The following is a 576716-nucleotide window of genomic DNA, read 5'->3' as shown; positions in this document are numbered from 1 at the left end:
AATTAAAAATATTTGCTCTGCTAAAAATCCATTAAGAGGATCAAAAGACAAGCTGATGACTGAGGGAAATATTTGCAGACCATACAGCTAACAAATAACTAGTATCTAGAATATATAATAAATGTCTTAAAACTCAACAGTAAAAAACAAATCAAGTCATCCAATTAGAAAATGGGCAAAAGATAGGAAGAGATATTTCACCAAAGAGAATATATGGATGGCAAATTAGCACATGTAAAGATGTTCAAGATCATTAGCCATTAAGGAAATGCAAAGTAAAACCACAATGAGATATCAATTCCCAATTCTCATAATGGCTGAAATAAAAAACAATGACAACACCAAATGCTGGTAAGGATGTAGAGAAACTAAATCACTCATACATTGCTAGTAAGAATGTAAAATGGCAGAGCCACAAACATTTTGGAAAAATACGCCGGAAAAAATTAAATATGCAGCCACCAACAACCCAGAAATTATACTCCTGAACACTTTTTCCAAAGAAATGAAAACATATTTTCACCCAACTACTTATATGTGAATGCTCAGAGCTTTCATTACAATCATGCTGAGCTTTATTCACCAGAGTGAAAAATAGGAAACAACGCAGAGGTCCTTCAATGGGTGTATCCATACCATGGAATACTACTCAGCAGTAAATGGGAACTAATTATTAACACACGCAGCAACCTGAGTGAGTCTCCAGAGAATGAAGCTGAGAGAAGAAAAGCAAATCTCAAAAGGCCACAAACTGTATGATTCCAGTTATAGAACATTCTTGAAATGACAAAATTATAGAAATGGAGAACAGATTAGTGGTTACTAAGGATTAAGGGAGAGAGAGGGAATGGGGGAGGAAAGGAAGTGGATGTGGCTTCCTTCTGAAAAGGACAACATGAGGGATCCTTGTGGTTACACACGTGTTCTGTATCCTGGAGGTAATATTGCACCATAGCATAGTACTATGTACTACTATGTAGTATTATACTATATTTTAAGTTACCAATGGGGAAAACTGGGTAAAGTGTTTATGGGATCTCTGTATTATTTCCTATAACTACATGTGAACATATAATTACTCAAAGTATCAAGTTTTTGGCAATTGAAGGACTTTATTAGGTTGGTGCAAAAGTAATTGCAGTTTTTGCAATTAATTTTAACCTTTTAAACTGCAATTACTTTTGCACCAACCTAATAAAAGTAGCATATTTGCATATTTCTAGAAGCATACCGAAGAAGTGGAAAATATTAGTTACTGCTAGGAGGAAACGATGATGGCTGGGAACAGAGGTGGGAGGTAAAAATTTCCTGTATATTCTGTTGTATATTTTGAATTTTAAACTATACAAAATTAATACCAATTCAAAAAATAAAATTTTAAATACGAATTTTAAAATTCCTCAACCAATCAAAGCTTGATGCTTTCTAATTGTCAACAGTCTTGATTAGTCTGTCATTCAGAAATTATCTGAAGTGGCTTTTTTACTTTTCTAATAATTAACCTACTGCAGTATTGAAACTAATTTTTCCTAAACACTTAGCCAAAATCCTTATCTTTTTTAATTATGAAGACTCACTTCTATATGCTCATTCTTTTCCAGAATAAAAGGCAGTTAATGGAAAAATCTTTGTTCCTATTTGTTACTATGGCCGTGAACTATTTGCATACTTATGGGTCAGTTGGAACAGCCTGACATCCTGCCTTGTCACTGAATTACTTTACAAGACACAGTGTGATAAAACAGAGATAGCATGGACTTTGAAATCATACAGCCCAGGATTTCTAGCCATGTGACCTTGTTCAAATTATTTAACCTACCTACCCCTGCGTGTTTCTTCACCTATAAAAGAAACATAATAACATCCATTTTTCCAGATTGCTTTGAACACAACTTATATACAGTACCTGAGACGTGGTAGCGGCTCAAGAGCTAAAATTACTGAAAGAAAAGTTTAGTTGCCAAAAACATAAGTCTACCAAAATAACTAAGGATGGGAATATTTTATGGACACATATCTCAGAAAACACAGGCAGAAAAATGAAATGCAGCCAACCTTGTGGAAACTTAAGTTAACAGGAGCTTCAATGTCTTTTCTTTGTACTAGAGGCCTTGTCAGAGGCAGGGTGGCATGCAGGGTCTCTGGTCCCGCTCCCCACATAAGAACACAGGATATGGTGAGGCCAAAAAGGAACACCCACGGAGCCATAGGTAGGGGAGTCATACTACTACATTCTCGCTGATGGCTGGGCTGGAGACACAGGAAGCAGGATCCACACTATCTGCAACCCGCCATGCTAACCGCAATCTGCACTTGCTAGCTCAGCCACCATCCTCTTGCTAGCCCCCATCTTCTGCTAGCATAGCCACAGCAGTTATATTAGTGGCCAGTGGCTCACTGGTTACAGCTGACGGCCAACTAGCCACAGCTGATGGCCATCCAATCACAGTTGATGGCCATTTACTACCTGAGCCAGCACCTTTCCACGTTAGGCCGAGAGCCTGGAAACTGCACTCCTGGCTCTGTCCCCACAGGCCTCATGGTCTGTGTCTCTGTTATATTCAACTTTTCCTCCAGGAACAATATTGGGGGATAGAGGCTCCTGCAACAGGATGATATGAGAGTCTGTAGGAGGGGCAACCTATCATCACCTTAAGAAAACCACTGTTAATGTAATACGATGATGACACTCTTTTTGTACAGAGGAGACCTCTCTAGATTATTGTTATGATATGGCAAACACATATTGTTTAATGTAGATCTTCATGCTTCTATTTATAGTCACTGCTGGCTCTTCTTTAATAGAATTGTTTTCACAGGTATCTGTAAATGTATCATTTTCCACCAGCACAATATTTTAAAACTGCAGTTCTCTGCCATCTCCAGCAACTGCATATAACCTTTCTTGTTTTGTTTGTCTTCAATGTATTTACGGCATTCAACTCATTCATTTAATTGATCTTGTTTAGCATTTATTTTCACCTCTAAAATGTAAGCTCCATGAAGACAGAGATTTTTAGCCCTTTTATTCACTGCTGTATCTCCTAGCACCTTAAATGTTCCTGGCACACTTTAAATACTTGATAAATATTTGTTGATTGGACAAAAAAACTCCTGGACTTTAACTCCCATTTCTCATTCACCATAAGCAGAAACCTCTTTTTTTATTATATATATATAAATTTATTATATATATATATATTATATATATACATATAAAATCAGTCCTTTAGAAATCATGTGCCATAATGTATGTATTTCTTTAATTCTAGATTTACTTCTCAAATTTTCTTTCAGAATTGTCCTTCTGTGGTCTTCAGTCTTTTCTTCTTTTTATTTGTTAACTCAGGCTATCTGATGAAAAATCACTTCCACATCTCTGAGCTACAAATTACACTTTTTTTTTTCAACTTAATGACTGCACAGTTACTAGGCCTACGCATCTCAACTCCAAACCCACCCTTCACCCTTCGCTCTGTGATGCAGATATGCTGCAGACATTTCTGCTTTGCCTGATGAGCTCTGCCAGTAAGGGGCACTAAAAGGAGATTAGCAAACAAAAGGAGGCAGAGACTTGCTGCTTCCTGATTGGCTTTTGTGCCTGTCAGTATCACTGTTGCAGCAGCACCTCACCCCAGTCCCATCAGTTGTTCCAGGGTCCAGTTGTGCACCCACAATTACCATGACCAGCTCTGCCAACCTCAGAGGAGTGAGTCCAGCTCCACAGGGCACCTTCTCCGAACTCCCAGGTTCCAAGAACCCCAACTACCTTCCTCCCTTGGTCACCCCAGTCATAGGGGTGACAGCTGCTTCCTGTAGTTGCCCTGTATTATTACCTCAAGCCTCCCTTTTTGCCTTTCCAGTCCACAGGTTGACCTATTTAAACAATTCTCCCCTTTTAAATGATCTCTGTTAAAATAAGTGGTATGATTTGTTTTCCTAATTGAACTCTTCAAAACTTAAAAAATTTAGCATTTTGAAACTTCAAAAATTCAGCATTTTGAATTATTACCTGCTGGCCATTTTTAGACATATTTTGAACAGATCATTGTGCTTCTGTTTGTCAAAATATTTTGAGCTACAATGTAATAACTGTGTAATTGTAAGATTAAAGCCTCCTCTCCTTAATGTGGGCCAAGAAATTAAAATGACCTCAGGTTTGAAAAAACAAAAAATAAAACATAAAATTATAAGTTCAAAGCTGTTGCCAGAACCCTACTGCAGCAAAGAAGTGGGCCTTGAACGTTAGGAGGCTCTGTAATGCACATGTTGAGGTAAGCTAGAGGAAACTGAATGACTGCATAACAACGTAAAATGTATTGCAGCATCCGATTTTATATTACAGCCAGGAAATGTTTCTATTCCTTAATATGAATTTAGACACTTGTGCTCTGAAATGTATTGTTCATCCTTCTGTGTATATGTGTGGACGTGTGTGTGTGTGTGTGTGTGTGTGTGTGTGTGTTCCATTAGTTACCCCTAGGAAGGATGAAAAGGCCCTAGCTTTACCTTAAAACTTTAGGCTATTCCAAAGCCTCCCTGGACTTTCTGTTGAAGTCCCCTCGATGTTGTTTCTGATTGAATATCTCATTTAAAATATATGGTTGTAGATGATTTCATTTTCTGGATTGCACTCTTTAGAGGAGGGGGATGGAAACTAGGGCAAAATAAGTCCCTACAGGGGCCAAGCAATGGATAGCATTCTACTAAAAAGGGGCGGGGTGAACATTGGAGGCAAGGAAAAGGAAGGCAGGAGAACAAGACAAACGGCGTGTGCCCTCCTGAGGGGGTTGTCATTTTTTCCTTCTCTTGGACTAGGGGAACAGACGTATTTGGGGTATAATATTAAAGTTGTTTCCTCTGTTGTCATTAATTTTCTTTAATTACTCCCACTTCTTCAGGGAAAGCTGTTTCACTCATACAACCTTGACTGCTGGTGCTGTGAGGGGCTTAAGACCACACAGTAATAAAAGAAAATGTGGAATTTCCATATGATAGCAACATGGAGTCCAGCCCAGAACCGGAGCCTGGAGGAGCTCTAGAAGGCAGTAGCCTACAGTGGAGAAGATACAGTGTAGAGAAGCAGAAGCCAAAGGGAGGCAGCAGGAATAGGCGTGAAATGAACCTTCTCCATTGCAGACCTCAGAGGGAGAATAGTCTGTGAAATGGGAGGAGGCTGCCACATAGATTACACTTGGTAAACACAAAGTACCCTTACTCACACATGAAAACCACCCTTAATAAAAGCAACCACAGTTCCCACATTTGCCTCTCCCCTTCTTACTTCAGGGGCTTTTTTGCATTACAGACAAACTTCCAATGTCTGGTAATTATCAGCTGCATAGCCACCTAACCAAATAAGACAACAAAATCAATCTGAGCTCATTTTAACAGGTGAGTTCCTATTAAATCAGGAGATTAACACCAATAAAATGTTATCTACCTGCGCGTCCATCTTAATTGATGATGGCACCAACAGAGCTGCAGTTCCCTAAGACACCAAACTAGTGTACATCAAATCAAACTTATGAATATACAAGTGACATTTTCCTTTCTGTTTCCATATTTCTGTATTGCTTCAATAGCCATATGTCAGATGTGTTTCTGAGATTGTTGGAGGTAAAGAATACATGTTTAAGATGCATCTTTTACCATAGCTTTCCAGTTGCCATTCTGAAGTCCCCAGAATAACACATAATAACTCTGACATTCACTTCTCAAAGCATTGTGCCTTTGGTTGATGTACAATTTGCATGTACTAAGTTCTTAGTTCAAACTATAATTTCGTCAAAAGGACCGTCAACTCACAGAACTTTCATATACTCTTTCCAATAATGGTACACATGTTAATGTGCACCACATGGGTGATTATAATTTCTTGGTCTTTTTTTTTTAACTCTAAGAGATTTTTATATTGAAGTCATCACCGTACCTAAGTATTCAGCAGAATTCATGAAGAGAAGACTCACAGAGACAGGCTAGTATAGATCCCAATGCTCACTTATGTCAGTCTCACTACATTCATTTATAAAAAAGATAGTCTTATTTATTACAAGACTGAACTTTCCTTCTTCTGCTATACAGGACAAAGATTTTGAAGTGTTGCTGAGAGGTATGTAGTTATGAAGGGTAAACTGGTATTCAAAAAGCATCAGACAGTTCTCTTTCTCTCATCCCATGCCACAGTGTGTTTCACAGTTCTCCATCTATAAAGATCAACTTCTCCATTCCCTGGAAAAATTCACTACCCAAAGTCCCATAGACGAATTTGGAATAGAAAGTCTATTTAATTACGTCTCAAGGGAAATATTGCTTCCTGGTAGAGAAGCCCATTAGTTATGAAAAGCCTACTTATTTAGATTTGGGTAGAGACTGCACATACCATGGAAGGTTTGGGCTGGTTCTCCAGGTCCCCTTGTTGGCCCCTTTGGACCGTTCGTGGCTGGGCAAACTTGAAGACAAGAGCCCTAAATTGTTCCAAAGCCTAGGTTTTCACTCCTCCAAACTACCCTTTTTGTTCTTTGAACATCTAAGTATTGGAAAAGACACTTGACTCTCTTATTATGGAGAGAGCCTTTCTGTATTTAACCTCTTTTAAAACATCTGACAGCTTCTGGTCTCTTAAGGAAGTGGTATCTCCACCCACCACAATTTAGTGAGTGTAATCAACATGTTATCGTGTTAAGGACCATTAGCAAACAGTACACTGTGACTTCCTTATAAGGCACTGTGATTTTACACTATCACTTCATTGATTATTTTTGAAACTCAAGCCCATCGTTTATGTCTCATCAGCCAGAAATCATAAATCTGCTCCTTGGTTCCTTGTGCCTCAGTAACATAGCCATCTCACAAACACGACGTTTTTAACCCTCTCACAGTCAACAGGTAAAGGAAAGCCTTTGTTTCTCAGCGCTAAATCATCAGTCAGAAAGAGCTGGTTCTTAAAATCACAATATGTATGCTTAAGGTTGGTCCTTAAGTCCTGGCTTGTGTGTGTGTGTGTGAGAGAGAGAGAGAGAGAGGGAGAGAGAGAGAGAGAGGGAGAGAGAGAGAGAGAGAGAGAGAGAGAGAGAGAGAGAGAGAGAGAAGACATTATTACATTTCTGGAGGAGTTGCTAATCATCCTTTCTTCCCTAAAACCTAGCATATCTTTCTCATATCTCTGTAGTCACATTTTTTTGTTCTTGTTTTTCCATTGCCACAAATCCTGGACTAGCAACTTTATTCATTCTCTCCTCCTGGAAACATATTTGTGACATACAATTAGTACCTTCGTGGTCCAGATTCTCCACTTCCTCACATCTCGGCCTGCAGGATATTCAGCGTAGGATTGCCGAGCATGGCTTACCAAGCCTTGAGGTCTTGCAGGAAGCATAGGTAAGGGACTATAGCTTTTTTTTTCTCTTTTATCAGCAACATCATGTAGTTCTGGTACAAAGTAAATGCTCAATAAATGTTAAGGGAAGGAAGGAAGGAAGGAAGGAAGGAAGGAAGGAAGGAAGGAAGGAAGGAACGAAGGAACGAAGGAATGAAGGAAGGAAAGAGGAGATTTTGCAAATGATTTGGCAAAAAACAAACCAACAGACAACTGGACAGTTACATTTTAAGGCATGGTACAGGCATTCTATTCCTTATAGGAGGTTGGTAGCAAGAAAATCTCAATACTTAGGCAATCAGAAACAACACTGCCATTTTATATGTGTGTGGTAGGGAGGAGATGGGCAGGAAATACTAACACGTATGAGGGTGGTGATGAAAAAGATGATGATGATGACAACAACGATGACGATGCTTTCTTAAAACTTACTGATTTTTAACTGGAGGACCAAAAACGAGAGGAGAATAAAAATTTTGGTCCGCTGTAATAATATCACTTTACAATCATTTACATGAACTATTTCCTATCTAAGCCATGTTACTTTGCAATATGATAATGGTGATAAACACTATAAAATGGATAAAATTACTTTTATGATAATTTTATCCCATTAGATGAGATATATATGTATATATATATATATATATATAAAATATTTCATCATAGTTGTCACGTAACATGATGATATATTCATTCAGAATGCTGTATACTTAAGACTAAAAGAATCAAAGGAAATAGAGTACCTATTCAAGAAATATATATTTTCCCTTGTCTTGTCGAATAGGTTGTTTTGCTCTTATATTAATTATTAAGGTACTCAAACCAGGTTGGATTACCTTTATAATCAGCCTTGGCAAACAAGAGCTATTTTGTTTCAATTAACAGGCAAATTGATAGCCTATAAATATAACAATTTCTTAAGAACAATAAAAACGAGAATAATTAGAACCACACAAATTAATAGCTGTCAGTGTATAGGGGTACTTCATTTGCATTTTTCTGAAATTTACGAAAAATTTTGTCCTTGATATTTTTAAATTTTATATAATATGGCTAAATGTGTTTCTTTTTTCTCTCTCTCTCTCTCTATTTCGCATGTTTGTCACTCTACAGGTTTTTTCAAACTGAAAACATTCATGTTAAATCTGGGAAATTTATGTCCATTATTACCTCAAATATTAACTCCTCTCTGTTTATTTATTTTTCTTTCCTGGATTCCTAATATCCAGATGTTAGCTCTTCTACTTATTGCCTCCACATTGCTTAACTTTTCTCTCACATTTTCTATGTCATTATATTGTCCTGTTTCCTATGGGAGAGTGACTCAGTCAAATTTTCCAATGTAGTAATTAATTCCTCAGCAGTGCCAATTCTACTTTTTAGTTCATCTATTGGGCTTTTTATGTCAACTACTATAGTTTTTACACATATTTCCACTTGGTTCTTTATTTACATTATTTTATTACTGTGTCATATTGCTAATATTTTTCTTTATCCATTTTAGTATATTTATAATGTATATTGTGAATCCTTGTCCCATCAGTTGTAAAACTTAGTCTTTTAATGGACTCTAGTCCAATGTGCTGTTTTCTTTGGAAATAGCTGTGCTCCTCAGGTATCTCCTTATTTTAGCTTGCCAATTACTGTTCCTTTTGGGGTATTCTTTGCTTTACCCAGCAACGTGGGGGAAGTCCAAGGCTCAAACTCCAATCTGGCTCAGACCTGATGACCTCACATTGTTCATAGAGCAGGAGGGAAGTGAGAGCCTAATGGTGGAGTGTCTTACACACCAGAAAACCCTCTTAGTTTGTGTCAGCAGTCCTGGAGGTTGGGTGAGGAGGCAGAGGAAGAGGAGAACTCACTGTTCAAGGCTTATCAATCTCCACATGTTTTTTGAAGCTCCCAACCAGCACTTGTGCTGCCATGATGTTACACCTGAGGACACCTGTGCATGTGTGGATTCTGGCATCACTGAGAGCCCTGAGGCAAGGTAGAGAATAATGGTAGCCAGAGCAAAGTGCCTTAGACCATCATCCCCTTACACAACAGTTCAAAACATCCCTCAGTCTTCCTAGGAGTTTCTGAGTTCCATGTTTAGCTTGATGCTTCTCTCTAGTTCCACTAAAGTTGACATTGGAGGAGTGATCACGTGGTACTTCATAGTATGGTGTCCTGGTAGGATGGGAAGAAGTGATTAAAATTCACCTTACTTCAACTCTGTAGAAAATCATTTGTAGTGCTCTCAATGCTTCATGAAAATTGTTAAGATTTTGTGTAGGTCCACAACCGTGAGAAGATACCTATCTGCAATGTGCTGATAATTGCAATGTGGACTTTTCAGGTATGTAAGTGGTGATCCCTGATAAAATACATTAAGGATGGGAGACTGGAAATAGTAAATCTATACATACCATCAAAAAATGTTGTCATATGCTTATTTTAGCTCTTCGATCTGAGCCGTATACGTAATTACATTGTTTTTCCAATCTAGACAGAGAAAACCCTTTACGGTAGCATCATACCTATTGTTTAACACCTACAAGTGAATTTCTCCCTCAAGTTATATGGCGTAGCAAAACACTGTTCTTCATAAGGTCACTCAAGGACACGCTGATGATTCCACCACCCCAACAAATGGCAGAGGAAGCAAATGAAAGGACATCTTATATCTGCTCTTCTCTGTCTGAGCACAGAGTTGACACCTGCCACTGCTGCTCAAAGCTCATTGGCTAGAACTAGTCAAATTGCCATGTCTGCCTGCAAGGGGGCTGGAAAATGTCATTCTCCACCTGCCTGAGAGGAGAGAGAGCACAGGATATTGATGAGCAGTGGGAATGTCTACCACATGTCCAAAATGTCTGTCAATATATTAATGAAATAAACTTGACTACCAAAACGACACAGTACTCAGATTTTCCTCTTACTCTTCTTATTCTTTCTTTTCTCTTTTTTTCACTGGATTACTTCTTCTATACCCCTTCTTCTACATTCCCAAGGTTCAATTTCTAGCCTTATGGTCCCTTGTTTATATACTATCTTTCCTGGAAATTTAAGAATTATCCATCATGGGGGCTGACCTGGTGGCTCAGGCAGTTAGAGCTCCGTGCTCCTAACTCAGAAGGCTGCCAGTTCGATTCCCACATGGGCCAGTGGGCTCTCAACCACAAGGTTGCTGGTTCAACTCCTCAAGTCCCGCAAGGGATGGTGGGCAGCGCCCCCTGCAGCTAAGATTGAACACGGCACCTTGAGTTGAGCTGCAGCTGAGCTCCCGGATGGCTCAGTTGGTTGGAACGCGTCCTCTCAACCACAAGGTTGCCAGCTGGACTCCCGTAAGGGATGGTGGGCTGTGCCCCCTGCAACTAGCAATGGCAACTGGACCTGGAGCTGAGCTGCACCCTCCACAACTAAGAAACAACTTGAAGCTGAACGGCACCCTCCACAACTAAGATTGCAGGGACAACAACTTGACTTGGAAAAAAGTCCTGGAAGTACACACTGTTCCCCAATAAAAGTCCTGTTCCCCTTCCCCCAATAAAACCTCAAAAAAAAAAAAAAAAAGATTTATCCATCATGGTCTTTCATAGTTCCTTAAGTATAGAAGTTTAATAAATATTGATTGATTGATTGATGAACTAATTAAATATTAACTCAAAGCTAACCAGTGATTTTTTTAGAAATCACATATTTAGTTATTTTTCACACCCACATAGTAAAAAATCTTCAGCATTTTTCCTCCCTTTTCTCATACTTTTTCCCTGTCCACCTTTTTTTCACCTTAACACCTTAACTCTACTATATAAAAAAATATATAAGTATTAACTCTACAATGAGCTCTGTCCTTTAATAAACCAGAGTTTGTAAGTAATAACAGCATGAGGATATTCAAGTTATGAAAAAGCAGACAAGAAAAAAGATAGTATTATTTTCATTTCCTGATATTAAATCATTGCATGACTATCTTCCTTTTTTGTTGTCTCTAATTAGTGTTACACAAATAATGCTAAATTTAATGCCAAAAAAATTTTGTTACAGCATTTATTTTATTTATCATTTTCAGTTAGAAACTATTTAAAAGTCGTGGGGTTTTGTTTGTTTGTTTGTCTGTTTTTATACATATAATAACAGCAAATTTTAGGGCTACAGGATCAAAGCAAACTGATTTTTTAAATATTAGAAGTTAATTTCATTAAAAGGTTTTTCATGAATATGTAACTAATTCAAGGCACACTATTGTTCATTGATTCATTTTTAAAAATATGTATTCAGCACCAACCGTGCTTTAGGCGTCTTGTTAATAAACTGAAATTTCTGACGTCCAGGTACCAACAAATAGATTCCTAAAAATCTATCTATTCCCCTTAGATGTATTGAAATTTGCACATTTCTTCATATGTAATATGTCTTTATGATTACATATGTGTGTGTGTATATATGTGTATCTCTAAACATATATTATTATGACATATATATATATACACACATATATGTACATACACACACACACACACACACACACACACACAGAGTGCCAAAAAATGTATACACATTTTAGGAAAGGAAAAAACTATTAAAAGTGTACTACTCAATACATACCGATAACAAAAGATGAACACAAGTTATGTGTATACATTTTTTTGGCACCCCTGTTATATGTTACACACACACAGCAGATGACTGTGGCTGCTATTCTTGCTATTTTGTCATTGGGTTCCATTGGCCAGGAAAACATTTTCTTGCATTTTTTTTGTTTGTTTAGTTCAAAAATATATCAAAAGGAAACTATGATTGTATATGGAATTAGAGATAAAATTTTTACACTATACCATAGAAAAAATTTTACATAAATCAGGTTTATTTTCAACTAACATATAATGAATGTCTACTGTAAATGCCTGCTATAGTGCTAAATGCTTTTGTATAATATATCTTTTATATGTGTTTTAAAGAGCCAGAAAACAGTACCTGATATAAAAACAATACTATACAAGTGTTTGCTGCTGTGAATTGCTACAGATTTATTGAAGCATAGTTGAAATACAACAAACTGCATTAAGTTAAAAAGTACAATTTGATAAGTATTAATATTTGCACATACTTGTGAAGCCATCCCAACAACCAAGATAATGAAGCCATTCATCAGCTCCAAAAATTGCTTCGTCCCTCTGTCATCCTTTTCTCCCACACCTCCCTGAACCATTACCCTCATTCTCCCCCCATCCGGGCGACTAGTGGTCTGCTTTCTGTTATTAGATTTGTTTCCATATTCTAAAATTTTATATACATGGAATGATATAGCACACATTCTTTTTTGCCTGGCTTCTTACACTCATCATATTTACATGGAAACACATTCAGTGTTGCTGCGTGTATCTATAGTTTGTTCTATTTTAATGCTAAATAGTATCCCATGGTACAGATATATCACAATTTGTTTATCTATTCACCTATTTATAGACATTACAAATAAAAGTGCTATGAACATTTATGTTCAAGTATTTGTGTGCATATGCTTTTGTTTATCTTGGGTGAGTATCCAGGAGTGGGATAACTGGATCATAAGATAAATATATGGTTAATTTTTTAAGAAGTTGTCAATTTCTCTTCCAAAGTGTTCATACCATTTTACATTCCCACTAGCCGTGTATGAGGGTTCCAGTTGTTCTGCTTCCTTGCTAACGCTTTGTGTAATCAATATTTTAAATTTTACTCATTCTAACAAGGGTGTAGTGGTATCACATCGTGGGCTTAATTTACATTTCCCTAATGACTAATAATGTTATGCATTTTTCGTATGATTATTTACCATCCATACATCTCTTTGGTGAATTATATATTGAAATATATTGAAACATTTTGCAAATATGAATGAAGGTTATAGGAGTGTTTGTTCTTTATACTATTTTGATTTTGCAATATTTTGAAAGCCTGAAATTTTTCGGAATAAAAAGGTAAAAAAGAAAAATTTGTCATAAATATGGTCACAAGAATTATTATAAATTTAACAAATCATCTCTAAACATATATTACTATATTGTTAATAATTATATAACACATAACATGATTACTATATTATTATTACTATATTATTACTATTACTATATTATGTCATGTCATGTCATGTCATGTCATGTCATGTCATGTCATGCCATGCCATATTATAGTTTCAACCCCAGATAATGTTAACAAAGATCAAGAAGTGAAGGAGGACATGTATGAAGAAATAGAAATATAGAGAACCTCTCATTTATTCAAGTGGGCTGAGTCAAAAAAAGTTAGTTTCAATCTTGACTTGCATAATTAGAGATCTATTTGTTCAATGCAAATACAAACAAGAAGTGAAAACCATACAAATCACTGCAGAAGACAAAGCAAAATAAACTATTCCTTATATTGAAAGACAGAGAACACAGGACATGGCACCAAAATATACAAAATAAAGAACTTAAAACAAGATGACAGACAGAACAAACATTATAGTTATACGGAGATTTTTTTGAGATGTGGGGAAATAGCTACATCATAATGCTAAGTAATATGTGCGAAATGTAAAATGTATTCAGAATGACCTCAATTATGTTAAACACATACATATATATGAAACATGGAAAAAAAGAAAGGAAGCAAATACATCGAAGAACTTGTCTTGGGCCAATGAATGGAATTATGCGTAGTTCATATTTTCTTAATTATAATTTTCTTAATTATGTTTTTTCAAAATTGTCTGTAGTGAGCATCAATTATTTTTATACCAAAAATATGAGTTATAGTTTTTAAAAAGAAAACCGTAACTTTCCATCTCTCCGTTTCCAGAGCAAAATCTGATGAAATGGTGCATGAAATGACATCAAAACCTTCCACCTAATATTTTTCATGAAAAGTGTAAGTCTGCCCCTTGGGCAACATTGCTGAGGCAACAGGTTTTATCACTTTAGTTGTTTTACCTGGAACGCTATCTCTCACATCAATTTTAGTTTCATCTTGGGTATATAAAAGGTCATATGAAGAAGTTACAGGAATAAACATTAATGTCAGTCAGTTTTGATTAAAGTGGAAAAATTTCTCCCATTTTAGAGGACCTAGATGAGAGAAAGTTTTTCCTTTATATTTGCAATTGTTGTTTGTACTAGTAAGTGGTTTGGGATCACCTCCAGCAAAGTCGTGTTCTACTTTATAGATTCACAAAGACAGCATAGAGCAGAGATTAAGAGCATGGACTCTGGAGACAGATGATCTGGATGTGAGTCCTGGCCCTTGAGCAAGTTAGTAAATATCTTTGTGCCCTTAGTTCCCTCATCTGTGAAATGGGGATGATATAATAGCACCTACCGTATAGCTATTTTGAGAATTTAATGAATTAATATTTGTAACAGTACCGGGTACATAGTAAGTGCTATAGAAGTTTTAATTAAATAGGTAAAATTCACCCTCACTACATTACAGGCTATGGCACTTTCATCTTTCTCCAGTCTTTCGTTCCCTATAGTAACATAACATACTATTTCTGTACTTTGTCATACACAGAATTGTGAAACGTACTGCATTTCTCCACTGGGCTCCTGCTCCCTTTTGACCTCCCTATCGTCCAGAAAGTGATTTTCAATCTTTTCTTGATCCTCCATCACCTCAACAAAAGCTCCCTTCCCCCGGGAATCCTTCCTCCTTGCACTTTCATCTTTCATCTGTTGTCTGCTTTGCACAATCATAACTGGGGGTAATTTCCACACTTACTTACATGTTATTCCTTTTACAGGGCCTCTTGGGAAACAATGCCTCCACCCTATGTATCCAGAGTGGTGTGACACAGGACACTGGCCAGAGGGATGTTAACAAGTATGCTGGGAAAAAAGGTGTCCTGCACTCCTATAAAGTCAGTAAATATGCTGGGTTTAGCAAAATTAACCTATGCGATTTTGAGGACTTTATAATATGCTCCTATGTATGTCCTCATGGGAAGGACAAAGTGTGCAGCATTTCCAAAACTTATTTGACTAGTTAAACCATTTATTTTCTCTCTATATTCCTATTAACTCATGAGTTGGCAGAACACCTCTGAAAAAAATGCTGCCTTTACTGAAAGGAGTGACACTCTGTGGTTTAAACACCCCACAGTCTTGGGGGAAAGAAATGTGTCTGAAGGCACCATTCAAATTACACTATTTGTTTGGGTGGCCAGAATTGGTTCACCACTCAAATCCCAGAAGTAATTCAATCCTCTTCATTGTGTCGCAGGCCTTCAGGCAAGTATTCATTCTCCGAATACTTTTGGAGGACCTATCCAAGCTCTCTTCCATGCGTCAGACAGGTACTGAGCTGAGGTTTGCCACTTTTACCACTCCAGTGGTTTATTGAATACCTTGCTGTGAAATGTAAAGACACTTGAACTTATTGTTTTGTTCTAGCCTTTGCGGATTCAATGAAGACTAAGGTAGAGAGTCTCCCTTTAATATCCTGGTAAACAGCCAGTATCTAATTTTAAATGATAGAGGTTCGCTGATTGTTCACTAGATTCTAGTGATTTAGAATACAAACATCATGAAGGCAACGATTTTTGTCTTTGTTTGAAAGTGCTACACTTGCAGCTCCTACCGTGTTTCCCCGAAAATAAGACTTAGCTGGACCGTCAGCTCTAATGCGTCTTTTGGAGCAAAAATCAATATAAGACCCAGTCTTCCGGGTATAATATAATATAATATAATATAATATAATATAATATAATATAATATAAAATAAAATACTGGGTCTAATATAATATTGGGTCTTATCCTAATTTTTGCTTCAAAAGACACATTAGAGCTGACGGTCCAGCTAGGTCTTATTTTCGGGGAAACACCGTAGAATAATGCCTGATATACAGTAGGAGATCAACAAAATTTGGTTAAATGCATGTATTACTTTACAGATAAGAAAACTGAGGTTTATAAAAGGTAAGTAACTTGTCCAAGGTTATTTAGCTAGTAAACCAGAAAACAACTAATGATAATCAGAGGTGGTTTTTTAAAGGTTTTCTTTTATGGATATTACTGTGACCTTGTAAATAATTATTTGCATAATCTTATTTTCATAGAAATCCTCTACAATTTGGTTACCCTTCTAGAATTTGGTTCAGATGTATCATGCTAGCTCATCAACCTGACTACACAGTGACCTAACCGTGGATGGCTACACTGCCATCTGGTGTTGAATATATGAATTGCAAGTTCAATGTCCCTATAGCATTATAGGCCTTTAGGCCCGTAATCATGGTTTTCTAAACCTTACATCCATTAACTCATTTAATTTTCACAACAATCCTACAAAATAGGTACTATTTGTATACCTATTTTACAAATTAATTTATACAGTAGCAGGACCAGGACTTGATCCCAGGCTATTTAGCTACAAACCATACTCTTAACTATTATATTCTACTAATTCTCTAATGTAGGAGCATTTAAGACTTTCAGATTCAGGAACCCACTTCTGAATAAGCCCCATAAACTTTTATTATATAGCAATGGTATGTAAGAAGATAAATTTGATTAAAACATGAATCATGTAAAAGCATACAGAAGAATTATTTATAACTATTTTCATTTGTCCTTCCAAGATTAGAGGTCATCAGGTTTGCTTTCTTCTCAGGCCTCTCTCCTTGACTTATAAGTGACTGTCTTCTCACTGTGCCTTCAGAGGGTCTCCTCTTGGTCTGTGCATGGTCTGTATCCTAATCTCCTTTCCTTATAAGATTATCAGTCATACTGGATTAGGCCCGCCCATATGACCTCATTTTACGTTAATTACCTCTTTGAAGACCCTATCTCCAAATACAGTCACATTCTGAGGTACTGGGGGTTAGGACTTCAACAAATGAATTTGTGAGGGGATACAAGTCAGCCCATAACAACTATATTTCGTTTTAAGAGAATATTATGTATCAATCACTCTATTTCAGTCATGCTAAATGTCTTAGGACTTCTGCTTCCTCACTCTGCTACCACCTGCTTATTGTCAATTTATGGGGTTATTAATATCTCCACTAGCCACCTGGTTGATGTGAGGTGGATGAAACACAAAATCATTTTATTATTAACTCATATAATTTTTCTTCCTCGTTTCTTAATGTTTTGCTGCTAATCCAAGTGAGAAAAATGATAGTCTGGTGTTTCAACCAACCATAATGAAGGCTACTCTTTAACATTTATCATCTCTAGTTCAATCAGCACTATGCAAGAATTCACATGTGATACTGTTATAAAATAATGAACCACATGGAAACATTGGCCTCAAATAACTTTATAGTTATTTCTTCTAAAGTTAATATCTTACTACCTGAATGGTTTAGAAGAGAACATTTCTCCTTTGCTGAATCAGGATATCTGATTATTACATGTCATTAATCTAATGTCAAAGCACATTTGAAAAATAAAAGAGTAGGTCAAACTTCTTAATGAGACCAACTTTTAATGCTGTACCCATTATTTTCACAATGCTTATATCTTTAAAATGCCTTGTAATTTACAGGGCATAGTCACAAAGTTTTTTCTTTTTTTTTTTTTTTTTTTGAATTCTCACAATTACTGTTTGAATTCTCATTCTTATTCTCATTTACAGATGAGGAAATTGAGACTCAGAAAGCTTTTTGTGACACGTCCAGCAACACAGTTAATAAGTAGCAGAGCCAGGACTGGAACTCTGATTCTAATCCAAAGGGAGCCTATATTAAAGGCTTTTCTAATATCCATGCTAATGTGAATTTCTAAATTATCTTTCTTTCCCAAGAGATGTCTTCGTGAGAAAAGGATTTCATGATCAAATACATTTGGAGAATACTGTCCATTAAATTCCTCACTGGAAGAATCACAGACTTGTTATCATTTCTAAAGGCTGTGAGGATTCCTGCATTAATGAAGCCTGCTTAACTTTGTTTAATCTAAGCTTATTCCCAGATTTAATTAATCATTGAACTTTTTTCCGCGAGTAATTGCTACTACCATCCAGAGGACATGCATTAAGAACTCTTCTAAAGGAACAGTTTATTATCAACCATTTAAACAGAAGTGCTTACCAGTGCTTCATGTGGACAGGCCATATTTTGGATGAGAGTTTAGCAAAGATTAAAGCAAGAAGGTGGTCTTTAAAGAACAACAAGAAGTATATACTTTGTTTTTTAGTTCTTAGTCAAAAGGACTTGCTACACTATAAATGCCATGAAAGTAAAAACCATTTCTAAACTTTTTTGTGAAATGTGTAATTCAATCCATTATCAAAACTATGTGTTTGATGGACAAAAATGGCATTAATTTCTCAACTCAGTTTTCTTAACCATGAACAATTATTTATCAGACAATTGAAGAAATTAAGCCTATGTTTCTGCTTAGCAAGTGGCATAGCACCGAGGTATTCTGATGTCGAAAGATCATTTGAAAAACTGTCATATGTTTAAAAGACTTTAATAGACTTCTCAATATCATCACTTGATGACGTGACCAATGATGTCCCATATAGAATTTTCTTAAAGGGCCACGTTGATGCCAATAATATACTAGAGGGTCTTCAAATACTGTATATTAAAAAAATAAGTTATCTTGCAATTGGAAAAAGGACTAAGTATTTTTTATGGTACTTTTTTGAATTAAAGAAAAATCAATTCTCTATCTTTCCCCCGCCCTTTGCTATTTACTCTCATTCATCTACTTTTATTGATCCAACTTCCTTATGTCAGAACTACACAGTAAAGGGATTTCAAAAGTCGCACGGAGTCAGTAAGAATGGGTGGAGTGATGTATATCTTCTTCAGCACAACAAAAACAGTGGGTCATTTGGACAACCACAAATACAATCCACCACACAGATGCATGTTAATTTGGCAGATTCTTCTCCCCTCTCCCTCCACCAAAATGGAACAGAAAACTTAAATCTAAAACTTCTATTATACCGCATTTGTCAGGCCTTTTACGTGAGCAGTCTGTGCTGGGCAGCAGACTATAGTCTTAGCTCCATGAATCTTCCATGAGTGATAACTCTGCTTGTGTCAAAATGTCAACAACAACTTTGAACCATTCAATTTTTCTCTAAACATTTAGTTCTTGCCTGAATGAGTACCCACGTACACACACACACAGACACACATAGTTTACTAATTTCTCTTTCAAAAAATGCTGTTCATTGGTAAGAGAAATTGAAAACTCCGAAATCAGAAAAAAAAAGTCTGAAAACAACTTGTAAACTATGAAGTCATAGTGAACTTGGATTTAATCCTACAGCCAGCTCCCTAGTACTCTCATCTCTGAAGACTAGGGATTTCATCTTGCTCTAACTGGTGTACTTTTGTACTTTGAAAAGAGACCCCTTGCCTATTGTAAACTGCCACCCTTGAATTACTTTCAGAGTGGAAATTTTCACTAAAGGTCAACAACTTGTATCATTCACTTGAGCAAATAAATCCTAAGAACAGCTGAGGCTGACATGTTTAGGTGGCCTTTCACTTTTTCCCTAACATTAGCTCAAGAGGTATCTCTTTACCTGGTCCGTGGTATTGGGGAAATAATAGTATCTTACCTTGGTGGTATGCTTCACAACTTACCAAGCACTCTCCCATGTTATCTTATTGTTGTTTATCACAAAAAGCCTGGTAAAGCAGGAAAATGAGATGTTATTCTCAGTGTTACCTATCAGATAAGTTAGAGGAGGGTGACCAATTTGCCCAGGGTCATGTGCCAGTAGAGGACAGGGCTAAGACAGACAGACCTGCCAGATTTTCATCCTTTTCTCTCCCCATGATCGCACTACAAAGAGTGGAGATATAGGCTGAATAAATAAAATACAAAATTGAGCTATATTTCTTGAATGAAGACTCCTGGAACCCAGTCAAGAGGCCAGAATTTCTATGCACTAAAATACTTCTTCTGATTTGGAACATGCAGTTTTCAATAACTGCATCATGAATTACAAAAACCAAATGATATTCTCTGAGCGCTACAGCCACTCAGCAAGGCAAGATAGTAAGTAGTGAACACGGACAGAGCTAATCCTTGAGAGATGGTTCCATGAGAAACAAATGCACCAAGAGTTGGGACACCTGAATTCCTTTTCTAGCTTCATCACTGACTTGCTGTTTCCTCTGGCAAACTCTAATGTCAACTATCTTGTCTGTCAAGCAAGAATAATAATACATGCTCTGCTCACCTCCCAGGGCTCTTTGAAGAACTCAACGAGATAATTTATGACGAAGTTGAAAAGAAAATGTCTCCATACAAATGCAAGGCCTGCAGTGGAACTACTTGACTAGAACTTCAGCTGTTTAAAATTATGTGAATAATAAATAGGCTTAGCATGCTTTAATTGTGTATTTCATTTCTGGTAAAATACATAACATTCAGAAAAATATAAATTATTTCATGTTCCTTTCTGATGTCCTAACGACTACTCCCATCTACTCTGATTTCACTTATATTCTTTTTTTAAAAAAAGGTGCCCGAGAAGGTGAGATGTATACTCAAAAGGACTATTTAATGGCTCATCTTTAGTTTGAGGGGAGTAAAGCAGGAATCAAAAGTTGGGCAGGATTCAGTCCAAACAGCTTTTGTAGTAAATTAGTCTCGTCAAACTGAAAACAGAAACAGAAATGCTCGGGATCTATTCTGTGCAGTTTTTAGAATCAAGTTTTTAGGAATACACGTAGGAGAAAAAGGCAAGGACACCATCCTCCCATTAGTACGAGTCACTATCTAAAAGCTGGCAAGATTCCAGAAAGATATAATAATGTCGTATATGGATTACAAAAAACTGTTAGAGAACTCATTTTTATTATAATAGCACCTGCTAAGCTCTAATTACGTGCAAAAGTCACTGTTCAACCTTCAGATGCCTACCCTAGAAAGCCTTGAGGGTGTGAGTAGTGATGATACATAACATTCAGAAAATGTGATACACCTTAGAAGTGATTCGATACACAGACATTTTCAAAACTAGAGACTTTGTCAGGGTGGAATATGGTAAATAATGAAACTAACTTTGTTACAGAGGCCATGGGGAGGTGATGGAGCAGAATATTAACACCAGAGGGTCTATTTTACTTTTTATTTTTAAGCCATATTTATAGCTACTTTAAATTTTATTTATTTACCTTTATTGTATTTATTTACTTTGCAGATTATTTGTATTTTTGCACAAAAATTATGTCTCAATCTGAATCTGGGTATTGAGACTCAGGGAGATAAAAAATAAGTAAATAAATAAATTGATTACCACACAGAATTAAGAGTTGAAATGTACACCAGAGGCCACACTCTTTCTAGCCCACACTGTATGCTTCTGTGACTTTTTACCCCATCATTCCACTTCTTGTAACTTACTGCAAGAAAATAATTCATCATAAAAAAAAACAAGCTGATAGGACAGAAACAGAAGGAATTTAAGTGCTCTATCATAAGGGACATTTGAACAAATTATGATAGATCAACTAATAGACTATATTATACATATCTTAAAAATGATGAGATTTCCCACTAATGAAAGTTGAAATCATGCAATTTATATACACCTCTTACCCAAACCACTCTAAAATGACAAGAAAGGAAGAATAAAAAATAATAAACCATGAAGAGTATGAATGAAAAGAACATCAGATGAGGGGTGTCAACAGATTTTTGAAGAGTAGAAAGCACACAACATTGTGTCACTGGATTTAAAGAGCAGAGACAACTGCAGCCGAAGGCACCGAAGATGGGGACACCAAAGCAAAGCAAACCAGTCACCCCAGAAGTACCGAAGGCTTGGGGCATTTGGTACTAGCAGAGGCAGGACAGGATGAGTCTCAGCAGGAGAGGGGTGGGGTGGGGGAGCAGGGAGGGGTTGATGCTATGTAACAGACACCAGTGGTTTTCTATTCAACATCTATTCCTCACCCAGCCCCTTACATGCTCATCCTCCCTCCTTCCTGGAAGAACACTGGGTCCTTCTCTGAGACTGACCTGTGATCATGATTCAGAGGAGAACTTGGGCATAGACTCTGGGAAAGTTGGAGCTAACGCAGGGGAAGCAGGCTTTCCCAGCAGTTGAACCAGACTGGAGCAGAAGGGCAGGAGATTCTGTTTCGTGGGTGAGTGCTGTGATGCCCTCAGGCAGCCTGGAGGCACAAAAACATCATTCAGAGAGCACTTTGTTTTTAAAATGCTCAATTTAATAAAGCTACAAATTTAAAATTCCTAAGCACTTAAATTGACTTAAAGATAACATTATTTTATTTGTAAATCTAGCAAATTTTAATCATTTTGAGTAGCCCTTTTATATGTAGTTGCATTTGCAAGTTGTTTTTTTGATTGCAAGATTTTCTTTAGTGTGACTTTCTATTGTGGGAGTGCCCTGTGTGTGCCCTGGATTGTGAAAGCGTCCCCATGGTATGTTTTAGCATATGCTTCTTTTTGTGGACCTCTGGGGCTTATCAAGAGAATGAGTAGGCATGAGGTTTTACAGCTCTGGTTCCAGTCAGTGCAGAGGCTGTGCGGCTCTCTCCTTCATGAATGGAGCCCTGCTCCAGCAAGCTGCCGTACATCCAGTCTGCAACCTCAACCCATTACACCTCCTGAAGAGTGAGTACCCTTAGCAACGGCTCACGCTGACCAAATAAATTGTCTCTGAAAAATCAGGGACTGAGCTACCCTTTGAATCCTTTGGACAGAAAGCCTGTAAGCTTCATTTAGCTGTTGATGCCTTTTATGTTTCTGATACCTTCTGGTTTTGATTTCTTTGCTTTGAAGCTGTTACCTGTATTTCCAAAATAAATATTTTATCCAGAATTTTTCAGCGATTGGAATGGAAGACTGCCACGGACTCTATGATTGCTTTAGAGCACTTGGACCCTACAAGAAAGTAAATTCCTTTGAATTGAAGCAGGGCTTTTCACAATTGTATCACCAGGGCTTAGCACAGAGACTGGTTTATAATTGGCACTCAGCACACATCTGCTGAAGGAATGCCTGTTCTCCAACTGTGAGAAAAGCATTTGATTAATTATGGGGTTTATGGCCGGGTTAATGAGGTAAGCCTTCCAAGGGCATTTGCATTTTAAAAGGGGCTATCTATATCTCCTGACAGGGAGTTCTCTAAGGTTCCTTAATGACTTTTCCCCCCCTTAGGCTCGCCAATGTTGACATTTGAGACACTAGATCTAGCAAGTAGGTGAGATACTTTGAGCAGCTAAATTCCTCCCAAATTCCACACCTGATTGGCAATCATAGTTTCTGCTTATGTCTCCTGGCCCAGCCCGGTAATATGAGGATTCCTATGGCTCACTCTGTTTTTCTAGGGATAATTTTTTTTTTTTTTTTTTTGGTCAAAATGAGTCATAAGCAAGTGCTACTATATCATAATATCAGGCCTAATCTTACTCATAAAGCAAGATAAATACTTACTTTTGGTTTGCAATATTAGTCAGAATGCAGGGGGCAGAAGATAACAAGAACTGTCTTAGAATCAAAACATCATAGATTGTAAGAAGTCAGAACCCAGATGTTCATTATACTGATTAATTTTACAGATGTCAGTTTAAACAACCAAAGAGACAAGGGTAGTAATGCATATGTATTAGGAATATGAAACATGTTCTATATATTCAAAAATTTCTCATTACGGTCAACTACTTTTACACAAGTCTATAGGAATACATTACCCACATGGATACCGGGTACAAATAATTTTTCATTGCTGTAAAAACATGTTCATAACTGTATTTCATTTTATTTAGGCTAAATGAAAACTAGTTTGCACTTACAATATGAACTACATGCAGAACAAAACATACTCTGGGTAATAAAGAGAAAATATTACATAAATATTCCTATGTTGATAATTCTCAAAAGTATCATTGTAAATATTGTAGCATTAACTGTATTAACAGTAAATTCCTCGGCAGAGCCTCCGGAGAGCAAGAGGGAGTAGTAATCAGACTCAGGACCACTAATCCTTCCTTTAGTAATGCTATCTATCTACATCCGTGTTCAAAAAGCACGTGCTGACTACTATGAGGGAAGAAGGAGCTAGTGATAGAAGGAATGGTTCAAGTTCTAGAATTCTGAGGAAAAAGGGAAGAACAAGCAAGTTTATACAAATTTTGAGATGAAGTGGCCTTTGGATGCGGAGATAAGGAAAGTGGGGCCCAGCAAAGTCTGGAGCTTCACAGTCACCGAGACAGCCAGTAGCAGAACTGAAATTCAAACCCTGGTCTCCATTCTCCCAATCCTTTCTTATGCCCTTTACAGTAATCACTTTGCTCTTTCCTGAAGAGGCTGTGAAAAGTGTAGAGAAAACCCAGTAGAATCAGGCAACTGAATATACATGTTTTCATACGCACAAATTTAATTGCCAAAAATGGAATTAAAGCATCTATCTGCTCAGTGCTCTCTTCCCTAGCCCCGCCTGTGCAATGAGCACATCGTGGCATTTCAGTCACATTCCAAGCTGGACATTCACCATTTCTTACAGGGCTTCTGAAAGGACTCCATACTTCCCGTAAGCTGTGACTCATTCAATTTGCACATTTTAAAAAGTGATTGCATTTCCAACAGGTGGAGCAGACTGTTCTCTTCCAATATGAGTACTATTGTGTGGCTAATTCTTTCTTTGTGGCTTTTCTGTCTATCCCACTGGGAGGTCGGTGTGACATATGGGACTTTCAGAAATGTTTCCAAATGACCGATGAAGAATCAGTTATATAAAATTGTGGTGAGTTATAACATTTGGGTCTCCCAGGTCTCATTTTATTATGCATTTTGAGCCAGGCATTATAGGACAAATGAGCATTTTTGTGTGTAGTGAAAAGGACAGTCTAATTATTTGGCTTCCAATTTCTTCACATCAGCAATGATGATTTTTTTTTGTTTTTGTTTTCTGACAATAGTAGAGCCTGTATTCTTTTATTTTCTCTGCCCCACCTCTCCCTCACTTTCTTTTGTCTTCATTTTTCCATCCATCCATCCATCCATCCATCCATCCATCCATCCATCCATCCTTATCACTGAGTTTTCTATTCAGCATTGACAAGTTTGAGAAAAATCTACGGTTTCTAAATGCAGCAAGAACACTTTCAAAAGGCACGTTGCTTTTTTTTTCTTTTTTAAAAAATCATCCTTCCACATACCAAGTACTCCTGAAGCACCTTGCATAGAATGATAAATAGCCCACTTTCCTCATCAAGATACATTATTAGAAGTGCTTTAAAATGGGTATCTAAACTACCCATCCATTGTCACACAACTGTGTCTTTCACATCACACACAGTATGAGATGTATGGGTTGGGGGAGGGCAGGCATGATTTTATTTTGTTAAATACCATGTTGTTGTTTTTAACCCTACTTTAAGAAGCGCTGTATTGCCTTTCTTTAAATTTGTTTTAAAGGAGAAAAATGCCAGAATAACCTTGACTTTTTTTTCAGTTTGTCAGGTTGTTACTAGGCAGGCCGTTCCCGTGGCAACAAGAACAACCACGAAAGAGTATTGGGAGCTGTCTAGGACATCCTTGACAGCAAAAATGCTGAATTGCCATTGACAACAGAGGTCTCATTGACATTTGAACTACATACAACTCTATCCCAACCACAAAATATAAATAATGCTTCAAATTTCTTCTTCCTTTTACAGTTTACCAAATTATCACTGCATTTGATCCTAACATTTTACTGGATGCAGAACTGGCATTATTAATTTCATTAAAAAAATAATTGTGATGAGAAACATGGGCTTCTCCTTTTCTTTTTCTTCCTCCTTCTCTTCCTTCTTCTTGTTAAAACATAACAGAAAAAGAAGTGATGCCCAGTTTGAAAATGGAGAAATCATGTCTCAATAAAAAAAAAATTAACCTCATATATGAAACTGAAATATAAATTGTCTTCAACCAAACTAGAAGACACTGGTAACCTTAACCACAATAAATGAGAAGGAGCTGAAAATGGAGTAAAGTCCAGACAGGAAGATACCTGGAGAGAAGCCTTACAGCTCCAGATCTGTCATTAGACCAAAAGACTCCAAAATAGGTGGCATAATCTGAGGAGCAAAACCAATTCTTTGTCTGAAACAATGGAAGTGGGTGCGTGCCAGCAGTAGTGGACTTTCTGGATACTGCCTGTACCATAGAGTAGTAGAAAGGGCAAAGCCAAAGGAGGAAACGCAGATGGTGCAACCACAACAAGTAGTGGTAGATGAAACAGAGGGGAGGAGACTCCCAGGTGAGCAGCTCTGCAGTTGCCAATGTTTGCTGGCTGGAGAGAATAAAAGGTTAAAACAGCTCTCTCAGACACAATCCTGTCCTAAGTGGTTTCACTATAGCCCAGGAAGAACTGTGTCAACCCAAAATGCTGTGCTACCCACCATGTGAATTTATGTCAAATAAGTGAACCAGAAAGAAATGTTCCTCAGGGCCAATAAGTTCATGGAATTCTCATGGAGAATGTTATTCATCCAGTAGTAGACAGATGATGAAATAGGTTAGCTCAATCACAATGAAGTAAAAAACTTACTATTCCATGGTTGAGGGAGAATTTCCCTTAATTTTTGTTGTGTTGGGAATGAGCAGGTAAACACACTGGCAGCCATCTTGTGAACAGGAGGGAAAACAACTTTGGGGTGAAGTTTATACTACTCTAGAGAAGAGAGAAGAGAACCTGGGTCCTTGATGACATTATGACTGATGGAACTGTGGCTAGAGCCCACCCCACACTTTTGGACCTTCAGAAACGTGTAACAATACATTTCCTCATTATTTTAAGCCAGAATCAACTGGAATTTTTCTTACTTGCAAAGTATTCTTTCACAAGAAAGATTAAAAAAATAAAAAAAATAAAAATAAAAAAATAAAAATAAAAAAATAAAAATAAAAAAGCAATAAAAACAGAAAGCATAACCTAAGAACAAAGATATATTACATATAAATATAAACTAGTGTATGAAATGAGAGGAATCACAAAGCAAAACCCACTATCTACTATATTAAAATACCTAAACAAAGTGACACAAATATTATAAAAAAATAAAAGCACCTTGCCACAAGTTCTCTGTCCCTTTATTGTCTCCTTCCTGCTCCCACTTCCCGCTCAAAGGGAACATGAGGTAAGGTGTTCAGCACATTTTTCTACTTAAACGAAGTCTAGTATAACCCCTAAAACATTTGATATAGTTGAGAATGGACTACAAGAACTTATTAGTACCAGAGCAGCAGAATCTGCTGGTGTTAGACTTCAAGGGCCAAGTTAGGTCTGAGCTCAGGTGTAGGGTTCTTAAGTGTGAAAAGACTGAATAATGCACTATGAAGATTAACATGCCAGGACAGTGGGGCAGTTCAAGCTGGGCTTTCTCATCTCTTTGCTGGATGGAGGACTAGGCCGCAAGAAGTATCTTCTAGTATTTAAAACAAAAAGAAAAAATACACACCTTCAGAATCAAGTGAGAAACAGATGCTTCAGCCAAACTTCCACTAAATAGTGATGACAGTAATTTCTTGCTCTGATATAGAAGACTTTTGTTGTTTTGGAAAATGATTGTAAGATTTTTATAAATTAGACTGCCCAGTCCACAAAGCAGTATTACTGAGTTTAGTAATTACAGTGAAAACATAGTTCTTCTATAACAATGGAAAAAGTGAATCGTACTGAACTTTCTAGATAATTTCTAGGAAATTAATATGTGATGTGTATAGCCAATAATAATAAATTTTATTTAATATACAAGGTAAGCATTGTTTAATATTAAAAGTTTTCCTTACTCTTTCTACTTTGAAAGCAAAAAAGGAAAGAGATAAATAAGAGAAATAATTAGCCATTTAAGTCACTGATTCTGGAAATAAAATATTTTAATTCAGTTACACTTAAAAAAAATAAAAGTAGTTTCCTTCCTCCCACTATGAGCACATTAACTACATTTTCACGTACAGAAACCGTAGGAGCATTCAACTGTTTGCAAGACATGTCTCCACATAATACATTTACATTCATGTGACGTATATGAACTTACATAATTGTATATATTTGTGACTTTCACATCTGGTACCTTTTAAAACTAACATGTAATAAGCTTATTTTCTAAAAGTCAGTTCATATATGATGATTTAAAGGTAGGAGAGTCTCTTTTGAAGAGTTTTAATAGTTGTATTCATATGAGAATTTAATACTTTTTAAAACATGAGCTTCAAACAAAAGCTTTCGCAACTTAAGTCACCTGACTGGCAATGCATGGAATTCTTATCAGGTTGTACTATTTGGTGTATAGTTTAAGTCATTTCAAGTGGTATATAATTAATTATTTATGCAGAGAAAAAAAGCACCACGGATAATGTTTTTTCACATCATAGGTGAAATCACAACACAATGATCTCAATTTCCCTTCAAAATCTAATCATCTGAAAAATGCATTTATTTCAAACATTCAATCTTTAAGCTTCCTTAGTGAGATCAACTGAAACACTAGAGATGGAAATGGTAAAAACAGGCACTATACATAACATCCACTAACTACAGGATTCAGACATTCTTCTCACATTGATGACTTCTATTTTTGAACTGAGTTCCTTAGATCTAAAAAAAACTCTGAAAATAAGTGTTACATTTATAAACTTGTCAACTATATCTCTTAAAAAGAAACTGTAAGGATGCCTTTCTTGCCAATATATAAAGCAAAATTTTCCTGATGAACAAAAGCACCCTATAGTAAGGAAATATATAAAGAAAATATTTTCTACAGATTAATATACAAATTTACGTACGTAAAGGTAGTTATCCCAGCTCTATATGTAACGTTTTAAACAACACAATAAAAATTCTAAAGCACAGATTGAAAAATAACTCATATGCTAAAACTCCAGTTATTAAATATTGCAGCATATATGTAATTGTAACAATTGGGGGGGGGGGGAATTTCTAATCTAAATAGTCAATGAAATCTCTTTGGAAATATACTTTTTATAAGTCCCCAATATGTAATCCTGACCATCAAATTTCAACCCAAGCTATAGGTTTTTACAGCCAAGATGCAATCTCATGAAAATGAACGTGTGATACAGAGGCCACCTCACAGATTCTTCATTAAACAGCATCGTGTGACATTGGAACAGCAAGCTGGGCCTTTGTGTTCCTTTTCTTTACTACAGACACAATGTAAACGCTAGACCTTTATCACCTTAAGTTTTGCTATTCATAAAATGCTAATAAACATTGTTTTCAACATTTCCAAATCATGGCAAAGGTTCCTTAACTGAATGTATATACAAAGAATTCTCTAGATTTAACATATTTTTAAATGAATACAGGCATGAGTAAGGAGGAACATAAACTATTTGCTTTGACAGGTTTTAGCCAAGGCTTAGAATGCATCTTTTCCTAATAAAGACACGATTTTCCTAAGTATAAGGAGTTCCAGTTCCTGCTAAGATTTCATTTCTTTTTCCCAGTGGGTTTTTTGTGTTCATGCATTTCTGTTTTGCTAGTTATAGTCTTTTTCCGAGATGAGGTATTAGGAACAACTGCACCAGAAGGTCCGCTGGTAGCTATACAAAAAAAAGAAAAACTATTGCTTAAATATTCACAAGCAAGCCAAGTTCAAATAACACTGTTGAGTGTCAAAATAATTGACTTTATAATTGTGATGTAAATGAAACATTGTAAACATTTAATAAGCACTTTTAACTCTTCACTTTTTAGAATTCAACACCAATACAGAAAAGTAATGTAATGAGCTGTGTTCAACAAGGCAAATTTCTCTTTTCACTCTACATTCTTCCTGGGAAACTAACTTATTCCATCATTTTTAACGACCATTTATTGTGCTGACAACCTTCAAATACATACTTCTGGCCCAGACCTTTCCCCATACCTCAAGATCCGTATATTCTGTGTATCCTACTGGAAATCTCTATCTACATATCTGATAGGAAACACACTTAACACGTTTAAATCCAAATTTATCATTTTCCCTATAAACATCTATTTTCTCCTATACCTCCTATCTCGTCACTGTCTAAAAATCTAAAGGGTTAGAAAACTAGAAACATTCTCTACTTAAGACTCATCTTTCTACATCCAAATGAACAAGCCCTAATGAGTTATCAGAAAGATAGATATGAAGCCAAGTTACACTTCTGGTATAGATGGGTAAGCTCCTGTCAGACCAACCCTCCCACATATAACAAGTATTAACTCTGGATAGAGTATCAAAACAACTACCTAAAGACACTGAAGAGTGAACAAAGGCAGGCATATACTGGAAAAGAATCAACATTCAGAAGGGAACAACATGAGACGAGTGTGTGTCTCTCTTTCCCCCCAAACTTTATTTTTAAGCTTTTGACCTCAGGACAGGATCCAGTCTGCACCAAGTGGAATGGCTAGAACCCCAACATTAAACTCAGTCTTATTAGCACAAAGAAACAAAAGACAAGTACTGGGGCAACTATAGCTGCTGAAGTCAGGCGGGAATTCCAGAAATAGAAAGGCCCCAATACTTTGTATAAACCCTGATCCAATTTATGGCATGAGCAGAGTAAACTCCAAGTAGTCCAGCTAAGGCTAAAAGAAGTGAAGTGACAGTTGAGCTGCTAGCAATTTCAAGGGACACAGTTTTGCTATCTGAATTCAGCCAAGGTTAAATCTTTGCTTTAAAAAAACCCAAAACAACCCAATACTCTTCGGAGGAACATAACAAAGTCCAAAGTTTCTACAACATATCCTTAATAATGTCTGATAAAATCCAAAATTACTCAATATATGACAAAACAGGAGAATGTCTTTCTTCTTGAGAACAGGTAAATTGATAGAGATTAATCCTGAGATCAGCTAGATTAATAGACAAGAACTTTAAAGGAACTATTTTAACATGCTCAAGAACAAAGGAAAGTATACTTATAATCAATATAAATATAATAAATCTCGGAAGAAAAAAAACTTATAATGAAGAATAAAAAAGAATGTTTAAAACTAAAGAATAAATACCTGAGATAAAAATTCACTGGATGAGTTTAAAAAAAAAAGGAAAAAGGAAACCTTCATATAAATGATACCTAGGTTCAACAGAAAAGCAAAAGAAGATAGTCCATAAATTAGTTTGGTGAAAAGTATGAGTATGAAATATATTTTATTAATAGATGTGGGGGAAGGCGGAAATAATAGAGAAAAAAATACAAATATATCAATAGGCTAACAGTAACAGATTTTTAACTCTTAGGGTCAAGTAACTTACTAGACTGTAATGAACCCACTTAAAAACAGACTTCACACTTAAAAAGCGAATTGTCACTACTCCTCTAACCGCTATACAGAATGCACTAATTCACACCCACTCCTAACCTGGTTTGCTGCTTGCTTTAGTACCCTTTAAGGTAGCTGGTGGTGTTGGGAGGATCTTTGCAGGTGTATATGTATTTAAAGATACTTTTCTTCTCATTACTGGACTGGAACGTGAAGCTGTAGAGGCTGAAACAAAAATAAACAGACATGGTAATTCAATAATTTCCTGCCAATTCTATCTTTACATTTTAGAAAATTTCTTATGACATATTTAGTGAATATACACAATAACGGGGAAATACACAAGACAAAGTCTGCAGAGCAAGTTCAGCAAAGCCATCTGCTCTATAAAAAGTTCTCTCATGTTCTTAGCCAAACTGATGTTTTGTTTATGTGTAAATAATAAGCATTTAATAGTATTCACCAAAAGAATGCCAATAAGAATAGAGCACAGACTTAATTTTATCCTGCCCTAACAGAAACTCAGATTCTTAAGAGATGGCAGAGAGAGGATGGCATAGTTTTATTGCTTGGTAACAGAAGACAAAGAGTCCCAAATGGTTTTTCTATCAAAAATATCAAGCAGAGATTCAGGGATAGTTCATCTATAAACATAATGGACTACTAAACTATCATGTTTAAGAATAAACTAACTAGATTACAAGTAAATAAATCAGATTGTCTTCCTATATTATCCAGCCAAGATTTATCTTCGTGCAAGGGAATTTTAAAGATTTTTTTCTCTTTCTAATGAAGGTGGGGAGATTGAGAGGTGTGAAAAGGAAAGGCAGAGATAATTCTTAAGTATGGAGTCCTCTGGGGAAGGACAAGCCCGAGTTGGGGAGCTACTGGCATGAGCTTCTGGGTTTCCAAGCAAAGGAAGTGTGGAGATAACAACAACAACAAAAATATTTGCTTATTTTTGTAATTTTTGAGGAGGACTTGATAGAAATAAACAGTGTGTCTCTGAAAAACCAATATGTGGGCCAATTATAGCAAATGTGTCTTAGGTGGTTGGTATCTACAGTGAATGAATACAAATTCCACTGGCAGAAGTTCAAAGTAGTCACCATGAAATAATATAAAAGTGACATAAAAGTCCCTAAAACATACAAAGCACTATACCATTAGTTAGCTCTTTTCTGCTTGCATTTTTTTATCCTATTCTGCTAACTTCCACCTCTAACTTACCCAGTTAGTATTCCCACACCTTTTCCCCCAATCGGATATTTTCAATGCCCCATTAGAAGCTATCTACTATTTACCACAAAATTAATTAATTTTGTCCTACATGAGGAAAAATAACTTTGTGGATGACAGAGGATTAATTAACAATGTCTTCTACCTTGTAAAACCACGAAATGAATATAGTTCTATATTATGATGCTACTTCCTCGATAATTTAAGGAATCAAGTATAATGTAAATATACTGTGATTACTAAATATTAATTCTGCAGTTACACTATAAAATACAGGATTCAGATATCTGTATTATAATTGGTACCCTATGTTCTTTAATATTCAAAAATAATTTAAAAATCCCATACATTTTAGAATACCTGGGTTTTGGTCTTGTTTGACCACTAACTAGCTGATTTCCTCAGCAGTGCCTCTCTAAGTTTTCCCCTTGAAACAATAAACTTTTCTCAAATGAAATCTTAAATGGATCAAAGCAAACTTTGGTTGAAGCAGCTATGAAAGACACAAGGCCTATTCAGCATACTTATCTTCCTCTGAAATTTCCAAAAGCTCTTGGGAGTATATAGCTTGAAGTACAATGAACTAGATTAATTCTAAGGTTCACCCAATTCTATGAACTGCATTAACTATACTTACTTTCTTCTCTAGTTCCTTTAGTAAGGAATGACATGAAATTTTAAGAGAACCAGAGGGATTGCGGGACTGGGGTACAATCTATACCCATGATATAGAGAAGAACTAATTAGAACTGGAGAAGAAATTTAATATCCTTCACTCCATTAATACACCTCAATAATACACTCTGATGAACTGAATTCGCTAACCACAGAAATGAAGCCATCCTAAAATAATAGCACAGATAAACCTTCAAAGATCATCTTTTTGTAAATATTCCACCAAAATTCTCTTTAAAAAATCAGTTATTACTGCTGATATTATAGCTTTAAGTCAATTCATAGAAAATCTTCTAAATTCTAAATAGTACTGATATCTACCCTCAGTTCTTAATTATTAATTAGAATATTCCTTTAATCTCTATATTAAGATTGCAAATCCTTGCCCCAGGGAAGCAGTAAAACATCAAGTATAAAGAAGGGTAAGACGGGAAATGAGAATTTATTCAGGTTCTCTACTGCCTTCTGAGGAGCAACACTGTCATGTTTTCACCTAACAGAGAGCATAAAAGGAGATGAATGTCTTTATTTTTCTGATTTTGACTTTATGGTTTGGAAAAGTCATTTCATTTGGAGTACTATTAATTCTCAGAATCAGACTCATTCCATATGAGAAAATTTGAAATTAAAACCTACTTCCCAAAACAATTCCCAAAGTGAAATATTTTTAGAACATTCATATCAATTGTATTATAATCATTAATTGTATTACAACCTATTAAAATTAATGATTGACTTCTACTGCCAGAAGTGGAAGAAAAGGAAAAGGCTACTATACTGCAGAAATGCAGGGGTGCTGGGGGCACCATTTCGATAGAATACAATGTGAATAGAACTCTCTTGAATTATATAATGTGGTAGCCCAGGAAAGGAAAGAGAATAAAGTGTTTTCATTCCAAGACCTCCAGTTTTATTCTTGGGAGAAACATTTATAGCATTCTCTTTACAAAAAGGAGAATGTACACAGTTTGTAGCTTTTCTAAGCTATGACTAGGACTAGCAAGATTCTTAACTCAAGGCACAGCACTCTCTACTAAAACTAATGCTTCCTAAACTGGAAATTCCAACGTGCCAAAGGATCTCGGAGAGCTGAAAACGATAACAGCCAGCTGACTTCTCACACCTAAAAAGGCAGCCCTGAACATTTCCCAAAATGATGTCCCTCAGAATAGTGCTTCATAATATTTAAATGTGGTACGAAAAAAGTGTTTTCTCAAAAAACAAGTTTTGGAAAATCTGCGTACATAGCTTTCCTTACAGAAGAACCTTAGCTAGTCACACGTTAATGTAACTATACCTCTTTAAAAGGAGGTAGGGTATAACATAGTTTCCAAAACTTACTTAGCCATGAACCCCTTTTCTTCACACACACAAATTAGCCTCTTCAGACTATTTTCTTTCTGAACACAATTTGGAAAACTGTTGTCCTAATTTCCTCCCTTTATTTAAGAGCTCTTTCTGAATCAATGTGATTACTTACCAAAAGGGAGGCGATGGGCTGTGTGCACGTGTGGGTTAATGTAGACTGTATTTTGTAATGTTTAAAGAGTTTATTATAAAATGACATAAAACAGCAATGGGAATAAAAGACCATGACTCCATGACTTTATATTATGTTGTTGACTTCTATGGCTAGGTCTTAGATTTTCTTTAACTTTTTTGAAAGAAAAAAAAAAAAGAATTTCTTGGAGATGTTCAAGAAAAGTGGTACATTACATATTAAACGAAATATTTCCAAATGTTCTTTTACACCCCTTTATTTCCTAAAATTATATTCGCTACTTGAGTTTGTACTTTATAATTATTTTTATATTCAGATAATATCTACTTTCCCCAAGTGAAATACTAATACTAATAGTACTAATAATATTAATAATAATAATAATTTTCCTACAAATTTCAGGGGTCTTCTGTGGAGTTTCACTTGATGGAGAAGCAATGGAAGCAAGAAATTCATCCACCTGCTTTAAAGACAGGGCATTATGAAGAGTTTCTAGAGGACAAATAGATGGCACCATGGAATACAATTCAAAGCCTGGAAAACAAAAAACAAAAACAAAAATAAAAGTTGGATATTGAAAAAAAAATCATTATAAAAGGAAGAAGACCATTGCTTAGAACTGGACAGTTTAGGTCTTTTCAATCTATCACATGCAAACACACGAGATCTCTGAAGTCATGACACCAGATGCTATGCAATATGGGGTTGGAACAAGATGTGACAAAGATTTCATTTTAAATGTAATTGCACATAGTACAGCATGCACACAATTTCATTCTATATTTTCGTAAAATCTAAAAATAATACTTAAAGAAAAAGACCTAGGGAAAAAAAACAGAAAAAAATACAATTTTTCAGTTTTTGACTTTTAAAACTCAGGTCTATTTGATAGGTGAATAAGCTGATGCCATGATGTGTCCTGATGCCAGGAAGTTACAGGTAACTTCTTGTTGTAAAACAATTATGTAATTACATGTGAAGAGTGATTTTATATACTTTTCTAGTCTTACCAAAGCCAGCGATACTCTCTAGTGTGATCCCAAAAGAACATTCACTTACTTACGCTGAAATTGAAATTACAAACCATATTTCACCTACCTTTATTGAATTAACACAATAATTATATTGTTGGAAATTGCTAGCTGAGTAAAGTTAGGCCAGGTAAAAAGGAATACAAAATACATATATGTTTGCATTCAACAATGGCACAGAAATACAAAAATTTCATGAAACAAACCATGCAGATATGTATTAATACCATCAGTGAAACAATATACAGTTTTTTAAAAAAACAAACAAGATATAAATTATTCATCTTTTATAAAAACGGCTTGTTTATTTAAACTTTATTCAACTGAATGGCTTTTAAAATTGCTTTCATATACAATTAAACAAGACTTTCTGCATTTCCTCTTTCAAAATTCAAATTAATTTCCCTCTAAAAACACTTTTAATACTTAAAGTTTTATTTAAAGTCTAATAATATTATAAAAGTAAAAATTAAACTCAAACAGACTGAAAAACTGTCTGTTTTAGTAGGCATGTGCTCATTTTAACACTGAATTTATTTAATCTTAGAAGGAAATACTGACCCAAGAACTGCCTAATTCTTAACTGCAACAGAAAAACTTTGGTTAAAAGGGAATCTAATCTTCCTATGAAAATAACCAAAGGATTTATAAAACTGATATGTTTGATTATCAGGTACAAACCAAAGCATGACGGAACTTTACATATACTTAAAAGGAAAAAGAAAAAAAGAAAAACAACTGTAACAATATAATAGCAGCTAAAGCACCTAAGCTAAGCACTAAAGAAATTAGGCTTGCACAAGTATTACATTTTTTTTTAAAGTACAAGATCCATGCAAATAAGCGCAAACCCTTTCTTTGCTATACACTAAAATTAACAATGTGGTTTCTCATTCTTTCCTCAGAATGTATATAAGTCTTTGGTAACAACTATTTTCTTGCAATTGCCATTTAGACTTTATAAGAGGCAAATGACAATATACTCAAGTTCCGTTGGACTACACATTTTCCCCATTGATCTTCATAAACATTTTCTTTGATGCACAATGAAAGGGTTAGCGCAGCAATTTAAAAAGCCACCCTGCTGTCATGTGTAGAAGCTATAAAAACATACCACTGGAGCCTAGAAATTCCACAGAGGAAACGGACCAGCACCTATAGAGGTGTAGGTGTTCTGCACAGAGGCCCAGAAAATAAGGTAAAGCACTGTCAGAAGATACTTGTTTCACCATGTTCCTCGAACTAAAGATGAAGGGAGGGGTAAGTCCATGATGTGTGTTAAGATGGAAATAACATGAAAGTCAGGGGAAAATAAAAAGTGAAAGAGTCAAATGACAAATCATAGGACAGATAAGACAACACAATATAAAAAAGAAAAGCCCCCAAAGAAATATTTCTAGAGTTGAAAGGAATGCATTTCATATGCATTAAGTTTTACAAAGTCTGGAAAATTCACATTTTAAAAACCAAAGAAATACGAAATTATTCTATTTTTCTGTTAAATTTAACAAAAGTTTTTTTTTAGCTACAGGAAACATAGATTTCTCCTACACAAAACTTATAATACTGTCTATAAACACCTAAGCATTCTGCACAAAAATCTATAGTCAGTCTTAAACCTGCAGTGTCTCCTCTTAGAATTTTATGATTTCTGTTTTCCTTGTGTCTTCGGTTCTTAAGCATGCGGGCTCCTTAGAAGCTGCACTGTATCAAATAAGGATCTTTTTCTCCAAAAAGTAGCATTTAAACAGCTACAATGGAGGGAAAGCACATTAAGCTTTAAGGCTTAATTTTCAATTGTTGAGGATGAGACCTTCTTACTCCACCTTCAAGAAGTACCAGTGCATTGTTACTTAGGTGTGCTGTTAAAGGACCTAGAAGGGGAGAATGACTATGAACATGTGCTCAATCCTTTAGTTTCACAGAAGTTTCTGAGAGACCTGACTTGAGTTTATGAAGACTTATTTGCAGTTAAAAAGAAAAAAAATAGTTTCAGGAATAAAAGTACCTTTATTCTGGGTAACAGTAAAAACTTGTACGTTTTCTATTCAATTTTGTGATCCAAAATTATTTCAAAATGATTAGTACATACTCCTTCTTGCAACTCAAGAATGAGCTCTATGTAAGAAAGTTGTAATAATGTAACAATTCAGTTGACAAATGGACACAAAATACTTTCCTATTCAGCCTCAACAACTGAATTTAATCAAATTGGCTTTTTTAGAGTTTTAGCTTAGTCTTCTTCCCGTCAGAAGTTCTCCACAATGTACCAAAGGGAACTGGCTGCTTGACAACAGCAAACCATATCGTCATACGAGGATGAAGTCAATGGTGGATGAAATTTTCAGAGTGCTCCAGACCAAGTCGGGTTTTGCTTTAGACAGAGAGCCAGGGATAAACGATGCCACACAGTGAAATCTGCATCCCCTGGTTGCAAAGAACTTGTCAAAGACATGTATCATTTGGCTATTTGATGAATGTAGCTCTGTATTTTTGTTAAATAGTTCAATAAAACAACCATGTGATCAGAAAAAGAAATTTGGAACAAAAAAAAAACATTAAAATTAAGAATTAAGAATAAACTAAAGAATGCTAATTGTTGTATTTTTAAAATTTGTGTAGACTGATCACTTGAGAAATTAGAAGGAATTTTCAGGTGTTAATTTAGTATTAAGACTCATCATCATTGTGTTCATTTAAAAGTTTGATGAGTGCTGTTAAATTACTGTGTAAATTACAGCTGAAAAACGGAGCCAGACAGTATCAATACTTTGGGTGAATTATAAATTGGAATTGTATGCCAATTGAAATTAAGGATGGAGAAATGAATGATACTGTATACCCCAAATTTTGAAATAAAAGAAAAATAAAAAAGGATGAAGCAGGGGAGTATCTTTTAAAATAAAAGCAAAACGTACCATTGGTTGGGTGTCGAGCAAATGAGATAGAAAACCTTTTAACAGCAGAACCGCGTGTGGCGTCTGAGAAAGAGAAAAACAGGTACCTGAAATTCATAACAGCTACCAAAAGGACACTTAAAAAAAGGGGAAAAACAAATATATAAGGACGTTAGTATTAGGCGACATGCAAAAGGGACAATGAGAGGAAGTAATAAGCCAAATATGGGTTAAAAGAAGTAAAATGGTTTGATGACAGAGGCAAAGTGTTTCATGAAATATACAAAAGAAAAAAAAAGCAGGATGAGCTGGCAATTCTGAAAATCATGTTCTACTGACTAAAGTAAATTTGTGGATACATGAGAAAAAGTTTTAAATAAAGGTAATCCTGAAAAGACTAATAAACACTGCTATTAACAAAAGGGACAAGCCTCCATGGGCCTCAAAAGACATTCTGAATATTAAAACTTAAGGTATATTAACAACAGTGAGAGGATTTCCTCAACCAGGGATCCTAAAATATTCTCATCCTGTTTATTTTTATAAAAATATTGCCAATATGGTATTTTCTTCTATTTATAAGCATTCCATTCACTTTAGTTTATTTAGATCTGTATCAGTAAGTAACATTAGGATTAACAACGAACGAAGTTTAAAAGAACAAAGAAACATTTCTTCTTTATAATATGGCTTACCAACTATCTAAAAGAATATACATGATGCAGTTCTAAATTTCACTCATTGAACTAACTACTCATTGAACAGGTACTGTACTTCTAACTACAATGAACTGCTTGATGAAACATGGATCCAAGCTGTGGATAACAGAGTATTGATAGTCATTTAGGCAAAGGGTGCTAGGGTTCCACTTGACTCAATCAGTGGCCTGAAGTTTGCCTTTGAGAACTACTGTATGCTCATGGGTGTGTGCGTGGGTGTAGGTATGAATCTGTGTGTGCATGTGTGCACATACCATCTATGCAGCCAGAAGAGGTCAGCTTTTTACGATGCGTACGAGCATAATCCTGTAGGTTAGGTGCGCTTGAAGAACCCCCGAGCACCGAGGTGCTAAACAGGCCCGCACAGTGTGACCCTGATGGGAGTTAGAGAAAATACATACAACAACGGGTGTTCTTCCATTCACATTGGGAATTCATGCAGCATGCAATAACATGGTTCTTACCACACGTATTGGCAGTGCCTTGAACAGGCTCACAATTTGCTTGTAATGCCAACTTTAATACAATCAACTACGTACCATTATTTAGCATATGTACAAATGAGGGTATTTAACACTGGACAAAATGTGGTCTTTGAGGAATATGCCCACACAATATTTAGACATATACTTATTAAAAGTATTAAAACACTACAAACACTACAATGAAAATTAATTTAGGATAAGGGATTCTGTCAATTTGCATGAGCAAGACATATGAAAAAAACCTCTCCTAGCACAAATTAAGTCATATTAAATCAATATTTTTGAATGTATGTCTGTAAATAATCTTTTCTGATGCCCCTAAATTAAAAATGATCAATATTTGTTATAAAATAAAGCAAATCAAAGCTTATTTAGTTATGAGACCAGCTGAAAACAATTCCTTTTAGGTAATCTAGGCCTAAATCAGTTTAAATTCTAATACGTTAATGACTTAAGATCTTAATTAGTAAGACCCCAATGAAATACATTATTAGCAAATAAAACAAAGCCAGTATAAACTGATACTTAATTTGTAGCAAAAGTTTTTACACCCAAGCAAAACTTTTACCACTGAGTAAGGATTAAATAAATTTCTATCTAATACATCATGATACATACATAAAGGAAAGAGATATATATGTATATATACACGTATACACATATACATATATACATATATATATTTCTGGCAAGATACCATGGAAATACTAAAAGCTACAAACATTAGCTATATGTAACTAACTAAAGAAACATCTTCAAGTAGGTAGGCAGCATCAGGTAGTTCATATACTTAGTATAGAGATCATCGTACATACATAGTTGAAACTTATTTATGCTTCTATTAAACCTATTTAGACAACTATTTACAAAAAATAATATGCCATTACCTCATATAGCTTATCAATAATGAGCTTAAAACCAAATAAGTTTAGAAAGGTCTTTTTCAATGTTGCTTTGCTTGAGTGTTAGCGAAGAACTAATTATGTTCATAGGTCAATAAGATAATAACACTGCCACTGTGCATTTGCTTTGCTTTGGTTTTCCTCAAGAGATGATCAAAAGAAAAATTAATATACCCAGATATGGTCTGAAACTCTCCCCACTTAATTTTTTTTAAATCAGCAAAGTAGAAGTTTCTTGATTGTATGCCATAGCATATTTTCACCTTTATCAACTGGGGAAAACGAAGTTTCCTTCCTAAAGTGAAACATGTTGGGATTTTAATTTATAAAATACAAGATTAAAAATTAGCATTGATAACTGGACTACATAGTTTAGACTGTGGGCATTCAAAAGGATTATAAAACAAAATTAAAGGCATTTCTTGTTCATTTTATCAAAACTTTATTGTATATTTTGAGTAGTACAACTGAACACTCCTGAATTAGTGTACATTACATAGAAACTAAAGCATAGCATTTGGTCATGCTTTCACCACTGAGGAACTTTACATGTGCGCAAAATAGTGAGTTTAAGAAGGTATGGAATGCAATTTTTTTAGACCACATACCTACAGTAGGGTTCTGCTTCTGTTCCACAAGAGTTCTTGGTGTTCGCAGGTAATTAGCATTTTCAGATACAACCTACACAAGGAAAGCAAAATAGATGAGGTAAAACAGTAAAATAAATCAGAAGTCCTTCATTTGCAGCCTGTTCCAGACAGACAAAGGTTAATAAGCTGTATGATAAATATTAGTAGAAATACATAAAACATGAAAGATCATGCAAGATCCCCTTCTGAAGGGAGTCCATTTCATATGAGGTCCTTGCAATGAAGTGGTGCGAAGCAGGCATTCAGAATGAAATACCATGTATGAAGCAAGACAGATGAAAAGAAATAATTAATAGATTGATATAATTTCACTTTCTCTTAAAAGAAGCCAAATGCCCACTCTTAAACAGCTCCTGTATTCGAAGGGGGGAAAAACAATCACAAACAAAAGAAAAGACAGACAGAGACTGTTGAGATCACCATACAATTACTGATCCATGCACAGGCTTTATCAGAGTAACCTTTAAGTATTCACAGCCTTAATGGATACCATAATCCCTTTTCCTATAATCAAAAGCATTATATTTCCAAAAGGAAATTACTGAAATTCTCGGAAAAGTCATGTGTAACAGCAGACCTTCCATTATTTAAAAAAAAAAGAAAAAAAGAAAAAAAAAGTAGTATTTTAAGCTTCCAAATGTCATCACAGAAAGTCCTTCTGAAGTCATTTTATTTGACCCATATTGTTGATGGGCACATATACATTGTCCCCTCTTATCTTAAAGAAAACATTAAAGTTTTATACAACTAAAAAAATCATACTGTGTGTGACCTTAAATTAGATACTTCCAGATATGGAATAATGAGGGAGAGAATGATACATTTTAGATGTACCCTGCTAATTAACACAGGACCACTTAAATTTTGATATTTAAAAAAATGTTTACATCCTTAGCAAATTCCAAATGGAATCTAATTTTTTAATTAAATTATTTAAAAAACAATTAAAGGGGGGTAATTTTTCTTACCATCAACTTATGTAATTTTGTTTCTGAATGTTTCAAAGGACAACTGAGTCAAAGAAAGATTTCTTTCCTTTTTAAAAAAGTTTACTAAAAAAGTACCAGGAGTGTAAAATTCATTAATTTTTAAATCCTGAATATTTAAAACCCTCCCAGTAAAACAATAAACACATGCAATTTAAGTGGTTTCTTTCCCTCAAATATTGTCAGCTATCACAAGCATTTTTAAATGAAATCAAAATTAAAAAAACAGAAGGATTTACTCTGATGTAAAATATAAGGGATTAGATGTCCTCAAAGACAGCTGTTTGTTGCTCTGAATGCGGGGAGGAAAAATGTTTAATGAAGTAAAGTTTAAAAACCTGTTGCCATGAGCCAAAAATACTGGATGTGAAAGCCAATGATTTGGGGGAGACAGGGGAAGAAGTGATTTGTTCCCCTGATCTGCGTCTTCGACGCCCAGTACCCACACCACTGGTATAATGCAGCCAGGTACCAGTACCCTCTGGGCTAGACACACTCAGGGGGCTCTCTTCCTGGAAGTGAGAAAGGGGGCAAAAAAAAAAAAAAAAAAAAAAAAAAAGCAGAGCATGCAAAGTTAGATACAACAGAGCCAATGATCAGAAAGAAAAAAAAATACAGTTTGTTTGCATTTGCTTATCAATTTTTAAAAACCTATTCAATAGTAATTTGGGAGCCAAATATTGCAATATTTGAGAAATTGATAGGAATGACATAAATCTAATTGTATGTATAACAATTATGAAAATTACCTTATTTTAAATATGCAAGATATATTTCTACTGCTTAATAGTTGTTCCTTCCCTCTTAAAACTGGAGCAATTTTTAACAATTTTTTATCTTAGCAATTTTTAAAATACAAAAGCATTCTGCTTAATCTTTAATATTCAAGAGGTTTTGTGCTATATTGGGCAAAGTTTTCAACCCAAAGCACAAAAGAATCGTGCAAAGGGTTAAAGAGATTTCAGTGTATAGAATGTAGAAAACAAAATCTGTCTGCCAGACAATTAAAAAAAAAAAAAAGAAAAAAAAAGGAAATTAACCATAAGATAGATTCAAATTGCACTTGTTTATTTACACTTTCAAGCTATCTATTTATTTACACCTTCTACAGATTATTTATAGAGTTCAGGAGGCAAAACATGCAGCAAACATTCTCATTTTACATGTTTGCATGTTCAGATTCCAGACAGTGAGGACACAATAAAATCTACTTGCACAAAATGAAGAGAATAGTCTTTTTCTCTGTGTGTCATTTGGAAGTACAAACTTCTGATATCCATGGAGATGGTAGACGCTGGAAAGAGTCTTCAAGGTTTTACTTGAATAATTTACCTTATGGAAGTAAAAGTTTAGCATGGCACAGAAATAATCTCTTGAAAGCAACTATTTAAGTATTTATGAGAAAAAAGGTTTATAAATGTGTTGTTTTAAGAGTTAACAAAGGGCAGTGATTTTGTTGAAGATTTTACAAATACAGATGAATGCTCTATCAGTTATAGGCTTTTTGGAGTGCAGGAGAAGATTTAATGGTGAAATTCTAAACAATCTGGTTAATTACAGATTGCTTTGTTCAACAATATCAAAATCACTGCCCTCACACAACGGTAGTTTAGGTTGTTTTCTGAAATTAAAGATACCTAAACATAACCCCAGGGTTCATATTTTTTAATTAAGTTACAATAAACAACCCAAGTTCTACAATTGTCAATCATCCTCCTTTATAATTAACTTAAAATATCACCTTTGCAGGAACCCTAACTAGTATACAATTTCCATTATAAAATTATAACAATCTATTTTATTGATGGATTTTTTTCTATACATAATTGTCAGTTTGAGGCATATATATTTGAAATTTAAGAATCAATGAATATAATTTGTTGTTGTTGTTTATATTCTTACTCCCCAATTGCAAGATAATGTTATACTCTTAAGACATGGTATATTTAATTAGCAACAAAAAATATTTTCTAGTTTAGAAGTTGATGGTTCCTCTGTCTTAAATTCTTGCTTTAGATTCAAGCATTTATAAAATATTTATAATCATTGATTTCAATCAATGCTTGGAGAATCATTCTTTAGAGACTATAGATAACCCAAAACAAAGGCATTTAAAGTATAAAGTTGTTAAAGATTTACTTAAGCTTCATTCCAACTGTTCAACTTTCCTTTTAAATGTTATTTTAGTAGCTATTTAAAGGTTATTTTATTAGTAAGCATAAGAATTAGACTTAGCCTTAATTGTAGATCTTAATACAAAGATACATTTTTTAACTATATCATCAAATTTTTAAATTCCTATATTGATTTCTGCCATCAGGCTAGCAATTTTGAATTTCATACCTTAATCTACAATGTCATTAGAATCAGTTGTTGAAGCATCTCTGGCAATTTCTCTTTACTTTTAACCAAAAACTGTTCCTGATCCATTATTTAAAAAGTATATCCTGCTCCATAATTAAAGCTGTATTTTCTTTTCTGTTTTATTAAAATAGTTAGTATACTTTATGAAAAACATGCTCTGACAAATGCACTTACTTCATTGGTAGCCATCTTCCTAGATCTGGGAAGTGGAGACTTCCTGTGTATATGAATTGGCTCTGATACCATAGGTTTGAACAATAGCACACCCCGATCAACCTCATCCTTTTTAGAAGTATGTGGTTCATCATCATTATCAATTTTAAAAGATCGCTTGCCTTCATTCTATGGGCAAAAAGTACAACATATAAAAAAACTCAGATAAAACAACAATCTCTTCTGATGAACAAAATGAACCACCAACTGGTATAAGTCACTTGAAATATATATATATATATATACATATATATATATATATATATATATATATATATATATATTTGTTTATTCAAGTGAATTAGTATTAATTAAATTCTTAATAACATCCTAGTATTATTCTGAGTATTGTGAGACAGATGAGAGTCCCTGACTTCAAGAAATATATATACTCTATGAAGAAATTAACAATAAAATGATAATAAAAAGCCATATTAAACAAATTGCCTAATAAAATTTCATCAAATGCCTCAATAACTAAATAAACAATAATACTAGAGTAAAAAAGAGTAGAGATCAGTTTTGTTATAAAGAAATGTCATCAACCAGAGCACAAACTAAAAAATTTGAATTTATAGATTTTACAATATTTAAATTTTATTCCAAATAGTTCCAAAAAAATGTGATGATCACATACATAAATAACAATCATCTGATGACTCACTAAATATTTACTGAGTGGGTACCATGTGCCAGGACACAGATGAATAACATACAGTCCCAGATTGCAAGAATTTCACAGTATAGTATAGGAAAGAGACAAGTTAAAAAATTTATACCAAATACCCATCTATAATAGAATGGGTAAATTGGGGCATAGTCACATAGTAAAGCACATATTTTAAAGAAATAAGAATGGACAAACTAAAACTAAATACAATTCCATCAATGAATCTCATAAACATAATATTAGACAAATGAAGCCAAGCAGAAATATGACACATAAAAAACCCTCATCAAAGTAAATGGTACAGAAAATAAAGAGGAACTTTTTTAACTGGATAAGGAATGTCTAAAAACCTGAAACAATCAATACAGTTAATAATAAATCACTGAGAGACAAGAGTGACACCATCACTGAATCTATTCAATATTTTAGTGGACATTTGTCATCATTCAGAGATACAATCATAGAAAATCCAAATGACTCCACAGATAAATGATCAGAATGAATAACAGCATGTAGTAAGGTTGCTAGTTATAAAATATCTGTACAAAAATGAGTCAAAATTCAATATGACAATAACAAAATGAAATTTAAATAAGCCATTTATGAAAGCATAAAAATGTAAAGAACTTAGGAATTAATCAGATAAAGAAGGTAAAACACATACAAAAATCTTAATTTTATCAAAAAGATATAAAAAAATAGCTAAATAAATTCAGAGCAATCCCATGTCCTTGCACTAGAAGATCCAATACGCACTATAAAAGTGTTCTCTCAAAATTGATCTGCAGAGTTTATGTAAATCTCAATCAAAATCCCAAAAAGTTCTCTCTGGAACATTGCCCTTCACTTTAGTTTAAGAATGAACAAGGATGCTTAGTATCTCAACTTCTATTCAACACCATAGTGGTGGTCCTAGCCAGTAGCACTTCACCAAAAGCATATCCAGATGGCCAGTATACATATGAAAAGGTGCTAATCCTTCCTGGTCATGAGGATAATGTAAATTTAAACCACAGTGAGATAGCACTACGTGCCCCTCAAAACAGCTACATTAAAAACACTGATCATACCAAGTGCTGACAAGGATATGGCAGTATCTTTAGAAAACAACTGGGAAAACTATTTGACTGTACCTTCTAAAGTTGAACATATGCATACCCTATGACCCAGCAATTTACTTCTAGATGTATATACACAAGAAAAGTGTATATTTGTTCACCAAAAGACCTGTGAAAAAATGTTCTTAAAAACATTCATCTTCATAACTTGAACTGGAAACAAATAACATGATCATCAAAATGGAATGATTAATACATTCCACTGTATTTATTTAATGGAATCCTACATGGCAACAAAAATGAAGAACAGAATAGATGAATCTCACAAACAAACGAAAAAAGCCAAACCCACTCCCTACACAAAAAGCATGTATTTTGTGATTTCATTTATATAAAGTTCAGAATTAGGCAAAATTAATCTATGATAGTAGGTACCTTTGGGGAGAAAACAGGGAGGGTGTGATAGGGAGGGGGCACATTGGATCTTCTGGAATAATGACATTGTTCTATTTATGATCTGGCTAGCTGTTTCACAATTGTGTTCATTTTATAATATATCACTAAGTTACACACTTATGTTTAGGTACTTTTATCAATATTATAATTGACTAAAAAAGTTTTAAACAGCACATATTTAACTTTGTAAGGTTATTGTAAGGATTAAAATGCACTAATTCATGCCAAGTGCTTAGCACAGTGTTTAGCATGGATTAATCCTCAAGTAAAACAACAACCAAAACCAAAACAATAACTATATTTTTTCATCCATTCTAAAGTACGGGTCTTAAAAATCCAAAATAATCTAAATAAAAGATAAAATTCTAATATGCCTAAAAATGTTGTCCATCCAAATCATACTTAAAAAAATGTAAACCATTCTGCTACTAAGTAGTTGAGATAAGAATTATAGTACATAATAGACAATTCCTATAGAAACTTTGTGAAAAGCTAAAAGTGTAGTAACCAAGTACTGATAGTCTCATCTTTATTACCTCTCTTGAAGCTGGTCTATATCCATAGCCAGATGGTAAATTTTTGTCTTCTTCACATCCTTTGGCTCCTGGACTAAAGTGTAACTCAACATGAAAGCGTTCCTCTGAGGTAAGATCCTAAAAAATATTACAGAACATTTTTAAAATAAGAAACTTCAAGCTATTTATTTACCTCTGGTAACACAAGCAAATCAAGAGCTGTCACCTTGTTAGGATCCTCATAAAGCATGATAACAATCTGAGTCATGTAGTTGAGTTCATTGACAACCTTCAGATAATCCATAGCTCGTTTCCATTGTTCATCTTTTGATTCCTGAACAAAAAATACATGGACAGCATTTTTCTCATATTGCATTACTCGAAAGTCATTTTATTTTAATTATGGTAGTATGCTTAATCCTGAGTGATACCCCAAAGTAAGGTGAATATTTTACATGAACAAATCTTTCAAAATAACTTGACTATATTTAAAGTCTCAATAAATTACTTAAACTTAAGTAAATTATTTTAGAAATCTCTTACCAGGAGCACTATAAACTCCTGTGGTAACTCTTAAAAAAAAAAAAAGCTTATAAATGGTAAAAATAAAGAATCTCTTGAAATATGATACCCACAATTGAATTCTGAGGGTAATTGAATTCAGTTGTTAACCTTAAGTCCCATGGTGCCCAGTACAGTAGCATGCTTCATAAACAGAATTCTATCCTATAAAAGTAGTGCTATTTTCCCCACCATCATATAGTTCGTATATGTAATACATGCCTATCACAGTAAATATTCCTCATTGTACTGCAGTGGATATTTAGAAACAATCAGCAGGAAGAGGCATATGAAGAGTCTATTAATATTACCATATCCACCATTCCTCCACCTTCATTTAAAGAATCACTGGTCTTTAAACATGTAATCATAAAGCATCAGAACTCAGAGGGATTTTAGAAAATATGTACAAGATTCCAGTAGAAAATTCTATCTGAAAAGATAAAACTACTCAAAGTACAAAGTCTAGAGTTAACGGTCACACAGTCTGCTTAGAATTTACGTATATCACAGATAACTTTCCTTCACAAAGATTGATTATGACAAACATATGATTACATGTTTATGACATATCATAAACATTACAAATATATAAAAACATCCAACATTTTTTTATACAATAATCTGTACTTCGGTACAGAATGTGCCTTCTTTTGAAAACAAAATTTGAACAGCAAAGCCAAAACTTATGAGACCACATGCTGACTACTTCTTAAAACATCAGCACATATTTGCTTTTTAAATTTAGACATTATACATTTGTGAGGGAGCACTGCCCTTTTGAAGTTGTTGGAAGCGTCAAGTTAAAAACAACATAATGTAATTTGTGTAATTACATGTACTCTTAGCTTTATTTCAATAAATGACTATTCACACCTCTAAATGCTCTCAGGCCAAGTCACCAGAGCAGCTCCTCCCAACCTACACAACACTCCAGAGCAAAAATAGCAACTGTGTATGTGTTGTCTGTGTTTGGGGAGGGCATATGTGCAAAGATGTATATATGTTTTCAAAATTCGTAAGAGAAAACAAATTAGCATAGCATCACGAAGTTTTATTAGATATGAATTACTATAAATGATAGGTTTAAATTAAATATTAAAAATTTTCAATAGGTAAAAAGATCTATTAGACCTTCTGATACTACATTATTAATAGGAACACCATCTACTATCTAATTCAGTGCTGCAGTTACAGATTTTGCTAGGTCTGTTTCAATGAACAGATAAAATTAAATAATATTTAGTAGCATCCTACTGAACACAATTAATATGCAAGAACCCATAAAAATATTTTTAAAATTATATCTCATTAAATATAGTCCCTGAAATCTTGCTTATAATCTTATTTCCTTAACAAACCCTTTTTTAAAAATCTGTTATGGAGAGAGAGATTTTACCCAGTCCATAATGAAAATTTAAAACTTTCAACTGGGAAGAGACTGAACGAGGTTTTAAGTATATTAGTCACAGGGTTTTAAAAGCATAATATGAGTTGGGATAATGATTACAGTTCAAATATATTAACTTTTAAAAACTAGAAAACAGGACATCATTTTGGTATAGACTTTAATTTTTACTTTAGTAAATATAGGTATTTTTTTTTTTTTTTTTATCCTGGAAGCACAGATTTTTTTTTTTTTTTAAAGAATGGAGTTGTTCGGCTTTTGTTTTTAGAAATGCAGCCGAATAAATGTATACTCAACAAACTCTAGTTCTACTGTTTCCACCCTAATCTAAACTACCATCTTTCTTTAATTTTTATGTATAAAAAAAAATTCTTGTATTTTGCTAGATTAGAGATGGCTGAAAATATATTTTTGAAACATAACAGAAGTGACATGGGATTCTCGGTAATCTATGGTTAGAGTTTACTGAGAAAGAAGCGGGATATTAAAATTTATACCTTTTTAGTACAGATCACTTCCATTGTTAATCCCTAAAATGTCATTTTCTTTATCTTTTCAAACGAAAACTCCATGGGCATCTTATCAACAGCCACTATGTCAGCTGTCATAAAGATGCTGGCTTCCCAACTCTATACCTTTAACCCAACCTCTGTCCTCACATAGGAACATACTATTGGTCAGTTTTACTTGACTGGACTACTAGTCCCTCACACTCCATCTGTCTAAAACTAAACTCATTACTTTCCTTCTAATATCTGATCTTCCTCCCAAGTGTTACTTATCTCAGTGAATGGTAAGATCATCTACCAAGTTACCCACATAAGAAATACGGGAATCTTTCTTGACTCTCTTCTTTCTTGTCTTTAATACCTGTAAGCAGTAGTAGGTCCTTAAGGGGCGTGTTGGTGAAAGTTTAAGAGTCTTATAAAGAGAGTGTTAGTAAAAGCCTACAGGGCATTGAGGAGGTTGCTGGTGAGGGATTCAAAGAAGGTAAGAAAAATGTTACTGGAAGCTATAGGAAAAAGGACCCTTTCTACATAGGTGGCATAAAGTGTAGAAACACTGTAGCCTGTAGACAGTGGAAAATAAGAAGTGTATCTAATGAACTCAATAAGCTAGCTATAAAGATTTCCAAGAAAAATACCAAAAATGCCACCAAGATTCTTCTCACTGCCTGTGATAAACTATGAGAGGAGAGAGACATGCTACAAAGAACCTGTTAATTAGAAAGGAGCAAAGACTTATTGGGTTAAAAAATAAAACTGTTTCTCCTTCCCAGCCTGTCCAGAGAGCAAACAATGCTATAATTAAAAAGTAGCTTCTAGGAAGCAAGGAAACACAGGAATCTGTCACGAAAACAGGGGTGTGATTGTAAAAACAGGAAGATTTACAGAGGTACTTCACAGATGTTTCAAAGACACAAGAGACTTTCTCAGGATTGTATAAGCGTGTCTCTCAGATGCTCACTACTTAAGCAACAAGCACTGCTGAGGGCTCTCCCCCAGCAGCCACACGAGGAGCCCCATGTAGAAACGAGCTCAACCTTAAGAAATTTGTGAATATGACTTGTTTAACGAAAATTATAAATTACTCTGTTTTATTTTTTTAACTTACAGAATCTCGAACTAAAATCAAATAGCCCTTTGCATCTCAAATGTCTTTGGGCAGGAAGCAGGTTGAAGAAAACTACTTAGCTGCAAACATGAGCTACTTTTCATGAAAAAAGAATGACCCAGCTGAAGCAATCAAGAACCCAAAGCATGGAGCCATGAGTCACTGTATACACACAGCTCCCTCCCTACGTAGCAGTATGACAGAGCCCTATAATTAAGGAATGGGCAATACATACCTAGGCTGATTTCAAAATTGCTATGTACCAGTGACTATGGTGTACCTTCTGTTTTCCCACTTTTGAAAAAGTTGTCTACAGCAGTTATTCTATGCCCACCCCCTGTATGTTGGGTATTTAAAGGACAGATAATTGGTCTCTTCAGTTCACAGGTCTTTGAATTAAGACTGAATGCTCTTGAGCACTCAAGGACCTGTGTCCAGGGAGCCCCATGCCCATCTGTACCTCATTTACATGAGATCCTAGACGTCAAGTTTATGCTGTAATAGAATAAGACTGGGGGAATACTGGAGCGGTTAAGAGAATTTTGCAGGTGCGAGAAATATGCATCGTGTGGCCAACGGACATACTGTGATAGATTCGATTTTCCAAAGATGGCCAAAATATATCCAATCCCAGTTATTCATTTCACTCCATTCATCTAGTAATGTGTGTGTCTATTTCCCTCCACTTTAACTGGGATGAACCTGTGGACTGCCTCAACCAATAAAGCTCAGCAGAAATGATGCTGGGTCATAAAAAAGCCTTGCACTGTCACCCTATTCTCTGAGGAAGCTCACTCTTGGAACTCAGTTGCTATGTTTTGAGGAAGCAGGTCACCTGAAGAGGCCAAGTGTAAGTATTCTGGTCAAATAACCCCAGCCAAGGTCCTAGCTGACAGCCAGCAGCAAGCACCAGACATGTGAGGAAAGCAGTGAGGTGATTCGAGCCTCAGTCACTGTCTGACTGCAACTTCAGGAGAGACCCAAAGTGAAACTACCTAAGTGATCCCAGCTGGTCCTTTAAACTGTGAGAGATAAAAATAAAATGATGTAGATGTTTTTAAGCCAATAAGCTTTGGTATGATTCATTACAAAACAGTAGATAAGAAGTACAATGTCCAACCAAACACCAAGTATTACCAAATCTAAGCCCCAAATAACTGAAATTCATCAGCAAACACTAAGTCTTGTCAATTCTAATCCCTAAATAACTCAAATTTATCAGCTTCTCTCTATCTTACTGCCACCAGCCTATAACATCACCTGAAATACTGTATGTTATTGTTGGCTTAAATCAGGGGTGTCCAAACTTTTTTCAAGGTTTTTCACCAAGGGCCATATGCGGTAAAATACACAAACAGCCGGGTCACTCACTCGAGGTGAAGTACGTATTGCCTCACCTGGTTTAAGTAAACTAAATATATTTTTGGAATTTGCTGCGGGCCAGTTAACAATGGATCATGGGCTGCAGTTGGCCCGCGGGCCGTAATTTGGAAACCCCTGGCTTAAATGGATCTTCTCTAAGGGAAGAGAACCTATCTTTATCCCCAACATCTAGCACGGTGCTTGGCATATAGCAGACCTTTGACAATGGGAAATCAGGAATTATTAAAATTGCACAGTAAAAACAGGTGTTACTGATTTGATTACAAATTCAAGGAAATATATTTGTTAAGGAGATTGGAATAACTTACTCCACTTACATTGCATAAGGCACCATAGCGAAGAATAGATAGTAAAGAATGTACATGACTTTCACTGGTGAAATATAATCTGGTACGGACATGACGTTCAGGAGACAGAACACCCCTGGAATACCTAAAGCGAGAGGCAGACAGTGTTAAAACAAAACCATATAGTGAAAGCTTATTAAACATTGAAATCATTTTGTAAAATGGAATTGAATCTTACTAGAAGTAAAATACCATCATAAATAAATCTATCACTCTTCCAACCACAGTTGAGGAATTAGGAGATATTCCTTTAACTTGAAGATAACTGGAACTAACTGGGGCCTCTAAGATTAGTCAAAGAAGAGTTAATATTAGTCAAGTTCACTGTTAATAGTTCATTGTAACTCCTCTATTAACAACGACAGAAGAAGCTCACACTTTATGTTGGCCGAATGGGGTACATGCTGAATAATGTGAATAATGACACATATTATTCACCCCGGTTCTTCTCCAATTTGGCCCCAAAAAGAACCCTGGTTGGAGTTAACTATTAGGAATAATGATGCAACTCTTATTTCCACAGTGTGAAGTAAGATTTCTTCATAGGAACATTAAAAAGTAATTTAGATTTGAAGTATGCAAAAATAGATGCCTGTAGATTTAAACAATAGTACAGTCTCTTACACAGGATGGAGTTTATTTACAGTGTCATCATCTTGTGTCCTCTGAAGGTCTGAGCGAATTTTTCTAACTAGAGGAGTACAGTAGCCTTTGGCAATCTCCAGTTTTTCAGCTTTGGTTATACCATATTCCTGAGCAGAGAATACATGACATTAGAAAAAGGGTATAATGCCAAAGAACTCTAACAAATGCACCGCTAAAGAATTCTAGTGAGCCTTATTTGAACACTATACAACTCCTAGTTTACATTTCTGCAAATGCAAGTATACCATTCAAATATATGCAAGTATGTTCAACAATAGTCAAGTAAATGCAAGTATAGTTTTTGGTGGAATTGAAAGAGCAAGTAATTTCTGAAGAAGGTAGGATGAATGGATAAATGTAATCTTTATGGATAGTTCAACTCCATTGGTAGGTTTTAAATGTAGAAACAGACCTAAAAGAAAGCTGGATTAAGGACACAAATACTAAAGCACAGAACAAATAGTCAATAAACATATGAAAAAAACATAAATTGAAATCATGGGATTTTTGTCTATTCAAATGTTAAAGATTAAAAAGGCTAACAAATTATTTTAAAGCATTTGGCCAATACTTTTAAAGTTTTAATTAGTGGTAAGCAAAAAATGCCATGAAATTACCTAATTTCATGATGTATATAATTATTATGGGTTAATTAAATTTATGAGAAGTTGCGATCTAAAATATCAAGAAAACGTATTAATCTTAATGATAATTGTAATAAAAATTACAGTTCAAAGAGGTAGATAGAAAATAACCTTATATGAGAGGAAAATCTGTGAGAAATTGCAATCTAAAGTATCAAGAAAACATATTAATTGTAATAATTGTAATAAAAATTACAGTTCAAAGAGGTAGATAGAAAATAACCTTATATGAGAGGAAAATCTGTGAGAAATTGCAATCTAAAGTATCAAGAAAACATATTAATTGTAATAATTGTAATAAAAATTACAGTTCAAAGAGGTAGATAGAAAATAACCTTATATGAGAGGAAAATCTGTGAGAAATTGCAATCTAAAGTATCAAGAAAACATATTAATTGTAATAATTGTAATAAAAATTACAGTTCAAAGAGGTAGATAGAAAATAACCTTATATGAGAGGAAAATCTGTGAGAAATTGTAATCTAAAGTATCAAGAAAACATATTAATTGTAATAATTGTAATAAAAATTACAGTTCAAAGAGGTAGATAGAAAATAACCTTATACGAGAAGAGGGAAATCTGTGATGTGCCCGCAGATGGAATGGAGGGAGGGGGGAAGGGGGCAGATAAAGGAAAAGGGCAAAAAGTGATGTGGGGCGGACAGAGAGGAAAAAAAGGGAAAGTAGAGAGAAGGAAGGAAGAAATAGGCATATCCTCTCTCTCTCTCCAAGTACATTCTGGGATACCTGAATTTAAAGGCTACCTCCTGCTACCAGGTATTTCCAGATGGTCAAACATGAGTACGGATAATAGATCTCAAGACTGCCTAATAAAGAAAAGACTGATTGATTACAGATGGAAGATTTATGAAAATGGAACTTTTTGAAGTCATTTACCTTACACTAAAGCTTGGTTGGTTTAATAATCTTGCCAACATAGGTAACTACGAATTAGATATGTAAAAAGGATATAAATGCAATTGTGTATGTATGACTAAACAAAAGGAAAATGCTGGAATTAAAAATCATCAGGGAAAATTTTTGTTGCTAGCAAGGTGTGATAAAATACATAATCTCATACACTGCTCATTTGGAAGAAAACCAGTAAAAGATTTCTAGAGCTACAGAAATAGTTTTGAATACATGTACAGACACAGACACACAGACACAGACACACACACACACACACACACACACACACACACACACACTTAAAGAGAATGAAAAATATTAAAAGAATCCAGATTTCCAAATGCAAGAAAGTGATTAAATAAGTTATTATTACATCACACTATTCAGCCATCAGGAATAATGATGTACATATAGCTTTACTGACATGGAAAGAGGTTCTTGATGCTAAGTGAAAGAAAAAAATCAGGTTATAAAACAGCATGCTTTTTCTGGTTCTATTTTTACAAAGAATACAATAATTAATAAAATAAACAATTTTAACAATACACTATAATACAAATTGTGTGAATGTGGTCTCTCTCTGTCTCAAAATATCTAATTGTACTGTACTTACCTTTTTACTTAAAGGAAGCACTTTATGCTGCTCTGGGGCATATCTGAATTGCTAGCATCATTCCTCTCGTGCTTTGGGGCCATTGTTAAGTAAAATAAGGGTTGCTTGCACACAAGCACCCTTGACTACAACAGTGACTACAACAGTCGAGCTGGTAATCAGTATGGCTACTAAGTCACTAACGGGAGGGTGTGCATGCTGGACAAAGGGATGACTCATGTCCCGGGCAGGAGGGAGGGCTCACCATGCTGCTCAGAACAGCACACAACTTAAAACTTATGAATTGTTCATTTCTGAAATTTTCTGTTTAATATTTTCCGGCTGCTGTTTACCATGAGTAATTGAAACCACAGAAAGCAAACCACAGGTGAAGGGGACCTACTTTATGTAAAATTTTCATTTTTTCCCATTAAAAACTAGTTTCACTATAAGTACTATAAATGCAGCTAGAATTTTTAGTTATTTGTTCAGGGATTGCAAAGGCCTAAATTTTGTCCATGGGTTTTGGATTTATGAAGGCTAAAGGAACAAAGCAAAATATTTACTGAACTGAACTTGATGCTCATTTAAAAAGAAATCCCAAGTTTTGGCTACAATAAGGAATATCAAGTAAAAAAATTACGAAGGTAAATCCCACGTTGTCTTCTCCTCCCTCAATTTATAATCTCAAAACTCCAAGAAAGCATATAAAAAATCCTCTGATTTTAAACTTATAAATTTACCAACATTTAATTATGTTTTTAACCAAAATAAGACTTTGATTTCTGGAAGTTGGGGCATAATGTTGTCTGAAGAGTCCCAAGAGTTCAAAGATAAATAATTTGTCCAAGAAAGATAATTTTGGAGATGTCTTCAGGCTGTTATTGTGAAAATCTAACCTAATTACATCAAAAAACAATTACTGTAATAGAGACTGAGAACAACTAAGCATTATGAATTACTTTAAGAGATACAAATGATGTCTCAAATCTTTCCTAGCTATTCTAATTTTCAGTGCTTCTTCTAATTACAATCTTTAAAAAAATTCACTATAAATATTTAAGGAGATGGTGAGAAATTTCTTTGTCTATGTGAACGATATAAATAAGATACATACACAAAAAGCAGGAGAAATTATCATCTAAAACCCCATTAATACTTGAGTACTCTTTCAATCCTGACTCTTAGAAACAAATTTTTCATTCCCAATTCTAAAATGTTTAGTATACATGACTGAGAAAGAGGCTTGAGATCAAGTATAACAAATCATTTGTGTATTTAAGGCACTGAGTAGGTAATACACTTAGATATACTGAAAGGCTATCTTGAAAAAAAGCATACAGCCAAATAAATACTTAAAAGGGTCTTGTATTTACAGCTTATCTGTTAAAAAATGTACTTTTAAATAATCTCCATTGTAGGAATAAGTATAACTAAAATGTACTGAGCATGGACTAATGTCAATGCAATCCAAAATAAAGAAAAAAATCAGGGTCTTATTTATACTTCCAATGCAAATTAATAATGTTTACCAGAATTAACAGTAACTATTACTCTCAGAATCTTTAATAAGAAAATTTTGAATGAATTCTCTATCTTGAATTTTGTAACAAAGATGGATGCGGATTTAGTAACTTTACTGAATGAGTTATAATCAAATTAGTGTTAGAACAATGATCATTTGTCTATACCTGTAGCTAAAACGGAGTTTTACAGAACATAGTATATTCACATTGATGGTAATCTTAAAATATCTTAATTATAAAAATAAAACTTTTTATTCTGTAAAATAAAGTTTCTCTTCCATTTAGTAAACAAGAGTTGTTAGTAAATAAAGTCCTTGTTTTCTAAGTCAGTGTTTCTTAAAGTAGGCCCTAAGACATATTCTTCCCGTTTGAGATATTTTTATCCTCTTTTAAAAATAATTCATGTTTGCAAATCACTTATTCACACAACATACCTAAAACTGTCTTTATTATGTATTTGACCAAATAAACAGTTGTTCTTTCATGCTGAAATAAGCTAATCTTTAACATTTACACAAGTAACTATAGGTAAGTTGCATACTGTCTGAATTCCCAGGTTTTCAGTCTGTAATTTTTCCTGGACTTTCTTTGAATATTAGGGAAAAAACATTATTTTAGCCATTTTTTGTATATGAATATTTTTAAGTCAGGCTACTTTTATTGAGAATATTTATACTTTTCACGTATTTCATTTTTTCTGCTTCTTAACTTTGGTTCACAACTAGAATGCCTGATCTACTCCCCCTTTATGATATCCATATAATCTTTTAGTAATTGAGCTGAAAAAAGGTCCAGAGAGGGCATCCTGAATTATTTTCTTCTAACATATCTGTTATCTCAACTTGTCTTGTCACTATGTCTTTAGTATCAATCTGATTCTCCACTTAATTGTATTTCAATCACTTGAATTCTTGTTTTACCTTTATTTTTATTTTCCTATAATAAAAAGACCCAAGAACACTCCTCCTTACCAATAACTACTTATATATTGACCTCTAAATAACATTTTCAAAATACTTTCACATAAAGTAAAAATAATTTTAAAATCTACCATGTTTCCCTTAAAATAAGACATAGCTGGACCATCAGCTCTAATGCGTCGTTTGGAGCAAAAATTAATATAAGACCTGGTATTATATACTGTATATTATATTATATTAATTATATTATATTATATTATATTATATTATATATTATATTACATTATATTATAGACCTGGTCTTATATTAAAATAAGACCAGATCTTGTATTAATTTTTGCTCCAAAAGACACATTACAGCTGATGGTCTGGCTAGGTCTTATTTTGGGGGGAAACACGGTATATAGGGCCACAACTACCTTTTTCTCCCACTCCCCGCACATTTCCACAGCATACAGCTGGTTGGTGTATAATAGGTACCCAATAAATATTTTAGTAATTGAGTCCATCCTGTTTTCAGTTGTCTTGTTTTGTTAGTACATTATTATTCTTCGGGAGTATCAATTCTTAAATTTTCAAAAGTTAGCACAATCAAACTGTGAGAAAATCAAATAATTATTTAACATAACAAATACAGAGTTTAAAATATAAATACAAAATTACTTACTTTCCTTTTTAAAGTTATGGGTTTTATATGGACATGAAAATCAGCTATCTTTTATACACTGACAGACATTTGTAAAGTATCTATACAACACATAAGAAAAATGATTCCTAGGAATTACTTACCTGAGGGATAACAATGTCTGCTAATGCCTTCGAAAGCCTATATAATTCCATTGTGTTTTCTAATTTCAAGGAACCATTATGCTGGACATCGTATTTTATACAGTCATATATGTCAGGGATTTTACTAATATCATATCTTCCATTTTTTGTTTTAAAGTCTTTCTCCAACTTGGACCATCTACGTAGCATAAGCTCTAATGTCTCACTATGGTAAAGCTGAATATCTAAAACAACATAACATTTTTAGTATATTAATTAAAAATCAAATTAAGACTATATTAAAAAGTTGATAATTAGAACTTTTTAAAATGTCAAAGATAAAATTGTTAAGGTAGGAAATGTTACCATAGGCATATACTATTAGTAACCAGATATTTTGTTGACTTAAATAAAGGTATAAATACATAGGTTAGGAACATGTTACATGTTACATATTTCAATAAGAAAAAACAACAACAATAATTATAACAAAATTCTTTTAAGCTAATACATTTTCTATTCTGAATTTTAAATTACTTTGATTAGATTATTACTTATTATTTTCATTAGATTCACATCACTAACAGAATAGACAGTCATTACCAGAAAGGGACCCTAAAAATTAAACACCTCAAAGGATCCATTTTCACTAGTAAGCAATCTAAGATGTCAATGTTGCCCAAGTTATTAACCAAGCCAGTCTTAGAATCAAAGCCCACATCACCTTCCTACTGCTTGCTTTTTCTTATTATTCTGCCTATTTCCTGATTAGCTATATGGTAATGCTACATAATTAATCATAGAAGAATGTTTTATTATCTTTTTCATGGAAAAAAGCAACTATAACTTAATTATGTTTTTGCTGGATATATATTAACTCATACCTAGATTTAGTATGAAAGGGTTGATTTCTTAATATTGGTGCATCATATTTTAAAATATTTAGAGTAATTGGATAGTAATTTTTGTTTTATGCTCTAAGAAAAACAGTATTTACCTGATGATTTGGGATCTTCCATGCGATGTCTGATTTGAGAAGTCAAACTTTGTATCAAGGAATAAACTTTGTCACAGGTCTTCACAGGATTTTTAATTAAATGCATTGATTTGATAAGAGAAATGCTTCCAGATGGAGTAAGCTACAAATAAGTAAAGTATACATTTTATACCTGGTTATGCCCAATTGCCCAAGAGAACAATATACAAAATTTTCCAGAAGCTAGAGAATAATTCCACACCATAAATTAAGATGACCCCCAAAATATAGTAATAAAATCAAACAAAAGCAAAAACCCTGGAATTTCATGTTAAAAAACTAATAAACTTTAGCTATTATTAGATTATTCACAGAGAAAATGTAGCAGAAGTAATCTAACTTACAATGACATTTTATTCTAAGTTACGATGACAATTTGCTGACTCACTTAATATGTGCAAATAAGGTTCTAACCATTTCACATATATTTACATGTAATAACCCTAAGACTCTATTATCATCATCATTTATTTTTCCAGATGAAGTACTTAACAGAGGTTAAGCAAACTGCCCAAAATCAAACCACTAGTATGTGAAGAGTAGGATAAAAAAAGTGGGTAGTCTGGCTATAGAGCTGGTGCTCTAAAACATCATGCTCTTAAACACCCTTGGTGATGAGATTTTTCCTAAATCTACAAAAGCCATTAATGAGAACACAGTTTCAAATTCCAGTTTTGACACTTAGCTTGGCAAGTTATTTAACCCCATCAAACAAGTTTCTACAAAAATAAAAAATGTAAAGTGGAATTACACTTCTTGTTATGGTGAAATAGGTAGTTTGCATCAATCTAATCATCAAATATAAGCAATAATCTTGGGCAAACAACTTCTATACTTCTGCTTTAAAGTATATGAGAGATACAGTAATAAATTATAGAACCAAAATTCTTAGGTCAGTGATGTAGAGAGTGACTGGCATTTAAGGCTGTTTCTGCACTGGAGACATTTGTTGATCCTGTATAGACAACAGAAAAGTGGAGTAGAACTTTAATAGCCTTGTTAGGTTAAGGAGACAGAAGTGAAGTGAGGGTTCTCAAAGGTGGAACACTGGTAAACTCTCTGTATTTAGGGTTCAAAAAAGTGAGGGTGAATCAGAAGCAAACCAACCCATCAACAAACTGCAGACCAAGTTTAGGTGAACTGTTGGCCCAGAAAGATCTGTTCTAAAACTGGATTAAAGCAATCCTAGATTGCAGTGTCCACAGGCACATAGTAGAAACAAATAAAAAATCTTATTGGAAGATGATGATATAATCTTAAGCTCAATTTATTTCCACAAATGAATAAACAAATCCATCCATAATTAAAGATATTCAGGTACACAAGAAAACAGAACGGTATGGATGCCAATCAGCAGAATAGGCAACACAAACAGAACCAAGGAGACTCCAGGTAATAAAATTATCAAACAGTAAAAAAATAAAGAAACTTCCTCTGTTCAAGAAGATAAAAGGAAACACTGAGAATCATCAAAGAACTGCAAATTATTGAAAAAAGAAATGACAATAAATTATATTTTTTAAAAAAGCAAATGGAAATTCTGGAATTGAAAAATATACGGGCTGAATTTATAGCACATTTGATACAGCCAGAGACACATTCAGTAAATTGGAGACAGTACAAGATTTTATCCAGAATAAAGCATACAGATAAAAGAATGAAAAAAAATCAAAAGAAAGGTAACAGTAAGTTCTGGCAAACATATTTAGAGATCCAGAAGGTAATAGAAGCAATATTTAAAAAACAAACAAACAAACAAAAAACTTAAAACAACTTTCCAAAACTGAAACCAAAGATCCAAGAATCCTAACAAACTATTAGGATAAGTTAAAAAGCAATTTACATTTAGAAACACAATAGAAAAACTACTGAAAACCAAAGATAAAAATAAAATGTTAAAACAGGCCAGAAGAACTTATTAAGAAGAAGAAATTATCTTCAAAAGGTGCAATAATAAGATCAACAGCTAACTTCTCAAGGTAAACATTGGCAGCTAGAAGATAGTGAAACAACATCTTCAATGCAATGAAAGAAAGTGCCATTCTAGAATTCTATACCCAGTAAAAAATATCCAAGAATAAAGTTAAAATGAAAACATCTTCAAACAAACAAAAAAGAATTAATCATGAGTAGACTAACAGAATTACTGCATTGTCCTTCAAACAGAAAGAGAATTATCTTAAATGCGAACTATGAAATTCAGGAAAAATTCAATGTAATTAAAAGGATAAATTCATAGATAAATCTAAATGAATACTGCTTTATAAATAATAATGACGACACATTGTGGGGTTTAAAAAGTACAGAATAAAAATAAACAATATTGGGCAGACGGGTGGCTCAGTTGGTTAGAGCACAAGCTCTGGACAATGGGACTGCCAGTTCGATTCCCACATGGGCCAGCGAGCTATGCCCTCCTCAACTAGAATGAAGTCAATGAGCTGCCGCTCAGCTCCTGGGTGGCCAGATGGCTCAGTTGGTTGGAGCACGGGCTCTCAACCACAAGGTTGCTGGTTCGACTCCTGCACTCCTGCAAGGGATGGTGGGCCACACCCCCTGCAACTAACAATGGCAACTGGACCTGGAGCTGAGCTGCGCCCTCCACAACTAAGATTGAAAGGACAACATCTTGAAGCTAAAATGGCACCCTCTACAACTAAGATTGAAAGGACAACAACTTGAAGCTGAATGGCACCCTCCACAACTAAAGATTGAAAGAACAACAACTTGACTTGGAAAAGTTCCGGAAGTACACACTGTTCCCCAATAAAGTCCTATTCCCCTCCCTGCCCAGAAAAACATACTATTATAAAAACAAACAAACAATAAACAATATTAATAGCATACAAATTGCAAGCTGGGCAAATGTTATAAAGATTTTAGGCCTTGAGCTAAATGTATAGTTCAAGGACTAGCAGCACTGGCATCAATTGGAAGCTTATTAAAAATGTAGAATCCCAGTCCCTACCCCAGATGTGATGAATCAGAATTTGCATTTTTTACAAAACCCGAGATGACTCATACGCAAGTTAAAGTTTAAAAAGTACTCTCCTCTATCCTAGAGTCCTTGCATTGTCCAAGGAAAGAGTGAAAACATGATGTAAACATTCAAGTTTTAGAAGTCATAGAAGCCTATCGTTATCTCTGGGGTAACAACAAAACAAATACTAAAAATCTAATAAAAATTGCAAACTAACAGAGAATCAAATAAAGTATTATTTCCAACAAAACAAGAAAGGAGAGAAAAACAGGCAGTACAAATATAAAGCGCTTAAAAGGAAAATAGATTTATACATAAATTTATAATATAAATGGAATGACTGCCCTCAACAAAGATTTTCAAAATTGTTTAAGAAACAACCATATGCAGATTTTAAGAGATACAGTTAAGAAACAGTTTCAGAAATATTGAAAATAAGAAGATATACTATGCAAACACCAAATTAAAAAACAAACAAACTGTTGTAGCCATATTAATCTCAGAGAAAGTGAACTTTGAGTCAAAGAAGTACTGATTGAAATATACCAACCCAAAATGTGTATGCATCTAATAACATGGCATCAAAGTATGTAAAGCAAGGGTTAAGAGAAGTAACAACACAAGAAAAATGCACAATTATAGTGGAAAATTTTAACATACAACAATAAAAAAAGAAAAACATGAAAAAATCAAGAATTTTTGTTTTATCTAAAATGATAGTTAAAAACAACAAAGGTATAACTTAAAATTGCCATACATTTAGAAACTTTAAAAATGCACTTTTAAATAACCTATGATCTAAGAAAAAATCAAATTAGAAAATGCACCAAATTGCATAAAACTCAAAATTTATAAATACTGTCAAAACAGTGCATAAAGGGAAACGTATGGCCTAGTGTATTTATTTTAGAAAAGATTCATGAGTTAATAAGCATTCATCAAGTGACATTAGTATCTGAGAATTAGAAAAAGAGCAAAATAAAATTATAGAAGGAATAAAATATTAAACAATAACAGTTAATCAAATAGAAGACAAACACATGATTCAGAAGGCCAACAAATCTGACAAATTTGAAAGACAGTTCGTTGAACGAATAAAACTGATCAACCATGGTAAAACTGATCAAGAAAAAAATGGTATAATGTCATGAAACAAAAAGGGATGTCTCTACAGATCCTAAAGACATTACAAATAATGTAAAGAGGATATTATAAACAAACTTCTGGAAGATTGTAACTTAACACTGACACGAGACATAATAACTGAAAACTACTAAATTACTCTGGAATCCATAATTACAAACTTTCCCACAAAGAAAATACCCACAGAATTTATCACAGGATTTACCAGTAAATTTTATCAAACATTTAATGTAACATAAGTACACAGACTATTCCCCCAAAAGAGGACTCACTAACTAATTTTATGATACTAGCATAAGTCTGGTATTGAAAGCTGACAAAGTCAGAACAAGAATAAAAAAGTCAATCTAACTCATGAGCATAGATGTAAAACTCCTAACGAAAAATACTGGGAAACCCAAACCAGTCATATATATTCTTAAAAAATACACAAATATTTTTTAAAAATATATATTTTTGAAAAATACATAAAAAGAGTTGAGCTTATTCTAGGAACTAAGGTAGCTTCACATCCCAAAAAACCGTATGATACAATAGATGAAAAGAAAATATGATAAAATTCAATCACTTTTCATGAGAAAAATCTTAGCCGAATAGGAACAGAATAGAGAGTTTCCATATACTTAAGAGTAGCATAAAAAAAATCTACAGAAAACATCATACTTAATGGACAAGTATTAAAAGCTTTTCCTTTGAGATCATGGACAAGAAATGCCACTTATATTTATCACTGTTTCGAAGGCGCTAGCTATTAAAGTAAGGCAAGAAAAATAATTAAAAAACGTAAGAATTGGAAAGGAAAACCTGTGGATATGCTTTTAAAGGGTCAAAAAAAACACCCCAAAACCATAAATTATTAAATTAATAAATGAGTTCAATAAGGTTGATGCATATAAAGTCAATATTAAAAATTTTTCTACATAGCAGCAACAATTAGAAAATAAAATTTTGAGATACCATTTAAAATTGCATGAAAAAAATTGTAAAAAGATATACATTTTCATAAACTACACATTTAATGCAATTTAAATCAATACCCTAACAGGATTTTTGACCAGCTTATTTTACAACTTATATGGAAATGTAAAAAAAGCCAAAAAAAACTTCAAGAAGGAACCATGTAGGATTTGGGAGATCTTATTCAATGGCACAAAGATTCACAAAAGAATATAGTCTAAAAAACAGACCACATAAATACGAGAAAGACAGTACTACAAAGTAGTGGGGAAAGGATGGTCTTTGCAGTATGTGGTACTGAGACACCAGGATGTACATATAGTTGGGGGGAAAATATCAATTTTGACATCCTTACCTTATAGCACATACAAAAGCCAATTTTAGCTGGATTGCAGATAAATATGAAGGGCAAAACAGTAAAGATATTATAAACAGTATGTTAAAAATGCACTGATCATAAAGGAAAAAACTGAACTTTATGAAAAATAGGAACTTCTGCTTAACAAAAGACATCATTAAGGTTCAGAATAGGTGGTAGTATTTATGAAACTTATAAAAAAGACTCATATCCAAAATATACAGAGAACTTGCACCACTCAAAAAGAAAAACACAGATAACTAGTAGAAAGAAAGGACGGAGACTTGAAAAGAAGTCCTCATGAAAGACAATTATCAAAAACATTAAAAAAACAACGAGGTATTACTATACATCTACCTTCCAAATGGCCAAAATTGAATAGTCTGAGAATAACATGAATAGAGACTATGCAGAACAATGACAATTCTCATGGGGGGACTGTGAAATGGTTCAATGACTTTGGAAAACAATTTGACATTATCCAGTAATACTGAAATATAGGCATATTGTGGGTCACAATTACACTCCTAGAATACAACCAAGAGAAACACATACTCTTATGTACTAGGAGGCATCCAGGATATTCATAGTAGTATTAATTATAATAGCCCCAAACTGTAACAACAGTAGAAGCATATATAAACTGTAGTATATTCATAAAATAGAACATGGGTCAAACTACGGCCTGCAGGCTTAATGTTGCCTGTGGCAAAGCCCATGAGCTAGGAATGGTTTTTACATTTTTAAAAGGTGGTTAGAAAAGAGATGCAGTAAGAGATAATATGTGATCTGCAAAGCCTAAAATATTTACTATCTGGTTTTTACAGGAAAAATTTGCCAAGCTCTGAAATAAAATACTACAGAGATGATTATTAAATATTGAAATTCTCAAAAATAGGGATGAATTGCATGAACATAATATTGAGCAAAAGAAGCCAGACATAAAAGAAAACATGTTTTATTATACAAGGCTTAAAAAATAGCCAAAACTGAGACTACAGTAGGGATGCACACTTATCCAAGTAAGTATTCTGGTTGTGACAAGACCATAAAAAAGCCATGTAAAAAGTCAGGATAGTAGTTATTTCTAAGAGTTATTTCTAGGGAAAGGGTTGCAACTGGGGAGGGGTACACGGGGGCTAAAGTTGTTCCAATGTTCTTGTTCTCTATCTGGAGGGCAATGATTATGAGTATTTGCTTTATAATACAATAAAGACTAAGTTTATGTTTTAAGCACTTTTCTACGTGTGCATATTTCACATGTAAAAGAGTTTGCTAAGACCCACCTTTTCATAATCTTCAGCAGTAAAATCTCTGTCTTTCTGAAGTATTTCATGAAGTCTTGCTTTCACACGTTGCTGACAACTGCTCAGAGAGTCACTATCACTATCCAGAAGACCATTCATGTTTGCACTTTTTACCATCTGAACCAGAATGGGTGTCAGCTCTCCTTCCAGAGCTAATAGCCCCTAAACGTATTAAATAAAGCCAACACAGATTTAAAAATTAGCACGCAAAACAATAGAAAAGTATCACAATTATTGTGTTACATGTTGAATTTTATAAGGTATAAGCTAACTATTTACAATAAGTAAACTTTATCAATAATACGGTTTATCACTGCCATTTTGGGGCTTTAGTTGGAATTTTCAAATTTAGAATTTTAAAATATTGCCTTAGTAAAAATCTTTTTAAAATGCAATATTAGATGAACATTCCAGTAATTCTAAAAGCATTTATTTATACCTTTGCAAAAGCGGCTGCAGTCATCTGCACTCGTCCTTCATCAGAGGCATATATTTTGAGGTCATGTCGGTAGGTACTATGCAATCTAAGTAAACCACAACCAGGAAATCCTGCATAATCTCCTGAAAATAAATCCTCAAATCACTTAAGCTATATTTTTATCTCACTGTATTTCTATAAATATTTAATAACATCTCAAAATAAATGAGGATTTGAAAACACAGTGTATAAATTTAACCAAATTAGAGAAACTCCAAGATTTACCTTGACCTCCAGGATACATACACCTGAAAGCTCTTCCAAGTTCTTCAGCTTGGACCCTGCCTGCCGGGGTTAGTTCTCCTCCCCATTTTAGAACCAAAAGTAAGGATGGTTCTTCTCTTCGGCTGTCTAAGGTATATGAGAATGGATAAAGCAAGTGTCAAATTTGTTTCTTTTAAACAGACATGTTTCAGGATTAATTTTTTCTTTGTCCTCTCTTTTGCAGTAGAATATAGCCCTTATGTATTATTTTATTCCTTAAATGTACTTGTATCTATCTTTGTAGGCTGTTGCTTCTGTCAGGAATACCCCTTGATCTACTTGTTAAGATCTTACTAAAATTTCAAAATCTCCTCTATATTTTAGGAAGAAGGCTCTTTCCCAGTTTTCTGAAAGGCGGTATTGCGTCTCCTTTTGCTGCTATCATAGTAGTACGACAGCAATGGTATTTGCCCAATGTATTTATTTGTGCTAAATATGCTAGATTAAGAGCTCCTTGATCACAGGATCCGGATTTTGTCTTTACATCAAGAGCCTTCTGCAGTGCTGTCACATAGAAGGTAATGTTAACTGAAGTGAAGATACATTCTTTTTTCATGATTAGGAATTAGTGATTTGCATAATCTTTAGGAAGATGGGAGATGATAGAGCCTAATGTATATTAGAATTTAAATTTATGGGTGAGATACACAATAAATGTAGCTAAGAGCAGCTTTTAAAATTGGAATTGTGAAATGTCTAATCACTATGTTATACACCTGAAACTAATATAATATTGTATGTCAACAGCAATTAAAAAATAAATTAATAAATACAACTTGGAATTGTGGAATCACTATATGTTCCAGACCAAGTGTTTTCTCAGACATAGGGGAGGTAGCATAAGTGAATGAGTTTCAGTACTTAATTCTGAGCTGCCCTTTATCATGTCCTAAGATTGTGTTACAGAAACAAAGGTAATTTAAACAAAAACAATATAAGCGCAAAATAACTTAATGATGATTCATTAAAAGTGATAGAAAATCATCCTTTCCCTTGGGGTTAGTTAGTAGTTGCATGTGCTTTACCATGCAGACCAATATTAATTTATGGAAGGACAGTTAAATGACTTTTTTATTATAGTTATTTATAAAATGTTTTGATCCTAAATATTAAGATATAGGAAATTAAGCTTATTGCTATTAATCACAAAGTGTGACGAGAGCAACACATCAAATTTTTAAATAAATATATAAAGCCCAACATAGTCAAACTTGTGTTTGCATGTATTACTACTTCAACTTTTGCTAGTATAAATAATGCCATTGTAAATATTCTGACAGATCAATCTTTTTCTGAGTATCTGATTACTTCCTCGTGATAAATTTGTATAAGTAGACTTAAGATCAAAGCATATGAACATTTTTTGAAGTTTTTGATATACATATATTGGCAAATTACTGTTCCAAGAGTTATGTCAGTTTATACTCTGAATGAAATCCTGCTGCACTATATTTTCATTAGCATTTTTTTTACCAGTTTGAAAACGAATAAAATAAGAAAACCCGATCTGAAACTAGTATTATAAAAAAAAACAAAAAAAACCTTTGTCAGTGTGATAGGGAAGAGTAATTATTACTATTTATTATATTATTTTATTGGGCATCTGCATTTCTACATAAAATTGTTTCTCTAACCCCTGCCCGTTTTTCTTCTGAAAAATAAATGAATTTATGGACATTTGTGCTGACTCCTCTTAGAAGACTAATTTTATTTAAATGCGTATTCTGATTTACTGCGTGGAGGAAAACATCTATTTTAGAACACATTAATTGTGTATTTTTTCAAATAGTCTTTTTGAGCTTTCATCCTGTATACTCTGCCCTGTTCTACCAAAAGAGGAAGAAAGAGGCCCATTAAGTAACATTGAATTATAGATAAATAAGCTTTCTGAAACAACCGCAGAGTAAAAGGGAAGTCCTACAGAGTTTTCAAAATAATAAAATATACCCTTTAAGGATAAAGAATAAAATCTATACTTTAAATACAAGGCATAGTTAACAAAACTCCATCGAATAGCATGTCAGTCCCTATACTATTAGACAGAGAGTCCAAAGGCAATCAATCAAAAATGAGTACTAAGTCCCTACATCTAATTAAAACACAATAGGCATTAATAATAACATACCTTCCTCTTCACTAGATGTTTTAGGACAACCATGAGGGAGATAGGTTAATTGGACCTTACGATTTATTCCAGAAAAATGGCCATACCTGAAAAGTAAAATGGCAAGCAGAATGGAAAATACTCAGTAAGCGTTCAAGGTGAGCTCCTAGAGAAAAATTTAAAATCCATCTACAGAAAAACAACCTTACACTTTGAGGCCCCCTTCTATTTGTAAAACCTTGTTGAATTCTTCAAAATATGCTAGTAGAAAATCTGTACCATAGATAGTCATTCTAACCACATCAAAAATAAAAATACAAAAAAGTTTCTCAACAAAAAGCTAGACAATTTGAAGAGACGAAAAAGTATAGAAATATATAAAAACCTAAAACTGTATGTGTCTTAAAAAAATAAAGGAAATATTAACAAGATTATAAGTGGTCAAAATTATAAGCCTTATAACAGGAATATTGGTGGTACCAATTTCACTTGATTAAAGCACAGTTTAAAATTGTTTTTGATTTAAACGGCACTGAGGCTGTGGTCAAGTTAGCAATGTAGCTTTCATTCTAAGTAGTACTTCACTGAAGATCCAAATTTGATGTCCTCTTTTGATCTTCTTATAAAATTAGGGTAAAGCTAAAACAGTAACTTTCAATACAACAATCTATTTTCTCACTAGTAAAAATAAAAATCTCATTAGACTTTCACTAATTTCATCTCAGTTACAGTGATAAAGAGCAAAAGATCAAACTGTGAAGGACGCTAACATGGAAAGCCACAGATATTAAAGAAAGAGCACTATAAGTCATTATCAAACTTAAGGGTTTCCAAAAGATACTCACATCTCTAACACTGTCTTGAGTTGTTCAAGTTTTGGCTTGTTTTCTTCAATGTCAGAATCATTATTTTGCCCCAGCTCCATAAGAAGTTGTCGTGCAATATCCAGCACCTCCTATAAAATAAATTAAGAGGAAATTGAATTTTTATGTAACTTTGCTATTAGCATTAAAACTCAACAAGAAATCAAATGCACTTGCCTGTAACTGTTTTGGCTTTTTGAGTTTTAATTTCCCAGATTTATATCCATCACACTTTTCAAAAAGATCAAAAAATCTTATAAAAAAGAAAGAGCATTTTTAGTCACTCGTAATAATTAATATTACCACCATATAGTAAAATCAATGATAATAGATATGGAACTAAAACGATAATAAATAATAGAAATGGGACTTGTGGTCTTTGGATTTCAAATACTGTGTCTTCTTTCACTATACCATGTTGCTTCTCTACTTTGATTGATAAAACTTCATATTTTCCTAAATCATATCAAACTAATAATCACTAGATAATTTTTAAGTTTTCTCATGATTGAAACTATGATTATAATACAAAAATACCATATATTCTCGGAAGTCACTGTATACATACACATATTTAAAAAAATGTTTCAACACATATGTAATGGTTTGGGTTTTCAAATTTTATTATTTTCAAATCAACTACTGAATGGAAAAAACATAAACTTTCATTCTACTAATTTTCTTCTATAAGGTTGAGAGGTCAGAAGCAATGTAAGAGTACAATAAACCAAAATTATATAGAACACCTTTACAACAATAACTGAAAGCCAGGTCAGACTGATGGGCATTTGTGGATATAGCCACAATTAATTTTCAGATGCAGATAAATGTAATTATTTTAAGTGAATTTTGTTTGTGTCCAGGGGTTTAAATATAATGGTCAAAAAACGATGGTACAGTTTTCTATGTATTAGTCAAAACAGCTAATCACCTATCAGGAATTTTAAATTATCTCCTGAGTGTTAAATTATTCCTCTTAAAACATACTTTTGATGTCTCACTTCCATTTTCATTTTTTGTTTTGGTGTTCGATCCCCATGACGTATGACAGCTATGACACATCTAAGTTCCATCCTAAAATTAAAAAAATAAAGAGGTTATCAACTTTCTAACAAAGATTTGTATTGTATAAGGCAGAAAAATACAACATCTAATTATTTATTTAGAGTCATCTTTTACCATTTCAACATCTTCCCTAAGAGAATAGTACTTCTAGCAATGAGTCTTAATTTTATCAGATCAAACCCTAAAAAGACTAAGAAGTTAGAGGTGGAATAATATTAAGCTATAAAATATTTGCTTCCTCTCAGGAGACAACTACACTAATGCTGGGAAAAAAGTAAATGGACTGCAATTCTGGAACTTCATTAAACACCTGCCCTAAAGCATAAGTTATTATAGACTGAGATTTCATTAAATCAAAATAAAATAAAGCTTTCCTTGATAGCTGCTATATTTATTTTGCCCATGTAAGAAGAATAAGTATTTCAAAGTCAAATTACTGGAAAATATAACTGTCTTAGGAAAAATGCTAGGGTATAATTTAGTGTTTGCCAAACTGTGAGCCACAGAACACAATCCTGCAGGATTTTAAATGTTACTTGGAAAAATTCTATGTTAAATAAGTTTGAAAATACAGGCTTAAAACCAAAATTAAATATTTTTGTTTTTTTCCCCTAAATCACTATTTCTCAGAATATTTAATATGCTAATGTAAATCTCTAAGCTATGAATATGAAGAATTTGGTCAACTCACCTGAGTAATAGGTAAGTTTCAAGCAGTAACTTTCACTAGTAGAATGTTATGAAAACACTTTGGCAATATTGGGCTAATTAATTTACCTCAGGATACAACTGTATATTTTTTCTTTACATACCGAGAGCACCAACATTGTATGACCACTGACTATAAACCTTTAAGTAATGTACCTGTTGGCACCTTCTTTATTTTTATGTTTAATTCAACAGTTCTATAATTATCCAAACACTTCTCAGAATTTTATTGGTAACAATATAAAAGAATTTTAGTCTAGGTGGACTCTTGTAAAAGCATATAATTTATTTCTTGATCTGCAAAGTGCATCATATGAAAATATAGTAAGGTGTCTAATAATCATTCAGAAATTGATCCAGATTGCAATAAAACAGTCTGATGGGGAAAACCCAACGAATTTCTAAATGAACATTTTCAAACTTACATAGTTCCAGATGTAGTTGGAACAATTGGGATATCTTCAGCTTCTAAAGGTATTGACCAAGGGATATGAAATTGTGGAGCAAGCTCTCGCATCACAGTATTACTTCGAGACAAAGAAAAAAATTAAAAATTAGTTCATTTTAAGACAAAACTGGATCCTTAATGATAAATAGTAGAATCACGGGAGTTAAAGTCAAACTGTCTAGTGATTGTGACAACAGCACATACTTGTAAAAACTAACCCAAAGAATCAATCCTGATAAAGCAAAACTAGATCAGGAGTTCTAAACTGCTGTATTAGAACACATTAAATGGATGCCATGAATTTGGAATTATTTACTTATATACATTAGTTTTAAAAATATAAATCACAAAGATTCCAATAATTCACTATAACTGTATCATATCTACTTTACATAGGTTCTGAAATCCAAGACTGTCTCTTCTGTGTGGCCACTAATTAATTATTTCTCACCAGCTTACTGATCATCTACAAAGCTATTCTAAATACCATGCCCATTTTAAACAAATTTCTGTCATTTTACTAATAGAGTTAACAATGGAAACATGTTTAAGTCATTATAAAATATTTTTTGTTTTGTTTAAATTTAGCATTTATTCATGCTAAAATTTAGTAAGCTCCCCCAAACTTCACTTTAAGGGTAAGTTCACAACTCTGAAATATACTATGAAAGCTGACTCCAATTATTAAAATACATTTAAAAGTGTAAGTTTCTTATGGCTTTGTGATATATACTTTGAAATGGTTTAAAAAGTTGTCTTACAAATCTTCAAAATCAAGGTATAAGAAAACAGGTCATAGAACATAAAAATGGCATTTCTACATGCAATAATTTCTTTTTCATTCACTTGATAATCTCATGAAATTATCTTTAAGTAACACATGCTTGTAGAAAGCAGCATCATTCAAAAGAACCCTGAATTCCAAATGTTTCTATTTTACTCTGGTTACTTTTTTCATTAATGCTAATTTTGTGCCATGAATAAGTGAATGGAACTATAGCATTTCTAAATCTATGAAGTTAAACTGCCTTTAAGCCTTTACCTCTACTGGTCATAAATTAATCTGTTTTCGATAACCCAAAGTACAAGTCATGATTTGGCATTATCATTGGGGATGTCATTTTATGAACACTGATTTTTATTCTAGAGTGCTTACAAAATCCTAATCAATTATGTTTAGAATTATTTAGTTTCTGAATAACTAGCATGCTTTAGCTATAACAAAGGTAAAGAGGAAGAAATATGACGGAGAAAATTCTTACCCAAGTATTTTTGCACAATCATCATAATACTTCATGGAATTCTTCACAAAACTGAAGCCATTGACATCACAGACATAGGACTGTCCATTGGCCCGTAATAAGTCAAAGCCACAAACTGTTTGCTATTTAAAATAAATTATAAACTTTAAAGTTTGAGTTGAATTAAGATTTACAGTTTTCTAGAACTAGAACATATCAAATTTTATAAATGCCTAAAGGTGCATTATTATTAGTTTACTGCATAGTAAGTAAAAAAAAAAAAAAAAAAGAAAGAAATTATGCATATGTAACACACAAAGGGTATAGGTAAACAAAGGCCTTCATTTATTATGTTTTTATTGGCACTACAAGAATCCCTTGAAAAGTACATACACCATTCAGATGTAACACTTTTTAAATTATAAACCGAAATAACATCTCTTTAATTCAAAAAAAGAAAATTAGAATTCTTTTTATAAGGATCTATGTGGCCTGTATAACATCTCACCTTAAATGCAAGGCAGACTTTCCAAGCAATTAATTTCTCTCGTGCATTGAGAATAACAGGGTATCTTACTTCTTTTCCCTCACTATCTCGTTCCACCTTGCCATCGAGTGCTGGAGATTTTCGAGCTTCAGCATGGGCATAATCTGGACCCACTGTATAAACCTTTCGTGAATGTTAAAGTACATATTTTATTTAAAAACTACACACACACGCTGATAACAAGTTCAAAGAAAAAATAATAGAAAATACTTCAGTCTCCTGACCATTCTTTCACATATCTTTTAATTTACATGCCAAAATTTTTAATACATTTGGAAGAGATTATAAATAATTAATTATGTCAGAACTGGTAAAGTGAAGTTCTACTCTATAGAAAAAGATTGTACTGAGCATCGTGAGGGAATGAAAAGTACGCTGTGTATGATACGATCCTTCTTAAATTGTTTTAGTTTAACAAACGAGAGGTACAAATAACTATAAAAATATTACGAAGGAAGTAACTGCCCAAAGAAAGGTTTAAAAAAGGGAGAGGGGTGAGAGAGAACATGAATTTGAAGGCAGAACAAGAGAGGGAAAGGCACTGTAATCAAAGGCAATAAACACAGAGGGCAGAGGCATGAAATAGCATGATGTAGTCAGGTCAGAGCAAGTTATTTGGTACAGTTGATACTGTAAGAAATAAGGTCCATAGGACAGACAGAGGGCAGAGTGGTATGTGTCTTGTATATCAGCCGTACAACTCTGACTATTCTCCTGTGGTCAATGAGGTTCCACAAGAGAAATTTTTAAGAAATTCATGATTAGCTTTAAGAAAAAGCACTCTGGTTAGACAGAGACTGGCTGAAGATAAAGCAATTAAGACCTTATTTGCACCAAGAGAAATCACACATATTTTTATATCACATGACAGTGGTCACAGATCTCAAAACATCACTTACATTAATCGACGCTTGGAAACTGGTGGCTATTAGACCCTTACACACTATATTCTGATTTAATGTCCTTTTAAAGAGGCATACATATTATTGTATCACAAAGTTGGTTTTTAAATATTTTGATAACTATATTTCAATAAAATGTGTCTTCTTTTTAATCCTGTATGTTTTATCTTAAGCATTTAAGAACATTATTCTAAAACAATAATTATTTTTTTAAAAAGGCCATACGCTTCAGACCGCCAAAGGCTTTCATAGTACAATACACATTAAGAATCCCTAATCAAAAAGAAAGAGAACAGAGGTTAAATATAGCTAATTACAGGGTAATATATTCTTCTGATATCACTCAAAATTCTAAATACAAAGTTAAAATACACTTTAATCAATCCTACCTTAACATCAGTACCATCTGTAGGCATAAACTCTTCATATATATATGAGCCTGTTTTTCGTACATTGCTTTCTGGGGAATAAACACTACTTCTACTGCCAATCTGAAAACAAAAGATGTCCATCAATATAACAACTAAATTATTCCCCTCATTTTTATAATATAACACTTTTAACATCTATTTTCAGCTAAGATGTTTCCAAAATAATTTTTTAACCCACAAATTTAACACTAACTATGAAGGTGACACTCTAATATTTTCTGCCATAATAGTAACTTACAGGTAAATTAAATAACATTAAAAATACAATGAACCCTAAGAATAATGTTTCTAAGATTCAACCATGTTGCTGCATTAACTCTAGTTTGTTCATTTTTACTACTATAGAATTTTCCACTGTATAAATACACCATAATTTATTCATTGTCCTAGCAATGTATATTTAGGTTGTTTCTTAAGCTTTAGCTAGTAGAATATTCTTACAAGTGTCCCTGTGGCACATATGTGCAAAAGTGTTTCTAAGGCATATACTAGAAATGGAATTGCTAGGTGATAAAATATGCTCATATTCAACTTACACAGATGATGTCAAAAATCTGTTTTATAAACTGTTTTAACAATTCATAGTCTCTCCAGCAATGTGTAAGAGTTGCCACTGCTCTACGTCCTTATCTACCCTTGGGATTGTCAGACTTAAGATTTGTCACTCTAATGGATATAAAATAGTATCTCACTTTGTTCTTGCTTTGCATTGCCTTGATTATTTATAAGGGTATGTGGATTTTTAATCCTGACATATTACTAAATTATGTTGCTAAGAGGCTACACTAAACGCATTCCTGCCAACGTTTGGACTTGTTTTCCAACTACCACAAGCCTTCTGATCTCTGCTAATACAAAAAGTAATTCAATGTCATTATATTTTAGACTGGATTTGCACTTATTTACTATGGGTCCAATTTTGAGAATACTTTTATATATGTAAAAGTTACTGGTATTACTTTTTCTACGAACTATCCATTTTGGAGGCTATTTTTCTAAAAGACTACTCATCTTTACCTAAACTTGTTATATGATCAATATGTAAATGGAAGACAAGGAAAATCAAGTAACTTCATGGTATTCTATAGGCAGAAATTTTGCATAAACAACATTAAGTAACAAAATTATACCTTGATTTTTCTAACAAGTATGGTATCACTTTTATTAATTTATGTCTAAATGATACATTCTCATTTAATCATAGTTTTATTAAGTACTCGATTATTTTTAGTAAAATTTACACAACGTATGAAGAACAGCATCCACTAGGATAACAATGGTTTACCTTTCGAAAAAGCCTTTGACTTCCACCACCAGCAGATGTTGGATAATAAATGTAAACATTGTGATCTTCTGCACTGACTGGCTTTTCTACAAATGGCTTTTGGAAAACTTCCCCATTCACTTCTACATGATCCTCCCCTTCAATCAGACTGCATTCTATAAATCAAACAGAATAGCAAGAAAATTACATACTGTATACTATCTAGATATTATTGACAACTTTTTTTCTCAAATATAGATTACAAATAAAAGTAACCTTGGATAAAGTACTGATTTGATTTTAATTAAAAATGTTGATGCAAACATATGCCCACGTTTATGATACACGGCATTAGGAACTCTAGCTGTTCTTCAAAATCTTATGGACCTGCCATTTCACCCCACTGTCCCTTAGAATTCAAAGACAGATATGAAATGATGCCAACAAGAAAGACTGAGAAATAACTCCAGAATGCCAGCATTTTCTGAAAAATGTATGGGATTATTCCTATCACAGAAACCACAAAACATGAAATTACTTAAGTTAGAAAAGTAACCAATATACAGAGTACGCAAGTGAGTCAATAAGAAAGTAAATTTTGACCTTTAGACAAACAAGCAATGTTCCCTCTTACAGATAATAAATGCTATAACTTTTTTTTAATATAAATTGTTTTAAGGTACAATAAAGTTATCAAAATTCCTTAAAATACTTGTTATCAGAATATCAAAACTTAAGACAGATAAACATTTATGTTGCCTTTTTAGACTAAGTTATGTATAGCTTCACACTGTTTTAGGTAACCAAAATGAAGCAAAGGGTACTTCAAAATATTAATAAATAGAAATATTTCAAAATTCCTAGTCATCAGAAATGTAACTGTGCCTAGCATGAAGTTTCTAATACTTAATTCAACAGTCACAGATGGAATACTTGTATATTCCTAATCAATACTAACTTATTAAAGCATGTAATTTAAAAAGTCTTTATGATTCTCAGAGATGTGTCGTATACAGACCAAAGAAAAACAGAATGTATAATTTCTAAATTATTAATTATTAGCCTTTTAGCTCATAGTGTCACATTTTAACTGAATGTAATGTTTTATTCATGTGTTTGAAAACAACGAATAGAATACTATGAGTTCTTTATATTCCTTCCACTTAACTATAGAAGAGAAGTGGCTCAAGTATGCTGAATGACAGAAAGTAGCTTGATTAAAATCTCTTACTCTACCTTTGGGATTATTTGGGTCACGGTTCAAAATTGCATAACGAGGAAGTAAAATACCTTCAGCTTGAAGAATACTATATACTTCTCTCCTGAAGAAAAAGGAAAACATTTATTGTGTTATAGCTCTATTTCACAATGAGTATATTATTGTACTGTTCATAAAGGATATTATATTGTTCTACTAAAAAAGGAATGTGTATCAAGTCTTTATTTTTTAAATAAATACATAATTTAAAATATAGAAAAAACATTCTAAATATGTAGCAATTAGAACAAAAATATTCATAATACATTTTGTGGCATATTACAATATTAATTTTTAAAATTGAGAATGTAAATGTATAAAAAGAAATGGTTAAACAAAGTTGCTATCTTGTAATGACAAAGCATTACATAACCATTAAAAATCTTATACTCTATAATGTAATGATATGGAAAAATGTTCACAATATTATAAGACAATAGTGATACCAATTTTGTAAACTGTGAGTATATGTATGTATTGCTTTCTATCTGAACAAATATGGCAGATGTAGTGGCAGGGTAAAATGCTTTTCTTTTCCAAACTTCTTAAAATTAATTTGCATTTACACACACACACACACACACACATTTATAATGTATAAACATGCATTAATATGTAAACCTACAAAAAATGTTTTAAAATTTTAGATGTTAATGTTACTATCTAATAGGAAAAAAACAAAAATAGAAAAACAAAAAACTATAGGGCGATATACTTTATAAAGCATTTTCATATATAATCTCATATTGTAATGCTAACACAAAAGGAAATAGAATGCTAGTGAAATGATAAGGGTAGCCATCAGAGTGAAACACCAACTAAATGTAATACATAAATACATTCATATTTTACAATTTCTCTTAGAAATCCATGCTTTTGGCCTGTTAAATGCATGCTAAGATATATAGTGAAATCTTTTGGTTACTCTTTGCCATTAAAAACAATCTAGTTATGTGTACAGCCCTAACTGATGAGTCACATGATAGAATAATCATTCTTAATTTTCAACGGTCTAGTAGGCTTTGGAAATTAAACAAACTGATATAAGTTCTTGTCCCTTACTTGTAGAACTACTTGTGACTTGGGGCAAATTAACTGATATCCCTGGTTCTCAAGACTCGTCATCTGGGAAACTGGATATAAACACCTATTTCTAAGTATTATTTCGAGGATAGCACAAATTAATGTATATGAAAACACCTGATACCATGTCTGCTTATAGCAGATACTAAATAAATGTTAATTTTCCTTCCCTTAATTCCGCCAACTTCACCACTCACCTATCTTGTATGAGATACTGCATATTCAAGTCATTGATTACAAACGGATTCCTGAGTTTTGCATAGGCAACTGCTTTGTCCAGTGGAAATCCTAAGAACACATATTATTAAGATACTCTGTATAATCTCAAGATAAATTGACATCTACAACTTTATCAACTTGAATTTATGCCACTTCCCATAAAAGTTTAATTTCATTATGTATATAACTGCTTTCTACATAAGGCATGGAATAATAAGTACATAAAACTTGATTTAGTGTGTACTATTAAATAAATCTTATTTTTTCCTAGTGTGTTTGATTAATAAGGCACAACAAGCCAGTGGTTATGTTAGTCACTGCCTGACTATTCAAAGTTACCTGATAAAAGGTTAAGATTACCTCATATACAAAGAGAAATCTATATATAAATAAGTATGTCACAATCACCTGGTGATTTTTAAATATACACAACTCCTTTTCTCACTTAAAATATTTTGATGTTTTATATATATATATATATATATATATATATATATATATATATAAAACATCAAAAAATATATATATATAATATATAATATATATATATATATAAATTAACTGATAGTTCAAAGAAGTTATGCATCTTTAAAAAATAGCAGCAAAACCAATAATTGAGTCACATACAATAGATATGCTTGAAATATGAAATATATGAACAAAATCATGCTTGCTCTTACTAGGCCAATGTTAAAATATCAGATATTAACTCTCAGAAATTTCCCAAACTTTGCTAAAATTACTAATTACAATAAATCAAATGGCAGATATAGTAAGAAACCTAAAAAGAAAACCTAATGAATTTTAATGATTGTATTTCACTCCATATTGGCAGTAAAAGTCTGCAACTTTATCCATCAACACACATTATTAAGAAAGGACACCACAGAGGTTAAGGGCATAAACCAGAGTTCAAATCTTGGTTCCATCTTTCACTAGCTATGTGGTCTTCAGCAAATTTAGTTAGCATTTCTATGCCTCTGATTTCTGACTGTAGATGGGTATTATACCATTCTTACATAATAGGGTTCCTGAGGAATTAAATAAGAGTGTACATTAAACACTTAGTGCAATACCTGACATAGCAAGTGCTCAATAAATGTTAACTATTATTATTCCTTAGACGACAATATTTTAATGAGTATCTTACCTAAAGAAAAGAGTAAAAATCAGCAAGCATGCATAGCTTAAGCATTTCACTATAATATATGATGGTGTATACCTGTGAAGACACTGTATTTTGTAGCATTATCAGACTAGTTAGTAGAGGAAGAAAATGTTACAGAATACGGAACTTAAAAAGCTACAGTCAGTCTAAAGAAGATTTATTCCAAAATTCCTCAGTTTTAAAAATTTAAATAGAAGTACTCTATACCAGGAATCACTTGGCCACAAATTACAAACACTTCAAGTTTTAAAAAGACTCTCAGAAAAACTCTTCATTTGTTAAGATGTCTCAATGTCTATGATTTTGAAGTCTAACAGAATTCAGCAACAGTCAGTTTCCTGTTTTTGTTATTGTTGTTAAAGAGGAACTTTTTCCTTAAAAAAAGACAGCATATGGGATATGACCTTAGATAGCACCTAGTTTTTATAGGCAAATAGGTTTTGTAGAAAGAACTATGTGGTAGTAGGGGAAGAACACCTTACCCTCAAGGACAAGCAAATTTTAAGATTCTCTGAAATGATGAACTTCAGGCTATAAAGATCAGGGCCTTGGCTTCTCTATGAAATAACGAAAATCAGTACAGGCTAAGGGAGCATGAAAGGTCCCAACCATGGTCCATCTCCTTCTTGCTGAAGGAGATGCTTCTTGAACACCTGATTAAAGTGAGATAATTTTTTTAACACAGCTAGGGACTACATTTTTTGGTAACAAGAACAATTTATATAAACATTAGGTTTAACTGAGTGGACATCCTTTAAATTATAGTTCTTAGTGAGAAATTCACTTAATTCAGAGTCATAGGTTATCAAGTTTCAGATATACATTTAACAATAATTTTGATTAGCAGACTTTACTATGAAGTACTACTTTATTATGAAGTAACATTAGGTTGAATTGATATTCCTGTTTGTTTTATAAAAGACAACAAGTAAAATCTAAACCTGAAATATTAAATTCCTAAGAAATAAAGTATGAATACATATATGAGGAGTGGCAGATCATTTCCTATATTCAAAAGCACAGGGATTAAAATAGTCAATAATTCAATATACATTTGAGGAGTTCATCAAAACCTTATATTTAATACTGAAAACTGAAAACCATCTAATTGTTAGGATGCTGGTTAAATCTACATGTTATACACTATAACACCATTTAAAATCTGGTTTTTGAAGAATGATAGGGAGGAAAAAAACTTGATATAATTAGTGAACAATTTAAGTATAAAATTACATATACGCTATAATACTAAATGTTTCTACACACAGAAAAAAAGACTGGAAAGAAATATATTAAAGTGTTAACATCACCTATCTGTGAGAGTGGATGAGTTTAATTTTATTTTTCTATTTTATCTAATATTCTACAATTAGTATGTATTAGTTTTATAATCAGAGGATAAAGGGGTTTCCTTCCCCATTCTTTAATACCTTTAGAATGGAAAGAAATAAGACAATCACATAAAGGCCAGTTTTCCACTGGTTCATTCAAAATAACATCTTCTTCAAATACTACTACTGTGATATATTTAAATAAGGAGATCCGTTCAAGAATTTCCTTCATTGGTTTGGATTTGGATTTCTTTGCCATGGAACATATTCCAACCACAATCTGCCTTTCTGGTGGCTAAAAACAGAAAAGAAACAAAAAAATCAGGTTGACTTAATAAGAACTCCAAAGTACAGCTATGTTAACTCTTTTTAAGAGGTAGATGAGGCGTGTGATGAATCAATAAAAGTTACACATTAACCAAAAAAGCCTTTTATTTTTTTCAAAATTACATTGTTATAATACATCCGTAACAAAATAATAGTTTCCTACAAAGGTCTGATAAAAATTTTAAAACAAAAAACTTTCAGAACATTGTTACTATTTTCATTCAGATTTCAAACTTAAACAAATACTTCTTTGTTCCTAGCATTTATTTGTGTTCCTCACACCAGAAGGGGCAAATAAAAGCCAAAACCTATCTAATCCAAGTAGAAAGGCCAATGGGAGTGAGTTAAGAATTCACTTGCCTAAAATAAAATGTTCTGACTACAAAGCTATACTAACTACAAAATATTAACTAATTTTGTAGATTGAGCTTGAATATTAGTTGGTCACCTATGACAACTTGGAAGGAAATTTGGGGGAAAACCACACTGCTCACAAAGGCGTCAATGCTTTTTGAAACCCAGCCCCCGCACTCTAATATCCCTCTTCCATGGTGTTGTCCATCGCTGCACCCTTACTACATTTCAAAGGCCATGATTTGGCCTGAAACTTAACAAGCAGGATATGGAAATAATAACTTACAAGTAGCTCACACTTATAAAATCACTCAAGATTCATTCTGAGGTCTTTGCATTCAGGTGCTTAGAGTTTTATCAAATATATAAAGCTATGTCCAGTTTTTCATTTCCATTGTCTATTCCATGATAACTTATATATTTCATATGACATTATAATTCACACTCAAACTATATTAGAGCTAGAAAGTTTTATTAGATTTTTCCTTATTATAAATCTGACAGTATAATTAAGTTGTAATTCTTCTTTAGCCTAGGATTATATTTCTTTATTGCCTCCTCTGACTCATATTAAATTCAAACTGGTATTGGATTTGATTGTAAATCCTAATCTCCCTGGGATCTGCTATCTTTCCCACTGTGATCATCCATTTTTATGTTCCCTTATTCAGTTTTTTTCCTGATTAAAAGCCTCAACATAGCTCATGATGATGTTTCTAAAGTAGATTTCCTCAGATAACAAAAGTACTCCACCTAACATTTCATACTGCTTTACAGTTAAAAATCAAAAAACAAAAAACTAATATGCTAAGTTTTGTTTACTTATTATAGATCTACTTAATGAACATCTAGTCATTGGCTAAGATGAACTGGAAACATTCAAGTTTAACATGTACAAACAAACCTACATTAAGACAAATTACAGAATTTTCCTATTAGTCAAAAACTTAGAAGCATGAAAATGATTTTTTTAAACAGATCTAAGTTATTTTGTTAGATTTAATGTCTAAATGAAATGCACATCTTTGAAATCTTAAAAACAGAAGAATGATCTGGAATGAATTGTTTTATCAATCTATAGGTCAAATGAACCGTATGTAACGGTTCATGAATGTAAACTCAATTTACTTAGTACCAATAGTCCAAAAACTATATTAAGCACTCAAGAGTCAGATATATAGAAACTACCTGTTCTTAAAGCACTTTTAGACTAGTGGGGAACATAGTAATAATACAGTACATTATGATACATGGATTAGAAGTATGTATGTCAAGGTATAGAAATGGTACTGAGGAAGTATTCCAGTTTCTCAAGGAGAAAAGAGCAAGGGGAGTGAACAACATGAAATCTGAACAGGGTTTTGAAGAACGAAAAACAATTCACAAGTTACTCCGAAATAAGGTTACTTAGAGATAAAGCAGTGCATATAACAGCAAAGAGACGTGATAGCACATGAAATGTGTGGGAAATGAATATTAGCTATACATAACAGGTAGAAGGGATAAGAGACAAGTACTGTTTTAGATATAGGTGACAGAACAAAGTCCTTACATGTAAGAAGACTGGATTTGATCTATCAGTGGTGTTCAGTGTATTCAGAAGAAATAAAGACAAAAGGTAAGGGTAGGAGAAGCAAGTCGGTAGTACTTTCTAGTCTATGTCAGCCAGACAATCTCTGCTTTTCTGTTTCAGTTCCTGGACTTCTAGATAAGACTTCAGATGAAGAAAAATTTTGGCTATAAAGAGAAGCTTGAAAGTAATTTTTTCTGGGGTGGAATAATAATATTAATTCACTTTTAACAGTGATCAGTAAAAAGCCTATCCTGTATTGGTCTTCTCTCATCAGAAAAACAAACAACTTACAGACTCATCCTCCTCTTCATCATCTTCATCTGCATGGTGGAAGAAACGTCTGTAATTTCCAGGATTGATTTCTGTATCTTCAGGCCCAACAAAGAATCTGGGGACTTCACTCATTTTTATTTCATTTGATATAGAGTATAATTTAAATGTGCTATAATAAAACTGCTTCTAAATAAACAGCCTCAGAAGAAAGCATTCTCTCTATACTAGCTGACACATAGGTCTGTTGCAGCTTGTTTCTCCTTCTTTAGTCACTTGAATTGCGATGACAGTTAGTTGGCAAATGTTCTTTTGTTCTCAGATATCATTGCTTCGTGTTGATGCAGTCTAAAACACAAAGATAGTGAGTCTATTGCTTCAGTGAGGTGATACAGCAATCTTTTCACCTAAAATGCAAAGAAAATATTAATTTTAGAGACTATATTTCAAAAACATTGATGTAAAAATATTTCTAAATGATTTTAAAATTAGTACCAATAACTTGATATATACCTTAAAAATGAAAAGACATTTTCTTCCATAAAATTAAGAAATTAAGACTCCGATTTTTAATTAAACATACATCTTAGCAATGTGACAAACTGATACAGAATAACCAAAAGCTAAACACTAAAGTCCTCATGTCCAAACTTATCCAACAAATTAGAAGAAAATTATTCAAGTTATAACAAAATTACATTAAAGGCTAAATCCTTCCACACATAGTTCAGTAATATCTGAATAGAATGGAAAAGAATAGACAAAATGTAATGTGGGTTTAAAAAAACATTCACAACTATACATCAATCTGAAATTGCATTAAATCAATTTTTGGAAAGGCTTCAATTTATAAAAGTTTAGTTTGTAAACAGATTTTTTTTTTTTAGAGAAAATAACCATTCTGGTCTCGTGTAAATCAGCAAAACAAGATTAGAGTGAATATAGTATTTCATTATGACAACAGCTCTTAAACTTTTAGAAGTCAAAAAATCTTTGGCAAATATAATAAAATCTATGGATCCTCTCCTCAGAAATAAAGTGTACACGTGCAGTAACATGCAAACTCTTCCACATAAACAGATGCCCACGAACATCGGTTTAAAAACTATCACATAACAGTGACGTAACCTCAAAGATGTTTACATGTACTTATTCGTTGGTCATATTAAAACTATCATAATTACCTACCAAGATGAAACTATAGGTCAAATGCTTCATTTGATTACTGATAAGCAATTACTTGATCAAATATTCTTAAGAAGAGTTGAATATGCTAGATAGAACTGCAAAGCAAAACTCTGCAAGTGCTATTCCCAAAGATCTATGAGTAATTCCAGTAAAATGGGGTGATAGCTCTGATTGTTTTGAACACACCATAGCAATTAGCCTATGGTAAGCACTAAGTAAATGTTAGCTGATTACATATCCTTGTTAGCTGTTAAAATTAAGACAGATTCCTGACCTAAACTTAACTAGCACAGAATACATACAATTCAACTTATCTCATTTGTGCAATGAAACCGGACATTCCTCTTTCCCCCTGCTACTGCTGGAGACCTCATTACATCTTTTCCAGTCTTACCACACTGCTTGAGACTACAGCGTTTTTTTCGGGGAAACACGGTATCATGAACACTACTGCCTGGAATAAACATCGTCTTCTCATCTTCACTGGTCATGGTCAGAGCTACTTACCGTAATCCTTAAAATGACACCTTGTATCATCCATCACTTCCAGGCAGTATTCAGAAACCCCCCTCACCTGAACTTAAAATCTTTCCAAGCCATCAATGTAGTCCTTTCTATAGGTTCCCTCAAGGACCCTAACTATGAACCAGTAAATCTCTGCTCCCCAAATCAGAGAAAACAGGAGCCCCGGCTCCTGCTGCTCGTCTTGAAGACAGACACATAACCAGTTTTCCTGAAATCCTAAAAGCAGTTTCCAGTGGAAATACTGCTACAAATGGTGACTCATTGCAGGGCACTATTACTAAAGCTCCACCATAGGTTATTCTGCAGGCTGGCAAAGGCAGGCTAGTATCATTTATAAGATTACTTATACAAGTAAATTGCCAAGTTCCACACAACCTTCACATTGATTTTTTTCCTTCTTCAAATGTTCATTCAGTACCTTTTTACTGAGCTTGCCTTCCCCTCTGCCTGGAATTCACTCTCCTTAAAAGTTCTATTTCTCCTTCAATAACCAACTGGAAAGTCCTCAATGAATGTTTTTCTGACAACTCTCATGCCTCTGAGAGCCCTCAAATACATATCAGCATCCTCTCCCATCCTCCATGCTCGATAACATTTCAGATCTATTTTTACAATTATCTGTTTCCCAACACCTTCGATATGGGGTTAATACCTAAACTATAAAAAGAACTCATACAACTCAACATCAAAAAAAAAAAAAAATCCAATTGAAAAATGGGCAGAGGACCTGAACAGATACTTCAAGAAGACAGACAAACGGCCAACAGGTACACATATGAAAAGATGCTCAACTTTCCCAGCTATTAGGGAAATGCAAATCAAAACCACAAAGAGATACCAGCCTACACCTGTTAGAATGGCTATCATCAACAAGACAAGCAATAACAAGTGTTGGAGAGGTTGTGGAGAAAAAGGAACTCTCATACACTTTTGGTGGGAAAGTAAATCGGTACAGCACCAATGGAAAACAGTATGGAGGTTCCTCAAAAAATTAAGAATAGAGTTACCATGTGACCCAGCAATCCCTCTCCTGGGTATCTACCCAAAAAATTTAAAAACATTTATCTGTAAAGATATATGTACCCCTATGTTCACCGCAGCATTATTCATGATGGCCAAGACACGAGAACAACTGAGTGTCCTTTGATAGATGACTAGATGAAGAATTTGCAGTACATATATACAGTGGAACACTACTCAGCCATAAGAAAGGATAAAATACTGCCATTTGCAACAACATGGCTGAATCTTGAGACTATCACATTAAGCAAAGTAAGTCAGACGGAAAAAGTCAAGAACCATATGATCTCACCGTATGTAGGATATAAAACTGAAAGCAACAAACAAGTAACAAAAACTCATACACACAGACAACAGTATGGCGGTAACAGTAGAGGGTTAATGGGGGGGTGGAGGAAGATAGACAAGGGTATAGGGGTCAAATATATGATGACATGAGATCTGACTTTGGGTAGTGAACACAGTGCAATATACAGATGATGCATTATAGGACTGTACTTATAGTATAATGTAGTATAGTATAATGTATAATGTAGGATGCATTATAGGACTTGAAACCTATATAATTTTATTAACCAGTCACCCAAATAAATTTAATAAAATTAAAATAAAATGTTTCCTTTCGAGTTAGGGTTTTCCGCCTCAATTTTTTATTATGAAAAATTTCAATATTGAAAAAAGAAAGAATAGTTCACTATAAACACCCATATACCCACCACTAGACTCAAAAACTGCTAACACTTTGCCATATTTACTTTCTATTTATATACACATATACATACTGTACCATTTGAAAGTTGTAGACATCAACACACTCAGTTCACCTCTAAATACTTCAGCATGCATCTCCAAAAATAAGGACATCCTCCTACATAACCACGATATCATTTCTACTTAAGCAAACTAATTGTTCCAGAATACTATTTTTATGTAGTTGCATGGGAGCTTTTGGAGAACAAGAACTTCACCTATATTCTCTGTAGTTAATTGGTGCATAGTACTTATTTAGGTGATCAATAAATGTTCTACCAATTGTTCAGCGTAATACCCTCACAATAACTACCATGCAAGTAGTAGGAGTTTACAACTTAAATAATAAGGTTTGATTGTACAACTCTGACTTTCTGTACATTAGTTTCAGCACTGCTTTAAACAAGCCTAAGCTACAGTAAGTATAGCATTTTGGTTTCTGAATTACTTAATTCTGCATCACGATACTGAAGCTTCATGAAGACAAATATCATGTCTGTCTTTCATGAGACACATAAGTAGGCATACGAAATATTTTTTTTAGTGAATGAATCCTCTCAGCCACTGCCAATAATAGTGAAAAAATAGGAAAAAATGAAGCATAATGGTACGACAATAGCAATATAATAAATAGTTAAGAATACAGATTTTGGAGTATGAAAAATCTGGTTTGTAATAGAGATTCAAATGTCCAATACTACCACAAGTTTATTAGGGAGAGTCACGTGGCCTCTCTAAGCCTCAATTCCTAACTCCTGTAAAATGAGCGTAATAATCTACCTCATGGGATTGTTGAGGGGTATATGAGAAAAACATGTGAAGCACTTGGCACACAGAATTCAGTTAATGGTAACTATCGTTATTATTTTATCTGCCTGAAACAAAAACTTTTTCATTGAAGCATTTTCAATAGTAAAACAAAAGCCTATCCCAGGGTAGAGCAAGGATGGTAGTAAGTGCTCAAGTCAGCCATGCTTCCTACTTCCACTGCTAAACCTTCCAGTACGCTGAAGCAAAGCAAGTGTTAGCCACCAGACTCCAAAGGTCGCAAGCGGCCAGGAAGTCGTCGAGAACATAGTAAATAACACCCCATGGTCAGCACCTTCGCCCCTTCTGCCTCAAAGCGCGAGGATGCCACACTCTCCAAGTGATTAGGTGCGGCAGTGACCGGCAGCCGCGGTCCTCGCTCTGGAAAGCTGCAACGCCTGCAGCTTTTCATTCTTTTGAGGTGCGGCAGCAGCCGGCGCGGAGCAAAGGGATAAAGACCGTGGAATGAAAATGAAAATCGCCATCTCTCCCCACAGCAGTCTCCAAACTCGAGGCTGCCTACTTTGGTGGAGCGAGACTGCAGTCTGGAGTACCAGCTGGAAGCTCAGCAGTTCCTTTCTAGTTGAGCTGCAACCTCTGGTATCTCAAACCCAAGAAATGAAAAGGGAAGCAATGGAGGAGAAATGAAGACGCGAAAAGACCCCCAGCGCTGTACTGTTACTCCTCCACGCCCACGCTGCATTTCGCTCTGCCACTTGCCCTCCCACCCCACGAGGAGCGCGTGTTTAAAGCGCCGCAGAGCTCAGCAGGAGACAAAGCAATTGCCCAGAAGCGGACGCAAACCTGGTGACCGGGTTCCGCATCCCGGTTCTCCTTCGGTCTTGGGGCTCTCACCTGCCACCGCTGCGGTTGTCAGGCGAGCAGCTGGAGAGAGCCGAGCCCATTCAGGTCTCGGTTCCCCTCGGGATCCCGGGGCAGGGGCGAGGTGTTGGCAAAGAGACTCCAGCTGTTAGCGTGGACGTGGGTCTTCTCGCTTTAGTAGCAGCACAAGAGCCACATAGAGGTGCTGCAAGGCACTACCACGCTAGCGAGTTTCAGCCACGCCTCCTCCTCGCCCGCTTCGGGTCTTACACGGAAATCTCCCCGGGCGGAACAATTTCCGGCAAGAACCCCACGATCCTTCCTCACTTTCCCTGTCCGAGGCTCCACCGCCTCCGTAAGCACCTTTTCTTAACGACACGGATAGTCCCGCTTCCGGCAGCGCCAGATAAGTCGCGAGAGGAAGCTTAAATCCTGTCGCTTGCATTTAGGACCACTTCGGTGAGTGGTCGTTCCGGTGTGCTTTTCATCCCTAATGATTTTTAAAGTGAGGCGTGACCTGACAGTAATTTCAAAACCATTCGCGTTGAATAGCCTAGGAAGGGTGTAACTGACGGTGGATATCGCGCAGGCGCCCTGGGCGCGGGAGGGCCTTGCTTGGGCGTTGGGATGTCCTGCGCCTGCAGAGCTGAACGGCGGCTTCCGTTGTCGGGCCTGGGGAGGTGCCTGATCGGTGGATTCGAGTTTTACTTAATGGTAGTTTTTCTGCTTGTGCTAAATTTCGCTGGACCTTGCCCGTAAGATTTAGTTAACGAGCTGCTTAAGCTCTGGAAATGCGCCTTCGCAGTTAAAGTAGCGTCCGAGATTCCGAGGAAATTCAAAAGTTGAGTGCGGTACATCGTTGCCATTAAATAATGCTCTCCCTTAATCGTAGTTGTTATTTAATCAGAAATATTATCCTTTGCCCCGAATTAAAATCTCTTGTGCGGGGAGAAACGCGAGTTCAAGGGAGAAGCTTGTCCCGTAGTTTTGAAGGAAAAGTAGGCATTTGATCTCAGTGTGGGTTTTCCTTAAATGGGCGTTTCTGAGCGAGCGTAGAGAATTTTCAAAATGGAAATTCATGTATCACATGTGGCTTCATGTATCACATGGGTGTGCATTTGAAGATGACGTTTCTGTTAAACGGATTTGTACATTGAAATGAAGCAGATTATAGAGAAAGGTCTGGTGTATTTAGATTTCCCTGCCTTTGACATTTAATAAAATTGTGCTCTTAACATTTTTCAGAGGTTAAAATAGAATAATTCAGAAGTAATATTCTGATCTCAGTTAACATGGTTATTGAAACATAACAGGTTTTAAGATTTTAGGTTGGAACATATGCATAACACAACCTTTTAGAGGCTTTAATTGGTAGCCTTGAGTTTTGTCCTTGGTGAAACACTTAAATCCTAATTTTATTTAAAGTGATACTTAACTGCCTTTATTACACACACAAGATAAAATTATTAAAGGAGTTAAGTAATAAGTATTTACACATGTATTTATTGATTTTATATGATGTTGTACAAGGGACATAGTATAAAAGTTCAACCAAATATGATCCTGACATTTCCTCTTGAAAAACTAGAAGTTGTAATAAACGACCTTCACTGCCTTTTCTTATTTCTGCATGCTTTAATACATAAGCAATTATTTTAACAAAAATTCTTGAAACTGAGCATATCCAAAGAAGGCCTAATATTAAATTATTATTTGTTTAATTAAAGTTTATTGGGGGTGATAGTGATTAGTAAAGTTACATAGGTTTCAAGTGTACAATTCTGCAATACATCATCTATATATTACATTGTGTGTTCACCATCCAGAGTCAGTTCTCTTTCCATCACCATATATTTGATCCCGTTTACCCACTTTTACTATCCCCTGCTCCCCGCTTACCCTCTGATAACCACTAAACTGTTGTCTGTCTGAGATTTTTTGTTTGTTTGTCTTGTTCCTTTGTTGTTTTCAGTTTTATATACCACATATCAGTGAAATCATATGGTTCTCGACTTTTTCTGTCTGATTTATTTCGCTTAGCATTATAATCTCAAGATCTATCCATGTTGTCTCAAATGGCACTATTTCATCTTTTCTTATGGCAGAATAGTATTCCATTGTGTATATATACCACAACTTCTTTATCTATCTAAGGACACTTTGGTTTTTTCCATGTCTTGGCCACCGTAAATAAAGCTGCAGCGAACATCGAAGGACATATATCTTTATGGATAAATGTTTTCAGATTTGGGAATTATTTTTATAACTCAGACCACTTAACTCACTCCCTTGTATATGATACTTTGGTTAGAAATATTTGGCCATTGGAAAATTATGTTTGTGCTGAATATTACAGGTTAAAGCCATTTTCTCATTAACTCATCAAATGGATGGTTTCTGGGGACCAAATGGTGAATACACTTTGAAAAATAACTACGTCATTGCTCTATGTAAATACCAAATGTTAGCAGCAAACTTTTAACCATATTACTTAAAATACTACATTTCGTGAACTTATTTTTGTTTCTTATGCATTTTCTGTTTGTCCTTGTCGTCTGTCTTTACTGGTAGAAGTAGAAGCTTTCCCATTAGACCATAATCTCATTATAAAATATACAACTGTTTAGTCTTCTGAGTTTCATTGTGAGTAAAACATTATAAACATTGCTAGAAAACATTAAACGCCATTAACGAAAGGAATGAGATTTTAAAATCTTTTTCTTGTAAATAAAGATTTTGAGAAAAAGGTTTCTCTGTTACTTTGAACAGCTTGATATGGATGGTAATACATAAATATTTTAACAATAGTTATATATTGATTTACCATTTGCAAAGGACTTTTGAAATCGGTTATCTCATTGATCCACATAATTATGAAAAAGGAGGGATAAGTATTATGTTCTTTTTCCAAATATGGATATTGAGGTAATGCACACATTAGAAATTGACTCCTAGGGTAAAAGCCTTACCTTCTTAGGCACACCCTATTTGCAGTGCCATATATATGCAAGTGAAATAATGTTTTCACCAAGTGAAATAATAGTTACCTTGGAATGTGTGCCCTCTTAATTCAGTGATACCTCTCCTGTCAGGAAATGCAGGTAATTCTTTATTCATTCACAAATGGTTGAATGTCCACTGTGTCCCACTGTGTGAGACAATGTAAACATTAAGAATTAATAAGACCTTATTTCTTATTTATAATCTAAATTATTTATTACAAAATCACATAACTTTTTTAGCAGAGGCCTGAACCAAGTATGAAAGCTGAGGATGACAGATAATTACTAGTGTAGCAGGGGAAAAAAAAACCATGAAATTTGAAGCAACAGAGACCAAGGTTCAAATGTCAGCACATTGCACTCACTAACTGTTGCCTTGAGTAAACTGGATAATCTCTCTGATCTCCATTTTCTTGTCTATAAGATGGATATAAAACTAGTATCTACTCCATAGGATGTTGTGAGGATCACCACAATAAAGTACCTCATAAATGTTTGCAATTATTTTTAAAAATTACTCCTGTAGTTGTTTAAAATTATTTTCTTTGAATTAAAAAAAAAATATTTTATCTCCCTATAGTTTTGATTTTTCCACGTATCGTATAAATTGTAGCATATAACATGTTGCCTTTTTGTGTCTGGCTTCTTTCACTTAGCACAGTGATTTTGAGATTCATCCATATTGTTAGGTATGTTCATAGTTTATTCACTATCAGTGTTGAGTAGTATCCCACTGTGTGGATCTACCACAATTTGTTTATCCATTCACCAGTTGATAAACATTTGGATTGTTTTCAGGTTTGGGCTCTTATGAATAAAGCTTCTAGAAACATTCACATATAGATTTTTATGTGGATGTATACCTTCATGTCTCTTGGGTTAAAACTGTTTTCTAGAATGTTTACGTTATTTTGTATTCTCATCAACAATGATCTGCATCCTTGGCAGTACTTAGTATTGTAGGTTTGTTTTGATGTTGTTTGCCATTTTGGTGGCTAGTTAGTGGTATCTTATAATAGTTTTAATTTGCATTTTTCATTGTCTAATGGTGTTGAGTATGTTTCATGTGTTTATTTGCCACCCATATCTTTGATAAAGTGTCTGCTCAAATCTTTTGCCCATTTTTTAAATTGGATTGTTTGTTTTCTTATTGTTGAGCTTTGAGAATTCTTTATAAATTTTGGATACAAGTTCTTTATTATATATATGGACTGCAGATATTTTCTCCCAACTGTGATTTCTCTTTTTATTTTCTTAATAGTATCTTTATAAGAACAAATTTTTTAACTTTTTTCTTTTATGGATGGTTATTTTTGTTTGCTATCTGAGAACCTAAGCTCACAAAGATTTTCTTTTTTGTTATCTTCTGGAAGTTCTACAGTTTCAGGTTTTACATTTAAGTCTATGACCCATCCTGAGTTAATTTTTACAGATGGTGCAAGGTATGTGTAGAGGTTTATCTTTTCTCACATGGATGTTGTTCCAGCATCATTTCTTATAAATATTATTCATTCTATATTGAATTCCCTTGGCGCTTTTAAAAAAAAATCAATTTATTATTGCTGTGTAGCTCTGTTTCTGGACACTCTATTCTGTTCCATAGGCCAATGGCTATCATTTTGGCAATACCGCACAGTTGTGATTACTACAGACATACCTCGGAGATATTGCAGGTTCAGTTCCAGACCACAACAGTAAAGTGAATCATTATAATAAAGTAAGTCACATAACTTTTTTGGTTTCTCAGTACATGTAAAAGTTATGATTATACTATACTGTAGTCTAGTAAGTGCAATAGCACTATGTCTGAAAAAAATGTACATACCTTAATAAAAAATTCTTTATTGCTAAAAAATGCTAGCCATCATCTGAGCCTACAACAATTCATAAACTTTTTGCTGGCGGAGGGTCTTGCCTCGAGGTTGATGGTTGTTGACTGATTTAGGGTGGTGGTTGCTGAAGGTTGGGGTGGCTGTGGCAGTTTCTTAAAATGAGACAACAGTGAAGTTTTCTGCATCAATGGGCTCTTCCTTTCATGAACAATTTCTCTGTAGCATGGGATGCTATTTGATACTATTTACCCAAAACAGAACTTCTTTCAAAATTGGAGTTTAATTCCACTTAAACCCTGCCACTGCTTTATGCACTAAGTTTATGTAATATTCTTAATTCTTTGTCATTTCAATGGTCTTCACAGCATCTTTACCAGCAATAGATTCTATCTCAAGAAACCACTTTCTTTGCTCATCCATAAGAAGCAACTCCTCATCTGTTAAAATTTTATCATAAGATTGTAGCAAATCAGAGACATCTTCAGGCTCCACTTCTAATTCTAGTTCTCTTGCTATTTTCACCATATCTTCAGTTACATCCTCCACTGAAGCCTGGAACCCCTCAAAGTCATACCTGAGGGCTAGCATCAGCTTCTTCAAATACCTGTTAATATTTACATTTTTACTTCTTCATACAAATCAAGAATGTTCTTAATGGCATCTAGAATGATGAATCCTTTCCAGAAGGTTTTCAGTTTACTCAGATCCATCAGTGGAATCACTGTGGCACCTATAGTCTTACGAAATATGAGGTGTGATAAGAAAAAATATGGTGAATGTTTAAATTTAAAAAATGTATTATAGTAAAAGACACATTGCCATTAATCCCTCTCAGACACTCCCTCTCACTTCAAACACACTTATCCCATCATTTTTACCACTTTCTGAAGCAGTTCTGGAAGACTTTCATGTCTTTAGTTGTGCTGTTGTGGCTGCCTGGGTGTCCCTGAATCCATTCAAAACGTTTACCTTTCATGGTCATTTTGACTTTGGGAAGAGTCAGAAGTTTCATGGTGCCAGATCCACTGAATAAGGTGGATGAGGACTCACCATAATGTTTTTATTTACCAGAAATTGCTGTACCAGAAGCGATGTGTGACATGGAGCGTTTTCCATTGTGATCAAAACATATGATGAATGCTGCTGCCAAGTGCCATCCAATAGAAAGGCAGGGATCTTTGATATGGGAAGCAATGTGTTGAACCTTAGTAACAGCGTGTGACAAGTTTCAACTTATTTGGTGCAATCAGTTGGGTGTAAGCTATGGTTGAGAGAAGGTGTGTTTTAAAGTATGCCTAAAATCATCCTCTATCATGACAATGCTCCCGTGTCACACATCGCTTTTGGTGTGGCAGTTTCTGTCAAATAAAAACATTACAGTGTGTCCTCATCCACCTTATTCACTGGATCTGGCATTGTGCGAATTCTGGCTCTTCCCCAAAGTCAAAATGATTCAGGACATCGAGGCAGCCACGACAGCACAACTAAAGAACTAAAGACACGAAAGAGGACTTCCAGAACTGCTTCAGAAAATGGCACAACGATGGGATAAGTGTGTTCGAAGTGAAGGGGAGTATTTTGAGAGGAATTAATGGCAAAGTGTCTTTTACTGAAATAATTTTTTTTATTTTAAACATTTACTGTATTGTTTGATCACACCTTGTATATTTTTTAAATAATAGTCATGTGCCGCAAAATGACTTTTTGGTCAACGATGGACTACATATGACAGTGGTCCCATAAGATTATAATGGAGCGGAAAAATTCCTGTTGCCTAATGACATTGCAGCCATCTTGATATTCTAGTGCAACACATTACTCACATGTTTATGGTGATGCTGGTGTGAACAAAACTGCACTGCTAGTCATATAAAAGTATAGCACATACAATTATGTACAGTATATAATACTTGATAATGATAATAAATGATTATATCACTGGTCTATATATTTACTATACTATACTTTTTATTGTTATTTTAGAGTATATGCTTTCTACTTATATAAAAAATGTTTACTGTTAAATAGTATGCCATGTTGCACCAGCAGCAGCCTCATACATTTGTGTTTACTGCATTTCTTGGTTGCATCGTTTTCTCTTGTGCTTCATTTAATCTTGTTTTACATGGTAACATGCTGTATAGGCTTGTAGCCTAGAAGCAATAGGCTATCCCATGTAGCTTAGGTGTGTAGTAGACTATATCATCCAGGTTGCTGTAAGTGCGCTCTATGATGTTAGCATAACGATGAACAATGTATTTCTCAGAACTGTCCCCGTTGTTAAGTGGCAAATGCCTGTAATAAGACTTGAAGGTTGAAATTACTTTTTGATCTATGGGCTGCAGAATGGATGTTGCGTTAGCAGGCATAAAAACAACATTAATCTCATTGTACGTCTTCATCAGAGTTCTTGGGTGACCAGGTGCATTGTCAAGGAGCAGTAATCTTTGTAAAAAAAAACAAAAGTAAGAATTTTTTTTTTCTTTTTTTCTTTTTGAGCAGTAGGTCTCAACAGTGGGCTAAAAATATTCAGGAAACCCATGTTGTAAAAAGATGTGCTGCCATCCAGGCTTTGTGGTTCCACTTATATAATGCAGGCACAGTAGGTTTAGTATACCGTGTTTCCCCAAAAATAAGACCTAGCCAGACAATCAGCGTTCTTGTTTTATTATAAGACCGATCTTATGTAATATAGCATAATACCGGGTCTTATGTTAATTTTTGCTCCAAAAGATGCATTAGAGCTGATTATCTGGCTAGGTCTTATTTTCAGGGAAACATGGTAATTCTTAAGTATTCTAGGATTTTTGGAATGGTATATGAGCATTGGCTTCACCTTAAAGTCCGCTGCCTTCACCAGCTGCATTAGACCCTAACAAGAGAGTCCACCTATCCTGGGAAGCTTTGGAGCCAGCTATTGACTTCTCTTCTTTAGCTATGAAAGTCCTATATGACATCTTTGTCATCTTAACTATTTTAAAGTGTACTGTTTAGTGGCATTAAGTACATTTACATTCTTGTGCAACCATCATCACCATCCATCTCCGGAACTCTTTTTTTCCTTGCATAACTGAAACTCTGTACCCTTTAAACAATTACTCCCCCATTACTCCCAACTCCCACCCCAACAACCACCATTCTATTTTCTGTCTCTATAACTTTAACCTTATATGTGTAGAATCATAGTATTTGTGTTTTTGTAACAGGCTTATGTCACATAGCATAATGCCCTCAAGGTTCATCCATGTTTTAGTATATGTCAGAATTTCCTTCCTTTTTAAGGCTGAAAAATTATTCCATTGTATGCATATATCCTGTTTTGTTTATCCATTCATCCAGCAATGGAAAATTGGGTTGCTTCCACCTTTTGGCTATTGTGAATAACGCTGCCATGAACATGGATGTCAAAACAATCTCTTAACCCTAATAGAATGTAAACTCCATAAGAGTCAATAGGATATATATCTTGTTCATTATTGTATATCCAGGGTTGTGTGTGACACATACCATAGCAGGTGCCCAATATTTTTTCGATCGGTGAATGAACCTCATATTTTTCTCTAGCAACTGTCTTGTAGTTACTTGCCTTCATAACAAAATTTAAGATTACTAAATTCACTTACTCAATGTCCATTTATTCCTTAGGTGGTTGCAGTCTGGTTTCTACCTGCCCCCCTCTACTGTAACTATTGCCAAAACCACTAGACACATTTTACTTCTGATATCACTTAATTTCTCCTCTACTTGGCACTTAAGAACTCTTTATTCCATATGCTTCTATGACTAGAACCTCTTCTGGCTTTTTTCCTATTTCTCTGGCTATTCTCATGTCCCTGGGGGATTTACAATATATTTAGGAGAGAAATATGTATACTAGTAAGTTCAATGAAGTGTTGCAGAGTTTATAAAAGTTGGTATATGCATTGTGGGTGTACCAAGGAAGGTGTGCCCAGTTCTACCTGAGAGGAAATAGATGTGGTCAGGAAGGATTCATAGATGAGTGAACTCATTAATGTGAATGTTAAAAGATAAGGATATATCTACTCCTCTTCTCACTCAATGCACTTTCCATGAAATCCTTCTTCCCCTGCCTTAACTTCATCTACCATCTATGCTCAGTTCATCCATGAGCTGAATACAACACGTTCAATACTATCATCTTTCTCCCTAAGCCAGAACTTCAGAAGTGATCCCAGACAGGTTTTATTCACTCCACACATCCAGTCAGTCACAGTTCTTACAAAATGTGTCTATCCATTTCCACTGACACTGCTTTGACTCAGAATTTTATCATTTCTTGCTTTAATTATGCAATAGTCCCTTATCTGAATGGTACTGACCTTTCTATCTCTCCACCTCAGTCTATCATATTGGTGCAGAATGGACTTCGTGGAATAGAAAACTATAACTGCAGTCTGTAAGGGTCAGTCTCCTAGGGCACAGCGGCAGGGAGAGAAAGGTCAAAATGCTTCTGGATGGGTAGGGATGCTGGCAAATAAAATAACCGGCACTGGGTAAGTTCCTGTCAACTGAAAACATGAAAAAATATGTTTTTTTTTCCTTTTTAATGTAGTGGTTTCCCATATTATTTGGGGTTTAAAATAGAGACATTTTGCTTTGTTTTGGATAGTGCAGCCAAAACAAAGGTTCAAAAATCATTGCTGTTTATAATGTAGAGAAGGTATGTACAGAACCAAAAATCATTTCTGTTTAAAAAAAGTAGCTTACATGTATGTAGTTCAGAAGAGTGTATGAAACCTGGAATTGCTAAAGATCTTCTCTGTCAGTTATCATTTGAACATTTCTAAAATATGTCTTTCTCATAAGTGATTTGAATGTGTTTTTTTTGCATTTTGCAATGATCATGAATATATTTAGAAGTAATAACGAATTATATTTCTCTCCTTATAAGCTAACATTTATTTAAATGTCTAATAACAGAACCATCCTATATAAATAACATTTCAATTAATGATAATGTGAGACTTTAAACAAACTTTTTGAAGTGTACTTGTTCATTTCCTTTTTTCCCAGTATGTGGAAAATTTCCAGCATTTCTTATCACGTGGAAAGAGACAAGATAATTTGTCATGATGTATCTCAAAAATAGCATTGGAATATTTTAGTTCATATACATCACACTGTTCCTTTTCTGTGTTACTTATCTCTGTCATAGATAATATTCCGGGAATGTTCAATCCATATGTAAGCAGAAATACGACAGAAGCCTCAACTGAAATAGCAACTGAATTAACTTATCATTTAAATTATACCTTTAAATACCTTTTACCTAGGTTCACAATGGTGCGTAGTGGGAAAAATGGTGAACTTCATCTTAAACAGATTGCATATTATAAACGAACTGGTGAATATCATCCAACTACACTGCCAAGTGAGAGAAGTGGCATAAGAAGAGCGGCCAAAAAATTTGTCTTCAAAGGTAAAAGGAAGGCCCCAAATCTTGAATGTAAAATTAATATAGACGCTCTACATATGGGTTCTTTGTGGAATCCTGAGAATTTCTGCAGTAATTGGTTGTTGCTAAACAGTAACCAGTTGAATTGATGATGCCACTCATTCAAAAGCTAAGGTAAAAACCACACTGAAGCTACCTGAAGGCCAGTAAATGATGAGAACATTTAAAATCATAGACAGAAAATGATACCATGAAAAAAACAAAACTTACCTAAATTAACCTCTCCTGCTTTTTCCCTCAGGTGGTTCCTACTCTAATGGTGTGCTTTGAAGCACTCATGTCACTGTCAATGAAGAATTTATTTGATGCTTAACATGAAAATGTTAACAAAGTTAACTTGTGTGTTTATTACATTTATTTCTGTGGTTCCCCCCCACCCACTGCCATTAAATAATTTCAGGATTACGTTTATTTTTGGACCCCAGAATCCTCCTGAATGGATTATATATTTGAAAGGTGATAGAATATTTATCTTGAAAGATTATAATAATTTTTACCTCTTTCTCCTCTTCCAAAGGGGAAGGGAAGAGAAGTTTTGAATGAGATAAGCAAGAAGTAGTCACCAGATAACTAAATGAATGTTGGTGCTAATAATGGGAGGTTTGCCTGGAGGTACAGAATTAGGCTTTTCTCAAAGCAAGTCAAGAAATTTCTAAGATGATAAATAAATATCTGCTCATTTCTCCTTATGTATACCCCTTCAAATAATGTCCTTAAACACTTAAGAATAGGCATATCTATTACCTCTTAGGCTAAAGTGAATATTCATTGATTAATTTATTTAATCATTTATGCAATAAATGTTTACCAAGTTCCTACTTTGTGTAAATCACATTTTAGTTATTTGGGATACATTGATGAATATGATAAAGTTCCTGCCCTCAGGTTGCTTACCTTCTAATTCAAGTAAGGACTGTTCCATGCAGCATGTGCTTAATTAAGCACATTAGTAGCTTAATGCTCTGTTCTGGAGTTTGAACAATTACCTTATCCACACTGGAGAGGCAGTGATTTTCTCCCAGCCCTGGTTGCTTCCTAGCTGTAGATTGTTCTCAGGTGTCTGTCCTCTAGAGGAAAACAGAGAACTGTCTTAGAATTAAGGTTCTCCCACTTTCTGGCTTTACCAACCCTACCTCCTACTCAAATCCAGAAACTTAGGAGAGATGGATGCTTATAAAAATGCAATTATGATAAAATACTGTTTCGGAAAATTCTGTTCCTGAGGTTGCTTATCTACAATTCATTTGCTAATTCATGCCATTTTTAGGAAGTGCCTACAAGTATTTTTCTAGTTTGAGTACTCGCATGGAAAGATAATTTCATACTCCCATAGTTATCATGTGCTTTGCTGAACTAGCTAGCTTTACCTGTATTGCTAGATACAAAATTATAGCTGCTAGTGTTCCTCTTATGTATCTAGTAGATGTAACGGCTGAGGACCTTTCAGATTGAATGCTAATCTCATTACAAATAAATATTCTGTCTTCGAGGGAAAAAGCTGTTAAACACCCACCATGGTTTAAAGATAAAAGCTATGATTATCTTAAAACTATATAGATCTCCAAACATTGCAATTATATCTTTTTGGTATCGTTTATTCCAGAAAAAAAGCTGTTTTATGTTGGAAAAGACAGAAAACAAAATCGTTTGGTAATTGTTTCAGAAGAAGAAAAAAAGAAAGTCCTAAGAGAATGCCATGAAAATGACACTGGAGCCCATCATGGCATATCCAGAACCCTTACTCTAGTGGAATCCAATTACTATTGGACTGCTGTGACCAATGATGTCAAACAGTGGGTATGGCTTACGTATTTAGAATATTTTGAATAATGTGTTTGTAATAGATATCCAAAATTCATTATTGCTCTAGATTTACTCTTAGTAGCCCTTCTCATTACGTACTTTTTGTGTGGGTAGTTTCTGTACAAAAACATTTAAAGGGAGTTTTATTTCCCTTCAAAATTCTTTAAAATCACTAAAGTATAATTTGAACTAGAAAAAAAGCACTATTTAAACATTATATTTAGATAGATTTTTTTATTTGTTTGTTTAGAACCAGATTTTCGTCATTGAACTCTTTTGTACAAGCAGAATATAAATAGAGCTGAAATTCCTTTGACTAAATCATTACCTCTTGGATAGTAGTCATCCAGTCTTTTCTTGAGTGGTGAATATGTTCGTAAGTCAGGCCCAGTGTGTGTGCTCTCATCTTTTGTGCCTATTGACAGAAAATGTCAAATACGGAAGAAACCCAAAAGCAACTAAATGCAAAATCGAGTTGTAAAGATAATGAAATTAGTCTGACTTTTATAACTTTATAACCCACTAGGACCTTCAACTTCTTATAATAGAAAATTCACCTAGGGATTCTGGGATACTTGCTGGTAGATCAACTGATCTCTACTCTTCCTAGTATACTCAATTTACAAATGGTAGGAATTCCTTGGTATGTATGTGAGATCCCTTTAATAATTATAATAGTGCATCAAAAAGACTGTCATTTCAGGCATAAAAAATTAAACCAACATTTAACAAAGTATCATTTGTGAGTTATCAGTTTATGAGTCAGTGAAGGTATTCCAAAGACCTCAATATTTGTATTTGCCTTTAGAATCTGCTACAAATTCCTTTACAAACATTTGAGGAAACCTTTGTCAAATCTTTGTCTTTTGAGAATGGAAATGATTTTTGGAAATAACCAGAGGTTATTTGTGCGTAAGTTGGAAAATAAAATTTTTGATCAAAAGTAACTATAATGTAACAAGATAGTTTTAAAAATTTTGTTCAGGAGTAGGTTTGAAAGTAGTTTCCAAAGTGGAATTCCAGAAATATGGAGCAATGGCACCATCCATAAGTTTATTGATTGACTTCATCTCATTCAGATGAAAGCCCCATGACAGCATGAGCTTTATTTCTGTCCATTCTCTTTTCTCAGAACCTAACAGAATTTCTGGTATCTATAAATACTGTTTGAATAAAATTATGTATAATAAATATTTATTTAGATGAAAGAATGAACTTATTAGAGTGGTAACTTTGAAAGAAAAAATATTTTCTTATAGGAATTTTTATATATGATTTAAAAATTAGAGCAAACTTGTTTTAAAGATCTATTCACTTAATAAATATTTGTTGATTGTAAACCAGAATTATGTTCCATGTAAGCCTCCTTAAGATGGTCATTGAATAGCAGTAGCAATTGATGCTTGCTTAGTATCCTAAAGAGGAGTTTTTATTATGTTCTAGAATAGTCCAAAATTTTCTTCTTTAAAACACAAATTACCTACTAACAATTTTAAAGTTCAGATTTATAAGACTGCTTTTGTTATGTTGAATATATTAACATTTGTCCGTCTTTTTTTTATTGTGTGCCTGTTTTGTAGGTATATGCTTGTCAGCATTGTCAAGTGGCAAAAAATACAGTTATCCTAGCACCTAAACAGCACCTTCTCAAGGTGGAAAATCCGTGGAGTATTGTTACTGTTGATCTGATGGGCCCATTTCATGCAAGCAACAGAAGTCATGTATATGCTATAGTTATGACAGATTTGTTCACAAAATGGGTTGTGATTTTGCCTCTATGTGATGTTTCAGCGTCAGAAATTTCAAAAGCTATTGTCAATATATTTTTCTTATATGGACCTCCTCATAAAATAATAATGGACCAAAGAGAAGAGTTCATTCATCAGGTAAGACAAATGAGCTGCTTAGGTCTAAGAGCATATTTTGCTCCCGTTCAGTGCCTAGCACACCTATAGATTGTAGGGTGTTTAATGAGTTTAGATAAATTGCTGCAGACACAGAGGTTTGATTTTGCATAGTACAAAGGTAGTTGGACTGGAAATTAAGAGACCAGGATTTTAGTACTTATTGTGCCACAAAGTAGTTGTAAATCTATCTTCAGGTTTCCTTAAACTGAAACGAGCTGGTTGGACCCAATAATCTTTGTTTACTTCTAGCATAAAAATTCTGATTGATATGCACAAGGCGAATTGACTAAATGATGAAATACATCATGTGCATGAATGAGAATATTCAATATAGAAAGGTATTGATTTTTCCCATATCAAAATTAATTTATGTAATTAATGAATTTCCAATCAGTCTTAGAAAGGAGGGAGGTTTTCCCCTTGTCCTGGCCTTTTTCCAGATTAAAGTTAATCTGAAAGAATAAGCAGGCAAGAATATACATGAAAAATCTAAAAAAGAATATAGTAATTACTAAACTTAAGGCATATTTAAAATCTTTTATAATTGACAGGGTACTGGTATAAGAAAAATATCAGAACTAGCCAGACTGTCTCAGTTCATAGCACCTTTGATATCTCACTCCAAAAGAAATACCTAAAGTTGTATTTATTAAGTAGTTATGTCCTGTGTCGGGGGTCCCTAAGATATCTCCAGGTATTATGATTTGCTGGAAAGACTCAGCAGGTAGTCCTACTTATGGCTAAGATTTATTAAAACAGAAGAATATGAAGCAAAATAAGCACAGAAAAAGCTCATGGGAAAAGTCTAGGGGAAACCAGTTATAAGCTTCCAAGGTGTCCTCTCCCATGAGAATCACACAGGGCATGTTTAATTGTCCCAGGAAGGAGCTGTAGCAACACATGTAAAATGTTGTCTACTATGGAAGCTCATTAGAGACTCAGTGTCTAGGATTTTTATTGTGAGCTAGTCACACAAGTACCCTCTGCTTGGTATGTGCGAAATTCTAGACTCCCAAAGAAAAAGAAGATGTTCAACATAAACCACCTTGTTTATATAAACCGCTTAGGCACATTGAGCCACCTTTATCATTTAGGGAATGATGGAAACCTTCCCCAAATCCAAGTTCCTACACACTAGTCCAGGGCCAACCTTATAATTAGGCCTTTCAAAGGTCTACTATATGTTAACTCTTTTCTGCACAGGTCCTAACCACTTAACCATTTAAAAGAAATACTCATAATTGAAAGAAAAAGTATTTTTATTTTATTCTTAAATAACCACAGTTGCTTACTAATGGGATGTGTGTACCTATTGACCACTGCTCAACTTCTCAAACCTTGGCATCAGATTGAACAGTGCCATCCTTATTTCCTGTTTCACATTGATTTGAACACAATAATTGCTTTTTATCACAACATCTACACAAAAACCAGTTCTGTAAAGATATGACATCATTGAAAAGAATATAGTCTTACTTACTGTTGAAACCATAAACCACCATAAGCTAGTAGTTTTCAACGTATCCAACAAAACCCTTGGCATAGAGTTTGGTAACCATGGTTAAAATTATAGAGGTGGCATCACATGAGTAGAATAGAGAAGGATTATTTAATTAATAGTATAGGTAACAATTTTCTAATTGTTTCTAATTATTTCTATAATATGATTTTAGAGTCACATACCACATACCAAAATTACCTTGTTTTCAAGTAAATTAAAATAATTTATTATTTTTTTAATTGAAACAAAAAATACAACTGACTTTTTTTTTAATCTCTAGAGATTAAATCTCTAATTTTAGGAACAGTGGTAAGAATTTCAATGGAAAACCTCACCAAATTTGGCTACATAAAAATTAGAAACTTATGTGTGGTAAATTAACCAAAACATAAAAGCTAAGAAGTAGGCCAACAAAAATAAAGCAAATTCATGCAGGAAAGAGCTAACATCTTTATTATAAGAGATTCAAACAAATTTAAAAATTTAGTCAGTGGCAAAAACATAATTTACAAGACGGAATAAAAATAATAAACGGGAAAATATACAAACTCAGTATTAATGAGTAATGCAAGTTAAGACCACTTTCTGCTTATGTAATCAACAAAAATAGTAATAATGCCAAATAGACTACAGGTAGAAGAATATAGCCTTACATTACGGGTAGCTTTGCAACTTGAAACTAGCTCTTTTTGTAAAATAGTTTGCCAACTGTCCGTTAAGAGATGTAGATATATTTTTGTCTTCTGGTTAGCAGTCCTGTATTTAAGAATTTATTACAAGGCAATTATTTAAAGTATAGAAATGGCTCTACTATTTATTATAAACACCACAATGCTATTTATTTTAGTGAAAGTATATCCTGAATATCCAAAATAAAGGAAATGTTTCCCAAAAGTATGTGTAATCAGATGATGAAATAGTTTGTAGCCATTAAAAATGATGTTTATAGACTCCCATTTACAATTGCATCAAAGAAAAAAAAAAGACCTAGAAATAAATTTAACCAAAGAGGTAAAAGACTGTACTCAGAAAATTGTAAGCCATTAAAGAAGATACAAAAAACTGGAAGCATGTACCATGCTCATGGATAGAAAGAATTGACATTGTTAAAAATGTCCATATTATTCAAAGCAATCTATACATTCAATGCAATTCCTATCAAAATACCAATAGCATTTTTCACACAACTAGAAAATATATTCCTAAAATTTATGTGGAATGTGAAAGACTCCGAATAGCCACAGCAATTTTGAGAAAGAAAACCAAAGTTGGAGGTATCATGATACCTATTATCAAACTATACTCTAAGGTTATAGTAATGAAACAGCATGGTCCTGGCATAAAAACAGACACATAGATCAATGGAACAGAATAGAGAGCCCAGAAATAAACCCATGTCTATATAGTCAATTAATCTGTGACAAAGAAAGCAAAAATATACAATCGGGTAAAGATAGTCTATTCAATAGTGTAGGGAAAACTGGACAGACACATACAAAAAATGAAACTGGATCACCTTCTTACCTCATATGCAAGAATAAACTCAAAATGGATTAAAGACTTACAAAACCCAAAGCCCAAAACTTCTAGAAGAAAATGTAGGTAGTAAACTCTCTGACATTGCTCTTAGTAATGTTGTTTCTGATATGTTGCATTGGACAAGCAAATCAAAAGAAAAGAAAACAAATGGGACTAAATCAAACTAAAAAGTTTTTGCACAGCAAAGGAAACCATTAAGAAAATGGAAACAGCCAACTGAATGGGAGAAGATAATTTGCCAATGATACATCTGATAAAGGGCTAATATCCAAAATTTATAAAGAACTCAATACAACTTAACACTAAAAAAACTAACAATCCAATTAAAAAATGGACAGAATAGATATTCCTCCAAAGAGGACAATGCAGATGGCCAATAGACATATGAAACAATGCTCAATCTCACCGATTAGGGAAGTGCGAATTAAAATCACAATGAAATATCATCTCACACCTGTCAGAATGGCTATCAATAAATCAACAACAAAAAAAGTGTTGGCAAGGATATGCAAAAAAGGGAACCCTCATGCACTGTTGGTGGGATTGCAAATTGGTATGGCCACTATGGAAAACAGTATGGAGTTTCCTCAAAAAATTAAAAATATGACCCAGCAATTCCACACCTGGGTATTTATCCAGAGAAATCCAAAACACTAATTAAAAGAGATATATGCACCCCTATGTTCATTGTAGCATTATTTACAATAGCCAAGATATGGAAGCAACCTAAGTGCCCCTCAACAGATGACTGGATAAAGAAGATGTGGTACATACATACAATGGAATATTAGTCATAAAAAAAGAATGAATTGTTACGATTTACAACAACATGGATGGACCTGGAAGGTATGCTAAGTGAAATAAGCCAGAGAAAGACAAATACCATATGATTTTACTTATATGTGTAATCTAAAGAACAAAATAAACAAACTCATAGGGAACAAACTAATGGTTGCCAGTGGGGAGTGGGGTTGGGAGGACGAGGTGAAAAAGGAGAAGGAATTAAGTACAAATTTGTAGTTACAAAATAGTCACAGGGATGTAAAGTATAGGGAATATAGTCAATAATATGGTAATAACTATGTATGATGTCAGGTGGGTACTAGAAAAGTCAGGGGAGTTATTTCATAATGTATATAAATGTCTAGCCACTATGTTGTACACCTGAAACTAATATAATATTGAATGTCAACTGAAATAGAAAATATTTAAAAAGGGGGGGACAGGGGAAGGGGAATAAGAAGTTCACATTTCCAGATATAAAACAAGTCATGGTGATGTAATGTACAGTGTCAGATGATTGCTGGACTTACCATGGTGATCACTTCTTTAGGTATAGAATAACTGGTGTTGAATGACTGTGGTGTATACTTGAAACTAATACTGTATGTTAGCAATATTTTAATAAAAATCTTTTAAAAATGATGTTTATGAAGAAAAGGAAATGACATGAACAGTGTTTACAACATGTTAAAAACCTGGATAAAGAATTTTATTACATATATTGCATATTCATATATTTACATAGGTAATTATATAAAAAATAGATATAAAAAACTAAAATGAAAATCCATAAGGTTAACGCATGGAGTTTTTTTTAAAGAGTGATTAAATTTTATAGATTGTTTTCTTAATTTTTCAGTTTATATGTATTATGTTTTTATAATTTTTAGTGATTAAAATATACATAATTATATATTGCTTTTGCGATATAAATTACTAGTGCTCAGCAATACCTAGTTATCCTAGTCTTTCTAACGTAGACGGCTCCTTCTAGCCTCTTACAGGTAACCAAGCCCAAGTAACTGCTAGATTTGGCCAAAGAAATCAAGTGGATAGATGTATGCCACTTTCAGCCTGAGGCAGTGAAAACCTCATGCATAACTCTTCAGTCTCCCAATCTTACTCTTTCTCTGGAGAATCGACAGACTATTTCAGATATTATAGGGTGATGGAATTTCTCTCATCCAGAATTGCTGAGGCACCTAGTGGTGAATAGTTGCTTTAGAGAGACAGTGACCTACAGCTGACTTTGAATGAGCAAGCAGCAAAACTGCTGAGTTAAGCCACTGAGACTTCAATGTGTTTTGTGACTACCTGGCTGACACAGCAGTGGTCTGCAAAACAGTGTAAGACAATCTGTTTTGTGGGACTACAGTATTAGAACTTCTGTTTATATTTCTTCTGATGTAATAAATAAAGAAATGAAGCTTTACTAATGTATACAAATTGATAATAGCATTCTGAATCAATAAGGCAGATGATTGTGTGTCACACCTAGTAATGCGAAGGTATCCTAGAGAAAAGTGAGAATCCACAACATGTAGGAGTCTACAGTGGTTCCCTAACTCATTCTTTTGCTTTCAGCAATAATTGAATTTATGTCTGTCGTCTAGTTTTCACTAAACTACTCCTCATAGAATAGCCACGTGGCTTAAGTTTCTTGCAATAAATCTAGATAATATTAACAATGCAGTCACCTATCAACCGTAAGAAAATGATAGAGCTGGCACTTCTTCTTAACTTGTACTAGCACATTAGTGAATAGACACATTAATGAAATGAAAACAAATATAAACCGATCTGATTTAATAGGAAATTAACCACCAAAATTCAAAATTGTCAAGAACACTATTTGATATATTAATTTGCTTCCACCTTTATTAATAAAGAGCCTCACCCTAAATGCTTTAAGATATTAGATAATGGCAGTTTAAAGCCAATATAAATCATCAACCGTTTTTCAAGTCATGTTTAAAATCATGTGATAATCAATCCAGGACTTTGAAAAATTTACCAAAGTTAACAATAAATGTTTATAAGCCTCTTGTGAGGTTTAATAATAAAAAACTAAACACATATGATTGGGAAAATGTGTTCTTTTTGCTGTGGTTTAAATGGCTTAAATATTATACAGAAAGCATAATGGTGACAAAATAAATTCATTTTGTCAGCAAATACTGACAGAAAACATTGCTAAAGTGTTGAAATAAGATTAGAACATTACACAAAGTGGGAGGTTTATTATACAGTTGGATGAAAATGCAGGTGTTTCTAACATAACTTGGCTTGAAGTACTTGCTAAATTGTTTCAATAAAATTTACAAAGAACTTTTTGTAAACCTCTGAAGGAAATAAAACATTTCCAAATGGAAAATTACTTATTTAATTTTAAAAATACTTCTTGTGGAAAACCAAAATTGTAATCACTAGTGGAATGTCTGGTTTGAGGGGGAGAAAAAGGCTATTGGGTAAGGATATCAAGGTAGCATTTCACAAATAGATTCACTGGATCATTCTTAGGCAACTTCGTGAAACAAAGAAGTTGAAGCCTTTTCCAAAGGTCAGTCATTTAAAACCATTGATTATGACCTCAGATTGAAGCTGACCCAAATGTACCTATTATCTGGGATTTCTTTTTAATGACTTAAAAGAAGACAGCTTAAATTAGTACATATATTAGCTAGGAACTGGATTCAGCTGCAAGTAACAGAGAATGTCTCTCTTCCCCCCAGTACATAAACTACAATATGAGGTTATTTTGTACTTAGGTAAAAGAAGGCCAGGCTGTTCCAGGTTGGAAGGGTAACTGAATGTCATTGGGAACTGATGCTTCTAGCTTTCTGTTCCACCATCTTGAAGATCTGACTCTCAATCTTATGGTTACAATATGGCTGTCAGAGCCCATGCCACAAAGTACATTTCAGACAGAAAGAAGGTGGAGGGCAATGGGCACAAAAAGCTGAATCTGCCCAGCAACTGTTAAAAGCCCAAGGTAAGGGGCAGCTGGTTAGCTCAGTTGGTTAGAGCTTGTGCTCCTAACAACAAGGTTGCTGGTTCAATCCCCACATGGGCCCCTGTGAGCTGCACCCTCCACAACTAGATTGAAACAACTAGTTGACTTGGAGCTGATGGGTCCTGGAAAAACACACTTAAAATAAATAAAAGTTAAAAAAAATAAAATAAAAAGCCCAAGGTAGAACTTCGTTTACATCTTTTTGGCCAAAACTGTATCACATGACTGCACCATTCTGCAAGGGAGCTTGGGAAATGTAGTTTTGTTTTGGTGAGGCTTTTTCCCTTATTTATTTGCTTTACCTTTTTAGTTACTCTGATACTTTTCTTCTTATAATTAAGCAACAAAAAATATAGTATTTTTTTAAAAAAACAAGTTTATCAGCCAAAAGTTTACTCAATTAAAAATAATAAAAGTAGTCTGAGGCATAAGGTAGGAGAAATAAGTTATTTTACATTTAACGGGCTTACTGTTAGAAATTTTCTAACCTCATTTTGGCTTCTTTTAGGCCCTGCATATAATAAATATAACAATAATAATAGTAACATTGAGTTATAAAGTGCTTACTACTTGCCAATAACTGTTTTAAGTCTTTACAAACGTTTACTCATTTAATCCTCAAAAGAGTCCAGGGTAGGAATTTCCTTATTTTACAGATGGGGAAACTGAGTACATAGAGGTTTGGTGACTTGGCCAAAGTTACATAGCTATTAATTGGATTATGTGACGTAATGTTTTTATTTTTTATTTGTTTTTAAGAAGCTGTCTACTGAATGTTATTTGAACTGAGTTGATGTTAAATTCTGCTCTACTTCTTTGCTGTATGTGTGTCTCTGTGAAGGCACTTAACTTCCCAAAGCTTCAGCTTCTTATCTTTAAAATGGGGTTAATAATAACCTATAAGATTGTCATGAGTTATTATGACAATAACGCAAGTTAGTGTCAATGAATGGTAATCACTATTTTAAACAAAATGTGTATGTTTACAGAGAATGACTGTAGTCAATGAAAAGGGCCAGATTCAAATTCTTTTGAAAACTTTGAAGAGAAAAATAAAATACAAATTTTAAAGTCAGCTTTGTTTTATATATTTTTTCAGATCAATGTTGAACTGTGTGGACTGTTTGGCACAAAGCAAATTGTAATTTCCCACGCCTCTCAAGCTGTTAACCAAACTGAAAGTATACCTAGCACAATCAAAACATTTCTTTCCAAACACTGTGCTGAACACCCAAACAACTGGGATGATCACCTACCAGCCGTTTCATTTGCCTTCAATATAACTCATTTGGTATGTGCCTCTTTGTAGTTCTACACTTTTGAGTTAGGGCTATCTCTTGCCTAGATAAATGCTTTATTACAGATTGTTGTTTATTTTCCTTCAAATAGGAGCCTTCTAAAAATATACCATACTTTCAAATGTTTAATCGAAATCCTTGTATGCCAGAGACTTCAGATGTTCTCCATGAAGTGGATGGTGATAATACAAGTATGTTTGCCAAAATTCTGGGTGCAATTAAAGAAGCCGATAAAATAATGGAGAATAAGATAACTTCAGTGGTCAAGGTGATTCTATTTAACACAAAACTCTGTAATAGAAAAATCTATAAAGTGATTTGAAAAAAAATTGTAGCATATGTACACACAGGGACAGACAAACACGATATACCTTTAAACCAAAATCTTTTTCTACCAAATGCTGCTTGTCTTGATTAAACAATATGTTTATTAGCTGTGAAATTCTGAGAGACAATTATGGGAAGGACAAACATGCATTTTGGAATCAAGCAGAGCAGAATTCAAATCCCTGGTCTTGTTGCTTTCCAGGTGTTTGACTTGGAAAAATTACTTAAGCTATATCTGTTTACCTTATTTATAAAGTTGGGGTGATTCTGACTTTGAAATATTGTTTTAAGAGTTAAATGGGATTCATGCCTACCTTTTAAGTGGCATCTCAATAAATAATCATTTTGTTATATTATCTGTATTTACCTTCAAGAAACTAGAGTTCTTTCATCCCTTTGTTCTTTTTTTTTTTTTTGCACTTGTAGATGGAGAATAACAATGCTGATGAACTAAGTAAAAGCAAAATCATTGTTAAAAAGAAACCAAAGCAGTTAAATCCATTTCATCTCAAAGTGGGTCATGAAGTTTTAAGACAAAGGAAAAATTGGTGGAAGGATGGCCGTTTCCAGTCCGAATGGGTTGGGCCTTGTGTCATAGACTATATCACAGACAGTGGATGTGCTGTTCTGAGAGACAACACTGGAGCTCGACTTAAAAGACCTATCAAAATGTCTCACCTTAAGCCCTATGTAAGACAACCCAGTGAACAAGGTAAATATCTGTCACTTTTCTACATTTTTACTTCTTTTGAATGAGGAGAGAAGTTAAAAATACAACCCTTTCCCCCCTTGGTTAAGTTTTCCTTTCTGTAAAATTCGGTATAGTTTTAGATCCTAGGTAGTCTCTTTTATTAGAGTGTCTCGTCTAGAATTGTCATGCTTGTAAGAGATTTTTAAGCTTTATTTCTAGTGTACTTTTTACACACTTGCTCACAGTTCAGGTGGGAGATACTGAACGTTTCACAAGGAAGAGCTATGTGTTCTGTCTTCACTTTTTCAATATTTTATGAGTAACTTTGTGCCTCATTTTAGCATTAAAAAACAGCAGCTAAGATAATTAATGCCAAAAACAAATATACTGTCCAGAATCCTGTTGTGAGATAAACATATTAGGGGACTTAAAAATGTGATTAATTTTTAACATTGCATCATAGTCAGGTTATGGTGGGTGCAAGGCAGGGTGCAGAGTGGCTTGTATTCAGAATGTTATAAGGTGCTATAAGAAGAGGTGATTGTACCCTAAACAACGCTATACTTGCCCCCAAATATGGTTATGAACAATCAAGATAATCCTGATTTCTTTAACCTTTTCTTTCATAGACTAGAGCTAAGTTATATTTTTGCCATAGCTTTCAGATTAAATCGCACTTTTATTGAGACTGTTTTATTTTGTCCTAGTGTATCTGCTTCCTAGAATTTCTCTGAGGTGGATAACTGAGAGGGAGTTAATTTTTACCTTAGCCAGTTAATTTTGTTTTTTTCTGTAAAGTAAAGCATCAATATTATTTGAATATGAATAACAATTAATGGGAGATACCATTTAGCATATTTTTAAACAATGTAAACAATTGAATTATTTAACAGGCTTAACTAAATAATAATTATAAGAGCAACAGCAATAGATAACCTATGCTTTATTAGGATATGAAGCCCTTGGGGGCTGCTCCGTAACAGCTCAACTCTGCTTCTAATCCAGGTCACAACTCACATGTTAAAAGCTCAGTACCTTTCCATCTGCTTGTGACAGATCCAGTTGCTCTACTGGTAAACTTATCTTGGACTGTTCTAATTCTAAACAGTACCTTCATTCTTTCTGTTAGAAGATAAGCACTGCATTTCTTGTGCCTCTTAATTCTGAGCTACCTTTATATTTCTCCCTCCTGCAATTTAAGTAGAGAAGATTATGCAGGTACATGTTGTCCTTCCTTCGTCAGCATGATTTTTCTCCTTAACCTTTGACATTCAGGACTTGCCCCCTTCTAATGTGTTAACCTTCCTTAGTTAATACAAAATTTACGTTTAAAATGTTGCTGTGTCAGGATCTGTTTCAACATTTTGTAATTTGCTCTTGCCAAAGAAAGGAGGCCAAACATTTTGCTGCTCCTGAATATTTCAGAGTCCAATTGAGCAGAACATTTTCTAAAGAGAGGAAGAATACTTTTTGCCTCATGCTTGAATTCTCTGCAGATATTTCTTCTAGTAATATAAAGGAAATTGCAATTTTAGTACTAGTGTATAATAAGGAACCTGCGATTGATGGATAAATTTGTTTTTTCTTGTTAAGCAAGAAAGTGATGATCCAGCCATCCTGGAACCTGGTTCTTGAGTACTACCGTATTTCCCCAAAAATAAGTCCTAGCTGGACAATCAGCTCTAATGCGTCTTTTGGAGCAAAAATTAATATAAGACCTGGTCTTATATAATGTAATATAATATAAGACCGGGTCTTATTTTACTATAAGACCGGGTGTAATATAATTAATATAATATAATATAATGTAACATAACATACTGGGTCTTATATTAATATGTTCAGTCCTAGAACTGAAATTACAGCAAACAAAATGGCTTTGAATAAGCACCTTATTCTTTCATTTGACATAAATGTTCTTTTCTACACAAACAATTAGAACTGATTGTCCGGCTAGGTCTTATTTTCGGGGAAACGGCATTTGGTCCTTTTTGTATGTTTTTCTTATTTGCAGAAATTCACAATGTAATTTCTGCAGTCTTTTTATTTTCAATATCACATATTTTCCTGAAAACCTTTACCTCAAAAGCTGATTTTTAAACAGTCTTAGAACTGAAATTAAAACAAAACAAAATGGCTTTGAATAAGCACCCTATTCTTTAATTTGATATAAATGTGGGTGAGCTGTAGCCAAAAGAACTATGAGTTTGTCTTAAACTGTACTTGTCATTGCAATTTTTACCAGCCTTGAGATTTCGTAGCTATATTAAAGACTCATTGCCCAAAGCAGATCTGCTTCTGTTGCCAACTTCTTATCCCTTCTTATCTAGAACATAGTGTAGAGAGAACACATTCCATACTAGGGCTACAATATTTCTCACTGCTATTTTCAGCAAGCCTATTTGTCATTTTGTCTAGTTCAATGCCAGCTACCTTCTCAAGACTAATTATTTTAACAACAAATGTTATGATATGCCATAGTGTGTCTCTGTAATCATAATGTTGCCCTTTGAAAGGAAAAATGTTATTGACCCATTATTTTGTCCAACATAGATTTTTAAGTACTTTCATTTGTTTTGTTTTGGGCAGGAGTTATTGTGATAAATTTGTGTCTGCCTTCTCCAACGGTGTTAGTGTGATTGCCCTTCACAGTTTGTGAGATGCTTTCCATTATATTGTAAGTTTCTTATTGCTGCCACAATTAATTATTTCAAGTTTAGTGGCATAAAACAACACACGTTTATCATCTTACAGTTCAGTAATTTAGAAGTCCAACCTAGGTCCCACTGGGCTAAAATCAGTACATTGGCAGGGCTGTGTTCCCTTCTGTAGGCGCGAGACAAGTTCTTGTCTTTGCCTTTCCCCGCTTCTACCCACATTGCTTGGCTGATGGCTCTCTTCCTGTATCTTCAAAGCCAACAATGGCAGGCGGTACTTCTCACATCACATCACTCCAACCTCCTGCTTTTCCACATTTAAGGACCTCGTCCTTGGACCCACCCACATAAACCAGGGTAATCTCCCTATTTTAAGATCAGCTGGTCACTAACTTTAATCCCATCATTATCCCAATTCTCCTTCGCCATGTTAGGTAACATATTCACAGGTCCCACAGATTGTGGACATCTTTAGGGACCCATTATTCTGCCCACCACACCGTGGTTTACCTTCATGAAACAAAACAAAGCTTAGTCCCTGTATTATCAAGACCATGATTTTGACTTTATTATTTTTGCAAAGAGCCTTTAAACGTTATGTAATCTCTAAACTCAGAGTACTTCTGTTAGTATTAGTACTTTATTATAATAACAATTATGTAGTATCAGATTATAGTTATTGTTACTTTTGTCACGGGAAGATGTATTTGTATGGCAACACATTCTAATAGTTTTGAATTATCTGGCCATATATAGGATTAACCTAGTCACTGCTCTTCAGAATAAGAAATTAAGTAATCTGAAACCTTGTACTTTCTATTTGAAGAAATAAATTAATCCAAATCACTCAGACTTTTCTGAGGCTTTGATTTTCACTTATTTTTCTCCTTAGGGAAATTTAAAAATGTGTTTCCTAATCTCATTTTTCACTCGTTAAAACTATATAAGTAGAAGTATGTCAGAAATGCTGTTAGTACCTTCCTGGAATGTGTTGAAAATAGTTCTGTTTCTAAAACTAAAGACAATTATTCAGTCTTGTCAAAACTGAAATATTGCTTTTCATCCAACAGATGTCATAATCATAACTAAATTACTAGATTGAGAAGAGAAAAATGCTTTAAGTCTATTGTGTAATGTGACTTAGTGGAAAAGTCCTTTAAAATGGTACGCTTGTTTACCTCTCTATATATAATGAGAGTTTACCTCTCTATATAATGAGGGCAAAAACTTACCTTGTTATTTTCTATGTCCCTAACTCAGGATTATTCTAGGTCAGTATTGCCCATTAGCTATATAATGCAAAAATTATGTAATAAATAATTAAAAATTTTCTAGTAACCATATTAAAAAATACAAGTGAAAATAATTTTAATAATATATTTTAAGTAATCCAGCACATCTAAAATATTATTTCAACATGTACATAAGGTTTCAAGAGTCTCTTTTCTGATAATTTTTGGTAATCTTTTTTTGAAATTAAAGAGCATTTGTATTGGCTCTTTATGGATGTAGACCATAGTAGGAGTTGAAACATATTTGACCTTTCTGAATGAATGAGAATTTTGTTCTTTTCTACACAAACAAGGCTTGAAATCTCCAGAGTAGTTTTCCATTGCATATAAAGTGGTATGGGTAGAATTTGCTGAGTATAATCCTTGTTCTCTACAGTTTTATTACAGTAAGTTACTTTAAAGTTATCACTTATTTAAAAGAAACTATATATATATATATATCACTTAATAAAACATATATATATATACATATACATATATATGTATGTATGTATCACTTACTCATGTGTAGAACCTCTCTTCTTACAAACAGATGAGTTTGGTAAAGTCCATTTGTTTCTAAGTCCAGTGTAACTAGGAAGTACTTAAGCTCAAGAATCTATTTCTAGCAAATTAGAGTGATATTTTCTGTGAGCTTTACATCTATGCATATTTTCCCTGTTGATACATGTTTACTGGACATATTTTTCTAAATAGACCTACTTCATCTGTATGGGAAATTGTTTTTGAGACAGAAAACTTCATCAAAATGTCTCTAAGGATCTCTGGAAATACCTTAAAAGCTGTGGTTTCTTCTGTCACTGATACTTTGCAGCATTGTATCGGCCATGAACCTATGGAGTTCACCATGGGTTATTAGGAAAATTTCATCAGTAACACTTGTACCATACCTCACCTTTATAAGTTCTCTTATAAACCACTACCTAACCTTCTCCAGTATTAACAGGCTCATACTGAACTTTGATTTTGAACCTCTTAAGTAACATATTCTAAAAATGTTTCAATTTCACTGATAATTTTTTCTTCATACTCGCTGCTGTTGGACATAGCACTTCTCATGGGTTGCATGATTCTTTCATTATCTTTTAGAATTGTACCTCTTGTCCAGCAATCCATCCCATACTAACTACAAAAGTCGTTTCTTGCCACTTTCAATGATCCATACTTTTTTCCCATCATAAATATGTATATCTTCTTAACAGCATTTTCAATCTCATTACTACTTTTGTATTTAAGAATTGGTGGGGTTAAACTTGGGAAACCTCTCAAAACTAAAATACCAAATACACTTAGCCTAATGAAGAACCGAATGGGTAAAACTAAATGTCTATATAAATCCAAGACCATTTAATACCATCTATTGGTAGAAGGCATAGATTTGTTTGATCAATTGAAGTTTGTAAATTGAAAGTTCTTAATATGTCAACTTATGGAGTTGAGATAGGGCCCGTGAGCTTTTCACATATTAATATGAGGGTGGGTAGAGTGGGATTGTGTTCCAGGCTATCCTAGCAACTTTATCTGCTCTGAGAAACCTTCATTGATCTCTAATCTAAATGGGCAGTTAATCTTCCTTTTGCTATTTCTCGAACTTAAAATCTGAGGGCTCTTTAACCTATTGAAATCTTCAAGAGAATCTGTTAATGTTTTGGGAGAAAAATCCAGAGAGAGAAGACAAGGGTCCAGGAAGTTTATCAGCTATGGTGGAAGAATTCCTTGTTGTAATGAATTAAAATATCAGGTGGGGAGGAATCCTTTTATATATATATTAACCTTTATTTATAAAGATGCTACTGCTGTGCCATCAGTCGAACATTCATTTTTCCTGATAGAGATGATAAATTTGCTCAAAATAGAATAAAATGCTAGTAACAAGGAAAATTCCTTGTCAATATTTCACTATGGAGTTAGCAACACCTTAAAAGTTCATGAACATTTTGGTATTTAAGCTAAGCTTTCTAAACTACGGCATTGCAGTCTGTCTACTTACACATTCCTATCACATAAGTCTTATTCTAGGAACTTTATCTTCATTTTCATTGATGTAACAATTTGTACATTGATGTAACAACTTCATAATGTAACAATTTGATATTACTATCCTAATATGGGTTCTATAAAGATTGGAGAATTATCTAAAGTAAGGATTTAGCAATTTTATTTTTAAAAATATCTTTCAAGACCCCATTAATTCACCCAGAAATGTTTTGCAGAAGCATTGTAAAGATATTATCAACATCAAAAATTAGTTTTATAACTTTGGTTTTAATTTATACTATAATCCCTAGCCTTTTCCACCCCTTGCCCACACCTACCAAAGACAAGTCAGGGAACAGGAAAACCTGGCTCTTTTTAAATCCTTAGTCTTTCGTGAACTCTATATGAACTGTCAAATTTATATATCATTTTGTTCATTCTTTGACATGTCTATTTAGTAGTTAGGAGAACCCACCAGTAGTTAATCTAATCTTGATAGTTAATTATTACTTGGGATTTTGTTCCTCATTTAACATTGTTTAGTTTAAAAATGATGTTTAATTATAATTCTAAAACGCAAACTTATGATGTTTCTTCTTTCAGACAGTTTTTATATCTTACAAGGTTCAGTAGTTGCAGATCATGACTACATTGGATTGCCTGGAATTCCAGTTGGAGCATACCAAGCAAATATTCTGGTAGAAGATGCAGCTATTGGTGTCATTGATAATGAATTGTTGACATCAAGCAAGGATCGTGAACTACTAGAATATAGGAATGCCAAAATCTCTCCATTGATAGAAGATAATAGTACTCTTGAAAAGCAGACTTTCAGCCTGTTGGACTCTTCAAACCAAGTCCTTGAGTACTTAAGTTAGTAAATACCAAAATTCATCTAAAGTGCTTGTTTAGAATGTAGAATTTTTGAATTTTGCTCTTTTCCATCAAAAAAGGTTATATAGAAGGTATCTTAACTCACTCTTAATGACTAAATCCCGAAGATTTATTTTATAACTATTTATTTATCTAAAGCTGTACCATGTTTTAATGTCAGTATATACATATGTATATATATGTATGTATATATATGTATATATATATATATATACACACACACACATATACATGTATATACTGTATATACATATGTATATATATGTATGTATATATATGTATATATATATGTATATATATGTATGTATGTATGTATATATGCAAAGGAAGCATATAATATATAAAATTCAGTTTTTCTTCTAAAAAGAGAACAGCAAAGAATGCTTGTTTCTTAGGAAGTAAACTAAAATTCCAGCTCAAAACTCTCAAATCTTTGTCTCGTGCGGTACCATGTTTTCAGTTTTCATTTGTTTTTAGAATACTTCTCCTTTTAAAAAATAAGTTTGAATTTCCTACCCTGTTTTCCCGAAAATAAGACCTAACCCAACAATCAGCTCTAATGCACCTTTTGGAGCAAAAATTAATATAAGACCTGATATTATATTGTATTATTATTATTATTATAGACCCGGTCTTATAGTAAAATAAGACTGGGTCTTATATTAATTTTTTTTTGCTCCAAAAGACACATTAGAGCTGATTGTCCGGCTAGGTCTTATTTTCAGGGAAACACGGTAGAATGGGATTAATAGATATTTATTCAACCATAACAATGAATTAAGTGAAACTTCTTTCTGTGTCACTGGAACTTCTAAAAACAATATTGTAGGAAAATATTTAGAGTTATTCAAGAGGCTCTTACAGGATATTGGTAATTTCACCTTGTTAGATAGACTCAGGATTAGGATCTGAAACTATATGATATATTGGTTTGAAAAACATTTGTACACTTCATAATGTATATTAAAGCTAAAGTCATTCATTAATAAGATTTTTTTCTGCAATCTTAAAGAAGTAAATACTAATGATAAAATAATGAATATCAGATTTTAAATATAATTTCTATATTTATAACTTCGTTCAACAAATATTTGTTATGGAGCACTTTGAAGAATGCTGTGGAAAAATTAAAAGATGATTCTGGCAGATATGTATGTGCCTGGCCCTCATCAGGGACTTGCAGTCTGGTAAGGGATAGAGACCCTATACACCTCGTACAACACAAGCACTAGCTCTAAAAAGATTGGCTGTGAAGTTACGCGCATGCTTCCTCCTCACATTCTAGTGGTCAGACATGGTGACACACTGCCAAAGGGTATGGTTTTCTTTTTGTGGTGATGACAGTGTTCTAAAGTTAGTGGTGATGGTTTCATATCTCTGATAATACTAACATTCATTGAATTGTACACTTAAAAAGGGTGAATTTTATAGTATGAGAATTATCTCTCAATAAAATTGTTATAGAGTTTAAACCAAAGTTAAAAAAAAACAAAGAAAAAAAACTTAACCACATCTAATACCAAAGGATAGGTAAGTACAGTCCTGCTACTATATCCCTGGAAAGAGGAAAACCAGAATATGGTGCAGAGCTATAATAGCTGCCATACTCATCTTTGTTTGCAGATTCCATTGTAGGCCATTTACAATGAAAGTTATTTTTACTTCCTGATAAATAGCCAATACAGGCTATTCAAATAAAATGCTAATTTTATTACTAAAATCTCAGGATTCTAATGTAGAGATTCCAAGTATAGATTTTTAGTAAGTAAATACAAACAAAAATACCCAGAAATTAGATACACACACGTGTCTCTAATGTTTGTAGGGTCCTGTCAAGAGTGAAAATAGAGGTCCACATGCCATCTACATAAATATTTAGAAGTTATTCATCCAGCTAACATACTCTTCGTACCTTGTCAAATATACCTTCCTAAGGTTCCTAGAAGTCTTAGACTCCTCGAGCCCCGCACTGAGTGCCAAGGTAGGCAACGCTGGTCTCCAAGCGTCTTTGTTCCAACCCCACCATCTCCCAAGGAAAGCCCACCCTGGCTTTGGTAGACACGCCCCTTGGCCAGACAGATCTTTGGAATGTGCTCTCCAACTGTACATCCACCTTCCTGGAACAGACCAGGAAGGTCTTGGAAGAAGAGAGGAGAGCACATCTCTAAGCCCTGTGGTCTCACCCTGCAGGGAGGGACATACACTGAGCGGGGCAGAACCTAGCCCTCAAGCACAGGGCCCAGCGTCGGGTCCTTCTCGCCTGGATTTAAGGGAGGTTTTCTATAGAATGAGTTTATAGTAACTTTTTAACCAAAAAGTCCAGAAATATCTTTATGAGGCTTTGTATGCCACCTTGTGGTATTTTTATGAACACTTAAAAACAAGATATAGAAGGAACTGGAGATGCTGCGTTAAAATAAAGAAAAATATATTCTGAATGAGAATAATTGCCTGATTTGAAAAGTTATTTTTAGATATGATTAACATTTCAAGTGTAAAATTTTCTTATATTGCCATCTAAACAAAGTAACACTAAGACACAAAACTTACTATATGTTTAGCTATGGGATTAAAGACTCAAAATAGATATGTATTAAATGCCTACTATGTTCCAGGTACTGGTCTGGCAGTGAGATTATATCAGTGAGAAACAAATATCCCTGTCGTCCTAGAGTTTACATTCCAGTAGGGTAGTGAAATAGTGACCAGCAGTTCTTAATATATTTCTTTACTTAGAGCCAATCTTAAAACCTTATTGATAACCTTTTGTGCAGACATCTTATTGGGATCCCTACCTTAAGCCTTAAAAAGCATTAAGTGTTCTGTTCCACTTATTTGGGACAGTGTAGTAAGTTGTAACAATGGTTTGTCAGAGGTCTGAAAGGACAGGGTCTTATATTGGGGAAAAAAGTTAAAAAGTAATGAGCGACACATGGAATTTAAGGTAGTATAAAAAGCACAAGTGAATAAACCTAAAGAAAATAGAAGGGTTGAAATCATGAATAGAAATTAATGGAAAAGGAAATGAACATCTCATGCGAGGAGAAGCTGAGCCAAACGTTGCTTCTTTGAAAACACTAATGGAGACAAATCTAGCGAGCCTAATGAATAAACCTACAGAATGTGTAAACAATTCTGTGATGTAAAAAGGATCGGAACCACATTATGATGCAGATATCTAAAAGACAGGATATTACAACTTTATTCCAGTAAATTTGAGACCTTAATAAAATAGACAAATTTTAGAGAACTTTAACCTGCAAAAGTGGTTCAAGAAATAATAAGTTAGATGATTTTACCAAACATAAATTTTAAGGAGTATGTAATTTTAATCTTACACAAATTATTCATGGGTAGAAACAGAAGGAACTCTCCTTATCTTGTCATGAGGGTGGCATAATCTTCAAAATTACAGATTGTGAAAGGAAAATAACAGGTCATTCTCTCATGAACCTAAATACAAAAACCTAAAAAAAATTACCAAACTGAATCCAGTGACCTATAACAATATGCGTTATGACCAAATTGAATAGATCCCCAAAATGCAAGGTTAGTTTAATGTTAAAGCAATTTATACAATTAATGGTAGTATTTCTAAGAGACCTGGCAAGAAAGAGATGAAACACACAACATGGTTTAACAGCCAGGAACTATTCAAAGAAGGATTAATGAAACACAAGAGATGGTGGGACATTGGGTGGCCAGCAATAGCCAGAAACAGCCAGAAACCTCTTGGCTTGAGAGGGCAAGGAGAGGAAATGCCCAGGGAGAGATGGATAATAGAATGGGATTTAACCATCAGTATTCGTAGCCATGGAGGAATGCCAGAACCATAACAACTCAGAACTGTGACAACCATTGTCAAAACTGATACCAGTTTGGAAGGTGGAATGATGGACTGAGAAAGGGCAATGCAGGACTAGTTGGGAGTCTGTTGCAATAATTGCGAGGACAGGTGATGATGGCATTGGAAATGGTGAGACATGGTTAGTATCTGTTATATTTTGAAGTTAGATTAAACAGAATTTGTTGATAGTGGATGTAGGTGTTTAGAGGAAGAGAAAAGTCTTTGATGATTCTAAACTTTTTAGGCTTGCATAACTAGAAAGATGAAATTGCTGCTGACCAAGATGAGGCAGACTAGGAAGAGCAGGTTTAGGGAGGAAAAGAAGTTCAATTTTGAACATGTTGATTTTGAGATGCATACTATACATTCAAGTGGCTCTGTGAGATAGACATTTGGATACAAGCATGTGGCGTTCAGGGGCTAGGAATTCAGCATTCATTTATGCACAATTCAGAACACTCCAAAATAAAACTAATTAATATGTGTCCCTTTGGGGAGACCGAGACATTCTCTTTGCTGCAGAGATGTGCACTTGCCATTGACCTGCTACGCTTCTTGTTAATCATTGCTGAGGCAGCGATCCAGAGCCTCTGCTGATTGATTATACATATCCTATGGCAGTATTTATATTACCTGGCAGAGCAAACTGATGCTCAAGCAAGTTTCCTAGATTTATGAATGATGGCAGCAGACATTTGGCTCCCTTCCCCCTTTTGATGGATATAGCTGATGCTAATACCACATTTAAGGGACTACAAATAATTCAGGCAAGTTCTCAAGAATCTCATTTTCATTTGCCAGTGGAAAGTGAATGAGGCAAAACATTAATAACTTATTATTTTGAAATCACGTAGTACTTTGGCTTTGCTAAGGAATTTACAATCCAATGTAATTTGTATAGAATTTCTGAGGTTGTTCTAATATCACTTTTCTATTTTAATCTCAATTTGTGATTTAAAAACTGGAGAGAGAATTTTTCTTTCCAGAATAAGAATCAGAAATTCTTCAGACTATCTTCGATTCCACCTCACAAACTTGAAGTTGTTAACCTTTAATTCTAAATCTTCCTTTGAATTCCTGTCAATGAATAGTAGAACCTAAAAGTCTTAGCATTGTACATAATTTTACTAAGATACCTAAATTATCTAGGTCATTGGGATACAGGGCTTTGCTGAAGCAATATGACATTTCAGTTCTCTCAGAGGAGGAAGCTGAGTTTGGCTCCAGTGGTAAAGAGTTTTATTCCAACTGTGATAAATTACTAGAAGGTCATGTGTAATTGGGGAAGATAGAGAGGGCATTGAAGGCAGCAAAGAAGCAGAAAGCTAAATGCTTCCTGTTCTCCCCACACACAAATTCAGCTCTTCCCATAGCTAGCTTCCATCTCTCCTCTCTGTGAGGCCTTCTGTCCTTAAGACTTTGAATCTCATAGACTGAGGCTCCCTTAGCTGAGGAAGCTAAAGTAGGAAGTAAATCTACCTAATGGTGGAGGTGGCGGAGAGTGTTATCTATGGCAAGAGGACACCACCAGGCAGGGAAATTCTGCTGTGGGATACAGAGTTCCACAGACAACAAAAGTTTCCCATGTCTGTGGGTCTCTCCCTAAGTAAGGAAGGCAGTGTTGCAGGACACCTTGGTGGGGTGGTGGGGGGAGGGGGCAGGGCATAGACTTGGCCTAAGCAGGCCACCTGCGGTGTTTTCACAGTGTGAAGCTGGGTAATGACTTAGGCCCTTGGTAGTAGGCTAGAATGATTCAGTATTTAAAGGAGCCATGACTCCGTTTTAGAAGCTATGAATGCATTTCTACATGGCCCAACTGGGGGAGTTTTTAGGCCTTGGGGACAGACGATGGTCTACCAGGCTTGAAGATGATTACATAGGACTTTTTTTCTTACAGCGTTCTATTGAGGTATAATTCACATACCATAAAGTTCACTCATTTAAAGTGAAAATTCAAGGGAGTTCTGGTCAAAATGGCAGAGCAGGTAAATGCTGTGTTTGCCCCCTCTCATGACTACATTAAAATTACAAGTAAACTACAAAACAACCATCTTTGAGAATCACCAGAAATCTTGCCGAACCAAAGCCCTGCAACTAAGAACATAGAAAAAGTTCCCTCGAGACTGGTAGGAAGGGCAGAGATGCAAAATGGTCTGGTCCCACACCTGCGTGTGACCATAGAAAATCTGGAGAGAGATATCAGCTGTGGAGGTTCTCCCCGCTCCATCCCCACCCCCGAAAGAGCAAGGGGTCCCAGAGCCACACCCAGCTCCCCAGCCCAGGGTTCCAGTGCTAAGGAGAGAAATTTCCATGATTTCTGGTTGTGAAAACCAGCAGAGATTGTGGCTGAGTGAGATGGAGGGCAGCTGCACTCCCAGGTACTATTAAAGGAACCATGCACGGACTTACCAAGAGAATCACTGGCTCTGAGCTCCAGCACTGGGACAGCAGCTTGGAGAAGCCACAGGGACAAATGGTGGGGAACTGAGTTGTCTGGTTTCAGGATGAGGGCTGGAGGGGCAGCTTTTTCCTGGATAGAGGAGGTGGCGGAGGCCATTATTTCTTTGTTGAGCCGTCCCCCTTCCTGGCGTGCAGATGCAAGCAGCTGCGGTATCTGAGTCTCCATCCAGCTGGCTAGGGCTGTTCGTTGGCCACACCCTGGTGATTTGAGACGCCAGCCTGCAAAACTTTCGGGCACGCCCAAGCTGCTTCCAGTGGCGTTTTCTTACAAACCTCTTACCTTGGCTCATCCTGCAGACTTTTCTAGGGTCTCTCAAAGGTTCACAGAACCCAGAGAAGCAGCACCTGGCATGAGCATGTTCGTACCTCTGGCTGAGCAGCCCTAAGCCCAGCATTAGCTGCAGCTGGCCTTGGTTCACAGCTTGGCCTCTCAAGTCACCTCCAAGCATGGCACAGGCAATAGCCATCTCTGGATTGCTTTGTGGCTCCTGCTGGGTGGCCCCGGGCAGGGCACAGGCTACGGCTGAACTTGGTCTGCAGCAGATCCCCTCCCAGGTTTCCCTGGGGCTGACGTGTAGAGTAGCCAGCTTTGAAATGAGCTGGAGCATCACCCAGCTTTCTCCAAGGATGACACACCCAGGGGGCAGATTGGGCAGGCACCAGAGACCTGCTGAGGCAAATCCTACTCAGTTGGGTCAGCCCCTGCACCACAACGCTTCCACTGTGTAGTCACACCAATCCTCACAACAACTGAGCCCGAGGGTCGATCTCTCCCATTGACATGCAAACAACAGCCAAGGCTTAACTACAACAGGAGGGCACACACAACCCTATAAGGGACACACCTGCAGTGTGCAGCTCAGGTGACCAGGGAGATTGTGCCACTAGCCCCACAGCACACCTACTACCTAAGGCAACTCTACTAAGGCCGGGAGACATAGCAGCCCTACCTAATTCTTTGAAACAAACACAGGGAGGCAGCCAAAATGGGAGATGAATAAACATGTCCCAAATAAAAGAACAGAACAAAGCTCCAGAAGAAGAACTAAACAAAATGGAGACGAGCAATCCATCAGATGCAGAGTTGAAAAACTGGTTATAAGGATGCTCAATGATCTCAGGGAGAACTTCAACAAAGAGATAGGAAACAGAAAAATGGAGATAGAAAACAAAAAAGAACCAGTCAGAAATAACAGAGGTCAAGAATGCATTACAGGGAACCAACAGCAGATTAGATGAAACAGAGGCTAGAATCAGCAATTTAGAAGATAAGGTAGAAGAAAACAATTAGAATAGCAAAAAGAAAAAAGAACCCAAAAAAATGAGGGTAGTTTAAGGGGCCTCTGGGACAATATCAAGCACACCAACATTTGCATCATAGGGGTACCAGAAGTAGAAGAGAGAGCAAGGAATTGAAAATGCATTTGAAGAAATGACAGAAATTTCCCTAACCTAGCAAAGGAAACAGATATTCAAGTCCAGTAAGCACACAGAGTCCCAAACAAGATGAACCCAAAGAGACTCACACCAAGACACATCATAATTAAAATGCCAAAGGTTAAATACAAAGAGAATCAAAAGCAGCAAGAGAAAAGCAGTTAGTTACCTACAAGGGAGCTCCCATAAGACTAGCAGCTGATTTCTCAACAGAAGCTTTGCACGCCAGAAGGGGTTGGCAGGGAATATCAAAGTAATGAAAAGCAAGGACCAACAACCAAAATTACTCTACGTAGCAATGCTATTATTTAGATTTGAAGGACAAATAAAGATCTTCACAGACAAGAAAAAGCTAAAGGATTTCATGAGCATGAAACCAGTATTACAAGGAATCTTAGAGGGATTTCTTTAAGACTAAATAAATAAATAAATAAATAAATAAATAAATAAATAAATAAAATATATGAATAACAAAATTATAATACACACCTATCAACAATTACTTTCAATGTAAATGGATTAAATGTTCCAATCAAAAGGCAGGGGGGGCTGAATGGATGCGAAAACAAGACCCTTACATATTTGGCCTACAAGAGATCAAAAGACACACACACAGACTGAAGATAAAAGGATGGGAAAAGACTTTTCATGATAATGGAAACAAACAGAAAAAGCTGGGGTAACAATACATCTACAGACAAAATAGATTTTAAAATAAAGACTATAACAAGAGACAAAGCAGGACCTAGTAACCCCTCTTCTGGATATTTATTTGAAGAAACCCAAAACGCTACTACTTCGAGGGGACGTACTTATCCATATGTTCATTGTAGCATTATTTACAATAGCCAGGATGTGACGGCAACCTGGATGTCCCTGAATGGATGAATGGATAAAGAAGAAGTGATACATATATACAATGGAATATTACTCAGCCGTAAAAAAGAATGAAATCTTGTCATCTGAGATAACACGGATGGACCTAGAGGGTATTGTGCTGATTGTAGTTAAGCCAGACAGAGAAAGGCAATTGTCATATGATTTCAATTATAAGAGGAATCTAAAGAACCAACCAAACAAACAAATAAATGAAACAGAAACAAACATAGATACAGAGAACATTTTGATGGTTGCCAGATGGGGTTGGGGGTTGGTGAAAAAGGAAAAGGGATTAAAAAGTACAAATTGATTGTTACACAATAGTCATGGGGATGTAAAGTTTAGCATAAGGAATATAGTCAATAATATTGTAATAACTATGTACGGTGTCAGATGGGTACTAGATCTATCAGGGTGATAGATGGGAGGGGCTTTGGGGGGCAGGGTAAAAAAGGTGAAAGGATTAAGAAATACAAATTGGTAGTTATAAAACAGTCATGGGGATACAAAGTAAAGCATAGGGAATATAATTAATAATATGGTAATAACTATGTATAGTGCCAGGTGGGTACTAGTCACTTCATAAATTACATAAATATCTAACCAATATGCTGTACACCTGAAATTAATATAAAATAATATTGAATGTCATTAGTAATTGAAAAATTAAAACAGGGAGGACAAGATAAAGGGGAATAAGAGGTCCAAATTTCCAGGTATAAAACAAATAAGTCATGGGGATGTAATGTACATCATGGGGAATATAGTCGATAATATTGTGATGGTGTGGTATGGTGTCAGATGGTTGCTGGACTTATCATGGTGATCACTTCTTTAGCATAGGGAATATAATCAATAATGTGGTAATGAATATGTATAGCACCAGGTGGATACTGTTGAATAACTATGATGTACACTTGAAACTAATATAATATTGTATGTTAGCTATATTTTAATAAAAACCTTTTAAAAAAGTGAAAATTCATTGGGTTTTAGTATTCACATAGATGTAATTTTAAATCACGTAATATGGAAACTTTACTTATAAACAACTTGAAACCAGCAGTTCTGACAGCGACGGCAGGAGAGAGTGGACGGGAGGAACACCTACCAGCCGCACCCTCCTGTTTAGTATCTCCCCCTTCTTCCACCTCTGTTTCCACAGGATTCATGTCAGGCTGGAGTCATAGGGCCCCACCATGGCTGTGGAAACCTGGGCAGCTGGGTAAATGACAAAGTTAAGTGTGGACTTCTAGCCATTGTCCACCGAGAGCAGCTCCATGAGTAGAGATGCAAACCCAGAGCATGGCTGCCCTGAAGCCCCGTCACAGAGTGGAACCAGCTGAGGACCAGGTCAGTGATCTCCTCGCAGATGGAGGAATGGCCTCTGGTATAACTCCTGGCTGCATCTTCCTTCCCAGTGATCACCTGCTTCAGATGGAAGAGATGCTTCACCTCCTCTCAGTCCAACAGCACCCACGCAACTCTGTGTTTTTTTTTTTAGTTGAACCTAATTTTAATTTATTCTGATTTCTTAAAATGTCACTAGATTGTGCTCGCTTCGGCAGTACATATACTAAAATGTCACTAGATTAACAAAACGTGCAGATGATTTTGAATGACATTATATATGTTATTTTTGCTTCTTTAAGTGCTTATGTATAAAATATAGCTAAACAATTTCGTGATTTTTTGTTGTTGTTGTTCTTTGGTTAGAGACTAATGACTCTTAGCAAAGAGGACATGGATACTGTCAGTATCTGTGTGTGACCTCTGACATTCCAGATATTTTCAACTATCTGGATGCTTGGCATGATGTAGACATAACAACTGGATGATGAGCAATATTTTACATTATTCTCATTGAAGACAAAGCCGTCATTCACTGAATAGCATCTCTTTTATGAGAGCACAAATCCATGCAAATTTTTTACTAAGTTTTACCACCAGATGTCAGCCAGTCACTACACTGGTAATAACTGAAGAACTTTAGGAGAAATCCGTTTGTAGATGTCTCTTTCATCTCTCCTTTCCTCCATCCTTCTTTCACTCCTTCCTGCTATGACTGTCAGTCTGTCTATAAGCAATAATTTATTGATCCATCATCTCTTTATGAATAGCACCTATCTATTTAATATATCTAAATAATGAAAGCAAGTATTTTAAAGAAAATAACACATAAAGAGTTTAAATATTTACATATACAAGTGTAAAATGACACTAAAATATTTTCTAAACTTTCATCTGGAATTCAAGTTCTTTTTATCCTAGTAACTTTGGGATTAATGCAATATTTTTAGACTTTGTTTCAGAGCATACTTTCAATTGTCATCCAGAATCTTTGCTTTTTGGAATTTTGATTATATTCTTGTTGTTGCTCTGGAATAATAATAGTCTTATCAGAAGAATATCAACAACATTGAAAAACTATGCAATATTTGGTTTTTAGAAAGGCTTTAGGGTTATTAAAAAGCTAACTATTGGAGAACTATGCAAAGAAAATTTTCCCCTACCAACATCTACCAACAACTTCTATTTTAATTTTTTCTATCTATGCCATTTTGAACATTAACATGTATCTTCCATGATTCCTCACTCCAAACTTTGTCAGATGACTGGCTCTGCTTCCATCACTGAACTTCACACAATGGATTTACATTTTCTTTCCCCTCTGTATTGTGAGCTACTTGAGGTTTGGGAGTTTAGCAGATATCTATTGATAAATACATTTTATTTTCTAAACATGGACTACAGCCAGCTTATAGTGGATTGTTGGTTACCTACTCAGCAACCATTTTCTTCTGTCTTACCTCGCTATCTGAATTTTGTTTATGTGTCTAGCACTTCTCTTGTGGAACCATGGAACCTATGGGAAATTGATCCCACCCAAGCTTCCTGCATTGACCTGGGTGGTCTAAAATAATCCCATTCCCTTTGCTAAGGATTAGCTCAGAAATGACTATGTGATGTATGTGAGGAAAAAAATTTTTAGAGGGTTTAAAGAAAACTTTCCTTACTATGAAAGAGTGAACTACAAGAGGACTAGTGGATATATCTTTGCAAATCCATTGTCATTTCTGAAAAAGAAAACACTATTGTTCTTGTGTTTCTGAATCTCTTTTGGGGGTTGATATAGATATGGGGAGAGTAGGGAAATCTCTCTCAAGATACCTACCAGAGACATCTTTCATATCACATAGAAAGAACATTCTAGAGAATGAAACCAACATGGAGGAAACCAGCATTGGGGGAGAGGAAAGGAGGAAGGAAGAGAGAGAGAGAGAGAGAGAGAGAGAGAGAGAGAGAGAGAGAGAGCGAGCTGACAGTATCCTTTGTGTCCCTAGATCCTTTTACTCTAGAATTTTTATGAGTCGATGAGCCAATAAATGTGTGTCTCTCTTTCTCTGTTATTTACAAATATACAGCTCAATGAGATTAGTGCTTTGATTGGGGAAGTCTGTCTAGGCAGCTGGAAAAATGTCTAGAAGCTAGTAAGGGCATGGTCATTTCAGAAATAAGTTGAATATGGCCTCTTGGAGTGAGAACCGTGGGGAGAGTTAGGGGTGAGGGTAGGGTGCTGGGGGTGAAATGAGGATAGAGAGTTACTCAGGCTGCTGGGGCATGAAGTCTCCTTAGTGTTCACCTCTCTTTTCAGAATTGAAACAGAAAATTCAGAGCCTTAGTGAAATTCTTAAAGATTTCTGGGAGCCTTATTATGACTGTTGGGAAATATAATAAATGTTGACTTCATCCAAATTAAAAACTTCCCTATGAAAAACAGGTTGAGAGAATGAAAAGATAACTCACATACTTGGGTAAAATATTTGCAAATCAAATATCTGATAAAGGACTTTTATCTTATAAATAAAGAACAACACTCCATTTCCTAAGAATTTGGACTAATTCAAGTTAGTCCATATATTACAAGTATAATTTATTTTCTTTGTCATGTTCAATAAATATTTTTTACTTTTACTAGACCTCAGTAAAAAAAAAAAAAGAAAAAAGAAAAAATACACACACACACACACACACACATATGATAAAATCAAATATATCAATCAAATATTACCTTTAGGAAAACTCAGTGTTCTTCAATCAATCCGTAGTTTGATAGAATTTGCATGTGCTCCTTTTATGCTTTATACTGCAATCATTTATAGGCTTATTTTAGCTCCCTTGATAGATTAAAAAAACCTCAAGGGCAAGACTGTGACTTTTTTAAATCTTTGTATTTTATACATCATGAAGCTCAATCAATGCCTGTTGAATGAATCCTTTGACTTTCAATTTAATTTTTATTGGATTACTCGGGGACATATTTTATTAGAGATGTGAGAATTATGGTTGTTTTTTAAAGAAAGGAGCACTTTCTTTTTAATGGAGGCCAAGCAAGATTTAGAACAAGGCTCCAATAATTTGAAACTCTTATTAAAGGTTTCTGTGAATTCTATGATGTCTGGGAAATATAAAAATATAAGAGGAAATAAACTGAAAAATCTAAGTGTCAGAAACTAAATCAACCTAAAGAAGCATTGGGATTAGTATAACTAGTCAATTCTTTTCTGTGGGTCTCATTTTTAAAAATCTATTAATGTATGTTATGGAAGTACCCAGCCAGGGATTACATTTCTGTCTTTCTCTTAATAAGAAAAAAAAAGAGAGAAAAAAATGTACACACCACTGGAATGTAAATCCCAGTAAAGCTGGGATATTTCCGTTCACTGCGTCCTCAGGACTTAGAATTTTTTGCTTGTTAGACACTCAGAAATGTTTTATTAAATGATAGGGAGTCTCTCTTCTGAAGGGCTAGAGGGCCAACAGCCAGCCCATCTCTGGTAAGGAAAGGCTGATGGATTATTCATAAAATCCAAGAAGTGGAAACAAACTAAACGTCCATGGTCTGAGGAAGGGATAAAGAGAATGCATAATGTCTTAACATTCAGTGAAATACTATTCAGCCTTAAAAAGAGGGAAATCCTGCCATACATGACTACTAAGTGAACCTGGAGTACATTACGGTAAGTGAAATGAGCCAGTCACAGGACAAATAAGTGAAATCATCATGATTTCACTTATGTGAGGTTTCTAAAATAGTCAGACTCACAGACGCAGAGAAAAGAATGGTGGTTGGGGGGTGCGGAGGGGGGAGGGAAAATGGGGAGTTGCTATTCAGCAGGTAAAGTTTCTTATGCAAGATTGATTTCTCGAGATCTGCTACACAACATTGTGCCCGTGGATAACAATACTTACAATTTGAAGAAGGTAGAGCTCATGCTAAGAGTTCTTACCACAATACAAAAAGTGGGGGGCTAATGGAAGTAGGTGAGTTTTGAGGGAGAGAAGGCACACATATGAGGATCAGCCCTGACCTGACCCAGGACTCCTGGGCCTATAAGCACCCGCGAAGAAGGCTGAGTATAAACTAAGTGTCCAGCCCTAAAAACTTCGGCTCTCAGAGGCCAAGTACAGCACTGTGGGAGACTGGTCTGAATTCGGGCAACCTCCGAGCAGCAGGGGAGCAGCAGCTTTCTTAAGGACTAGGAGCACCGTGTTTCCCCGAAAATAAGACATAGCCAGACAATCAGCTCTAATGCATCTTTTGGAGCAAAAATCAAGACCTGGTCTTATTTTACAATGAGACTGGGTCGTATATAAATAAAACCGGGTCTTATATTAATTTTTGCTCCAAAAGATGCATTAGAGCTGATTGTCCCACTAGGTCTTATTTTCGAGGAAACACGGTATAGAGAATAATCTTCAACAGCGACATCATGAGGCAGCAAGTAGCAATTGCAGTGTGGACGAATCAGACCTCAACATGACCCTGCGGCATATGCAAACTTGCTGATTCCATGCCCCCATTCTCCTTTTGCGATCTGGAATTTTTCTGACAATTCCAGAGAAGGAACGGAGGGCAAAGCCAGACATTAAAAGGCTGATGTAAAGACTTGAGCAATTAACTAGGAAAATAAAAGGTATTTGATCATATTTGTACTATGGATTTGGGGAACATGTCACACTAGTTACAAATAAAATGAGGGGATTATTTCATGCTCTTAAGCAGATGCTGCCAATATCTCTTGGGATGAGTCAGTAAGACTCTCAGTCATTTACAGAAGAATGGCAGCTAATAAATGAAGACGAAATGATAGAATTAGAAAATCATCATTATTTACACATTTGCCACTGATGCAATTAAAGGGGCATAAAAGAGCGGTCAGAGGGAGGAAAAACGTATTCTTCATTTGAGAAAGAAGAATACAGGAATAAAAAAGTGAAGTTTCCACATGAGAAGGTTGCCCAAATTAAATTTTAATAAGAAGGTGAGGTAAACTTTTGGGAAGTGACAAATCAATCCTTCAGATACTCTTTGGTATCAATTATGAGAGAAGGAAAATCTATGTTGTTAGATTTTCTAAATAACAAAGCCGTGAGACTTTATATTTTTTTGCAAGGTACCCTGCATTATTTTCACAATTAGTTAATTAAATCTCTAACATCTCAACTACTAAGATGACTGAATTAAAGAAAGGGTTCCAGAATCTGATTATTCTAAAAAGAAAAATGATCAGCTTCTTACTGAACTGCATGGATGGATTATGAAAATGATGTTTTAAAATTATTTTGTACTCACTGTAAGAGATGAACATTCCTGTGAACACATGAGAATTTGAGTGAAATTATTCTTTAAAAGAAAACTTAGTAATCTACACTAATGGATTCATTTGATATGCAATCTGAGACACAGTTTTCCTCTTAGCTATGATCACCTTTTATTGAAGTATTAACCTTATGATTGATACACAGGCAAAACTATCTTTGAATTTTAAAAGAGAGCCTGGTTTTACACATGTATGTAAACTCTTAGGCTGCTTTTTAATTTATATCGGCTACATAACAAAATATCTTTTTAATCTTAATACAATACAACATATTTCCTTTGGTTGAAGACATTGAGTAGGTTTCACGATATATGTGGTTTGTGTAATTATTACAAAAGTTGTATATAAAACCCTGCAAATGTGCAAAAACTGCAAAATACACTCTGACAGCTAATGCTCTGAAAACACTTTATTACACAAATTACATTCAGATTCTGAAAATAGTGTTCTAACAGTGTAACCATCTAAAAATAAGACATCCCCAAAACACACCAACTGAAGAAGAAAATTAAAAAAGAATTTAAATAGAGACTTTTTTTTTTTTCTTTCCCTCCTTGCAATATAATGCTAGTGATTTTAAAAAAATAGAAGGAGATTTAGCAGCTTTGTCATCATGTAGCATAGAGTTTCTCTTCACTGCCACAGGCTGAGAATGCTGAACAGGAAAGGCACCAAAGAAAGACATCGGCAATGGAAGCGCTATTGGGAAAAGACTGTGTTCAAGCAGAAAAGGGGGTTATTTACATCTACAGAAAAGTCTCAAAAATGTAAATGAGCAGACCTCCCATCAGTAAGTTAGTAGTGTGATGGAAGAAGAGGACTGTTTCTCTATTCTCTATAAAGACAATGGCACTGCTATGAACTTTTAGGAAACGCCTCAGCTAGAAACAGAAGCCAACTAAACCAAACAAAGAAAAGAAAAATGTGTATCATCCCGCATAGAGTAGTACAGTTGACAATTAAATACACAAAACGCTAAACGTGCTAAAGGGAAAGGACTCGGGCATTCTTGGTAAATCTTATCAGCCTAATGAAAGCCCAGTTTTCAGGAGGAGGAAGTTGTGGGTGCAGGCAGAGGAGCCGAATACTCCTCTTCTGATTCACTTCCATCTTCTTCATCTTTCTCGTGGTCACTTCCCTCGGTGCTAAGGCGGTCGAACCCTTTGCGACTGTAGCCTTTACGACTGGCAAAGAAATTTCCAAGGTTTAAGCCTCCACTTCCCTTTCCTGAAGAAAGCAAACAATAACATAGAATTGAGGTAAAATTTGCACAAATGACTCTCAGTTTCTTAGTAAATTCTTAAATGGTAAACAAAGAAGCTGGGGATGGGAAAGGGTAGATATTAGCAAACAAAGAAAAAAAAAAAAGATTGACCTACAGCGATCCTTAACCTACAAAGTCAGAAAGATACTACTTCACACATTTATTAAAATACGTAAGAAAAAACCGAAGCTCCCCAGGATTATGTGTTTCTGCAGGATTATTTCAGATTCACTTTTCACCTCCTGTTTTTTCTGGGCTCTGGGGAATTGTCATCCCACGAGCAGCTCTTCATTTCAATGACTTTATGAAAAGGTCATCTTCACTGTGACAGGAGAGACAGAAAATTTACTGGAGACAAATGAAGCCAGATAAAAGGCAGGGGAAGAGGATTAGTTAATACAGAATGGCAAGGTGGACAAAATGAAACTGGGAAATCCGCCACCAGAGCCACACACTTCGGTTCAGCTTCTGATCTGCATTCTGCATTTGACGCTGGGGGGATGCTGTGCTGCACACCAGGAGTGACATTTTCAGAGAGAAAATAAGAGATATCTCCTTGCTTTTTAAAAGTCATCAGCTGGTTGACTTTGAACCAAACATGAAGGACTCTACAAAGTCACAGGCATACCTCTAAGTTTTCCCAGCACTCTTCCTGAACTTGCCTCGAGTTTGTGTTCAGAATCTGCTAGAGAAAGATGGCACATTTCAAAACGATTCCCAATCACCCTCCTCAATCCATGGGCTCAACTTTCAATACAAAATCGGGAATTCATAAATGATTAACAAGGCCTGGCTCTTCTCCGTATGCAATTCCAAGGAAAAACGATAATATATTATTATAATGTACGTAAGGGCCAGAGCTGGGTTAGACTCCTGCCTGTGCCTCTTACTGGCTGTGCAATCTCAATAAATCACTTCTTTGAGCCTCAGTTTTCTCCTCTAAGAAAAGAGGGATCAATGACAATCTCTACCTATCTGTAAGGTTTAGATGGGCTATGGCATGTGACATGCTTAGAACAGTGCCTTGTACATATACAGTAAGTGCTCAATAAATATTAATTTTTATCAGGACAAAATTAAATTACCAATAATTTATAAAAATTTGGGAGTTTTGGTTATTATGATTTAGGAATAATTGTCTTAGGCTTCAGTCTTTCCATGAAGAACAGTACATGTCCTGCTTGGGAAAGCTTTGGATCTGTATATATCATTTCCCCTTTATAACCGTAAGACTCAAGTGAAGGCAAAGGACCTGAAACCCTGACTAAATTTTTAATCCTATAAGGTGACCCAGAGGCTGTCACCTTCTCATCTCCATAAAGGATCAATTTTCTTTCCTAATGGGCTGGCAGAACTCTGCTGGACTTCAGTTTTTCCTTTGCTGTGTACCTCCCTGCCCCCTCTGTCCTGGCTTCCACCACTCCGTTAGGGCTGTGGTCAGGGAAGTGAGGCTCAGAGGTTCTCCTATGACATCTCTAACCAGGAGTGGAGGCAGCATCATGGAGAAAACTTGCAGGCAGATGACAGAGGAAGGCAGAATCATGGGTGCGGAGAGAACAGACAAGAAGGGCAGAAGAATCTGACAAGACTATTAGAAAGTAAACAAATTAGTCTATAAGTTCTGCAAGGATGCGGGACAGTCCTTAATTGGTTTTGCATCCCCTGAGCCTAGCAACGTGTCTGGTGTGGAGCTACCATGCAATAAGGGTATACTGAGTAAATGGAAGGTCCTTTATGAGGGTTGCTCAAAACCCTCATGGATTGGATAAGATCTATCAAGAACAAATGTTGAAAAAATGTGAGAGGCTGACCTCTATTTAGAATTAAAAATGTGTTAGATTGAACCCTATAAAGCTGAAGTTTTTTTCTAAATGAAACGTGATTGAACAATGGTTGTTGCATTTGTTTGAACTGGGTCTCTGCCTTCCCAACATATTCTTGTGGACTCAGCATTCTGTACCAGGGCCATATTACACATGCTTCACAGCAATCAGGAGAGACCAGATCTTCTTTTCCCCCCACCCCCCCGCCCCCATTCCTTCGTCCAGGGTGGGCTGACGACTAACATTCCTGCTATCTACCCCTCCTGATATTCTTGGTAAGTATTTATCACTGCACTTTCCACTCTCAATTATTACTTTTATGTGCTATCTGTTCTGTGAGCTCCATTTATTTCTCCAGTCCTTTTTCCAACAATTATTTATTGAACTCCTAGTGCCAGGAACTGTTATTTGTGCTGGGGATATATCAGTAAACAAGCAAACATGCAAGATTCTTGTTTTTTTGAAGCTACCATCTCACTCCATGAAGACAATGACTAAGTTTATTGATCTTTGCCCTCACATACCACAGTTCCCTACCCATAAAAGGGGTGCAACAGATGTCTTTTTTAGAAAGAGTTAACTGTATTTGTGCAGAGCTTTATTGATTGCAGATGAAAAGTAAAAAAGTCCTAGAAAAATTCTCTTTCATAGCCTATTAAATTGAATCCTCTGGTATTTGTTTCTGTGTCACTGACTCCCTGCCGTGGCCGCCTTGGCCTGAAATATGATGAATCAGATGCTGTTTCTTGATCAAATGCTGCCTCCCATCCTGGTCCATGGATTCCTTCCCAGACGTGGCTATAGACTCTTGCCTTAGCACCTGGGGACCCAGCCAAGGGACTGCTTGTGAGAGGTGAGAATCACAGGTCGGATTATTTATTTCTTTGGATGTCCTAAAAAGAACCCAGCTCAAATCATTATACTATGATAATGATTTGATAAAATACTGACTCCGGTATTGAACTCTGCCTTGTTTGCTTAGGGATGGCCTAAATTATGACTGTTTAAAAACTACCAAATGGTTTGTTATAGAAATAGTTGGCTTCTTGAGAATGCTGAGGTTTAAGACAATTATCTTTTTTCACTTCTTATGACTTTTATTTCTTTATTACCAATGGTTATTCCCCATAATCATTGGTGGGATGAACAACAAGCACTTACTTACTAGGTAACAGGTACTGTGATAAATGCTTTCTGTACATTATTTCATTTAATTCTTGCAAAATTTTGTCTTTTATTCCCACATTATAAATGAGGAAATTGTTTTAGAGAGATTAAGTAACTTGCCCAAGGTCATGCAGCTAAGAGCTAGAGCCAGGACTCGGGGAAAATACAACTCCCAAATAACTGACTGCACTATTTTGAGGACTGGACCTGTTTCTAACAGCAGGGATCCCCTCCTTCCTGACTCTTCAGCTAATTTACCCTGACACTACTTATCTATATAGTTTCATATGGAGACATTAATTGGGCTTAAGCCAGTTGCTAAAAGGCAATATTAAAGATTACATTTTAACTATCTAAATTTCTGAGGCTGCACAAATATTTTCTACTGTGACATTAACTACAGACAATATTTGGAACATACACAATATTGTTAAAAAAGGTAGTGAGCACTTAAAAAAAAAACCTGAAAAAAAAATCACAACCGAACTTTGAGGATAAAAAGGCCAAACACTCTTTCAAAAGTAGGTTCCCAATTCAAGGGGCTCATTTTACTTGCCTCCAAAGGCCCTTGATTTTTTCCACCGAATAAATATGGCAATGGCCAGCAGGACAACCACCGGAATAACCAGAAGGGTTGTAATGAGAACAACAGGCACTCCGGAGTCTGGCTCTTTGATCAGTTTCTGTTTCTCTTGTATCTTCTGCAATTCTGAGGAGGCGGGATTGTTCTCCATTTTGGTTTCAACAACTGCCTCGGATTCTTCAGGGAGAGAAGAGTTCACAACATTCAACTGACTCAGAGATTCCAAAACCCTCCCACCCACCCCTACCCAGTCAAATCAACAACTGTTCACAAAGAACTTGTTGAGTCCAATCGACATGGGGTTCATCGTGCAATGTCTGAATCCACCAAGCTGGCAGCATGTAATTTGATTAGTAATTTCCACTGAATGGTTTTTCACCTTTAAATTGGTTTTCTTTGGTTCTATGCCTTATTCCCTCTAGAGCTGTAATTTCACAAAATTATATCTTCCTTTTGCATTTTTTCAAAAATAAAGTTATCACGCAGCATGGTGTAGGGGACAGAACTGGTTTGCAGACTGGAGTCAAATGAATCTGGGCTCCAGTCCCAGGTCCCTGTGTAACTAGCTGTGTAACTTTGGGCAAGTTACTTAAGTGATCTGGGCCATAGTAACTTCATCTGTGAAACTGTGATGATAATGCCTCCTTCATAAAACTACTGATTGTAAATGTTATCAAGAAGATATTTAATAAGTATTTGTTTCCTTATATCTTTAGTTTCCATGAATCTCTTTCGTGTTCAATGAGTTACTGATACATCATATGCATAGTTGCACATATTAATTCTAGGATTACACACTGGGAAGAGGACTATGTCCTTTTCAAGTTCTTTTCTACAGTTCCCAGCTATCTGTAAGTGCACATGAATGCACTGTACATCCTTTTGCTGTTGATGAAAATAACTTATACAACCATTCTGGGATATGGGCAGGGACTGGGTAGATATCAGGCCTAAAGTACTGTTTGGGAAACTGATGCAATAAAACTATATAAGCGGCTGCAAGGATCTCAATAATTACTGATCTGAAAATGAGGTTGAGCCTTGAGACATTCTTACCCCCAAGAAGTACTTATGTGTTGATATAAAAACCCTAGTTTGCAAAGCCCAGAAGTTACAACCATGTTTGCCAAAATGCCCACAAGGTTTCTGGAACTTCAATTTCTTGGTGTGCCATCTGCCCTATGATACAGAGTGAATCATATGGCCTCATGGAAATTTTGACAAAATGGCAGGGACAGGTGATTTAACATCATCAGGAAAATCTTTGGTCAATGTTTAATACATATAGACACAGTTTAATAGCTTGCTGAACACTTCTCCAAGGAAGCATTTCTCAAATTACTTAAGACATTGTAAACACAATTTATGATATACACAAATGGCAGGTTTCAGCTTTTTGTTTCAATGTTCTGAGCCAGCCCCCTTCACAGTCTCAATGATATCTATTGAGCACTAAATGCTGTATCAGGTATTGTTCTCATTTAATCATCACATGAAGCCTGTGAGTAAGCACTAGCACTGTCACCATTTTACAGGTGGCCTGTCACAGTCCTCATTTCCTTCCCTGTACCATGGTTAAGTGGAGACCGTTATTTCTCTTCCTTTTCCAAATGGAGTGGCTCTTGAAACTTCAGCAGGAGAGAAGGAGAGGGATTGGTGCATACGTCTAGATGATTCACATTTAACCTTTCTAATTCTCAGTTTCTAAGACGAACATCAGTGTAATTCTCACTTCTCTGAACCACTGGTTTGCCTTTTTCTATACTACTGTAGAAAAGGTATACAAGTTGTTTAATATTTAACCTTATTCTACATTTAAGCAGGAAAATAACAATAGATGATAGGATTTTACAAACATAGGCCAAAGATGTAGGTTGGTAGTCAACTTACTGTCGTGGAAGAAGGGTTTGTTTCTATTTGAAGGCAACTATAATCAGAGAAGGTACTAGTGTTTACTACCTGTTATTTAGTAGGTTTACCTATACCTAAGACAATAGCTATACCAGTTCATATCTAGTTTCTTTTATAAGGCAGAGCTAGCATTGGGCTCCATTAAACTGAAGAGCTATGGAGAAAGTAGGTGACAGACTAAAAGAATCAATTTAGCATTCATAGAAAGTGTGCTGAGATGAGGTAATAAACTTGGTAAGATATACACCATGCATTTTAGAAATTCTTGATTTCCACACTTCTTCTGGTACTTTGTCAACTACTAAAAATACTTGCACGTTCTAACTTTTGGAACCAGCTGAAGTATGTTTAGATTTTAAAAGATGATCTACATTTTAAAGAAGGAGGATAAAAATTTAAAGATTTCCAGTCTAAAAAAAAAGCAATTTGCTGCTGTTCTCAGAAGCCTTTTTATAAGTGGAGAAAAAAGCCTTAAGCGTTAGTTATCTCTTAAGATTCTATTAATTCCATTCAAAAAATAAAGAACAATTAAAATTCTACCACTTTTACACTTTATCCAAAGTTCTCTTATCAAAAACCTCAGAAATTTGGAGTATCCCCGGCAAAGGAGGACTGAAGCAGCTGTAAGATTGGCCAGGACCTGGGGCTTCTGGCAGATAGGGGTTATCTAGTTATGACATTCTTCTGTCATAAAAGATACAAGACGCATTTCATCCAGAACAAAAATGTCTTCAAAAAAGTTCCTCTGGCATCTCTATGGATACTTGGAAATAAACATAACTTTGATAAGCTGATGTATAAGAATTTTTTTCCCCTTCTTTAAAGTAATCATTTAGAAAGTGAAGCTAGGTGTGTTCCTGTGTCAACTCATGTACCAGCATGTGCATGCCTCTCTCCCCTGGATAGAAGGGGAGAAGCCCAGAGACCATTTGGAAATGGATTAAATGAGACAGGAAAGGAGATGTTCTTAATAGAGCAACATAGTGCTTATTACCTTGTTCATCACAGACAGAACTGAAGGCTGAAGGTTTTTAGATGGCATACTAGCAAGCAACCTTTTAGAAGACATGAAAAGTGCATTTAGCCCCAATGACATATTTTTTTTTTTAATGCAATGTGCTTCCTCTACAATATGTTCTCCATAAGGCCTAAAATGCTAACTGTACCAGAAAGTTTCTTTTTCTGTTTCTTATTAGTTTCAGGTGTCTTTTTATTTTCTTGAGACAAATTCACCATCATCATATTTTAAAGTCAGGTGAGGGATGGGTGAAGGCTATGCTTCTGGTGGGATATTGGCATATCTGTTTAATCCCTGGTAATTTTACTTGAAAATTTAAAGTACTTCCTAAGTTTCTTATCATCATAGATTCTCTCATCCCTGCAGCTCCCTGAGAGCACAACACTGGTTCTGAAACTCTGATATTGCTGATTAGTTATATGACCATTTACAGTGGGGATGAGTGTCATCAAGGGTTATTTTGGAAATTTATAATTAAATGTATCTACAGGACTATTACATCTGGGATGGTGTTTCTCCCTCTGTTTTGCAAGGGGTGGTTTAAATTAAGCTTCCAGATTTTGATAAGAGACAAATTCTTGGAGATCCAGCATGATGTATATTTCTTTTTGTAGGAAAAAAAAAAAAAATCTTTACATTAGAAAAAAAAAAAAAAAAGGTTGAATGAGAGTCGTACAGGTTCAAAGAAGAATAGAACAACTTCATTTGAGTTTGGATATTCCAAACTATGAAAATGGGACTGTGATGACCAGAGATTTCAGTAAAATTTACTATTTGAATTGCTGCATTCTGCCTCAAGGCTGGGAGGACTTCCAGCCCAATGGACTCAGGGGTATGCACCGAGGAGAGAGACACTGACCTATGAGAGAGCATGGGCCAGCCAAGACGAGGTCAGGGTGGCTGGATTGTTCTCAACAGGCCACCCAGTACAACTAGGGCTTTTTGGGGAGATCTATTTAAACAGAAATGGTATGAGGCCACTTTGACATCCCAGGCATTTGGAATAAACTACAGCCCTCCTCAATCTGTAGTTCTCGGAAGCATTTATGGTGAATGAATTGGTGGTCTTTATCTGTCCTCAGTAGTATAATAATAGAAGTGAAGTGCACAGGCTTTGGTATCAAACAGACCTTGGTTAAGACCTGGCTTTATCACCTATTATCATGGTAGGAATTCTCATTCTCAATTCTTCATTTGTAAAACAGGGATAGTGACAATTATCTCATGGTTGATGTAAGGATTAAACTTGTTAATTTTTTTATAGCCCATTGTTTGTGCTTTGTAAGTGATAGCTATTATTAGTAATACTCTTTCCCAAGATTTTTATTTTAGGGCAAATAGAACTTATCAATAATTCTATATATAACGATAAAAAATAGGGGACCAGGAACTTCTTCATTACAGGAATGTGGTATGAATGTCATTCACTAGTGTCACCTAGGTAGAATCTCTACAAAGGCCAAACTGTTGCTACTTATTTATTTTATAATAGCATCTTACCCCTTTCGACCTTGAGCCGGCTATATTTTCTTATCTGCCTACATAAAATCCCTAAACTCACTCTTGGTTCTTGCTTCTTTCGTCTCTTTTCCACCTGCTTTTATGAGAAAGGAAAACAAGTAAGCCTAGGGTTACTCGGAATACCTGGGTGTATCGTTTGTAAAGCAACTAAAAAAGGAATCATTTTGCTACTTAAACATTAGGAAGTCCTCTAGTGAATTCTTAACTGTACATAATGATGTGAAAAGCCTGCAGATAGTAGCAACTGTACAAATATAAACTGATCCTAGGTAAGAGAGAAAATAATTTGACTGGGATTCCATATGAACCAAGTGCTTGCTAAATCCCTGGTTACCAGTGACTAAACCCCATTCCCCCATTCCTGATAATATATACCAATGATATACTTATTTGTATATATGTATATGTATGTACACACACACACACACACACACACACACACACACACACTTCTTACGAGCTATAAGTCTCTTGAACTCAGGCAATTTCATTTCCCTTAAAACTGCTATAGTGCCTTATGCATAGATGGACCTCAGTAAATGTTAGGGGCTGAATGGTAAACTAAGATAAGAGTTAAGGGAGCAGCTAATCTTTTCAGGCCCTTGTAATATTAACTCACCAAAGATGTTTTTCATTCCTTTAGATTAGAGCCCCTTAAGAAAAGGCCTTTTCCAGTACACTGAACAGTATTTTTCTGCTTCCCGAGGTTAACGCACTTAGGAAAGTTAGTGACTTACTTTTTTTCCTCGCTGCATGTTTCTGGCCCCTTCATTATAGATTTTTTTACATCCCCAGTCACTTTCCATCACTGAAATCAGTGAATTTGAGCTCATTATTACTACTCCATTTATCCGAAAAAGCAGTGGCAACATACAGGTTTAAAGGCTCAGATAGCAGAAGTTTATCAGATTATATTTTCAGCTTGACATTTTTTAAAGTGCGATCAAGAGCCATAAGATAATTCAACACAAATAGCCTCAGGTTTTAGTCTTAAGAGGAATCTGACCAACCTTTGATTTCCTGGGCCTCAATGCCAGCCTTTTTAACTGATCGATGTTCCATTTCTGTAACATAGCACAGTAAAGACACAGAGAGAATCAGAATCTCCAAAAATAACACTTGAAAACTGAATTTTGATATTTACTTTACTCAGTAGAAAACATTTCCTTAATTCATCAAAGGCATCATCATATGAGAAAAAAGTTGAATACAAACCACTCATTAGGTGCCAGGTCCATGGATCCTGGTTAAAATCTCCCAGGAAAAGCTGAAATAATATTTTTAAGGTCTTCATACTAAAAATGAGATTTACCTTATAGACTTCATAATACTGTTTTATTCCTGAAATATCAAGTAGTTCTGTTTTCATGTGGACATCTTAGAGCTAAATAGTTCTGCCATGTGTGATTGCTAGTCTTCTAGCTGACATACTATGCAGAGGGCTTTTCTATTTCAAAGCTGAAAGTTATGCTGCAGTGCTTCTCAATCAGGGGATGAATCAAAACCACTTGGGAAGCCTTTCTAAAATACTCACATTATCATTCGTCTTTCTATTGATCTTGAGTAGGGTCTGGCGATGTGTATTTTGAAAATCCTCCCCAGGTGACTTGGATATACATCTCTGTTGAATACCAACTATGAGGGTGGTATAAAGAGCCTAAGACTGAAATCTTAAGGAGTTCAAGTATCATATTCCTATCTGCAAAATGAAGATATTGGCTCGATTTCTGAAGTCTTTTCAGTCTTGAAAGGTATTTATTTTTTTCATTCTGAGAAGCCTGGGTTTAATCAAGCAATTGGGAATTATCCATCTATCTTTGCTTTCCTGTCTGCCCACACTTTCTGGTTCCTCTTTGGGGAGGTGGGTGGCGGCAGAGCCACAGTGGCAAGGGGAGAAGCTATTGCTGGAGTGGAATGGGCACCTCTGTGCACTCAACCCTAACTGGGTCCTTATTACAAAAACAGCAAAAATTACCCAAAGGATAATTCTGAAGACAGCAGTTATCAAATTTACTTGTGCTCTGAGACCTATACAGTATCTAATTTCTTCATTATAACTTGTATTGTTTTCCTTGTTATGATCTGCATTTTTTCCTTGTTACAGTATTTACTATCTTCATCAAGCTGACATGTCCTTAGTATTTCTCTAAAACTGCCTGCTGCAGCTCCTGATACCTCAACTTGATCATTCTCAATTCTTTTCCTTAACCTCATCTTCCCCTATCATTTGGATCCTGCCATATTTTAAAAGCAGCTCTGGACATTGAGGTTTGTGTTCTATTAAGCATTAAGTGCTCTTTAATTTAGAAAACTTATGTTTTTCAGTCTGATATCAGAGACTAGGTTATTGTACTTTTCAAAAATCAGAAATGATGTAATTAGAAATTATTAGAATGATGCAATTAGAAAACCCCCAAACTAGCCAGCTTGATCGTGATAGAGAAACTCTTCTGTCCCCATACGTAGTTTTGAGTTATATGAAAATATAGTAGTTCAGTATTTGGAGTAAGCTGAAGCCTAAAGGAAAAATGCAGAGTGTCTCCTGTTTGGGATAATGTGTGTCTGACACCGATGCTGGCATTCACAGATACTCAGCAGCTACTGAGAGCTGAAGAGCCACACAGGAGGGGATGTCTGTGTGGAAACCAGTCAGCCCCTCTGCCTTGCCAAAGCCATCTCCTCCCCCTGGAACTGAGTTGGAATTAAGATTGGCTTCCAATACAGCAGACATCACTTCAGGCATCAATAATTTCTTGTGAAATATCTGTGGAAACAAAGGGATGGCTGCCAGCACAAAAAAAAAAAAAAAAAAAAAAAAAGTCTCTCTCCACTTTAAAAACAACAAAAAAAATTAATTTAATGCCTGAAACGAATACCAAACAGGCCTTTCAACAACTACTAATTATACCTTGATTTCCCACTCCTAGCAATAAAAAAGAGAAGGAAACGCAATTTTTTCACATGCTTTTAAGCAATATGGCTGAGGAAAAGTGTGGACCATAAGACTGTAAAAACCGTACTTTCAGCTGAGGTGAACTTCCACACCGTGTTGGTGTGAGCATCTCCGACGTACACAGTCCCATCTGCAGAGGCAGTGATGTCATGAGGCATGTCAAAGTGCTGCCAAGACAAGAAGCACACATTAGGGTGCTGAGCCTATACTTGAACTTTTCATAAAAGGGCAGAACAGAGCACAGCATGCCACGAAACAAAAAGCATATTACTATAACCCCCCCCCCAAAAAAAAAAAAACACCAAAAAACACACACACAAAAAACGAAAATTCTCATCAAAACAACTCTAGGCTAAAGAGAGTCATTCATTCATTCATTCATTCATTCATTCATTCATTCATTCATTCATTCATTCTCAGGGCACTGACTCTGCCAGGCATAATTCTATGCATTGGTAGATGCTAAGGGACCCTCACCACTGTCTTTCAAGTCTTTTAAAATGTTAACATTTACAAGTAGATTATCTTTTTACAGTGTTCTCTCAGTGTTGTATTATCTACCTATATATTTTGCCTTCATGTTTCCTCTACCTTTTCATCACCATCAAATTTGCCTGTTTTAATCTATATAAGTCAAAAAGACCAGGTATTAATTTTGGTTATTATCCCCATCAAGCTATCATGTGCTACCTTAAAAACTATTTATACATTATTGATAAGAGGAGTCATTTCAAAGATTCAGAGTGTTCAGATTATTTCTGAAATGCACACTAGGAGATATGCAACGTGAGGTGTTATACTCTGAAGCCCAGCATTTGCAATATTGTCAACCTGCGAAGGAAACTCACTGAATATTACCTCCAAGTACTTCCTCAGCTTTTGTATATACTTAAATACTCGGTGTCTCACTGTGTCTTTCTTCATGACATATTTCCATTTCAAGTCATCATCATCTCAGTTCAAGGACACAGAGACAGAGGAGCACTTCAGGTGACGCATGAAGCTAGTTCCTGGAAAAGCAGCCTTAAAATGGTGCACTGCTGCCATTCCCAGCTGTCTACTGAAGTCTCCAAAGGTGCCACATGTCTGCCAGTTGGCAGGACATGAATGATGCTTTTGCCTCTGAGGCCAGCAGGCCTGACTGAATACACCGTTCTCAAAAATATGACCAAGGGAATATGAACAGGATTATTATCCTGACTGTGGCCTTCTCAGCCAGCATCTGCCCACTCTGGTTTGCTGAGTACAAAAGGTACTCACGAAACAATCTGAGGTGCTTGGCTCACTTTAGGAGGGCTGCAATACGTGCTTTGGAGATACTATTGTGCTTTAAAATCAGGAACAATTTGTCACGTGAAAAGAAAAATGAGACAGCAGTGACAGGGAAGCTTGTTCCTTCATACCATCAAGTGAGCTGTGACAAATATGCACGAGAAGGACAGAGAGCCAGAAATCAAAATGTTGCCTTGCTGAAATCTTGCAAGCCTGTCATTAAATGTTCATCTTTATTTGGGGTTCAGCCAACGGGTGGCAACCCACTGTCCAAGTAGAGACAGTTCCTCTTCTATACCAAAATATGTTCTTAAAAACTGCTTTGCAAAATACATAGTTGTAAAGTGCTTCATATCCTCCAATAGGAAAAATATTATAGTGGGTGGCAGAATAAAGGTCGGAGGGGAATGTGTGAACCATTCATCTGTAAATCGCAATGTGCCATCAGTTCAAGGATCCAATAACAATAAACCTCTAGCTGTGATTCTCAAACTGATCCAGGTAGCCAAGGATTCTATTGGAAATACTTTGGGGCCATTAGAGGGATTGAGAGGAGGAGGCTTAGTGCATGGGACTTCGAGACCTCTATTCTTACTGAAATATGGGGCACTCAACTGTAATCTTTTTAATCAACTCTTCTATTGCTCTGTGTCATTTGAAAGGGAAAATTATGTTGTAAGCTTTAGGATTTCAGAGTTGAATGGACTTAAACATCTTCTAATATAGGCTTTGTAAACTCTTCTTTTGAAGTACCTCCCCCTAGTACAATAAAATAGACAAGAGAGAAGAATGACAGCATCCTTCTGAGCCATCTGGTAACATAGCCCGGGGCAACCTGCCCTCAAAATCTGATATTTTGTCTTAAAAATTCATAAGGAATTTGTGTTCTCCATATCATAACTTGTTTCCTTTAATACAAAATAATGTTCAAACTTACTTAATATTAAGTAAAACAGTTCTCTAAGAAGTTGCAGCAAGTTTCTGTTGTGGCTTAAAAAACTTAAAATATCCCTTGGCATACCAATGTGTACTTCTGGGGATTCAAATGTTAAACACATTTTAGAGTCACAAAGACCTGGGTTTGAGATCCAGGTGTGCTATTTACTAGCTTTAGATAAGTAATTTAACTTAGGTGCAACTTTCTGCTCATATATTGTTAAATATTGTAATTTTAATCTCTATCATTAGGCTTAGAGAAATAACATGAATCTGGACTCACTTAGTTTTTTGACTTTTTTTATTTTGTTTTGTTTTGGTATAGAGGGGCGGAGATCATTTTCTTCCTTTCCCACATGAGTTGCCTTGCAGAGAGAAAACCAAAAATGCCAGCCTGAAGGGTGTGTGTGAAAGTAGATGATAAGGACCTTTCATGTGATTACGGGGGAGAAGAATTTGGGGGGCAACCATGTTCCTTTTGACCTCATAGCTTTTAGATACCTTTTGATAGAGCCATCTATATTGTCCTACGTCTCAGCTTCCTTGCATAGACATAAAGATGAATATCATACATTCAAGACAAAAACATTTCTAAAGAATGTAATGAATGTAAAGAATGTAGTGAATAGGTACAGAGGTGCAGACATATTATGTAAAACTTGATTTTTGACTTGAAAGAAGACGCTCTTCTTATATAGGAGTCGATATACCATATTACTTCCTTCACCCAAACTTAATCTTTGTGATGATAATCTAATTAAATGAAAATTCTGAGAGATTCATAAACTGATTTCAGTTTACTGAGTCAACACAGAACAGATTTCAATGTTCTGGTGTAATATCAAGTGTTGTTTATTGAAGGGAAAAGCAAATTTCACCTTGGGGTTAGACTCTCTTTTCAAATATGCTGTGTTGACCCATATATTGTGACTCATTCATCACCGAATGTCTGATGAATGCTGATGTACAGGCACAATGCTTTCTGAAATTTTAATTCACATTTTTACGAAAGTAAGTCTCATTTTGAATCTAGCCTTTTGCTTAGCACTTAGTTTTAAGAGTTAATATCCTGGTTGACAAAGTACATTATAATTAAACAATAACTAAGACATATACTACACTAATATAAAGTGAAGACGTAAAAGTTAAGCATTTTGCTTTCTTTACCAATAGATGTGAGGGAGTTAGCTCAAAGGGGCAAAACAACAAAGGTCAGATAATTAATAACAAATCTGAAACACCACTTAAGTAAAATGTATATTATTAACGTAATGAATTCCTTTCAGAAGAGCTACTATGATTGGATATTTGATTGCTTATTGCTTTTCAGGTGAAATACTCTGTGAAAAGTCTTATTCCTATATATGAATAAAACCCCCAAAAGGGAACTTATACTGCAATCTTTAGTTCTGATTCAGTTTGCTTTAACTCAGATTCTGTAATTTTTGCTAAAACTCCATTTGAGGGAGAGGCTGTGTCCTGTTTTGTTCAACATCAATCCTTAGTATCTAGTATAATGCTCGACACAGAGCAGGTACTTAAAAATATCTTGAGAATAAACTCTCATAAACCCCAGACTAGCTGTCAGTATTCTAACAGACACATTTTAAAAATATTGAGGCATCTTAAAGTTCATTTAATTTAGCAAATTTGGTATCTTAAAGAATACTATAAGAGTTATAAGTATGGAGATATAGTTTGTCCAGTAGTTTACGATAGTTGCATTCTGATCCAAGTAAAGCCAATAAATTTTTATATATTTTGAAAAATAACTCTCATTTACAGCATTTTAGCAAGCTAAATTTTCTAAAATTGAGGTACCACAAGCACATTCAGACAGTATATGTGAACACTATGATTATTTTGGTAATCATATTGCAAGAAAGTAAATTGAAGAGATACAGGGCTATACGCACAGTGGACCATAATCACTGTATTTGTAAATGGCACTGTTAAAAGAAACAGTGGTACAGCATTTGTGAAGTCTAAACTAGCCTTTAGTTTCTTAACCTAAATAAAGTCTTTAAGACTTGACTAAGTTCCAGGAAGGGCTATTTTCAAGTCTGGTTACTCATTGTAGTCATAGCATCAAAAATGCAAACAAGATTTCTGTTGGATCTAAGAGAACTACAAAATCCAGTTTAACATATTGTGGTATCTTTTCTACTAGGATGAAACCAGAAAAGACATTATTATTATTATTATTATTATTATTATTATTATTATTTATTCTAACTACAATACATTTAAACCTGCCATTTATGTAAAGTCTACTAAGACCCTTAGAACTGCACTCTGTGTTCATTTGCATCTGAATAAATTGATAGGAACAGAGGGCATTTATTCTAAACAAAACGTTGTAATAGAACACTACCATCAACCTAAAACAGTTATCACATCTCCTTAAAATTTTTGCGTGTGAATACCTTGCGCACTGGCTTGAAGGTGTCGATAATTTCACCATTGGAAAAGTTCATCACAAATCCTTGTACAGGTTCTTGGTCCCCAAAGTAAGGCTTCCCATTCACCGCAAAGAGCAAACCTATGACATGATATTTAGTTAACATTTCTTTAAAACATGGATATGACTGGCCTTCAAATACATGCATGCACCTTACAGAAACAACAAATACAGGGTTGATCTGGTCCCTACCATTGGCAACAAAAGTAGAAAATAAAACACGTAGCACATGTCTCCTTCTGAGTAACAAGATCAGGGGCAAACAGGTTAGGAGACGAACCTGTTTGTAATAAGAAAACCAGAAAACGCTAGGCCTGTTCTATGTCGGAAGCCAATAGAAATCAGGAATATGTAGACATAGATATATAGATAACAGGAAAATGTAAATATAAAAATATATATAGTATATATCCCAGGCATCTTAAATAGGTACTGGGAAGAGCCAGGTTATATAAGCAAATCATTTGGGGGTGCCAGATCTTTAAAAAAATTATATAATATCCGCTATAATGAAGAGGAAAATCAGCTAAAAATATGCTAGGAGATATGTCAGTAAAAACATTACTAAGGATAATGTCTGAGAGTTTACTGTCTATGTTTTCTTTTAGGAGTTTTGTGGTTTCAGGTCTTATATTTAAGTCTTTAATCTATTTTGAGTTTATTCTAGTATATGGAGTAAGAAGGTGGTCCAGTTTCATTTTTTTTTTTTTTTTGCACGTGTCTGTTGTTTTCCCAGCACCATTTATTGAATAGACTGCCTTCACCCCAATGTATATTCTTGCTTCCTTTGTCACAGATTAAATGACCATAGACATAGTCATGGATTTATTTATGGGCTCTCTATTCTGTTCCCTTGATCTATGTGTTTGTTTTTATGCCAGTACCATGCTGTTCTGAGTACGATGGCCTTGTAATATAGTTTGACATCAGGACGTGTGATACCCCCAGCTCTGTTCTTTCTCAAGATTGCCATGGTTATTTAGGTAGGGTCTTTTCCAGTTCCATAAAAATTTTAGGACTATTTTTTCTAGTTCTGTGAAAAATGCCATTGGTATTTTGATAGGGATTGCACTGAATCTACAGATTGCTTTGGGTAGCATGGACATTTTAACTATATTAACTCTTCCTATCCATGAGCACGATATATGCTTCCATTTATTTGTATCTTCTTTAATTTCTCGCTTCAATGTCTTATAATTTTCTGAGTACAGGTCTTTTACTTCCTTGGTTAAATTTATTCCTAGGTATTTTATTATGCCTTTGATGCAATTGTAAATGGATTGTTTTCTTAATTTCTCTTTCTGATAGTTCATTATTAGTGTATAAAAATGCAACTGATTTCTGAATATTAATTTTGTATCCTGCTACTTTTACTGAATTCATTTATCAGTTCTAATAGTTTTTTGTGTGAAATCTTTAGGGTTCTTTCTATATAGTGTCATGTCATCTGGAAATAATGACAGTTTTACTTCTTCCTGTCCAATTTGCATGCCTTTTATTTATTTTCTTTCTTGTTTGATTGCTGTGGCTAGGACTTCCAGTACTATGTTGAATAAAAGTGATGAAAGTGGACAACCTCGTCTTATTCCTGATCTTAAGGAGATGGCTTTTAGCTTTCCCCCACTGAGTAGATATTAACTAAGGGTTTGTTATATATGGTCTTTACTATGGTGAGATATATTCCCTCAATTCCCACTTTGCGGAGAGTTTTTATTATAAATGGATGCTGGATTTTATCAAACACATTTTCTGCATCAATTGACATAATTGTGTGATTTTTATTTTTCATTTTGTTTATGTGGTGTACCACATTAATTGGTTTGCAGATACTGAACCAGCCTTGCATACCAGGAATGAATCTCACTTGATCATGGTGTATGATCTTTTTAATGTTTTACGGAATTTGGTTTGCTAATTTTTGTGGAGGATTATTTCATCTATGTTCATGAGGAACATCGGTCTATCATTTTCTTTTTCTTAAATGTCTTTGTCTGGTTTTAGAATCTGGGTAAAGGTGGACTTGCAGAATGAGCTTGGGAGGCTCACCTCCTCTTGAATTTTTTGGAATAGTCTGAGGGAAAGAGGTGTCAATTCTGTTTTGAATGTTTGGTAAAATTCACCTGTGAAGCTATCTGGTCCAGAACTTTTGTTTGTTGGGAGTTTGTTGAGTACCGATTTGATTTCATTAGTAGTAATCAGGTTGGTTCAGATTTTTTGTTTCTTTTTGATACAATCTTGGAAGATTGTGCTTCTAGCAATGCTTCTAGGGATTTATCCATTTCTTCCAGATTGTCCAATTTGTTGGAGTATAATTGCTCATAGTATTTTCTTAATCTTTTTATTATTTCTGTGGTATTTGTTGTCACTTCTCTTTCATTTCTGATTTTATTTATTTGGGTCCTCTCTCTTTTTTTCTTTATTAATCTGGTTTAAGGTTTATCAATTTTGTTTATCTTTTCAAAGAACTAGCTCTTGGTTTCATTGATTTTGGTATTGCTTTTTTCGCCTCTATTTCGTTTATTTCTGCTCTGATCTTTATTATTTCCTTCCTTCTACTCACTTTGGGCTTTATTTGTTGTTCTTTTCCCATTTTCCTTAGGTGTAAAGTTAGATTGTTTATTTGAGATTTTTCTTGTTTGTCAAGGTAGGCCTGCATTGCTGTGAGTTTCCCTCTTAGGACTGCTTTTGCTGTGTCCCATAGATTTTGGGTCATTTTGTTTTCATTTTCATTTGTTTCATGGTATCTTTTGATTTCTTCCTTGACCTCATTGTTAACCCATTCACTGTTTGGTAGCATGTTATTTAGCCTCCATGTATTTGTGTGTTTTTCTGTGTTTTGTTTTTGTTTTTTTTTTAATAATTGATTTCTAGTTTCATACCTTTGTGGTCAGAGAAAACACTTGATATGATTTCAGTCTTCTTAAATTTATTGAGACTTGTTTTGTGGCCTAACATGTAGTCTATCTTGCAAAATGTTCCATGCATACTTGAAAAGATTGCATACTCTGCTGCTTTTGGTTGAAATACCCTAAAAATATCAATTAAATACACGTGGTCTAGTGTGTCATTTAAGGTCACTGTTTCATTGTTGATTTTCTGCCTGGAAGATCTGTCCATTGGAATCAATGGGGCATTAAAGTCCACTACTATAATTGTGTTACTGTCGATCTCTCTCTTAATGTCACTCAATACTAGTTTTATATAGTTAGATGCTCCTATGTTGGGTGCATAGATGTCTATTAGGGTTATATCCTCTTGTTTTGGGTTATATCCTCAAATATTGCTACCCCAGCTTCTTTTTGGTTTCCATTTGTGTAAAAGATCTTTTTTCATCCATTTACTTACAATCTGTGTGTCTTGTGATATGAGGTGGGTCTCTTGTAGACAGCATATGTATGGGTCTAATTGTAATTTTAATGTGATTCTGTGAGGCATCAGACATAGTGTTTACCTATTCTGCCATCTTTGGGAACAAATTTTTAACCCATTACAACAGTTGTTAAATCTTTGAGTTCTTCATTATTTCCATATAAGGAACAGTAACCTTTGAGTTGAAACTGATTTACAATGCGCCAACAATTTTAAAATTATTTTAAGATCTGACATATAAGACATCTTTAATCCCTTAATAGGAAAAAAATATATAAAAAGAGCATGTTAAGACAAGTAATTTTTAAGGATACAGTATGACAAAACACACAAAAGTAAATTAAGATGAAAGTACCTGATACATATGAAATTGCAAAAACATTTCTTCCAAATGATGCATGCTTAATCTCTTGCACAAATTCTTTGGTGTCAGTTTTAAAACACTGGATCCGACCATTTTCCCTATCTGCCACACATAATTGATCCAAATGAGGCACAAGGGCCAAACTGTGAGGAATACTGAACTGGCCTGGTTTAGGATTCCTTCCTGAAGACTCTGAAAAACAAGGAGAAAGCGCAGATACATAATTTGTAATATCCAAAAGTCTGACTCTAAAGTTTTCGAATTTTCCAAATTTATGATAGTAAACTATTAAATATCTAGAACCTGGGGGAAAAAAGGTAAAGCATTTTATAAGTTTATTCCATTAATACCTCTTACCCACAAAAACCCATTGCAGATTTTCTGCCTATTTGGACAAAATTCTTTTTCCTCTATAAGATGTGTGTGTGTGTGTGTGTGTGTGTGTGTGTGTGTGTGTGTGTGTGTGTGTACAGCCAACTGAACATATACAGATGCCTTGTTTTCCCCAATGCAGATGATAATTACATGTTAAAGGATGTAAAGGGCAGCCAATCGCCTATTCCTAGTGATATTGGCTAAAAATTACAATTAGAGATTAAGCATATTATTGAGTACCTTCTCCCCACTGTGTGATGAAATTTCCACTTGGTGAAAACTGCATAATACGACTGTTGCAGTAGCCATCTGATACAAAGATGGTTCCAGTGTCTGGATCCACAGCCACATCGGTGGGTTGACAGAAGTGATTCTGATCACTGCCTGGTTGCATGCTCCTTCCCAGGATTAATAGAGGGCCTTCTTTACTGTTTGGATCCAGTTTGAATACCTTTTTAGAAAAGAACAAAAGCCTTACCCACTTTGCATGGTTATTATTGATACACACCCATATGGCTAAGACCACTTGCACAGGAAATTAGAGCGTAAGCTCCTAAAGACTTATTTAAAAGAAGATACATTTTAGAACTGGATGGGACTCTAGAAATCATCTGGTCTGATTCTTTCATTTGATAAATGAGGACCATAGAGATTAAGTGATCTGCTCAAGGTCATCCAGGTAATTAGTGGTGAATGGAGACTAACACGTGATGCTGTCCTGTTCCATCCACACCTGCACTTCTTTTTTATCTTTCCTTAGCTAACAGTACAATGCTCTCCAGACAATACCTGAGCAATAAGTATTTACTAAGATTATGTTTGAAGACCCTTGTAGGTATGTCCTGAGTTCGAGCTTCTTTTTCCCCCCCCAGTGTTTCTAGTTCTTTGCTATCTACCCATAAAACAGGTATCAAACGTAAGTTTATCTTTTGAGAGAAAGTCCTTATGACTATTTTGTGACTGAAAAATACAACTTCTTTTAAAAAGGACAAAAATTTGATGTTTTTTACATAAACATGTATGTACCAGAGGGCTTGCCTCAATTTATTGAAGATTAAAGTAGCTTAGAAAAGAAAACATAAAACACAAGTGATGAAATAGAACTAAGACCTGGGACAGAGGAAAGAAAAGCAAATGTGTAAAACCGAGAAGGAAGTTGACCCCATGTTCCTGCCAGTTCATCAGAGAAAGGTGACTTGATCATTTACATATCAGCTTTTCTTAGCACTGATTTCTAAGATAAAAATTTCAGATGTGGCTTTTCCTTTCTCTTGGTATAAACTTACTGGGTCACAGAAAAAGACCCAGATAATGCCCGAGCGTTGTGAAAGTATAACTTCATTAACTTCTATTTAAATAACTGCCAAATGGAAGATTACCTGATGCAGAGCCACGTCTGTGACCCAGTAATTCCCATCTTTATCTACACTCAAGCCATGTGGCAAGTAAAACCTGCAAAACAAAAATAATTGTCTTTAATATATATTTATTCCTGAAGCATACATGAGAGGATTTTTTTGCTAATTAACCTGTAATGGCAATATAAATTTATAAATTGATAAATGTATACCTGCATTACTATAGAAAAGACCAAAGTGAATTGTTAAATGAAAATACCTGTTATAATAGAGACCTCCCTGTGACAAATCTTTGTTTTTTTTTTAATTCGTTTATTGGGGTGACAATTGTTAGTAAAGTTATATAGACAAATCTTAATCAGTATTTAATCATTTAAAAATCTATAAATATAGACTACATATAAGTTACAAATATTTATTACAAACTATGGTATATTAAACACTAATAACATCAATTTAAAAATAAGTTTTAAGATCATAAAAATGAACATCTTAGAAATTTGTATAAACGAGTTTGTTTAGAGAAATACAGATGGATTTCTATAGCTTGAATTGTTTACATGTACTGCAAGGTAATTTAATTCTGTATTAATATAAAATATCAATTATATGACTCAAAAGCTTTAAGAAAGCCTTCTAAAGACAGTAATACCCAAACAAAAGAACTTTCAGCAGACATGGGCTGTGCTTATCTAAGCACAGTGAAGTGGTTTGCTGGATAATCATTAGGGAAGGTTAATGTATTTAACAAATCAATTGGGGTGATCTGGGTAAGAGAATTGTAAACTACTGCAGACAGAAGCTCACAGGCTTAAGGAACCTGGACAGAATTAAAAAACACATGGACAATAACTTAATGTGGTGGTGGTCAAAGAACATCTGACAATCTGCAAGCTACGTTTGTCAGCTTCTAGCCTGAGTATGATGCTGGCACAACAGATTTCTTTCTTTCTTTCCTTTTTTTTTTTTTTTAATGAGCCAAGACTGTGACACCCTGATCTTGACTAATTAACTGAACTAGATCTCTGTTTTGGTGATGGAATGTGAGGGCTATGATTTGCTTTTGACACAGACACCCCACTGCTGGCCAACTTGATTTAACAGCAATTGCTCTGCCTTCCTCTTTAATTCCTTTCTGGAATGACAATGCTTCTGATTAATAGGTAGAACACAGAAAAGACAGGTTCAAACACACTGAGTGGTAGAGCTGGTATTAGAATTTGGCCCCTGACTCACCATCTTAGAATCCTATAAAAAATCTAATTATTACCATCTCCATAAGCAGCTGTATTCAAAGTAGATGGCTCCCTGCCTTTCTAAGAAGCTGGCTTTCCCTGTGCTAAGCAGATGGAGTACACTTCCTGAAGCTGCCAGGTTAAAACGGTTGAGGACATTCTGTAAGTAGGTGCCCCTTTCTTTTCAAGGACCATGAATGTCAGCCAACTTTCTTTTTGGCTGCCAAATGCCATCCAGGAATAAGATCAAATAATCAGTGGCTTTCAAAGCTAAAAATGACATTTGTTCAGTCTTTGTTTTGAGATGGGAAGAGAGAAGGCTTTTTTCTTAGCGGTGATTACTTGATGAGTTTGGTTCTATAACTTTTCTGCTGAAGAATTTTTTTTAATCTTCAAATCTAGCTGACCACTACTCACTTTATTAGTTATGTGTATCAATGGCTCTCTCAAGCTTGACTACTTATTCTCATAGGTAGAGAGCTTTAAAAAGTACTATTTTGATGCCTGGGCCTCATCAGAGACTAAATCTGAATCTAATTTTTTTGAAGCTTCCAGGTGATTCTAATATTCAGCCACAGTTTAGAACCATCTACTTAGAAAATGAAAGAAGGGATGGCCCAATTAGTCTCCTGCTTTCTTAAGCCATGCTTTCTCACCACTGCTGCACAACAAACACACTCTTTCCAAGAGCAGACCCAATAATACATTTTATACTCAATACTCTGTGTGGTATGAGCCTTAATGACAACATATGTAATTTAACTCACAGGTTTTTCCCACTGGACTGGAGTACTGTAGCATTATTTGGATCTATGACAAGAATAGTGTCTTCTTCAATTGGCCCAAGTCCTCTTTGCTGGTAAACAAACTTGCTGTCAAAAGAGCTAAAAGAAACAAAAGGCATTAGAATGAAAAATAAACCAAGTCAATGAACTTGAGAAATGCCAACCATTTACTTGAGATTCTAAATACAGAATCAAGAGAAGAGCTCAGATGTACTTGACTTCACTCTTTGTCCCTGACACTTCAGTATCTTGGATTCCATAACACTATTAGCCTGCAGAACTGCTGCTCAGAGTGCTTGTGGAGCAGTAGCCTGGGAGATGTAAGGTCTCAGATGCAGCCTCATCTGAATCTCATCTGTGGTCTCACAAGACCCCCAAGTCATTCACACTCAGATGAGAGTTTGAGAAACCCTACCTAGGACTCTTAGGTAATTAATTTTTTAAAAGGTCCCCAAAATATTTTAATTTAGTGGTTATTTTTTTTCAAACTACAAAAGAAAAGCATAACTCATTTTAACTTTCTCTGTGATGATAAGGAAAATGCAAATGATAGCAGGAAAATAAAAACAACCTGTTTGCTCTTGTACTTGCCATAGGTACAACACGCAAATCATATTATAAGGCTATAGAACAGAATGTCAAAAATTTTTCAAAACTATAAAATATAATTGATCCTTGAAAGAAAAGTACACTTAGAGACATAAAACTTTTTGTATACAACAGCTTTTCTATAAGTACAAAAATCCCCAAACTATGTAGTAATTAATATAAAAACTAAAACAAATGTCACAATGTCTGCTTTTTAACTGTACCAACCAAGTTATTATAAAATATTATGAACATATGTTTATATATCTATTTTTTTCCATTTATGTTTTTATCTGAATGTTTAGTAAATCTTTCCTTAAGTTGACAGTTATCACAGACATTGTACTTTATTTCAATTCCTGTTTGGGAAATTATTTGGGATAAATGACAAAGATAAACTCTTCTCATATATGCTTATGTAACAGGAAGGTAAATATATAAATCATTGAGAGACCAACTTATATTTTCAAAATCGAAGAACTGGATCAGTACATAGTTGAGTGTGAGTGTGTGTGTGTGTGTGTGTGTATAAAATATGTATATTTTGCCAGATGAAAGTTAATGGATGATCAATGAATATTTCTGTAAAATAAAATTTCCTTTATAGAATCAGACAAGGCTGTAAAAAAATTAATATTTTGTAGTTCAACTGTATCAGCAAAAGAATCTGAATAACATTAAACATTTATGGAGATACATTTGCAATTTGGAAAGGCAACAGACTGCTCAAATCTGTCATATAACTATTGATCAGTTGGTTGATATTTTTATGGAACTTATGTAGAGTCCCAGTAGGAGAACAAAAATTTCAAAATACATTCTCTTGCCATTAAAATTATACATCACACAATTATTTGAGCTCCTTGACTGTTATAGCCTTTGGTGATATTTTTCCTAAGTTCCTGACGTAGTTCTTATTAATGATGCATTCAATTGTGCACTAAATATTGATTCAGCTTTGTCAACCTAAAACTGAAGTAATACTGTTTACATATGCTATTATGTATAGTGAAACCCACACCGCAGTATCTAGAAAAATATACATACGTTTATGAAATGGAAATCACATCACAAAGCAAATTTTCTAAGATATTCATGGGATTATTGTTAAATTGAAATGAGAAATTTTTTTAGACAGAAGCAATGTAAGAGTATACAAGGTGTTATTAAGTCAGGGGAGACTGAGAAAGGGCAAACACGAAGTCACTCTTACTACTGTGAAACACCAAAGAGTTTGTGCTATATCTCAAACTATTTTCAATACGAATTTCTGTACTGAAAACATCATAACTAATCTATTCAACAAAGGTGTCATTCAACCATTAATGATCTTTTTTCCCAAACATGACTATGATATTGGATAACGTAAGTTCAACACATACAAAACTCATAGCATGCTGTAAGCTTCACATTCATGTGAAATAGGACGAAGTCTCTTCATTTATTATCTCTTTCATGGCTTAAGTCTTATATTCTTCATTTTTTACAAACACGTCGATGCTCTGTAATGGTACAACAGCAATCTAAATTATGTGAGAATTAGGCTGCCCTGACTATGAAGAGTTAAAAGCTGTTTTCCCTTTTTCTTAAATTGAAATGTTATGACCATTGTAGAGTCACATGCAGTTGTGAGAAATAATAGAGATTCCTTATACATGTCACCCAGTTTTCCTAATGGTAGCATTTGCAAAACTATAGTACATATCATAACCAGGAGACTGATATTGAGAAAATCCACTGATCACATTTAGATTTCCCTTTCCCTTTTGTATTTCCTGAGTTTTATTTATTTATTTATTGCAGTTTATTTGCTTGGGCATGGGATATACTAGTAAGACACTTCTCTACTCCGCTCCCACCTAGGAGTTAGTAATATGGAAAGTTATATTCTTACCAAGTGCTACCCATTTCATATGTAGATAGTGTTCTGACCCACCATTCATTCACATCTAATAATAGTGGTAGACCAACTGTATATCCTGATAAAACGGGGGCATATTAGACTTCAGAATACCTAATTTCACATTGCCTCTTATTTGTAAATGATAAACCATACAGGAAGCCTGACACATTTACTTGCTTATGATTTCCCCAAGAAATTGGTTGCAGTAATTCTAGAAGATACTTGCCCCTTTGGTCTGTCTTGTCATTCACTTAAATATTCACCATCAGTCCTAAATCTCCGGTCCTACACTTATAGGAAATCACAGTCCTACAACTTATAGATGGGGAGAAAGTATAAAGGAAACCCTCCCACCCACTGTCAGGAACACACACTGAACTTCTGTAACTTAAAGCATGTTTGTTATAGCTCCCGCTTATTTCTCCAGGCTCTCAAATACTTCAAAATATAAACTCTTACTTAAATTACTCACTGGCAGCCACGTAACCTCAGAGTCAAGGATCTGAAATGTTAGACTTGACTTTAAAGAAAACAAGTGATGTTAAGGAAGAAATACAAATAATCGAGACCCACAGTCCTTATTCCAGTCAGATCGAATGAAAATGTTGTAGCTGATAAGTAGGTAAGTGAAAAACATCCTTTATCAATGGTACTGTTCTATATTGCCCACAAATGTAGGAACAAATGTATAAAGTAGTTGATGCTTTGCTGTCACAAACACAATTTGTGTGTGGGCATCTATACTTATACAAATGTCAAGTTTCTAGTGGTGGTAATAAATAGTAAAAATAAGTAATATGAGGATCATATTAGTTAATGACTTAATATTTTATTATCTACTTTTTGTTATTGTTATAGTAAACTGTGAAATAACAAATGAAGGAACCAACAGAAAAATAAGTACCAAAACTAAACAAGCTACAGAGTAAATAAATCATATTTTTATAGTAAAAAATTAAATACACAGAAAATATGAGATCTCTTAACTTGATGTCTTTCGTCTTTCTCAGTATCTTATTACAATGTAATAACAAATAATTTGGTTTGTTTTTCAGTTGTTGTTTTTTTTTTTTTTTCTACCACAAATGACCCTGTCATTAGTGTGTACAGAGGGCATTTTATATGATGCTTAAGACTAGCCACTTTTCCTATGGCATACAGCTTTATGATTATTATTCATAGCATTACTACAATTCCCCTGTATCCATTAGGGATCTCACTGATTAGGCAAATTCTTGAATCTTCTGACCTGAGAATCTGTTAATTTAACCACCTCTCAAAACAGAGGAAAAAGAAAACAAACCACAAAGTAAACATCACAAACATCAAAAGTGACATGCTACTTATCTTAGCATCATTTAAATAGATCAATTTATTTTAGTAACATAAATAACAAAAAATAAAATTTTAGAATTCTTGGGAAAATTATAGCTTTAAAGGAATTAACCACAACATAAGAGGCCTGATCATTACACTGAAAATCTTTTGTGGTAGATATCCTTTAACAGGCAGCTGTTAAACGGGCAGCATCAAGGGACATTCAATCGCTGAATTGATTGCTTGGCCAGTCCTAATGTTTCACTTTGGATGGCTGGGGCCATGCAACTAACAGTTGGCCCCTGGTAATTATGCAGGGCAAGTAATAAAAAAAAAAAGATGCTTCTTCTTAAACGGAAAAGTCAAAATCCCTCTCTCTCTCTGTCTCAGGCACACACACACACACACACACACACACACACACACACACACCTACCAAATAAAGTAGTTTATAAACTATCTTGTAATTCCAAGAAAGGTAACCTTGAATAGTTCACAAATGGATGTCAGATTATAGAGCTGGATACACTGTTGCCATAGCAAACTGCTTATTTAATGTTCTAAAGCAGCTACTCCACATTCTATGCTGCAGAGAGGTCTTTATTTCAACCACATTTAACTTTTTACAGGCTATAATAATACCCTGCACATTTCACACAGTGCCTGGAGCACTGCTGATTTTTGTTTGCTTCTTTGAAAAAGCACTCAGCTGAAAAGCCTACACTGTGGCCTATGGGCCAGAATTCATCAGTCCTTTATTTCAGCAGTTTGAATCCCCCATTAATGGTTTTGCACATTAGCAGCTAATCAAACAGTTTAGATAAGGCCAAGACAAAATGGTTTGCCATAGTCACACAAAGGAAAAACGAGAATAAGGAGAAAATAAAGTTCTTTGGCATCAATCAAAATTAAGGGAATGCAAAAGACATAATAGTGACTAAAGAGAGAAATAAAATATAATGTTGTAATTATACAAATTAAGAAGCTGAAGAAATAACCATAGATTTTCAAGTGAGAAAATAAGTGGAAATGTGCCCTTAATGTTAGGAAAGCAAAGGCATACCATACAAAGCCCAGAGACTTTAAATGGAAAATAATTCAATGCCATGTTAAAAATACTTACTGCTGAATATACGCACACGGCAACAAAATCCCTGCAAGGAGGCAAAGAGGTGGGCAGACAAAGACACCCGTGAGACAATTTAGCGCCCTGCTGGATCTAGCTCTAGAGACGTCACAAACAGGGATGAAAAGAACAAAGAACTAGGTATCACGGCAGTGGGCTGCTTGGTCAGCAAGGACACTTGGGGACAAGTCAGTTGACACAGTGCTTTTTGTTACTCAACAGAACGAGGCACTTGTTAAAGCCCTTATTTTTTGGACTGGGGAACTGAGAGTTAGGGAGCTCAAAAGTCTTGATGCAGGTCTCAAAGCTAGGAAATGGTAACCAAGATTCAAACCCAGCTCTCCTGTTTAAAAAAAAAAAAAAAGTGGTTTTCTCTTTTAAGACTGACCTCAGTGGACTGGAGAATCTCCTCACCAGTTATCAGATTTAATGTGTATATGTAGAAGGGATGGAAGAATATTCACCTAACCAGGAAGAATTAGAGAAAGTGGCATAACATTGGAAGAAAGTGGCTCGAGTGAAACGGGAAATGGCAACATGAGAGGGAGGGGTAGAAAATGGAAACATTGTTTTTATAGAATTCCTTATCATTTTCTCTCAGATACAAAGGTACTAAGGTACCCCTCAGTCACTATGAATTCTGTTTTCTAGGCCCAATTCTTACGGTATGAAAGGATTTGCATATGTAGAAGCAGAACCGCAAGCAGATGTCTTAAGTGAGACTCCAGAAAACCAGTGAGGCAAATCTTGAACTGATTTTTCTGAAACTTAGGAAGCAAACAGATTTCTGAAACAACAGACCTTGGCAAAATTACATAAAGCATTGATGAAGAAAGGGTTTGTGAGCTATTTGGGGGCCAAGAGGGAGAAGATGCCCAGAAGATCATATCTGTAAGAATAAAACTTGCTTAAACAACCATTTAACTATTCAAATTTTATAAACAACATTTATGAAGATACAAAAGGCATGCTCATCAAACAGACCTAATAGAAGGCTGGGAGGGATAGCTCATTCTCTGGTTAATTAAGAATAAAATGGTATCTGTGTCTGTAAATTGAAGCAATGCTAAATCTAATGAAGTGAAATGCCATTGGAATAAAGTCCCAAATTCAATATTTTAAAAATACTGCATGAGTACAAATTACTGGTAAAAACTTGAGCACAATTTTATGAAATATATTTGGAGATCGTAGCCAATTGCAAATTCAACACAAGGCAACAAGGTGACATGACTACTGAAGAAAAGTGAATACAACTCTTTCTAGATTACACATCATGGGTTAACTGTCCTGCTGATCAGACAATACATGAGGTACCATGGCCACTTCTCAACTAAATACTTTAAAGGGCAGAGGAACCAGAGCACCTTCAGATGAAAGTGTCATGTCAGCATGAAAATTGGTTGAGGGTCTGGGGGATATTTAGTCTGAAGAAGATAAGACTTTCTTCAAATGAACAAATAATTGACATGGACAAATGGGAATAAACTCATTCCACATTAGGTTGTCATGAAGTTGGAATTACAGGACTCAGATTTGAGATCAACATAACGAAGAATGTTATAACATCTATATGAGTCTCGTAATTGGAAAGTATGCCTCATCTAGGGAATCTCGTGGCAGTGAAAGAATCCAAGCACCGGATGACTGACTGTGGAAGATTGTGTAAAAAATGTCTGCATCAGGCCAGAAGTTGGAGATGAACTCTCTGGTGGACACTTGTAGTTCTGGGTATCCAATGTGTAGTGCTCTATTTTGAGCTAATGAACCCTCAGTTTTTAGCTGACCCAACGTCTGAGCTTCACTCTCAGCCCATTTGCTTCTGATTATGTCAGTTCTACATTCCAGGGATAGAATGAAAAACTTAGGCTAAGCCAGAGTGGATTTCATTCCTCTGCCCACAATGATGAATTCAGGGATGGTGGAGACATGACCTCAGTCAGATGGAAGAAAGCTGGAAGACAGAATTTGCTGTTGATTTATCTGGGACACAGACTGTCTCTTCTGTGAGACTATTATGACAATGGAGCCTGAAGCTGCAAGGGGAGAGGGAGATGAATCAGGGCCTGAGAATGGTGCCAACCAAGAGAAAAACTGTGGTTAAAAAAAAATTTGATGCTGGTGATGTTCTTTGGACTATCACACCCTTGAAGTTTTCATTTATACAAACTAAGAAATGTCCCCCTTTCCTAAGCTAGTGTGTTGTGTTTTCTCTCTTACTGGTAAAGGAAAGAATCCCAGGTGATACAACTTCCAAGACTCCTTTCCACTCCATGTGAAGAAATGATAAAAGATATAAAGGAAACAACTTTTAACAGCTAAAAATTAGGGGTAAAACCCATGGTTTAGTGAAGTGGGTATGTGATGTGAGTCCTGCATAGCAGAACCTCAACTATAGCTGAGATACATTAAAAAAAAAAAAAAAAAAGAAAGAAAGAAAAGCCAAGAAGCAAGCCTTGACAGTGATGGTGTTTTCAGACAGTGGCCCAGGAACAGCTGTTACTGAGCCAGGAGCTACCCAGCTCCTGCTGGGAGACATTTAAAGTTTAAAGAGCTCTAGCTGCCATGCTGCCCTAACACTCGGGCAGACAAGAGGTTCTTTAAAGTTTCATTACATCCTGTTGGTAAGAGACATTTCCCATTTCAGTTAGAACCTTCTTAAAGTAGTCAAATTGAAGTAAGGGACAGAGAGGAAGGGAAATGGAAAGCAAATTGAGAAAGGGTGTGACAACCATCTTTCAGGGGATTAAGTGGTTTATTATTATTATTATTATTATTATTATTATTATTATTATTGCCACGCTTATTGAACATGGTTAAGTAGAAGAGAAAGGGCTGATCAGGACCATCAGGTAAGAATGAAGAGTAAGAGTACTTATCACAAGAGTTGATGTGACGGTATCAACATAGCTTTGGGTACTAAGTATAATTAGAGATTATTAATAACTCCAAGCACCGTCTGATACTTAAAGAATAATCACCTAAAAATTTCGGGGTATATAGAGTGCTTCTGATTTAGAGCAAGCCTTGACCTTACGGAACCTATAATTTTATGAACATGAGAAATATCAGGATGGGAAAGATTCCAAGAAAAACTAGTACAGATTTCTCACTACTCCACCCAAGTAGTGGTAGCAACAAGCATGCAATTTCCACACACTCTTTAATTTCCATTGTGTCTCACTAACACATCATAAATTTTACAGGAAGGTGCTTTTTCTTCGTACAATCCCCTAGATACTTAATGAGGGAGAAGAAAAACTATGTACTCCGCTTATTTTATATAATGTGACTTATGTATGTAGGTAGGATGGTCACGCATGACTGTTCAAAGAGCAGAGCCCACAAATCCGAATCTATTTTCCTAAAGAGTAACTAACAGAGCAATCCACTTCTAATTCTCTTCAAGAATAATAAAGGGGACAGTTCAGAGATCTGAGTGCTAGAAGAGACTTTCCTCATAACCACAGATTATAAAGGGTGCTGAGGGCCAACTGGCAACACAGCAGAGGCAGAAGGAAAGATAAATAACAAATATTTTTACATCTGCAAGATAAAGGTGACGAAGAAAGAAGAAACAGATTTAAAGAGTTAAATCAGCACATCTGCTTGGAAGAAGTCTTGCATTTTTAATACCACCACTTTGGTTGGTGCCATATATCAGGGGAAACTCACCAGGGCTTGGCAATGAAACTGGAATCTATCGACACATGAACTGGTTATCTAGATGAAAGCTAGATGCCAGGAAAAAGCAGTTTTTCAGTGAGGCCTGCCATGTAAGTCACAGAAAATGTTCTTATGTGGCTCTTGTTTCATAGTCTTGTGTCATCTCATACCATGAGCTGCCTTTCACTGATCCCCTTTTCTATTAAACTATTCCAGCCTCCGCTGTTTACTTGGAATGAGTATCACATTCAAATGGAAAATTGGACTTTGTCCAATTTAGCTTTAGCCAGCTGAAACAGTATCAATGGGAGAAAATGATGCTGCAATTTTCTTGTCTGGTAAAATGTGGCTAGAAATCCATGCAGAAAATGTAGCAATATTCATTAAAATGAAGAATATGCTACAATGAATAGTAATAGTTTGCTTTTAAAAGCACTTGTTAAAAAACCATTAGATGTTCAATAATGACCAAGACCATGTAACAGAGAAGTATGAATTGGAATGCTGAGTTCGGTTGTTTGCTTTGAACTTTGATGTGATCTCTTTCTCTGATTCCATTTTCAAGTGTGACAACTACACAGTAACAAAGCTACCAATCTATTTTGAAATGCTGGTTGAATTCCACCTTCAACTACACAAAGAAAACTACATACGTGTATATGTGACGTATATACATATACACGTACAGAGCAAATTTAGCATAAATTTAATGTACACCTCGGAAAATAGAGGAAAAGAACAATTAAAAAATATACCTATATATCTATATCTATATTTTACATCTATATGTATCTTCAATTTTTCCGACCCTATAGCTGTACACTTGAAAGGAGAAGATTGATTATACTTAATTGATAACATATTTTAGAATTTACTTCATATGTACATTTGTGATAAAATAAATGAATAAATGGATATTCATTATTCTGGAGAACTGAAATAAACTGCTAAATGATGGAGCAAGCTTTTAAAAATAAAATTATATAAATATGTTTACAACCCTATAAAAGACAGTATCTCAAAGTGGGTAAGCAGGCCAGCTCTAGAGTCAGATGGAGAGAAAAAGAGAAGCCTACCTTTCCCACTTGAGACTAAGACTTGGGGCAAAATACTTACCTTCTCTCAGTTTCTTCATCTGTAAAATGTGAATGATGGTTACGAGAAAGGGGTGGGGTGGTGGAGTGGATGAAAAGATGGAGGGGAAAAGAGTCAATAATATTGTGATAAGTTTACACAGTGACTGATGATTACTAGAATTAGTGGGGTGATCACATTGTAAGGAATAAAAATGTGAAATCACTATATTGTACACCCAAACAACTATAACCTATATAAGAGTGTCTACCAATTATACTTAAGTAAAAAAACAAAAATTAAATGTGAATGATGAAAATAATTTAAAAATCATTTTCAATAAATAGTGCCTAACTGTCGTGAGATAATTTACATAAACATTTAGAAGAGTGCCAGGCCCACAGTAAATACTCAATAAATGTTAGACATTTTTATCAAAAATCCCTATAAGAAAGTAGAGGAAGACAGAATGAAAGGTTGGAAAGAGAAATTCAAAGGGAACAGCAGAAGTATTGGATAGTCTTAGTGTGATAAAGTTTTTGGTGCTCACGTAAAGAGCACATTTGAGCAATAAAACTATACATGAAAATGTGAAGGCCAAGGTAACTGACTAGTTCTACACATGTGAGGGCCCAACTCCTCCAGTTGCAATCTCCAGAAGGCTAGAAGCTATCACCACCATGGAGCAGTCTGAAGGAAAGGAGAAGAATGGCCTGGACTAGTCTGCACCCAGCACATGGAAATAAAATGCTTTATTATACTCAGCTAATAACTTTCTTAGTTGATCATTTATCATGATGCACTTCCTCTGAAGTCGTGAAATTCCTCAGCCAATTCCTTAACTGCCTTTAATATTCTTCTTCTTATGAATGTGAAGGTAACTTGAAGGAGGAGGCAGCAAAACGGTAAGCAGGCTGAATCACAGATTGTTATTGCCTTCTTTTCCTAAACTAGTTGGTAAAACTATTTTGTTTTACAATTCATGAGACTTTCTCTCTGCTACTTGTCACAGTCAGACATTGAAAGAACAAATATATTTTGCTCACAAAAGTCAAGTTCAAAAGGCACCTTGATAGTTCTCACACTACTGTTTTTAGTTTAAAGAAAAGTGATGCATGCTCTTTTTATTTACTCCTTGAAGGAAAAATATTACTTACTTTCCATCCCAGATATGGTCACCTCTGTGGAAAATCACCAGGTTATTCTTAGGGTCCAGAGCCACCCCAGAAACCTGGCCTGGTAGCAAGTATACTCCAGGCCAATCCAGTGCCTCTTCTACATGGAAATCTAAAAGATAAATCCATACATTTAGTATAAACAAGAAAGTGAGTATAACCTCACAAAGATTCACATTGGTTATAAGATAATCATGCAGTAATGTCACTAGATGCAAAGAAAAAAAATCAAGCCGTGCTCTACATATAATGTACCACATGCACATGCCAAGTAGCTTCCTGAGCCATGACAAAGTAAGCGACTGGGAACTTCTTGGGGAATCACATGCTTTCTTTTCCTGCTGACAAGATGCCTGTAAAACCAGCTTACCCTTAAGTGATCAAAGAGCAAATCTGAGATTACCTTCTTCTTAACAATATTCTTATTTTAAATTACTATCTTTGGGCAATATGGCAACATGGATGGCATTGTTTTAATACAAAGCTTTTAAATGTTGTAAATAAATACCAAGCATAGCCAATAAGTCTGTCTGTCTGTCTCTCCCTCAGTTAACTCCTGTGTAAATTGTGGATGTTCAATATACATTAGACACTACAATAAACCATCATTAATTATCCTTTGTACGAGGGCCTATATAAGATATCAATCTCATTTTTCCTCATTTCAGTGTTCTTACAACACTGAATGGGAATGGAGAGACGCTCTCTTTTACTGCTTATATTTCACTGTTTCCTAACATAAGAGAAAGTAAAAATCACAGAAACTCTGTGACTAAATGACTTCCAAAATCATTCTCATTTCAGATCCGAATGCATTTATAGAGAATACCTGGGGTCTTTTGTGTTAATTCCTTTCATAAACATGCTCACGAATAAAGAGATATGATGTATGGAGTAGCTACATTAACTGAGGATATAAAGTTATGAAGATACTAGTATGAAATCTGTTCTATCAGTGTCAATATTTCTTTCTCTCTCAAATGCTTCAATAGAGATGCCAAGAAGTAGAAAATAAGCAATTCGAGTCTCATTTATCCTCCTCACGCTCTGGAGGATGTGGCAACACGCAGTAAAAGTTCAAAGATAGGCATTAAAGATGAGGATGAAAGAGAACACAGGGCTTGTACAATTAGCTTCTGAAAACTTGAGAGGATGCCATTGTAAGAATAAACACTTTAAAATAATTCTCTCAACTACACAAAAAGAAATAGTCCTTTTTTACTCAAAAATGCTTTTACCTTCACACATTTAATTCTTCTCTTTACTAAAAATTCACAAAACAGCACAATCAATAGGATGCTAGAGCAGCTCTGCCCACAATGTTGCTGAAGCTCTTTAACAAATATTCCGTAAGTGTATTGTCTATGTGAGGCATTATGCTAGATTCTGGGAACACAAAGAGCAAACATTGTTTTTGGCCTTGAGGAACTCCTAGGATACAATGAGAAAAAACAGAAACCAAACACTTGTGACACAACGTAGGGCGGGAACACAGGGGAGGGCCCATGATCCTTCCTGAGGCTTGGCTAGAAGAGGGTAGGATTAAGGTCAGACCTGGGGGGTTTCCCAGAGGAAGAAACGTGTGTTTGCACATAAAGGTAAGTGGGGGTTCACTGAGTACAGAAGTGGGCAGAGAATATTTAGGTCAGAAAGATTCTGAGAGAGGATGTTTATAATTGCAAAATGTGCTTCAAGATGAAGTAATTAGGAAAAGATACTTGTGTATGTCAGGTAGGGGCAGGGTAGCAGGAAGCAGGATTACCAGACCCCAAGATCTGGTTTACACTGGAAAATGTATTATACACCACATGAAGGAGTATGGATTTAAAAATGAATGAATGTAGTTCTGAGCAGTCGTGTCTTGCTCCATATTATGATTAATTTTGACGCATGTTGCACGTACTTTACTAGTAGCAGTAAAGCACAGAATTTGGGAATAATTTACTTTTGAAATATGTTAGAGCACATGAGAATGTCATTCTCAGTCACGTGTGCTTTGATACGCCTTCTTGAGTTGGAGAGAAGGGGGGCAGAGTTACAGCTGGCATTTTTAAATTTGCAAACAGTTCTGGGCACAGCAGTGGATGTGAACGGGGCTGCTAAGATGAATAGCATTCATCATCTATCACGCATGTCACACTAGGAAAAAAGGACACAAATTGCTGCTACAGGCGACTGGGAGCCACTGAAGGTTTTTAAGCATGGGGTGACATAATTAAAACTGTGTTTATGAAAGTAAACTCTGGAAATAGCGCATAAGCGTAATGGAGATGTCTAGATGATCCGCAGATGGATAAATCATACCCCAAAGAAAATGTTTTAAATTTTAAAGTTGCTTGAATCTCAGGTTGAACTTCATTCATTCTCATCTCTGTTACAGCCTGTCCTCTTGGTCGTCATCATTCTATACTCCTTCACCAGCTCCCGAAGATTCTGGGTGAGCTCCAAGAGAACCTCGAACCTCATGACAATGTAGATATTTAGTTGCTTTCATCAGATTCTCAGAGCCCAGAACCACTACAACTAGTTGGAATTTCCTGAAGGCTGAGGTCGTACCATAGTCACTGTTTTGTCACCAAGTCTTGCACAGGACCTGGCTGACTGCACTGGCCTGATAAATGCATCGACCTGAACTCCACGCAGTAGTCTTTCTTGTTTATGTTGTCAACCAGCATTTAAACAGCCTCCTAACCTTCGAATTCACTGTACTACCTCTTTTTACCCCTAGTACTATACTGAAGACATTGTGAAGAGACTCAATAAAAATACTAATTGGCTAATCACTTTCCTTAAAGACAATAAACAAATATTATGGCTCCTGGCACCCTTCTATTCAGTGCCCTACCAACAGGTACTGGAAGCTAGGTGCTCATGAAAGGGCAGAGATACTAATTCTGACAGAAAATATGCAATGTCCAACACTAATATTTTTCTGGGATCAAATGGGATGTTCATAAAATATGGGAAGTACTGTGTAAAGAACTTTACCTAGTAGCTATGAATCCTCCCAAGGATCATTGACCTTAGATTAAGAAGCGCTTACAAGTCTGCGAACAGCACTGACTAATATTAGGTTGTTAACAACTATTTGTCACATACAGGAATCCTTTTCAGTTGGAAATTTTCAAGAAGGAAACTCAATGTAAATACGTAGAACACATTTATTAAAACACACTTTCTGTGAATTTTCAAAAGAGTAAAGGTGATATGTAAGGAAATACCTAAGAGGGCTGACACTGAGCAAACTGGCTATTTTAATAGTGAGTAAATGTAAATGAGAGCTATTCTGTGCATGGCAAGAATGGTTGGAGAGAATATATTATTTTTAATTTCATTAAAAATATAATTGCACACTTATTAAGATTACCTAGCCAAGACCTCAAAACCTTTAGGATCTAGGTCTCTATGTTAACCAGAAATTCTAAGACAGATTCTGAGGAAAACTGAGTTCACATTCTCTTCTGCGAACATTAGTTCAGTTAATTGATGTTTTTGCTTCCAGTGTCATCATCTTTTTCATTATTAGGTAGTTAAAGGCTGTTTGTTTAAAGATTAAATGATCAAGAATGAAGGCAGTCATTTAGGACTAGTGATGTATGTATACAGAATTAATACTGATGCTTTTCTGATCCCTGCCCATCTCTACATGAGAATCGTAGAATGCCAGAACATACTAGCTCATCCTAGGTCACTTTATCATTTCACAGGAAATGAATTGTTGGCTTGGGCCAAACTTTAGGCATCAATATCAAGGACGATTATTTTCTAATAATTATCTATTAATAATAATAATTTGTCCACCCAAGAAAAATCTCAAATCCTTACTAAAGAAATTGTATGACAAAGTAAATTTGGGGTCTAACTTAAACTTTACATTATCAATCATGGAGAAGTTAAAATTCTGAGTTCACATTCTTCTTAGCTTTTATTTAAAAAGTGATTCAGTACACGACTAGTTAATTCTGTAGAGTTACAGTTTTAATTTGAAAATTAAATACAATATTTTTACACATGACCTTGGGCAAGCTATTAGCAACTCCAAGTGTCAGCTGCTCTAAATTCAAATCTCAAATAATAGTATTATTTTAGAAGAACCCTGCATTCACTATAAATGAAGGTAAATGTGCAGCCCCATATTCCACCGTATATTTAGAAAAAAAGTTACTCCTTTCAGAAAAAAATGAAATGTTATTATTAAAATTGTATCAATAAATCACTAAAAGGATTAATGACTTATACCTTTCCAAGAAAGAGATTAATGCTAGTGATCAATCCTGCTTTCATATGAAATTATTAATAAGCATTTAAAAGGGCATTCATTTATCTGTGTTACATAAGGACTAACAGATAAAGTTGAGAAAAAATATGACTTCAAGCCCAGAACTATGACAACGTCAGCATAACTAGGCTCTTTATATTTAATCTTAAGGAAAAAACCCAGATGAAATCACTGGAAGACTGCAACAATAAAAACAAAAATTAGTGGTTGCTTTTTCTACACTTGCAAATTCTCATCTAGGGAGGAAAAGATGCCTTATTTTGGTCAGGGGTTGTTATTCATCAGAAGTGCCAGCGATAACTATAATTAACTCAAACTATAGGAAAAATATTTATACTCACTTCAGAAAGAAAACAAGAATTAATTATAATGTTTCATTTAATGAGAGTGAAGTGAGGAAGAGAATTAAGACATAACTAGGGGCTCAGAAACATTAGTAGGATTTCTTTTCTTTTTAAAATTTATTTGCAAATGAGAACATCTCATTGGAGAGTGATCGAGAAAGCATGACCAAAGGTAATATATAACTATAGTTATTTTGATTGCAGAAGAAATAATGGGATGATTGGAAAAACTGTCATCTTCCTGTTTGTCTGTCTGTCTATCCAGCTATCTATCTATCTATCTATCTATCTATCTATCTATCTATCTATCTATCTATCTATCTATCTATCTACTGTTATTTTTATTTTATTGTGAGAGGCAGAATAACAAAAGTGATTAAAAACCAAGAAACCAAGACTTGGAGCAAGTCTGCCTGACTTTGAATCATGGTTCCTTGAGCTTTGGCACTTCCTTCCTCTCTAGGTGGGTTTCTAAATATGGTTCTTGTTATGAGGATGAAACGAGTTAATGAATCTAAAACACTTAGCCTGGTTCATAGTAAGGGCTATGTATGTGTTTGTTTTTATTATTCTCTTCCCCTCCATAGATGGAAATTCATCCAACTGAATGCCTTATTGCACCCTGGAAATACTGTATGACTTAAACCTAGAGGTAAACGTATGACTGAAATAATGTTAAAAGGAGAGACTCAAGTAAAAGTTGTCCATAGAAATTAAGTAAAATCAAAATGTATCATAGAATATTTAAGGACCCTATGAGTTCTCTTATCTGATGGGAAAGCATCACACAAATACATAAGTATTTTTAGATGTCCAGTGGTATGCAATATATGGTGAATCAGGCATATGCTAGCAAATAGTAGTCCAATCAAATTTGCCAGTGAGAATAACTACTGTAGTTTTTAATTTATTGTTCAGTGAGTCTAGTTTCCAGAAGACAAGTAGAATGAAGACATCTAACATTTTGTTTCTACTCTATTAATGCTGTCTCAATATAGATATTAAACTAATGGTGGCAACCAAACTATGTTAGGTATAAAAAGGAGTGCACTTATTTCTCAATTTAACAAGTTGAATATTTTCACCCTGTATCACAGATCACAGGCAAATATCAAGGCAGATCAATATTTAAGTGATCAGAGATTTGAAGATGCATAAACTCCCGTTATGATAGAACACTGCCAAGTCATTTTCATAATTTATCAAATTAGAGTGCCAAATTTTGCAGCTTTCCTACATATTGCAAGACAATTCTTTCAGAGATGCTACTTAAATTAAAGTAATTACTATTTAGTTCTACTTCTTTTGTGTTTAAATTTTTGAAATTTTCATCCAACATGACCTCAATGGTAGCAATAATAGTCATAATTATTGTTAATGTATTATAACATTTATTAAATGTTTTTTATGTGCCAGAAACTGTTCAAAGCACTTTCCATGTATTAGTTACTGAGGGACCACATAATAAGTGGTGTAGACTCAAAGCCAGGCAGTCAGGCTCCAGAGTCTGAAGTGTTCTGTATCCCACTACCTCCATGGAGTGGTTTTCAAATTTCATTTTAGACAAATGAAGAACTGATCTGGGGCCACCTGTATTGTGTCCACGTGTGCATGTATGGCGGGGAGGCTGCCACGACTACTTCCCACCATTGGTATATCCCATCCAACAACAGCTGGAAAACCTTTAGTCTACTCTAGCTGAACCTATCCAGGAATTTTCTCTATTTCCAACGCTGTTTTCATAACTGTTACCACAACTGTTCAGAACTGACCCTGAACCTCACCAAAAGTCACAAGGACAAGACCTAAAAAGTGGTGGTGTTGGCAGATGGTTGCACTCTTAGAGACACACTGAAGACACAGTCTGTCACCATCTCTTCCTAGCAATGCTAAGGACTTCCTCAGCTCTGCAAAGCTGGAAGGTGTCATTCTGTTTTGCCCACTCATACTCAACTCATAATGACGTGGAAAACTTAACTTTAAAGGCAGTTGCCAGGGTGTGGAAACAGTGAAATTCTGACCAATCTGAAGGTCCACAAAGTAGTATTTATTTTGAAACTTTCAGGAAGTCTTGAGCCTACCATACAAAGTCAAACCCAATTTTTGAGCTGATCCAATAATTTCACCTTTGATTCCTCCAATCAGCTGGATGGGATCCATCACCATACTGCAGTTCCAAAGTCTGGGAGGTGGGGGGTCAATGAAATATAAAGTGCTGCTTCTAAAAATGCCACTGTGTTAGGCTGTGCTGGTGCCATGACCTGGGGACATGAGAAAACGGTCCTGTGTGTAAGTCTCAGCTTCTAAGCAATGAGGGTCCAGAGCCCAGGGAGGTGTATCTGAACTGGGCAAGCAAGTTAGCCCCTCTTTGATGGAGCACAGCTGTACTGCAGTGCAAAGAACTAGAAGGCACACATTAGAAGTCTAATGTCCAAGTTTTAAATTAAGACTCTGTGACCTCATTCAAATGGGTTAACTTCCCTAGGCTTCCGTGTATTCATCTGAAAATTAATAATTGGTATCAAAGACACATGAAATGAGTATGAGCTATAATATTCAGTAACACAATAGCCTTACAGTTTTGTCTTAGTAATACTCTCATATGAAAAGCTTCTTTCTTCTTTGCAGCTAATACAATTCTCTTTAGCAAATTAGGCACTTAGGGAGACAGTTAATTCCTCTGGACCATTAGGGTCCCATTCTCAGCTTTGCCTGGAGTAAAGAAAGGGTATGAAAGAAACACTGGAAGATTATCCATCAAATTTATTTCCCTTCCTTATACGGTGGGGAATATACATGAATTAGACTACTAATATATTTTATTAGGATATTACCTGGTAATGACTTCCTAGTTTTGTTTTGCAATTGAAAGCTTCCTGAGGATGGGTCTTTTACTGGCTTATACAAAGGACTGAACTATCTTCAGTTAAAGTTAGATATTATATTGTGTTATGGTAAACAGTGAGAAAGAATTGAAAAGAAAAAGACTTTTAGAAATAGCTTACCTAAATATAAGGTTTGGTATTTTGCATTTAATTTTTAAGAAGTGTTTAAGTCAGAATAGTGAAATAACACTAAAATAAATCATTTCACAAAGGAAACACATACACCTTTCCTTTTTATAATTAGGATTTGTGTTGTGTGCTACTATTCTATAAAACTCATTGTTTTATGGACTTCACTGACTGATATTCACCCCAATATTTAAAATGAAAGGAAACTTCCTGAACCAGATCCTGGAGCAACATTTTTCTCCTGGGCACTGCCATTTTGATCACCCTGGAAGGTCTGAAGAGATTTGGCAAGTAAAAGTATTTCGGGTATTTTAAGCACTTCTTTCTTAGAAAAACTAAGAAAGTTTCAGGAATACAATGTCTTAAGTTAAACTATGAGTTTTACATTGATACTTATGATGCCTATAAAAGACCATGATATTATTTCAAAGCCAAGAGTAACAAACAAGCACAGGTTATGGAATGAAGCATGCTGAAACTCTAACATTTCACACTTGACTAGAATTATATTCTCGTCAAAGAGGACCTTTTGCCTTTTATATTTCTATGATGTTTGGGTTACAATTTACTGTCCTTAATAGAGAGGTTCAGACAGACAGCCCAGTATGTTTATGAAATGGATAGGGGCTTGATACACTGCCAATTTCTAAGCACCGTACTCAAGAGATGTAATTCATTCTTTGGTAGGATTCTGGAGTTGAGGCTTTTCACAAGCACCTTAGATTCCGCTGCAAGGGGATCTAGGGACCACTTCTTGAAAAACAGCTTTATTAGGTAAATTTAGAATGAGTTAGAGCAGGGCTAATGCTGTTTAAATATGAAGAGGTAAAAATCTGGGTTCTGGTTAACATCTCATAGAGACCCCTAGGCCATTCCCAATGGAGAATGCTAGAAACTTCCATGTGAGCAAAGGCACTGCATGATAATTTCTTTTTTCAATTATAAATAAAAATCAGCTGGGTGTTGAATAATTTATGGTTTCCTGCAAAGCTGTATTTGAAAACATCAAATTGGCAGCCTGTGCCATTCCAGCCCACACATGGACAGCTGCCATGAGGAATATCTGTTACTTTTTTGAAGATTATCACCACATGCTGTATTATCTGGCTTTCCACGTTAGCAAGTAACATGAAACACAATCAATATCATAGAGGCCACAACACAATTAAAGATACAGATGAGGCATCCATTGCTTGCTGGTACAGAAACCTGAAGGGAATAAGGTATTGTCTTCTAATTATGGAAGCCAATCATGGTTAGAAATAAAGATAAATCTGATAGTTATTCACTTGCTGGAGGTTCCTTCAGAAATAACTACTCCACTTTCCAATTATGATAGTAATTGATAATGGAGCTTAAGAGATCAAAGTCATAAACATGGTTACATTTTAGAAGTCAATTGGATAAGACTGTTTGAAGTATAAGATTCCTTTGAGAAGAATCTGAACACCTTAAAAGAAGGTAGTGGATCAGCATTTCATAACACTGGGACTTTACATATCATGTTTTGAATTTTCAGTTTCTTTCCATGGAGCAAAATGGAGAATGTTGATATAATAAGACTTTGTTATTGTGAACTTCATATGCCATCATTCCCGACATGATGCAAATAGTTTTGGTCCTGGTAATTCTGGCTCACCAATTGAGCAGAAACTAAATTTATGAAGCATTGGGCCAAAACAAAAAGACAGACTTCTTAACAAAATGTGACATCTGATTAACCCAAATCTGAGTAATACTTTTTCTAATGATAAGTCCTTTTAATTGATGAGTTTTTCTCACCCATTCGTTTTTATTCCCTTCAGATTTTGCTAATGTTGATTGCAGCATTTCACATTTTATTCTTTAAAAAATAAAAAGCCCTAAACGCACCTCCTGTGTGTTCTGGTTCCCAGGTGCCTTCACCAGGTAGGGGCTGCTGTAATGAGAAAACTCTGCTCTCTGCTGGCCTCAAAGTAGATTCTAGTCTGTGAAATTTGTGAATTCTGTCTCTGACAAGAATGGCATTGTCCCTCTCCTCATGTTCTGCACTCTCTCTCGTGTCAGATCGACCAAGATCCTTCTTTTGGACTACGTTTGCAATCTCAGCTACCAAGTCTGACTCTGATTCTGCCTTTTCTGTAGGATTATATTTGTGCACATGAACAACATCTTCCCTTTCTCCTAGCAGCTTGGAAAGCAGTGAATAGAAATCACCTGTGAAAAAAAGAGAAGAGAGAAGGGGTGGGGGTTGATAAGATTACAAAATTTACAAAATTGTGTGCCATAAAAATAAGTGAGAGAGATGGTTGCTCTCAGACTTTCAAGCATGAAGAAAAAAAGAAGAGATGATTTTCCAGAACATGAAAAAATAATATGCTTCACATTTCATTTGCTATACCACTTATTTATTTCTGTTATCTAGGGATCCAACCACAGGAGCTAACCTCTATTAGCATATTAGTAGAATCAAATTAATGCATATGTGATTGTATAGCACGTTTCAATAAATACTTTTCCCAGTATAGTTGGATTGATATGGAAGTTACAGTTCATCAGATTTCTAAAATAAAATATTGTCACCAGCGACATCAGAAAACAGCTATCTTTACAGGCAAATCCTTTGAAGATGACTTTAGAAGCTTATTAAAATGTAATCCAGAAGAAATTAAATATTTATTTTTGAGCAGGTGCTATAAAACACAAGAAATCTAACAGGTATGAATCTACCTGCCAATTTGAAAACCAAAGTTTTATTGTTATTTTGTTAGCAGTGCTACTGTAAATAGCTCCAGTTGTTTATTTTAAACAAAAAAGGAAGAAATTCCAGAAAAATAATCTTGTGAGAAGACAATACTTTTAAAAGCATTTTAAAACAAAAGAGAAGATTTTAACAAACTGATATAATTGGAATGATTCATCACTAAAATGTATTTCCTGTCTTCCTACACTAGGGAGTAAACTTGGATATGATAATCTATTTCTATGAAAATAAATTATAAAAGATTATGACAGATATAAAATATGACTATGGAAAGTTCATGAAGCATTTTAATCCTCATCATTTACATCTATAGCTTCAAAACTATTTATATCGTGTGTGTGAGTGGGAAACATATGCATGTTCTCGATGGAAACACAAATCCGCTTTCCTAAACCAAACCCAAAGGTAACCCACAGCTCTTCCTTTTCCTTACCCTATTCTAAGTGATGCTAATAAAATTACTATGACTATGGAGTCCTATTGCTTGTTTTAATTACATTTACAGCACCATCAGATAACATTTATAAAATCTTTCTTACTATCATTGAGAAATGAAAATAATAACTGGTTTAACCATGATACAATCTACTAAAGAATATATTATTAAGAAATTGGTGCAAGGGGATAGGAAGCCTTTCCATAATGATGCTAAGAGATCCTGTCATGTTTACAAATAGCCTTGGTTTAATGCTTCAAAATGGGTTTTCAGTTCTTGCCCATGAAAGCTGCTTATCCCAGGTGACATCTTCAATCAGAAAGTAATTACCAAATAATAGCGCCAATCTCAGTAAAATGAACAAAGCAAATTACAATTCAACCAACTCTGTAAGGCCACAGTGGCCTTCTGCCTCACAGAAGAGAAATTAATCCACTACTACTAAACTCTCCTGCCCCATACACTAAATAAAATAGTTTAACATGCTGTTTTATAATGAACCATTGTCTATAGAAAGTAAAATACAAGGTTATTTTAGGGACAGAGAAATAACATAATTTTAAAACTTGAATCAATGTCATTGGGTTAATATTGATGGAGGAACACGAGCTCACAGCTCTGCATAGTCATTCAGGTTTGTCATTAAAAGTCTGAAAGTTGTGATGAATACCAAACGCAGAGCTCTCGGTTCTTTCGAAGTTATCACTTACAATTATTTTTGGGTTAGGAAAACAAAAATTGAGCAACATAATAGGCTTGGCTGCAGAAAGGTTGCATTGGCCTTGTAAAAACATAGCGTCAGAGCTGCATCTCTAGAAATAGCTCATTACATGGGAATGTCTGAGACCACTAGATGGCTATCTCCTACATTCCTAAACACAGAAACCAGAAAGGTTGTTTTTTTTTCTCTTTAGGTGTACAAAATATATGGAATGCTGAAATGTTAGCTATTTTTCTTAGTCATATTAAGATCCCGATTTAGGAAATATATCTAACCTTGAGTGTAACAGAGGGAGTAGAATATAAACAGAGGAAGTTTTGTGGTCTCAACCCCAATCTCCCCTCCCTCTCAGTATTCCTCTCTTTTTCATCACTTTATGTTACAGCCATATTGGACTTTCGGTTCCTTGAATATCAACTCTGAGATGTTGTGTCTTCTTCCTGGGACATTCTCTCCCCAGTAATCAACTAACTCCTTAACCTTCAGATCTTACTTAGGCGTCACTTATATCCAAGAAGCCTTCCTTGACAATCACATTAGGGGTCTCTTCTAAGTGCCCCTAGAGCGCTCTGGTCTTTTCCTATGTTGTTATTATTGCCCAATGTCTAGTATGTGTTTCACACCAGTGTTTGACTCCAACCCTGACACTTAGTAAGCTATTTATTCTGTACCTTTAGGCAAGTTAATTAGCCTTATAAAGATAATGACAACTACCTTCAAGAATTATTTTGTGGATTTAAAGATCCCTGAATATAAAATGCCCAGCCCAATGTATATCATAAAATAGGTATTACTAAATTATAGTTATTATAATTACCAAGGAAAGACATAAACTCTAGATGCAACATGCATCTGCTTCAATCTATTGTTGACCTAAACTTTAAAAAATCAGTTCTTATTTCATATTCAAGAATTGGGATTTTCATAATGGAAAATAGCTAAGTTTACAATCTTCTATGTTCTCAACAAGTCACTATGGCTGCTGTAGCATTTTGTTTCTTATCTTTGTCAAAAGAGATTGTAGTTACACTTTTTCTCCTTTTATGTTTAGTCTACCTTGGGGGAAAGAACTATTCTACTCCAGTTTTCTGGGTTGCCAGTCCTCCTGGCACCCCATCGCGCCTTTCCTGTCTGGTTTCTTTTCTAATACAGCTTCTTTGCCAAAAACTTGACTCATATGCTATAAACATATTCACTTTGTGCTTATCTTGAGTGGCTGCAGAGGTGGGGAGAGACCCTCCTCAGACACAGTATGTCTTTCAAGCTTTTGCATCTTCCCTCTTCCTTTAACAAGTTCCAACACGGACTAAAATAACTTTCTGTGCTAACGGAAACATTCTATATCTGCGCTGCCCAACATGGTAGTCACTAGACGCGTGGGGCTAATGAGTACTTGTAATGTGGCTGGCGTGGGTGAGGAACTTAATTTTTAATTTTACTTACTGTTAATCAATTTATATTTGAATTTAAATAGCCCATGTGGCTAGTGTGTGTCTACCATATTGTACAGTGCAGGGCTATGTACTGCTACATCCTTCCTCACATCCTCTTCCTTCCCTAAATCAAAGGCATCTGTTTCCACTTCTTACTTCACCCCTGTATGACCTGTGCATGAGTTACTTAAGAGTTCCTAGTTGCCAAAGCCAAGAGACTCTTTATCTTGACCTACTGGTGGGCATGTAGCAGAGTCAAAAGTCCCTTCTGAAACTCTCTCCTTATAACATTGTTCTGTCCAAATCTTCTCTGCCTGTCACCTTTGCTTTCTCTTAGTCTTCGGCCCAACCTATGAAAATATTGTTTTCTGAGGTCTACTTTATTTTCCCCTGTTTAAGGCCTTTTCCTATTAAGAGATCTCGGCCATTCACAAGGCTTAAGCAACTACCTCCAGACAACTGACTCTTAAATCTGGAGGTCGCTTAGTACCAAACTGGTACATATAACTGCCTTCTGAAAATTTCCACTTGGATATCTGTGTCACAGGAATCTTGAACTCAACAAGTCTAAACTGAGTTCCTAATCGTCTCCCCATATTTTATCTTTTCATAGTATTTCTCTCAGTGATGAAGCTGTATTTTGGGTCAATCAATCCGGAAAATTAGATTCCTCCCTCTCTCACCAGTGAATCGCAAAGTCAACTGATTTGTCATGTTGACTTGTCAACATATTTTCCTTCCCTATCACCAGTATGCATTTGAGACTCCTATCATCCTCCGACTGACATGCTGAAAGACACTTCCCTTCCTTCCTCGGAATAGATCCTCATCTCTACCTTTGATGTCAAACATCTGTCTGGAATGGTATTAAAGCTGCTCTACCTCTGTGGAGCTGACCTGTGATTGCTCGTAGCTTACCTCCCGGGACACTCCTTGGTTATATCCCACCTTTTCCTCAGCTCTGTCAACCTATGTATTTCAGGATGGTGTTCTCTAATTTTATTCTGAATCCCACTGCTACGGTGACCGTATAATTTATTTCCAAAGCTGGGACAATGTGAGAAGGAAAGGAATGTTGTTAATATCTATTCTTAGTCATAAACTGGGCCAGTGCTGGAAAAACTGAGATGTATTATTGCCCTACCTATTGTTGACAGAGATAAATATAAAGAAGTACTTTATAAACTACAAATTACGATAATAGTAATAGCCGCTAATATTTTTTGAGAGTTTTGCATGACCCAGTCACTTTGCTGAGTGCTTAATACAATTTAACACATTTGGTGTCCATGAAATACTTATTGTCCTCATTTAGGATGAGGACACTATGGTACATGACGAGCCTGCATAGCTGGTAAGAAGTTGAACTGGGATTCAAAGGAGATGGCCTCATTGAGGGGCCTGCCTTCTAACTCATCACGCTACTGGATCCAGGTTCTCCTCTCTTTTTCATTCTGGCCAATAAACTCTTTCCTGTGAATTTACCTCAGACCTGTCAATCTTACTATATCTAATTTTTAAAATTTTAAAATTAACTGTCTTCTGAGATTAGGTGCTCGGTTTATTCTTTGACTGAACAAATTTTTTTGCTCTATCCTGGCTTGTCTTCTTCTTATTAGAACATAAAATTCTAGCAAAGTAGTCAATACATACATAACATAGTGTGATGTACAAAAAACTGGCCTAAAGAACAGTAATTGGCTTTTTTTTTTTTTTTTTTTTTTTTTTGGTTTGAGAAAGTAGAAGAGTTTTCTGTTTTCTCGGGTACTTTTCACGTACCACTGGCAATATAACTTACATGTACTATCAAATTCTATTAAGATGTTCTAAAAAATGTTTTTTGTACATTTAAATTATCTGGGAAGGGATAAGTGACAAGGTATAAAGGTGATTTTCATATAAAAAATAAAAACCGCTTATCTCTTGTCATATTTCCAGTGATTAGTACTGTTCCTCTAATAGCAGATCCTTAATAAATGATTCTGGAATAAATATATATATTTTTTTTGTTAAAAAAAGTCACCCCTAGCTCCCATAGAGACAAAAATATTTCTTTGATGATTTTAGGCTGCAGTGAGTTTCATTTCTGTCTTTTTCTCACTCAAACTTTGATTCTTAATCTTATGAAATGCAGAAATGCTCTAGTCTTTTAAATAATTTGGCTGAGTGGGTTTGGTATTTGGAAAACACAACTGTGGTGGTAGCTAATGTGTCAGGAAAAGGAACAGAGCACAGTATAAGAGAATCTAAAATACCACCAATTTAACTCCAAGTTTGTACGTTGTGGGCTAGCATTAACTCCTTCATGCCTCAACGGGGATTTTTCTTTTCAGGAGAGATCACTCCCTATTCCTTGCCACCAGCATGGAAATATCTCTGGTTTGCTTTCAGGGACACAGTCAGATCAAACTGAAATAGATGGAAACATACATTGGAAAAATTGCCCCATGAGTTTTTTTTGTTTGTTGTTTTGTTTTGTTTTAAATGCTCTAAGATTGGATGAAAAAAAAATAAGTATCACTACTTTTAGACAGCATGAAATCTAAATTGTGGTGGGCGTTTTTATTTTAAAACTGATCGAGAACCTTGTGGTAATCTTTCAGACTATAAACTCCCATTGCCCACACAAATCACTAGTACTTCATTACCTAAAATCAACAGTTCTTGTTACTGCTTATCGCTCTTTGATTGCTATGGTACAAAGAGAGTAAGCAGGGTGTTCATCAGCAGTTTAACCACTGACAAAACATGCCAAGGAGCCAAGCTAATGAGATTACAACCTCGGAACACAACAGATTAATGAAAGGGATATGAGGAATGGAAAAACAAAAGAATTTATTTTTAGATTTTAATGTTTTGGTTTATGACCAAAGTCAGTCATAGCTGACTTTCCCTTCTGGTTAAAGTCTATTTTGTTTATTGACTGTTTACTTACTACTAACCCACAATTTATCCTACAACCTCAGAGAAATAAAGCACATGATTACGATGATCAGCTCAAGAATCAGAAATGAACTTTTTCCCTCTTACAGGACTCATCTAATTGAAAAACAATCAGATTTTTTTTTTTTTTTTTTAAGAAAATGAGACAAATATAAAAAAGGTGAACTTAGAAGATGATGCTTTTGCAAATACCAGGCACACTGATCCATATTGGAAAGCCCACCTCTGTGATAAATGATCATGCACACCTGCCTGTTCTGTTATTAGGAAAACAATTCAAAACAGCATCCACTCAGCTGCCCAGAGCCCTGGGGGGTATTTAGAATTGTGTTTGATACATGAGTTCAATAAATAAAGACAGGTGAGCCACTCATAAATCATAACAAACTGATACATTTTTAGTGAGTGGGGATACAAACAAGAATTGTATCTTCTTTAAAACAGCAAAGTGGCATTGAGAGTATTTGGAATTAGCTAAGATGCTACTAAAATCCTTTGTACTTTATTAGGGAATGAAGGGAGTACCCTAGTTTCAACAAAGCAAAGGACCAGAAATGTTAGCTACCAAGTCCAGCATTTGTTTTACTGCTCTCGTAAATGGTTTACCAACTGTTACTTTAACAAGCTTTTGCAGTAGACGATTATCATGTTAACTTGCAAACGTGTTCCCTTGATTCTGCTTATTTGATGAAACATGCCAATGGTAATTCATTTTTGTTAGCATAAAACCATGTGAAATTATCCTGTTTTGCAGAAGGTGTCTGAAGACCTTTAACTATCTGGGGTCATGGAGTGTTTTCCCTCTACAAATTGTATTTTTGTCATATTCTCCCTGCCTTGGGAATAGAGTAACTCATGTTGACCTTTGAGTAGAAAGATTGATTATATGAGGGCACAAAGACTACAATGAGAAGAGTCTGGAGCAAACTGAATAAAACATGTTAAAGACCTTTTCTGCAGAGAAAGAAATGCCGTCTAGAGCATAATGCACAATAATAAGGACATACTCGTATTGTAGATTTGGACTTTCGATCCTGCCTTGAGTTTTTTTAAGACATCAAATCTTCCCAACACAACAGACATAAATTTCAATACTACCTCTATGCTTTGAATTTTAAAGGAGAGAAACACTGAAATTCAGAACTCCTAAATGCAGTTGTATAGATTCTTGCTTGCAGCCTTAGTTTCAGCCCATATTCCTTGCCTAAACAATGTTGATAGAAAACCTAAGTTTTACCTTTGGCACAGTGAACATAAATAAGAAATCATAATGCATAAAAATAAAGGGAATGTACAAAACATGCTTTAGTTCCTTACAAGTGCAAATCATAACATACAAGTGAGGAACATGTGTTTGTGTGTGTCTGCCCTGGAAAACGTCATTGCCACCATCCTCATCCTGTATAGTTTCCTAGGATTCATGTCCTCCACTCAGAACCACTAATTGGGTTTTATTCTTTAGCTTATTGTACTTATTACATACGTAGCTAATTCTTCACTTGCAATGTTTTAAAAGTTGATGACATTTCAGTATGTTTGGAATATCCACTAGTGTTATTCCGCAGGAAGGCATAATCAACTCATTCACAGATAAGCTCACCTACAGGTAAATGGGCTATTTTCAAAGGGCAGGGATATTTATTATGCAGCCATTAAAAACTGGGCTTGCCAATAATTTTATAGCAGGAAGAAATATTCAAGATATAATAGTTAAAAAGAAGATATGAAACTGCATACATTATGATTTAAATAATGTTAAAGTACGTATATGGGTAATGTATATTTCACACAGAGATGTACATATACATCCATATTTCTGGGGTTTATGTATGATTTTTTATTTGTTTATTCATACTTTTCTGTAATTTCTGTATCTTCTATAATGAATATTATTTAAAAATCAGTCCAGCATTATTTTAAAAATATCCCTGCAGACTTCATTAAAGCTTTATTAAAATATTTCCCATCGTTGCATGATGCAGACAACCTGCTAGGTAAAGCTGAGGTTCTTGTTATGTCTCCGTGATTACATCTTTTGAGATAGAGTCTGAGATACATTTGCTTACACCAATTTTGTTCTAGAAGGAGCAGCTATAGATAAGGATACTCCAGAACGTTAGTGTGCTTGTGAGTAAGCACAGGCTAAGCTACATGGATTTGCACAACTCAGATGTCTCTTCAAATGCTACTGAATTTACAATCAAAATTAATATTCTGGCCCAAATTAATAGCTAGCAATTTTAGTGATTAGAATTTCAAAGAAAATAAAATACTTATATTTCTCTTGGAGAAACAGAGCATTAGATAAACCTGAGTTAAACAGATTCCTGGTTTGCTTTGAATTTTTTTCTCCATGTTGGAAGTACCTACTACATCCTGTCCATTTGAGGCATAGCGACATTTTTTCTCAGCCTATGAAATATGAATACTCGCTCTCTCTCTCTTTTTCCTACTTTAATAAATGTCCATTCATTCCAACATAACATATCTTTACTGTTATGTAAAGATATATTTACATAACATATCTTTACATAACATACCTTTATTATATATCTTTACTGTAATTCTTCCTATCTGCTTTCCAATGTATTAAGATAGAAAGTGAGGGTGGCCGGATGGCTCAATTGGTTAGAGCGTGAGCTCTGAACAACAGGATTGCCGGTTCGATTCCCACAGGGGCCAGTGAGCTGTGCCCTCCCCAACTAGATTGAAGACAACAACTTAGAGCTGATGGGCCCTGGAGAAGAACACTGTCCCCCAATATTGCCCAATAAAAAAAATAAAAAAACAAAACAAAAACAAAAAGGGTGTTCCCTTAAAAAAAAAAGACAAAGTGAAAGAAAATATTGTTTGTTTGTTTGTTTTTTATCAATGTAGAACTATCTCTATCTCTACATTTAGGCACTGATGGGTGCAGAATTTGCCTTTGAGTACATGTCCTCTGATGTTTTGGGTCTTTTTTTCCTGCCCCTTAACTGTTCTTTTTCCAATGGGGGTTTGACATCTTCTGTGTGACTGACAATGATGCTCTTTGCTAGCCTGTGGCTAGAACAACTGAAATAAATCAGGGCTTTTATTCATTGGGGATTTTAAATATTTAAATAATCAATACAACTTGGAAGAGTACTTGGAACATAAATTGTTTTGGCCAGTACACCAAAAAAAAAGGCAAAGGATTAAGTTTGAGGGCTTAGTTTTAAAAATTAGCATACATGGCATAATTTATTTGAATAATTAGAGTCCTCCTATTAGCTATGTAGTCAATTGAACTACCCAGCAAATGAATACAAATAGGCATTCGTGCAAACAAACATCTCTGAGAAGAATGGGATATTTTCTCAGTAATAAGTAGATTTGATCTGCGTATTGTAAGGCAATAGATTGAGCTCATTAATGAGTCAAATGGACTATAGGTACAAATATGTATTTGGTGCATTTCTGTATTTCTCTTTAAATTCTATACCAGTGGTCTCCAATGACCAGTAGAATAATACACAGACTACACTAGCCATTAAAATGCTTTTTAGTCAGGTATTTGTCTTCACATAATCTGGGAGGTGACATTTGAATGGCTCCACTAATTTCAATATATGAATACCATAGCCCATTTTCTTCACTATGAAAACTGAATCAGAATAATGCTTTATTTCTTCCCAAGTGAAATAACTTTACAGCATTTTTATTCACGAGTAGAAGAAAAGAGTTAACTACAGGAAAATCATTTCTTATGTGTTCATAGATTCTTTTCTCTGGAACCAATAAAGCTTTGGATATATTTAAACTTAATATTATATATATGCTATCAAACACAAAGCGTAAATGAATAGTAAAATATGAACATTTATTAAAAGATTGGTTTGTATGCATATATGCCACCCCCTAAAACCTATTATTTGGAAAGAACAGGTTAAATCTAACATTAAGGTTCCTCTTGGGTTTCTAATCTTTCAGAGGTTCCAATGTCTCCCCTGATCAACTCAACTAAGTTCAGAAGGCAAACATAGTCTAGCCTCAGTTTCCATAGGTACTTACTATTTTACAAGATGCATCTACTGAATGGTAGTCACATTTGTTGGTATTTGGAAATGTATTCTAAGATGACTCAAATTATTTCAAAGACATATATTTCAAATAGTATGTGCAATGTCAAAATAATTCATTTTAAGTCTGGTTAAATTTCAGCACAATTATTGCAAATACTGTTACACTACTGCATTTAGGTTGCAATTACTGATTTCCTTACAAATATATCGGAGGTACCAAAAAATGAATATACCTGACTTGTATTCATCTTTTGTTATCAATCTATATTGAGTATTACAATTTTAATACAGTCTTTTCCTTTCTTAAAATGTGTATACATTTCTTTTGGCTCCCTCTGTATTCACAGGATTGATAATTTTAGTTATTGTAAGTCATACTAAATAGTTTAGTATAATAGTTTAGTATAAACCATTTAGTATAAAATCATCTCCTTCTTGACTTAATATAAAAATAGAAACAACTTTGAGCTAAGTTGTGTATTTTAAAAGACCACTTGTTAGAATGAGATGTTATAGAACATACTCTACAAAATTTTAGAACTTTTAAATTACAGTTTACCCTATACTTCTTTCAAAGTGCATTTTTTTTTCCATTTCAAAAGTCTGGATTCTTTAATTTTGCAAATACTATTAGTGCAAGAGTGATATCTTTGACCTAATAGAATACATTTTGAAGAATTCCAGTAGGGGTTTACCATATCCAAAGAGTCAGAAATGTCTAAATGTTGCTAATAGAAAAATGCTGTCTATCTCCTGTATAGTTTACATTGTCAGTAGAAGTGTGTTTGCATTAACATTAAAGTTTTAAAATACATGATATTTAGGCCAAAAATGTCTTGATAACATCCTCCAATATCTAACACAAAGTACTATTTTCCAAACAACTGGCAAGAAACCAAGATTGAGGAGAGCAATTTTTCAGTGCCAGCACATGCAGTATCTGACATACAAATATTATCACTTCAAATAAATAGAACAGAGAAAGAATGATACTTTCTTAACTCATCAGATGGCAACTTAACACAAAACTACAAATGCATAAAACAAGAATCCCTCCTACCTTACTGAAGGCAGAGAAGAATGACTTAAAAAAGAGGCAAGATGCAGGTTTAACTCGTAATTTCTTTTTTCTTGAACCTCAAGCATAGTTAATGAACACACCATACTAAATACATAGGAATTTAAATGGTGAAGGTCATTAGATTTCAAAAGCAACTCACTAATTGTTTCTAATTATTATATTTGCACTATAGATAAAGTTATAATACTAAATAAATTAAAACAAAGAAAAATCTAACGGGACTAAATTACACTAATGAATTTTACTTGCAAAGCTAAATTGCAACAACTGACCATTTTCTCATGAATTATGTATTATATAAAAACAGCAATACACAGGTTTGGAGACTGGTAAACAAAGACCTAAAATATCTCAATAACTTTAAAATTGAATTGCCTATTTGAATAATGAATACTTTTATAGGCCTAGTTACAGAAGTAAGCATACATACCCTGTTCTAACACTTCTTCTTCTTCTCGTTTTGGCTGCTGGAGTAAAGAAGTCTTATCTTTGCTCTCTGTTTCTGTAAAGTATCAAAGGAGTTGAGCATAAATTTGCAGTATATACTACATACTTTAAATATATCATCAACATAAAACATTATTTACTGTCTTGTTTCATAAGAACAACAGTATTAAAAATGTATACAGTATCAAACATATGGTGATGGATGGAGAACTGACTCTGGGTGGTGAAAATACAATGGGATTTATAGATGATGTATTACAGAAATGTACACCTGAAATCTATGTAATTTTACTAACAATTGTCACCCCAATAAACTTAAAAAAAAAAAAAAAAAAGAAGTGACAATGAAGGATCCAGTAATCCCACTTCAAGGTGTTTTTTTTTGTTTTGTTTTTTTAAATGTATACAGTAGAAGTGCCCTAATTCACAAAAAATTATAGCATAACCACCAGTTACCAGACTTCTGACTTAATAACTATATAAACTACTTTCAGTAATATATACATCACACAGAATTTTCAACATATAATAATAAAACTGCTCATATTTGTTTTTTTTAATTGAATTTAGTAATATTTTAAGGCTATTTTAATAACATTTTAAGGTATATTCCATAAATACCAGGGGTGCCAAAATAAAGTATACATATGACTTGTTTCATCTTTTGTTATCAGTATATATTGAGTATTACAATTTTAATATAGTTTTTTTTTTCCTTTCTTAAAATATGTATACATTTCTTTGGTGCCCTCTGTATATGAGGATCTTAATAAATGACCTGACTGCTGTGTTAACTTCTTTCATAAACTTTCCACTAGAAAGAATAAGAAGTTGCTCTGGCATATTCAGATTGAACTTGAAAAACTCAGTAAAGTTTAAGCATGCTCCGTTCAGTAAAATAGGATGTGGGCTTTGCTTTGCAATTTTAAACTAAAGAAACGACAATGAATATGACTGTTTTGTAGATGAACACTAAGTTAAAAAACAATTCTGAGAATGAGACAAAAACGGCCAAGAATAGTAGTGCCTCATAAATCAAGAATTGTCTGTGCTTAAAGAGGCCCATTAAACAGATGATTTAGGGTTTGGTTGGAGATGATAACCATTTTCATTGGCAAACTGTAGCATTCTTTAGAACCTGGTGTATAAATTCATAAATTGCATAAGTCATTACTGCTTATATAAAGAATGAAATGGAGAAACTAGAAAACATGAATTAAATGGAGAAAGATCTACATTCATGGAATTGGTACCCAATCTAATCTCTTGCATCACTAGTTGAGATTTTTCACTTTAACTATTTTGATGGGGGCATGTCAGGAGGAGTAACAGGATATATAAGAAGGAAAAGAGGGAATTGGGTTATGTGGCCACATGTGATTGTTTGGCAGAAGAGGGATGGTTTTAAATATTAATCATATAGTCAAGTGAGACAGAAGGAAATGGAAAATACAAAATCATGTTACTTTAAATTACACACCAATTTTACCTTTGTGATGTCCATGCATCATAACCATATCAGACTTCACAGGAATTGGAATATTGGCCTCTGGTGGTATGGTTCTGAACATATCTGGAGCTACATTCTGTGTACAGGTCATGAAAGAAACTGCATGCTTGGCTTCCATATAATACATAATGTATAAGTTGCACATTTCATCACTAGATGTGCCACTGCAGGCAAAATAAAACACACAAAAAAATAGACACAACAAATCAGCCACTCACATAAAACACATTCATAATGCAAGAAAATGCAACCAGTAAATCTGCCAGCAATGGATTCAAAGGTGGAAATATTGAGCATTTATTTTATAGCTTTCATTAAAACCCATCACAGTTTTCAATACCAAAAGCACATTTCCAAAGGCACAGTTCCACTTAATAATGGAGTATCGGTTTGCAGTCGCTCGCTCCATGGGTATCACCAAATACCGCGGATGGAAATGGCATTTAAGTAGCAGTGATAAATCATCTTCCTCTTCTAAATCCTTTCATTCTTTAGTCCTTTTTCCATTTGCTAAGACTCATAGGTTGGGCAAAGCACTTTTCTCATAAAAAAAAAAAATCTTAATTATTTACTTAATAACGGTAAAACTCAGAACAGTTCCACAGAAATATCATCTCTTATTTACAAGTCTTTAAAAATGATTTTTTCCGTGTAACCCCAAGAGTCTTGGATCTTGTTTTGGTTACTGCCTCCTCTCAGATGGTCAGATGAATCAAGAATCATGTGTTGATACTAAGACGTCATAAACGTATCCCTGATAGTATCTGCCTTGGCACCTTGCTTTCTACAGCAGTGACGAAAACAGCTCCTCAGGAATGATATCAAAGAAAATCAGCCCTAATCTCTTCTTGGGGCTCAGACCTGAATGGGGTCGTGCTATACAACTGAATGACTCAATGTTAAAAATAGATTTGACAAGAGTGGGATGGACATTTCAAGAAAAAAGTTCCCACTAACATAAATTATGTCTAATAGTTTATAAGACATGTTTTGTTTTGCTTTTTTTTTCTTCCTGGATTCACATGGGTTACTACCGTATGTATTTCATTCTCTTCACTATAATTAAGATGGCATTATTTAGGTACACCTTCACAAAACGTTTATATATCAAGGTAATTTGGGCAAAGGCACATTTCCTGTTTGGTATTAATTCTGACCACATTTAGCAAGCCTATACTAATAAAAAACAAGCCGTGAAGTGGACTATTTGCTGTACAGAAATACGTCAGTGTTGATTTTTCCAGCAATGTCACGCAGCACTCACTTCCTCTCCATAGCAACAGTAATGACATCAGCAAGGGAAGGAACAAAATAAAAATCTTTTCCAAACAGGGATGTGGTTTCTCTCACTCAGCTCTGAAAATGTAGAGTCCCCAAGAGACCACAGGAATGAGCCTCTGCCATGGGAAGCTCTGCTTATGCTTTAAAAATCATTTGGCTTCTCACTCTCTGAATCTGATACCTGTCAGCTGTAACTGTCTCTCCCGTGAAATATAAATATATGTTGAAGTGCAACCCCAAACAAACACCTGTTCACTACCCATATCTTTAGGTGTCAAAACACCATTCCTAAGAATTACATTTTAACAGTATTGGAGTTGGTCAGAAAATTATACGCTATAAAAGGAATGGCTAGTGCCAAAGTAATAAGTCAGAAGCTCCCACCATATTATCCTCCCTCCCTCTGTTCAAAATGAAGAAAAATGTACAGATCAAAAGAGAGAAATGAGGGAAAGGGAATTTACATTGTGGCTCTAGCTTAAAAAACCTTGAATCATCTAGCCAGAGAGGGGAAGCAAAATAATCATATAAGCTTTTCAAGTTAATGAAAGGAAAAAAAAATAATAAATCTATATAATAATAAATGAAACTTGCAACTCATCTATGGACAGATCCTTCCTTATTTTCTGTTTGGAAATCTCCCACCTATGTTCACTCTAAACACATGAGTCAGATGGCCTAATCAAATCATCAATGTGGTTCATTTAAGGTACTGATTCTACAATACAAAATTGACTTGATCAAATAATTTAAGAATCTTTGCTATTACAAAGAAAATTTCATTAAAGAGCTGAAGAAAAATAGTTGTATTTTATTCCTTTCCATCTGTAATTAAACTTGTAGTCAAGGTAACTCTGAGTTCCTTTCTGACAGAGAAACTATCATATCTTAAACATGTTAGGACTCAAATCATTCTTAATGTCAAAATACACTTGCTTATTTTATTTCACATACATCTTTCACTCAAAATGAAATAAGAAAACCTGACTGTAGCCAAACAAATTGCTTTCAGTATTCCTAAGAGAGAATTCTGACACACCCACCCTTATTCTCTGTAGAGAACAGCTCTGCAGCTCCACTCTGTGAATCTGAATAATTATTAACAAGAGAAAGTATGGAGGGAGATTGTGTTCACACACCTGCTCTGGCTCCACTGAGTGGTCCTTTAAACATCCCCTAATACCAGTGGGATTCTACAAATGATGACTCCTGGGCATCACCTAGATTCCAGAATTACAGTGGTGCATTTCTTTCATCTTCTTGCATAATAGAGTGCCTACGGGATAACTACTTCTTTATACCAGCTAGCTTTAAATTTGACAAAGTGTGGTGAGCCTGGAAACAGTAAGCCTTCAATAAATATTTGTTGAATGAGGGAAGAATGAATAATCTATCTTAATAAATGTTTACAACTTATTATGGCATAAGCTGTTAGCCCTAATATATCATACTGCCAAGTCAGGTCAATTTTGCAAACTCGATTGATCTATGGCATTTCTGAAAAACATTTATCCATCCATCCATCCATCCATCCATCCATGTTCTGTGAGGGTTTTTATAAAAAATAAATTATTTGATATTATTAAGACATATAATAGAGAATTTTAAAAGTACCCAGGTATTCTGAAATTTATCATTAAAAATAACCCAAATATTGTCGTACATCAAGATTATATTCCCAACAGTGATATTCCACTTTAATGATTCCCGTACCCCAGCCCCTATCCTTTACACTTAACAATGAGAGGCTTGAAAATAAATTTGGAAAGAAATATGAAAACTTTAAAAAGTTATTTTACAAACTTTTAATTGTTTCTTAAGAGGTTTCATGGTGCTTTTAAACTTACACATTAAGGAGTTATTGATCATATAACTATATCTTTGCAAATAATACATTTTAAAATGATGATTAAAGTGTTGTGTTTGATATCTATGAATATTCATTAGACATTCTCATATGTACATGAAATAACTGGTTCCAAATGAACAATATGACTAACAAAATTGACCAAAGAGGTAAATATCATCTACCGATTCTCCAGAATTTAAAATTTTAGCATGTAACCTTTTAGGCAAATTAGTATACTTACTAAGATTAATCAGCTGATTTAATTCTTTTTTGTTTGTTTAAACTTGACTAAACATTTTAAATGAATTTAGGTGTCACATTGAATATAAAATACATAATGCAGTTAGGCACTTAATATTGCGTCTTCATAGATTAATTAATACTATGTTGTCAGTATATAAATTGGTACAACTTTGTCCAAGATATATTAGTCATATTTACTATTCTAAAAGAAACATATCTGGATAGCATAATGTTACCATTAAGTATATTTATTAATACGTTTTGTCTTAAATACATTTGTTTTTTAATGGCTGTATTTTAAGGTGAATCCTGGCATGGGAAAATCAGTCCCTGTTTTTTAAAGTGCTTTGTATTAGTTAACTAACTACTTTATTAGTTCTACTTAAGCAAAGTTTTCTCTAGTCTAAAATTTCCAATTTAATACAGACGTTAGCTTGGATTGGGTGAAAGAATCATTTAACCGAAACTCTTCCTAGTAGGCCGCTGATGATTCAATTTTCCTGTAAAACCTAGTTCTCAGGTGGCTGCAGAACAAGAAGGTTAAAAACTTGAAAGTGATAGTTCTCCCAGTGCATGGAGGGGCATCTACTGACCCCATACTACCTCTGGACTTGTATCTAAATCTGCTTCATGCTCAGGGCTGTAACCTGTGCCCAGTAGGAGTGCGTGTTTGTGTATGTGGATTAGGGGGCAGGTGGGAAGTGAGAAGAGGGAGAGGAGATTTACAGAGTGTCATTTAATGTAATAGACATAATAAAATACTAGTTTTCTTTTTCCACTGGTTACATTCTCTACTGTGATTCTACACTACCCTATTGAAATGGTGTCCATTACTTTACTAAACTGAGACACACTGCTGCTATTATCTTTCTCAAACGGAAAAGCATATTAAGTGCTATAGGAATGGGAGGCATTATTATGAGAAATTTTATTCATATTTAAATTTATTCAAACTTCTCTTATTAGTTTATCATTCCACTGGAAGAAAATTGATTCTTTAATATAAACGAAATATTCAGACTATGAACTTATCCAATAACTTAATTTCTTATAATTTCCGTTTCATTTGTATTACAAAATGGCATTTCCTGTAGCCCACATGAGATTTACCGAAAGATAGATCAGTATAGTCATTTTAGGGTATTATTTTAAAGCAAAATACATTTAGAAAACGACTTAGAATAATACTGAACTCATAAAACCGGGAAAGGCCTCTTATCCTGATACTATCACAAGTCATTAATTTCTATGGTTGATATTGCCTCACAGAGATAATACTGAAAGGATAGAACTTGACCAAAGTTACAAGTGTCCCCACCCCCAAATTGTAAAGGGACTTCTAAGCAAAAAAACTCCACACTTGAACTTGTAAACTAATAGACAGAATATGCTGAAAGGGATTTTTTTTTTACTACTTTGTCTACTACCAATTACAATGGTTAATAAAATAACCAATGGCATTTAAGCAAAGTTTCTGGAGCTCTACACTAACATACGTCGGAAAACAGTTGTTCGATACCCTCTGAATCTTATTACTTCATGTATTTAAAGATTGTTAAGAAGTGAATTGTCAGACTCTTTCCTTCAAATCTAATTATGTTGACATTGTCAAGCCTTTTTTTTACCATTGCCATTTCATGTCATTCAATGAATTTATTGCCTTCCTCAAGTCTTTTTCTAAAATTCATCAAATTTATCCAAAGTGAAGGTGTTAGAAGCTCCTTGTTTAATATAAATTGATAATTAAAGTTTTTTTCTATCTTTAGCCTTAAAATGGATGCTTATTAATATAGAAACCCTTTTAGAGTAACATAAAAAATCCAACTCTACCATCTCAAATACCTTTTCTCTTTTACCTGCATCAGGATCTTTTCCTTTTCCCTGACAACTAACACCTAGTGTTGTCATCATTAAGAATGAATCATCTTCAGTGCATCTAATGCATATTTTCAGATGCCTGCTTTCCGTAACTTCTCTTTGATCAAAAGATAAATGGTTTAAAATTCCAGCTTCCAAGTGGCATCAGTAAATATTTAATGACCTAGTTTAACATGGAAAGGAGGCTCCTTGGTTCTTTCCTAACAAAACGTATGATAAGGGGCTTTATCTTTCATTGTTTTAGGCAAACCCTTTTTGAGACAGTTCATAGTGCTTTGAAATTTTTACTTAGTGCTATAAAATATACTTATTTCAAAGAGGCTCAGTATTTTGAAAATTACTTAAAAGTTGACATTCTGTTTCGTAAAGTGCTGCATATTATTATTCTCATTTGTTAGACTAAACAAGTGGAAAACATTGAATACATGGGCAGAAAAAAAGTCATGGTTCTGAGTGATTAATGTGCACCACCAAATGCAGAACCCATGTATTTGCCCAAGTTTGAACACAGGACAAAGGACACTTGAAGAAATATAATGTCATAATCATTATATTTTTCTTTATTAAGATGAGTCTGATGAAGTAATATATACTTTTGTAGCAACTGTAACATGTAGAGGCATGATGCTTAAGGTCTTGAATAAGAAGGAAGAGAGGAAGCATGAAAAAATAAGCACATGTTCTGGACTTTATCCAAATCAATCAGTTCTAAAATGATAAAACGCAATAGTTTGTTATAATTGTTCATGATAGGAAAATAAATGTGCAATTCATTCTCAAAGGTAACTGTCACCTATAACTATGCCTTGTCCCAATCAAATCTTTTAAAATAGTGAAATTTATGGAATCATACCCAATGTGTGTGTCTTCTGTCCTTCCTTCACCAGTGAATACACATCTTGCTGCCAATATGTCACCAAAACTAACATCTACTGGGTGTTCCACAGGGTAGAAAGCCTGCCAAGAAGACAAACAAACATTCATTAAAATTACCAATAAAACCCAGAACCACATGCTTCAATAAATGTGAGGCTTGGAGCACCCTGGGTAAAAAGGAGGAAGACACACACCCCACTACCACCATGTTTAGAAATATCAAGAGAACTGATAAGGAGACCATCAAGTTGGTAGTTGTAAAAAACGAGGTTATACACAGCTTAGATGTAGTGAAGGTAGATTTAGAGATGTTTAGATTCTAAAGACATTCACAAGGTTTCTATGGGGTTTTTTAAAATTACTACCTGATTATTATTATTTTTTCTCTCAAAATTAAACTATGTTCTACACACCTGTGGCAGCTGAGGGCTCTGGCGTCCAATCAATGTCCACTGTTCATTTCTTACTCTGTATCCACTTACTACCTGACCTGTAATGAACATAAATTATAGTCATATCATATAATAAGTTATTAGAAAAAGAAAAGGTATTATTTACCTTCTTATTTCAAAACAAAATCTGGATATTTTCAGAACCCAAAATGCTAGGTATTTTAATGAAAACGATATGATAAAAAACATACAGAATTTCAAATGATGGACCAAAATCCCTTTCATTAAAACAGATTTAATGTTAAACAATTTACATTTTACACTTGTAGCATTAGCGAGCACAATGGTAAATATTTATAATTTAACACGTAGTTTAAAGTTCTTACCTAAATGATGAGTGTGAACTCTATACGCAAAGACATGCATTGGATACTTTTTATAATGACATGAAATGTCAGAATTCACCACTGTGAGAAATGAAAATACAGAAAAAAAGTCACTATTCAATTGGAAAATAACATTATCCTTGTCTAAAAGTCTGTATAGGGTATTCACAAGCTGCTAGGCATGGGGTTTTCTTATGAAGTAAACATGCATCCACATACTCAGCACTTACTACCTGCCAATCACTTTACTAGGATGAGTTAAGGTTTCCTTACCCTCACATTTTGTTTCATTCATAAACAAAATAACTATGGACAAATCAAAACACCCTCTCAGTGAAAACATTGACTAAATTTGCTACATTTATTGTGAAATTTAGGGAATTGAAAACGCTTAAAAATTTGCTTTTAGTTTTAAAACAGAAGGATTTTTGAAAAATTGTTTGCAAACACCTAAGATAACTAGATTCACAGCTCCTGTTGAGAAGGGACCCTTTCATTTCATATGTTTTTTCAACCTAACACTACTAACACATAGTAGCTATTCCATAAATATATCTTTTATAATAAACGAATGAATAGTTACAATGAGACCATACTTGTCACTAACTTTAAAAGATTTCCAGTAAAAAAGCAAATGAAAAGTATTTAATATGGCAATTTCATCAGAGATCAGATACAATGACAAATAATATCATACTTATTCCAATAGTTTTTTTAAGGTTAGGAAAATTAGCTATTATTATCCCCATTTCACAAATGGGGAAATAAACTCAATATACCTAAGTTCAAAGACTGAGTCGTTAGATTTGCTAGCTTCTTGACTGTGAACCTGATATTCTCTGCTGTAGTTTATGACACAGTACATTATGAAGTTTGTCTCTGGCATCTAAAGAATAGATGATTGATTTGTAAAATACTTAAGATTTTTTCTTTAATTTATATAACCCACCACCTACCCATGGGCCTCAATTCTTAGCATCTTAATAAAAGAATGAAAAATAATAAACTACTGGCTTGGAATAATAAAAGAAAATCTATTTTAAATCCAAGGATAATAAAGAAGTGGTTTATTTTTCAGGGACTCAAAAACATTGGTCATTTCAAAAGTTTATAAAAAATATACTGTAAATTTCTATAGATTAGGTAATGAGGTAATGGTAAATACTACAAGATCACTACTCACCCTTCTCTCCTGCTGGTATGACAGTGTCAACAGACATCATAAGGTACATGCCAGCAATTAAAGGCTGCCTGCAGAAAACAGTAATGTTTATCAAAGTCAAAACTATTGCCTTGGAAAAATAAGATACACGTCAATACATTAGTCTACAAAATACAATTCATGTGAAAATAATCACACACAAAAAAATTGGAGGTTTTATATATATATGTATTTCTTTTTCTTAAAAATAATTTATTTTGGGAAGCAAATAGCTAAACACACATTGAATGTAGAAGGCAGTAACTAAATGGCTCCTGTGACAGTTAAGTGTACGTGTGGACTTGGCTATGCTATGGTGTCCAGCTGTTTGGTCAAACAGTAGTATAGATGCTGCTGTGAAGGTGTTATTTAGATGTGATTAATATTAAAATCAATGACTTTGAGTAAAGCAGATCAGTGTCCATAAGGTGGGTGGGTCTCTTACAAGAAAAGACTGAGGGTCCCCTAAAGAGGAAGGAATTCTGCCTCTAGACTGCCTTTGGACTCAAGACTGCATTATAGATGCCTGCCAGAATTTCCAGCCTGCCAGCCTGTCTTTCAGATTTCAGACTTGCCAGCCCCCATGATCACGTGAGCCACTTCCTTAAAGTAAATCTCTCAATCTCGGAATCACGCTCTCCCTCCCTCTCTCACTCCCTCTCTCTGATACACATGTATATGTATAAACAGTCTATGGTTCATTTTCTCTGGAGAACCCTAATACAGCTTCCAATGATTTCGAGCTCTGCCATTCATGCTCTTGTCAAATCCTCTTCTTTTGACTGTAGGTTGGATCTAGTAAATAGACCTCATAATTCGTTATTTCTAACAAACAGAATAAAGCAAAAGGGATTTCACTTTTTTTCTACAGGAGTCTCCTAGGATTCATGTCCTCCACCCAGAACCACTAATTGGGTTTTATTGTTTAGGTTATTGTACTTATTACATACATATGTAATTCTTCACTGACAATGTTTTAAAAGTTGATGACATATAATATTTATTAACTTCTGAGATTAGGCTATAAAAAACACTCTGGCTTCCATCTTGCAGGACCCCTCTTGCTTTCTCCCTTGCTGGCTGTGACAGACTCCAGCTGCCTTGTTTAGAGCCTTTCAAATAGCAAGGAAAAGAGGAAGTCCTCCAGCCCACAGCCAGGGAGGAACTGAATCCGGCCAATAGCCATGTGAGTGATCTGGGAAGTGGCTCTCCCCTGGTCACACACCCAGATGACTGACACACTGGCCAAGAGTGAGACCACCATCCACAGCTCCCAGCTAAGCTGTGCCCAGAGCCCCACAGGCGACAATCAGTATTTGCTGTTTTAAGCCACTAAATTCAGGTTAATTTGTTACACAACAATAGATAACTAATACAACCGACTTCCCTGTTTTCAGTTCTCAAAGATCTTAAAGCTGTCACTCAGCTAAGAAAACTGGAAGTACTTACGGCAGGCGTGTGAGGTGTAAGGACACACCAGAACAATCCTTGTGATTATCTGAAAACACATACACACACAGAAAACACACATCTTAAATATGAAAACATAAAAAATGGATTTCAAAATAATAAACACTAAATGATTGTAACTCAATAACTAAAAAACCTATATGTTTCCATTGTGTGATGCTTTATATTTTACAGAGTACTTTCATATTCATGAATTCATTTAAGCTACAATGTATCACAACCACAACAACAAAACTATCATTTCAAGCACTTTGTGGTTATTTTCTTGACTCATCAAACTGACCAGTTATGTTTTCCTGCAGATGTACTAGATACTAGTCATCCTCTCACAGAAGGAAGTTGTTGCTACTCTCTATGCATTTTCCATATTGTTGAAACATTCAGAAAAATTGATGAACTACTGAACTACTGAATGATTTGTTTTGTGGGGCTCCAAACAGCTAGCTTTTTTATTTTCCAAAAACCAAAGGAGCCCATTATTTAGGCTTTTAAGGTAATAATATTTTTAGACTCTGTAATGTCTCAAATTTATGTATAGAAATCACCTCATTTGGTTTCTAAGCCTCGCTCATTCCCACCTTTGGGATAGAAACCTGATACTCATTTTTTTTTTTTTTAACATCCTAACATCAGTGGAAAGCCTCTGAGTATCTCTATCTTTGCCAAGGACACTTCAGAGACCTCTTACAAACCCTCTCTTCGGTCTTCCTTTGGCTTCCCCAAATAGGTATAAGGTAAAAATTTTAATTATTCAAATTCTTATCTCTGCTGAACTTGCTTATTTCTCACTACAAGACCATGAATAGTACATACTTACTCATTCCTTTTATTTCTGTGTATGTTAAAGACTTTCTACTTCACATGTTATTCTCAGTAATAATTAGAATACTTTATAACTCAATTTTGAGTTGATTTTAATAGCAATAACTATTGCATGTATGTGTTAGATTGATAGATTTATACTAGAAATTAAGAAGTGAAGTGTGCTAACAAATAACAGCAGATGGAATAGTTTTCTTGAGGAAATTTCTTTTCTTTTAGCTGTAATTCTCATGAGAGAAGCAAAGGTAACCTCATCTACAAATGTATAACAGATAACTAACAAGACACGCATTTTATTTACAATACAGTTTAGAAAACATAACAAATCATATTTAACACTTTGGTAATAAAACACACAGGAGATTTATCTGTACAGTACAGTATTGAGTTTGTTCTTAATAAAGATAGTACAGAAATTGAAAATTCAATAATACAGATTTTATATTTAATCAGGTGGGATTTTACTTGTTTGTTTGTTTTTGTCATTTTACAAAGGCATCTCTAATACCCTAAATCAATTTCAGTGAGATGCTATTTTCATAATAATTTCAGTGAGGTCTTTTTTTTTTCAATTTCAAATGAGTTTTAAAGAGATGGAGAGAAAATAATAATAATAATAAATATACAGTTTTATCTTATTTTGTCTATACTTTTAAATAGAGAAAGGATAATTGAATATGGTTTTTCAATTTATTTATTTATTTATTTATTTTTTGAGAGCAAGTTTTCCTAAATATACTTCATGAGATATAGTAAATATGCGTGGTCTTTCAAAATGACTTCACCAAGAATTATGTAAATATCTCCACTGATCAAAAGAGAATGGTGGAAAGTACCATTCATTCATACCAAATGATTTCTAAAGTCCAGAGACTCACCTAATTAGCCTAGGTGATTTCAGAAAACATTTCCCATCTGTATAAAAAACATCATACCTATGTAATAGGTTATTTTGAGAAATAGTAATCATCCATTCATTCAATTAACATTAATTGAGCAATTGTGATATTGAGGCACTGTTTTATATGGTGTGGATACAGTGAAAAACAATATACTCAAGTTCCCTGCTTTCATGGTGCTTATGCTCTAATGGGAGTGGAGACATAGGGAAATGAGGTAGGAGGGATAGGGAAAAACAAAACACCAAATATATAAACAAGATACTGTCACACAGTGAACTCAACAGGGTAAGTGATAGTAGCTGTTTAATCTACTGTGGTCCAGAAGGACAGAGTTGACCACGAGGTTGGAGATTGTCCACGCCATGAGGAGAGTGTTAAAAGTCTAGGTTTTATTCTCTATCTGTAAAGAAGCCATTGGAAGATTTTAAGCTATGGAGCAAGAGCCAAGGATCCTGTAATGTGTTCACCTAGCACAGTACCTGGCTTTTGTGGGGCTCCAAAAACCAAAGGAGCCCATTAGTAAATGGCACTTACCAATTACTTACTAATTACTGAATGTCAGGTTTTACGATTTTTTATTTTAAGTAACAATACAGGAGTTTTTTCCTCATACAACGTCTACCCAAGCAAAAGGGTCAAAGTGCAATGAGAAGTGTCTCTTGGTTTTACATTGCATCTTTGCATTGAAAAAATCAAGTTAATCACAGTTTGATATCCACATTGGCTGATATTCTTTACCATGACTCAAAAAAAAAAAAAATTAAGTGGGAGAAATCAACAAATAAATTAACACATTTCAGGAACTACTAAAGAAGATTATCATCAAAGCTGCAATGTGCCACCAAATTAAAAGCTGCAGGAATGTTACTAATAGTCACATGCCAGCTATTGCCATTAACAGTGCATCTTCTGGTTAGATAATGTTCTTTAGTAGAATTGTCTACATTGAGAGCTTTTTATTAATATTCAAAAAAAGCACAAAAATAAATTTTAATTTGAAGATATTTTATAACCAGCTTATCAAAGTTTTCTCCAAATTAAATAATAGCCATTACTATATAATTGTTGTCTATTTGCTTCCCTCTAGAGTTTTAAAAGTGAGTCATAGTCTCAGCACTTACTCCACTGCAAAGACATAGTACCAGGTTTTCTTTTACTCTCACATGTTTATCAACTAGATGCCATATCCTATAAGGAAGTCAAGGTCATCACACAATAACAAAAGAGCTAAAACCTCAATTAGTAACATGAGATGATCAACGCATTCTGGAAAAAAAATATACTGAACTTCTGGCTTACATATTATACAACATAATGACTTTAGGGAAAGTTGAATTTTAGAGACTCTAAGTTTTGTCTTATACAACGTAAACCTTATATGGGTAGAGGGTTGGTGAATATAAAGTTCCAAAGTGAAAATCTTGCCTGTTTTACAAAAAGCTTCAGAAATCAAAATATACAGAAGGAAAATTAGTGAAGAGATAGACTTTGAAAACCGCACTAGCGTTTCTAAGTCATGGCTTTGGGAATTTGTTTACGTCAAATTTATCTGGTCAATTTGATCCAGTGAATCAGCAAGAAATGAGGTATTTTTAAAAACCATGCTGTGTTTGGGTGCATCTGTGTATGAGCATATAGATATTATGGTTTAAATTATGGATAACACTTCAGATTATCATCATTATTTAACCATGGGGTGATTGAATTACAAATCTATGTGACTTTAAGAAATTCTGTTATTTAGTAATGGATAAATACACATTTTAACAATGATATTTTAGTTGAACAAAATTCTAGAAGTTACCTCAGTAAATACTTATAAAGCATATTTATTTACATTTTAGATATTATTAAGAGCCAGTTCTTCTTCACATGTTCATTCTTTTAAAATAAAATTTTACTATTGTAAATGATTGTTATCTTTTCCAGTACAACTTTCTACTGTTTAAACTGAAGGGCCCCATGGGCCTGCACATACAGAAGTCCCAGTGAGAAGTCCCAGTGGGAGTAACTTGAACTCCCTCAAACAAGGTGGTCTAGAGATCTGAAGGGCTCCTGAATACGTAGCTATTCCAATAGCAAGTGGCAGCTTTGGAGAGAAACAGATTTTAGCCTAGTGTTTTTTGTGAAGATTATGACCTTCTAACTCCAACCTGATCCTTGCTGCATTGATGCATTATTATTTTCATAACGTCCACCGGATCTTACTTCTGGTGAACTCAGAAACTTCAGCTAGTTTTGCATAATTTACTGATGATTTTCAGGGTTCTCTGACTTTGCCTGCCCTTCATTGTAATGCAGTGCTTTAGCCACAAGATATGAAGCCTCATAAGAATGAATTCATTTCCATTCGCTAGGCTGTATATGAAATCTGTCTCTGACATGCATCATCATAAAAATGAATGACACTTAAAAGGTCTATTATCATAAAGAAATACATCAGTGCTTCTGCTAATATTTTACCACATAAGATGAAAAAATGAAATCAGAACTGAGATAGTTTAGAAATATACAGAAAATGAACTCAGAATATCAAAATCACATGCTGGCTGAAAAAGCTGGTCAGAAAGACTGATTATGTGACTAGAATGAAAGTAAACAGGAGACAGGAGAGGAAACAGATGGAAAAGTTAACACAGGGCAGAAGACCACAGAAACTGAATGCCATAGCTTTAAAAAGATGGGAACAGTAATGATTCAAATAACTAAAATGGCCTGAAATTATAAGATTGAATTTTGTCAGAATGAAAGGTAGACTAGGAAGTGGACTATTCCTTTGATTTATATTTCAATATAAATATTGTACATATGTAAGATTTGTTGGGTGGAGAGTTTAGAATTAATTTGTAGATTTTAATCCCACACAGTCACTTCACCATAGGGCCTCATAAGAGCATCATCAATTTTGAACTAGGTGCTCACTGAGTTCCTTTGTCTAAAATGAGTAGGATGTAGAAGGTCATTTGTTTAATACTTGATAGAATTGTACTTGTGATCACCATTGATACTATGAAGAAACTCCAGTCTATAAGATAAATAATCTATGTAAAGAATGGAGCACTCTTTACATAGAAAGAATCCAATAAATTGGAGCATAGAAAAAATCCAATCAATTTTAGTTATTATTATCGTTCTTTTTATTGGTAGATTCCAAAGAATTTCATCACATGAATATTTTACTTTTAGTAAATATATTTCAGTCATAGGTCTGAATTTTCTTTAACTTAAGAAACTGAAGCCCATCAAATGTGTCCAACTAATAACACAGGAATAGAAGAAAGGGGGAAAGGAATGTGGGAATATTAAATGAGTAAAAAGATAGTTAAAAAAAGATATCAGAATTGAAATGGTATGTTAAAGATATTGCAGGGCCGGCCCAGTGGCTCAGACGGTTAGAGCTCCATGCTCCTAACTCCGAAGGCTGCCGGTTCGATTCCCACATGGGCCAGTGGGCTCTCAACCACAAGGTTGCCAGTTCAATTCCTCAAGTCCCGCAAGGGATGGTGGGCTCTGCCCCCTGCAACTAATATTGAACATGGCACCTTGAGCTGAGCTGCCTCCCGGATGGCTCAGTTGTTGGTTGGAGCATGGGCTCTCAACCACAAGGTTGCCAGTTCAGTTCCTCAACTCCGGCAAGGGATGGTGGGCTGCGCCCCCTGCAACTAGCAACGGCAACTGGACCTGGAGCTGAGCTGCGCCCTCCACAACTAAGACTGAAAGGACAACAACTTGACTTGGAAAAAAGTCCTGGAAGTACACACTGTTCCCCAATGAAGTCCTGTTCCCCTTCCCCAATAAAATCTTTAAAAAAAAGAAAAAAGATATTGCACAACATAGATATTCTCAAAATGGAAACAGAAATGTTGATTCAGAAGGGTCTGAACGAGGAAGATACAGAACAGAGTGATCAGTGAAATAAAGACATTTAAAGAGCAATAAACACTAGGGTTTGGCTAAATTGACATTCTTGGATTAGAGACGATAGGATGTGAAGTTGCTAATGTGTTGTTTCAAGCTCCTACCATGACTTTTAGTAATAAAGTTCGCCTTGGACAGACCCAATACAATGTGCCTCTTTCTGAGTCTTGAGCTAGGAGAAGGCAGTTCAACACGATCCAATGTTTGCAGAAAAGAGTGAGCCATTTTTATTTTTATATTGATAATGCAATTGTTGCTTTAATCTATATTTATTCTCTTATCCTGTATAACTGTCATCAGGCAAAATTCCTGACAGCTCTTCTTTCCCGGTAGCTTCATTTATCTTATTTTAGTTTTCTTATTACAAAATAAAATCATTCTTTCCTTCACTGTATTGGCTATAGGTTCATTCTCTCTCCAAGGTACACTGATGAATACTTGACTTCTAGCTATTAACGTTCTGTATTTACAGAGATTTGAACTCAAGAAATCCCCATTAAACGGAGCTTTCATGATTGCTGCTCTCTTTCAGTAAACCATAATTTTAGCCTAGTGGATTTTAAGATATGGAGATGAAACTTCATTCGCTGGATATGTATCAGATGAAACTGGAAGGTACATTTGATTATATGTCATTATATTCCATTATAATGTCATGTGTATGTACTAGAAGCTTTTGTAATGGTGAAGACATCAACTGTGGAAAAGTTAAAAGAATAATTTTTAAAAAGAAATGTAAAATAACACTGGTGTTTGAGTCGTAAGATTTCTGAAGGGTAGTCTGATAATGAAAGAAACGTGTATTTCCAGACACTGGATGAGACTTGAAAATAGCATTCAATCAGAATCTAATCTTGAACAAGATGAAAACAGGATGACCGCTCCACAAGGGTCTCAGCTTGCCTTTTTGAGAAATTGCTCTTCTCTGCTTAGTCAGAGATGTATAACCACAGCAAAGTATTTTATCAAATATACAGACTCAGAATTTCAGATTGAAAGAGACCCTAGTGATAATGGAATTCAACTCTTATAGTTTATAGAAAGGAAAAAAGAGGTTACAGAGATTGTGTTGGCCAAAGTAATTCACCTAACTGGTGACACACCAGGGTATAAAAACTAAGTCTCCAATGTTAATATGTAGTCAACATTATTTACTTAAAAAGAAAAAAAAGACTTTTATTTCTTAGAGACTTCCAAGGCATTTTATCTATGAAATATTAAGCAGGAATGGATAAGTAACCAGCAGTACTAAGGGCATCCATTTAAGCAGGAAGGTCATTTTTCTTAATGGGAGATGAATGCATGGAATATGAGGTTATCCATTCCATATTATTTAGATTGCTTTTGTAATAATAGCTTGTAGTTCCTGCTTGGATTCATAGCTAAGTAGTACAGAAAGTATGTGGAATAATGCATGATAATAATCTATTACATCTTAGGTCCTTAGAAGTCCATTGGTGTCTCCTACTCTTTCCCTCTAGAGATAGCCCTCTACACTTCATGAGCTCATCTTGTCCTAGTTGTTTCCTGCTTCAATAAAAGGATAGGTTAACCATCGATCCTGAGGGAACCAAAGGATGGTTATAAACTACATTCCACTAATGAGAAAAGTCCTTCAGAAAGACAGTCGTAGAGTGGATTTCAAATCACTATTCTCTCCTAGGAAGGTAAAGTGTAAAGCATACCCATTATCTACTATCCCAACCACAGTTTTGGATAATGGATCCTTTCCTTATGGAAGTACTGAGAAAGCATGCCTGGAACCATTGCCAAGTCTTATGAAAAACAAAGAACATGTTTAATAATAAAAACTTGCTCTACAAAATTTGTAAGCAAATAGTTCTAAACGGTATCATAACCTTCCACCCTTTCAGTGTCCTGAACATAATTTAAAGGGCACTTTCTCCCTGTCTTGAACAAACACAAACAAATCAAAGACATCACAGTACACAGCAATAATTTTGCAATAATATATGTACACAGATATCGTAATAACCATTTGACTATTAAGCTGGCTTGGTATTTACCTTATGGTTCTTTGTTCTAAATTAACAACAATAAATTAATGGGACAGATGATGTTTCACTAAGATTAAATCATGGCTCCCAAGGCGCCCAAGAATAGATTACTTGGGGAGTCATTTCTAAAGTAAGGGAAAATTTCATATAATCAAAATGACTTGGAAAATCCCTTAGGAGAATAGAGTGTGAGTTCTCTTAATAGATCCAACAAAGCCAATTTTCTTAGTGTTGGAACAGATTACTGTCAGTTGTGTTGGCTGGACCATGTTGTTAAAAAAAAAAAAAAAAAAGAAAAGAAAAAGTTATTTCTATCCAGTTGGACTGAGTTATTACATTAAAAAGTTATTTCTTTTGAAACCCTGCAGCAGCAGAGAGATGGACACAAGTGCAAGAGGCAAACAGGAAACCGCAGAGGGAACAGCTGAGCGTGTTCATGTGTTCGCTCTGGGCATAGGAACATTAAATGGAACCTGGTTGTAATGAAGGAAAGACACAGCTCCTTTATTGTCTTGTTTTTTTTGGTACCACCTGGATTATACATGCAAGTTCTAAAGTCACTTGACTATACTCAGTAAAAAGATGATCCTCCAAGTTAACCAAAAAATGCATATGTTAACGTATTTTTATTGAGTTTCTTCAAACCTAAATCCAAGTCATGGAATATCTCCTAGAGAATTCATGGATCCCTGAAAGCATGTTCTCAGCATATCAGGACTCTTCGGTTACAGATACATTGATATAAAATAATCTCCACTCAAAAAAGCACTAAGACCTTAAGCTGTCACAGCAAATGTGTATCTGCTTAGCAAATGTAGCTGAAATAGGGGCACTGTTAACACAAGACACAAACAGCACAGGTTTCCTGGAGGCTGTTGAAAGCTGACTTAGCAGACAAGCTTCAGCGCTGAATAAACCAGCACTATGGAAAGAAAAAATCTTCAAAAAAGAATTCCTTTTGAAGCTGTCACTGCAGCGGGTTAGCCTCTTTTGATTTTGTATTCACTGCTATGGGACTAGAAATTACTAGCTTCCATTTGTCCTGTGGCAAGGAAGAGAAAATGCATTTACCCATCCTGCAAGAAGACAACTTTCACAAATGATGGTCTGTGCTGTTCCCGAAAGAGATCAAATGGAAGGCAGGCAGGCTCACCAACCTGTTTTTATAATCGCTCTGTGTGTGTAGGATGTTATGGCATGACTAATGTCAGAGCACTTTCCTGTTTCCATCTTTTATGAATGCAAAAAAGCCAACAACAACAAAAAACCCTACAGCAAAGCTTATGATTTGTACTATCTTTTTCTCTCAGAATTATGAACCTGCTTCAGAATCACACTTCTAAGGAAGTAAAATTAAAAGACAAAACCATGGGTAAAACCGTGGGTAAAACACCATGAAAACCGTGTGTTTTTTTCAAAACATCACACTGAGTTTTTAAATTATTGATAGGTTTTTGAACTTTTTGTTGAACTATAATATATAGAAAAGCGCACAAATCAGAAGGTGCAGCTTCAGGAATTTAAAAAAAACTAACACACCTTTGTAAGCAGCACCCAGATCAAGCAGCAAAGGCCTTCCACTTTTGTTCCCTTCCTGCGACATAAAATCTTTATGTTTACATACAGACCATATTTAAAGATTTGTATTTCTGAAGGAGTTGTCTTTGGGTTAAAACCAGGCACATTTAACGTGCTTGTCCACTAGCTTCACCAGCTTTGGTTAGACAATTTTTATTATACCTGGTTATTAACAAATGTGGTTTTTTTTTAATTTCCCCTTTCTTTCAATGAAAAGTCCTATTGACCACTTTTTCACTTCCATATCTCTGTTTTTAATATCATTAAAAAAATGATAACCTCAATTTTCTTTTGCATTCTTCCTGTTATGGTCTGTTCTCCCCACTGAGAGCAGAATGTACCTATAAACTGTAGGAATGAAAAGGAACTTTCAGAGCATTGCTCAAAGAAACAGTTTTCAATTTAATTTGCAATATAAAGCTAAAAACATGTTTCTCAGGTAAAATCCTCAGTTATGAATTTTTGAATCATCCTGAGTATTTATATGTACACACACACACACACACACACACACACACACACACACACACAAGGTTTACTTTTCACACCCTTTAGAATTCTCAACTATTGTGTGCAACATGTTCTCCCTCTTTATGTACACCTCTAAATGAATGATAAACAGAGGGTAACCTAGTGACAACACCATCCTATTTTGTTTTGAAATTAGGAAGTTTATATTCTGCATAAGCTGTAACTTAATTGAAATGTTTTTTGAAAGTTAACATAAAATCAGTTATCTTCATCAATTTAAAATACTATCGTGTATTGTGTTTTAGTTTTTCAATGAAAAAATAAATCCAAAGCATCTAATTTACATATAGTTATGCATGCATATAGTCCTTGGTGTCCATTAGGGGATACACTTTGAACGTTATAGCTCATATATTTGATTTAGCATTAATTTTCAGTCATTCAATATGTTTATGTTGTACTGGGGTATGAGGATTAATAAAGTAACATTTATAAAGCACTTCTGAGTTGAGAAGTAGCATAAAATGCTAAGTATCATTACTATATTAATGGAAAAACATTGAAATCCCTCGGTGACCCAAATTATCTCTCAAAATTCCCTCAGACCTTGAGGAGTCTTTATACTGTAAGACAAAGGGTCAGGATAGAAGGGTCTGTGGTTACTAACCACATTTTCTCTGTTTCAGTTATTGACAATTATTAATAGGTGGTGCATTTCAGTTAAGTTGCGTAAACAAGGGTAAGGAATGCTTGCAAAGAAATGAAACTAGAGAAATGTGAGGGAGAAATAGCCCTATAAGAAGAAAGACTCTTCAAAGTTTTCAAACATAAAGAAGAGTTAACATGTAATGAAAAGAAATGGAGAGCAGGATGAAGGGTTTCCAAATTGGATAAAGAGGAGAGTACTGTTTCTGTTGGCAGAAATAAGGAGGTTACAAGCATCTCTTCTGGGCCAAGGAAAAGTTGGAATTTATTATTCTAACAGATTATTTTGTAAATAACATTAAATGTTATATATTTAGGTTATCTTTTCCATTTTATAAGTAAGACAGTCTACTAACATAAAAAGGAATTAATAGTACATGGGAAATGGAATATGCATATCCTAGCATTTCTCTCTAATGACTTTCATCTTTTACCAGAACACAGTAAACAAATGTAAACATACCAAGGCAATGACAGGAGCAGTGAGGGACAGCGTAAGGGATAGGAAACCAGATGTAATATGCGACCAAAAAATTGCCTGGGGTTGTGTTCTTAGTGCCCTGAACTGGATTTCACTGAAACTTAATTGCATCTCCTACTTTTTATTTCTCCTCTTAATTTCTTTTCTTTTAGTTAAAAAAATGTTATCTGCTATTAATTTAAATGGCATTAATTAGTTGATGACTCTGAAGCCCTGACCAGCTTCAAAAAAGGAGTTAATTATGAATGATTAAAAAAGCATGAGTTGCAAAGGGGTAAATAAAGGTAAAGTATAAGGCTTTCCCAAAAAACACAACATGTGAAAAACTAAATGGCATTCAGGAAAATTTTTTTCCTCAAAAAACTCATCACTTAAGCCAAATGTTACATTGTTCAATGTTAAATTGCTTTAAAAAACAAAAAACAAAACCCACCACATTTTAAAGCATAAAGAACATTCTGAATATATCCTTTAAAAAAGAATACTGTAGTGCTTTACATATCTTCTCATAACCAAATGAATGAATATGTAATTCCTGATACTTAATGACTATACTTAGATATTAAAATAAACAGATGCCCCATGGAATGAGAATAAGGATCATTAGTTTTCCATACCGAAAATGATTAACAAAGTTGAAATGCTGGAAGCTAGAGAATCAGGGAGCTCCTATTTATGTGAAGCGATTGGCAAGAGCAAAAGAATACTTCAGGATAATAGGCTTCTTTTAGATCATTTGAGAGGCATTGAATAGCCCTAAAATCATTCCCATGACTCACATCAAGCTGCTTGTGTATAATGAAGGTTAGAGAAGAACATGAAGAACATCCGATTACAGTTATGAAATCAGTGGGATTATCAAGCAACCTGATTTAGAAATATCCCTACAAAAGGGAAGTGAATTACTTCATACATGAGAATAAAAAGGCATAAATGAGAGGAGGTAAAATACTCCAATCTTTATTCATATTTATTCTATTGTGCATGAATAAATTCATTCCTCTTCATTCCTAGTGGTTCAAAGGACTTTCAGAAACATTGACTCCATTACTTGTTTTATATAGTTAGGATGTGAACTTTGGCACATATACAAACTAGAAATCCAACACAAATTAAATTATTTTAGTTTTTTAATAACATTGGACTAGTAACTATACCACCTTAGGCAAGTCACTTAACATTTATATGTATCGATTTCCACTCTGTAAAATGCAGGGGGCTGGGCTAGCTGGTCCCTTCCAATCACACTGTTCTCATGCTATCAGCCTGAGGACTCAGCGCTGGTATTAAAAACGAATGCTTCATAAACGAATTAGTACACAAAACCTAAGACCTATGGTTTTCGCTCCTTTCCTTTCACAAGAAAATAAAATAAAATCCATTGTTTCCTCTTCAACAATGCCTTCTTGGCAATGTTTCAATCTCTCCTTTATTGGAGAAGGCCTAAGAGACTGGAATTTCATGCAGGTTGAATGTTCCCTTCTTGCCTATCATTTCTCTAATGGTTTCTGCCTTACCTATTACCCCATACATTCCACTTAAAAATATCGTGCTTCCCTGAAAATAAGACCTAGCCGGACAACCAGCTCTAATACATCTTTTGGAGCAAAGATTAATATAAGACCCGGTATTATATTATATTATATTATATTATATTATATTATATTATATTATATTATACCCGGTCTTATAGTAAAATAAGACTGGGTCTTATATTAACTACTGCTCCAAAAGGTGCTTTAGAGCTGATTGTCTAGCTAGGTCTTATTTTCGGGGAAACAATAACAAAAATGTAATAAATGAAGAGATATAACTTATTTTTGCTCATTCTTCAAAAGGTTTATCTAGCTTAAGTGTAAAGGAGAAACATTTACACATCTATATATGAGGGAGGGGGGGGTCCAAGAAAGTCATATGTGTATTGTAAGTGGCTTCTATTATTACAACATTTTAAAATCCAAAGACCGAATTTTGTGAAAAAGTTACGAATAAAAATAAACTCTCCTTCAAATTTCTAAGTAAAATAAAGTGCTAGAATAACCATGCAGTAATTAAATGCATTTTCTTTTTTCAAAGCTCCCCTTTTTCTGAAGAGAATTGATATTTAATTATACTTATTTTGGTAAATTCAAATTACTCTGCTTGTGTCCCAAGTCCCAGGAGATTTTCCTGACACACCTGTAGTACAGGAAGAAATACATATACATAGAAGTAACTTCAATCCTTACTGGGAAAATCTGAGCCTCAGTTGTCAAACTTTAGTTTGCATAAAAATCAACAGGGGAGCTTGTTAAAATTTCAGAATACTGGGCTCAGTGATGTGCACTGGCTCTCTAAAATAATATGCATACATGTGTACATAAATTTATTATAGTTTATATTAACATAAAGGATGTGTAGCCCACAATTTATAACTAATAATAAAATGTATAATACTCTTTATTGTATATTCCACATAGCCAGTTGGATTTCACAGAATTCTTTCCTTTATTTTTGCTGAACTTTTCCATAGCCAAGCTATGTGTGTAACTGATGATTGAGTAGTTCAGACAAGAATGTTTGTTGATATTCTTGTTTATTGAAACAACTAAGACATATGTTGGAACTACACTTGCTCGTCAAGGAAGTGAGCAAAATCTTTGCTGTATTGAATGGATAACCTTTAAATATTGGAAGAATATTTCCTCAATTTTTTTGGCTATTGACAATAATCTGCATTACTAACATCTTTTCCATCATTTTCCTAAATCTAAACAACCAACAAAATGATTTATCAAGCACTGATGTGCAGCATTTTTCAAGCATTTTTCAACTTCCATGGTGTAAATTTTCCCACCATGGTTGATTTCAAGCTACGGATGAACGCTGAATTGGGAAGAGATGAACAGTTAACACACCATGTTATAGTATTTCTACCATACAAATATAATAAATGTAAATACCTTCAAGAGCACAGATCATAGTAAAATATAGTAAAATAATTAGGAGATGATGATTTTTTAACTATTTATTGCCTTTATTTTTAATGCTATAATTTTAACAATCAGTTAACAAAAGACCTGAAAATCAACAACTGGCTCTGGTAAGTCAATGTGAGCCAGCACTTGTACACCACTGCCCTCCCTCTACTTTTTGTGCATCTGATTCAGAAGGTCTGTTGGGACTAGGAATTTTCATTTCAAAAAGCACCCCAAGGAGGTTCTGGTGCAAATCTCAGATCAGATTTTGAGGAATCCTGACCTAGAATATGTACTTTAGAGGTAATCCTATTCAGACTTTCTAACTAATTCTAATCCTTTAATGAAACACTTTGTTTAAGTAAACACTGGGCAAAATTTTTCAAGTGTGAAAACAGTTAGTGCAGGTAAGAATATGAGGCTCCCTCATTCACTGTGGACTGTAAATTAGAAAAACTGTTTTGTCGAGTAATTTGGTGGAATCTGTTAAGGTTTAAACACTCCATGACACAAAAACCCCATTTCTAGAAAGCTATCCTGCAGTGGCAATACATGGGTACCTAAAACATTTCTAACATTAATGTTCACTGCAGCATTGCTTGGTACAGCAAAATCCCCAGAACTTAAATGTCTTTAATAGGGAGCAGGATGCACAAATTATAGCATATCCACACAGCAGACTATTAGGCAGCCATTATAAATAATGAAAGAGCTTTATATATGCTGCCTTAGAAATACGCCCAGGGTATATCGTTAAATTAAAAAACAGCAGATGCAGATCTGTGGTGACTGTCAGATGATGTTTGTCCAAAAAAGAACAAAAGTGGCGATACATCTATATCTATATCTGTATCTGTATCTATATCTATATCTATCTATATATATGTCTGTGGTTTCTGTGTGTATACAGAAGTGTTGGGGTAAGCATATGAAAAGTTGGCAGATATAAATGCTGGTTACCTGGAGGTGGGGGTGGGAAGAGAAAGGGAGGTGGGATTCAAGAGGGCATCATCATTTGTTTTCTTTCTAATCTATATACCTTTGCTTCAATAGCTTGAGATACAATTCACCTACCATGCAATTCACCTCTTTAAAGTGCATTATTCAGTGGCTTTTAGTATATTCACAGACATGTGCAACCATCACCTCATATTACAGATTTTTAAAATAGTAAGGTATTGTGAGTGATTTTTTTTACTTTTCTATTTAATGCTTTTCTACATTTTCCACAAGATGAAAAGAGAGATTATTTTAATGGGAAAATATTCAAATATATCCAGAGTCCGCCAATCTGTGTTAGTATTTTAATTGATAACTCATGTATTAAGGAATGGGTTTCTTTGTTCTAACACTAGAACTTTTTGCAATTCTGAAATCTGAAAAGCTCTGGAAACCTAGTTTTTTTCATAATATTTGATAGCAAAATCTGATCTGAATGAATGTGATGCTATTTACAGTGTTTATTTATCTGTTATAGTGTCACTATTTGAACATTTTGCTATAATAATACTAGCATACTTGATGATGGATGGTGTCCAAGACTCCCAAAGGTGATACAATGTAATATATAATTTATACACGTGAGTACCTTTCAAAAACCTTAGAAGTTCTTAATTCCAAGCCATATCTGACCCGAAGTATTTGAGTAAAAGTTTGTACCCCTGTATTAAGGAATATTAGAGAAAGAGTAAGTGAGAGTTGGGGAGGGAAGAAAGGAGACTTGCTGAATGGCAGAGGGATCAGCCTTGGGAGAGAAAAGGGAAACTGAGGCAAGGTGCATTCTTCCTGACACCATATTTCTGTATTTACTAGAGATGTTTAAACAAATGGCTGTCCCTGGTGTTGAGAACTTAGAAACTTTACATATGCCCTGGAATGAAAGATCACGGTGGAAACTCACTGCTCTATTCTGGAAGCAGATTCGGCTTGCGGGACCAGGTGCCTGCCAGGGTCCTATTCAGGCAAACCCAGGCTGAGTGCTAGAAAGGTGCCCTTTACATCTCCCTGTCAGTGGAGAGACTCGGTAGCTTTCGGGCATCTCCCTGGGGGTGGCGAAGCATTAACAACATCCTCTACATTTGCAATTTCAAAGGAGATTCTTTAATATTTAAAGTAATCCAAGACACTTAAAAATGCATGGGTTTAAATACCCTGATCCATAGTACCCCTCACTTTGCAGAGGCGTGAGTACAAGCACACTTGTTTATCTCACTGGAAAGCATGAAGGGGGAAACTGCTAGGACAGATTTGAAGACAGAGGAAGCGACGACCTGGAGCAATCTTCCACCCAGTTCCCTGCTACCTCGGAAATCAGCTTAAAGGAGTCAAAAGCATTCTAATGCTTAGACTGAAGTCAGAGTCGTCTGCTTTATCCTGGAATGAAATCATTTTAAGTATAGCTGCCTTGCCACTGATCTATGCTCCATCTTGTTCAAAAGTGCATCAGCAAGGGATTTTTCCTGGGCTCACAATTTCAAAGCTTTTTTCAATAGCTTCCTGGCTGTGTAGTCTCGTAAGGAAGAGATGAGGCAGGAGTCACAGTGGAATGAGAATTCTTCTGGAGTCCTATGTTTTCCCTTCTGCCTGCCATTTTTCCAGTCCCTCATACCTGCTGTATTCCTCCTTCAGTTGTGGTGAGATAGGAACTCGTCTTGTGTGCCTATGTGTGTGCATGAGTATGCAGTGTGCACGCATGCAAGCATGTTCTATGTCCAGTAACACAAACCTGTCTGGAACTAAGCGGTTCAGAAGCCACACCTAAATTGAACACAGTCAGCCAGGATGGAATAACACAAAGAGGGCAAGGAGAATGAAACCATAAAGGTCACCAAGTCCAGGCACGAGTGTTCCCAAGATTTCATTCAAAAGTTCCCTTTAAGGGTTTCAATTCAGAGTCCATTTATTGTAAATTTACAAATAATGATATGAAACTTTGCTGCCTCGTGGAGTCCACATCTAAAGCAACGACGTAGAACAAGGGAGAAGGATGCCTGTAGGAAATCAATGTGGCAACATGAAATCTCTTTCTAAACTGGGGGTGGTCTTGCCTGTCTCTCAACCCCCTCTCTCACTGGACTGTCTGTGTGTACTATTCATGTGATTACAGTTATTGTTTTATTTTTATTTGCCCCCACTGGATGGTGAGCTACAGAAGGCAGAACTTGTTCTTATTCACATTTGCCTCCATGCAGTGTTGTTTGAATTAAAATGAGTTGAAGTGGTAGCTTGACAATAGAAGAAACAATAGAAAGTACAGAAAAGCAGATAGAAGAAGGCAGCAAGTCCAGTAACATGGAAAAACTCTACCTACTCCTAAAATTGTCAGGGAAATCATTGTGCAGTAGTTGATATTCAGAATGACATTCCAAAATTAGGAAGAAAAGGGGGAAAGGGATAAGGAAAACAACTAACATTTACTGCCAGCTTGCTCTGTGCTGGGCAAAGCTGTAGGCATTTTACTGTCCACCACCCACTTTAATTTCATAAAGCATACACCGTATTTGGGAAAGATTTCTGTGCAAAGTATTTTAAAGTTATAGTACTTCAAGAGTTAAAACCTTAGCTTTCTGGAAAACTTGACTATTGAAAAAGATTCGCTCTCTGAGGGCTCTAACTAGAATTTTATGGTCTGATTTTACTAATAAACCCCAGAAATCTGGAGACGAAACTTTTTAGAGCACACATAAAGAAGAGCTGAAAACAGGGTACTCAGGTATCATTCATCTCATTTAGAATATGAGTATTAAACATCTAATCTAAGGAAAACAAATCGTTTAGCTATATTCCCAGAAACATGCTGAAATGTAGGTGTACTTTAGTGCTGTGATAAAGGGATTGAAGCAAGCCTTGTGTGCGTGTGTGTGCATGTGTGTGTTTTCTGTGTCCTTGATAACACCTTCTAGTAGTTTTCCTATATGCCTCAAGAGCATGAGGACAGTAAGTCTGTAGCTTGCAATTTTGCCAACCCAAAGACAGTCAGAGCTCGTGCACTTGGGAAGAGATCCTCACCTCCATTTTAATAATATCAGTTCCAACTTCAGTTCCTGAGTGCACAGGTTTTCCAGTTTGAGAAATGAGTCACTGTTGGAGACTAGCAAACTAATGCCAGCAACTCTGGAAAGCAGAGGCTCTTTTTTTTTTTTTTAAGATTCCCCTGCCATGTCCAGGAAAAAAATGTAGCAAATTTCTACAACAATCTCAGGAGAATTTTCTCTTTGGAACAAGATTTTACTGAAAACTTGGCAAAAAAGTGAAAAATAAAAAAAGGACCAGGAAGAATCTCTGGCTCCTACTATTCTAATTTCCTTAAGTGCAGGGACCTGATCTTACAGTTTTTCTTTGTATAATTGAATTACAAATAACAAAAACCTCTGAATTACAAATAACAAAGACCTGATCTTACAGTTTTTCTTTGTATAACTGAATTACAAATAACAAAAACCAAAGAACAGGGAACAGAGAATAACTAGGAAACTAGGAAACTTCTGCTGACAAGGTGACAGATGTGAACACTGTTCTGTGTCTAAACATAACCAGAAATTACAACACCCGTGTAAAGTAACCAACGTACTCTTTATACTATGGACAACAAAAGGTTGCATTTAGGGGAATGTATGTGCCCTGAAGCCTTTTATAGGGATCATGATAATACTAGCTAACACTTACTGAGTACTCACCAGGTACCTTTATATGAACCATTACGATCCCACTTTATAGATGAGGAGGGCAGAGAGGGGCTGGGACTGGGTGAGAATACCAACCTGAACTCACAAGTGCCATTGCTAGGCCATCTGGTTTTAGAGTTCGATCACCTAACCCCTGTACTATGGTATTTTATATGGCGCTTTAATTTCTAATTAGAGTACATTCTATTTGCCACAGCATATTAATTTATAAAAAGTAGACTACATTTAAAAAAGAACTCATGCTGGTCTTCCAGAGCCTCCATCATGACTCGCCTGGGCCTCCGAGAGCCCCATCCTTTCTTCAGAAGGCTCATAGCATTTCCAGGCCCTCAAGCCTAGCATTGAAGTGAAAATCTGATCAGGTTACCGCTTGGCTGATCAGCAAGCTGAGTGTCTTCAGATTAAAGCCTTCACAAGAATCTCTGTGGTCTGGTCCCTCCCTACCTTTCACCTATCTTCTCAGTTCTTGCCACTGCTCCCTTTGTATTTCACACTCAAATTGCCACTAGTGCCTTGTGCACAGGAGGCTTTTCACTCCTCTATGTCTAGGCACATACTTTACCTGTGTTTAGAACGGGTCTTCTCCCTGCCTCTGCCTACCTAGGGTCTCCTGGTCACCACTCAAATTCTTACTGTGGTTCCATCTCCTAAGAAGCCTTTCGGTGATGAGGTGCCCCTGCGTCTCCAGGCAGACCTGTCCGCTCTGCCTTTCCACAGCCTCCTTATCTGGTATGCATTTCGATCACTGCCTATAAACACCCTGTTTTTGTACTTGTTTCTCCTGCTAGAATATACTGAACGCCTTCTGGCAGTAAGATTAGTATACCAAGCACAGGTCTGACCCTATGATTGACATAGCATTTAATAAAGTTAGCTGTTTATAAATGATGCTTTTACAGCTTCACATGCTGCGCAATTTCCAAAACAAACAAAAACCAAAACAGAACAAATATTTTAAGCAATCCCACAGAACTCACTCTAAAATCACACTCAAGCTTTTTCAACTAATAGAGATCACAGTCCAAGAATACCCAGTCGGTTTCAGGTTATATTTTCTCCGATACTTTATCATATTCCAACAAATTTTAGTTGGTGCTTCATTGAAGAAAAGTCAGGCTTTTCACCTCTCTACAACTTTCCCTGTGTGGAAAAACGCTCATACCCTTAAGTCCAGCCTTTTTGTACTTTTCAGAAAAGTGCAGTAATTTCCTCATCATCTTAGTCTGTTTCTGATTTATAATTTATATACTTAAAATATCATCAACAGTTTTAACAACATGAAGTTCAAATCTCCACTGACACTAGTATGATTATATATGGGTGTGTATACATAATGCATATATAATGTATTTTAATCATTAGAAGAGATGATGATATAATTATTTTCCACTTCTAGATACATCTGCAGGTAAATGTATGATCACAATATAGAAACTTTAAGGTATAAGTCATTGCTGACAGTAAATGTAATCTCTACAAATCAGGCATGTAGAGATTTACATTAACTCTTCTTTGTCAGGAGAGTGTGAGAATGCAGCACGCTAACTGGCAGGTACTGACGGATTTAACATAGTGCTTCTACTTGTGGGATTTAAAAATATAAAGATAATGTTTTGGACATTCTAAAGGGGAAAAAAAAATCACACAATCCTGTCTTTTAGGCTTATTGACTGTCTCCTTTTTTGCCATACAAGCATACACACAGTTTTATGCAATCTATATAAAATTTTATGATTAGTTATTTTGGTTCTTCTACCATTTAATTAGTTCCCTATTAAGGATCATTTGTTAACTTGCCAGTTTTCATATTAATAGTTAATGGTACATAAATAACTGTGGCTAGGTAGCTCATTTCAAAACAAGGGGGAAAAATCTCTCTTTTTTAGGATAAAAGCCTAGAACAAGATTTTAATGTTTATATAAAATGTATATAAAATGGTAATTGCATTCCAAAACATTGTACTAATTTGTAAAGCTCCCCAAACTGTACCAGATTCATCCAAACCCTAGCAGTCCTGGGTTTTATAATTCAATTTCCACTCGCCCCTAATTTTAATAAGAGTAAAATGCTCTCTCATTGTTTTAGTGAGATTTGGTATTTTCCCATATGTTTATTTACTATTCTAAGCCATGCGTAACTTAAGGCACAAGATAATATCTAATACTACTGAATGAATTAATGAACAAAATTTTGTGTTTACATTTTCATTATATTACAATAAGGTCTATGAGTTACAGGACCAGTAATCGTTCTACCTCAAACCTCATAAATACCTTCTTTCACAAAAATACTGCTAAAAAAAGTGAAAAATGAAAAATTACTATAAAAGTTTCTTATCAGTCTCTAATAGTAAAGAATAACTATATATTTATATATTGACTATCAATACTTTTTAATTCTCCGGGGATTAAACAAATTACAAAACAAATTCTTCATTAGTAATTAACTTAAATTATTACAGTAATATATTTTAAAAGCTAGTATATATCATCCACTTCCCTAGGGCATCAATGCAGTATCCATTAGGAGGTACTACAAAGCTAAGAGGAATTAAGTTGAAAAGTAAAGTCTAGGGTTCTATACAGGGATATAGAGTGGGTTCCGGCGAGTATCTATGGGTATGGCCAACTACTTAGCTGTGGTCAGGGAAAGCCTTCCTTGCCTTTTTAGAAAAATTATAGTCTTGTCAATACTTTGGAAGTCAGCAGTCTTAGAATCTGCCTGTTCCACTGATACCAACAGTAAATTTTCAGAGCAGATAATTTTCTTTGTTCCTCAAACACGAACATTATTTATTCCTTTGTTTTTAAGAAAACCTTGTCTTAGCACTACAGCCAGTTAACAACTTAAGATTAGGTTCTGTTCCAAAAATGAAAAGCTATTTATATATAACTCAAAGCATATTTTTTAATATAAAAACCAGTTTTATTTGGACGTTGTTTTCATGGGCTGGTCCACAGGAGCTTGTTTAATAAGATACTTGACAGCAGTACTGATTATAATTGTTCAATTACATCACATTATTTTTTCCAGCATCTTTTCCCAGAAGAAGATGCATTGATTGTCCCAGTTCTAAATGCTGAGAATCTATGGAACCGCTCACCACATGAGGCACTGTACTCAAAGGCCCCAGAGCACATGTCATAGGCAGAGATGGACATATACTTCTAGACTTAGTTGTGGGATAGAAAGCTAATGTGCCTGGAGAGGAAAATGAATTAGCTTAGTTAACAGAAATATAATGTTAAATTAGAGAGTGTGGGGGACTACGCGTAAGTCAGCAAGACATAGTATAAAAGCTGGCAAACCAAGAAGTCTGCTTAATATTTACATTCCTGTGAACACAAGAATGTGAACCTGGAAGGAATGCAGTTGGAGGGGGACTAAGTGCAGCAGAAGGAGTACCAAGCACCAGTCCTGGCTGCCTTGGGAACAGGGCCCCTTCCTCATGTTAATGATTCTATAATAAGAAAAGGAGCACTTAAATGAATAGACATCTGGGGTAGAGCAACAGGTGTCTAGAGTAGTGCTTAGCAGTGGGTAGCTAAGGAGTGGGTGGTTTTTGCATCAGTGCAGTGGACAATGGATGAGTTCAAGGGGCAACTAAGGTTTATTGATAAAGCACTGACATGAGCCTGAGTGTTTGAGAATCTTCCTGGTATTGTGAAACTTGTCGACTCTCCCAAGGGCCTGCTTACAGTAATGTAAATAAATGCTAGTCCCTATACTTTCTGACAATGCTGTTTGGAAGGAATGCCCTAACAGGAGCAAGTAGATAATACACTGGAAAGCTAAAGAACCCTAAACTCAGCTTAAGAGAAAGCACAGTAGGATGCATAAGAGAATATACCTTTCAGAATAAAAGTTGTTTCCTCAATAGTCCCAAATTAAAGGAAACAAAAGCAGTTGTTTCCTAGTGGGCAGAGGGAGCGGTCAAGTCTTCATTTTATTATGTGGATAATAGTTACTTACAGACATTTTAAACAATATAGTATTGAAAAGTGTGCTTAGTTCCAACATTTCAAAACTTACCTCTAAAAGCACTAATATCCCCATAGTGTACTTGTAGTACAAAGTATTTACTTCCAGTCTCTCCTCCAACTCTGAATCCAACACCTAACGATTTACAAAAGAAGATAAATTAGTATTTTAGAAATGGAAATCTAAAATGAAGCTAACTTCAGGTTTCTGTGAAATCCAAAGGGAAATAAAATAGCATATTGCATATGAAATTATGTTATATGAAAACGAAGATAAACTAGACATTCACTGGAAATTTCTAATATAATCTATCAATCCTTCTCAAAGCTCTGATAGAATTCTATATATAGTTCCCACTTCAGAACCAGAGTATCACGTACAGTTTAAGAAGACAATTGACTCATTTTGAAAGTAACAGAACAAAGCAAAACAAAATTCTGTCCTTGATTATTCAACAGACATACATAAACCTATTCTTTTACTTTGTTTTGTATTTATTTATATTCATTTTTGTTTTCTGATTGAAAGTAGGAAATAGATTTCTTAGGAAGTCTCAGAGGAATTACTTTTCTTTCCATATGAAAACAGGTATCTGCAAGAATGTCACTGAGGAAACTGTTACCAACTAGATTACAAAGTCCAATATGCCAATACATTTTTGGACTCTGAAGGGTTCCTAATAGTCTTATTATTAATATAGTTTGCTAGTAAGCTAAAAAAAAATAAATAAATCTACAGAGAAAATATTTACAGGTGGAGAAAAATTTTTTTCTATCTGCTCTACTAATGGATTTTTAAAATGTCAACAAATCTATGACAGACCCCTTATTAGTTTCCAAACTTATTTGATGGTGGTTGCCTGGTCAACTATAGAAAGGATTCTGAGAGTCATTTGAAGAAAAGCAAACTAGATATCAGTTAGAGCTGGCATGAGTTAGGGAGGCAAGAGTGGAACACGTGCTCACAAGATGTCATCCCCAAACCATGGCAGACCTACTCTGTAACAGAACTGCACATTCCCTTTGGTATTAAGAAACATTCAGGTACTAAAAGAGAATCTGGTAATTCACTCATACGTTGGAAGCCATGAACAGTTTAGAAGTGAAGTCAGAAAGCCAACTGAGGTTTGGCATCACATTAAATACCCAGGTTCCAAGACTATAAAAAATAAAGTCTATTTGCTGAAACAGCAGTTTATTTAATTCCTAGCTCTCTTGGCTCATGAAATGCTCCTGCTGTCAAAAGGCAGTGTGCTGGAGGCCAAAAGTGGCTTGAGGTATACTTGGTTATTTTCTATCTAAACTGTTGTGTGCACAAATTACCGAACAAAGAGAGGCAGAGAAAGAGTAACTACCTAAATGAAACCTTTTTCAATATAAAGCAGGTGATACAGGGATTTTTAGTGTGAAATTGCAAAACGGAACACTGTCAACAACTGTTGGAAAGGACATATAATAAAAAGTACTTTGGAATCAGAAAATTAAGCAGCTGAATATGTACCTTCGGGGAGTCTGGTAGGGGGAGCATTTCTTGCCCAGGCATATAGAATATTGGCTTTATCTATACAGGTTCCTTCATCACAATACCTGAAGGGAAAAAAAAGAAGCTAAGAATTAAGATTCAAGTAGTAAAATGCATAAATCATTCACCATGGGCAGGGAGGATACAGGAAAATATTTGAAAGCAAAGTAAAATACATCAATATATTATCATTGCAGTCATAACAACTTAAGATCCTAATGAAGATTGGCACAAAGAATATTTTCAATGTGAAAAAGACACACATAAAAGATTTCTGATTGTTTATTTCTTTCCCAATGTAAAACAATCCTGTGCGGTAGCCATACAATTTCTAATTCAACATGTTCATATGTGGAATGTACACTATGTAATCAGGTACAAAAATAAACATTGAGTTCACACAAACCAAAGGTAATTCAGAGGATATTTAGAAGTAAACTAAAAGAAATGTCACACCTTTCCTCCTTGGGGATCAGTATTATCAATAAATCTTTTGTTGCTGCAACAAACTATGCAGTGCCTACCCTCAGGGGGTGAACAATACAAGCATATTCCACTCAACGGGTTCTTAGTGATTGATATAATATGTATATATATGACTTTTTTTTTTTTTTTAGTTTATGAATACTGGTTGTGTCACAAGTTCTTTCATGTCATGCAAGTTAATCTTACAGAGTCTCAGTTTTCTGTCTTATAAAACAGAGAGAGTTATGCTTACCTCACAGAGTTATTCTGTAAGTCAAATGAGATATAAGTGAAAGCACTTTATAAAACTCAAAGCACTATTCCAGGGTAATGCATTATTTAACAAAATGTTCCCGTTATCTAAAGATTCAGCGTGGAGAGGCAGTGTTGGATGGTGAAAGAAACACAGGCAGAAAGACACATCTGAGGTTGAATCCCAGAACCTCCCCTGAACAGCTGTGTATCTTGGGCTTGTCTATAAGCCCTAGAAGGCCTTTCCTGTATCTTCATACATCACCAGCACAGGCCTCTCTGATAGGGCAACGGTGATGATGTGCGTAAGGCACTCAGTACGGTAACTAACACCTTGGTACCTACAATGGCATATCCAGTCTCATAAATGGTAAGCTGTGTGACTCCAAACCATACTTTTTCCCCCCCCATTTACACTATCCTTCTTAGTTTGTTTTGTTATAGAATTGGATTTGTTCAAAACACCATTACGTGACAGTTTTATGTTGCTTTTATATATTTGTGTTTTGGGAAATTGGCACCAAGCAAGGTCAAAGTCAGGAATTTAGGCAGATCTGAAAGGTTTGAGGACTGTCAAGGACAACAACAAACATAGCTTCTTGAGCAGGAGGTGGCACACATATGAAAAAATGTGCACTGCCCATGGCCTTGAAGGGAAGAGAGGGCAGACCATGGTGGCTTCCTATACACGTTAGAAGCTGGGGCTAGCAACTTGAAGAACAGCCAGGTCACAAATAAGAAAATCACTGGTAAGAAGTACCTTCATACTCAAAGGAAAGAACTCCTAACATGTTTCCTGCTTAGAGACAATAATGGGGTAAGAGGACAGGCAGTAAGTGCAGACAAATGTTACCTGTCTGATAAAGGGGTGAGGAACCAGGAGCCAGGAGGTCCTACTAAGGTTATGTTCAGCAAATATTCTTGCTTCTACCAATCGGGCTGCAGAAAGAAACTGGATAATGTGCAATGTAAAACACACCAGATAGTGGTTTCTCACTGTTCACTGTCAAAAACAATAATATGCTTATGATGAAGGATCATTACCATGTGATACTTGTGCGCTGGAAAAATGTCTGTAACATCCTTGTGCCAAGTGTGTTAAAAGGCTTAGCGTATTGGAGAGTAGCCAAAAGCAAAATTTTCCATTGTGGCCTCATGTTATAATGGTTTAAGAAATGAGATTGTCAGATGTGATGAACTTCGTATCTCACTGCTGTCAGCTACGAAAATGTAAAGATCTGGGTGGCAATTTTCATAGCTTTCAACAAAGATCATAAATATACAAGTGCCTAACATCAATGTGATGACAGTTTTAGGTTAAACAAGATAATTATTTCCTCTGATACAGAAGTCCATTCAGTGTATGAACAGAAAGAACCAGAATGAAATATAATAGAGAAAACTGGTTGAGTAAAATTTTCTAAGCTACCTATTTGATTATGTTACTTGCTGGCACAAAATCTTTCAAACACTTCCCCAAAACAGGATCACAAAAAAATCCAAACATGGTAGCATAAGGCCTTTCATGATCCGGGACATTGTTACATCTACAGAAAAAAAACCCTTTTTAGTCATGCCAAGCTGCTGCCAGTTTCTAATCTCTCTCTTCAATACTGTTCCCTTTGCCTGGAAAAGCCTTTCCTCAACTCTCTGCCTAACAAACTTGTCCTACTCACCTTCTCCTTCAAGATTCTGCTCGAGTCTTCCTCCTCAGGGAAGCTTTTTCTGATTCCTATCCCATCCAACTTTCATTCTTTAACCACAGCACGCATCCTAACTATCAGATTATTTATCTCCTCTTCAACCAGGCTGGGCACACTTTGAGGTGTCGGGTCGTATCTTTCACTCTGGACTCTCAACACTGGTAACCCTGCCTGGCCTTCAGCAAATATTCAAGAAATGGTTGGTAAAGTTAACGTCTAAGTATGTTTTTAACTTTTCATACACAAACACTTAAATAACTGAATTGGCCTACGTTCTATTGTACTGTCAAATATAACAATTATTTTTTAATTTAGTTAAGAAGTTTAACTAAAATAATAAATAGTAATAAATTTGAATTATTACTTGCCTGGTATTTTGCCCAAATCAACTTACATTCACTCTCACAAGAACACTGCAAGTAGCTTATACTTTAAAGCCAAATAAGCTCAGAGAGTTTAAGTAACTGCCAAAGATCACACAGTCAAGCCATGATTCAAAGCTCTGGCTGTCACACTTCCTTCTGTCTCAATTCGTGAGACTGATTTATAGGCAGAGAATGATATTACATAAAGATGAGCTTTGATGATTACTTTCATATCTGAACTAAGATGCAATTTGTGTATGCAATTCTACAATCAAATTCTACATAAAATAAGTTCTTCTGACTTATCCGCAAAGAGACAATGATTTTATATTTAATTCTCTTATCAGGTCTGCTAAAAGAAGAGCTTCAAAAGGAAACTTTGGTTTGATTTTTTTTTCAATCCTGTTTTATGATTTTTTAAAGAATGTATTAAACTCAAGACTGAGTCAAGAATGACTCACTGGAAAGAACTGAGATAGTGAAACTAATCCTAAAACTTAATGAGTGAGAAGACTAAGTGAAGAGGAAAAACAAGAGGCCAGGAGAAACAGATCCTATAACGGATAACACAAGAGAGTGGTGAAGAGCACTGGGATAAAATTCCTGCCCCTTTTCATTTTCAGATTTCCATTTCCCATTTTAAATGAAAATAGCATCATATTTTCTCCTCATAAAATGACCCACAGGATAAAGCTGATATTGCATACTTTGGCTTTCCAAAAAGGGACCTATAAAAATAGGATTTTTACTATCTTTGTTAATTAGAAGAATCTTAAGGCTAAGAAGCAATGTAACCCTTGATCAATGGTGTTGTAATTTCAGGCATCATCAACCAGGTTCCTTATTCTTATAGCAGCTTCTCTTAAAGGCTCCTCCAGATTAAGCCAATTAATTGTGAAGATTCACATAGCTCCCTTGCGGTTTCTCAGGATTCATTGCAAAAATGATAAGAATTAACATTTGAAAATAAACCTATTCTGGATTCTTGAACCTTTGCTGTAGAACCTTTTCACCTCTAATCCATGGGGAAACCATTCAGATGGCATGAATATTTTCAAACTATGCCAAGAACTGAAAAGTGCTAGCCTGTCATTTTGAATTATCCAAATAAAGCATGACTGACTGTTAAAGTACCCTCTGGTTGTATCTGCTAAAGGCTATTTAAAGTCCAAGGTTACTCAGGGAAGATCAGAACCGATAACTCCTTTCGTCTTATGGTTAAAAAACATTACAAAAACAATAATAATAGGTTTGTCAGGCCCTCAAGTTACGTCTAATATGGCGTTCCATTCCATTTGTAATGCATTAAGTATCTAAGAGAACCACAAGAAAATGAATCCAAAGTTAGAGAGTTTCTTTAACAAACACAACATAAAATCAATGGTACATGTGGCATGTCCTTACCTTTCAAAATTGTGTCCAGTGAGTCAGGTACTCAAATCTCATTAACTACTCTATAAACCCATAGGACATATTTCCCAATTCAGACAAATCCAATGTGAATTTTAATGCAATGGGTATGCATTAATATAGTAACTACCCGGATACAGAATGGGAATACGAAACAAGAAGTGATTAAAAGCACCAGGCTGAAAAACAGTATCATGATGTCCATACCCCACCCCTCCATGAGTTTAGAGAGGCAAAAAGTCCATAAAAGCAGAGGGTGTGTCTGTTTTGTCCACACCAAACTCTCAATGCCTAACAAAGTATTTGGCACAAAATGGATGATTAGCGTTTTATTAATAAATGAATAAGGATAATAGGTACCATTTATTAAGTACTCCCATGTGCCAGGCACTGTGCAAAGCACATTATTTACATCCCCCCACTCTTCATGATAGCCTCATTAGGTGGGATTAATATCCCCATTTTACAGATTGGGAAACAGCCCAGTACACTTTACATAACTGAATAATGTTTATTACAACTATCAAGTAGTAGAGCTGAGACGGGAACCAAAGATACTCTGATTTCAAAGTTGTGGCTGTACATTAAATGTTAGAGTACGGTTGCTACAATATTGCTATTGTGTTCAACATAAATACTAGTTTTAGGAGGAAAAAATAAGGTTCAAAATTATGTAATGTTTGTTTCTGTTGAAACTGTCAAAACGGTTACAACCATGACATTCTATTTTACTAAAGTTGACACTAATCTACTAGGAACTGATCGGTTCCTAAGGAACTCCTATCAACGCCTCTAATCCAGGCACCTAAAAATTAGCCAAGAAACATGATCATTAGTGACTAGAAATTAGAACGAGATGCCAAGTGTATTTTAACGAAGATCCTTTATACTATCCTGATATGCAATATAATACGAATTTATTATAATATTAAAGTAGAATAAGGAAATGAATACAGTTTAATTTTTAGCCTAGCAAAAATGTATGCCTAAACTTTGCTACTGCACTCAAAGACACATTTTACAGTGCTTAGAACAAGGAAAACAGTAGATTTTGGAGACTGTGTTATTTTTATTTATACTGACAAGGATGTTATATGTATGTTTAATTTTAGAAGTCTGTTAAGGCAGAAACAAAGAGGGGATTGCGGAAGACAGACTGAATCTTGCTGCACAGTATACAGATGACAGGTAGCAAAGATATGGGGAGGGTGCATAAGGACAGCATATGCAAATACCATTCTCAACCAAAGAATCCTTATCACCACGATGGAGGCAACGAAGCTTTAGTAACATGATCCTAAAAAAAATCGTCATTCAAATGAGGAACCAAGCAGGGTGTCTCATATACAGGTATATACAGAGAGATATGAAGATATGTATATATAGATATGTATATCTCTATGTATTTATGTATATGTTTTAGCTATTTTCTCTTTCCCCTCATTAGCATCGGTAACCCTGTGGAGATAGTGGCATTTAAAAAGACACAGCAGGTGGTTAATAAATAGAAGCAGTTGAAAGGGATTTAAGCTAAAGCTTCAGAGGATGGTAAAGCACTACTGCTTTAGCTAGAGAATGATTCCAACTTAGAACAGTTGGAAATAGCCTCATTCAACCAGTTGGGATTCTTCTTTAATAAAAAAGATCAAGCAACCCGTAGAAACCATTTTTGATGTGTGAAGAGTAGTTGGTCATAGCGTCTTTAGAAATAGTTTTCAAATCAAATATTAATTACTAATGCCACACATAATTTTAGCTCTACATAGAAGATCATGCCAAATTACACAGCAGGACACATAAGAAGCCCATTCAGTTTAATCACCGACTATTGTGAACACACAGTCTTTTACAGTCATAAATTGCTTTAAGCCCTAAGTCCTGTGCTCTGCAGAATAAAGATGCGCAAACGTATACAATCTCACATTACAAAAAGACAGTGCTCCAGAATTACCCCAAATGCCAAAAAATTTATATGAACAAAATTATAATTTTCAAATCCTGAAACTCTCCGTAGCTAACCCCTCATTATATTTTTAAAAAAGCGATTAGAGTAAACAAAAAAAGTAGAGAAAATATTCATAGGATCGATAAAGGCAATATTTCAATTTCTAAGAGTTCCTCAAATTTACCATTTTTTAGTGGAGAGCAGTAATAAAAAATTTATATCTAAATGATTCAGTTTTCACCACCTCATTTCCCTTTAAGACCCTAAAAAGCTCAAAAGATTACCTACTCACTTAGGGCTCCTATTCAGGCAACAAACCTGGGGAACTTAAAACACTACCCTTTGAATTAAGTATGTCAGTACAAATACAGTCCAACAAATCATGTTATTGTTATGCTTTTGCACCACTCTTGGTGCTATTCCTCTCCGTTGGTCCCTAGATGTTTAAATTTCCTTTAAAAGCCTGGGAAAGAAGATATGAGGGTTGTATCTGACAAGTACTGCTGCCTTCTTTACATAGGCCATCGGAGCTGCCGCTTTTCCATCAGCTAGTCCTTATTTATGCACATCCTCCAGAGGTACATTAATTCAGAATGGAGCACCCGGAACACTCTAACTATAAAGGGACCACCCTACAGTATATTAAAAGGTTCACATCAATGTATGCAATTTAAATGCACACGTATATAATTAACTAGACACATTACCAGCGTGAGCTGCTAATTTGGAATGAGACACAAAAGACTGGAATATGTGCAGAGGAAAAAAACTAAAATTAAAATGACTACATAATGAAAACTGCTTCATGCTGTGCCTAGTATTTTCATGTAAACTTAATGTAACTGTAAATATATTTTAATGAACAGGAGAAAGAAGCAATTACAAAGTGCAACGGAGGGCAGCACAACAGTGAAACCCTATCCGAACAGCTCTTTGCCTCATATTAAAAGTGCCGCGTGAAGACGGGAGGAATTTTAACTTCATTATGTCACAGGAAAAATGTTTTGTTTATTAGAAACACAGACCTATGTACCAACCTGCAGAGAGTGAAACTAGAACACTCAAATGAAAATGAGGAAACCCTAGCTAACGAACAAAAAAAGAGAGGAAATCCGAGCTTAACATTTTGGTGTTAAAATATCCTATTAGTTTTTTCTTCTTTCGCTAAAACAGCTTTGTATTCCCATAAAGGTTTCCCTGAGAGTGTAAATGAGTTCTTGATATGCTTAAGCATCAAAAACCATTATTGGTATCATAACTAAAAAAAATATATATGCAAGTTTGGAAATCTTCATTTAAGTACTGTCTGTATCTTAGAGAAATGAAGAATACATTTGCATGTGTACAATGAGTGCTATGAATTCCATGAATTAAACATTTTAGAAAAATAATGCAAGGCTTTTGACACTGATAGATTTTTGTTATTAGTATTATAATTCAGGTGGGATGATAAGAGGCTAAGCAGCTGGGAGACATCCGCTGTCTCCAGAGCTGAGCCTATGTGGCCCTGGGGGTGGGGAGCAGAGGATGTTTTGTGAAGTGACAGAAAAGTTCAGCCCATGAAATATCCTGTGAGCTCTAATTCTTTAAAGACGCATGGATTTTGCTAAATATTAGGGAATAAAAGTTTATTCCATTTTTAAATGAAAAGTAAGGCTAGATTGCAGAAGTCAGAGTAACATGAACAGTTTTACTTAATGCATATCTCCCAGTTTTCATATTGAACAGATAATATATTATCTGTTCAATATGGGAGATATGCCATATATAGTTTTTTTTTCTTGTTTTTTTTTCTACTTTTAAAAGTTAGATGAACACTCTGGGCTTAGTTAAAAGAAGACGAATATCCCAGACAATAAAAAGCTAAACAAGTTCATCACCATGAAACCAGTATTACACAATGTTAAAGGGACTACTTCAAGCATTGAAGAAAAAAAAAACCCATCAAAATATGAGTAATAAAATGGCAATAGCTACAAATCTATCAGCAATTGCTTTAACTGTAAATAGATTAAATGCTCCAATCAAAAGACAGGGTGGCTGATCATAAGAAAATAAGACCCTTACATACGCTGCCTATAAAGAGACTCACTTCAAATCCAAAGACACACACAGAGTGAAAGTAAAGGAATGAAAAAAGATATCTCATGAAAATGTAAACAAACAAAAAAAAGTTGGGGTAGCAATACTTATACCAGACAAAATAGACTTTAAAACAAAGACCATAACAAGAGACAAAGAAGGACCCAGTAGTCCCACTTCTGGGTATTTATCCAAAGAAACCCAAAACACTAATTTGAAAAGACATATGCATCCATATGTTCATTGCAGCATTATTTACAATAGCCAAGAGATGGAAGCAACCTAAGTATCCATCAATAGATGAATGAATAAAGAAGAGGTGGTACATATATACAATGGAATATTACTAATCCATTAAAAAAGAATGAAATCTTGCCTGTGAAACAACATGGATGGACCTTGAGGGTATTATGCTAAGTGAAATAAATCAGATAGAAAAAGACAAATACCATATGATTTCATTTATATGTGGAATCTAAACATCAAAAATAAATGAACAAACAAAAAAGAAACTCATAAAGAGAACATTTTGACAGTTGTCAGATGGGAAGGGGTAGGTGAACAAGGGGAAAGGCATTAAGAGGTACAAATTGGTAGTTACAAAATAATCATGGGGATGAAAACTATAGCATAGGGAATATAGTCAATAATATTTTAATAACTATGTATGGTGTCAGATAGGCATTAGGTTTACAGAGTGATCACTTTATAATTTATATAAATGTCCAATCACTATTTGGTACTGAAATTAACAGAATATTGTATGTCAACTGTAACTGAAAAACAAAAAAAACAAAAAAACACACCATTATTTAAAAAAGGAGATAAATAACAGCATCAATTACTGTCCTTGTTTTATGGTTATAAAGTCAATTATAACAAACCTGTAGATTAAGTAGGAATATGGGCTGCCAGGCAGATTTTAAAAATCTGTTTAAAATGGCACGGGTATAATGTCATTAAGAATTCTAATTACTCAATGATGCAACTGAATGGCAAAATACAGTAGCCTGCCTGCTTGTGGTGCTTCAACCAGTGCACACACCTCCAACTCCTCATAATGATGCCTTTCCAATCTGACTCAGTACTTGCATGCAACTTACATTTATAGAACTATGGGATTTCAGAGCACAGGAGAGTTCTACAAATGATCTAGTGAAAGTCCCTTGATAAAATGAAGAAACCAAGGCCAGCCCATATGGGATAGATAACCTACCCAGGGAATCCAGCCAATTAGTTCACTACTGTTTCACTCTATTATGTTGCCTTTTAAGTAATAATTTTAGCAAAATAATATGTGTAGCAATTATTTTACTCAAAATTGCTGATTTTACTTTCATTTACATTTGTCTTTGAATTCTGTTTCCCCAACAGAGAAATCCTTTCCCCAACATAGAAGTCTGTAAAACGAAACACTTTACAGACTTAATATCAAAATAGTATACTAAAGAATATTAATAATTTTTTTAAATAAACTTAATTGGGGAATATTGAGGGACAGTGTGTTTCTCCAGGGCCCATCAGCTCTAAATCGTTGTGGAGGGCACAGCTCAGGTCCAAGTCCCGTAGCCATTTTCTATCTTTAGTTGCAGGGGGTGCAGTGGCAACCTTGTTGTTGAGAGCTCATGCTCTAACCAACTGAGGCGTCTGGCCGCCCCCTCTGGCAGCGCAGCAGCAGCTCATTGTCTTCAATCTAATAGTGGAGGGCGCAGCTCACTGGCCCATGTGGGAATAGAACCAGCAACCCTGCTGTTCAGAGCTCGCGTTCTAACCAACTGAGCCATCCGGTCGCCCCAATAAGTATTTTTAAAGAGCCAAAACAATGTGTTTGCACTGATATTTCTTTAACATGAGAACACTGAGCTAGGTTTAATTCATTTTATATAACTTTTCTTAATTACAATCATAAAATTTAAGTGATTTGTTATTTTTTCACTCATTCTCTTCAACCAAGGTGAAGCTAAAGCAGGTTTTTAAAATTCACATCCTTTCTAGTTATTTTTGCTCATTTTAACCCAAAGGTAAATTTTGCTAATTTCAAAAGAAATATTTTTAAAACAAAAAAACCAAAAGATGTGATTTGCTGAATCAGATTCAGAAAAGCTGTCAGAGAATAATATTTTAATCTCAGCATTCTATTTACAAAAATTTACTGAAGAGCAAAAACTGGAATGTTGATATCAAAGGGTAGTAACTGATTTGCTGACTCCATTTTTACATAAACTTGGTCATGTGAGTTGGGTTCCTATGTGATGGTACCCCTTTCATCAAATAGCTGAAGCCTATTAACAAACGCTTTGATGATACTTGGTCCATGGAGATTTCCAATAATTTCTCTGTGCTTTTAACAGTTCCAAATACATATTACAATTGTTTATTATAAAAATGACTAGAAAGCAGTTGTTGCATGCCTCGCATCAGCCTAATAAATATTAGGATGCAGAGAGAAAGGTCTAGCAATCTATGTGATTACGCAGAAACAGGACCACAAAACAGATCCCTTCTCAATGCAAAGACGCACTAGACATTCTGTTCTAAGTAATTCTGGCTCTTCATGCAAAATATGAGGCTTAAAAAGCACAGCTATTTTCAAGTTCACTGATTTTCATGAACACAAAAGAACAAAATGAAAGGGAATATCTCAAGCCACAATTATGCTGTAAGCTTCTGGGGGTAGAAACGTATCTATGTTAGAACCTCCCACAGCATCTGCTGCCGTTCTGGTATATAACAAGCATTTAATAGATGTTTATTGATTGTTCGTGACATGATATTAAGACTCACCCCAGTGATTAAAATACATTCTAAAACTGCAACAGTTACTTGATAAATGGGACACAGTATGGTGAAATGGAAATAACTTTGGGTTTGAAACCAGACAACCTGGGGTTCAGTCCTGGTCTGACACTAACCAGCTGTTGCCACCTTGAGTAGGTTACAGAATTTGAGCTTCAGGCTCTCCTCCTTGTCTGTAAAGTATGGATGGTAACACCTGCTTTGCAGAGATGTTAGGACAAAATGAAATGGTGTATACAGATCACCTAGCGTGGTGTCTGGGATGAAAGACTACGCAGTGAACACAGCCATGGTGCTCTTTGGGTTGGATCATGAACTTAAAAATATAAACATCAGAGTATCCATTGTCCAAATGTTTTGTCTTTTTTTTCAAGCTCTGTGCGCCTTAACACACTACCTATGACAACAGACATGTATTTTTTAAGTCAGTGTCAAAGACAGATGGATGTGCGCCAAAGCAGACTAAATAACAATGATAATCAACACATGATAACCGTTTGATGCAAAAGAACAATGTCCTTTTCTAAAAAAGAAATATTCTGCCTATTGATTAATCAGTTGTAAAATACTTGTACAGATACACTCCGTACTTATAAAAATACACATTTTCTACACCCTTTTGTACTATGAGCCCGTTGTCCCTTACCAGTAACTTCCAGTGGATGAAGGCATATTGCATCCAAAAAGTAACATATGATGGACAGTATCCATGCTGGCACGAGGCTTGAAGTCAACTGATAAGAGAAAATAATATATGAATGTGAATACAAGTTCTAATTCTGTGACAAATATCACAAGAGACTGCAACATTCAACAGTTTGAATAGCTGTATAACAAAGATGTTTTGATGCTCTTAGGATAGAATGCTCTGGTTATATAAACTGTCTTAATCCTGAAGATGAGCATGATTTGATAATTTAATTTAGTAGAATAGTAAACTATTATGTAATAAAAAGAGAAAATAATAATTAGTAGGCTGAAACCACACATATACCCACATATACTTTTTAATGGAAGACCCCCTTTTAAAGTGATGAGAGCGTTATGTGGATATAAACATGAAAGCACCAGGCTATGTATTCACAATATATTTCCTTCCAGATTTCAGTAGAGAGCTGAGTACCATAAAACACTGTACAACACGGCACTGAAACAGAAGCCACAGTGAGTGGTCAAAACATGAGCAAAAGAATTCACAACACAAATTTACTACCATCTTAAAATAACAGTATTCAGTAGGATGTGATCTAGAGAAAGAAATTTACTAGAAAAGTGGAATATGTGTCTTTACAAAAACATAAAAATGTTACTTTCCTCCATGAGCCCTGTGCACTTATTAAAGGGATACTGAAACTTACACAATGTCGTTTCTCGTTTTTTCCTATTAATAGTGGTGGAAAGACATTAAAATAAACAAAAATCAGTTCAGAGGTAAAACAAAGAAAAGAAATCAAAGATAAGTACACTATCATTATGGTTAATAGTGAGCATAAGTCCCTTTCCTGGTTTGGGTTTGGTTCATCCCCTTTCATCTGCATTCAACATGCTATCCAAAGGGCCAGTTTACAAGTCACCTTTACACATTAAAAACGCTGAGTAGCCTAAAACGACCTTAAGTCTCAAATGTATGTAAAATGCGTCTTTTAGCTCATATTGTTTGTTTGATAAAATTAATAAAGCACCATTTATTGCTAAAATATGTATCTGAGACATGAGTTTTTATAAAATTGTTCTACATCAAACTACAGCACCATGACCTGCAAAGTGTGGTGATCACAAAACACAGGGCACCTACTATGAGATATCTTGTCTCAACTTTCAGGGAAAATATAAAGCCTTTCACTTACTGCACTGAAAAATAAGAATTTAGAGCCTAAAACTCACATCTTGAGATTTTCATACCACTATTTAAAAAACTAACAGAGAATGGATAGAAAATGGACTTGATGTAACCTGGGGCTTTGTATTCTATTAGAAAAGAACACGGTAAGCCTAGGAGATTGAAGAAGCTACTTGGAAGGAAAAAATCAATTGGAAGTTACAACAGTTCACAAGTCATAGAAAATAATATTGTTACCAAGCTTTAGTTGTTAGCAAGAGAAAGAGAAAGAAGAAGAAGGATTCTGTCTCCGTAGACTCACTCTCAAGTTGAGTGCAGGATTTCCTTCCTCCCTTCCAGAATCCTCTCAGGGGATCAGTCATGGCAGTTGGAAAACCGAAAAAGCCCTCAGATGGGAGTATCTGGCCTTTATTTCTTTTATTCATTTAAAATTTAGTTTGGTATGCGATACAATTTGTTATCTCATATTCATTTTTGTCAAGTGGCTTATATCACTCTGTGGACATCTATAACATTTTGGTCTCACTGTACCCATCTCTCCATCTTTTTTTTTTTTTTTTTAATATTCGTATCTCTCTGCCAATCCATGAGGGGTTTGTCAAATAAGAGGCTGCCTCCGCTGCTTTTGCAAAACCTCATATGTAGATGATTATATGGTTCCCATCTCTTGTAGATTCTATTAATGGTGAATTATATTAGTAGATTTCCTAAAATTGAATCATTCTGGGAATACTTGTATTGAACCAACATGGCCAAGTGCATTTTATCAAGAAAGATATATGTATCCCTATGTGAGCTGCAGCATTATTTACAATAGCCAAGACATGGAAACAACCTAAGCATCCATTGACAGATGACTGGACAAAGATGTGGTACACACACACACACACACACACACACACACACACACCACATACAATGATACTACTCAGCCATAAAAATGATGAAATATTGCCATTGTGACAATATCCATAGAGCTTGAAAGCATTATACTAAGTGAGATAAGTCAGATAGAAAAGAACAAAAACTGCATGATTTCACTTACATATGGAATATAAAACAAAAAGTAGCAAACTACCAAAACAAACTCATAGATACAGACAATAGAATGGTGGTTACCAGAGGGGAAGCGGGTAGAGATCAGTCAAAGGGGGTAAAGAGGGTCAAACAGCGGTAACAGAAGGAGACTAGACTTCGAGTGGGGAATATGCAATAGAGTACACAGGTATCAAATTACAATGCTGTACACCCAGAAATTATATATGTTATTAACCAATGTCACCTTAATAAATTTAACTTAAAAAAAAATCTGTTGGATGCAAAAGAACGTGAGTCTGAGGTGTTAACTAAAAATTCAGGTGGAAATACCCAGTATAATATTGGAATTACGTGATTCTTGTTCAAGAAAGAGGTCAGAAAATTACATATTTGGGAATCATTCAAAAATTGAACCGTAGAGGCAAAAGGGTGGACAAAAGCACGGAAAGTGAAAGTAAGAACCACAGAAAAGGCTCAGGACAAGTTTTAGATCAAGCCTTGAGCCATCAAGGTCTGTGCAGGGGACCCCAACAGTGTCTTTTTTGTATTAACGCACTGTGTGTACTGCTATAAAACAAGGCAAACAACATTTTAGAAAAAGTGGGCTATCATTAAATTTACAAAATAAAATCTTAATAAGCAAAAGACTCAGGTAAGGACAGAGAGGAGACCTGTTAAGAGAGGAATAAATCTTGAAGACAACAACATACAACCTTTGTGGCTTTTCACGTGAAAGGAAAGCTAAATGCATTGCCTGGGTCCCTGCGTATGCAAGAGGATCTTCTAATTGTCTTTTGTAAAGGGCAAAAATTATTCAGAGTATAACTTCTCTAGCCATTTTCTGACTTTTTTTCTCCTTCCGACATATTATTTTAAGAGCCACTTATTTGCTCCACTCTGAACTCATACTAGCTATGTGTTTAATTTTAGTTTCTATAATAAGAAATGTAGGGGTTCAGATCCAGGCACACCCCACCTGCCAAGATGTGCCTCAGTGGTATGTGGATTATTTTGAGCTAAAGATAACTGAAACCCTGCGGGCTCAAGAGAAACTTCTGCTCTCTCCCCTTAACTATCTAGAAGAATTTAAATTAGGAGCCTGGCCCATGATGAGCTGAAACCAGAAGTGACTTTTTACTTATCTATACGGCAGGGCAAACTAATAATTACTGAACATGTGCTCTCCCTGCAATGACCTTGAGAAGCCCCAAGGTTCATTACCTCATTCCTAGCTCAGAATGTCTTATATACCTTAATTTCCCTTTCTGTTTCTGAATCTCTCATGTATTAATATGGAGGGCTTGGACTCTTGTGGATGTGGAGTTTCCATTTATATGTATGTAATTAAATTTGGTTATTTTCTCTTGTCAATCTATTTGATTGTTAGACCAGCCCAAAGAACCTTGAGGGTAGAGCAAAGTTTCTTCCTCCCCCCACAAAAACAAATCAATATCTTTAAGTGGTAGTAAAAGAAAATTCTCCAGAGTTCCCTCTTAGAAAAACTTACTCTCACTGACTCATATATTCCTTCAGAAACTCAAGATCTAATTTCAATGCTAAGTATTGGTACAGAGTGAAAATAAGCTACTAACCAACATTTTTATATCTTAAAGAAAGAGTATATTGAAGTATTTACATTATTACTGCTCAAAGTACAATTCATTGCAACTTGAAATGAAAAATATCTCCAGCAAAAAAGAATATCCTATCAAAATGTAAATCTAAAACAAACCGTAATTGCCATAAAATAAAGTAGGACTTGGACAATTTCATTGAAGTGTTTGCTACCAGCGGTGGGGAGGGGTCAGTTGGGAAAAGGCTGGGTGGTGGGTTCATTTCCTGGGTTTGCTGCATTCCCACTTATTATGCCTGGCTGTGCAAAACAAGACCCCACCACTCAGTAAATAATAATGAGGTCCACTGAGTAGGTACATATGAGTAGGTTGGAGATTTCAACACTACACAAAACAGAATATGGGAAAGTATTTTAAAATCACATCTTAAAAGAAATCCTCCCTTTGTTCTATTTCTCCCACCATATACCAAAGAAATAAAGGATCTAAGGAGAAGACAGCTAGAGGATAATAATAAAAACAACTGCATTTAAGTGTGTGATTCTGACAGGCGGAATAAACACAGGCGGCCTTGGGATGGTGACAAACAGGCAAAAACACAGCCTTGTGAGCATGCAAGGGAATGTTATAACTGATTAGATTAAAAGTGCCACCGCCTCTTCTAACTCAATAACAAGATGACAGCTGCTTAAGTGGAAATGGTACTTCAGTCTCAATGGATGTTAACATTGAGTTCAGATTGCCTGATGTGTAAGATCAGGGAAAAATTTGTAGGCAAGTAAGTCCTGCGACCCAAATACTTCCGAAGGACTGAGACTCCAGAAACAGTGACTCATGCATATTAATTAAAGGAAATATGATGGCACTGAAAGTGCATAGCTTGAAGGGTTTCTCAAAGGTAATGGCACCTGAAATGAAAGACCTGAAAGCATGTGTATGGGCAACATATTGAGAAAAAGATAACTAGGCCTACTTTCTGGAGTTCTAAGCAAAATTTGTTCTAACTGCATGAGGTTGTTGGGGATTTATGGCCTCTTTTAACTAACATCAGACTACTATCAGGGCCATAAAAATACACTACGATTGTGACCTAGGAGAGAATTTCATTTAGCATTTGGCTTTTTCTCTATATTTCCTTTCCAAGCGGATATCCAGGTCGGCATGTCAAATTTTGATGTATCTGCCAGACCCAGGATGTAGAAAGACTTTAAAGAACTCACACAGCCAAGTAAAGGAACTAATGATTAGGGAGATAACCATGTACATTTAACCAACCCTAAATTACTACTGGAAATGGGAGGAACACCTTTTTGGCTAAAAATATGCAGTAGAGAAACACTATAGACTACAGTAGAGAAAAACTACAGATAAGTAACCTATTGAATAAAAAAAGAACTGATTTACAAATGCAAGTGTGGATCTCCAGAATTGTTGTCTGTATATATTATTAGAGATAATTAATGATAACTTTCTTTTTTCCTCCCAGTGGAATCACATTATGCACAATAAACAGTTTATTTTGTTCACTGTGGATATTTTTACATGTTACTAAACAACTTTTGTCAATTGTACGTTTCACTTGATTCTGTGCATTATTAATATTGCCTATGGTACTTGGTCAAAATACGGGTAACCAACGTCAGTCCTGGACCAGTCCTGCCTCTTCCCTTATCAACATCTCATTTAAATCTCCAGAGGTCATTCAAGGCAAGTGTATCTTTAAAAAGTTGCCTTGGTTAGTCACAGATGACTCTGACTACAGTCATCATTTTTAGTGGCTGAATGTATTGTGTGATATGAGCATACTTAGAGTTCAGTAACCCCATCTTAGTTAACTTGCACTACATGGCTCTTTTAAAGGTACAGGGCCAATAGTAAAAACAAGGTTTCTTTTCGAATAAGTGTATAAAAGGAGTTTTCTGAAGGTAAAAATTAGTTGAGCCTTTAGCATTGTCTTATTAAAAGAGATTACTGGACCTCTGCATTACCTCATGCAGTTTTAGCTACATCACCTAAAATTGTGTTAGGGCTGAGGTCTGAAGCAGGTGTATGTGCAGCCGCTGGTGATTATGTTCATGTCTATGACAGAGTCAGTATTCTAATATTGCTAGAGCTTTCAGGCCATGTTAAACATTGAGAGAATAAAGAGGTATTAGGTTCAAGAAACAATAATGTACAAGAGTTGTCATAATTAAAAAAAACATACAGGGCCCCAAACCTTGATATCACCCCCATAAACATTTCCTTATTTCCGGAACATAAGGATTATACTTCAAAAACCATTCATAGGAACTAAAGATAGTGCTCTAAATTATAATTTAAGTGTAGGATATGATCAACCTTAATGTTCATAATCTTGTAGTTGAGCCAAAAGGTTCAGAAAAATGTAAAGCTCACAGCCGTATAGTCCATTTGGCAGCGTGTTTTAAACACCCACAGCAACAGCATATTATGTCATCTTCTGCCAGGTTCCCGCACAACCATAAAGCAATTCTACACTAAAATAAAGACCTCCTGCTTGAACATTTTTAATCAGGCGTTCAATAGAGAAATTGCCGTTAACTCTCACTAGCACAGACAATGATGTACAATCCAAAAAGGATCCTTATAGTGGTTTACAAGGTCTCGCAGCTGCCGTTGCCACATTAACCAAGAAATAAGACACCTGAGCAAGCCTATAAATTGAACACAAATTAAAAATGAAATAATCATAACCTCTAAATAAAGGAATTTCAGCACAAAAAAGAATTAAACTAGATGATATATACCTTTTAAAACTGAGCTTTTTGGTATATGCCAGAACCAACTAAATAATCTATAAATACACTCTGCCAGCCAGGCTTTGCAAGATAAAACAGCATAAGTTTCGTAGGGCCATGTATTTTGTAATGCCACTCCTGTAATAGTCCCTTGTTGGTTTCCTCCAGAACGAATCCATATCCTCCTTCTTGCCTTTTCAGGTCCTGCATAATATTGCACCAGTCTCCTAGCCTACCGCATCTCCATCGTGACAAACCCCAGCTTCCACTCTGCACTCTGACTAGGCAGCCCTCCTCACGCAATAGCCAGAACCACTAACATTTATGAGGGCTTATCCTGTGCCAGGATTATTCTCTTCTCACCACGTCCCTGTGAGCCTGGTCCTTTTTCCATCACACAGATGAGCCTCAGGAAAGAGAGGCCGAGTAACTTGTCCACGGCCATGCAGCCAGCAAGCAGTGAGACTCTCGCTTGCACTGTGTTCTCCTTCATTGTTCATACTGATGTACACTGGAATATTCCCCTCCTCTCTGCAGACCATAATAGACCATCTTTCCAGATTCTGACCAAATCTTGCCTCTCTCTCATGAAATTTTCTCTGACCAGAAAAATTCATACTTATCTTCACAGACTTGGCCACCGAAGTCGTCCCTACTCAAATAACTGAAATGGCTACTTCAGAATGACTGCCCAAATGCCACGAACCCCTCACCACTGAAGGACATTTACACATCAATTCTGATTCAGATCTGGGCTTTCTGAATTGGCCATTTTACTCAGGGATGGGGTAATGGTGGCATTTTGACACTGCTACATCAAAACTATGCCAACAGGTCAGTTACTTTTTGTATACATACTTATTTATGGAGATATAATTGACATATATAATTGACATATAACATTATAGTAGTTTCAGGTGTACAACATAATGATTCAATATTCATATATATTGTAAAATGATCACTACAATAAGTCTAGTTAACATCCATCAGTTACTTTTTTTATAATCGCTAAATGTATCTAATTAAAGACATCCCTAAGTCTCAGCTTTATAAAGTATAATAAAATGGTTCCTACTCGTCTCCTCCCTTTTTTATTACCTGAGAAAACCCTAAGGTTTGTTGGGGGTCATGTTGGAAACATGGGTATTTGGGTGACCAACACATAGAGGACATGCAAGAAATACTCTGAGACAGCGTACACAGCAGCTGCTTCTCCTTCATGATTATGGCCAAGCAAATTAGGTTCCATCCACTCATCCAAGACTTCCAGTATAGTTTATCTTATTGGTGTTGTCTCAGGTCTCTCCAAGTAGCTTTCACTAAGAAACCAGGACAACGTCCTAGCGGGCCTGCTGGAAGGTACCCAAAGGTCATGTGGGAGGCAGAGACTACACTATTCATGTTGGAGAAAATCCTAGGTGAGACAGAAGGGAAAGGATAGGCAGTCAACTAATTGGAAGCAGAAAGGTAACAGAGTGATTGCATGGGGATGGGGACTTACACATATGTGCGCACACACACACACACACACACACACACACACATTTCTATTTACTGCTGTAAAGCCATAAAATGTAGATATATGAGCCATGTAACCCAGCCAGACCTTGATCTTTATAGTCACACTATGTAGTAACCCATAAACATGATCAAGATTAGGGTTTCCTGCAGTTTTTGAAGTATGCCAACATTGCCTTAATGTGAGTTTTGTTTAAGAAAGGTCACATTCGAAATATTCAAGTCTCACTGCACAATTCTGCAGTGGAAAGTATTCCACATCCAAGAAAACAAAAAGCAATGAATCATTAGATTAATTTTGTCTATTTTTATATTCGATGGCTTCTATCTCATTTGTATAGTGCAATTTGATAGATAGGGACCTGCCATCACTCACTAAGGGAAAGACACATTTATTTACTGGTCATCCATGTGAGGGAAAGCAAGTGGAGGAAGATGACAGTCAAATTTCTTGGCTGAATGGGCTCCTGTCAGAGCCAATTCCTCTGAGTGTCTGTAAAACACCTCTCAGACAGCATCACAGTTCAATGGTCAAATGCAGATTTTATCATACTTTCACCCATTCCAATTCTGTGATTTCTTATTAAAACAATAAACAAAAGCAGTGCTCTAGGGAAAGCTGTGATTTTGTTCAAAATATGAAAATTATACTTATCTCCATAATAGTATTTCCCCAACCTCCTACTTTAATTCACATTTAACAATCCACTGCAGACAAATAAACAGATCAAACGTGTTGCGTATGCTCATATGTAAATATGCCAGGCATATGCACATATAAATTCCCTGACAATTGTGGTGTCTTCTCAAAATTAAGAAGTATGTTTATCTGCATTACCTAATTAGTCACACAAGCATAAAGCCAAAATTATGAATTATTCAAACGCAATTTTGGCTTTTAAAACCATCAAGGAGCTTGTTTTAATCCTAATAAGCAATCCAAATTATTCTGCTCCTTCTTTGATTTTTTTTTCCAGAAATTTGAGAAGCAAAAGGATAAAATCCTTTTCTTTTTTCATGTGCATTTAAAATTTTAAAAAATTTATTGGGGTGACATTGGTTAATAAGATTATGTAAGTTTCAAGTATAATCCTAGTATATATCATCTGTATATTGCATTGTGTGTTAACCACCCAAAGTCATCTATGTTCCATCACCGTATATTTGACCCCCTTTTACCTCCCTTCACCCTCCTTCCCCTTTGGTAGCTACCACACTGTTGTCCATGCCTATGAGTATTGTGTTTTGTTTTTTCATTTGTTGCTTTCTGTTTCATATCCCACAAACGAGTGAAATCATATGGTTCTTGTTTTTTCCCATCTGACTTAGAGAAAGTCCTTTTCATAGTTCTGACATTTGTATTCTTTTCTTCTCGAATTTTGCCAGGTTGTGATTTCCTTGAATTTGTACATACTTCACACCCCCATTGCCTAGCCCAATAACTGACACACAGCAGAATTTTAAAACTTTGTTGAATTTATAAACAAGTGGCTTTTCTTAAAAAACAAAAAACAAAAAACTTATTCCCTTATATTCCAACAAGAGTATCATTTAAGGCAAAAAAAGTAAATTGGCTACTGTTTCATATGTTGCTTTAGAAAATGGCCAAACAGACAAAACACTTTTTTGGGGGGCTAATTCATGTATTAAGCTAGCAATTACTGAGTCCCTACCATATTCTGTGGCACATATCCTGCTGGCATCCAAAAATTTTAAAGGTACAGATAATAAAAGCAGAATGTATAAAATGATAAAAGTGCCTTAAGAAAAGAATAAACAATTGTCACCACAATAAACTTTAATTTAAAAAAACAAAGAAGAAGAAACAAAGTATTATTGGTCTTTACAACTCTTCATTTCCAACCATGTCTAATCGATAAGGCATCCTGAGACCTAGAATCTGGGACAACCCACAGAAAGGCTAAAGCTTCATTCATGGAAAAGCCTTGGTTACCACTCACAAACCTTTCACTGTGGGAGTCCGGAAAAGCTATGTATGATCAACCTCCCAACATACAACCTATATATCCAAGTCCTTTTCCTTCTGCAAATCTTTAAATTTTCATGCGTAGTGGGTTTTATTTTGTAAGATAGTTTGAGGTGTATTGCTTTTTGGCAAAATTGACCAGAGTGTTCCCAGTAGGGAGTGAAGGTAAAGGAATGAAAGAATAATTGTATTTGATGTGAGGAAGACAGAGATGTGCTATTGCTGTATTTCAGCTCCATCTATCCACTTGATCGCTTCTTTCATTTCTCCCCTGTACCACTATCCCTACACTCAAATCTGTTATGATTTAAACGATATACAAGTAAAACACGTAGGTACCACGTAGCTAGCAAAAAGCTTGGGCATGTTCCTTAACCTCTCTGATGATCTGTTTCCTCTTCAGTAAAATAGCTTAAATATGCTTAGCTTTCAGTAGTTTAGCATCTGGCAGGCCCTTGGTAAAGTGGCTGGTGGTGGGATGATATATGAACATGGATTCCATACAAATTATTGTCCTAAATCAAAGACACTGATGTTCCTGTCCCTGTTTCACTAACTATAAAATAGGACTACCTTCAGGGTTGTCCTAATAATTAATGAGATAATATATACAAAATTTCCCTTATTTAATCCTTCATATAAATGATTTTGGTACTTCTCTTCGGTTTTCAATTTTCTAGTTCTAATTTGCCTACACCTAAATTTCTGTGGTTGTTGGGTTATGCAAATAATGGTAACCACAGATTGCTTGGAGGTAAGTACATTAAAGAACTCACACTGAGGATGAAACAAGCCTGTTCTGAATAGGTGAGAAAATCTTTAGTATTCATGCAATCCTCCCAGCAATAAAGAGAATACTGAAATTAGTTATTAACCTTATATGATCCTTTAAGGACCTTAGAACTGGGAACAGTTTAATCTTAGAAGAGACTTGCCTAAGAAAATGCAGAAATGTTTAGTACCCTGGTTCTAATATAGCCCTTTATATGTCTCCTGTGAATATTTTTCTTGACTGAATAGATTCACTTGTACGTTTCAATTTTAAATTATGTGAAAGTAAACACATTTATATTAGGAAAGCAGTAACACATTCCAGGATATATATTTATAGTCTTTATCGTCACCAGCTCTGAAATCATACACTACCACCAACTTCCAGAAACAAACCAGTAACCTACTAATGTGAAATCTGTAATACTGCTGTGAAACATGACCACCATATTAATACAGATTTGTAGACTGGCCTTCTCTTTAAAGCAAGTGTGAAATAGGTGGAATCATGACTGTCTCTGAACTTGGACAAAGAAAACATAAAATTGGTAAAGAAAAACCTTCATGTAAAATTCCTTTTTTGGGTAGATAGTGTCTCCTAGGCTGCCAAACATGTGGATATGAAATTACGGAGATCTTTACTGTTGACATTTTAATGATGAATTTATATTCTAAATCACATTTGGTGTTACTCAAAATACTACAATTAGAAAGTTAAATTATTTTTCTGTCTTTCAAGTTAAAGTTCAAGATCTGGGAGCACCATCCTCCTAACCTTTTTCTTGGTAATGTTCAATTATTACACAGCAATCAGACAATGCTCAACTTTCCAGGGTCTGACTTTCATTTTTAGGAATTGACTATGGAGAATATTTTGTTTAGAGAGTTGTTATAACTGTATTTTCTGTGATTACCACCAACGTGTGTGAAAAAAAAGTAAATGCACATTGCTCTGGCTTTACAGGTTTATAATGAATATTCTTTGGGGAGCGCCTCATGAAAATTCATCCTCAGATGGCCCCAAGGCTACTGTACACATTGTACAATCCACATAATAGCTGTTTCTGACAGCCCACTTGAAGATTAGTTTCAAGGGACCAAAGTACAACTCTCATTACCATCACTTTCTCTCCAAAATCAAAATCAACATTTCAAACCAGAAAAGTGAAGCAGGGGAAAAAACAAATCCATGAATAATTTGCCACTCACACCTCTTCCCTAAACAGTTAAAAGTCTGTCATAAGGGAGGTTTAAATGAAAACAACCTAGACGAAAACAGATGGTGCTTTGTCACTTTTCCTATCTGATTCAAAGATTCAGTTAGGGAAGGGCCTGTCATTTAAGTGTCCTCTTATTCAATAATATAAGCAACAGGACTGACGTTCCTTCTGTCTTATCTCCATCCCTTTTCCTCTTCTTTCTCTCAGTCTCCCCTTCCTCCTTCTCTTCATTCTTCCCTCCCTTCTTCCTTCTCTCTTTCCCTCTTTTCCTCCCTCCCTTTCTCCCTTCTTCCCTCCCTTCCTCTCTATCCATCTACCTGTCTGACAGGTAAAATATTACATTCCCCAAAGTTGATTCTAAGTGCATTCGATTTATAGCATGAACCAGCAAGTAAATAAACAGTCGGTTGAGTGGAGCGGAATTAAGCATCTAGCCACAGACAGAAAGCCAATACTATACAAATGGGACTACATAGTATTGGCAGGTATCAGCATCTGCATGCAACTCCTTAACTACTATTACTCATGAATCTCTCCAGGTACAGTTTGTAATCTTGTCTCTCAGTGGCTCTTTCTAGTTTGCTTCTGCATTAGACATGATAAATGCATTTTAGAAGCTGACAGTAAAAGATTAATATGCTCATAGCCATCAAAGAGAACCTTTCACTGATTTCAAATAGCTGCCCTCCCTTCAACTGCCAACTACCACCCCCCCATCCAATTAATACTTACTCACGAAGGCTTCCTCATCTGTTGGCAAACGCATGGACATGCAGAAGTACGTATCAGACTGTTAAAGAAAAAAAGGTATAAAATTCAAATTAAACTGTTAGTAAAGTAGAAATAATAACTAGTGAAAGAATGGGCTAGATGACGGAAGAAGAACAACTGGTCAAGTCAGATGAAGTTGCCTGCCACATGCTGGGTGCCAGGTTCATGCAAGGGCTAAAGTCTAGAACTTAGGCACTCTAAAAGTTTCGCTAAGACTTTTTCATAAATGATTTCAAATGCTGTTTATAAAACCAATTATCATGAGTGATATTTCTAGTATGTCACAGTTAAAAGGCAACATTTTAGATGCTTATATAAAGAGTAAATCAATTTAATGCGTTTGATTTTAAAATGGTAGACATTGGTTTTGACCATTTGTCTATTTGCATAATTAAGGATTTAATTTCCTGAATTGCTTTACAACAGCCCAAAATGTTAATTAGAGAAGTACAACAAATATAAGTTGGTATTAAAACATAATGTGTAGGATATTTAGTTGTTCTTCCTGACTTTAACATTTTTGTGTAGTATATTGAAGAAATCAACATTAATTTAAATTATCCTTGCTTTTGCAGTTACTGGTCTCCTATCTAAATAGCCACTTTTCGCTATCAAATATATTAACATCAAGAATTACATAAAAGTTGTAATTTAAGGAAAATGAGCTTCTGTTGATCTACGCATTCCACTTCCTTAACAGAAATCCACATTCAGTGAAGTATGTGCTATGGTTGATAATATGCAGAAAATAAATAGAGACTGAACTCATTTAATGATTCGTACGTGGATATTACTGCACAGTCCTAAATCAAGAGACTACACAAACACGGATAAAGATAATTTAGGTTTCTGCACACCTACTGGTCAGTGCCAAAAAATTGTGGAATTTGTACCTCATTTTTTTTGTTTCTGTGTTGAGACACAAGGGGGTTCAAATACACATTAAACAAGTATAATATAATTTGGAAAATTACGTGCCAGCACTGTGCTAAGCACTTTACACATGTTAACTCTTTCAATCGTCAAAACACATTCCTATGATATAGGAAATACTACCCCCATTTTACAGATGAGGAAACTGAAGCAAACCAAGGTTAAGTAACTTTACTGTTTGTTTCTAGCCAAAACCCGGCAATAGGCAGTTATTGAACCCTTTGTTAGTGCAGTTACTTAAGAAAGTTTCCAATTATAAATCTTTTCTATGGGTCTTTGAAATCTAAGTCTTCTACCACCCAGGACTGTCTTCTTATATTCAAGGAAGTAATTCTGCTCTGATTCTCAGCCAATGGATGCCTTGCTTTAACTTACATCACTGCTTCCTGTCATAAAGATAAGAGAAGTTTGTTTTTCCTCTGGATATGTGCCAATCTACAAGCCCAGATGGGCTAGTCACATGGACCAACCCCCCAACACCCCTCAGTGCCTTTTTCTCAACACCCTCAGCCCTTAAAAGGCCTCCTGTCTTATGTTTTGGCAAAATTGAGTTCAGTTCACACTGGACCCCCTTCCCTTTTGCAAAAGTTATTACTGAAGAAAGCTGTCCTTAGCACTTTAACTAGTGTCCCCCTGGTTTATCTTTGATGCTAACAAGTGCAGGAGCTGGGATCTAAACATCAGCATTCTGACTAATGCATCCCTTAGCAACGTGAACAATAATGACTTAAAAGCAGATATTAAAAAAAGTAAATTTAAAGTACCTAAGCATATATTTATAACCAGAAAGAATCCAAAGGTTGCAATGAAATGCAAAGCAAACAGAAGTTATTTTACATGTGGACTAACAGCTTTTTGTTTTATTTTAACTTACTTTATTATAAGTCAGCCCAAGTTGTTTTTTTGCAATAGATGAGGTATAGGCATAAATAGATATCTAAAATTCAGCATGTTGGTTCTTTTGATAAAAGAGAAAACTAAGCACAATAATGGTTACATATACAAAATAAAGGAAACTACAATTTATATTGAGAATTGATCAGAAACATATTATAATTCTTGCTCTTATCATCAACTGAGCAATTTAAAATGACAGAATAACTTGGGAATGCCTTTCTTCTAACAATTTATACTTCTTGGTTTATAACTTCTCTAATAATGAGAATGTTTAGATTTCAGTGGTTTGTTTCCTGTTATATTAAAGCCAATTTGAAGAGGAAAACAAGAGGAAGAAAAGATGAAGGAGAGCCTCTGTAGAACAACCAATAAGTATTCTGCAAAATTATTCTGGGAGAACCAAGTCTATATTAGATATCTCATCAATAGTCTACCATGCACCATCACGCTATGACTTAGGATTTTACTTATGACCCATTTTTCAAGATAAAGAATAATTCTGTTAGAAGAAAAGAAGGTAATTTCTTTTCTAAATATCGTGCACATTAAAAAAATACAATGCGCATCAAATCAATAATCAGCCTATAGGTGAAAGCTCTGAAGACCACAGTTCAACAGAACAGAAAATGGCTAAAGGTAATTTATTCTTTCTTCTGCAACTGTAAAAGGTATTACTGATTTTGGTCTGTAGTATTCTGGTATCATAGTTTGGTTTCTAGAATGAAGTTGAGAGCTCAAAATCTATGTAAAGAAGATATGCTCTTCAGGATCATTTACATGGTTCACTGGGAGAAGCCAAATCTTTAAGACCAGGGCCAAGTTCTGTCTCCCTTAGGCTGGCTGAATATGAGTAAGCACTCTTTTTGTGTTATTCATTTTCTTCTCCCAGTTATGTTATGAGTAGGCCTAAGGGACACTTCATCTTTTTTTGCAGAAATGGAAACTAATTCACACAAAGGTTTTTGACCTACCTAAGGCCACCTAGGTAGGTAGGGTCAAGGTCAGAAATAAAAGTCTTCAAGTTTATGCTTTCAACATTAGAGATAATTATATATCTTTTTTTTGCCACTTATGTGCCATTAAGGTTTTTTTCATTTTTTTAAAAAAAAATTTGATTAGACTTGACATTCAATATTATATTAGTTTCAAGTTTTAATAGTTACATTGTGATTCTGGAGAGTCTTTCAATCTTTATACCTCTGTTTTTCTAACTATGAAACTAAATCTTGCATTTCAAATAAAATTTAAGGTTCTTTATAAGTAAATGAACAACTTATTTTCAACAAGATGTGTAACTTGTTGAAGAATGGATTGGACAATGGTCTTTACTGAACTATTATAAGCTCATTATAGTGCAGGGAAAGATCATTTAGGTGATTACAACATACTGTTTCATCAATACAGATTAATTTCTATAGCACGCCACCACAAATGGATACTTTAAATTTAAATTCCATGCTGCAAGCAGTAGTCAGTTTAAGAATTCAAGACTATAAGAACATGTAATCACGTAGTTAACTACCACCAACCCTGGGATTGAGAAACACTTAAAAAAAAAAAGCCTCCTGAAGCAACAATATTAAGAAAACTAGAATGATACATTTCTCAAAGTAATAAAATAATTACATCACTAATACAAGTAAATAACTAGCTGTGTTTTTCTTTTTTGCAAGATGAACACCGAGAACACTATTCAACAATACCTTGAGATTAGGTAGATACTCATATGACCCCACAACTTCTGTCATTCAACAATACAAAAAAAAGTTCAAAAGATTTAAACTTATGATCACTATTTAGCATATGACAACCTGTAAAAGGGAGAACATTTATTGTGCCTCCCATTTCATTCCAGAAGCTTTCCATCATAGTTTTCTCATGATAATGCCTCTGGGTAGGTATTATAGACACTCTTTGAAAGATGGAAAAACGGAAGTCCAAGAGAGCAAATAACTTGCTTGTGATTAAAAAAAAATAAATTCTGGAAACAGATGAAATGGAATTTGAACCCACTTCACTAAAGCATTTCTCTTTCCGCTATGGAAAGATAGCTATTAGAAGGTTATTTTTCCAATGCCTTTAATATTTGAAAAGGAAATGTCAGTTCTTAGATTCAATTTTAGTTGTTTACTGGATTCATGGGAGATACAAAGGAATCAAAGACACGTATAAAATTTAACAAGAAGTTTTAGTCCAAGTCCCCTAAACTTCCAGTAGCACCTGAAACATTTCATGAAAGCTTGTGGGCAAACTACAACAAACCGGAACCACAGCCACTTAATTTTGTCACCATTTTGAACCTGCAAAGTAAAGCTGTTTGAAAACAAACATAACTCAGATCAATGTTTCTCTCTAACACACTCTGAAGACACAAAAACAGCACCTTACTGCCCGTTATAGTAGTTCCTTCATTTGAACGCACTGTCCTAGAAAGGATGCTTCTATAATTCAACTCAAACTACCAGTACAACCTTTCACAATTTTCCATCGATCATCACCATGAACCCTCTTTTTTTTCTCTGTGGGAAGAACATTGTATCTGAGCTTGGTGCCAGGGGACTGTCTATAAAATACTGCAGATTCAAACTGCTAACATAATGCTCAGAGTCACAAAAAGGGAGACATAGAATGTGAATCTACATAGCCATGTCTCCCAGTGCTATCTGTTATGGCACATCAGCCAAATCTGAATCAAGAGGGATATGATATTGCTGATGCTTTTTCACTGCTGCTGTTGGGAACTATCCAAGAAAAGCATATTTTTCTGACAAAAGAAGACAGTGCTCTAGACATGAAAAAAAAAAAGTGCCTGCAACTAAAGAATTCCTATTATAGTCTATTATTACCCATTTTAAACCAAGTTCTCATGCAGACAGTAATAGCTTGCTTACATGATATAAGAAAAAAGTGCTTTTTATTTTGATTTAGTCATTTGTGAGACAGAGATACAGTGGTTCCTAAGGAATAAGTAGTTAATAAAATCAACCACTTATGTAAATCAATATGGGACAAGCAAAACCATCTGTATACCATTACGTGTGAAAACTGTTCACATAAAACCAGTAATTTTTGTTTTGGGAAACCAGAGGTACCATTCAGATCCTAGTGATGAGCACTGTGATTTGATCCTGGCTGGATAACATCCTCACTGCCCTTTTATTGTTCAAGTTTAAAGAATCCCTGCAGACTAGCTTTCTTAAGGAGCTTATTCGATGTGGTGACACAAATAGGTATACAAATAGACAACATGACCCGGTTTGACCTGGATATGGTCCTTTTGCTTATTTCTGTGGCTATCTGCAAATTGTTTGTTCTCTGTAAATAGGACATCACCCATAGAAATATTATATTCTGTACAGTATGTTCTCTGGTAACTTTTCTCTTGTTAAATAACCAGAGCAGTGGAACTATCTCAGGGTGGCAATTGTGACTTTGTGCCTTAGAAGAGCTGTTAGAAAAGTAAGTAGTAACTTTTCTACAGACCCAGATCATGCACATTTTAAATCCAATCAGGAAAAATCGTGAAGGATCCATGAAGCCCTACATTTTGACACAGTACTCACTTTGGATTTAAATAACTTGCGTTCTGCAAAAAACTAGTGAAAATCTCAGGAACTTATAGTAGTTTTACCAGACCAACAAGAGAAAAGTACAGAAAGTGTTCAGTCCTTTCTGACAAGAATTGGAGTTCTATTGAGATGAAGAAAGCAATTGGAAAATTATTTTTCAACATTTTCTTGGAATTGATCCAGATAGAAAATAGAATCAAATTGTTGTTTCCCAAAGTGATTTTAATATACACATTATTAAGCTTATACTGACACAGTGGTCTTTGTACTTTCAGTCTCATCCTGATTATAAAAGGAAGTTGGAGCAAAGGAAAACTATACCAAAGCATAGATGATTTTCTGGAGCAAAAAACATAGGTTTAAAAAATTTACCTCTCTGAAATCAGAAATGAAGACAGTTAATTACAGATATAATTCCTTAAACTGTCAATTTTGTATATAGCCTATCCTAATTTCCTTTTTCCTGTTAAGTCTTTCTCTTGCCATATAACTTTAAAAAACATGGTGCCCACTTAGATTTATTAGGCTCTGGAAGAAATAGTCACAGTGAAGATTTTATGTTACTGGGTGATGAACACACAATGGGATTTATAGATGATGTAATACGAATTGTACACCTGAAATCTATGTAATTTTACTAACAATTGTCACCCCAATAAATTTAATAAAATAAAATAAATAAATAAAAGGAATGCAAAAACATTCGTAAATGACTATAAGAGAGTATTCTCCGAAGTTCTCCACTCTTGTCCTTACCATTAAGTTAAGCTCCATTCCCAACAACTCGTTGGGTATTCACCCCAACCTAGAATGTAACCTTGTAATAATGTCTGCTAGCATCCTAACCATTTAGAATATACTTGGCACATCCTGGGAGCTCTACAAATATTTGTTGAATTTTGCATGTACCTTCTTCCTTTGGTGGCAATAAACTCACAGTTTAGGAAAAGCTGAACTGAAACCTGTATTATACATGCTGCCTAATTAGGGTTTTATACCGCATCCCTTTTTTCATATAAATTTTATCCTTCAGTTGATTCATACCAGAATCCCATTTGCATTTTTAAACTATAATCATTGTGGCTGGTGATCACAACATTTTCAATGCAGTAGCTCAAATGGAAGCTACTTTCCTGGCAAGGGCTCTTCTTTGGGAATTACAAATCTGTACTGGCAAATGATACAGAAAAAAGTATTTTGGTGAGGGAACATCTGTCTCAGAGCTTTTTCACACACTTTCACTTAAGAGCAAACAAAAAGGAACATACTAACAATGGTCTATAATTAATTGTCTAGGCACAGGTGGTGGTAACAGTGATGAGAGCCTCCTTGGCTTTTTGGTTATGGGGGAAGTTGTGAGGGGAAATTGTAGTGTTCTGAACAGAAGTTGCTGATGATGTATCTATACTATTCATCTTCCCCAAAGTTAAGCCAGTTGTTTCAGCTTTTCATCAAGTTTCCCTGAATGTGGAAGCAGTCAATTTTCTGAATCATGTGTCAGAATTAACTAGTTACACCTATGTGCCTCTCCTTTAGCACAGGTGACTGGAAACTGACTATATTTGTCAATCTGTTTGGAGATGCTTCAGAACAGAACAGGCTCCGCAATCACTACCGCCAAACACAAAGTTTCTATGCTAAGTGGCTTACAGTTGATTCTGGGACAATACAGCATCGCAAAAGAGAACCTCTAGACTTGAACGGGTCTGTCAACTACTTTACTACTTAAGTTGCATTTCCAGTCTCTTGAAGTTTAAAATGAACCATCAGAAAACAAAGTAGTCTACTTGATTTCTGTTCTTTCTAGACTTGTTCTCATATATCTTGCTATAGTCATTTTATTAATACTTGCCTACCTTTAAATCTCTTTTAATGCCTGTGTAGAAATCCATTCTTCCATCCATCCATTCATTCATTCAACAAACGTCTATGTTGAACAACTCCCAGGAACTGTGTTAAACTCATACAACTGAGCAAAAATATAAATGATCTCTGTCTTCATAGATCTTAGTCTATTAGTATAAGAGACTATCATACAAATACGTCTAAAATGTTTGCTGTTCTAAATGATATATGGGGGAAAATACAGGTTGCTACAAGAGCCAGTAATTCAAAAGAAATGATCTTGGTGAAGGAGGTTAGCAACGTTTTAGACATATGAAATAGTATTTTCAAAGGCCCCGTGATTGGAGAGAACTTAGTATGACTGAGAAGACAAAAGCCAGTACATACAGACAGAGGGAACATATTTTAATCTGGATTGGACACAATGCAGGACTTTGCAGTCCATGTTAAAGACTTTGATTGTTTCATTTTTCTTTAGACCAACAGAAAGCCAATAAAATTTATTGTAGGAAACTTACATGGAGGCTCGAATTAATTATATGAGACAGGTAAAAAGGACATGTAGTTGTTCAGAAACGTGACGATAGTAGCTTGAAAATGGGTGATATCAGTAAAGAAGAGGACAGATTCTGGAGATATAGTTTATTGCGTACAACAGACACGACTTGGGAGTAGATTAAAATGGCAGGTAAGGAGGTGGTGACAAAGATGCTTCCTAGACTCTTGCACTGATGTTCACTGAGACAAAAAAGAACAGGTTTGAAGAAGATGAATTTGGCATTAGACATGGAATTAGACATGTTGAATTTAAGAAGCTTTTCAAATTTTTAATGTAAATGTCAAATGGGCAGTTGGGTAAAAGTTCCTGGAGTTGAGAGGAAAAGTTTGGCTTATAGATACAAATTTAAATGACAGGAAATTTGGGTGGTAATTGGGCAACGGGTGTGGAGGAGGCTGCTTTGTGAGAGTAGAAAGTAAAACAGTAAAGAGAACTCACAGAGCTGTGAAGTGGTTGGCCAAAAAAAGATAAGCCAGGGAGTTTAGGAAAAAAAACCAGGAAAATATTATTTCATAGAAGCTGAAAGAACAGAATGTTTCAAGAAAAAGGAAGTAGTCGATAATGTCACTAATCAAAATCCCTGTTACCAGTGTTCTCATAGGGGTGGCTACAATGCACTACTAATATTTGGACATGTACTTTTTGTGTGTGTTAATATCCCTAACTTATCTTCTCTGTAGCTCTTCCTATAAGGACTATAAATGCGGCTTCTCATGACTCAGACTCTTCTCAAAGCTATTAAGCTTCAGCCACACTAACTATCCAGGTTACCCACAGCCTCTCTAGTGTTGTCATTTACACTGCTTCCCAATAAAGAAATATCTACAGCAACAGTATATAGCAGAGTTACCACAAAGTTCCTCCACTAGTTCCTCTGGTGATGGTCACAAAACTTGAGGAAACTTGGGAAAAAGGAAAGACAGAATATCAATGAAAAGAAAAATGGAAAAACAAACAATAACAAGAACAACAAAAACCAAATAAAGAGTTAGAAGGCTGAAGAAAAAAAAAAAGGGTTAATAAGTCAATTTTTAAAATATTTGAGATATTCAAAATAAAACAATATAAGGAAAATTATTTGAAGCAATACTTGTATTTATTATATAAACTCCACAGAATATACTGCCACCAAGAAATAAATCTCTATGGATGCTTGCTGATTTCCAGTACAAGAAACTACTGCTGAATAGACTAGTGGTGTCATTGCAAACCTAGGAATCACAATGCCTGATTTACCCTTTCAGCACATACTGATTTTAATTTCTTATAATGTATTAAGAACTAATGACAGATTTCTGGTCAGGATGGCTGAGTAGGTAAATGCAATGCTCACCTCCTGTCATGACTACATCAATTACAACCAAACCACAGAACAACCACTATTGAGAATCGCCTGAAATCTAGTTGAACTGAAGCCCTACAAACAAGGATATACACAAGAAGCCCCCTTGAGACTGACAGGAGGGGAAGAGACATGGAACGATCACATACCCATGTGTGACCATTAAAAATCGAGAGGGCTATCTTGATGCAGAGGCTCCCCCTGCCCCAAGGAGTGACGGGTCCTAGTCTCTCCCCAGCGCAGGGTTTCAGTGCTGAAGAGAGAAGTTCCCATAACTTCTGGCTGTGAAAACCAGTGGAGATTTTGCCTGAGGGAGATGGAGGGTTGCTGGAGTCCCAGTCGCTCCTCTGAACGGGCTCGTGCATGAACTTACTCATTAACAGAATCACTCACTCTGAGCTCCAGCACTGGGGCAGCAGCTCAAAAGGTGCCAGGAACATACAGGGAGAAACTGTGTTCTCTTCCTTCAGAACAAGGGCTGGAGGGGCAGCTCTCTCCTGGACAGAGGAACTGGCAGAAATCAAAATGGCAATGCATAGAGCTACGAAAATGTTTATCAGGAACAGCCCTTTTTCCTTAGAGTGGATTGAGCATATGTTCATTCCACAAAGACCATACTAAACCAAGTATCTGCCATCAGAGTCATATGTAAGAGGTCTCAGAAAATGTTTATGATCACCAAGAACGAATTCGGTTGCAAATTGTACAAGACCAACTCAAAATGGCTTAAACTAACAGAGATGTCATCTCTCACATAACGAGAAGTCCAGAAGTAGGACAGATGCAGGAATGGTATTTCATCCAGCAACTCAACAATGTCATCAAGGACCTAGGTCCTTTCCATCTTTTTTTTGCTTTTCATATTCAGTTTATTGCCTTGCATCTGCAGGATTCCTTCCTCACGATCCCAAGATGGTTAGAGCAGCTACCAATATCATATTCTCACAAAGCACTTCACAAAAGGCAGCAGAAAGAAATTTTCTTTCTTAAGTTCCTTTTCTTTCTTTTTAAAATTAAAGCTTATTGAGGTGACAATGGTTAGTAAAATTACATAGGTTTCAAGTGTACAATTCTGTAATACATCATCTATATATCACATTGTGATAGGCATAGGCAATAGTTTAGTGGTTATCAGATGGTAAGGGGGAAGTAGGGTGGTAGATGAGGGTAAATGGGATCAAATATATGGTGACAGAAGTTCCTTTTTCTTTTTTTTTCTTTTTTTTTAACTTTTATTTCTTTTAAGTTTGTTTTTCCAGGACCTATCAGCTCCAAATCAAGTAGTTGTTTCAATCTAGTTGTGGAGGGCGCAGCTCACAGTGGCCCATGTGGGGATCGAACTGGCAAACTTGGTGTTATGAGCACCACACCCTAACCAACTGAGTTAAACTGTTGTATTTACGTTCTTCTCCCAAATAAATCACCTTAGGTTCCCAGCAGCCATTGTGTTATTATTGACCCAAGGAAGAGGACAGGGCAAATGCTAGTTAGGAAAGGAAGAGAACATGGCATAGCAGAATACCCTCCTAGATAGGAAGAGGAAACAAAAGGAAGGCTCAGGCCAAGGGCACGTTAATTTCATAGTCATATCTGAGATATCACAGTTAATACCAAAGGGATCAGATCGCATAGACTCCATTCGTTTGATATCTCTTCCACTGCCCATGGCCATTCATGTAAGACCACCCCTTTCCACACACCCAGATATTATTCTGACAATAAAAAAGGGAAGAGGAGGGAAACAGCTTAATCAAAAGTTGAGCTGTGTGTCTTCACCCTGTAGAAAGTGGGATACCTTCAACTGATGCTTTTTAAGATGTTTTTCCCCTTGCTATCCAGAGGGATATCAGGAGCTTAAGAAGCTAAATTCAATCAGTTTAAAAAATTAAAATCTTTATTTTCTTTTCATACTCGAAGAACAGTGTGTAAACTGTGACTCTGCTATATACACAAGCAAAGAATAATTTGTAAATTAATGTGTTATTTAAACTTGTACTATTTGTTATGCATTGATAACTAGCATAAGCATACGTGTTTCCCCAAAAATAAGACGCAGCCAGATCATCAGTTCTAATGCGTTCTTTGGAGCAAAAATTAATATATGACCCGGTCTTATTTTAATATAAGACCAAGTCTTTAACATAATACAACATAATATAATATAATATAATATAATATAATATAATATAATATAATATAATACCAGGTCTTATATTAATTTTTGCTCCAAAAGACGCATTAGAGCTGATGGTCTAGCTGGGTCTTATTTTCAGGGAAACACAGTAGTATATCATTGCCTGATGAGGTTTCCTGTGGAAGAGATGTAAAATATGTAAATAATCTTGTAAAGCTCAAATATATTTACATACTCATGGTAACTATTAACAGAATTTTTGACCCGCATGATGATAAATTTTTTACTTCATTGTTGGTGGTACTTAAAATTGGTACAAATATTTCAAGAAATCAAAATGGCAATGCATAGAGCTATGAAAATGTTTATCAGGAACAGCCCTTTTTCCTTAGAGTGGATTGAGCATATGTTCATTCCACAAAGACCATACTAAACCAAGTATCTGCCACCATGGTCATCTGTAAGAGGTCTCAGAAAATGTTTATTATCACTAAGAACGAATTCGGTTGCAAATTGTACAAGACCAACTCAAAATGGCTTAAACTAACAGAGATGTCATCTCTCACATAACGAGAAGTCCAGAAGTAGGATAGATACAGGAATGGTATTTCATCCAGCAACTCAACAATGTCATCAAGGACCTAGGTTCTTTCCATCTTTTAGCTTTATCATATTCAGTTTATTGCCTTGCATCTGCAAGATTCCTTCCTCATGATCCCAAGATGGTTACAGCAGCTACCAATATCATATGCTCACTAAGCACTTCTCAAAAGACAGCAGAAACTTTCTTCCTTAAGTTCCTTTACTTTCTTTCTTTTTTTTTTTAAAGTTTATTGGGGTGACAATGGTTAGTAAAGTTAAATAGGTTTCAAGTGTACAATTCTGTAATACATCATCTATATATCACATTGTGATAGACACAGACAATAGTTTAGTGCTTATCAGATGGTAAGGGGGAAGCAGGGTGGTAGATGAGGGTAAATGGGATCAAATATATGGTGATAGAAGTTCCTTTTTTTTTTAAACTTTTATTTCTTTTAAGTTTGTTTTTCCAGGACTCATCAGATCCAAGTCAAGTAGTTGTTTCAATCTAGTTGTGGCCCATGTGGGGATTGAATCTGCAATCTTGCTGTTAAGAGCACCACGCCCTAACCAACTGAGCTAACTGGCAGCCCAGGAAGTTGCTTTTCAATAGTGAAACTTTCCAAGAAGCACTTCATCACCAGCAGAATTCCTTTCACATCTAAATTTTCACATTCCCATCTCTAAACCAATCATTAGCAAGGGAAAAGGAATTACCATGATTAGTTTAGTCTAATCAAGACTCACTTTCTGGGCTAGGGAATTCTAATACTGGAACAAAAGTGGGGGCCAGTTAGCAAGAAGGGGAAGAGATGTCTGTAGAGTAGACAACTAAGAGGTCCTGACAGCACAGTTTTGAAAACAAAGAAAAAAACCCTCATAATTCTAAATTTAATCAGTGGTAGATAATGTTTGTTTGAGTAACTGGGTCCCTTTCAGAAAATGTACTGATCTGCAATGTTCAGAAATTTTGGAATCTTTGTCTTCTTGTCTAGTAATATAGCTATGTCAATGAAATACATACTCAATTAGATACTTTCTGCTATTAATACATCGTTTAACTAGATGCCAAGATACACTGAAATCTGGAGGCCAAGAATGGATAAAATGTCAATCCCCAGTTCAGCAAGCCTGACCATCTTGAGGGAAACAGGAGATGGAAATCCAATTCAGTTCTAACTTAAATGAAGACAATTGTGCCTTCTGAAAAATGCTACTTTCTCTTTAAAGAAAGAGGTACAGAGGCATGGGGTATTTATGTTTAATGAAGTCATATATTTAACAATGCTGATCAAGGGCAAAGTCATTCTGCTTCTCTTCTCCTCCCCCACAGTGATTCCATGACCTATTCATTTTCCTTAGACTTCCAATTCCTAAAGAAAAGATTGTAACAGATTTGAATCCTTTGCCTTGAACTTCTAGAAGGAACTATAAAACCAAATATAAAAATGTTCTTTGGAATGCTCTTTGCTTTTCCTTTGCAGGTCATAAACATTTATTGTATGCTAGTCTGTCTCCTGCTATTGGACTGTGTGTTAAGGGCTGAAGCCTTGATTTATTCTTGTTCTGGCAGAAGAAATCGGTACACAATGAATGTTGGTTAAATTATTTTGTTGACTTTTGTTATGCTACACGACTAATAACATTTCATAAAGGGCCTATTCCTACCAAAATAGCTCCAGAGCATTGGGTCATTTTTTTTTTCCCTTTAACTGTGTTATGTATGCTTCTTTTAAGGCTATCAAACCAAATTTCTCCCACTACAATTTTCCAATTTCCACTGAAACACAGTATTAGTAATTCAAGAAAAGGAATGACTCTACAAAGGTTGTCTTCTCTTTGTCTAAACTCCCAGAGGTAGATACTTATATAGTTAATGGAGTCGTTATTATAATGAACGAAATAACTGTAGAAAAAACAAATGCCCATTTTCAAGACACGTTTTTACTTTTCATAAGTTCATTTTACATTATAAATATAAATACTGAACTTCAGTGCATGGTATCCTTCTTTAAGCCAGACTGGAAAAATCCTAATACTAAATTAAAAAGTACATTCAATGCTTTAAAATCAGCTTTATTTTTTTATTTTTCTCAATCTCTCTCAATCTTAATCTCTCTCCCTCTCCCTCCCGCCCTTTTTCCCTCCCTCCCTCTCCCTCTCACAGCATGATAAGTACAATAAAACTAAATAATCATAAATTATCATCATTATATAATTAAGTTTCTATAGTCAGCGGCCCTTAGTAGGTGTTAAAAGAAAACCCGACCTTTTATATCTAGCAGTTATAGAACATAAACTGCATAAACAATATAAACTATTTTTAAGAGTGATCAAATAGTTTATGGGGAAAACTACTTTGTATAGAAGTATTGCCACTGACAAATTCAGACAGAATGACAGAATTAGAATACTCATCATAAGCAACTTCTAACGAATCTAGGCAATTATAATCATCCATGGCGGCTAAAACCAACAGGTGAAAAGCGGGTAGGAAAATTTATAATGGATTAATCAATCTCAAAATTCTTAATTTAATAAGTAAGATTAATGTCATAAGAAGAGAGACAATCAGACATTATATGAGTATGTTTCATGTTGGTACTATATAACATCAACAATGAAATATTCTTGCCAAAAACTCTAATTTAAATCTGATAAAGCCTTGGGATATACCAGCACAGGTAATACAAATGACAAAGGGACAAGTTAAATGATACTCCAGGTACAATCAGCAAAAACCTAGAATGCAGAAAACTCTTTAGGAAAATACGCTGTTGTCTTCACAAACAAATCACAAGAAAAAATAAAAGACAAAGGGAATTTCAAGATTCTTAAAAGAAACATATAAATAAGGTTTACCATGTGGACTACATTTGGATACCAAGGCAAACAAACCAGTATTTAAAAAATATATCACAACCAGAGAAATTTGACACTGACTAGACATTTGATGATTAATGGTAATAATGGTGATTGTGGTTATGTTTAAAAATAAAGTACTTATCTTTTAAAAATGTATATTGAAATACTATGAAATGAAATGATGTCTAGTAGATGCCTGGCAATAATTCAGTGTGTGTGTTGAGGAGGAATCAAGTAGAGGGGTACAGATAAAGTAAGTGACTATGAGTCGATAATCACTGATGGTGGCTCATTACACAAGCCTTTCAATTTTTTGTATACAGAGGGTGGCAAAAACATGTACACACATTTTAAGAAAGGAAAAAAACTGTATTAAAATTTTAATATTCAATATATGCTGATAACAAAAGATGAATACAAGCCAGTTATATACATGTTTTTGGAACCCTCGGTATTAAAAGTTTTCAATTAAAATGTTCAAAATACATAAAAGACACAGTTTGTCCCCTGGAATCTTTGACACTAACCTACCAAGCAATTAGTGCAATAACCAAAAAACTGAACAACAAATAGTCATATATATTGATTTGCTGTATTTTGCTTTGGGGATATAAAAATTGGTATGAAAAATTCTATTCCTTCAGAAACTTTAGAATCTAATGAAGGAGACGAAGGTTACCACTAGGAAATTGTGCGGTGTTGAGATTTGTGTTAAGGACTAGAAGAGTAACAGGAGTTCAGAGAAGAAAGAGATCAGAAGGGCTAATTAGGTCCTAGATGGGACCTGTCAAATCATATGGCAGGAGGGCAATTCGGCTGGTCCTAACATTAGGAGGAACTTTTCTCCTAATAAGGTTACATAGAGACTGAGGGACACAGACAGGACTGAGAAAAGATGACACATCTTAACAACTGTCAACTTGTGTCCAGATCCCACCATTTGTAATGCAAAGGATTTAATATAGTTTACAAACCTGTAATTTTCTTGTGAATGGTACTGCATTTTGCAGTGAATGATTTTTATAATGAAAGTATCAATTTGCTATTTTTAATATTTAAAGTATGTCTGTCAAATTTCCTTTAGAAAACAGAAGGCACAAAAAGGGCAATTGAGGAGACTTTAACCAAGGAATCGAGAGCAACGCTGTGGGCTAGGTTAAGGGAAGCATGTATGGGATGGTGAAACACCCCAGGGATTTATAAAGAAGCAAGCTGTTACCACAAAAAGAATAGGCAAGAAGAGGAAGTTATCAAAACGAGAAATTGCTTTAGCCATAGGAGAAGATGACAGGAGCTATAGCATAGGGAGAGAAACCTAGTCCCTGTCAATCAGAGAAGGAGCCAAGGAATAAGCCTTTTGCCAGTTCCTCCCACTGGCTACAGCCAATGGGAAGCCAGGGATCATGGAAGCCTGTTGATGGCATCCGTGAAGGGGAGTCCCCTGGAGCCAGGAGCAGGCTGAAGAAGACTGGAAAGTACATCTGAAGAGGCCAGTGGAGAATATCCAGCACATAGAACATTTCCCTGCTTTTATACTCCTGTTTTGGCATTCCTTAATATTTAAAAAAAAATGATAAAATGGAAGCCTCAAAAAAAAGGAAGTAACCTAGGCTTTTCTTAGCATCTGAGAGGCCCTAAACAGAGAAGCTGTGTCTCTACGTAGGAGGGGAAGAATTCAGATGAATAAAGGTAAGGGGAAGACCCCTTGGGCTGCACTTAGGTTGAACAAAACGCAGAAATGGGAGTAAGTATGGTGAACGTAGGGGCAATGTGGTAACTGGACTAATAGGCACAGAGGTGACATTTAACACAGTTCTGAGAAAAAAAAGCTGGAGAGACCAAATAAAACCAGATAATAAAAGGGATTGGGAGATAAGGAGAATTTAAATTTGTTCTGTTTAGACGTATGTCAGTCATGGCCAGTGAGTAAGGGAAAGGGCATGAAATCATGGGTGTAGTCTTTTAGAAGAACACTTTGATGGAATGAGAATGAGCAATGAGGACAGAATAGGAGGAAGAAGGCAATGGAGTCGGGAAACAAACCAGGAGGTGTCACTATCCATTTGGGTTAAGTCTATAACACGAGAGTAACAGTGGAAATCCATCCATTCATCTAGCCACATGTCCCATATGTCTAACTATCCTACAAATAATACATTGAGTCTACCACTACCAGGCCCCAGACTAGACAGAGAGGATACAACAGGGAGCAGAAACAGATGTGTTTCCTGCCCTCATATAGTCTGCAGTCTGATGAGGAAACAGAAGCATGAATTGAGTAATGACGTGAAAAAGTATAAAATTGCAGTTGTGAATGGTACCCTGAAAAGAGGCATAAGGTGATATGAGAGCCCTGACAGCTCTGTGACGAGGGGTGGGGGTTAAAGGTGGAGTAGGAGGGATGTGGAGAATGGGAGGTGGTCAGGAAAAGTTTCTCTTAGAAAATAATGCTCATGTTGAGATCTGAAAGCTGGGAAGGCTTTACCCAGCGCAGACAGAGAGGAAAGAGCAGAACATAGTGAGAATAAAGCCTGTGGACAGGGAATGTAGGAATCAGGGTCTCTGGGGCAGAAAGGAAAAGAGACAAATTTGAAAGACATTTCAAAAGAAGAAATCAAAAGAACTGTAGACACCCAGAATTTAAATCTAGATTAATGTGGTTCCAACCATTTTAACCAAGGAGATGAGACACTTAACTGCCTAATCAATCTGTATTTGCTAATGTGCTTTGTGCCTTGACCAGAGAACACAACCAATAAATATTTCATTTCAACAAATATTTACTAGGCACTCTGCAAGGTACTGGGAATATGGCCTTAGTAGACAATCTTTATTACATCATATGGTTCATCCGCCAACTTCCGGTCCTACACACACAAGATCAGAAGAAACAGCTAGATATAGGTTCAAGGAAGACCTATTAATCAACAAATATTCACTAAGTATCTTCTATGCAAAACAGTACAAAATGCTATGTATACAATATCTTGGCTGCAACACAAGTATGAGCGAGCTTCTTTTACAAATATATGTTTGCTCAGTATGAGCATAAACTGACAAAATATGCAGCAAGATGAATATAAGATGCAGTCATTGGTTTCAGAGACCCTTTTATGTGAGATATTTAAAACATGAAAATTAATCACTATAAGTGACAAGACAACAGGTCAGGAAGAATGGTACAAATGATGACACTCAGATGAGACTGGTTTGAAAGAAACAGGTAGGTTCCTAGGGAAAGGGATACACATTCTGTAACTTAACGGGGTCTGATTTCAATAGGTGAAGAAGCAGGGCAAAGAAATGAGAACAGGCAGAAAGAATAACGTCAGGAGGTTCAAAGGCATATAGGAATAACAAACAGGCTACGGGTCCTAGAAAATGGGGGAATTCAAGAAGGAGCAAAAAGTATGGACTAAAAAGTAAAGTGGCACCGATGGGGACCACAGGGCAAAGAATTAAAAAAACTAAACAGAGTATGGACTATGGGATGTATTTGGTCAGAATGATGAGTCACAGAAGATTTCTGAGTAGGAGAATAGCATTATCAGAGATGATTGTTAAGGAAATTATACGGACTGAAAAACATCATAACATAATAGTCAAAAGTAGCAGGTCTGGAGCCAGCCTATCTGAGTTCCAGTCTAGACAGCTATGACTTAACAATAAAAAGGAGCAAACTACTGATAAACACAATATCAAGGATTAATCTTAAAAGCATCATGATAAATGAAAAGAAACCAGACACTATATACTATTGTAATTACATTATTTATAAATCTAGAAAAGATCAAACTATACTGAAGGAAAGATCAACCGCTGCCAGAGATGGGGCACGGGGAGAAACAATGGAGGGGAGCACGAAGCAGTGAAAGGGAATGTTGATTTGGGGTGATGGAAATGTCCTTTATCATGTTTTGGTGGTAGGTACACAACTGCATATATTTGTTTGCATGCAATGAATTGTACCCTTACAAGTGGTTGAATTTTTATTTTTACGTAAATCGTATCTCAAATAAGCTGATAAAAATGAAAAAAATCATGCAAGAGTAAAAAGTTAGGTAGCCGTTGAAATAAAAGCATTGAACTTAAGACTATTTCTTACATATAAAGAACATGGCAGCAGGGGATTCATAACTTGTGATCAATGTGGAAACAATAAAAATACTCCAGTCACTGGGGTGTGTGTGTTTGTGGGTGCTGGGGAGGGGCAGGAAATATTCTTGGTATAAAGAATATTTCCTTCCTTTTTAAAAAAAAAAAAAAGATTTATTCAACTAATCTTTACTGGACACCAGGCATTGTTTCAGGTCCAGGGAATACAATAGTGAACAAGACAGACAAGTTCTTTTCTCAAGGGACTTAAATTCTTGACAGTACATCTCAGGAAAGATAGAGATGCAGATAGTATTTCAGTGAAGTGATGGACATGAAATCAAATGGAGATTTGTTCCTGAAGTGATGAGTACTCAGATGGAATTCAGACTTCCCCCAACCGATAGAAGTAATATTGTCAATAATGGTTAGCTAACAAGGCTATTTTATTCATTACAATGCACAATAGGTTAGGTACATAATAGTGACTGACAGTATACTGGTATCAAAATGGTGACATAGGTTATTTGATAAAGCCCAGGGGAGAAAATGGTCTGCCAGACTGATATTTAGAAAGGGAATAGTTGGAAAAATCATTTCAATGTTGTTTATATTTCATTGCCCGAGCAAGATTACTTTAAAAAAATTATATATGCCTGAATTAACTCTACTAATATTAATATTTATGTGATGATATCTTTGGATTTCACTAGGTTTGAATTTATTGCGAAGAAAAAGCTAATTCTCTGTCAATGATGTCCTGAACGAACTTCTGAAATGAAGAGACAAGATCATTCTTAATTTAATTAATGTTTCCTTTGTAACAGAGTGATTCACACATTTGCAAATTTCTTTCTATTTTCTATAAAGTTCTTAACCACAATAAACACATTCTGGAAGGTTTTTTTTGTTTTTGTTTTTAAATAAATGCAAGGAAACTATCTTGGATTTATATATTTGTAAACTTATTTTGGACAAATGACATTTTTGATCTTGGGAAATATGTACATGTTGAGGAAAGAAAGGAAGTGGGGAAATAAATGACACACAAACTTCCAATAAACTTGGAGTCTTCCAACAGCAGCAGACTTGAACACATTAAAAGAGCGCTAAATTTGGCTTTTATTTGCTTCAGTGGTACTTGAAATCTCTGTGGCTATTGTAGGAGGCTTTCAGGTCATCACAAACCAAAGTGAGAAGTGAATATTGTGGGGAAGTAACTATACTAAATACCTTATTTATTTCAGCCAACTCCTGCCATAATTGATTGAAGGACTCAAGTCCCCTTATACCTAACAGCCACAAGTTTCTAGACCCAAGTTTAATACTGTTGATTAAATAAATGATAGGTAGAAGAAAGACTAGTATATACCCTCTGGCAGAATCCAAGAATTCATATTGAGTAAGATAAACTTTTTTACTCTCAGCTCTGAGCTATTTAGGGAGGGAACTCAATTTCTTCACCCCTGAGTACAGTTTTCTCCATTTTGTATTATGGAGTGGTGGTGGCAGCAGAAAAACAATACAGAGACTATTTGTTAACTTCTAAACTTGTTTGACCTCACTACAGTCACCTCTTTAATACTTGCATTTACCCAGGCTGCCAATCTATCTTTTTTCTTACATCTACTGTGTCTGCCTTCGAAGTCTGAGGCAAGTGGATGAAACCACAACAGTGAAATATCTGTGAGTACTGCCTTAGTATTTATAAAAATATATTAAGGAGAAAAAATTAACATGTCAACAGGTTTAAAATGGGGAAGCTAAAGTTTATAATAACACAGTTGTAGAAACAGTGAGGTAAACAGAGAACATGCACTTTTATAGCAAAATGATCATTCAGCTGGAAGCGAAGAATTTAACCACAGTTCTGTACAGCTTACCAGATGAAGCAATTTTCATTTCCATAAATGGTGGAGGCTGAAATATTTTAGTGGTATTTTTCTGCTTGTATTTAACTCGATTTTGCTTTTATTAAGTTTGTTGTTTTGTTTGGGGTTCTATTTCCAAATAAAAACCTTTAAAAATAATCAAGTAAAGCTTTTCTCTATATAAAATTATTAAACAAGGGTATTAAAGCGTTAACTGTGTGCACATTTGAGATCTATGAAAGGAAATACTCCATTCTCTTAGAAAAATCATTTGCCCTTTGTAAATCGATGTTGCCATGGCAAATGTTTTCATTTAACACTGGATTAGCTGAGGGTGGGAGGATGGCACAAGGTACAGCAGCGATGGACTCACTATTTTTCATATACCTTTCTCTTTAAAAATGCTCTCAGGTTTGTTGGGTGGGGTGACATTTGCATGCTAAGACAGAGCTATTCCTTTAATGTGTACGTCAGATTTGTCCCTTTATACCTGATTAAGTAGAATACGTTATCTGCAAAGAGCAATCTGTGCCTTGAAAGAATGTGTTCTGCACTTTTGATTAGAGAATGCAACACGTATGTGGAATGGTTCCAAATGCTCTTGAATAGGGTTATTGAAATATTAATTCAGACTACATAAATCTGAAAATAAGTGAAACAAAGAGGATTTTTCTGGTGGCTAATAAGTGCAAAGAAAATCACTTTTCTTGCTAATGTGGAAAGATATGCATGGTTGCCTTCCACAAATATCTTCAGACCGACTGTAATAGAAGAATGACCCCCTGCAAATCTGGCTCTGTTTGTTTCTAAACGTGTGCCAAATTTCCCAAATTAATTAATCAGACTCGCTTAATAGCACTGCTGCAATGCAGAGGAATAGGAATTAAAAATTTATCCATTACAGGCATTGTGTGGTAAACCCCTCTAGAGATTTCTAGAACATTAGGGGTTTACATCAGAAGGTTGAAGATCCTTTGTATTGGGATTCTTTTGTTAGTGCTATTGTTTATTTATTTCTTTATTAATTTTTAATAATTATAAAATAATAGATGATCTCTTTAATGATAAAACAACTTATATATATACCAAAAATCTGTTGCCATCCTCTTCCACTGTTACCTCTCCAAGGGACCAGTGTTTACAGCTTAATATGCCTCCTTCCAACTTTTTTTTATGCCCATACAAAAGTGTATAACCAAACAGACACACAAGTATAGGGATTTTGCTATTATTTAATTTTATTAAGATGGGATCACACTCTGCAATGACTGTGCAGTTTGCTTCTGTCACTTAACATGTAGACCTACCTCAGTCGTTCACTTTTTACACAATATTCTATAGAATCTGACACAATTTTAAGGACATGAGTATTTTTACTTTAAAAGGTAATTCCAGATAACTTTCCTAAAAAGTTTATGGCACTGAACCCTCCCACCAACAATGCACGTCTTTTCATCCTTAAAAGCTCTGTGTATTATAGCCCTTTTAATTTTTTGGCCAAATTAATGGGTGTAAAAATATGGTATCTCTTTTTTTCTTTAATTTTAACTTACATGATTATTAACAGGGTTGAACTTTTCTCATTCTGTTAATTTAACATTAATATTCTTTATTTGCTTTTCTTTTGGGTTGCTTGTCTTCTCAGTAGCCTGTGGGACCTCTTTTTATACATTAGCTCTTTTCCTGCCATATGTGTTCTTGGTTAAATAAGTCTCATCTTTAAAAGTTTGTGTATGTATATTTAACATATAAAATCTTTTTACCTGTCCAGTCAATGGTTTGTTCAGTCCTTCGATCGATTAGGATAGCTAAGTATTTTCTAGAAAATCACCCATTTCCTCAAGATTACAAAATTTATTTACATAGATTTGCACATAACAGTGTCTAAAATTGTTTCATTACACTTTCTAATACTTAACATATATTTTTGTACTTTTTTTATCTTTAGGCTTGCCATGAGTTTATCCATTTTAATGGCTGTTTCAAAGAAATGGTCTCTTATTTTGTTTATACTTTATATTTTTAAATCTATTTTATTAATTTCAGGTTTTATCTTTTTTCTTCCTTTTCACTGACTTGATTGCTCTTTTTCTCATTTAGTAAGCTGAATTTTTATATACATTAACTTTTATTCTAATTCTCATTATAAAAGATTTTAACGTTATCAATTTTTCTCTAAGTATTGCTTTAGCTGGGTCTCAAGGATTTTATTAGCAAGCATTTTCTTTGCCATTACTACCTAGATAATTTATAATTTCAATTCTTATTTTTCTCCTTTTTTCAGCAGTTGTGTAGAAGAATGGTTTTTAATTTCTAAGCAGTTAAGTTTTCCATGATATCTCTTCATGGTATAAAACTCTATCGTAGTTAAATGAAATTTCTTAATGTCTAGCTCTGTGACTTTTTTTTTACAAATATTTTATATGCATTCAAAAAGAATGCATAGTCTCTTCTTAAAACGTAAAATTTTATATCTACATAGATATTAATTGTATTTACTATATGTTAATTATATATTAAATTATTTTGCTGATTGATTTATTCAGATGCTTTATATATTTCCCTTTTGGAGTCTAATTGATATACCAAATATCCATCTATAATTGTATTTCAACCAACTTCACTTTAAATTTCTGTTTTACATGTTTAGCAGATGGTTTTTTGGTGCCTTAAGGTATATAACCATTCTCTTAGTAGAGTGTACCTATTAGATTCTTTTATTATTGCTAGATTATTTTTAGGACAGAATTATAAAGTTCTGATTATTTCATCTGTTTATAGCACCATTTCTAGAATGGTGCCTTCATGGGGTCTAAATGTCTGTTTCCAAATCTCTCCCTACTCAATGAACTATATTCTTCAAATCCTATTGCCTCTGCGTAGATTTTCTTAATAAAGCAGGAGACAAACACAGATTGTAATCTGCTTCTATAATGTGCTTTAGAAAATTACGATGCAGTCCTGACTAAAGCATTGTTATTGTAGTCGCCCTCTTCATGCTCAGCTTGATCCTCTGTAATTCTTTATTTCAACAATTCTAAGGTATTTATCATATAAGTGCTTTGCATTGGTTCCTCAATAACATGATTTAACTCATGTACTTCAGGGCAGAAATAATAATAATATATTTACTGAACAGTACCTGGTCTTCACACTTTTCAATTCACTTAACTACAATCCTATCAGATAAGAACGATCATTATCCCCACTTTACAGATGAAGAAACTGAGGCTCACTAAGGTTTAAGTATCCTGCCTAAGATTTTGTAGCCAGCAAGTGGCAGAACTAGAGTTTGGTATTGTTTTATATCTAAAATGACTGATAACAGAAATGAGGGATGAGAGAAGAATGAGAAACGATTGCAGGAAAAAAAGGGGGGGCACTGTGGAGGTCACTATAAAGTTTTTGGCTTTAAATGTGAGGGGTACAGGAAGCTCTGAAAAGGATATTTGTAGAACGGTTATGAGATCTGACTTCTATTTTAATAGGATCCCTATGGCTGCCGTAAGGAGCACAGACTCTAGTTATGCCAGGGTGCAAGAGAGACCAGTAAGGAGAGCTACTGTAATAATCCAGGAAAGAGAGGACGGTGTTTGGGCCAGAGTGGTAAAGATGAGGATAGTGAGAAAAGACCAGATTTTGCATGTATTTGGAAGGTAGAACCAACCGGATTTGCTAGCATATTTTTTATAGGGGGTGAGAAAGAGGAGCCAAGAAAGGTTCCAGTGTATTTGGCCTAGAGGTACTATAACACAGGGATTGCCATTTGCTGAGGTGGAGAAGTTGGAAATACAATATTCCAAATAAGAGAACTCTCGTTTGTGACCACTTACTTATGAAACCTGAATAGATAACTAAGGAACAAAGATCAAAGTGCTGTTAACCTTTCATTGGTATTTTTATTCTCCATGTGCTGTAAGTCAGAAGACACAGTTCATGAGATGCCAAAGGTTAAGTCCATTTATTAGCTTAAATGGCATTTGCAATGGTTTCGATCAGGGATCAGGAAACTACAGCCTGTGGGTGGCTGCCTGTTTCAGTAAATAAAGTTTTTTATTGGAACACAGCCAAGCCGTTCATTAACATACTGTCTATTGCTGTTTTCTGACTATAGCAGTTACAAGTGGGATCATATGGCTCACAAGCCCAAAATATTTACTATCTTGACATTTTTAAGAAATAATTTGCTGACCTCTGGCTTAGATTTACACAGGAAGTATTCAAAATTGTGTTAAACTAAACTAGGTTGATTGCAAGATGTCTTTTAACTGCCAGATGATCAGGAATATCTTACCAGAATTCAGACTACTGGCAATTCTTTCTGGATGAACATGAAAAAATGTAATTAAAGAGTTAGTCAAGGATTTAGGATGGAATCAGTAATTTTTATTTTGCTTGTTTAACAAAAGGAAGCTTTGATTTTACAATATATGTGTAATAAAAAGATGTATGTGTGTGCATATGTACCCCTCACATTTAACCCAAAACACAAATATGCACACATGAAAATATATAGAGCAACACTCTGTAGGAAACACATAGGTCATTAACAGATTGGCAGCACAGAATTATAAAACGAGCATGAATTTCAGATTCAAATAAATCTGTATTTAAATCCTTGTTCTTCTATTTACTGCCTGTTTGGATATAGATAGGTTATTTAATCTCCTTGAATTTCAATTTCTCATATAAAAAGCGGGAATAATAGTACCTTGAACAGTTTTTATGGAAATTAATGAGACATTCTTATAAAGTGCCTAATAGTGTTATATAAGGAGCACTCAATAAATGTTTTGTCCTTTAAAAATATACTAGAAAGAAACCAAGAAACCAAAAAGAACGCTAAATCTTATTGAGAAAATAGGTGATCAGAAGAACAGTCTGTTAATATTGTAGTTACTTCTTCTAATATTCTCTTATTATTTTGTTAATTCAACAATATCATAAATTAATTGAATGCAAAAAGTCTCCTTTCTGTTTCTCATTTTTAATAAAGAAAAAAATGGTCAATGTATATTGGCAGCTCTGAACCCAGATACATGACATGTACAGATTATTCTCATAGAGGAAAACACTGTTAATAGTTCAATCATATCTTCCCTAAGTGGACATTAAATAGGTTTTAGCAAAAATAAAGAGCAAGCATCATAATTTAAACTTAAACAACTATCAATGAACCACATGCCACTTTAATTTGCCATTTATAAGATCTATTTAACATTTTTGTATTCCATTTAATTTGTAGAATTGAGCCTGGCTGATGAAGCAAGGGATGAATTGTACAAATAAACACACATTGAGAATTTGACAGATAGCATCTTAAATGACACCCACCTTGAGCTCTCATCATAGAAAGCAGATAAAACAATTTATATGACGCAGCTAAGTAAATAAAACAAGGGCCTGCTGACTGTCCTTTCTAAGCATCACTGAATTTTCTTTGCTATCAACTTCTCCATTGGTAAAATAGATACTTTTACTTTCTCGGTTTGGGGAAGGGCAGGGGCATAGCATTTTAATCTCTCTTATTGCTCTTTTTCCAAACCTTGGAATTGTATACACATTACCTACGTCTTTCTACATAAAAAGCAAATGTTAGTCCAGAATTAGGATATTTCTCGATTTTCCTCCTTCAATAACAAGATCATCATGTCGCTTTTATTTTTTGTGAAGGGAAAAATAAAAACAACTAAGAATGGAAGAAAAAGAAATACTAAGAGCCCTGAGTCCTGTTCATTTTTAAGACAATGACTTAATGCAATCAATCTTCACCCATTGGTCTATTTTTTTTTCTAAGCAACAGAAATGCACTGGTGCAGGACGGGCTACTGGAACCACTACTTCTGTCTTTCACATTCATGGCCTTACAATTTTTAACACTTTTCAGCAGCTCCTCTCAATCACACAGACTTGTGTCAAAAAGCAATCCTCTTTGCCATGTTTGTTCTAGTGTGCAGACTGAGTTACATGAGGGTAAGGGCATATTGACGGACAGGTGAGACAACTAGAGGGGTGGATGGACCATGGTTGCAGACCATGCGCAAGTGGTCAGGGAATCCACAGGGGTTCCAAGTATATAAACTCTGGAGTCGGTAGGGATATTCTCTGGACATTTCCCAGCAATCACCCAGCTGCTTCGGGAAGATCTTCGATCCATTCTCTCCAATGAGTATAAGAGATAACCTACCACTGGTGGCCAAAAGGCTGCTGATGCCCACAGATAATTTTCTCCCATTGTGCAATGAGGTTTAATCTGGAGGTCAAGCTAGCCTGTGAGAGGAAATGGAGAAACGGGAGTGTGGGGTGTCTCCCTTCCTCTCATTCTTGCACTCAAAAGAACACTCAGAATTCTTATTTTTTAAAAATGCAAATATTATTACATACTAATAACCTGAGAGGAGACAAGTAAATCAAAACCCTCAAAGAACTAAAAATTATTCTAATAAAGCATCATTTTCCTGGGGTCCTTGCTAATTTTGTCCTGAATTTTAAGGACTGGGGATACATTTTTAAACGACTGAATTAAAATTACATAGATTTAACACATTATACTAAATATCAGCCAAAAGCCAAACTTCTGTTCAACTAAGTGACTTCACATGAAAATGTCTAATTTAATCAGTATTCTGAACTTAAGGAAAATAAGGCACCACGGCAATTCTTAACTTGTATATTTCCTGTTTGATAAACATATCCTGGGCAAATGCTGTTTATAAGTGATATTATGATTATGGCTTGATATTTTGAAATTTTTTTCTTAAAACAGGTGTAGTAAGAAAATCCTATAAATGCTGGGGTTCTTATTATATGACTATATGTGCATTGTTGAGGTATGGGGAATCTCCTCCTTCTTGTGTTAGAAAATGAAAAAGTTAAAATATATTAATAAACACTTTTAAATATTGTTCATTATTAAGAATAAAGTGACGATAAACACTGTGGGAAACTTTGGAAGAAAGTTTTGTAGGAGTATTTTGTTCATTCTGGTTTTATTTCAGTGACTACATTCTTTGATATTATTTTAAAATAAGCTACAACTTCAGACTCTAATTTCAGGTTTTTCAACTTGCAGCTCTGGGGTATCTGATATGATCTTTAAACTCAGAATTGTCCTATTTCCTGGCATTCCAGGAACACAGGGGAATGCTGCTTTCTGATTTCAAAGCATTATCTGTAACTCTTCAAAACACAAATAAAGAATAAGACAAGAATTTGCAAGAGGTTCAGAAAGAAAAAAGTGTATTCCTCCACAGTTCTCCAACTGCTCCCAAAATAAAGGAGGGAAATGACTACACTAATGACAGTCTAACATCTCCTAACGGAAAAAAATCAATTATATAGCTTCAAGTTATTAAGTTCCAAGAAAATACTTAATTTTGTAAAATTTTATTTTTTTACAAATTAGTTTGCATCTGTAAGTCCATAAGCCAAGGCTGCAGAGGATCAGAGTTGAACAAGAAACAAATAAATAAAATGCTATGTAGACCTAATATGTGAAAGAACTTAAATTATAAAACAGTGAGGTTTTTTTTTTTAAATAAGGTCAATATACAAATTTCTCAGCAAAGTGAAGAAATCCAGGTTGATTTCAAACTGATACAGAAAAAAAAAAAAAAAAAGAAAGAAAGAAATTAAGGCTTCATACTGATGCAACTGCTTCTGATAACTTCTTTTCCAAGCAGTATAAAAGATGTGTAAGAACTTTGAGAAAAATATATCCATTCTCTTTGTTCTTTCATTTCCCTGATCATAAAGGACACTTAATGGAAATAACTACCTAAGAACAAGCACACTGACAGATTTACTTTCTCACTTACTTTCTCCAGGTTTCTCTTGCCCAAGTTTCTACTTTCCATTTTTCCTTCCTTTGGCTACCTTTCTTCTCCATCAAAATGATTACTACAATATCTTACTTTTTCCGTGACGTCACTACTAGACGCATAAGGGCTGGCGATTTTTTTCTCATCTTATGGCTTATTCACATTTTCTTCAACACATACAATAAAAGTAACAATACGAGTTCACATTTTCTGAGAACTTACCATGTGCAGGGCAACTGAACATGTCACTGGTATTACCTTGCTTAGTCCTCAGAACAATCCTGGATAGATAATATTATTACCCTGTCTGCAGATGAAGGAGCAGGACTACCTAGTTAAGAAACACACCCGAGTTGATACTGAAAGGGCTGGGATAAGAATGCTGTCAGCCTGGCCCCAAAGCCTACATTGTAGCCCACTATATTTGGCTTAAATTTAGGCCACAAACTTCATGTAAAATCATTATACGAATTATGGCTCATTTTTTCAAATTTTAAAATCAACTCCCTGTGGGATAGTTAACACATCAAACCGATGATAGCACCTCACTATGACTATGAACTGGCAGTTTATCAAACTGTTTTGTTTGTTGATACGAGAATTAGGGACAGCAAAAGCCCACAGCGTTCCTGGTGAGAAAGGGTATCAAATGAGGAAAATAAAGTGGTAAGAGTCTGGCGATACCACCACTTAGAAGCTCTGGTGGATATGAAGCCACAGCCATTAGACACTAGAATCTACTTGAGGCTACTTAAAAGCTGCTTCCTCTTCTCCTTAATCTTCCCAAAGCTTGAACAAACAAACAAACAAACAAAACCCAAAACAAACAAACAAACAAAAACACCAAGTAATGAGAAATTTATGAAAGAGAATGGAAATTATTTTTTTTAATTTCAAGTCAGAGAAGAGAAACAGCGAGCTTTCTTTGACTATAAAATTGCTATTGCAAAAGATGATAAACTACTTTCCCCATACTCTCTAAAGCTGATTTAATGGGAGCAATTTTTAAAGGCTGCTCTGAAGTCTACGGTATGGCAGAATGCACTGTACTCAGAGGCCTGACATGACTGGATATTCTTTGGTAAGACACTAATCTGGACCTGTATTCCATCAGCAAAATTAATTAGTTGTACTGTCTGTATTCTAGCTAAGGTTCTCTTTGCCTCTTTTCTATATCTACTTGTTTCTCTAACCAAGGCTACCTAACAAATCTCAAATTTCCCAAGGAAAGGATTTATATCAGATTCATTGATGTATCTTTCACTACTGCCAAAACTTAAGGTGTACTCTATTAAAAAAAAGACTAAAAAAAAACTACTGAGTGAATATATTTCTTTAACCAGCTTGGTCTGCCTTGATTATCAACTCAAGTTATGGCTCCTTAGCCCCTTCTTTCTTCCAATTTTGTGGCTCTTCTTGATCTTCAGTGATTAAAAAATAAAAGAAGAAGAAACATTTTGATTCCTCAATGCCTTTCCTTTTTTTTTGTGGTTTCCTTATTCCTCTTTTTCTTATATAATTGTTTAAATATTCTGTTCTTCATATTGTAGCTACTATTGATTCATTTTCCCTTTATTTTTGTCTTGATCGTTCTATATTCTCTTGAATTTCTATTCTTTTGACTTACACTTCTTATTCCCTACCATCTTTTATTTCTTTCCTCTAATACGTTTACATATTTCTTCCCTTGCCTTTTGATCTCCTTTCCTTTTAAGAATCAGTGTTACATTTAGTTTCACCTGCATTTTAAGAAAATACTTTCTTCAAAAGTACTCACACAATTATAGCTCTGTGTTTTCCTCAACCAAGAACAAAACGTTCAGGAAGAAAGGGGTACAGCGTTTCTTTATCCACCTCTTTCCGAGTATACTCTATAGGGACTGTAACTACCATTCCTCATGAAGGTTTGCAAGGTATATAACCTATATGTCAGCCAGATCAAGTCACTAAGTATTGGTGGCACATGGTCAATAGAGAGTGATGGGGGAAAATGGAAGAAACTTTCAACAACCAGTTCTGAGATGATCAGGGAGAACAAGGAAATCACTGCTCCAGTTAGGTAGTTTCAGTTCCAAGTCAGAGAAAACCCAACTCAACCTGGTTGAAACAAGAAAGGCTAATCTAACATAAATGAAAACTCCCTAAGTAGCAATGTCACCAAGAACCTATCTTCCTTCAGTCCCCCTGCATTGCCTACTACTTGTTAGTTGTGTTCTAGGCATAGCTCCCCTCCTGAATTCAGCAGACCATAGGACTACACGCCTTTGGCTCACATGTAACAGAAAAATGCATTACCAGCAAAAGTCCTAAGATTTGATTGGACTGGTGGTCATACACCTTCTTCTGAACCAGTCACTGTGGAAGGGAAGGTAGGAGGCAGTGATCTGCTAATCCCAGTCCATAGGCTTCAGCTCTGGATCCTGAAGCGATAGCTCCTGGGAACTATATGGTCTCAAGAGAAGAAGCAATGAGGAATTACATGCTGGGAAGGGAACCAGCAAATGTCTACTGCATGAGGCAAAGCTGAATGCAGATAATGCAAAATAACAAGCTTGTAATTTACTTAATATATAGTGTTTTTCCATGGAGTAATTTTGATAATTATAAAATTATAGAAATGAGTAAACATTTTTTGAAACATTTTTGAAAATGGAGCTCCTCTACATGTTTTTATAATCAATTCCTCTAGTAATTCTTTCTGAGAATTGACCCCAACACAATTACTTATTATTGCTATTAGTGTTAAATATTTTAAGTGCTATGACCGTAAAATAATGAGAAGAAAAAACAACAGAATAATGAACCACAACAAATGACTATTTGAGAAAATAATGATATTCTTGAAGGGAAAAAAAGTGCTTAAAGATCATTTAGTGGATTTTTTTAAAAGAAGTAATATAAAGTTAGGTTAAGCAAATACAGAGAGACAAGTCACTTTTAAATGTGAGAAGAAACAAGAAGAAGCACACTTCACAAGTGAGGAACTGTCATTCTTCTCTCCTATTGCCAATCTCATTACACCACCTTTAACTAAATATTAAATAAAGAGCTTATGAAATTAAAAGCCAGGACATTAACAGCTGAACATACAGAAGAGTCATCTGCCTGGTCATCTGAGGACAGGCAGGGGTTGGGAGGTGAGGGTAATTTTCACAATAGTAAAAGCAGTTAATTATAGACAGCTAGATAATATATGGGTATTGATATAAATGAATGTCAATCCTTAGTTCCCCCCAAAAGACCATGTGTATTTTCTAGAGCTTCTGGATGTCCATTTCAAAAGAATTCTCCCCAATAAGTAAAATACTTTTATTTTCTCAGTACTTAAAAATAAAAGAGAAGAGAAAACTAGAATGTTATCTGCAACAATGAGTCATCAGCTACTGCAGCTCTGCAACACCCAGGTCTCTCGCCGCAGCCCTCAGAAAGAAGGGCTATCTTTTAATGACACACACGAATCCCTGCACTGCCTGGTTGCAAAGCATAATTAATTCTGGCCTTTTTATGCTTAATGAAACATCTTGCACACATGACAGCAGTGGGTTTGAGCTTCTTGTGTGTACCTAAAATAGGGAAATCCCTAGCAACAACCTAGTTCTACTCAAAATGCTCTATAAGTTACATTTGTATGAGTTCTGCTGTCATTTCTTCAAAATATATCTCTTAGATCAAGCAAATTGTGCTAAAGAAAACTCACAACCAACCACCTGTATGAACAGTTGTCTTAACTTTTAAAAGTGTGGAATGTTTTGTTTTTCAAATTACTTGGCAGTAAATGCGTGGTTTTATTTCTCAACTTGTGGCTGCAATAGAAGGGTTTTTAAACAAAGTAATCTCTTATCCATAGCTGCTCAATACAATTTCCCTTTATTAGAATAATTTTTCTTATGTTAATACATACTTATATGTTACTGTTCAGAGGCTACAACTCTGTTGAGAATTTCAAAACATGAATTTTCAAGATTCCATTTCAAAACACAAATAACAGTATGAGTAAATTTTTAAAAAGAAACTTAACTGAAAGATTTACCTTGAAAGATTTATCCCTTTTATATATTCAATTATTCTAGCCCTGAGGAATCTTGAAATCAAATGCATACTTTTAAAGGTACAACTACTGTAAATGCAGTTTCTTTGCTCTAATTATCGATTGTACACAAAACAAGTGAATAATGAAATACAGAATCCCTCTCACCTGTTTAGGTGTAACCCCAGGCATGCGGATATCCAACGCAAAATCGGATGAATCAATAGGAATTACTGGTCGGGTGGTACCAAGACACTCATCAGAAAATGGTCTGGTAGTTTCTTTAAACCTTAAAAAAGAAGACAATTTCAATATCCTTGAACATAATGGAATCCTTACTTGACATGAGAAGGAAAAAAATGGAATTGTATAACTATAAGTTTAAAGATTATTGATTGAGACCCAATGAAAACATGTTAATAACTTATATAATGTTCTAAAACATTCTCAGCACTGCATTTAATACTCCATGAGCAAAATATGCCCAATTGTAAACAAAATATAATCAAAGCAATCAAGCAGTTTCAATAAAAACTTGTCAAAATATTTACCTGTTACAGTTAATGAAAATACAGTGTTGATAAATTAGAATTATCACAGGCCTGATGATTCTAATGGAAGAAATGTTAACCATAACCCAGTACAATTTTGTAACTATTTTACGAGTGCCCAGTATTACTAGTAAGAAACAAAAAAACATCGGTAATAATGCTAGGAGGCAGAGTTGTATGGGGGGTGGGGGGGCTGCGATGTGAATTTCAAATGTCCAAGTGCATAAATATTTAATACTTGGTAATTATGAGGAGTGTGTATACAGTTCAATGCTTTCCCATGAGCTATTACAGATCTGCTTCTCCCCACCACTCACCTGATATATTATTCTTCGAGCTATTATAAACAAGAAGGCATTCAAGTCTAAACGACGATATTGTAGTTTCTGAAATATCTCCCCAAGAGGGAGAGATTTGTATTGGAAATCACAACTTCTAATTGGAGCTTTGAAAGCCAGTGCGGCTTGGCTACAATACAGTGGGCTTTTTTTTTTTTTTTTTTTTCCTGTAAGGGGGACTTTACAAGAAGTTACTGTGTTAAAATTCCAAGTCGTTTCAGCCAAGGAAATCAACCTTGTATACGTCTCCGACACTCTGGTTCGGAAAAGTGATTACATTTTTCAACAGCATGCACAGAAACCACCCGAACGACACTTCGCCTGTGTTTTGATTTTTTTAAATAAATAAGTAAATAAATAATAGAAGCAAACAAACACCCACCTCTTAAAGACAGAAAGGGGGCTTCTGAAACCCAAACAGCTGCTTTGAAAAACCAGGAGGAGAACTAGCAGGCTGCGCACGCCAGCCATGGCCACGCCGCTCCGGCCCCGCCGGGAGAGGACCCGGCAGCGCCGCGCTGGGCTGGGGCCGGTGCTCGGGCAGCAGCGCCGCCAGCAGCCGCTACTTCATGGCCGGAGCGCGGAGGGCGTCCTGCGGCGGCCACACACCATCTGCCTGCGAGAGCGGCGAGCCGGGCGAGGCGCGGGGTCTGGGTCACCAGCTTCAGGCAGACACCCGTGAGCAGGCGGGACTTTTGTCCGGTCTGCAAGCGGAAGCTTTCCTCCTTCCAGAGCTGCTTTTGGCCCTGGTGCTGGGGGCTAGACGTGCGGGTTCCTTATCATTCGGGAATGACAGGGACTGTGAGGGATATCACACAAACCCGCGTCAGTCATCATTCAGAACCTGCAAAAATAGAAGCAGATAATGGATGACTAACACATTACAGCATTTGTCCTCAGCAAATCCCAGCTGAGGTTCTCTAATACATTCGTAGTTTCACAAGCTTGAGCCCAAGCCTGGGGAAAATGCCGGTCTGTTGATCTCCCTCCCCCCACAACCAGCCCCCAAGATTCTCACAAACCCCCATACCCCCTGTTCAGGTTTTTGCTGTTTTTCCCTCACACCCACTCTCTCCTTTCCTTTTCCTACTTCTTCGCCCCTTTTCCCTCTCATCCACCCCACTCCCCGGATTTCTTTCCCTTACTATATCACTCCCTTCTATCATCAAAATGTACTAATACCTCAGCTGAATGTAAACAAAGTTATTCACATAAATGACAGGCTAAGGACACAAGAAAAGGGGAAAAAAAAAACTTAAGAGAGGCAGAGACAAACCACTTGAATACAACAGTAATCAGATAGAAAAAGATTGAGAACAAAGGCATGTTTATGTATGTGCATCACAGAGCTACAGATCTAAGCAGAATGATACCCCCTCCCAAGAAGGATCACCAGCAATCCCTGAAGTTCCCAGGATTATTTTAAAACAAACCAAAAAATCTGGACAGTTCACATGATATATGAATGTAAATGTCTATTTAAAAATTCTGCATCTAATACCCAAGTAATAATTACTTACTTATAAGGCATGCCTCCCAAAACACATTCTTTCCTGAATAAAGTTTGGAGATTTACAGTGCAATACATTTAGAAACAGCAGGGAGAATCTCAGCTGGCCCCCAAATGAGTTTATCTAAAGGGAATGATCAAAGCCTTAACATTATTATAAATGAGAGGGGTGCAGAACTAATGCAACATCTCAACATTTTATGAATAGGATTCAACTAGGCTAAATTTTAAAATATGTGTGTTTTGACTTTATTGCTGTCTAAATGTATTTCAGACTATGTGTAAAGTTCGTAAGTTTTAGCAAGAAGGATATATATATATATATATAGCAAGAAGGATATATATATATATATAGTCGCCACACAAAAAAAAGATTCCTTAAAGTTTGATTTTAATCACTAATTATAAACATCGTTTGGAGAACCTCAAATCCAATAGCCAGATAAATAACAGTAAAAAAAAAAAAAAAAGTCAGTAAGATCATACAGATGTGCTCCACAGTAATACATTAGCCTCTAAATTATCCTCTGGAAATCACAAGATAATGAAGCTAATCTAAAAACAAACAAAAAGACCCAAACTAAGACAAACAAAAAAGCCATGAACTAAAATTAAATGTGACTACTTCATGGTCAAAGCTTTTTTGAAGACCATCAAATATAAATAAAACATGATAGAATATTGAACCAATCCGAGGATGCTTAGGGCTCACCAGCACCCAAGGACCACAGTTAATTTACATAAGCAATGACAGTTTTAAAACACTGATGATACTTGTTTGAACTTTCTCTTTGGCTTGCTGCTTGAGCTTTCAGCAACAAAAAACCTTCACCTTTGTCCCAGTCCCGGGGTAAAGGAAAGAACTCCTTAGGCGGGAATAGAAACAATTGGCCCCAAGGCTGCTATTGCCTTTGTTAGCAACAAAGTATAATCCTGTCTAATGACAATACTTGACTTTCCCTGCAGTTCTTTTTGTTTTGTTTTTTGTTGTTGTTGTTTTAATGTATAGGGAGAAGGGATTATATTTTATTATTTCATGCAGAACAGAATTCAAGGACAGTCCTTCCAGTTGGCAGGGAGATTTGGTATTATACAAACACTTGAAAACAAATTTAATATTAAAATTCTTTAAAAGGAACACATCCTGAAGTACTAGCCTTTGAAAAATAAACTCTACTTATCTCTTTGATTGATTTTATTAGCTTTGATGTCTCTAAACCACCCACTAAAAGAAAAGGGAACTTAAGTTGTAAGTGGAAGCAAAGTTGATACATGCAGCCATAAACAGAATAAAAGATCTTATAGGATGAAAGCTAATTACGGTTCTTGGTTCTTGATGCCTTGTAAACTAGAGACAAAAATACACATCATCAAATGAAAAAAAAATCATGTCTAACCATTTCATTTGTTATTTTATAATTCCTGATAATTTTGGAATATATAACATTCAAAAAAAGTGTTAGTAGTCTTCCAATTTAGGATTTTAAAATTTTAACTATATTTCCTTGCATAATTTATTCCCTCATTCAAAACACATACTTCATTTCATATTCTGTACACAATATTGTAATATATTTTGGGGTTTTATAAAATTAAGAAAACTAAGAGAAAATATAGCATATTAAGAGGGATGAGGACTTGACACAATTAACATAAGGTATGTTTACAATGCGGTATCCCTATCAGAGTACTAGAAAAAGGACTCGGAATTTTGAGGAAGGAAAGACCATTTCAACCTTCAAAAGCAGGGTAAGAGAACAGAAGGTAAAGCAGTCTTCAAAGGAAGAGGTGCTACTGAGGGCAGCTTGGAGGTGGTTGGGTTTTCACTGTGGGAGACGGAGTTGGGCCGTCCAGGTGCAGGGAAGGAAGGGGCACAGGAGCCCCGGTGGGGAACAGAGGATGTGTTTGAAAAACTAGTGGACCACAGGTTCTGCCTCCTAGACACCAGCTGCAGATCCAGATTTACTATTTTATTTGTAATACAAAGCAAATATACTGTTTACACATCCATAAATTCTTAGCAAGAATAATTTATAGTTTATACCTGTATGGACATTAATTCCAGAAATGAAGCAATTACGTGGGGAAGTACAGCCTGGTACAGAAGACCATTAAACTAATTTGGCTTTTACAAAGTAAGCAGTTATTCCTTTCAATTTTCATTTGAGAAAAAAAAAAAAAAAAGAGTGAAACTGTAACTGGTCAAAGAATTAAATAAATATATTGACCATTCATTCCTTGATTCATTTTCCAACAAGAGAGAACAGTATAGCATAGTGGCTAAGAGTTTGTAAACTGAAGGAAAACTACCTAACCTCCTGGCTCCACCAGTCACTAGACTTGTAAAACGTGGTCCGGCCTCTCTTTGACTCAGTTTCCTCATCTGCAAAATGGAAATAATCCTACTACCTATCTCATAGGGTTGTTACATGGAACAAATGAATTCATATCCTTTGAACCATGCTGGACACATAATAAATGTTTGCTATTACGGTTGCTGCAACAAATATTTATTGAGTGCATCGGACTATCTTAATGCTGGGGATGGTGATAATTAAGGCAGATAAAGTTCCCACTCTTAAAAATATTACTTTCCAGTGGGCAGGGGGGAACAAATGAAAATAACTACCAAATTATAAATTTCATTTTCTTTTAAAGAGATTTTATATGGTTTTCTACAATGACTTCTGATTAAACCGATTAAACGATGCATATCCATTACCAAAGCAATTCGACTCTAGGGTTTTATTCTTGGGCAAAAATTGAACAAGAGCACAACCATGTTTATAACGATATTTACTAGCACTGTTTATAGTAACAAAGAACTAGATGTTTATAATAGCAAAGAACTGGAATCAATTTATATGCCCATCAATAAAATATTGGTAAAATAATTTTTTGAATACTACGCATCCCTTAAAAAAAAAAACGAGGTCTATTTTTATAGGCAAGGTCATATTCTATGACATACTGTGTCTTTCTGCACACCTTTTAAAAATGTTTAAACAATCTCAAACTTATAGAAATATTGCAAGTACAGTACAAATAATTTTTTTTCTTTAACCATCGGAGAACTGCTGACCTGATGCCTCATCACTTTGAATACTTTAGTGTGTGCTTCTTAAAGTACAATCCACTACGTAACCTTAATACAGCTATCAATATAAAAATATTCATATTGACACATTACTAGCATCTAACCCTCAGTCTCCAAACTCAGTCCCAGTAACATTTCTTACAGCAAAAGAATCCAGTTCAGAATCAAGCATTGTATATGAAGTTGTCATGTCTCTAGTCTTTTTCACTCCAGGACAGTTTCTCAGTTTGTCTTTAACTGCTATGACCTTGACTTTATTGAAGATTGCAGACCAGTTATTTTTCAGAATGCCTCTCAATTAGCGTTTGTTCTCTGTTTCATCAGGGACTAGATTCAGGTAGTGCATCTCTGGCAGGAATATCAGAGAAGTGATGCTGTGTTCTTACTGCATCTGTATTAGTGTCTATTGCTGCATAGTTTATTGTTTTCAACTAAGTTTGGGTCTATTGCCCCAAACTTAGTTGAAAACAATAAACTTAGCTGGTGACTCTCTAATGAGGTTACAATCAAGATGCTGGCAAGGGCTGCAACCATCTGAAGGCTTGACTGGGGCTAGAGGACTTGCCGGCAAGGTGAGTCATTCACACAGCTGGCGAGTTAGTGCTGGCTATTGGCAGACACAATGTTTCCTCACTATGTGGCTTTCTCTCCAGGGCTGCGTAAGTGTCCTTACAATATGGAAGCTGGCTCTGGTGAGAGTGAGCAATGTCTTTTAGGACCTACCATTAGAAAACACATACCATAATTTCTGTAATTTCCTATTGGTTGCACAAATCAACCGCACTCAGTGTGGATGAAGACGACCCAAAGGCATGAAAACTAGGAGGCAAGGATCATCTTCATGGAAGCTGACGACCACAGCATCTTATGAAGTGGCATGCAATTTTGATTGGTCCCATTACTGATAATGTTAACTTTGATCATTTGATTAAGGGGGTGTCTTTCAGACATTTCCACTGTAAAGTTACCATTTTTCCCATTGTAATTAATATTTTTTGGTGGAGAGGTTATTTTACACTGTATAAGTACTCCATTTCTCGTCAAACGTTCATTTCATTCATTTATTCATGATATCCTAATGGACTCAGAGTTTCCTGTTTTATTCGAAGGGTTTTAATCTGTCACTAACTTAATTTACATTGCTTACTTTGATGCTTAGGTTGTCTCAGCTGTGGCTCCTTTTAGCTAGCTGTTGTATCCGTCTGGCATGTCCCATAACCCTGAGCCCTTCCTTGCTTATTGCCCTCTCTCCCATTTGGGCTCAAAACCCACCCCAGGGCTTCTCTTTTGCTCTTCATCCCACCTGGCCTTTGCTGACACCCTACACTGTATGTTCCACACACATGGATGCCCTCCTCACCTGGTTTGGGCTGTGACACCCCACTCCAGGCCACCAACCCCACTACACTGATGCCCTCCTTACCCCAGATGGGCTCCACACACCAGACCAGCTCACCATTCCTGAATGTCTGCATGCTCTGCCCACATAACAGCTTTCAGACTGAGTTTTCAGGAAGAGAGAGGAACGACATTAATTTTTTAAAGATCAAATTATAGAACAGGGTACACGTGTATTTAAACATTTGAAGTACTATAACTTCATTATATTTCCAGTGGTTTTCTGTGGGGATAGTTGGGGGGAAAAACGGGGAACTTCCACTTTCCATTCATATGCTTTTGTAGTCTTTTAACTTTCACAAGCTTATATTATTTTCATAACCAGAAGAAGAAAAAATACACATGCACACAGATTTTAGAATATTTTATTAAATGTGATTCTACAGATTTCAATTTATGTGTTAATGCCTACCTGAGTTAGAAGATGTTTTCAAAAATTAATAACTCTCCTTTTTTCTGCTTGACAAGAACTTTACAAGCTAAATTTTGTGGTGGTTGTGTAGCCCTAATGCAGGGTTTCTCAGCTCAGCATGAGCAACATTTTGGCCTGAATAATTATTTGCCGTAGAAGACTGTCCTGTGTATTAGAGGCTGTTTAGCAGCACCTCTGGACTCTACTCACTAGATTCCAGTTGCACTTCCTTCAGCTGTGACAACCAAAAATGTCTCCAGACATTGCCAAATGTCTTCTGGAAGGTAAAATCACCCTGGATGACTGCCACGGTTATAATATTGTTCATTATGATGAAGCTTAATTTGTAAGTCTTATGTGATGTAATTCCCTTCAAATACATGTAATGAGACATAAATGGCCTAAAATAGCGCTTGCAAATATGGAACTTCTAAAAAAATGGGGGAAAAATAATCATTACAGCAAGTAACACGTATTGACTACATGCCAGGCATTGACTTTATGCATATTATCTCACTGAATTCTTATGACTTTGAAGTACAGGTTATAATTCCCGTTTTACAGAGGAGGGATCTAAGATTTAGAAAAATTAGTAAACTTGTTCTGGTTACATTGCCATAGAGCAAGCATTCAAATCCTGGCTTGTAGACTCCAGCATCGATTCTCTTAACTCACATTCTTCAACACATAAAACAGACACACTACATTGACGGGATGTTTTCTTCAAATACAACAAAAGGCAAATCCTTGGAACATCATTTTAATGTAAAACAGTAATAGCCAATGTTTATCAAGCAATTCCTACGTGCCAGGCACTGTGCTAAGAAGCACTGTATATAGATTAGTGCTGAATTCTCACAGCAACTGTATGACATCTGTACCATTATAGCTCCCATTTTACTGAAGTGGCAACTAGAAAAAGACAGACTTGGTAACCTGTCCAGGGTACACAGCCAGGATATAAACACAGGCATACTGACACCACAGTGGAAACCCTTAACTAGTCAGCTGTAAATGTAACCTAATCTTTTTCTCTTTTTTCATTCATGTATTAGGAATCAGTAACATTTCCTCTGCAGCCTTACTAACATTACTCATTTAGATAACTCGCTGAAGAACAAATTGAAGATCAATGACTAGGGTCTAAATCTGATCCAAAGTAAGTTTTTCATTGGCTTGCAAAAATTTTCACCAAACCCTCTCCTGAATTTGAATTCTGAGTAAATATTTCAAACCAAAAAGATTTCACATAAAACCCTGACTTCCAGTGTCTCTTGAAGAGTTGGCATCACATTTCCACATGGCAACAATTAGCTGAGTGTCTTTGTTTTCTGGACAAGTCTGCAATCTGCAGATCACAACAGTCCCCAACATATCCCAACATTCCCGATTTGCTCCCAGATCTTGAAGCCAAGAATAGTTATTTGAACTGCGACTCAGCACTGAGGTGTAGTTGTTGTCAGTCTGTTCATTTGTACTTTGTTTTTATATACCTGGCCATTTTTCTGATTAACATTACTAGCTGTATCCTAAAATTGTTTGTTTTGTGATCCCAGAGATACACCCTTTCTTCATGTGAGGAGGTAAATTTCACCCTATATAAAGCATAGAGTTTGCCGCACTTAGATATACTAAGTTGCTGCTGCTTTTCTTTTTGTTTCGTTTCTTTGCTTTAAGGCTCTGTTTGTCGTCGTTAGCAAGGCACATCAAATGAGCCCCATCTCTTCTAACATGTAGCCAATGTGAAGTATCCTTCCCTTACAAGTCAAAATTGGCTGGGTACCTATTAGAGGATATATGTTAAATCTCAAGGGTACCATTCAGCATATAATTCTACTGAAATACGTACTTGCCAACAGTAACAAATTGTATTTATTCATTTTCTGTGTTTCCATGATCAGTACCAGATGCCCTTTAATATGTCCATTAGTCATCAAATCGCTCAGTCCTGTAAATACTTCCATGGGGGAAAAATACCAAAAGATTATTCTTAATTAAATTTCTCAACTTTGACTAATACAAATGTTACTTCATAACACATGGATCTAAATTCAGCGCTGGCGTATTTTAGTGTAAGATAAAACAGATCCCTGTGCTCCAATCAGCACACATCTTTTAGTTCTAAGGTCTGCCCTGGGAAGTTCTTAAGAGACTGCTGCACTGCCCAGGAAATCATTAGCCATTATTCATGACATCAGAGGGGGAGAATGGCTCCTTTGCATGCTGCTCATTTGCCCACCAGGTATCTTATTTATTTATAAGCTCAGAAGGACACATAGACTTTAGTGTCAGAAGAAGAGCACAAAGCACTTCTGCAGCTATCATGTCCTTTCTCCTTTAAACATTCTTATTGAGTGTGTTTGGGGGGTCAGGGGGAACAGGCCATCAGCCTTGTCCTACACAGTCATTTAGCAAGGTGGCAGCCTTCATTGATTTCTGTCCTAACCTGTAGTGAAGTTAGAGATGAGGGCCTAAACTTACAGGCTATCACAATACACCACTTCAAAAATTAATAAGCTCTGTTCCTCCTTTTCAGTGAAGTTTTTGAGAAACTAGTGGGAAACCTAATACCTCAGACCCAACTAAATTTCAAACGTCCAGTTTGTATCTTTCAATAAAGTGTGAATCATGGAATGACCCACTGATTGAGGTACTGAATTACCTCATTACCTTTTGCATTACCTTCGTAATACTTCCTTTGTGGGTCTTTGCATTATTACTTTCTTCTATTTCTAAGAGGAAGTTAGTGTAGAATGGAAGGTGGGAGGATATGCATTTAAATGTAAATATTTAGTGCCAGGCACTGGATTTAGGTAAATATGGCCTGAAAATGGTGATCTGCCTTCTGTCTTTCTTGCAGTTAATCAATCCACCTTTTTTTAATGAGTTGTCCTCTTTTGTAGGAATATTTTTCCTGTTTATGATTCCACATCGCTAGACATAGTTATTCCCAAAGTATTTTAATACATATTAAATGCCTCCTGATGACTTCAGAGGCAGGAGCTATTAACTACACAGGAAACCTGGCTCATATCCAGAACATGCAATTACAACACAAGTATTCTTTTTCTTGATAAGTAAAATATTGACAGGAAATGTCTAGATTTTCATTCAAAAATAACACTGAACTGTTATCTTTTTTTTTTCTTGTTCTACTCACACAGAAGCATTTTCTCCCATAGCAGAATCATATTTTCAAGTGATTTTTGTTTCCCATTTCAAACGTTCACGTCCTTACAATAAAATGCCCATAAACATACCCTTTTCTATTATAAAAGTTTTGCTATCCTTTTCTTTATATCTCTCAGCTGTATAATTACAGTACTTAGAGTGGAATCTATAATCATACAACACTATTATATAATTTTAAAACTTACAGGGATTTTTCTTTAAGATCAAGAAAGAATGTCAAAATATTCTCTAATTTATATAATTCTGCTCAATCGAGTGTACAGTAACATAGAGGGATTCTATAAAATATACACTGCACCTTGCCCCCTCCATCCATCTCAACTATGTAATGTAAACGCCATTAACAAAAGGAATACAGTTGCTTAAAAACATTTTAATGTCTTTTATTTTAGGGTATAGAAGCTACAATAAAATTTAACTTAATCATAAAAAGACCATTTGAATTGTTAAATATGCAATTTACCATGGAAAGAAGTACTATGTACTGAAGTAGGTTACATTCAGATATTTTAATTTCTAGTCTAGAGTAATAATAGTTTTCTTTGATCAGTGTACCCAAACTCCCCATGAACTGTCAGTGAAGAGCTTCATAATTTTCTTCTAGCTGAAAAAGATCAAAGCATTCTTATGTTTGCTAGAACTCTCTGATACTGCTGCACAAACAGGCGATGAGTTTATTTTATTGCTATTAAACTGCTTCTTGCTGTCTTGAGCTTAGGAAGAAGTGGTTTATTTTAACAAGGTACTTACAGATTGGCTTGCTCTTCCCCAATGTTTAATCTTCCTTACACGATTTCCTACAGTGATTTGCCCTGCACCCTGGGACTGAAAATGAGAGATGAAGAAAGATAAGGCCCATGATTCTCCAGGCCTGAGAGAACACATCGGGTGCAGTCCCAATGGTATCACGCCAAGGAAGTGAGGAATAAGCACCCCGGTGACCTTACTTGCCCTCTTTCCATTATCGATGTTATGTGCCCTAACCTTGAATTACATCAAAACTAAAAGTTGCGATTTTAAATCAGAGAAAAATGTGAAATATCCCAATTGTGTTTGTTAATTTTAACCAACATAAAAGAGGCCCACAGACAATATGGCACGGAGAATTGGTTCCTGACTTTGAAATATGAAAATCCCTTTTTAAAATCAACATTTCATGAATCTGTACACTATAATACAGATACTATTAATAATGAAAATAATATTTACTAATTACTGAGTATTTGCTATATGCCAGGCAGCATTTGAAGAACTTTTCGTGTATCATTTCATTTAATTCTCACAACGTCCTATGAGCAATAGTATTGTCTCCATTTTACAGATGAGGAAATAGAGGCATAGAGAGGTCATAGAACTGGCTTGACATTGACATTGGCTGGTTTCAGAGGCAAGAGCTATCAACTACCAGGTTACACTTGACAGAGGCTGTACATCTGGTATTTGATAATTAAGAAAACACGAGGGGTGCCAAAAAAATGTATACAAGTGGACACTTTGATCAACGTTGCTCAAGCAGTAGTTTGCTGTAATCAGAAGTGTCTGGACGCTGATGGTAACCACTTTGAGCACCTCTTATAATTGCAGGAGTCAAACATGACTTGTATTCATCTTTTGTTGATCAGTATATATTGAGTATTACAATTTTAATAGTTTTTTACTTTCTTAAAATGTGTATACATTTTTTTGGCACTCTCTGTATGTAAAGGAGAAATAAACTATTACTGATTCAATAATGCTTTTAAATGACTATTTTATATCACATATAACTAAAATCAATAGTACACACAAGTGTAAGACTTGTTGTTTCACATCACACAACGCTTACTTCCTACCAGTGGCTCCGGGCTCCACCTCAAGTCTTCCTCCCTCCGGTACATTCTGAGCCAACAGGTAGAAATCACTGCTGTAAAATGGAGAGGATAGTCTTGCACTTGAAATCAGAAACTGTGGTTCTAAGTCCCATTTTAGGGTTTCACTTCACATTTCTGAGCTTTGCTTTCCTCCTGTATATATAGCAGGCGTTGATAAATGCACAACCAAAGGGCAACTGTGAGAAAATAATCTGAGCAAATTCTGAAATGAACAAAATGCCATAGAGATGTAAGTTCTTATTAGGGTTTCAGGTTCAGTTTTATCAGTCAATAAATTTTTAAATCTTTGTATTATTTTTCTAATTTTGCACTGTTTACTCTGAATCTACTTATATCTTATCTCTGAATAAAGTTTCAGAGTACTAGAACATCTTCAGGTGGCAGGCACTGTAAAATTATCATGGAAGATTCATGGGGGAAAAAACAGGGCTAAAAGACCCAAATTTAAACACTCTCCTTAACACTAAAAATAACAGCAAAAACAGTAACTCTGTCATTCAGCAAAAATAGAACTAAAATCTTAACCTAAATCATTTGAAATGTGCTCCAGTAATCATGAATAACAATTTACATTTCAAGGAAATTACCAATATTATGTTAAGATTATTGGGAAACATTTATTGGGTACTGGCTCTGACAGGTACTATACGTCATGGCCTCAAGTTTCATGACTTAAACGCTATAGAGGCAGGCTTGCGGAACCAACTGCCCAAACAAATCAGCAATGGAGGTAAATAACATGCATTTATATTCCAAAAGCAGTTACATATTTTCTGGTAAGAAATAAATATAAAATGGTAGAACCAACTAGGTGCTTGGGATTTAAATGAGACAAATAGATTACTAGTAATACCTGCCTATCTCTTTATAGTATTGACAAGAAACGTAACTTATAGTTGCTAAAGTATTTTAAAGATGAAATGTGCTGTACGACTACTAAGTACTACACAAGTACTAAATGCCATATGCTATATGAGTGAGCAACTTTACTACTATTTACTTGATTCAATTGAATTTAACATTTATTCCTAAATAGAGAAATTATATATGCATTGCCTTGCTGCAAGATGGTATTGTTGGAACGGATTTTTTTCAGCTTTTGAAATGAAATTTTAAAAGGATGTATATGTGCAGAGATTTCATTTTTTTATTTGTTTCACATTATGATGAATTTCTATTATTGTAAGGTTAAGTCTGTCTTTCAAATGGTGAAGAAATCATGCAGATAAGAAAACTTTGATCATGATACAACTAACGCATGACAATATGTAAAACTCTTGATAAAGCAAACACTGCCCCTTCCAGTCCAGTAATTCAATTAAAAGACTGTTATCTCTTTTCAAATGGCATATTCCTAAAGACTTCGTAAAAATAGAAAACAAAGAGAAAATAATAGGACCTTAAACCATTAAACGTACTATTAATAAAGGTGCAGACAATAGTTATAGATTTAGAGTGATGATATTTACTATTCCTTTAAAATACGTTAAGGTCATCATCAAATCTTTTAAAATTCCATTGACAAAATAAAACTATAAAATAATCAGTGGTTCCCATAATCAGTCCTGAGGTATGTCAGAATGTACTTACAAGAGGCTCAACATTTTATCTTTCAATATGATTTTTCAGAAAAATTTATGTCTCTATCAATGCATTCAAAATTGATGGCCCATGCTTGACCGGCTGGTCATATCTATCATAACAGCCAGCAGATGACAACTTTGTTAATTCAGGGACGGATACCAACTGGGAAGACAGCTTCTAGATGGGTCGTGCTGGTATACATCTAGGAAAAAAAGGTACCGACTACTGCTCTTTTGGCATGGTAGAATTCGTATTTTATTTCACGATATCTTCATCTATGATTAAAGAAATGATAAACTGAATGACAGAATGGAAGACTGATACTGTTAAATATGAGTGGAGTTAATTCAAACACAATGGGGAAATATACTTTAAATTATTCTATTGATTAAAGCTAAGAACAAAAAGTAAAATTTATTCTTCCATAAATAATCATAGGCACTACCATCTGCCTATCTTTGTGTTGAACTCAAGGCCATAGAGTTGTTTGAAGGTACTACGAAAATACTAAATTCTGAATTAGCCAAATTAACATTTTAAGATGGCTTATTTTGTGTCTTGTTTCTGAAACTTTGTAACAGTCTCGTTATTGTTTCATAAAATACCAAATTTTTTTCTTGCTATCAAAGGGATCAACATCTTTTATCACTGTTTTATCTTAACCAAATGCTAATTTTAAAATCAGAAAAATAAATGGAATATTAAGCAGTATTAATTTGCCTAAAAGAGAAGAAAACTGTGATAAATTTTCTCTTTTATTTTGATATTTAAATTACTATTGGTATTACATTGTAATGAGATAAAGGTTCATTAAGACAGCCTTTGTTATGTAAAAACAAAACACACTAGAGGGGAAATTATTGAGTTACAATTACTCTCCAAGGATATGGCAAATGAGATATCATTAAAATATTTAAGTTTAATTATGCAACATTTTCCAATACATAACCAAAATACATATGCACATACCTAAGTACTTCACTCACTCCTGAAACCTGGATTTTTCTCCTAAGAACATTAATAAAATTATAGAAAAATTCTAAGGAGAAACAATTGCATATTTATGCACATAAAATATTATTTTCTAAACTAATTAGAGAGTCCATGGGATCACTAAGCAGAGTTTTCCCCACACATTCAGTATCAGATTCCATCCCACATTCCTACCACTCCACGACGATCCAATCAGTACATTATTCTGCTTTTTGCTTTCCCAAAATGGAAGCTGCTAATTTGAGTGTCCTGTCCCTTCATATTTGCCTCACAAATTAATTCATTTGAACCTGAGATCTAATGGTGATCCATAGCTACTGCTGCTTTTCTTTCTACGCCTACATTCTTTTATCTCTATTCTCCACCTCAAAATTTCCCGAGTGTGAATTTTGTAGGACACCATATGTGCTATAAAGGAGACACACCTAAGTTCCCCACAGCTGGGGAGCTTGTGGCAGAGCTGGGTAGGACAGCCCGGAGTACTGTCTACCAAATAGGCACATGACTTCCCTGAACCAATGAAAGGGGAACAGAAGTAAATTGTGTCAATCCAAGCCGAGGTTTAAAAAGCCATTCTCATAATTCACCATACTTTTCCCCTCTATGTTATCTACAGAAATACCTCCTCCCCCTTCTATTCAGTGATGGGTGATGCTGAGAAGGAGGCTGCCCATTATCCTGAACCCAGACACTCTCTGAGGAAGGCAGAGGGCAAGAGAAGAAACAGCCCCCTTAGAGACACTTGGATTTAGAAATTACCCAAAATGTACATGAAAAGAGAAGGTTAAAGTGAAGAACCAGGTAACTCTAATGAGCAAATTTAATTACTTTTCAACTACCCAGCAGGATTGGGGGTGGGGGGTGAGTGTGAAGAAAGGGTGTGAATTTCAATACACACTCCCATGCCTAGTCCTACCCAAAGTACTGTTTGCTAAAGCCCATACTCATCTCCAGTTAGGAAAAAGCTCGCTCTCTCTTTTTTTAATCCGATGAAACTACAGCTTTGTCCTACCTGTTCCAGCACGAATATACTCAATAAATGTTAAGCAAATGGATGGGAATAAGAAATTAATGGGAACAAAAAAATAATATCACACCATTCTCCAGAGTCTCACAGTAAAGTATGAGAAAAATTATGCATACCAACTTTGGATATATATCAAGTTTTAGAAATAGGAAATAAATTTTTAAAAATGATTTCTAAAATCCAAGTGGTATATCACATAGTTAAAAGTCATATGGTACTAAGATCCTACAATGCAAACAGAAGTCTTCTGACCAGCTACCCCAAGTCACATTCCTCAGATGCAACTCCTTGCCACTCTTGTAGCAGACTATCCTGGTATTTACCTTCATTTTTCCAAATATGTTGATGTTCTAATTTATAAACTCACAGTTCTATGCATTATCTATTGACTTTTACGTTGGAAGATGAAGATTTCAGTCTCTTATAGCCCCCTTCCCATTCTACCAGCTTCTCAATAAATTTATATCAAATTTTTAGTAAAATCAGTATTTAAATTGTTAAAGTTATATACATTTTTTTTCCGCTGAGCCACGTAAATATCCCATGATTGTTACATTTCTCATACACCTTTTTCTTTTTACTAGAGTTCAGGAACTACAGGTTCCTGAACCATGTGGAATATCTTTAGCTTAGCTTCATCATTCATTGTATTAGGCTGTATATAGACTTACAAGATGACGATCATTTTTTTCTAAGAATTTTAAGGGTATTACTCCTCCATCTTCTTTCTTATAATCCTGTTGTTGAGAAGTCAGGTGCCATTCTGATTTTTCATAATTTATCTGTGATTTCTCTCAATAGCTCCTCTCCACCACTCCCACTTTGGAAGCTTTTTAAATTTTCTCTTTAGCTTCCGCTTCTGAAATTGTACTGATGTGCACTGATATGAGTCTTTTCTCCTTCATTCTTCCAGGCATTTCTCATTAATCTTGCTAGCTTGTTTTAATCTGAAGATTTATTAACTACTCTATTGGTAAATATTCTTATCTTTCTTTGATAATTTCTCTTCTTCAATTACCTGTTATCTTTTTGAGAACTCCTATATTGGGATGTTGTATTTGCTGGAATGATCCTCAAATTTTCCTACCATTCCTTTCTGTTGTATCTCCATTTTGTTTTCATCCTTTTTTAGCAATTTCTTCAACTTTACCTTGCAACTCTTTCTACTTTCTAGTTTCAGCTCTTTTTATTTTCTATTCCCTTATACATTATTTGTTCCAGCTTTATTTATTTTTTTATTTTTCCTTTCTTTTTGAATTCTCCCTTTCAAGTTGGATACCTCCCTAAATCCCCCTTCCACCACACGGGCTTTTTAATTCACTAGAGAAGAATCCACCCATCTCTGAATGGGTGAAATAGACTGCGTTTTCTGGGAGCAAAGCAGGGAGAGGAGGCTGGAGCAGATTCTCACATTAATCGGTGGTTTGAGCCTCATAGAGCATCCCTACTTTCCATGTATTGGTACCATGGCTTGAACCTTGAGGTGGTCTTTGAGGCCCATCAGCTTGCTTCTCACGGGTCTTGCCTCTCAGGGACACTGAGTTGAAAAAGCTCCTACTATAGCAAATCTGTTATCAGTCTTCTACTTTCCACTTTACAAGTATGTATTTTCTTACTTGCTGTGATATTGCTCCTACTCTCTTTATCTTTGCAGGTTTTGTAACTTTTTAAATTCCTTTTCCATCCATTTTAGAGGCATTTGGGGAGGTAAAGGAGATACAAATCATATACTCAATCTGCCACATTGAACCTGAAGTCCCAGAAATACAATTTTAGAGTAGGTTATCTAGATATTATCGAGTTCGATTCCCTCATATAATGGCTGAGGAAAGAAACAAAGGGAGGCTAAGTGCTCCACTCAAAGTTCCTTCTCCAAGTTCAGAACAGAACCAGGGATAAAATGTTTCCTGTCTCTTGGTCCAGTATTTCTTTAACTCTCAACCTAATGTCTTTCTAAGAAAAGCATTTTGTTGGCTTTCTATATGAGGGGTAAGAAATACACTACTGAACCATCCATTAATTACATAATTAAAAAGAAAACGAATAACACAGGGAACATACACTGGATGCTCTATGTCAAAAAATAATAAGTACCAGTGCATTCAAAGAAGAGGAGATCCCTGAGGGCGAGGGCAATTACAAAAGTCTCCAGGAAGCCGCTAAGATTTGCATTAGATCTTGTGACAGGAACCCCAGGTAAGGGGCGGACAAGGTCAGTGTGTCGGCAGAGGGTCTATGTCAGGAGCAGCGAGGCATGGATGCTTCACAGATTTTCACCAAGGCGACTTTCATGGAAGGCGCCCTGTGCCATTATCATCCTGTATTCTGACAAGTGCTCAGGACACACAAACCACCTGAATCACTACTTGCTCTTCTGTACATGGCAACAGGATTATGTTGACTCTCTCTGTAATTTGCATTGTGGAATCAATGGGAATCAATCACTTTTTATTATAGTAACATTATCTGATTGCTGTTTTCAAACTGCACACCCTGAAATTTATGACACAGCTTCAATATTGCTCTGTAAGACTCTGTGTTTAAGGACTAAAAACCAAAATATGACTGGGTGAGGTAGAATCTTAAAAACTCAACTGAATGACACCAAAAATATCCACAATTTTGGCACTTATCTATGTCATATGAGATAATTAAGTTCGTGAACTCATCCTGGAAAAAGTGCTACATACCTCATTGCTGAATATCACTATGGTCACCTTCAAAGCACTCCCCCGTGGGAAGCTATGCACTGAGGCCAGCACCTAGTCCACCCTTCAAAGCAATTTTGGAACTCTTTTTATGGGATGGCCATCAGAGCTGTTGTCGTATTATCCTTGATGTCCTGAATGTCATCAAAATGTCTTCCTTTCAATATTTATCTTTGGGTAAAGAAAGACATCATTGGGGGCCAGATCAGGTGAGTAGGGAGGGTGTTCCAATACAGTTATTTGTTTACTGGCTAAAAACTCCCTCACAGACAGTGCTGTGTGAGCTGGTGCATTGTCGTGATGCAAGAGCCATGAATTGTTCAGGCCGTCTAACTTTTTCACACAGCCTTTTCAACACTTCCAAATAGTAAATTTGGGTAACTGTTTGTCCAGTTGGTACAAATTCATAAGGGATAATCTCTGATATAAAAAAAAAAAAGTTAGCAACGTCATTGCAACAAGTTCATGAACTTAATTGTAGACCTCATATGTCAAAAGATATCTGAGAACTTGAAGAAACATTTCTTGATAACCAATAAAAGCTTAAAATAATGTATGTCAATACTTACCTTTCTTAGGAAGATAACCAAATGTTTAAATAGTTACACAGTGGCAAGAATGCAGCAGCAATTATTTTTGTCATTGTTGGTATTTCAAGGCAGTTTTTATAGCTAAAATATCACCAAACCTCCATTACTCTATGACCTTAGTATATACACTGCCTCTTTCGATGGAAAAAGTCTTGTTTCTATTTAATTTTGTCAACCTAAGTATAAAGGTATCACTGGATATTTCAAAATAAAACAAATGCTTTCAATTAATGAGACATACATAAAAAGCACTTAATCTGTGGCAAAAACATTTCTATATACCTCCTAATTTTTTTTTTGCTTACTAATTCCATTGAAATTGTAGGGATATTTAGAGATTTAAAATATGTGTACTTTGACTATTTGTTCAGTATTTCAATTTATACAATATTCAGTGTAATCCCATTACAGAGATTGCAATTAGACTGTATTTTGATGAAACTATAACTTAATTGAGGGGAGGTAAAGAGGTAGATTATCCAAATCCCTTTAGATTTAATAATAGAAATAGAACCAAGTATTCCATAACTGTGTATTCATCAATGGTCAAGAAACATTCCTGAATTTGCTCTTGAAGCAAGCTAATTCATGTCTGTTTATCATGTCCAAGCTTGCTCTGCCACAGAATTTTCCAGCACTCATTCTAATTATAGGTACTTAAGGGCAAACAACAAAAGCTATTCTTGTCCTCTTGACCCAGGGATTCTGGGAAGACAAAGAAAGACACTAACCATGAAAGGGATCTGCATATATGACTTTAAAAAACCTTTCTCCTGTGAGGAACAGCCAGGGAGAGAGGGTGCCAAAATGTCCAATGTACTCTAGCATCAATCCTGCAGTATCAAAGTCTGGTCTGTGTCCATTTGCTGAGCTACTCCAAAGCATTCTTGAAAGGTCAAAAAGCAAACTAGAAGATGGTAATATCTTGGAGGCTGTCTCTGAAGCAAAATTAGGGTAGATAAATTCATTCATAAGCTTGCTTGGCCTAAGAATCCTCTGACTATAGAATCTCTGAAGCTTAAAAAAATAAATCAATGCTGAAGCCCAGAACTACTGAGTTAGAACCTCTAGGGGTAGGCAGGGCATACGTAATTTTAAAAAGGACTCCAGATTAAGAACTTCGGCTCCCCGGGTCAGTGCTGTTTTTACTAAAGCATGTCTGCTCAGGTCTAGACGGGCCAGGTCAGAGGTAAAACCAGGAAGCTGTTTCAAACAGAAAGTCTTTGGAATTCAGCTCATGTTTGGGTCTTTCTAAATGTGGGTTTGATTCCTGCAACCCCATAAAATAATGTTCATGCTCTAAAATCACCCAGGGAACTTAAAATGCAGATTCTAGGGTCCACACTTACTGATTCAGATTTAGCAGCTTTGGGTAAGGCCCTGGGATATGTATTTTATAATGTAGGTGTGGTGAGGATCAATTTTGAAAACCATGGCCTAGGAGTTTTGAGCACTCTGCAACAGGCAGGGCGGAAGACCGGTTCTTGTAGAAAACTGACCATCATCTTAAATTTGATGCATAATAATTCATTCTACTGGTAAGAGCCCCAAAACAACAGGATCGCCTCAGCCGTTTAAGACCCAAATCTGACGATTGTTCCCACAAACCTCTCCTCCTTGACCTTCCTTCCTGCGTCTTCACTTTTTTGGGTCAACTACATCTAGACCGGTCTATAACACTCGGTTCACTGAAGAACCATTCTACTTGTACTAATCTAAGGGTCTACACTTTGTTTCTAAATGTGGTATCTGGATGAGAATAAATGTTCAGAGGCTACCAAGAGGGCATAGGTGGGGTTTTGACATATGAGGGAAACCAGACATAGCTAGTCTTCTGGTCACAGTCCTCTGCCCCCACCTCACCCCCTTCCATGAGTGATACACTGAAATCTGAAAGTCAGTGCCTGAGAGCAAAACAGAGCAAGATGACAAGAGAAGACCTTCTTGGGCACACAGTGCGTGTTCTCCCTGACACCTACATAGCTCAGACCTCTGTATGTTCAAGGATCAGTAAAGCCATCGTAGACAACTCCTGGCCCTTGGCAAGAGCCTTAGCTTTACATGGACCAAAAGGATCATGAGGTGTCAGGGAGTACACTACGCTGCAGAATTTTGAAGAACTCCTATATTCACTTTCCATAAAATATTTTTGCTCCCAGAAGGCAGGAAACTATTCTATTAATTGAATGACAATAAGGTAAACTTGGATATTTGTCTACCCATCTAAAATGTTAGGAAACAAATCAACATAAATCCAAATATAACTTACGATACCTGATAAATACAGAACGGATAATTGACAAAGGACTTACTAATTAGAAGCGACTTTACATATGTCTACTCTGAAGGCAATGCTTTCTTTTCTGGGAAATATTCTAACTTTTATATGATAAAAATGTGTTCAAATTTCTATCCACAACCAAAACTACTTTAAGTTGAAACAAATTGTTTCCTAAACTAAATGACTAAAAATAGAAGCAAAAAGAGAATTCTCATTCATAAAAGTGCTAAATGTCTTTAGTGAAGCATTTACACCATCAATAAATTGCACAAACAGCATTAATTTTCACAAAAGCTTCCAGTGATAATTCTCAGCTTTGGGAATTTGTGAAAATATCACCCATTTGTGCTCAAGAACAATGCTGATAAACTATAATAATGGCCTTTCTTTTTCTACCCTTTTAAAGTTCCTGCTGCAAGCTGTGACTAGGCCTGGTTTTCTTGACTATTTCTGTTACCACAACATTTCAACAAGGAGCAACTGGCTTTTTGGAACTTCGCCAAAATCCTTATACATGGTTTTCGTGCCCTACCAATGTCATGTATACAAAGAGGGTCCTCGGCAACATAAATAAGCAATAGACTGGGAAAAAAAACAATCAGTACAATAATCTACTAAAATGTTAATCTTGACAGTAATAAATGTGTTGTCGGCCAACTGTGGCTGATTTAATTATGTGCCTGACGATAATGAAGTCAAAGGGGTATATCCCTACTCCTGAGTCCTTCTTCAACTCTGGGTCAATGCCCTGCCTTTAAAACATACAGATGCGTGTAATGTGGACCTGTTACATTTATTATGTCCCATGGCCAATGACTACAAGTCTAACCTCCACCAAAACAGGAGCCCTGGCTCACAAAGGAAATTTAACAGGAGTATGTGCCTGAACAAACACTGATCAATCAGTCACCACTTCAAGAAAAACAAACAGTGGTGCATAATCACTGTGCATGAACAGCTACCCAACTTGTATACAATGGGCTTCAAAAACCTCCCTCCGGAGCTCTGGGGCCCCTTCCAGCTAATGCCTATGATTTTGATTCTGTGGCTCCAGCCAAGCAATTAAAGCTGTAGTAATTTATATCTCTGTCACAGTAACAACATATAAATTAGACAACAGGGATGGCAGACTTTATTACAGCATAATGATGGCTTTCATTTCTTGAACATTGACTATATGGTACTGTTCTGCCTCTTCTTCTTCACAGCTATACCCCTGGCATCCACAATAATGCCCAACACAGAGCAAGTGCTCAAAAATATTTGTTGAATGAATGCACGATGAGTGCGTTAGTGTCTCTCAGCAATCCTGCGTTAGTCTTTATTATTATCCTTATTGTACAGGTGGGAAAACTGATGCATATGAGGTAAAGTGACATGCTCCAGGTCACGCAGCTATTAAATAGAAAAGCCAGGATTGAAACCATGTTCTGTAAGATGCCAGAGCCTGCCCATGAAACCCACCACACACACCACCTTTCACAGTGACAGGCCAGCACAGGGAACCGCTCTCCAATCCTTCCCAAATGGAAATAAGCTCTTCCTCCTACTGCTCTGAAGTACCAGGACACTTTATTTGTACTTCCCTTAGGGTTCTGATCAATTCCTTCTCTGTTTTACCGAAAGGAAGGGAAAGCCCCATTTATTAAATATCTCTCACATTCCCAGCACCACATTCCCAGCACCATGACGTGGAATGTTCCCTTATTCATACTTTATCACGATCTACTGGGTAGGCATTTTGTCTTATCCCCCATTTAATGAAGGAAGAAAATGAGAGTGAAATTTTGTGTCAGTATTTCCCAAACTTACCCAACAATAAGAATCGGAGGAGGAGGGGAGGGTTGCTTAAAATCGTAGCAGGCCATACTCCAAATTTTTGACTCACAATGTTCAGACAAGGAGTGTAGATTTGTCTGACTCCCAAGCTAAGTTCTAATCCTTAGGGACAGGGACCACATGTCAGCAACCTTCTTCCCTTCACTACACATACAAGGGCCTCAACTGCATCTCATCTTTCTTAGACACAGCAGTTTATAAGGTGCATTCACATTATTGGTCCAAATAATCCTAAGTAGCAAGCATAACAGGTGTCGATAGCCTCTTCTTACAGATGGGAAAAGTAAAGCCTCGTCAAGTTCCATGGCTCCTGATTATAGAAAAAAAGAGGCAGAAAAAGAAAGGAGAGAGAGAAAGAGAACATATTGGACAATTCAAAAAAATTTACTCAATTCTTCTTCTCTTTAGGTTACCCTCCTTCTGACACCCATAATGGTAAATAATTCTTACATTCTGCAAATCTCAGCAGGAAGCAAGAGGTTTGTCAAGAGAATCCTGCAAGCCACTTGGAATAGGCCCCTCAAAAAACAGTATTTTCATTAGCAATAATCAATAAAACCTTTACCGTGTTTTTATTCTCCATATGACAGAACTGGTGTTCTGTAAGATAAATTCTCAAAATAGGGCATTATGGAAGAATTTATAGAATGTGGTATGTATTTAAAGAAAAAACGCTATAATTCTCTGACCAATTTCAGCTTTAATTGAGTTTCTTTAGGGTATTTCCACTTAAATAAGTTTTCCTAGAAAAATTTTGCCCCTTATCATCTAAAGCATTCTCACTGGAATAGTCTTAGGAAGTAGTTTAGAGAGCTGAATGATATTAACCTAAATGTAATTTTACTATCTTTAGCTCACTCAGGTAGATAAATTTTCACAGCACAGGGGCTAAAAAGAGATCTGTCTTTTAAATTTTATTGAAAATTTTTCTTGCCAAATAAATAAAAAGTTGAGTCCCCTACACTAACCAAAGAAAAGATTTTATAATAATCCCACTGAGAGCATGCCCAGTCAAAAAAGTGAACGTGGTCTTCTTACTTGGCAAAGAAACCTTGAGAGGGAAAACAATCCCAGAAACTGGAGAATTTATTAACATGCAGTGAAATGCTGTGCCCTAAAATCTGAGTATCTTACACCTTTTGAGAAGGGTAAGTAAAACAGTGTTTAGGAGCAAATTAATATGGGGCTTGGGAGAAGGTGGAAAAATCATCTACCTCTGAGTGGTGACATTATAAGAGTAGCACCGAACATACTCTTTCAGCCTTAAAAAACGTACCCATTAAGGTAGGACCCCACTCCCCAGCCATGCTAACTGACCACAACTTAACTGGGCCGGTACAAATATCACTCCCCGGGAATTTGAAATTGGGAAAATGAGATGTTAGTTGAGTTGAAAATTCATGTAGAATCGGAGCCAAATTGAAATCAGCATAAACCAAAGTGAAACCATGAGCAAACTGAAGCAACAAGAGAGAAACCAGAATATTACTGTGCAAATCAAAAGAGAAAAATGAAGCAGACACAGAGAGGAGTGACAGAAACCAGGCAACACCATGGGGGCAACCTTGGTTCCCGACTATCCTGTTCCATCGCCAGTGTCCCAGCACATTTCCTGTCCTATTTGGGAATGTCCATGAAGTGGCCTGCTCTTTTATTTATAGAAACATTTTTATTGGTAATACTTTCAGTAGGTTTCTCTTCCTTGAAACCAAACAGGCTTGATTAAGACAGACAGCTTCACAGAGGAAGTGACATCTGAGCTAAGCAGAAGGTGTCGACCAGGTGGCCAGTGGAGAAAAAGCATCCAAAATAGAGGAAACAGCCTACAGGTCGGTCAACCTTGAGTCCCAAAAGAGCAAGTTGAGTTGTAAGAACTACCAGTAGTTCAGTACCTACAGAGCATGAGGAACAATGGAAAGGTGGAGGGGTTGGGGAAACAGGCTGGAGAGAAGGGCAGAAGCCAACATAGGAAGGACCTTGTGATACACGCCAAGGTATTTATCCTGTAGTTGATGGAATAAGAGGTGTGTTGTAGAAGACCATTCTGGCTGTGATGTGGAAACTCAAGTGGGGGAGGTTGGGGCAAGACTGGAGGCAGGAGACCAGTGACAAAGTAAACTTCTCCAGGATAGTTTCACGTGTCACTATATCCACCATCAGGGATTATTTTAAAGGAGGAGGGAAAGGAAAACAAGCAGCAACTTGGTCCTAAGAAGCAAGTCAGCACAACACCCTGTGAAATCAGTCTTGTAACTTGGCTGACGGCATAGTTGTACAGTGTTCCACCCGTAAGGCCTGATGTTTTAAAGAAAATGCTATAGCCTCAGGGCTTGGTGACCTATGAGCACCACCAAAAGTTACCTTGTGCAAGATAAAATACAGATCACAAAAGAAGCTCATACTTGGAAATACTGCATAGTTTCACACTTCATTTCCCCAGTTCTCTTACTCATTGATTCATTTCCCATAATAACAGAAAGCCACATCAAGCTTTAGTTATTTCAGGAAACATGGCACCTTTCATGAAGCCTGATGAAAGCATTAATAACTAAAGGCTGACTTTGAGAAAAGGACATTTAAAACTCTTTGGCACAATGTTTTTGTCCTATTCAATACTATTATACAAAAGGAAAACATGAGTACTCCTGAATAAGTGGAAGCTATGGATAGTCTGATTCTAATTAGTTTCGATAACAGGACAAATCAAATCCCCAAATACTTAAATGGATGGAGATGGAGCTGTCAGGTTAGATGACAGTCAAAGCTGCAGACACAGTAAACTTCCTACCTTATCAGTAATTTCTCTTACACATTACATTTACAACAGCTGACTGCAAAGCACGACTTTAACATTATGCTTTGACTCGAGTTCTTCTCTTTCCGTACTCAAAATGCCTGTCAACTGTCTTCACTTATGGATAGATCTACATGCTTAAACTACACCCTGACAATGGTTTCCTTCTCCTCTCATTCCAGGTGCCCCTGGAGTGTCACATCCTAACCATATCTGAAATGCAATTTGCTATAAGGCATTCTTTAAGTCACCTTAATTACAAACAGCCAGAAAAAGATTCCTTTTATCCTTGCTGCTCAGTGAGTGGTCCACCAATCACAGCTTTAGCATCACATGGAAGCTTATTAGAAATAGTCTCAGGCCCCACCTAAGAGTAGGACTGCAATTTGCATCCTATTGAGATGACAATCTTATGATATTTGAAAAGCACTGCCAGGTATTTGTGGAATACACAATTGAGGAGACTTTGACTAAAACCTAAGATCTGACCTCGATTTTCTTTGTTAGCCCGGAGAACTGGTTTCCAAGTCCTGTATGTAAAAACTACTGCCATTTATCTCGAGTGAGATCTTCCAAGAAGATGGCATGTGCTTTGGAAACACAGACAAACTAAACTCAGAGAGATCTAAGTTCAAATCTAAGCACTGCTATGCATATGCTGTGGGACTCTGGGTAACACACTGTTTGGTCTTTTGTCCCTTTTCCCTTGAGTTGAAGGGACCATTAGTATTTTGTTTGTTTGTTCTTGTTTTGTTTTGTTTTAGATCATTGTAGATTGATGTACAGCTGGATGAAATAACACAGAGATCCCACGTATCCCTCACTCCATTTGCCTCTATCAACCCTTACAAGTACAGGACAACAGCACAAAGAGGAAGTCTCTTTTCCATCTCTCATATGTTTGTCATTGAAACACTGCTATATATGCACCTGAAACTAATATAAAATAATACTGACTGTCAACTGTAACTAAAAATAAACAAATATGAAGATATACATAGCCTGAGGCATGCCATCAAAACAAACAAAAAATGTTATATAAGAAGAATCATACAGTAGGTATCCTGAGACTGACTTTTTCACTCAGCATAATTCCCTTGAGATCCATCCAAGTTGTTGCATCTATCAAGAATTCATTTCTTTTTACCGTTGAGTCTTACGTCATAGTGTACATGTCCCATAGTTTGTTGAACTGTTCACCTTTGGAAGGACATTGGATTGTTTCCAGTTTTGGCTTCTGCAAATAATGCGGCTATGAACAGGCATGTATAGATTTTTCTGTGTGAACACAAATTTCTATTTTTTCTGGGATAAATGCTCAAGAATGCAATTGCTGGGTCAGATGATCATTTTGTGGGGAACTGTCATACTCTTCCAGAGTGGCTGTGCCATTTTAGATTCCTACTAGCAATGTATGAACGATCCAGTTCTCCACATCCTCACCATCATTTGGTGTTTTCTCTATTTTTTAACGTTAGCCAGTGTGAGAGGTATGTAGTTATACCTTACTGTGCTTTTTATTTGCATTTCCCTTGTGGCTAATGATGTTGAGCATCTTTTCATGTGCTTATCTGCCATTTATGTATCTTTTTTAGTGAAATGATTACTCATGTCTTTTGTCCATTTTCTAATTGGATTGCTTTTTTATACTGTTGAATTTTGAGAATCTGTTATATATTCTACATGGAATGCCTTTGTCAGATATGTGGTTTGTAAATATTTCCGTCTGTATCTTGTCTTTACATCCTCTTCCCAGGGTTTTGAGGAGTAAAACGTTTTAGTTTTGATGGGGTCCAATTTATCAATCTTTCCTTTTATAGACTGTGCTTTTAGTGTCAAGTTTAAAAACTTTTCACCTAGCCCTAGGTCCTGAAGATTTTCTCCTAGGTTTTTTCTAACAGTTTTGTGTTTTACATTTAACTCTGTGATCCATTTTGAGTTAGTTTTTGTATAAGCTGTGACATTTACATTGAAATTCTTTTTTTCCCCCTTTGAATGCCCATTTGCTTGTGCCATCAATTTTGACCTTCACTCTCAACTTAATAGGAACTGCACAGGGGGAAAAAGTCAAGAATCATTACCCTAAAAGTACATATTAAATGTAAGAAACCACAGTTCTAGATATCTGGTGGTACATTTGCTTATAGATTAGCAAGCCCTTAGGCTGCAGTGGTTTCTTCAAAACATCAGGCCTGAGGGTAGAACACTGTACAACAATACCACTGCCCAAGCTGTACGACTCTTCCTTTTCATACGGTGTTGTGCCGACTTGCTTTTTAAGACTACGCTGCATTTTTTTCCATCCTCCTCCTCCTCCTCTTTTTTCCTCTCCTCCACCTGATGGTGGAATGAGAATATCTCCAGATTCTGCAGTTACCCAAATCCTATTATCATTGTGCATGACCAATGGAGAAGTTATGTCTGGCTCAAAGTCTGAACATAAAAGTCATTCAAAACAGCCTGTGCATTAACTGTTTGCTTTTGCTCATATTAGTAATTGTTTTAATGCATAATGCTTTGATTCATTACATTTTTGTTGATTAACACTTAAAACAACATAGTAGTGAACTGTGAAAGACCATCTCACATAACACCCTATATAAATCCCATTTCTTTAAATAAAGTAACTTCTATTAGCAATTTTGCATGTATTCTTCAGTCTCTTTTCTGTACATTTATATATACAGTAACTTCCTCAATAGGGTCTACGACTTCAAGTGAAACAACATATAATGAAACCAATTTTACCATAGGCTAATTCATATAAGCATGAGTTAAGTGCCTATGGCAATTCATCAATGTTATAACAAAATGATATTGAACAAAAGGCATGGAACAGAATGACACTGAACAAAATGTTATTTGAGGTCCTGCTGTATGTGGATATACATGTACATGAACTTAGGTTGTATTTTGTGAAAGCAAATGATGAGCATTATTCCTTTGTGTTTTTTTCTCATTTTTAAGTCCTTCCCCCACCGTGTGATTAAGTGAATCAGGGTTTAAGCTTTGTGAATAACTTTTGAATCCATCTGTAATATATTTTTGTGTATGGCATGCAATAGGAATAACTTTTATTTTTCACAAATAATTATCCAATTTTGTGTATGATCATCTTAAATCCTACCTAGACAGTCTTGACACATGCAATGTACCTATATAAATTTAAACATATTTTCCACATGTTTATTCTATTTCATTGATTTAACTATCCTTTCTGGGGAAAGTCAGAATATAATGAATAAATACCTTTTGACATCTGACAATTCAGGTTCCCTTTGCCTTATTTGTCAATATTTTGTTGGATACTATCACCTCCATCTAATTTTTCAAGACAAATTAATGAATCGATATGTTCAAGTAAAAAAACAATCCTAGTGAGATTTTGATTATGACCAAATTTACAAATACTTTTAGGGAGTGCTTTGTAGTTTTGCAACTATTCATTTACATCCCTCAGTAAAGTTATGAAATGCAGATTGAGAGAAATGATTGGGAATGCTCTCTAAACTTACTTGAAGCACTAAAATTCATGCCTCTCTTTTAACTTTTGCAGCTCTTTCGGTCTTTATGTACACACAGCAACACTGCCACAATCTCCAAAGGACAGAGAGACCATGGGCTGCACATGGTCTGTTAACTACTTAGTTCTGATTTTTTTTTAAATAATGGGGAAATAATTATCCTTATGCTGCAAAGTAGAGAAACAACAGTCTCTGTGTTTGTATGTTTGCAGGAATTCGAGAGTAAGCAGGTGGAGATGGAAGAGAAAGCAAGGCTTGAATCTGGGTCCTAGAATATATAAATAAACAGTGTGCTATTACTCCAAGTGCAGGGGACAACTGCTGTAATAAATGCAAATCAAAAATATTTAATCCAGAAAAAGAGATAGTTTTAAACCAGCAATTATACTAAGTACAGTTTGTTAGCCTGCGTTGCCTGTAAGAATTAGGCAACTTCACTCTAAAGAACTGAATTTTAATAAGGCTTATTATGTGTGTTATTTTTTTCCTGTGCTAGTTTTTTACTATTCACAATGACAAAATTGTCTTAAAAAAAACAGCTCAATAACACATTATTCCTATACTGAAAGGGATATGGTAAACTCAAAGAGGATGTTTCTTCTAATCATCCAACAATTAAATTGGCTAACTTATTAAGTGAAAATATTCACCTGTAACAGAGACCACTAGCCTTACAATACCCCTTTTCCTCTTTCAGATTCATAACAAGGACCCTAATTTTTAGCTGGCCATATTGCTGCTATAGATGCACCTGAAACTAATATAAAATAATATTGAATGTCAACTGTAACTAAAAATAAACAAATATGAAGATATACATAGCATGGGGCATGCCATAAAAACAAACAAAAAGAATGTTATGGGATGAAATGCCCTAGCCTCAGCTCTAGATACGTAAAGCCACGTGGCAAGGTTTTGTTTGTGCACCCTTCTTTTCCCCTTCTATCCTGATGACTGGGGGGTTACCAGCTGTACTGGACCATGAAGACAGGGTTGTATCACAAAGATGGAAGAGTGAGCTGGAAAGATTCTAGGTCCCTGATGAACATATGAAAAAGCCATATCATCTAACCTGCAAAATAGATAAATCTCTTTCATTAGTGATAGAAATTAACATCTGTGCTATCGAAGATATTTTCATTTGTTTTGTTGTATGCAGCTCAACCCAATCCCAAATTATATACCACCGCTGCCCAGTAAAATCAAAGTTTGTAGGACCCAGTGATTGAAATTACTTTTGCACAGAAATTTCTCAAAAAAAAAATATAAAAACTGAAATTTCTCTTTAAATTATCATTGCTCTTAAAATTGGCTATGTCCAAGTCAATACATTTTAATTAAAGAACTTTTATGTCAAAAATTTCTGAAGACAGATAGATAATCTGTTTGGAAAATAGATAATCACTGTTTTCTCTAGACTTTGTTTTGTCCGTGTTTTTCCATCAACAAGAACACTTTTGAATAGAAACAAAGATGTATTTTTAAAATCATAAGCAACAAGTAAAAAAAATCCAATTTTCTTCCCTTTTAAGTATCATCATTGAAAAGGAGTTTGGATCAAAGAAAAAAACATATATTATTTTTAATGCATATTAATTTTATATATAAATTATATAACATAAATGCATTAATTTTAATTTTACATGTATGTAATATTTAAATTTTTATTTTTCTTGTTTTACTGCTATGGTTAAGATCTCTAGCAAAATGGTGAATAGAAGCAGTGAGAGTAGACATATGTCTCGTTTCTAATTGTAAAGAGTACATATCTAATGTTTCAACATCAAATGTGACATTTACTGAGGGTCTTGGTAGACACCTTTTATCCAATTAGGAAAGTTCCTTTCTATTTCCAGTTTGCTAAGAGTTTTTATTATGACAAGATACTGGATTTTTATCAAACACTTTTTTGTGAAATCATTAAGAAAATAATGTTTTTTCTCATCTAATCTATTAATATGGGAAATTACCTTAATAGATTTTCTGATGTCAAGCCCACTCTTTAACTCATTAGATAAAACTTCTTTGATTGTGACACATGTTTTAAATACATGGCTGGATTCAGTTTTCATTAACTTCCTTAGGATTTTTGCATTTAATTTTACAAGTTAGATTTGCCTTTAATTTTCACTTATCATACTCCCTTCTCTGGTTTTGACATCAAGGTTATTCAAGTTTTATAAAATGACTTGGAAAGCACACATTAGTCTAGTCTGTAGATCAGTTTGTATAAAATTAGAATCGTTCATAGAACTTTCTCATAAAAATGTTTAGGCCTTTTTGGATTTGGGGTAAGAAAGTTTTTAAATGATTGAATCTCTAATAGTTACACAACTTTTTGATTTTCTGTTTCTTCTGGAGTTCTGTTGAAATAGTTTTCCAAGACTGTGTCCATTTTGACAATTCTATCATTTGCATGTCGTAAAAAGAGCGGCAACTTAAAGAGCCTTGTTTAAACTCCCAATTCCATCATTTACCAGGCATTTTGTTCCAGGCAAGCCAATATATAGTATGAGTCTGCTCCCTCATTTATAAATTAGACAATAATACCTAGCTCAAAGGGTTCTTTGGAGATGTATTTAATTGTTTCATAGTGTATTGCAAGCACTGTAGACTATATGACATTATACTCTTATAACATATTGCTCTAAAACACACATAGATAATAAAATAATTATGATAATGCTATGAACTATGGCTTTTGTTACTGGTGTTAGGGGGTAGAGATTGTAACTGTAGACTCTCAGAGATGGAAGGTCAAATAGTTTAAGAATCCATCATTATCCAGCGTGTATAGAACACCTAAAGGACCAAAAATTCACTACATCATGAGGTAGCTCTCCCTGTCTTCAGAGAGCTGCACTACCTGAAAGTTCTTTATGCTGAGCCATAAGATACTATTCCCAACTGCCTACACCAATTGGGTCTACTTTTTTTCTTGGAGAAAAATTAAGTCTTTGATATGACAACCTTGAAATATTTAAAGTCAATTACAAAAGTCCTCCCTGTAGCTTTCTGCCGATAATAAAAAGAATATGGATCTGGAATCAAGACAGATCTTGAATGGTGGTTTTGCTATTTGGGGATTAGTGTTCTTATAAAAGAGACACTGGAGAGCTCCCTCGTGCTTTCCTCCATGTGAGGGTGCAATGTGAAGATGGCCATCTATGAATCAGGAAGTAGGTTTTTACCAGACACCAAATCTGCTGATACTTGATCTTGGACTTCCCAGCTTCCAGAACTGGGAGAAATAAATTTCTCACAGTTGTTTATAAGCCACCTCTCTATAGTTATAGCAACACAACTGGACTAAGACAAGAGGATTATGATCTATTTGGAATTTTCCATTTAATATTTTTGGACTGGGTTGACGATGGGTAACACAACTTGTGGATAAGGGGGGATGGGAGGGGCTACTGGGGTTGGATTCTCTATATATTTTGAAGGTAGAGAAAACAGAATAGTCTCATGGATTGCGTATGAGATGTGAGAGACTTAAACTAGAAAATATCTCAACCAGGAAAAGTAAAGGAGACAAAAGAAACAAATAGCTGGGGTTGTAAGACACCTAGGGAGAGATCTAGAAAAAGATTATTGGTTTGTTCTTGTTCTTTGCCCCAACTAGTGATAATAAAAACCAGGACCCTTTAACACATTAAAGAATATATTCCAACAAGAAAACACAACACAATTCAGAGATGCTTCGGAAGCCAGACAAGTTGTTTCAAAATTGATATATAGTATAGTAAATCCCCTTGGTTTTCTTTTCAAACTGTAAAGAGGAGGAGGCAAAACATACAGTAATAAAATACAGTGTAAACCTTGAAGACTGATGTCATTCAAAGCTACTGGCTGAAGATATTTTGTAGAGAATTTTTTACAATAGCATCTATGTTTTATAGGTCAAAATAAAGAGGACCTGTTCTATCTTACACCACATTTAATGCCCTCTGTGTCTGAGAATGCCAGAATATCTCTCTTTGTGAATTGTCGCATCTCTTGATGGCAGCTTTGCACTGGCACAACGATTATTAAGTATATCTGCTACAGAGCATAAAAGTGAACAGGAGGGCAAGGGAGAATGAAAATAATGAAGTTGAAATGATGATACTAATTCTGGTAGGGGAAATATTTACTACACTCTTTAATTATAATAAACATATATATTTAAAAGTGATGGCTCTTTTTCCCCTCGGTTTAGAAAAAAATATATGTAGACTTCTGTGTGGCTAATTTAATTTTCCTTCCTTTTTTCTTTCAGTTCCAGTAATCTAATCACAGATTGTTATACTTTGCCAACAGCTCTCCCAGGGGAAGGAAAAAAAAAAAAAGCAAAAACCAGCACCCATCTGCTCCTTTATCACTGGCATCATTTCAATGATGTTTATACTTCTTTCTACAGTAATGAAGTATCTGCTCAGTGATTAATAATTCAAAATAAAGTACAACAAAACCAAACAAATGGCCCCAATGTAAGAAAGCACATAAGAAATAAGTTTGGACATAACACTGTGTCTGTCAAAATGAAAAAAAGCAACATGTTTTATGGGTAGAGCACAGAGGTATATATTTAAAGATCCAGTTTCTAGTCAAGAATGGCAGTAGATATTTTTTCTTCTGAAAAATCTGATTCTATTACTGTTAAGCCATTTGTCTGATGTCTTATTAATCGAAAATTGCCTTCTAGTAGCCGCCTTCTACTCTGCTATTTCAACAACTGATGAAAATTCTACTGGATCTATTATCATGAAAGATGGATTTAATCGGTGTCAGTCTAAGAATCTCTTCTCCATCCCCTCCACTCGAAACCTCTATAACTTTTCATCTTAAGCCTCTGCATTTTTAAGGCAAAAACAAAGGATGCTTTCCACAGCTTATTCACCAAATGCATCAACTGGCACAATTACCTGAGTGTACACTTTTAATTTCAGCCATTAAATGTATTACTGAAGTACCAGGAATGGAAAGACCTCATACATAGACGTCTACGGAATTTAACTCTTCCCAATAATATCCCTTAAATTTAGCGGAAGGAAAACAATGATTCTATGTGGAATCTTTGAATATAAACTTTGAAAACAACTGAATTGCAGAGGTTTTGATAGTAAGTAAATGAAATTTCACATGGAGAGGACTTCTGGGATACTAGTAATGTTCTATTTCTTGACCTGGGTGGTGGTTCCATAGGAGTTCATAGCTATCCTTTAAAACGTCTAAGCTCTATACATGCATCTGCATGTATCCTATACAGTCAGCCCTCCATATCCACAGGTTTCGTATACACAGATTCAATCAAATACAGATCAAAAATATTTTGGAAAAAAATCCCAGAAACTTTTAAAAAGCAAAACTTGAATTTGCCACGTGCCGGGCACTACATTGAATCTACACAAATGAAGTGACAGATAGAAACACCCTGCTGTAGCCTATATGCAAATACAGGTTATACGCAAATACTACACCATTTGATATGACAACTTAAGCTTCCACAACTTTTGGGATCTGAGTGGGTCCTGGAACCAATCCCCTCTGGATGCTGAGGGATGACTGTATATCACATTTAAAAAACAATGAAATTTTCTTTAAAAATCTTTAGGAATTCAAATACTTAGGTGTACTTCTACTGAGATTCAGGGAGTTGGAGGTGGTATTTCGAGGTTTATTCCAGATCTCTGATTCTGTATTTATTACATATTAGTCAATCTATCACTGCAAACTCTCCATATTAAAGAATATTTCAATGTGAAAAAGCAGAAACTCTTCTGTCTTAAGATTTTTAAGCAAGAATTAAGGACATTCATTATATATGTTATCATTAATGGATTAGAATATGAAGCTGAAGTTGAAAATTTGCCCTCTTATCACTATTTTCTTCTTATTTTTACTTACTGATGATGAACAGAAACTTATTGTGAAGCAACTATTCCCTTTGAACTCACAATAAATTGAAAATAAAACAAAAGCAGACATCTACCTTTAGAATTATGATTTACGTTTACAACGAAATTACAATGATGCTACATTTCTCTTTTAAATAATAAGATTTATCTTATCAATCAACTAAAACCTTAGGAGTTTAAATAAGTTTCTCTTGCCACACATGAAGAATATAAAAGTTAAGAAAACATAAAATTATATTCATATCTTTTCTTCCCTTCTCTCCATTATATTCAGCTGAATTTATCTTTTTACTGTCTAGTAATTAGCATTTTAGAAGGAACAATATAAAAATGGTCTTTAAATTGTTGTTATTTGTACAAAAAAAAAACCCACCTAAGTATTTGTGTTATTTTTTCCACTTTTTGGTAGTAATGCATGTCCAAAGAACATAATGGTGATTTTTTAAGACTGGTGTAATTAAAAAGAGTGAAATCATATGTAGACTTTAAAAGATCTTACCAGAAATAGTGAAAAGTGCCATGATATTTAAAGGCAATGCTGCTAATTTATAAGTCAATGATACTTATTTACTTAAAAAAAAAAAAAAGAAGAAGAATTGAAAAATGCCAACAGCTTCAAAACTATAAGAATGAACTCAGTATGATCAATTTCTCCCTATGTTAGGAGTGGACAAATAAAAGCATGTGCAACTAAATATTCAAAATGCAATTTTCTTTTTAAATATTTCTTCAAAATGTTTAAAATTTTTTCCATGAAAAATTATAAATACCTATACTGATGAGATCATCCACATAAAGTATTTCTTTAGGCCATGGCATTTTCTGTTTTACAGTATAATTATAATGAATCATAAAGATCTTTAAATGACTTATCTAATTTCATGTTGCAGCCTAGAAGTGCATCTATAATTATGTTGCTTCTCTACATGTCTCTTACGTTTGTCCTGATTAATTCTAAATGTGATTCAGCGTCCTACTCTCTTTGGTTGAGAGAAATATAAATAGTAAAAGACAGGAAAGTCATTATTAATGTAACTTTTACATTTTATTTAATTGATAAGAATGCATTAAGTTACTTAAATTAAGCCGTTATATTACCTTTAATGCTTTCAGCTAATCATTTAGGTATTAGAAAGGAGAGAAGTATATTTGTGGGTTGAAGTTATGAGAGTAAGCACTATAAAATTAAACACATTATTAATTTGGTTTAAAATACACCACATTTATTGAATCTCATTTGCTTCAGACACTGTGTTAGTCTCTGGAAAAACAAAGATGAATAGAAGTGATGTGTATCCAGCTTTTATTGGGGCAGGTAAGGTGGCATTTTGGAAAGGGACAGAAGACAAATATTGTAAGGCAATATGAGAAGGCCCATGCAGCACAAAGAGGATGACGTGAGGGGCAGTGCATTAAGCAAGGGGATGAAGATCAAGAAAGTCTTGCAAAACACCTAATAATTAGTGAGTTCTTAATAGGAAGTAAGAAAGTGAAGAACAGTCCATTTGTCCTCTGGCATATCCCTGGAGAAGGAGGAGAGTATAGTATGCCACTGGTTTCCACTCTGGGTAGATGGAAGGTTGCGAATGCACCCAGGCTGTTATCAATCTGTGGGCTAGAGTGAAGGGGGGAAAAGGCACAAGAAAGAAGGAACAGCTCACTCTTTCTATCATTCAGGTTTCAGCTTCCCTGCAAGGTGAGTGGCCTTCCCTCACCCCCCAATACAATACTGCACTGCTCTCTGTCTTGGCCTACTAATAGGGAATATTTTCATTTCTTTGAAGTTGTTTATTGTTCACAAAACAGTAAGTTTTAAGAGAGCAGGGAGCTATTTCTAACCACTAGAATAATGCCTAGCACTTGATAATTAGACACTTGATAATTATTGCTGAATGGAAACATTATATCAACAAAGCAAAAAAGAAAGAAAAGAAAAAAGTGAAGGAGGAGGTAAAGGGTAGTCTACATAAAAAGGGACAGAAATAGAGAGCAATAAAGCACTGTCTCAGATGGCACCAATCCCTCAGCTGCCCCAGAAAACCATTCCCTACCAAAAGTTCAAAAAGAACATTTTGAAAGGACTATGCTTACCACATATTCTACATATTGAAAAAGACTTCTCAGATTGAAAGCCAGAACATCAATTGCATCTTACCCATATTGCTATCTTAACCGAAAAGTGAAAAAAGATACATTTTTAATGGGGATATTATAACTGAGAGCTTATTCAAATATGTAGGTTTTTCAACATAAAATATTAATCTGTTCAATAATATTTGTAAGAAAGAAGTGGAATATTATTATGTGAACCATAAGTTCAAATTCCTGTCCTGAGCACTTAAATTTTTTTCACAAACATCACTGTATTAATCTGCCTTTTTGCATTTCACTGCTGTTACTGTTCAAAAATTCAATCTCCTAGACAAATGATAATTCAAGAACATATTAAAATTCAAGTGATATCCTATTCCCTTTGACTACAAAGGTATGTTTGCCCATTCAGATTTTTTTCATTCAAATTTTACAACAGCTGTTACATAACATATTTCTGAATATGAAATACACACTGCTTTCTCAATTACTTCAGCATATAGCAATGCCTCATCCTTTCTCTGAAAACACTTAAACTATTAAGTGTTTAAATTTAAATTAAATCACAGAGAAAAGTTATTTATGCTATTTCCTTTGACACAACTTGAATATTTGAATTTATTCAATGTATCTTATAAGTTAAAAGAAAATGTCACGAGCCTCATTATTTAAATTCCATATTAGAAAAATCATCTTTGCTTGAAATATTTTGACATATACAAGGCAACACTGCACCTAGTATTACTGCTTAGCAAAAACTAAATATCTTTTGGTATTATAATTCCCCCTACACCCGGGGCGATTCTTCCAGTGTAGTACACTTTTTTTCTATTTCATATTTGGGTATTATGTGAATCCTGCCAAAAGAAATGGAGAACTTGTAAGGAGAAAATTATGACTGTTCTTCCTTATAAAGAATCTCCTCTGAACAATTTACAGATTCAATTCCAATAACAGTAAAGTTTTTTCAGCTTGACAACCCAGCCACCACCAATGACAGACAAACTCTTTAATGCATCGACAACTGAGTAAATTTCTTTAAGTGTACCCAAATCCCATCCTCCAGAATAGATGATTTTTGGTTATTGCTTAGTGTGTAGGTATTTAGTGAAGCCAATATACACACTCCTGTAAAGAGAAGAGAGCAGCTGCATGACTCGTGGCATGTCCTATATCGTCCATTAAACAAGCTATTGCGAGTGCTAGATGTGGCAATATATGTAAGAATGTCTGGAAAACTATAAAAAAACATATACATGCAAGATTCATGTTATTACCAGTGATGACTAAAAAAACCATGAAACGTCATTGATTTATCTTTTTCCCTTCTGGGTAAGATTTGAACCACAAGGGGAAATATGCAGAGACTGAAAAATAAACCAAAGTAGCCCTTTTGCACTGGTCTCTGTATACAATACACACAGCATTAAACTCACAATAGGTAGACAGACACCATCTTCTCATGCTCGGGTTACTGTAATTGCCTTCTAGCTCATCTCTCTGCTTTTGCCCTTGCCACCTTATAATTTGTTCTCAATAAACAGCAATCATAATAAGCCTTTTAAAATAAAGCAGTTCATATTACTCCTCTGCTTAACACCCCTCTGTGGCTTCTCATCTATCTGTCAGAGGAAAAGTGAGAGTCCTTAAGCTGGCACGCAAGGCTCTACGAAACCAGAGTCTCCAGCCGCCGCCCCACCTCATGGGCATCTCCTCTCTCACCCTCTCCCCTGTGCAAGGTCCTCCAGGCACACCGGCCTCCTTGCTCTTCTCTTCACAGGCATGCTCCCACAGCAGAGTGTTTGCACTTGCTCCGTCCTCTGTCTAGAGTACTCTCATCCCACGCATCCATGTGATTTCCTCTCTCACGCTCCTTCAAGTCTTCACTCAGTTGTCACCTTCTTGGTGTGGTCTTCCTTGATCTTGGTATTTAAAATTGCAACCCTCCCCAGGCTCCTGGTATCCCCGAGCCCCCTTTCCTACTCCAAAATATTTTGTGTCATTACAATATGAGGATATCAGTAAATATTTGTTAAATTAAGAGACAAGCAAATTTCACATCAGACACATGTGTGAGCTACCTGTAAACTGCAATTATTATAACAAATTCTGTTGAACTCAGTTCAAGCTAAGAGAAGGGGAAAAGATTACACAAATAACGAAGGAAAAAAGTGAGAGTTTTCTCCTCTTAAAAATGGTCACAAAACAAAATAAACCAAAAAATGCCTAGTAGTGTATCAATAAATGGTCATTAAATTCAGGAGAGTTCCAACATATTCATACAACTTTTTCTTTAACCAAATATCAATGTAGAACTAAAATAACACATTTCAAATCCATCTTTAATTAAATTTTACAAAACAAAATATGGGAACCATTTAATGTCAAACCCATTTAATAATTAAAATACATATGTCTTTGATTCTCCTCTATGTGAAATGTAGATTGTCATTAAAACAAATAGGAGATTCCAATACATCTTCATTTTACTTCCACAAATACATAAAAATAAAGTTTGTATGTTGGCCATTATACTATAACAGCTTATTGAACAATCACAAATGTAAAAGCTCAACGTAGGATTTGTTCTCAGAAAATGTGGGCTCTTGGGGGCAGATGTAGGGAACCCCACATCCTTCACCATGGTAATTCTGGGCTCCACTCATTGGAATATGAAGAAACCAAGTCTCTCTCTGCCTTTCAAGTATAGATGGCAAATGAATAAAACACTTAAAGAAAAAGACAAACTAATTTTTTCTATAAAATAAAAATCTTGCAAACAAGATCTGTAAAAGTATTATTTTTACAGTAGCTGTTTCCGGATTCAGCTTATTGAGTCCTGGTATCAAGCATACTTTTATGCCATTTTATCTAAATGGCTACATCAAAACAAAAGAGTAAATTTGTCATTCATACCGTGTTCGATCCCCACAATGTGTTCATTCCCTTCTCTAATATCCTGTAGCTGTATACTGATGACCTTTATGTAACAAGTTTGGTACTTTTACTGTTTCTTGTGTATCCATATTGTTTTTACACAAAAGCTCCCTGAGGCCAGAAATCCTCCATTAAGAAACAATTTGATGAGGATAAATGCTTGTTTATAACATCATTAAAGAAAAACTAGCAAAAAGATTTATAAATAATGGGAAGCAGAGTTGTAGGCACCAATATGATAGAATGAGTCAGGGTCTCTACCTTTCCCCATCCAACAGAAGGTAAACAGAAGGGCTCCTGCAAAGATAGGATCCCCACAAAATTTGCCTTTGAGTCCTCAGCTTCTCATTTATTCACTTTCCCTCCCTCTTCAGTTGTTCGATGCACTGCTATTTTTGTTGTTATATTGTCATTTTTAGGAACTGACTAAACGTTAAGCAAATCAATTTTTTCATACATTTTTAAAAATAATCTTTCTAATAATACAATTGATGAACCATTATTATTTCATCTCACAGGTGAGGAAACTGTAGTCTAAGTGAAGTCATGTAATTTTAACTTGTTCCAAGTGTCAGAATATCTCAACAAAAAGAGTTACCCCCAGGAAGTCTGACTGAAAGTCTGTGCTACTAGTTCCTTAGCCGTCCTGCCTCCCATATGTCTAGGGTCAACCCTAGACATATGGGATACTATATAGTATATAGTTGATACTATATACTGTGGGTGCCAAAAAAATGTATACGCATGACTTGTATTCATCTTTTGTTGTAGGTATATATTGAGTATTACAATTTGAATACAGTTTTTTCTTTTCTTAAAATGTGTATATATATATATATATATATATTTTTTTTTGGTGCCGTGTGTGTGTATGCACGTGCCTTTGTGTGTGTAAGTCAGCCAAAAAAAAGAACAAATTCTTGCCATTTGTGACAACATGAACAGACCGAGGGCATTATGTTAAGTAAAATAAGTCAGACAGAGAAAGGCAAATATCATCTCTCGCTTACATTTGGAATCTAGAACAAAAATACAAAACAAAATAACTAAATCTCATTTATACAGAGAACAGATCAGTGGTTGCCAGAGGTGGGGGGAGGCAGTCGGAGAAATGAGTGAACTGTTTTTTGTTTTTTGTTTTTTTAGTTTAAATAAATTATTATTATTATTTTAAGCCTGGGTTTCAATGGAATATAGAACTTTGGCACCACTGGTTACTAAGGCAGTAAGATAAAAACATAGAGCATATCATAGGAAAGGCAAATGACTATGGAGGAAGGGGCGGTGTGTGTATAAATGGGACAGACAGAAAGGAAGAGAAAGACTAGTTCCTATAAGAAATAATAACGCATAACAGAATGCCATGGAATTTATTTAGCATCTTAACATATTTTAAAAGTTGTACCACATTAGCAGAGCAGTAAATTTTTTCTCGTTAAAGTGAATACTGTATGGGGAAAGAGTTATCATTATTGTTAGATATTTACTGTGTGCCAAGAAGTTTACCCAGGGAAATATACAAACTACACCCACTGGGCTTAAAAACTGTATGAAATATGGCTGCTTTATGCATAACATCATGACAAAAACAATTACTCTTAGCTATTGATAAATATACTTCTATTCCACACAAATAGATATATGCATGCTTTGACAATTACCTATAAATAATTCAAGCTAATTCCCCAAAGTTTTAATCCATGCTGAAATATGTCCTTTAAAAAGCTGATGGCATACTTTACAAAAGAGCTTAGTAATGAAGGGTCATACTTTACAAATATGCATATGAAGCTATATTTCTCTTTCACACATCTTTTCTGTATTTTCAAATCTGAATAATAAGCATGATATTTTCAGAAAGGTAATTTTCACTTTTTTGCATATAATAAAAATGTCAGCATCTTAACTCTTTATGCAAACATAATGGATTACAAGGTTATAAAAATGTAAAGGTTTCCAAGAGGTTTATAATAAAATGACTAGGAGAAATGAAATCAGAAGAACTGAGTTCTAATCCTGGCTCTGCCACAAACTAGCTATGTGACCTAGATCTAATCACCTTGAAGAATGTCAAACCCATGGCCTTCAAGCAGCAAAAATCCCAACAGACCACAGCTGACATGGAAGTGAGGTTGGAACCTCTTATCTGCAAATGAGGTTGATTATATCATATATAATTTTAATCTTTGCTGAGAGCCTTGGACATTACATGGCTTCCTTCTTTTTTGTTTGTTTTTGTTTTTAATAAAAAGCAATGACCAACAATCAAACAAATGATCGAGGACACAGCTGCAGTCAGCATGTATCCAGTTTCAAAGCCAAACCCAAATCCAAACCCAAACCCAAACATTTGCGTTTACATTTTCATCTACTATGAACTAGAGAACCAATGTTACTGAGCATCTTCTATATGCCAGACATTGTTAGATGCAATTCAATCTCATGTAACCCTCACTACTGCCTGAGATGTGTATTACTAGCCCATTTTACAGATGAGAAAACGGAAGCTCAGGGAGGCTATGTAACTTATACTAGGCAGTCAGAGAACGGGTAGTAGATCAGTGCTCTGACACCAAACTCAGGGTTCTCTAGGGTGTATCCGTGGTTTCTGCAGCACAGACACAACCGATATTAAAAATTATAACCAAAAGCCATCAAGATGAAGTAAATGCATAGTTAATACAGTGCATCAAATAAGAAAAAGAAATGAATAGAACATTTTAGAAAAACTTGAGAACAGTTTCAAAAGAAAAAAGTTACAATAAATAACAGTTCTACCATGCAATATATGTTTTCATTTAAATTACTCAGTGTAGTCCAAAAGCAATTTTTATGTTAAACGCTTAGGGATCTTGAAAAGATAGTGCAATCTATATTTGATATTCTAGTAGAATCCAAGCTATAAAAATATGCTTCATGAAAACAGATTTGGGCTATTTCAAATGTACAGACATTTTCTAGAAGTAATATTTATTTATAATGTTCAGTCATCATTCATATTAGAATATCATTAAAAATAAAAAGGAATAAAAATTTTAGAATATGATCAGGAATCTGTCATAAAACATATTTACTAAGATTTTATCTTGTTTTATTTTCCAAGGATTGTAATGTCTCAAATACCTATATTGTCCTTCCAGGGAAGTAACAACCTGCTCATTGAAAGAGGATAGACAAGAGAAGAACCAAACAGTTTTTGACTTTCCCTCCTTTTATAGTGAATTCCAACCAAACGAACTGGCTCAGAACGTTTTCAATCATCAAGTGATGTGCTTAAACAGAAACTATTTCTTAGTGTACTTTTCTTTAAAATGTAGTACAAATTAAGGACATTAAAAAGGAAAATTTGTCATGTATGACTGACTGGCTTATAAAAGCACCCACATATCACTGTATTCTAAACTCAGGCTATTCCTCACATTCCTTCAATGATACCATCAGTGAAGAACAAAGATGAGCAGCAACTAATTTGAACTTTCTCAAGACAGGCTACTTGCTGTTAAAGTCTTTGAATTTCCAAATCCAGCAGACAGTAAGAGGTCTGAGGTCTGCGTTTTCCACTCCAAGAGTGTCAGTTACACTGTAAAACCTGTCAAAGAGCATGGGATTACTAGCTAGAACATTTAGAAACAAATGTGTTGCTGTATCCTTGAGGACTGCAGTCCCAACAGAGTGCTAATCCCATTACCTCAGGAAAGGTTTGAGGTTGACTCTAAATGGATTGCAAGAGGTGGGCAATTGCTGGTACATTTTAAATGTATTCTCTCCAGGGCACCTGCAGCTCATCCTGTCCTCAAATGTTTTTCCTCTCAAATTAAGAAAGAAATTTACCCTAGATCTATAGAGTCATACAAGCTTCTCTTGCTCTATACGAAATCCACCAATGAAACAATTTACATTGTTATTAATTATGGCAAACTATAAACAATGAAAGGATCCCAGACATTCCCTCCTCATCAAGTCCCTTAGGTCAGAAAGCTAAAACATTACAAAGAGAGAGGACATTATCTGCTTAGGAACAAAACTTCTCATTCTATATAAATACTTAGCTTGGAAGTTAGATACTTTATAAGGAAGTGTGCGGAATAATAAGTTTTCAACTAAAAGTAAATACCTATTGGAATGACATTAAATATAATAACTTTAAAGACTATTAAATTTTATTACACTATTTTAAATCTCCGGATGACATTTGTAGAGATTTAAGTAAAAATAGTGAGTGGTAATAGCGACTAACATGTTTGAGCTCTTCTTCCTTAACAATCAGATTGCAAACATTGTATTCTTATCCTCATTTTAAGTTGTGAAAAGCAAAGATTTATTGGGTTAAGTAATTTATCCAAAGTTACAATGCAAGAAATGGTAGAATCAGAATTCAAATCCAGGTTTTAGAATGCATGAATCACTTTTATAAACAATCTCATTTTTTTTCTCATAATACTCTAACTCTAGAAAGTAGTTAATGCTTCTCATATACCCTCTTATTAGCTGTGGAGAAATTGAGACTCAAAGAGTTTCCATGACTTGGCTAAGTTCACACAGCCTGATGACTCCACATTAGATGGTCTTTCCAGCATAGCATGCTGACATTAAAATCTGGCATTTGATATTTGATCTCATACGCAAACAGTAAATAACCAGGTTTCAATTAAGATTATCCGTGATTCTCTTCTGAGTCTATCCTCCTGAACTATTAAAGATATATTTGATTTGAGTAATATTTAATCTCTCACCCAAAGTTTAGATCTAAAATTTGCAATGCTTAAGGAATGATAACAATATTATAAAATTGAAAACCACCTGTATCTAGGGAGATCCATTATCCAAGGTTTCTTCTCAGAAGTTCTCTAAAGAAATGTGTGGTTTTAGAAGTAAAACTATTAGCCATGTAATTCATATATTTGGAAATAGCTTAAATTAGACTCTTTTTCTGTTAACTTACACAAGAGGCTGACTTTACTGGTCAGGCACCTGCAGGGCTCCCACAGAGCATCAATGCTCAGGTAAAAAAAGGCAATTCCTCTCCAGCTGTTGAGTCTCTGGGATCTTATGAAGCTCACAAAGGACGTATATCAACAAATCAGACGTATATCAACAGTGGGTTGTTTCCTATTTCCTGACCATTTAAGCATCATACAGGGTCTCCTAAAGTCTAATGTGGCATCTAGACATGTTTTTAGACCTAACAGCAATATGTTAACAACATGAATCATAAAACAAAAATTGTTTATTTAGAGAAAGGCCTTATTCTAGAAAGTTTACATTTCTTAAAAAAAAAAAAAAAAAAAGAGGACACTAAAGCTCATGAATTTTTAAGTGATTTATTTCTACTTTCATAAAATTAATTAGGTAACCTGTCACCTGTATTTAACTCTGTTTTGAAGCCTTCCTTTCCTTATATTTTCTCCATTTTCCTCTATGACTATACTCCTCATTCAGTCTTCTTTCTCCCCACCAAAGTTTTCTATTTCAAGGAAATATTAGAATGGTGCAAAAGTAATTGTGGTTTAAAAGGTTAAAAATAACTGCAAAAACCGCAATTACTTTTGCACCAACCTAATAACTTTTGAGATTTTTTTTTTTTTTGGTTTTCAATATTGTATAATTCTATAAAATAACCTCTATCACATCCACTGGAAAAGTTTAAATATCCATAATTCAGAAATTATGGAAGGTTGGCAGCGGGAAAGCAGAGAATAATTTGATTAGCTGAAGAACCTTAAATTTGGACTTCTAAGATTATCCTCAAATTACATTACATCTCCAGCCATTGAGTTTTATGTCTGTGTTAAGAGGAGTTTAACAAGTTAAATGTAGACATCTATAATATGCCAGTTTTTGAAACCTGATTTTGGCATTCAGATTTTAATAATCCAGGAGCCTTAGAAAAAGGAAGTGAGGCTGGGCTTCTCTTCACTTCAAAGAAGCTTTGCTTAACCCAGGTGGGGACTCATTAACCTTGGGGTTTAGAATCTAACCTGGCCACCCACTGAATTATACCATCAAGAATCAAGATTTTAAAAATTGTACAAAGTACCTCAGAAACATGTTTATTGCTTCATAAAATGTTCAAATCCCATCCCTATATCTCCATAACGTCAGACTGCCCATAGCCTATTCCTGTTCTATCAAAACTCTTAGAGTGGACACATTCAGACGTCAAAACCAACTCAAGTTAATCCCCTGGGGCAGTCTGGAGCTAGACAGCTGTCCTGGGGGCCACGGCTACCCTCACGGAAGCTACTGTGCCTGCCCCCATCCTTTCCCCTTCCCAGCTGCCTGAGCATGCGAGTCCAACATGCCTTGCTCTGCTGCAGAACGAGAAGTCAGGAGCACATTTCCTGAACCAAACCTTGGTCACACTCGCCGCCTGTGTCACTTGCCCATCTCAGTTTTGTCTGACAATCGCCAACTACTGATGCTTATGCCACAGTTCCATGTCCTGCTGTCACCGTCACTTTCTAAGGTCTTTTTTTTTCCATTTGAGTTTTGGAAATAAGTAACATTGAGCATGGACTTAGGTAAAAGGGGACTGACGTAAAAAGAAAACCCAAAATAACCCCCACTAAATCAGCATGGCCCAGAATGGATTCAAACCAGCAAAAATCTAGATCGCCTAACTTAATGGCACTGGGATAGTATAGAATGTGAGGACCCTCCTGAGCAGGGCAGACATTGCCGCCCTCCCTTATCTTATGTTTCCTCCCATGCTTAATACTTCATCTGGGAAGCTGAGGGTTATTCCAACTTCTTTCATCTCTTCCCTCTCCTTCAATCTTTCCACCTTATTTAATGCAAGACATTTTTGCATAATGCACGTATAATTATATTATCATCTAACAGTGGCATCATTTAACAGCAGATCACGCACGGCCAACAACTTTTAGACTGGACATAACAAAAGAACCAATTTCAATCACAGTCACTATTAATTTGCTACGTGCACATGTGCGTAAGTTAGTTGACCACCAGAATGAAAGGAGACAGTGAAATAAAAATTGAAGATTTTAAGCAAATATAAGAATTTTAAATAAGGGGGGGAAAGAAACAAATTTTAAAGGAATAGTTGAAAGTGTACAAACACATCATCTCTCTATAGTAGAAAAAGGGTGGAAGTAGGTAGAAGTACATGTACTTGGTTAAACAGAAAAACATGTAGCACGCTGAAGCACAAATAGTGATGTAAACTCAACAGTTCTGTATAACTAATATTTATGGAGTGTTAACTATGTGCCAAAAATTGTATAGAAGGGTAAGCCTTCTACAGTAACTGCCGGGTTTAAAAAAGAAACTATGGAGTGTCATTTGAAGAGATAGCAGCAGCTAAGTAACAATTTTTTAAAAGGATAAAAAATGTGATGCAATTTATAAAAGACAAGGGAAGAGAAAAAAAGTCAAATAGTCTTATAAATATTTCAAGAAACAAAAATAGTTAAGGGAAGCAAAATAATACGATGCACACAAAAAAGCCGTGTCTGTTATTGGGCAATCTTAGGCCACCTTCCGAACTCAGCACCTCTCTAGCATCTCTGGTCGGTCCTTCCTTGGAGTTTGGTATTTGGTACCTCTGCACTGATTTGAGGTACATTTTTTTAAAAAAAATTATGTTAGTTTCAGGTGTATAAAACAACACGATGATTAGACATTTACAACCCCCACAAAATGATAACCCCCCAAGTCTACTACCCCTCTGACATCATATATAGCTGTTACAACACCACTGACGATATTCCCTATGCTTTATTTACTTATAATTGACATTCAATATTATTCTACATCAGCTTCAGTTGTACAGCGCAGGGGTCAAGCACAGTGTATGAAGTGATCCTCCCGGTATGTCCAGTACCCATCTGGCACCCACATAGTCTTTACAACATTATTGATTATATTCCCCATACTGCACTTCACATCCCCATGACTATTTTGTGACTACCAATTTGTACTCTCTAATCCCTTCAGCTCTTCTTCATCACCCAACCCCCTCCCATCTAGCAACCATCACTTTGTTCTCTGTATCTCTGAGTCTATTTCTATTTTGTTTTATCATTTATTCTGTTGTTTAGATTCCACATATAAGTGAGTCATATGGTATTTGTCTTTCTCAGTCTGACTTATTTCACTTGGCATAATATCCTCTAGGTACATCCGTGTTGGTGCAAATGGTAAGATTTCATTCTTTTTTAGAGCAAAGTAATACTCCATTGTATAAGTGTACCACAATCTCTTTATCCAATCATCTATTGATGGGCATTTTGGTTGTTTCCATGTCTTGACTATTGTGAATAGTAATAGTAGCTACAGTAAATATGCGGGTGCATATATTTTTTTGAATTCGTGTTTGAGATTTCTTTGGATAAATACCCAGGAGTGGAATTGCTGGGTCATAAGGTAGTTCTATTTTTAATTTTTTGAGGAAGAGGTACATTTTCTTTAACATGCATCATTACATTACCTAACTTTTTATTCCTTTGCTGTGTATTTGAATGAAATGCACATCTTAAATGTACAATTCAATGAGTTTTAACAAATTATACATCTGTGTAAGCACCGTATCAGTAGGCAGCTCGCATTCCATCAATCCTCAAGCCCCCATGGGCAACCTCTATTCTTATTTATTTTACCTTATAAGAGTTTTCCCTATATTTAACTTTTTATACCTATTTCTCATATCTGCTCAAATAGACTGTAAGTTCCTTATATCATAAAGTTTTCTCAGAGCTGGTAGGGACTCTACAACTTTTAGCCAAGGTCCCTCATATTACCTACAAAGAAAGTTAGTGTAAAACCTGGGATTTAGACAAGGGAACTCACATTCCCGCAGGCCTATGCACTTCCTATGGTGTTTGAAGTAAGAGATCTGCTTTTCCACAACACATTCAACACCTCGTCCAGGTGCTCATAAATCCCTTTTTACTGGAAAAACAATTAATAAAATAAAATTTCATTTCCACCAAGAAGTACTTTTCCTCACCAGTCTCTCGGGTGCCCATCAGCCTTCAGACTGGACATAGGTAGAGGGACATAGACTGGAATTAGGTGGAGGAACATGGTGGGCAAGCAGGGCAGGGAGTCTGTGCACTGCAAAGATGGCTGTGTGCCAGGGCGGGGGCCTGGACAAAACCAGTCTCCTTCCTGCCCAGGCTCTTGGGGCTATCATTTGCCCTCCTCGGCTCCTCTTTCCTCTTTGAAGTTTAAGTTCTCATCACGAGGCTGTCTTCTCAGTCTCTTCTGCTGCCCTTTCCTTGGTTTTGATCCAAATGGGGGTAGTGAAGGAGGTGGGGAATTTACTCTTCACACTCAGGGTGGTTCTAGGAGCTGGGTGGGTTTAAATGGCACTAGAATACAGGAGTCTGGGGCTAGTCTGCCTGGGGTAATCCCAATCCCTCTCCTGGACTAGCTGGGTCATGTTAGGCAGTTTCCTCACTTGCAAAATAAGGTAATACTAATAGTACCTTCCTCACAGGGCTGCTGTGAGAATGAAATGAGAAATTACTCAGAACAGTGTCTGGCACGCAGTTAAATACTCAAAAAATGTTGGTTATTATTAACTAAATGATAATGGATGAAGAGAAAGAGAGAGAGAAAGAGAATAATCATAACAAATAGGTATTTGCAAATGTAAAATATATAGAAAATATCAACACCTTAAAACTGGCATAGGAAAAAGAAACTGGTTGGGAAAGAAGACAGAGCAAACTAAGCAGGGGAATCTAAGAGAATGAATTTATGTTCAGGTGGTCTGGGCTCCTTTTAATTTGGGAACTCCCTTCTCTGAACTTCTGCAACACTTTGTTTATAGTACTTATCCCAGTTTGTTGTATCAAAATTATTCACATCTTTCCCTCTTGAGAATATAGGCTCCTCGGGATAAATGTTTACTACATCAACTAAAATGCATTTTAAATAACTAATGTTAAAACTTTTTCTTCCTTCTCACTCCCGTTTCTTACCTTGAAAAATTTCAAGCTTGGTTATACAGAGGGTGTCAAAAAAATGTATACACATTGTAAGAAAGGAAAAAACTATTAAAATTGTAAAACTCAACATATACCGACAACAAAAGATGAATACAAGTTGTGAGTGTACATTTTTTTGGCATATTCAAACAAAATGAGAGGCCAATTCAAAGTTTTCCTTTAAAGTTTCCTGGTAATAGAAGATGATGCATTGCTATACATTCATAATTATTTTCCTTCTTTTCTATCGGTTAACCTCCGAAATGCATTGTATATTTCACTCCAACTGTGAAGTGGTTAGCTTTATGAATTGAATCTTCAAATTCTTACCAAAGTCCAAAAGTCACTCTTGCCCCTTACCATAAGTGGGTTTCCACAAGAACCATAAATAATGAGTGTATTCCAGGGTTCTGCAGAATGTTTTTCAATCTGATTCCTTTATTCTTTGTTCTAACATTCTGTCTGCAATTATCTAATCCATTCAGTTTCCCCCATAAGTATCACATAGCATGTTTTTCATCTTGGCAATCATAATTATTTAGCGTTTTGGACAGGGAAGGGGGAACTCAAATCAGCTTTCCATTATTTAATTATATACAGAATTCATGTTATTATGCGTAATACATGTGCATTCTTTACAACTCTAGACTATATGTTTGTACAAGTACACAGTCCAAAATACCTTTCTAGGACAATTAAATATATTTTTCCTCTTCTTTTTAAAAATGTTAGTTTTTTCTGTGCCTCCAATGTCTTAAATGTATGTTTTCTACATAATAATCAAACTACATTCACTCATCTGCATCAAAATTAGATAAACATAAATTTCTATCCATTTCCTATCCTGATATTTAAATAAAGAAGTACTATTTATCATAATCTATTTCTAACAGTTATAAATAAACAAAAATTTTAAATTAGCATACACTTCTAAAGTGTTTTAGTGTTGGGTTTAGGAGACAGCATACTAAAATATTTTTATTTGTAACTAGTGCTTGCACTAACGGTTCAAAACATAGGACTCTAATCTGAAATTATCTCTAACAACCTTGCTACAAACAAAATGCCTCATCCATTCAATTTGTTTAGAATCTTTAACATTTTAAGATACAGAGATTTGATGTTATGCTGTAAATATTTTAATCAGAAAAAGGGAGCGGTGGATTTCAAAAAAATATTTATTAGTGAATATGTCATTAAATTACAAACCAACTTTCCTGAAAAACCCTTACATATCATATGTAATTTTTCATAAATCATTTCATGATTTCAATAGAGGAATATACTCTATTAAAACTAGCTCATATGATGAGCAGGAAATTCCACTGCAACCACTCTCTCCAAGCCGACTGAAGGCAGATGGTGTCGATGTGTTCAGCTGAGAGAAGTGTTGATCACAGAGTATCTGCCAATCAAACACTTGGGAAAGAAATGAGCTCCATCTGTGTTTTAATTAGTACAGCAAAACCATCCAGTGTAACTGCCAGAGCTGCACATTTTCATAGAGTACAAGAGACATAATACATACTTTCTTTTATAAATGAAAGTAAAAATTGCCATAGAGTCCTGGCAAATATATATACACACACACACATATATATACATATATATTGCATTTTAAATTATATATATATATATATATATATATATATATATATAGCACTGTCAATTAAGAACAAAATCTAGTGACAGTATGACTGTCCTCTCAAAAATATTTTTTTGTGCTGCAGCTCTATGTGTTATTCTCTTTCTCTAAGGCAATTCTAATATATATGAAAGAATTATATTTGTAAAAGTGAAGAGGTAAGATTTGAAAAGTAAATTATTACCTAAATATTTTGGACACCTAAGAGTCATCCTACTAAAATTCAATAAAATGAGAAAATTTACAGGCTTATAAATATATATTTTATATTATTATACTTGTTAATACATTCCTATATTCATATTATTATAAAAGTTTATTTTATTGAAAGAAATGCCAGAACTTTCAGAACTTTTCTAACAAATGACACACTATTCATTTTCTCCCAAATGATATTAGGTTGTTTCATTGTTCTATTTTGTTTTTCTCTTTGCTATTATTCTCATAAATGAATTTATTCTGGGACTCACTTTATTTGATCACTGTGTGAGCAGAAAATGTAAAAGTACAGATATAACTTAAAGTTGGCACTTCTACCCTGGAGGGTGAGTTTCGGGAGTGCTCTGTGACTGGGATTTATATGGGGAAGGATTAAAGGGAAAGCTCTCCTTCGTCTTTCCACTTGTATCTCCCAACTCAGTCTTGTCTTCCACCCTCTCACTAGCACCAAATATCTGGCATCAAGGATAAGAGAGTAAGTTTAGAGAATCCTAGGATCTCAAAGTTTCAGTTATGTTTTGAAGTTTGAGAAGAGATATGAACATTACACATATATTGACAAAAGATTTCTAAACTCTGAATGTACATTGTAACAAAATTAATTCACTCATCTAATAAGCACTTGATCAAGTGCTTATTATTATATGTTCAGAGTTGAGGTATAAAGATGAATAAAGATGGCCCCTGCATTAAAGGATCTCAGAGTCTAGCTAAGGGGTTAATGCAAAACAAAGCCACACATAATAATAAGACATCTGAACAAGGTGCATGAGTGGTGGCAGAGAGCAGGAAAGTATTAATCTTGTTGGGATTCAGGGAGACTTTCAAAGAGATCATGGGCTTTCACTGGGACAAGTACGGCAGAGGGGAAGAACAGACCAAAGAGAAGGTGGCATCTGGAAAGGCAGGGACACTTGACAGTTCATAATGCTTCCTCATGCCTACTTATCTCTTGGGAATGGAAACATACAGGGTCAAATGCTACCAAGAGGTTATTTGGGATAAGGTCTGAAAAGGGCATTTCACATTTAGCCATTTAATAATTATTGGTGACTTTTTACAGACTAGTTACAGGATTGAAGCAAGTTGGGTGAATGAATGAGAAGTGAAGAAGTGGGTAGCAGTTTGGCAGTGAAACAAGAGAGGAAAGAGGAAAAGCAGGAGGAGTAGGAGGAAGAAGGGAATGAAGAGGAGGAGGAGGAAGCAGGGGACGAAAAGAAGGAAAGGAAGGACATGGAGATGGGTGAGTCTCTTAAAGAGGAGACAGGGTAGAAAAAAGATTTAAGATTGGATCGTGTTGAAATGGGACAGAAATGGCTGCTCTTAGTGATATTGTATAAAAGCTTTGGTTTACTTTATAATTAATTGAAGAATTGGTTCTTTTAATTTTGAATAATCAGAAAAGTTTACCCAATCTTTTAGAAAAATACCGTTTGCTAAAATAATCTACTTTTTTCTTATTTAAATTATCCCACACACTTAATGCTACCTACCTTTTCATAATATTATCTCTCCTTTGTATTCCTAGAATAAGTAGTGACAAGACAGTTACTGTATGTTACCTTTTCATAGCATTGGTAAAGACTTCGTCTTGCTTTGAGTCAATTTTCAGATTTACTATGGAATTCAGATATCAATTCATTATCAGACTTCCATAAACATGGATAATTCAGAATTGTGTACATCAAGAAAAACACTTTCAAAATGTTCTAAAGATACAAAACTTTTGAAACAGGTCAATGATCACGATTATAACCCTAAAATCACCACCATTTTATAATTATCGGAACCCTGAGCCTCAATTAAATGCTACTTCATCCACCAACAAGGGTAACTAGGCATCCAATCTAATGCTTATAATGAAAGTTTTCAGTAACTGGTATGCTTGCTTTACCTTTTTTTTTTTTTTAACTTTATATTTTTACAGGACTAGAAGCCACATCACCCAATTCCTTTCCCCTGCTCCAACAAATTATAATCATGTTTTTAAAAGAAAATGTGTTCTCCATATAACAAGTTATTTATTAGAACAAATTACTAAATTTGGAGTAGAAGAAAATATACTATGCTCTTAGTTATACTGCTACATTAAAGGGTTTTTTCCCTATATAAGTAAATGTATCTGACTGGATAAATATACCTATAATTGCAGCCAACAGTCCAATTAAATAAAATGGTGAGGAGGCAGCTATCATCCACTACAGAAATGGATAAATGTTTCAGAAAATAATAGATTCTTTACAGGGGGAAGGAGGATTTTAAATTAAGAATAAAAAAAAGAAGAATCTTGGAAAGCGGCAGGTAAGTGAAAGTAAGTTCTTTGACATTCATAATCCTTGAGGACTAACAAATGAGTCAAGGCTACCAAAACCACTACCAAAGTTCACTATTTTAGATTTCATTGAGAACAATCAGGAAATATCACACAAGGGTTCATTATTCACTCTATAGAAACTCTATTCAGGCCAAAATATTTTAGACTCATCCTTATCCCTGTCTTTCTTTCATACTCAAATCCTTCAGCAAATTCTCTCCATTCTACCTTCAAAATACATTCAGAATCTGATCTCTTGCCTCCATTGCTCCCCTGGTCCCTATCACCGCTCACCAAGATTATCACAGTTCTTCCCAACGGATCTCCCCACTTCCATTCTTGACCACTGAGAGTCTAGTTTCAAAACAGCAGACAAAGTAAGGCTTTTGAAAGGCAAGTCAGACCACGTTCTACCTGGGCTCAAACCTCCCAGCGGTTTCTGCTCTCACCAGGACCTAAAGCGACCTGAACAGTCTGGTTCCTGTTACCTGGCTGACCTCATCTCTAGCTTCTCTCACCCTCAGTCACCACACTCCACAGATACCGACCTCCTGGTTGTTGCTCAAATGCGTCTGGCACACACCAGCGCAAGGCCTGAGCCCTCGCTGTTCTCTGTGGCCGAAACACTCTCCCTGCAGCCCTCTGCGTGGCTTGTTCTTCCATCTGTCACCTCCTTTAGGTGTTTGTCCAATTGTAACCCTCAGTGAGTCATTCTCTGACCACCCAAACTACAACTGCAAACATAAACACAAATACCCCATCCCTCCCTTCCTCTACTTCCTGAATTATTTTTTCTTAGCACTAATTATCCCCTAACAGTCAATATTTTAATTAGTTGTTTAATGTCAGTCTTCTGCCACTAAAATGTAAACTCCGTGAAGGCAGGAATTTTTGTTTGTGTTATCGATAAATAGCACTTGACAAACAGTTGATTCACAATGAATGTCTGATGAATGAATTACATCAGACAGTTCAGGGAAGTAGACAATTGGTAACAATATATCCATCTCTTCATTTCCTGTACAGTGGTTAAAAGTTTAGCCTGGTATAAGTTTAATTAGCTTTCTTTTCAACTTATATTTTAGGTGAAAAATCCCATGGCAAGCTACCTCTGAGGCGCAGCCATAACCTTAACGAAGATCTGGCACCAGGTCTTAACAAAAACTAAATTATTAAGAGATAAAGTCAATAGTAATGTCAATAATTTGAGTCTATCCTTAAATATCCAGAAGAAAACGATGAGATTATCTCTGATGCCCACAAACAATAGCCAAGCATTTAAGCACCTTTATTTATGGCTCTTTGATGTCAGTACAAAAAGCTTTGGAATTGACAAGGGCATGCAGACTTCAGTTTTTAAAGAACATCCGAAGTAGAAAATACAATTTTACAACCAAAATAATTTGCAATGCATTGTCTAAGTTTCTTTGCATACATGACTAAAATAATTCAATTTGAGTCCACTGGCTGCTCTAAACATGCCAATCTCAACCTTCTTCACCAGCAGCAAGCAAATACTTGACACTAGACATAATTTCTTTCACCAATGCTCCAGGTGGTTCTTAGGCCTGGACTTATTTGGGGGTAATTAATGTCTCTGCCTTATGCAAATCTAAAGTTGTGTTCACTAGATCTGCACTGGCAAATACTGGTAAAAGCAGTGTTCTCTTTCTATTATCTTTCCCAGAATACCTCCGTAGAGCATGAATTCAGTTGCAGCAAGTGCCCAAGTTTGGTCAAATGTGTTCTTATTATTGAAGAGACTCGAAATGCACATGGAAACATTTCAGGAATTCAGGGGACATCCCTCTTCAAGCTAAAGACTTCCCAAGACAGAAATCATGAACTTCCCTTAAAACTTGCCTCCTTCAGGTTTCCTCATTTCTTTTTTCCCCATCAACTCTGTCACTGAGGAATAGGGCAAAGTCATCTTTAACTACTTGTTCCTCCATACCCATGTGCAATCAGTTGCCAAATCCTATAGTTCAGTACAGGTTTCACCAAGCAGCAAAGACCCAGAGGAGGTGAAGACAGAGGCCCTGCAGAGAGCTGGAGGAAGACCATTCCAGGCCAGGACAGTGTGAATGTAAAGACCCAAAGAGGGAAAAGATTTTGGCTTATGATAGGGAGCTTGCAGAAATAAAGTCCCAGGGACAGACGGGCACCAGCTTTTTTACGACATGACTTCTACTCTGGATACGATGAGAAGCCAACGGAGGGTTTTGAGGACAGAAGAGACATGATTCAACATGCTTTAAAACAATCACTTTGGCCGCTACATTGAGATTAGACTGCAGAAGCCTGGAGACAAGTCAAAAGGCTGTTGCAAGAATCTAAGTAAGAGCTGATGGTGGCTTAGGCCTCAGTGGGAGTGTGGAGGAGAAAAGTGGTCAGACTCGGGATATATTTTGACGGTAGCACCAACAGGATATGGCGCATAAGAGGAAGAGAGGAGAAAAGGATAACTCTCAGGTGTTTTACCTGAACAACTGAAACAACGCTATACAACAGAAATATAATGTGAGCCACACATATCATTTTTAATTTTCTTAGTCACATTTAAAAAAGTAAACGGACAAAGATGAAATCAATTTTTAAAACATATCTTATTTAGCCCAATAAACAAATATTTCAACAAGTAATCAATATAAAAATTATTAATAGGACATTTTACATTTTTTTGAACTGTCTTTGAAATTTGTGTTTTACATTTACAGCACTTGTGAACTTGGACTCGTCACATCTATGTGCTCAACAGCCACATATGCTTAGTGGCCATCATATTGGGATAGTGTAAAACTAGAATGATGAGGTACTTTGTGTCTTTTCTGTAATGGGGATACTAAATATAATGGGGATAGTAACTAGTAATAGTTTAAATTCTAGCAGCAACTAATGAAAGCAATTCAATGTTCACTAGTAAGGCTCGTTAATAAATTATGGTACAACCAAGTAGATACTAAATGCTAGGTTTCCAAAGACTATTTAAGAGTACACAAAACGTGTTCATAGTAAATGGTGTGGGGGGTAGGGTTACAGGAATGAAGACAGTATATACAAAATGATCTCATGAATGGTGGTGAGAAATAAACACACATACCCACATGAGCCTGTTAAGACATACGTACATACCAAAATGTTACCATTGATTATTTCTGGGATAAATGATAAAGGGAAGTTTATAGGAAGAGCAGGTTTGGCATAAAGGGATGACCTAATTAGGATCTAATTAGGGTGTCTATTAGATACTTCAAGTTGTCTAGAGTTCAAGAGAGGTGCAGACTAGTAATATGAATTTGGAAATAGTACAGATAGAATTTAAAGCCAAAAGACTGTATGACATCACTAAGAGAGTGAGTTTCCACAGAGAAGAAAGCAGGACTAAGGACTGCATCCTCAGATATTCCAACTTTTAAATTAGAGTCAGGAAGATGGTGAAGAACCAGCAAACAAGAGTGGGAAGACAGAAAGTTAAAGGAAAACCAAAAGCACATGGTACTTGTAGGAGTAGAGAATGGTCACCTGTTTCAAATGATACTGAAAGTCAAGTTTGAGAAGGACTGAGAACTGACCACAGTATTGACCTGAAAGCCACTCATGATCATTAGCAGTTTTGGTGGAGAGGTGAGTTCTGAAAGGAGTGAATTCAAGAGCGACCAGGAGGAAATGAACTATAGACAAATGCATGGACCACACTTGAGCAGTTTTGCTGTGAAGTGGGGCAAAGAAATAAGGTGTTTCTCTCAGTGAGGTGTCACAGTCCTTGTGTTCTCATCTCATCTCTCTCACTTTAAGTTCCTTGAAGCAGAGAAGGCCTAGTTCTCTGAGCCCGAAGCTGCTTTTAAGGCAAAAAATTAAAAATGTGTGTCTAGCAGTAATGTAGTAATTTTACACAGGCTGGCAAACAGACTGCTGAGGTAAACTACTGGATTAACATGAGAGTTAATTCATGATTCAGATCAATAGGAAAAACCTCAGAGAGGATAAACACCTCTGAAAAGTAACTGCAATCTGATAATTACTGGCTGTCAGGAAGCTTCAGTATAAATTTCTGGATAACTCAGTGAAAGCTTTCATCAAGATCAAGAATGATCTTTTTCTTTTTGCCAAATCCCAAGTATAAAAGCCACTAACTGCTACATTTCTTTGACATTACTGCCAAGATTAAAAAATCTTCAGGCAGATAACCAGTGAGATACCTGCTATGACACAAAAGACCACAGACTGGGAAACAAATCAATACGAGGGAACTGTTACAATAAAAAAAAATACACTGACCAGAAAAATCAATTCTTCTTCAAATTTTCAACATTTTACTAAGTCTGGACAAATTTCAAGCTATTGTTTCTGCACAATCAGTCTTTCAACAATGGTTCGACCTAACTGGAAAATGCTCAGAGAGCTAACATGGTAGGAGGTAATTGTAAATAATTATCAAGTTTAATATATGTTGATTATTGGCATGAGAACATAAATATTTTATTAATAATTTTATATTGATTACTTGTTGAAATAATCAGCAAAATAATATTTGTTTATTGGGTTAAATAAGATATATTTTAAAAATTGATCTTTGACTTTTTAAGTGTCATTTAGAAAACACAAGTTGTTTCTAAATAGAATGTAGGAACTTAATTTTAAAAGTCTGGCAGCCGAGACTGAGAAATGATGGACAGAATAGTGGAATAGCTGCAATGATGTCAAAGATACATAAGGTTCGGAGAATTTTAAACTTGTTGTTACCGAGTTGAAAAGGATAAACTGGTAATCTAGTGCAGAAGTTTCAATGTGTAAACATGGCAATCTAGTTTGCTCATCATAAAATGCCTCAGAAAACACTCAAAATAATTCTGTTGGTGCTGCTTCTTTTCCTTGTCCTACTGACGTAACAAGACTCCGAATTTCCCAACACGAAGTCAGTGCTCTATTTCAGTTCCCCTTTTCCTGGTTCGTAAATTCTATTTTCAATTTCTTCTCTCTATAACCAACCATGTCTTTTCACTCTGCCCGTTCTCTCCCTTAGTTTTACCTACCTTGTACCTATCAGAAGGAAATACTGGTAACTGTATAAGCAAGGGTCTGCAGTGGGAGAAAATCAGGGGCAGGGGCCTCAGAGTATAGCACGATGCGTTACACTCAGTAGGATTTCAATAAATAGGAGTTGGATTGCTTAAAATAAATGTCCTAGGGAGACTAAAGGAAGATGGAAACAAAAGTAAAAAGAAGGGCTAGGATTGGAATCATTCATTGTAAAGTAACTCTGTGTGTGAATGTGTGGGTGTGTATGGGAAAGAAAGAAATACATTGTATGACAGAACCCAAGAGAAAGATATGGGAGTTTTAAAGTTAGTAATGAGAGTAAGAAAGGTGGGAGGCAAAAGGTTAACAAAGTAACAATAGGCATGACATCAAGTAAATACATCAGGTCATTTAGAATTTTAGGAAAAATTTACTTTTCGAATGCAAATAAAAGGAATTTTTCAGATCCCAACTGGAATTTGCCACCTGGCAAAAATTATTATGGAAATAAAACAATACCATAGTTATTAAATAATAAGAAAGTTATTCTCCATATATAGTTCTGCTCTTAGCTGAAAGTCCTTGAAATCCAAGGTCACGCTGTCCTTTGATTAATTCTGCATTGTGCTTAGTGACCACCATGCACGAGAGCATTCAATAGTAATTACTGAGATTGCATTTTGATTGAAGAGGACAAAACTGACCTTTGCCAGCAAGGAAAACAATGCCGCATGACTCCTGTCATACTCTAATATTCCAACTGGTAGGTCATACTCCTCTATCACCTTCTCTCCTGAGACTTCTGGGAAATTTTTAAGCTTAAATCAGTGGCATGTTTCTGTTATTGGTAGGCTTGAATTTATAAAAATCTTTGGGTTGGTGAATATTAAAGGCGGCCTGATGGTCTCCAGTTGCCTCCCCTCTCTTGCACCCTTGAAACGGAGAAAAAAAAACATCTACTTCCCAGCAGGAACCAAACTGCTGCCCAACACAGGCTTATCTTTTTTTGTAAAGTCATCTAAAACAGACAGAAAGCACCAGGCATGGGGCACAGTTCTCTCTAAGTTTTCCCGTGTCCTGGCTTGTCCTGCGAAGCAGTTGTCACAGCAAACCCCTCTGAGAAGATGGCAAATCTCTGTCCTCATGCCTTCACACCTTTCAAGGTATTGTTGCTTGAACTTTCTTCTATCTATAGCCCCACGCCACAGATTTAGCTTGCAGAATGGGTATCCTGAATTTCCATTAATCCTCACTCCAAAGCAGACTACCTTAGAGGAAACAACGAAAAATATTGGTCTAAGTTACAGAATTTCATTTCCATAGCAGAAATTGGCAGAAATAAGGGCATTCCACAAATTAAAATATGAAGAACTTTCTTCACAAATAATGTCAAAAATCAGAATTTTTTTTGCAAATTTCATCCATTTTAAAGATGAAAAGCAAATTAAAGCCAACGATAAATTAAAGGAAACAACTGAATGCAACGTAAGGTCAGTGAGGAAAATGAGTAGAGCTTGTGAGCGTTCTCAGATCTGCAGAGCCTTTAGAGCAGCAAGATTTAGGATTACGTCCTAGTTCCATCACTGACTTCCTGATTGTCTTTACTGCCATTCAGAAAAATGCCCCTAGACCTAAAACTCGTTTTCAAAACAGTCAATGAGAAATCATACCTCTTTGAAGTTTTTGATTTTGAAGTCTCCTTCCATCTTATCCACCACCTACTGACCAAATACCATTCAGAACCTCAAAAGTCTCATCTCCATTAGTTCTTTTATCTCTGAATTCTCTCAAAGATAAAATTTTAAGATAATTTTTAACAAAGTTAAAGGATCACTGAAGCAACTGAGCCAGTTCAAAATGATTTAAAGATTAAACAGTCTCTTCTATCACAGTGAAGGCAGCTGCTCAGTGACTTTTTTTTTCTTTCTTTTTAAATAATCAGAGAGTTGATCTCTACTTACTCTAATTTACCATAGCTGGGGAAATTCAGTATCAAATTGAATATTCTGTATACATATGAAAAAATGTTTAAAGGTATTTGGGTTCTATTTATTTATATTAGCACTTGGTATGTACTATTGATAGATAAAAGAAACTAAACATTGACATGAGTTTCATATATGCATAAAGAAACTCAATTACATATATATTTTTACATATAGAGACATTTTCTGTAGACACATAGATATTTTGTTGTTTATCAAATTGTGTAACTAAATGGTTTTAATTTTTAACTTCATTGTCAGAAAACATCTTTCTTTTAACGATATTTTGATTGACAAACAATGATGATGGTATAATAATCAGATTTTGCTTTTATATAGAATCCTAAGGTTGTTATATTTCTCTACTACCAAAAAGAATCAATGTCAAAATAATTACTTCTTGCAAAGAAATGTATGTTCCACAAGCCCTTGCCTTCTAAGCAAGAGTCCTACGGTACTGTTCAGCTGTCCTCCAGAAAATGATCCTAAAAATAAAAAGGGACATAAGCAGGAAAACAGCTGGTTTTCCTTCCATCCCCTTTCCTTGAGAGAACCACAGCAAAACATAATTTTAGGCTTTCTGTCCAAAAGTAATATGCTAGAGTAGTTTCTCCTCTGCATCTTTCACCACTAGCGTTTAGCAAAGAAGGTTTAAAAACTACTACTAGATATAAATTATCTTATGCTTAGTACAGATGGATCCATGTGCCATGAATTGGCTCAAATTTATGATAAAGACAGGATGTGAACAATAAAAGAAACTATTTTTGCAGCTGGTGGCCTCAAGTCTAGCGTTATTTATTATGATAATATATTGACCTTTCCCAGGAAACTGTGCAGGGCGTACCTGCCAGAGTCATCTACTGGGTCTTGTGACTCATATGGCTACATGCCAGATCAATGAACCACAGTGTTATTCAAAACTCAGGGTTACTAGCGCTCGCATGTGGGTCTCTAGTGGCCCAGCCATTACCCTTCAGTTTCTAAAGAAACCCAAGCTCATTCACATAGGAGTTAACTAATGGAATTTTCACAATCCCAAATCAACTTCGTTTAATTAACTTCATCTGATGTAAGCCTCTCACTAAAAATATTAAACTGAGAATAGTGTTACTTTATAAGGCTCACATCTGTACCTCAGAGTATTGAATGTTTGAGTTGGTGAAACATTTCTTTTAAATCTGATTTTCCTTCATTAATTATCTTGAGGCATCTTAATATCCTTGGGGAAGACTGCATCCACTGAATTAGGTCAAAATTTCAAGGTCTCTATTGGCAATCACCAGTTTAACTTATAGTTGTCAGTAAAAATATATGAATTGTGAATTTAGTATTGATAGAATCAGCTACGCATTTTGTAATCTTTCTGTGGTGGGCAGAATAATGGTCCCCAAAGATGTCAGTGTCCTAATCCCCAGAACCTGTGAATACGAATTGTATGTTACCTTACAGGTTGCAGATGTGATTAAATTTAAAGACCTTAAGATGAACAGATAATCCTCAGTTATCCAGATGGGTCCTGTCTAATCCCCCAAGTCCTTAAACGTGGAGAACTTTTCCAAGCTGTGGACAACGAGAGAGATGGCTGCATGAGGATTTGGTTTGCTCTTCCTAGCTGTGAAGATGTAGGAGGGCAGCCATGAGCCAAAGAATGCAGGTGGCGTCTAAACGCTGGAAAAGACAAGAAAATGGATGATCCCCTAGAGCCTCCAGGAAGGAGTGCAGCCCTGCTGATATCTTCATTTTGTAGCCTATTGAGACCTTTGTCAGACTTCTGACCAATGGAGCTGTAAGATAATGAATTTGTATTCTTTAAACAATCAAGTTTGCAAGTCATTTGTTATGTCACAAGAGAAAATTAATACACTTTCCTAGTTATTATACTGTTTTAATCACTTCTTTTGTGGGAGAAAAGTTTATTTTAATCATTTCTTTTGTGGGAGAAAAGTCGACTCCAACTAGGGAACTCCAACTAAGGAGGGAGTGCGCTGCCATGAAAATGAAAATCTGCCTGTAAGTGTGGGTATCAAGGTTCCAGCCCTGGCTCTGCCATTGAATGAACATAGAAACTGGGCAAAGCACATAACCGATTCCTCACACTGGAACTTCTCTCCTATCATCAGACAAAATGTTTATTTCCAGGTCCATGTTCCGCATACAACTTCCTCTAATTCTTTTGGATAGTGGTTTGATTTAACTTGTCTTTCTAGTAAGAGCCAAAGTGATCCTTTTTCTGCCATACGTCATTGTCTCATGCTTTACCAAGTCTACAGACTTGGTATTTCCATATTTCAGCAGGAACAAGTTTAAATACCTATAAAACTTAAAACATTCTTTTTATGACATAAAAATAAATGAAAACTCTGCTAAACCAATTTTTAAAACCACCCTGCCTAAAACTGCTTGGAACCACTTCCTGACTCAAGTATGAAGAAAACTGTCATCTTCATAGTACACTCTATATAAACTGCTACTTGTATTACTTGTATCAGTTAAATCAGCAGGAGAATATGTTCATAGATATCTTAAGGGTTCATGCTGCATAAGTATTTTTCAATTACAAAAAATTAGCTACTCAATAGACTAAATTATATCACCCAAAACACTCATACAACAAAGAGCAAAGCCTTGATATAATATACCCTGAAATATAATAGTCTTCTTTTCAACAGAAGCATTATGAAAGTGTTTCAACAAAAGCGTTTTAAAAAGTATGGAACCAGTTTAAATTGATTCAACTTCTTTAATATATAAATGCCATAACCTAAATTAGATAGCACCATGATTTCTCTCTACATTTCAGGAATTTTTAAAATAGCTATCAACCAGCAAACTTTGAAACACATAAACAGGATTAAGGATGAATGTTGTAAAAAAAATTAAAAGTCAAAGCATTTTAACATACTTTCAGGGTAGAAAGGAACTTGCAAAGTAAACATTTATATTTAAGATAAGACATAGTCTCACATACAAGTAATAAAATTTAAAATTTTTAACCTTTTTTTTTTTTACATGCTTTCACAACTGTGTTTCTCACTGACTAAAGAAGGGTGAATGAAAAGTATCAGCAGTCTATTTACATAATCTCACACAAAAATAAGGCAAAGTTAGACAGCAGGGTATAGTCCAGAAGACTCCAAAAGTACATGAAACAAAATTGCCAATTTTAATCAATGCCTCTCTAGAAATGGACAGTCTAAACCATTTCCCAACACCTCCAAAAAGCCATCTGTCTACCTCCTCCACAGAATAAAGAAATGGGAACATTACTTACTTCATCCGCTCCATTCGTATCCTTTTTTCTCTTGCAATGCTAGCCAGCAATAATTAGAAACTGCCTTTACCTACCACTTCCATTTAAATACAGAATTATATTCTTTACAGAGTACACCAAAATAGTCCCATGGAAATCAAGAAGAAATAAATGCATGACTAGCATGATCACATGGACAGAACTCTCAGAATGGAGAGATTCAGAAGTAGATTGGTAGGAAGAAACCTGTCATTTATTGTTTATTGCTGAGGCATACTGAGTAGAAAATAACTGAAACAGAAAACTAACTTTTCAAGGGAAATATTCATTCATGGCTCTTCAATGTAAATATTGTAAGTGGTTCTACAGCATTCTTTTCATAAAGCTGAACACAGCTGGCTTATCCTTAAGAAGCATAGATATGTTCTATGGAAAACTTTTATGATGCTCTAATTATATTTATCACAAAATAGGAGCATTATTTTTACTATCAAATTGTGAGATAGTTTGAAAAACATTAAGTATGAAATAAGTAAGCAATAATGGTTATCAATATACTTTAAACTTCATATATCTAGCCATAACTAAATCTTTGTCCTACCATGTCAGTTTTAATTTCTCTAACATGTAAATTCTCAACCTTAGTTGGCGCTTCTCTCTAACAATATCTTCCAATATCATCTTAGACCTTTCAAATGTTACTATTGTTTAAGCTGGATAAAATATACAAAGTATCAACAGAAAATATAAAATTCACACACTTAAAATATAGCCCCATTTGACACCTGTCAAAATACTTTAAGAGATTCAAATCTTTCAAATAGTTTACAACTAAAAGCTCTACTGTGTTTGCTGTTGCTGTTAACCAGGGAGACTAGTAGGCAGTACATTGTGCATTCACAGTTCTTTTTATGTCTGTTCCACGTGTGCATGCAAACATGTACACACCACATACACACACACACACACACACACACAAATACACACACACACACTTTAAGTAGAAACTGTATCTGTCCTATGTAATTGGCTGAAATGCTCCCATGTACTATGATTTCAGTCAGTAGTATATCTTAGAAAGCAAGAAACTGAAACAGAATAATAGAGACATTTAATAATTCTCTGATATGTAAAAGAAGGCACTTACCTTCCATTTCTAGGGACTTCTAAAATCACCCTGGAAACCCAGCAACGGGAGAGGGGCTTTATTGCAGAGTGAATCATCCCCACGCAGATGCTCTGAACAACCCCTGTATGCATACTGACATCATCAGGAGAGACTTGGAGGCAGAGGATACTATGGTAACCAAGCAATGTGCTGGGAGACAGAAGCCCTTAATTGCTTTAACAACTTCCTGGGGCTGGAGCTCCCAGGCTTGGATTCGCTAAGTAGAAAATGAAGCTTGTCACAGAAGCGGTGAGTGTGACACAGACAAGGGGGCTCAATGAATGCTGAATCTATTTATTGCAATGTGACTTTTTAATGACAAATGTCATTACATGATTTCATTAGTAATATTCCTCTCACAGCTGAAGCTCTGACGAAGTCACAGGTCAATAAATAATGATTCCAGGTAGCAATAGTAGAAGTATTCTTAGGCGTTTTTTTTATTTAACAAACATTAATATTATTGCATTACAAACATCCTTTTCCTTGAGGGGGAATACTTGTTTTCCCTCTGAAAAGAGAGCTCACATCTGTGTCTTCAGAGGTCAGCGGTACTGATAACAATGAAAACTGATTCTCTCTATTTACTTCTCCAGGAGGCGGCAGCTGCCCAGTTCCATTTATCTCAAAGCTCCAGTAAAGCCTTGCCAAATCCAGAAAACACCTCCAGTGAAATGCCTAATTATGACACCCTGATAAAATCAGAAGAAATCTGCCATCTTACTGCTACACAGTATTCTTGATTAAGTCTCCTCTATCACAGGCAGAAAGAATTACTTCTAACAACCCCAAAGCTACACATAATTTAAATCTTCCCTTTGAACTATCTGTCCAGCCCTGCATCTGTCACCCACGTTCATAGGGATATAACCCCTCTTAAAAATACCAGGTTAAAAGTAATTGCTTAAAATAACAATGTTTCAACATCAAACTGAGTCTATAATGATATCATGCTTATTTATCAGATGCAATGTTTTAACAAGTATATAGTCTATCATCTATACTATGAAACCTATTGTTTTCTTCTCCATGAATGTTGGATTGACATGTTTTTAAACAATATACCATGGTCTAATTTTTCTACTGCAAATACTGTAATTGTGAAGATATGCAAGTAACTTGGCAGATCCTCTTTGGATAGTCATAATACAATAAAAAAATGAAGGTTGTCATTTTGTACTGTATACTTAGATCTAAGCTATTTCAAAGAAACTGTTATTATCTCTATTTCAATTTAGATGAAGCCAAGCCCACTTTTAATGTTTCCCTTGTGAGAAAATAGCACACAAATGAATCACAATAATACTGCTTACAAAAACAGTACAATGGAATACAACAGCACCAATACACAATCCAGAAAAATGTAGAGAATTTAAACCTAATTGACAAGTTGGACTTTTCACTACTATAGAAGTTAGGGAGAATTCTGAAAGAATAGTCAAGTCAGTCCACACAAAAACCACAACAATTCAGTTTTGCTTAACATAGGTAGAAAGTGAAAAAGCTTTATAACAAAATGGAATTACTCCTATCCTTTCACTTGCTCTTCTTGAGAACCTCAGTTTGAGAAGCAAAACATGCACATTTTATCAGGAGATAAGTGAAAACAAGACATGTGCAAAATTTACCACAATACAAATGAAAATAGTATATACACACTCATATACAAATACATCATCTATATGATTCAAATTTTAAAATAAATGTGCTTGCTTATTTAAATATGTATTGAAAGGTGTCTAGAAGACACACACACAATTGCTAGTTGTAGTTAACCTCTGGCAGGTTCAATTACAGACTGAGAGAGTCCTCCAATTTTTATATTATATATTTTTAAACTCTTAAAAGTTTTTTAGCCATGGATATAAATTACTATTGTAATTTGAAATACAGAAATTCATCTATATGTGTTCTGAACTTGCAATCCTGCTTTACCTGCTCTCAGAGAAAACCAATGACAGGTCCAGGGGACTAGATCCTAACATTCTAGCCAGACTATTTCAAGGTTGTTCCAAACAACTTTTAGTAGGAAGTTCTCTAAAACAAAATCAAGATGGGTAAACAAAAATAAAGGTTATCTGGATAACACACACAGAAAAAGAGCAGTTGATCGACTTTTCCAGAGATGTGATGGTCATAAAGAAATAGTCCAACAGGAAAGCTACTTTGTTAGAGTTTTCTAAAAAGGTAGCTTTAAAAAAGAGCCTATCCAAAAATGAGACCAAGCCAAGAGGTCTCTGACCACTACAAAAGGCTGAAGGGAATATAGAAGATCACCAGCAGGAAAGAAATCAAGTGTCAGTGAGTCAAATGGCCCCAAATGGTAGAAGAGGGTAAAGGGGGTCAAATATATGGTGATGGAAGGAGAACTGACTCTGAGTGGTGAGCATACAATGTGATATATAGGTGATGTGTTATAGAAATGTACACTTGAAACCTATGTAATTTTACCAACCATTGTCATCCCAATACATTTAATTAAAAAAAAAATAAAGTAAGGTGTTGGTCTCTTCCAGTCTAATATTCTATGGCATTCTATAGCAATTTTTTAAATGTCTCCCACACAAATATCGGCCGTCTTCTGCAACCAAGCCCAGCAGAGTGCCCAATGTGTGGGTATTTTTCTCAGTTCAGACTGTAATAGATTGAAATTATTCAAAGTTTTATCCTTAAAGAATTTTAATTTTGCTTTCATTTAAAGATCCAGGACGAGATTCTATACTACTGCTGACCTCACCCAAGACTCAACTTTATTGTTTTCCCAAAACTAAACATGGATTATAAAGCCTTCAATGTTTTTACTCTAAAAGTCAACAGTATTATAGATGATGGCTTATTATAATATCAAAAACTTATTTCAACATTTCATGATTCTAATTTTGATTACAATTCCCAGAGGAAGCACTGGATGAAGTTCTAATATACTTTTCTAAAAAAGCTGGTTTTAGATAAGTTCCCATTTTAGTCTCTCAATTAGAGGAATTTTAAAATACCTTTTCCCTAGGATACAAAGAAAGAATTTCGAGTGAAATGTAGAACATTTGTATGAATTTAAGCACAGATATTGTTTTCATGAAATAAAAGGAAGCTTAAGAGGGGTTAAAGATGCTGCCTGAAGCCTAAGAAAACCAACAGAGCTGAAAGACTCTGACAGCAGGATATGGGTTATAATGCTTCTGAATGAAATCCTTTCGTGCAAGGGTCTTGAAAAGGGTATCCAGGCAGGATTGTGTGTGTTTGGATTTAAATTAATCAAGTCAGTTCCACAATGCTAAGATTCCTTCTGTTTAACTGATTAAGGCAGGTTTGCTGGCGGTTCCAAAGGATGTCAATAGCTTCTAAAAGGTCAAATGCAGCGACACACACCAAATGTCCTAGAGTAAAAAGCACCAATAACTTCTCCCTCTATAATCGGCAAGGTGTGACTTATTATGCAATGGATTATCCTGTTTTAATCAACTGAACTGGCTTTCTTTTTCTCTTTTCATTTTTCCCCAAAAGTTAACACATATTTTCACATTTCAATGATATACATTTTAAGACCACCTGCTTTATTCTATAGTATGTCTGGCTAAAACAGTATAAATAGCTCAGCTGCAGCATCACATTTTGCATGGCGGATGGAGGATGAAACAGAAAGGCACAGAACTGGAACTATTCTAGACAATAGGTGCCAAGTACAACTAAAGCATTATCTGTGTTATTAACACAAACTCACAAAAAGAAAACTATAGCTGTAAAAAATGCCACTGTCAAGTAACAAATGCTCAAAAAACAGCATGTATATAAGAAGGAAGGACCCAAGCCACGTGGAAAATTCCATCTGGGTTCAAAACCATGAATTCTAGGCCTTTGGGAGCTTCTTTAAAATCCAGTGTTTCTCTGTTGTTCCCAAGCAGTAAGGGATTGAATGCAGTGTTGTAAAATATTAATCATGCGTGTCTTGAGCACTGAGTTGAAAGGAAAAGGGAAGAGAAGGTAAGCCAAGGATACTAGAGCATAAAGTGATCAGGATAAGTTTTTGTGTGACGATGCTGTAGAAACAAAAACTGCCAGCCCAGGGACTCAGAGAAGTTGCAAGAACTCAGCACTCCTGCCCGTCACCCCCCACTTCCTGTTAATGTCCCTCACCTTCAGTTGTGGGAAGGCGAAGTTGCACAGGTTTTCCAACACAGCATTGGGTCGACGTCCCAGCTCTGCTACCTCTGACCCACCTCCAATCTTGGGCAAGCTACCGCACCTCCGTGGGCCTCACTTTTGTCACCTACAAAATTAAGAAAAGAATAATCATACCTCTGAAGTTATTGACAGCACTTCTATGAGCCAGGTACGGCATCAGGTATTTGGAGTACAGTGTTGAACAAGCCGTATAAGGCCACGTGCTCTCAGGAAGATTGCCTTCTGGGTTGGAAGACCAAAAAATAAATAAATAAGTAAACAAGTAAATAATTTTATATACATGGAAAAGGACCGTGAAGACACTTATCATAGGACGATGAGACAAGAAACTGGATGGGAGGATGACTTGATACAACTGTTACAGAAGAAATGACATTTGAATAAGGAGAAGAAGCAAGACGCATATAAAATAAAAGGACAGAGCCTTCCAGGCATAAGATCAGCAAGAACAAATGTCCAAGACAGAAATGAACTTAGGATGATCACGGAACATAAAGAAGCCCAGTGTGGCTGAAGGATAGTGAGCAGTGAGCAATAAGATTATACACCTATTAGACAATTAAGTGAAGGAGCCAAATAATGAATTCATGGAGGCAGGCTGGGTTAGAGGGTGAAAGTGGAAATACAAATTTGGCAATCACCTACTAAACACAAATCTCTGTGAAGCACCCAGTACAGTGCCTGAATACTATGATTACTGATAACCAATCTTTTCAGTCCCACTTTTCCAAGTAATTGGGTTGATACTTGCAGTAGGGAGATTGTCAGCAAACTAGAAAGCGAGAAGACAGGTTAGGGTTGAATTAGCTCAGGGAGAAAAAACATCGACGGCCAATTGCCACAAAAATAGGAGAAACTTCCTGCCATTCCGTGGTGAGGATTCTAAAGCTACGTATGAGCCTATATAACGATGTGTCCTTTATGTGCAAAACATATCCACAGTAACAGATTTCGAAGACTCTGGAATTGGGAGTTTCTTTTTTTCCTTTTTTATTTAGCGTTTACTGGGGTGACAAATGTTAGTAAAGCTACATAGGTTGCCAATGTACACTTCTGTTATACATCATCTGTATATATCACATTGTGTATTCACCACCCAGACTCAGTTCTCTTTCCATCACCATATATTTGATCCCTTTTACCCTCGTCTACCACCCGCCTCCCCCCTTACCCTCTGGTAACCACTAAACTATTGTCTGTGTCTATGAGTTTTTGTTTCTTCATTTGTTTGTCCTGTTCCTTTGTTGTTTTCAGTTTTATATCCCACATATCAGTGAAATCATATGGTTCTCTACTTTTTCTGCCTGACTTATTTCCCTTAGCATAATTATCTCAAGATCCATCCACGTTGTTGCAAATGGCATTATTTCATATTTTCTTATGGCAGAATAGTGGAATTGGGAGTTTTTGTTCACTATAAGTATCATTTAACCTTCTTTTTCAACTTTTGGTAATTATTTCTCATAATAATAATATGAATTAGATACCATTAGTACCCCTATTTTTTAGTAAAGAAATCTGAGGCTCAGAATAATTTATTTGCTCAAAGTGACAAGCCTTCAAATAGTTAAAATCTGGGTGTCTCTAACTCTTGAGAAGATGATCCTACCCACTGAGATATATACATGTAAATTTGCTAAATTAGCTCCTTATTTGTATTCCCCTAACTGCACTTTAAGGGTCTTTCCAGCTGAGCCTCATATCTGGTTCTAGTATGGAATGTCTTGTACAATCATTAGTCTAGTTCTGGCATGTTCTCTGGTTTTTAAATTCACATGTTGCCTTCTGAAGGAAGCATCCAGGCACAATACTTTTCTGTGTTGATGTTAGTGGAAAACGTCCTATTCCTTAAAATGCCAAATCCTACCTGATTTAGTGAATAGGCAATCTTGTAAGCAGGATGACAATTTCCGCAACAGTCAGAATTCCAGGTTATTTTAGCAATCACCTAACTATTCTTCATCACCTACGCTATTCATTAGCTGAGGGTCTCATCTAGCTGCATTTAAAAACACACACATACACTTTATCAAATGAAGTTACTGCCACTGTTGTTATTGTTACCTCATCCACAAAACGGCTGATTCATATACTTTGAGTAAAGAATAGGAATTTTTAGGAACTTAGTCTTAAGGAATAAGAATTTTAACGATTTTAAGACAGTGAGAAGTAAAAACTCTTATACAGGTTACAGACTAACCACAACATAGGCACACAAAAAAAAAGGCTAAACTATATTTAAACTTGAACTGCTTTGTCTTTTTTCTCTACCCCCATGGTTTTTTTTTGCCACCTATTTTCTGAGAAAGGGCTTCATAACAGGAAAAAAGTATGCCACATACTACATTGATTTGATTCAGCAAACTAACCAGAATTTGAATTTTTATTAGCAAGAGCCATAGGCAAAAGCAATAATACACTATACCTATCAGAGTGGTTAGTTTTATTCATGAACCCATGCTGGGATAAGAAAAAAAAAAGAAAAGAAAAAAAGCTAACTTCAAAGCATTACTGAGAGATGATTAACTCCCTAGCCACAAATGAGAATCACAAGCTACTTTGATGTGGGAGAATTTTTAGTGCCTAAATTTAAAGAAAGGATATCTACAATACAAATTTAACCATTTTTTTAAAAAATCCAATGATACACTTCTTTTGCATCTTGAAAACCAGTAATTACCTAAGGGAATAAACAAAATTGGAGCTCAGCCTCAGAAATTAAGCCTTAATGCAAAGCATATAAACACGATTCCTCCCTCATCAGAATGCCAGCTGTAATATGTTCAGTAAGGGAACATTGTCATTGTCATTTTCTCATAGCTAGCCACTCCACAACGTACTCTGGGCATTAATCACGCTGTACACATCTTCATCTCAACAACTGAACTCAGCTGAAATCGGAGTATTATTCAAGGTACAACTAAGTGGCACATGATCGCGAAGACTACAGTTGTATAAAGGCTTGTGCCCATACAAGTCTTGGAAATCTACATTGACATTGATCTAAAATTGCTAATCTTGGAGCCCTGAGCAATCTCTATCATTTATATAGTGTACGTCACGGTCTATTTATGCACAAAAATTGAGAATCATTATTTAGTTTGCATACTTCTTAAAGGTTGTGTGAAAATAGGCCATGGAATATACTGTATAAATTTCAAGAGAAAATGGAAATTACAAAGAAGAAAAGTGAGTGAATTATGTGATTTTTAAAAATAATAATGGCCGAAAGACATGGGAAAGGTGGAAGGCTGATACCATGCTTTTTAAATGGGTTTTAATATGTAAATATATCAGGTATAATATTATTTATTAAAATACTTGTACTTATCAATCTGAATACATTGAAATATCCTTAAGACCTAAATGCTATAACATTACAATTTTCTCTTCTTTCTCCTACCAAATTGAAACATCTCTATCAATAACTACTTGAAAAAATATGCAAGGGAATCTCAAGAAGAATTACTGGGCTTCATTATGCAAGATGAAAATGCAGTTTTTAAAAAATATTCTATCTGACATTAAGTTCTGTATGCTGGTACAGCAGGTCAAAAGCCATTAACCACCTGCTGAAAATACATACTAGAAAATAAAATGTCCTTCAAAATTATTTTGCATACAGTATTCTCCAAATGAGTGAGGTTATATTGTAAATGTTTAAAAATGTGATGCCTCAAAGAGAAGTACACTCACCATGCCAAAACTTAATTTCAAAATAAAATTTAATAATGGTCATATAATTTAGAACATTCACACTGGATAAACAAAGCACCATGTCTGCTATCAGAAATATAAATACATAAAATAACCAACCAGCTCAACACTATGTGGCGACTGTTGTCTCCTTTTCCAATACAAGTAACAATATGATTCCTAGGATTCTTAGGACACCCTCTCTTACCATTCTATAGTCTTCTGGGGACTGACTCAACAGTCCTTTTTGTATCTTTAAGACATTCTACAAATGTATTCACACAGAAAAAGCAAAACACCAGCCCCTGTGCTACCGCACATAAAGAATTCCCAATTCTGTCTTGTTTAACATTTTGATACTTGACAATGAGGCATATGGCTCTCTATCATTACTCTATTAATAGGTTCTATTAGCAATTATTATATAACTGGTCACTCAGCACTTTGCACAACCAGGTACTAGGCTAAGTGCTGGACACATCTTAATGCAATTTAATCCTCATAACTTTATGATGTAGGTAATAGCCTAACTGTCATTTTACAAGTAAGGAAACCAAGGCACAAAGAGGTTAAGTAACTTGCTCATAGTTATACAGATAGCAGGTGGCTACATTTCAATGAGGGAAACTTATAGTTGACAGACTGTAAGGTTCCGAAACTGAAGGGCAATGAAGGGAAAGAAAATGAAGCAGATGAAACTACAAGGAGAGTCAAGTGAAAGGATAGAATAGAGACAAATGCTTTCTCTTTCACTATATTCTCAAATCTTACCTGGCTGACTGTGGTGTGCTTAATAAACAAAAATAAAGAGGTAACAGAATTGTAACCAGGTTTGCAAGGGCAAAGATGATTTCTACTTAAACATTAGGAAGCTCATATTTTCTTGCCTTACTTAAAAGATGGATTTCTACTGTGGGTACCTGCAAATACCCAATCTCACTGCCAAAGCTCTAAGATGACATCTGATGCATAAACACACATTTTGGTACCATGTCAGATTGGTACCAGGCTGTAGAAACACAGATGGGTGTATAAGAGGCCTAGACTAGCATCTATAAACCTGTTCCTAACATGGATAGAGGGCAACCCTGGGAGACTGACTTTATGAAGGGTCAGTGGGGTTCCCAGACTGTTAGCTCCAGAGGTTCCAGCTACATTGGTGTTGCCCTCATTGACTTGATCCAATCTAAACTTGTTTGTAAGAAATGTTAAACTGGCTCCCCAATGTAAATACCTACTGTTCCTTCAGGGGCCCTAATCCAAAACTCTGTCATCAGATCATGAGGGGATGGGGGGGCTCTCGTGGGTGCCATTGCATGTGTGGATTTTCTTTGATTATTTAATTTAAAAAAAAGACCCTTCTCCTTTAAACACAGTATTGCAGTCCTCTAACTCTTCCAGTATAAATGATTTCAAACAAAATGCTCCTGTCAAAATGGAGACTCTAAAACATTTCAGGAAAAATGTCACTAGCTCCTCTGATCACAAGGTTGGAATTTTCTGCCACACCCAAAACCAAGAAAATCGAATCTCTGCTTTAACTGGAGGCTGTTACTATTTGTTTTATGGATAAAGGCCAGGCGAAGCATATTATTGTGACTTCAGTCAAGAACCAAGGTCAATCACCAGATATTCTCCCACACCAACAACACAGCAGCTACAGGAATACAGATGTCCCTTATCTTTCTCACCGGGATTTTTTAAATTTGGTTTTTCCTCTCAGAGCAGCTAAGATTTCTTCCTTTGTCAGAAGGGTAACCATTAAGGAACTCACTGAGCTAATAAACAAAGAAATTAGCTAGAAAGTCTGATGTAAAAGAGATAATACACCAATAGCAATTTGTACACACAAATTAAGGCAGTAAAGAGTTGCTCTGATAAGCACTTTTAAACTGTTTGTGATATTCAAAAACTGAGCATCACTAGGATTAGAGGTCAGATACCACTTTTACACTTCTTCTTCTTGTCTCACTTGGTTGCCACAAAACTCTCAATAATAATTTTTGACTTTTATGTAAGGATGTGCAGAGAAAGACAGCAGCAGAAAGAGGAAACACAAAAAATATCAGGCTGGGATAATTCCTCTCCCTTTCCAACCATGTTTCTGTATCCTCTTTTATTAGTCACTGTTTGGAGGAACCACCTAACACTTGTTCAATTTTGAGAAAAACCTCACAACCTAAGAGTAAACAACACAACGGAAATAGGACTTTTGAGTCTCATGAAAGATGGTGCCAGATTTGGAAGCACACAGTTATCAAGCAAAACATACTAGAATTTTCATAGTTACACTTTACATGCTCAATAGATACATATTTTTTAAAGCTGATACTCTTTAATTTATTCACGTAATTTTTGATGGGGAAATAACAACCGAATAATTATAATTTTCACTAAATTTCATATTTAATCAGAATGTCTTCAGTTTTCTATAAAAATTAAATTTTGCCTGAAAGTCTACATTGAAAAACAGAGAGATTAGGAAGAATTTGGCTAATTTAACAACATTAATAACCTCTCTCTAATTCTGCCAATTCCTTCCAGGAAAGCAGCTTTCTTTCCTGGACAAATCACACCTCTGCTCCACTCCAGGCTGGGCCCCTTCCGGGCCTCCTCCCGCATCTCAGTGGGACTCAGCCATCACAGTCAGTGCTGCACCATGCTGACCTTCAACAGAACGGAAATAGAAGATAACCAGTAACAGTAATTCATGTTTAATGATCATTTAAATCAGCTTTACAAAATAGGGTCTGAATGGGGTAACTGGCCAAGGATAAACAAACCGCTTCAAGTACATTATAAATTCAAAAGTGTTAAGCAAGTAATGAATTTTATTTAAAATTCCCCAACAAAGAGGGTCTGTGAATATGTTCAAGGAATTAAAAACACGAAAGAAGTGTGCATTTAATTTGTTACACCAAAAATTCTTAGATAAGTATAACACAATATATTCAATATGTTTCCCATATTGCTGAGTTTAAAAGATTTTTAAATTCTAAATGTAAGAATAATCTGCTCTAACTCTAATCACTTAACAAAATCGATAAATTAATTCTGTATACAAATCTAGGATGAAAGTGTTGCTATAATTACTTAAATGTTTTCAAAATTCTTTGAAAAATCTTACTAGTTCGGTTTTTTAAATGAGAAAGGATATTACTACTATATCACTGTTGAGCTTTAAAATAAAATCAGTACTTACCATACTTAGTATACTTAAGCATATATTTATGTATATGATATACTTAAAGTACTTAAAATACTGCACTAAACCAACTATTTTAGTTAAAGATATTCCAATAATTTCAAAGTTTTTAAAGTTTCATTTATAAGAAGCTTTTGATTTAAGCATTAAAAACAGAAAAGCCTAGACACTTCAGATTTAATTTATGTGGATATTTAAATATGTATCTAGTACTTGTTTCTTCTAGGGTTTTTAAAAGCAAATAATCAGGTGTTCTATAAAAAATTCATGAATTCAGAGAAGGTATCTCAAAGGAAGAAAGGAAAAAGTAGGACTAAGACATTATTTTAGTGCAGAAAAGAATGTATTCTGTTCCTATGAGGATCAAGACTCCTGACCATGATGCGAAAGGGTAGATTTTTTAGAGGAAAAAAATATATTTCTAGATTCCTTGATTAACACTAAACTCTAGTTGACAGCACTCTTAACATATTTGTTACCCAAGAGTTTTGTGTTATTTTTTTCTAAGATGACTACAGGAAGCACATTTCCTGCTCATAATCAAAATGTCAGTGGGGGTAGACTACCATGAGCCTCAAAAATTGTGAAGCTGTATCCTGATTTACAAGAAGACTAAACCAATGGTGATGTTGTATTACAAATTCTTCACTCGACAAAATTATGGTTTGTAGGGTTCCTTTAAATAAGGAGCACCTCTAATATATTTAAAGGAGACTTCAAATTACAAAAATTAAATTACCCATCAACCTTTCATGTTAGTACACTACTCCATTCCAACTCTTCTCAATGCTAGTCAGTGGCAAATGGATGACCATGTATCTTGTTTTTTTTAAAGCATAAGGAGACTGAACACCAAGTGCCTTTAATTCAACCAAAGAGGCGAACAAGCCAAGTACTTGATAAACAGATAAAGAAAAAGGCGTGTGTAATTCCCAAGTGTCTTTTATATAAATACATTCATTTCCTGGAACTTGGTAAATACTTGTTTTGAAAGTAACCTTATAGTCTTTACACATGCCTTTTTTTACTGCTGGATTAGAAAGCAATTTATGACAATAAAGATTTCATTTACCTTTAATATTTCTCTCAGTATTATGATATGGCATTAATTTTGTCACTTCCCAGCCCCTTTAACATACACACAAAACCACATATACACACATCAATGTTAAGTTTCCTGTATCTGAAGTGAATTTCCTAAATTCCATTCATATCATATTTAAATATAAATGATAACTTCAAAACATGGCTCTTATCACCATTCATGGAAAAAAAAGACTGGAGAGTAGCTTAAATAGTCTGCTGTAAGAAACACAATTCTATTCAATTGTCAATTTGTTACTATATTCCTTATTAGCATAAATTCAACTTCTCTCAATGTTTGCATATTGCCCAGTAAAAATGTCTATTGATGTTTTGTTTCAACAATATGTGGAGCAGACCAAAATGCTGCATTTTACTTCAAGAAATTCCTGGCATGCTGTAGATAAAACTCTACAAACAAGCCATCTGAAGTTACCTAGTTATACGTATATGATATATCATAAGGCTGACTGCTTTACAACTAATTAACAGGGTACGTTTTTCTTACCTGTGGTTGAAGTAATGGAATTTACCATATCTATCTTGCATTCAGAAACAAATCCTAAATAAAGTTAAGCCACCTATCTAAAGAGGCTTTTTGTTTGTTTTTTAATTTATTTTTTTCCTTGGTAAAATTTGACAAAATGTAGAAAACAGAAAAATCTGCTAGAGAAAAAGTACAGCAGGTCTTTGAAGAAAGTTGTTTTGTTATAACATTGATAAGAAAAACATTCGATTCCTCACCAGGGCAACTGCCTATGTGGGGTTTGTGTGTTCTCTCCATGTCTGCGTGGGTTTCCTCCCACATCCCAGAGATGTGCACATTAAGTGAACTGGCATTTCTAGATTATCCCAGTCTGAGTGAGTGTGGGGTGAGTGTACCCTGCAATGGAAGGGTGTCCTGTGCAGGGTGGGTGCCTGCCTTGCACCCTGAGCTGCCAGGATAGGCTCTGGCCACCTGTGACTTTGAACTGGAATAAGCGGGTTGGAAAAGAATTCTCTTACTTATTTTTACTCATCTTTCTTAAAATGTATGGATAGCTCACATTTATTTCAATGTTTAATATTAGAAGGGTTTTGAGTCTTTATTTGGAAGTTTGGTGGTGTTTTTGTGACCAGAAATATGCTGTAGGAACTTAACTCTTGTTTATATTAATCAGCCAGTGACAAAATTGGTTTTGTTATGCATCATTTAATTCAAAGTCACAGTTTCGAAGAACTATTGATGATAGTAAGTGAGGACTTACTGTAGTTGCAAAAGAAACAACATACAAAAACAGGTTAACATCCTTAACATAATAATATGTCTTACAAATAGAAAAGAGGAATACATGTAAAAATACATATGCTCAACAATCACATACAAATGTTTATATATCACCAATGCAAATTAAAATAAATGATCATGATTCTTCATTTCTCCAACTGGCTGTTAAAAAAAACCTAAAAACCTAATTCTGGGATTGGCAATGGGTGTTCAGAAGACCATTACAAAAGTATAAACCTGCAGAGTCTTTCTGACGAACAATTTGGCATATATGTATTAAATGCTTCTTAAAATGTTCATATCCTTTTATTTAATTTTACTTTTAGGGGTTTGTTTTAAGAAAATAAATATAGACAAAAGATTAACTTAAAAGTATTTTCATCGTAGTGCCATTTATAAAAGAAAAAAAATTTTTTTTTCTAAAATCCCAGTAATAGAGGATTAGTACAGGCATCCGGCATAAGATGAAAGGCAATTCAGCTACTTAGGAAGCAGTTGTAAAAGGATATTTAGTAACATAAGAAAATGGTCACTATTTAATGCTCAGTGAAAAAAATTTCAGGTTATAAAATAGAATGATCATTATGATCCCAATTTTATGTCTCCTGGTTTGGATTTGTTTGTGTGTGTGCATATATGCATGGACAGAGCAGTAGATTTTCTGACATGCAAAAAAAAAAAAAAAAAAATGGTATCAGTGTTTATCTCTGACTGGTAAAATATCCCTGAGTGGGTAACTTTCAAAATATTGTCATTTTCATGCTTCTTTCTGTAATTGCCAATATATCATAATAAACAAATATAATTTAAGAAACAATGGAGAGAAAATATAATTATTCAGAAAAATAAAACTGTGTAACTTCTTACAAAGGCAATACTCGGAATAACACTGGAATAACACTGGTTATATATAATAAAGCAATAACACTGCTCAAAACAATGAAAATAATGTTTCTATAAGAGGCTGAAATTGACTCCTTGACTGCAGAAATGAAGAGAGTAGCATCACTTTTTCACCTAGCAAAAGAGTTCATATGAAGAAGAATTATGTAACTTAATACTACACTACTTAATAGATTTCCTACTACACCACTCTGATGTATTCCCAGGGTAATAGTCAAGTCGACAGATAAGAATCAGAGGCTTAGGTACAGGGAACATTTTCTAAGATATAACACATGTTAGGCAACAAAACAAGTCTCAACGAATTTAAGAAGACTGAAATCATATCAAGCATCTTTTCTGATCACAATAGTTATGAAAACATAAATCGATTACAAGAAGAAAACTGAAAAACACACAAATAATGTAGGCTAAATGACATGCTTCTAAACAATGAGACAAAATAAAATGAAAACACAACAATCCAAAATCTGTGGGACATAACCAAAGCAGTTCTATGAGGAAAATTCACAGCAATACAGGTCTACTTCAACAAACAAGAAAAATCTCAAATAAGCAATCTAACCTCATATCTAAAGGAAATAAAAAAAGAAGAATGAACAAAGCCCAAAGTGAGTAGAAGGTAGGAAACAATAAAGATCGGAGCAGAAATAAATAGAGTATAAAAAAGAATATAAAAGATCAATGATACCAAGAGTTGGTTCTTTGAAAAGATAAACAAAATCAATAAATCTTTAACCAGAATCATCAAGAAAAAAAGAGAGATGGGCCGGCCCGGTGGCTCAGGTGGTTGGAGCACCATGCTCCTAACGCCAAGGTTGCCAGTTCGATTCCCACATGGCCAGTGAGCTGCACCCTCTACAGTTAAGATTGTGAACAACAGCTCTCCCTGAAGTTGGGCTGCTGTGAGCCACCATGGGCTGCCCCAGGCTGTTGAGTGCTGCTGTGGGCTGCTGAGTGCGGCCACTGGCTACCGTGTGCTGCCATGAGTGGCTAACCCATGACTGGTGACTGACTGCCTCAGCAGGGGGGTCGCGCAACGCTCATAATACCAGCCTGGGTCAGGGAACCGTGTCCTACACAACTAGACTGAGAAAGAATGGCACGAACCTGAGTGGGGGAGGGGAAAGGTGGAAGAAGGGGGGAAAAAAGAAAGAGAGTACTCAAATAAATAAAAATCAGAAATGAAAGAGAAGTGACAACTGAAACCGCAGAAATGCAAAGGATTATAAGAAAATACTACTAACAATTATATGCCAACCAATTGGACAATCTGGAAGAAATGGATTAATTCCTAGAAACATATTCAAGAAGAAACAGAAAATCTGAACAGATTGATAACTACAAACAAAATCAAATCAATAATAAACAACTCCCAACAAACAAACGTTCTGGACCAGATGGCTTCACAGGTGAATTTTACCAAACATTCAAAGAAAAATTAACATCTATTCTGCTCAAACAATTCCAAAAAATTCAAGAGGGGGGACTCCTAAACTCATTTTACAAGGCCACCATTACCCTGATTCCAAAACCAAAGACATTACAAAAAAAGAGAAAATGATAGGCCAATATCCCTGACAAACATAGATGCAAAAATGCTCAACAAAGACCAAATTCAGCAATACATTAAAAAGAATACACAACATTATCAAGTGAGATTTACTCCTGGGATGCAAGGTTGGTTTAATATCTGCACATCTATCAATGGAAAAACAAAATGAAGGATAAAAGTCATGGGATACCATACATGCCAAAAAAACATGTGACAAAATCCAGCATCGATTTATGATCAAAACTCTCAGCAAAGTGGGAATAGAGGGAATATACCACAACATAATCAAGGCCATATATGACAAGCCCACAGCTAACATCATACTCAACAGTGAAAAGCTAAAAACATTTCTCTTAAGATCAGGGAACAACACAAGGATGTCCACTTTCACCACTTCTATACAATATTTTATCAGAAGTCCTAGCCACAGTAATCATACAAGAGAAATAAAAGGCATCCAAGCCAGAAAGGAAAAAGTAAAACAGTCATTATTTGCAGATGACATGATACTATATAGAGAGAACGCTAAAGATTCCATCAAAAAAATTATTAGAACTGATAAATGAATTCAGCCAAGTAGCAGGATATGAAATTAATATTCAGAAATCAGTTACATTTTATATACCAATAACAAACTATCAGAAAGAGAAACTAAGAAAACAATGCCATTTACAACTGCATCAAAAATAAATAAATAAAATACCCAGAAATAAATTTAACTAAGGAGGTAAAAGACCTATACTCAGAAAATTATAAGACACTGAAGAAAGAAACTGAAGACACAAATAAATAGAAGTGCACATGGACAGGAAGAATTAACATCATTAAAATGTCCTTACTACCCAAAGTAATATATAGACGCAATGCAATCTCTACCAAAACACCAATGGCATTTTTCACAGAACTAGAACAAATAATTGTAAAATGTACATGGAACCACAAAACATCCCAAATAGCCAAAGCAATCTTGAGAAAGAACCAGACACATAGATCAATGGAACAGAATAGAGAACCTAGAAATAAACCCACACCTATATGATTAATTTATGACAAAGAAGGAAAAAATATACAGTGGGGTAAAGACAGCCTCTTCAATAAATGGTGTTAGGAAAACTGGACAGACACATGGAAAAGAATGAAACTGAATTACCTTCTTATACTATACAGAAAAATAAAGCCAAAGAGGATTAAAGACTTAAATATAAGACCCAAAACCATACAACCCCTAGAAGAAATATAGTTAGTAAACTCTTTGACATCGTTGTCAGCAATAGGTTTTTTTTTGGATATGCGCCCTTGGGAAGGGAACCAAAAGAGAAGAATAAACAAATGGGACTACATCAAACTAAAGAGTTTTTGCACAGCAAAGGAAACCATCAACAAAACAAAAGGATGACCTACTAAATGGTAGAAGGTATTCAACAATGATATATCCAATAAATCCAATAAGAGGTTAATATCCATAGTATATAAGGAACTCATGTGAAAAGATGCTCAACATCAGGAATCACCAAGGAAATGCAAATTAAAACCACAATGAGATATCACTTTACACCTGTCATAATGGCTACAATCAATAAGTCAACAAACAACAAATGTTGCTAAGGATGTAGAGAAAAGGGAACCTTTGTGCACAGTTGGTGGGATTGTAAATTGGTGCAGCCACTATGGAAAAAGAGTATGGAGGCTCCACAAAAATTAAAAATAGAACTGCCATATAACCCAGTAATTCCATTTCTGGGTATTTATCTGAAAAAACCCCAGTACTCTTATTTGAAAAGATATATGTACTCCTATGTTCACTGCAGCATTATTTAAAATAGCCAAGATATGGAAGCAACCTAATGTCCATTGATAGACAAATGGATAAAAAAGATTCGGTTCCTATATATAATGGAATATTAATTGGCTATATAAAAAGAATGAAATCTTGCCATTTGTGACAACATGGATGGACCTAGAGGGGATTATGCTAAATGAAATAAGTCAGACAAAGAAAGACAAATACCACATGATTTCACTTATATGTGAAATCTAAGAAAATTAATGAAAAAGTAGAAGAGAAACAAATTCATAGAATCAGAGAACTTTTGATGGTTGCCAGATGGGAGGGGTGTTTGACAGATGGTTGAAAAGAAGAAGGGATTAAGATGTACAAATTACCAGTTATAGAAACAGACATGTGGATGGAAAGTACAGCATAGGGAATATAGTCAATAACATTGTAATAACTATGTGTGATGTTGATGTTAGAGGATAACAGACTTATCAAGGTGATCATTTTATAAGTTACATAAATGTCTAATCACTACGTATGTTGTACACCTGAAACTATTATAATATTGCATGTCAACTGTAATTGAAATATAAAAAAAAGTTTTTTAAGAAAGAAAAAACTGCCACCTACAAATTAATGAACTAATTAATTACTGTGCTTTTCATATCTATGACTCAAAGGTATGTCTCCTGAGAATGCCAGAGCTAGCCATCTTTTCTCCAGCAAAGTCATTGCTCTTTGGTCATGTCATCCATAAATATTCTTGTTCCCCAAACCTTCTAGTCTCTGCCCTTGAGTGTCAAACTCCCAGGCACTTAATCACCAAACCATTCTATTCTTGTAGCGGACATGTATGTTCTCCTCCAACTATTGACCCATTTTTATCACCCACTTCTAGATAACACATACATATTTTAATAACACCACCACAATGCTCACAATCTTGCTGTTAAACTAATAGTTACTTAATGGAAAGATACCAGCCAAATGGAATAAGGTATTTCAAACAAGGCAGTATGTTTCAGATGAAATTATAACCCTCTCTCAACAGAATATTTAATTTTGTACCATCAGAAAACAGTTCACCCACAATACAGATATTTCCATCTGTTACTCAGTGGTGGGATTCCACTATATTATAAAAAAAAAAAAAAAAAATTAATGTGTGAGGGTTCTACTTACATGAATATGTATTTTTGTTTTTTTAATTAGCTAAAGGTAAGTCAGGCAGTTCACTGTTGTTAGTAGAAATATACAATCTAGAGACACAAAGTCACCATTTTCAAATTTCTAACTGTGAATTACTCACCACTTGAGAAGAGAAATGTAGTTTCTATCAAAAAGAAAGAGAGTTATTATGCCTTGCATACAATCCATAATTTTAAGACACCAGTGGCATGATGAAGTTATTAAAGTCTTTCTGACAAAGCAAAGACCATAATAATTCACTGCCACCTTCATCAACGCTGGTGAGTTATGGACTGTATGAAGGGTAATTACCCTTCAAGTAAAGTATGTAGACAGCTTCTTATTATAAATTTTTATCTTTGATACATAAATTGTCATACTTTGTTAACAAACAATTTAAAGCAGGTTGAATTATGTGATTAAATTACAAAAGAAAATTACTTCATAGCTGTTCATTTCTCGTCCATCAAATCCATGATTTCTGATACTAGGGTCCAGTGATTGGTACTGAAGGGAATCAGAGTTGTGGAAGTGCAAGTTAAGTGAAATAGGACTTTCCTCAAGTATTACAATTTTTACAGAGAGGAAGAGCAAAAGATTTTTCACAAATGTGATACAATTTTACTTCTTAAATCCAAAGCTAATAAATCTATTTTACCAAATCTGTCAACAATGGCAGTAGCAACCTTGAAATAGGCATAATATACATATCATTTAACAAATCCCAACTAATGCACTCACTATACATGCTAACTCATGACTTAGAGAATTCCAATTCCTTAGATGGGCGGGGAGTGGGGGGGGGGGCTATAAATAAATATTGGAAATACCCAATATTTCCAGAGAATGTCCAACATTAGTTTTTATCTCTGTAAAGCCTTACATATTTCCCTTCAGTCACCAAGGAACCCACACTCTAAAAGAGCTCCTGAGCCCAGGAAGTTTATCCCAACCACGGGTCACTCGCAGAACAAGCACTCCCAAGTAGCAAAGATAATGTCAGCTACTATATTTAGAACTGCCGGGACATATGCCCCAATTGCAAGGCTGTATGGGTCTGACCGGCCCCGAGACATACAAATACCCACAACCACATCTATCCCTCTTCTGCCAGCTCCACCCCGCAACGGAATGAAACAGGTTGAAAAATGTGAATTGTAAAACTATTTTGAGGATACGTAAAATATTAAAGATGAAGCATTTCTCCCTGGTCTATACCCCAGCATAATGATTTCTAAACTAAGGAGATTTTAAGTGAACAATCAGATCACAATCATTGAAGAGTGATAATGACCAGTCTTAATTTACAAATTTCAGGCAGAAGAGTGAGATCATTATCTGCTTCCAGAGGTGCTACCTTCTTCTCATTGTCCTGTAAGAAGAGTCAAAAGGATCAGCTGTGAATTATCATTATTATTACTAATTATAATCACCATTCTTTTACATAACTTTTGAAGTAGAAATTGTTAACGATACATTCTTGACCTTTATACTATGCATCCAAAGACTAGTAATTTATTTATTCCTATTCAGAGTAAATTATGATTTGGTACTGACTATGCTCAGAATGAGGATTAATGAAATAAGATTTAAAATTGTAAAGAATTTGGAGCTTAGTTCCTCCTGGCCTCCAACTTGGAGCTACAAAACTAGAATGTGTCTAAACTGAAAGGAAACTTTTAATTTCTACCTATTTAGAAATTATACTCCATTTTTGGTACACATTCACATTTTCTCCATGAATGATTGAGAATTTAATTCCTAGAAATCCGCTGTTTTGTAATTGTTCCCTTCAATGTTCAGAAGTTCATAAACAGCTATAAATAGCATAAGACTTACAAATTGCGAATAGCAACAATTTAGAAAATAAAACTAAGTAGAAAGTGAGAAAAATTGTTTGCTGTATTAATAAGAGCTTACATTTAATAATTACTAACTAAATGCTGGGCACTTTTCACAGTATGTTTTACAAGAATCAACTCATTCAATGTTTACAAAAACCCTATCAAATGGGTAATATTAATCTAGCCATTTTGTAGATGAGGAAACCAAAACACACAGAGTTGAAGTAACATGTCCAACATCACACCTCCTATAAGGGGTGGAACTCAGTCTGGCTCCAGAACCTGTAGATTTAACCATGACACAAAATTGCCTCCTTTAACAGCTGCAGTGAAACATTTATTCTTGTTTTCCCCATCTCAGTTTTTTCTCTGAAAATGAATGTGTTTAGTATACACTTGACTCAAGAGTGAAATAGTTAAGTTTACAAAAAGTAACTTTTGTTTTACTGTAATTGTGCTAACACATTCTACACAGATTCTATTAATTACCAAAAATAACTTCAGTACTCATCTGGTGTCACTTCGTAGATTGTGCAGATGCCTGACCACTGTGCTGTACACTTGAAGCTGAAGTACAATAATACTGAATGTCAACTATAATTAAATATATATGTATATATTTATTTAATATATATATATTTTTTTCCCCCCCACCAGATATAAAGTACAGCATAGGGAATATAGTCAATGGTATAGTAACAGCTATATATGACGTCAGAGGGTAGTAGACTTGCGGGGGGTGGTTATCCCTTTGTGAGGTGTGTAACTGTCTAAACATTATGTTGTTTCATACACCTGAAATTAATATAAAAAAATAAACAAAATTAAACAAAAAAATAAAAAATAACCTCCCAAAATAACTTCATATAAATGATCCACCATAAGAGATTATAGATTTGTTTAAAGTTCATCATCTTTGGCTCGATATAAAATGAAATGAACATATTTTAAAATAAATTATTTAATATATATATGTAACTATATATATATATATATATATATATATATATATATATATATATATAACCAATCACTTGAATAAATGATGTTAAAAATGTAAATATTATGGTGAGAACTGCCAATGCTACACCCCAGTACCCATTTGCTTTAAAAGTTCTAGGCAAGACATCTCTTGGATGCTTAAGGCCACCTCATAGTATTCAATTATCTTTATTGTTTCCCCGAAGCCTATACTTTCTAAAGACATTTCTGCCTTATTTAATGACATCACTTAATCACCCAGAAAGAAACTTCACATTTTCTTTGACCCCATTCTCCCCTTCAACCCCCTCAATCCAATCAGTCACAAAATTCCAGTGATTCTATCTCTGAAACGTCTTCTGAATCTATCACCTCCCTTCTTTCCTAGTATATACACTGCTCTAGCTCTTCACCCCATCTTCTTACCCCCACGATCCTATAAAGGTACCAGCTTCTAACAGGTTGCCTTATCCTCTGGTGTGTTCCTTATTTAATTAAGCCCTAACATATCTACCAGAGCTCTCTTCTGAAACACAAAAGTTTTAAAAGCTTTCAACAGTTTCCAATAATGTATAGTAGAGCTTCCAAACTTAAGAGTCTATTAGATTCACCCAGAGGGCTTGTTAAAACAAACCCTGATTGCTGGGGGAACGTCCCCTACTTTGCCCATCAGCAGGATTAGTATGGGGGCCAAGAATCTGCGTTTCCTCCAAGTTCCTAGGTGCTGGGAATGCTGCTGGGAAACTTCAGTTTCTCAGCCAGTGCTGTGCATTAAAACTACTTGGGAAAGTTTTATAAAATGTCCTGCGAAACCCTAAACCGATTGCATGTAGGCATTGATTTTCGTTTTTTAATCCTCCAGGTGATATTGATTTACAGGCAGTATTATGTACTTGAAATTTGCTAAGAGGGTAGACCTTAAGTCTTCTCAACACACACACACACACACACACATTGGAACTATATGAGGGAATGACTGTGTTCATTAGCTTGATTCCCATGATTATTTTACAACACATACAGATAGCAAAACATCACACTGTACACCTTATATACATTTTTATTAGTCAATTATAACTCAACAAAGCTGACAAAACAGCAAATTTAGCCAGGTGTTCTTTATTTTATTTGCAAAATCTGGCAACCCTACCCACATTTTCATTTCAAACTGGGCCCAACAAATTATGTAATCGATCCTAATCACAAAAGTAAATTTAAACACTCACTTCATAAGGAAATGGATGAGTTAAGATATGACATCAGCTGAGATCATACTGAATGAAAGCTTTCTTACTTTTTATTTGAGCATCTTCCTTTCCTGCCCTCTCGCCACACACCCCCCCCCAAAAAATACCCTGATATACAACTTTCCTGCCAAGTTTCCAACTGTTAGGAGTGCAAAGTGGTGCTGCCAACTAGGAAATAAGAACATGAAAAAGGAAGCCCATTAGAGATTCAGATACAACCAACAATGTGGAGAATGTAACAGGAAAGAAAACATAAAAAAGATTTTTCACAGAAACACAATTTCTTTAAAAAAACACACACAAAAAAGCTAAGTGGAAAAAGAAGCCAACGTGTTGCCTGTACCAATATCACTGGTAATAAATAAAATTATGGGGGGGCGGGTAAAGAGGGACTGCTGAGAACACAGAACTTAACTGATTCTGCCTTTTCTACTACCTGGAATTTAACATCCTAATATTGACTTTGGAAATATTTCTAAACCCTGTGATGCTATTTTCAGTTTTAAATATTATGTTTAAAAGGTCTGCATCTACTTTTCAATAAATACGGATGTTTTTCCTTCAAGTGTTTTCTGAAATGAGGGTTGGATTTTTTTTTTTTATAGCTGTCAATCAAATATATTATTTGCGTCTACTTCAAACTCATTTTGCAATAAAGGATTTCAAAATCTTCTCTGTTCCCTCTGGGGGAATAACAAAGGGCGAAACAAACAAGGAAGATAACTTTATATAATTCTTTCATTTAAGATCCTGGTTCCTTCCTGCTATGAACTTCATGCCGGAGTTCTGCTTCACTGTGCTTCAAATAGGTACAAGATGAAAGAAGCTCTTATATCCTATACAGACCAAGTTCACCTTTGGTGTAAATGTTGGAGAAGGATGAGGAATGATTTAATCTGAAAACATTCAGGTTTGAAATTCTCCAAATGTTTAGGGAAATCAATTTCACAAGCAGGATATAACAGCAATCTATCCTTCACCAGTTCGTTCTACGCTTAAGGCTTAACGCAAGTAGACCGGAGCAGGTAATGGACATGAGCAGCTGAAGGCCTGTCTTCAGACCCCAGCTCAGCCACTTATGAACCCTACAACCTTGAGCAAGTTTCTTAGGCTCTTGGTACCTCATCTACATAATGGGGATGGATGTTAATTACAGTATCTATTCCATAGGGTCATTGTAAGAATTAAAATGTACAGTTCTTAGAAAAATGCCTAGGCCACAAAAGCACCATGGAAGTGATATTATATTAGTGTGAAAAATATTTCTGGGTTTGATCTATGGAAGCCAATCCCTATGTACACTAGTTAAGCTTGTCACTTATTCTTCCTGGTATGCATACTGGAACTCCAAGTTTTAAAGAAAAGTATTATTTTGTCTTATATTTCTTATCAAGAGTCAGAGCTTGCAGAAAGCCACAACTATTTTACAAATATAGTCTGGCTGAGAAGCACTGTAATGTACACAGAGAAGTGCAGGGGACCCCCAAGATACGGATTAATGTCCTGAGTCACAGTTAGCATTTAATTCTTTTCTCATATGTGACACGAGAAGCTACACATTGAATTGCTAAGATTTCTTGCAGAACTAAAATTCTGATTTTTGTAACCTTTACCACTAACGCTGAACTTGTCAAAAAGAAGTAGGTGAACTCCTACTTATCACAGGGCCTTTGGGGGCAGTTTGTCTTGAAATCGTCATTCCCTATGTGCTCATACTAGAAAATGTGTCACCCTATACTGTACATACCTCCCACCCCTCAAAGTCAGGCAATAAAATAATGCCAACGTTAAAAGACCAGTGCAAGAAGAATGAGGAATTAGTAAACGCTTCCATTATTAGCTGAGCCTGGCAGAAAAATTAATATTATCCATTAGCATGGTATGCGATGTTTTTATATTAACGAATGTTACATAATACTAGTGACAGGTTTTTGGAGTTGGTAGAAAACCACAGAGTAGTGCTTCTCAACCTGGGGCAATTTTACCCGCAGGAGACATTTGGCAATGTCTGGAGCCATTTTTGTGGATCAGTAGGGGTGTACACTTGCATCAAGTGGGTAGAAGCCGGAGATACTGCTAAACATCTTCCAATGAACAGGGCAGCCTCGCACAACAAAGAATTCCCTGACCCAAAATGTTAGAAGTCTAAAGTTGAGAAACACTACCCTACAGCAATAGTTTTCCGTGGGGGAAGTACTGCCCCTGAGGAGGCGGTTCGGAAATCTGGTCATCAGGGTTGGAGTGGGGTGAGGGCTCCTGGCATTAGTTATTTGACAGTGGGCCAGAGATCCATCATGCAACATGCAACACAATCCTTCTTACTGAAGTACTATGCCACATCCTATTTAACTTTCAAATGTTCCATGAACCAAATAGGTGATAAACCTGTTTCTGGTTATCTAAGCCTAGAATCTAATTCCATTTTACATACAAACACAAAAAACTTTTTGCATGGTTTCAAAACTTCTATGTTTAGAAAATGAAACTGTAAATCAAGAAAAGACAGTATTTTGTTTCATTTGGAACTGTGCCAAAAGTTGCTTATGATTCTGGAAAGATACCATCATCAGCAACAATGCCATTCATAGTATCTGAGTGGTCGATACAACAGACGTAGATCTGCATTTGCAGCCATCACATACACTGTTATTCGACACATAGGCACAAGCTTCTGAATATACTTCATTACATCTTCCTGCAAAGTATCGCTCAGCATTTACATATTAAAAGAGATAAGATTGTATTGTAAACTACTTGATTTGTATGGCTTTGAGGTTACAGTTAAGGATTACATTTTTTAATCATGCATGTAGTCAGTTTATAGAGCATACGAGTATATGAATTTCATTTCATGGCTAGAAAGAGGGCACTACAAAGCATATGTTCTAAAAACAAAACAAAAACAAAAAGAGGCATTGGGTACAACAGGGTTGAGAATCTTTGCTGTAGATTACTTCATTCAATTCCTTCATTTTATTGAAGTCAGGTTGGAGGCCCAGGGAGGAGCCCAGCATCCTGGATGGCAAGTTCAGGAGGTTTCCATAACAGGTCACGCTCTTCTAGTCTGATCTTAGACCCATGCTGTCAATAGATCTCTGAGTACGAGGGACTGCCTGATTCAAATTCACACAAAGTATTCCCTCCAAACACATACTGTAAGACTGACCTTACAGCATCAACATATAAAATATTACCATGGGAACCATGACAAGGACAAACTGGAAAAAATTGTCATTGCCAACCCATCGGAAAACTAAGCTTCGTGCATTTGGTTGTCTATGCAATCTTCCACATAAAGCGAATGAAATGGGAATGACTCATTTCAGAGGTTTCTAATTTGGCCAGATTAAATCACCACAGGTCTAGAATTTCCTCTAGAACAAAATGCCACAGGCCAGACGTTGGAAGGAAACAATAACAATAATCTACTTGAGCAGTCCCACAACTCATTTTATTCATCATATGGGGTCCAGTTTTCATTTCACTCTAAATGCCAGGGAGACCAAATGCCTGTTTTGATTACTCTGACTCTTTAATATGATTTTGGGTAATATTACAATCTCCTTCCTGAAACCTTAATTTTCCCTCTTGTTTACCTGTAAGGCAAACATTAATTGAGTGCTTCTTGTTTAAAACACTGTACACAATGCTCTGGGGAATTACAAAGTGGAAGGCAAACTGTCTGCCTTTGACAATGTTAACCCCTAAAAGAGGAGACAGACTATAAACATATGAACACAAGCGCAGGGCAAAATCAAGGAGACTGCAAAAGAGAATTTATGCAAGTATTAAAAGGGAAGACATAGCAAATCTTAACAAATGAAAACATATGGGGAGCTGAGAAGCCGGAAGGCAATCCTCCCAAGTCTCCTTTTTAATTTTTTGTGTTGCAGGCTTTCTTTCTCCTTTGAACTCTTTGTATCTAGTGGGGGTTGGGGGGACAGGGTCCAAGAGGTCTTACTGGATATCCAGTCTGCTTACCCCAAATTGGCACAAGACCATTCAAGTCTTAAGTCACAATTAACACAGTTCTGCCTGCAGAAGAAATGACTACAGGCCTCTCAAGGGCAGACAGAAATTTGGCAAATGCCCTTTCATTTTCAGCACCACAGAAGAAATGAACAGAACTGTCCCGCATTAATCTCTAATCTAGCAAAACAGCTTTTCTCTGTCTTTTTAATTTCTATCTATAAAAATGGAGAAAGATAACTTCAATGACCTCTGTTTTGTCAGGGACACTAAAAAGGAGTTTAAACCAATACACTCTATCTCTGAGGGAAAATAAAAGACTGCTACATAGTAAAATGAGCTCAGGAACTGACAGCGACATTCTCTGTTCCTTGCATATTCAAATATAAATCATTTAACTCTTAGCTAAAAGGAGATTTTCATAATGTGCATTTTACACACCAATTCCTTCTGGGAAGAAAAAGCCTCATTTGATGTAGTTTTTAAATTTTCTAGTAGAATCAGATTTCGCACCTAACTCAGACAATTAGGTCACTATTTTCAGAAACCATCTGATTTTTCTCCATCTATTCAGTCCACTAAAATGTATAGAACACTTGCTATGTTTCATGTCTATGTTTATTTCTAAAAATCCTAGCCCAATGAAGCTTCAATTCTAATGGGGAGACAATAAGAGGGAAAAATAAAGTAAATTATACAATATGTTAGATAATAGCAAGTGATGGGGTGATAGAGAGTAAGACAAAATGATCAAGAATTAGAGGTGAAGGTTTGCAAATTTTAGAGAAGTCACAGTAGGTCAATGAGACAGTGGCTTGAACAGTCTTTAGTTCATAGAAAATCTCCTTTGCTCTCTAGATTATGTCAATTCGTAAGTTGCTTCACTTTTTCCATTTGCATATTATTATTTTAATTGCTACATGGTGATCTGAAAAAGATCCATTTCAGCTAAGATAAAGTTCCATGTAAAGAAAATTGCCCGGTAATATAAACGTCCTGCCCCTCTCTCTACCAAAACTTGTCTGCATCCCCACAAAACCAAATTAGAAAATATGAGGGAGCAAGAGGAAAGAAGTGCCCATTCACAACATTATTTTAAAAATCTAAGACATGTAGGAATATCCCTAATGAGAAATGTGTGGGATACAAACAAAGAAAAACAACATAATTTTGCTGAGGACTATAAATGCAGTTAGGCAACAATGGGAAATACATATTATTACCCAGTATGAAAAGGCTAAATGGTGCAAAGATGTTACTTCTCCCAACATTTATTGATAAATTTAATGAAATTCCATTAAAAGTCTCAAGGTAGAGTAGAACTGTGTAGAACTATGCTAACATTATTGAACAGTGGTTCTTAAACATGGACGCAAACCAGAACCCATCAGCTTTCTCAGAATACATATGGCTGTGTCCCACCTTAGACTTACTAAATTATAATTTGCAATGATCATATTCATATATATGTGTACGCACGCACACACGCACACACACACACACACACACACACAAAGCTTCCCAGATGCACAACACTGATATACAACACTAGTTAAAAATCAATGATTGGGAATAATAAATGAGAGAAAAGCTAATTGAGAGAAAAAGAATGATTAGAATGCACAACTCAACAGTCATTACAACCTATTTTCAAGGTACAAAAATGAAATCAATGTGGTACAGGAAGAACAAATAGATACCTCGATGGAGAAAAATAAACTTCCCAGGAACTGACGACCTGTGTTCATATTTGATAAAAGAAAACTCACAAACCAATGGTGAAGAAATAGTCTGTTCTCTAAATTGTTTAAAGAAAAGTGAGGAGGGGATTAAATTCCAATTATACCTCACACTACGCGCACACACACACACACACAACCAGATACATTGAAAAACTAAAGAGGGAAGGAGGGAAGTACACAGAGACAGACAGTTTAAAAAAATTATTGAAAAAGAAAAAGGAGAAGAAATTTAAGTCATTTTTACCAGATCACTTGAAAGGAAGAAAAAGGGGCAACAGACACAGACCCACAAATTAGATTAGAATACAAACAGCAGGTAAACAGATGAGAGGTTACAATATGGTAAGAACAGTATGCTTCTAGTCTATATTTATTAACACACATATTTGTAAAGATATATAGTCAAATGTTAACAGTAATTGACTATGGCTGATTTTTTTTCCTTTTAGTTTGTGGTTAGTTTCTTGATATTATGTAATGAATTTGTATCACATTTTAATTTTTTTAAATAGTATCTATTTTTTCAAAGCTATTTAGTTCATATGTTCACTAATTTTCTTTCATATGATGGCAATTTGGGCACATAAAGGGGTAGGTTTAAAACTCTTTGTTGTTTTTAAGTGTTTTGTTCATCTTAAAAAATGTTTTCCTCTAATTACTACTTTGGCGTTTCATATTAATTTCCAACCTGCTGAAAACTCCTGCTCTGGTAAATCCTAATTATTTTTAAGAGCTGGAATAACCATGTACAGTGATAAATGGACAATCATAGCGACAAATTGTGACACTTAAGTATTCAATAAAAGGGATATATTATAGCAAAACTAAATTTGCCAATGGGGGATGATCATATTTGGCACTCTGCCTGGTACACAGACAGAGCAACTGTTCAATAAATGAGCCAGAATTGGGTTGTTGGCCAGCTAAGCGTCCTACCATAAAAAATTAGCAGATGCAATCTGAATGTCCAAAACAAAATTTTTGAAGCATTTTTCCCCATAAAACATATGCATACTCTTTAAGATAAATATGAAAGCTGCAAGATGTAAAAGAAAGCCATAATCCCATCTGATCAACACTAAATTTAAAAACATTTTTATTACAAACCCAGAATTAGCAAGATATAAAAAAAAGAAAAAGGGTTTTTACAAAGTTCTAAGGATAGGAGGACATTATGCTAAGTGAAATAAACCATTCACAAAAAAGACAAATACTGTATGATTCTAATTATATGAGGTATCTAAAGTCATTAAATATATAGAAAGTTGCATGATGGTTACCATGGCTAGGGGGAGGAGGAAGTGGGAAGTTGTTATCTAATGGATATAGAGTTTCAATTTTGCAAAATGAAAAAGTTTGGGGGACCTGCTATACAACAATGTGAATATACTTAACATTACTGAACTGTACACTTGAAAAGAGTTAAGAGGATAAATTATATGATTTTTTTTTTACCATAATTGAAAGATAAAAATTCTTAAAGTAACACAAAATGTTTCATATGATACCAAATTACCTTATACTGAAGACCAGAAAATAGTGTTATATTGACAGCCTTGTTTTAAAATTTGGGAGAGGGTGCAAATTCCATTCAACCACATTTTGTAGAATCTGATAAAGTGGCATTTTAAATCAGTGAGGAAGAAATAATTGTTCAATTAATGATACTGAACTAATTTGTAAAATCTATATTAAAAATATATATTTAGATACTTATACATAAAATTAAATTCCAGAGTTAGTTTAGTATAAAATGTGAGATTATAAAACAATTAGAATAAAAATATGGGTAAATATTATCTGCCATTAGATTGAGAATATTTTTATAAAAACAGAAAGGTGGAGAAAATAAATGTACTGACTCTATCTTCAATAATTGAAATACAAACATAGGAAAAGGTCACATCTGTTAAAAACACACACACGCAAAAAAAGAAAAAAAAAAGCCACATACAAAAACAGAAGGCAAACAAACAGTAAAAAGTGATTTGCGAAATATCTGACAATGAGTTGATAACCTTTCTATATACATAGGTATTGTGTCAATATATAAAGAACAAATAATAGATAAAAATGTAGAAGTCACAAAAGGACAAACAAAACATTTTAAATGGCCAATCAGCACATGACAGACTTCAATAGTAATTAAAGAAATAACAAGAGCTAAAGCTACAGACTACATCTCTGTGTTTTATATGTCCAGTATCCTGCAAATGTTACAAAGAAAAAATTTCCCCTATTTTCCAGATGAGAAAATTTAGTCACAAATGCATCATATTCCAAAGGCAGGCAGTGTCACTTCAAAGTCACTCTCTTAATCACCACACTGTACTGCCTCCATGAATAAAAGCAAAACAGGGATACCTTTTTCCTTCATCAAATGTCATCTCCGGCAGCCCTCTACAACCTAGGACCTCAACCCAAATGCCCCAACTCCTGCTTTTGCATAGCCTGTAAGCTAAGAGGAAATGGCTTTTACATTTTTAAATTGTTGAGAAAAATAATACTATTTTGTGTCATGTGAAAACTATAGGAAGTTTAAATTAATAATGTTTTATGGATTGTCTATGGTTGCTTTCACGCCGTAACAGCAGAGTGGAGCAGTTGCAACAGAGACTGTATGTGCCCTGTAAAGCCTAAAATATTTACCCCATTCAGCCCTTCACAGAAAATGTTTGCTGATTCCTGATAGGGAACGTAGTAAGCTGGACTCTCTTCTACACTGTCACTATAAATGGCCAATATAATAAAGAGCAAGAACTTGTATTTTCATACTTGTTGACTAAGAAGTAATTTTAGTTTATCACAAAGAAATGTAACATTCATAAAAATTTTTATGTAAAACATATTGCTGCATCATTGTGAACCAAAGAAGTCTGACTCTAGGCACAAAACGGGGCCAGGACTATGGTGAGGTCTACACTTAAATATTTACTCCATAGGGACTGAAACAGCTTTTCAAGTTATCAAGTAACACCCACTAAAACTGATAATCCTAGAGTCCTATTACTCTGAACTATCAAATGACAGTTTGAAATTATTACTTCCAAGTTATGCAACACATTTAAGAAGACTCTTTTTCTTCAGGTTGAACCATACAAAACTACAGATATTCAAAAGTTTATAATACATTAATATCATGAAATCAAAAGGTAGACACAGATTACACAAAATCCATTTTGAGTATGGATAAACCCAAAAGTGAAAGTTTACTTTCAGCAAAATAATACATCTGTCACATAAGTTAATGTAATTACTTGAGTTTTACTGGTTTGAAGTTTTGTTGGCACATAATTTGCAAATTTGTATTATTTTATAACTGGACGAGTGCTATACACTAAGACATTTACTCCACATTAGAATATGTTTATGTAACACTAGGACAAACATAATTAAGTCACAGTGGGAGTGAGGATGTTTTTCTTTGAAAGGGGCCTATACATTTCACAAGTTTGAGAATGCTGTATGTACCTCATGTACTGTATAAGCATTGAAGCACATAATTTTGAGCAGAAACAAATCGCAATCCCCTTCTGCTCTAGCTCAGGAGCTTGGTATTAAAGGGTTAACAGCCGAGTATAACCATTAGATGCAGAGGGTAGCAAAGGAAAGACCATTTTCACATGGCCTTCTCATTCAAAATACAGTATTTCACCTTTGTGGGCCTCAGTCTTCTGTAAAAGAGGGTTAAGGGTTTACATTGCAGGGCTAGAGGTACTCTAGGTGAGGTACACAACATGTGATGACACATAATGTACACTAAGCTATTAACCGTGTGCCAGGCATTTTGTACTCATTTTATATGCATACACGTTTTATATGCATCTCCTTAAAGAATAATTACAACCACTGCACTATATAAAATAGGAACCAGCACATCCCTGTTTTAAAGATGACAAAGCTGAGGCACTGATAGGTTCAGTAACTTGCCCAAGGTTACGCAGCTTGTAAGAGGCAGAGCCAAGATTTGACCCAATGCCTAATGCTAAGAAGCTGGTTTTCTTCTCCTCTATACAAAATTACCTCAATAAACAAGAGCAATTATTATGATACCAATGTCTACATTTTGCCAGAATGAGAACACATAAACATTTCTTCTTTTAGACCCAACCACAGACCTTGTAGTGCAGCATAGCTTCCGAGGGGGTCTCCAAGCCACTCGGGTCATAAACCTTACCAGGATTCTATTTTTCAATTGGCATTAGGCTTCCTTCTATACAATCTGGGGCATACTGTGTAACTTCATTTTTGAAAGGTCTCAAAATTCTAGCTGACAGCAGTGTAAACATCAATTTCCTCTTCTTCTCAGGATGCTAAAGGCTAACAGGTCCCTGCCCCAGTCTTTCCTCCCTTTGTGTTTCTGTATTTGAAATCTCTCGACTAAGCTGCTAGGAATGAGTACACAGTGTTTATGGGATTGGAGCCGGATATATTGTCACTACCAGGTTTGTTGTACTGATGAAAAACTGCTTTGTTAAAATTACAAAGTGGTGAGCTTAAACTCCAGAAGGGTTAAGCTTGAATAATAAAACTATTTTCTTCCTATCTTCTATATTTCCCCTATTTAGAATGCAGCACTAATGACAAAGATTTTCCATTTCATTCCCACCTGGCAAATCGGTTTATTTTCATTTTTAAAAGCCACCCTAAATGATCATTATAACAACTCTAATATTTAGAAATGAGGGGGAAGGTTATTAGGTGATATAGTTCCCAACCACCCTCAAAACTTGCCCCTCTGGAATTAAGTACCAGTAGTTCCCCTTTATTCTTGGGGGATACATTCCAAGACCCCCAGTAGATGCCTAAGACTGAGGATAATAACTCTCTATATAGTATGATTTTTCCTATATATATATATACTACTCGTACATACCTATGATAAAGTTTTATTTATCAAGTAGGCACAATAAGAGCTTAACAACAATAATAAAATCGAACAATTATAACAATGTACTGTAATAAAAGTTATCTGACAGTGGTCTATCTCAAAATATCTTACTGTGCTATACTCACCCTTCTTCTTGTGAGGATGTGCGATGATACAATGCCTAGGTGATAAGATGAAGGGAGGTGAACGACACAGGCATTGTGACCTAGCGTTAGGCTCCTATAAGGGTGACTTGAACACTAGCACTACGATACCTGGACAGCTGATCTGATAACTGAGGTGGCTACTAAGTGACTAATGGTGGGGAGCTTTTACAGTGTGGAGACACTGGACAAAAGGGATGATTGCCATCCAGTCTAGGACAACACAAGATTTCATCACACTACTCAGAAAGGCAGGCAATTTACAACTTATGAACTGTTTATTTCGGGAATTTTCCACTTAATATTTTAGACTGCAGTTGACTACAGGTAACGGAACTTGCAGAAAGCAAAACCATGAACGGGGGCAGGGAGGGAACTTCTGTATGTATTGTACTGAAATATAAAGGTTTCAAATTGCTACGGGATCTAACTTCTTTGCAGAGAATCTAAAGTGGCCACCAAGAGTTTATAACTCCCCAAAAGCTTAATTGAAAACCTGTAGCTTTTTTTTTTTTCCGGCACAACTGTAAACTTCAAATGGTTCCACTGTACAAAATACTTTACTATATGGACATGCTAAAATATTAGGTATAAAAACAAATATAAACCCCACTGAGAACCAATGCAAGTGTTACTGCCTTGGGAAAAAGAAAAGAGAGACACTATTAGAGCCATTTTTCAGAATCTTTGGAGAATATTTAGGAAAATGATTAATTATTATTAAAATATGGTTAGTTATGAATGAGAGTGAACAATACTACTAACAGTAGTTGTCACCATCATATAGTTGTAACAGCAGCCATGGTGACATGGTGAGGAGAAGCAGTAGACCGAGGGCTTGCTATGTGCCAGAGTCCATTCTAAGGACATTACATGATCAGCTCATTTATTCCCAGTGTGATACAGGTCCCCAAGCCAGAATCTGTGGATTCAAATCCTGGCCCTGTCGCTTCATACCTATGTAACCTTGGACAAATTACTTCAACCTCTGTGTGCTTAATTTTCCTTATTTGCAAATGAAGATAACAGTAGCTACCTCACAGGGTTTTTGTGTGGATTAAATGTGTTAAAAAATATGTGACATGCTTAGATAAGTGTCTGATGCATAATAAATACCATCGGGCCAGTTGTTATTTATTATTATTATTATTATTATTATTATTATTATTATTATTATTTGATTTCAGAGATGAGGAAACAGAGGTATAAAGAGGGTCAGTCACTTCTCTAAAGTAAAGTTTACTTAAGAACATAGATGAATTAAAATTTATGGTAATGATGACTAACGTAGCAATAAATATAGTTGGCAAATGTCAAACCAGGGGTCTGACCCAGGGCTGGCTGACTCTAAAGTCCAAACCCTTAACCAACTCAAAAAAATTCCTATAGTTGTCAAGTATATCTATATTTCTGTCTCAGGAAAAATGTAGGGGATTCATCAAATAAGACAGCTGGTGTCAGTGGGCTTATGACTGCCCTGGAACCTAGTGGCTAAGTACCTCCTGGGTCAAAACCCGCTACTGGATGCTGAGAATACACAAAACACCAGATGGTCTCAGGTGTGGCCTGAAACTCATGTTTTAGGGAGAAATACATAAAAATATTTTACTTGGAACAACAATGAAAGAGTGTAAAAGTAAAAAGAACATTTAAAATGACCAGAAAGAAGGTCTTTACTGACTCCAGGAACAAATATACTTCTTTAAAATGTACTGCCCTAACCACCACCTTTCTTCCCGACCTCCCCACAACCCCATTCCGTACCACAAGACATTTTCTACCCAACACATTTTTTGGTTGATGCTAACACTTCAGTATTGTTTTAACCTTCTGGTATTTATTTTAGGAGGGGAAATATGTGTCAAAACTTTACATAAGAACATGGAGGAATTAAAATTTACGATAATGATGAGTAAGGTAGCAATACATATAATCTCCTGTCCATTATTTTATCCATTTCATACAACTCTTTCACTCTTTCATAGTTTCAAAAAGAAGGTGTTTTTAACTCTGTTAAAGTAGCAAAGTTAAAAACAATTCAGTGGTAGAGCAACCTGGGATTGTGGTTGATGCAGTGTGTGGTTTTGAAAACATGTTAGGACTAAAGAAAATATAATTAATCTATTTAGATGCTTTAAGCTTCAGCTACTGCAAGGTAGCTTGGACTAGGGTTTCTGGGTGGGAATTCTTTCCCGCCCGTTCTCGGGAATTCTTTTCACTTTCCTGTTCTGGAATCCTGAGAAAAGTTGGTCGGAAAATTGGGAAAATCAGCTCCTAGAACTCAGGAATACCCACAACGGGAAATAAACGTACTACTCACAATGTGTCTCTTAGACATTTTTCCTATTTATCTAAAGTTACACTGTGTTACAATGTTACACCCCTCCAGACAAGCACGTGGAACACCAGAATCAGATATCACATGACCAGCTAATTCTAGCTCTTGTAAATCGAGCACATTTGATTGTGGAGAACAGAAAACAGTGTGTATTTACACAAAGAAATATTTATTTTCACAATCCAGGATTTGAATACAAAGTCATCTTCAGGTGAACTAACTAAGGAAATCTAAGGTAGTTTACCTTAATATGACATTGTAGTCAAATCCTGGGCTGTGAAAATAAATATTTCTCTGTGTAAATACAAACTGTTTTCTGTTCTCCACGATGAATCGTTTCCACAAAGTGACGGCTGATACTACCAACCACATTCGATCAGATTGTTTTCAGCTGACGATTCTGATGTATGTGCATGTTCTTGGCTCTCTCAGCTACTGTGGGTAACTCAGGCTATTTAAAAAACAAAGTGCACTGCTAATATTTTATTCCAGTATTACAATAATTTCCAATCTTATATCATAATGTTTTGTGGCACTTTTTAGCTATAAATATTCGCTGCACAATATAGGTCTTTCTTAATTTTTTTCTTAATGCTTTTAAAGGAAATAAAATTTGAATTGGTTAAATGTAGAAATAGAGATCTTGTGTCTCTCACAAAGTACTTGAGCAACATTAGTTTTCTATGTGAGATGGAAGAAAATGAATGTTTTGCCTTGTCAAGTAATAATGAAATTGCACGATTGGAGGAGTCATTAATGGAAAGACTTTCTAAAGGAACATTTAGCAGAAGTTCCAAGAGAAGAAATAAAGGATGTCCTTACAGAGAGTTCTGACAGTAAAACCAGAATCTGATCTGAAGTGTGAATTGACAAAAGCAGTATCAATTTTGACATCAAAGCCTAGCCCTATGCCTGTAGACAAAATATTTGCTTCTCTAAGGAAGGAAACTCTAAGGAGTTTCTAAGGAAGCTCTAAGGAGATGAAGCAATGCATTCTCTCACTCCCAACTTGAAGATGCTTTTAGACGCACTCATAACAATTCGACCAATGTCTACAGAAGATGAAAGAAATTTTTCCACATCAACTTTATTCGTTACAAAGCGAAGATAACAATTATCTGATCAGGCAATTAATGCTCTATGTTTCTTAAAGTTTCATTTTAAAAATGACAAATAAAAACTATTTGAAGTATTTTTTAAATTTTCAAACAAATGATACTTGCTTTTGTTTTCCATTAATGTTTAATTTAATAAATAAAATATTTAAATGAGATTGGGAATGTTAATACATTGTGTGATATATGTAAAAACACACTGTATATTGTAAGGTTTGGTTAAATAAAGTTTGTATTAATTACATTGTTTATATTTTGAGAAAACCTGAAATCTAACAGAAACCTAGACAAAATGATACCATAGCGACACCTGTTTAGCACTCAGGGCAAGAGATACACTAGTCATGAAATTCTGGTCAAACTCCATTTAGGAAATTTTATTTACTCAAGTTTTACATCAACCTTTTACATAGAGGAGTCTCTCGAAACTTCGGAAAGACTGCGCCAGGGCCATGAACCCCAGTTGCCCCACCTTCTCTATTTATTAACATGTACTGTTATAGCCATTATTACAGAGGATCAATGAAAATTAAATAAAAAGTATTTCGGGAATTCTCGAGAATTCTAGGGAAATACGATTTCCTGTTCTCAATTCCTGAAGGTTCCAAAATGTTGGGAATTTGGAAACCCTAGCTTTGACACCTGTCTTTCTTCCCTCCCTTCCATATTTCTAGACATACTGACCTTCCTGGTATTCTCTGAGGGTGGGAAGTCCTAGGTCCAGCCTCAAGATCTTGTGCTTGTTCTTCCCTCCCCCACTTCATTTGGGTCTTGGCTCAAATGCCACCTCTTCAGAAAGGGCTTTCTTGACTATCCTATATAAGGGAACCCTCCTCTGTCAGTCTCCATTCCCTTATATGGCTCCATTTTTCTTTATAGGACTTATTTTTGTCTGAAACTATATTTATTTTTTAACTTATTGATTAGTTGTCACTCCCTTTAATATGCAAGCCTGAAGAGTACAGGGATCTTGTACGTCTTGTTCACAGTTGTATTCCCATAGCCTGGCCCAGAGTTTGGCCTAGAGTAACAACTCACTAACTGTTTGTTGAATGGATTAAAGAAAATACCATCCCATTCCCAAATACAATTGATGTCATCCCCTAAAACACTTTTTAATCCATCTTCCCTGGCACTTCCCCCTATGTACAACAGGCCTAGTACATCCAGTCACTTCTACTTGGATTAAAGCAGCAGTCACTCAACATCTCCCCACTGCCACCCTGGGCCCCCTTCCAATTCATTCCTCCACAGATCATCTCATCAAAACACAAATCTCATGGAGTCACCAGCACCTACTTGGAACACTCTCCATGGTCCTTAGGATAAAGACTGAATTCTTGATGTGGCCAGTAAGACTCTATATGGACTGGCCCCAGCCTAGGTGTCCAGTCTCATCTCATTCCACTCTCCCCTTCATTCTCCTGCTACTTGATGTCACTCTGTTCCCTTCTGTTGCAGGGCCTCCGCACAAACCTTCCTCTGCCGTCTGGAACAGTCTTCTTCCCACCTTCTCTCAAATTATCCTACTCATGCTTCAGATATCAATCAAGTGTCACTTCCTAGAGTTCCTGTTATGTAAGCCCACAAAACCATATTGCTCTATTCAGAACAATTACTTCTGTTTATCATCATGCTATTATTAATGTTTGAGGGGTTTTTTTTTTGTTGTTTTTGTTTTGTTTTGTGTTTGTTTTTTTTTGAATGATTGGCTTCATCTTGGACTCTGCTCTACAATAGAACAGACCATGAATTTTTTGCTCACTGTTGAATCTCTTGAGTCAAGAAGAGTGCTTGGTACATGGCTGGCTCTGAATAAATTTTTGTTGAATACGTGAAAGGCACCCTATGAGGAACCAACGAGCTAGAAGTCAATACCAAATACACAAATGTAAAAACTTTCTACCAATTCTGAAGTAAAGCTGAAGACAAAGACATTAGTGAAAAAAATCTATGCTATGATGATGACCTGCTATCAAAACATTAAGAGGGCAACACAAACTGAAACAGCACTGACAACAGACTGGAGAAGACTCGGACCAAGAGAGTCTGCTTCCTTAAAGAACCAGAAAAGAACCAGTTCAAACAATTTGCTAAAACTATATAATTACAAGTTAGGTAATGACAGCAGCTAGGTGAAAGGTTACATTTACATATCCTATTAACAGCTCCTTGATTCATCAGCCTCTCTGGAAACTTTTAGCTATGCAAGGAAACCATTAAAACTTTCCGACTTGGCATTTTCCTTTACAAAAATTCTCCAAAAAAAATTCTTAGTTCCCTGGAAAATGTTTTAAAGACATTTCACTGTGGTCAATTAGGCATACAGTACTAGCTAGGTGAGGCAAGGCCACGAGGAAATGGCATGTAATAGAAAGAACCCACTTTGCCCCTCATTAAAGTCACTCATGTGCGACTTCAGGAAATCTGCACTCTAAAAAGTTCAGAACACCACAGGAAATCACAGGTTAAAGGACAAGGCCTAATTTGTAACCCTCACTGTTACTGTTTTAATCTCCTAACACTAGAATCCACATAATTTTAAATTCTCTGGTGGGAAAGAGCTTATTAGGGTATTTTTTCCTCATCTTGAGCTTGTTTTAAAATAAGAGGTAATATTGACGTGCCTGAAAGGCAATCTAGTTATCTTTTCCTTTCATTTGAACCCATCAGTGACTCATGCAATAAACAGCAAGTCTCCTGGGTTTGTTTCTGAAGAGATCACACCAACAATTTCAACTGCATACTCCAGTTTTACTGGAACCAGTTTTCCAAAGATGATTTACTACTACCTGCCGAGAAAGGACAGCAGAAAACTGGTGAAAATTCTGATCTTCAGAAATACAACAGACAATGATTATTTCCAATGTCATGCTGTTTGTGTGAAGAGAATGGAGGCACAAGAACTGTGCCAAACAAAATAGAAAGTGAAAAATGAAAGCATGCTGAACAACTGACATTACCAGATTTAGGGGGGCAGGGGAGGGGAGAATGTAGGGAGATAACCAACCTTTTCTACCTGTACAGTAAAAAGATTTTTAAATTCAATTTAAGAAAAAAAGACATCTAGCAAAGTAGCATTGAAACACTAAGTGGAGTAAAATCTCACTAATTGAAAAATTTATGCAAGGGACTCTATGTTGGTCCAAACCCTAATAGCACATAACTTTGGCCCTCCCAGAATGTACTGATATTTGAGAAATATGTGTGAAAATAATGGTTTGTTGATGCATTTAGTAGTGTAAATAAGAGGTATATGTTTAACCTAAAGAAGTTTTTTTTAAACACTATAGAAACCTCCAGTTATATGCAAACAATCATGCTACTTCAAAATTAACACATCTTTGTATACAAGTTTTCCTCAAATTTGTTCTAAAAGGTAACATCTTTAGCAGGTTCTGAGTTATGTATGCTAGCACTTAAAAATAATACGTTCAACTTTAAAAATACTCTAAAATGCAAAAATTTTTTTAAAAACACCTTAATTAGTATTCACATCAATAAAATTTTACTGCACTACAAATTAGTACTATTTTAAAGCAATTTCTCCTGGCATAGTTAAATGAAATCTTAATATCTGAAATTTTTGATAAGGCATTTTTTTAGCCATGGAAATAGCAGGTGGCAGTATTATTCTTCCATAATGGCCTCTGCCTTCACTTTTAAAAATTTCTACCACTGTCCTTTGTTTTGCTTATGTTATTTCTACGTGACTAAGCAGTCAATTGCACATTCAATGCAGGTAACAAAACTGTCCTTTGTGACTGCAGCTGCTGGTGGCTTGGCCTACAGAATGACAGAAATAATGGTAGAAAGAATGTTGTGCTTTCACTTCCCGGTACTTGTGGTCCATGCCCTCAAAAAGAGTTTCCCCATGTAACAGGGAAGCTGATCTGCTGCCTTTACTGTTTCTGCTGTGTCATTTAAAATTGTGCTTTAAATACTACCTTTGTGTGTGAGTGTGTGTTTGAATACAGTTCCCTCCTTTCTCAATGCTGTCCTCTTAAACTCTCTGACTGAACAAGAGCCATTTGGAAATCTTGTTCACGTCCTCCCTGCTTTACGTGAGTTCAGGCAGCTCAGCTGGGCTGCAGCAGGCATTGTGGGGATGCTGCCAGATTGGTTGTGTTCCCAAATCTCGCTGCCAAATGTGTCGCTCTTGTCCTTTTATGTTAAGCATGGCTAGTAGATGAGCTGAAGACAGTGTTCAGAAGTTCAAACTCCTTTGGGCACAGATCCTAGTCTCACAGTCACATATGATTTTGAGGAATGCCATATATATGAAAAACTTCTGTTGCCACGTGGCTCCAGTCTGCTTAGTCTCCAAATTGGCATTGCAGAAAATTTTCTACTTTTTTCCCCAACAGGTCTGAACTAAATACTGTATTGATTATCCAAACAGGAATATTTTCTTTGTATAAAGGAATGCCTATGAAGCTAACACAAAAACAAGCATCACTTTTATGCTGTCAAAATGAACAATTTCCACCAGCTCTACTCACCCAGAACACACACACACAGAAAAATCTAAAGTTTTAAACCAGCAACGTCTGATAGAACTTTCTGCAATGATAGAAATGTTCTATATCTGCTCTGCCCACTATAATAGCCACTAACCACATGTGGCTATTAAGTACATGAAATGTGGCTACTAATGTGACTGAGGAATTAACAGTTTTAATTTTAATTAATTTAAACTTAGACAATGTGGCTAGTGGCTCTAAAGAATGGTAAAGGATCTTAGAGTTTGCACTACTTGCAAGCTAACAAAGAAACATGCCACAGTTTCATGGATGCTGGGAGAAGACATGAGATTCCTAGTTTAGAGACAAAGGACTACATTACTCACAGACATTCTAGCAGGAGTATTAGCATAGCTGTGCCAATTCTCCGAAGCCAATTACCACAGTATGATGTGAAGAGGGCAGGTGATACCTACACACCAAATGATTTGCATTACAGAAGGGCAACCCTGAGCTTAGAGTACCCAAATCTTTTCCACTGGGCAGTAAGCCTACCTGTCCTTTGCTCCAGAGGGAAAAACTACTACTATATTCCAAGTCTATCTGCTATACAAATGTCCTTGAAAAAACAGTCTGAAATAAAAGTACTCAGTGCCTCTGCTCACAGAAACCTGAGTGACTAATGGAGAGTTATCTCCCAACAGTGGAGGTATCATCCATCTCTAAAATCCACACATCTCCCCCTATCCTGCCCCAATACTCTGCTTCTAGCCGTATTTATTTCTTGCTCAGACCACTTCAATAGCTTCCTAAGTGGTTATCACTACAGTCTGTTCCCAGGCATTCACCAAACAGTGGTCAGAATGTACCTTGTAAACACAAATCTAATCATGTCACTGTTTCAGTATTTGATGTCACCCACTACCCTTAGGATCAACCCAACTCTCCTTAGCAAAGTCCACAGGCCCTGAATGATGTGCCTCTGGCCATACATGTGGGCATTCCCCTTGCTTCCCCTAAGATACATTCCTTCAGCCACACCAAACTTCTTTCATTTCCTTAAATGCAGAGGTCATAAAGTGGTGGCCCTGGGTTGAATTCCAAGTACAAATGTGTCTGGTTTGGATCACGCAATAGTTTCAAAAGCATTTGGGCCATTTCACATTTATAAAATATGAGTTTTAAGTTCCTCTTTAAAAACCAGGGCATCTGGCAACACTTGGCCTGCATCCCAACCTGACAACACTTGGCTGGAGCTGAGTACCTACTGTTCCCCTTAGACAAAACCTGAGTTCTCTGGTTGCCACACCTCTCCCTCCTGCTCTCATTTATTTATTCTTGTATGTTATCTACTGGATTTCCATGCTAATGCTTCATGCTCTGTTCCCCTTGCTCTGAAACACTCTTTAATCCTCCAACATCTTCACATGCTATCACTTATTCTTCAGGTCTTAGTGTATTCATGGGAAGTTTTCCCTGACCACTACCAGCCCAGTTAGGATGAAGTGATGTACTGTATGGCACCTACCCACCCACACCCCTACCATCCCATCCCATCGGTCTTCTGTGGTTCTCTGCCTTACCACATCAGGGCACAGATCACAGGAGACTAATTTTCTGTTTACAGGAGCTAAATTGCAGGAGAAAAAGATGACCAAAACTTCTCTCAGGAGACTTCAGGGCACATGACACCACCACCAACTTTATTCAAAGCCTTTCTTAAAGCTATTTGTGTGTGGTTGTAACAATTACCTTCTACTAGCTAAAGGAGTGAAAGGGGTAAAGAAAGTTCTTGTGCCCACAAGACACTTCCTGGCTCCATATTCATGACTATTATCCCAAACCACATGGTTTCCAGGGCAGTGACAGGATCTTTAATTTCATTTCACAAATAGGAAACCAAAAGTACTAAGTAATAAGCCCTAGTGTAAATTGAACTTCATATCCCTCAGGCGGGGGCCCCTCAACGTGTGGGTCTCCCAGTGTGAGTTGAATCAAAGTTCTCAAAGCCCACTACTGGTATGTGAAGCCAAAGAAATTCTACACTTATCTAGTAGGTTGATTAATTCTTCCTAGGAGCAGGAAAGAATCACAGATGTCATTGAGTCACACCAAATTCCACCTAGTCTTGTCAATCTTTCCCAGGTGGAATTCTTCCCCTTCTTTGTGGCAAGCCAGATTTTTTTTTTAATGGTTAAAAACAAAACATAACAAAACAAAACACCTCTCACTAACAATCTTGTAACTTTTTAAGTCAAATTTCCTGTCAATCTAGGGTCAATCAGACAGACCATTAAGTGTTCAAGTTTCAACTTATTAAAAATATTACATTCAATCTCTGTATTTTTTTCTACGCACTATAACATAATATCATTTCTCAAGGAGTGGAGAAAAAATTGCATGTGGGCACCATGAATTGACTTACTGATTGAAGTTAAAACTGAAATTTCTACAGCGTTAGTATTTACCACATCATACACATATAAATGTTTTCCTGAGCTTTCACGCTAAAAAAATACAAGTATATATTTCCAAGTATGCCTCCTCCCATTTGGTGAAGTAGAAGCATTTGAAATTTTATTTCAGAAAACATTAGCTTAGCTAAACTTGTTATTTGTTCCAATCTATTAAGTGGATTCACCAAATAATGATCTGAAAGGGCCTTTGGTAATGGACTCTTGATATCTTTCTACTTGTCATATGTAGTCATTAGAGTATATTTGAAGTTCATATAAAAATATTAGTCTCTAAGTTAGATTGGCAGCCCCTTGAAGGCAAGGAACACATTTTATATCTATTTTTAAAAGCACATAGCACAATACAGAAACTCATGAAAGGTCGTTAAAATTAGGAATTCATGAATGACAGGACTTAGCTATTTAAATACAAAGCTAACTTTCTTAGGCCATTTACTTGCTTTCTTCATAAAGTAAACAGAATAATGCTAACAACGTTTCTTGTCCTTTGATTTTAAACTGAAAAATTTACAAATGATAGGGCATATGTTGTTTGTTTGAGCTAAATGTCTGAACTTACTTTACTCAAATGAAGGTCGGTTTCCTGAATTGTTAAAATTAGAAACGAGTTTAAATTTGCACTGAAGATGGAAAAGAGGTTGTAAAGATTGGCAAACATCTGAAGCAAATATAGTTCTTATTTCCAAAGACTGGGGCCAAAAACGATCTATTTGAATTCCCAGGACGATAAAAAGATGTAAGGTCCAGCTTTGTACATAGGGGTCGGTGGGAAGGAGATGATTTCAATACTAACGACCAGATCCTGAAACATGAGTCTTTTATCTCAACAAAGCTACTGGCCAAATCAGCTAGAAAGATGCAATCTCCTCTATGCCGGAAGACCTGAACTCAGACGATTAGAACGCAGGACCTGTCATGAGGCCGCTGCATGAGACCAGAGACCATGGCTCAAAATCAAGTAATACACCTAAGCCATCCCACTAGACAGTCACAAAGACCCTCATTGGTGGCCAGAGCAGACAAACATTTTGCAGCCGAGAACAGAGGGGCCAAAAGGCCATACTGATGGGAACGGAACTGAAACCAGACAAAAATCCCGATTGAACTCTAAGTGGTGGATACATTACATCCCGCTTTTGCGATCACCCTTCGTTGGAGTATTACATTCTATGGCTGGCAAAACAGCAGGAAGAACAGAGCTGGCAAGGATCGAAGAGAAGAGGGAATTTCCACCGCTTCCCGGCACTCGCCGGTACTCTGGCACCCCCAGGTCGCATCTCGGCTCCAGCCCCTCTTTACCCGCGTGGCGGCCCCCACTTCTCCCCAAAACTAGTCTCAGGGGCGGGCCAGGGCACAGGGAAGTCTTTCTCACCCTTAGGGAGAGTTCTCCAAGTTGGGGGCAGAAAGGGCGAATGTACAAATGCGCCCACGGGGTGAGGGCTCACGAAGTGCGAAGGTGAAAAGGACAGGAGGGGAGTGACCCCGCACCAACTGGCCAAGGTCGTGGTGGGTGGTGGTGAGGGGGATCAGAGAGAGGTTTGGAGAGTGCGAGGAAGGCTCAGTCCCCGCGACCCTCCCCGGCCTCGGCGCGGGATTCTCCGAGACCCGAGCAGCTCCGGAGGAAATCAACAACCGCCGCCGGCTCGGGGAAGCCGCGGGAGCTGGGGCAGCAGGATCCCCGTCCCGGTCCAGCATCTGCCCAACTTCCCGAGCCCCCTTCCGCGCTCCCACCCTTACCTTTACCCTACCCGCAGGGCGGCGGCACCAACCTGCGCTGCCGCGGGCACAGTCCGGGACGGAAGCGGGAGCCTGCCTGCGGCGGGGCGGCGGGGCGGCGGGGCGGCGGGGCGGCGGGCGGGGCGGGCGGAGTTAGTTGGGAGGCTCCGGCTCCCTGGGCGGAGACAGGCAGAGCACGCGGCAGGCGCGGCTGCGGCGGGGCTCCCTCTTCCTGGCGCGCGTGGGGCCCAGACTCGTCCGAGGCTCGCGCTCGACTTCCCGGGACAGCTCTCAGTCCCTCCCCCGGGGAGGCTCTGCGGCGCCCAACCGCCCTCGAGCCCGGCCGGCGCTCTCAGCCTCCACCCCTGCCCCCTCGGGCGTGGGGGCCGGGGAGGTTGGGAAAGAGGTCCACGCAGTTACCTCCTGGTCGCGTGCAGTTTCTCCGGGTTTCCCAGAGGGGATCGCTTGTCCTGGGTGTTTGGACTCACGCGCGGGCAGGAGGTGGCCAAGAGCTGGAACTCTCGCCTGTGAGCCACCGGGAAGGGGGTGAAGGCCCGGCCTGAAAGTCTGTCTTTGCTCCGCCCCAGTCCCGCGTCCCGAAAAGCAGTCCTGCGAGGTGGCCACGCCGGCTGCCGGGAGAGAGGCCGAGAAAAATGTCCGACACTCCCTCTGCCCAGCGCGGGCTTGGGAGGACATTCACCTAGAGAACCAAGGACCTCTCGCCCCTCCTCGCGCCCGGGGTTGGGGACTCCTGCAAAGAGAGTGTGCAGAACTGGCAGACGGGGCACCGGGGTTGAATCTGTGAAAAAGATGCAATTTCCACTCACATACACACCCCCTCCCAGTCCGTGGATTCAGACCACTTGGCTCAGATCTTCTCAGGGCTTCTCAGTCAACACCCCTGACCTGAGGGAACCCCCTATCCTAGCTTGGATTCCCACCTCTATCATCACATCCCTTTTCTTCGAAACCTTTTAAAAGCGCGCAGTGCACCCAGCGCGCCCATTCTGACCATTTCGTCCCTAAACTGCAAGAAAGGAATCCAGGAGCTAACCCTCTCCCCGCTTCACCCTAAAGCAGGAGAAAACAGGGAGCTTGGGATCTGGGAAGATCCAAACGGAAGGTTTTATACCCAAGTGGCTAGATGCTGTGTGTTACGGAACCTCCCCCCCCCCCCCACACACACACACAAATTGATACGCGTTTAATTCAATGCAGCTGTTTGCCTCTGCTTTTACCCTTCTGCAAATAACCACCTGAGTGGGTTCACCGTGCCTTTTCCCGCTCCAACGTCTCCAAAGCCAGCAGCTTTTCATCTCCCAAAATCCCATCCTCCCTTCTCCCAACCTTCCATCCCAGAACCTGGAACGGACCCCAGAGAAGTGCTCGGGTCTTTCCAGGCACCTCCTCTTTCTGGGGTCTTCGTGTTGGGGGATGGGAGCGGGGAGCAGGCTGGGAGGAGGGACAGTGAAGGCGAGAAAGGAGAAGCCAGTGGACTAAGCCAGTGCGAACGAAATGAGTATGCGGGAGAGAGGCTATAATGAAGGAGGCAAACCCCTCTAGCTATAGGGAAACTCGCAGAAAAAAATTTCTCTGTAAGGAAATCACCGGTGCTAGAAGTGGATAGGTTGGAAGATCTGGACCGCCTTCCAACAGAATTCCCAGCGAGCAGTGGAGAGTCAAGGATAAACTTCAGGACCTAGAGCATGCCTTTACCCGCCCTAAATTCCGGTGAAGGCTGATGATCCCGAGCTCTTGGCCAGAGATGAGAAATTCATCCTGGAACGTGATCATCTCCGATAAGATACAAGAAAACATTGTTGGGTCAGTTTGCAGCTTGCTGGTCTGTTCTGCTTTAGGCATCCCTTAAGTCATTTGTCCATCCCTCCCTCCTGACCTGGATTATTGACTGAAGCTAGCAGTTGGGACCTTACCTTAAATAAGAAGTCACTTTTGGTGAGAGGAGAAAAAAAATGGGGAGGGACAGAAGTATTAGTCTGTGGAGGTTGTTATTTTAAAGCTCAATTCATTGCATTTTTATGTCAAGATCATTTTCCTGTTCAATGGGTCAGCATATTTTTACTTTAAAATGTGGAAAAATGGCTGAGACAACACTTCTAATGTTACCTGATGGCAACCTTCTCTCATACCTTCAAAGTCCTGATGGGCACAGCCACAGCTTCATCTGTGTTGACAGAGAGCAAGTATGTTTGAAGAAGCCACTGCCAAGCCCGGAGTTCGTATTTTACAGCTTCAGAGCAGTCCAGCCACTGAGCACACAAGCTTAATAGGTACTTATGGAGTGGAACCAACCACCTCCACTTCGAGGGTGAGAAGACTCCTTTCTCCTGGCCTCAGGGTTCCACCTCCCCTGAGATTGGCTCTGCATTCTAGAAGTGTCATTACAAAACCAGTCCTTAGTGTCCCAGTTTTACTTTTATAAAGGCTGCCTCCAATTCAATGATAAAAATCTCCTTTTAGTCCCTTATTTCCTCTAGTGCACAAAAGGCTAAGCTATTATTGCGAGTTCAAGGGACTAGAAGAGACCGGCTTGAATAAAAAGTGTCTCCTTTACTTCTCATTAAAAGAAAAATCATCTCTGAAACGGAACCTTATTAAACTTACACTCTTTCTGAATATGGCAATCCCTCTGTATCTATTAATTATTTTACTTTTATGTTAATGGTACAATCTTGTTGCAAAGAGTGTCCAGTCAACTGACAGGGATAAAAAGTCCAGGGTTTTTTTTTTTTCTTCTGGGAAAAATTACTGTAGACAAAAAGAATGGGAGGGAATTTACAAACAGCATAATTGGCCTCAGGCAGTGTTACAAAGTAGACGGAGATGGATGTCCATCCAAATCCTTCACTTTTTGCAATTTGCCTTTGCAGCAGACTTGTCCACCTAATATTAACAGTTCTCCAAGTCAACCCACCTCACACAAAAGTGTGAAGGACTTCAGATGCGTCTACTGTGTGTCTTGGAAAAGAGTGACCTTTTGAGCGAAGTGACAGAGTAAAGGAAGCTCCATGGAGAATCATTTTTATACTTATTTTTAGACTTTTTGGTAGTCATTTTATTGTAAAGATGGGTCCGATGGACATTAACTTATCCTGTTCAACTTGCAGAATGTGCAGGCCTACAAGCTTCCCTGAAAAGAAAGAAAAGTGCATCCTTCCTCATGCTCTAGCATTTCAAATAAGATCTAAGAGCACCCAACCTTGATTGAGAACAGAAGGTTACACTCAAATAGTAGAATAAGTTTCGAATTGGTTATATCAAACAGTCTAGTTTGCTTATGTATATTCAGAACAACCAGAGAAAATAATTAATTTCAATTTACAAGAATAGCCCCATATATGTTTGTTCCAATATATGTTCGTTCTTTCATAAATAAATTTTTCTCTGAAATATAGACATCTGTCATGGAGTCAATTATCTTGCACAGCATGTGCTATAAAAGCACATAAAAGGAATAATATACTGCATTGCTTATTTGAAAGTGATCAGGAATGCTTGGCTCCATGCTGGCATGTCTTTAATTTCATGGTGTTAAGAAAAAACTATAGGAGTATGAAATAGCAAACCCTTTCTTACCCTAGTACTAATTCAATTACCTATCATGATATATACAGAAGGAAAAAGTTTCCCCATTAACTGACAGAAACACTATGGGACTATTTTCTTGTCTTCCTCTACTATCCCCCTGTGGAGAGAAGGTGAACATGAAGTCTCCCTTGAAAACAAACGGATCACCACCCTCTGATCAGCTCCAGGGGTTTTCAGAAGAACCAGGCTAGGAATGGCATTCTAAAGACATAAATTATCATCTAAATGAGGCTAGACAGTTAGGAAACTTATGCATCAAACAGACCTCAAGATTTAAAAAGGTGCAATAGGACGTAGTTAGGCCCAGTCAAACCTCCTGATGTAATGCAAATGTGAAAACTCTTCCTTTTCTCAGACAAACTCCCATTCTCTCCCTTTCACTGTATGATACACACATAAATAACATACCAAAATATTTTGCAGAAAGCTCTGCCAGATTAAGTACACAGAGCCTTCTTGAAAACCTCATATTACTTTCTCTTGTGACACTTTAAAATAGACTTGAAAAAATTTCTTAGGAATATTTTAATAGCTTCCCAGCGAGTTGAATGTATTATCATTATGGTACAAAGAGCATCATTCATTTTTAATTCTTGGCTCCACAGGTGTTCCCTGCCCAGACTGTGGTTGACACTTAGAGGGCCTAATTATGATTCATATATCCCACATTCCCCAGGAATTGGTCCTTCTAATTTCACACAATCCCTTTATTCACAGTAGAAAAATACATTTCAGTTTTAGTGGCTACACGTAGTGATTCTCAATCCTGACTGCAGGATTTAAATCATCTGGGAGCTTTAAGAATCCTGATGCCTCAGTGGTGCTTCAGACCAAATAATCAAGACTATCTGGGGTTGGGACACGAGGTTAGGTGTTCCCAGGTTTAATTCCCAGGTTTTTATGTGCACTCAGGGGAGCCATTGGTACAATATAAACACATAGGAAATAAAAATAAAACCATTCATTTTAAAAACACTATTTAATATGAACTGATATACTCATTAGATGCAGTTTTTCACTTTTTTTTAAATTAAGAAAGTTGTTAATTTGCTTTAACCAGGTAAGTTTTCCATACCAAATTATGTTCTCTTTACTGAGCTTTCTGGCTAAGATAGCAAGGCTGGCTCACAATGAATGTCCATGACCTCCCCTCATTTGGGTGGGTTTGTTACTGAATCGAAGTCATAGATCACTGCAGGAAAACAGACTTGGGGAATATTGAATCTAATAAATCTTATATTCCCAAAGGTAATCCCCTTGAGCTATTAAGCCAATATCCAATTTAGCAGTTAAAATACAGACACATGCTATAATTAATTATTTCTATAAAGTGCAAGATTTTGAAACAAAATAATTACAAGGACAACCAGGATCATCAATTTTATGTAGATTCAGTGCTAATGAGAACCAAATGTTTGATTCTGAAAAAGGAGTTCTAAAATGTTGCTGGTAATTTCACATAAGTCGTTAATACTTTGAATATGGTTGTGGGAAAGAAAATAATCTAATCCCAGATGAATAAGTGATAGGTTTTACATATAATATCATGGTATAAGCCATAAAAACTTTCCCCGTGCACAATTTAGTATTCTGCGATAAAACAATTGATAGAAAATGGATATATTGGAGAAGCTGTATAGACTAGTTGTAGTTAACTGAACAGTAGAAATTACAAGGTCAACTAAAACTTAAGTAAATACTGCTTTTCTTCATTGACTTATTTGGAGAGGTAGCAGTGTACGATGATGGTATGGCAGAGGTGAAAGCTAGCATAGCCAAGGAACCTGGAAATCAATGTCTCCAACCCTGCTTCACGAGCTTTGATTTTTTAAAATAAGAAATTCAGTTAACTTATTGCCAAATGGACTAATTTCCTAATAGATAATGGGAATCCCACATATTTTTCAAGTGAAAAATATACAAAGACTTATTAGTACAAATGAATGATATTAGAAGGACTGATACATTCTTTGAAATTGAGTATTTGATCTCAAATTTGTTGAAGTCCTTTTAAGATACATTATACAGTATTACGCCTCTTATCTGCAGTATTGCTTTCTGTGGTTTCAGTAACCCTCGGCCAACCCCAGTCTGAAAATATTAAATGGAAAATTCCAGAAATAATTAATAAGTTTTCAATTGCATGCTGTTCTGAGTAGCGTGATGAAATCTCGCGATGTTTGGCACCGTCCCACCTGGATGGGAATCCAGCATCTCCACAACAGTGTGCGCTTTCCGTCTGTTAGCTGTAGCAGCCATCTTGATTATCAGATCCACTGTTGGTTTCACAGTGCTTTTGTTCAACTAGTCATTATTTTACTTAATAAAGGCCTCCAAACGTGAAAAATTGGGATGCTGACAATTCATATATGCCAAAGACAAGCCGTAAAGTGCTTCCTTTAAGTGAAAAGGTGAAAGTTCTCCGCTTAAGGAAAGAAAAAAAAAATCGTATGCTGAAGCTGCTACAAACTACGGCAAGAACGTATCTTCTATATATGAAATTGTGAAGAAAAAAAAGAAGCCATCCTAGTTTTGCTGTTGTACCTCAGACTACAAAAGTTGCGGCCACAGTGCGTAAGTGCTTAGTTAAGATGGGCAAGACATTAAATTTGTGGATAGAAGGCATGTAAAGAAAACCTGTTCCCATTAGCCACAACGTGTTGCGCCAGAAAGCACTGAGCCTGTACGAAGACTTCAGCAAGGGATCCCCTGAAACTGGTGACACCAAGCCATTTAGTGCAAGCAAGGGATGGCTACACCGATTCAGGAACAGGTTTGAACTGAAAAACATAGTAATTACTAGAGCAGCTGCATATGCTAATGAAGAAGCTGCTGTCACATTCCTGGCACAGTTGAAGAAATTGATTAAGGAGAAAGAATACTATCCAAAGAAAGTCTTCAATTGTGATGAAATTGGGCTCTTCTGGGAGAAGATGCTCAATAGAACCTGCATTCATAAAAGCACAAAGGAGGAACCAGGGTATAAAACATGGAAGGACAGATTAACTCTGGAACTATGTGGCAATGCTGCAGGGCAGATGATAAAGCCAGTGTGCTGTACGCAGCGAAGAACCCAGAGGGGCTCAAAAACAAAAACAAAATTTATCTGCCCGTGTTCTGGCAACATAATCAGAAAGCCTGGGTGACAGACATCTTGTTCATGGAATGGTTCCAGCAATGCATCACAAGAAGAAGAAAGGTGAGTACAGTATAGTACAATGTTTTGAGAATAAGACCACATTCACCTAACTTTTAACACAGTATACTGCTACAACTATTCTATTTCATTATTAGCTATTGTTGTTAATCTCTTACTATGCCCAATTTACAAATTAAGCTTTATCATGGGGATGTATGTATAGGAAAAAAACAGTATATATAGGTTTTGGTGCTATTCATGGTTTCAGGCATCCACTGGGGGCCTTGTAACACATCTCCCTTGAATAAGGCGGGGGACTACTCTACTACTCTGGATTTCCCACAATAAGTACGGAATACATTATTGGTGGAAAAAAGATCAATGTTATTTTCAAAAGACATAATCTGCATCCTGTGTCATAGCATTCTGTTTCTTTTCATTGACTTGAAAGCGGAAAATGAAGTATATTTCCTGCACACATAGTTTTCTTTCTCATCATATTTGTACTTTCTTTTCACTTTGCAGCTGTAGATTTGAGTCTTTATTTTAGATTCTTAGTCTGATGGTATTGGAGATGTGGTTTCAACAAGAAAAATCCCCAGATGGTTAAAGAATAGCATAGATTTTTTTCCAGTCATATTTAGCAGCAAAAGAAAACCACATAAGACTGATGAAAATTTTTGTTTTTATCATGAATAGAAAAAAAATATTTTCAAGGTAGCATACAGGACGCCAGAATACCTGATTCTTAGTATTGTGCATTTATTGTTAATGAGTTGTGTGACATGCCCATCACATCTTTTCTCTGGGTCTCAGTTTATCTAATGCACAGTGAGGAGTTGGCCTAGAGGACTGCAAATTTCCTTCAAAAATAGCATGAAATTCTTCTATAAAAAAATGCTAAAAGTATTGCAAGGAAGTGCTTTGAGAGTAGACCCTTATGCTTCTAAAATATTGATGGCTACAAGAGAAAAGCTATTTTAAAATGCCAGCATTTTCTTAATGTTTGAGCAGCCAGAAACTATGCTGTGGACCTTTAGGAGGACGTTGTGCTAGGAGGATGCACCAGTGGGCATTTTCCCTCTCCTGAGATAAACGCCTGAACCTCCTGAGGAAAGGACACCCAAGACATTGGATGCCTGAATATCTGCAGCAGGTGTGGAGGGATTGGTCCGAGTGTACTCTGATCAGTGGCAGCCACACTGGTCCCAGCAGCAGAGCAATGAGAGAGGTGGCCAGTAGGAGGATTGCTGTGTATGGGTATGAGTAACGGACTCTCTGAACAGGGATGATGAATAGCCAAGTTTAAATTTCCCTGTCTGCATTATATCAACTTCTCATCCCCGTACTCTGTCTCTGATAAATTTTGGAGAATAAGGTCGATGCTTAGGGAAGAGCTGTGCAAAACATCTGTAACAGCTGCAGCAGTGGGGGAATGATGGTGTGACCTGCAGAGCAGCCCGGGGTAGCAGTGCAGAGGGAGAAGCAAGGAGAAATTCCAGGACTGATTTGTAGAACATGTAATGAATCTTGAATTGCTTGGGAAGGGGAACATGATAAAAGGCAGCCCTTTCTATCAGTCCAGCTAGGTGGAGGATTGGATTATTAAAGAGAAGTATTAATATTGGAATATTAAAGAGAAGGCATCTGAGGATGAGATTGTTGAGGGCATTTGTGTTATAAGAGATGTGCTATTTGTTGAATGCTTGCTATGTGCCAGGTACTGTGCTATACCCCTCACTTACTGCATCTTGCTGTCTTCCCGGGGGGGTGGGGGGGGAAAGAAATTAGAGAAATATAGTGAATCAAATGATAGTTCTCATTCTTTCTTACCATGGCTGTTCCATTAATCACTACTCCATAGCTACACATTAATAAATATGTGGCTTTTGTTTTTAGTTTTACAATAAAAAAAATCCATTGTGGTATGCAAAATAATGGCTTTCAAAATGTCCATACCCTAATCCCTGGAGACTATGACTACATTACCTTACATGGAAAAGGAACTTTGCAGATATGACTAAGGTTAAGGACCTTGAGACAGGGAAATTTTCCTTGATTACCTGGGTAGGCCCAGTCTAATCACATGAGTCTTTCAAAGTGAATGAGGAAGGCAGGACAGTTGGTCAGAAAGATTCAGTGATGGAAGAAGAGGCAAGAGAGATGAGATATGAGAAACACCCCATTGCCATTTCTGACTTTGAAGACAAGGAATATCGGTGGGTCTAGAAGATGAGAATGGCCCCTGGCCAACAACCAGCTAGGAAACAGGGCCTCCCTAGGGCCTCCAGAAAGAAAGGCAGCCCTGCCAACACTTCAGTTTTGGCCTGGTGAGAGCCACTTTGGACTTCTGACCTACAGAACTGTAAGATAAAAAATGTGTGTTTTCTAAGGTGCTAGTTTGTGGTAATTTGTTACGATATCAGTAGAAAAGTAATACATCAACTAAATCTGGAATGAAAGCTAAGACCCATGCCTATTCACCTGTGGCTCCCAGTACCTTGTATGGGATTGATCTTTACTTCACATAAATGTCGGATGAAGAAAGGAAGGTTAAAAGAGAAGGAGAGAGAGAGTATTTAAGGTTCTTGGATCCCAATTCCAGTTAGTGAAGTCCCAAACAAAGGAGCTTCTATCCTCATGGAGCTTGGGGCCCAGCACAGTGACACGTGGAAGCATTCTGGTTCCCCAACCTGGGAGCTTTCTGAGCCCTCTCCTTTTGGGTTGTTTTGGGAGACTTTATTACATAGTCAGGATTGATTAACTCACTGGCCATTGGTGATTGATTCATCTTCTAGCCTCTTTCTCTTCCCTGGAAATAAAGGGGTGTGACTGAACATTCCAACCCTCTATTTCATGATTGGTTCCCCTGGCAACCAGCCCCCACCCTTAGATGTTTTCCAAAAGCCATCTTCATTAACGTAAACCCAGTTGTGGTAGAAGGGGATTTGTTATGAATAACAAGATAGCTATTTCACCTTTATGGTTCTGAAGTATGTTTTCAGGAACTGAAAACAAGGGACCAAATATTATAACCAAAAATTCTCCCATTGCTCTTATCACTCAGGAAATTCCAAGGGTTTTAGGAGCTGTGAGCCAGGAACTGTGGATGAAGACCAAATATATGTGAGAAATATATTGTGGTCATCTGAATGACCACATGTATGTATATTTCTTATTATGAATCACAGCATCACAGGAAAACATAAGTCTTCATTTTCAAAACATAAATATTTTGGAAAAGTGAAAGAAATTTTATAACTAGTCAGGGAATCAACAGTAGGCATAGACTTCGTGAGACAGAAGAGTGGAATGGAAGGTCAACATGTTGCAGCTAATGTTTGGAGAGCTCTATTGCATCATTTTTCTGATTGGATGTAAACACTCTAGCATGCCTCAATAGTTTTTGCCTTGTATCCCATCTACCAAGCCACCCTTTGTCAAACAAAAGTCTTTTTGCAAAAGACTTTTAGTGTTGTTATTCTTGCATTTCACATAATTAACAGTTTTAGAGCATTGTTGATTTGCATAGTTTATCCTCTCACTCGTATTGCTAGTACAGAATTAAATCTTATAATCTTACTCAAATGAATAATGAATCTTATCACACATGTATGCCATCACCCTAGAGCAAGTCCTTCTTATTTGTTTTCAAGTTTTCAACTTGTGAAATACATCACAACTACCAAAGGTTTACAAAAATGTATCTATACAGTTAAATAATCACAAATTAATCTCAGATATACACACTCAGTTGAAGAAATTTAGAATATTGTCAGAATTTCAGAAAGGTCCTATGTGTTCCTCCTCAGTCATACACTCTTCCTTTCCCCAGAGATAAATAACACCCTGAAGTTTTTAATTATTTCCGTACCATTCCTTATAGATGTTCCATATTTTTACGTATTTATTCCTAAACAAAAATCAGGTTGTTTTATATATTTTTGAAATTTGTAGAAATGAAATAGTCTATCAAAACAATACACAAGAGAATTTATATAGATACACACAAACTATATATTTAAATATATATATATGCATATATATATATATAATTAGCAAGGTAATATACAAAATTCTCTTGAGAATTTTTTTTCCAGTAAACATTATGTGTTGGTGGTTCTTACATGCTGACAAAGTTGTAGTTGACTCATATTCATTGCTCTACATGAATATGCTGCTATATATTTATTAAACTCTTAATGAATATTTGACAGGTTTCAGGATTTTACTGATGCAAATAATACTGAGCAAACATTCATACGCATGTTTTCTGGTGCATGTGTGGAGAGTTTCTTTAGGGACTATACCAAGGAGCAGAATTGCTGGGCCATGGAGTATGTGCTTGTGCAAGTTTATTAAGTCATGCCATTGTTTTCCAAAGTGGTTGCATGAATTTCATCTTTATTAGTTTTTCTATTTAAAAAGATTCCTAACTGGTGTTTCTGCCTCCAGTTTTTCTCTAAATCAATCTATCCTGTCCACTACCATTAGTCTGGTCTTCTTAAAAATGCTACTTTCGGTATATGTATTCTTTCTCACATCCTGAACACTCAAGAACCTACTAGTGAGGGGGAACAGAGTTTTGCCACCCATATGTCTTTTTGGGGATATTGATTATTTTCAGTTGGTTATTTTTAAGGAAAAAAAAGATTCAAGAAGAGCCTTTTACCTCCTCTTTAATTGCTTAAAACAATTCAGATAGAAAAACCTGCTAAAAGGGAGTTATCACCTTAACATAATATGAATTAAGTGTGGCAGACAGGGAGGAACCTTGCAAAGCCATGTTGTTAGATTTTGCTCTGTGTCCCATTGTTTCTGGGTAGCTCAGCAAAAATTTGTTTACCAAATGTTTACTCTTTCATCTACCTGTGAATTGCCTACTTTCCCCTTCAAGTCCCAGAGTCTTACCTCCCTCTATTAAATCCAAAATAGCATGTAACCTCAACTACCCGATTTGTCCTCGGAGCCCATATTCTTATGGAACCTCCATATGTACATATGTAATAAATTTGGTTATTTGCTCCTGTTAATACGTTTCATGTCAATTTGATTATTACATTAGCCAGAAGAACTTAGAAAACTAGAAGGAAAATTGTTTTTCTTCCCCTACAATCGCAACTTGTCTATATTAACAAATCCAAACTCTTTTGACATCTATTCATATTCAACACTTGGCAGTGAAAACTTTCTGTGTTATATAGGCTGATCTTTATCATTTTTCCCCCTTAACACATGTTCTTTTTTGCCTTTGAAGTTTTGCTCCTAAAATCTCCCTACCCAGAATCCATCTCTTTCCTCTCTGCTTCCTGAGTACTATGCATTCTTCAACGTCTGTTGATGTCCTCCTTTGCTATGATAACTTGCCTGGCAGTTTCCATCTGCCTTCTCTAAAGTCTCCTAGCAATAAGAACATGTTATTCAGTCATTCATTAAAACACAATTTGGGGGTTCATATTATATGAATTTGTCAAGTATGCAAGGACAAAAGCCCAGGGCCCTAAGATAGTTAAGGAGCTTGCTTTCAGAAAAATGTGCCCATTAGTTATGCATCATTCTTCATGCAGAGGTTGGATGACAATTTGTCATGGGTGCTTGAGGGAAGCAAAGGTTACCTGGTAAGTTGACCTGATCGTCACCACTGTCCCCTTCAATGTATGATTCGTGGATCTATGACTTGCCATCAGAGATCTGGTATGGAGAGACCTCTACATTTTGATTCTAACTTTCCTTTCCCCCTTTATCTCTCACCAGGCACTGAAAGGATCCTTTCCTCTAGTCCAATTGGTCTTCTTCCTATCTTCCAAATTCACTCTTCTTGTCTGTTTCCAAGTCTCTTCTTTGGCACCATGTGGAGGACCTTAACATTCTACCTTGCTCTCCATCCTCAAGAACTGTTTAGAAAGAATTTCCTAGCCTTTTTAGCGTAGTATGGCCCCCTACTCTCAAAGAATTTTTGGTGCTCAACATATATTAAGTTAGCTATCTTTTTGTGTATAAACATGAAAATCAGGAACCATGACTTCAGGTCGGCTGAGCACAGTGTCTTGAACAGTGGTATTATTCAAAGACTAGCTCTTGATTGACAGATCATGGATACTGCTGAAATAACTCTGATTCTGGTTTCTATTTTGGTTTTATAGATGGCAGATATATTTTGCATTCAAGCTTATATTTCCTATGCTGGGTTAACTCACACAGCAAGATTTATGCTTGAATCTTTAACTGGAATATTGTTTTGTTATGGTTATTTTTGTGTTGTTTTACTTTTCCAGCCTACTAGTATTAAATACAGAATGAAAATCAGGATTTGGGACACATATAATCCATGGGTGTTGCCAGATTTCTATGTATATCCACAGTCAGGATATTTGCCATCTGTGATATTTCAATATACTACAGGTCCGCTATTTCTGACCTAATCTTTAAGCTTTTTGAGCATTTTTAATTGTTTTCTTTGTGTTAGACCTAAGAAAGATCAGCTTCTGATGTAAGGTGGTTTGACCTAAGATTAGTGAAAAAATTGTATCTTAGTTTTCAAATCTTGGTATTTTTAGACACATAAATTTTCTTTCAAGCCTAGCCTCATTTAAATGCTAATGTCTGTTTTCATGCGGCCAGTTTCTTGTTCTACTCTGTATATCCTCAGAGCTGATCTGAATGTGGAGATTCCATTCACTTCAAAGGAAACTTTCTGCTTGGATCCTCTCCACAGGGGTGCTAAGATGAAGACAAGAAATGATCCCTATAGCTCCCCCCACCTCCAGCATTTGTATGGAAAATAAAAAGAAAGATTTCCCAATGTACTTAACATTCTCAATAATTGAATCAGTACTGTATACTGGAGCATTCATACACTATTGCTAGTTCACAGTCTTAAAAAGCCTTTTCATCACTGGGGCATTAAAGGTATGTCGGGATGGTAGGCTATCCTAGTTTGCCTATTACTTTCTACACTATATACTGTGTTATTACTTTCATGTACATATACTGAGAATAATTTCATGCTGTGGGAGATAATTGACAACATGATAGATAGACATACTTTATATGCAAAAAATATTTTAAAGGCAGGATAAGATATATTTTTTAATGTGGTCATATAGTAGCTATTAAATATCCAGTAGGTGTTTCTTCAGTGGTTTGTAAATTGCAATTAATCCTATTTTAATCTGCTATCTTAGATTTAAAAAATGTTTTTTTCTGTTTTTTTTTTGTTTGTTTTGGGTGGGGGGGGAGCCTTAAAATATGCATGATTTAGAGCTCATCAATTTGGAGATAGGAAATAATTATTTAAATTGCCAATACTCTTTATTCTCAAAATTAAGTGGCATTTTCCATTAATTTAATATTTATAATTAAGAACTTTTTTCTTTCCCAGTATTGATATGACTTAAGAAGACTGTTTAGGTACAACTAATTTGAATTGGAAAATAGTAATTAACATTACTGTCAGTTGGTTTTTCCTTAAAATTTATAAGCCACTTTTACATCCATTACTTCATTGGAAACTCACAAAAATTCTTTGATATGAAATTAATTTTATGATCTCCCTTTTATGTATGAGGGAACTGAGGGCTAGAGAAATCAAGAACTCACCCAGGAACTACAGAGCTGGAGAGTAACACAGCTGGGATTCCAGCCCTCATTTTGTTCCTTCTAACCCCAAATTCTTGACTATACACTACTGCCTGTGAATGGTAGATGGGCCTTTAAAAGGAGAAGGTTCTGAATCCAGCTTTTTTATTCTAATAGCTACTTGTGTAACTGACTCTCCTTCCCTCTGTGAAGAAGTGGCTTGTTTTATAAAAATTGTATATAAACAGAGTTTATTAAATATAAAATCTATGCACAGATTTTTTCTGCTGGCATTTAATCTATAACAAAAATAAAGATGATCATAATGACTATATTAGATGTTTGGGTAATAAGGCCAAATGGATCCTGTTACAGGCATTTTTCTTTTTTATTCTTTCTCTCCCAGGATAATCTGGTTTAACTGATTCTTATAAAGTAATTATAAAGTAAAGCCCATATTTTTATAATGAATTCATCATCTGATTCATCATAATAAGTGTTAGTACCATCACCTTTTGGACTTGTATGGCAGTTTGAGATAAGAAAGATAAGAAAGATACCTTTTTTTTGTTTTTCAATTATAGTTGACATGCAATATTACATTAGTTTCAGTTGTACAGCATAGTGGTTAAACATTTATATAACTTATGAAATAATCCCCTGATAAGTCTAGTATTCACCTGATACCATGCATAGCTATTACATTTTTGCCTATATTCCCTAAGATATATTTTTTATATCCTAGTGACTTATGTAAGTGCCAATATGTACTTCTTAATCCCTTAATCTCTTTCACCCATCTCTTCAACCCCCTTGCCATCTGGCAACCATCAGTTTGTTTTCTGTATCTATGAGTTTTCTTCTGTTTTGTTTATTTATTTTGTTTTTCTAGATTCCACATGTAAGTGAAATGATATGTTTGTCTTTCTTTGTCTGACTTATTTCACTTAGCATAACACCCTATAGGTCCATCTTATCATGTTGCAAATGGTAAGATTTCATTTTTTTATGGCCAAGTCATACAAGTATATACAGAGGGTGCCAAAAAAAATGTACACACATTTTAAGAAAGGAAAAAAAAAACTGTATTAAAATTGTGATACTCAATATATACCGATAACAAAAAGTGAATATAAGTTATGTGTATACATTTTTTTGGCACTCCCAGAACATGTACCACTTCTTCTTTATCCAGGCACTTATCGATGGACACTTAGGTTGTTTCCATATCTTGACTATTGTAAATAATGCTGCAGTGAACATAGGGAGGCATATATCTTTTCAAATTACTATTTTGGATTTCTTCAAATAAATACCCAGAAGTGAGATTGCTAGATCATATGGTAGTTTTATTTTTACTTTTTTTGAGGAAACTCCATATTGTTTTCCATAGTGGCTACACCAATTTACAATCAACCAACAGGGCACAAGGGTACTCTTTTCTCCACATCCTCACCAATGCTTGTTGTTTGTTGATTTATTATGGATAGCCATTATGACAGATGTGAGGTGATATCTCATTGTGGTTTTAATTTGCATTTCTCTGAAGACTAGTGATGTTGAGCATCTTTTCATATGTCTATCGACTATCGGTATGTGCTCTTTGAAATGTCTATTCAGGTCATCTGCCCATTTTTAAAATCAGATTATTTGTCTTTTTGTGTTGTATGAGTTCTCTACATATTTTGGATATTAAACTCTTACCAGATGTATCATTGCAAATGTCTTCTCCCGCTTAGTAGGTTGTATTTTTGTTATGTTGATGGTTTCTTTCAATGTACAAAAAATTTTTAATTTGATGTAGTCCCATTTATTTTTCTTTTGTTTCCCTTGCTCGAGGAGACATATCTTCTGCCCCCACAAAAAAAAAAAAAATACTACAAAGAGCAGTGTTAAAGAGTTTACTGCCTATGTTTTCTTCTAGGAGTTTTATGGTCTATAGTCTTATATTTAAGTCTTTAGTCCATTTTGAATTTGTTCTTGTGTATGGTGTGAGAAAGCAGTCTAGTTTGATTTTTTTTGCATGTTATCTGTCCAGTTTTTCCAACACAAGTTATTAAAGATACTGTCTTTACCCCATTGTATATTTTTTCCTTCTTTGTCATAGATTAATTGACCATATAGGTATGGGTTTGTTTCTGGGTTCTCTATTCTGTTCCATTGATCTATGTGTCTGTTTTTATACTCGTACCATACTGTTTTGATCACTATAGCCTTATAGTATAGTTTGATATCAGGTAGCACACCTCCAAGTTTGCTCTTTCTCAAGATTGCTTTGGCTATTTGAGATCTTTTTTGTCTCCATATAAATTTCAGGATTATTTGTTCTCGTTCTGTGAAAGAATGCTATTGGTAGTTTGATAGAGATTCCATTGAATCTGTAGATTACTTTGGGTAGTATGAATATTTTAACAATATTAATTCTTTCAATCCATAAGCACAATATATTCTTACATTTATTTGTATAAGTTTCAATATCTTTCTTCAGTGTCTTAGAGTTTTCTACATCAGAGTTTTTTACATCAGTCTTTTATCTACTTGGTTAAATTTATTTCTAGGTGTTTTATTATTTTTCATGCACTTGGAAATGTGATTTAAAAAAATTCTCTTTCTGATAGTTTGTTATTGGTGTTTAAAAATGCAACCAATTTCTGAATTTTAATTTTGTATCCCACTACTTCAATGAATTCATGCATCAGTTCCAATAATTTTTTGGTTCTCTTTCTATAGTATTATGTCATCTGCAAGTAATGACAGTTTTACCTCTTCCTTTCCAATACGAATATATCTGTTTTGTATCCATATTATGTATATTCCTTTATTTGCATCTGACTTTATATATTATACCTCAAATTAGAACTATTTATTAGTTCTTTCTTTTTTCAGGGGTTAGGCACTATTAAATAAGGTGAATTAACTGATTCCTGGCTGAATTATTTGTCTCTGTACATTTCTAGAGTAGTAAAGAAATTTCAACCAAGTGTTTCCAGGACTAATTCATTCATCCGTTCATTCTTTTTTTTTTTTTTAGATTAAAGTTTATTCGGGTGACAATTGTTAGTAAAGTTATATTGCTTTCAGGTGTACAATTCTGTAATACATCATCTGTATATCACATTGTGTGTTCACCACCCAGAGTCAGTTCTCCTTCCATCACCATACATTTGATCCCCTTTACCCTCATCTACTACCCCCTTCCCCCCCACCCTGTGGTAACCTCTAAACTATTGTCTGTGACTATGAGTTTTTGTTTTTTTTCATTTGTTTGTCTTGTTCCTTTGTTGTTTTCAGTTTTATGTACCACATATCAATGAAATCATATGGTTCTCGACTTTTTCTGTCTGACTTATTTTGCGTCACATTATAATCTCAAGATCCATCCATGTTGTTGCAAATGGCACTGTTTCATCTTTTCTTATGGCAGACTAGTATTTCATTGTGTATATATACCACAACTTCTTTATCCAATCATCTATCGAAGGGCACTTTGGTTGTGTCCATGTCTTGCCACCATAAATAAAGCTGCAATGAACATCAGAACACACATCCATTCATTCTTTATCCAACAAATATCTACTGAAAACCTACTATGTGTTATTTACTGTTCTAGTAGCTGAGAAACACTAGTTGAAGTAAAGAAGCAAAAGATTTGTTGTAACAGAGCAGTGGCTGTTAAAAATGTGGTCCCTGGAACCCTGGAGGTTCTTTTACCCTTTCAAGGGGTCCATGAAGTCAAAACCACTGTAATAATAATACTAAAACATTATTTGCCCTTTTCACTTTGTTGTTATTTACAATGATGTAAAAGAAATGACAGGTGTAATTGCCGGTGCCTTAACATGAATCAAGTCAGTGGCACCAAATTGCATTAATAGTCATTTTTTTTCAATAGTCATACACTCACATAAACACTATTTTGACATTTTCACTTAAGATCTTATATCTATAGATATAGCACTTGATATACTTAATTTTTTTCATGTTCTTTGTGACCTAATGCAAAGTACTTATACCAAATGAAGCACTTCTGCGTACTCTATTACTGTCATGAGAGAAAACACTTGTACACTTTTTGGAGTTGTGAGCTAAAATCACTTCTTTTCCTATGCAACACCACTTTTACCTGAAAAAAAAAAAAATACTGGCAGAGAAAATGGAGTTATTTAGACTTAGGTATTTGGTGGATATTTTCTAGAAAAATGAACATCTGGGCCTGTGCGTTCAAAGAAAATAATGTTATTTATTGCCAATCATAAATACCAAAATTTGAAACAAAAATTGGAACTTGTGAAAACGTGTATTTGCCAATACTTAAAGACTTTTCTTCAGGTTCAGTGATTATAATAACAAATGTAATTTTTCATATTTTATAATGAAATGTGTCAACATTTGGAAGACTTGCATAACTCAGCGAACCAATATTTTTCAAATAAACACCCAGGATGATACTGGATCATTCCTGGCTAAAAGATTCCTTTTTTTCTTTAACTTTTTAAAAGATTTTTACATATAGCTAACATACAATATATTTTAAATATAGCTAACGTATTTTTAACTATAGCTCAATTTTAAAATATAGCTATCATACGATATTATATTAGTTTCACGTGTACACAAGTTATTCAACATTGATATACCTAAAGAAGTAAACACCATAAGTCCTGCAACCATCTGACATTATACCACGCTATCACAATATTATTGAGTATATCCCCATGCTATACACTACATCCCCATGACTTATTTGTTTTATACCTTGAAAATTTGAACCTATTATTCCCCTTCACCTTCCCCCCTTTTTTTAATTTTTCAATTACAAGTGACATTCAATATCACTTTATATTAATTTCAGGTGTACAGCATAGTGGTTAGATAGTTAAATAATTTAAGAAGTGATCCCCCTGACTAGTACCCACCTGGCATTATACATAATTATTGTCATATTATTGACTATATTCCCTATGCTTTACTTTACATCCCTGTGACTATTTTGTAATTACCAATTTGTATTTCTTAATCATTTCACCGTTTTCCACCCTGCCCCCAAAACCCCTCCCATCTATAACCCCAATACATCTAGTACCCATCTGACACCATATATAGTTATTACAATATTATTGACTACATTCCTTGTGCTATACTCTACATCCCCATGACTACCCTGTAACAACCAATTTGTACTTCTTAATCCCTTCCCCTTTTTCATCCATTCTTAACTCCCCTCCCATCTGGTAACCATCAAAATGTTTTCTGTATCTATGAGTTTGTTTCTGTTTTGTTTGTTTATTTTGTTCTTTAGATTCCACATATAAGTGAAATCCCATGGCATTCTGTCTTTCTCTGTCTGACACGTCACTCAGCACAATACCCTCCAGGTCCATCCATGATGCCACAGATGGCAAGAACACATTCCCTTCCCTGGCAGAGCAATAAACCGTTGTATTGAAATGTATGCACTTCGTCCTTGTAATCCATTCTTCCATCAATGGACACCCAGCTGCCTCCACATCTTGGCCATTGTAAACAATACTGTAATGAACATATGGATGCACTCATCCCCTAGAAGTAGCATTTGAGTTTCTTCAGATAATTACCCAGAAGTGGGATTACTGGGTCCTTTTTTGTTACTTGTTATAGCCTTTGTTTTAAAACATATTTTTTCTGGTATAGTATTACTACCACAGCTTTTTTTGTTTGTTTGTTTCCATTTTCATGAAATATCTTTTCCCATCCCTTTACTTTCAGTGTGTATGTGTCTTAACCTGAAGAGAGTCTCTTGTAGGCAGCATATGTAAGGGTCTTGTTTTCTTATCCATTCAGCCCCCCTAGCTTTTGATGGAGCATTTAATCCATTTACATTGAAAGTAATTGTTGATAGATATGTAGTTATTGCCATTTTATTATTAATATTTCTGATTTTTTTTTCTTTTTTTTTTTGTCTTAAAGAAGTCCCTCTAAGATTCCTTGTAATACTGATTTGGTGGCGATGAACTCCTTTAGCCTTTTCTTGTGTGGGAAGCTCTTTATCTGTCCTTCAATTCTAAATGATAGCCTTGCTGGGTAGAGCAATCTTGGTTGTAGGTCCTTGCTTTACATCACATTGAATATTTTGTGCCAATTCCTTCTGGCCTGCAAAGTTTCTCTTGAGAAATCAGCTGACAATCTCCTGGGCGCTCCTTTATAAGTTACTAGTTGCCTTTCTCTTGCTGCTTTTAAGATTATTTCTTTGTCTTTAACCCTTGAGATTTTAATTATGATGTGTCTTGGTGTGGGCCTCTTTGTGTTCATCGTGTTTGGGATTCTCTGTTCTCCCTGGGCTTGTATATCTATTTCCTTTACCAGGTCAATGAAGTTTTTAGTCATTACTTCTTCAAATAGGTTTTCAATTACTTGCTCTTTCTCTCTCTTCTTCTGGTACCCCTATAATGTGAATGTTGGTATGCTTGATGTTGTCCCAGAGGCCCATTAAACTGTCCTCATTTTGATGGATTCTTTTTTCTTTCTAGTGTTCTGATTGAGTGTTTTCTGCTACCTTATCTTCTAAATTGCTGATTTGATCCTCTGCTTTATCTAATCTACTGTTTTTTTAAGGAAGGCAAAGCTCACAATGGCCCATGTGGGGATTGAACTGGCAACCTTGGTGTTATTAGCACTGTGATCTATCCAACTGAGCTAACCGGCCACCCCTATCTAATCTACTGTTGATTCACTCTCATGTATTCTTCATATCACTTATTGTAGTCTTTATTTCTGACTGGTTATTTTTTATGCTTTCTATCTCCATTTTTATGTTTCCTATCTCTTTGTTGAAGTTCTCCCTGAGATCATTGAGCATCCTTATAACCAGTGTTTGGAACTCTGTGTCTGGTAGATTGTTTGTCTCCATTTTGTTTAGCTCTTTATGTGGAGCTTTGTTATTTTGGGGTGTGGAAGGAAATATTTATTTGTCTCTCCATTTTTGGCAGCCTCCCTGTATTTATTTCTACGTAGGGCTTGTCGTGCGGGGTGTCATGTGGGTGACACTGCTCACTGCGCCATTTGTTGTGCGGGGTAGCCTGTGGGGCCTCAGCTCCCGCTCCCCACACAAGAACGCAGGATGTGGCTAGGCCAAAAAGGAACACCCACGGAGCCATAGGTAGGGGAGTCATACCAGTATAGTCTTACTGGAGGCTGGATTCATGTGACGTTTGACCTGCTGTCCGCTTTTTCTGCCTGCCAACCGACCGACTCCCCTCTCCAGCACAACCGCGGCATATCAGTGGCCAATTAGATAACTGGCTACAGCTGACGGTCAACTAGCCACAGCCGACGGCCATCTTTTACCTGAGCCAGCACCTTTCCACGTGAGTCAGAGAGCCTGGAAACTGCTCTCTGGGGTTCTGTCCCCACAGGGCTGCTATGCTTCCTGGTCTTAACAAAATGGCCTTATATACTAGGTGTCCTGTGGGACCTGGTGGTACAGTCTCCCTGGTCACCAGAGCTGGGTGCTCTAGGTGTGTCCATTGGGTGGGTTGTGTTTCTCCTTTTGTTGTAGTTGAGACTTGATTGCTGTTTGCATGAAATGAGAGGGATTAACCCTCAGCCTGATTGGTTATGAGGACTGGCTCTGACTACAGTGGAGTAGCTGTTTTGCAGGGTCTGACCCTACAGAGTAGGCTTTGCTTTAGTGGGGCTCTGGTGCCTGCCCAGTCTGCCCTTTAGGCATGTCATTTTTGGAGGTGGCTGGGTGATGCTCCAACCCAGTCTGAATTTGGCCACCATATGTGCCAGCCCTGGAGTCCCCTGGGAGGGAACCCACTGCAGGCCAAGTTCAGCTGCAGTCTGTGCCCTGCCTGGGGCCACCTGGCAGGAGCCACAAAGCAATGTAGAGATGGTCACTGCCTGAGCTGTGCCTGGAGGTACCTTGAGAGGCCAAGCCATGAACCAAGGCTGACTGTCACTAGTGCCAGGCTTAGAGCTGCTCAGCCAGAGGTACGGGACATGCCAAAGCCAGATGCTTCTTGTTTGGGTTTTGTGAACCTTTGAGAGATTTTGGAATGTCTCCAGCATGAGCCAAGGCAGGCCATTTATACAGAAAAGCCACTGAAAGTTGCTTGGGTGGGCCCAAAAGTTGGGTGGGGCATAGTCTCAGGTAATTAATAGGGCAGGGGCAAATGAAAGGTGACAGCCAGTTTTGATGGAGACTCAAATACTGCGGCTGCCTACATCTGCACACAGGGAGGGGGAGGGCTCAACAAAGAAACAATGGCTTCCACCAGCTCCTCCATCTGGGAGAAAGCTGCCCCTCTAGGCTTCACCTTGAAGCTAGATCATTCTGTTCCTCCCTATATGTTTCTGGTGCCTTTTGGCTGCTGCCCCAGCACTGGAGCTCAGAGCAAGTGAGTCTATGAGTGAGTAAGTCCATGTGCGGTCCCGTTAATTGGAGCGCCTGGGAGTGCAGCTGCCCTCCATCTCTCTCAGCCACTATCTCTTCTGGTTTTCACAGCCAGAAGTTATGGGAACATCTCTTCCTGGCACTGAAACCCTGGGCTAGGGAGAGGCTTGGATTTCTCGCTTTTCAGGGAAGACCTCCATAACCAGGATAATTCTCCTGATTTTTAATGGTCACGTGCAGGTGTGTAACCAGGCCGTTCCGTGTGTCTGCTCCCCCTACCAGTCTCAAGGTGTCTTCTTCTGTACGTCCATAGTTTTAGGGCTTTGGTTCAGCTAGACTTTGGGTGATTCTAAGTAATGGTTGTTCTGTGTTTTAATTGTAATTGATGTGATCCTGAGAGATGAGGACCACGTTTACCTAATCTGCCATCTTGACCAGACTATAAGATGTATTTAAATTGCAAGATAGACCAGTTGATTTTAATGTGAAGTGTTGTTGAGTGGAGTGTTTTATAAATGTTGGTTAGATCCTGTTGATTGATGGTGGTTCTTATTAGAGAGCAAGCTCTGGAACCTGACTGCCTGGGTTTGAGTCCAGGCAATATGTCTTATAACTTATTCTCGTCTTTGGTTGCTAGTGTTTTTGTACCAATCTCACAAGTTTGGTGTGAATATTAAAGCAGCTGACGTGTGTTGAGATCTTAGAATTTGTCTGTCAAATAGTAAATGCTCATTTCTTTTTATTACATAAATAATGTTTTTGAGCCAAGTGAAGGGTGTATAACATCAGATATGCTATAGGTTTTGCTGTAGTTTCAATAGAGGTAAGTAGCAAAAGAAATGACTTATTTTACAAATATATGATAGGCTATGTGAATAAGAATGTTCAAAGTAACACTGTTTACAATAGCAAAGATACTGAAAATAACCCAATACCCACCAGTATAGAAGTGAATGGATATACTGCCATATATTTACACAATAAAATATTACACAGTAGTTAAAATGAATGAAGTACAGTACCATAATATGGATGGATATTGGCAATATAATATTAAAGGAAAAATATTATGTATCATATTTCTTTTATGAAGTTAAAAACAATAAAAATATATAGCTTTTAGAAATAAGAAACCTTTTTAGGCATATATAAAACTATGTATATGAAATAAAACTAAATTTTATAAAGCAGAAAGGATGTTAAATACAGATTTTAGGACAATGGTTGCCATGGGAGGGAAGAACCTAGGAAATAGGAGGTCTGTATTATTAAATTATTGTGAAGATTCTAAGTTTTTGAGTGGTGGGCTCACTGTCATTTATAACATTGCAAAAAGTAACTAGCTAACTAAATAAAAGAGGACCAGGAAATCAATGATGAGAATGTGAGCTGAACTAAAGATTATGATTTATCCGATTTTGTGCATCTGAGTTCTAATGAGAAAGAAAGAAACAGATAGAAATAGAAAGAAAGAAAGAAAGAAAGAAAGAAAGAAAGAAAGAAAGAAAGAGAGAGAAATGTGTTACACATGGCATGTGATAGTATAAACACGCTGATGAACTACAACAGTATTATATTCATATTAGAAGGGGCGATTTTGTTTCAGCAAAAATCATCTGTAACATTAAGTCATTGTTAAGAATTTGAACTTTATTTTTTTGTTTATATTTACTTTATAATTTTAAATTTCAATTTAATAGTTGTCCAAGTATTTATGCAAGGGGATTTTCACCTAGTTTTTAGTTTATACTTTTATTATATTGAGATAATTTAAGTGATCGTTGGAGAGTTCATGAAATTCTCTTTAATCCTTTAGAAGGATTCTGTTCTTTATTTACCTTTAGGAGGCACTGCACTGTACTCGCTACAGTTTCTTTCTCAGGTTCCTTTATTTCAGAGATTCTCAAAATGAAATCCAGGGATAGCTGAGGGATGCTGAAATGCTTTTAGGGTTATACCACACAAAGTATAAAAGACCCCACAATCAATGAGGTTAAATACTAACAAGACAGTTATTTGCCTTTATCACTCTCACTCACAAGTATACAGTGAAGTTTTCCAGAATCTATAAGACATGTGATATCACAAGATATGAACTGTGGAAGAAGATAAGAGAGGCTATAATTTATATTTAATTCTTGCTCTAAGTCAGATATTAAAGAGAGTAGCCAAAATATAAATGACACTCTTCTTACTAAATGTCTTTCACTGTGAAAAATACAGGGTATTTTTTCATACATATATTATTAATGTTACCATGTATTAGGTTTACGGGGATTGTTTTTTAAGTGAATTAATAAATATTTTAAAATTTCTCAGCTTTACTTTCTAATATAATAAATATCAATAGACATTATTCACACGAACAACAGCTCTTTGGGGTCCTCAGTAGTTTTTAAAACTGTTAAGGGATACAGAGGCCTAAACCTTCAAGAAATGCTGCTTTAACCTATCTCCTCTTATTTTTATATTCTAACTAGGACTATACTTAAATTCATAAGACGTGAAATACTGTCATGGCTCACAGTGTATTGAGCAGCTGGGAATTTAACATGACTAAGAAGAAATGGGAAACACAGAAGGTTGTCAAGTCGACAGGCTCATGAGAGGGTTATGAGGCAGACAGTTGTTTGAGAGTAAGTAGGTGAGCAGGTGTACACTATTGGGTAGGTAGATGGTTAAAATCTATGGAATTTCTGGAAGACTAAGCTGAGCGTTTTCACATGAATGACATAAAAAAACACCAAAGACATCAGGAAAGGGAAACAAGAGGATGTGGGCATCTGCCCTTCATTTGGCAAGTCACCATGCTTACATGGCCTGACGTGGCCTGCTGAGTGATATCTGGTAGAGGGTCTCTGATCAGTTTGCTTGAAACCCCAGGATTTTGAAAGCACGGTGAAATTTTTGTTTAAAATATGTGGAAGTGTACACACACACACACACACACACACACACACACACACACACACACAAAATGAAGGATGCTTAGGTCTCTGCCGGATATATACAAATCACTTCCCATAAGCTCCTGAAAAAAAAAAAAAAAAAACACTGTATTTACTACATAATCTCTGTTTCAATATTTGATGAAAAATGTAGTATCTGGTTGGTTGGTTTTGTTGTTTTTTGTTTTTTTTTGGGGGGGTATTCACGTAATTTCAGTGAGAAGGGCCATATTTTAGGCATTAATGAAAGTTTCTCAGCCTTTGCTTAAATCCCATGGAGACATAAATCTGAATAATAAACTCAACAAGAAACATAATTTAAAGAAAATTATACCTTGTGTGGAGGATTGGATAATGAAACCTGTGAAATATATATATATATATATATATATATATATATATATATATATATATATTTTTTTTTTTTTTTTTTTTTTTTTTTTTTTTTACACACACACACATAAAGCTTTTCATTTCATGGAATAGTTGGTAACATCATCATTCTATGCCCTACTTCTTGGTCCTTCAATTTTGTTGTTTTCTCAGAAAAGATAAACACTGTTAATTTTATGACAACTTGGAATATTTTTACACACATGTCCCATTCGTCATGTAATTGACAAATTACTCCTAACTCAGACATTTTAAAAGGAAATTCTGCTCCCTTAGGTACCTCACCAGTAAACTCTGGTCACCTTTATCATGTTTTATGGAATTGTCTCACACAGATATTTGTTTTAAGCATATAAACACCACCCATATAACTGAATCTATCATAAGATACCTGAGGCATGGCATGTGCAAAGCTTGACACTTTTCTCTATCCTTAACTCAGGTTGTCATTCTGTTTAGTTTGGTATCTTACAAAAAACGTACCAATGTCTTTTTTTTTTTTTTCTTCTCTTGGTCTTCTGAGGTATACAATTACAGAAATTATCTCATTTCAACAGAAGAGACTGCTGGCAACAAGAAAGAATGAAAATCTTCTAAGATCTCTTTTAAGAATGGAGATTATTCTATAAATTCCTGAAGGCTTAAGAGTTCTTCATGATACTGTGTTTCCCGAAAATAAGACCCAGCTGGACCATCATCTCTAATTCGTCTTTTGGAGCAAAAATTAAATATGACCGTGTATAATATAATATAATATAATATAATATAATATAATATAATACCAGGTCTTATGTAATATAATATACTATAAGACCAGGTATAATATAATATAATATAATATAATATAATATAATATAATATAATATAATATAATATAATATAATATAATATAATATAATAAATATAATATAATGTAATACCGGGTATAATATAATATAATATAATACCGGGTCTTATATTAATTTTTGCTCCAAAAGATGCATTAGAGCTGATGGTCGGCTAGGTCTTATTTTTGGGGAACACGGTATTTTCTCTAGCAATCCCTTACCCTTGCCTTCCATCCTTCCCCCAACCCCCACCCCCACCTCTAATAGCTGATCCTACATTTCATTGCTTATAAAAGGAAGAGAATCCTGCTGAGATCCAGACTCTATCCATCAGGGCACAGTTCTCTTAAATTGATGTGCTGAGCCACTAATATTAAGGAGAGACAAAAACTTTTAAAAAGTCAGTAAAGTACAAACCATATGAATTAAAAGCAGCGTTTAGGATTTCTACAATCTATTTCATCTTTGTATCTGCACAAGTGAGGCACAGCAGAAAAAGCCGAGTGGTGCTGGAATAAGCTAAAAAAAAGTATGCAGTACTTCTCATCTCTTTTATCTACCACCAACAAATGCAACATGTTTTTTTTTTTTTTCTGTGCAGCAGCTAATATGGTAGTATTCACAAATTCCAGTTTTGCTTTAAAATGCACTCAAAGGAAAACAAAAACAATTATATGGAAACAATTTAGGAAATGAGGAGATATTTAAAAAACATTTGATATTGAATTATAATTGCTCATCCAATAAAACACTTTACTTTCTGCCTCTTGTTTATATATATTTTTATATTCTAGTCTCATAATCTCAATTTAAGTGGATGGACTTGATAGCTATTGTCTTGGTATTATACTCTTCCCTAATTATTTGAGAAAAGAAAAATGCTTTCACTTAGACAAAAATATTCAATTGGTCTTGGAATCTTTATGTTCAAAGATCACTGAGAGCTTCATCAGCAACTTGTTCCTGCCTGGGTCCAATTTTCTGTCCATCAAAAATATGGATCAGCTTTTGTTTTTATTAAGAAAACCCAAGTTTATTTTGTATTAGTCAACATGATGAGGCATTCATCAAGAATGCCACACAAGAGGGGCAGCCGGATGGCTCAGTTGGTTAGAGCACAAGCCCTTGCCAGTTCGATTCCCACATGGGCCAGTGAACTGTGTCCTCCACAACTAGATTAAAAACAATCAGCTGCTGCTGAGCTTCCGGTGGGGCGGGGTGGCCTGATGGCTCAGTTGGTTAGAGTGGAAGCTCTCAACAACAAGGTTGGCGGTTCAATTTCCGCATGGGATGGTGGGCTGCGCCCCCTGCAACTAAAGATTGAAAATGTCAACTGGACTTGGAGCTGAGCTGTGCCCTCCACAACTAGATTGAAGGACAACGACTTGGAGCTGATGGGCCCTGGAGAAACACACTGTTCCCAATATGCCCCAATAAAATTAAAAAAAACAAACAAACAAGAATGCCACACAAGAAACGACTCACTTCAAAGACAGCTCTAAACAAACTTAAGAGCTTGAAAAATAAAGTATTATGGAGAGCATAACTGTGTACTGATAAGGTTAAATAACATGGCGATATGTTATAACATACTCTGCTTAATCAGAGACATGTTAACATAACTTACTTGTGCATGAATGTGTATGTGTGTGTGATGAAAATGAAAGTGGCCTTTCATGGTCTCTAAGTTTTTATTCATTAATTATTTTTACACAATAATTTTTTATACTAAAAGCCAATAACCTGTATACTGATATTCTGAATGAACCAAAACCATGCTTTTTACTGCAAATTGTTTTGGTTGAGGTCTCAGATTTGCAATGGGCTTTTTGATATACTTTGTTTTTAAAATCCAATTTTTTTCTTTCTTTCAGAATACATTGTGAGATAAAACTTACCTTGCTTTAAATGGAAGGGCCACTTCAATTCCAATGCCAGTCAGCTCTTATGGAGTGCTTATATGTAAGACGGATTGCTGTGGGGTTTGTGTGGAGGACTAGAGAAAGAGCACTGAAGTTATACACTTACACATAAATGCCTCCTTCCATCCTTACTATCTCTGAATTTGGGCACGTTATTGAACCTCTCTGTTTCCCTGTTTTCTCATTTGTAAAATGGAGCTAATGATAGAACCTACTTCTTAAGATGGTTGTAAAGATTAAATGAGATAATGCATTTAAAGTACTCAGCACACTGTCTGGCACATAGGGGTCCAGTTTGTCATAGACTGAATGTTTGTGTCCTCCCAAAATTCACATGCTGAAACCTAATCCCCAATGTGATGATATTTGGAGGTGGGGCCCTTGGGAGGTAATGAAATCATTATAAAAGAAACCTCAGAGACCTCCCTTGCTCCTTCCTCCAGGTGACAGCATAGTAAGCAAGTCCTTACCAGACACTGGATCTGCTAGCCTCTTAATCTTGGACTTCTCAGCTTCCAAATCTGTAAAAAGAAATTTCTGTTATTTACAAGCCACCCAGTTTATGGTACTTTAGTTAAACCAGCATGAAGGGACTAAGACAAGCGTAAGTTATAATGTATAGAATTCTTTTTTTCTTTTTTTGTTTTTTTTTATGGCTATAGACTTTTATTTAAAACTTTTTTTCTTTGTATTTTTTTTTTAAGGAGGGCGCAGCTTATGGTGGCCCATGTGGGGATTGAACCGGCAACCTTGGTGTTATTAGCACCATGCTCTAACCAACTGAGCTAACCGGCCACCTCCAAAGATTTATTTTAAGTGAGTTTTTCCAGGACCCATCAGCTCCAAGTCGAGTAGTTGTTTCAACCTAGTTGTGGAGGGCGCAGCTCATACTGGCCCATGCGGGGATTGAACTGGTAAACCTAGTGTTACAAGCATCGCGTTCTAACCATCTGAGCTAATTAGTTACCCCTCCCTAGAATTGTTGATGTTACTATTAGTATGAAAACGGCAGAATTCTTGTTCTCCAAGAGTTCAGTCCAGTAAGAGAGGCAGCCAATTATACAACTAACTAATATCATATAAACCAATAGTCACCTACAGTAGAGGAAGAACCAATAGATGCAATTAGAGAACAAGGAGATCTTGGGAGATTGTTTGGAGGAAATGAAAATAGAAAAGGTGCTTAAGGAATGGGTAGATCAGTGACAGAGGAAATATATTTGAGGAAGAAAGACTATAAATCAGGATAAGGAAGGTATTTATAGAACTTAGGCAAAAAGAAATGCATGTGTCTAGGACACATAGTGATTGTCATGGGAGAGTGGACATTTCTGGTGTCAGTGCTGAGAAGAAAAGAAAAGAATACTCTAAGTTGATTCCTGAGAGGACAAGAGAGGAAACTTTTATCTCTGCTTGGACCCCACGCCTTGGCCTCTTCTTGAAGATGGCACCTGTGCATATGTGTGCTCCCCTATGCTGCTGGTTTCTGGGGAGGAGGTCTAGAAAGTCAAGAAGCTGTTACCCTGTAGTGGGCCGGAAACTGGTGATGGGTCAACTGTATTACAAATTAGATCCTCCAATTACATATATCTCTTTAGAATTTTCTCTTTTATTCTACCCACACCTTCAGTGAAGTCAGGTTTAAATAGTTCAGCCTTGTTTCTGGCGTGGCTATGGGGTATAAAAGGGGAACTACTTGTTTGTGCAAGGTACATGTTTCAGGTGAAACAGTGCTTCTTTTTATATAGTGGAAAAATTACTCTTGGAAGGAAATGACATTCTTGCCTTAAGCTCACAGAAGAACTAAAAAGAATAAGTTTCTGAGAAAATTTAAAATGATAGCTAGATACCAGAGTAAGAATTGCTTCAGAGGAGGTCTTCTTTGTAACTTAGGTGGATGGCAAAGTTATTTACTAAGAGGAAGGATGACAGGTGTGGGTTAGGGCCTTGAGATGCATTTTCAAACAGTTGCTGTGGCAAGTGCAATAGGGAAACAGAGTCAAATAAAAGAATTGATGAATATCATCTGGGGCCCCAGCTGAGGCATCTAATCCAATGCAAGGAGAGAGAGGGAGTGAGAGGGAAAAAGAGAGAACTCTATTCTTTACATTACTAATAAAGAAGGTAAAGATATAAGATATGCTTCACTGGAGGAGCTCAGTTTGAAGCTGAAAAAAAGGAAAAGGTTATCAATAGTAATCTAGGATGATGTGGAAGAAGAATAATAACAGAGTATGGTTTCCAGTTGAGATCAAGCAGAGGAGTTTGCGTTTTGGCTAGATATCTAAGTGAATTTTTAAACTAGGATGATCTAAAATAAACTGGCAAAGTTCAGTGAACAATTAAGTTATGTAATGGTCTGTGCTTTTGTTTAATTGGTTAATTTTGGAAGATACTGTACTGTAGGTTATAGGCAATTTTAAGAGGATAATAGATATAACGAAACAAGTAGCAGGAATATGAACAAAAATTAAATACAATTAATCAACGGAGATATAAGTGTGATAATTAAAATCAGCCATTGAATTTAATAGTAAGATAAAAGTTTTATACTTGATTGTTCCTGTTAATTGTGTTTTACTTTTTCTAAAATTTCAGAAGCAATGCTGTGGACTGTGAGCATAACTGGGAATAAAAAGACATTGAAGCAGTCAGAAAACAATAGACTTCTTTACACTTCCTGCATGATTGCACTTATTAAACAGATAGCAGGAGCCATGTACAGGCCGCAGTGCTAATCTTATGAACACATTTTGGAAGGTCTAGCATCATTTTTGCAGGTTCAAAGATGTCTTGTGGTACTTCATAGGACTTGGAACTCTGCCTTTATTTATCAGTTCACTATAGGTTCTGAAGTCACTAAAATGTTAAAGAGAAGCCTGTTAAATTGAAACCATCTTGGTAAAGAACAACCTGGTGTGAGGAAGAACTACACATTCATTTTCCAACTCTGATATAGAGCAAATTCCTTTGCAGAGAGAGAGCGAGAGGTAGATTGAGTATTGGTGAAGAGAATAGAAGAGAATTGAAAGCGAATTTCTTCTTCACATTTTTTTTTTGTTAGGATTGGGAAATACTAAGGTTGTTTTAAAATTATTTTGCTAACATAAGAATGTCAGCAAGCATATCCTTCAGTACATACTGTTACGTTCTTCATGGTAAAAGTTATTCTTTAGTAAAAAAAGAAAAAAATCATAATAGAGAAAAAGAACCACAGCTTTTCATTCAAGTTTTTTTACTTTATATGTATAAAAAATCATAACTGAAAATTAAGACTAATACAACAGTTACAATTTAACCCAATTGCACAGTAATAACCATTCAACGCTTATACTTTTAGAGAGGCAATTGGTTAAAAGCTGATTTTTTTAAACCAATGGCATACTCTCTATTTTAAGACTGTCATATGCATCATTTCCACTTCCCAATATTTTATTATAAAAAGTTTTTAAAATACAGAAAAGTTGAAACAAAAAGTATAGTGAACACCTATGCCTACTTTCTAGATTCTGTAATTAGCATGTTGCTATTTTTGCTTTATTATACAAGGTCTGACAATTCATTTCACGAACTTGTTACAACGATGTTGCTAACCTTTTTTAATATCAGAGGGATTACTCATTATGAATTTGTACCAATTGGATGAGCAGTTCACCAAGTTTACTATTTGGAAGTGCTGAAAAGGCTATGTGAAAAAGTTAGACCACCTGAACTTTTCACCAACAATTCATGGCTCTTGCATCACAACAATGCACCAGCTCACAAGGCACTGTCTATGAGGGAGTTTTTAGCCAATAAACAAATAACTGTGTTGGAACACCCTCCTTATTCACCTGATTTGGCCCCCAAAGGTAAAGGAAATATTGAAAGGAAGACATTTTTATGACATTCTGGATATCAAGGGTAATATGATGACACCTCTGATGGCCATTCCAGTAAAAGAGTTCCAAAATTGCTTTGAAGGGTGGAGTAGGTGCTGGCGTGGGTGCATAGCTTCCCAAGGGGAGTACTTCGAACGTGACTGTAGTGATATTCAGCAATGAGGTATGTAGCACTTTCTCTAGGATGAGTTCGTGGACTTAATTGTCTGAACTTGTTTACTTACTCATCTACCCATCCTTCTAGCCATCCATCATTCCATCTTTTTTTTTTTTAAAGCTCTGCGTCTTTTAAAAAATTGGATAGAATTACTATTATGCGCATATGTTTGTAGACCAACAGAAGGATTGTAATAAATATTTTGTATTTTACAGAGGATGTTTCTTAGGATTGTGTTAATTTCCTCTTGCTGCTACGGTATAAAAAAAAAATTGCACAAACTCACAGGTTTAAAACAACACAGATTTTTTTATCTTGCAGTTCTGGAGGTCAGAAATCTGAAATGGATCTTACAGGCCCAAATCAAGGTGGCAGCAGAGCTACATTCCTTCTGAAAGCTTTAAAGGAAAATCTGTCCCCTTCCCTTTTCCATCTTCTGAAGAATACCTTCATTCCTTGGCTCATGGCCCCTTCCTCCATCTTCAAAGTACAACACTCCAACCTTTACTTCCATCCTTAAGTCTTCCATACCTCTCATCCTCCTACCTCGGGTACATTGGGCCCATCAAGATAATCCAGGATAATCTATCTGTCTCAAGGTCCTTAATTTAGTCACATCTGCAAAATTCCTTTGCCATGTAAGGTAACAGAGTCACAGACACTAGGGATCAGAGTATAGCCATCTTTGGGAAACCATAATTCAGTTTACCACAGGATATTGTGTTGTAGTCTTTACTGTGTGTTTTGCTATGAGTCTCCCTTAGTGCTAGGAGAAAACACGTGCTAAGTTTAATTCTTTATCTGTTCGGCACATTCCATGAAATAAGTAATACTCTCTTATGAATTGCTGTTACCAGGAGACAACAGAAGCATCAGTCACCTACTCTTCTTCATGATCACAAAGATGCACTGCTATTTTATGTGCCAATAAAATGAAAAAAAGAAAAAAAAAGAAAACTCTGCCATGAAACTGGTTCACTACCTAATATAAGATGCATTCTGATTTGATACATGTTAAAATGTGATAATGTGTCCTAAAATAGATGAAATATTTAATATCGTGGTTTCATGGGAGAGATGGCCCAAGAAGTTCCTTCCTTTTCCATTAACAGTATGACTATTGCAAAGTTCCTATTTCAGGTAGGGAAATCTGGGTCTGTTAAAATGCAGCATTGAAAGAAATACCCCAAATGATTTAATGCTTGCAATGACTAAATGTTTGCACATTTCCATTTTAAGTTATTTTTAGTAGTTTCTTTTATTCCAGTACTCTGGATAATAAAAGTAAAAATACGAGTTCTGCTAAGGCCATGTCTTTTGAAGATGGACCTATTATTTTGTACCTCCCAGTGATAAAATGACAGTATAATCACCTATAGCATGAATTAGATACCTAAAGGTCACCAACATAATTAAGTCTACATTATTTAAATGGAGTTTACAGATCTCAGAGTTGGCAGTTACTTCATAGCCAGGATGGATAGAAATAGAACAGAAACATAGTTTTCCTTAAATAAGAAAGTAAGTAGGCTGTGTCTTGACAATCCTTATCTGCATTTCACCTTTATGGTCTCAGGAGCCATTCTTGCAGCACAAGCCCTTGCATTTTTATTATTTTCTGCCAACAATCTCTCTTTCCTGGGAGAAACATCTAAAGTTAATAAAGAGATAAAACCTATTTTCTTCCAGCTGTGTTTCTTGTTTTCCAGATTTTTTTCAATATTCAATTAAGAAGGGGTGAAAGTTGCAGAAGCCCTTAAAGGAACATTGTTAGACTACTCCAATTTTTTCCCCTCATAATGGTATTTCTCAACTTGGATTGTGAAATGAAACTTCATATTGCTCAGTTAGGCTATGAAACAATGATAATGCTTCTGAGTTCCAGAAAAACTTGAAACAAAAAGAAGATTCTCATTTCTCAGAGCTGTGCTCTGTAGAGCGCTCCCGTACTTTTAGGAATATGTTTTTGAAAATTCTTCTTGTCAGAAAGTAGAGTTTAAGCCTTATATTTTATTGCCCATTGCAGTGAGTAGCGTGACTTGAGATCATGGTCTCGTGAGTAAAATCTACCTGAAAATGTAGCATTGTTTCCTAGCCCAACCAAGAGGAAGAAAAATCATAGATTGCTTATGCTAGTGAGAGCTGTAGACTTAATCTAGTCCTAAATTCTTAATTTTACAAATTAAGAATCCATATAGGAACTAATGCTATCGATTATTTTTTTTCCATTGGGGGCAAATTCCCACTTATTTACTTTCAACGTCTTTTAGGTTTTGAATATACAGAGCTAAGCTAATTTGTAACTCTAAATTAAGACGACTACCTGGAATTCAAGCTACCAGACATGCTGAAGCAAGTTTTGTTTATTTATTTTGCACTTTTTTAGAGAAAACTGTCTGCTGCAGAAATTCCACTAGCTGAGAGCTGTATGTAGTAGAGTTGAAACACTTATTCTTTGGGACTGATACATTAATAACTCCTATGAAAAATGATTTTTCTCTCTCCCTCAGAATTTACTTGGACATGAGACTAGAAAACAATTACTTGGTCTGTGGAACTTGATGGTTTCAAAAGTAAATATCCTTCTTACTAAAAATATTTCCAAATACTTGGACTTTTGTGTCTAAGAAGTTCAGAACAGAAGCAAAAGGGACTGGGCAGCTGAGGTCCTTCTTGGGTTCAGGGTAATGTGTTGGTGACTCCTTGCACTTCCTGTTTTGATGGTAGAAATTCCTAGGAAATTTCTTTCACATTGTTAGGGTGTGATGCAATGTGAATTTTGTAGATTAAACATCTTTTTTTGGAGCCCTAGAGCAGCACTTGCTGAACTTGTTGCCCCTCTTCAGTAAACAGGACCATAATATTTGCGTGTGAGTCACATTCCCAAGTGCATCCAGGTTGTGGGCTGCCCTGAGCCAACAAAGGCCCGAAATGCAGCACTTCCAAACTCACAGCAAGTAGTTTTAATTCCCTGTCTTTCTCTCCTAGCCTAGAAAGAATACTGGATATTACATGCACGAGAGTGTTGGGGAAAGCATTGGCTCAACTATAATTTAGTTTTAAAACTCATTCCTAAGTTTCGATATTTTATTATAGAGAATATTTTGTATCTGATAGAGATAACATGTTTCAGAGCATTATGGCTGAGAACAGCTTTTAGGCAGCATTCACTGATTTGATCATGAAAATGTTAGGAATGCAAGTAATAGATTTTGTTTCCTTTTTCTTTCAGTGGTCTTATTTTTTTTTAATAACTCATATAGTTATATTATTTAAATATCAGAATGATATAAGAAGATATGTCTTATTCTTGCGTCTGTTCCCCTTAATCCTTTCCACTTTCTTGTCCTTTTTGATAGGTATTTGTTTTCAGGTTCTGACTTGTGTCTCATCATGTAAATGCAAACACACACAAATATATATTCTTACTTCCCCCTTTCCTTTCCCAAATGAAGGCTACTACATTCATTGTTCTGTACATGTTTTTTTTTTTTTAATTTAACAATCTATCCTAGCACTCTATATCATCTACTGTACTAATATATTACCACACAGAATGCATGTGTATATGTATATATGTATACAATATATAATTTACAGTTACATAGTCTATATCATTAACTATTTAATCAGTCTTATATTGATGAACACTTGAGATAATTCTAATCTTTTGCTATTATAAGCAATGTTGCAACAAATAACCTTGTATATATGTTATTTTGTATGTGAGTGATATAAATATCTTCTCATTAAAAAACAAAAAGTGTTTCAAATCGCGTGGGGTTTGGGGTCCTAGAAGTTCAGAATCTGAAAAGATAAGGGGGGGGGGGCTGATCCTGACAACAAAGCCCTTCTTGGGTTCGTTGATAAACTCCCAGGAGTGGGATTGCTGGTTCAAGGGGTAAATAAATTTGTAATTTGTATTATTGTAAAACTTCCTTCCTTAAGTTTGTAACAGTAACATAGGAGTTCAAAGTTGTCAAACTTTTGCATTTTTTGCCAATCTGATGAGTAAAAGAGTGAAAAACAATATTTATGTATACTTCTCATTTGCATATCTCGTGTTGTAAGTGAGGTTAAGTATCTATTTATGAGTTGGTTTAAGAGCTAGTTATATTTGCTCTCCTGTGAACTGTCTACTCATATCACACACCTGTTTTGTTAATTGTTGGTCAAATTTTTATGGAGTTCAAGGAGTGCTATATATAATATATATATATATATATATATATATATATGTTAGGAGATTAGCTATTTGCAACATGAAACTTAAATAATTCTTTTCCAGTATGTTTATCTGTTTAATTCCTTAGCTTATGGCATAAGTCATCCATATTTAATGCAGAGGCTCTTCTTAACAAGGGTTCCAGCTTTTCATATTTTTTCTACCTTTGCTCTGGAACCCAGAACCCCCAAAATCCTGCATTAGTCACTTCGTTTCTCCATCTCAGATCTCTCCCTTGTTACTAGAAAATACTGAGTTATCCTCAGGAGATAAACATATTTACATATTTCCTATCTTAAAAAGAAAACACAATATCTTCCTTTATCTTTCATTGCTCTTACTTTTATATTCTTTTCTTTATAGCCAAATTTCTTGAGAGACGAGTTTTCACTCCGTATCTCCATTATTTCTTTCCACAACTCTGGACTTTGGCTTTTGCGCCATCAAACGCCCAATTCTGTGACTTTACAAAATAGTCCCTAGTTCTCAAATGAGTGGGTACTTTCCTTTCTCATCCTATGTCATCTCTCTTATAGAATCTGACACTTCAGCCCTTTTTCATGACACCATTTCCTTCTTTAGCTGTTTTTATGATACTTTCCCGTCCATATTCTTCAAGTATTCTACTTACCCCATTTTAATCTTATTTGATGTCCTGTTTATACATGTCCAAGCATTTGACTGCTATGTGTAAGTCAAGGACTCCTAAATCTATTTCTGCGACCCAAAACTTTGGCTTCCATGGTCCAGATATACATATACAAATACCTCATTTTGGATCAGGCACAGATGCTTCTTTCTCTCTCTTCCACTTCTCTGCACCCATTCACTTCTGTTTCTCTAATTACTTTGAATGAATTAACACTTTGATTCTAACACACCTGTGCATCTCAGTTTAATATGTAAAATGAGGTCTGTAATGCTACCTACCTCATATAGAGTTATTATAAGGATTAAATGGGAAAATAAACACAGAAAACTGGCAATTATCCATCCCTTTATGTTTCCCCTTTTCCTCCTCCTTCTTAATAATTATTATTAATTCTACAATTACTGTTAGTGGTTTTCAAAATTTTGTTCAAGCATCTTCTTTTCTGGGAAGTTGTTCCTGGCAAGGACTCTGCTGACAGTGGTTTTGCTTTCAAGGACTATAAGACTAATCTGAAAAACAGATAAGAGAATGAATCATTTTTATAATGTGTGAAAAATAGTAGGTTAGAGGTAAGCCTTGCATTCCTAAGACTAGCACCGTGTCCTGCATATTAGGTGCTCAAGAAATATTTGTAGAAGGAGTGTTTATAAGCTGGTAACTACTATCATGATAGTACAGGTCAAAAGAGTATAATATACTTACAATTACTTACAGTGAATTAGAAATCTATATAATTTTCACGATAGTAAGATGTGCTACCGTGTTTTCCCCAAAATAAGACCTAGCGGGACCATCAGCTCTAATGCGTCTTTTGGAGCAAAAATTAATATAAGACCCAGTCTTATTTTACTATAAGATTGGGTCTTATATAACATAACATAATATAATGTAAGACTGGGTGTAATATAGTATAATATAATACCAGGTCTTATATTAAGTTTTGCTCCAAAAGGTGCATTAGAGCTGATTGTCTGGCTAGGTCTTATTTTTGGGGAAACACAGTAGTATTGGGCTGTGTTACTTTGTTTCATACTAGTGTTTGTGGGGAATATATTAGAGGCAGTTTAAGCTATTATTTCTCTCTTTTCGTAGAATTTTTAAAAATTCCATTTTCTAGAGTCAGAACCTTTGGGTTTGTAATAAATGATGACAAGTTAAGTAACCAGAACTTTTTTTTTTTTTTTTTTTAAATATCAGCCCTTAAAGAATTTCTTTAGCCCAGGAATTAGTGTCAAAAATCATTAATTCTGTAATCGGTTAGAGCAGAAATTTTATATTATCTTGAATGAATGGTGTTCTCATCCTCACCATATCCTTTATATTTATCTACTTTTCATGTCACTTGGTTAAGAAAAACAAAAGGCACTCTACAACAAAGATTCTTAGAGTATCATAAACAAGAGCTCATGAAAACCAAATAAACTGGAACCGAAAAAAGAGGCATAGATAGAAATGCTCTAAACCCATCTGAATTTCCCTTTAAGTGCTAGGGTTTATTTTCATGTCTGTAAAATAATATAAACTGAGAAATATCGGTTTCTGACCGTTGCCTTATTGTTATTTCACGTTTCTGAATGCTGGGAAGCACAATCTATGTGCTGATAATTTATCTTTTAAGTATAAATCATTCAATATTTTCAGGGCAGAAGTCATATGGTTTAGAGTAACAAGAAAATCACATCAGCATTCCATCTTTATAATGAATGACTGGAGTTTATTATTTCATTGACCTATGGAGACGCTTCAGAAAATTAATGTACTGTACTGCATGTGCTATATACTAAGTTTGACATGTACAAATATTCTGAAAAATTACCCAGTTAGTTAACTGGGTTGTTTAACAGGTTTAGCAATAATGATAATCCTTTTAGCAAATATTTGTTAATATTGGCTAAATATTTGTTTAAATCTTTGTTAATGATGTATGCAATTTGTGTATAGTGTTATCTGAAAGAAAAATTAAAGCAATCATATGTCTGTAACAAGTATTACATCTCCAGTTTCTGGTACACATGAAGCAATTCCTATCTTCCTTAATCTCCAAGATTCCATTACATAACTGGACCTAAAACTAAAATCAAATATGATGCCTAGTACTATATCATATTTCATGCTGAACATCAGTACAGAAACAAATGAGACCCGTGGCTGATGTTCAAATGGTACCTTCCTTTCTGAGGCTTATCATGAAAAATCATATAATCTGTCCATGTTGAGGAGACTGATATTCCAAGAAACGTAGACCTCTCCTCATTTTTTTTTTCAAGTAGCCTTAACAAATTAATTTCATACTGTTAAGGAATGTTCAATATTAAAAAGAAAATGGAATTAGGTGTTAAGTCTTGAGTCAAATTTTTAGTAATACCAAAGTTTGTGATATAGTCCTGTTACTTTAGAATGTATAGGACTTATCATCTAATTAACTGATAGCCCAGGCACCACCTTCAAGTGAATGATACATGGCAGAATTTTAGCTTTATCTCAAAAGAGGGAATACTATATAGCACTACAGAGATGAGGCAATGAACTCCTTGATGATGGGAACATATTTTCCCTTTTTTTTTTAAAGTTAAAAAGTTTCATGGTTTCAGCCAAATTTCTCTAGGGCTCTGTACGTAATGGACATTCAATAAATAAATTGGATGTAGCTGATATGAACAAAGAAAAGAAAATAAAAAACACAGAGAAAATTGATTTTCTACAATCAATTCTTACTGTAAAGATGGGAAGCTCTGGGATATTCTTATAAAAACCTATTTTTTTCTGCTCATTTTCTAAGGAATTTTTGCAAGTTTTCTATTTGTGATCACTAAAGCTATGCTTCCATGTTCAGTAGCAGGAACATTAAATAATTGCTATGAGTGTAACTTTTCCTTACACTCCTTAGCCTCGTAGAAGCTTGCATTGACATAGTCAGTGGAAACCTGTTATTTGCCATGAATCTGACGCAGGGTTTCCTAATCCTGAAACTATTGACAATTGAGCCCATATAATTCTTTGCTGTTGGGATATGTAATATTGTGATATGTAATATTGTGATAGCATCCCTGGGTGCCAGCAAAACTATTCCAGTTGTGATGAATAAAAATGTCTCCAGATATTGTCAAATGTGACCTGAGAGTGAAATTAATCCCAGTGCAGAACTATTGCTCTAATTGATTTATTTGATGATAATTTATATTTTGGATGTAATTGTTGCCAAATATATAGGTGACCTCTGCATGGACCTGTGTTTCTTTAGTCATATATACCTGATAATTCTGGTCCTACACATCTTCACAGGGCTGCCAATGCACCCCAGTAAATATTCAGATACACAAATATACTGTGTTTCCCCGAAAATAAGACCGGATCTTATATTAAGGCTTACTCCAAAAGACGCATTAGGGCTTATGTTTAGGGGATGTCATCCTGAAAAATCATGCTAGGGCTTGTTTTCCGGTTAGGTCTTATTTTTGGGGAAAACGGTAGTCTATTAGTAAAAATGTGCTGAGTCCATATTGTGTGGAGTTGGGAGACACCTTCCTTCGTGTATACAAGATTAAAGACTATCAGCAAAGCACTCTGCACAGTGACTCGCATATAAAAAAATGACTGAAAAATACAGCTACTTTTGTTGTTGCACTTTTATTATTAATAAATTGTAGAACTGTACATTCTCTTCACTTCTAAAACATGGAGTCTTACCACACTTGGCAATTATTTGGAGCAGCAATTGTCTCTTTGTCACGTGTCCTTTGCCCTATCTAAGAACTAGCTGACTCACCAATGAAGTTAAGCTGCCTTTCTTCCACACAGTGACAAATAGAAAATGAATGAATTTCCATTAAGAACATATTAAATGCAGTTTTTTCTTCTAGAACCACAGTAATTTTCTCATAACTTCACTAGACTTAAGAGTAGAGAGTTCAGCTTTCTAGGGAGATTTTCTAATTTATTAGGCTACTTAAACATGGCCTTAGAACTATTGTGAACAACCCCAAATCAGCAGCAGTCCCTAGATTTTTTTAATGGCTGAGCCTGACATATAGTAAGGGCTCAATAAATATTTGCTGGTGAATGAATGAACGAATGGTTGAATATTCTGCAGTTCTCTGTCTAAACCATTTGATTTAAAACTAAAGGAATGTCATAAAACTTAATGGCAGGTGTAATATTTTTATCCTTCATCTTCCATGTCAGAGCATTTATTTGAGGCGAGGGTGCCAGAGGCAGGGTGAAGGAAAAATAATGTTCATGGGGTTTCTTTGGCCTCCTTGCCTTTTTGCTTTCATTTATATCACAATAACATTTATCATTCTCTGTTGGAAGTGGGGCGGGGGATGGGGTAGTAAATGGGGGAGCAATAGTAACTTCTGGATTAAGAGTTATTATCAGTTTGTTTCTTAGCACAACTTGCTACTGAATTTTGGCAACAACTGAGTGATGGCAACAACTTAACTTTTCTAAAGGAGCAATGAAAGTGTAAAAGAAGTCCACTCTTTGTCACTCAGCATATAAAAGCATATGGGACTATATTTCAGATAGTTTTATTTCAGATATATTTCAGCATTTCATATAGAAAAGAAGTACACATAATTTTTTTCTTTTAGGAAAGCTTATTTCTTGGAAGCATTCTAAGGTGTTCTTTAATTGAAACCATTATTCTATGTGTTTTCTTAAATGCTTTAACATTTTGACTTACATCTCATTCTTTGAGATAAGTCACATGCCAAAATTTATGTTTATATATGTGAATTTGTGTGTGTGTGTGTGTGTGTGTGTTCTATGGTTTCTCTGTCTCTAAATTTCTAGTTTTCTTCTTTAAGCCTTTGCCATTAGCTAAACTAAATAGCTAATGAAAGAACACGGTGAGAGGCTCGCTAACAACTATCTCACACGATAGTTATAAGGATTAAATAAACATTTTTGTTTTTCCTTCTGGTAATGTGCATAACACAAGGTCTGGCATATAATATGAGTTTAGTAAATATTAGTAGCATGCCAGTTGTAGCCCTGCCCTTTCTCTGTGATCGTACCTCCTCTATGATTTAGTGTTTTCCGCAGAGAGAATATTAAAAACAAATCCAAGGCATTTTCTTGAGGTTTGACTGTGTATGTGGGCAAGGAGGAAGCACAGTTTCAGAAACTTGTACTCTGTCCTGGCTTAACATCTTTTCCTGTCATTATCTCCACCTTCATTATGTTGATTAGAATATAGGAACAAGAGTTCTTGTGTAGAACACAGGAAAAGGAGCGCTACTTTTAATAACATTCACTTTTATCTCATCACATTGAGTATTAAAATAGAAAAAACAATAATGAGAAAAAGTAGGAGTAGGGAGAACACTCAGTGTGCTTCCCCGTGGGCACCCTAATCTGTGGTCCCAGTTACGTCAGGCACCCATCGCTCAGGGACGGCTGGCTCTCCACATCCCCCGACTTGAGAGAATCACACTACGCTGTTTGCTTAGTGAGAGACGGCTCACGTATCAGGCGTGAAGACACAGGAGAGGTTAAAAACAAGGACCATTTCTTTTACTACATTTTCCCTAAGTGCTGGTAAGAAGTTTATCGTGAAAGGCATTTTCATGGATAGTTTTCCATGCTCCTTTTCTAGACTTTGGCAGTCCTTTTTTACCATTTTGTTCTCTTTTCTCCTGTCAAACACAGAAGACAAGGGAAAGTGAAGACCAAGACCTGATTGATCATTGATAGGCAAAGAGACCATAAGCCACTTTTAGATTTAGAGAGTTGATGACTTACATAGACTGCAAAAGGAAGAGTAACTGAAGATGCCAGCTGCCAGGTCTTATTCCGACAACCAAAAGGGACAGCACCAAAGCCGAAGAGGGTGAATGACCGCAGTGCATGTGGTGGGATACTCTGTTGCTGAACGGCCCATGCTAGACTGTACCTAAGTGGTTTTACAGTCGGCCACTGTACCCTGAAGGGTGCAGGACAGAAATCCTCATCCTTCATCAGAGATGATGAGAAACTCTCATGACAGCCTCCTAGGAGAGATAGAAAGGGTGGTGGCAGATGGCTCCAGGGTGGTGCCTCACCAGCCTCCCATTATTTTGCCTTGACTCAGAGAGGTTATGCTTCCAGCCTTCCCCATGTGGCCTGGGGGTCTGTGCAAGGTTGCGGGGCACCGTGGAGGGGCCATCCCACTCCATTTCCTAATTCTTTTGCTCTAAACCTCTCCCCACTGTCTGTTAGGATGCTTTATTATTACCCTTCTCTTTCCTTATACAAACAAAGTTGGACAATATTCTTAGTCTGTAACATGGGCCATGGGTATAAACTTTACCATCCTCAAAACTTGGATGGAAAAAATTTTACATTTCTTTATTTTTCAAAAACAAGTTATATCTGGCTACAAAGCCCTGATTCTTGACAGATGACTAGAAATTCAATCTCAGTCATTAATGTGCCTCCCTTTTCTTCAGGGTTATGCTGAAGCGTGAGGGTTTGAAGCAGTCCTGAAGAGGAGACAGGGTATTCTCAGCTTAGCTCCCCACTGGTCAGTGTGGATCCCCTCACTATCTAACCTCCAGGGCGAGTGTTTGGTTCTCTACCTGCCTTACTTGTACATGGGATCTGTGATGAGGTTTTCAGTTTTAGCCTAGTTTGCAGCTGCTCTGGGGAGTAAAGGGGGATACTCAACCATGCTTCAGAGCCCTGTTAGCTACCCTGGGTGCAATCTCTGCTACTTCTCCAAACCCACCAAAACCTCCTTCCCATACCTTTCTCTTTTGTAACTTTCTCTCCACACTCCAATGCCTCATGAGTCCATCAGTACTATGCTCTCCTTTTTAGGAGTGGGTATGAATGACCTATAAGTTAAAGCCATTAAGTATTTTTTCTTGCTAACTCACTTTGTTAAACATGTTCAATCATCCACAGATGACATGAAGCAGGAATGACATACTTACAGAGTTTGACCTCATCCCCAAAGTTCCTGATGTGTTTTCAGCATTTGCTAAGTAGAGCTCAAAACTTATTACTATGAGTCATTTTTAGAAATATGCCAATGACTCATGGAAATATTATTCAGTCCACTGTTTTTAGCTCCAGATTTTTCCATTTTTCTCCTATTACTTGAAACAAAATGTTTACCATGGCGTCTTAAAACAAGGTCTCACCCTAATTTATTCTTATTTACTGATAGTTGTATCAGTTCAGTGGTTACATTAGATACTTAATTATATTCATGCTGAGAGTAGAGTCAATATAATTATGGGATAATATCTGGGATTGGGATGATGGGTAACTTTATAAGGACAGTCTCGGTCTGCTGTGTGTATAGATGCAGTCAGGACTCTCAAATTAAATTATTTAATACATTTCAATATGTGGAGTGGTGGCCAAGTACCAAGAATGAACAGATTAAAAGAAAACTAACAAACAAAAAAAGACTAAGGCCAAGGGCAGTAAGCTTATGGGTGTGGGGAAATCTAGGAACAAATTCCTGCCAGATGCCAGTCTTGCTTTTCCAAATCTTGCTCAGCCACATTCATCGAGGGCTGCAAACTACCTAGTTCCTGGGCTAATACTGGCTGAGTTTGCCAATTCTGTGTTTCCCCGAAAATAAGACCTAGGTGGACAATCAGCTCTAATGCGTCTTTTTGAGCAAATATTAATATAAGACCCGGTCTTATTTTAGTATAAGACCAGGTCTTATAATATAATACAATATAATACAATATAATATAATATAAGACTGGGTCTTACATAATCTAATCTAAGACCAGGTTTTATATTGATTTTTGCTCCAAAAGAGCCATTAGAGCTGATGGTCCAGCTAGGTCTTACTTTCGGGGAAACACAGTATATACAATAGGATGCTTCTGCTTCCCACATTGGGGGTTTGGAATTTATTCTGTAAGCAGGGGCTCCCTGAGATGAGCCCCTATATATCTGCCTGATTATCATGTTGCAGCTTTCTTCTCAACCTACATGCACTGTGATATACTCAGCTCATTGGATGCTCTGTCTGCATTACAAGTACCCACCTCAAATAGAGCCCTAACAGCAGCTCGCTTATTTCAGTCCTAAATGTCTTGACTCTCTCTTAATATTTTTGCTTTGTGCATCTACAGTTACTGGTTCAGCTCTTTCTCTCAACTACAGTTGCCACCCATAGCCTAGAAATTCCTGTCTTCTATGTCACTTGACTGTTGGCTATTAGTTCTGGCCTGGATGGAGCCAGAGTTCACCTTGGCACTTTTGCAATCATGGTTCAGACAACTGGCACTCTTTGAGTCATGAACCCTCATCCTCCCTGCACCTGCCTTCTTGACTCCCTTTCCCCAGAAGCCATTATTAACTGAAGTCCTAGCGTGCCTCATAGCTAAGCCTACAAAGATAGTGTCCCCATGATTCACTGGCTGTCTACCATTCTATCTGTCCCATTTGTCCTGGGTACACACACAAATTTTCTTCAGAATTCTTCAGCCATCCTTCTCAACACACTTAAATTCAGAAATCACACTGAGAGGATCAACCTGTTTCAATTTGTGCAGAAGTAGAGCGTTTCATTTTTTATTTTTGGAAAAAATTATGTGCTTTTCACAAAACCTCCCATCATAAACACTTTTTTTTTTTAGATATTTTTTCTAAAGGGGAGGATGTCAGAATACTGTCCATGCTGAGACAACTCATTGTTTTCTCAGTGTGGAGAAAGGTGAAGGAAATATCAGGACGAGGACAAGGCTCACCGGTTCTCAGTTTCCTCCCACACCCCCCTTAAGACACCAGCAATCTAATGATGTAAGAATCATCTCCAAAATGCAGCCACAGATTTAAACCACTACTCTCAAGTGACCGCAGTGCTTGCAGTGAATTCTAAGATACGGAGACATCAATTAGGGGTTTTAGCGGCATAGGTTTTGTCTTAAGGACATTGGGATTCTCACTTGCATATGTGTTCAGACTTAGTTAACGGTTTGATTTTCACCAGGTTTGGCTGCTGCAGATGTTTCTCTTGTGCTGGCAGCATCACTGCCAGTTGACGAAGTGTCTCAGCTCATGAATCTCTCTTACCACTCACCCTGACAAGTTGGAGAGGAAAAGGCTGACTGCAGATGGTGTTTCAGGATGGTGTACAATGCAGTGGTTCCAAACACATAGGGGTGTTTTTGGGTTGCCAAGACTCACTGTGCTCTCATACATAGTAGAATGCCTCTGACAAAAAGAGACCAATTTATCAGCAGTATTTTATGATTAGAGGGGACAATATTAGCTTTTTTGGCTAAGAAGCATATTTAAACTGAGACTTATGGACAAGAGAAGAAGAAATAGTTCCTAGTTTTAAAGAAGATGCTGGTTCCAGATCCTCCTTTTTGGCACTTTATCAGTGTAGAAGGTCTCGCTAGTACGGCTATGTCAGATCACAAGTGACTGTAATTGTGGACAATGGCACCAAAAGCCTTTGTAATTGCAATGGTTCCCTGTTCCCTTTAACTCTCTGCAGGCTACTCATGGGTCATAGCTATTTCCTCACTATCTGCAAAGGATAAAAGTAAACTTCCATGTTGAGTGAAGGGCTCAAAGTAGGAACACAGATTTACATAACATGGAAAAAAATTGTATCAAAGACTTGTTGTGAGAAAGGACTATTAAGAATGTTGAGGATGCCTAGGTAAACAGAAACTTCCATTTTGGGGGAAAATAAATATTCCTGGTTTCTCTATAGGACTGAGAGCATCTCAGAGACATTCCTTGTGTTTTGCACAGTGCCTCATTACAGTAGACATGCAATACATGTTTGACTGGATAAATAAAGGAATGAAAGGCATTGCCGAGAACAGGCATTGACACTGAATTTAGAACACATGAATTTTACCTTTTTCACTAATACTCTCTTTTGAGCATCCAACAATGAAAGTAAAGAGGAGAAATGAGGTGCCCATGCAAACTGATTTTCTGATTTTAGAGATTATAATGATGATATTTATTTAGTGTTTACCATGCCAGTCATTGTGCTAAGGACATGTCTCATTTAACCCTCATGACGACTATAAACAGGTTCCAGCCCATTTTATAGATAAAGGAAATGGAGGCATAGAAAGGTCATGCAACTAGTAAATGAGGAAGCCAGGATTAAATCCAGGTTGTCTGACTCGTCTTCCCCATTTGCTGCTTTGGCTGTTGCTCAACCTCAAGAAGGTTGAATGACATATCCAAGACCATCACAGGGAGGGGTCTCAAACTTCATCTCATGATTTCCTCTCATTGCTTTTTCTCCTACAACACAGTTTGTTTGTTTGTTTTGTTTTTTAGTAAAAAACATACCTCTGTATGTTTTTCTGTAACACATACCTCTCAAACTACAACCTAAATCAGAGATAACTGGTGAACTGGTGGTGGTATTGTGACATATAAGTTAGGATACTGTCAGCAGCAATTAATCAGAAATCCTGAATCAGTTGGTTTAAACAATACGTACAATTTATTATTGTCAAAACAGCCCCAAGGTTGGATGGTATTGCAAAATAATCTAAGTACACTGACACTCTCATATTTACTGTACTAAACATTTATTAGTGAGCAAGTGAACAAAAGAGTTTACAATTCGCTTGTCGAGACTTCAGGAAGTCCCAACTCCCTACCCTTTTAGCATTTCAGACCACCATCTTATATGAAAAGGTCACTGAAGGCCATCACCAAGATTCCTGAGACAAGATTCTGTCATCCTTACAGCTGGTTGCAGGAAACCAGAATTCTAGAGCCCATGGCTAGCAACTATCTTATTTAGGAATTCAGCCCAAGGCAATATCCCAAGGAATACAGGCTTCTGAGCTTGCTAGATTCTTATTCTCTATTCATGCAAGAGTAGGAAGTGTCTATATAATTTTAGCTAATTCACACAATTTGAATACCTTTAATTTCACCACTGAGAGCCCAGTTTTAACATTCATCATGCTAGTCAACAGGCTGCTATTTTTATCACTAAAAGCCCTTTTCTGACATTTAGTATGCTAATTAGCAAAGTGTAGATTATTGAGTAAGATACAGGTAACAGAAATGCTTGTAATAGCCCTTCTGGAGTATAGACTTCCTGATGAGAATGCCAGCAGATCATTTCTGTATTTTAATTGCCATGTTCATTGATGGACCACTCATGGGCAGGGAATCTTTGAGTAGAATGCTTAGAGCTCAATCCAACTTACACTCACATAATATCTCAATGTATATGAGGAAATATGTTAAAGTAAATTACAGTAATTATAAGAGTGGCTTCCAGATTGCTTAATTCAGTAATTAAATGAAATCCTCAAGAACCCAAGCTTCTCTGATTTCTGGCCTGCCATCTGACTCTTTCCTTGACTAAGCACCATTAATGGTAGTGAGAGGATGGCTGATCAAGTTCTAGGTGTAATCACATGCAGACTTGGTACCATCTAAAAGATTATGGGAGTGGGGGAAGGTGTTAAGAGACATCCTTTTGTATGCTCCTGTTTTCAACAGCAAGGAAACTTTACCCAGAATCCACCCAGCAAACATCCCTCTTCTGACTGGCCAGAATTATCTCACATATTCACTTTTAAGTCAATCACTGGGAAGAAAAGTGGGATTTTTTTTTTGACATAGATACATTTATTAGGATTTAACTCTAAGTGATCTGAGGAGGGGTAGAAAAAATTAGAGCTTCATGAATAATAATGAATAAGGAAGAGGACGTTGGAAAGGCAAAATCCACTACATGTAGAATAATTCTTTTAATGTAACTGCTTTATCTTTAATGGCAATGCTTATCTTTATTTGATCCTTTATCCCATCTTCTTCCTTAGTCACAGCTCTCTTTGTTCCTTTCTTGGTTGATTTGTCTTTGCTGCTGCTGAACTCCCACTCACTGAGTTTTCAATTAATACCCCAACACCTTGAATTAGGGAAAGGAAGTTACAGCTTGAGTGAGTAGCTTTGAGAGTTAACCTAGAGTCATTTCAGTCTCCTTCATACCTTCTCATCTTGGTACATGCTGTTTATCTGTTAAATCTGGGATGAATTCTTCAGGAATGTTCCTGAGAACATAGAGGCTAAAGATAGAAGACTTGCTAGGGCACTATAATCGCTGAAACCTCCCTTAAGAATGCCGTTGGCAGGTCATTTGCTTCCCTTCCTGGTCCAGCCAGAATCTCACTCAATACAACAAGCGCTCTGACATTTTTCAAAAAATGATACTTGATTTCAAGTGATCACCTTCAACTTCTTCCTCTCTTCTGGCTAGTTTTAAGGTAAAAGCAATTGCAGAGTGCTTTAAAAGTGGACTAGAAAGCTTGTGTCAGAGGATAAGGCCATTTTCACTAAATGTTTACTTCTCCAATATCTTTAGAGGAAAGAAAATGGAGCGTGTACAAGTCAAGAATCAGTTTCCTAGAAATGGCAGAAAATGAACTAAACTTTGTACAGATTATATAATAGAACTGGTTTATAAAAATTTAGGATTCTTTAATGCAAAAAAACAGTAGTTCTAGATGGCAAGGGTTCAGGATTATTACAAAGGATTATTATTAGGGTACAGTCAGAGAAATAAAGGTAGATAAGATTGGTATCTTTTTTAACTTTCATTTTACATGTGTCTGATTCAGAGTTAGAGAGTACAAAAATAACATTGAAAAAGGTCTAAATATACTACAAATTGTGTCTTATTCACACCTTGCAGAAGGTTGTCTTTTTTAACTTCGTTTTACAATACATACTTTCCCATCGTGCATTTATTTCCTTTCTTCTATGAGGTCATTCTTTTTTTTTTTTTTTAATTTATTGGGGTGACCATTGTTAGTAAAATTACATAGATTTCAGGTGTACAATTCTGTATTACATCATCTATAAATATGAGGTCTTTCTTCACCCTTTGTCCAAGCCCCTGTCCCTCTACGTACACATACAAAGCAGACACACGAACACAAACCTGCTCCCTTTTTGTGATATCTAGCTTAATAAATTGTGTCACCATTCTTCTAAGTTCCCAGTCCTGAAAATGTTTTTTTTTTTCTCTCTCCCTCTTTCAATTTTCACTATCAATTATTGAGAAGTCATATGGATGCTACTCCCAAACAGGTCTTGCTTCAGTTTCTCCTCTTCTTCCTTTTCGTGGGTATTATTAATACTTCGTTTGTTTCCACTACTATTACACTCAGAATTTTGCCATAAACTCCCAGTGGGATTCATTGCCTCTAGTTTGTTTCCTCCAATATATCTTTCACAGCTACTGCCAGAATATTCTTCCTATAGGACAATTCTATAGATACGCTGCACAACTCATGAAACTTGACAGATAATTGAAGATTTCAATTGTCTTTCTTTGCCTAAAGAATTTTAACCCCCAAGTGTGGCATCCATATTCTACTTACCAAGTACATTTAAAAGCTTGTCTCTTCATAATTCCTTCATTCTAGTCTCAAGCCACTAGTCTCTTTTTTTTTTTTTACCCTCTTTGTGTTTGTTCTCTTACCATAAAAATTTGTCCCATGACCTCTCATGTCAAGATGCTTCCCATCTTCAAAGGTGTAGTTCAGATGCCACTTCTTCCATGATGCCTTTCTCTGGGACCTTCTGTGCCTCTTTAATAATCTCCAGATTCCCTTCCCCCGAATAACTTTATCCACATTTTTGTTATAGTGCTTATCATGATCTATTTTGAGTTGTTGCTGATTATGATTTTTTTTCTAAATCAGTTACTGCCTAACACAGTTCTTCACAAATATCTTGGGTGTTGCACTGGGTTGAATTTGGGAGCTGACACTACATGCTATTAGCTTATTTAATGCAGAATCCAATAGAGTGTAGTCTTTTACTTTCTATAGAGCCCAAGGATTAGGGGAAAGCTCAGTGCAGAATAAAAGTCATAACATTTCTCTTAAACTCCACTGTGGTTTTTATACATGCATCATGACAAGAACACCCTCTATACCCTACTCTAATGTTTTCTTTCCCTTATATATGCTTTTTGAATTTCTTAAGCTAACTCTCTTACCTGCACTCCCTTTAACACTGTTTTATGATTTCTATCTCCCTCTGCTTATTTATGTACCTGTTTCTATGCTGGAGTGAACAACTTTAACTGTTGCTTTCCCAGTATCGTTCTCCCTTATCTAGAAACAGATTTTCCTTTGGCGGATTAGCATTAGGAATAGGCACAGGACCTAGTTCTAATGAATTATATTTTAGCCCCATGGCCACTGGGATGGGCTTGGGCCCAATTTGATGGGCATGGATCCAATGAAACTCCAACATTGTAATACGACTTTGACGGTTGGAATAGAAAGGTTCTCTGTTTTTCATAAGATTGCTAAAGTGATGAGATCTAAGCCTGGAGTTCTGGTTGACTCTTTCTAGTCCTCCTGGAACAGCTGACCTGAATGTAATTATCACAGAGGAAAGCAGACCCAATAAATGGAGACAGACCAAATGCTGAGGACACCATTTGAGTCCTTGGATCCAAATTTCAGTTTATACATGCCAATAAATTTTCATTTTAATTAAGTTTGTTTGAGCTGGATTTTCTTCCCATGTAGCCAAGCATTTCTACTCTTACATGTATGAAAGACAGGTTTCCTCTCTAAGGCTCCCCCTCTTAGCCTGTCTCTTTTTCATTGATCTTATAAAGTTCACCCCACTACACACCCAAGCCTTTTATGGAAGATGTTTTAAAAAAGGATAATAAAGCTACCCATATTATATATGGCTTTTCTGAGGGTCAAATAAATGTAAAATGCTTGAATTGGTGTTTGGCATGTTGTATTATGCTAACGTTAGCTGTTGTCATTTTCATCATCATCACCATCATCATTTTCATGTTACTCTTTGCAATGATCAGATCACAAAATTGGAGATTTAAATTCACTGATACTTCAATTTCTAGAAACATTTATTCACAAATTTACTTTTATTTGGCCAGCATATCACCTCTTGGTGTTTTGTTTCCTTCCTTCCTTCCTTCCTTCCTTCCTTCCTTCCTTCCTTCCTTCCTTCCTTCCTTCCTTCCTTTCGTTCTTTCTTCCTCTCTCTCTCTCTCTCTCTCTCTCTCTCTCTCTCTCTCTCTCTCTCTCTCTCTCTCTTAGGAGGGTGCAGCTCACAGGGGTCCATGTGGGGAACGAACCAGCAACTTTGGTGTTATCAGCACCACACTCTAACGAACTGAGCTAACCGGCCACTCTTCTTGATGTTTTCTACATTATTAGTTTCCTGAGTAACTTTCTATATGTTTGGCAGTACATTCTATTTAAAAAATATATAATATAAGGATTGTACCTGTCAATTCTGCTCCTGGGGGATGCATACCAAAAAATATCGCAGAATAAATTTGTTACTGTCATTGGCCCATAATATTTGTACTGTGGATTTGTCTATCACTTTAAGGTGGTTGAGAAGATTATTTCTTTCACTTTTCAGATAAAAGAAAGGTATTACAAAAGAACATATGATTTCTCAGTGGTGATCTTGTAATGGGGACAGAACATTTGCCTCTAGATTTTTAATCCAGGAAATGAGTAGTTATCTCTTAAAACATTTCAGTATGATCCTTTTTAGTATAGCGTTATTTTGATTTGGAATTAAGTTCCTTTTGTTTTAGTTTTTGCTCTGACATTAAGTAGCTGAATAATTCTGAGCAGTCATGGAATCTCTGTTGACCACAGTTTCCTCATCTGTAAAATGAAGTTTACTCTCTACAATTAATGTGCATTCCAACTTGAAAATTCTCTTAATTTCTCTCAAAGGAAGATTTATCATGGACAAATTTTAGAATCACTGTTATCCACAAGAAGAAGGGCTGCAGAGAGAGGCACTAAAATTCTTCCTTCAAGTATGCAGATTATATTCAATTTATAAGATTGAATCGGGAGAAATAAAGAGGAATAGCAGCTATAATGCAAAAGAGTTTAGATCAATTTAAAGTGAGTGCTTAAAGGTGGCAAGTTCAGTTCATTGTAATAAAACAATGCTAATTAAATTGAGACTTAAGACCCAAATTGGGAAAAAAAGGTGATGAACTGTACAATCCTACAGCACGACAATTAGAAAAAGGGTTTGGTGACTATGACAGAGGTCGCTGAAATTATCATCCTGTGCTAGAGGTAGGTGAGGAGAGGCACATTTACTTCGACCAGGAATTACAACTGGTGCATTTATTAGGCACTGCACACTTGTGCAGAACTGGTAAGGGTTGTGAGACAGATGAGGATTTTTGCATGACTCTCCCTCTTGAGGTGCACCCAGGCTATACAACTTGGCAGCCATTTATCAACCAGAGCTCTTTTCCCCAAATGAGCATGTGGACAAACACACATAAAAGATTTATTTCTTTGGGGTCTGTGTTAATTAAATGCAGTCAAAGTAAAATCAATTCCCTCTCAAAGTGACAGGCTTGCTGCCTATCAAAAGTGCTGCAACAATAAGCTTGGACCTAGCAATTCGAATCACTTTTTCCCCTACTGGATTACCTATAGCCAGCAGTTAAGTAGATAGATAGATTGATAGATAAATTTAGATTTAGCTTTATACAAATAGGTATAGATAGGTATTGCTGTGTAGGCATTTATAGCTATATATTGTTATGGGCTGAATTTTGTCTCATCAACATTTGTGTGTTGAAGTCCTAACACCCCATGTGGCTGTATTTGGAGACAGGGACTTTAGGGGAGTGATTAAGGTTGAATGAGGTCATGAGGGTAGGACTCTAGTCTGAAAGACTGATGTCCCTATAAGCAGAGGAAGAGACACCAGAGATCGCTCAGTATACATACAGAGAAGATGAGACGTGAGGACATGATGAGAAGACAGCCATACGCAAGACAGAAAGAGAACTCTCACAAGAAACCAGCCCGAAGGCACATTCATCTTGGACTTCTGGCCTCCAGAACTGTGAGAAAATAAATGTTGTTTAAGCCACCCAAGCTGTGGTATCTTTTAATGGCAGCACAAATGGACTCTATCTATCTATCTATCTATCTATCTATCTATCTATCTATCTATCTAAGTACATTTTCTTATATAATTGAAAGCTTTACTCATTTTCTTTGCCTATTTTCTTCCCAGTCTTTCAATATTTGGCACCTCACAGTGGGGTGTAACTGTACACTGATTTTTAATTCTGAAATGAGGAACACAAATCCCGAAAGAATATCCTGTAATTCAATAGATCACTGTGGTGAATGGTTCTCAATCTAAGGGCTAATATTAGAACCACACAGGAAGCAGCTTCAAGCTTTAAAACAACATATTTTCTTTGGGGCTTTATCAGAAGCTTCAGAAAAGAAATGGGATATGAGTTGTTTGAAATAGCTCACCCACTAGTGTCTGTCCAGAATGTCTTATCTCCTTCCTCCTCTAACTTTCAGGAGAAGAACTCGCCAGGCTCTTAGAGTTCCAAAATCATAGTCTTTGAGAGTTTATTCTGTGTCACTTAAATGTATGTTCTATCTCCCCAATCAAATTGCTTGTGTTTAAATGTATGGTTTCACTTTTTATGTTTCTAGTATCTAGTCCAATGCTTTAGAAGGTATTGGTACTTTCTTGGGTGTGGAACAAAGTCTTTCGGCTCATCCTGGCATCACCTATTCCAGAGACCCAACAGAATTACCATGTATCAAGAGGATTGACAGTGTCCCATGTGCTAGAACAGTGCTTTCCAGATTTAGTTATGTGCTCATATCACCTGAATTTTCATCTATGTCAGTAGTTTTTGTAGTTGAACACATCTCCCCAGATCTCCCTAGCAGGCACATTATATGTTATTAGGTCCAAACAGAGCGCCTTGTAGTACAACTTAATAGATGTTGACACCCTACTTGCAAGTTTATTGTATCAGCAGTCTTCAGTCTTTCAAAATCCAAGGGTTTCATTCCATCTACTAGGTAATTTGATTCTTTCTTACTTGCTTGGCACAACAATTAATCCCTTATCTAGCTTGTTTTTTATTGTTGAATCGTTCAATCTATCTTAATTACATTCAGCCATCTGACTCCTAGGTTTTTATGCTACAAGGTTCAAAATTCAGAATTTAATTTAGACCTTAAGGAATTAAAAATAGCAGATCTTGGAAGTTAAAAGCTATGCATATGAATAAAAGTGAAGAAAATAGAGAATGAATAGTTTGTGGCATTAAAAAATGAGAGTGAAGGACATTGTAGAAAAGGAAAATAATGGAACTAATTTTCACTCATTTGAGTCAATTCCAATTTTAACTTAAAAAGAAATTGCCATTTAGAAAGTTAAAATTATCTACGCGTATGGTTTTTACCCCCATAAATTATGGTAATAAGTGAAGTTTGAGCAAGACATTTTGATTGTAACAATATAGAAAGAAATTGTATTTTAAGAAGAGGTCTGTCTAACATTACTAGAAGCACTTTTTAAAAATTCTAGGTTTACTGTAAATGTTTAAAGATATAGGCTGTAGTAGAAATGGTCCAAATCTCTAATATGTTGCTTTTAATTACCAGCATTATAAGCACATGTTTTTGAGTGATTACACAAGTATTGCTTCAATAGCTACATGTATTTGAGAAGTATTTTAACACTGTTATTGAGGTTAAGTAAGTACAAATGAAAGTTATAAAATACAAATAATCAAATAATAACCCCAGTTGAGATTCCATTATTTCCCATCACATGTACTTTGTGCTAGAACAGCAAAACAAAAGAAAATTGGAACTCCTTATCAATAACAATGAACACACATGCTACACAGAAACTATAAAGCTCTGATAAAAGTAATCATAATAGCATAAAGTATTTTAAGATATCTAAACCACATTTGAGGTCATTACTTACTTGTCTGTCTAGAATCCCCCTTTGGAGGACCATGTCTTCCTAGCTTTGTAAAATTTCTCTCCTTCTTCCTCATGCTCACATCCCAGCTATAACCACATAGTCTGAATTGGAGCTTTCTTCCCGCCCTGGCTTTAGTGATGAGACTGTGGTGAATACTTCAATTGTTCATCTTAGAGAGGTTTCAAGACTAAGATTAGGGTAAGTAGGAGTTAAGAATGGAGGAGAAGAATTTCTTTTCTTTGACGGTGCATCTGGGATGATCTGAACCCCGAGCTTCCCGCCAATTTGTAAGTCTTCTACCACATGGAAGGACCTCCCTGCCCTAGGAGAAATTAAGTCATGGCTAATTTACACAAAGAATCAGAAAGCAGAGAGTGAGAGACCCCGAAACTGTGTGAGTCCTTTGTTCCGTCCGCCCTTGACCTTGCCTTTGTTACGAGTTAATGATGACTATGTCTGCCCAGGTTAGCGCAAGCTGAGTTTCTTCTCTTGAAATCAAGAGGCTAATACACATTCTGACCTTCTATACAGAAACGGTAGGAGTGTGTGTGTGTGTGTGTGTGTGTACACAAGTTCCTCCAAATGTGAGAATGATTGATTAGTGCAAGTCTAGTCTCTTGCTTGAAATTTTCAATAAGAATTTAGATAATCAAGAAAGAGTGGCTTTAACAAATCTGTTGTGTAAAGGATCTAATATAACAAGTGTGAGAACAAAATTGTATTTTCTTTTACAAAAACAAAGTTCCAATCTTTAGTCAGTGACCCACTTATCCAAAGTCTAAAAATAACAAGATAATTTGGATGATAACTGTGTCCTTTATAATGGAATTTGATCTATCACTCTTTCCATGGACTAATTGGTAGAAAGTTTCCTCCTATTTCTTGTGCTGGGGCTTGAAAATATTCCTTCCAGTTGTTTATATAAATGAAAGCCTCTTAAATGAGACCAGCAGCAGGCCTTAACCCCTCACTTACAGACTTTTATAACAGCCCTTTGAGTGCATGCTCTGTCATGCCCAAGAGCAAGGACTGTGTATTTTCTTTTTTTTTTTTTTTTTTAAAGATTTTATTGGGGAAGGGGAACAGGACTTTATTGGGGAACGGTGTGTACTTCAGGACTTTTTATTTTTTCAAGTCAAGTTGTTGTCCTTTCAGTCTTAGTTGTGGAGGGCGCAGCTCAACTCCAGGTCCTGTTGCTAGTTGCAGGGGGCGCAGCCCACCATCCCTTGTGGGAGTCGAACCGGCAACTTTATGGTTGAGAGCCCACGGGCCCATGTGGGAATCGAACCGGCAGCCTTCGGAGTTAGGAGCATGGAGCTCTAACCGCCTGAGCCACCGGGCCGGCCCAAGGACTGTGTATTTTCAATTTGTGTAGCCAGAGGCCTGAACACCCTATGCTATGTACTATGTACTATGCACTAGTAATTAGTGAAAAATATTTGTTAAATGAGTGAATGAATGGAAGATTGGCAGGTGCCAGATAATAATTTTATCTTGAAAAGAATTTAAATCCTCTCATCCTACTGCCTCTAATTGCACTTGTAATTCCTTCTTCAGGAAGCACGTTTACTTTATAGTTTATAAATGGTACAAATAGACATTTTCTGTTTTCTGTGCTGCTGCTTTTTTGCTGTTAACAAAACAAGAAGAAAAAGGAAAGAGAAAGAAAGAAAGAAAAAGGAAAAGCTGTGCTTGCACTGTGGGTTTATTGACAGTCTCTCTGTTAGCTGGAAGAAGACAAAACACTGTGGGGTTGATGGATTGGTGAGAGCTGGTGCCAGATGTTGACCACGACAGGTGCATAGTGAAAAAACACCCTTTGTGGTTTTCCCTCAGAATTTTAAATATATTTGAAAATAAGGAAAACATCTGCTTGATATTTCATTGACAGGCTGCTATAGCTTTTTGAACTATGAATTTTTTTTTTTTTTTAAATTGGGGGCTCTATTTTGTGACATTGTAAGTGCTTTAGCTACATGTTCTTCACAAGCAAAATTCTAGCAGGTTTTGATGCCATTTCACTGGCTAAATGGCTACATTGTTTATTATATTCCTGCCCATCTGTCTTTTGGTTCAGAGCAAAGTCATGAATGCTTGGTAAAACAGGAACAACCCTATTTATTATGATTTCAAGAAGGTAAAAATTGTACTGTAATCTGAGTCACCACATGGTGAGCATTCTTTTTGCTATAGCCCGACCTGTAGTAACCATGGATGTGACAGCTTGGGACACAGTTCTTCGTGGCTAAGTTAAAGCTACGTGTGAAAGCTGTATGAAAAGTAGTGTATTTGGAATCAGTAGCTTTATCATAACCCTAACATAACAGTAAGACTTGATGAGCAGGTAAGAATCAGCCAGACCAAGGAAGGTGGAGAGGGGGTTCCTATCAGAGGGAATAGCAAAAAAGAGCAAAAGTATGGGGGCAGAAAACAGCACAGGGCATGAGGGGTGAGGGGCTAGTACACAAAATTGTAGGCAATTTTGCCAAGCTTAGATGAACTGGGGCAGAGCTGTGACAGAAGCAGGCAAATAGTGCTCAGAGCTTGGACTGCCACACACTTCCACATTGAGTAGCCTGGTAGGTTGATGTCATTATGTAGATGATGGGAACTAGAGAAGGGTTAAGAAGGAGTGAAATGGTCAGATCCCCTTCTGGCTCCACTGTGGAAAACGGAGAGGAGATGGGGACAGGGTTTATCTCCTGGATACCCTTTAATCCACCAATATCCTACGCGAAAGCTTTTCATTAACCTGTATTTTTCCTTTCTCTCTTCCCTGCCTTTTGTTTCTATAATCCAATGGGGAGATCAGAATTTAATAATTAAAGGGGCAGATAGCCTCTGCCTCTTCTATTATTTTTTCCATCGTTCTTCTGTATGTTTAGTCTGATTTATTCAAACTTCCGTTTTATAGTTATGTCTGAGTGAGTCTCGTTCTCTGACTAGCCCTGGAGACCTAGCTCATGTCAACTTAGAGGTCCCAGGCTTTTCCAAATATTCTGTTGGAATTCTCTCAGAAGCGGAATAAGAATCCCTAAACCCCAAATCTGAAAATGATCTGTATTGTTTGCAGTAACACCTAGAAAACTATTGGAGGCAAAGAACTTAGGAGAGTAACATGAAGAGATAAGAGAGAATCTGTTCTTCATAAATAGAAAGCTTGTGTTCCCTGGAGTAGAGAGGGTGAACTGGGCTGATTTATACTTAAAGCTCATAGTGAGTAAAGCTCAAAGTTAGCGTCTGGGTTGTTTTTCTTAATTACACCAGGGGTACACATGACAACTCATTCCCTTGCACAGTTCAGTTCTGCAGGGTGAAGTAGTGGTTCTCAAAGGGGATAAAGGGCACAATCAAAACCAGCTCTGGGCCTTTTGGAGTTTTGTGGACATTCTCCCCCTGCTCACTCTTCCCCCACACCTCACTGAAAAGTGAGTTACAATTGCTGATGGGGTTGTGTAACATCCCCCAGGTGCATCTGGGTAAGTACGAAGGATGTGAACTACTGCAGGCATCCTCTGGTGTATGCTGTAGCGTGCAGGGAAACCTACCGGAAAGCAGGTATGATTTTGCAAGGCTGGCAGCCATGTCCGCCCAGTTCCCCACTGTCGGTTGTGTTTCCTTTTGTGCCAAAGACGTAGTAACTTACAGTATGCTGTAAATCAAAGTCTGTTCTCTTACTTTAACTAGTGTCTAGAAGGCAAGGACTATGTCTTATTTGTCTTTCTATTCCCACTGCTTTGCACAATGCCTGGTACAAATCAATCACCCAACATGTGTACTGCAAAATGAATGAGAAATGATCTTGGAAGGAGGTGGTAAGGCAGAAAAGCAAAGATTTGATAAACTTCTAATGATTTAAAACACTGCCTTTTTCTACCAAACTGTTTGAATTTGTCCTTTTGTACATTAAGCATTAGGCTTATTTGGTAATTATTATTCTGTTACCTCACACTTAGAAAACTTAGCATTATGAATAAAATAAATTTGAGGTCTCTAAAGCAACTGTTGATTTTCAAATACTTTTCTTCCCCACAACAAATAATACTCTTCAGGGAATATCCCTCCTACCCCCAACACCGTGGGTATTTTTATTTTTTTAGTTTATCTTGATGAACTAAACAACAGTAATTTGACTTGAAGACATTTAAATCATGCACTTTAGTGCAATTCCCAGAGCTAGAGAAGACAGGCCACTGTGATTGAAGCAATGGATTGAATCTCTGCTGCCAGATGGCAGTTGAAATATAAAGGGCTCACAGCCCTCAGCCCCAGCTAGAGGTCTGCATGCAAAGGGTAAGCCTTTCAGTGATGGAAAATGAAAAACTGGGTGGTTACTTGAAATTCTTTCATTGTTCTTAGTGGCTTATAAAGGCTCAGGGAAAACTCCATTCATGCAAATTCTGTCTACGATAGTATTTGCAATGGAGTTGTATAAATGTACTGCTTGCACCCCAGTACTATTGCTATTTTCTATATGTGCCGTGTGTTTGATTTTTAAACACAAACTCTGAAATTGAAATCAGCACTGTTTTTCTCAATCTATGATACTTACCTAATTTTGTTCTAATCATTCTTGAAAAGCACATATCAACAGGAAATGGCTTCCCGCATCTCAAACCGCTTTTAAGCATCATGAGATCTTAAAATTTTCCCTGATGAATGATTTGATTTTCCTTCCTGTGCTGTATACTACAATTGGTTCAGAACAAAAGTACTTTGAATTCCTGCTCCATGTCAGGGTAGCGCGGAAATAATATAATACTTGATAGGATGAAGCTGTTCTCCATGTTTCCATAACTTCTGTTAGAGAATGCATCTGGATCCATTCAACCATGTCCAGTGTTTTTAAATGCCAAATGAGAACTTCACAAGAACCCCTTGAGGAAGCAGAGATGACATTTGCAGTGCTCTGCTAATATCAACTCAGGAAGAAGACTATATCTGGCAACACATTTATCCTGATAAACATGATGATAGGGAAAATTTTTGTTTAAGCATTGGCAACATGTATTTACTGCTACATCTGTATACAGGCTGTCAGGTCGCATAAAACAGGCCATAACAGAAGACAGTTGCAGGGAATAGGTTATATAATGAGATCAAGCCAATGAAAGTCTGGCATCCAGCTGTAATTCTACTAACAGTGTGGAGAGTCTGCTTATCCACCCAAGTCAAGGATATATATATTTTTTTCTTTTTGGTCACTGTTCATGAAATTACATTGTTATCCCCTTCAGCTGTTCAATGAGCCAATAACAAGAGGAATAAAATGCATAAAAATAGGAGAAAAAGGAGAAAGGCCTCAAGCTATAGAATTTATGGCTAGAGAACTCAAGACTCTATTTAGGTAAATTTCCTGAATAGAAAAGGACCACAGAGTTTTGAGCCCCTCAGAAATAACTATGCCTTCTAAGTTTATGACGTTCACAAAGCCCTGTTGTATTGTAACTCTCACTCGCACAAATACAGGACACTAGTGTTTAGAACAGCCTAAAAAATCATTTAAATGAGGGAGATATCAAAAACTACTGAAGCAGGGATTCCTTAAGTGTAAGTTAGTAGGTTTTCAATCACTTTAGTTTCACAATTTGACACTATTAAGGCTAATTTATAGACGCCTGCCAGCACAGCTACCATTAAGAATCTATCAGTATTTCCACTATAAATTTCATTTTTCAGGGGTTAATAACTTGGTCATAAAAATGCACTGCAGGCTGAAATCCAGTCTCGAAGGGAAATGTCTTTCCTTAATCCCAACAGAAGAGTTTGTTCATGTTTCTGAGACTAAGATAGTCAGAGACCAAGAAAGGTATAATATGTATAAGCTTTCATTTTTGAAAATTTAGCATCAACGCTGGTGCTGTCAGATGTAGTGATATGTCCTGGTATTTTACTTGTTCGTTGGCTTGCCTGCTCTTCTTTCCTTCCTCCCCCACCTCTCCCCCTGCTCCTCCTCCCACTCCCCTTTCTTTCTGTGTCATGGTCCTGAGTGGAAGTTGATCCTTCTAACATGATCAACGTACAGACTTTGTTCAGTGGAGAAAGAGCAAGGAAGTCAGAGCTTTACATATATTCATTAGATAATAAGCTCTGGGCTCCTTTTCCTTCTGGCTCCCTTTAATCTTTTCAGCACTGAAATGTTCCACACAGAAACATTATAAGTTACTCCAATAAGTTGGGAAAGCCATAAGCTCTTACTTTGTGGCTAAGTGAGAAAACTGATCTACCATCTCAAAACATTTTGGACTAACCAGCAAACTATTTATCAACTTGCCCTACACTAAGAAGGAGTGCCATATTAACACAGTGAAACTAGTTAGGAATCAAATAATTCTACATTTTCTCATTGCTTGAGATCTTTTAGCTCTAGCTTAATTTGTTTCACGGCCCAGCTCTGTGGGCATATTCTGAAAGGCAAAGACTAGTCCACTTTTGGACCAAACTAACTTTTCTGCAGTTATGCACTACTGAAAGTGCCTCTTATCCTTTCCTGGGGGCAAAAGCAGTCAACCTGTCATTCTTCAGAGACCACTAAACTACTCAAAATGCTGAGGAGCTACTTCCCATGCAGGCTTAAAGGCAATGAGGAGAAGAGAGGAAAAACTCTCAGATTTAACTGGGAGAAATCAGGGTAAGACAATCCCATTTTATACTGGTTTAGTGAATTTGGTAGGAGAATTGAGAAATTGCTGCGCATACTGCCTTCTAGAAGCATAAACATTCTCACTTCCAACCCATAGCTTTCCGTTGATGTGCATAAAATTTTGACCTGTGTATTCCTACCATCTCCTCCTTCTAGTGTCTTGTCCTGACCGATGAGCTTCTATATGATGCTGCTGTGCCTCATGTTGCCCCCTTAGACACTTCCTAGCTAACCTGGCAAACCGCCCTCAAGTTTCAGACGTTGAGGAATCTGGTGTGCCCTGCTGCCCCCTACTGGCGACCAAAGACTGTTGGGCTTGGGTCTTCACGACAATCTTAAGATTTTTTTAATTAATGAGAGCTACTTCTTATGGAAGCTTTTTATAAAGTTTTTTTTAAGTTATATAAATATTATGTAGTAGTTATTATTACTGTAAAATTAATGGTTTTGTTTTTTAAATGTTTAGTTTGACTTTGCTTTCCTCCATCAATAAGGAAGGAATTTCTTCAGTTCTCTTGATCTTTTTCTAAAATTAGCACCACATTACTGAAAATTCAAGGCAAAGTTTTCTACCAGAATTGTGCAAAGATTTTCTTTCTTTGAACACTTAAAGAATTGATTTCTTATGGCTTTGAATGTAGTTCTTTCTCTAAATTGAAAACATAAAGATTGGATTTGCATATTGCTTCCTTAAAACAGGTTTATTTGATTTGTTTTAATGGTGTATTAGTCTGCTTGAATTGCCATAAGAAAATACCATGGGCTGGGTTTTTTAAACAGAGAAATTTATTCTCTCAGTTCTGGAGGCTGGAAGTCCTAGAGCCAGGCCTGGTGTGGTGGGTTTCTGGTGCGGGCCCTCTCCCTGGCTTGCAGATGGCTGCCTTCTGTGTGTGTGTGTGAGAGAGAGAGAAGAGAGGAGAGGAGAGAAGAGGAGAGAGAGCTTTTATGTCTCTTTCTCTTTTAATAAGGGCACTAACCCTATTAGGTAGGACCTCACCCTAGTGACTCCATTTAACCTCTATCACCCCTTCCAAATGTAGTAACACAGGGGGTTAGGGCTTCAACGTATGGATTTTGGGGGGCGGGAGGGGGACACACAAACATGACAAATGCTGACATGCGGATTTTAGTAATCCAACTGATTGTCAATTAAGCAATCAAATTATCTTCTAAACAGAATATATGATGGGCTAAGAATAAACTGGAATGGGATTGGTATTAGAATGATAATGACTAGGGTTTTATTAACTTCAGAGAAGAGGTAAGAGGAAGAATATTTGACCACAAGGAAGGCACTGGCTTCAGGATGAATACAGAATATGCAATACTATTTAAGAAGCCTGGCCTGACTGTCAGAGAGGACATTTAAAGGCCATCTACAATAGAATGTTATCATTTAATATTCTCCGAATATCCCTAGAGTGCTGGTTCAGAATATACAAGACGAGGTCTTTGTTCTTTGGAAGTTTGCAATCAAAGACTGTAAATACTGAAGTCTGACAGCTTGGTGCTTTCAGAATTTGCTTAAATCACCTGGTATTTTCCCACCAGGCTACTGTTCCTAACTAAAGGAGTAGGTTACGTGTCTTGGGCTGATACATGCCACAAATAGTCACTGATGTTTGGCAAAGAAAAAAAAACACAAACAAACCCAAAACTCTCATTCCCTTGTTTCTCTTTGGGTGATGGCCTTGTGGTGGGTCCAGACTAATTTCAGAGCACCCAGTGGAGCCCTTAGTTATTCCACAGGGCAAGAGGTTGGAAATACTGATTGGTTTGGAAACCTTATTATCTAACATTTTTTGTGGCTTCTCTCTAAGTTCCACTCAGTAGTTCATTTATTCACTCCTTCAACTATGGGGAAACCAAGCCTGAAAACACTAATATATATATATATATATATATATATATATATATATATATATATATTGACTTATGACTGTTAAAGACACACACACAGCTCGACCTACGAGCAACACCTGTGGGCACAGCCTATCACCTATCACACTGTGGACACTGACGTATTTCTAATTATACCATCTCTGATCATATAAATGCTCTGGGATGATCAGAAATAACAGAAAATATCACCATGATCAACATAAGTTTACAATTTAAACTGGATTCCCTATCACTAGCAGCCAAACAATTGTTTTTAAAAAATTCATTGTGATTAAATCATATATCCTTTTGCAGGATCTGGTCTGAAGGAAATGTTGTGTGGTTGAAATTTGTCTTTGACTTTGTCTCTTGGTCTCTTATTTCAAAATTATTTTCCTCCCTTAATCGGCCTCTTCCCAGCCCAGGTTATTGCATTTCCCTTGTGTTCTCACCCCTGCTCTTGCTCCCCCATTCATCAAAGGACAGTATCGCTTATCAGTCATGTAAAACCTGGTATGAATTTAAGTCATGGTGTTATCTCTCTCTGGGGGATTTATATTTTTGGATTTATCTATAATTCTGAAGAAAGGTCTTTGTCTCCTGTAAAAGAATCTGTAGGCCTGAGTATAGCAAAGAGAAGTGTTTTTGAAGTCAAGGGGACTTTCTGTTGCTGTTGAAATCATACAGAAGAGCTAGCAGTCAACTTCACTGAGAAGATTGGTATCTGAATTGTAAAAGTATCTCCAAGTTAGGGATTTATGTAAAATGCAAGGTCAAAATAACTAAGGGACATATTACTAAAACTATTTTAGAGATGGGAAAATGAAACTAACACTTATTGGGTATCTATGGTATGCCAGGCAATATGCCAGCCATCCTCACATTTCTTTAGCTCGTTTAAAGCTGGCAGTAATTCTGTTAACTCTTCACCCCATTTTAGCATTGAGGAAACAAAGTTCTGGGGGTTAAGTGTCACCAATACCCTGCAGCTAGCAAATGATGGAGCCATGTCTCTCTGCCTTAAAAGTTTATTATCTTGGTGCAGGGGGATAAAAGTTGTCAGAGTACATGACATTTGAACGTATGATTTTGTTTGCTCTATTAAAAATTTGCTCTCAATATTTTGAATTAAACTCCTTAAATCACAGAATGGCATGTACTTTGCACCATACTATCTTGATGGTTTTTGTTATTCAGAGTCAAGATGAATTGCCTTCAGACAAATGTCATTTTATTTCTATGATCAGCAACTGTCAATATATATAACTGAGGTTATAATGTAGAAACTACAAGGTTATTGAAGAACTCCCTCATACATATTAGTAATGTTACTCTCCCACTGACGTCTGGATATGAATATTTCTGCATTAATTGAAAATGGGCCAGCCAAGTCAATCCACACAATCATATGAATGGAGCAATCATATATCTTGAACCAAAAATTGGGACACATCAATGGACAAACTGTTTGAAATTATGGCTGTCCCATTATATCCAGCATGTTAGGGTTAGAATATTAAGGGTTAATGAGAAAAATTTTGTATCTCTTCTCAGTTAAATTTAACTGTAGATTAAGTTAAGAATATGTTTTAATGCCTTACTGAATGAATCTTCCCACTCTTAAATTTTATTGAGAAATAAAGAGCAAATTTTGTGGTAAATAGAAATGATGACTTTACTATCAATTTGTAGAGTAGAAACTGACTTAGTGACTTATTTTTCAAGCTTGTTTTCTTTGGAAATACATAGAGCATCTTGGAATTCTTAACAGTACGAATGCCTAAGCACTATTGTGAAGGGAATTAAAAACAAATCTTGTTGAGGTCAACAAATACACTGACTTTTTTTGTTGAATCAAAGCCTTCTATCTGAAATAAGGCCAGTTTGAAAGTCAATTTTTATGCTGGGAAGTCCATTTTGTATATCAGTTTAAAAAAAGTTTAAAATATAAAGTGTCACGTTTTTTTCCAAACTCTTTAGGAAGTTACATTAAATCAATGAGAATAATAACAAGAAAGCTTTCAAACTTAACAAAGTGTTTTCTTTAGGTATGTGCTATACAGTACATTATTGATTAATATTTTTTATCAGAAATACTAATCTACAAAAACAATAAGAAGTACATTGTTAACTGTTAATTACTTATGTAATGTGAAGATAATACAGGCTCTTTGATTTGCCTATTTTCCCTCTAGTTACCTGCCTTTGAATAATCCTCTCTGTTTATAATTATCATGACCAGAGATTGTTAAGAAAATGAAAGGATACAGGAATTTTTTCAGTGCTTAATCTGTCCTTGCATATGATGGTGGTGGGCAAATTGAAACAGATATATAATGTGATACTTGGGTTTTCCAAGGGTTCATCTATATATACTATTTATAATCTCAATTTGGCATAAAATTGAGGCTCTGACAATGTAATTTTTAAAATTGATTCATGCCACTATAAAAGTTGGTTCCATTAAAATATATTTTAAAACGTTATGACAAAATATTCCTGCCATCTTTAAAAAAAGACTTCGACTAATATGGAAGTTCCCAGGTCATTTAAAGAGGATCTTTAGGGGGCCGGCCCGGTGGCTCAGGCGGTTGGAGCTCCGTGCTCCTAACTCCGAAGGCTGCCGGTTCGATTCTCACATGGATCAATTCCTCGAGTCCCGCAAGGGATGGTGGGCAGTGCCCCCTGCAACTAAGATTGAACACGGCACCTTGAGCTGAGCTCCCGGATGGCTCAGTTGGTAGGAGCACATCCTCTCAACCACAAGGTTACCAGCTGAACGGCACCCTCCACAACTAAGATCGAAAGGACAACAACTTGACTTGGAAAAAAAAAAAGTCCTGGAAGTACACACTGTTCCCTAATAAAGTCCTGTTCCCCTTCCCCAATAAAATCTTTAAAAAAAACCAAACAGGATCTTTAGTCATCTATAGAAAGTAACATTTATAACATCTTGAAGCTCAAAGGAAAGGGAACTCAGGGAGAAGCATGGTCAATAATTTCCAAAGTAACATGGATGTATACTATGTGTGCTTCTTTCATCTCATTTCTTACTGCCATGGCCTTTCAGGGAAGAAAATAATGTATTCTTCATCAGAAAAAAACAAAACAAAACAAAAAGGAGCGAAGGCAGGGTCGGAAAGATGTAGGTTGAGAACTAATTGAAGTGCTCATGAGGCAAGTTAATGCTTTTCTACCAGTAAGTTGTATGCAGATACAGAATGGATTTTCGGGTCCCCTCCAAAACTGGGATTCGTTAACTGAAAAATCAAGAATTGTTCTGGCATTTTTTAAAACATCAAAAGGCATTTAATGTGCATTACTTTTTACTTAGCACAGTAGAGGAAAGTCAAGGTAATTAATCAGTATAGAGTCACATTAAAAGCTGGGTGTGAGGAGGGTCCTGAGATGGTCACAATGGCCTGTGGAGGGTAATAAACTGGAATTGGATGGGAGCAGGGTGTGGACACGGGCTGGCTCTAAATTCTCTTGTGCCGCGGTGCATTGGTGTGGACCGCACAGCTGAGAGAGCCAACAAAGGGGAAGAGATCATTGCCAGGGTCAAAAGAAATTGGAACAGGAGAAACTTGGAAAGCTGTTGTGATAAAGTCAAGGGTAAGAAGCCAGATTCTCAGTATGGGTATCTGGTCATGAAGCAGAGAACAGCATGTCATTAAGAATATGATAAGGATCGAGTAACTTCTGGCAATTTACTTACAAAGTGACTCTTGCAACCCTGGGTCCCAGAACTGCTGCGGGGATCACTGAGGAGTCTCATTACAAAATACAAAAGAAAGACAAAGAAAAGAAATTGAAAAGATCTTTGTCAAGTATATAGGAGAAAGTGGTGTATAGCATTTTTGTTTACTAGTGAGATTGACTGTTTTCCATGTTTTTTTTTCACTAATTTTATTTTTTCCCCTTTACTCAAATACAGTGCCTTACCTTTAGTAAATATTATTTACCTCCTTTTTACTGGTGATATATGACATGTACAGTAGAATGCCAATGTTCTGGAGTGGGGGCAGTGGAGAAATTAAAAGAAGAAAAAGACAAATCCCTTCTTTTAAAGCCATGAACTTGAGTGGGGAGAACAGCATAGGTAGAATAATGTGGAGGAAGGAAGGAAGGAAATAAGGAAGGAAGGAAGAAAGAAAAAAAGGAAGGAAGGAGAGTATTGAGGGTGTGTGTGGGGGGGTGGGGTGGGGGGGGCACGTTGTTACATGCAGACACACTCCCAGGCAGAGAGCCTCAAGGTTCTAAACAGAACCACAGGAACTCACACACCTCCTTTGAATTCTGTCCCTGTAGTCAAAGCTAGAGAATTATCTATGGCTCTAGGGGTAGAAGAGTAGACCAGATGGAAGATCCCAGAAGCCCTCTGAAATTGAATAAATGCTTTATAATATGTTTACCTGCTGGCACATGAGTTAAAAATGGGAAGAAATGTTTAGATGTAACTTATGATGAGACAAAACAGTGTTCTGCCCCTGATGCCCTGTAAAGGGCTCACTGAGGGCTCCTGCCTTCATTTGGGATATGTGTTCACAGTGGACACTCCTAGGGCCACTGGCTGAGGGTCTTTCCATTTTAGGGAAAACAAGCGTTGCGTTGAGTACAGAAGACATTGTATCCTCCCTCTGGGCTTTGACAGTGTGCCCAGCCTTCCACAGGGACAGTCAAGTTTGATTCCCTTCCCATGGTCTTTGATTAATGAGCGAGACCATTCATCCAATTCACTGACCATGTTAGTGACTTTCTCAAGGGCTCTCAACTGGGGAAGTCAGCAGATGGCTGGGAAAACCCACCTGCTGTTCATAGTCAGGATGAGACTTGTTAAACTGGTTCTTCCAGGAATGTCATGTGGACAAGAGTAGCCACCATGCTATTTTATGCACATTTGCAAAATCCCTCTTTTGCTCTCGCTTCAACTATCAGATGGTCAAATGGTCAGGTGAAATATTTTGCAGTTCCTCTCTCTGAGATATAACTGGACACTTATATGAAGACAGAGAGAATTATATTACAGGCTTAGTAGTGATAATGTGGACATGAGACTTGGTAGATCTGCTAAAACATAGAAGTTAATCCATCCATCAGTCATTCTCTGAATTAAGAATTGGATAGTGGAGAGAGCACTTAGATTCTTTTTGTGGACATGTCATTTATTTATCGTCAGGGTGATTCTGGGTTTTCTGATTAACTACTCGGAATTATAGTTTCCTTTATTCTGCAAAATGAGGATTAAAAACAGCAAGCCAGCATAATGCACTGGGTTATCATAAGGATCTAAGACGACTGTATAAACTAAAAGAATTTACAAACTATAAACACGATACAGATATGAACACATCGCTGATAGTGACCTGTGCAGATCGTCTATTACGTTCCTGACACAGCTCTAGGTACTTTGGAAGATACAAAATGGATAAAAGGGGTAGCTCCTGCCTTCAACCTTCGCATGCACCAGAGCCCTGAGGGCAGCACAAGGCAGTTAATCAGGACCTATGGGGGTTGCTGCAAAAGAACTGCCGTCAGTGTAGAGGAGACTGAGATAAGCAAGGGTTACTGTGCCCTCTGACACTGTGGAAGAGGGAGGTACTGAGTTGCACTTTAAAAAAGGGGACTGGGGAAGTTGAAAGGACTAATATGTAAAGAAACTGAAAAGGATTTAAAATCCTAAATCCAACCCTTTTCCAATAATGTCCTTTGCCTACTACATTCACTGTCAAACTCCTCACAAGTTAACCCCTTTCTAAATGCTAGGAACTCTTCTCTGATCCTTGCTAATGCAGCTGATGCCTCTTTCCACTAGTGGTTCCTATTCTTGAAAAATGCACATTTACATTATATAAGTATCTTATTGTGTCAAAAGAGTAGAGTATCATTTTTGAAATGAGACAAACCTAGTCTCGGTGATACTGCTAATTGGCTCTCTGACTTTGGGCAAATCGTTTACCCTTTACCGTTTGAGCAAGACCTCAGGTCTTTCGATTGTTAGCTGGAAATGATAGTACCAATATTCTGAGCATTAAATGAGGAATAGTGTCTCAAAGAGTACTGCATATAGTGAACACCTAAAAAATGACGTCTATTGTTAATTTTTATGGATCTGTTGCCCTCATTAGATGGTGTGGAATTCTCATAGTGCTTTTCTTTAGATTCTAGCACTGATCATGGGGCCAGACACATAGTAGGGACTTGATAAATATTTGAACCAAAATGAATACTCAAGACAGAGAAGGCATTTTAGGAAATGGCAGCAGCACAGATATGGAAATAGAAATAGAGATAATCTATATGAATAGTGATGGATGTGGGAGTGGGCAGGGAGCGATAATGAGATAATTCCTCTCATGTGATCAGAGGAAGGATTTATGTAGGGGAATAAATTATGCCGTGTGGATTAGAGGGGCATAGGTAGAGGAGGACCAGGACCAGGACCAGGAGTTTTGAATTTGATGCGGTGGGTAAAAGGGAATCGTTGTTTTTTGAGGAGGATGACATGATAAAAATAATGAGTAAATCAACTGAGACTTTCATAGTCCAATAAGCAAATTATTTTTAGAATAATCATTATATCACTATGATCATTTAAGGTTGTAATTCACTGCCTTCTTACTTGATTGTAAGAGGAACAAGTCAATATTTTTCTCTTCATTCCAAGTTTTTAAAGGGAAAAAAATGCTTTAAGCTTTATTTTTCATATTAGATGTGGGTGTGTGCTGAAAACTCCTTTAAATCAGTGAAAATACTCCCTTCTGAAGACATTGAAGGGTGTCTTAACAATAATGATTAACGACTTTAAAACACCCATAAATCTTTGAAGAATGAACAAACCACTATTAAAACCATATGGCGCCCTCATTCTTTGCATGGAACTTCCACGAAAGTCACTAGGAGTTCAGTGGAATGATGAAGGGAAGCATATGGTACTAGATTTGAACTAAATTAATAACAGTATGAAAACACAGTTAAATAGTGATGATCTGCCTTGTTATCCAGATTTTTTGCTTTTTAGACAACCTCATGGTGTATAGTTAAGCACCAAAAAGACACTTGTTAAATGGGGAGAACTGGCATGCAAGGAGAAACCATGTGGCATATCTTTTTAAGCAAGCTGAAGAGGCTGTGATTTGGGGCTTCCTTGCTCCAGACTGCCGTGGAGTCATTGGGAGATCAAAAAAGAGCCTAAACCTGACTATGCTTTAGGCACTCCATCTGTCTCTGTCCCACACTGTTGCCATAGTCACTCATCTCCTAGCAACAATGAGCAGCATTTTCATGTCTATCTCTAAAGTGACAATGCATGTGACTGACACATAAATATAATCACAACGGGCTACTAATCTGAGAGGTTATCTCATGGTTAAAGGTGACTGTGAGTCTTTGGTTTTATGATCCCATCTCTCCTGAGATGGGTTTTCATAAGAAAATGCCTTGGCTCAAATTGAGGCAGCCCCACAGCTTGCTATTGAATAGAAAGACTACAAATATCGTTACATAGAACACAACAAAGGGAAACTTTATTTTGAAACGTGGGAAAAACAATGATCAGTTTGAATCACTTATCATTACCTAGAACTCTGGGTGGAATGGACTGGGGGTGGAAAAACCCGGGCCCTGGGTCTGGGAAAAAGGAATATTCCATCCTAACACATTCAGGCTCAAAACAATCCATCAGCAGCCTTTGTGATGAGCAGCAAGTCTCAATTGAAGTCACTAATCAGAAGCAGTAAAGAAGCCAAAATAAACATAAAAGGAAAAGGCTATATGTGCCATGCTTGTCCTTGAGGCAAAGTGGAAAACAAACTATGTAGCACTTCTTAGAGGATCTTTAGTTGTTTATTTCTAAAGTTTTGTACCATATTTTCAAATAATCTTTATTTAAATATTCTGCCAAAAGAAATCCATTGAGATACCAGCCTTGTTCTTTAAAAATGTCATAGCTTGAATGCTGATAAACTTTGCTATTATAACAACCCATGTGCATAACCTTGAATCCTGATACACTTTGCTATTATACTGACCCATGTGCATGACATGGAAACTCAGAAGAGTTTAGGTATCCACAGTGATGTTAGTAATGCAGAAATCAATGCTAATTTTCATTTTAAAATGCTATTTTGTGTGTTATTTACTAGTTCCATCAGCTATATCCCATGACTCACTTCTCCTTGAGAAATAGAAATACATAGTGCATCATGGTTTGGATAGTGGTTTCCTGATTTTGCAGCAGAACCTGTGCATTTGGTAAATGCGGATGAAAAATGCACACTGTGGGAAGTAGATTCAGGAATGTCACTGAGACATTTTACTTGAGGGGAGGTACAGCATCTAAACAATGTTGTCTCCAAGATGAAATGAATAATCCCCACACCTAGGCAGGCCATTATGATGTGTTTACACATTACATGCAGAGCGGAGTTTAGCTGTGCTAACTGCTTTGTGAAAGGAAAATCCTCCTGAAATTAAATAATCAAAGAAGATAGGTGAGTGCTGATTTTGTGAAATAAACAGTGATTGAGGAAAGAAGAAAACCCAGCAGGACTCAGTGTGAAGCAAATTAATTCATGTTGGGGATTTACTCTCCTGAAGAAATTAAATTGCCCACTTCCTAATCAGTACAGTTCTTGGCATGCCATGTCTTTCTCTTTCTTCCTAAATTTGTTTCATGTTGGAACCCCTTAAGTTTTTACTCCACTATTTTTAAAATTACAATTTGAAGCTCCAGGTTTTTCTGTGGTTCTGTGAAGTTTGGCACTGAGTCAGGTCCTTTACCATTTATTTGTTTTGGAAAATAAAATTCTTTTCCAATCAACTCATTAGTTTATTTCATTTGCCTGTGCTTGAAAGTAAAATACAAAGAGATACCACGACTACTGCGTTTCTTCCGCATTATACTGATTTAATGGCTCAAGGGATAAGCATGTTTTCATTATACTAATTTGGAATCACTGAAGGAAACCGTATCTTAGTGTTCTTTCACAGTATATGGCTGTTCAATGTAAATACAGATTGCTGGGTTCATTCCCTATTCTTCTCATCCTGTAGCAAAACGGAAAAAAAAGCACAAACTGTTGTTCTTCTAGTTAATTCTGCACACAGAAAAAGATGTCAACACACATTAAAACTGAAACCACATTTGAGAAGACACGCAGAACTTTGCAAATGCCATTGCTGTTTGTAGAGCTTTGAGCTGGAGGGGATATCATATGTTTTTCAATCTGTTTTTTACTCTGCTGCTGTCTTAAAATAAACCGTGTAATTCTTGTTCTTGGCCTTGGAACATGAGTTATGCCATCAGTCTGTTGTGATTCATTTGCTAAAATATTCTGGTGATGAATGTCTCTTCCTTCCTGTAATAACTGTTGTGGTGTCGCTTTTGCCTAATGGAAGCCATTGTGTCTCTTGGAGGGCTGACAAATAGGGAAGGGCACAAGCACGGGATGATAATCAAACCTTATAAGATTTTATTTGAATTCTCTCCCTTCCAGGCACAGTTGGCTGGTGGGAAAATTCCATTGGCACTACGGGCATACCAATTCTGATATCAAATGTTGAGACCAGATTTCCAAAAGTAAGGTCTGGGAATGTGGCCGTGCTTCAGAGTTGAAGTCAGTGTTATACTTTGCTCTGAAAGTTATGTATATGAAAGTAGTTTTTGTCATGACTAACATGTCCTGGTAGTTTTCTTCTGTCTGACGTAACTGGATTTGACTGGTTTTGACAAAAGCATGGATGTGGTATTAATATCTTTGGGCCATTAATTATAGCTTCTTGTAACCATCAGAAGACAAAAGAGCTATCCTGAATATCTAAACAGCTGGGTCACTGTTTAGCTGCCAAATGTTCAGATTACTAATGACAAGGGAGAGACTCCTTTTGGCTCTTAGTGGAAATTGTCTGCTGTTGCTACTGTGGTTTGAAGGTGTCTTAATATGGCTGAAGATCAGCATCCTGGCATGGGTTAATTGCAGGGAGGCATCCTTTGAGGAATGAGTGAGGAGTGGTGAAATACAAATTCTAAGTCAGAAGGGACTTGGTCAGCCTTTGGTCTTTGGAATGTCAGTTCCTTCTATTTTGAAGATAATCTCACTTTGGAAATAGAGCTTGAGGTAAGATCAAATAGAGGACTGGTGTCAAAAGAAGAAGAGAGAGAAAATTTCCAGGCTATAAGTCTGTTGAGATAATTGTGTTTGGCATCTATGACAAAAGGACCCTACTGAACCCCACCAGATATTGGCTAGAACAAAAGGTGAAGTGTGGAATGAGTCTCAATACCTAATTTAATTAGAGTTAAGTTAGTACCTGTAACAAATAAACTCCCAAATTTCAGTGCTTAACACAATAGAAATTTATGTCTCCTCATAATAGTCCAATGCAGGTGTTTTAGGTAGGCAAGAATCTTTCCTAAATATAATAATTCAGAGACCCAGGCTCCTTTCATCTCCTGGCTCTACCGTTAGTAGGGACTTCCGAGTTTTCTGATTCAGCTGGTGAAAGACGATTTTTAAAAAACATCATGGAGAAGGTACACCTACTTTCCATGATTGTTGGCCCAGAAGGCATACTCACTACTTCTGTTCACATTCCATTGGCAGGATGTAGTCACATAGACTCATCAGATGCAAAAAGAGATGGGAAATATTGCCCCATAATAATCCAACACTATGCATAGGGAAGCCTAAATTTTAGTGGATAGCCTACTTGCAAATGTGTGTCAGGATAGGTGGTAGGGGAAGAGCTCTTTGGGTCTCACATAGGAAAGTGCTTTATTATAACTGTGTGAAGAGCAAGGGCAAGGACAATACATGCTAATATGTCATGTAGGCAGATGGAATAAATTGAAGTTTTATCCTAGAAGAAAATATGAGTCAGATTCTAGAAAAGACTAGGGATTTCATGACTCTTCAGCAGTACCACTGCAAAATATCATGAAGCAAAACCTGAATAACTGGACCAAACATTACCAGAAAGGGTTGGTGGAGGGTTGGGGGGAATATATAAATTTCTAAGATAGAAACTTCTGACCTTTTGCAGAGTAATCTAAAAAGGAAGAGATGTCTGGTTTCAAATGGTTTCTGGCTTGGAGCCAGCTTCCCCATATTTCTGCTAATGTTGTTAGAGACCCAGAAGAAATAGGACCTACTATTGAAAACTAAGATTATCTAATGTGAAAATCTGTTTTTACCAAATATGAGGAAGTTAGAGCTGGACTGAGTAAACAATAGCTAGGTTTCACTCTTATTCAGGCCTCTACTAACCAGAAAATTGTTCAGGTTCCCTTTAAATGTTTGAATTCTACTTTTTAAGATGGTCCAAATGCTTTCCCCTGCTTTGTCTTTTCATCTAGAAACAGACAGAGGAATTAGGCCTGAACATTGGATCCTGGATGATAAAGTGGAACGTAGAAAGAAAAAGCTTTAGTTGCAATCCATACTGGATGCTGGTATTTTTATAAAGTTTATTAAATCAGAAAACCAGGCAAGGGAGGTGGTAGAAAATTCCTTTTTGGCACAGGAGAGCTGCATTATAGGAATGCCTGTGAGGAACTGGGATTGCACTAAAGCTGTGTACATCAAAATGCTCCCCTGCTGTAGATCTGAGATGGGAGGGCAACCAGCATGTGTAATTTCCTTGTAGGTAGAGAGTGAGCCTGGGTCAATACCTCTTGCTGAAAAGATGATAATAAGTGTGGGGAGAGAGACAGGTTTACTGCCTAGAGTAGAATTCTAGGTCATGGGCTATGCCTACGTATACATGTTCAGCTTTAGTAAATATCACCAACTAGTTTCCCAAAGTAGTTGTACTCCCACCAGCAGTGTATGAGAATTGCAGTTGCTCTATATCCTTGCCAACTTTTGCTATTTTCTGTCTTTTTCATTTTAGCCATTCTATAGGATGTGTAGGGGTATCTCATTGTGTTTTAATTTGTTTTTCTCTGATGACTAATGAAGTAGGGTGTGTCTGGTGAATTAACAGCGCAATCTCTAAGAGACGAAGAAGCCAGCTGGGGTGATGTATCATCCAGGGGTAAATTCAAAATATTTAACAACCAGTAAGACATAGCACTCACCAATTAGAACACTGTCTTGGAGTGATGAAATAAGGTCCTACAAGCCCTGACTGTGCCATGTGCTGACTCCTGGTTTTGAGAATGTTGCTCGGTTTGAGGGGTCCTGGAGGAGGGCCTAGGATGGCTGGGGAGGTGGGAGGAGGCTTTCAGGGTCACAGTGAGCAGCTGTATGCAACTCATGAAGATTGTTTCAGTATTTAATTAACGGCATGACCATAATGGTGTTTACTAGCTGGATATCAGCCATATCTCATCCTAGGGAAGAGAGAATCAGCCATATAAAATTAATGAAATAGAGGGTGAGGGGAGAAGAAATTTCGGATGTGGCACAGTAATTAGTTCAGTGTGTCTGAGTACGTGACGGAGTGGTTGGGGACAAAGACTGAAGGACTGTAATCAAAACCAGAAAGAAATAATTTACTAAAAACTCTCTGAAGTATTGAGGAAGAATAATCATAATTTCGATACATGCTGTGTAGAAGGCAAAACCAAAAAGAGATGATTTACTCCCAATTTTGTTTTGACATCTTGGATCCATTTCTTTAGGTCCTAGTAGGAGATGGTGGTGCTCAGTGAATAATGGATGGAGCTGAATAGAAAAAAAAAAATTCATGTACATTCTGCTACAGCTCAACAGACTTATTCTTGAACATACATGAGAAGCTCCTCACAATGCTCAGAAGTAAGAGGTAGATTCCTCAGAGAGCTGGAGGACTTTCACGAACAAATCGATCAGAGAGCCACGGCTACATTTATTTGTTCTCTTTCTTTTTATTATTGTGGTAAAAAAATACACAATATAAAGTTTACCATGTTAACCATGTTTAAGGGTACAGGTCTGTGGCTTTGGCAGCAGTCCGTTAAGTACATTCACATTGCTGTGCAACCGTCATCACCCTCCATTTCAAGAACTTTTCCATCTTCCCAAACTGAAGCTCCAATGGAAAATTAGATGTCAAAATGAGCATTTATTCGGAACATAAATCACAAATTTCAATAAAAAAACACTAAATAAATAGATAAACTTCAGATAAACTTCAACAAATATCACAAATATTTTCTTTTGGTTTGTGATTTTGGCTTCTACTTAGGTACTTTCTTCTTGATAAATTTGAATTTTGGTATGCTCAATAATTCTGGAAAAAAAAACTAGTAGAAGGAATCTGAAATTAAGGAATACAAAAGAGCAAGGCAAATGTACTCAGAATTGGTACTGTGTTGTAATAGGCTACACAACTGTGTAATTGAATTTCTCTTATAATACACATTGAATAAATATGTGTAGGAATTTGGTCATAGAAACATTTGTTTCCTCAGGGCGTTTTGTTGCCTTTGTAGTATTTTTGCATGTCATTTCATCTGGAACCTCTGGTCTTCATCAGGGCAGCGCATTACATATATTAGGATGTGATCTAGTACAATGGAATTAATAAAACGTGACTTTACGTACAGTTACACTTGTTTTTTTAGTAGTTCTTCAGGTTTGTGCCCTATAAATTCAGAAATCCTGATAAATTCTGTTTTGGACTGTTCCATAAGAATTGTATATAGTATATTACTGGTCGTATTTCTGACAGGAGAAAACTTCAGTTTTGATCAGTCATTGATGAAAATTGGTTCCTCTTATTACAATTCTACATGTCTGATGATTAGAAGAATTTTCCATAGACTGGTTTCTGGCTCTGGATTTTCAAACCTCATTTCTTTACTACTCATATATTTAAATCACAATAAAACTTTTGGCCCTGTACCTTCCTGCAGATGAATCATCATTTAGTCATTCCTGGAAGCCATTCCTGCATCAAGATGATTAGTAATGCACAAACCTATGTATATAGATAGATACATAAGTCACTGGTGGCCACACTAAACCGATATTAAATGAATTTTCATCTCAAATTTTCCTTAGCTGGATTCAAAATGCTCATGGCTACTTCAATGCCACCAAATATATAGGACAGTATGATGGAAAGGAAGTTGGAGTGGACAGAGGACACTGGTCTTAATTGGTTGCAGTTAAAAAAAAAAAGCTAGTTTGCAAATTTTCCAATACAAAGAATCATATGAATTTCTCTCTATAAGCTCTCAGGCTGACAAAAGTGCCCACAAACGTGAAGGGATCTGAAGGTTAAGCTTCATTAGCTTCACAAAATCTTCCTATCTCTCCAGTGGAGGAAAAACTTACACTGCTTAGGCCCTTACTGGAGTAGTTCAAGTTTGCAGTTTTTAAAAAAATTAAATTTATTGGGGTGATAATGGTTAGTAAAATTACATAGGTTTCCAGCAAACAGTTCTGTAATGCACCATCTATATATCACATTGTGTGTTCACCACCCAGAGTCAGTCATCACCATATATTTGACCCCTTGCTCCTCTTCTACTACCTCTTCTCTTCCCTTACCCTCTGCTCTTGTAACCACTAAACTATTGTCTGTGTTTTTGAGTTTTTGTTTCTTTATATGTTTGTCTTTTTTCTTTGTTGCTTTCAGTTTTATATCCCACATGTCAGTGAAGTCATATGGTTCTTGACTTTTTGTCTGACGTATTTCACTTAGCTTAATAGTCTCAAGATCCATCCATGTTGTCACAAATGACACTAATTCATCTTTTCTCATGACAGAGTAGTATTCCGTTGTGTTTGCAGTTTGCATAGGAACATCCCAATTTTCTCAGGTCATGAATAATGTGAACAATTGGATTTGACTCAATCCTTTTACAGCTATTCAGAACTGAAATGGGTTAAATGGGCCCATTCAAAGCTCAATGCCAGACATGGCACAAAACTCTCCTTTGGGAAATTGTAGGAGATACCAGGAAGCATATTATGACATTAAGAGAATGGTGATGGAAGCAGAATCCTGTACCCCTACTGCGTTGTTGCATAGCCTTTGGCCTCAGTTTCCTCATCTGTGAAATAAGATAACACTACTGACCTCAGGGCTGTGAGGATTTAAAATATGCTGCATATTTAGTGTTTAGCATTAATACTAGCACATGTTAGGCATCCAGTAAATATTAATGAAATATCAATGGAAGGAGCGTTCAGAACAAAGTCCTGTTCACATTGCCATGTTTTGTTTTCTTTACCAGCCAATGCTGTGACTCAATTTTCTAACTTTTGATGAAAGTACTCCTTTAATAAAAGCATGATTGTGGTTCATAATGATAAAAGTTTGTGTTATGCTCAATAATAATATCTTATTACCAACATCTTGCACAACTCATAAAGCATGTAACTGGATCAGAGGCTATCCGTCATGATAGAGTGAGTGTGCTCATATGAAATGATGCTGCTGTTGCAGAAAAGATTGAAATAATTTTCCTGCTTTGGGCTTTAATTTTGAATCACAGATGTATATAGCATTAGGTTAAACAATTGCACCCTTCTCCCTTTTAATACTCACTGGTTCCTGTGTAGGGGAATAGTTCCTGCCAATCCCTTCTGGCCTACAAAGTGTCTATTGAGAAATCAACTGATAGTATTATGGGAGCTCCCTTGTGGGTAACTAATTGCTTTTCTCTATATGCTTTTGAGATTCTTTGTCTTTAACCTTTGGCATTTTAATTATGATGTGTCTTGGTGTGGGCCTCTTTGGGCTCATCTTGTTTGGGACTCTCTGTGATTCCTGGACTTGTATGTCTCTTTCCTTCTATAGGTTAGGGAAGTTTTCTGTCATTATTTCTTCAAATAGGTTTCCAATTCCTTGCTCTCTCCTTCTGGTACCCCTATAAGGTGAATGTTAGTATGCTTCATGTTGTCCCAGAGGCCCCTTAAACTGTCCCCATTTTCTTTGGATTCTTTTTTCTTTTTGCTGTTCTGATTTGATGTTTCATGCTGCCTTGTCTTCTAAATCACTGAATTGATCCTAATATACTGTTGGTTCCCAGTAATGCATTCTTCATTTCTGTTATTTTATTCTTTATTTCTGACTGGTTCTTGTTTATGGTTTCTATCTCCATTTTTATGTTTCCTATTTCTTTGTTGAAGTTCTCTCTGAAATCATTGAGCATCCTTATAACCAGTGTTTGGAACTCTGCATCTGGAAGATTGCTTGTTTCCATTTTGTTTAGTTCTCTTTTTGGTGCTTTGTTCTGTTTTTTTTTTTTTTTTTTTTTTTTGGGACATGTTTCTTTGTCTCTCCATTTTGGCCGCCTCCCTGTGTTAGTTTCTATGTATTAGGTAGGGCTGCTATGTCTTCCTGTCTTAGTAGAGTGGCCTTATGTAGTAGGTGTGCTGTGGGGCTAGTGGCACAGTCTTCCTGGTCACCTGAGCCACATAATCTCTTGTGTGTGCCCTCCTGTTGTAGCTGAGCCTTGGTTGCTGTTTGCATGTCAGTGGGAGGAATTGACCCTTGGGCTCATTGGATGTGAGGACTGGATGGGACTACAGTGGAGGAGCAGTGGTATCGGGGCTGATCCTACAGGGCAGAATCTGCCTTAGCCAGGCTCTGGTGCCTGCCCAAACTGTCCTTTGGGTGTGTCATCTCTGGAGGTGGCTGGGTGATGCTCTAGCTCATTTCAAAGATGGTCACTGAGTGTGCCAGCCCCAGGACCACCTGGGAGGGGACCCACTTCAGGTCAAGTTCAGCCACAGTCTGTGCCCTGCCTAGGGCCACCTGGCATAAGCCACAAAGCAATCAACAGATGGCCACTGCCCCCACCCATGCCATGCTTGGATGTGCCTTGAGAGGCCAAGCAATGAACCAAGATTGGCTGCCACTAGTGCCAGACTTAGGGCTGCTCAGCCAGAGGTACAGGACATGCTCAAGCTAGATGCTTCTTTTCTGGGTTCCGTGAATCTTTGAGAGAACCTAGGAAATCTGCACATGAGCTAAGGCAGGCATTTTGCATGAAAAACATTGGAAGTGGCTTGGGTGTGCACAAAAGTTGGGTGAAGTGGAGTCTCAGAATCATCAAGGTGTGGCGAACGAATGGTTTTAGCCAGCTTGATGGAGACTCAGATATGGCGCCTGCCTGTGTCTGCACACAGGGTGGGGGAGGGCTCAACAAAGAAATAATGGCTTCTGCCACCTCCTCCATCCAAGAGAAAGCTGCCCCTCCAGCCCTCATTCTGAAGCCAGACAACTCAATTCCCCACCATATGTCCCTGTTGCCTCTCCAGCTATTGCTTCAGCATTGGAGCTCAAAGCAAGTGATTCCATTGATGAGTAAGTCCATTCATGGTCATTTTAAGGGGAGCTCCTGGGAGTGCAGCCACCCTCCATCTCACTCAACCTTAATCTCCACTGGTTTTCACAACCCGAAATTATGGGGACTTCTCCCCTTGAAACCGGAACCCTAAGCTGGGGAGCCTCATGTGGGTTCCGGAACCCTAAGCTGGGGACCCCTTGCTCCTTTGAGGGAGACCTCCACAGCTGAGCTATCCCTCCCAATTTTTAATTGTCACATGTAGGTGTGGGACCAACCCGTTCCACATCTCTGCCCCGCCTATCAGTCTTGAGGTGGCTTCTTCTGTGTCTTCTTCTGTGAAGTTGTAAGTCTTCACTTCAGCAAGATTCATGCAATTCTCAATGATGCTTGTTTTGTAGTTTAGTTGTAATTTTGATGTGGTCATGAGAAAAGGTAAGCACAGGATTGATCTACTCTGCCATCTTGACCAGAACCCTGTGACTTCATTCTTAATCGAGAACCCAACTTTTCTATAACTCTGTCCAGGATTAAAATGTATAACCCATATCCAGAACATTCTTGGATTTAAATCTGGAATTAAGCTTGAAGGATTAGCTTTCCAGTTATGCTTCTTAGTCTTGATTTTCCTCTTCCAACTAACATATGGATGATTGTAAATTTCAACTCCACATTCTCATTACTTGCAACAAGCTAGAGATGACTCTGTGTGTGCGTGTGTGTGTGTGTGTGTGTGTGTGTGTGTGTGGTCATGGTCTTTAAAAATTATGATGATGACAGGTATGAGAGAAAAGTTAAACGATTAAGTTTGTATTTAACACAGTTGAAAAGACTTGGGAATCATTAGGGAAGGTTTCTGCTCTCAGTTTTACTTCTAGGTAAGAACTAGATGTTTCTTGGGTGCAGGTGAGGGAATTACTTTCGAGGAGGAGGGTATTGCTCTGTGCATTGCAACATTCAGAGATATGATACACTTCAGTAAGCTGAAATTGTTAAGGAAATTGTTGCAGGGAAATAAACATTTTGCACCTGGAATTGGATGATCACATTGGTTTGAAGGATGGATAAATCAAGAAAAGAAAGATAAGAATGGTTTTAAACTTACACTTGCCATCTGTAAAACCCTCCCACTGCTTCTAGCTTGCTTCTAGCTCCCACCACCTGCCCTTGCTCCTTTATAAATTCTGGTCTTATGGTCTGTGTGAAAGAGGGTAGCACAGATGTGCATCCAAGTGTAGCATGATGTACTAATGAGAACTTTCATTCAGATTTCTCTTTTGCTGTAGGTCTTTTGAGGGTCTTAGCAATTTTAGGTCCCCAGCAAAAGTTACCAAGTTTATCCAGTGTGCAGAGATAAGTGAGATTCTTTGAGATTTTGGCAAGACCCTTGCTATAACTATGGTGGGTCTCCAGCTTCATGCATAAATGAATTTAATTGAATGGAAGAGGAGGCTTCAACTAAACTGCCTGGCATTTGAGCAAAACTGGCCTAAAAGAGAGGATGATGGGGACGGCGGTAAACCATAGCAGTGCATTTCAAATGATCTGTTTGGATTCAGTAGACATACGGTTAGTTTGCCAAATTGCTATGAAACGTTTTAAAAGCCGAAGCCCAATTTCTGTAGTTAACTAGTTGCAGACCAGTAACAGCTTATGGACTGAAACCAGTCTATGGATGAAACTCAGAGAGGGCTAAGGGTATTAAAATTCAGAAGTTCTAAAAATGTGTAGAGATCAGATAAACTCTACCTTCAGACAAAATCTGACCTGCACTTGTGACCTCTAGTTGGGTTATGACTGGAGAACTTTTAATTTCTTATATTTCATTTGTCAGTTTGTTCTGCCCTGTGTAAGCCTGGTCTAAGTCTGTTAATGTTTAATTTCCCTCCTGACCTGTATTCAACACATCATGCCCCTCCAGACTAAGTCTGTATGTTTTAATAATTTATTTAACTTCTCATGTAAGTTTTACCATCTTACAAAATCTGAAAGTACAGTGACATGAATTTTTAACTTACTGTCATTTATTTATTTAGCACTCACATACATGAGGTCAGACAATTAAGTTTGCGAACTCATCCTAGAAAAAGTGCTACATACCTCATTGCTGAATATCACTATGTCATCTTTGAAGCACTTCCCTTGGGAAGCTATGCACCAATGCCAGTTCCTAGTCCACCCTTCAAAGCAATTTTGGAACACTTTTTCTGGAATGGCCATCAGAGCTGTCGTGATATTACCCTTGATGTCCTGAATGTCGTCAAATTGTCTTCCTTTCAATATTTCCTTTATCTTTGGGTAAAGAAAGAAGTCACTGGGGGCCATATCAGGTGAGTAAGGAGGGTGTCCAAAACAGTTATTTGTTTACCTACTAAAAACTCCCTCATAGACAGTGCCCTGTGAGCTGGTGCATTGTTGTGATGCAAGAGCCATGAATTGTTGGTGAAAAGTTCAGGCCATCTAACTTTTTCATGCAGCCTTTTCAGCACTTCCAAATAGTAAATTTGGTTAACTGTTTGTTCAGTTGGTACAGATTCATAATGAATAATCCCTCTGATATAAAAAAAAAAATGTTAGCAACATCATTGCAAACAGTTCACGACTTTAATTGTCAGAACTCCTAACATTTCTCTAGGAAATCTCTTTAAATGAAATCTACTTAACTTAAGTTCAATATGATTTTAGGTCATCATTTTGAACACAATCTGGTAATGTTCTAAGGGGCTGTTATGGAGGGCTGATTGTCAGTTGTCTTCCCAGAAAATGGCCTCAGACTGCTTTTATATCAATTAAAGATTTTGGATTTTGATCTTGGAGACAGCAAGGAAGGAGCCATTGAAATATTTTAAGCAGAACCATGAGAGAATCAGATTTACATTTTAGAAAAGGTCATTATGACAGCCACTTGGAACATGGGTTTTTAAGAGGTAAGATAAGAGACCAGATATTGTAAGAAAAAACAATCAAGAACTTTGACCAAAATATACAATGTATACACTGTATATAATATATGCAGCTTAAGAATAACAGGTGAAAAAAAAGAATTGAAAAATTCCCCTTATAAAATACCTGAAGGGGGCAACTGGTTGGCTCAGTTAGTTAGAGCACGAGCTCTCAACAACAAGGTTGCCAGTTCAATTCCCGCATGGGATGGTGGGCTGCTCCCCCTGCAACCAAAGATTGAAAACAGCAACTAGACTTGGAGCTGAGCTGCGCTCCCCACAACTAGATTGAAGGACAACAACTTGGAGCTCATGGGCCCTGGAGAAACACACACTTCTCCAATAAAACACACTATTCCCCAATTAAAAAAAAAATACCTGAAACCATTTAGTAATAATAGTTACATTCACTATATCCAGCTTAAAAAAATCAAATTAGAAAATTTACTAGTCCTACTCTGCTTTCAGCTTTTAAGAAATGGAGATATTTACACGAGACGTTAAATAAGTTTTTATAAAATACAGAATGAGTCTGAAATGGCATTAGAATCTTGGACTCTGTTGAGGTAAACCAGGCCAAATATTATACAGAGGTTACTAAGGCACTGGAAGTGGAGGTGGAAAGGAGAGAATGGATTTGAGGGTTCAAAAACCATTGAAAATTGGAATCAATAGGATTCAGTTTTCAATTGAATATGAGGGTTGAAGAAGAGGGAAATGTCAAGGACCTCTTGACTTGTCCAGTAGGAAGATAAGGACAGCAAGAGGAGCAGCCGGTATTGGGAGGGGATAGAGAAGATGGGATATTCATTCAGGATATGTTGAGTTGGAGGTAACTGTTGGATATTGAAGTAAGGACGTCCTAGAGGCAGTAAGATACATAGATCTAAAACTCAGGAAAGAAAGCTGATTTGGAAGGTAATTCGAGCAGTCTTTAGCTTCTAGTGATGGTTGCAGCCATAAATTTGAATCAGATCCCTTATGAGTAACTGTTGCATGATACAAGCAAAAGGTCAAGGATGCCACGCTGAGGAACATAAATGATAATCTTGTTCAGGAAGGCCGTGTGGTATAAAAGAGAGAGCGCTGCTGGAGCCTAGCTTTTCCCTTACTAGCTTGGATGAATTCTCAACCTCTCAGTCTTGGATTCTCGTCTACAAAATGAAGGTAAATAATGTCTACCTTTAGGATAGTTAAAATGGTTATCAGGATAATTAAAAATCATATAAGGTTCCCATGCCAGTGCCGAGGATATGTAATCATCATCAGCATCTTCTTCATCACTATCATCACTACTAATCAAGACTGTTACTAGGTGACAAGACAGAACGAAAAAGCCCTTCAGCGAAGACAAAGATACTGTCCAAAAGGAACTCATGGACTTCGGTGTTTCAATATTAGAGTATCCCTTTTGGATACTCAGGAAGCTTTTATGCTCATTACTATTTCCCAACTACTAGGGTAGTTAAAATAACTGGAAATACAGTATTACAACTCTTTCATCTACGTACTTTACATGGGTGTCAGATATTGGGGTAAAAAGACAAAAAATTTTCTCTAGATTGTCATGGGACAGGTTTTTATCTCTACCAAAGACAGGAAATTATTATCTCTATATAGAATAATAAGGAAACTACAAGATGGAAATTGTTTAACTTCTTTTTCTTGGCAAGTAGGGGAGATGCCCCCTTCACCACCAATATTCCTTTCCTCCTATACTTATCATGTCAATGAATAAATATTAAGCCATCATTCTCCTAGGCATACAAGCCAAAAACCTTAGACTCATCTGAGTATGACTAGTCTGAAGAATATGAGAATCACTGAATATAGAAGCCACAACTCAGTTTTGAGGTAGACAGTGTTCTTCCCTCCCCTCCCCTTTGAGGCAGCCTGTGACTTTGTGGGCCTGTCATATCCTGTCTCTGGGAAGAGAAAATTAGGCAAAATGTGCAGTTTCTTTTATCCTATTAAGACAAGGGCTAGTGGATATACTATTATGTAATTCACTGAAATGAAAAGCTCTAGGACAAATTACTAGGTTTATCAATCAAAAGAAATATATCCAGTTTGATGCAAGAGTTTAGGATGTTTCTCTGTAGAAGGCATCAACTTTGTGCTGAAGCCTGATAAAGTCCCTTTTCATAAACCAGCAATGTGGTAACCTGACAGCTAAAGGCAAGCAATAAATGTGCAAGGTCAGCGTGTTCTGGGGCTGCATCGGTGCTTCAGAGGGTAAGCCATTTGCAAGAGGGAGGAAGGCATGTGAATGTTGTAGCACTTCGGTAACGTTACTTGAGTGGATTAAGTCATGCCAGTTTTCTCGTTGCTAGAACATATCTGAATAACTTATTAAAGGTTCAGGGGTACACCAGGAAGTTGGTTAGAAAATAAGAACGTCAGGAAGATTAAGTGAACTGGGATTATTCTGCCTGAAGCCTAAAAAGCTAGTGAGAAATTTAATAACTACCTGTTTCTATCTTCATTGCTTTTACTGGTTAAAAGAGCAATATATGCATAAAAAATTCAAGTGGTAAAGAAATGTATATACACAATGAAGGATCCCTGTCATCCTCTAGCAAAAACCACCAATAATATATATATATATATATTCTTCCACACTTCCCCCATGCACATATCAATATATTAATAAAGATTTTAATTAATAATGATATTCAATTCCAAAGCTTCTTAGATTGGTGGAGGCAGAGGAGAAAGGGGAAAGCAAATGTGTTACAATAACTCCAGAGCTGAAGAAAGCAGTAAAATATTTGATGAATATTTCTCTCTATGACCAAAGGCATATTCGGTTGCAGTGAGGAAGAAAAGTTGTGTCTCTAAGAATACGGAGAATGGGGATTACCTCCCTATTCCCTACAAAGTACCTATACTTCAGTGTTGGGTGAAAGGGAAGAGTCCACACCAACCTATAGATCCCAAGTCACAACTTGGATCCTGTGGCAGATCTTTAGTTGGCTCAACCCACATGTATTTCCAACTTCCATCTCTATTATTCACCTTCCACCGGCTAGAAACCCACATACTCCTTTTGGCTAGAGGTGACCAAAAAGATGTATTTTAAAGTCTGCTGATGGAAGGGTTGAATGAAGTTTGTACTAATTACTTTACCTCTTCTTCCTGCTCTAAACACAGCATGATACGAAACTGTCGTGGCCATCCTGAGATCATGAGGTAGCAAGCTTGATCGTAAGCCAAAAGACAGAAAGAGCCTGGACCTCTGACAGCATTTTTGAGTGGCAGTAACAGTGACAGAACCACATAATTCTAGGAGTTTGGGTTGTGGAAAAATAACCCCAACTTGTTTAAACCACTGTCAGTTGGGATTTCTATTACTGGTAGCTGAAAGCATTCCTAATTGACACAATGTCAAAGCTATGTCTAATATCTGCTTGGACAATATGGTGGATAAAATCCCAGTGTCAATATGTTTAGGGATTAGAATCAAGTGTCTTGTAGGCCCAAGAAGAAATACATCAAATAAAATCTATAGTTCCAAATTAGAAACCTGTTAGGGAGTGACGACAGTTCTTTTCTTGGATATCTTGCTATCTCAGGGACACACATCAGAGACAAAATTTTCTTAGAGGTACGAGTATGTAAAAATACATATCAGAGATGCACGGGCTGGTGTTTGCATAGGGAACCAGATTAACACCCGCCCTGGAGTCGGAAAGTGCTAGGTTGGACCAGGCACCAAAAACTACTATTGCTAACAAAAATATACATCTAACGAACTTGAAATAGAAGCACTCGCTTTTGTTCATATTATGAGTCATTATAGCATAGTTAAAAAAAAAAAAAAAGACTATGAGGTTAGATCGCCTGAGTTTTCACTCTATCACTTCCCAGTGTGAGTCCTTGGTGAACTAAACTCTATGATTCTGTTTACTCACATGCAAATTGAGTAGAATAATAGTACCTACCTCACAGGATTTTCACTGGGATTAAATGAAGTGATATATATCAATTCCTTAGAAATGCCTGATTTTTCATAAGTCGTGGGTATACATAGAAGGCTGCTGTTGCTTTGCCTGGTGCCTGTCACATGATAAATGCCCAATGATGTGAGATATTACTCTATTTAATTTAGTCGTCCCAAATTTTCTGTATAGTATTGTTGGAGGCCATAAATAGAAAATGAAAATATTATGCCAAGAATGTTTTAATTGGAGTGCTCTTCTTGCAATTTTGCATTAAGCTTAATTAATACTTTTATAGATTATTGCTCATGCCCTGCCTTATAGATATCCTTTTGTTGTTTTGAAAAATATCTACAAAACAGTTTAGAGGGTACTCTGGATAGCTTTTTACTTGAAACAATTCAGCTTGAACTGGCTTTAGTATTGCTGTCTTGCCTGAGGGATTACTTAGCCACAGGTGCTCTATGGGCAGCCACTAAATAGGACAACCATGCAATTTATTGTCCAAACTGGGACATTTTTATAGGGAAAGGGAGTGCTACTAATAAAGAACCAGGGCAATAGAAAGAAACCTACTTGTACAGTCCCTAAATGGCTCTCTCCTTCCAGGTACCATTGTTTCACGGAATCTCCCCAAGCTCTGCCCATCTCCACCCATCCAGGCTCTTACATTAGCTTCCAGTTTTTGAATAACAGATTTATTTTGCCAGGGTTCAGGGAGTCCCAGAACAGGATCATGTGGGGAGAGGGAGAAGCGAAACTTCCTCATACTGCACAATAAGGAATGTCCTTGGAAAAAGGCATACCAAAAAGCTAAAATTATACATATTGTAACATTTTTATTTGTAAACTTTGCAAAGTGTTTTCTTTTGAAAAGCTCCACACTGTGAGGTCTTCCTGAACCTGTCAGTTAGTTTGGGCTGCTATAACAAGTGCCATAGACTTGATGACTTAAACAACAAACATTATTTCTCACAGTTCTGGAGGCTGGGAAGTCCAAGGTCAAGGTGCTGATAGATTCTGTGTCTGGTGAGGGCTCTCTTCCTGATCTGCAAATGGCCATCCTCCACTCCTTGTATCCTTACGTGGTAGGGATTGAGGGAGACCGATAGAGAGCTCTCTTGTGTATAGTTTTATAAGGACACTAACCCCATTCATGAGGGCTCCATCCTCATGAACTAGTCAAGTCCCAAAGGCCTCCACCTCCTGATACCATCACTTTTCAACATATAAATTGTGGGGGAACCCAAACATTCAATCTATAATAATGACCTTACTTACTTCTTAATTATTCCATACACAAACTCCTTGCTCCAGCCAAAATGTATCGTTTATTGTTGTGAAAACATACTGCTTGGATTCCTATCTCTAACCTTGTATACACCTGGTCTCTTCATGTAATACCCTCTCCCCTAGAAGAAGGTATCCTCATAATCTCATAAAACATTTATAGGAATAAATAACACATTGCCACTTCTTGTCATTAAAATGATATAATATATCACATGTCATTGAAAACATGACAACATAAAGACTCCCCCAAATGACCAAATTAGAATGAGTGCTTCATCTCCTATCATATAATTTCCTTAGTCTTCTTAGCAATTAGGTTTATGATCCTGTAACTATAAACAGGTGGGTTTTTTCTTCCTTTCTCCTTCTTAAAGGATTACATTTCTGAAATTTTTGATATGGTCTTTATGTTGGAATTTATTACACAGAAGTTATAAGTAAAGATTAAATATTGATTTGTTGCTATGATTGAAATAATGAGTAGACAGTGATAAAAAGTAGTCTGTGTGACTCTGTCCCATTAAAAGTATTCAGTATGATCATATATATACCTCCCAGGTTCTCCTCATCCCTTCCCTCTCCTCTGACCTCACATCCATTCATGTGAAACTGAAGCTTGGAGGTTTAAAACTGTCTTGACAATGGGCAGTGAAACTCTCTTGACTGCTTAGCCTTACGGAGTCATGAAAATTGCATGATAGTATTTAATCATTTGTTTAATGTGGAGGGTGATTTGAAAACATAAAAAAGTTTCACTCCTTCCTTCGTCTCTAGTTACCAGGATTAAGTTAGAAATCTGTAGTTAAAAGCGGGTTTACAGACTACTTATAGCATTCCCAAAATGCTCAGTGTATACTGTCTTCCAGATCTCTACTAATTTATTTTGTCAAGTTTCTAGGATTAAATTCCTATTCCTAACTCTGTTCTATTTCAAGTTTGCTCAAAACTGTGTTATGATCAGGTGTTGAATTTCAGTAAACATTTTGTCTCCATCTATTGAGCTGACCATATAGTTTTTCTTCTTTAATCTGTACAGTTACAGTATTAGGTTTTCTCATTCAAACCATGTTTGCATTCATGGAATAAACCTAATATAGTGACAAGTATTTTTGATGTCAGTTTGCTAATGTTTTAACATCCGTGTTTATAAATGAAATTATCCCACAATGTTTGTCCTGTCCTGTTCTTGTCTGGATTTTTATTAATCATGGATTCTTCTCCAGGCATTTGTACTGGTTCAAAAGTAACCCCTGGCCCCTTACTTGCTCCTGACTTACTTGTAGTTTAAAAGAAAAAACAAACAAACAAAAAAAACAGTGATGTTCATTCCTTGGCTTCTTGCCACCTCTTTCTTTTTCTTTTGGTTATTTCCCTACCGCAACAAATAATTAGTTGAATTTATAATATAAAAAGGTCAGATACACTGGAAAAGTTAATTCTAAGGAGAGTCTTTCCAAACATAAGGACTTCATTCTAAAATCATTCAGGAAAAGCTTCTTCTAGAACTAAAATAAGATGGTTAACTAGATGTTTAACTGCAGAATTGATCCTTTGCTTTTTTATAAAAAGAAAATGTAATGCTTATTCAAGAGCAGAAATAAAGTCATGTTTGTCATTATAAAAGATATCTGTACGATTTGAGGAGCTAAGATAAAAGAGGTTATCATTGTTCTCAAAGTAGGAATAAATAGTTATTAAAAATATATGTCTCATAGGCAAATGGTTCATTAAAAAAAAAGTCACTTTTGCAAAGATAGGGAGACAAGGTTAAGATGAAGGCTTGATCCATCTTCCCAGAGCTAAGAGATGTCCCTTTATCATTCTTTTAAGCAAGTTGGTGCTATTCTTACAGGGCACCAGGCACAAACAATTTAAAAATTAGGTCTGAGAGCCAGGTGTTACAAGACGAATGTGCTATGGTTGAGTTATGAATGTCAGCTAACGTCTCTTCATGTCTCAATTAAACACCTCACTAAATCGGCTGACAGAGCTTGAGCTACTTTATCAACAAGCTTTTCCTCTCACGAGTAATCCTGGCAAGTGGCACCCTGGTCATCCTCAAGAGGTGTGAGAAAGGTCTGGGAGGGCGCCTGTGCTGTGTGCTCCCCATTTGAGGAATGGCATGTGAGGATCAGCTGTGGAATTTAGCAGGTTTGGGGTATGCTGGGTTAAGAGCATGCAATATATACACAAAACACTCTCTGAGACAAGAAACAGACTGCAAATGTGTAAAACAGGAAGCAGGGTGAGCTTTTGCTACAGTGATCAACAAAACATATCACTAGGTATTCTTGGCAGGAGAATATTAAACTCCCCAGACCCTTAAGCACTTAGCCAATTGATATCAGTTTATGACACTGATGGTAATTTTAGTGGAGTGACATGATAAGTTACGCAGACAAGCAATTCATTTCTCTTGGACCACTACAAAGCCCTACAGGGTTATAATTTTCTCTTTACATTTACCATGACCCAGGGTTTAACGGCTTTCTCAGTCTCATTTTGTTAAGTATCAACCATCCAAACATTAACACTTTGGTAATGGAAAGGAATAGTTCTTAACAATTACAAAGTTATGAAATTTCATCTGCTGAATATAGGATAAGTAGATACAAGTGTCTGAATATTACTATGGTCTATAAAATATTATGGATAGCATTTTTACCATTGCTGAATCAAAGAAATTTCTATGATAACTATCCAATTTAACCTAATGTGCAATAGTATATTGAATATGATATTACGTATTCTATATGTTTTAATTATTTATTTATTTAAAAAACTATATCTGTTTCCCCAATAGACCACAAGCTCCTGGAGGGTAGGAAAAAGATTGTATTTTATTCATCACAGGGTCTAGTAATAAGCAGCTGCTCAGTAAGTGTTAATTAAATAAGTAAATAAATAATTACCAGATCTATTTTTAATAAGTTAATATGAACAGTTACTATGTATTAGGCCGTACAAACCCTATTTTATTTGTTCCTAAAGGTTACTGTAAAACCTAGGTACTTGACTTATTTCTAATTTAGGGAAAGAAAAGGAGGCCTCGTGGGTTAAACAAAGTATCTAATGTTATAGCTGGTGGGCGTTGCCGTCAGGATTTGAAAGCAGGTCTTCTTCATTTCATCATTAGAGCTGAGATGTCCAGTTAAAATAAATACTTAACTGAAAAAACATATTTTGAGAAAGTGTTTGTGTTTCAGTAATCAAAAAAGAAAGACTTGGTTATACTACTTTTTGTACAAAGGCAAAACCAACATGAAATTGGGCTAATGGCTCTTGGGAACCATTGGTAGTTTTGAAATGCTATGGCCCTTAGACATTGAAGATCTTTAGTTACTTGATTGAAATTATTCTATATAAAAGTTTTGGGCAGTAAAACTTGCTGATTCTAAGTATGAGCCTAGAAGGATGGGCTGAGTCAGAGCTCTCTGACCTTCTCAAAAATGGTCTGGGAATGATGTCTGCCTGCTAGACTGCAGGATGAGTCATGCAGGGGGGAAAATCACTGTATTTTATTAATGGAAAATTTATAATTGCTTTCAATTGAAGGATTAAAAGAAGGAAATGAGAATACTTCAGACTTAAATTCCTCTGTGATTTAGGCTTCCAGGCTTCAGAAATTTTTCCCAGGAAGACAAAAATGGCAAGGACCGGTCAAAGTAGGAATAAATGCTGCCTTTGTTTGGTTTCCCTCTGAAGCATACTGTGAGACAAAAATTCAAGTACAAGTGATTTATTCAAGGTCATCCTAGGAAACAGCAGCAGGAACGTGGGCAAGTTAGGGTAGGAAAGGAAACCCATAAAGAGTTTATCATCAAGCAAGTGACTACTGTGGTTAAACTGGGCTTGTTCCCTCTGGGGAATGCTGGGAAGCGCTGTAGGTGCACCTCAAATTATTCCACCTGCGGGGCAAAGAAGCTGGGGTGTTCTATCCACCGATCTCTCTTTTGTCATTGGCTAATGGCTACATCTGAGATAAGTAACTGGCTTTTCTTGCTTGCCTGGACCAGGCCAAACTTTCTTTTATGACAAGAGAGTCACAGTTCTTTTCAGTGAGCAGCCTGGGGTTTACAGAAGTGAGTGCTGAGGGAATGTGGTGTCACATACCTCAGCACCAGTTACAGGTATGGAGGTAACAGTGTGCATGTCCCACTGTTGTATCTTTGTTTATACTGGACTTACTTCCTGGAAGGGCCTTCCTTTTCATCTGCACAGGCCACTATACTTTGCAAATGCAACTTTAGAATTTGACATTTCTTCCAGAAAGTCTTTCCTGATACATTCAGGTAAAAAATCATTTTTACTACCTTGTCTCAACATTGTTTTCATAATCAATATCAGTATATTAGTCTTATCAACTCATTAGACTATATCCTTTACATGCCCCGCTCATAAGAGATGTTCAAAATGTTGGTTTTTTTTAATGATTAAAGGGAGGTAATATAGCTCTTCAAATATAACATCAAATTAGTAATGTTAAACATTTTTGTATTATTTATTATACGTGGACAGTGAATGATTTTTTTAGAGGTACAAATTAAACAAAAATAGTTTCTTATGCCACGTAGCACAGCTATAAATGTTGCTGATAAGTTAAACAGGAATGTGTGAAAAGTCATTGCAAACTCTAACATATCTTGGAGTATATCTCAAGGCCTATAAATACCCAAAGAGGACTGTGAAGACTGAAGAATGGTTTTAATAGAACATACTGTTCCATGCAGATTATGTAAACACATGGTTTTAAAAATACAAAATTAGACTCTTGCTTGTAGTTCTATACCCACTGGATCTTAGCAGATTTTTTTTTTATTTTTTTTATTTTAAAACCACTTGAAAAGAAAGAACTGGAAACATATAACATAAATGAGTTTTACTATTTTTAATCCCATGTATTTTTTTAATAGAAAAATTGTCTTCCTTTGAATCATCATAGGTAATATTTATTCTGATGATGAACATGTTTTCAGACATAATTAATATTTTATAATTTCAGAATGGAGAAGCAATATTGGATTTCACATATTAAAATTGTTAGCTTTTCCATCTCTTTAAAATTTATTTGAAATGTGGACATTTTCATTGATTTTTGTCTCCATGGTCTGTATTCCAAGAACACTACATATTTTGGCTCCAAATAGTATTTTCTTTCTTTTTACTGCTTGTCTTTGTGAAACAGGAGAATTTGGATGACAAATGAAATGGAATTTGGGGGCATCCCTCTAAGCTGCAAAAAAATAGTGTCAACTGAATAAATATTCCTGAGCCACTTAAGATCTTTTGTAGACTTAGAATTCCTGTGTGTTAGGTAATCTTGAGTATAGAGGACCTACTTAAAGAGAAGGAAAAACATTCCTTTCTTTCTATAATCTTCCCCATCTCCTGGTCTTCAAACAAGATTTGAAAGCGTGCAAGTTGATTATATAACCTCATTTGAAAATTGTAAGATGAACACACAAAAAATGAAATCTCTATGTTTCAAACAATTAATTCTTGGTCTCAGGAACACCCCCAAAGGGAACCAATTTTGGTCAGTGTCTCAAGATGAGCCAGCTCAAGAGTAGTGTTACATTTCAGAGACGAAACAAGAAAATGGCCGATCCTGAAAAACAATGTATGTATGTGAGTGTTTTTAAAGACAGATTGGGAAACTGGGCTATTACAATATGCATTTAACTATCACCCAGCAGTCATTCCTCTTGCTTTTTGTGCTCCAATGGAAGGAGACACAAGGAGGAGTACCACTTCCAAAGATCTCCATATTCTGCTCCTCTTTGGCCCACATTGATTGATAGCCCTTCACATCCCGTTTCCCTCCACTTGGTTTATATGCACAAGGTGACTGTTTTTTGGGCTACCTGAGTAAGTATGTTTGTTTGGTAGAATTGATGAGACTTGACCTCCAAAAAACTGTATTGGAATGATACAAAACACAATTGTTTTCAAATCCAATAATTTTGCAATCATTTAAAAGACTCTTTAGAGAAAACATAATGCATTATTTCAGGCTGAAAAATTCAGTGATTCATATGAATGCTTGTCCCTCTTTTGCTCTTTTGTTGTTCTTTTAAGTTTCCATCTTATGAGAATGGCCTACAAGCCAAGAATAAATACATTTACAAAGCAAATGTTACAGGCTGATACTCTATAGTGTTTTTGTTACGTGGTTTATATATCTTTCCTTTCCCTCGTGTAGCATTTTGATAATTAGTTGCTTGCTTTCTCAAATTTAGATTCTAATTCACTCTTTAAATTTAGCTAGGGGAAAATTTAAGTTAAAATGATAAACATGGTGGCTTACGTACACTAATTAAATTGTCTTATGAAAAATTTGGCTAGTATATGTATCTGTTTAATATGTTTCATCAAAACTGTTGCAGTGGTATGTAATTTTAATGTAAAATAGCCCTCTTTGCAGGGAATTGAGCCTGCTGCTGGATTTAAAAATTTTCAGTGTCTGTTGTCATAGCAACCAGAATTGACTCTGGTACCCACTGTGTTCAACATAAATTAATTTAAAGACATAGCATTTGAAAGTGTAGTCAATTTTAAGTCCATGTCTGCCTAGGCCTCAGATTTCAATGCTGTTTTATATTTAAAATGTCATTAAAGTGTTTTCTTTTATTCTAATTAGACAAATTTGTAGGATTCAGTAACTTACATGTGATTGAAAAAAAATGTTAGAAAACTACTTTCTGAATTGTTTGTGAGATGTAAGCTTCTAATAGTGTAAAGACTATTTCATTTTTCAAAACACTGGGATGTTACTACTTGTCACACCCAAATACCCTGGCATTATCCAAATATATAGGTTTGATTTTACCTAAATAAATCTTCATTTTGCATGCTTTTGTGAAAGATCCCTTAGGCCCTATACTCTCATAATCGTCTGAGGAAAAAGAAGCTGGCTATCTTCTGCCACTTTTTGTGCCTAATCGGTAACTATTACCTGGAGGAGAGGTGGATTTTCTCATTAAATAATTCTAACCAGCTTTGAAATATTTTTTCACATAAGCTTTGAGGCATTTGGTTTTCCAGGTAGACACAGTTAAGAGACCAAAGAATAAGTTATATATATATATATTTATTTATTTTGGTGAAGTTCAAACTTGTCCTGCTTTCTTTTTTTGATGTAGGCAATTTTGGCATCTATACCTATTGCATTTGTTCAGTGAATATTTTAGCTTTTTCATACTCTGTTATTATAAAAGCAAATATATGAAGGAAGATTACACATTGTGATAAATATCAAAGCTTAAGGGAGAAGCTGTGATGTTTTTCACAATAATATGGTATTCATATTTTTATTATAGGAAAAAGATTTTCAATATTTCCTAATAATTATACCTTATTTCTGGGGAATAACTTTTTCACATTGCTATTGAGCTTTATGTCATGCTCTTCTGATCACAAGAAATATATGGCTACAAAGTAGAAAATAAAACACACATTTAAAGATTTTTTTCTTTTCCTTTCTAAGCATCACCTTTAACAGTTTTATTTCTTTTAAAACAACTAATATCAACGTGAAGTCATCTGAACCATAATCCTTCACCTTTGGATTTAAAAATGATAGACTAGCTTGTGGGATTCTACGAGCACTACCTTCATATTTCTTCTGAAATTAGAAAAAACCCGTACATTAAATATTTAGAACTTTACTTATACACATAAGACTCAGCTGCCCTGCCAGCCAAAGGTATATACACATGAATTGTCTTCCACCTTGCTCTACTGATATAAACTAGAATAAGACATTTAAGAAAGACAGGAATCTGCTACAGCCCTTGAGTGACTCATCGATGCCCAGCAGACAGTGTCATTAATAAACCAGCAGAGACAACACATCCGAAATTCACTGCCCCTGAGGGGATTTGTTCTGTGAAAGAGATATATAAAATCAAAATGTGGAAGTCTGAAAACTTTCCTGTTTGAATTAAATCCGATGAACACCTGCCTCTAGATGAGTATGCCATCAATCATTGTGCTAAATCTTCTTTTGTTGATTACCATAAGTAAATCTGGAAATTTATCACTAGGTTAAATTGCAAACACATTTTAAAAAGAAGAATGATAATTCCTTAAATAATAAACACATACTTGGGAATTAAAAACAATCATAATTTAGTATGATAATTTGACCCATAATTTAAGGTTTGATATAAATGAAATATAATACAATTTATAATGACACAGAGGAGGTAACAGTTAATGATGGAGAAAAAAAAAATCCAGTAGGAACTTTGTGGGCTGAGATACTATTTTCTCCAATAACTCTTCCATCCTGAGAAGCTTAAATTTGATATGGTGACACAGATTGAGAAGGCTGGGGAAAACAGCAATTACTTTCATATAAAGTATTACCATGAGGTTTGTGACCAGAGATACACCCTTCTGTAATCTGAGCATTCTATGCTAACAAATTCTGTCTGAAATGCAAAGGACTTCAAGACTCATATGATTATTTAAGTTATCTTGAAATGAATTTATACCTTATAGCTCTGTCCATATTACACAGTCATAAGTAAGATAAATTATAGAGTAATCATATTTAGAAATGTATCTCTCTCTCTCTCTCTCTCTCTCTCTCTCTCTCTCTGTCAGCTTCAACAGTCCAAATGTCTGGGGAGAAATCAGAGTTTGCTGGAAAAGGAATGCAAAGACAGAGAATAAATAGCTTCTGCTTTGCCAAACAAGATTATAAAGCAACAATTACCAGGCAATTCTCTTAAGAAAGGATTTCCAAATTTTCTTTATCCCCTTCCTGCTCTTAATAGCTTAGGTATTAAGGTTGTCTGACTCTGCTTATAGTATTCTTCTGTAGAATAGTTTTTCTTTTTGCCTTTGACAATGAAGCCACCAGATGGTTCTTAATGATGGAGGGAGAAGGGTAGATAAAATACAGGATGTAAACATACCTTTTCCTGGCCTGGGAATTTTGTTACAGGTTGCTGAGAAAGCAAGAAGGATCTCCTCTCTCTAAGTTGAAATCCATAGTGTATAAGATAAGTCTGAGAGTACCCATAGGTTTGGGAATGGAGTGGATAGGGAGACGTGGGGGGGAGGGGACAGGGAGAAGGTGTCATCTTGCCCTCCATTTATGACTCTGAAAAATGATTGCCTCTCTGGTTGTACCTGTATCATCTAGGCCACATCAATGAGACTGATTAGTGGGTAGGCAGGAGGCATGAAGGTCGGGATTCCAATGTGGCATTAAAGCAGAATTAAGCCAGCAAGTATATCGTGGCAGCAGAAGCTGGGGTAGAATCAATGGACCTGAGAGCTGGAAGAAGAATGTGACAGAAACTTGAGAGTCAGGAGGAATGGGAGCTGGGGTGAAGCCCACTCAGCCTCTGTCCTGCCCATGGCACACCAAAGTTCTACTAAACACAAACTTTAGTTGTAAATGCCAGGAAGGGCAGCTGCATTTGAGTAGACAGGGTCATCATCCCAGAGAGCAGAAGAGAAGACCGTGTGCCTGAGGACACTGCTCCTTCCCCTCTAACATGAGGTCAGCCAATTGCTTCTAGCATACCTCTAGGCATCGCCTTGGGAAAAGAACCCAGGGAAACAGAGAATGTGAAATGGAGCCCTTGTGTCCAACAACACTGCTACCTATAGAAACTACTTAGATTTTTCAGATTGAACTGAAGTTAAAACTGAATTAAAACATTTCTCTCTCTCCTCCCCCCACTCTGTCTTTCTATCTGTTTGCCTCATTCTCCCTCACCTTTCTTTCTCAAGGACTATAATTACTATGTGTCTCAAGTTCATGGAGTCTTTCTTCATTATTTTTTCAATCATGCTTCCCTCTGTGCTTCAATAAGGATCAATTCTTTTGACTGTTTTCAAGTTCACTGACCTTTTCTCTATTATGAATTTCACCTATTGAATTTATTTTATCTTTTTTAAATTTCAAATTTATTTATTTATTTATTTATTTATTTATTTATTTATTTATTTTTTTTTTTTCATAGTTTCCACACTGTTCTGAAATTCCCTATCTCTTCACCAGTATATTCAATTTACCCTATAGATTCTCTAACATATTTATTATGATTATTTTGAAATTGTCTATTAATTCTAACGGTTTGTCTTTGCCTAGTAACTATTTTCTTTCATCTTGATTATAGATCATGTTTTTCAATTTGTTAATATGTCTGTTAACATCAGTTGCATACTGGATATTGTATTGATGCACTGTAGAGACTCTGGGTTCAATTATCTTCCTCTGAAGGGTTTCTTTCTTTTCTATCAGGCAGTTAAGTTGTTGGTAAATTGCTCAGTACTGTTTTGTAATTTTTAGTTCTGGACACCCCGATGTATTTATCAAGCCACTTTAACTTTGCAAAACTCTAATCCCAAAATCTGATTCCTGCATAGTGTGCATTCACTGAATTCTCTGCTAACTGTTGCCTTCCCCCCAACACTCTATCAATCTGCAGTTTAGGAGTCAAAGATTTGAGTGAGTTATTCATAGATTTGGAAGTTTTCTCTTTTGTAGTTGTTTCCTTTCCAAACCCCCTGCAATTCAATTTCTAGTCACTCAGGCAGCCCCCAGTCCTCTCCTCTGACTTCTCAAGCTAATAATGTTTTGCTTGAGTTCTATCTACCCTGGGCTAGATAGACTGAGAAGTGCCATTAGGAGAAAGGTATATAAATGTGGATCCCTACCAGTGTGGTTCCCTCCTTCCAAAGGGGAATCTACTTTGGTTTATGCTGATTTTGTCACTTCTCCATGTTTTCAACCAGTGGTTCTTTTCCCCAGAGTTTCTAATTGTTATCAGTAGGAGGGCTAGTTTAATACAATCTACTTTGCCGTTATTGAAAGGCACAATTCCTAAAGTGGTGATGAGCTGCAGTATAGGGGCCAAAGAGAAATGGTAGCAAATCAGGTTGGAAATATAACCAAAAGCTTAATCATACATGGCATTGTAGGCCTTGGCAGGGCAGCTGAAGTTTATTCTAAGCATTATATAGGCATTAGAGAATTTTAAGAAGTTATTCAATCTTATTTAAAGATACAGTGCTAGTTCTACACAAAACTACAGTTAATAATAGTATTGGTAATTCTACATGGACATAAATGATAAATAGTTTTGGATAGTGTTTATTCATCATAAAGCTTATGTCCAGGACAGTAATAAGTTACAATATAAAATTTCATAGTGGGGGATAACACTGATGACTTACTCACCAAGTAAGGATGCTTACCAACTGACTTATTAGAAAATAAAAGGGGGACAATTATGGCTTTAGAAACAGATTCTTCTGATAACTGAGGTAAAACACTTCATTCATTTTTTTCTTGAGCACTTCCTAGCTACTGGGGATGTAACACTGAATAAATACATTTTTTTTTTGAGAAACATAAAATTAATCTATGTGGTTTTGACATTTCATCTCTGACATACCCCAAATAAAGTCAGAGACTTACTTTCTCAATGAGACTTGACAATTGAACTTTTCTTTAGCTTCCTTTATGAGAGATCAAATTCTAACCCTAAATTACAGAGAAAAAAAATACATCGTGAAAAGAAACCTTCAAAGCATGGAGACAGTATGGCAATAAAAATTTCTTTCAATTTGAGTTTCAATTTGAGTAAATTAATTCCCGTTTTTATGTTACCAAAGATTATGTCTGACAGCATCGACTACTTCACATTTCTTCTGGCAAAATGATGAACCAGGGTTGTAGTTTATCTGTTAATGTTTTAGTCTCACTAAGGAGACTGTAAAAATGATTTAAATTTAAGAATCAATCCAGTTCCAGAATGAAAACCATGTGTCTCCTGAGGAAAACCTCTGAGGCTTTTGTGTGTGTGAGTAGGGCAGATCAAAAGCCAGCAGCCAAACAACAAAACTAAAAGGAATATTTACAGATCCATTCCATGCAAATCTGTTCTCTAGGACTGTCAGGGAGTCCTACTTAACTTTTTTATTTCAAAGCTTTTGGCTCAATTCTGAATGAACAGTGCATACCCACGTGGGGGCAATGAGGAGGAACTGTAGCATCTGGTATGACTTTAAAAATAACTTCTTAGTTATATAACTGAGATTTCACTAAAGATCAATGAGATTTTCCAAGTCTGAGACCTATGGTTGGATAGCACAAAACAGTTCCTTTGGAAGCTGTTGATTCATGTAGCACTGCTATTTTGCAAGAAAAAAACATTCCTAACCAAGAAGCAGATGTTAACAGACCGTAGCCCTAGAGTCATAACTCTAGGTTACTGAGATCCAAGTTTGTGTTCTCAGCTTCATTTACAATCATTAAGAGACTTTTACTTTTAATTACTTCTTTATTGATCTCATACCACACATTTCTTCTAGTCTATACAAACTGTCAGCTTAAGTGGAGTGGGCAGGGCTGCATTCAGAATTCACAATAAAGGTAGCCTGCTTAGTTACTACCCAGAATGGGGCCTAGCAGTCCATTGTTTGTGGATGATAATGTTATCCATGGTGCTGTATGTTTCTGGGATAAAAACCACTTTATTGCTTTAGCAGCTAAGCCCTGTGCTGCTTTTGAAATATATTGGAGAACTGTCTTTAGCTTTTCAGCTCTGGATTGCTATGGAACATGCTGAAATCGGGACTTCTTTGTGGCCCATCTAAAAAAATAAAATGTATCTCTCCTGGTTCTCTTTTAACCTTTCTTTGGAGGATGTTTTTCTTCAACAAGAAATGTGTCTGTAAGTGGAAAGCACTTCCCGAAGAATTCTCTGTTCTGACATGTCACAATAAATGTCCCACCACTTCTGATAAGTAAGAGCTTTCCAAATATTATATTATATAGCCCAGTGTATAGTGATGGATATTAGTCATAGGCCCTTATGCAATACTTTTTTAGAGGGCATGGCTAGGATTCAAAAGTGGGTGCTCGCAATCATTTCTTCACAAATTATAAGGTACTTTTGTAACTGGAGAGTGGGCCCTTCTTGGTGCAGTGTCCAGGTTCTTGGCGTCTGGCGCAAAGAATTGAACGAGACACAGAAATAAAGTGGTGAAAGAGTAGTTTATTAGAAGAAATAGTACACTCCAAAGAAATAGGAGCAGACCCGAGCAGTAGAGAATGGCTCAGTGGCCCCAATTAACGAGACCTTGCTTGTTTTTATTCCTTTTTCTCTCAAGTGGGCTGTTTCTTTTCAGGTATGAGCTCACTTGATTGACACCTGTGATTGACAAGAGGCTATTACCTCATCTTTTCAGACTGCAGAATGTTCCTTCCCATAATTCAGTCTGTTATAATGATATTAATGAACTTCTAGGCATATGCATGATATTATAATAATTGTATAATGAGGCCCAGGTGAAATGAAGGTCATTGTGGCCTTTACTGCGTACGTGTGAGCGACCAGTTTAATCCAGTCCTGTATTTTATACCCATTTTGTTTCCTCGTAGGGGTATATAATTATAGTGAGAAGGGGAAGTTTTGGGCGGAGAGGGGAGGTCTTTTGGGCGGTCACATTCTGTGGGTTATGTTGGACATGCAGGAATGCAGAGACCTGATGTCTATCTCTAATTACCTGCCTTGTTTTCCCCTTGAGAGACATGATCCCCATAAAATCTCTATGGGAAGTTGAGGGACAGGAGGTCTTTTCTTCTATATCTGCTTCCTGCTGGGCAGGGGTGTAGAGCTGTCCCTACCTATTGGGGGATTCATGGAACTCTCCCCCAATCTGATCTTAGATGAGAGGAAAGGGTCTCAAGATCCACCTGGAAGACTGTGTTGGCTTCTTTGGTTGGGACTGGTAATCTTGCTGGGGTATCATCTGTATCCCAAGGCACCTGAATGAAGAAAAATAGATTTTGGTTAAACAGTTAAGAGGTCAACCTTCACATACCATCATGAAGAAAGAAAGAAAAACAGGAGGAGCATGTATTTTAAAGGCTGTAATGACACCCAGAACATATCTATGGTCTGTCATTTCATTATCTGGTCATCAGCAGTTGATTTAGATGTTACAGGTTTTTTTAGTTTTTTAATTAAATTTATAGGGTGACAATGGTTAGTAAAATTACATAGGTTTCAAGTGTAAAATTCTGTAATACATCATCTATACTCGTATATCATATTGTGTGCTCACCACCCAGAGTCAGAGAGGAGGGGGGATGGTAGAAAAAGGTAAAGGGTATCAAATATATGGTAATAGAAAGAGAACTGACTCTGGGTGATGAAGTAGCTCTTATGTTTGTTTTAAATATTTCCCGTCTCTTTTGAGTTCTAGAAAAATCATTTCTGGATCCTAATTGGCCATCTTTGCTTTATTTCTTTGAATTATGCAAATTTTAGTCATTCCTATACCCCCAAATAATCAAATTACTATGCTAATAAAAGCAGACTGCATATACTTAAGCCACAGACTCAGCTATCATGTGCAACAAGAAATACTGTTGCTTTCCTAAATCAGATTAAATGTAATAAAGAATTTTTTTCATGGAGAAGGAAATAGACCCTGGAAAATTTTAGAAAAGCATTATGCAATGTGAACAAGAATGGGGCAAGGAATCAAGGAAATAGATTTGATAAAATACAGATAGGAGTAAACTTAGAAAACACCTCTTTTATGTATATAAACATTTCAATAAACATCAAATAATGCTAGTTTGCCTTTGGTTATTCATTATATCCCAGTATGTACCCAGACTTCTGTGAGAGGAACCCAAACACAGTTAAAGCTAGTACCCACAATGTAACATTCAAGCCAGTGCCCAAATTTACATTTGTATTACATTTTCCAGTTGACCAGTTGTGCAAAATACTGATTTGGCATATTTGTTTTAAGTTCTCTTAGAATCTTGATAGTAGTTAAATGATGGGATATATTTGTTAGCCATCTATGAAGCTGACTGTGAGATTATTGTAATGGAGATTAACTACTAGGAAATAACTTGCCATAACCTTTGCCATTAAATTGCATATGAGAACTGAGGCTCTCCATTCTAACCCAGTCCCCATCTTTGTGTGGCCTTCTCTTTACTTAAAGTAGATTGTCTTCTTGCTTCATCTTTTCTATAATTATCTGCTGCCTGCTCTCAAAGCAGCCCTCACAGCCTTCCAAATTAATTCTCTACATTCCCAATGTGTGCAAGGCCTCCTGGGTTATTTGGAATCCATTACTTCTACTTTGTGCCTCTATAAAAAGAAAAATTGGTGACACAGTGAATTCTTTCTTTGCATCTTATTGTTTTTATATTTTCTCTTTCTGTAGAAAATCTGACATCTGAACAAATAGAATGCAATACAATTTGCAAAGTCAAACCAAACCCAGCATATTCAAATATGGTTATTTCTTTTTGAATATTTCTTCTATCCTTCAATTTGTAACAGGGTGTTCTGGTTGAGTAAGTTGCTGAGACTCATCGGTGCTATTTGTGTGTGGTTTGACAAACTCTATGTCCCTAGCCCCTATCCCAGAGGTAATTTTTGTATTTTCTTTCTCTGTGCTCTGTAGAAGCAAAGGCTTCTTAGCAGTCATAGTTTCCTTGGGGATGCTATCGGCCTCTTGAGAGAAACATTCCTCTATGCGAAGAAATGATCTGTCAGGGTAGGCGAGACTCAGCAGCAAGCCCTAGTAGTGTTTGACTCATCACATCAAGAATGGTAGCACCACCTGAGTGCATTGCAAAGGAGAGAGAAGGGGATAAATGTGAAAGGACTGTATTATTAGGGTCTCCAGCCCCTCTGCTCCTGTGCTGCAAAGAGACTAGACGAGGAACCCCAAGAGTGAGAACTAGTGAAGGGAAATGCTTGAAAGTAGTGCTTCTCACACTTTAGCAAGCATGACAATCCTTGGAGAGCTTCTTAAAACAGAATTCTGAGATTCTGATTCAAAGTTTAAAATGCGGCCAGAGATTATGAATTTTAATAAGCTCCTAGTTCATCTGAAGCTACAGATCTATGGACCACATTGAATAGTTGTGCTCTAAAGCAGTGACTCTAAAATTTTAGTGAGCTTCCAAATCAACTAGGGTTTGTTAAAACACAGATTGCTGGGTTCTGCCCTGTCATGCGGGGGACCCTGCTCGCTGCGCCATGTGTCGTGCAGGGCATCCAGTGGGGTCTCTGCTCCCGCTCCCCATACAAGAACGCAGGATATGGTGAGGCCAAAAAGGAACACCCACGGAGCCATAGGTAGGGGAGTCATACCACTATATTCTCTCTGGCGGCACTATACTCTCACTGGAGGCTGGATCCACACTGTCCGCAAACCGCCATCCACGCTTGCCAGCCCAGCTGCCATCTCCTTGCTAGCCCCCATTCTTCCTCTCTCCCTCCTAGCGTAGCCACAGCTGTTATATTAGTGGCCAATGGCTCACTGGTTACAGCTGACGGCCAACTAGCCACAGCTGATGGCCATGCAATCACAGTTGATGGCCATTTACTACCTGAGCCAGCACCTGTCTATGTGAGGCCGAGAGCCTGGAAACTACTTTCTGGGGCTCTGCCCCCACATGCCCCCAGGGATTCTGATTCATAAGTCTGGGTGGAGGCCTAACAATCTGCATTTCTAACAAGTTCCAGGTCATGCTGGTCCCTGGACGACACTTTGAGAACCACTGCTTGAAAGCATGGAAGAAAAGGGAGAATCACCAGCACTGTGTGGGGAGCCCAAGAAGTCTATCAGTAGAGTCTTTGGGGCATAGCCAATCTGGGGATAGACTGATTTGCTCTAAGCAGCAGGGACATCAGTGTTTTTGCAGCCCATTGGATTACTGGAGACACTTGGAGACATGTTGCATTTTGTTCAAACCACATTTTATTTGAATCTCAAGGACCAAGATAACTTCACCTGACACCTGGTGTATAAAATTTGTAAGAGAGAAAATACAGTATTCCAGGCATAACTCTGACTCTATGTAAGGCAGTCTCCCTTTTGGGGATGACCAAAGAGGCATAAGAAGATGAAAGGCTGAGTGAAACGCTCTCTTTGCCAGAGTGGGTGGGCTGGGGGACAAACTCTTGCACTGCTTAGGCCCTGTGAGTAAAAGAAAAGAAGGAAGGCATTTGGATGTGATATTTTAATATGAATAGTTATGTTTAAAACACCCCCAAGAACCCCATTTTCCTTATTTTTGAAGTGGAATACTTAACTTTTCCTACCAAAATGTTGAGGGTGAAGTGTTTTCAGCATCTCAGGAGAGTTCCTTTCAGAATACTTCAAAGTAAATCTCTTAGTAATAATCTATCCACATGCATTTCAGTTTAATCTCAGAAATGTATGTCCCTAAGGGAACTCAGTACTTAAATCCTCCACTGGAATAAAACCTCTCTCTGTGATGGAGATATTCTCCACAGCAGGCTACAAGTTAACTCATCATGGAGATGCTTGATTAGAATCACATGGTGGGAAAATACCACACATCCTTCTGGTATCCTGGTATGGCTTCTTAGGTGAGAGTCTCTTCCCCAACTCTTCCCTCCCATGCTGGAAGCCAACATATGGATAAGAATATGTCAGATTCCTTAGAGATGTTGTGGTATATAAAAGGTAATTAAATACTAGAGTTGAGCCTGGTGCATTAAGATTATGTTCATAGATTCCATCCACTGAGAGTTTTTATCAAGTCACACTGTCTTTCCCTTAGGCCATGTATTTTCCTCTTGTGGGGAACTTGGGTTAACAGTTAAAAGGTTGGGCAATTGTTCCTCCTTGCTGGAAATAACTCAAAGTGTATACATGTCTTATCAACTGTGGATAAGTCAGGTCATCTTCCCACATATATGAAGAACACACAGATCATCATCAATACTTTATAGAGGAAGGCAATTATGATTTGACGCCATCTGTAAAAATCTTTCAGGATACAGAGAGAATGTGCCAATTGTAGCTTAAGTATGTTTGCTTGAGTCAATGAGTAAAATTTTTTCCCAAATTTGGGCCTCTTCCCGCTAAGTGAAGCTTTGAAATTTGGTAACTTCCTAAAGCATGCCCGATAAATGATCTCTTGAATCAAGGACATCGCTGTTAAAGTGATGACAATCCTGCCTTTTGGTTCATTACATTTTTGGAAGGTAATGAATTTGGAAAACATCACATTAAACTTCTTTTTAATGATCTAGAATGAAGAGGATAAATTTCAAAAATTAATCAATGAAAAGAAGATAAAGCAATATCAAATAAAACTGATATGATTTACATTTAAAACACAGCTTGGCTCAGTTCAACAAATATTTATTGACTGCATGTTCTATTCCAGGTGCTGGTGATACAAAAATGAATAAAACATTGTTCCTGTTTTCAGTTAATCCCAGTTAAAGGGTTGGGGAAGCTGATATGAACAAATACATGCAGAAATAGGAGGTAGAGTATGGCAGTGACAATGTATAGACTTTGGCGACAGATAGGCCTTAATTACAATCCCGGGCCTTGCTTTAATTTTGTAGCATTAAGTAAGTGACTTTACTCTTCCTAAATAACCTTTGTTTTATCATCTCTGGAACAAAATAAGCAGACAGCAAATGAAAGTTAATAATAATAATTACACATAAGGTACTAAGGTAATATAACAGAGAGAACGATTTTGAGGGACTGATCAGGGAAGGCTTCAAAGAGGAAGTTGTGTCTCTAAGGTGTTTTGAACATAAATAGGAATTTGCCAGGTAGACAATATTTGTGAAAGGACTTACGTAGAGAAAGCAGCACTTTCAAAGGCATAGGAGTCTAAAACTGTAAAAACTAAGTTTATTATTTCTGTTGCATTCATTATTTGTGGAAAGTAATTGGAGATGTGACTGGAGAAGAGGAAGGGGCCAGTTCCTCATCGTAATCTGTGCTCTGAGAAGTTTGGCCTTAATCTTTTAGGTCAGAGATTGAAGATGTGCTTTTCTGGTAATGAGTTTTCTGTTCCAGTTTTATGTTATCCATGGTTTAAAAACAGGGATGTTTCTCTTAAAACCCCAGATTTTTTTCTGACTTCTCTTGGAAATTTGCCACAATGAATCTGCACTTGTTTATGGCAACAATTAGTTGGAGTTGAGTAGAGGCTGCCCTGTCACGGATGCATATGTGCTCTTGATAGACAATGAGGAAACTCCAGAGGGCTTTGTTTATACTGAATGATTTTAGGTTTACTAGAAAAAACAACAACAACAAAAAACAAAATCCTAGCTCTGCATGTATATTATTAGGTTGGTTATGTGGTGAGCTATGTCAAGGGACTGTCCTTGTTCCTCCTGCTGCAGTTGAGGGAGAACAGGGCAGGAACTGGGAAAGGGTGACTGGACATGACACCATCCAAGACTAGGTTAATGGATTTGTAATGTTCTTAAGATTGGTAAGGTTGAAAAAAGTAAGGTTAAATATTACTCTAGGGAAGAGAATGTGAATGCCCTATATAGACAGGGTGTCTCTTACTGGTTGGAGAATCACCCCTGCAGGATAGGACCTCTGATTTGTTTTTTAAAATACCTCTTAAGAAAAACCAGAAAAATAAGTTTAAGCCACAATACAAAGTGGCAATTAATCCCACATCCTTTTTCTCTTCTCCTCAGAACTAAAAATTCCCTTGCTCCCATAACCATGAGTAGAAGCCAATAGGGAGAGAATGGCTATGACTGACTCACAACACAATTCCAACAACCCTCAGCACACACCTTGGAGACCATAAAAATTTCCAAGACCCAAGAAGAGGCTAGAGGCCTGATAACTGCTGGAGAAGTTCCACTACACAAGAAGGGAGGAGGAAGAGGAAGTAAAGCACAGGGGAGGCAAGAAGAGGGTAGCAAGAAGAAGGGCGAGGAAGCAATCCATGGGGAAAAGCTCTGCCTTTGGTGGGAACATCCATGTGGAGACGGGCTGAACGAAGGTCTAGGAAGGAACCTTCAAGAATGGGGATTAGATAAAATAGGGATGCAAAGCCATCCAATGTCCACCCTGACCCCACCCTATCACTCTAAACAATTTGTATTTTATCTTCTGAAACCTTAAGTAAAGACCTGTTTGGATCTTCTTTGGGAGTCCCATGTATTTGGGTTCACTGGGCAGAAAGAAGGGAAAATACTACCCCTACCCTGGAATGGCAGGCGTGTTCACCTTTCTTTCCAGTGAGAGACTGGGCAACAAAGGGAGCCACTTACGGACTTCACACAGCCAGAGAAAGAGGCAGAGTGCTTCCCTGACTACCTCCCCACCCACACTCACACAACCTATGGGCTGAAACCAAAGCCCTTGGGTTACGGGTAAATCCGTCACTAGATGCAGAGTACAGACTGAGCTGAGATGTGCGAGTACAAAACTGGGGATGGGGAGGAGATGGAAGCAGTTAGAAGAGTTTCGAAATAGTTTGAAGAAAAAGGAGGGTCTGAACTAATGCTTGGGAGTATGAAGAGAAAGTAGGCAGCGTCATGAAATACTACGGCTCTGGGGCTTTGCATATTCCTCTTGCTCCCCCTAGATTGTATTGCTCTCACTCCCTTATCGATTCAAAGTCAGTGCTACCTCCACTGTGAAGACTTCCGTAAGAAGATTCAGATATTTGTCCTTATATGTACACTTTCTACTTTAAAAATAATTTTAACAGGGACATGTTTCATTGAAACCTTGTCTGCCTGCTCACCAGAATGTAAGTTTCTGAAATCCAGGGCACAGCGTCTTTGAGAACTGTGATCACCTATATCGTGTGAAATAGTTATTAGGACTAAGAACAGAGACCACCTGGGTCAACATGAGTTAGTATTTTGTTCCAGGGAACATTTCCCCACAAAAGATAAGACTGTAAACCAATAAATAGTTTTACTATTTGTGTCCAATAATTCCTGCCAATCAATTTATCTAAGACCACAATCTGCTCACCTAGGCAAACAGCTCACTTTTCAAGGAGCAGTTTACTCACCATTGACACTCATTTCCCCATGACAACCAATCTGAAACTATTATGCCATAACCATCACTCAATCCCAATCAGTTTTCTACTCTGAAAGACCCTCCTTAAATCACTTGAACATAGATCCCCTAATTCCTATGCCACTCTCTTTGACATTGCTAAAACTCTGCAACGTGATGTTCTCCCTTTCTACAGAAAGGACATTGTCTGATGGTGATATTTTCGGGTATTCAACATCTTTCATCCTTAATCCAGCCTACACTAGCATGTGGGAGCTCAATAAATATTTGTTGAAATAAGTACTTAAGAGAGAAAAATGAGTATGACACGGTGCTTTGATTGGATGGGGGCAGATGGGGAAAGAATCAAGGATGCTTCCAAAGTGCTAAGTGTTAACTTGTGCCATCACTTAAGATGACAAAAACACAAGAGCAGGTTTTCAGTGAGAGCATCGTAATTTCAATTCTAGACATGTTGAGTTTGAGATTCAGAGGACGTGGAAAGAGATATATCCAATTCTATGTTCAATGATAGAAGGACCCAGATATAAGATTTGTCAGGGAGGTTGGGAACTTATTTTATAATATCAGTGGTTCTCAAAATATGGTCTTTAACACCACTTGAAACTTGTTTGGAAATGTGAATTTGTGGGCTCCATGTCAGACTTATTGTATTGAAAACCCTATGGATGAGGCTCAGCTACCTGTGTTTCAACAAGTCTTATTCCAGGTGACCTGATGCACCACAGAGTTTGAGAACCATTGCCTTAGAGATTAATCACAACTACCAAGCTTTAACACAAGATGTTCTCCAAACTTCTGCTAATACATTTTATCTTTGTATGGGCAGGTCCTCTGTAACATGGTGGCCTGAGAAGCTATATAGCAAAGCAATGAAACCTCCTACTTGCTGCTTTTGAATCTAGCTATACCGCTTTCTGCTTATATGCCTTAGGGAGTCAATTGTTTAACCGTTTTCAGCCTAGGTGCCTCTTCTGTAAAATGGGAATACTAATAGTACCTATCTCATTGAGTTGTTGTGATGATTACATAAGTTAATATATGTAAAGTGCTTAAATCTGTAATAAGTTTACTACTTTAAAAATCTTCACTTCTTTAGAAACTCACTGACCTTTTGTCTGCTTTTTGTTAAAGATTTCCTTCTTTGCAAATTCACCTCAAACCTCTCATCTGTCAATAGCTTCTACTTTAGTCATAGTATTAATTATCTTATATTGCTTGGCCCACAGGAGGTATTCAATAAATTTATTAGTTGAGTGAATGCACTCTAGTCCTTATTTCTTTTCTGAGTTTTATAGCTTTTATTACCAGTACCTCTGATTTCAGCACTAAATTATACATGGTTTTATTTATGCCTTGCTTCCTGATTATATTATAAGCTTTTGGAGGGGAACTATTGTGCCTTACTTATCTTGTCCACCTACACAGCACCTGGTGCAGTGTTGTTGACATAAAGGGAATTCAATAATAATCTGTGCAAAACAAACAAAAGAACTTAATTTTTTTTTTTTGTTGGTCTCAAATCCATTTACCCTGCTAAATTTCTGCAATTTCTTACTCCCTGCCCCCATCCTAACAATTTCAAAAGCTTAAACCTCTACTACCACTTTCTCCCACGGGTCTCCCAGATGAAAAGACCTGGGATTCTCTTCCTGTTTCTGATGTCATTCAGTCAGATGGCTCCTATTATTTTCATCCTCCATGTCAACCTCATAAATCCAGCCTAATATTCCTCAAATTGTTTCTTGAGTCAAAGCTAGGGTATCACTAATGACCTGTTACTCTTAAACCAGAATAATGGTGTGCTATCTCTATCTCTCTAGAAATATACCCTTTAAGGCTAAGATACGATGTTGCTTATCCTTTATGTAGCCTTAGCCTTATTTTTACCAGCATCTTCCTTCAGCATTCCATGAACCTTTCGATAAGCTCACTGCTTTTTGTAGCACTGAGTTGAAACTCTGCTGTCATGGAGGACTGAAAATGTCTCTTCTTAAATAGGTATGAAGCTCTTTTAAACATTTAGAAAAATAGTGTAAGGTATATAATGAAAGAAGGCAAACTTTGGAGGCAAATAGGTCTGAGATCAAAGTTTTAGCTCTTTTTCTAATTTGCTGCTTGGCCTTGAGTATGCTCGTCAACTTCTCTGCGTCTATTTACTCATCTACAAGCAGGGACATAAATATTTACCTTGTGGTGTTCTGTGAGAAGATTAAATAAGACAAGTTACATGTTGTACCCAGCACACGGAAGGTATTCAATAAATGGTGGATATTATTACAAAACAAAGGAAGAGGAAATTACTGTAAATGTCAGAAATAGAGGAAACTCAGAGTCTACACATTGTCATTATCTATAAAATATGATCTCTAGTAGTGTGGACATTAGTTCTATTCTGAAATCCTATTTAAATTCTGTTCAAGAACAACCCCATCAAATCTCAAATCATTTTGCTTTTGATAACTAATCTCTACATAAAATATCCTAATTAATTATGTAACTGAAGGGTCTCCTCTATATAGTGGGAACCTGCTACTCTTCTACCCTGAAAACTCTGGTCACTGGTCACCTGTGATTCGGTAGATGAAGAATTTTCCTAACCCCCAGGCAAAGGCTGGTGCAGCTAACAAACCATTCACTAAGCCCGTCTCAGCACCTCCTCTAGGAAACCTTGAATGGCTTTCTTCTAGAGTCTGTTAGGAATAGTTGTTCTCCCCAAGGTCTCTTCCAATTTTTTCATAAAACTCTAGATGGGACAGTGAGAAACTGAAAATCCAATCACAAGTGTTTTCTTCTTCAGAATGATATATGCATTCAAGAGGAAAACAGAAAGTCTTTCTGGATAGGCAAGAGCCAAGTGGTCCTGGTGGCTGAGAGACTTCTGAAGGGCAGTTTTGGAGATAAGACTATAATGAATTACAAATATATTACGTGGTTTGTAAGGGTATTATTTTTTTCTCACACATGAGAATAGCTACTGTCATTCTTGCCATGCTCCATCATCTCCTGCAGGGCCCAGAGTTACCTTGGGACCTACCATGGGGGAAATGGTGCTCTTAGATAACTTGGAGTTCAGAAGTGGAGTCGCAAAAAAGATAGAGCAGGTTTACAGGAGTTGGCTTCAAAGAACGTGTCCAGTCAGAGGACAAAGATGGCTGCAGGCATTCTTCACATTTCTTATTCACATTGCCAAATAGAGCTTCATTTATATTAATAAGCTTTCTATATTTTAAAAGGCAAATCTCTTTAAGGGGTCTAGAAATTCAAGTCATCCACACATGGACATAAATTACTTGCTTGAATTAAATCTGTTATTACTGTCTGGTAGTCTATGAAACCTATCACAAATGTGTGATAGATTGAATAGAAAAGTAAACCATTGACACCTATAAATTATAGTTGATTAAATTATAGCTAAATATACTTTGTGCTGTAATTAATTTTCATTCTCTATTTCTCCTTCTCCTCTGGAGACAAGTGAAGGAGTGTTTTTCATTCTTGTATAAACATGAGCTCCAATCCTTTCACTTATGACTGTAAAGAAATACGCGGGGAGTCAGGAAGAGTCAGAATGATCTCACTATTCAAATGTGTCTTTGATTTATGAATGACCCCCATCCCTGCATTTGTGCTTCCTCGTTATTTTGGTGCTCATTCACTGTAATGGTCTCCATCTTTTCTCCCATCATCCCTTTTAATATCTTGAAAACTTAGCCTACATCTACTTCTACTTCCTCTCCCCCATTCACTTTTCAAATCTTTGGGATCCAACTTTTGTCCCCACCAATTTGCTAATACATTTCTCCAAGCAAAAAGGTGCCCTCCTGTTATTCAAATTTGAAGGCCTCTTCTACGCTGTCATTCACTCAATTCCACTGCAGAATTGAATCATCTTCTCATACCTTTGATTCAGTAAAATTTCTCCCATTTTATAGAGCACCTGATTTATTTACTTCTTTCCTAATACCCGTAGTTCAAAGGTAAAAATTCCTTCAAGATTCTTCCACAGCTTAAACCAGTGATGCTCAATCTTATTAGAATCCCCTTACATTAGAATCCCCTGGGAAAGCTTTACATGCTAATGTGCCTGGGACCCATTCCCAGAGGTTCTAATTTAATTGTTCTGGGGTGTAGCCTGAGTACTGGGAGTTTTTATTAAGTGTTCCCTTGGTAATTCTGATAATCCACCAGGATTGAGAATTGTCTGAAACTGTAACTCAGATTTCAGGGGAGGCTATTATTTTCTCTGAGACTCAGAATTGGCTCAAGCTCCCATCCCATGGGAACCAGGTCCTCTTTCAGATAACTGTGAATCCTGAGGGCTGACATTCTCAAAGTCCCTTCTGGTTCCAAGTTCCTAACATTGTGAACATTTGGTATCATTCACATCTCACTTCCTAAACCAACTGGTCGTCTAGCCTCTGCTCTACATTAGTTAAGATGTAGAACTCAGCTTCCTTTCCTTGCTATCACTCTGAACCACACACTGAAGACAGTTTTATGGTAGTAGACTTTACTGAAGGTTTGGGTCAAAGTCAGGGTTTGGGGGTCAATGTAAGTGTTTTTAAAATAAATAGACATGGGAAATTTCTACATAGACTCCAAGATCTGGTCATATACCTGAGCCATTTCTTTTCTTTTCTTTTTTATTTACAGAATTTTTTTTTTTTTCCACAGGACTTTATTGGGGAACAGTGTGTACTTCCAGGACTCTTTTTTATTTCCCCAAGTCAAGTTGTTGTCCTTTCAGTCTTAGTTGTGGAGGGTGCAGCTCAGCTCCAGGTCCAGTTGCCGTTTCTAGTTGCAGGGGGCACAGCCACCATCCCTTGCGGGAGTCGAACCGGCAGCTTTATGGTTGAGAGGACGCACTCCAGCCACCTGAGACATCCGGGAGCTCAGCAGCAGCTCAGCTCAAGGTGCCGTGTTCAATCTTAGTTTCAGGGGTCGCTGCCCACCATCCCTTGTGGGATTCGAGGAATTGAACTCGCAACCTTGTGGTTGAGAGCCCACACCCCAACCAACAACTGAGCCATCCGGGAGGGAGCTCAGCTCAAGGTGCCATGTTCAACCTTAGTTGTAGGGGGCAGAGCCCACCATCCCTTGCGGGACTCGAGGAATTGAACTGGCAACCTTGTGTTTGGGAGCCCACTGGCCCATGTGGGAATCGAACCGGCAGCCTTCGGAGTTAGGAGCATGGAGCTCTAACCGGCTAAGCCACCGGGCTGGCCCCCTGAGCCATTTCTTGCTGCAAAACCTTTCTCAAACTTTATTATCCTCATATTATTAAGTAGTTTAGATTTCCATCCTTTTTGGTACCTCTTAGCAGTCTTCTGCCAGTGTCTTAAAATGGAATTGGAGTAGTATACAGATTAATTTTTCCTCTCTTGTAAATTACATCTCCTCTTGCCTCTTCCCTTACCCCTACATTCTTTAGAAGAGAGAAGACCCTGCATTCAATTCTGGTTTTGAAAAACATTTTTTTTTTTTTCCAGCTTACCACACATAGCTTCAGCCATCAATTCCTGTGGTAGGCAGAATACTAAAGATGTCCCTTCAACATTCATGTCCTCTAGTTATTCAATCAAATACTTATGTACGTATTATTGTGAAGAAACTTAATAGATGTAATTAAAGTTATGGACCTAAAAATAGAGAGATTATACTGGATTATCCATGTGAGCCCAATCTTATCACATGAGCTCTGAAAAGCTGAGGTCAATAGAATAGAAGGACTTGTTAAAGACCCAGAATATGAAGGATCTTGATGTGTGATGAAGACATTCCAGTCAATGACATGTGGGACTTTCTCACCCAGGTAGCATAGTAAATGTATGAATTGCTCACTCCCTCTGGCCCAAACATATAGCAACAATAGAATATAAAAAGAAGGAGAGGAAAGAGCCAATCTCAAAAACAAACGAATCATCTCCATGAACTGAGAAAGTAATAGAAACACAATACAGTGAACTGGGCTGAATCTACAGATTATTGGTTTCTGAATTATTGTGCCTAAGATTTGAGATCTTTCAGGGTAAAAGGTGGGGAAGGAGAGTCAGAAGTCAGAGGTTGGGGTGGGACTGCTGCCCTTGTGAAAGGAAGCTTAAAAATAAAAACAGACACAATGTACCTGACCTCTGTCTTGGACTTTGAGGAAGCTCTGGGCTTAGGAAAGCTAAAGGAAACAGACACAGCCATGGGACCAGGAACTGAGCCAAGGTACCTCTTGTTCTGTGACCAAACCTGCAAAATCTACAATATCTCCATAAGCAAGCCCCCAGATCACTATGATAGGTTCTGGAGGGGTGTATAGGCAACTGCAAAATCAGTAGACTGGTGGTGGTATGGGTGGGGGGGGTACTGAAAACTAAAAAAAAAACAAAAAACAACAACAAAGCCTGTTATTCACAGTGTATTTGTAATTTGCCTTCCTCCCCTCAATGGACACAGAGGAATCTAATGCCAGAACAGACAGACAACAAAATCAATGGTCAAAGCAAGAATTTACTCCAGATTAAAAAGATTTAAAATAAGTATGCTTCAGATGTTCAAAGAGATGAATGAATCATGGTTTCTATTTTAAAAAGGCAGTAAGTTATTAATCAACACCAAACAAAAATGGAATAAAACAGATAGTTATGAAACAGAATTAACTACAAGTCTTAGAAATGAAAAATATAGTCATTGAAATAAAAAAAGTAATTAGTTTTCTGTTACAATGTAAGAAACTATAGCAAAACTTAGTGGCTTAAAGCAGCAGTCGTCTCATCATTCTATGTCAGAACTTGGGCAACGCTCAATTAGGAGCTTGGCAGATTTGACTTACTTGGCTGCAGTCAGATGGGCAGAAGTTTCCAAAAGCTTTCATTCACAAGCCTCAGGGTTTCACCAGGTAGTAGAAGTTTCCAAAAGTCTTCATTCATAAGCCTCAGGATTTTACCATGTGGCTTTTTTCTTTCCACATAGTGTCTCATAATTCATTAGTCTAGCCCATGCTCCTTTAAAGCATGGGGGCTGATTTCCTTGAGAGAATATAAAAACAGAAATGCCAGGCCACTATAGGGTTGAAATTGGCACAGTGTCACTTCTGCTACAGTTTATTGGTCAAACAAGTGATAGGGCCGGTCCATAGACTCAATTGCTTCCTGGCAGGAATAGCAAAGTCTCACTGCCAAAAGCATGTGGGATGGAAGATAGTGTGTGGCCATCTTTAGAAACACAGTCTATCACAATAGTACTGAATAAACTTTATAGAGAAAAAACTTAGTGAATTTCAAGATGGTATTGAGCAATTAACCCAGGAAGTAGCATGAAAAAAGATATAGACAAAATGAAAGGGCAGAGAGGAGAATAGATTGATAGGAAGGATAGAGTTCAGTGAATGACAAAGAAGCAATTCTCGGTGAGATAGCTGCTAAAATTTTTCCAAAATTGAGGGAATGATAAGTCCTAAGGTCAAAGTAACTCTGCATAACAAGCAAAATAAATAATAATGAATCTATACCTAGAAACACTGTAATCAAAGTGCAAAATGTAAAAAAAAAAGTTATTTAAAGCTGTTGGAGAGTTACTCTACAATGAATGAGAAATGAAATTTAGACTTATAAATTCCAGAATGCAATGGAATATTTTCAATGTTTTGAGAGAAAATCATCCTTAGTCTAGACTTTATATCTAACTAAGCTGTTAATCAAGAATGCTGGCAAATGTCAGACATTTTCAGTCATTGTAAGCCTTAAAGAGTTTTTGATCCGCAGATTCCAGTTAGCTTTGCAAGACAAAAAAATAAACTGAAAGTGAGGAATGCAAGAAACAATGGAAAGCACAAAAATTGATAATAGATGTTAGTAAACTTAATTATGTACATTAAAAAAAAAATTGTAGAGTTTGTTTTTGTTTTTGTTTTTTTAAGGTGGGTGCAGCTCACTGTGGCCCATACAGGGTGTGAACCAGCAACCTTGGTGTTATCAGCACCATGCCTAACCAACTGAGGTAACCAGCCACCCTGACAACTGTAGAGTTTTATTTTGATAGTTGTTGATACTAAAATTTCAAGTGAAATAAATATTAAGATGAGGTGGTGATGTAAAAGACTGCCAAGATTCTTGTCATTGTCAGGAAGAGAATCAAAATGTGGAATAACGAAAGGCTTTGTTAGGACAATTTATGGTAATTACACATGTTGCGATTTAGGATTAAGATCTAAGATTAAAAACCAGCAGAAGTTTGTGTAGAAAACATAGACTATGTTAACAAATTAACAAAAGGCAAAGGATTAAAAAGAAAAGAAACAGGAAAATAACAGAAAACATAAAATAAAGATGTCAGAAATGAGTCCAAATATATCTGAAATCACAATAATATAAATGGATTAAACTCATCTATTAAAGAAAGGTGGTCAGATTAGATTTTTAAAAATCCATCTGTATGCTACTTACAAATAAAAGGCTGTGTAGCAACACAGAAAATATAATTTAAAGCAAAAGGCATGACTAGGGATAGTGGCTCTATATAATAACACAATGCACAGCCCATCAAGAAGACATATTAATTATAATGTTTTTCATTACATCTTAGCCTCAAGATATATAAAACCCAAACTGACAGAATTGGAAAGACAATTGGCTAGATCCACAATCATAATAAGAGGTTTAAAGATACCCTATTTGATGTGGTTAACTTCTGATACAACAGACTAAAAATTAATAATGGTATAAAGCAGAACTTTTATGAGCCCCTTCGGTTAGAAGTGCGCTAAGACATTGCCTTTCTCACCTTTGTGATTGCTAAGTGGGCCTGGGGCATGTAGAACAGCCCTTCACTCCGGGCAGTTGTGAATTGCCTAATGCAATTATAAAACTGATCGTGCACCAGCTCAAACTGGTGAGCAAAGATTAAAAATGAAAACAAAATATCTAGCAAAGGGAATGGAGTCTGAAAATTAGTACATTCATGCAGTTTCAAGGTGTTTAAATTGCTATAAACTCTGCACTATAATTTGGCAAGGCTTTTTTAAAAGCCTTGGAATTTTGTATATATTTTGATACAGCAGTAACAATTCTAGAAAGTAACAATTCTAGAAAGATAGCTATAGGTGTGACAACATGGATGGACCTAGACGTTATTATGCTAAGTGAAGTAAGTCAGACTGAGAAAGATAAATACCATTTGATCTCATTTATATGTGAAACATAAAGGACAAAATAAATGAACAAACAAAACAGAAATAGACTCATAGATACAGAGAACAATCTGATGGTTACCAGATGGGAGGGGGATGGAGGCCTGGATGAAAAAGGTGAACGGATTAAGAATACAAATTGGTAGTTACAAAATAGTCATGGGGATGTAAAGTACAGCATAGGGAATATTATCAATAATATTGTAAAAACTATGTATAGTGTCAAGTGAGAACTACACTTAACGAGGCGATCACTTCATAAATGATATAAATGTCTAACACTGCACTGTACACCTGAAACTAATACAAAATAATATTGAATGTCAACTATAATTGGAAAAAAAAAGTCACGAGGATGTAAAGTACAGCATAGGGAATATAGTCAATAATATAGTAATAACTATGTACAGCTTCAGGTGGGGTTATCACTTTGTGAGGTATATAAATGTTCTTTTGTACACCTGTTCTTTTGTACACCTGAAACTAATATAATTTCATATGTCAATGGTAATTGAAAAATAAATTTTTAAAAGTTAAAAAAGACAAAAATATAATTCCGCAAATGGACAAGTAATATATGCATAAGGATGTTCATCATGGTGTTACGTGTAACAAGGAAAAACTGAAAATAACTTATGTGTCCGAATATATGGAATCAGTTAAAATATATCTGCAATTATATGATAGAATAATATGTGGTATTAAAAGGGATATGGAAGTGGACTAGCAAATATTTGGTGTTTGTAGCACCGCCCCCCTAACCTGGATTTGTGGAAATATTGCTAAATTGATCAAAGCATTCCTTCTCATGTAGAACATAGTCTCAGAATCCTTTTAATATCAAGCTCTCAGCAGCCATAATCACAATCAGAAATGAAAGGAAACATGAAACTTATGAACCATACTTACTGTAGAGGAATAGCTTATGACATAGAAAAATGTTCATTACTCTCAAGGGGAAAAACGCAGATTGTTAAGGAGTATACACAGATGATTGTATTTTCTTTAAAGAATATCCATGCTTACATATAGATAGATAGATAGATAGATAGATAGATAGATAGATAGATAGATAAAAATGTTGAATGTTAAAAGTAATTATCTTCAAGTAATGGGACTGTGTGATTTTTATCTTGTTTTATTCTCCACAATGAAGGTGTATTACTTTTGAAATAAGAAAAATTAAAAAAGATTTTTACTCATTTTCTTTAAGCCCCAGCATCTCTCCTTTCTCATATTGAATCAATTTCTCCCTTGACTGCCTCAAGTGTCTGAGCCTCTTTTATCATTCTTATCAGAATCTGACCTTTACTAATCTGTGTATGTGTGTCTTTCTCCTCACCTACACTGGGGCTCTGGAGGGTAGTGACTCATATTACTCAACACAAGTGGATTGCTTTTAATAGGTGCTAGAGCACATTTTGTTGAATTGAGTGGAATGAACTTTTGGAACACATTTTCATCTAAGTCAGATAGCAATAACTCCGTACACCCTGAGCTCAAGTAGAGAGTCAGTAATTGGAAACTGATTTCAAGTGGTTATGGAACCTTGAAAGAAAAGAAACTGGTTTGTCAGACTCAGTGGACCTCTTGAGTTCCTTGAAAAGCTTTCCCCATATAACATCATCATTTCGTGCAAACAAAGGCAGATAATTTAGTTCTACTGTGTGGAACTTGGTAGGTTGGATATTTAGGCGGTGATTTTCCAGTTTTCCGTCTGTGGCTGAGGAAGAGTTAATCTTTTAAGAGATTCTTGAAGTCAGCAGAGGTCAACTGTTTCTGTCTCTGAACTCTGAAGACTTTGGTCTTATTGCTAAGAAAGGCAACCTGGAATAATTTCTCCACAGGGCAGAATACTCAGTGATCTGCAGAAAGAGTTCTCTGATTGGATGCCTTTGTCTGTATCTTTAGCATTAATTTCTGGTAGAAGGCACACAAAAGATGAAGTAATCTAACGTCAGGACCGAAAGAGGAATGGGAGAGAGAAACTTCTGGGATCTATTCAATGAAACAAACAGAGAACTTGAGAAGCTAATCTGGGATTGAAAAGAAGGCACTGGGGCTGAAGAATAGAAAAATCATTTCCAGGAAAATGAAACTAAATTTATTATCAGTTAATTTTTTCTTAAATAGTGGCTTAAATAACAATAACAAATTACTATGCTGGAGTCCACCTTGTTCATTGTTTTGCTTTTATATTGGTCATTACCAAACCTTTTCAGGAAAGAAAAAGTGCCCTTTTAAAAATGATCGTCAAAGAAGGAAAGTACATAACCTTTCTTGGTAAATTATTGCAAAGTTGAGCAATGCATGCTTTAAACAGAAAAGGACATTACATATATAAATAACTGACATTAAAACTGAAAATGCCCTTTTGTTCTATGCTTAATAGATATGGGACTAGTGATCCTAGTTCTCAATATTATAAAACTTCACATTTTTTGACAACTAGTACCAGCACCAGAGTTATACTTTTTAGGGAGACATCAATAGAAGATTTAGATGTGCCTGAAGTTTACTGCAGTCCATTCTAATTACTTGTAGGTGCTTAAAGTGATCATTTGGGTGGCGGAATCATCTGTCTACATCCATGTGTAATTTTTTGTGGGTCATAGAGAATAGGATGGACAGCATCTATGCAAATATAGTTACCAAATAGTGACGATATTTTCCTCCATTCTCTACTCCATGATAAATAATCTAGCTCATTTTTTTCTTCAGATGTCTTCATTTAAAAATCTTTAATCATAGAAACATGAGATTTTTAGAGCTGAACAGGAATGTTAAAATAACCTAGACTTATCTCAATTTGCCAGGTGAGAAAACTGAAGGACCAGAGAGTTTTCATTAGTCAAAGAGCCTGTATAGAACACAAGGCTTCTGACCTCTAGTCCTGGGCCTTTAAGGCCATGTCATTAGACTGCCCTGACTCTCCTGCTGCATCAGGGGTTTTCAGTTAGACACACGCATATACCAGCACCTAAATTAGTGCTACTCCTAGAGTGGTTCATGGACCTGTGTTGAACCATGAGTGTTCCTGTTACTGGTCCATTATGAAATAAGTAAATACATTGAAAGCAAGCATTTAGAAGCTTTTGTAAGCAACTTGACAGAGTAATTTATGTCTGTTGAATTTATGTTTGTAAAAATAATGATTTGGACTTGTGTTTTTCATGTCTGGTTTTGTAATTTCATTTACCTATAATTAGTTTTTATAGTATTTTGTAAGACCATCAGTGTTTAAAGAATAAGAGATAAAAAGCAGTCTGTTACCACAAATGGACTGAGAGGCACTTGTCTGAGTGGGGCATTAAGTTTTCATAACAACTGACGAGACAGAATAGAATGCTTGTAAACTTATAAAAGCAGTTGAAAGAAGTAATCTTAGTATTTCCATTGTGGTGGGACCTGGATTCTTTGAGTAGTGGAAAAGCTGAAGAACGCTGAGTTATGCCCCATTTTCATGGCACTTTCGTAATTACTTTCCAGTGTCTGAAGTTCTTTTAGAAATGTGATTTTTTTTTTGCCGTTGTCAAGAAATCTTTTAAAAATTCATAGCACATAGGACCATGATTATACACCATGACTCTAATACATTTTTTCACCACACTTTTTGATACATAGTCAAATCTTCCCTCTTTTTCCTTATTTTGAATTTTCTCCCTACATATGCTAGTATCTGATCGTACTTACCTCGTCAAGTTTATTCTAATCTCTAGTCAGATTTTATCATGATTGTAAAACGTCTAATTCAGTCCTCTGGGTTTGTTTCACCTCTAGATTTAATAAGCATAATTGTCTCCATTATCCAAGTCAAAGGAAAATGCACGAATGCTTGGATACAGTATCAGTCACAATGAAATATTCCTGGATAGTTCCTCCAGAGTTGATAATGACCTGCTGATAACTACTCCTTCAGCCACTACAACCATTTATTAACCCATATAATGCAATAAAGGCAGAATCCCAGCAACCTCAACTACCTGACACAGCTTAAACCTGACAGTGCATAAAACCTCTGAGAGCAGTGAATAAGAGCTATCATAAAGTCTGCACACGGTTCTGAATCCCAGGTTGGCGTGTAAAGTCTCAGCGTTGTGTGTGGGCTTAGGTTGGTAACTGATGCTTTTCTTTGCACTCTGAGTAGCCTGCTCACCCTGTACACAAATGACTCAAACACCACTTCTATCAAATCCACTCTAAGCCTGTCATTCTCAGGGCACTGATGGTCCTTGTATGTATTTCCATGGGCTCCTATACAACTTTATTGTACTTTTTTGTTTACATGTCTGCCTGTCAGCCATTTCCCAATGAACAGATAGAAGGCAAGGACTGTTTTACGTATATTTGTATCCTTGGCACCTTGTACCTAATAAGCATTCCATAGTGTTGAAGGAACAAATAAACAGTTACCTGATTTTGTCTTCAGTTCTTCTGTAGTATAAAAACACCCATATATCCCAGCTATCTTATTTTTCCTTAGTTATAAAATGCACATACAACCATAGTGCTTCTAACTACTGCAGGTTATAGTTTCTTGTTACAAACATCTATGATTTCCAATAGAAAATATAAAAGGGACTGGAGTAGAAGGTACTTGTATCAAAAATAAAACTCATATCTGTATTTCCGCCTCTGGTGCCCTTTTATTAATCTACCTGCCCTGTGGTCTGACTCTTACTTGCCCTGACCAGTGGAGAACTGACTGGCCCTTCCGTCCAGTCAGATGAGGCATACGCCTTCCCTTCCTGCCTCTGCCAGACTGTAAAACATGCACTGTCCTTTTTCCTCTTCTTTACCCTTACTTGAAATATCTGCCCCATGTAAATAAGTATGAACTATGAATAATAAATATGAAATATTGAATTTATAGCAAGATCGTACTTTGCGTTAGGCTTCTTATTATGTACAGTGGACAAATAGAAAAGCAGTGTGTAATCCTTGTTCTTGAGGAACTTGCAATTTAGTGGGAAAAATACATGAGTTAATAAATTATTAAATTACCTAGAGCTATCATTAATTGAACAATCTCTCTGCCGAGTCTTTTACTTTTATAATCTCATTTACTCTCTTTTAGATATTATTTATTATTCCCATTTCATAGATAAGGAGAGTGAATCTTGGGGACATTGTATAAATTGCCCAAGGTCTCATAACTTGTAAGAAACAGAATGAGGATTTAAGCTTAAGGTGTTTGAATACCAAATCTGTCCAAGGAACTGTGTCATAATGTCTCTCTCCAGACATTTGGGTCACTTCCCCAGCTCCTTTCCTATCTTATCTAGAAAATTCACTAGATGGAGAAGAGTAGACCTCAATTTCCAATTATGTTTAATAAAATAGCAGGTACGATAGCTGTCAAGTGTGGACTTATTTTCTTGTAGTACTGATGGAGAACGTCATGGAAAATCTTAAGTAAATTTGTAAAAGATTAAAATCTATAGCTCTGCCCTAATATACCAGGGCTGTTACCTTAGCATAGATTAAATTATTGTTTTAAAATTTACTATTTAAGAAAACAAGAAGGTTAATACCGATTGCCATGTCTTCTATAAGGATCTTGCAAATCATGTTGGCCTTAATTTCCTCTCAGTTTTCTTTCCACATAAACTAATAAGGTTGTACTCTAATTATCCAAATTTCCTTTCTGAAATAGAATCACCTTTGTTGTCTTCTGAATCCTGTGCGATGTTGTTCAAATTCTCAAAAACAATAGCTAGTTGACCCATAGGACCCTGATAATTTCATAAACATCTCATTATGAAAGTAATCAGGCATTTCAGCCTTGAACCCATTTAATTTACTCCCAGGTATCCCCCTACTGTGGCTTGATTTCTTGCCCTGCCAACTTCTGTGAGGTCTGTTCTGTTGCCAATTATAGTTCATTTTACTAACATGATTCTTTAGTGTGACCTATGATCAAATCGCCATTTCACCATAACAAAGAAAAATCAGTGTGTCCCTTTGTCCTTCCTACAGTGAGAAATGAGTCATATTGAGCCAGGGTCATGTTTTCCTATGATACAGCAAAACCTTGTCTTTCTTATTCTGCAAATGACTGGTACTGACTGAGTGGAAAATGCCTTCTCTACTTTATGTGTTAATGCTGCCATGTATGATACTTTTTTTCCTCCATAAAAACAAAATGGAAACCCCATAATATATTGGAAAAAAATAGGTCTTGGTAACTCACTGGTGAGTGAATGTATAGGTGAGTGCTTGATGCAAATTTTTTATTTTTACTTAAATCACTTTCTACAATATGTGAAACTATCTACTTGTATTGAAAACCCCACTACCTAAGGAGAAGCAACAGTCAATTCACTTTATTTAAATGAAGCCAACACATTGAATTTTGCTAAACATTTGATTATTAATGCTGCAATTAACTTTTTAAAAAAATTTCTAGTGGGATTTAATTAGTGAGATCTATGCTGTTGATATATTACACAAACCAAGCAGCAGAATATTTCTTGAGGATTTCATAACAAGAGAGATTACTGCATCAAAGACCTTTATTTTACCATGTTGGTTTACTCATATAATATAGTATGGTGCATTAACCAGGGCTCTCCAGAGAAACAGAACCAACAGGATGTGTGCATATATATAGAGAGATTTATTTTAAGGAATTGGCTCACATGATTGTGGAGGCTGGCAAGTTCCGATTCTGCAGGGCAGGCTGGCAGGCGGAGTCTCAGGGAAGAGCTGCTGTTATAGCTCCAGTCCAATGGCAGTCTCTTCTTCTTCCTTGGGAGGCCTCAGTTTTTTCTCTTAAGACCTTCAGTTGATTAGAGGAGGCTCCCTCACATTATGAAGGATAATCTGCGTTACTCAATGCCTGCTGATTTAAATGCTAACCACATTTAAAAAACACTTTTGTAGCAATATCTAGACGTGTTTGTCTAAATATCTGGACACCATTGCGTAGCTGAGTTGACACATAAAATTAACCGTCACAGATGGCCATATTTTTAATCAGTTCTTAATTATTTCCAAATTCATGACAAAATTTAAAGACAGAGCAATACTAAAAATAATTAAAGCATGTATACCTTTCTAGAGTGGATACAAGAAAATTTTATAAGATCCCATATAAGATGAAAGACCAAATTGAGGTTATTTTTCTCTAGTCCTTCTACGTTAGGCACACGTGTTTTCTAATGTAGAGATGGAGTTTGAAGTTAAAAATCTAGATGGCTGGAAAGGAGACTGTCATCTCTAAGCTAAATCAAGAGAAGCATCCGCACGTGAAATTCTTGCCTCTCAGATTAAGTTGTAAGCGCATGATACACATCCGATTTCTTCTGCACCTCATAGATCTTAGCATATTGTTGTATCATTTAAGTGGAAGAGTGAATCTCTGAAAATGTTAACTCACAGATTCAGTAAACAAAGGGATCAAGTAAAGCCGAAAGGCATCCGGGGAGGGTAAAGTATAGAGGACTGAGTGATTGTAGGGCTAGTGAGGGAGGTGATCAGGCACTATGAGTGGTGATGGAATAAGGGGTGTTTGAGAAAGGGGCTGTTGTTGAAAAAGAAAACAGTGAACTGGAAGCCTTGGTCATAGAATAATGCTTTTTAATCATGTGATCCCCCTAACAGGTAAATTTCCCAGGTAAAAATAGATGGATGCCACTGATGTGGGGAGACGTAGGAGTATTATGACTTGCATGGGCTCATAATTCATGCATATATTGTTGGTTACTTGGGATGATGGCAAAGGATATAGGTTGAGAGGGAAAATGGGAGCCAAATACGTGTATACCATGTTATTAGAAAGGTGAGAGAAGTTCAAGGAAGTTTTATATGAAGGGAGCATTGTCATTATTAAGGTAATTGACAGGTTTATAAAGGCGACAGAGGAAAGCAGCAGTTTTGGAAGGCATTAAGGCCTTCAAGAAAAACATGCCCAGAGAACGTTTCTTCCACGACTCTTAAAATGGCACTGGGAATGGAAAATTGTGTCAGTTCAAGGGCTGGTTTGGGTAAAGTAGGATTGTGGTAAAATATATGTAGACTGATTTGGATGAGTGTTTAGGGGGGGCAACTTAGGTAAAAAGTCTGATTCAAAAATAGTTGGTTTGGAGAAAAAGCTATGGATTGAGAATAAGAAAAAGTTATATATTAAAGACATAGTCCTCTTTTCTAGAAATGCTGTGGAATTCAATGCTTTATGAAACTTGTCTTACACACACACACACACACACACACACACACACACACATAAGCAAACACATGCTAATCATCAATGCCTCAGATTCTACAAAAAGAATAAGGAGTAAAGTTAAAATTCAGAAGGGCAGCAGAATCTCTTATTGTTTAATTGCTAATGGTTAAGGACACTGATTTCAAACAATCTATGCATTCAAAAATGTTTTTAAAATTTAAATCTTTGCTGAAAGAGTTCCAAAGAATGTTGTTACATAATGCTAAAACATGCAGACATTATTACACAGACTTTAGAATCAAATTTCCGGTCCAGCAGATTAAAACTGTCATTGGTGATAAGCAAGACTTGGGAAATAGGCTGCAGAATAAAAGTGAAAACAAAGGGGAGCAATTAGTAATCTCCAACCTAGTAAGGCGATGAACCAAAGTCACTACCAGGTTGTTATTTGCACATGAATGATGGATGGTGAGTTACAGTGAAATAAATCCAAATGATAGTTTACCTACTAGATATTCAGCTTCCAACACTGTTTTGAATCAAGGAGTTTACTGATACAAGTGCCAGACTCTGAGTTAATCTGCCTTTCAGCACATGACATGATTGAAAAGGCAAATGCAGGTAGAACCTGGCCATTCAAAAAGCAGCGTAAAAAGGAGAGCTGAGCACTGATCACCAAGCCTTCCTCGAGTCCTTTGATAGGCTTCTGGCATTTTCTGCTGCTCTCTCCTTTCATGCTGAAGCATTTGTCTCCTTTGAAGGTCTTTTCCTAAGGAGCAGACACAGAGATATTTCCATGTATCCAGCTCTGCCAATCGCTCCATCACATTTGGGGTACCACTAACTTTGGGAATCCACCCGTCTCATTACTGCACAAAGAACAATCAGCTCATTTTTCCCTTCTCATTCTGCAGCCTGCAGCAACATGTCCTCTGTGGGGAAAATGCAAAGAAACTCTCTCTCTCATCCTGAGGGAAGAGGCTTTATTTCCTCTTCCCTACAGGAACCTGACAAGGCCATGTTTCTGTGGCACAGCTTTGACCATGGGTTGCAGAACTGGACAGAATAACTCCAAGCACCTTGTGAAAGTCCCTTGGGAGATGCCTCTTCCGAAACAATGCATGTTCCCTGAAAACATATAAAGGAAAAACTTTGGGCTTTAAATGAAAAGACGATTTTGAATCTAATCCCACAACTTGCTAGCTGTATAAAACTAGGCAAGTTTCCTTTCTGAGTCTCCTTATAAAATGAGAATAATAAGTTTTGCCCCCAGGCTGCTTTGGAGAAATAATAATATGGTATATGAGCAATAACCTGACAAAGATCCTGGTCCAAAAAACCTGCTCAATAATTGTCAATCCTGTCATGTTTTTAATGGGTAACTGAGAGAGGCCGGCATCACACTAAGTGCCTTCCAGATACTGTCTCATTTAATCCTCCCAGACATCTGGTGAAGGAGACATTATTTATCCCCATAAATCTGATGGGGAAATGAAAGCTGAAAAAATCAGATAACTTACCCAAGTCACCCAACAGTAAGTATAAATCCTGGGATTTTAACTCATCTGGCCACACACTCTTTCTTTTAGCATGTACTGACTCTTAATTTGAAGTAGGAAGTTAAAAAAACCATTAAAAAAAAGTAAATTAAAGCTCTGCTGGACTTCTGTTGTCATATCCAGGTTACTTGGCACTTTTCTTACTTGACACCTGTTACCTTATTGTTCTCCAAGAGTCATTAGAATATAAACTTCTGGAGGACCTGTTTTATTCTTTTTTTACTGTTGCTTTTCAATGTATCAGTATATTTCAGTGCTTGGAATATAGTAGAACTTCAATAAAAGATTTTTGAAAAATTGATGATATCATGTGCATGCTGGTGGTAAAAATTTGGAAATTGCATGGAAGGAGAAGGGCCCACAACTGCACAAGAGATGAGGAATGACTATGGTTTCAAATATGACTCTCCCAGAGTTAATAAGAATTTACAACAGAGTTTTGGACTGTTATGTCATTCTAAAGATTCCTTAAACTAGGAATCAGCTTGGAAACTAGCCCAGATCTGAAGCAGATCTTGCAGTAATTTGGGTACCTTTGACATTCCTTGTCAAACTGGCACTGGTTTCACAATACTAGTGTCTCTTCAGGTTTCCATGGTGCAAGTCAACCCCTTGTTAATAATGCCATGTACAAGTGATGGGGATGCACCCAGAATTGCAGCTATTTCACACTTAAAGGGAAGGCATAAGTAAAGTGATTTATGGGGGATATTGTTTCTCTTGAAATTCCATCGCAAGAGGGGATCTGAAGAACTAGGAAAAGAAATCATAATAACATTTCAAAATACTGAGAGGAATCCTCCTGGGAACTTCATCAAGGGCTTTGCCTAAGAGAAGAGGGCTTTTCTCTTGGACATTGATTCTGAAAAATTTTACCTTCTTTCCCCTTGAGGCATCTTATGATCTCTATCCTATAAAGAAGAAAAAAAGACATAGAGAGTGAGCTGTTCTCATCAGCTGGAGACATACCTGATGGGCAGGTTTGGAAGAAGGAGGAGAAAGTCAGGCTGGAATGAAGAGCTGGAAGTAGCCCAGTAGGTAATGGAAGAGAAAGATTATGGACAAAGAGTTCCACCCAGAATTCAAAAAAAGGATTTTCATACCTGATCCACTATTTTCTGGTAGGCCCCTAACACTCATAGTTTCTGCTTTTTTGTGATACTATTCCAATGTAGGTCTTGGACACAATTTTTAAGTTATTTTTTTCGAAAGTACTGAGATTATTTACTTAATTTAAAAAAAAAAAAATTGCTGCTTTCCAAACTGGAATACTCTTATCAGATTGCAATTTCTCAGTAAATAGGTCTTAAAAAGTTAGACTTCCCCTTAGATTAACATGTTAGCAAATTATGCTTTTAAGTCCTAGGGTTTTTTAGGGCTCTTTAATAGTCACAAAACTTAGGATTCTAGAAAAAAGGTGGCATAATGTCAGTGGGGAAAAACAACAATAAAAGTAATCTCTAATTTAGTAATCACATACATTTTATTCTAGTTCAGATCCTATATGAATAACTCCTCTCAATCTCAATGCACATTTTAAACAGTATCTTATGTACATAACATAGGACAGTGTTCTTAGGTCGGAATTTCTATAATAAATATTTCCAAGTTCCTTTTCCTTCCTTTCCCACCAGCTCAAGTGATTTGACGTCTTTGTGATATTAAAGTGTTTGTTCCCATTATTTAAAAAAACACCATGCAGGGTGTTTATATATGCTGCGATTGTATCTATGAATATAGATCTGTTGTATCAAGAAGTATTATTACTGTCGGGAGTTCCAGAAAGCACAGTACAAAACCAAACCAAAAGGGGTGTCTATTCCTTTCTTAATGTCTTGGTTTGACATAAGAAGGATAAATGAGACACTGAAGGAAGCTTTGAGCTCTGAGCAGGACGGCTGCTCCATGCAGTCAAGACATCATGATTATTAATTACCTTTATTCATTTTCAAATCATCTGTTTCCAAACACGACCACTTGTGGCCCAATTCTCCTTTCTCAGTGCCCCCTAGAGTGTCCCTCATACGTATGTAATCTTTAGCCCATTTCAAAATAAGCAACGTCTTGTAGAGCTGGATGAGGCTGGAACAAAGGAAAAAACCTTAATCCATTTCTTTGATGATTCTTTTGTTTGAAACAAGATTATTCACTCTCATATTGAACTATTTTGAATACTTTGCTGCTGGCATTATATTAGTATAGTGGTATTTTTTTTTTTTTCTTTTGATTTTTAAAAAACTAAATAATGCCATCTGGTGGGGAAAATAAATACATTATTAACTAGATGATATTTCTAGAATTTTTTAATTTCCTTTTCGTATTATAATAGCTTCATTACTGTAATGATTTTTAACGAGTTGACTGAGATCATTGGGAAGTAAAATGAAGATTTTTATACATCAGATAGCAATAAATAGTTTGGAATATATCTGGTTTGATCCAATTATACAGTGACAAAATTCCCAGTTCAAAAGTTCTTTCACTCATAAAAAATGGTGGGAAATTGAGAGAATTGTGTTAAGCCGTGGAGCTGGTTCTCATTTTAAGTAGTTAGGAGTGGTAATTTCCTGATATCTAATGTTATAATTTCCTCTCTGGTCACACAATAATAAAATGAGATCTATCCATGAAATTCAGGGCTGCTCTTGTGGGTGATGGCTGAAGAGATATGATGCTTTCACTGCTTCCTTCTAAACCAGGGGTGTCCAAACTGCGGCCCACGGGCCAACTGTGGCCCACAATCCATTGTTAATTGGCCCGCAGCAAATTCCAAAAATATATTTAGTTTATTTAAATTAACCAGGTGAGGCAATATGTACTTCACCTCGAGTGAGTGGCCCAGCTGTTTGTGTATTTTACCGCATCTGGCCCTTGGTAAAAAACGTTGAAAAAAGTTTGGACACCCCTGTTCTAAACTTTGCTCACCTCTGGAATCCCGTTATGTCTGAAACCCCAGTGGGTAGACTTGTTGGAAGTTTGTTCTTTTTTTTTTTGGTGACAGTCTGAGGAGCCTGCTATACGAACCTAATGGGGATGAAACTAGAGACCAGTGTAAATTAAAGACTATATTTTACACATCTTTTCTGCCCTTTAAAAACCACGGTGTGTCCTAAGAGAGAACTTATCAAAATGGGAAATGTCTCTAGGCAACAAATGTCATTCCTCTGTCTTTCGATTTCACTGAAAATTGGCTTTTTCTAGGAGGACTGGGAATAGGTCTGGCATAAAGACAATGTTCAATAAATGTTTGTTGAGTTAAATCAAAATGAAGAATGTTTTCTTCCTTGCAGCCCTCATAAGAGGAGACTCCAACCAAAATGAAATTTCGCATATGTCAATCTACCACATCCCTCCCCTGCCTAAAAATCCTTTAGTGGCTTCATAATCAAGTCCAAACTCTTTACAAGGTCATTCACAATTTGGCCCCTGTGCACATTTCTTGATTCATCTCCTCTCACTGCTCACTCCCCAACTTCACTTCTCTGCCCTAACACATACATATATCCATGTGCATACATGTGCATGTACACACACACACACACACACACACACACACACACACTTTGAATAGATCTTATGAAACTACTTGCTGTTCCCCAAAACCACTACTTTCTACCAAGACTTTGCAGACCAACACACCTGTTCTTATTTTATGTGGTAAACTTTTAATCATTTAAAAAGATTCAGTGCAAACACTACCTCTACTACGAACCTGTTATTGACTTTCCCATGTGGACAATCGTGGTTTTTTTTCTCTACGCTCAGGGAACCCCATACATGCACTTCAATGTAACAGTTATTCTGCTAAAATTATTTCCGTGGATGTCTTCATTACACCGTTTCTCAAGAGCAGTAAATGTGTTCTAATTTTAAAAATCTTTTTTGTTGTTTTGAATCATAATTGACCTCATTAAGTACTTACTAAATGCTTGTTAAGACATGAATGCTAGATGATGGAATTCAAGCTCCAATATCCAATCTCCTCTATTATTTAATAGGTCTCTAACTCATTCCAGCTTCTCCATAACTACCCAGGTATGGCCATGGGATTAAGTTCTTCCAGTAAAATGAGACTGAACTGAACAAGAAATGTGACACTTTCCGGTTACTTCCTTATTAGGAAACTGCTTGTTCCTCATTTTCTTTGTCTTTCCTGCTTCCCACTGACTGGGAATGGTGACAATTGAGCAGTCTTCTTAATCCCAGAGATAGAAACTAATGTTGAATTTAGCTGAGCTGCCCTGATAACATGGAAACCTACATAACCTTGGTGATTGGAGCTGCCAGACCACCCTATTCTGGTTGTCATACTAAAAAAAAATAAACTTCTGTCATATTTTAGTCATGATAGTTTGGGGTCTCTTTGTTAGAACAACACAGTTTTTACTCTAACTAATACATGGTTCAAATGGAAACTATTTTCTGTCATACTGGAGTATTATTTTCTCAGCTTTGTACCACAGAAAATAGTTTCCATTTTTATTATGTATTAAGGTATAACCTGAAAATATGTGATGAGAAACATTTAAATATTACTTTTAATGATGAGCTACAAGATTATATCAAATTTCTCAAATCATACTCCAACGTTATTATTCATTACCTGTTGAACTCAAATCGTTACAAAAAAACAAAAACAAAAACCAACGATCTCAGAGAACAAAAACTTTCCTTAGAATTAAAAAAAAATATCCTCTACTCTCACAACTCTACCTTACTCTCAGCTTCCCATGTTCAGGAACTGATCTTTAGCTTTAGGCTCCGCCTTGGCGCATGTTCTAGGAAAATCTTGACCTTGGGTGAGAGAGTTGAAGGTACCCCAGACCAACAGCCAGGCATCAATTGCTAGCCTGCTGCTGTCCCTTAGCACCAATTAAGGTTATTGTGCGTTTTATTCTGAGACCCAGCATCTATTCTTCTTTCTATCTCTGTGATATCTGCACTCATGTTTTAGAAACCTGAATGGTAACCCAAATACTACAAGACTGGAGTTCATTCCTTCCTTGCAGTTGCCAATTACCTCTGTCAGGGTACATTCTTTTGATCTAGATCATATGACTTATTATTTGACCTGACTATTAGACATTCGTGTTGTTTGGTGATTCCCCCCCCCCCCCTGCCCCGGCCCCGTACCGGCCACTGGATGTGTGTTGTTATAGTCTGTACATATCGTTTTCTGCTTATCAGGAGGCTATCATTATCCCTACAATCTAGTTGGTCACCTATCCCACCCCAGTGCATGATGTTCTCACATGAAAAAGTCCTCAATCCTTTTAGTATTCCTTTGTTCATGGGTTAGTAGTTATAATGTCCTAAGATATGGTAGTCTTGGTAAGTGGCTTCCATTTGTCTCTATCCTGAATTTCTTTTCTTCTTTCTCATAAATTACTCTCTCTCTCTCTCTCTCTTTTTTTTCCTTGTAATTATTTGTCTCTCTCATTTGGCAAGGCTAATAAATCAAATGTCTCTCCTTCCACTCCTTCTGACTTTATAGGGGTGGGCGTGTGAGCTGTACAGACCAATAAGAGCCCTCCTTCCACTGGGAACATTGATTGATCCAAGGATCAGTAAATGGCATAAGCAAGGCCCTAATATCTTTTCAAAAACCAGAGGAGAGAGCATTTGTTGCTATGATTGCTAAAGGAGAGAGAATTTTCTTTCTCCTCATCTGAGACCACAAGCAATTTAGGCATTTAAATCTGGAGATGATAATTGCCAAGAGGTGGTGAGAAAATGGGTACTTGAAAACATCTTTTAACAACTAGACTAAGAATTTTTTTTTTTTTTTTTTTTTTTTTTTTTTGCTGCCATTCCTGCCAATAACCCGACAAATTTGAGCTGGTTTTATTTTACTTGCAAGGAAGGTAGTGTAGACCAAACAAACTATGGCCCTACCACCTGTTTTGTAAATAAAGTTTTGTTGGAACACAGGTCCACCCATTTGTTTACATATAATCTATGTTTCTTTTTCCCCCATTACAACGGCAGAGTTGAATAGTTGTGACAGAGACTGTAAGGCGTCTGTCACAAAGCCTATAAAGAAACATTTTCCTAACTTTGATCGCTTTTGAAATAGACTTTCTTAAAGGAAATTTACCTTTTTAAACAATTTGAAGTATTTTTTAATACAACTGCTTCCCCTCCATAAGCACTGTCTTTTCTGAAGTGCGTAAAAAAATTATAGCAGAAGGTGTGATCCTAAAGTTACCACCAAATATCTTCTCCCATTTCACTGAGTGACTGTGTTTTTTTGATGGTTTCTTTTGCTTTACAGAAGCTTTTTTGTTTGATACAGTCCCATTCATTTATTTTTGCTTTTACTTCCCTTGCCTTTGAAGTCAAATTCATAAAATCCTGTCTAAGACCAAGGTCCATAAGTTTAGTACCTATGTTTTCTTCTATGTAATTTATTGTTTCAGGTCTTATATATAGATCTGTGATCCATTTTGAAATAATTTTGGTATATGGTGACAGAAAGCAGCCTAGTTTCTTTCTTTTGCATGTGTCTCTCCAATTTTCCCAGCATCATTTATTGAGGAGGCCTTTTCTACATTGTATGTTTTTGGCTCCTTTGTCAAACATTATCTGTATATAGACATAGATATAGATATATATAAATTATCTCTGTCCATATATATGTGGTTTATTTCTGGGTTCTCAATTCTATTCCATTGGTCTGTGTGTCTATTTTTCTGACAACACTATGCTGTTTTGATTATTGTCACTTTGTAGTATAAATTGAAGTCAGGAAGTGTGATGTCTCCGGCCTTGTTCTTTGTTCTCAAGATTGCTTTGGCTATTCAGGTTTTTATGTGATTCCATACAAACCTGATGATTTTGTTGTTGTTGTTCTATTTGTTTAAAAAATGCCACTGGAATTTTTATGGTGATTGTATTAAATCTGTATATTGCTTTGAGTAACAGGGCCATTTTAACTATGTTGATTCTTTCAATCCATGAACACAGAATATTTTTCCATTTTTTTGTATCTTCTTCAATTTCTTTTAAATAATATCTTATAATTTTTCATGTGTATGTCCTTCACATCCTTTGTTAAGTTTATTCCTAGGTATTTTATTCTTTTTGCTGTAATTGCAAAAGGAATTTTTTTTTCATTTTTTTCTTTGAAATTTCATTGTTAGTATATAGGAACTCAATGGATTATTTTAGATTGATTTTTGTATTCTGCAACTTTACTGTATTGTTTATTGTTTCTAATAGTTTTTTGGTGGAGTCTCTGGGGTTTTCTATATGAAGAATCATGTCAGCTACAAAAAGTGACAATTTGACTTCTTCATTCACAATTTGGATGTTTTTATTTCTTTCTCTTGCCTGATTGCTCTGATTAGGACTTCCGATACTATGTTGGGTAGCCATGGTGAAAGGGGGCATTCTTGTCTGGTTCCTGATTGTAAAGAAATAGCTTCCAGTTTCTCACCGTTAAGTATGGTATTAGCTGAGGGTTTGTCATATATGGCCTTTATTATGTTGAGGTACTTTCCTTCTATACACATTTTATTAAATGTTTTAATCATAAATGGATGTTGTATCTTATCAAATGCTTTTTCTACATCTATGTATAATCATATATAAATTTTTATCCATTATTTTGTTTATGTGGTCTATCACATTGATCTGTTTGTATATGTTGAACCATCCTTGTGTCCCCGGAATGAATCCCATTGTGGTGTATAATCTTTTTAATGTTTTATTGTATTAGATTTGCTAGTATTTTGTTTAGGATTTTTATGTCTGTATTCATCAGAGATACCAGTCTGTAGTTTTCTTTTCTTGTGTTAACTTTACCAAGTTTTGGTATCAGGGTAATGTTGGCCTTATGAAATGAGTTAGGGAGTATTGCTTCTTTTTCAATTTTTTGGAAGAGTTGGAGGACAGGTATTAAATCATCTTTGATTATTTGGTAGAACTCACTAGTGAAGTCATCTGGTCTTGGACTTTTGCTTTTGGGGAGGTTTTAGAGATTGGTTCAATTTCCTTACTGTTGATTGGTCTATTTATATTTTCCAGTTCTTAGTGATTCAGTCTAGCAAGGTTATATGCAGAGGGTACCAAAAAAATGTATACCAATTTTAAGAAAGAAAAAAACAACTGTATTAAAATTGTAATACTCAATATATACCGATAACAAAAGAAGAATACAAGTCACGTTTGACTTCTGCAATTACAAGAAGTGCTCAAAGTGGTTACCATCAGTGTAATTTTAATAAAGTTTTTTTCCTTTCTTAAAATGTGTATTCATTTTTCTGGCACCCTCTGTATTTCTAAGAACTTGTCCATTTCCTCTAGGTTATTGAACTTGGTAGCACATAGTCCTTCATATTATTTTTGTGTGATCCTTTGTATTTCTGTGATATCCATTGTAACTTCTCCTATTTCATTTCAGATATTATTTATTTGTGTCTTTCTCTTTTTTTCCTTAGTGATTCTAGCCAGGGGGTTTTCAATTTTATTAATCTTTTCAAAGAACCAAGCTCTTCGTTGAATTAGTTTTTTTCTACTGTCTTTTTGTTCTCTATTTCATATAATGCTGCTCTAATTTTTATTATTTCCTTCTCTCTGCTGATTTTGGGTTTCATTTGTTCTTCTTTTTCTAGTTGTTTAAAATGTAATGTCAGGTTGTTTATTTGGGATTTTTCTTTTTTCTTGAGATAGGCCTGCAATGATATAAATTTCCCTCTTATTACTGCTCTTACAGTATCTCAGTTATTTTGTTATGCATTTTCATTCTCATTTGTTTCTGTGTATCTTCTGATCTCTCCTTTTATTTCTTCTTTAACCAAGTCATTTTTATACCATGTTGTTTAAACTCCACATAGTTGCGGTTTTTCCTATTTTCTTTTTGCAGTTGATCTCCAATTTCAAAGCATTGTGGTCAGAGAATATGCTTGGTATGATTTCAGTCTTCTGAAATTTGTTGAGGCTAGTCGTGTGTCCCAACATATGGTCTATCCTTGAGAATGTGCCATGTGAACTAGAAAACAGTGTATAGTCTTGTGTTCTAGAATAAAATGCTCTGTAAATGTCAATTAATTCCATTTGGTCTAATGTGTCATTTAAGGATGACATTTATTGATTTTCTGTTTGGGTAATCTATCCATAGCTGTCAATTGGGTATTTGTGTCCCCTAATATAATTGTGTTTCATCAGTTTCTCCCTTCAGTTCTATTAGTAGTTGCTTTATATATTTTGGTGCTCTCTGATTGGGAGCATATATGCATGTATTAATAAGTGTTATGTCTTCTATACCATTATGAAATATCCATCTTTTTCTCTTGTTATGTTTTTTTATCTTGTAGTCTGTTTTGTCAGATATAACTATGGGTGTACCCACTTTTCTCTGGATGCCATTTGCTTGAGGTATCATTTTCTACCCTTTCACTTTGACTCTATATTTGTCCTTGTAGCTGAGATGTATCTCTCAGAGACAGAATGTTGTTGGGTTTTGTTTTTTTATCCAGTCGGCTACTTTGTTACTTTTTAATGGTGAGTTCAGTCCATTTACATTTAGGGTGATTATTGATATATGAGGATTTCCCATAGCCATTTTATCTTTTGTTTTTTGGTAGCTCGGTGTCATCATTGTTTCTTTGTCTTTGTGTTTGTTTGTTATTTTAGTTTGGTGGTATTCTGTGATTTCCCCTCCTCTTTTTTATGTTATGTGTCTTAGTCTGGATTTTTTTTTTTTGGGGGGGGGGTAGTTACCATTAAGTTTATGGAAAAGAAAGTTTCATATATACAGTAGTCCTTTTTCTTCAGCATGTATCTTATCTCCATTCGCCTTTGCAAATTCAGACCTTTACTCACTCCCTTTTTATGTTTTTGTTATCACAAATTACCTGTATTTATGCTGTGAGTTCAGTTTTTAGTTGCAGTAGCAAATTGTCTTTTTCTTCTCCCTTTGTTTTTTATGTTTTAATCTCTTTCACTCTTTATGTTATATTTAAGTGTATAGTGCCCTATTCTGAGTAGGGGTTGCCATTTCCTGCTTCTATCTGTCTGTTAGTCACCTTACAGAGAGTTTTTTTTATCCTTTTGTCTTTTTGTTTCAGGTAGGATAACCCCCTTCAATATTTCCTGTAATGCAAGGCTTGTGGTGGAAAATTCCCTCAGCTTCTGTATATCTGGAAAGGTCTTTATTCTTCCTTATATATAAAGGATAACTTTGCTGGAAATATTATTCTTGACTGGTAATTTCCCTCTTTCAATAGTTTGAATATTTGATTCCACTTCCTCCTGGTTTGTAGAGTGTCTTTCGAAAAATATGATGATAATCTAATGGGCTTTCCTTTATAGGTTACCGTCTTCTTTTCCCTGTCTGCCTTGAGAATTCTTTCTTTGTCATTAATTTTTGACAGCTTCAGTATAATGTGCCTTGGAGAAGACCTGTTGGGATTGAGGTAATTAAGTTTTTTGTTTCCCTCTTAGATTCAAGGATCCAGTTCTTTCCATAGGTTTGGAAAGTTCTCATCAAACATTTATTTGAATAGACTCTGTTCCTTTCTCACTCTTCTTCTTCTTCTGGTATACCCATTATTCTTATGTTGCTCTTTCTGATGGAGTTAGATAGTCCTTGTAGAGTTCTTTAATTTCTTTTAACTGTCAAGTCTTTCTCTTCTTCCATCTGCATCATTTCCAGATTTCTATCTTAGATATCACTAATGTTTTCTTCCATCTGGTCGGCTCTATTTCCTAAGCTTGCTATTTCACTCTTCATCTCTTTTACTGAACTTCTTCAGCTTCAGAATTTGTGTTTGGTTCTCTTTAAACATTTCAATATCTTTGTGTAAGTATTTATTTCGTTCATTGATTTTATTTCTGAATTCATTAAACTGTATATCTGAGTTTTCTTGCATCTTCTTGATTTTTTTCAGAACTGCAATCTTGAATTTTCTGTCATTTAAGCCACATATTTCCATGTCTTTAACTTTATTTTGTGGAGATTTTTAATTTTATTTCTGAACTGCCTTGTTACCTTGATTGTTCATGCTTATTGATGGATTATTTCTCTTCCAAGGCATCTGTGGGAATTAATTGTGCAGCAGGTTGATAGGAAGAGGTCTTTCTTTTTTCTTTCAGTAGGTAGCGCTAGAGCATTTTATATTCTCTTGCCCTGTTCTCGCTTCTAATTGTGGAAGATTTCCTGGGGAGGTGGGCATCTCCTCTGTGACCAGGTCACCTAGATCTTAGGACATTGCCCCCATGAGAGGAGGTAGTGGGCAATGAGGTCCTGAGTCCCTGAAATCCCAGTGCTGACCCTGCAGCCAGATGCAGAGTAGTCCACCTCAGCAGCCCTGGGTGCCCCCACTGGAATCAGCAGTGAAAGGTGGGGGCAGGGTGGGCTGGAGGAGCCTGCTTGTGTGTTTGTGGCTTTGTTCTCCTGTGAGTAATGGTGACTGCCAGCCCACAGCTGCCTTGCTTACCTGTAGCTCTTCCCTTGTCTGTGCGATTAGTCACAGTGTGCCTCTGCTGCTCAGGAACATTCTCTCCAGTTCTGTAGATATTCTGACAGCTCTTTAGTCTGACACTCACTGCTACTGTTTCTTCTGGGGCCTGCTGTTAGCTCTTGGAGGATGTAAGCAGGAGAGCTCTAGAAGTGTGGGGGGAGGCAGCCAGGCTCCATGGCTTTGTGTTTTGCCTGGCTGTGTGGGCTGTTAGACCACAGCTGTCACACTTCTGTATTTGGTCTCTGCCCTGAGGTTTCTGCTCCACTTGGTTCAGCTGTATTATATGCTGAGTACTTAAGGAGGAATGCTCTGGGCCACAGATAGTGTGCCTGCAGCCCGAATCCTCCCCTCTCTTGGGATCTCAGTGAGCTATGAGCTGCGTCCTCACCCATCTCAGCTCTTCTCTCTTCTGTCCTCTCCTGTTTGCCCTAATTCACCCACATTCAGGTGTTTCGATGTACAGATCTCTCAGACATGTTTGTGTGTTGTGCAGGGAATCCTTTGTTGAATTATAGCTGTTAACCTTGTAACTTCAAGGGGAGAGATCAAAGGGGATCCCTCACACTGCCATGTTTCTGACATCACTCATATGATTATTAAACAATGCTGACCCAGAAATTATAGAAAAGCTTAGGATGACTGAAGATTAAAACAAACTCTCATGATTTTTAAAGTATTTTAAATATTTTATTTTTAATAGGATATACATAAACATCTTTCTGTTATCATTTTCTATTCATCTGAGAATAGAAATAATGAAAATGAATTATGAATATACACAAACTTTTGAACAAATATATAATTTTATTTTTTGTTTATAAAATGTGAGTTCATTTAAAAAGTATTATATATATATATATGATTAATTATTAGATACTAACAGCTCCTTATTCTTTATACTTAATTTTTTAGAAATCTATGCAGGAAGCTTAGAGGAGCATGCATAGTTGGTTTGATTCTTTAAAAGAAAAAAAAACTCTATTATGTTCTTCAGTCAAGTATGTCTAAATATATACAAATGTCTGAACATTGTAGGTATAATTAAAGTAAAATTTTTGTTTTGTCCATGTCCAAAGGCTTTGTCCTGTGAAGTTTCTTATGGTGCAAATATCAATAGAATTTTCTTTCCTATTCATCTGGTATATATTGTTATACCAAAATTGATATCTGCAGCATCTGCAGGATGATGGTTGAAATGGAAACTGTTTAAGGGTTCCAACCAAATGACAGTCTTTTTGATTTGATTGCTTACTTTATGTTAGCTACTATTTTTAATTTAAATGTACCAATACATGTCTGAAATGAATACTAATGCACTTGCACTTTTCCTTCTAAATGAAAGCAAGTCTGGATAGCATAATGAATTCAGTACATATTTTATATATTCCATTCACATCAATGAATTTAGCGTATGTGTTGACAGTATGGTATATTTGAATAAGAAGGGTAGCTGTTAGGATATGAAAACTTGGGCTCAAACCTCCATGTACCTCAGCTTACCAAGTCAATATGAAAGGAGTATTTTTAGCTTCCTGTCGAACCTTTGTGGTTGCAAAAGGTTTATGCGTATTACAGATGAACACATATCTAACAGCCATTAGACAGTTTTCCAATGATTTTTGTGCACTGTGATTTGTGGTGAAAAATAACATATGCGTCATACACTGTGTTTTATTTAAGAATTTAAAAATAGACTCATAACACAGTCTATATACTTGAGACATTAACAGGTCCTGGCTAACTGCCAAATGCTTTGTTTTGCATTTGTTATTTCAAAAGGACAGCACTGTATTATGCAACATTTTTGACTATTTAAATTTTATATTATATAATTTAAAATTTGAAGTTTTTCATCAATGATCACAGAGACTGTATTGAGAACATTTAATAACAAATTATTTAGATTGTTTTAGATCATAAAATATACATCTAGACACCAATAAAGAATTACAACAAGAATAGCTTTTATAAAGGTATAGTTAAACTGCAAACAAATTGTTTTTAGAATTTTAGATGTTTTCATTGTAGGAAGGTGAGTAAAGGGATAATACAGGGATCTCTGTGTTATTATTAATTTTTATCATTATTTTTAGGTGTACAAAACAACATAATGATTTACCCACCTCACAAAGGGATAATGCCAACAAATCTATTACCCATCTGACACTGTATATAGCTATTATAATACCATTGACTATATTCCCTATGGTGTACTTTAATACCATGACTATATATATATATATATATATATATATATATATATATATATAAATTAAATATATTTTATATATTTATATATATTAATATATATATATATTAAATTTTAGCAGATATTCAATATTATATTAGTTTCAGGTGTACAACACAGTGGTTAGGCATTTATATAGTTTATGAAGTGATCCCCCTGATAAGTCTAGTACCCATTTGGCACCCTACATAGTTTTTACAGTACTATTGACTATATTCCCCATACTATATTTCACATCACTGTAACTGTTTTGTAACTACCAGTTTGTACATCCTAATCCCTTCACCTTTCTCTCTCATCCCCCCAAGCCCCCTCCCATCTACCAACCATCAGTTTGTTTTCTGCATCTATAAGTCTATTTCTGTTTTGTTTGTTCATTTATCTATATTATTTTTTACAATAACATGTAAAATAGATAAAAATATTAATTAAGCTTAGACTGATAAGAGAGCCCAGTATGATAAAATACAAAATCAACAAAGAAAAATCAACAGCTTTGCCATTCCAGAAATAATCAATTAGAAAATGAAATAGAGAAATATCTTATTCATAATAGCATTAGCAACAGTAAAATGCTATAGAAGAAACATAATAAGTAATGTCTAATATTAAGAACTTAAGGAAAACAGAAAACTTTGGTGAAAGAATTAAATGAAGACATGAATAAATAGATATATGATCATAAAGACTGGAAAATTCGGTATTATAAATAAATCAATCCTCTCTAACTTAAGCTATGAATTCAATATAATTCCAATAAAAAAAAGTCCAAAGTGATAAACTGTTAGAAAAAAATTACAAACTTTCTAAATACCAAAAGGTATACTGAGAGAAAGAAGAAGAAAATAGAACACATAATGAACATAGTTATAAAAGTAGACCACATACTGGAAAAAAGACAGCTATATATCTGTCTTTTGTGTATAAATATGTATATCTATAAAGTAATATGACAGAAGGTGAAAACATTGATCATATCAATAAATATATGAACTTATGAAATTGTCTCCAGGAAGTATTAAGTGAAAGAAGCAAAGTGAAGTAAAATATGCATAGTGTGCTGTCACTTATATGCATAAACACATTTGCTTATGCTAAACTAAAACAATGGAAGGATAAACTGTAAAATTACAAATATTAATATCAATAAAGATAGCATAATGGGAAGAACTGGGTAGAAGCTAGAATTCTTAAGCTGTAATTTGTTTTCACTGTACTTCATTTCTCCAAAGAAGATATGTAAGTATTTAGTGTAATTATAAAACAGTTAAACAAAAAAATAAAACAAATGAGCTTAAAATTTTGTCTAGTTGGTGTCATAACTACACAAGTAGGAATTATTCCAAAAAATTGTAAGACAGAGTGATCTTGTTATATATCTTTGGAGGATATACTCAGAACAAAATTAATATAGAAAAAAGTTCTATTGTTTTCAACGTTATTGCATTCATTGTTCTGAGATTATTAAGTCTGTAATGTTAGATAAAGCAAATTTGTATTTTGTTTTTCTTTGAGAGCTTGGATTTTGGGCATGAGAGAAAGTATATCTAGATTTAAGTTCAATAAATCTAGAATTTTTAACTGGAAGTATTATGATCTGCTGAGTTATAATTTTGTTAAAAAAATATTTCTAGCTTTGTCCACTGCAAACCTGTAGAAACAATGACCAGTCCAGTAGCAATACATTTTTTTAGTGCACATATTGTGGTTTCTGAATACAATTTTCCACCAAAAGAAAACAGAACACCTGGAAGAAAGAGCAGACTCCAGGTCTTGGTCAGAAAATGTACAAATTTCTTTTATAACTTCCTGTTATACTAGAAAGCAAAAAAGATATGAAAGGCTAATCTGGTCATGTCTAAAGAGCGAAAGAGATCATCTGAATAGGTTTCCATTGGTCAAAGAAGGCACAGTAATGAATTGAAACACATTAAATATGTATTTATATATTATTAATTAACATATTGATAGTGAATGTGTTACGCACCCATCCACCTATGATACAATGATAATATTTTACCAAGTTAGGAAATACCAGCCAGTTTATTCCTTAATGTTTCTACATCTTTCACACTTAAATTTCTCTAATTTTAATTGAGGGTTACCACATCCCTTTTAATGAAAGAAGAAATATATATTTTTTTCAGTAATCTGTAACCTGCAGTTATCCTTCTGCCAGCATCAAACTGCTTCTCAAATAGGGTCTTATTATCTTTGTTTATCTTTCTGCAGAATACGTGAATTGCTTTTTCAATGTAATTCTGCAGAACTGTTTAGGCACAGGTACACAGACTTCTTACTGTATTTGTGCATGAATATAATATTTTATCTAATATAATATGAATAATATACACAAACAAGCACCCTCCAGGTGGTGCTAGAGCATTTTATACACTGCTGTGGGGTAGCAGCCTTTTTAGGGATCACCACTGTAAAACACCAGATAGATAGCTATTTACCTAAACTTTTTAACAATGAAGGAAGAATTAAGTCAAGGGTATACCATTATTTAAGAAGCCGATTTTAACCTTTGATAACCATAAGAAGATTGCTATGAGCCTGGCTAATTTCCCTAAGAATCTAGAACTAATAGAGTTCTGACTACTTTGGAAAAAGGAATCTAGATGGGCGTAAACCGAAATCTGATCAAGAGTTCCCTAATTTGTTAAATAAGCCAATAAACATGTTGTACGCCTCTCAGAATTCCTGAGAGATTTGGATATGTCCATTCATTGAAATTCCTGGTATCTTAAAAATGAAGAGCTACCAAAACAGGGTCCCTGACAACATAAGCTTTACAGGCTTATATCAATCAAATGCAGACTTTTTAACACAAATGCAATTCTCTGACTAGCCGTATAATAACTTCTTTGGTGCTAAATGGCAAAAGGCTACATCTGAGGCCCTTTGTGGACTTTGGAGCCCAGTGGCGTCTTTAGCTTGTGCTTCACCAGAAAGCCTAGGACTCAGGTTTGCTCTGCATTTCTGCTGCTTAATTAGACTATGTCAATGGACAAGGAGCCCAGTCTCTTGCATTCAGTTGCTGTAGCAGTGAACTTGGATTAAAATACTTAACATGCTTGAATGGAGCTGAATCATATCATCTCTTCCACTCAAAAATTGTATGATGTACGATCACTCTTCTACTAAGGCCCTTGGTACTCCTGCTGCTCTTAGAGAACTCTTACCCTGGGTGTGGACTCTCATCATCTTAGTGTGTCCCTTCCTCTTCATTATCACTGCGTTCAGCAGGCTGGCCTCGGCCTCATGTGAAGGGCGACTGCATTTTTTACCCTCAGTGCCTCCTGAAACTCTGCAGGAAAATCTGACTATTCAATATACTTGAGTCTGAAGAAAGGGCCCTGGGCATTTACCATTTCTCCTCCAAATGACTATGTTTGAGAAAAAGTGATAAGGCCATTCCAAGTAGCAAAAATATATTTTAAAACCTCTTTTCATAGTAATTATTTTATGGTTTAAAGTAATAACAATAGGACAATATTTTGACAACATTAATTGATGTTTCAATAAAAAGAGGTTAAAATTACTTTATCACAGGACATTGATGCCCTCAAGTTTTTTTTCCCTATGAATCCATTTATGAACAATATAGTTAGGAAACCAAAACAATCATCATGTTTAAAGAGTTAACCTCTAAACACAGCATTTAGAATAAAAGTAATTATCAGTCTAGAAATTAGAATAACTGATATTTTGTAAAGAATTTTCAGCAACCATGATTACTACTACTACCTTGAAAATTTTCCACTGTGTTTATAAAGGGCTTAAAAATACACACCAATGAACCACAAAAGTTAACCTCATTAGCTCGAAGTCCCTCTGGCCAATCATTTCCTGAGGGGAAACAGAGTTTCTAAGGACACCACAGAAGCCTTTGTTACAAACAATATTAAGTACTGATTTAGAGGTATTCTGCAGATAAGAAATTAAACTATTACAGATTAGAATACTTGATATTTGTTTCAGAGAATATGTTTAATCAATTAGATACAATCTCTGATCTCAATTACATATTTTTCTAACCTAGAGTAAATTTTAGGGTGAACACTATGTAATGTCAAAACTTTAAAAAGTGTCTGTTTTCTCTACTTTTAATTTGCGAGGGTATTAAGACACAGAGGAAAAGTATAGCAGTTCTTGTTTTGTTCAAGTGACCCTAGAATGTCTAGCCCAATGAAGGAGGTAGGACTTATATCTCCTACAAATAACAAGTTTAGATTTTTCTGTTATTATTTTGTTCTTAACTAGTTCTTTCTAAATGACAAAGAGAGTTATACGCAATAAAATGTAATTGCTATAATGAATAAAGTTCAGGCTAAATCTTTGGACATATTCATAAGAATTTCCTTAGAATACATTTTAGAAGCAGATTATGCATGTTTTAATCAATGACTACAAATGGATGAAGTATGCTCCAGAAAATTTTAGGCAATTTTGTGTTCCCTTACTATTATATGAGATAAATATTTCCCTGGACAAAAGGTGGGCATTTCTGGGGCATATTTAATTGTACCTGGACAATATATGAAAAGATAAGTAATAGAACTTTACAAGATATAAAGTATATTTTTCCATTATTAATATGTAATGCACATTGGGGGAAAATGTGTTAAAGAGTATGCAATGAATTCAGAGGATATGCTAATGACTATAAGGAATTCATATGAAGCTAAAGGAGAGAAAAAAAATCACACTTTTAATAGATTTGCATTATATTACAACTACAGGCAAAGAAATAGTAGTACCCCTTACTTTGTTTTATGTTGGTACACAAGTACCTTTTAATGGATGAAATAAGTTCTGCTAAATATTGTAAGCATAAAATATTGAAAAAAAAGATATGTGTGCTGTTTACTTCAGAACTATGAAAATGAAGATATTTCATCAGTGGTTATTATCTGGTTTTATGAGGGAAATAAACTAGATAAGAGACTATAAATACTGAATTGTGTTAATGAGAAGAGAATAGCAAAATTAGTGTATTTAATTGTCAGATGTTCAGCTCTGTTATAGACTCTGTTTTAGTTTGGTTTACTTTCCTAGAATATATTTGCCTTTTAATTATTTAGAACTTAAGGTTGATAAACTAGAAAATGTTTCCTATTATCTTAATTTGACATAAATCACTACTTACTCTACATTTCAATTCTTATTCTGTTGAAATAAGTATGGGAATAGTGTTATGTGAGGCAGTAAAAACAACACCATGTTTTGGAATCAGAAAGACCTGGATTTAAATTTTGAACCAGGCATTTACTGTGTAAATTTGGTCAATTTCATACGTAAAATTGCTCATTAATACTTATTATTTTGCCAAGATATGTTTATAAATGAGAGCAGGTAGAGATGTATGATTATTAATTGTTGCTAAACTAACTATATTATTCAAGGTAGAGTAATTGATTTAAATAGAAAATCCTCAAATTTCAATTACTTAGTACAACAAAAATTTATTTCTTGCTTATGTCACGGACATAAATCACTGGGTTGGCGAGATATCTGTTGGCCCTGCCCCTAGTAGATCAGAGTTCTCTGCTGGCTGGGAAACAGAAACAGAGAGAGCATGAAGAACCAAGTGGGAGGTTTTAGTGGGCCAGGTCTGGATTTTGCATAAATCACATCCATCCATATTCCATCAGCTAAACTTCAGTCATATGGTCACATAGACAAATAGGCTAGTTGTGTGCTCAGTAAAAACAAGAAACAATTTTGAGGGCTATCTAGCTAGTCTGTGCTCTCACTGATCTAAACCAAATTAACTGACTTTAGTAATCTGTGCCAATTGACTTAAACCAATTTAGCTTTTCACAAATATTAGTTTTTTTTTTTTTTTTTTTTTTTTTTGCTATTGATATCCTTTAATCATAGTGATAGGTGATGACTACAGATTGTCATCCCTTTTATTCTTTGTTTCCCTGCATTTAATATGCCTTCTACCTAGGTATTTTAAAGATTTTTGTTACATAACTCATTTTCAAGAGTTTGATTATGATGTGCTCTGGTATTATTTTCCTTGTTTTATCCTGTTTGGGTTTGTTGAGCCTCTTGTAATGATAGATCTATAGTTATCATTAAATCTGGATACTTGGAGTCACTATTGCTTCAAATGATTTTTCTTTGTCCCTGTTTCCTCTACTTCTAGGATCACAATCATATGTATATTAGACTACTTGCTATTATCCCATTGGTCGTACTCTGCTTTTTATTCCCAGTATTTTCCCCCTTCATTTTAGATAGTTTCTATTGCGATGTTTTTTAGTTCACTTATCTCACTTCTGCAGTATCTAAATTGCTATTAATCCTTTACAGTCAAATTTTCATTTTAGACATTCAACGTTTTACTTTCAGAACTCTATTTGGTTCTTTTAAAATTTTTCTGTTTATCTCCTCATTGTATTGATGTTTTTGTTTGACTACTTAGAGATACTTATAATAGCTATTTTAACTTCTTTGCCTTCAAATTTGACCATATCTGTTATTTGGGTAACTGTTTCTATTGACTGATTATTACATGGATATGGGTCAATTTTTTTCCTGCTTCTTAGGATATCTAATAAATTTTTATTAGATGTGAGACATTTAAATTTTTACATTGTTGAATATATAAATCTCATTGTCTTCCTTTAAAGAAGTTTTGTTTTGATAAGCAGTTAATTTCATTACAGTTTAGTTTGATCCAGTCATGGCTTGTTTTTAAACTTTGTTTTGATGGGTCTAGATTTGTCTTTGTCCTATAATAGTTTAGTCCCATCACTAAAGAACTGACTTTCTGGATCTCTTCTGAATGACCCAAGGACCCTACACTTCAGGTAGTTAGAACTCAAACATCTCCCACTACTTAGTGAGATTTTGAATAAGCTAACTTATAGATTTGTAGTTGCTCTTTTCCAGCCTTTGCAGATTTCTTGGGTTTTTCTGTATATCTTTCCTCTCTGGAATTCTGCCCTGAAATTTCCAGCTGCCTCAGTCACTGAACTCTGATATTTTGCTTCTTGAATAAGCAAATAGCACGCTTTACTTGGGATCGTTTTTCTGCTGCAATGGTCAGAATGTCCGTCTGAAAAGAAAGCTGGTCAATGGTAGGAATAAGCTCACTTGTTTTCCTTTTCTCAGAGATCACATTTATATATTACCTGCAGTCCAATATCTGAAAATCCTTTAATATACATTTGTCTATTTTTCTTGTTTATGGTGGGAAGATAATTAAGTTTCTGTTATCTCATCATGGCCAGAAGTGGATATTTTAATTCAATATTTTTGTACCCATTATCCAAAATAGATTTTTAATGTTTACATTTTTTTTCAAAGATAAGATTTCTTTGTCTTTAAGGGCAATCAGCATATTATTCTTTAGCCAATGGTCTTGTACATACTAAATAAAAATAATGTATATGAGAGATTTTTCTGTTTAAATCATTTTTCCTTGTAAACTCCCTTTCCAATATGTTCATTATGTTCTCACTTTTCCCAGTTAGTCTGTAATCCTTTTTCTCCTGCTAATTTTGTGGCTAAGAAATGAAGTCATGGATAATCAAGACCCTTCCTTAAAGATACAATAATTTTCAATTTGAGACAGCCTTCCCATGGGTTCTACGGTACGAGTAATGATAAATACAGACAATTTCAGCTACTAGAATAGGGGATTTGCTCGATTCACCCACTTAGCCCAGTAGCAATCATTGTGGCCAATTAATGTTGATACAATTCTAATCAGTCATTAAGGAGATTGATTGATAAAACCAAATCAGATGTGCAGATGATTTTCTTCCTACCCAGTCCTTTTAGATATTCCTCCAGTTCTTAGCTAATAATATATCATTTTTTAGAATATTACACTAAATAAACAAGGTTATTGGTATTTTTTTAGTTAGTTCATATATTAAAATGTTTAACTCTATTTCTCTCTCTTTTTTTTATTGCTACTATGTATGTGTGCATATGCAATGATGCAGATCATTGTTTTCCCCCGAAATAGATAAGTGGATTGCTAGATATTTCCTTTAATGGAGTTAATTCTTTAAAAGTGTGTATTTCCAAAATTGGTAGTTACAAAATAGTCATAGGGATGTAAAGTACAGCATAAAGAATATAATCAATAATGTTGCAACAACTATGTATAATGCCACATGGGTACTATACTAACCAGGGGGATCACTGCATAAGTTATATAAATGTCTAACCACTATGCTGTATACCTGAAACTAATGTAAAATAATATTGAATGTCAACTGTACCTGAAAAAGTTTTTTTAAATGTATGTATTTCCATATGTTCTGGGTGTGATATTCTGGAGGGCCTGATGTAGATAAGAATTTTCTAGAATATATTTACTTCTTTATATTCTACCTACTCAACAAAGAATTTGAGCTGACTAATATCAAGTATAAAATTATGCTAAATATTGCTTTTTGAAAGCACTGAGCTTACCATTCATTTTTTTTTTTTTTTTTTCTTATGAAAGAATACATGAGATCAAATACATGGTGATGGAAAGAAAACTGACTTTGGGTGGTGAACACACAATATGATATATAGATGATGTATTACAGAATTGTACACCTGAAACCTATGTAACTTTACTAACAATTGTCACCCCAATAATCTTTAAGTAAAAGAAAAAAAAAAGAAAGAATACATGAACAACAAGCATTAATTCTACTAGTATTTATTGCGTGCCTACTATGTTAGGAGCTGCTTTATATGCTGGGAAATTAACAATGAATAAGAGACAAAATGTTTGTTCTTATGTAGCTCACATTCTATTGGCAGGAGATGGAAAAGGGAAAACACACAAGTAAACAAGCACTTGAACAAATAAATTAAAGTAGCAATAAGGACCATAATATAAAATAAAATAGGGTGAGGTGTCAAAGTAACTGCTTTAGAAAGGTACATGCTTGTTGTGAAAGTGAAAACTAAGCTCAAATGTGAATGACAAGAAGCCAGTATGTGAGGTCAGATGGAGGAAACGGCTAGAGCAAAGACCCAAAGATAGGTGTGTTCCAGGAACAACAACCCCCTTCATCTTCCCAAGCAAAAAGGACAGAAAGTAGAAAAGTTAGTGCGACTCGGTGGAGCATTCATTGTACGACATGTGGTGAAATCTGGGTCCAGATCATGGAAGGCTTTGAAATCTATCTTCCAAAACACCCTTCTGGACAGTTGCACAATTTAGAAAACACTATTTTTAGGGTATGTTAGTGTGAAGCTTTGACTGTTCCATATGCTATTTATGGGTACCATTTTCTTCTTATGGCTGCATTTTCTTGTGTTGCTAATCTACATCCAATTTTGAATGTCTGGAAACTCTGTAACCTGATGAACACATTTATATATCTTTCTCAGTCACTTCTTGGCTTATTTGCACCTGCCGAAAGATGGTAAGCATCGGACAGCTGTGCACCTTACTGATAGTTGCTATCTTAATTACCTTTCCCTCGAGGTTGAAAGGTTTGTGATGAGTGACACCAGTTCTCTGGCCTATATTCAGAGTTTGGCTCTTGTACTTTAACAAATGCATACCTGGCTAGTTTCTATGCATATTGTGCTTGTCCATTTGCAGTTTCAAGCTTCTAAAGAATTGAGACAGTTTAGCGCTAACTACCCTCGATATTGCTGCCATTAACGTCAAGTATGAAGATGCTTATTATATTGCAGCTGATGATGAAAAGTGGAGCCGGTCAAAATTCCAGCAAGTGTAACACCAGCTGTGAATGGCTCTATATTAAGAAAGTGTTTCTTTTCCAGAACAACTATGAATGGAGGAAATGGAACATATTTTTGTGTCCATCTGTTTGTGGCATGACTTAGAAAAATATTTTTAAATGATTTGAGGACCAGTTCCTAGGTCTCTTCCACACTGTTTCATGCATGTATTTCATAATTTGGCAGGCATTTAGAACAATTTGAATGCAATTGGCTTAAATAGCTCATTTATGTGGCTTCCGGAATATTCAAATATCATTCCAAAGGGCAGCATTCTATTCCTGCATGCATACTTCATAACCCCTGCTGTCACTCCAAGGAAACCAACTCCCACACACCGACAGACCCATATGAGCTGTTTGCATCATCATGCTCTGAAGTCAATGATAATTTTTCTTCCCCTCAGCTGACAAAACAGATACATTTGTACAGATAATGTGAACAGTTAAAGAGATAGTGAAATTAGAATATCTGAAAGGACTGTCACCTTCTTGATAAAAACCATCAGTGAGGCTTGCATAAAATCCCGTCCATCAACATCATGGACAGAAATCCTTAAAATTGAATCTCTCATTCTCAGCTGCCAAAAGGTAAATATTAACCTCAACAAAATGTATTTAAAGTTTTACAATGGCAGTGATATTTCCAAAAGGGCGTCTTCTGCTCTTAAGTTCAGCACAGTGTAGCAGCTCCCAGTCTGGCTCTGTCAAGATCCCTGATGTATAAAACTTCCTTTACTCCTTTGCACAGAAGGAACAAAAAACAGTGCTTTCAAAATGATGATCTGTGAAGGATCCAAAAATGTCTCCATGAGGATTTTTATTTTACTTTTGAGATCACCACTCATAGCTATGATTTGGCAAGTGTTTCTCTTTTCTAAATACTTCATCACCTTTCTCAGAACTTTAACATTTTTTTAGTGTTAAGAGAAACTTTAATAAAGAAAAATTGGCTGAGGCTCTAGAATATAAGTTTATCCAAGAAAGGTAAAAGCAATCAGAGAATATTTGTTGATTTCCTGTTATGAACTAGGTATGATCAGCAAGGTAATTTTCCTGCCTTCAGGTAGCGAATTATGTATTGAGGGACTGGAGCAAAGAGGAAAATCCAGTACAATCAATTGTGTGTGTGTGTGTGTAGCATTCAGAAGGAGACTTCCTGAGGAAAAGAATAGCTAAGCTGAGATCTGGATGATACATGGGGATTGGCAAAAAAAGGAGTAGGGAAGTTGAAGGGAAGTGTGTCTCCGGGAAGGAGACCAGCATATGCAAAGGCCTGGGGTCTTTGAGACCATGGTACATTGAGCATCCATAAGAGAGCATGGTCCATTCTGAGAACTCAGAGTAGTTTGAAATGACTAGATCATCAATTGCATTTTGTTAAGAATGGTGTCTTAGCTTGGGCTGGTATAACAAAATACAATAGACTGGGTGTTTTATGAATAAATAATAGACATTTGTTTCTCACAGTTCTGGAGAGTGGAAAATCTAAGATATAGGTGACAGCAAATTCAGTTCTTGGTGACGACACGCTTCCTAGTTTGTGAACAGTTGCCTTCTCATTTAATCCTCATGTGGCAGAGAAAGGAATCTCTGATGTCTTTTCCTCTTCTTACAAGGGCATTAATCCCATCATGGGGACTCTATCCTCATGACTGCATCTAAACCTAATCGTCTCCCAAAGGCCCCACCTCCAAATATCATCACATTGGGGGCTAGAAATGCAGCATATGAATTTTGGGGGTCGGGGACAAACACTCAGTCCATAACAAATGGGATTTTCCTTAGTGATATCAAAACATATTAATCATTGTTACATTATTTATTAACTGTTATTAATTTAATAATAGTGTATGGGACATTATGACTAAGTGCTCAATACAAATCTTTGAGTGAAATAAGAAATCTGTAAGACAATTTCTATACTGAGTTTTCCTCCCTAGAAATCTTAGAACTAGAATTTAGATTTTTTTGTTCTTCCTAAAATGATTTCCTAGTATTTTCTTTGGTTTAATGAGCAACAAATAATATTCCATTTTTGGCTGGAAAAGAATGTGCAAACTCTGGAGAGGAATGTTTTGTTGAGCAAGCACTCTGGTTAATGTGTATAAACCAGGATAAAGACCAAATCACCTTCAACTGCTTAACCTTTTCATTAATTAAATAAAGTCAGTTATCTTCACCTTCTCCTTTCTTTCTTCCTTTCAAACCCAATTTTTCTTAGTAGTGAGGAAAATCACATTGAAATTCTACTTTAAAGATGCAGAAAACCATAGTCTATATGTGCTTATTTGAAAAATAAGGTTAGAGATTATACCATTCAGAGGCCAAATCAAGTAGGAGACAGAAGCCACACAATGACTTGAACAAGGACGTTTAATATAAGAATTATTAATTACAACAGAGGACTGACTATTAAGATGTTGAGAGAAGTCTAAAGACTATCTTAGGGCTAGTTGAGAGAACCAAGGAAGGAAAAATAGGAGGGGTGTTCTCTCTCCAAGTCTGGGATTCACACCTCCTTAGAGAAGGTGTGAGAAGGGTTGTAGCCCACTAGATGGTGGAGAAGTTGATGGGGCAGAGACGGCCTATAGACTCCAGCCATGCAGGTGGTACAAGTGGGCTGAGGCTGGGAGAGGGGGTTCATGGAGGAATTGGAATGTTGGAGTCAGCAGGAAGGCACCCTGGGATGTGCGATAGCTGGGTCAGAAGGGTTTCAGCAAGACAGTCACTAGACTAGGGGTAGAGTTGTGAGTTCACCAAGTGACTCCATGCTCTGGACATTTGCAGGTGATAGAAATGTCCACTGAATGTCCCCACTCATGTATCTGTGAGTGCTACATGGTAGGGAAAAGGAGAAACAAACAGAACCATAGAGGAATGAAGAAGGGAATCTCTTTATTCCTGTAATGTCCTTACAGGCCTCTCTACTGAAAAAGCTTAATATTATTCACCACAAAGGAGAATTGCTTTCAGGCTCTAGCTCCATTGTCACAGATCAGTAATGATGGGTATGTTTGGAACTGAGAGGCAGTAAGTAGATAACTGGCACAGAGTTAAATGGAAAATAAATTGGCAAAGGCAAATAAATTATACTTTTAATTTCTCTTTAACTAAGGGAAATATGTAGATGACTATGTGACTGCCGGTCCTCTCACTGTTGCACCCTCTAGTACAATGTATCTAGAATTTGATCATGAGGCTCTATTACTGTGGTGAAACTTTCCACTGACTTTGGCCCTTATTTTTCTCCATTCTGCTCCCCATGTGCATATGTACGTGCACACACACATACACACATATTTCACCTTAATTCTAATCCCAGTTCTGCTAAGTATTAGATTCATAATCCTCTAACACTTACTAATCAGTCTATTTGGGTTTTTTTTTTTTGTGTTTTTGTTTTTAATTAAAGTTTATTGGGGTGACAATTTTTAGTAAAGTTATGTAGATCTCAGGTGTACAATTCTGTATTACATCATCTATAAATCACATTGTGTGTTCACCACCCAGAGTCAGTTCTCCTTCCATCGCTTTACCCTCATCTACCACCCTCTCCCCCTTACCTTCTGGTAACCACTAAACTACTGTCTATGTTTATGAGTTTTTGTTCTTTCAGTTGTTCGTTTCGTTGTTTTTGGTTTATATACCACATATCAGTAAAATCATATGGTTCTCTACTTTTTCTGTCTGACTTATTTCACTTAGCATTATAATCTCAATATCCATCCATGTTGTCACAAATGGTCCTATTTCATCTTTTCTTACCGCCAAATAGTATTCCATTGTGTATATATACCACAACTTCTTTATCCATTCATCTATCGGAGGACATTTTGGTTGTTTCCATGTCTTGGCCACCATAAACAAAGCTGCAATGAACATTGGAACACACTTGTCTTTATAGATAAATGTTTTCAGATTTTTTTGGTAGATACCCAGGAGAGGGATTGCTGGGTCATATGGTAATTCTATTTGTAATTTTTTGAGGAACCTCCACACTGCCTTCCATAGCAGCTGTACCAATCTGCATACCCACCAACAGTGTATGAGGGTTCCTTTTTCTCCACAGCCTCTCCAACACTTGTTACTATTTGTCTTGTTGATGATAGCCATTCTAACAGGGGTGAGGTGATAGCTCATTGTGGTTTTTATTTGCATATCTCTGATGAGTAGTGATGTTGAGCATTTTTTCATATGTCTATTTGCCATTTGTATGTCCTCTTTGTAGAAATGTCTCTTTAGGGCCTCTGCCCATTTTTCAATTAGGTTGTTTGTTTTTTTGTTATTGAGTTGCATGAGTTCCCTGTATATTTTGGATATTAGCCTCTTATCAGAGGCACTGTTTGCAAAAATCTTCTCCCATTCAGTTGGTTGCCTCTTTATTTTGTAAAGTACGAATTAAAATATGTCCTTGCGGTGTTGTAATGATTAAAAAATAATGTTTGTGAAAACTCAGCTATCTTAGACACTAAGTAAATGTTTGTCAAATTCAAATCCTTTGAAACTCAAAGACTATTATTCAACAATAAGGTATAAATGAGAAGAATTAGAGGTACTGTTTTGCTTTTTTACTTGGAAAAACCCACAGAAAATCTAGGCTTTGTAAACTAATTGAAATCATAAATTCATTTTCTAAAGGCCTCAAACTTCTATGAGAAGATAATGAATAATTGCCATTCTATTCACATAGATGTTTGAAAGGTATAATTGTAGTGTTGATCAATCAATCAATGAATGGCATTTTTAATAAGGTTTCTTCCTTATGCTGGATAATTATGTATTCAATATGTATGCCTACATACAAACACACACACACACACACGTTTTTATTTATTCTAGTTAGAAAATATTCTGGGTTGAAATATGAATGAAGTTGTTTTCCTTCTAAATTCCAGTATCAGTCATATCTTCTGTTCTTTTGCACCTTATAGTTGTTGATACTTCACAATCGTGTACTATCTGTTGTCATCAAATTGTACCATTTCCTCTACCTGGAATGCCTTTGAAAGCTTATGCACCCCGAAAAGCTTCTGCATGGTGCATACCAGAAGTGGTTTCTTAGTCCTTTGACTTCTCCCTCAAATCCCCAGAATGTGATCTGCACACTTTTCTTCATGTTATAAGCTTGTACATATTTGCTGTGTCCAAGTAAATACTTTTGGATGACAGCATCAATATCTCCTTTGAGTAATACACAGAGTACTGTAGTATACAACAATACCATTATTGTACCATTATTGGTATTATTGTAGTATACAATAATACCATTATTATTTGATTATAATAATAATAATACTAGCCAGATGTCTCTCTTTTGGTGTTTGTGAACCTTTGAGAGATTTTAGAAAAGTCCACAGTGTGAACAAAAACAAGCCATTTGTATGGAAATGCCACTGGAAGCAGCTTGGGTGGGCATTTCCCAAGCCCACCCAAGACCCCATGAGGTGGGGTCTCAAGGAATCCCCAGGGTGGGGCAAACAGTGTTAGCCAGTTTGATAGAAACTTAGATGCGGTGGTTGCCTGTGCTTGCATGCAAATATAAGTATACATATATATATATATATACACACACATATATGTATGTATTAGGTTGGGAGGATGGAGGGCTCCATAAAGAACTAACGGCTTCCGCCAGCTCCTTCCTCTAGGAAAAAGCTGCCCCTCCAGTCCTTGCTATGACGGTAGACAATTCAGTTCCTCCCCATATGTCCCAAGTGCCTTTTGAGCTGCTGCCCCAGTGCTGGAGCTCACAGCGAGTGGTCCATCAGTGAGTAAATCTGTGCACAGGCCCTTTAAGCAGAGCACCTGGGACTGAAACCACCCATGTCTCACTCAGCCGCAATTTCTACTGGTTTTCACAGCCAGAAGTTATGGGGTCTCCTCCCCCTGGCACTGAAACCCTGGGATGGGGAGCCTGGTGTGGGGCTGTGACCCCTCAGTCCTCTAGAAGGGACTGTCACAGCCAAGAAACCCCTCCCAGTTTTCCACCACCACACGGGGAAGTGATACCAGCCCATTCCAGGTCTCCCCACTTCACGTGGCTTCTTCTGTATTCCTTAGTTATAGGACTTCTGTTCAACTAAACTTGAGGCGATTATCAATGATGTTTGTTTTGAGTTTAGTTGTACTATTGATGTGATCATGAAAGGAGGCTAGCACAGCGTTTATCTACTCTTCCATCTTGACTATAAGCCCCAATATTAGCTATATTTTAAAATTTAATTTCTAAATAGCTAATGCATTCAGATGATTCAGAATTCATTAGCATAAAGAGCTATATGATGAAAACTCTCCCTCCTCCTTCCATTCAATTCCCCTCCAGTTGTGTAATAAATGTTATTTTTTGTTGCTATTATTGTAGATAAATTTATGCATATATAAGTGAAAATATGCATATAATTCCCTTATTTTTAAAAAAGTATTCGGCACTTTACTTTTCACCTAAACAACATATTTGGGAAACTTTTCCACGCAACATATAAATAATTATAACTGTTTATTTTATTTTTCAAATTAGTTTCAGGTGTTCAAAGCCACATAATAGTTAGACATTTACACCCCTCACAAAGTGATAATGCCCCTCCCCCAAGCTACTACCCCTCTGACATCTTATATAACTGTTACAATACCATTGACTATCTTTCTTATGCTGTACTCCACATCCTATGACTATATACATACATATATATATATATTTATATATGTGTGTGTGTGTGTGTGTGTGTGTGTATATATATATATATATATATATATAGACATATATTATATATATTAGGTTGGTGCAAAAATAATTGCAATTTTTGAAATTATTTTTAACTTTTTAAACTATAATTATTTTTGCACCAAACTAATATATATATGTACTTATATTTGACATACAATATTATTTTACTTCAGCTTCAGTCATACAACACAGTGGTCAGGCATCTACACAGTCTATGAAGTGATCCCTTTGGTAAGTCCAGTGCCCATCTGGTACCTTACATAATCTTTACAATATTGTTGATTGTATCCCCCATACTGTATTTCATTATCTCCATGACTATATTTTGTCTAGTAATTTTCTCTTTCTAATCCCTTCACCTTCTCCCCCACCCTCTCCCCCTCCCATCTAGCAACAAACAGTTGTGGTTTTTTTTTTGTATGTCTCAGTCTTTTCCTTGTTTTTTTTTTTTTTTTGCTCATTTATTCTGTTCTTAGATTCCACATATAAGTGAGATCATATGGCATTTCTCAGTCTGATTTATTTCACTTAACATAATATTCTCAAGGTCCATCAATGTTTCAAATGGTAAGATTTCATTCTTTTTTATAGCCTAGTAATACTCCATTGTATAAATGTATTAAGTTTCTTTATCCATTCATCTATCGATGGGCATTTCAGTTGTTTCATTATCTTGGCTATTGTGAATAGTGCTGCAATAAACATAGGGTGCATACATTTTTTTGAATTAGTGTTTTGGATTTCTTTGGATAGATACCTAAGAGTGGAATTGCTGGGTCATGAAGTAGTTCCATTTTCAATTTTTTGAGATACCTCCATACTGTTTTCCATAGTGGCTGTTCTAACTTTCAATCCCACCAACAGTGCACAAGGGTTCACTTTTCTCCACATCCTCACCAACATTGGTTGCTTGGTGATTTATTGATGATTGCCATTCTGACAGGAGTGAGGTGATATCTCATTGTGGTTTTCATTTATATTTCTCTAATGATTAGTGACATTGAGCATTTTTTATAGGTTGGCTGTCCATCTTTCTTACACGATATACAAGAATAAATTAAAAATGGATTAAAGACTTAAATATAAGACCCGAAACCATAAAACTCCTAGAAGAAAATATTGGAAGTGAATTTGCAGACACTACCCTTAGTAATATTTTTACTTATATATCTCCTCAGGCAAGGGAAGCAAAATAAAAAATAAACCTGTGGTACAACATCAAACTAAAGAGTGTTTTCACAGGAAAGGAAACCATCAATAAAACAAAAAGGCATCCTACCGAGTGGGAGAAAAAAATTTGCCAATGATACGTCTAACAAGGGGTCAATATCCAAACTTCAGTAAAAATCTCATACAACTCAATACCAATAAAACAAACAACCCATTTAAAAAATGGTCAGAGGTTATGAAGAGACATTTCTCTACAGAGGACATAACTCATGTTTATTTAATGTTGCTATGTACAGATTTTGTTCTCGGTATTTTAAATTAACTGATTTGGTTATCACAATAACCCTAATAGATAAGTACTATTATTATCCCCCTTTTTCTAAAGAAAAAAAACTGAGGCACCAAAAAATAAAGTAAACTGCCCAAGATTGCATGGCTATTGAGTAGCGCCACTCAGCGTTAGAATACTGACAGTACGGTTCTAGGTTTATGTTTTTATCAATTATACTACACTGACATTTGTAGAGCTTCCTCATTCTTGTTTACAGTAATGTACTGAGTTGGATATTGGATATTCAACAGCTGCCTTTTAAAAATGCTCACTACATGCTAAGCACAGGGCTAATCACATTGCATGAAAGCAGGAGGCACTGATATGGGATTCTCAGAATGGATCACCCCTGGAGTTGTGAAAGGAGCTGGGAAGCTCCTTTCAGTGGCTCATGAAGAAAATGAGGTTTAGATTTATAATTTGCCGAAGATCACATACAGTACAAGTAAGTGGTAGAATTGGAAAATTCAACCTTAATCTTATGCTCTTAACTATACACTAAATGGCCTCAATTGTTTTCAGGCTTCAATTCCTTAGTAGTAAAGAGAAATGTATCTTTTAGGTTGTGATATTGTAGAAGAAACAGTGGTGACATTTCTGCTGAGTTCCTTTCAGGAAGATCCTATAAAGTTTCTGCAAATACCTCTTTTCCTATCTACCACTTCCTCCCCAAACTTGCTTTATCTATTCCATTTCTATATTTTAATCCTAAAAGGAAGTATACGAGAAGCTCATTTGGGTAATGTTCAGCTTAAAATATGGACTCTGGTTGATTCAGTCAAGTTGTTTTTTAGACCACACTCCACACTCAGAAAGAAAGTACAAGAGGTATGATGCCAAATTTCATTTAGAATTTAAAAATATATACATATTTTTTCCAGTCTGGTTCAGCTCTCATGGCCCTTGCCCTGCTTGAGGTTAACTTTTCTTTTGGCTACATTTGAGTGACTCACAATTCTGGAAATCAATGGAAATGTGTGAATTCCTGAGCAGCCTTTTTAACTTCTTTAACCTTTGAAAGGGATTACTCTTCTGGGGGAAAATAAGCAGATGGTGCCTAAAGCAGTTGGCCAAATTTCTATAACAATGCTCTTACTTGACTCTGTCATCTGCTGGAGCATCTGTCAGGAGAAAGATTTATGCTTCTGTGTTTTTCACCTTTGGCAATTAATCACACCTCTTCTCCGTTTCTCACTGTCCAGCATGTTGTCTTTTGCAAAACCTGGTGCCAGAAGATTTCAGTGACTCTGACATAATTTATAAAAGGTATTACAACAATAGCGTTATTGTGAGTCCTATGAGACAAAGAGAGACTTCACTAGAAGAGAAGCTGACATTTGTTCAGTTGTTTCTGACAATAAGACTGTTTAGAGTTAGTCACTTAATCTCAAGGGAATTATGATTTATGATGACATCTCAGTTGAGGAAAAAAACACACAAAACTGAATATGCTGTGAAGATTCCACATCATTCTCCTCCATCATTCCAATTTATTTCCAGTCAGCCTGTATTCAAATGTGTACGTGGTAAAGAAAATCCATCATTTATACTTGCCATATGTTGTGACTATTCCATGAGATTCATATGTCAAAGATCAAGTGTCTGAATACAACAGTACTTGTAATATTGTCTAGGTCAATAAAGACAGTGATTTTAAATGCCCATGACTATGCTTTTGCCAAAATTACAGAAGAAAGGACAGGAGACATGCACTAAGTTGGAGCACTCATAGTCATAACTAAAAACCATTGATCATGATGTAGACGTAGTCTGTTCAAGTAGGATATTGTAAGACTCTTCAAGTATCTTTGAGTATCTCCATTCCATTAGTAAAAACCAGGTTATGTTTAATATCCTAGGCTTCCAACAATTCCTATGGCTTTCCAGAAACAATCTCAATGACCCCAAGCTCTTTTGTCAAAATCATGAAATTTTAAATGTTTCTACTCAGCAATGGTTCAGTCCAACTGAGGCTGTACAGCGATTAAGCTAAGCCAACGGGCTCTCCATCCAACATGAGAATTAGAAACTCAAGTGCTGTCTCAGGTGATGGGACGAGGCAGAGGATTCAGATTTATTTTTCTTCTTCTTCTCTTTGCCAAATCCTGCTTTTTTGTATTGTTTGTTTGAGAGGGATTTGATTTTCTTCAGCTGATATTGGAACAGGGAGACTATTTGTGGGAAAAGAAAACAGGAACAAGGATTGTCAGTGGAAAACTAGTTTAGTGTGCTGTGTTAGAAAGCAAATGGACCTGTCACCTATTTCTTTGTTCTTCAGAGACTTTACCAAAATGATTTGGAATTGCATCCCCTTTACATATTTTTCTGTTTTAGCTTTCATCTTAGAGTTGAAATTATTTATACCTTCCACTAGAGCATTTGTTCTTTTAGAGAAGGAATATTGTCCTATTCATTTTTATATCCATGGCACATAGAATATGCTCAACATCAATGCTGATTGAATCAGGTAGAGAAAGTGAATAAACAATTTGGATCCATCTCTGGGATGACAGTATCTAAAGATCTGCTACCTTTCCCTTAGTGAAATTTATGAAAATTGAAAAAAAGAAGAAGAAGAGGAGGAGGAGGAGGAGGAGGAGGAGGAGGAGGAGGAGGAGGAGGAGGAGGAGAAGGAGAAGGAGAAGGAGAAGGAGAAGAAGAAGAAGAAGAAGAAGAAGAAGAAGAAGAACAACAACAACAACAACAACAACAACAGCAGCAGCAGCAACAAGAAGAAAAAGAAGAAAGGAAAACCAACCATCTAAATCTTCTGAATAGAATCCTAAGGACAAATAACAAACGAGGAAACATCTATTCAAGGAAATCTATGAAAGTTCAATAAGAAAGGTGAGAGTCTGTGATATTTTAACCAAGACTGCTCCCTCCTTCCCTCCCTCTCAGCTCAACAAGATGGAGATTCTACTAGAGACTGCTATAGCCAAGAACATAGGACCCCTTCTTGCCCCAGCTCCTAGTAGGAGGGATTTTTCCACCCTAGAGGAGAACTTAAGTGCTTCTCATCCCGTCCTCCTACCTGCTGCTGAGGCTAAGCTCCAGGAGATTGTTAATGAGAGGTGGGACACCCTTCTTCCACCTAGTCCCCACCTATGGAATGGAGGCTGTATTTTGGGTGTGAAGCATTGAGAATACTGGGATCCTGACTACTTGCCGCAGCTCATACGGCAGTGGTTCCATGCCAAGAAAGACAAGCTGGAGAGGTCCTTGGCCGCTACCCACCTCTACTGAGTGCGCAGCTACTAGAGTGGGGTGGTCATGCCAAGAGAAGCTTGCCATTGTTACTATCCCCAGCTCCAAGTCCTGGCTAAAAGTTTGTGTGGGAGGGAGAATTAGGCCATAAGATGGCTTCTAATCTCTTCCCAAAGAAACTGACTTCATTTGCAACAGCAGGAAGAAGTTCAAATCTAAACACTCTAAAGAACAGTGGAGATTGTGGTGAAAGGCAAATGGGAGGAGATTCTTGTATTTAATGAAGACATACTGTGTTTCCTCGAAAATAAGACCTAGCCGGACCATCAGCTCTAATGCATCTTTTGGAGCAAAAATTAATATGAGACCCAGTATTATATTATATTATATTATATTATATTATATTATATTATATTATATTATATTATATTATATTAGACTGGGTATTATATTATATCATATAAGACCTGGTATATATTATATTATATTATACCCAGTCTTATTTTAATCTTAAAAATATTTAATTTTAATGTTAAAGTAAGACTGGGTCTTATATTAATTTTTGCTCCAAAAGACACCTTAGAGCTGATGGTCCGGCTAGATTTTTTTTTCAGGGGAACACAGTAGCTTAGATTGTTGACTGCCAAGTTTGCAGGCAACAACTAGAGAATAAGATAGCTGGGTGAAGCTTTCCTGGTGTTAGAACAATTATCAAACACTGACTACAGAATCTGTTTCTTCAAAGGAGCCAGGCCACCCTTTGATGGGACCAGTTTGTATAACAGTATAGGCATATACCTCGTTTTATTGTGCTTTGCTTTATTGTGCTTCACAGATATTGCTTTTATTGCTGTTGTTGTTGTACAAATTGAAGGCAAGATCCTCCCCCAGCAAAATGGATATTAATCTTTTATTGCAATTCTTGCTTTATTGTTGTCTGGAACCTAACCTGCAATATCTCCAAGATATGCCTGTATTTGCTTCAGAGTATTGTTGAAAACAGTAGAATGATCAGCTATACATTCATGGAGTTTACCAGCTGGGTGCGGTTGGTGAAAGAGGAAGAGAGCCTTATAAACACTACTGTCATCCCAGGGTGACTGTAGGTATTCATCAAACTGTGCTTTCCTGAAGAGCAACAGCAGAAGTTTTAATCATTGTGTTTGGAGTGGGAGGAGAGTGTGCATTGGGAATAGACTACATGAAAATATTCCAGCCAGTCACTAAAAAAATGAAAAAAAATAAAATAAAAAAGACAATAATAAGCCCTGGAAGGGAGGTAACCAGTAACCAGAGTTTCTGCACTATAGTACCTTAAATTTTCAGTTTCAAAAAAAAGTTACAAAGCATTCAAAGAAACCAGAAAAAAGACAAAAACAAAACCACAAACAAACCATAGAAACTGTGAAGTGTGTCCACATCAGATTTCATACACTTTTCAGTCCCAGACTCCCAGAATTTCCATTTGGTGGTGGTTGTTTTTTTTTGTTTTTGTTTTTTTTGTTTGTTTCTTATCATTTTTATCTCCTTATTGATATTCTCTATTTAATAGAAACGTGTCATCATCCCTGCCTTTACTTCTTTAACCATGCTTTCCTTTTGTTCTGTGAAGATATTTATAATGGCTGCTTTGAAGTCTTTTCTATGAAATCTGATATCTTTGATGCTCTAGGCATTCTTCTCAAAATATAGAGCCAAGAGGAAGACCGATTGCCCTAATTGGAAGATGACCAGAAGAACTCATAGATATGCTAGTATTCTGTTACTTTATAGCTATAAGGCTGCTTTATAATCCAGTTTTATTTCTCTATGGAACAGAAGACTACGATTCTTTTATAATTCCCAAAGCCAAATTCACTCAAAAATATTTTAATATTCTGTTACATTGTTGAAGCTTTTCTGCCAGCATCTCTTCTTGGCTATCTCATAGGCTACACAATTCAGAATTCTCTCACTGCATGAATTAAATACAAGATTTCACTGAATGTATTTTAAAAAGTGCCAACAAATCATGATTGTTTTCAGGTAAACTGGATGTCATCCCTCTAGGAAAGCCAAGTCCAGTTACTCCAAGTGAAGTACAGACAAAGATTTCTATAGAATATATTTAAAGATGAGATTTATTTTATTTATACATATTAAGCTATAATACTAAAGTTAGAACTAAATATACTTATGGAACTTCCAAGTGGATGGATGATACTTGTATCTGACTTAAATATATAATATGTGTATATATATATATCTCAGAATGCTCTTATGTATAATAAAAATGTGATTTAAATTTCTCTTATTTAATAGTAAAATAATTTTCATATATATATGAGAATATCCAATTTTGAAAGAATAGTATGTGGTGCTACTTGGTATGACTAGATCACCAGGATGTTCTATCATGTTATTTCCCAGTTTATATTGGGCTATTCATTATTCAACAAACCTCATCCCTATCAAATTAGTGTCCTTGAGGCTATAAAATAAATACGTTTTTACTAGAAAGCATATTTGCATATTCTTAAAGTATGGTAGTGACAGAGAAACAGAAGTTAAGACTGGCTAGTTAATAGAGACTTACACAAAACCTGCCCAAATTCTTCAAATGCTGTTCATAATTATGACTGCTTTCTCATAGGCATTTTTTTTTGTATCGAATGTTTTTGTATTGAATATTAAAATGTTCAATATTAAGAAAACAAAACCCAATAATAATTCAATAAAAAAGTTTGAAGAGTAAAGTTAACATTTTCAGGTGTATATTCGATGAATTTTGACAAATGTCCGTAATCATATAACCACTACTACAAATAAGATATAGAATACTTTATTCTTTCCAAAAGATTTACTAATACCCCTTTGCATTTAGTTCCTTCTCCCCTCTCACAGACTCCAGCAACTACTAATCCAAATTCTGTTTCCATAATTTTTCCTTTTCAAGAATACCATATGAATGGAATCATATAGCTTTTTGTGTATATGTAGCTTTTTGTGTCTGGGTTCTCTCACTCAGCTTCTTTCACTTGTAAGATTCATCAGCATTGTTGCATGTATCAGAAGTTCATTCCTTTTACTACTAGGAACTATTCCACTGTATGGGTGTACCATAGTTCATTCATTCATTCACCAGTTGATAGGTTGTTTTCAGTTTTGGTGAATATAAATAAAGCTGTTGTAAACATTTATATACTGACCTTTGTGTGGACATATGTTGTCATTTATCTGGGATAAATGGAAAGGTGGGAGATTGCTGGGTGATAATACAAAGAACTCTCAAACTCAACAGTAAGAAAACAAACAACCCAATAAACACTGGGCAAAAGATATAAATAGACATTTCATCAAAGAAGATATAAAGAAATGAGCACATGAAAAGATGTCAACATCATTAGTCATTAAGGAAATGCAGGTTAAGTTAATTTATGAGCTCAAGGTAAAAAAAAATTAAAGAAACTAAAAATGAAATACCACTACACAGCTACTAAAGAGGCTAATAAGAGTGAACAAATGCTAATAAGAATATGGAGCAACTGGAACTTTCGTATGTTGCTGGAGGGAATGCAAAATGGTATAGCTACTTTGAAAAACAGTTTGGCAGCTTTTGTAAAATTATACACTCTCCTAGTCAATTTTTCTACAATTAGTTTAAGGAAATGGCTCCACCTAGTGTATATGTGGAAAGAAATGCCTATGAAATCTAAATTTACAATTTGATTTGAAAGAGTTTCAGCATGTCCATTTTTATTCAATTTTCATTTAGACATTCTTATTTTATCATTTTATCTTGAATCTTATTTCAGCATGGTAGTTTATAAGCTCAAGGTAAAGAAACCCCAAAGAATAATCAAATGTATAAAATATAATCTTTCTATTTACTATTTTCTTTTAAAAAAACTACACAAATGTATATTTTATAGTGGTAAAATATACATAACATAAAATTTACCATTTTGGCCATTTATAAATGTGTAGTTCAGTAGCATTAAGTACATTCACATTGATGTACAACTATCATTATCCATCTCCAGAACTTTTCATCATTTCAAACTGAAACCTGTACCCATTAAACATTAACTCCCTAATCCCTGGTTACCTCTGTGCTACTTTTAGTCTCTATGAATCTGAAGAACGATATTTTTTCCAGCTTTATTGAGATATGATTGACATAAAATATTATGTAAGTTTAAGTTGTACAATGCATTGATTTATATACTTACATATGGCCAAGTGTCACCACCATAGCATTAAATAATACTTCTATCATGTCACATACCATTTCTTTCTTGTGCTACATACTATCTTCTTATCAGAAAAAAAAGGAACGGGGGGAAAAGTGCTATATAATCTAGTATAATTCCCAGAAACTGAATATTTAATTTTTTAAAGGAAAAATGATAAACTGGAATAAAGTGCTGAGAAAGCAAGAAACTCCCATGCTTTAAAACAACAAACAAAAAACCTTCCTTTTTTATGTGAGCAGTAGTATTAGTATATAAAATGAATATATGGGTAGATGGTTATATAATTTTCTAATTTTACTAGATCATTCATTCATTTTTTTTATTTATCCTTCAAAATTTTAATTTGGAATTTAACATGTGCCAGACACAATATTAGTCTCAGGAGATTCAAAGATAAGTATAAGGCATAGTTCCCATCTTCTAGAAGTTCACAAATTCTGGGTCTGACAGTAATAATACATAAAAATAAAAACAACAAATTAAAAAAAAAAGCATGCAAGATTAAATCTGCCACAAACTGATATAATTGTAGATATACTGATTCTCAAAAAAATAATTTCCTGGTAATGTTTTATTTATTTACATGAAAGTTGTGTTTGGTCTCAAATGCATAATTATAGGAAAGCCTACATTGATTTAGAAGTAGGATAAAGTTTTTCTTTCTACTATTACAAGAAAGATTCTTAAATTACCTTGAGAACTCATTATTTTCAATTAATTTGGTAGAACTAGTTTTAATACAAGCATTTACTGTAGCATGCAAGGCACTAAGTACTATTAGTGTTTAATGTAAGAAGCCAAATACAATTTGAGGGTAAAAAAACATGTTTTTAAAAAATTCTTTAAAATGGCTTTAAATTATTCTAAAATAGCAATGTTAAGAACTAGAAATAGCATTTATTTCAATGTACTTTAAAAAATTCATTTAACAAAAACCTCTTCCATTCCATGAACAGAGAATATTTTCTTAAATGGCCAGATACACTAAATTACACATGTAACCGTAAGACAGAAACATTGGGTAGTAGAAAATATCAGGGAATTTGTTAATTTGGGATCGTGCTATTATTTTTCCTTCTATGTTTGTGCTATGAAAAGTACATTTTGGAGGGTATCCATCTTTGAAAAATCAATACATTTATTATTCTATATTCTATACCAAAAGATTTTTTAAAATATTTAATAGTTTTTATAAATTTGATTAAATCCTTTCCAAGAGGAACAGGATACAAAATTCCCTCACATAGATACTGAACTTCGGAGAGAAAATCATTCATGTAAGTCTTTGGAATGTCATTTTTGGGTTTGGGCATGCTCTTATCAGTGGCCAGCTATTCTCTTGTTTTTCTAAGACTTTGTGCAATGAGAAACTGTTTTTATTCTCAGTTTAGAATGGTCATCCCAAATGGGTGGAGCGCTTCATGTTTCTCAGGTCTCCTAGCAGCAGGGGTCCCTGAAGAGCTGTACAGGCCAAAATCATGACGTCATTCCCACGGTGGCCCTGAGCTCCAAAGCTAAATTGCTTCTCATCTTGTTGAAAATATATTGTTCAAATTATTGAATATATTTATATATTGACTATAAATTATTGAATATATAGAGTACTAGGTAGGTACTCTACCAAGTACCTAGAGCATATTAAAAATTTAAATTCATTAATTTATCGAATATTTCTTTTCTATAATATGAAAATTTACATAATAAACTACTCAATGAGGTTTTGATTCAACTCTTAAAATAGCTAAATAAAAAGATGGAATTGTAAGCTTTTTAAAGAATATTTCTATAATCTATTAACAGAGGAAACTTTCCATGTACATTAAGCATGGCTAGTTATAAGTTACAGTTTTTTGTTTTTTTTGACCATAAACCTCCACCCTATTTTGTATAATAATTTGTGTCCATTTTGTGGTAAAAATTCTGTATAAAAAAATGAAATAAATGGCTTCTAGTAGGCTATAGACCCATGCATCCTGTGTGGTTACAGTGGTGTTCTCTGTTCTTAGGAAGTGCGGTTTAGACAGGACCATATCCTGTTGCAACTCTTCTAATGGAAAGGAGTTTGTAACCTAATGAGTTTGTGTTTTACAAATTTCCTCCCCCAAAGGAAGTCAATGTACATTTCATTACAATACCCTTACAACATTCTGGTGATGTAAGAGGCAAAACTTGCTTTCCACAACTCAGAAATGAGGAAACTGATGTTTGCTGAAGTTAAATGGTTTAACAGAAGTCACTCAGAAGTGCGGGTCTGACTCTTTTTCATTTCTTTTCCACTCTCAGACTGCGCTCTTTACGTCACATAGATCCATGGCAGTCTCTGTTTTGCTTCCTTGGTCCTAGACCTTCTGATTATTTAAATTCTATGAGTCGATGTGCAATAAAGATGATGCTGTTGAAAAAACTGAATTTTCTGCATCTGTTTTGTAGTGCAGTGTTTTGGAGGTAGTCAGCATTTTCCTAAAGCTTTATGTTTAAATTTCTCTTGCTAAATATGACTTTTCCTTTTGTCTATGTTGGCTTAGCCATCAAAATTATTATCAGCTTTTTCCTGCCAGTGACAGAGAAAGGGCATCATCCTAAATGTGTTGAGTAGGATAATTCTAGACTTAACACATATGTAGTAATTTTATAGGGGCTCTTGGTCTAGTTACTGAAAGTGCCCTTTTAATAATTTCTCTCTCATTTTAAAAGATTTGATTATGATAAGTAACTGAGTGATTACTATTTTGAAACTATTTAAATATCATAAATGTGACAATGTGATTAAATTTGGTTTATAATATTCCATAACTTAAAATACAAGCATACCTTGGAGATACTATTGTGGGTTCGAATCATCACAATAAAGCGAATATTGTAATAAAGTGAGTCACATGAACTTTCTGGTTTCCCAGGGCATAGAAAAGTTATGCATATAACTTATACTGTAGTCTCTTAAGTGTGCAATAGCATTATGTCTAAAAGAACAGTGTACATATCTTAATTGAAAAATGCCTTATTCCTAAAACATGCTAACAATCATCTGAGCCTTTAGTGAGTCATAATCTTTGGTTGGTGTAGGGTTTTGTCATAGTATAATAATATCAAAGATCGCTATCACAGATCACCACAACAAATATAATAATATAATAATGAAAAAGTTGGAAATGGTGCAAGAATTACCAAAATGTGACACAAAGGTGTGAAGTCAGCAAACGCTGTTGGAAAAATGATGCCAATAGACTTGCTCCAAGCCAGGTTGCCACAAATCTTCAATTTGTAAAAAACACAGCAATTTTTAAGTGCACTCAAGCAAAGCACAGTAATAAGGAGGTATGTCTGTAATTTTTGACTTTTTTCTTTACTGTTATTTTTAATGGATCTTGGTATTGACCAGGTACTGTTTGATGAAACATGAAGTCTTTGTGTCACTATTCTACAAGCATTTATGGGGCACCAAGAGTGTGGGTGAAGTGCTAAGATTATTAAAAAATTTGAATAACTTTATCCAGATGCATGTAGTTCTTATTTGATTATTTTTAACCCAAATTGTCAATCAAATCAGTGAAACAACCAATTAGTTCAACCATACAGTCTGGGAATCTCTCTGTCTCTTCTAAAAATGAATTAACTATTTGGCTGATAATTGACAGGTTGTTTTCAGGAAATAGCTAAACTGAGACTTATGTGTAAGAGCAACCTCAATTGTCAAAACTCCAATTCTCATTAATTCAATTGAATCAGATTTGTAGAGGCATAGACAGCTTTTTCTTTTTCTTTATGTTTTCTTCCTATCAGCTGTTGTTTTCTTTCTTACATGGATTGTGGATTTAGTTTTTCAGCAGCATAGTAACAACTACCTGAGTTTACACACGTGCCCCTGTGCAAAGAACTCAGGTTCTAGGTGGTAAGTGCCATACTAAAAATACAGTGACAAATGGAAGATATAGAAGTTATATTATAATTTCAGAAACATCTGGGTAAAATTCTCCAAGGTACATTTTAGTTTAAGGAATATTAAAAACATACATTTATGTGATTTTATTTTTGCTTTCTCCTGTGGTATTCTGGGAAGTCTTTTCTCTTTTTTCCCCCTAGTTCATGATCCATGATATTTATTTCAGCTTTATCTGTTCTTTTAATCCTAGTAAGTAAGACCAAACAGAATATGTCATTGAATTCAAAAGGTTTTCCATGTATCTCACTGTAATTTCCTACAGGTCTTCTTAGCTGCTATGTAACATACAGACTTTTGCTTTGCAAAAAGCAAAACAAAACAGTAAAATGAAACAAAACAGAACAAACAACCAAAAATAGCTTCCTCAAAATTTATTCCCTTGAGGCACAATTTACAGTATAATGAAAATTATAAAATGCAAGAGGACTTGGTAAAATCTCATATAAGTCCTAGTGGGGAACATAACCATTCCCTAAATTTAGTTTTCTCCCATCAGCATCCCTGCGACACGTTGAAGAAAAAAATATGCTAATCTTTAGGTTCCACAGTTTGCCCAAATAATTTGTTATAAGGCACAATATTTTTTTGGTTTAGGGCATAGTATAATATTTAGATTACTAACTAATAGTAGACACTCATAGTAGACACTCAGTAAACATTCTTAATGATCTTGTTTTGAAAATAAGAATTGGGCAGCCTCTGTTGGCCTGCTGTTTTCCTTGCCCAGGAGATACAGCCTGGCAGACTCAGGGCACTTAATCAAAGTTTTCCTCAGCCCTTTGTCCTTTCTTCTGGGAGATAATTCACACCCCACCTCTCCACAGCGCTTACCAATGCAGTAAGGCCTACCCACTATAATTAGGTAGGGAGCATTAACTGTGTCAGTTTGGCTGTGAATCTTTGCTCCCATCAGAGAGCCCAGGCGGCCCTCTTCCATCCTTCCTCAGATTGGGTTTTACAGAGCTTCAATTCTCCCCTGCCGACGACCAAGAAGCACTGGTTCCCTCCTCCCCTTTTGCCCTTAGCATAATGCAGTTCTGTCTAAGCTGATATAAGGATTCCATGGAGATGAGAACACCCAGACAAAGGACTAGAAGTTATACGTGAAAGGAACTAAGCAGAGGAAGAAAGTTTTCACAAACTCAGTTTTTGTCCCATGTCATGAAGGTGTGGGCAAAAATAAGGTAGATAAAAACTAATGATGAATAAATTGTAGCGGAGGATTCAGTAGAACGAAAACAGTAACATAGCAACTGGTTACTTTAAACAGAACAAAATAGGACACACTAGGGACAAAATTAAGAACAATAGCAAACTAGTAGGACATTAAGAATGATATATACATTTTATTTATAATTCACAATGGTAAGGATATAAACTGTTTTCTTAAAACTTTTCCAACATAGTTACCCCATAATGTTAGAAGCACATGAATTCTAAAAATACTCAAAAGAGAGAGAGAGAGAAAAAAAAGAATTTACTGATGAAGCTAAAATGTAATTAATGACTTGGGTTGTTGTATTATTCAAGAATCACTAAGTTCTAAGAGATAAAAGCATAAATCAAACTAACTAAAGAAAACAAAAACATAGGATTCCCTGGCACACATTACTGAGATTGAAGAGATATCCCAGAATCAGATTTAAATAATCTTATCAGAATTCTTTCTGTCTCCATCCTGCTTCTACTTGTGCATTATTTTCACTGTAGAAATGGGTTCTTTTTCTATGCCAGGGAAGAAGATTGCTGCTAGATCAAGTTTACATCCAGTCAGGTAGAACCTCATTGGAAAAAGTTTAAATGTGTAAACCAGTTCCAGTGTGGGTTCTAATTGCTCCTGATTGAGTCATGTAACCAGCCCTGGGCCAGCCTGAGTCATGTGACGACCTTAAAGTAGGGAAGGCGTGCTCTGTGGACCAGTCCAAACCAGAACATCTGGGAGAAAACTTTGTACTGGTATCAGAGAAGGGAGAAAAAATGCTAGGCAGGCAAACCAACTAAGGTTCCCTACTGTAGTGATAGTTTTAACTGGGTATAGGAGAAAAGATCATTTATGAGCATTGACTTTTTAAGAAATTGCGTGAAGCCACTTTACTGGCAAAACACCATAGAAATATATTTTATGGTTATAGAGAAAATGGAAAGAGGGTATAGCCTATTATTAATCCCTCTCATGTTCATATTTATGTTCAATCTTCTTTGCAAATTTTACGTAGTTAAAAAATAAAAACTATCTGAATGTACCTAACTACGCCTGAAAATCTTACAGGCAAATGGCACCGAAGGATGTCTATTAACTGACATGAGTGGCAGAAATGTATAAAGTCATAACAGAAGGTTAATGATTCTGGTTGTGGTCACAGTATACTCATGTTAACTATACAGAACAAAATGTTGACATGAAACTGATGATAGCTGTCAGGATGCACAAAATGAAGGTCATTCCTCAGAGGAGTAATTCTCCTTTTGAAATTTACATGTGGCTAACTTAAAACAAATCAACAATTATTAAATAAAGTTATTTTTATTAAGAATGTTTTTTTGAAGCCTGTGTTTCTATCTGTATATAGATAGATTGGACATATCTTCCAGGTGTAAATGTTATAACTTTAATTACGTAATATTTAAGAAAAAATTGATTGAACCTTTTCAGAGAAGATTTTATACCTAAGTCATATATAACATATGGTATCACCATTCATGTTCTTTGACATTCTCAGTCCGCAACTGTTGAAAAAAGTGATTTTTAGCAATGTTATCTAGAAGTCAATAATTGTAATAAATTCAGGGCCATCTTTATATAAACCTCGCTAATGTTAATTTAAAAGATATTTACATTAGTGAACTGGAAGGAAATACTCAGATTCACCAGAGCTTTTTTAAACAACATACCAAATTGTAACTTATTCTGAAAGTCTGGAAAGAACATTCTTCCCCTCTCTGGATAACTAATTCTAATTTGAAAATTAATTTGTGAGTTAAGAGAAGGAAAGTGACAAAAAGGAAAGTTCTTTTCCTTTTTAGTCTCTGCAGTCCATTGGAAAAACAAACAAACTTGAAAATGAAAGTGAAAAGTAACAGTAGCATAACCCATATTCTAAGCTTCTCATTTGATATAGATAAAACAAAAACTATCTGGAATTTCACATTCATAGTAAAAAAGTACAAGTATTTCCTAATCAAGAAAGTTTTCAGAAGACATAGATGTGTTTTTGTCATCACATAGACCTTTAAAAATCATTTTATTTTGATAATGCTTCTAGATCAATCTAATTTAATATTGTAAATACATTTCTTAAATATTCATGGCTAAGCCATTGAACTAGAAGTTTTTTCCCCAATAACTTCATGAGATCTTACCAAATTATTGTACTTGATCCTTTGTAGCTACAAAAAGAGGAAAATTAAAATGGAAATGCTACATTATACTGTATACTTTTCAATAATAAAATTGATAATGCAGCTGAACTCTAAAATCTGTTTTAAGATTTTATAAAACATATAGATTGTTATCAATGCACTGTGATAAGTCTTTCAAATCAGTTAGTTAAATCAAGTTATCAGATTATGTGAATATTTTAATCTTTCAACAAATATTCATTGGACACCTATTGTGTTGTAGGTACTATCTAGGCTCTAAGATTACGGTCATGAGAATCTATTTTTTGGATCTTTTCAAGGTGATAGATAAATCAATAAGTAAGATACTTTGAGATGGTGATAAATGCTATACAGACAGTACAATTGAGTCAGGGATGGTGTGCACTTATGCTTGAACCTCATGTCCTCAGTTTAGGAAATGGGGTTACTTTAACGATATTAATAGAATAATTAGGAAAGGGCCTTTCTGCAGCATTAGCATTGTCAGGAATCACTTGATTTTCATTAGTATTTTGGAAAGTACAATGTATGATATCCAGAAAGGAGATCAGAAATGCGATTAAAGATCTACCACTGGAAAATCAACAGGCCTAGATGGTTATAAGGCTGTTTTCTTTACAGGGAAAGATGACCCTGCTAACAACCAGTTTGTGAGGGTGGAACTGAGAATTGAAACAGAAACCACAACTTTTCAAAGGATATTGCACCATGCCATGCAAAACAGACAAGTTGTACTGAACCAAACCATGATGTCCTTTATGGACGGATAGCACCAGTTTGTTCAGACCCAAGCATTCCAAGGTGAGACCACAAACTGATTGAATAGTGGTGACTCATCAGGGAGTTTCTGAAGAGAGACTACTGACAGCTCTAGCAATTCCCTAGTTTACGAACTATGAACAGTCCTGCCTAGACCATTCTATTTTTGACTCAAGGCTCCCAAACTCTGTAGGAGTTTTTTCCTAACTCCCCACTTTGGATATGTTCATTTTCCCCATGGTGTGCAGTCTTCTTACTGTAAGTGATAAGCCTACCTATGCTGAGTACAGGTGTGTTCCAAGTGATCCTTGTCTATTGAGAATTGGCAAAAGGTAATTTCTATTTTATTTAAATTATTCCAGATCACATACCATCTTTCCTTTGAAAGTGGAAATTAAATAGGTTGAAAGAGGTTAGAATATATGAAAGAATTTCCTTCTGTTAACTAGCCCCATGAAGGAATTAGAATCAGTTTTCTGAAACAATAAACAAGTACATATGATAGCAAAAATACTGAATTACCACCATGTATTTGGAATGTTCCAAGATTTCGCAGAAATGACATTTAAATGAGAATAATTATTCCATGAATATCTTCTATCTCAGGGCCACTATTTTCCAAATTGAGAACTCTTGGAATCAATTAATATGCATTAGATAATTATAGGGATACAGGATTTCACATTTTACAATATATCCTGTGCTTTGTGAAACCTAGTTATTTGAAACTACATGTCTCTCCCCTTTATCATGACCTTTTGTATTTAGGAGACTTATCCCCTGGTATCCAATTTGTTCTAAGGAATGCTAGCTGACTGCTTTAGTTGGCATCCCGAGTAGGTAGAATGCTTGTTTGGGGAGCAAAGCGACGTGGCGGGCAGTTCTACCTCGTGTAGTGAAGCAGTGTGCATCTCTGTGAAGCTCCTTTGGGACCAAGGCTGAGTTACTAGCAGGTGGGTTGCACAGAGCAGTAAATAAGGACACAGCTCTCTGGAGTTCATAGCTCCTTAAATCCATGTTGAGAGTAAAGCTGAGTCCCCCAGAATGTTATTGTTTCATAGAGAAGCAATATAAAGCTGTGTGAATGGTATAGTCCTTGTAACAGGCTTTTTAGGTCAGTGCCTCTCAATCCTGGCTGCACAATAGAAATACCTAGGGAGCTTTAAAAATTCCTGATGCCCACATCTCACCCTACACCAATCAAGGCAGAATCTCTGAGGTTGGGACCCAGGCATCAGTATATATTTTTAAAGCTCCCTAGGTGATTACAATGTGTGGTCACAATTGCGAACCACTGCTGTAGGAGTAAACTGAGTTACCTATACTAGTCTGCCACTTAGAAAAATGATATAATATTCCAGAATGGGTAAAACAGACAAAGCATCCCAAAAGAAATAGATAAGCAACATCTCTTAGAATTTTTTGTTAAGGAAGCTATTTCTGAATGGCAGTGCTAACAGTTATACTAACACATTGGAAACCATCCCGGTAGCCAAGTTTATAGGGAATGCCCTGCCAGTTCTGCATTTGCCTTTGTTTTTCTGCCAGAAATACTTGGTTAATTTTGAGCTTGAAATGTTGTGATATTTCTAATGTGTGAAATATCTACATTGATTAAGCATGTTGAATAATCAGCATGTATTAAAAAACGGAATTTCTGATTAATATGAGAGGATTTTCAGCTTGTATTACTATAACTCTCTTCTCATGGTTATCACTGGGTTATTTTTCATTACAGCTTTGTGTTAAGTCTTTAAACAACTAATAATTTAGTGATATTTATAAGTATCTATTTGGCTAATAGCTTGGGTTTTTGTGTTAGACCCGTTTGAATTCTGGCTAGCTGTGTGTCCTTCGTAAATAGTTACGTCTCTTTTCTCATTTCCTTCATATCTGTGAAATTAGGATGATATGCCTAATTCATAGAGTATAGGATTAAATGACAAAGCACATGAAAAGTGCTTTGCAGAGTGTCTGACAAATAAGTACTAATAGCTATTATTATTTAATTTTAGTATTATTATGCACATTGGCATAATTACGAATAACTAGAGACTCTCATATCTACGAGTATATATCAAAGAAAGGAATGAATGTTTATTACTTATTTTGAATAACTAGAATATGTCAAACTTTGGGCCAGGAGGCTTCTATAGATTTCTCATTTCATCTTCTTTGTGCAAAGTAGATCTTATCATCCCAGTTGTATAAATGGGAACACTGATGGCAAGGGAGATTAACAATGCATACTAATTTTATTCCAGTGAGTGCTTTTATTCATATTGAGTAGCAATCACCTTAATAGTGAATCCCCACAAACCCTTGCTCTCATATTAATTTAAACTGTGTAAAACATTCAGTATGGTGTGGACTATTTCTATGGTTCTCTTTGTGATTATTTAACCTTGGAGCCTGAGACAAGAAAAGTCCAGCAAGTGCGGGAATATCTCCATGGGTAACATTGAGGTTTTTTTTTTTTTTTTTTGGTTTGTTTGATTGGTTTGGTCTGGGTTTTTTCCCTTTGGAAAATAGTAGAGATAGTGATGTGAAGATGTTCAGAATTCAGAAAAGGCCTGCATAACATGAGATAACCCTGTATTGGCCAGAATGACCTAATCAAATAGATGGATTTCTAATCTTTAAACTTTTTTCCTACAAAAAGTAATCCAAGTGAACCAATGATAATTAGACCTAACTTGCTCCTTTAACTGTATGTTAACTATAGAAAGGAGCAAGGAGAAATAACGGTCCCTTTGTACCCTGACTCCTTTTCCCTCTTCTACTCTGTTTACCCTGGAGGAAAAGATCCATTGCAAGCAGACTTACTTTAATTAACAGGAGCTGGGAACTCGAGTATATGTAGGGAAAACACTACCTGAGTCTAAAGGTGGGATGGGTATCGACAATATTTACTTGAGCTAATGATGCTATGAGGACCTACGTGTGTGCTAGTAAATTATTCTCTGTAAAAACAAGATAAACCATTACTATGGAAGCCCAGTGAAGACTAGTTTTTGCCCGAGAGGCTTATAAACATTGTATTTATCACTATGCCATCTATCCTGAGGAAAAATGTCTAGATAATGAAATTCATTCCCTTATGACCAGAACTGTGAGTACTTTCTGCCATTTTTGTCTTTTTGTTTTGTCCACAACACCTAAAATAAGGA

General features: G+C 35.8%; 3 protein-coding genes and 1 long non-coding RNA gene across 76 annotated transcripts; 1 reads left to right on the top strand and 3 right to left on the bottom strand.

Moving 5' to 3' along the window:
• Window positions 1-28179: 28179 nt before the first annotated feature.
• On the bottom strand, window positions 28180-90226 carry PPIP5K2 (diphosphoinositol pentakisphosphate kinase 2). Of its 27 annotated transcripts, none has more exons than XM_088796652.1 (33): window positions 90088-90226; window positions 84964-85349; window positions 82518-82713; window positions 79898-79988; window positions 78596-78681; window positions 77381-77535; window positions 76054-76155; window positions 74724-74885; window positions 74237-74358; window positions 72952-73053; window positions 71741-71827; window positions 70931-71006; window positions 70736-70845; window positions 69912-69997; window positions 67748-67873; window positions 67484-67605; window positions 67024-67206; window positions 60261-60402; window positions 59285-59508; window positions 53881-54008; window positions 53227-53341; window positions 48170-48277; window positions 47965-48081; window positions 45206-45373; window positions 43879-43999; window positions 43006-43175; window positions 41640-41712; window positions 39899-40018; window positions 38947-39009; window positions 37143-37202; window positions 35391-35531; window positions 31682-31807; window positions 28180-29886 (listed from the first exon to the last, which is right to left on the bottom strand). In XM_088796652.1, the coding sequence occupies exons 2-33, from the start codon at window positions 85075-85077 to the stop codon at window positions 29774-29776; spliced, it is 3909 nt and encodes a 1302-aa protein (XP_088652778.1). In that variant the 5' UTR covers window positions 85078-85349; window positions 90088-90226; the 3' UTR covers window positions 28180-29773. The 27 variants fall into 27 exon arrangements, with proteins under 27 accessions (XP_088652778.1, XP_088652780.1, XP_088652779.1 ...); XM_088796654.1 differs by having other exon boundaries at window positions 67484-67602; XM_088796653.1 differs by having other exon boundaries at window positions 90037-90167.
• A 149-nt stretch (window positions 90227-90375) lies between these two features.
• On the top strand, window positions 90376-130357 carry GIN1 (gypsy retrotransposon integrase 1). 7 transcript variants are annotated; one of them, XM_019727969.3, is made up of 9 exons: window positions 90378-90513; window positions 94660-94773; window positions 100183-100328; window positions 101968-102161; window positions 103748-104053; window positions 112010-112201; window positions 112300-112476; window positions 112962-113247; window positions 119756-130357. In XM_019727969.3, the coding sequence occupies exons 3-9, from the start codon at window positions 100190-100192 to the stop codon at window positions 120028-120030; spliced, it is 1569 nt and encodes a 522-aa protein (XP_019583528.2). In that variant the 5' UTR covers window positions 90378-90513; window positions 94660-94773; window positions 100183-100189; the 3' UTR covers window positions 120031-130357. The 7 variants fall into 7 exon arrangements, with proteins under 7 accessions (XP_019583530.2, XP_019583528.2, XP_074184741.1 ...); XM_074328640.2 differs by lacking the exon at window positions 119756-130357 and adding an exon at window positions 115816-119743; XM_019727970.3 differs by lacking the exon at window positions 90378-90513 and adding an exon at window positions 90658-90768.
• Window positions 130358-135725: 5368 nt separating this feature from the next.
• On the bottom strand, window positions 135726-396847 carry PAM (peptidylglycine alpha-amidating monooxygenase). 41 transcript variants are annotated; one of them, XM_088796649.1, is made up of 28 exons: window positions 396255-396271; window positions 360813-360964; window positions 354554-354686; window positions 285498-285959; window positions 284395-284515; window positions 251649-251706; window positions 238853-238940; window positions 227168-227253; window positions 225719-225802; window positions 203128-203176; window positions 201661-201728; window positions 200478-200558; window positions 200113-200189; window positions 199677-199780; window positions 193552-193736; window positions 192046-192117; window positions 180088-180411; window positions 170561-170690; window positions 159712-159828; window positions 157731-157803; window positions 156592-156802; window positions 155968-156168; window positions 152209-152324; window positions 147642-147741; window positions 145632-145685; window positions 140145-140348; window positions 137227-137280; window positions 135726-136561 (listed from the first exon to the last, which is right to left on the bottom strand). In XM_088796649.1, the coding sequence occupies exons 4-28, from the start codon at window positions 285584-285586 to the stop codon at window positions 136380-136382; spliced, it is 2928 nt and encodes a 975-aa protein (XP_088652775.1). In that variant the 5' UTR covers window positions 285587-285959; window positions 354554-354686; window positions 360813-360964; window positions 396255-396271; the 3' UTR covers window positions 135726-136379. The 41 variants fall into 41 exon arrangements, with proteins under 41 accessions (XP_088652775.1, XP_074184745.1, XP_074184748.1 ...); XM_074328644.2 differs by lacking the exons at window positions 360813-360964; window positions 396255-396271 and adding an exon at window positions 396622-396847 and having other exon boundaries at window positions 137227-137283; window positions 193543-193736; XM_074328647.2 differs by lacking the exons at window positions 360813-360964; window positions 396255-396271 and adding an exon at window positions 396622-396847 and having other exon boundaries at window positions 137227-137283.
• Window positions 396848-499600: 102753 nt separating this feature from the next.
• On the bottom strand, window positions 499601-514585 carry LOC148758506 (uncharacterized). The gene is made up of 2 exons (XR_016020547.1): window positions 514275-514585; window positions 499601-500393 (listed from the first exon to the last, which is right to left on the bottom strand). It is a non-coding gene; the product is annotated as an uncharacterized LOC148758506 (long non-coding RNA).
• Window positions 514586-576716: the final 62131 nt, after the last annotated feature.

Source organism: Rhinolophus sinicus, chromosome 3 (genome assembly GCF_057876585.1).
Source record: "Rhinolophus sinicus isolate RSI-liver-muscle chromosome 3, RSI-T2T, whole genome shotgun sequence".
NCBI classification, from domain to species: domain Eukaryota; kingdom Metazoa; phylum Chordata; class Mammalia; order Chiroptera; family Rhinolophidae; genus Rhinolophus; species Rhinolophus sinicus.
Note: the sequence above shows the minus strand (reverse complement) of the source record. Positions and strands in the feature narration are given on the sequence as shown.

Coding starts and splice junctions, on each gene's coding strand:
- PPIP5K2 (XM_088796652.1), bottom strand. CDS start 85,077: ATGAGTGAAGTCCCCAGATTCTTTGTTGGGCCTGAAGATACAGAAATC. Junction 43,176..43,878: donor ATTCTCTTCATTTTGTGCAA/GTAGATTTTATT, acceptor ACTTCCAGGAAG/AGAGCCCCCTGAGTGTGTCT. Junction 41,713..43,005: donor TTTTTGGCTCATGGCAACAG/GTTTTTAAACTT, acceptor TTCCTTGTGTAG/GTTGTATCTGAAAATGCTAA.
- GIN1 (XM_019727971.3), top strand. CDS start 100,190: ATGGTGCGTAGTGGGAAAAATGGTGAACTTCATCTTAAACAGATTGCA. Junction 112,477..112,961: donor AGATAACTTCAGTGGTCAAG/GTGATTCTATTT, acceptor TTGCACTTGTAG/ATGGAGAATAACAATGCTGA. Junction 113,248..119,755: donor AAGACAACCCAGTGAACAAG/GTAAATATCTGT, acceptor TTCTTCTTTCAG/ACAGTTTTTATATCTTACAA.
- PAM (XM_074328644.2), bottom strand. CDS start 285,586: ATGGCTGGCGTGCGCAGCCTGCTAGTTCTCCTCCTGGTTTTTCAAAGC. Junction 199,781..200,112: donor AGAGCCCTCAGCTGCCACAG/GTGTGTAGAACA, acceptor TCTTCTTGGCAG/GCTTTCTACCCTGTGGAACA. Junction 157,804..159,711: donor CAGTCCAGTGGGAAAAACCT/GTGAGTTAAATT, acceptor TTTGTTTTGCAG/GTTTTACTTGCCACATGGCT.